The sequence below is a fragment of the Moschus berezovskii genome, chromosome 24, assembly GCF_049115385.1.
Source record: "Moschus berezovskii isolate FMDL1 chromosome 24, NW_MosBer_1.0, whole genome shotgun sequence".
Classification (NCBI taxonomy): Eukaryota; Metazoa; Chordata; class Mammalia; order Artiodactyla; family Moschidae; genus Moschus; species Moschus berezovskii.
This window is the reverse complement of record NC_142483.1, coordinates 9843368-10399858: the sequence shown is the minus strand read 5'-3', so window position 1 is coordinate 10399858 and position 556491 is coordinate 9843368. Positions and strand designations below refer to the sequence as shown.

General features: G+C 49.6%; 23 protein-coding genes, 1 non-coding gene and 4 pseudogenes across 51 annotated transcripts; 17 read left to right on the top strand and 11 right to left on the bottom strand.

Annotated features, from left to right (window-relative positions):
* Positions 1-17615: 17615 nt before the first annotated feature.
* On the bottom strand, positions 17616-41769 carry RBM5 (RNA binding motif protein 5). Its single transcript, XM_055413864.2, has 25 exons — positions 41634-41769; positions 40239-40308; positions 38016-38181; positions 37131-37286; positions 33300-33369; positions 32736-32809; positions 30191-30274; positions 29306-29366; positions 28746-28811; positions 27865-28025; positions 27317-27414; positions 26626-26713; positions 26380-26457; positions 26224-26296; positions 25264-25349; positions 24796-24880; positions 24499-24590; positions 22734-22895; positions 21988-22137; positions 21834-21905; positions 20860-21039; positions 20468-20542; positions 19339-19436; positions 19131-19260; positions 17616-18260 (listed from the first exon to the last, which is right to left on the bottom strand). The coding sequence occupies exons 2-25, from the start codon at positions 40253-40255 to the stop codon at positions 18135-18137; spliced, it is 2448 nt and encodes an 815-aa protein (XP_055269839.1). The 5' UTR covers positions 40256-40308; positions 41634-41769; the 3' UTR covers positions 17616-18134.
* Positions 41770-43763: 1994 nt separating this feature from the next.
* Positions 43764-43864, top strand: LOC129548230 (U6 spliceosomal RNA; annotated as a pseudogene).
* Positions 43865-46060: 2196 nt separating this feature from the next.
* Positions 46061-130560, bottom strand: RBM6 (RNA binding motif protein 6). 4 transcript variants are annotated; one of them, XM_055413859.2, is made up of 21 exons: positions 130402-130560; positions 117775-117885; positions 112876-114154; positions 110941-111030; positions 109479-109548; positions 95027-95100; positions 63072-63146; positions 58424-58484; positions 56024-56290; positions 55490-55650; positions 54593-54690; positions 53872-53914; positions 53650-53731; positions 53337-53422; positions 52487-52633; positions 52074-52169; positions 50745-51005; positions 49645-49719; positions 48664-48764; positions 46947-47076; positions 46061-46207 (listed from the first exon to the last, which is right to left on the bottom strand). In XM_055413859.2, the coding sequence occupies exons 2-21, from the start codon at positions 117816-117818 to the stop codon at positions 46082-46084; spliced, it is 3366 nt and encodes a 1121-aa protein (XP_055269834.1). In that variant the 5' UTR covers positions 117819-117885; positions 130402-130560; the 3' UTR covers positions 46061-46081. The 4 variants fall into 4 exon arrangements, with proteins under 4 accessions (XP_055269834.1, XP_055269837.1, XP_055269836.1 ...); XM_055413862.2 differs by having other exon boundaries at positions 48664-48761; positions 130402-130558; XM_055413861.2 differs by lacking the exon at positions 130402-130560 and adding an exon at positions 129852-130001.
* A 5959-nt stretch (positions 130561-136519) lies between these two features.
* Positions 136520-147575, top strand: MON1A (MON1 vesicular trafficking associated A). The gene is made up of 6 exons (XM_055413858.2): positions 136520-136778; positions 142654-142793; positions 144064-144549; positions 145513-146278; positions 147036-147183; positions 147276-147575. Exons 2-6 carry the CDS (start codon positions 142667-142669, stop codon positions 147414-147416), a joined length of 1668 nt encoding a protein of 555 aa, XP_055269833.1. The 5' UTR covers positions 136520-136778; positions 142654-142666; the 3' UTR covers positions 147417-147575.
* Positions 147576-151562: 3987 nt separating this feature from the next.
* Positions 151563-165194, top strand: MST1R (macrophage stimulating 1 receptor). Of its 3 annotated transcripts, none has more exons than XM_055413855.2 (20): positions 151563-153261; positions 156238-156426; positions 156501-156629; positions 156801-156971; positions 157704-157864; positions 158213-158378; positions 158492-158628; positions 159039-159200; positions 159297-159390; positions 159549-159758; positions 159868-160014; positions 160104-160266; positions 160350-160538; positions 160617-160820; positions 161092-161172; positions 161326-161507; positions 161635-161744; positions 161996-162161; positions 162548-162684; positions 164667-165194. In XM_055413855.2, the coding sequence occupies exons 1-20, from the start codon at positions 152023-152025 to the stop codon at positions 164920-164922; spliced, it is 4293 nt and encodes a 1430-aa protein (XP_055269830.2). In that variant the 5' UTR covers positions 151563-152022; the 3' UTR covers positions 164923-165194. The 3 variants fall into 3 exon arrangements, with proteins under 3 accessions (XP_055269830.2, XP_088688121.1, XP_055269832.2); XM_055413857.2 differs by having other exon boundaries at positions 151564-153261; positions 160437-160538; XM_088831995.1 differs by having other exon boundaries at positions 160437-160820.
* Positions 165195-169990: 4796 nt separating this feature from the next.
* Positions 169991-177690, top strand: LOC148773989 (uncharacterized). The gene is made up of 2 exons (XM_088831738.1): positions 169991-170128; positions 171031-177690. The coding sequence occupies exon 2, from the start codon at positions 174076-174078 to the stop codon at positions 177688-177690; it is 3615 nt and encodes a 1204-aa protein (XP_088687864.1). The 5' UTR covers positions 169991-170128; positions 171031-174075.
* Positions 177691-187944: 10254 nt separating this feature from the next.
* CAMKV (CaM kinase like vesicle associated) lies at positions 187945-191541 on the top strand. Of its 2 annotated transcripts, none has more exons than XM_088831739.1 (11): positions 187945-188074; positions 188423-188531; positions 188642-188773; positions 188956-189030; positions 189246-189384; positions 189528-189648; positions 189802-189877; positions 189976-190112; positions 190271-190349; positions 190590-190677; positions 190969-191541. In XM_088831739.1, exons 1-11 carry the CDS (start codon positions 187945-187947, stop codon positions 191539-191541), a joined length of 1659 nt encoding a protein of 552 aa, XP_088687865.1. The 2 variants fall into 2 exon arrangements, with proteins under 2 accessions (XP_088687865.1, XP_088687866.1); XM_088831740.1 differs by lacking the exon at positions 187945-188074 and having other exon boundaries at positions 188355-188531; positions 190969-191074; positions 191177-191541.
* Positions 191542-194242: 2701 nt separating this feature from the next.
* On the top strand, positions 194243-210837 carry TRAIP (TRAF interacting protein). The gene is made up of 15 exons (XM_055413349.2): positions 194243-194433; positions 199762-199819; positions 200312-200395; positions 202394-202433; positions 203223-203350; positions 204535-204629; positions 205044-205157; positions 205888-205975; positions 206711-206800; positions 207243-207331; positions 208941-209096; positions 209318-209366; positions 209633-209782; positions 209886-209936; positions 210127-210837. The coding sequence occupies exons 1-15, from the start codon at positions 194336-194338 to the stop codon at positions 210250-210252; spliced, it is 1416 nt and encodes a 471-aa protein (XP_055269324.1). The 5' UTR covers positions 194243-194335; the 3' UTR covers positions 210253-210837.
* LOC148773988 (small nuclear ribonucleoprotein G pseudogene) lies at positions 195292-195529 on the bottom strand (annotated as a pseudogene).
* Positions 210838-214707: 3870 nt separating the features above from the next.
* On the top strand, positions 214708-223878 carry UBA7 (ubiquitin like modifier activating enzyme 7). Its single transcript, XM_055413851.2, has 24 exons — positions 214708-214958; positions 215039-215207; positions 215304-215438; positions 215546-215652; positions 215970-216060; positions 216150-216285; positions 216678-216775; positions 216859-217005; positions 217655-217837; positions 218031-218138; positions 218296-218376; positions 218458-218613; positions 218709-218874; positions 218953-219158; positions 219256-219320; positions 219412-219595; positions 219672-219746; positions 220000-220174; positions 220676-220749; positions 221019-221111; positions 221204-221395; positions 222944-223036; positions 223112-223212; positions 223666-223878. The coding sequence occupies exons 1-24, from the start codon at positions 214906-214908 to the stop codon at positions 223775-223777; spliced, it is 3000 nt and encodes a 999-aa protein (XP_055269826.1). The 5' UTR covers positions 214708-214905; the 3' UTR covers positions 223778-223878.
* A 168-nt stretch (positions 223879-224046) lies between these two features.
* On the bottom strand, positions 224047-228247 carry INKA1 (inka box actin regulator 1). 2 transcript variants are annotated; one of them, XM_088831599.1, is made up of 3 exons: positions 228048-228247; positions 226160-226283; positions 224047-224888 (listed from the first exon to the last, which is right to left on the bottom strand). In XM_088831599.1, exons 1-3 carry the CDS (start codon positions 228245-228247, stop codon positions 224088-224090), a joined length of 1125 nt encoding a protein of 374 aa, XP_088687725.1. In that variant the 3' UTR covers positions 224047-224087. The 2 variants fall into 2 exon arrangements, with proteins under 2 accessions (XP_088687725.1, XP_055269323.2); XM_055413348.2 differs by lacking the exons at positions 226160-226283; positions 228048-228247 and adding an exon at positions 225620-225873.
* Positions 228051-235564, top strand: CDHR4 (cadherin related family member 4). 5 transcript variants are annotated; one of them, XM_055413346.2, is made up of 19 exons: positions 228051-228164; positions 228550-228734; positions 229081-229243; positions 229327-229409; positions 229908-230018; positions 230626-230729; positions 230916-231052; positions 231296-231479; positions 231569-231722; positions 231957-232050; positions 232286-232489; positions 232570-232709; positions 233144-233294; positions 233382-233602; positions 233825-233967; positions 234428-234484; positions 234586-234673; positions 234902-234929; positions 235427-235564. In XM_055413346.2, the coding sequence occupies exons 1-19, from the start codon at positions 228119-228121 to the stop codon at positions 235480-235482; spliced, it is 2349 nt and encodes a 782-aa protein (XP_055269321.2). In that variant the 5' UTR covers positions 228051-228118; the 3' UTR covers positions 235483-235564. The 5 variants fall into 5 exon arrangements, with proteins under 5 accessions (XP_055269321.2, XP_055269320.2, XP_088687724.1 ...); XM_055413345.2 differs by having other exon boundaries at positions 234899-234929; XM_088831598.1 differs by lacking the exon at positions 234902-234929 and having other exon boundaries at positions 235427-235546.
* Positions 235565-237532: 1968 nt separating this feature from the next.
* Positions 237533-275590, top strand: IP6K1 (inositol hexakisphosphate kinase 1). Of its 6 annotated transcripts, XM_088831666.1 has the most exons (7): positions 247737-247919; positions 248380-248704; positions 257161-257511; positions 267272-267482; positions 269246-269427; positions 271462-271637; positions 272177-275590. In XM_088831666.1, the coding sequence occupies exons 3-7, from the start codon at positions 257289-257291 to the stop codon at positions 272708-272710; spliced, it is 1326 nt and encodes a 441-aa protein (XP_088687792.1). In that variant the 5' UTR covers positions 247737-247919; positions 248380-248704; positions 257161-257288; the 3' UTR covers positions 272711-275590. The 6 variants fall into 6 exon arrangements, with proteins under 6 accessions (XP_055269821.2, XP_088687794.1, XP_055269822.2 ...); XM_055413846.2 differs by lacking the exons at positions 247737-247919; positions 248380-248704 and adding an exon at positions 237533-237726; XM_055413847.2 differs by lacking the exons at positions 247737-247919; positions 248380-248704 and adding an exon at positions 237757-238059.
* Positions 257522-267263, top strand: LOC129547848 (aminoacyl tRNA synthase complex-interacting multifunctional protein 2-like; annotated as a pseudogene).
* A 320-nt stretch (positions 275591-275910) lies between the features above and the next one.
* Positions 275911-278151, top strand: GMPPB (GDP-mannose pyrophosphorylase B). Of its 2 annotated transcripts, none has more exons than XM_088831669.1 (9): positions 275911-276035; positions 276143-276276; positions 276392-276472; positions 276560-276608; positions 276739-276881; positions 277092-277250; positions 277337-277415; positions 277490-277617; positions 277700-278151. In XM_088831669.1, exons 2-9 carry the CDS (start codon positions 276148-276150, stop codon positions 278087-278089), a joined length of 1158 nt encoding a protein of 385 aa, XP_088687795.1. In that variant the 5' UTR covers positions 275911-276035; positions 276143-276147; the 3' UTR covers positions 278090-278151. The 2 variants fall into 2 exon arrangements, with proteins under 2 accessions (XP_088687795.1, XP_055269824.1); XM_055413849.2 differs by having other exon boundaries at positions 276012-276276; positions 277700-277882; positions 277958-278151.
* A 147-nt stretch (positions 278152-278298) lies between these two features.
* Positions 278299-307128, bottom strand: RNF123 (ring finger protein 123). Of its 6 annotated transcripts, none has more exons than XM_088831662.1 (39): positions 306994-307128; positions 305576-305718; positions 301559-301676; positions 301193-301277; positions 298540-298622; positions 298319-298413; positions 297928-297982; positions 297760-297845; positions 297399-297485; positions 297130-297197; positions 296815-296940; positions 296326-296440; positions 296137-296241; positions 295605-295730; positions 295403-295495; positions 295258-295331; positions 294453-294570; positions 294201-294294; positions 293935-293996; positions 293676-293747; positions 293370-293490; positions 292761-292862; positions 291453-291559; positions 290896-291094; positions 290390-290535; positions 290010-290093; positions 289158-289265; positions 286295-286472; positions 285509-285583; positions 285271-285358; positions 285096-285183; positions 284931-285015; positions 283595-283734; positions 283301-283489; positions 283140-283215; positions 282870-282954; positions 279152-279294; positions 278716-279007; positions 278299-278632 (listed from the first exon to the last, which is right to left on the bottom strand). In XM_088831662.1, exons 3-39 carry the CDS (start codon positions 301638-301640, stop codon positions 278512-278514), a joined length of 4053 nt encoding a protein of 1350 aa, XP_088687788.1. In that variant the 5' UTR covers positions 301641-301676; positions 305576-305718; positions 306994-307128; the 3' UTR covers positions 278299-278511. The 6 variants fall into 6 exon arrangements, with proteins under 6 accessions (XP_088687788.1, XP_055269818.2, XP_055269813.2 ...); XM_055413843.2 differs by lacking the exons at positions 305576-305718; positions 306994-307128 and adding an exon at positions 303278-303406 and having other exon boundaries at positions 278716-278801; positions 278913-279007; positions 285271-285361; positions 290896-290996; positions 291445-291559; XM_055413838.2 differs by lacking the exons at positions 305576-305718; positions 306994-307128 and adding an exon at positions 303278-303406 and having other exon boundaries at positions 278716-278801; positions 278913-279007; positions 285271-285361.
* On the top strand, positions 279288-282539 carry AMIGO3 (adhesion molecule with Ig like domain 3). The gene has a single exon (XM_055413845.2). The coding sequence runs from the start codon at positions 280095-280097 to the stop codon at positions 281631-281633; it is 1539 nt and encodes a 512-aa protein (XP_055269820.2). The 5' UTR covers positions 279288-280094; the 3' UTR covers positions 281634-282539.
* On the top strand, positions 304315-309233 carry MST1 (macrophage stimulating 1). Of its 2 annotated transcripts, XM_055413850.2 has the most exons (18): positions 304315-304408; positions 305288-305435; positions 305514-305626; positions 305706-305820; positions 305902-306038; positions 306121-306241; positions 306385-306503; positions 306680-306848; positions 307020-307150; positions 307237-307339; positions 307482-307618; positions 307708-307743; positions 307835-307955; positions 308104-308181; positions 308324-308470; positions 308551-308657; positions 308753-308892; positions 308999-309233. In XM_055413850.2, exons 1-18 carry the CDS (start codon positions 304315-304317, stop codon positions 309158-309160), a joined length of 2178 nt encoding a protein of 725 aa, XP_055269825.1. In that variant the 3' UTR covers positions 309161-309233. The 2 variants fall into 2 exon arrangements, with proteins under 2 accessions (XP_055269825.1, XP_088687796.1); XM_088831670.1 differs by having other exon boundaries at positions 306121-306237; positions 307708-307955.
* A 420-nt stretch (positions 309234-309653) lies between these two features.
* Positions 309654-318208, bottom strand: APEH (acylaminoacyl-peptide hydrolase). Of its 2 annotated transcripts, XM_055413844.1 has the most exons (22): positions 318104-318208; positions 317896-318028; positions 317314-317440; positions 316849-316936; positions 316674-316749; positions 316421-316584; positions 316117-316254; positions 315929-316020; positions 315806-315846; positions 315599-315720; positions 315138-315198; positions 313937-314034; positions 313426-313477; positions 312463-312551; positions 311888-312026; positions 311313-311396; positions 311147-311227; positions 310712-310800; positions 310411-310601; positions 310200-310302; positions 310012-310118; positions 309654-309920 (listed from the first exon to the last, which is right to left on the bottom strand). In XM_055413844.1, the coding sequence occupies exons 1-22, from the start codon at positions 318113-318115 to the stop codon at positions 309815-309817; spliced, it is 2193 nt and encodes a 730-aa protein (XP_055269819.1). In that variant the 5' UTR covers positions 318116-318208; the 3' UTR covers positions 309654-309814. The 2 variants fall into 2 exon arrangements, with proteins under 2 accessions (XP_055269819.1, XP_088687790.1); XM_088831664.1 differs by lacking the exons at positions 317314-317440; positions 318104-318208 and having other exon boundaries at positions 317896-318032.
* Positions 318209-327658: 9450 nt separating this feature from the next.
* BSN (bassoon presynaptic cytomatrix protein) lies at positions 327659-399759 on the bottom strand. The gene is made up of 12 exons (XM_088831745.1): positions 399560-399759; positions 358277-358685; positions 349240-350106; positions 342045-342239; positions 341730-342002; positions 334648-341292; positions 330371-332465; positions 329275-330059; positions 329048-329147; positions 328412-328543; positions 328098-328152; positions 327659-327744 (listed from the first exon to the last, which is right to left on the bottom strand). Exons 1-11 carry the CDS (start codon positions 399757-399759, stop codon positions 328112-328114), a joined length of 11742 nt encoding a protein of 3913 aa, XP_088687871.1. The 3' UTR covers positions 327659-327744; positions 328098-328111.
* A 9425-nt stretch (positions 399760-409184) lies between these two features.
* Positions 409185-458318, bottom strand: DAG1 (dystroglycan 1). 3 transcript variants are annotated; one of them, XM_055413834.2, is made up of 3 exons: positions 458162-458318; positions 424555-424956; positions 409185-414022 (listed from the first exon to the last, which is right to left on the bottom strand). In XM_055413834.2, exons 2-3 carry the CDS (start codon positions 424837-424839, stop codon positions 411620-411622), a joined length of 2688 nt encoding a protein of 895 aa, XP_055269809.1. In that variant the 5' UTR covers positions 424840-424956; positions 458162-458318; the 3' UTR covers positions 409185-411619. The 3 variants fall into 3 exon arrangements, with proteins under 3 accessions (XP_055269809.1, XP_055269810.1, XP_055269811.1); XM_055413835.2 differs by lacking the exon at positions 458162-458318 and adding an exon at positions 457850-458155; XM_055413836.2 differs by lacking the exon at positions 458162-458318 and adding an exon at positions 457991-458155.
* A 16555-nt stretch (positions 458319-474873) lies between these two features.
* LOC129547529 (NEDD8-conjugating enzyme UBE2F pseudogene) lies at positions 474874-475422 on the bottom strand (annotated as a pseudogene).
* A 7508-nt stretch (positions 475423-482930) lies between these two features.
* NICN1 (nicolin 1, tubulin polyglutamylase complex subunit) lies at positions 482931-486476 on the top strand. Its single transcript, XM_055413829.2, has 6 exons — positions 482931-483221; positions 484448-484624; positions 484875-484988; positions 485425-485496; positions 485813-485917; positions 485992-486476. The coding sequence occupies exons 1-6, from the start codon at positions 483090-483092 to the stop codon at positions 486031-486033; spliced, it is 642 nt and encodes a 213-aa protein (XP_055269804.1). The 5' UTR covers positions 482931-483089; the 3' UTR covers positions 486034-486476.
* A 150-nt stretch (positions 486477-486626) lies between these two features.
* On the top strand, positions 486627-492093 carry AMT (aminomethyltransferase). 2 transcript variants are annotated; one of them, XM_055413828.2, is made up of 9 exons: positions 486627-487874; positions 487977-488144; positions 488671-488751; positions 489060-489191; positions 489585-489663; positions 489947-490092; positions 490179-490359; positions 490968-491123; positions 491225-492092. In XM_055413828.2, the coding sequence occupies exons 1-9, from the start codon at positions 487785-487787 to the stop codon at positions 491401-491403; spliced, it is 1212 nt and encodes a 403-aa protein (XP_055269803.1). In that variant the 5' UTR covers positions 486627-487784; the 3' UTR covers positions 491404-492092. The 2 variants fall into 2 exon arrangements, with proteins under 2 accessions (XP_055269803.1, XP_055269802.1); XM_055413827.2 differs by having other exon boundaries at positions 486627-488144; positions 491225-492093.
* Positions 492094-493417: 1324 nt separating this feature from the next.
* On the bottom strand, positions 493418-495494 carry TCTA (T cell leukemia translocation altered). Its single transcript, XM_055413832.2, has 3 exons — positions 495051-495494; positions 494652-494706; positions 493418-493666 (listed from the first exon to the last, which is right to left on the bottom strand). Exons 1-3 carry the CDS (start codon positions 495271-495273, stop codon positions 493627-493629), a joined length of 318 nt encoding a protein of 105 aa, XP_055269807.1. The 5' UTR covers positions 495274-495494; the 3' UTR covers positions 493418-493626.
* A 224-nt stretch (positions 495495-495718) lies between these two features.
* Positions 495719-548088, top strand: RHOA (ras homolog family member A). Its single transcript, XM_055413831.2, has 6 exons — positions 495719-495878; positions 499785-499863; positions 538116-538273; positions 542363-542483; positions 546208-546338; positions 546827-548088. Exons 3-6 carry the CDS (start codon positions 538118-538120, stop codon positions 546998-547000), a joined length of 582 nt encoding a protein of 193 aa, XP_055269806.1. The 5' UTR covers positions 495719-495878; positions 499785-499863; positions 538116-538117; the 3' UTR covers positions 547001-548088.
* Positions 548089-549159: 1071 nt separating this feature from the next.
* On the top strand, positions 549160-550300 carry GPX1 (glutathione peroxidase 1). The gene is made up of 2 exons (XM_055413830.2): positions 549160-549477; positions 549742-550300. The coding sequence occupies exons 1-2, from the start codon at positions 549217-549219 to the stop codon at positions 550096-550098; spliced, it is 618 nt and encodes a 205-aa protein (XP_055269805.1). The 5' UTR covers positions 549160-549216; the 3' UTR covers positions 550099-550300.
* Positions 550301-552351: 2051 nt separating this feature from the next.
* LOC129548233 (U6 spliceosomal RNA) lies at positions 552352-552454 on the bottom strand. The gene has a single exon (XR_008684310.1). It is a non-coding gene; the product is annotated as a U6 spliceosomal RNA (small nuclear RNA).
* Positions 552455-556491: the final 4037 nt, after the last annotated feature.

Below are 556491 nucleotides of genomic sequence, written 5' to 3'. Positions count from 1 at the left end.
ATCTCTCAGATTGAAGGATGAAGCAACAACTTGGGCAAGAGGCTGGAGGCATGACCTGTCAGGGTGTCCTGGAGGCCAGATCACGGGGCTGTCTTGAGCAGAATCAGTGTTGGAGTCTACTTGAGATGTGTGTTGGCGCAGGAGATAGGAGAAGTGGCAGAGGAGCTTCAGTTTGACCCTTGCAAGAGCCAGGAAGGCCCTTGCTGAGCTCAGCAGAGGCAGAGTGAGGGCAGATGTGGACCCGGGAACAATCCTTGGGGAGCTGTCAATCAGAGGAAGAGGCCCAGTGACAGGACAGCAGGCAGCCCAGACAGCTGGTGAGCTAGTCAGAGGGGAAGCAGAGATGCAGGGAACCAGGTCAGCCCTTCACAAGGAGCTGGGGTGGGGGGCTCCAGTTGACCTCCAGCCTGCAGACCTTTCTGCCCCTGAGCATAGTCTATTGGTAGATTTGTGTTAGCTTCCCTGGAGAGACAGGCTGCCTCCTCTGGAGAAGATGCTGTTTTCATTACTCACGGGCAGCTGGGAGGCTTGGAGGCATGTGGGAGGGCAAAGGTCACAGGTGGGTCCCTATTGTATCTTCTACACACCTGGCTGCCTTTCAAAGACACCCCCAGATGACCCTTGGGCTTGGGTAGGACCCACCTGTTTCCAAGGAGGTCTGGGCTACTCCTCAGAAACCTCGCCCCAGTGACCTTTCTTCACAAATGGTGAGACTGCAGCCCAGAGGAAGAGTGCCTCACACAAGGGGCTGAGGGCTAAGCCCTCCGTGGTGTTCATCGGTCTTCCTCCCAGGCCCCATAGATGAGAATTCCTAGCAGAGAGTGGGCTCAGATCGGCCTCCAGAGCTCTCAGATCCTCTCCGCCCTCATTGCTCTCTCCCCTCACCACGGGCCGAAAGTGTAGCAGAACCTCCCTATCCAGGGGCTGCTCCTGGGGGGCTCCAGGCTTTCTGCTTCTCCCTGAAAATACCTGCCACCCTCCCCCAGCCTGCTTCCTGTGGGCGCCCCTGCCTGACCACCGCTCTGCCAGCTCTGCCTGGGGACTCTGATGGGTCGTGGCTCCTCCAAGGAATTCTTCAGGAAGTAAATGCCTGAACCAGGACAAGGAGGGATGGGGAGGGGTGGGGAGAGAGGCCCAGGTGGGGCTGCAGGGCAGGGACCACAGGAAGACACCCAGCCTCAGTCTCCCCAGGGGTTGCCCAGGGTTTTGGGTGGCCGCCCTGCCCCCACCAGGTGTAGGGCTGCCGGCAGCTCAGAGGCCCCTTTGTCCCTTATCTTCTCTGCCTCCTAGGTGGCAGTATCCAGATAAATATCCCATTTGGGGCTGAAATTCCAGCCTGGCTGCCCACTTCCCCACCTGGGGGTCTGAGACCTGCCCGCTGCACACTTTCCCCAGGACCCCCTCCCCCATCTGCACACTGGGACCTGCACCCCCACCATTCGGCCAAGCAGAGACGTGACTCACACACACATACTCACTCTGTGGGCCACTTTGAGGCCCCTCCCCTTCCCCCATTTCTACCCCACATGGCTGGAGTGGGGAGGTGTGCGAAGGAGCCCCAGACCTGACGCTAAAGAGCTGACCCCTGTGTGATCCCCCAAAGACCCTCCCAGGCAACCCCAAGACACAGGCACATCCCTGAGCTTCCTGGACCACCCCTCTCAGGGACTCAGGCTCCATCTCCCAGCCCCGCTCAGCTTCTCTTCTTCCCGTCTCCCCCCCTCCCCCCTCATTAAGCCTCCTAAACCCGCCAGCTCCCTGAAGCAGGAAATTGCATTCTGCCAAGATTAAATGGACTTGAACGCCCTGCCTCTGCCCGAGAGGGAGGGGAGCTGAAAGGAGCCAAGTTTGCTGGGGGTGGGGGCCCTAGGCTGGGGAGGGGGATCCCAAAGTTGGGGGGGCTCTTTCAGGATGGGATAGGGGCTGCCTGAAGGGCAGAGGGGAGACGACAGGGACTGCAGGAAGGCAGGGGGTCAGGGTGCTGGCCTCTTCTTCTGGCTGCAGTGGGAACCAGACGCAGCGGAGAGAGGAAGCCACTCTGTGGGGGTGGGGGTGCGTTCCGATTAGGTAGGGGAAGGGGTGGCTAATAGCAAAGGGGGCAGGGGGAGGGGGTGGGAGGAATGGTGATTGGGAGGTGAGAGGGGATGCCTGTCAGGTTGAGATCCGACCTACAGGAAATGGAAAATGAACCTTGGGGGATGCACACACTGCTTTTTGAAGTACCAAGAGGGAGGGGCTGGCACATCTCCCCCCCCATCCCTGGCCTAAGATCTCATAGCAAGATTAGGCAGGTCAGTTAGGGACCCCTGTGTGCCCCCTCAGGTCCCTGGGGAGCCCGGTGTGTAGTCCTACAGGCACCCAGGACCCCAGAGCCCCTGCCCCTGTACTATCTGGAAGTCCCCCATCTGGAGACAGAGAGCACTGACAGACCTTCCTAGGAAAGATGCTTGAAGGTTCATATGCCCCCTGCCCTCAGTCCGAGGCAGCAGGCGAAATGGGGGCTGAAGCCTTGTGAGGGGTGTTAGGCAGGAGCATCCAGATACTGTGTCCCCAGCAGCCCCACAGCCTGTAGATGGGGGCTTGTGGAAGGGGCCATGCCAGGTCCCTCTTTCCCCAGGTAGGCAGGAGCAGGGACAGTTGCACTAAGTGCGGGCCTCCCATGGGCAGCTCCCACTAGGGGCCCAGCCCAGCGCTGAGTCTGGGTCAGGCCTTCAGAGCTGGATCAAGCCATTCGGGTTGGAGGAGCAGGAAGAACTGCTGGTCCAAGCTGGCTCAGGCATTATTCCTGGGACCTTCCATCCCACAGTCATGACCATGGGCAGCAATGTTTACTGAGCACCCACTGTGTGCCAGCCTGCACTTGGCACTGGGGCAGTGGTGGACACTAGGAAGGACAGCCAAGCTTGACTGGTGTAGTGGTGGGGAAAGGACAGCCATGGGCAGAATCTTCCTGGAGCCCAGCAGAGGCCATTCATGTGCCAGGAAGAGAAGACAGGTTATCTAAGGAGGGCCTGGGAGAGCTTCAGCCCAGCTGATTGTGGGCAGCCAGCAGCTAGCCACGGGGCTGAGGGGTGGGAGGTCCGTGTGGTCATCAAGCAGGGCTGATGGGACAAAGGCAGCTGCAGGACTCTCATGAGCTCCAGGGCGGGGCTTGGGGCCCTGTCTCCCCACCACCACTACTTCTAGCCCTGCCCTACTCAGGCCTGTTTATTCAGATGCTGGTGCCCATTTCAGGCAACCCGAGCTGGGCAGATGGTTTCCTAGGAAGGACTCTGGCTCCTGGCTCCAGTCTGGCGGCTGGTGAAAAATGGGCTTCACCTGTCCAGATGTGGGGCAACTGACCCCTGTGTCCCTGGGAGGTGGGGCAGGTGTCTGCCTAGCTAGTGCATCAGGGTTGGGGGTCACCCTGGCAGGCCCTGGGAAAGACAAACCAGTCCCTGGGAAGGGAGTGCCTGCTGGGAAGGAACCAAGTAAGGCTGAGGGGATAAGTAACCCCACAGTCTGCTCCCCAGTGTTCCTGGCCAGAATGTCCCTGGTCACTTCCTGGTTGGGTTCTCTGTCTCTGGTTAGATGCATGGAGCCAGTTTCCCAGGAGATCTGAGTTGGCCTGTCCTTCAGGTCAGTGAGAGGCAGTGTCCCGAGGCCCTGCCACTGCCTGAGGCTGACTTCATGTCCCCAGGCTATCTGTTGTTGTGAACAAGAGGTGCCCCCTGCAGTCCCCTCTGATCTCCGCTGTCAGCAACCTCCCCAGAGACCTATCTCAGGGAAAGCCAGTTAAGACAGCTCCAGCTCTGAGGGAGTTATTCCTGGGTCCTGACACACCTCCCCTCCAAGTCAGGGCTGCAGTTTCAGGACCATGGGACCTTTCCAGCTCAGCCCTGGGACCTCTCCTCAAAGAAGATGGACTAGTCCCACCTCCTGGGGATCCCCAATCTCCTGTGTCCCTCATCAAAGGTCCAGCCACTCTGGGTCAGCATTGTCCTCCCTGCCCGCAGGACTGTGAGCTCTGGGAGGATGGAGACCACATCTGTCTCAGGCACACCTGGTTCCCAGGTCCTGGGAGCCCTGGGTAATAGCTCAGTTGACCAGTTAACCACAAGGTACAGGTGCATTTCCAATGCTTTAAGGCAAACTCATTCATTGCCTTACACACAGACCAGCCCTGTGGTGTGCCTCTCTCTTTGATGGGCCCCAATGTGGTGGTGGTGGGGTGGGGTATAGACATTAGGCAGGTATGGTTTCTGCCTGCCTGGAGCTTGGAATCTTCCTGGAAGACAGGCCTGGGACTGAGGAAATAGGTGCCACGACCCTGGGCCCCCACAGAAACCCAGAGAAGCCTGAGGTGAATGGGTTGTCAAAGCATTAGGAGGTCGGGGCTCAGGGGCGCCTCCTGTAGGGGCTCCATGCAAAGCATCAGCAGGTGGGTGGGCTGGGAGGGCTTCCTCAGCTTCTAATCTCTAGCCTGCTCAGCCAGCAGTGGGGACCTGCCTCAATGACACTCGGTGCCCCTCACACTGCGAGCTCTGACCTGTTCCTTGCCCCCATGGCTGGATCGCCTAAACAGCTGACAGGACAATTAACATCCTCAGCAACCACCCCTTAGCAACCACCCCTATACCCCTATACTCAGACAGCCTTAGCTCCACAGGGAGGGAACTGAACTCCACTCCCCTACCAGAAGGCTTATTCAACCACCCTTTCCTGTTGACCAGGCCTGCCAAGCCCAGCCTGGACTGAAAGCCCTACCCTGGCCCTTCCCCTACAGCACTGTACCCTGGGTTAGCACTGCCCCTGCTCCCAGCTCCCAGGACTGTGCAGATGGTTTCAGACAGGTCTGCTCTCTCTGAACCTGTGGGGTCTCCTGCTCTAAAGCAGGGATGCTTACCCCCACAGCTTGCAGGTGACTGGCAGGAGAAGGAGATGGGGCTGGTATCCCCCAGGCTATAAATAGTTGCTGGCATTTCCTCAGCTTCTCTTTCAAATACCCTCTGGGGAGTCAGGCTTCTAGGCCCAGATTCCTGGTTCTAAAGCTCCAGGGACCCCTCTCCACTGAGGCAGGGCAATTTGGGGCCTTTTGATGTTCAGGCACACCATCTCTGGAGCGAGGCCTGGTCCCTGCCTGATGTGAGTACACAGGATATGGGGGACAGGGTGCTGCCTCTGACCCTAAAGATGGTGCCTAGAAACTAGGCCATCAGGTGTCCTGGGTGGGGTGGTTTCTATTCCCACACCGCTGACACCCATCCTGCCCTGCTGGTCCCCCTGTCATCCACACCCCTCCTCTGATTCGAGATGGGGGCTCCAGTGCTGCACCAGCCTGCCAGGGCCAGCAGACCTTCTTGGAGGGTCTGAACAGTCTTCTAGCTGATGCCAAGCCCCCAGTTCTCACTGAGTGAGGCTCGCCAGACGCCTGCTGCTCACAAGAGAAATCTCAGGCAGCCCTGCTCCTCAGTACTTTAGCTGCAGGCTCTCAAGTGTGGAGGCCTTGGCAGAGGTGTAGTGTGGTTCAGTATCAGTTCCCTGATACCAGAAAGCTCTTCAGGAGCCTCAGAGCCACAGATGGTTGGGGGAGAGAGGGGTCTGGCCCTGTCTGGGTGTTGTAACCCTGGGGGTGGGGGGTCAGGCTGTAGAGAGGAGGTGCTCCACCCGGGACATTCTCCTTCTCACCTAGGGCTTGGGCTGGGGTTCTCTCCTCCCCAGCCTAGCCTGGGGCTTCCCTGATCTGGGTGTCTGGGAAGGATAGGGACTGAAAGAAAAGTGGGCAGGTGGTGGTGGGCTGGCCGTAACACCCCTCGATCTTGTTCCTGGGGTTCTCTGTAGCCTCCCCAAGGTTGGCCTGCCCATCTATGGCCTCTGAAGGGCTGTACTATACAGTCTCAACACTTGGGCTCAAGGGACAGGTAAGATGGAAGTGACTTCCCTCTGGCCTTGGCCCCCATCGGCTGGCCCTGCAGTGCTTGGCTTTGGCACTCCACATCCATCCTGGGGAAGAAGGGCCCCTCTACCCAAATGCCTGATGGGGTGGGAGCACAGCCATAGGGAGAGCACAGGGGAGGCGGGGAGGGTGGCCTTGTTGCAGGACTCTCCCCAACTTCTGCCTTGAAAGCTTTCCTCTGGGGGAGGCACTGCCTGTGGGGCACAGATCTGCTACAGAGCTAAGTCAAAGTGTAAAGGAATTACATGAACGTGAGGCATGATGGGGTACTGCATGGGGCTTCGGGCCCCATCATTCTCTAGATCCAGTCTGCTCTGCTCAGAGGGGCATCCACTTGTCTGTCCTGGATGGCCGGCTCCTCTTCTCCCAGTCATGAGGCAGATGGGGCGAGGAAGGGACGCTGGGCCTCAAGAATTTACGATGAGCAGACTAATGAAGTGGGGTCCTGAGCAGAGAGGACACTAGTGGGAGCGGAGGGGCAGGGACTGGACAGTGTCTGCATCCCTCTTCCTCTCCTTCTCAGATGCCCTCTGCCCAAATCCAGCCAGCACAGGGTTCCCTAAGCTAAGCTCCTTAATACCAGGACACGGTATAAACAACATCTGTGCCCTATTGTCCTGGGGTCTGGGTCCCAGCACCTTGAGATCCTCACATGAGCCCTGGAGACATGGAGGGGAGGTCTGGGAGGGTCCCTGCTGGCTCTCTCTGCTCCTGCAAAGCCACACAGGCTGTACTCTCAACCAGACCTCCCAAGTGTGCCGGCCTCTGCCTGCCCAGCCATGCAAAGCCCTCATCTTTCCCCTGTGGACCTGGATCTGGACAGGAAACGGGGAGAGGCTGCCCTCGTCTCTGGGGTCTAGGGTGCATGAAGGAGTCGGGGAGGGATGGGGCCCAAGTCTTCCCACCGGCCCCTCTGGTCTTCTAGCCCCTCCCTTCTAAGATTCAGAGAAGAAAAGAGAAGAATGAGGTGTCTGAGGATGAGGATTGAGGGGTGGAAATTACCTCAACTGAATTTTAAAAACCCCTGGCTTGTTGCCATGGTAACAGAAAGGTGCATCCCATTGCCATGGCAACAGGCAAACACTGAGGTTTGCTGCTGGGATTGGGGATTTGGGAGGTGGCCGGAGGGGGTGGGTGGAGGAGGCTGAGCCTAGGCAGGAGCACTTTTTGTGTTGGGGGGAGGCTGTTATCCAGCCTGGGATCACCTACCCCCACACTTCCAGAAGGCCAGGCTGAGTGCCTTCTCCTGGCAGTGGGATCAGAGGAGAAAATACCGCCAGGAATAATCCCCTAACCTCTACCACCCACTCCCTCCTCAAATATCTCTGACCATAGGAGACCTGAGTGGGATCCTGAGCCTGCTTAACTGAGCGCTTAACTGGGCACAACCTGGGACTTAAGAGACCATCCAAGTTGGCCCCTGACCTTAGGGAGAGGCAGTCTGGGAGTTACTGTCAGTCGCTGGTCCCAAAGAAAGAAAAGTGTATGGCCAAGAATTAGTTACATGAGGTCTGGAGGACAACTATGTAGCATGCCCTGAGGACAGATGAACATACCTGGAGGGCTGCTACATATACCTGGAAGATGACAACACACACCTGGAGGTTGGCTTCCCAAGGCAACAGTCCTCTCCTCCAAGAGCCTCCAGCCTCCAGGACTCCAGACCTATCAACAGAAACTTGCATTAGTGTCAGGGTTCAGGGAGGGACAGAAAGGCTCCTCTGAGGACACTCTCAGGAACCCCAGGGCAGCCTGGCAACCAGAAGCACAAGTCCCATTTGATAGGTCTTGGTGTGGGCTCAAGACTGACCTGTGCAGCCATTGGGTCCCAAATGACTCTCACACTACAGGCTCCACACAAGAGACTGGACATTCAGGTTCACTGGCCCTATGGCCTGACATCCTACCATCAGAGTCGGTCTCTGGGGTTCCCAGTGACGCCAGAAGATGCTTGTTAGACACACCTGGGAGCATGTTGGCTCCCGGAGTCTCAGGCTTTTCCATTAATGCATTAGTGTAGCCAAGTTCAGAGATTATATGAGCTGCCTGTGGCCTTGGAGACCTGGCTGTGTGTGTGTGTCTGTGTGTGCAGGACAGTCAGCAAAGAAGGTGGGGGTGTCTACCCTCCTAGTCTCAGCCTCAAGCAGGCTTGTCACACTCGGGATTTTCAGACCCACTCCCAGAATTCCCTTCTCCCAAAAGCATGGCACAAGAGTTCTGAGGAGACACTGGAGCATCAGGGAGGTTGTGTAGCCCCAGGCGACTACCAGGGGTGGGTGGAAAGAAGAGTGAATCAGTCTAGGGGAAAAGCACCTCTCAGGCAGGTAAGAGATGCCTCCTGACTCTGGAGAAGCCAGAACCCAAGGCACTCTGATGACTCCTGCCCTTCCGCACTGCTGCCTTGGCTTGGGCTTCCAGGAGTCTGGGTACTTCTGGGTGAAAGAGAGGCATTCCTTTCCTCACTCCCCCAGTCCGACTGCCCACCTCACAGGAAAGCTGAACCCAGAAGGGTCCTACCTCTGCTGAAGCTGCTCCACCAGCCCTCGGAGGAGAGATCCAGCCCAGGGTCCTGCCTTCCCAGCAGCCTAGTTAGCCCACATTAAGGAATTCCGAGGTCTGGACAGCGGATGTTAAACACAAAACCCTCCAGAAGGTTTCAGGAGCCCATAGCATCCCACATCCGCCCTGCTCAGTCAGACTGCGGGTAGAAAGTGCCTGGCTGGGGTCAGATGGGGAGATTACCACTCAATCTTGAGAAACCTGTATGCAGGTCAGGAAGCAACAGTTAGAACTGGACATGGAACAACAGACTGGTTTCAAATAGGAAAAGGAGTACGTCAAGGCTGTACATTGTCACCCTGCTTATTTAACTTATATGCAGAGTACATCATGAGGAATGCTGGGCTGGAGGAAGCACAGCTGGAATCAAGATTGCTGGGAGAAATATCAATAACCTCAGATATGCAGATGACACCACCCTTATGGCAGAAAGTGAAGAACTAAAGAGCCTCTTGATGAAGGTGAAAAAGGAGAGTGAAAAAGTTGGCTTAAGGCTCAACATTCAGAAAACGAAGATCATGGCATCTGGTCCCATCTCTTCATGGCAAATAGATGGGGAAATAGTGGAAACAATGTCACACTTTATATTTCTGGGCTCCAAAATTACTGCAGATGCTGATTGCAGCCATGAAATTAAAAGACACTTACTCCTTGGAAGGAAAGTTATGACCAACCTAGATAGCATATTAAAAAGCAGAGACACTACTTTGCCAACAAAGGTCTGTCTAGTCAAAGCTATGGTTTTCCCAGTAGTCATGTATGAATGTGAGAGTTGGACTATGAAGAAAGCTGAGCACTGAAGAATTGATGCTTTTGAACTGTGGTGTTGGAGAAGACTCTTGAGAGTCCCTTGGACTGCAAGGAGATCCAACCAGTCCATCCTAAAGGAGATCAGTCCTGGGTGTTCATTGGAAGGACTGATGCTGAAGCTGAAACTCCAAAACTTTGGCCACCTCATGTGAAGAGCTGACTCATTGGAAAAGACCCTGATGCTGGGAGGGATTGGGGGCGGGAGGAGATGGGGACGACAGAGAATAAGATGGCTGGATGGCATCACCGACTCGATGGACATGAGTGTGAGTGAACTCTGGGAGTTGGTGATGGACAGGGAGGCCTGGCGTGCTGTGATTCATGGGGTCGCAAAGAGTCGGACACGACTGAGCGACTGAACTGAAGTGACTGAGAAAGCAGCTCAAACCACTGCAGCAGGAGTCGTGACTGGTGGGGAGAGGGCGCAGACCCTGAGCCATGAGAGGGGCAGCAGCTGGGGTGCACTCAGGCTGTGCCTCTCACTGACACACATCGGGCACACACAGGGGAACTACAGGAGCAATGGGAGCTGGCCGGTGGGGAGACTGGGACCTCTTGCGGCCACACGTTTTTCTCAAGGTGGCCATCCTCTCTTCAGAGCAGGGACCCTCCTGCTCCCCTGAGACTGGCGGACCCCAGCCTGCTTCAGTCTCCACCCCTCTTCTCGTCCCCAACCCTGGTGCAGTCCCTGTGGCCCCAGGCCAGTATTTGATGCCCAAGGAGCTCCTGGAGTCACACGCAAAAGGCCAATCCCTGCTGGTTCATCTGGGCTTCTGGCTTTTGTCTCAGAGAACTCAGCAGGGCACCCTGCTCCCAGGAAGAAGATCTGGGGCTCCATTAGGCAGGAGCCATAGATTTCAGGTGGTAGAGTAGGGACTCCTTCCCCAGGCTTCCTGAGGCTGCCCCCACCCCCTCATTACCGGCCAGGAGCCCAGCTTGGCTGCCTTACACCCTGTAGCCAGGTCTGGAATCCATGGTGACCCCTTGAATCACCTGGGCCGCACCTCTTTAGGAATGGCCAGAGACTTATTGGACTTCACCGTTAATGGCACTCATTCATTCCTTCTTCGATTTCAGGGCTTCTTTGAATTCCTGAGCTCAGAACTGCCCCTAAGTATGGCTGTAACCCCACCCTGGCTATAGCAGATATCCACGCTGCTGCAGGAAATAAATGGGACCCAAGTACTGGCATGTACCCTTCTCCCACCCCCATACAAGACCTGCCAGGGTTGGGGAGAATGACCTTGGCCAGTGTGGCACCTTGGAGGAAGCTCCCTTAGGCACCCAGGGCTCCAGGGGCAGCCCAACCCCACCACCTCATTAGTGTATGGAGCCTAGGAGGCCTGTCCCCACCCAGAACCAGAGACCTAGCTTGGCCCCCAGACACTCAAGTCCTGACGTTTTGACCCTGTCTCTCCCTCTAGCTCCCAGGACAAAGGTTTGGGCTAGGACCTGACAGATCCTACTTATCTTGTCATAAATATTTATCAGGCTCTAGGGGCTAGAGCCTGCAGCTGACTCTGAGCTGGGGGTGTGGGGGTGGGGGCAGATGCTTTAGAAGGATCTCAAAGCCCTTTCCTAATGAGGGTGCTGCGAGGGGAGAGTGCCACCTGGGCCTTGGGCTCCTTGGGGAGGGGGGTGGACAGATGGACAGCGGGACAGAGTCAGAGGGAGCCTGGGGGGACTTGGGTATGCTCCAGCAACCAGACCTCCCCATGCACCCCAGGAATGTGAGGGAGGAGGATTCAGAAGAAGCCAAGGGTACCAGAGACATGGCAGCCTCCTCCCTGGACTGTCCTCTGACAAACAGAATATCATTGAGAGCAGCACTCCCCACACACATCAGACCCCCAGATGTGCCCCCACCATGAATGGTACTCCATATTTTCCACCTCCAGAGCTGCTCTCTCCACACATTCAGGAACCCCCTCCCACCATCACCCATCATGGGCCTGCTTTCCCCACCAAGCAGGACTCCTGACCACAGCTGCTGGAAACCCCTCTGATGAGCAGAGCAGACTCCCCATCCCAGGGGTCCTGCCAACGCCTCAATTCCAGCTCTCCCGTGAGTCACAGAGGCCCCCTGGCTCCCTCATTGGCATGCTGGTGGGGCCCACAGGTGGAATCAAAGCCCTTTGCTCAGTGCTGAGCTGCACAGCAGGGAGCGGGAGCCTTTGTCTCCCCAGCCCTGGGGGAGTAGGGGAGATGGGGCAGAGAGGGTACATTTTGGGGCCCACAGACACCTCCTCACTGCCACAGGCAGGCACAGCTGCAGATAAGGGGGGCAGCCTGAGCCAGTGAGCACCCCCAGTAGATAATGAGGGAATGGGGGGAAGGGACAGCCTCAGGCACAGCCTGGGGGGGGAAGGCTGCCTCCCAAAGCCCAGAGCGCTCATTAGTGGGAAGCCTGAGAGGGGAGACAGCTAAGTGGGTCAGTCCCCCTCCCCCAGCCTGCCTGACAGGTGTGGTGGGAGGGAAGACTGTCGGTCTATTGTCCCCACTGAAGCCAGTCCCATTCCGAGAGGAGACCCCTTTCCCGTCAGCCCCTCCCCGAGTCCCCTGCCCCTGCAACCCACCCTCCAGGGCCCTTTCCCCCTCCGAGACCCCCCTGCGGCTTCTCCCGTTCCAGAGCCCCTCCCATTCTCTGCGCAGCCCTCACCCCCCACTCCCCGTGCTGGCCCCTCAGTCAGCCTCCCCAAGGCATCCTCCAGACTGAGCCACACCTGGGAGAAACTGAAATCTTAGACTCTTCCTCTACCCCCGCCAATGAAGCAGACATCCCTGTCCGGGCCACGAAAGGCAGTAAAACACAGCTCTACTGGGGCCCAGCGATGGTGGGCGGAGGGCTATGCCAGAACAAGCATCCAGATTTTTGGGGAGGGAGCCAGGCGGGGCTCGGTGTGGGCTCCAGGCCAGGGCTTCGCTGCCCCCCTACCCTTACAGTTGATCCTCTCTAGGCACCTACCCTGGGGTCTCCAGCTTCCCTCTTTGCCCCCCCACCCCCAAATTATGAAAATAATTGTCCTATCACAGAAGTAAGGTGGGTGGAAGAGGGATCCGGGGGGCACCACAGAGGCAGGGTCTTCTCCTGGCTGGGTGGGGAGATTCAAAGAGACAGGGTCTGTTGCCTGGATCCTCCCTCCCAACTCAGGACAGAGCCAGGGGAACACAGGAAGGGCTGCCCGGCTGGCAGCTGCCACCCCTCCTCACCCCCTCCCCCTCCAGTCTTTGACTGGGCCCCTCCCTGATCAAGGACTTTCTAGGACTCCTCATTTCCTGTCAAGGCCACCTTTCTCAGGCTCTGAGAAACTTTTGGACGGAACTTCTGGTCTCAGGGCAGAAGATAGAGCATGTATGGTGCTCTGCCACTTTTGATGCTGCAGGCACACAGTTCTGGAAGGGGTTGGTGTCCTGGTTCCACCAAGCCCCAGCCCAGCCTGAGGCCCGGCAGGGTCACTATACAGTCATGAATCTCTACCTGGCTACACAAGGGTTAATCTCAGGGTGCCGCCTCCCCCACCGCCCCCCCACAACCACGTGTGCACAAATTCCAGGAACGCTTTCCATTAAGGACGCTGAGCAGATTTCATTTACATTAATAAGAACCAGAAAAATCTGTGAGAGGGGAGGACAGCGGTGTGTGGTTGCTGCTCACGTTGTGTATCTGAGTCTGGTAGAGCCTGCGGGGCTCAGGATGGGGCTCCTAGACTTAGAGGAGAGGCCCAGCCAAACCAGTGCTGGGGTGTGCACTCCTGGAGGAGAAGCCATCCAGTCCTAGGAGATCCCAGTCTGAGAAAGGAGGCAGAGCCCAGCTGATTCTGGGCACTCCTAGCCCAGGGTCTCCGTGTCTGTGTTTGCGGGGACTGCAGAACCCAGTATTGGGTGGGATAGGCCACCAACCCGCGCAGATGGCCAGGGGCAGGGACAGGAGCCCTGTGCTTCCAAGAGCTGTAGATGAACCGTATCAGTCAGGGTTTGTCAGCGGCTCATCTCTGAGCCTCCGTCTGCAGTCTGTCTGAGAAGGTGGCTCCGTCCTCTCCCCGCTAATCGCGGCTGTGGATAGCAGAAAGGTTTTGAGCTTTGAGCCAGTATTTCAGGAGGACCGTGTCCCCTTCCACAGCTTCCTCTCCCGCTGCAATTCTGCATTTCAACCCTTGAGTAGACAGACCCAGGACTCTGGGTTCATTCAGCTCAGAAGCCTGTTTAGAGTGGAAACCCCAAGACCCACCTACCTCAGAAAGCGACGCCTGAAAGACTGCGCGAGAGCGGTGCGTGCGGTGCGTGCGTGCGTCCCTGCTTGCAGTGCGCGTGCGCCATGCTCACGCGCACAGTGTGCCTCTGTTCTGCCAGTCCGAGCCCTTCCCGCATATGGCGGATAGGGACCTTTCACTTCTTTCCCAGCTCCCAACAGGTTGTCAGACCAAGTTTCCTTCCTTCAAGGGTAGTGCAAACCTGATTGCTGCCCCGTTGGGCCAGAGCAGGCTGTAAGCATGTGCAGGGGTTAGAACTCATGACTGGACCTGGCCTGCCCATGTACAGGTGGTGGTTGGGAAGAGGTGTGTGTGAGCTGCATGCCTTAGGCATGGGCAAGGCCTGGGGTGGGGTAGAGTTTAGTATCTGCGTGTGCCACCCCAACACACGAGCGTGCTGGAGAAGCATGCCTGCTGCTGCAGGATGACTGTCCAAACCTGTGCGTGCATGTGCATGCGTACACTTGCATGCGTGTGCATGCGTACACTTGCATGCGTGTGCATGCAGAGGACCACCCTTAAAGCCAGGCTAGGATTTGGGGAGAAAGGAAAAGCGCTCCCCTTCCCCCCGTATTTGGGCCCAGTCTCCCTTGCTCCAGGCTGGAGATCTGCAGTGGATGACCTGGGGCACTCCGCTGCGCTTAACCTCAGCCTTGTATAGCAGGCCAGGGTTCCCATATCCGCATCGCCTTCCAACCCCCTTTGCCCTAGTCCCGCCTGAGCAAGGGGATAGTGTGGGGACACTAATTGCATCCATGAATCATTCTCAAATAGCTCCTGTCCAACAGCTGGATTCAGGGTGCTGGCGTCTGCCTGGAGTGGGGGCCAGGCCTGGGCAGGCCAGGCTCTGGGGGGATGAAGGGCGCTGCTCACTCTGGCAGGAAAACCGGCAGGGGGTCCTGACCAGACCACTGGCCCCTCCTCTTTCCACAGCCTGCTGCCCCTCACCTCCCCCTTCTTCGCACAGAATTCACCCACTGCTACTTGGCTGTCTTATCTCCTTGGCGGCCAGGGGGTGGAGCGGAAGCAACTCCCCCAGACCTGGCCACCCCCACTCCTTGTTATCTTGCCCGGCAGCCTCCTCCCGCCCCTTGCAGCCGCTGCAGACCTTTCCCTGCTCCTTTTCCCAGCATCCTCTAGGCCTTGCTTTGTCTGCAGTTGTCTTTTTTTCCTGCCTCTCCCTGTCTGTCTTCTCTCTCTAGGGCATTGAGGGGGGCCATCCCCCAGGCCCAACACATCAGCCGGAGCATGTCATCCTGTCCCAACTAGAGACTGACCCTGAACTTGCAGCTAAGGACCCATTTCTACTGAGTCCCTTCAGCTGGCCCAGATATTAGTTGGGCAGGGGTACCTAGGTCAGAATCTAGGCTCAGCACTTGCCTGATAATAACTTCCAGCAACTGCTCTGCTTTGAGCCTGTTTCCTCTTTAAATGGGATGAAAATGGTTCAGGGGCTAAAACTGGTTCAGAGACTAATCAGATTCTGTGAGGGCTCTGCCCCTGGCTGTGCCTCCTGCTGGAAAGCATCCCAGACCTCCCACCATTTGGGAGGCTGGGTGAGGGCACGTGGACGTCCCTTGCCTCCACCTGAGAGCCCTGGGCAAGCTCAACCCCAACTTCCTCTAGCCTGCCAAGGGAGTATTTCTGAGTCAGTAATCATGCAGATGGGTAAAGGGAGTGTGAGAGGCAGAAATGCATTTTATTGACCATAGAAATTATTTACCTGGGTTGAGAAGAATTGCGAAGAGATTGAAGCACTTATTGTGCACAGGGCAAGCCTGACCATTTGCCCCACAACTAGGCGACAATTTCCTTTTCTAGCCTGAGGTGATCCCTAGGGGTAAGGGACCTGTCAAGAACCTGCAGGTCCCCAAACTTGTTGCCTCTTCCACTCTACACAGATCTTCGAGGCCGAGTTCTAGCCAGGTCTCCTTGAATCTGAGAGACCTGCAAGAAGCCCAGCACCCCAAGACTTCATGAGACCTACTTCTACCAACAGCACCTAAACCAGGCCAACCCATAAATGGTGGGGTGCTGCCACCTGGTGGCCACCAACAGCACAGCTCTTCTCCAGGGTCCAGTCTCCAGGGCAATTTCTGCACCCTCCTCCATCCCCACCTGTCCCTGAGGGCTTCATCCTTTGGGAATCAGAGTGGCCGATGGCTGGACTCCAGGCGCCCTTGAGACCTCCAGCCAGACTGTGCATGCCTGGGGAGCTTAGCTCAGGCCTGGCTGCTCATCTGGGCTTTGAAACTCTTTTGATGCATGGCCATGACAGCTGCTCCTGGACGGCTCTCAAAGCCCTGCACAGTGTAGCAGCTGTCCCAGCAAAGGGCGGGCTGGACTTGGGAACCCTGGAGGATCCCTCTAGGTCAGAGGAGACCCTTCCAAATTCAGAATTTGGGTTTCGCTGATTGAAAACTTTGCAATGCTCTCATAGCACCACCGTCGGCCATGGCTGGGAGGAACAACCACCCTATGGGCAGGGTAGGGCAGGGCAGGACCTGGCACACTCATTCCTCGGCTTGGGGTTGGAGCAGCCCATGACGGGCAGTGGGGAATGCCTGGGTCCTTGGGTTTACAGCCTCAGGTTCTCAGGGGGTGAGAGTCACTTAACACTAGCAGGATATCCCAAATATGGTCTTACATGAGATCCAAGGCAAGCGTACAGCCTACCAAACTGGAAGAAACTGGGCCATGGTTTCAGATACAGGATGAGGGCAGCAGTCACCTGGCTAAGTTATGCTGGTGACAGGTATAGCTATGGAAAAGACTCAAGGCCGCCAGCTTCTCTGAGGGGCTGATCAGAGGATGGATGCTAAATTCGTTTATAGGAAAGCCCATGGCAGTGCAGACAGCAGCTGCGGTGGTCCAGAGCTGTCTTCAAGCGAGTCTTAAACAGCTGAGAGCGCACCAAGTAGGCTGGGATCAAGCGCCCTTCCTGATGTGGGCGAAGACAGTTTGAGGCTCAAGATGGCTGACAAAGGCCTGGTGCTCCTGCCAGTGCTTGGCTGTGGCTTCCCCAGGCTCGGCCTTTGGTGACCTGCTTCCCAGATCTCCTGATGTGTGTCCTCACCTGCAAGAGCTGTCCAGGCTGGCTGTCAGAGGTGTCTAATTAAGCTGCTTGTGACTGCTGCTCTGATGCTAAGAGCACCAGCTTCTGCAAAGGTTCTGGAGGTAGGGCTGGTCTCCCCGCCCTGGCCCCTGGCTGACCCTAGATGGGGATGTCAGTTGGGCCCTCATTTATGAGGTTCCCAAGCCCTAGCCCACAAAAGCCCAAGCTTGAGCTTTCTGCATTTGCCTCCACATCTCCCTAGCAAGGCTAGGCTCAACTTCTCCAAGTACCCCCAAGGAAAGTGGGGTTAGGGCCCCTGCCCTTAAAGCTCCTCCTGTGCAATTCTTCATCCTCATTTTATATGGGCCAGGCCTGCCTTAAAATAGAAAAGTGTGACCATCTACAAAAGCCATGGAGTTTGAGCTCTAAGAACAAGTTCCCCACCTCCCTGACTAAATGCCAAACACGAAGCCCAATCACTCAGTTCAGCCAGATGGGCAGCATGCGTACCCCATCACAGCTGGTCTTGGGAACAGCCTCAGACTCAGGCACACTTCCTGCCCTTGTCAAGCACGATCTTGCTGGCCAAAAGGATGATAAGGATGTGACGACACCGCTGAGAATGGAAAACCTTGCAATGTCCCTGACCATCTCCTGGGCAGCTAAGATGACTTGGAGAAGTGGAGTGCTTCAGGAGAGAAAGGGCCTCTCAGCTCCTCCACCTCAGCAGAGGGCTCCTGTGTTATGGCCAAAAGCAGGGAGGTTGATCCTCACAGAGCAGTAACATACCTACCCCTATGTCTGGACTTACAGTCTGTAAAAAGTGAAGATGCACAAGTGCTCGCACTCACTTAGGCCTAAAGGGAGTAGAAGGAAGTGGAAAAAGCTGACTCAGTTATGATGGAATTTTCACGAAGAATTTTCACATACTTATTACATCACCAGGCTTGACTGGCTCCCACACGCTCTGTTTACCTGGTCACCCAAGAATAGAGAGACACACACACTCATTTCTCAAGGTATTTCTTTTGTAAAGGAGCCAGATTTGGCAACTAGACTGAAAATCTTCCAAAATTCTGTACAAATGTGTAATATACAAATATACATAAGGCTTTTGCCGAGAAAAGACAGCACAACAAATGACAGAGGCGGCTTTGGTGTCACATACCACCCTAGGGCATCTCAACACCCCCTAGGAATGCAAGGGGCTGATGGACCACAACATAGGCTACACATGTAAAACACACACTACATTACAATATGTACACCAAAGTATAAAAGACCCACTGTCCCCCTAGTCTGCTCACAGGCCCTCTGGCAGGAAGGCAAGCCGTTCACCAGATAACCCATACAAGGGGAACTCCTTTAAGTGGCAGAACCCTGCAGAATGAACTGGTCCACCCTAAAAACCATTAATAGCACAGGGCATGCCCTTGAAGAGAAAGGCGGTCAGGGTGAATTCGGGAGACGGAGCACTCCGTGTGCTCTCTGGAGCTCTTCGTCAGCTCTCTCATCGCCCCATGTCTCACTCCATCTCAGTGAACCGGGCAAACATGGCCTTCCGGACAGCATCTTTGTAGGAATCTGCACCAGACAGTCCGTATGCGCTGCCTTTGGCACCTAGGCCAGCTCCTTTTAGCCGGACTTGAGCCTGGGGGGTAATGAAACTGGAGTCAGCAGCTGGCAGGTAGGGTGTGGACTGCACCCTCTTCCCCACATCTAGCCCACTCCCTACTGAACTGGATCATCCACCAGGAGACAGAAATTTTAAATGAAGACAGGGATTTCTACTTTGGAGACCTGGAGTAGCTTTAAGGACTGAGGAGATCAAATGGGTGAGGGAGAAAGGCAGACAGAAGCACAACCTCTCCCAATTCCATGCCTGTTCAGCAAGCACTGTGCCTACTAAAGGGCCCCAAAGCCTTGCACCAAAGCCCAGGGAAGGTCTGGTAATTTTTAGGTACAGATCATGGCAGGACAGCTCTAAGTCAGCAGAACTCGCCTGCACAAATCAACAGCAAGTGTTTGTTCTAAGCTATGCTGCCAGGTCAGGGAGGGAGCAATCACTGGCGGTGTTCTTGTCTAGGCCAGTGATCGAGGGCCTCTGGTCCTGAGCTCTGACTGAATAAAGAAAGGATTTCTTATCATGGATGAAAGTCCTACTAAAGTGTAATTTGTTTTATACCTAAGCAAAAATCACTTAGAAATTAAAGCACAGTACCTTTATGAAAATCCGATCTAAGCTACTGAGTCAGCGTTAAGGTTTGTTTATATCGAAGGATGTAGAAAGACACAGCTCCTTAGGAGAAGGTAGGCTTTACCCAAAGAGACCCAAAAACCAGAAAAATCAAGCTGGGTGCCACACCTGTTCCTCCCAACTGACATCTTAAAAAGAGGGTGCAATACGGGACGGCTGCCGGGAAGATAACTCCCACTGGGGCCCAGGCCCTCTGGGTACTTCAGCCTCATCTCATCTCTTGGACAAGCCTGCAGGCCTCTGAAGCCCAATCCCACTGCTTACCTCAATGGGGGCTGTGATGCCTTGACACTTTCTCCCCAAACCTGAGCCTTCCCGCCAACCCATGGCCTGCAGCATCTTGTTGCCAATGTTACTGTGATCAATGCCATCTTTGGTGGGCTGCTCGTAATTCCTGCCAGTGGCAAACACACAGTTACTCAAAACAGCCAGAGCCCCGGCTCAGAAAGCGGAAAATGTGCACAACACATACACGGTGCCAGCATCAAACTGCTTCTTGCGCTTGGGTTCTGGAGGCTCTGGGATGCCGTATTTCTCCCGTCTTTCTGCAGCACGATCCCGGTATTTCATCTACGTGGGAGAATAGCCAGGTTAGAGATATTCAGACTTCAATCAATCTGTCGCAGTCTCAAGCACCCACACTTCCGACTGTCACCTCAGGTACTTCCTTCATCTGGAGCTTGGCCTTTTAGAGTGCCTGCAAATACCACATGCCCTGTCTTCCTGGCTGCACTTCGTCATATCCCAAACGGCAGGTTTGTAGAGATGATCTGTGTGTGGAACCTGGGGCAAAACTACGTTTCCAACAACCAGTTTTATTTAACGAGTCATCTCTTGTCAAGCTCTTCAACCAGCTTGCTGGGTGTGGGCACAGAGTATGGGCACTGCTGAGTGTGGGCACAGCCTGCTGAGGTCCTTGAGGGAGAGGAGGGCAGGGCTGCTGTTCTCCCTCAGAATTTGGACAGGCCCACCTCCAGGAAGATAGAGCCAAGAGGTGGCTTCCCCTGCTCTACAGTCCCTGGGGAGCTGGCACCATAAAACAGTGGAAAAAAAACAGGAAGGTAAAAAGCTTTAGCTATAGATACCTCAGAACAATCTTGGGGTGAGCAACTTCAAGTAACTTGCTCAGAGGTTCATCTCTAACCCATAGGCCTCCATTTGCACTTAAACCCCTGGGTGGCTGGCTCTCAACCTGCTTCCTCAACTACCAAGTGACTGCTCGTTAGTGACCCCACTGCTTCCTTCCAGGTCACCTGCAATCATTCTGTGTCCTGCTGTTCCCCAGGCCTCATCTGAAGCTCCCCTCACTGTCCACAAAGGCTTTCCTGGACAGGCCAGACAAGCTCACTCTGTCTTACTGAAACCCAGTGCACTTCACCAGTGGGTCTCTGACTCAGGACTTGTGAGTGGTCTTGAGCACCCTAATGAAAGGACAGTGCAGGGCTCACAGTGCACACAGCTTGGGTACAGTCTACATGAGCCATGACGGCCAGGTGACAGATATGTGACATATCCTACCCTGTCCCTGGAACAAGTGCTACGAATAAAAGCCAAGGGCAGTTACCCCAAGACACTCGAGTGGCACATTGACCCCCATTCACCTCTCTCTCCCTCAGCTCCAAGGCTTCCAGCTCCTGCTCGCTCAGTCTGGATCGTCGGTAGATGTCCATGTTTTGCTGTATGAGAGATTTAACAAACGTAAGAATTCACACCTTGCTAATTTGAGATGTCAAAACATTATCAGTATCTATTGTGCTCCAAGAGTCAAAGTCCAATTCATTACATTAGAACTGGAAAGCCATAGCTGGGTGTACCTGGAGCTGCCACGCTCCTTTCTACTCCACAATTTGGAAAAGACTATACTAATGAGCAGCCTTCTAAGAGGCAATCACTTAACGCAGGTATTTACTGAACCTTCACTACCATCAGGGCACCCACAGCGTCTTGTTGCCTCCCCTCCCTGCCTCGAATCAGCTAAGAGAAGCATGGCCACCTTGTGGAGGTCTGAGAGCTGCTGGTGCCTGACCAGTGCGTCTTTGTTTGGGAACTGGCGCCGGCAGAGCAGGCAGGCCATCTTCTTCCAGTCAGCCAGCTTTTCTTCTTCACTCTCAAGTCTCTCCACCAGCTCCTCTTCGTTGTCACTGTCACCACTGTAAGCAGCAACCAGCCCCCTCTAGAGACAAGAGGAAGGTGGGTCATTGGAAATGTACAACAGAGAAACAGCAATGGCTAAAGTAACGCCTAATCCAAGCTGTGAGAGAATGCCCATTACCCATATGTCACACATCAGTTAAGTAGAGCAGCTAGGTCTTCTGGTGCTGGGCCCGGCAGCCTCCCACCACCAACCCTCCTGGGAACCAAGAAGACTTCCTGGATGGCTTTTCTCAAACTACTGACCGTGTCTGAAAACCCCAAATACAACAGATCAGAGTAATGACCCACTCAGGTAAGTATCTACCAAGTAAAATAGGCTTTTTTGGTCTTAATTTTTTTTTCCAGACTGTTAAAACTCACTATTTACAAATGCAATAAAACTCAATTAACTGAGCTCAGGAATCTAGGCTTTATTCTGTTCCACCTCAACTGCTCTCTCACAGGGAAAACAAAGCCCTGAACATAGATTCTGTGTGCATAAGCTGCTTCAAATACCCACCGACAGGGACACATCCTGTTTTAAGTAGGAATGAGATTAGTCAGATGCTCAGCTCAGATGGTAAAGCATCTGCCAGCAATGTAGGAGACCCAGGTTTGATCCCTGGGTCAGGAAGATCCCCTGGAGAAGGGACTGGCAACCTACTCCAGTATTCTTGCCTGGAGAATTCCACAGACAGACCATGGGGTTGCACATAGCTGGACACGACTGAGTGACTAACACTTTCACATTAGCCAAGATGCAGATCGAAGTGAGACACAAAGCACAGACACAGCCTTTAAACACTGGTTTAAATAAAGCTGGTACTTCCTTACTTTGAGGGGGTTCTCCTCATCTCCATTTCGCACCAATTCGGGGATGAGCTGTTGCCTTTCGGCTAAGGCTCCCTGGGAAACAGAGAACAAGTCATAAGCCTCAAGTTTTACCTAAGCTGCCCTAATGAAGTAAGGCCATCCTTGTTATTGTTACCTTCTTCTCAAAGAGAGCAAAGCCAGCATCTGCGGCAGCAGATTCTCTCCTTTCTTCTTCCCTCAAAGAATTAACAGGTTGAAAGCTGTTTTTAAAATTTTCTTTCTGCTTGTTTAAACTCTTAGCCCAGCGTTCCATGTCTTTGGCGATCTACAGTCAAACAACAATCACAGAGATTTACGTAGAGGAACTTAGCAAACAGTCTCCTATGCCAAGACAAGAAGTCATTACTGTAACAAACTGTAACAAAACCCCCTTTGCCCCTATCTTTTATGAGATACTGCATATTACCAAAGTCATTAATGAATACTGTTTCAAAGTCTGTGAGTCTTTCAGGCAACTGACAGATAACAAAGAATGACACTAAAAAACTGCACAATGCTCTAGGATCTTAGGGCTTCCCTGGTGGTTCAGATGGTAGAGAAATCTGCCTGCAATGCAGGAGACCCAGGTTTGATCCCTGGGTGGGGAATGTCCCCTGGAGAAGGGAATTACTACCCACTCCAGTATTCTTGCCTAGAGAATTCCACAGACAGAGAAGCCTGGCAGGCTATGGTCCATGCTGTTGCAAAAGAGTTGGACATGACTGAGTGACTAACTAGACTATGAGCTTAATGTAAATAAGATGTATGACCCAGTTTTTAAGAATCCAAATAAAGCTAAATGCCACAGCCTCACCCCACCCCTTGATTAAAAAAAAAAAAAAACAGAGAAAAATGGGTCTGCTGGTTGGGTCATGATCTTACCTGCTGGGCTGTTTTGCTCTTGGGTTTCTCCTTCTTTTCCTTTCCCTCTTTTGCAGGAGGTAGGCCAGTCTGCTGGTGGGAGTTAGACTCTGCAGCCAGCACGTAAGTCTCCTTCTCTCCATCCCAGTATAGGTACTGCTGGGTTAAGGAATTGTAGTAGTACTAGAATAAAAAACACAATTAATGCAGACTTTCTCCTGGGTCAAACCACTAATCTAAAGGAGTATTTTTACTCCTTTACATCTACATTTTTTTGTCAAAAATATTAAACATAAAAACATAAAGCATGTTGCAGACCAATAATATTTCCTGGGCAGAGAGGAGGTGCTATACACCTTGGTGTAGGTGAGGATGGTGAACCAATTGGCCAAGAGGTATGAAATTTCTTGGGTGAGTAGAATGTGGTTTCGAGAGTCTCGAGTTTCCATTAATTAATCCCTGGGCCTGGAGGGTACCCAAAGAGCAATGAATCTGACTCCTTTCCACAGACAGACCATTTACACAAAACCAGGTGGCCAGAGCAAGTGGTTCAGAAGGAGCTTTTTCTCACATGTCCTCCATGACAATCAGTTCACACCTCGTTGCTAGGTTCAACCTTACAGAACCCTGCCTGCTCTGTCTGGATGCCTGGGCAACCAAATAGGGTTGTAAAACACCACCTTGGGAACCTGGAAGGAGGGGACAGGTGAAGGAGCCTGATCTGAAGTGTGGGAAGAACCACAGCAGAGAATGGGTAGCAGCTCTCTCCTCTTCTCTACTGTCCAACCGCTTCCTCTACCTCCTCTACAGGGGGTCGGGAGGCTGCCTTTTCTCCCAGGGGAGACAGTGCACGTCAGACACAGCAGCCACAACTTTTACGGCCACCAAGAAGAACCGCCTGGGAAATGGCCAGACTCCACAAGAAGAGCAGTGGAAGAAACATGTACAGGCCCAGCTCGCTTGACAGGTCTCACACAGCGTCACACCTGACTCTCTCAGAAACCACAAGCTCTCAATGCCAAGTTCCTGTTAAAAGCACTTATTTTTACTATTCTATATATACACACAGCTTCTGGTCATAAACAGTTGCTTATTTATGGAGTGTTAATGTTGCCTTTCCTCTTTAAAAAGTTCTATACAGTGCCAAAAATAAAATATCACTCCACAGGTCTGTTAATTTCTACTCTCAAAAATACTAAGTAAAAAAAGAGCTGTACACAAAAGGTCACATATTATTTGATTCCATTTATACAAAATGTCTAGAACAGGCAAACCCAGAGAGACAGAAAGCAGTGGTTGCTGGGGTGGGAAGGAATTAGGAAGTAACTGCTTAATATATAGGGTATAGGGTTTCTTTTCAGGTTGATGAAAATGTTCAACATTAGATGATGGGTGCCCAACACTGTGACTACAAAAAAACTACTGATCACTCTAAATGGCTGAAATGTGAATTTTCTCTCAGTTGAAAAAATCACAATTTAAAATTTGTATATATGTGTCTACATGAAGATTAACAGTCACCTGAAAATTTTAACGTGACAAAATAATCTATGGTAATAGGAGAAAGAACAGTGCTGGGGGCAGGGGAGGCGGGACCGACCAAGAGGCACCAGAGAATGTTCAGTGTGCTAGGACCGTTCTTGCTCTTTTCGTGGTGCTGGTAAATGAAGGAATGCATAAATATGTAAACAAACATTCGAAGAACTGCAAGAACTGCACGAGTCAGTTTCGTGAATTTTTCAGTAAGTACATTACACCTCAAAATGTGTTTTACCCCTTAAATTACCTGTGAGTTGGGGTCATAGTACAGCCCTGTTGTTGGATCATAGTAATATCCTGAAGATTCATCATACTGATACGTGGATGTGTCAGGCACTGCTGCAAAAACAAAACCCAGCACACAGTCATTCCAGGGAAGAGACTGGCTTTACTTCCAATTCTAAGCCACTGAGATGCAGCAGGTCGTCTTCTCTCATATCCCCACGTGTCCCGCTGACACCCACAAAGGGAGAGGAGTGCTTATTAAACAAAATCAACAACTAGGACCTTCCAACTGTCAACAGCCCCATGAGGTTTGGCTTACCATATTTGGTACCAGGAACTACACCAGTAGGGGAAGCGGCTGGGGCCTGTGTACTTGTGCTAGTGCTAGGCTGTGCTTCCTCAGTCTGGAAAGAACAGCAGCTTCAATATAGTTTCAACTGTAAAGCCTCTCAAGAGAACTAAATCACTGCAATCATCCAGCAGGAAGGGCCCCCTGACAGACCCACTGTAGCAATGGTCTAGGGCAATCCTTGAGCAAAACACATGCTGACAACTGTCTTCCTAAAGGTCAAGTCGAAGCATGCATAGTATAAATAGACCCTGTGTGGAATCTTGCATTTAAAATACAGACACATAATTATTTCAGTACATAATACGATTAGACAGAAAGAAGTTGGAATGTGTGTGTATTACTCAATCCTGGCTCACACAGTGAGAAAAGGTAGTACTTGTACAGCAACAGTTTCCCCAACAATCACCAGTTCTATATCTAAGATGACAGGATTACCGGAGAGCCAGGTGGGTTGGAGGTTTGATTATACAGCTGGGGACTCTGGGATACGACAGCCGCTGAGGTGGTGGTCACCGCTGTGCCTGATGATAAACACTGGAGTTACAACAGCCAAGGCATTGAACTCTAAACCAAATATCCTTACCTGGAATGCCCAATCTAAAGTCTGTCTTTGTATATGTCAGTTCTTAACCACCTAATTCCCAGTAAGTACTCTTCAACCTATGATATTCTCATTTTTATAATCCTACTAGAATGTGATAAACAAAGTCAGACATTCTGTATGGTGGCTAAGAAGAAGGGGAAGAAGGTTTCCACATCTGCTCTGGGGTTGAAAATAGATTTAACTGCCACACCTTGTAATATTGGAACAAAAACTAGAGCAACAGCTTTTAAGAGTGACCCTTCTGATTGATGTATGGACACGAGACTGCTCACCTGAACTTACATGGGCACCCACAATTCCTTGAACAGCACAGAGAGGGAAAATACTGAATTCAATTCCAAGAATGAACGCTCACTATGGCACAGTCTCTAAGAGCTTCGTATCAGCTCCTGATATGCACAAGTGTTAGTCACTGAGTCCTGTCCGAATTTTGTGACCCCATGGACTCGAGACCACCAGGCTCCTCTGTCTGTGGAATTCTCCAGGCAAGAATGATGGAGTTGAGAAGCCATTCCCTTTTCCAGGGAATCTTCCGGACGCAGGTATCAAACCTGCGTCTTCTGCATTGCAGGTGGCTTCTTACCATCTGAGTCACCATGAAAGCCCACTGCACAAGCAATGCCAATATCCCCCCAGAAGCTTAGGCACATGGTGACAACCCTGAATGTGCCCAATGCCCCCAATCTTACAGGGAAACGGCTCTCCTAGATTTATGTAATGAGAACATCGAGCTGTATGTCCTTAGCTGTATTTGCTTAAACAGGAGTTAAAAAGAATACGAAGTCTATTACCTGATGTAGATGATGCATCGGACTCTAATCCTCCAGCTTGTTGCTGATAAAACTGTTGGTAATCCTGTGAGTACTGAAGAAGAGTCCACCGTTAAAGCTGCCGTTTTTGGACATACTCCAGAGACCAGAAGTCAGATAATGGTCCAGTCTACCCACCTGAGCATACTGGGCATAGCCATCTTGGCCTGGCTGCAGGTAACTGTAGTCCACACTGCCTCCTTCGCCACTCTGAGACTACAATGTCAGAAGAAGAGGAAACACAGACAAACTTAGTGGACACTGAGGTCTTCAAATGTCCTTGGAGAGCTTCTAAGGCAAGCACAATCACAGAGCTGCCTTCTGTGAATCTGGGTACCACCACCACCACCACGCTACGTGGAACAAACAGGTCCTTCCCTTTACCTGCGTGGATGACCACTGAGCAGCAGCAATGGCTGTACTGGCCACGGAGAAGGCGCTGACCCTGTTACCATCTGGCAGGACCAAGTCTCTGAAACCACAACAATCCAACCATGTGATTTCATATCAGTATGCTTCCCATCACTCAACCCCACGCTATCCAGAAAACAGTAATTCATTCCAGACTTTACTGGAAGGTCTCCAATGCCAGCAACACCACATTTCAGAGTGAGGAAGGGTTTCCACAGCCAAAGTCCTAAGTGGGCATGAGTCCCTGCAGCATAGCGGCTCTCTTTTGTACTCTTTTATTTAATGAGGTGTCTACTTGATGAGCAATGATACTAGAAATGGGAAATTTACATCACTAGAATGAAGCTCTACATACATGAAGCTGTATTAGCATGTTGTTACGGAAGAATTATTTCCAGATGGGTTTGCACCATTCTGAAGCAGTTTGCATAGCGCATATTGTCAACCCATCTACCAAGTCTGTTTTGTCCTGCTCTCAAGCTGGCAACTGGTTATTGAGGACAGGAGGGAATAAGTGCTAAGACGACAAGTGCATCCTTCCCAGCCAATCAGGAAGGATACCATCTCAGTACAGAGATCATGGGCTTCGAGTGCAGTTAGCAACGCATTCTTGGACAAGCATGCAGATGCAGTGGTTTGAAGTAAGGGCAATGAAGCCACTCACTTTCTGGCACTTTTTGCAAAATCAACCCCAATAGTTTTGCCATCAATTTTCAAAGGAGGATGTAGACTCTGTAGTATCTGCAGCAGCTGAGAAGCATCCTGCAGGAGAACATGAAGAAAAACAATTTTGCCATTTTTGTCATGTAACTGAAAATCTCTACCACCTATCCTAGTCAAAGAAATATTAAAGAAAAAAAAGAATAGCAATTCATTATTATCTGTGGATATGAAATCATGAGAAACAAAAAAGCCCTCTTTCAAGGTATCTAGTATTATTAAAGGAGTCAATGCTAGGTCAATCTAAAAGCATGAGAAAAGACTAAACTGTGGCTCAGACTTCAGTTCAGCCAGTTATCTATAGGCATACCAAGGGTATTTTTACCACTTACTAAAGCCACTGGCTTATAATTTAGCACTGCAATAACTGTCATTACTTAAGTCTTGAACTTTGGGCTCCAAGAGCATTAGACATAGTATCACAACTGGATGAACCACATTTGCCTCTTATCTCAGTTTCTTTTAGAAGGAAAGATTCAATGAACATCTCACCATTGCAGAAGACAGCTGCACAAATGCGAAGCCTCTGTTCTGCTGGGTCTGTTTGTCTTTTATGAGGCGAATGTTATTGACAGCTAAGGACGCGTAGGGAGACAGTGCTGTCATGATGGAATCCACCACAGTGTGTGGAGCTATGTTTCGAAGTATGATTGCTGCAGTTGAATGAGACAAATGACAGAGACATGCATTTCTACCACCAATGCCTTTCAAAGCAGATTCAAGTAGAAACAAACAAGCCCATTTTGGGAGGTTTCCAGTACATTTGACCCTTGAATGCAGGGGGATGAGGGGGTGCTGATCCCACTCCCACCACGCCAACAGAACATCTGTGTATAACTTTACAGCCAGCCCTCTGTACTGGTAGTTCCACATCCCCAGATTCAGCCAGTAAATAGTATAGTACTGTGCGAGCTTAGTCGCTTCAGTTGTATCTAACTCTCTGCAACCCCATGGACTGTAGCCCACCAGGCTCCTCAGTCCATGGGGATTCTCCAGGCAAGAATACTGGAGTGGGTTGCCAAGCCCTCCTCCAGGAGATATTCCCAACGCAAGGACTGAAAACCCAGGACGCCCACACTGCAGGTGGATTCTTTACTGTCTGAGCCACCAGGGAAGCCCAGTGTAGTATTGTAGCATTCATTAAAAAAAAAAAAAGAAAATCAGCATAGATGCACATGGTTCAAACCCATGTTGTTTAAGGGTCAACTGCATATATCTTTCACTTTGACATTGAAAAGAAATCCAAAAATCAGTCTTTAATGAGACAATCTGAAGCCACTGACTGCTCCTCATTAAAAAAGAGCAGGAGAACAAAAACAGCCAAGGGAGATCAGTTTCCAACATAATGGCCAAAAGATTACATTTGCACTTACTATCACAATAGTAATCAACAGACTGAACTGATTCTGTGGTTCCAGGGGGCACTTCCTGTTCAGAGTCTACAAGAAAGGAAAGAGGAAGAATCAGTAATTGAAGACAAACAACAAACCAACATAAGAAATACATTCAAATACCAAAGTTTTAAGTAAACGGAGCTGTTATTTTTTCTTTTTTAACCATTTGTGGCTATAGTAAAACCTTATTAATTTTGACATGAATTTTTAATGTGGAATGCAAAAACTAGGCCACTGGAGGACTTCAGAGGACTTTGCCTCTGTAGTAAAGAAAAGCAGATACAGAATGCAAAGCAGAAAAGCTGACTTAATTTTGAAAAATAAAAGAACTCTGTATTCTTGCACTCAACAGCAGGATCTAATAAACCTAAGGAAGGAGGTTTAAAGAAAATAACTACCTAACCTAAGGTAGAAGGTTTAAGGAAAATATATACGTTATTGCTTAAACGCTCCACAGTCTGTACTTTTCCTTAGGTTCACAAATAACCCAATTAGTCAAATTTCAATACATATTCCCAAACAGCCAAATCTGGGCTTACCAAACTTGTCTGCTCCACATCGGAAGCATTTTAGTCTTTTCCTGAAATTGTTAAGGCAGCACTGGAAAAAAAAAAAGTCTTATCTGTAATTCTATCTCATGGTAGGCCAGGTTTACTAGTAACAATGTGGGTTAGAGCAAGAGGTTCATAGGCAAGTCCCAGTGAAGAGCAATAAAAGCAGAAGGTGATGCCACGCATTGAAGACAAAGGAGCATTAACCTAAGAATTTCACTGTGTAAATGACCCCCAGAAAAATACATTCTGACATATTTTGAAGTAGAGTTCCATTTTTCTCAAGTTGGGGAAAAGTTTCAGTTCACCCCAAAACCCTGCAGCAAGCCACTGGCAAAGTTCTCCCTTATGTCAGAAAAGCACTATACAGACCACTCTATAAACACAAATACAATGTGAATGAAATTCTGTCTGGAGCCCTGCTGGACATGTGACACCAAGTACTCTCAAAATGCCAATAGCAACACCTGCTCTGTGACTGTGGTGACACTCGCCCACTCAGGGTTTTGCCCATGGATACCCTTCCTCTCTCGCAACAGACCTTATATAACTCGAGCAGGCCACAAAGGGTTTCGTTAACAAAGAGACTGCCAAAAGATGACAGCGCTAGAATTAAGAAACCATAAAGTAAAACAAACTTAAAATCTTAATTGAAACACTGGGCTTAGAATCTGGTTCTTAAAATCTCTCATGTTTGAGGGAGTCTGTCCTCTAATACCTACTAAGGAGGACCCAAGAAAGTCACAAAGTATGAAAATCACCTCATGATAAAAGCTGGTGATCATAAAAGCTCATTTTCTTGTTTGGATAGTCAAACAAATAGAAAACAAAAACCCCAAGAGTTTGGTTTGTCTGGGAAGAACACGTGCTTACCTTGTTACAAAGCCAATCTTCAAACTTAGGTCTGGGATTGCTATAATGCATTGCAATATGCTTTCCTTGAATCACCAGCTTTTTCTGTAAAAAAAAGAAGTAATTAGTTATTCCCATTGTGAGGAACGTGTGTCCATTTTCCCAGGGCAGAGCACACTTCGGAAAAATCAGTGCTCTGGAATTAAATGGACAACATACGGGGAAGACCAACCACCGCCACCTATACTCTGCCCATCCAATCCTTCAGATAGGCAGTAAGAGAATGGGATGCGGAGTAAAGGTAAATGGAGTCAGGGAGTGCTGAGAAAGCTGACACACGCTATAAACGCTGACATGCACCAGGCCGTGTCTCCAGCAGAGACAGAAGTCCTAACATTCAGCATTGACAGGCTGCCTGAGAGTTGACAATCTAGTTCAAAGAGCAGAAGACACAACTCTCCCAGTTCTGAGGTTGTCTCCTACTTTAGCCCTTAGCATGGTGTCCTTGGGCTTCGCTTCACTTTTCCCCCAGTCCCACATCCTTATGCAAAGTGAAAGCCTTTACATTTCCCCTTCACCCAAATTCCTGCTTCAGGATGTGTCCTTTGGGGACAACGAGAGGGAAACCCATTTTTAAAGGGAAGCTGGTGACAATTTTCTCAGGAGACACTAGTCTGAATGCCATCGATTCTAAAAACAGCTAAATGAGGTTTCTTCCTGCCAAGTGCAACCACGTGATGTCCTGAGTGACAGATGTGTTTTTCACTGAAATAAGATGGTACTCTCTTCAAGATGAGTAACCAGGAGGCCAATGAAGTTTCTTCAGGGGGTTAGGAAAAGTGTGTAAGTGTTCAGATACCACCTCATCCTTCTAGTCAACTGCGTGACTACAAGGGATTTTATTTTCAAAGGTGAAAATTCCAAGCTGAATCAGTTTATCAAGAGCACACCCAGCATCTGCCCCCAAAGAGCCTTCATTTTAACAGGAACACCTTTTCTGTTTTTTTTTCTGGGGGGAGGGAAAGGGAGCGGGGTGTTCTGACACCGTCAGAAGGGATTTAAGTAGGAGGTTAGAGATCCAAACTTTTTAAAGGAGTCTAACCCCTCCAAACATACATACTGTTGAGTAATTTGGTTCGTGCAAATCCTGGAAGAGTTAAGACATGCTGTGAATGTTGTCTCTGCAATATCTAAAGGCAAGACTGCATGTCTGGCCAAGAGGGAAAGAGCTGAAGGTCATCCACTCACTGTGTCGTATAGAAGCAAAAATAAAGAAGCTGGGAGATAAGTCAACAGATCATCCCACTAGGAGGGATGTGCTGGTTTGGGGAGACTCCAAACTATCACTGAGTCCCTAATCCTACTGGCCTTTCATTTCTGGAGTGAATTTCAACTGTAATGAAATAGTTACACATTAACACAGCTTTGTATACATTAAAATTGTGCCACTTTTAAGTGTCTTTCAGGTTTTAATTTCCCAGGAGTTTTAAACTCCCAAGTCATTCTGATACATCCACTATATTAATAAGATGCTGTCGTGTAAAGAAAGCAGGTTCACAAGAAGCTTGTGTATGTCCTAAATTTTACTAGGATGGTGTCCATGGTATGAAATGAATTAAGATCTACCATTATAAGATCAGGTTGTCACCTCTGGGTTAAGGATGTGAGAGGCTTAAAAATCTAACAAGTCAATCAAAATGATATCCTCATTAGTGAGTCTCATTATTAATGATATTAAGTTTCCAAAGAATGTAACTCTTATTTATGAGTGACAAATCATAAAATGCTACAGAGAAGCAACACATGAGTTAAGCAAACTTCCCAGAATGCACCTGGTTAAGCCATTCAATACTGTGCTTTGGAGTTCTGGCAAAAAATGTTATTTATGTGCCAAGCACTGAACATTATCTTGATGAACTGTAGAACGATTCAGTTAATGCCACATCAAAGAAATCATCAAAGATTTGCTTTGAACAGACTGTAAGAGGCATTCTCAGGGAGATTAGGATGTTAATGCCACTCTAACTAGATTAGACAGCAGCAGGACACCAGCTCTTAGGCTAATCTCATCAGACTTACTGTTCATAAATTCTACTAGATCCTTAAATAGTTCTTGAAGACCCATATGAGCAGTTATGCCTCTAGGAGGCTTGAAGTCTCCAAGTTGAAATAATTACTTACAAAATTCCTACAGCAAACTTCAATTATATTCTCTTCATTGTCAAATTGAGAGTATGATAATCTAAGATGACTCTCAAAGGACATAATAAACAGGAATATAATCAGGGGAGAAAAGGGGTAATATTCAAGATGTTCTGATAACTACCAGACAAATATTCAGTGGTTAACAAGGCCATGTCAGGTAGCCATGTTTAAAGGCACGGTAAATTCTGCAGTGTAATGTGTGGTACTGTATTTATTCCAGTAACATCAATTTTAATATATACAAAGCTGTTTTTTTTTAAAGTCACTCCTTTGGAACAAACCACTCCTTCAACCTTTTTTTTTTTAATTGTACAGACTTGTTCCATTTTCATGAATATCTAGACTTGGTGAGTGAAGCAACCTGATTGGCTTCCATCCAGCTGGTAGCATCTTGCAAGTGATAAAACTCCACGAAGGCGAAACCACGGCTTACACCTAGAGACAGCATTCAGATATAGACGGGATACTCGTGTTAGTCAGTTCCTTTATAACAGGTGAATCTCTCTCCCACTGCTTCAACACTGCGTGACAAAGCCAATTGGGAAGCAGCTTTACAAATGTGACTTGACTTGGGGATCTTCTTGATACTTTGCCATGGCAAGGAACCAAGCCGCCTGAACTAAATGCCACTCGATTTGATTCCACGCTTAAAAAGTAACCATGCAACCGATTACAAACAGTCAAACAAGGAGTTTATACATCACTACTTACCGAAGGGAAAAAAAAGCCCCTAAAAACAAAGTTTTTAAAAAGGTCCTCAGATGCTTTCTAACATCGTTTTCAAAGAGTCACATTCCTTAGCCATGGCAAACCTTTCATTCTGAATTCATGTGCTTGAAGACTGGGGAATATCAGGATGTTCTTTAGGGACTGAGGTGGGAATGGGGAAGAGAACCAGAACAGCAGGAACTAAGCAAGCTCTCACCTGTTTTCCTTTTCATCAGCCTCACGTCCGCAGGCTGAGGGCCTTCAAAGGATTCCATCATTTCTCGAATCTGCACAGGGTTTTACACATTTACTGTTAAAGCTTTAGCCACAAACCATTCCACACTAAAGAGAGTTCAAAGACTAGGGATTACATCAATTTAAGCTTATATTACTTATGCTTAATGGGCCAAGCTTTTAAACTTCTATCATCAAAATGCAATTAGTCTAAAAACGGAATAAAAGAAGGGATGCTTCTCATAGAAACTGATGTACTGTAATAGCTCTGAAAGTCTTCTTTACCTGTTGATGGGGGATTTCCTCAAGTACAGCCACTTTATGTTGTGAGACACAGCCTTGCTTGTGGTGTGCTGACCCTCAAGCCTCCACCTGCCCCCCGCCCCCCAGGCTAATCTTGTCCTTTGTTCTAAGGGACCAGAGAGAAAAGAAAAAGATTTAAAAGAGGCAGATGATATGTCATCATACTCTGAAGTAGAGTAAGTAGAGTCTCTGAAGGAGACTAAGAAATCAATAGCCCCAAAACAAGGACCTCCCTTAAGATAAACCTTTTTTGCAAAATGTCTTAAAGAAATAGTTTCCTTACATTTACATAAAAAAAAAAACCTCGTAATATTCTTAGGTTCCTAGTAAATCAAAGTGAACATGAATTGGGCCTGAAGAAAGACTTCTGGCTGCTAAGCTTATTACCAATTTCAAACCAAACCTTCACTGCAAAAGGCAAAATACATTAAAAAAGACATCAGTCTCTTCAGCAATCATACCAGGCAACAATACTCTCAGGAAAAACACCAGGGCAAATTTGTGAGAGATTCTTAGTGGCTTCCCCATTTCATTATTACATGTAAAGGTTGCAGGATTATATAAAATCAGTCCTCATTATTTGGGGTAGATTTGCTACTAACTAAAATTCATTATACTCCAAATGAATACTACTAGAGCTTTCGAGGTCATTTGCAAACATGTGCAGAGTAGTAAAAAATTTGAGTTGCCTGATGCACATGTTCCTGGCAGAGATATGATATGTTTTGTTTCAGCTTTCATATTGTAAACAAACGTCCTTCTTCTAGTCTATTTAGTGGCAGGTATTTCACATTTTTGTACTTTTTGTTGGCAATTTCACTGTTTAAAATGGCTCTCCAGGTGTAGTGCTAAAGTTCTGTCTAGTGTTCCTAATGCAAGAAGGCAGGCTGTGATGTACTTCACAAAGAAGATACGTTAGAAAAGCTTCCTTCAGACATGAGTTACAGTGCTGTCGTCGGCTGTGAGTTCAATGCTAATGAATCAAAGTATATATTAAATAAGAAAATATACACGAAATAAGGCTATATACTGATCTGTTAATGAAAATGTTGTGACCAGAGGTTTACAGGAATCTAAGTTTGTATTTCCCCTAAGACCATGAGTCAATACTCCTAGTGGCTTTGGAGACTACCACAAATAGAGAGTATGTAGAAGTGTTACATCAAGCCAGACTGAATCCCCTGACTCAAGTTCATGCTTGGTAACATAGTTACTGAAAACTTAGTTACCAGAGTAACTAAAGACAAGCTCTATGAATATAGTGCTACAGTAACACACACAGTAACAAAATGAACAGTTACTCTATGAGTTCACATGAGGGGATTACAAAGGACAAATAATGATGAAAGTGATAAATTGAAGTTCAAGAGAATACTATAATTTCAAAATGCTTTTAAAGATCCCAATATGAGGAGGCTTCCCTCATAGCTCAGTTGGTAAAGAATCTGCATGCAATGCAGGAGACCCAGGTTTGATTTTTGGGTTGGGAAGATCCTCTGGAGAAGGAAACGGCAACCCACTCCAGTATTCTTGCCTGGAGAATCCCATGGACAGAGGAGCCTGGCAGGCTACAGTCCATGGGGTCACAAGAGTCAGACACAACCTGGCAACTAAACCACCACCAAAGAGCCAATAAGCAAGTTTCCCAAAATATTGCACAAATTTGGAGAATCTCAGAAAGTCCACTTGGAAAAACCTGCCTTCTTATGGTAAGCACCTCTATAGTTCCCTGAAAAGCCTGAAATAAACAAGAATTATAATCTTGTTTCACTACCAGAAGATAGGGCCCCCAGGGTCAGCTAGTGCATTGCTCTCCCCATTGCCACCCACTTCTGCAGGCTTCAAGGGCCACAGGCTTAACAGACTCAAGGGAACAACATGATCAACAAGTAAACTTTCCTCAACTGACTCCTGCAGGATTTCTTCCATCCCCTACTCTGCATGTCCATGGCTACTGCTGCCTGAGCTCAGCTCTGCCTTCCTTCTAGCCCCCACCCTCCCTGACTCTATCATTCAAACCTGCACTGCTCTTGTTACCAGGCAAAAACTTCAGCAGCTTTTTTTTATACTTAGCTGGGCTTTCAAAGATTCCAGCAGTGGCCCCCAAACACGCTTTTCTCCTGCCAAACATCTTTGATTTCAGTCAAAGCAAGATAGTTAGGGCCAGTCCACACCTTATCCTCAGTTCTCCACCAGATCAAAACACTTTCTATCCCTCAAGAATGAGCTCAACTAACAGCTCCCTGGAGCTCTTCCTTACCCTCCACCAGTAACACAGCTCCCTTAAAGAAGCCTCGAGTTACTACTCCACAGAACTACTTTCAACAAGACCTCTTCCGACATTTATCCCCTTCTACTCTTCATTGTCTTCATTATCTGTTGACTTTAGCTATCATCCTTAAGCGTCTATGAGGCAGGATCCATGGTTCTGCAGTGTAATAGTACACAGTGGAACACAAATAAATACCCACCATTAACTCAAACATCCCATCTCACATTTTGTCACTTCCAGTGTTTCAGAAGACCAAGGCTGTGTGAACTCAACACAGCTCTAAAATTCATAGTCAGACTATTACCTTGAATACCCCAAGACAATAGATACCGGCATAATGCTGTGCATTTATATGGTTTATAAAATATACATCAGAACATCACATTCATTTTACAGACATCGGCTGGGCAGCCTCCTGAGTTTAAGGGTTGGGGATACACATAAGAAATTCTGCCTGGGGACGTCCCTGGTGGTCCAGTAGTTAAGAATCCACCTTCCAATTCAGGGGACGTGGGTTTGATCCCTGGTCTAGGAACTAAGATCCCATATGCTGCAAAGCAGCTAAGCCCACGTCTATAACTAGACAGGTTAAGACTCTGTGCTTCCAACCCAGGGGGCATAGGTTCCATCCCTGGTTGGGGAACTAAGATCCCAAATGCCCACAAAGCACAGCAAAAAAAAGTGGGGGGCATGGGGGCATATTGGCAGAACAGTGGACATGTACAAAGTCGCCTGCAGCAGAAGCCAATTGGTGGATGGGGCTGGAAGGAATGGGTGAAGGCCAGAGATACCACTGGAAATCAGGCAGTGCCCAGTATACCAAAGCCACAGTTGACCAGTCTGAGAAGGGGGAAGCCAGGCGTGTCAAAAGGCTTTCCAGAGGTTTCAAGTGAATAATACATTTTCCATCAAACCAAAGGATGCTGGATCATTAAAATGTTCTTATGGATATAATCTCAGTGAATAAGTGACCAATTCAACAAAAATGTACTGACTACCTTCTAAGAGCTATTACTGAAAGAATAAAAACTGTTCCCTATAGTTCTGAAAACCATGTATTGAGCTTCAAAGTCTAAATACAAAGATTATCTATGAGCTCAGTTGAGAGAACTTCACCCTAATTATAGAAAGGTACTTCACTAGTATTAGCTTGAGCTAAAAAGAACACAAGAAAATAATAGTATAAGCTCAGTCTGTCGGGCCTACTGATGGCTCATTAGAACCGTTGGTTCCCCTTACATCGCTCTCCGTGATGGTGATGGGAAGGCCGCGAAGCATGATGGTCTTGCTCTCCCTCTCGTCACTGATGTCATGCCTATAGTCATGTTCACCATAGTCACCATCAGAATGGTAGCCATCTTCGGATCGGTCACTGTTCCTTCTTTCACGTTCTCTCTGATTTACAATGAACAAAATTGTAATTCAAATCATACTGGGCTTTTTGTACCCTTTGATCCACTCCCTCTACTCCTAATAATTCATCTTTAGGAACAGAGATAATACAAGAACTCCATGATGATGTTCACCATAGTGTCTTCTAAAATAGCAAAAAACAAAAACCCCCACACCTGGCAACAATCATTTAATTTCAGAAAGAATGGTTTAACAACTCACCGAACAGTATATCAACACACAAACAGTATTACTTGTTAAGATGATTATATGCATAAAAAAAGAAAAAAAAGGTGCTAAATTATATGGGCAGCACAATATTATTTCTAAACAAAGTTGATGCATACGGAAAGAAATGTGAAAAAAAACTATGCTACAATATTAAACTACAACTTTCAGAAACTATCTGAGACCAAGGGATGGTAGGTATATAATTATGCCCTAATTGCCTCATCTTTAAAATGGGTACAGTAACTACATTATATGGTTGCAGTGAGATTTGAATGAGTTCATCTAAGACATGTGCTCAAAAGAGTGCCTGGTGAGCCCTATGTAAACCCTGGCCAATAATTCTGACTACAAGGCTCAGTCTGTCTTTGAGAGTTATGGCTGACTAAACAGATTTCAGAATACTGAAGTGTTTGAATAGAACACTCCTCCTGAGAGCTTCCCACACTTGGAATACTTATTTCATAATTCTAACAACTCCATAAATAGTTGCTGGTTACTCACCTCTGGACTGTCATAGTCTCGGTAGTCGTCATATCTATCACCCCTCCGATCATCACTAGATCTTTTGTAATCTGAGTCCCTCCGCCTGCTTCTGGATTCACGCTCATCACGGTCATCCCTGTCTATGATGGAACCATATCTTCCACTGCGCTCCGTTCTACTCACTCTGCCAGGGAAGAAAATTTTCCTTTATTCTTGAGTAAATCACATTTTGTCCCTTTAGAAAACATGGTTGAAAAAAATTTTAATCCACATTTTGGTTTATAAGGTATTCAAATAGTTCAATGCATCCCTTCAAATTTATTACCAAATAACAACTTCAAATTGAGACAATTACAATTGAGACAGGTGGTCTGTCCATGTTTATTCTGCATTTCCCCAAGCCTGTGATCTATATATCACTCCTTTCATCCCTGATTTCAGATCTTAGTGATCAATTTAAATAGGAAGAATGTAATTACAGTTGTTCCTGCCAGGGACTGTTTCCAGGACCCACTGCAGATACCAAAACCCATGGATGCTCAAGTCGCACAGTAAGCCCTCTGGTATACCCAGTTCTGCATCTATAGATTCAACCAACCATGGATCATGTAGTACTGTATTTATTGAAGAAAATCTACCTGTAAGTGGACCTGCCCAATTCAAGTCTGTGTTGTTTAAGGGCCAAATGTATTCTCATTTCATTCAGTTTCAAAGGAAAACATATCCTGACTCATCCACTCTGAAGGGTATTCTCACTACTGAGAAATGGACCACTGAACTGGATGGGTTAGTTTTTCTTTTTTCCCCCGTTAGGCATTTAACCAAGTTCAATTGTTATAATAAGTAGCATCATCAGAGAACATTATTTCCTGTAACATCTGATTTATTTTTGATTACTGGGCAGCACTGGGCTTTACAGGTAAATCAAATAACAAAAGGTTTAAACCCACTGGACCACAGATACAAACAGTTCTTTTTTTAAAAAATTAATTTACTTATTTTAATTGGAGGCTAATTACCTTACAATATTGTATGGTTTTTGCCATACATTGACATGAATCAGCCCTGGGTGTACATGTGTTCTCCATCCTGAACGCCCCTCCCACCTCCCTCCCCATCCCATTCCTCAGGGTCATCCCAGTGCACCAGCCCTGAGCACCCTGTCTCATGCATCAAACCTGGAATGGCGATCTGTTTCACATATGATAATATACATGTTTCAATGCTATTCTCTCAAATCATCCCACCCTCGCCTTCTCCCACAGAGTCCAAAAGACTGTTCTGTACATCTGTGTTTCTTTACAAACAGTTCTTTGATAAATTGATTACCAGACTCATAAAACTCTGTTTAAGGACAAAATAAAGGGAAGGCCTACGGGGCATCCTTTAGAGTATACATATTTAACAAAAAGAAGTGAATGATAACAAATAGTCCAGGGCAATTCACAATGTAAAGTATGTGAATGAGAAACCCTAAAACGGTAAATGTTTATTTGGAACCAAACAATGACACCATGTAACATGAACACTTCCTGAGTCCCAGTGGGCCACCAGTTTGATCTACCACTGGGACTGGACTCAATATTAGGAGGCAGCTGGCTGAATAAGCAGTTGTGTGTTTAAATCAAATGGTTTGAGTGGGAGACTCCACAGATGACACAGGAGCCAAATGCTCTCATCTTAATTCTCTGTTAATTCTTCAGCAGTTTTTTTCTTCTTTTTTAATGTAACTCATGGTCCAAAGCTTCTCAGCTCTATAATCTGGATCATCTTGTCACAGAGGGGATAATAATGAGAACTGGCCTTCACTGACTGCTTTTATAGCCAGGTACTGTGCAAAGCGACAGGACAATTTCCTACTTTCTGCCAGAGGCTATTATCCACACCAGGAACCTTCATGATCTCCTACTCCACCAACCCCTTCTTTACTTAATTCTTTCTTACCCTTCAGGCTTCAACTTGAGAATACTTTCTCCAGGAAGCTTTCCTGACTGCTTCCAAGGAAACACAGGTTCCTAAGTGCTCCAACAGCCCCCTCAGCTCCTTTTACCACAGGACAGCTCACACAGTATTTCCATTATCTCATTAAACCATGTGCTTATGCGAGCAAGTATCATGAAAGTGCTTACAGAATGCATGACATAAAACAGACTCAAATATCAGTATGGGAAACAATTTTCAACAAATAGCTCAGTCCCCACTGAAATGCTGAGGTCAAAGGCATGTACAGTAATAACTTACCGTTTGTCTGAACCCATTGTTCTACTGATGATCTAGGACACTGCTCCCAAAGGTTCAAATTTGCTTTTTTCTAGGAGACAAGAGAGATCCGTTGTTGCAAATCTGGGATATCACCTGAGTCAACTGTTTCATAGCTGGGTCACCACTGAGACTGGAATTTCTTCAAACCATTAACTGTGATGATCTAAGGTTGAGGGGTGGGGACTGACTGTCAACATTAAAATCAAACGATGGATTTGTTAACAATGAGCATAGCAGGAAGGCGAGCAGAGTTAAAAATATTAGATTCCATATTCAAACACAAACCCATAAAAGGATGCAAGCAGAAGATGCCTTCCCTGCTCCCACTGTAGGATTACAAAGCAAAAAGGGCACAGCTGCAATCAGCTCCCTGTGTTCTGAATCAAAGCAACTCCAATGGGGCAGTTGATCCTTAAAACACTAACCAAAGTGTCTTTATTAATACAAGGAGCTAAACGAAATTCAAAAATTACTCATGAAAAATTTAAAACCTTTCAGAAAGCCGATGCTGGGCTAACTGAAAATCGACTCCGTTTAAAACGCAACGGCAGATCCAAAGCTGTATCAAGCAAGAGTAAACCTCCGTACGACTTAATTCCAAGGTAACAATAATCACCACAGGTCCCTAGGCAGCCAGCCTGGCCCCACTGCGCACGGACGGTGGTAAAACATCACACAGCTAGACGGCCTTCAAAGCTTGCGAGGTCTGAGAAACTAGTTACAGCCGTCCCTGGCGCCTGTTCTAGGCAGGCGCTCAACGAACATGTGAATTACTACAGGGAACAGAACCACCAGGGAGGAACAAGGGCCTGGGCAGAATCCCTGCTGCAGCCCCTCAACGCCTGGGCACTGCCCAGACCCACCTCCGTGGGGAGTCGCGGGTGAGATGGCGGCGCCAAAGACTGCGCGACCGACTCAAGCGTCCGGCTTTCTCTTCCTGCTTGCACTTGCGCCTCCCGACCCCCAAAAGGTTCCCAGCCCCAGATCACCCTTCACCGAACGGCTTTCCGGAAAGAGTTGATTCAGGCGAACCTGCGGAGCTATGGCGGCTAGAGACTGTCAGGGCGCCCCTGAGAAGTCTCTGAGGGACAGACGACGACTCCTTGCTCAACTTGGCCCGGGAGTTGGAGACACGTCCCGGGAAGGGCACACTCACAGCTCCAAGAGAAGAGGGCCTCGGGCTGGCCGGGAGAACGCTCTCTGAAAGCTGACAGCGCTGGTGGCGAGGAGGGGCGCGGCCCTCCAATGCCTCGGGTAGCCCTTCGAGATCCAGCTGGGGCTGAACGGCCGCAGCTCGCGGCTGACAGGGAGGCTCTACAGGGCCTGCCACAGCAGAAAGAACCGCCAGTCATTACGGGCAGCCGCCGCACTTACCCCCAGGAAGGACGGAAGTAGCAGCAGTAGCAATTTATGCCAAGGAATTCCAACAGGGTACGGCCGCTTCACAAAATGGCGCCTCCGCCGACGGCCGTCTCCTACCCACAGTACCTCGCGCCTATCCCCTTCCCCCACCACACGTTTCCTAAGGAGGCGGCCAATCCGCGAAGGTGTCTGGCTGCGCGAGGGCTGCTGGGAACTGTGGTCGCTAGGGCAGTATGTCACTTAACTACGGCCTGTGTCAATTTCCTACGTATTTCCCTTTCTTTAAAACCTCGGCCTTGTCTGCCTTTTTCAGATCCGGATTAGACCTTTTATCTTTATTAAGCATAGTAATTATTTGCCTTTGCTACATGGGCCTTGGTACAGTTTGTTTTCACTGACGCGATGTAAACCATCACATTTAATCTGACTTTAGAAGGAACGTAGGTTGATCACCTTTTGCATTATTGAATGCTAGATTTTATTATTGGGCTGCATGCTTCACAAATATCTATTTCCATCTTCATAACCGTTTGAGATGGCTATTGAACCCATTCTGCAAGTAAGAAAACTGACGTTTCTGGTAATTAAGAGGATTCTTGAAGGCAGTCTTCAGAATATTATCTTATTGATAATCTTTGGGCTTCCCTGGTGGCTCAGAGGTTAAAGCGTCTGCCTCCAATGCGGGAGACCCGGGTTCGATCCCTGGGTCGGGAAGATCCCCTGGAGAAGGAAACGGTAACCCACTCCAGTATTCTTGCCTGGAGAATCCCTTGGACGGAGATGCCTGGTAGGCTACAGTCCACGGGGTCGCATAGAGTCGGACACCACTGAGCGACGGAACGGAACGTATATCTTTAGTCCAAGGCAAGGACACAGGAAAGTTACTTTCCAGGGTTAATAGAACAGTTGAACGGCACCGTCGACTCAATAGACATGAGTTTGAGCAAACTCCGGGACATAGTTAAGGCCCGGGAGGCCTGGCATGCTGCAGTCCATAGGGTCACAGAGTCGGAGACGACTAAGCAATTGAACAATAGTTACGAATTGGCTCTCTAATGTGTATGCTGTGTTCAGTCAGGTGTGACTCTTTGCAACCCCAAGGACTGTAGCCTGCTAGGCTCCTCTGTCCATGGGATTTTCCATACAATACTGGAGTGGGTTGCCATCCCTTCCTCCAGGGGATCATCCTGACCCAGGGATCGAACCCCTGCCTACCTGTGTCTCCTGCATTGCAGGTGGATTCTTTGACGCTGAGCTACTGGGAAGACATCTCAAAATTAACACAGCCTGGGAGCCACCCGTGACTTTTTTTTCCTTGCACTCAATCTGTCAGCAAATTCTGTTGACTCTACCTTTAAACAGCTGCCTCAAATGCTGTTCTCCTAGTCAAAATCATTATCACTGTCCTTGTTTTAGAAACAGTAGGTCACACTAAGAGGTCACACTATGGGTTCCACACTATAGTGGTGGAACTGGGATTGGAATTAATAAATTTGGTTTGAGTCCATACCTTCATCCAGTAGAATGTAAACTCCAGAAGGGCGGGGACTTTTCTCTGTTTAGTTCACTACCATAGCCCCCAGAGACTCTGCTGCTGCCAGGCACATGGTATACATTAATAAGTATTTGTTGAGTGAACAAATGAATCCACTACCAAAATTAAAAGTGCAATGTTTGCAGCAGAAGCAGAGATGCTTCAGCAATTTGAGAGATATTTGGACCCTGACTCATCAGTCAAATGGTGGTGTACCTATGTACACAATTAACATAACTTGCCCACTGGCATTCTTTATAGATACAGTTTAAGGGAACTGATTTTTAAGGTCACATATTCATGGGGTGGCAAAGAGTCGGACACGACTGAGCGACTGAACTGAACTGAACTGATACAGATTGAAAAACTAGACTATAACAATGCAGAGGAAGGTATTAGTTATGGAAAACCAAACTTACACCAAACTTTTGGGGTACGAAGAAATCCTTCAAGAATAGAAGGATGGCAAAAGAGATTTCAAACCAGAAGCTTCAGATATATCAGGAAATCTTTTCCCCAGAAAGACATGTTTTAACTAAGGCTTATCCTTGAACTTCAAGGACATTAAGTGACTGACACTGGAAACTTTGGATAATTAAAGACATGCCTTACTTTGGCAGCACATATACTAAAATTGGGACGATAAAGAAGATTAGCATGGCCCTTGCGCAAGGATGACACACAAATCTGTGAAGCGTTCCATATTTAAAAGAAGAAAAAAAAACCGAAACACCCCATGAGAATAGATAGAAAGGTAGAAATCACTGGATTTCAGAATGGATAACTTTTCTTTCTCTCTTCTGGCTCTATCTTCCCATCTGTCTATCTCCCTCCCTACCTGCTTCCCTATCTATTATCTACCTTTTGTTCCAGTTGCTATAACAAAATGCCAAAGAATGGTTAAGTTGTAAACAACAGAAAATTTTTTCTTACAGTTGTGGAGGCTGGGAAGTTCAGGATCAAGGTTCCAGCATGTTTGGGTGAGAGCCTTCTTCCAGGCTGCAAAATCTTATATCTTCACATGGTGAATTCTGTGGAATTTCTTTTATAAGAGCACTAATCCCATTACGACAGCTGATAGCTCCACCTTCATGACCTAATTACTTCCCAAAGTCTTCACTTAGCAATACTGTCACTTTCGGTGTTCAGGTGACAGTGGTGGTGGTGGGAACACAAGCATTCAGACCATGGTGCTGCCTACACACACAGACTTTTCTACATTTTCATATGTGTGTATGTATCTATATGTAGCATCCAACAGGATGACACCAAGTTAGAAGGAAAAGTTAGTCTGAGTAGTTCAGGAAAAGCTTGGACCAGCTTCCAAAAAGTGTTTTGACCTACTCAACGAAGGCTGGACAGAGAGTAATGAGACATACCACAGACGCACTTGTGACTATCAGGTAGACCAGAAGGGCTCTTGGAGTACATCTGTCTAGGGCTGAAAGATTCAAATGGCCCTTCTTCTAAAATGCTGCCCTAGTGGTAGCAAGGCCCAGAACTAGGGGCTCTTGATCCTGAAGCCAATGTACTTCTGTTTCTCTTCATTTTCGAAAGGGTCAAAAGATTAAGAGAAAGGGGTTATTCTTGGACACAGCATGACAAACTACTTAAACTCACATTTACTGTTGCTAGAAATGTATATTCCTCCATCTCCTTACCCCTCCCACCCCTCACTGCTCATTCTGTCCAAAAATGCCAATATCCCTACTCAGATTTTTCTGTTTTTTTTTTTTTTTTTTAAATAGAACCCTCTATGGTCCTCCCTTATGCATACAGACTGTCGTTTGACCAAAGGCTGGCAAAAACCACAAGCCCTGGGTCAATTCTGGCTTGTGACCTGTTTTTGTAAATAAAGTTTTATTGGACCACAGCCAAAATCACTTGTTTATGTATTGCCTGTGGCTGCTTTCTTACTATAGTATTGCCAAGTTGGTTGCAACAGAAATCCTATGACTTATAATATAAAGACTAAAATACTGACTCTCTGGCTCTTTATAGAGAAGTTTACAAACCCCTACCTTATACAATCAAGATGTTCCTTCAAACATGCTGTTCGCTTCCTAAGAAACATTCTTCCCCTGAAATACCTGAAAAGTGCAATTGTTAATACCAAATGCTCCCTTGAGAAATTATTTTTAAGTTTTAATAGGTTCGCAAGATATAGTAGTCCTTTTAACTACAAAGAATTTTTCAAAAATCTTTCCTTTGGAACCAAATTCTGTGAAATGGTATGAGTGATATGGTGGGCAATAAAGAGTTGAAAGAGGGCAGACACTTCTTTTAGAATCCTAGCCATGGAGGGACGGAGAAGCTGGGGCAGTGGCTGGAGAGAAGTGGCATAATTCCTATTATGTTGGCATAATAATTCCTATTATGCCAGCTTGCCGTGGTGATCACAATGTGTGAAGAACTGAACACCCAGCAGACACTCAGAAAAAGAGGTGTCACAACACTGCCTCCCCCGACCACCAACAAAGTCAGAAGAGCACTTCTAAAGGTCTAATGAGTAATAAACCCACATATGGAAATAGGTTCAGCCTTAGCAGTTACAATAATGAGATGCTGTTTTCACTTATTAGATTAGATCTGACAGTATTCATACAAGCCAGTGTTCAAAGGTCCCTGCAACCAGTCCTCTCACACTGACAGTAGGCAGTGTTCCAGGGCTCACTAAAGCCCTTGCTGCCATTTCAGCATCACCTCAAATGGGCCCACATCAAGGGATTCTCTCCCTCCTACCATTAGCCCCAACCCCCACCCATCTCTGGGAGAAAAATTTAACCATCCCCCCCAAAAAAAAAATCACATTGAAAAAAATTTTATTTAAAAAAGTTCTAGCAGCAAGAACAGTAACAAAACAAAAAGAGAGACGGACAAACAAAACAAGAAGGAGGTTGTGTCCTACGGGACTTGTCTCCACTCTTTAATCGAGTTCTTTATACCGAGCAAACATGACTCTTCGCACAGCATCTCGGTAAGTCTCATTGGACTGTCTCTTGCTGGTTCTTCCTGGAGCTCCCACATTGGGACCCCTCATCCGACTTTCAGTCTGTAGAACAAAGACAAACATTGAAGTGGGCTCTGTAAATTAATTAGCTTCACGGCTGGTCTTTAACATTTCTGGACTAGTACGGAGAACAAGATACAGGAGAATTTTTAAAGAATGCTTAATTAATAAACACTCAAGATGAATAAGAAGGATGGTGACACCGTGACTTCAGGATTCAACACCAGAAATATGAGAAGTCAACCTCTTATACTTGGCATTTTCAGATGGGCACTAAGACAATACAAAATGGGCACTGTTCCCTTGTATCATCTTTTCTATCTTCTTTTCCTGAAACATGAGGGGTGAGGCCCTTCATGAGAAACAGGACTAATATCATGCTCCTCAAATTTTAGCCATCAAAAACCTGTGATGACAATTCCTCTCTGAGATGCCTTTGTACCTTTTATTGCTGGTTCCCTGGTTCTTTTCACCAAGTTATTCTTCACTCTCAAACGGCCTGATTCCCATGCTGCCCCATGTCTTACTCTTTGTAACAGTAAAATGAGCCCCATTCCAACTTCTCTCTCTGCTTCCCATCGCCAATCAAACTGCAGAGAGCCTAGCATGCCTAGCTATAACCTAGTAATCAAGACTGACAGGCTTCTCAGCTCTCAAGTTCTTTGCCAGTGGTGGAGAAAGTCCATCTAACAGGCTGCTGTGTAGTTGTGGGACACAAATGAGAGGAAGCTAAGTATACGCCAGGTTCATGACACCCCTAACAAGATGGAAACCATTTCACCTCCTCCGCCGAACCCAATCCTGGATGGCCATATCCGAGGCCGGCCCCCTTCCTCCAGCCAGTGGCCTGTTGGACATAGCCTCCTTTGCTGCTGTTGTCGATGCCTTCTTTACCAACAGGCTTACGATCGCTGCAAAGGAAGCACACACACTAAGACACCAGTGACAAGCTTGCGAGCCCAATAGAAACCTCTGTCCTCTTGACCCGGATATGCCTCCTCCTAAGAATATTCAACAGTTTAAAAAAAAAAGAGTATTAAACAGTATCTTTCAGTGCCTACTCTCTACAAAACCAGCTTTGTCCTGGGGATACAGAGACTAAGACCTGAACCTGTTCACGGGGAAGGATGTGAGGAGGATAATATGTCAACAGATGCTTACAGCACATTGAAGAGCTCAGCCACGGATGTGGCAGCAGTAGCTATCTACTGTGGAAATAAAAAATCACAAACCTGAAGGGGTACCATCACAAATGAGGAATTCTAACGAAAGGGCATACCTGAACTGGTTCTCAATGAATATGAGCTTGTGAGCTAGAAAAAGCATGGGAGGAAAGGAGGACACAAGCACGGAGAAGTGAAAGAATACAACTTGTCCATAAGAGGAGTGGTAGGAGTTGGCCAAAGGCTGCTTGAGCCAGACTATGAAAAGCCATGAACACCATGCTGAATCATGACCTTTTCCCCCAGAGGCATATTCTATCCTGGCTACTAGTTCTTTCACTTACCAATGAAGAGAACTGCTCAAATTTCACTAGATCAACACCCTAACTTAAAATCATTTCATAACCTCCTAGTGCCCTAAGACAAAATCTTAATAAGGTGTTCAAAGAGCATGAACTTCATGAACTGGACTGAGCCAGCCTCATCTTCTTGTCACGCAACCACATTTTCCCAGTATTCAGCCCATCAGGCTATGTACAACTTCTCAAGTGCATCACGACCTCTCTCTCTTTCATCCATGAAACATGCAGTTCCCTGCAACTGAAATGCCCTCCCCTTCTCTACCGGATTTCTGTGTCTGCCCTATGAGACAAAATACCACCGAAGCCTCCCTTAGTCTGTGTTCAGACAGTCAAGGATAATATTTATCTTATCCCCCTGAATATTCCTTGCACTAGGTACAATATCTGTACACAGTGGGATATCAGAAAATTTTACAGCTCTGGACTCAAAACTTGGGAGTTCTCTGACCATAAACAAGCACAGGAAGCTACAGATTATATATCACCAAGCAACCACTTATTCAGTATTTATGTGGCAACCCATTCCAGTATTCTTGTCCAGATAATTCCATAGACAGAGGAACCTGGCTGGCTATAGTCCATGGGGTTGCAAAGAGTCGGACATTGTGACTGAGAGACTAACACAAACATGTGAGAATGAAGGTTCCCTGTAGAAAAAGTCCAAGAGTGTGACATTTTTATCAGGTTAATAAAGAGATACAGCATTACTGATGAGAAGAGTAGGGTTCCCAACCACAGCCACTCCAGCCCTGGTTTTGAGCAGCTATGCAGCCAATGATTCTTTCATGAAAACATATTTACTGCCTGTGTTAAGACAGGTGGTCAAAAGGCTGGGGTGAACCTCATGCTCAAAGAGTTCAGACAGAACCTGCTCCCGATAACCTCACTCTCTGAGATGAGAAAAAGGCAGCAAATCGGAGAAAGAGATCATTATGCCTCGAGGTGAAGGCTGAGTGAAGAGTTTCTAGTTTACCTGTCAGTTTCCCTGGAGTATTTAATGCGTTTCCTTTCTGGAGAATCCAAAGACTGGAGCTTTTCCCTGCGATCATTTCCTCTTTCTTTAAACCTTCCCTGCTGGTAAGGAGAAGAACAGATCTGAGATTTCCATCTGAGGGGGTGGGGAAGTGGGAAAGTTTCACTTTTTTCTGGGTATTTCCTATAACGAGGGAATTCAACTGGTAACTCCTGGAATCTCTCACTTTAAACATTCGTGAGAAAGTAGTGGCTTCTCTTAACTGGTAAATTTGGGAAGAACAGGTTATCTTCCCCTCTCTGAGGAAAAGAGCCTCCACAGATGGATTCCTAACAATCACATAAGACCCATCATTGGTCAGTAAAGCCTGCAGCTGCCTAAGTGAGTCCACCTAATTGTGTGGTCTAAATAGCAAGTCCATTTGGCTCTCAGACTAAGCTATTTACTCCAACTTGGCTTTTAACCGTAAAATATGCTATTTCAGCAGCCTGAGCCAACATTCTTTCATTGATTTTAAAAGTTGGGCAAGAAACAGGAGTGTTATTTGACCTACCCAGAGACCCTAACATTACTTTTGAAGGAACCAATTTTATTAAAGTACAATTTATGTCTGTCCTCCGTTTGTCGTGTTATCGTGTGTGCCGGCATTATCTCTGTCTCTCTCCTGTGTCTTTTCTCTCTCGTAATCTATTCTGTTGGAGAAGGCAACGGTAACCCACTCCAGTATTCTTACCTGGAGAATCCCATGGACGGAGAAGCCTGGTAGGCTACAGTCCACGGGGTCGCAAAGAGTTAGACACAACTGAGTGACGGAACGGAACGGATAAATAAAAAAATGCAACCACTTTAATGTAGTTTTGAGAAATGTATACACCATCTTTTGGGGCTTCTTCGTTCTTTATCTTCAGCACAGCCTGCATATGTTACACCACAGAACTAAAAAAGCTGGGGTCAAGGGACTAACATGCCACCAAATCTTACCTCCCGTTCTCTCCTCTCCAGATAGGCTAACTCCTGCTCAGACTGTTTTATCTTCCGGTGGATTTCCAGGTTTTGCTGAGAAGAGAAGGAGTTCTTTGAGTGTAGGTCTACCAAAAGAGTGGTCCGAGCAACGCCTCTAGGCCTTTTCTGATAGCTGTGTTAGGACTGTGGCTCCTTTCACTGGCCAACTCTCCTAAGTGATCACTGTACTACACAAGCAGCAACCCCTAAATCTTGCATTAACCTCACCAATGGGAGCCCATGTTCTGACACATAGATTAGTTCCATATTGTGGCACAAGGCAGAATTTTATCCTACTTCTCCCTGAAATGTAGAAGACACAAACCTGGTTTTTATCTCTTTCTCCAAGGTAAAAATGGAAGAGGGGACTCTGAAGACACCACTGAAGAAAACCAAATACCCACACGCCCTGCTTACCACCACCATCACCAGCTATCCTCAGACTCTAGTCACTCTTTCAAGCCCAGAGAGAAACATGAAAAGGAACTCCAAGGACACAAAACAACAGATTGCTCTGAGAGTCTCGTACTCCTTGAGGGTTCCCCACTCCTCATGTGTGGCTTCACTACACAATGCCGTCTGGAATATATAAGAAACTTAAGGTGTCTACATGAAGATAAGGCAGAATGTGACTCACCTTTCGAGAAAACTGCACCCTGTCAGAGCTAGATGGAACCAGGTAAAGCCACCAAGTATCAGAGAAGTAAAGGGCCTTATCTGAAGACCAACTGTGAGGTTAATAGTAGAGCTAAGATGAGAAACCCAGAAAGTGAGTGCCCTTTTCCATGAGCCCTGCTCCTCCTGACTTCAACACAGCCTCCATCCTTGGTGCCTCAACCCCAGACATACTGCTTGCCTTATGTCTATACACTGAAGTTTGCTGAAGCTGGGCACAGTCTTAATACAGAGCGACTCATGAACAAAAAGGTGGAAAAACAACTCATTTTTTAATTAGACTGATTTAATTAGAGGAGCTGGGGAAGAGACAGGGTAAGAAGGACAGCATAAGCTTATTTATTTACTGTAATGCTCAACAATGACAGTCAAAGTTCAGAAGGCCAGGGCCCTTTCCCTAATACCTTGTGCAGATCTGAAAGCTGCTGGTGTTTGATTAAAACTTCTTTATTGGGAAACTGCCTTCTGCAGAGCAGGCAAGCCAGTTTATTCCAGTCAGTGAGTTTGTCTTCTTCATTCTCCTTCTTGGTCAGCTCCTCCCGCTGCGGGGGCTGTGCTGTGCGGGGCTGTGGAGGAGGGGTCTGCTCCTCCTCCTCTTCCTCCTCATAGTCACTGTCTCCTCCATATTCACCCAGGAGGCCAATCAGAGGGTTTACCACCTTAGGCTGGAAGGAGAAGGCCAGAGATTAACACAACCTCAACCTGGATTTGGGGCCTGTTTTCTAGATATTCTGATATAGGCATCTCATTTCTTCTCTTTTGGTTTGGATAATGAACTGGGTTCAAAACAGGCCCATTGACCACACTGTTCATTTTCCAGATGGAAGCAACATGGCTTGAGCTTGATTTTTCTCCTTGTCCACTGAGATAAGCCAGAAAGGTTCCCTTAGAAGTGACGCTAGCAATAGAAGAGTGATGAGAAGGAAGAGAAATGGAAATTCACATAGCCCTCAAAAACAGAGTTTAAAAGCTACAAGTTACTTTTAAAGAGGCAGAGTCATTGTAACCCATGGAGAAAAGACAACTTTCATCCAGGCTACCGAGATTTAGCAGATGGACTAAAACTAACTAAAGGATAAACACCCAGGTAAACAGATCCAGCTCCTGAATAAAGTAAAGACAAAGGCATGGTTAAGATAGATATTACAGTGAACTGAATCAACAATGTAGAGCAGCAAAAAGTATTTATCATGAGTTTACAGAAAATATTAAATAATGACACATGATCATTGGCCTAGCATCAAAATAACTTTTGATTACCTTGAGACTATCACTTTTAAGGCATCTAAAAAATGGGTACCAGTGTTAGCCTTGTTCACTCTGGCAGGCAAACTATAAAAATGACATATGCATGCACTTGACACTTAAGATGTTTTCATGCAGTGTCAAAAAGTAGAAAACATTAGGCCCAGGAAAACTTGTTTCCTTGGTCATTTAGAATAGAAGAATTAACAAAATCAAGATTCTAACTTAAAAATGGCTGGCATTCTCTGGTCTGGTAGGAATGGCACAAGGTAGAAGAGAAAAAGGACAGATAACGGCCTCTGAGTCTCAAGGAACACTCCTATTAACAGACAGGAAAATTTACCTCATGCTTACACTCAAGAGGAGTCCTTGTCTGTGAGACACAGAGAACTACAGGACCAATATTGAAGTGAGTCATCAGCCTTTGAACTTTTTTTCCCATTCGCAATCAGCCCCAGCCCTAGCCCAGCATATCAGCTTAGCCTTACTGGTGGAGGACTCTCTTCCTTCTTCACAGTGGGAGGCAGAGGCTTCTTAAACACATCTTCTGGGGGAGCTGTCCCCTCACTGGCATTTTCCTGAAACTGATCAAAATCCCTGGTAATTTTTATATGATACTCATAAAAGCTGGGTTTAAGAGTTCACCTGTTGAAATGAGTCTGATTTTCCAAACCTCTTAATTTGTGAAATATCTGTGATATTACTATAGTGATTCCAAAATTAAAAAAGGTTTAAACACATCCCATTTAGTATATATTAAGTGATTACTCTATGTCAGGTACCAGATGGTGCATTTATATACATTATCTCCTTCAGCCTTTACTAAAATTCTATCTAGAAAGATAGATACATTTAGTGTGTACTGTGGCAAAAAGGAAGCAGGATTCACAAGTCCTCTTACCCTCGTGACTCCTCGGTCTTTTTTCTCCTTGCTGTCTCTTTTAGACGTTTCCTTCTTGCTACTTGACTTTCCTTGACTGCTGGGTTTCTTCTCCTTGATATCTTCTTCCTCAGGGGACCCAGGATCCTGGGGTACATAGACTTCTTGCTGCAAAACAGTTAAGTCTATAGAACATTTTACAGGTCTAAGGAGCATAGTTCTCTTCTGAGGGAAAGAAACAGCTTTCTCCCTCTTGCCTAAGAGGAGAACATATCAAACAACCTAAAAACCCACCCCAGGGGTCAAGAGGTAGCCAGACCACTCACTGTCCATTTTTCCCAAGAGCAGCACTGTTCTCACCTGTAATGTCACAAGGCATTGATTTTTCTATATACACAACAGTTAACATGAAGATTACTGTCTTTAAAATCTACCTACATAATTATAACTCAATATAAAACCTGGACATTCAAAAACACCAAAAAAAAAAAAAAAACCAAAACATACACACCAAAATAAGGACTTCCTTTATGGTCCAGTAGTTAAGAATCTGCCTGCCAATGTAGGGGACAAAGGTTCAATTCTTGGCTTAAGATCCCACATGCTGCGGAGCAACTAAATCCATGCGCCACAACTACTAAGCCCATGATCTACAGCCTGTGAGCTGCAACTGCTGAAGCCCCATGCCAACAGCCTACGCTCGGCAACAAGAGAAGCCACTGCAATGAGAAGCCCACTCGCTGCAACGAAGTGTAGTCCCCACTCACCACAACCAGAGAAAAGCCCGCGCAGCAATGAGGACCCAGCACATCCAAAAATAAAAAAATAAATAAATAGAATGATTTACAAAATAACAAAGCCCCAAACTCACCTGTGTATTGGGGTCATAATAAGTTCCTGCCAAGGGGTCATAATAGTAGCCAGTAGCAGAATCATATATGTAGCAGTCAGATGAAGCTAGAGGGAATAAAACCAGAGCCAAAGTGTTAGCCCCTGTCCAAAGAAGCCCTTGCTGGGGACTCATCAAGAACAATCTAAGGAGGCTGGCCAACCTGAAAATCTGTAGCTGGAGCTCTCTGAGTGAGAACCCTTTGTCTCTTGCCAACTTTGTAACCACCAAGATTTCAATTAATGGGCAATCAAACCAGAAAGAACAATATAAATAACAGACAAAGGTCACTCACACTGTTGTCCTTGTCGATTTACATCGGAAGACCAGTCTGAATTTCTGCCACCTCCCCGCCTATCTCGGAAATATTTTTTACCCTATCACAGAAAAACAAGTTAAAATTATGGAACTTTGGATAGCAATTTACCTTAATGATCACCCATTAGATAGAACTGAAGATCACTTTTTCAGTCACTTGAAGATCTTAACAAAGCACTCCCCAGCTGCTGAAGCCTACCTGATAGTAGTGCATATGGTCAGAATGGTCCCCAGAATCATTTCTGCAACAAACAACACAACATGTCTTGAGCCTGCTACCGAAAGCTACTTGAGGGGTGCCCAACCCTAACAGATCTGCTGAGAAACTATTCCCCCCGTGGCACGGAAAGAAATCAACCCAGACAGGTCTGGTGATGCAGAGAATTCTGAAGGGAGAAGCAGCGGGACTCCTGTATAACTATCTGCTGGAGGAAAACAGCAATTGAGTTGAGGGTACCAGAACAGAGCTGCCCTCTCACTGTAAGCCTGCCTCTCTGATGCTGCCACTTCCCGGATACCACTTCTGGGTCAAGATGAGTGAAGGAGTAAAGAAGAATAAGATTTCTCAGCACTATGGGGGTATGAACAAAGTCAAGATAGCATTTTCTTAGATTCCAGGGAGCAAGGATATAGTGCAAATTTTTTGCACATCCAAGGCTGCACCATCTCCTGGGGCCCAAAGATACCAGAGAGTTAAGAGGGGAAAAAGCTAAAGTACTCAGTACTACTATTTAAAAGGAAAGAAAAAAAATCTAGAGAAAGAACAAGGCAAGCTACACAAAAAGAAAATATACATATGAATCTGAAGCAACTCACACTGGGAAAGCATGCTTTACCATCTGTATCTCCAGTCAGAGGTAAGAGCTGCCTCCCAAATATCTGAGTCGGGTAACACAAAGGAGTCCCACCCTCTGCTTTACCTTCGTTTTCCAGTGGCCAGGTTTACAGCTACCATTTTCCCAGCAATGCTAAATGGTGGATCAAGGTTCTGCAAGATCTTCACTACTCGAAGAGCTTCCTAGGGAAACAAAGACTCATTTGAACCCAAAGAGAGAAAAGGACATGTCCTATGAAAGAAAACTGAACATGGATTTTCCTTCTTAAAAAAAAAAAAAACTTTATTAAACATTATGTTCTGGTCATAATTATAATACTAAGAGCACACTGGCAAAAATAAGCAACTCTTAATGAAGCGTTGATCAGAATAATTAGGCATCAGTTCTTAGTATCAATTTCAAAAGTTCAAATCCTCTTCTTTTAGTCTGCAACTGTCACTGCATCAGTTCCAGTTTACAAAGTCTCTTGTGATTTTTTTGAGCACAAAACATAATTTTCATTGCTACCCTCGCATTACTCAAATGGAAAAGGGCCCCACAACTAGCAATTCAAGGCACAAGAATCTATTAAAGCAACACTTTGAGGAAAAAAGGCGAATGTTCTGTTACCATCAAACATAAAACTGTGATTGGTCAAAATGATTTTAAGAAATTAGAAAAGTCAATAAAATCTTGAAAAGGTTCAGTATTCAGATTTTCCAAGTGACTAAGCTGTCACTTTAACTGGAAACTGAAATGCCACCAGACAAAAAATGGACCTGTAAAGCCACTCAGAGTTCCAACTTTCAAGGGCAGTCACTTCACCTGAATGAGCCAAAGAATAAGAGGGGTTAGGGTACCAAGTGGCACGTGACAATTTTAAGGATCGAGTCCTTCAAACCTTCTTGAGGTTTCCATAGCCAGTTGTTCCTAAGCCATCCTGGGGGGAAAGGAGAGGGTGAGGGGCCTGGGGGATGGGGGTGATGGACAACTGCAACTCACTGCGTGGGAGTCCAGGTCAATAAAGCCATAGGTGTGGCCCATGTGCCCCGTTCTGTTCTTGATGATACGGATGTTGGCAGTGGTAAGGCGGACATAGGGCTCCAGCACTTCCACTATCACCTCAGGTGGAGTGGAACGATAGATGCGTTTTAGCATGATTGCTGAACAAACCAAGCACAAATGGGAAAGGAGAAAACAAAGAGAGAAAGGTTTACAATTTTGAAGTCTTCAGAGTTTGAGTGTATTTTTTTTTTTATACTGCAGATGTTACCCTGCTCTACCAAGGGTGATTATATAACAGAATGCTAGTCAAATACTTCACACTTTTCATCACAATACTTAGAAATCTAAAATTAGGCCTTGCTGCATTTGAATAACAACTTGCTAGTTGGGAGAATATAGATTCTGTCAGCAAAGCCTGCAAAAAACAACAGGTTGAGCTGTTTTACTAGGGTCTAGGAAGTCACAGTACAGGTCATCTATGCTCCAACCGTGGTGGTCACAGACTAGTACATGCCCTGACAAACCACTTACTTTTGCTTTCCCCATCCTGGCGTGTCTCCCCAGACCATGGCTCCTTCTCTCGGTCTCTTCGGAAGGTGAGCCCTTCCCTTCGAGGAGGGAGATATCTTTCTGATTCTCTCTTTTGATGTCCCAAGCGTGGTTCTTGTCCTTCTTCCCTTTTCTTGGGTTCAGATTCCTTATCAGCTGACCTTGAGGGTTGGCTGGCTTGTTTCTCTGATAGTGCTGGTATGGATGTTTTCTGAGGCTGAGGGTAGGTTACTAATTCTTGCTTGGCTTCTGTCATTAGATGAACAGAAATAGAATCTCCAACAGGTTTTAATCCCCCAAACACTACTCTTGTGGTTCCTCCTTACTTGCCAACAAATACTCGCACTAGAATGTTTTTATTTTTGTTTTTTTGGCCACAGTGAGCAACATGTGGGATCTTATTTCCCTGACCAGGGATTGAACCTGTGCCGCTGGCAGTGGAAGCTCAGAGTCTTACCCACTATACTGCCAGGGAACTGGCTTATATCTTGCAAGCTGTATGGCTTGCAGGATCTTAGTTCCCTACCCAGGGACTGAACCTGGACCATGATAGTAAAAGTGCCTAGTCTTAGCCACTGGTCCACCAGAGAATTCCCTGGAATATTTTTAAAAGTAAAAAAAACAAAAACAAAACACAAACCTACAAAAAAGTCCTCTGACAAACTTTAAGCAGAAAGGCTAACAAGACAGCAAATTGAACAGTTTACAGAAGAAACTAAGTATTTAAAAAATTTAATCTTATGAGTGAGTTTTTTATCACTTCCCCAACATTTAAATCTTTCATGAGACCCTGGAGTTTACTATTATAACCACTGATAAGAACAGATCTGAGGACAAAAACATATGGTCTTTCCAGGAGTTTGCTAGAAACATTTACGTCAAATGTGTTATGCCTAGGAGTCTTTCTTTTTCCAGTGTTATGGTACTAAAATAGCTGCTCAAATTCTGTAAGACTAGACACCCTAGTCTCCTGCAAAAGTAAGAAGAGACCTACCTGTACAAAGCTCATTTACATGCCAATAACTATAACAGGTAAATGCCCTTCAAAATATAAATGATTCATTTCAAATCTCTTTCTATATCAGGATAATGTGTCCAGTTAATTGGGGGCATTTTTTTTTAAACAATTAATTCATTCTTAAGGGAAGTCATGTGGCTCAAAGAGACACTCTGTGGGAGCAGCGTAGAGATTACTTAATAATGGTGACAGGCGACTAGTGAATGCCTGCCACGAATGTTTCTAGCTTAAAGCTGTTTCAGCCCTCTTAGTGGTATGGTGCTCAAGGGTTTCTATAAACCATTTATTCATTTGTTAGAACAGACTGAAAAGATGACTTTCTGGAGGGAAAACACAATTTCACCTAACTGGAGTAATACAGCAAGTGAAAAATTTCCCACCTGTCAATAGGAAAGTTATTTACTCGCCTTCCCATGCACTGGTTTGGTCTCTAGAGCAGATACAGCTTCCCCGCAAAGATTTCAGAACACCTGCTTCATACCCTCACTCGAGAGCAGAACTGCCACTACAGGCCAAAAGCCCAGATAAAAAATTCCTTGGAGGCACACTAAAGTCTAACCTTGGAACAAACAAATATTTCAGAAGACTACCAGGATCCCAGCACTGAACTGTATTTTACTGTCAGGTACTAGTTTTCTTTACAGGATAATATCAGAAAGAGGCACATAACAGTCACTGTTATAGGACTACTGTTACAGATGCCTTTGACAGACTCTTAAGGTTGTTTACCTAGAGGTTCTCAGGAGAAATTAACTTTAAAACCAAGTCACTGAGAAGCTGGTAGGTTTATCACTCTATAAAAATAACACATACCCTCAATCCTGATTTTGTCTTGTTTATACTTTTACTGTTACTTTAAGGAACGTTTTTGTGTTAAGATCCTCAAATGTTTAGAATGTAAATGAGAAAACAGTAACAATAGCAAATTATCCCCAATAACTTCAAAGAAGTGGGGGTGGAGGGGTCACATGGACAAATGCCATGGAGACTCTTCCTCAACCTAATATCTTTAAACTGTAACAATATTCTAAGTAACAATACTACTGACCTCTGGTCAGCTGCCCAGGCTAAGTAGCCCATAATCCATCTCCTGCCCTTGGCGGAACTCTGAGACCCAAAACTATTTACTAACAGATGGACAGGGAGGCCTGGCATGCTGTGATTCATGGGGTCGCGGAGAATCGGACACAGCTGAGCGACTGAACTGAACTGAACATGAAGTTAGCTATCACATTGCACTTTTAAGAGTTTTACAGATGAACTTGTATTTAGGGATGATCACTCTAAAGCCAAGGAAAGTAGGAAATTTGTCATCTTCAATGTACAAAATAATAATTACCACCCTTGCCTCTACCACCACTTACCTTCCCTCGGGCACTTGCAGAATGAACATGAAGATCGGTGTCCACCAGTGCTGGCCTTACACTGCACGGGAAAAGAAAATAATTTGACCAAAAAAAAAAAAATTTTTTTAACCTTACATATATATCTAACACAGTGACAACTGCCAAAAATGAAAGAAATAAGCCAGAAATATCCCAGATTCCTGTAAAATCTAACCAGTCTGATATCCTCTACTCATCAGAAATGGCAAAGAATCCGGCGAGCTGCTGTCTGAGAGCTGCCTCTAACAGGGGATATGGCTGGACCTTTGAGCAGCCCAAATGCCTTTGCTCTGGACAAAGATTTCTCCCGGAAGTAAACTTACCTAAGGAAACTGGACTATTAAGTGGTTTATAGGAGATTCTGCCCTAAAGCTGTGACTACTCAGCCTGCATCCCAAAATCTGATCCTGAACTGGTTATAATGGCCCGATTCAGGCTTGGCTGGAACCAAGAAGAATTCAGTGATCAATTCCTTTCTCAAACACTGATTTTAAAAAGGGCATGGAAGGAGGAGGAAGATCCACAGGCAGCGCCTCTGGTAGCTGTTCTGAGGATGTTAAAAGTGTTACAGAGCATTTACATTGTATTATCTACTATACGTAATCTAGAGATGATTTAAAGTATATGAGGGAATGTGCCTAGGTTATATGCAAATATGAAATCATTTTATATAAGGGACTTGAGCATCTGTGGATTTGGATATCAAAATATAGGGGAATCTACCCCCTACAGATACCATGGGAAGACTGTACAGCAGAGCTTTAAGTTGAGTTACGATCCTAACCTAGTTAGCTATAGTTTAGACACCATAAAATTGATCAGTTTTAAGTGCTCAATTCAAGGATTTCTAGTACATCTATAGTAAGATCATCACCAAAATTTAACTTTAGAACATTTTCTTCATCCCCCAAAGAAAAACCTAGTGCAGTCACCTTCCATTCTTACCTTCAGTCCCACAGAATTGATCTTTCGTGTCTGGCATAGTATTTTTAAGTTCATTCATGCTGCAGCACTGATCAGTATTTCATTCCTTTTTATTGCCAGATAGTATTCCACTGTACGGTTATACTACATTTAGTTTATCCATTTGTCAGCTGATGGGCATTAGGCTGTTTCCACTTCTTGGCTATTATGACTACTACTGCTATGAATTTTTTTTAGAAGTCAGGGCATTTGATATTAGGCCAAAGATCCCATATGCAGGACTGGCAGTTCAACCCTTCCAGAGAAGCACAGAAATTACAAAATACCCCTGAAATAGCTAAAGGAGTGGCCTGATATTTTAGGGGACAATCTAACCAAGCTATTCTGCTCTTTCAACCAATATCCTTGGCAACAGTTGTACAACTCTGACATCAGATACCAACATCATTTTTTTTTTTTTTTTGCTGGTTAACAGAAAACAGAGTTCAAAAATTTCTCTTTTTCTAGCTCCCTCCAGCTCTGATTATAAAATAAACAATACATGTGCATTATAGCTAACAGTGGAAAGAGATGGGGGAAAATCACTCATTAATTCCAAGATGTAGAGACAATCACTACATAAATGCAAAATGTTCTCAAAATTCTAATGGCCTTTTTTGCAGAAATGGAAAAGATGATTTTCAAATTTATAAGGAAGTGTAAAGAGACACTGAATAGCCAAGAGAATGAAAAAGAACAAAACTGAAGGACTCACACTTTGCAATTGCCAAAATTACTGCGAACAAAACTGAAGGACTCACACTTTGCAATTGCCAAAATTACTACAGAGCTGTAATAATCAAAACAATGTGGTACTGGCATGAGGACAGACACAGAGATCAACAGAATAAAACTGAGAGTCTATATAACTAAATCTATACATCCATGGGCAAATTATTTCCAACTAGAGAACCAGAACTATTCAATGGGGAAAGAATAGTTAATTCAATAAATGGTTTATGGAAAACCGAATATCCACATTCCAAAGAAGATGGACCCTTACCTCATATCCTGAAAAAAATTAACTCAAAATAGATCAAAGGTCCAAATATATTTAAAAGCCAAAACTAACAAATTCTTAGAAGAAAACATAAGGATACGTCTTCAAGACCTTGGCTTTAGCAATACTTTCATGATACCAAAGGGCAAGCAACAAAAGAAAAAAAAAAAATAGATCAAATGGATTTTACCAAAATTAAAATTCTGTATATCAAAGGATACTAACAAGAAAGTAACACACAGTAACAACACACAGAATGGTAGAAAATATTTGCAAATCCCCTATCTGACCTGGGTTCGATTTCTGGGTCGGGAAGATCCCCTGGAGAAGGAAATGGCAACCCACTCCAGTATCCTTGCCTGGAGAATCCCAAGGACAGAGGAGCCTGGTGGGCTATAGTCAAAGGGGTCACAAGAGTCAGACACAACTTAGTGACCTAAACCACCATATCTGATTAAGGATTAACATCCAGAATATATAAAGAACTCTTACAACCTCTTTTGGTGGGGGGGGCGGGGGGAGCCCACACTGCACAGTTTGTGGCTCATAAGTTCCCTGACCAGGGACTGAATTTGGGTCACCACAGTGAAAGTGCTGAGTCCTAACCACTGGACCACCAGGGAATTGCCAAGAACTCTTACAACTTAAAAAAAAGACAAACAAAGTACTTAAAAATGGGCAGAAGACTTGAATACACATTTTTCCAAAAAAGATACACAAGTGGCAACAAACACAAGAAAAGATGCTCAACATCACTAATCATTCAGTTCAGTTGCTCAGTCGTGTCCGACTCTTTGCGACCCCATGAATCACAGCACACCAGGCCTCCCTGTTCATCACTAATCATTAGGGAACTGCAAATCAGCTTCACGATCATGAAGATGAAATACTATTTCACATCCACTGCTGCTGCTGCTGCTGCTAAGTCACTTCAGTCGTGTCCGACTCTGTGCGACCCCATAGATGGCAGCCAACCAGGCTCCCCCGTCCCTGGGGTTCTCCAGGCAGGAACACTGGAGTGGGTTGCCATTTCCTTCTCCAATGTGTGAAAATTAAAAGTGAAAGTGAAGTTGCTCAGTCGTGTCCGACCCTTAGCAACCCCACGGACTGCAGCCTACCAGGCTCCTCCATCCATGGGATTTTCCAGGCAAGAGTACTAGTGGTTGTTAAAAGTTTGATGGCTACTACCAAAAAAAAGGTGGGGTGGGGGGGCTTGGGGGGCAAGAAAATGACAAATGTTGGCAAGGATGTGGAAAAACTGGAACCCTTAAGACACTGACGATGGGAATGTAAACTGTGCAGCTGGTTTCTGTGGAAAAAAGCTTAGTAGCTCTTCAAAGAGTTAAAACATGACAGTACTATATGACCTAACAATTCTACTCTTGGGCATAAACCCAAAAGAACTGAAAACAGGTTTTCAAACAAAAACTTGTACCTGAATATTCATGGTATTCTTATTGTCAATAGCCAAAAAATGGAAACAATGCAAATGTCCACTGCCTGATGAATAAACAAAATGTGGCATATCCATTTATTATTCAGCCATAAAAATAAATGAAATACTGATACACACAATAACACAGATGAACCCTGAAAACATGGTAAGTGAAAGAAGGCAGACAGAAGGTCACATAATACATGGTTCTACTTACGTGAAATGTTCAGAATAGGCACATTCAGAGAGATACAAACAGAACAGTGGTTTCCAGAAACTGAATGAAAGGGGAATGGGGAATGACTGTTTAATAGATACGGGGTTTCCTTCAGGGTGAAGAAAAAGTTCTAGAATTAGTGTTGGTGATTGCACTTCACTGTGAAACTACTGAAGGCTACTGAATTACATGCTTTAAAGTGGCTAAAACAGCAAACTAATGCTATATTTGGTTCACCACCATTAAAAAATAATTAAATGTCTTTCTAAGTTGACAGCTTATGGTGTATATCCATGAACTATGAATGCTTTGGTTAATGACAACTATATCTATTCAAATTGTATTTCAAAATGTCAAGTTAAAGCCATTACTTAATTTTATCAAGTTCTACCATACTTTTAGTGAATCTTGGTTCAGAAACTTTATAGACTTTTCAAACTTACTTTTGAAACTAACAGCATGATGAAAAATGATAAAATGTATGTTCACACTCATTTGCAATCAAACTGGACAGCTAAAAAGAATATAGCCTAAAATCTTTAAATATACCATTCAAGAAGAATATGAAGTTAAACAGAGGACAAATACTACGTTACGTGAAGTTCTATATTCTTGGAAACCCCTGAATATCCAAAAAAAAAAGTAGACCTCTCATAGATCCAGCCTTTGTATATAGATTTTTCGAAATATTAATAAATCCTCTTTAACCACTCCCAGGAAAGGTAACTGGGGGTAGGCTTTAAATCAAGGGACTGTCTTTCAGTTCAAAATCAACGAACACATGGCATATGTCCGTGGGAAAAGGTCTCCACCTACAGGCCTTGAATCCTCTATGGCCACAGGCAGTAGCTGGGATGACCTTGCCCTGACCTCCAGTTCATTTGAAGTGAACCAAGAAAGAAGAACTTTGCCCTTGGCAATGTATAAGATACACCAGGCAGCATTCCTGGAAACATGGAGGAACTATGACACTGAATCCATACTTCTAAAGAGAGGAATTCTGGGCACTCACCCATTTGCAATACCAAAAATCCAGGCTTGGTACATACTCGAGCGTAACCTCTTTGTCATGGATCATTAGAGTTCCCTGTGAAGAAAAGACAGAGCCATCAACATTAACCCTTGGAGAAATGAAGAGACAGGAAGGCACAGAGAGCCTTTCCAGTCCCCCAAGCTGAAACATTTTACAAAGAGTGAGCTTATTCATGGACAAAAGGAAATGGCTGTTATAAGCCACAGTCTTGGGGCAGTGTCTGCTGGCAGAGCAAGCTTAAGCTTAGGGAAAGGGAGTGGGAGAAGGTGAGATCGGTCTTCGGCCTTGGCTCCTGTGGGCTGGGGGCGCTGTCTTTGGGCAGGTTAGGCCCGGTCTATTCCTCCAGAGGTCATATAATCCCAGCAAGTCCCCCACCTGGCCAGGGAGCTGGCACACTATCAAGAAGCAAACGCCTTCCTTCTCAGCACAGAGGCACGGAAGCCCTCTCAATTTCCTTCTTTGCCATGGCTAACTCAAATTCCTGTGGTAAGGTAGTAAGGGCTCTTCACTTTGGTGCCTGAAAATTTTTCTTTTTTGCAATACTGCTGCGTGGCAAAAGCACCAAAAGAAAGAGATACAACACTGAAGACAGGAAGGAAAGAGGACTGTGAAAGGTTCACGGCAGGTCACATCCTTAGAGCAGGAAACTGAGTGGCTGCTGGTGGTAGTAGCGGCGGCGGCAGCGGTGGCAGCATCACTGCGGCTTGGAGCCTTCGGAGTGAGCTGGCCGTGAGAAGTGAGGAGCAACCGCTGGCAAATGAACACTTTGGGAAAGTCTGGCACAGGAACAGGTGGGGAAAAGGGGTTCAACAAGCCTGCAGTTACAGAGCTCCTTTGCCTCTGCATTTTGGACAAGACACGAATTCTTTCACACCAAGAAAAATGAAATAAATTTTGTTTAATAATAAACACTAGACAGCAGATAGGTGTTAGAGCAGAGGGGAAAAAAAAAAATCTCTGCCTAATGACAAGGGACCCTCACCCACACTCGCAAGTGAACTAACCGAGGATGCGACTCTGGAACTAGCCCCTGCGCTGTGTTCATTCTCCGCCCTCTAGGGTCCTCTGTGTCTCCTCAGACAGGGCTCTGAGTTATACAAGGCATTTCTTTGCAATTGGACCTCAGTTTCTTGCTTGAATCCATACATCTGTCAAATAATGCTTTACCTCTCTGCTTTTCACACCAAAAGAGTCAAGAGAAATACACAGAATAAAATTATTGTCTTGTCAAAACCAAAAAAAAAAAAAAACTGCCCGCCTACCTAGGTCTAAGAATCTGGTCTCTGAGAAACGGTTTTGTGGTTTGCTCTCAAGACTAGAGGATGATGATAAAAGTTTGCTAACCAACTTGAAGTGCTTACTAAGAGCCAAAGATTAAGTGTGTTATCTTCTTTAACCCCTAAATGATCCCATGATCATTCTCTTCACTTCACAGATGAGGAAACATGCTCAGAGAGGCAAGGTTACCTAGCTCGTCAAAGGCAGAGTCAGATTAACTTCTAGGGCTGTAGGTAAGTGGCTACAGGCTGCATTTGGCAACTCCTGCTCACTCTGAGCGGAGAAGGCAATGGCAAGCCACTCCAGTACTCTTGCCTGGAAAATCCCATGGATGGAGGAGCCTGGTAGGCTGCAGTCCATGGGGTCGCTAGGGGTCGGACACGACTGAGTGACTTCACTTTCACTTTTCACTTTCACACATTGGAGAAGGAAATGGCAACCCACTCCAGTGTTCTTGCTTGGAGAATCCCAGGGACGGGGGAGCCTGGTGGGCTTCCGTCTATGGGGTCACACAGAGTCGGACACGACTGAAGTGACTTAGCAGCAGCAGCAGCTCACTCTGAGGGTTAGATAAGCTGCCCAAGGAGCCAATCTAGGAAAGAGAGACAGCTGTGCAGACAGAGAGGGTCAGGGGATTATTAATCTGCCAAGCCCTATCATATAGGAGGTTGGTCAAGATGGTATCCTTCCATCCAGAGGCAGTATGTCATTTAAGTCATTTAAGAGTATGGACTCTCAGTCAAGTTCCCTAAATTTGTATCCTGCCTCCACTCCATGACCTTCAGCAAGGTCCTTAACTTCTCTGAGCTTCAGTTTCCTCTATTTGTAAAGGAGGAATAACAGTATGTATACCTTATAAGATGGTTATGAAGATGAATTAATTCATTGCGAGTGCTGAGCATGGGATATAGTTAGGCTTAATACGTATTTCTCACTTGCTTGTCAGAGGTTAATATTTCATACCCCATTTCAATCTATTGAAAGACTAAGATTTCATAAGGGCAGGGTCGCTGCCTATCAGAACCTGTATTTTTATGACAGCCTTTAGTGTTAGTTTTCAATTGCTGGACCATATCTGATCAACCAGGCTAAATCTTGCTGGTCTTTTGTTATCAGTAAAGTACAGAAAAGGAACTTAATAAGCATGTATGGAATGACAAAAAAGGACTTGAATGCATCCAACTATGCCTGGAAGACTGGAGTGCTCAGCACACAGCAGCTCTGGAGGAAGGTTCGGGTGCCATAATGCGCACCTATACACCTGTCCACAAAGCATGTGGGATGCCATCTGAACAGTGAACTGTGCCATCAGAACACGGTACTACTGTGACTCGCAGTCAGTTGCAAACTCTGATTTCACCACTTGGAGGCATCAGTAGATTGAAGAATTCCTAAGGCAAGGAGCACATTCTACTTCTCAGATAACAAACACAGATGGATGTTCCAGGAGCCTCTGAGGACTTTCTGTCAAGGGTAGGGAACTCCCCCTGCTAGGAGTACTCATAGAGGATCAACTGGAGATCACCTTCAACTCAGGTTAAAAAGGCCATGTATAATTTTTTTTTGGCTGCACTGCAGAGCTTACAGGATCCTAGTTCCCTTGTGCCCACTGCAATGGAAGCATGGAGTTCTAACCACTGGACCACCAGGGAAACCCCCATTCATCATCTCTTATTTCTCAGGGTCCTCTATCTACAACTAAGATGGCCCTTTCCTTTCCACCTGCACAGGGCTAGATATAAGGCTACCAGAGGCCACTGCTAAGGAATACAAAATGGTTGTGAAAGCCATCACTGTTGAAAAACAGCCAACTGTTTGAATAAGAATAAACAGACACAGAAAAAACTCAATGGCTGATTCCCCAGTTGCTATCATACATCAGCTGCTCAGATATACCAAGCACAGGCATGACATATGCTGTACTCCCCCATGCCTGTCAGGTCTTTTCTTCAGGTTTCACAGAGTCAAGATCTGCCAGTGTCTCCTAGGGAAACAACCTGTGGGGAGTTGGGTAGGATGATTTCATCACTGTTTGCTTGTCCACATTTCATTGTCTAATACCTACCATCTTCATTCACACACTAGAAATTTTATTACTCATTTGAATTAGTGGGTTGTTTATTAAGGCCCTTGAAGCAACCCCATGAAGATTGCAAGTCTGATTAACCACATCTGGCTTCTAAAGATGTACCACCATATATTTGAAAGTAAAACCAAAGACACCCACCTCCCTTCTCAGTCGTTGGAGATTAGGCTTAAATTAGATTAAAACCTGCTTGACTCCTCCTAAACTGAAAGCCCTCACTTAATAAAGTCACACAGATGCATTCCTAAGTATATCTTAATGTGAAGCTGCAAGGACTGAGAGATAATCAAACTTCTGAACAGCAAACCAAGTCCTTGCGCTCCACCTTGGGGACACTGGAGAGTACCATAATCTGTGCCTGAGGGCTGCTAAATTCAACATGCACATTTCCATTTCCCTTTTCATCTGCTGCTTCTGGAGACTTGATAACTCCATTTTATGACCTGTGAAAAGAACTTGGGTCAGAGAATTGAGACTCCACCTTAAGTTTTAGCTGGTTTATAACCAAGTCCAAGGATTCTTAAGGTACTAGGAGGCACAGGAGAAAATGGAAATGAAAGAACATTTCTGGCAGCAGCTCTGCATCTTTGTTGAAGATCTCCCACAAGCACAGTCACAGTGCTACTTTGTATCGAGAATACAGCTGCTGTGTGACATAACAGGTCATCCCATTCAAGAACAGAGAGAGACAGGCAGGCAAAGGCAGGGGGAAAGTAGGTGAGCCTTGTGAATACAGTTCAGTTCAGTCGCTCAGTCGTGTCCGACTCTCCGCGACCCCATGAATCACAGCACGCCAGGCCTCCCTGTCCATCACCAACTCCCGGAGTACACTCAAACTCATGTCCACAGAGTCGGTGATGCCATCCAGCCATCTCATTCTCTGTCGTCCCCTTCTCCTCCCGCCCCCAACCTTTCCCAGCATCAGAGTCTTTTCCAGTGAGTCAACTCCAACTTACAATGAAAAATCAGCAAGCCCTCTTTGTACATTTGTGCTTCTTCCAAGTACATGATGGGAGAATCAGGTTACTGGTGGCTGAAAACTGATACTATCAGAGATAGTAATCTTTATTCACAAAGCAATTATAGTTTACAAAGGCATTCTTCACAAATGTCATCTTGATTGATCCTTGCAAATAGGGGATATATAAAATCTATTTCCACACGGAAAAGAATGGCTGAGATACAGAGCAGCCTGTTCAGGATCATAGAGCTAGTTAGCAATATACATGGGACCAAACAGCAGGTTTTCTTTTCATCATCTTGCTTTTCTTTGTTTTTAGACTTCCAGAGTGTCAGCTAACTCTTAACACTTACCACACCACTCAGGTGGCTTCTGATGAAAAAGTGAGTAAACTAGCATCTAAAGAAATTCACAGGCAATGACACCACAGGAATTTTTAGAGAAACTGTCACAAAGATCCTCATAGTGTTGCCAGTCCTCCAAACTGGCCTGTTCAAGGTATTCTTAATGTGCTTAAAGCACCTATGATTACTTTAGGCGCTGTGTCTAAGACAAAGATGGCTACTAACTGGTACACTACAAGGAATTTCAGTGATAACAATCAAATGGACCTGCAGAAAGGATAAATCAGGAGGAACAAAATAACAGGCTTAACACAGATGTACAGTCATCTCTTGATAACCATCAGAGACTGGTTCTGGGATCCCATGGATACCACAATCCAAGGATGCTGCAGTCTGGCACAAATGGTGTAGTAGAGTTGGCCCTCTGCGTCTGTGGATGCAGACCTGTGCACGTGGAGGGCTGATCATATGTCACTCCCCTCAGTATAAAAGGGAAACTTTTTGTAGAAATCTTTTGCAAAGCAGCTAGACTCATTCTTTCTGGTACAAGGATATGTAACAGCTCAAACATCTCGTAAAACTAAGTATTCTCAAAGGACAAAACCAAAACGAGGCAGAAAAAGGAAAGGACAGGAAGGAAGGAGAGGCCAAGAATCCTGATGAAACTACACAGAATGCTCTGTGACAACCTTTTAGCTTGGTCCACTGACTCCCGGTTACCCTCTGCTTAGAATGGCCTCTCACCTGACAGGAGCTGACTTGCCCTCTGAGCAAGCATGAGGTGAGGTCCTGAAGGGAACTCTGCTAGAAACAGAATCGAACTTGAGGATCCAAATAAGATTGAGGAGCAAGAAGACAATGCCCTCTGGGCAGCTACTTATCTTGATATCTTTTCTTGTCCAGATGAAAGCACAGCAAACATGTTTTCTAAAATGCTCCTTAATAACACTATTTTACTACCCAGCCAATTTACCTGTCATTTCCTAAAAGGAAACAATTTGTATCACGCTAAAACTAAAACCTTATTTGTGTTCTCTGAAGCCATATGGCTGAACTGTGTTTCACTGAGCCCCTTGACCAGGCTCAGCCTCAGTGGAAGTAAGGTCTCAAGACAAACTCTACTCCAGGAACACAACACAGGCTCCAACACAGGCATTTGGTGCTGTGAATATAAACCGCCCACTCCACCACCACTCCCTGCCGTTCTTCTGTGGATTTTAAAGTGAGATCCCAGTTCCTCCAGAGAATGCCTCTGTCACTGTCAAAGAAAATCAGTGATCTGCAGTTTTGGAGATGATGTCATAAACTTAGCTCTAGGAAGACTTAGGAAGAAATCAACTCGTCTACCAGGGAATATATGAGACTCCCCCATTCTGAGTCATCTGAGGCAAAAACAAAGAGGCCAAGTATAAACAAACAAATAAATGAAAAATCAAATAAATTAAATGATCAAAAACAGCCAAAAGTCTTTTCTTTCCTTGTTAGAAGATGAGGCTTGTTACTGCCAGGCAGATGTGGCACTCAGCAAATTCCTTCACCACAAAGAAATGATTTACAAGCTCCAGCTAACAGTACTGAGAATAATCAACAACTACGAACAACTAAGATGCAAATCATTTTTCAAACTTTCAGTTTGTTATAATTTTGCATGGTTTAGAACAATGTTTCGGCCAATATTTATAAAGACCTCAGTTAAGATTTCCCTGGTTAATCAATTATTAATTTTCAAATAAGATATGACCTTCCACAAAAATAGATCTTTGTGGAAGAGGATATCAGGTTCGAACATAGCTTATTAATGCTCAGAATTCCTTTCAGAATTCAGCCTTCCATAACCTCCATTTTATTCTTTCATATTCCAAGATAACTACTGTTCTAGTTCCCCTGGCTCTTCTCTTCTGGGAAAAGTGGACCTTAAATTCGACATATACTCAAGCTTCATTGTCTAGGTCTCTAAACAGAGTCACTGTAGGGGAAGAAAAAGGAAGTTTCTAAAATCACTGTGGAAATATCCAGCTTATATTGTTTTGTTTGCTGAATAACATTCAAACCATTTCTCTCATTTCTTTTTCTTTCAGAGCTGACAATTGGAGGTAGCAGGAACAGCCAAGAGAGTAGATAAGGTCCACAAGTCCTAAGACACTGCACAGGCCACACAGCTGAGCCCACCACAAAAGCTGTACAATGTTCCCCAGGTGTCCCCCAAAGAATCAGCAGCATCTATTCTCCCGGTCTCACCAATGAAAAGAGATTATTTCTTCTGGCTCTTTATCTCCTGCCTCCCACCCAAGAACCTCAGCTCTCTCGAAAGCAGTCTCTATTAGCCTCTCTGGCTTCAATGTCCTGGGCTCAGACATTTCAGAGAACCCAGCTGACATATTTTCTGCAGAAATAGGACCTTGAAAAGATGAATAAAATACAAAGCTGCCAGATTTCTGAACACACACTGTTCAACTGCAGGGAAGCAACCACCCACCATTCTTTATTTCTTAGTCAAAAAGCCACAGACCCAGTGCCACACTGACAGAAGCAACAAGACCAACAATGCAAGCTTCAAGTCAGAGAAGTTTCACTGGGACACAATCCTTCACTCTTTCAGATCTACTCCTCCTCACATGCAAATAACACAGAATTATCAAACTTCAGCCCCTAATTATAAGGGATGGCTTTTCACATAGAAGATGTGCCCATGTTAAATTGGTCCATACTGAGGAAGCAACATCTGCTGAGCTGTAATATCACGGCTGCTACCACAGCAGATATGTCTAGAGGATAAGGGAATGATCTCTGCACAGGGCAGAAATCCAGGAGCCTGGGAGGAGACAAAGCCAGGAGAGGTACTATCAGCTAGAGGTACTATCAAGTGCTACAAAGGCACAGCCTCCAGCCATCAAGAAACCCTCCTGCTCAAACCTATATGCTCTAGAAATCTAACACACACTTAACCTTTGGATGCCTTGAAATATTCTCAAGACCTAAGAATACACCATCTAGTATATTAAAAGGTATCCCTTTTGTTTGATAATCACCAGAATAACCAAGATAAGTGATCATATAAATAAAAATTTCTCTTTTTTAAGAAAAACTGGGGGAAAAACATATTAAAAAGGGGAGAAGTTTGAGCAGTGTCAGGAAGCATCCTGAAATTTCCAGCACACAGAATAGCAGGCATGTCTAGATTTTTTAGGATAGTTCCGACTTTGTGTTTTGTCCTGTCAAAAGGCAATGCACACCAGTTTGAAGTTTAGGAAGGTAGTCAACATTACAACACAGCTGGCTCCTCTCCAAAATATTTCAGTTCAATATACTGAGATTATTTCTTCTTGTGGGAAGACTTCTAGCGTTTTACAGATTAAAAATGCCTTTAACTTTTTCCCGACTGCCTCATCCCCCAAAATCCATAGCCAGAACAGGCTACATTTTCATTATTCAAGAGCAGCTATTTCCTCACAGCAGATGAAATATGGGGGGTTCAGTAGTGAACAAAATCTAGCAATGCTCTCATGAAGGTTATTTTTTTATGATTATTTTTCAAAGCACAAGAACAATAAACAAGTATCATTTTAAACAAATAAGGAGCATATATCTTGACCTGAAATTCTTATCAGGAGAAACACACACTGGAAAGTGTTTTTTATTATTGCCAGAAGTGAAGAGAGACCAATGGAGTGAGAAAGTTTATGCTAAGAGGTCAACTGTGTGACCCAGTTCACCACATATAAAATGCACTGTGAGCAGCACATACAATGGACTAAGCTGGATGTTACCCAGAGAGGAGAAAATGATAAACCACACTTAAATGAGACAGCCAGCAATAAGATCAAGACTATATATATATATTTTGATAACATGAGCCTGGCAGAAATGCTAGTACCTTCAGGTAGGGAGCATTCTATTTCTGCCCTCTATAAATCGTACAATTTACAAACAGTAAGTCACAGAACAACTCATACAGAAAGGTTATACCCAAAGCTGCCTAATTAAAATATGGTCTTTATCATGCTCTAACTTCTGAATTCAAACATTAGACACTAATATCAAGTCTATGCCACAGTGTCTATTTAGCTACTCTGCGTCTATTTAGTGTTTATTTAGCTACTATTTAGTGTCTATTTAGCTACTATTTAGACACTAATATCAACACTGTCTATTCCACAGTGTCTATTTAGCTACTAGTCCTCAGTCTATGTGACATTTTAAAAAATACAAAAACAGAAGTATACATTTTAATATTTCATTTATATATTTTATTGTTTAGTATTTTTATTACTAGGATAATTTTATTATTGGGATAATTATTTTATTAGTAGTATTTTATTATTCATAATTTTTAAATTATTAGGATAAAGTTTGAAAAAATAGGTTTTATACATGACCTAAAAGAATTTGGAATCTGGTTCTTAGCCTGGAAAATTATGAGATTCAGAGTAGTCTCCCAACGACTATTTGCTTCCTTTTTCTTGGAAGCAAATCCTTGATTTTTAACTGGGTACACGGCTGCCTGAAATAAGAATTTTTCCAACCTCCCTGCAGTTAAGTGAAGCTGTAACTAAATCTGAATTAACTGGACATAAGCAGAAATAGTACTTGCAGAGTTCAGGAAGCATTCATTCTTAAAGGAGGAACCATGTCCATTTTTATCCTTTTGTCTTTGCCACTGGTCGGCAAGTCAAAATGATGGCCAACACCCAAGGTACCACCTTGGACAATCAGGTCGCAGCCACACGTTGAGGATGATCGGGTTACACAATGAAAAGAGCCCGAGTCCCTGACGATCATACTGCATGGCTTAGACTTCGTTTATGTTAAAGAGAAATAAATTATCTCAATTTAAGCCATGGTTAATTCTAGTTCTGTGAGTGAGTTTTTTGGTGAGTTTTGTCACTCACCAAATCTAATCCTAACTGATCTAGATGCTTTTGGAGATTATTGGTGATAGGCAGAGGGAGGTATTATTCTGCCCCAAAGACTAAGACTTAAAAAAAAAAAAAAAAAAGGTGAAAACTAGTTAAATAGTGGAACAAAAGGTACAAAAAGTACAATGAAAAAAACTGCATGTTTATATTCTGCCAGGCACCAGTACTGAATCTCTATCAGTAACCTAAAGATCCTGCTGTCAACTTCACACTCCACAAGCATCTTCACCTCTCCCTTCCCAATGCTTTCCTTTTCCAGATGTTTACTTTCTGTTCAAGGTACTGCTGTTCTTCTAACCTCGGAGTGGCCTCTAGGTCTGCTCTCTCTCTTGTCCCTCTGTCCAATATCCAGTGTTACCCAATTTTAGAGAGTCTTCTGACATTTTCATTACATACCTGCTCCCAGCCCCTAGTAGAAGCCATCATCTCCTCACATCTCAATTTCTGCTCCAGATTCTAACAGACTTTTTACTTTGCAGTTTTTCCCCTCTAGTCAAGTCTATATTCTATTACAAGAAGAGTTTCCCTATAGTGTCATTCCTGTGGTTCCCTTGTGTTTTTAAAGACTAAATGTAAGGTCCTTGACAACCTACTTTGCACTTTCCAAGCTCTTCCTTTCACTACTTGCTGGAGTACGACAAACAAGATGTGGTGACCTCTGTTAGAACACCAATACTATATTACTATCTGCTACCAAACATAACAGGGTAGAAACCTAACAGAAGTACCAGAATCTGGCAGGTCAAGAGGCTACTCAAGTTGGGAGGATAACAGCCCTCTAACTGGACAGATCTTCACGACGAAGATAATCACAATGGCGTGATCACTCACCTGGAGCCAGACATCTTGAAATGTGAAGTCAAGTGGGCCTTAGAGAGCATCACTACGAACAAAGCTAGTGGAGGTGATGGAATTCCAATTGAGCTATTTCAAATTCTGAAAGATGATGCTCTGAAAGTGCTGCACTCAATATGCCAGCAAATTTGGAAAACTCAGCAGTGGCCACAGGACTGGAAAAGGTCAGTCTTCATTCCAATCCCAAAGAAAGGGCATGCCAAAGAATGCTCAAACTACCGCACAATTGCACTCATCTAACATGCTAGTAAAGTCATGCTCAAAATTCTCCAAGCCAGGCTTCAGCAATATGTGAACCGTGAACTTCCAGATGTTCAAGCAGGTTTTAGAAAAGGCAGAGGAACCAGAGATCAAATTGCCAACATCCGCTGGATCATGGAGAAAGCAAGAAAGTTCCAGAAAAACATCTATTTCTGCTTCATTGACTATGCCAAAGCCTTTGACTGTGTGAATCACAATAAACTGTGGAAGATTCTGAAAGAGATGGGAATACCAGACCGCCTGACCTGCCTCTTGAGAAACCTGTATGCAGGTCAGGAAGCAACAGTTAGAACTGGTCATGGAACAACAGACTGGTTCCAAATAGGAAAAAGAGTACGTCAAGGTTGTATATTGTCACCCTGCTTATTTAACTTATATGCAGAGTACATCATGAGGAACGCTGGGCTGGAAGAAGCACAAGCTGGAATCAAGACTGCCGGGAGAAATATCAATAACCTCAGATATGCAGATGACACCACCCTTATGGCAGAAAGTGAGGAGGAACTCAAAAGCCTCTTGATGAAAGTGAAAGAGGAGAGTGAAAAGGTTGGCTTGAAGCTCAACATTCAGAAAACGAAGATCATGGCATCTGGTCCCATCACTTCATGGGAAATAGATGGGTAAACAGTGCAAACAGTGTTAGACTTTATTTTTTGGGGCTCCAAAATCACTGCAGATGCTGACTGCAGCCAGGAAATTAAAAGACGCTTACTTCTTGTAAGGAAAGTTATGACCAACCTAGATAGCATATTAAAAAGCAAAGACATTACTTTTCCAACCAAGGTCAGTCTAGTCAAGGCTATGGTTTTTCCCGTGGTAACGTATGGATGTGAGAGTTGGACTGTGAAGAAAGCTATCACCGAAGAATTGATGCTTTTGAACTGTGGTGTTGGAGAAGACTCTTGAGAGTCCCTTGGACTGCAAGGAGATCCAACCAGTCCATTCTAAAGGAGATCAATCCTGGGTGTTCATTGGAAGGACTGATGCTAAAGCTGAAATTCCAATACTTTGGCCACCTCATGCGACGAGCTGACTCACTGGAAAAGACTCTGATGCTAGAGGGACTGGCGGTGGGAGGAGATGGGGACGACAGAGAATGAGATGGCTGGATGGCATCACTGACTCGATGGACATGAGTTTGAGTGAACTCCTGGAGTTGGTTATGGACAAGGAGGCCTGGCGTGCTGTGATTCATGGGGTCGCAAAGAGTCGGACACGACTGAGCGACTGAACTGAACTGAACTGAACTGGACAGAAGCTAAAAAGATCACTAAAGGCTTATGAAGAAGGAATAGTCAGAAACCCCACTTTCAGTGTGCATAACCATACAGAAACAAATATTCAGCACATTATGTGCTGCCAGTTCAGTTCAGTCACTAAGTTGTGTCCAACTGTGACCCCATGGACTGCAGCACGCCAGGCTTCCCTGCCCATCACCACCTTCCGGAGCCTGCTCAAATTCATGTCCATCAAGTTGGTGATGTCATCCAATTATCTCATCCTCTGTCGTCCCCTTCTCCTCCTGCCTTCAATCTTTCCCAGCATCAGGGTCTTTCCCGATGAGTCAGTTCTTTGCATCAGGTAGCCAAAGTACTGGAGCTTCAGCTTCAGCATCAGTCCTTCCAATGAACATTCAGGACTTATTTCCTTTAGAATTGATTGGTGTGATCTCCTTGTAGTCCAAGGGACTCTCAAGAATCTTCTCCAACACAGTTCAAAACCATCAATTTTTCAGTGCTCAGTCTTCTTTATGGTCCAACTCTCACATTCATATATTGGAAAAACCAAAGCTTTGACTAGACGGACCTTTGTTGGCAAAGGCATGTCTCTGCTTTTCAATATGTTCTCTAGGTTGGTCTTCCAAGAAGCAAGCGTCTTTTAATTTCAAGGCTGCAGTCACCCTCTGCAGTGATTTTGGAGCCCAAGAAAATAAAGGCTGTCACTGTTTCCATTGTTTCCCCATCTATCTGCCACAAAGTGATGGTACTGGAGGCCGCAATCTTAGTTTTTTGAATGCTGGGTTTTAAGCCAGCTTTTTCACTCTCCTCTTTCACCTTCATCAAGAGGCTCTTTAGTTCTTTGTTTTCTGCCATATGCGTGGTGTCATCTGCAAATCTGAGGTTACTGACATTTCTCCCAAAAATCTTGATTCCAAGCTCAGTACTATCTTGAAATTACCTAAGCACATGCCTGACAACACAGAGTCCCATTCATCCCCAGTACTCAAGAGACACAAGAGGCACTTTCCTAGGCAAGGCACCCAACTCATGTTCTCTGACCTTAAAGAGGTCCAGCTAAGCTTAGAAATATGATAGGAATAAACTCAAATGTTTCTATGAGCTGTCTTTCTTCCAGTTCATAGTGAATTCATGCATTGCTCTGGATTCACAGTGCACAAGAATCAAATTAAAGAAGACGAAAGAAAAACACCTTTACTCTGTATCTTTAAACTAAGATACCTCAGGAATTATTAAAGAAAAAAAAAAAATGTTGACTCTGAGCAGGAGAACCTGTAAGGAATGAAAAGAAGAAAACTGACTGTTCAACTGCAATTTCTGGATATGCTCAACAAGTAAGAAAGGCAGATCCATGTCCAAAGCAAGTGCTTAAAAAACAAAAAACAATCCACCATCCAAGGGAAAATTCAAAATGGCAGTGTGAATGCCCAAGTCATCTAAGGCAGAACCGAAACTTGGTCATTAGAACTTTGAGTATTCCATGTTTTCAATACCACACCACTCCAATATGGAGCCTAATCTATTAGGAGAAAGCTCTTGAAAAACAACAAGAAAAAAAAGCTCTAGCATTTCCACTCCTAGACATATACCCAAGAGAACTGAAATTTGTTTATACAAAAATCTGTACATAAATGTTCATTTATGACACAAAGGAACTTATCTATGAAACAAAAAGAGACTCACACATAGAGAACAGACTTGTGGCTGCAGGAGTCAGGGGAGGATGGATTGAGAGTATGAGATTCAGTTCAGTTCAGTCACTCAGTCGTGTCCGACTCTCCGCGACCCCATGAATCGCAGCACACCAGGCCTCCCTGTCCATCACCAACTCCTGGAGTTCACTCAAACTCATGTCTACAGAGTCGGTGATGCCATCCAGCCATCTCATTCTCTGTCGTCCCCTTTTCCTCCCGCCCCCAACCTTTCCCAGCATCAGAGTCTTTTCCAGTGAGTCAACTCGTCGCATGAGGTGGCCAAAGTATTGCAGTTTCAGCTTTAGCATCAGTCCTTCCAATGAACACCCAGGATTGATCTCCTCCAGAATGGACTGGTTGGATCTCCTTCAGTACAAGGGACTCTCAAGAGTCTTCTCCAACACCACAGTTCAAAAGCATCAATTCTTCGGCGATCAGCTTTCTTGATTAGCAGATGCAAATTATTATATATAGAACGGATAAACAACAAGGTACTACTGTACAGCACAGGGAACTCTATTCAATACACCATAATGGCAAATAATATGAAAAAATGTATATATAACAGAATCACTTTGCTGTACAGTAGAAACTGACACAACACTGCAAATCAACTATACGTCAGTTAAACACATTTTAAGAAGATATACCACATTCTGAATCTGTGAATAATGTTATTGTGGGGAAGTTTATCCTAAGCCAGGAGTACTTTTTGTGACGAAACCACAATAATCAATTCTTTCATTGGTCCTGTACATGAATTTGAATACTTGTTTTAATAAAAATGTTATCCGATATTTTATTTTTGAGATTATAATCCTGGAATAATCACTGAAACTGTGTTAAATTTCTTTGCCTTCTTTTTAAAAAAAAAGCAGGAGGAGTCTCTTTTCTGAGAGATAATTCTTGGGAAACGCCGGGTCATATTCAGGTAGTATGCTAGTTTTCAGCATTTCAAAAATTCTAATAGATATCCCATATATATCTACCTTAAGACTAGACAGGGTGTCCTGTTGCTTTTCTACTTCTAGCTGAGTATATATGTATCAAGAACCCACAATTTACAAAAGAAAAAAGTAGTAATCAAATATAAAAACATTCTATTTCACTAATAACCTAAGACAAAATTAAATCATTCCCTTCTTTGCTACACTGGTAACATATTTGAAAGATTATGAAAGATTCCAAACACAGAGAAAAGTAGATGATACAGTAACAAATATTCATGCACCACTACTCAATACAAATTTTTTGTTCTTAACACTTTGCACCCATTGGGACACGGGAAAGACAGGTACTCTGAAATACTGTTGGTAAAAAAACAAATAAATTGGGAAATTTCTGGGTGGCAATTTGACTACATTTATTAAGTCATAAAATATGCTTACCTCTTAATCTGGCAAGTCTACTTGGGGGAATTAACTTAAAGAAGTAATTAAGGATGTGTGACTATTTAGCTACAAGGACATTCATCACAGCATTCCTTAATAAAATAAAGAAACAATCTCAAAATATCAAATGAAGAACTAGTTAAATCATGGTAACCTATACTATGGAGCATTATAAAGTCATTAAAAGTGATGTGAGAAAAATGTATTTAATGACAAGGAAGTAGGTCCACAATACTTGAAGTGAAAATGTTATAAAATCAAGTGCTCAAGATTATCCTACAGAAGGAAGGGCAACCCACTCCAGTATTCTTGCCTGGGAAGTCCCATGGACAGAGGAGCCTGGCGGGCTACAGTCTATGGGGTCACAACTTAGCAACTAAACAACAAGATAATCCTACTTTGTAAATACAAAGGTTATAGACGACATGTGCACAGGAAAATTTGGAAGGGCACACATCAAAATAACAGTAATAATCTGTTCAATGATTATAGACTATTTTATCCGAAAACTGAAAAATAACACATTCTTCTGAAGCTCAGATGGAATATTCTCTAATATAGACAGCATTCTGAGGAAAAAAAAAAAAAACAAAAAAACACCTTAACACTTTTAAAACAGAAATCATACAATGTATGTTCTAAGATCATAACAAAATAAAACTAGAAATCAACAACAGAAGGACAGCTGTAAAATCTCCAAATATTTGGAGATTAACTAACACATTTCTAAATAACAAATGGGTCAAAGAAGAAAAATCTCTCAAGAACTTTTTAAAATTTGAAACTAAATGAAGCTGAAAACACTACTTTTAGAAATTTGTGGGATGCAGAGAAAAGAAAGCAGTGCTCAGAAGGAAACTTATAGCACCGAAGGCACATAACAGGAAAAAAATGAAGATCTAAAACTTAATCATCTCAACTTCCACCTTCGAAAACTATCAAAAGAACAAGTTAAATCCAAAGGAAGCAAAGGAAATAAAAATCAATGGAGAAATCAACAATAACTGAAAACAGAAAATTCATAGAGAAATATCAATGAAACCAACAGCTGGGATTTCTAAAATATCACTAAAACGGAAAAATACCTAACCAGAACAAAAAAAGAGAGACATAAACTATTAACATCAAAAATGAAATAGAGGCCATCAGTATTGATTTCATGGACATTAAAAGGATAACAAAGAAATATTATGAACAGTTCCATGACCACAATTTGATAACCTTGATGAAAAAGGACAAATTCTTAGAAAAACACAATTTGCCAAAACTCACACAAGGTGAAAGAGACAATCTGGATAGGCCTACATCTATTAAAGAAATTATAATCTTTAATAATCTTCTCAAACTGAATGCACCAGGCCCTGGTGAGTTCACTAATGAAGCCTACCAAACATTTAAGGTAATTATACTAATTTTCTACAGTCTCTTCCAGAACACAGAAGTAGAGCAAATACTTCCTAATTCATTCTATGCAGCAGTGTGCTGTGCTAAGTCATGTCCAGCTCTTTGCGACCCTATGGACTGATCCGGCCAAGCTCCTCTGATCATGGGATTCTCCAAGCAAGAATACTGAAGCAGGTTGCCATGCTCTCCTCCAGGGGATCTTCTGAACCCAGGGATCGAACCCGCATCTCCTGCATCTCCTACACTCCAGGCAGATTCCTAACCACTGAGCCACCATGGAAGCCCTCTGTGCAGCAGACATCACCCTACTATTAAAACCAGACAAAGATATTACAAGGAAGGAAGCAGTATGGCCCACGAATGTAGATGTAAAAACTGTTCAACAAAATACAAGCAAATCAAATTCAATAATGTATCAAAAAAATTAACTGGTTATAACAAGTATGCAATGCAAGGCTGGTTCAACTGAAAAATCAATTAATATAATCCACCATAACAGGCTTAAAAAAATACAGTCATATCAACAGATGCAGAAAAAGCATTTACAAAATTTAACAAAATGACTGTTTTGTTTTTCATGATAAAAACTCTCAGCAGAATTAGATGGGAACCTTCTCTACTTGCTAAAGAACAACAGGGGTGGAGTGAGGGTGGGGGAGAACCTTAGAGCTGGCAAATAAACTTATGAAAAGATGTTCACATCCTATGTCCCTGTAGAAATACAAATTAAAATGAGTTACCACTACACAGGGCTTTCCAGATGGCTCAGTGGTAAAGAAGCCACCTGCCAATGCAGGAGATGCCAGAGATGTAGGTCTGATCCCCTGGAAGAGAAAATGGCAACCCATTCCAGTATTCTTTCCTGGAAAATCCCATGGACAGAGGAGCCTGGCAGGCTATATAGTCTGTGGGGTTGCAAAGAGTAGGACATGACTGAGTGTGCACACACATACAAAGAGCCACACAGGTATTAGAATGGTCAAAATCCTGAATACTGACACCACCAAATGCCGGCGAGGATAGAATTCTCATTCATTGCTAATGGGAATGCAAAATGTTATAGCCATTCTAGAATACAGTTTGGCAGTTTCTACAAAACTAAAAATACTCTTACCATGAGATCCAGGAATTATGATCCTTAGTATTACCCAAATGAGTTGAAAACTTATGCCATATAAAAACCTACACATGGATGTATTTTATAGCAGCTTTATTCATAACTGCCAAAACTTAGATGCAATTAAGTTGTCCTTCAATGGGTGAATGAATAAACAAGCTGTGGTACATTCAGCCAATAAAGTATTACTCAGAGTTTTTAAAAAACAAGAGCTATCAACCCACAAAAAGACATGGAGGAATCTTCAATCCATATTACTATGTGAAAGAAGCCAATGTGCAAAAAGCTACGTAGTATATGATCCCAAAGACATGACATTCTGGGAAAAACTCTGGAGACCAAAAAAGGGATTTGTAACCTAGCAACCATTAAGGAAAGGATGAACAGGTAGAGCACAGCAGGTTTTCAGGGCAATGAAACAACTCTGCATGATACTGTAATTACTGACACATGTCAGTATAAAATTGATCCAAACCCATAAATGTACAACAGCAAGAGTGGGCCCTCATGTAAGCTACGGACTCTGAGTTGATAACGATGCATCAGTGTTGTGTCACTGATTGCAGTAAATGTACCGCAACGCATGGTGAGAAAGGTTGTGGGTGCAGAGGTGGAGGTGTTGTGCTCAATTTTTTGTGTGAACCTAAAACTGCTTTAAAAACAAAGTCTACTCAAAAGGAAAAATCCACTACTTTATCTTTTTTCAAGAAACAATAAAGAGATTGCTGGAGAAGTTAATGCTCTTCATTTAACCTGCATTTTCCACTTCTAGTACAGTGAAATGAATAACCACCACACAGAAGAGCGGGTGAGGTGGTGGAGAACTAACCTAACTTGAGAAAACAGTATTTTGATATATACTCTCAGGCTAAAGACAAAAAAAACAGACTCTACTCAGATATTGTACTCCACTTTTACAGGGGTATGAATTAACAATTCTGAAACTAATTTATGTATACTCTGCTGCTGCTGCTAAGTCGCTTCAGTCATGTCCGACTCTGTGCGACCCCACAGACGGCAGCCCACCAGGCTCCCCTGTCCCCGGGATTCTCCAGGCAAGAACATTGGATTGGGCTGCCATTTCCTCCTCCAATGCGTGAACGTGAAAAGTGCAAGTGAAGACGCTCAGTTGTGTCCGACTCTTAGCGACCCCATGGACTGCAGCCCACCAGGCTCCTCCGTCCATGGGATTTTCCAGGCAAGAGTACTGGAGTGGGGTTCCACTGCCTTCTCCGCATGTATACTCTAGGATTAAGCAAATAAGTCAATATATTGTGGATGAGACCCAGGATTTTTACTTTGGCAAAAGGAATTACAAATAAGGAATGAGGTAAAGCTAGAATGAACTCTGTAATACCGGACTGGAATTGGGAAAGATAATGTGATGAAATCATGTTTTTTTAAAATAAATACACAGATAAATATAAAAACACATACATGTGTATATACCGTATTTTTTAGTTCTGTTCACTAAATAAAGGATATAGAATGGTTCATCCTTAGAGTAGAATTCTAACAAATGTATACGAAATGATGGAAATGGAAAATTACCCTTAGACAAAATCCACAGTAGAAACTTTACATGTATGCACTATTCATGGATGCTAAAATTACGTGAAAAAGGCATGCTAAGAAACAGGATATTTATATAATCTCAAAATATATCCTCACAAAATAGTTGCTGCTGCTGCTGCTGCTAAGTCACTTCAGTCGTGTCCGACTCTGTGTGACCCCATAGACGGAAGCCCACCAGGCTCCCCCATCCCTGGGATTCTCCAGGCAAGAACACTGGAGTGGGTTGCCATTTCCTTCTCCAATGTGTGAAAGTGAAAAGTGAAAGTGAAGTCGCTCAGTCGTGTCCGACCCATAGCGACCCCATGGACTGCAGCCTACCAGGCTCTTCCATCCATGGGATTTTTTAGGCAAGAGTACTGGAGTGGCTTGCCATTGCCTTCTCCGATAAAATAGTTACTAATTATAATTAATTAGTAGTAAGTTAATTACACCTCAAATAGTTACTTTACAGTGGTGAAAGCTGCAAACTCCACCTTAACCAAGTGGTCTGTTAGTATCTCTAGTAATAGAACAAAATCACGTGCTATCTGATGATGTATAGTGAAAGACACACATCACTCCTGGGGTATTTTTGCTGAAAATGCATAACCTGAATTTAATCACAAGAAAACAGACAAATGCAAACTGAGAAAAGTCCTACAAAATAACTGCCAGTACTTTTTGAAGTGTCAAGGCCATGAGAGACAAAGGAAGACTAAGGAGCTGTCACAGAGAATAAAAAGAGACGTGTGAAGTTGCTCAGTTGTGTCAGAGTCTTCGCAACCCTTTAGACTGTAGCTTGACAGGCTCCGCAGTCCATGGGATTTTTCAGGCAAGAATACTGGAGTAAGTAGCCATTTCCTCCTCCAGGGGATCTTCCTGACTCAGGGTTCGAACCCGTGTCTCCTGCACTGCAGGTAGATTCTTTACCGCTGAGCCATCAGGGAAGCCCCATAAAAGGACATACCACAACTCAATATAACATGGGATCCTGGATTGCGTCCCAAGCCAGAAAAATGATATTAGGGGATGACTGGCAAAATCTGAAAAGCTCTTTATATTAGATAATATTATATCTAAGCTAACAATGATTTTGATGACTACACTATGAAATGTTGGAGTGAAGAGTATCGGTCTTCTTTCTACTATTTTTGTACCCCCTTTAAAGTCTGTGATTATTCCAAAATGAAAAGTCTTGAAAATAAAATATGCTTAAACAGCCTCCTACTACTAGACTATATGGAAACATGTCCATTTCATTCATTAATAGGTATATACCACCTAGTCCAGGGTCTTATACATAGAAGTGCTCAGTATTCGCCACCCTAACCAAAGCTAAAATGAGTTGCTTCTGATATATCCAATGTGACTCCAGACAGACCAACAGTTTTCATAGCATAGTATGTCCCATTTACAATAAAATGGTATTAAAATAAAATATATACAATATATGAATCTTTTACTATGAGTCTCTATAACTACTTCGACATGCTGGTTCCAGGTAGCAGGCTCTGTGAAACCTTTCAAAATAAAGTCAAATGAAAAGCTGATCCAAAGACTTCCAATATTTAATACACTATAACCAAGAGCTACAAAAATCACCACTCACATTTTAAATTTTCCCTGGAAAAATGACAGTGAAATACAATCTGTTTAAGGAATTCTCAACTTTCTGGTTTTTTGAGTAGTAACTGCTGTTTTTTGGTCTAATGCTAACTACCATACAGTCCCTCTTTGTGTATGAGGCATCCACATGCCAGCTCTCCTACCATATAACCCTGCAATCCCACTCCTGGGTATATACCTGGAGAAAAACATGATCTGAAAGGATCTATGCACCCCAATGTTCACTGAAGCTCTGTTTACAATAGCCAATACACAGAAGAAACCTACATGTCCATTGACAGAGGAATGAATAAAGAAGATGTGGTACATACACACAATGGAATATTACTCAGCCATTAAAAAGAATGAAATAATGCCGTTTGCAGCAACATGGATGGACCACGAGAGTCTCCTACCAAGTGAAGTAAGTTAGAGAAGGAAAAGTATATGACATCCCTTATATGTGGAATCTAAAAAGAAATGATACAAATGAACTTGCTTACAAAACAGAAAGAGACTCAGACTTAGAAAAATTAATTTATGGCTCCCTGAAGGGCAGGGATAGTTAGGGAGTTTGGGAAGGTCATGTACACACTGCTATATTCAAAATGGATAACCAATAAAGACCTATTGTATAGCACATGGAACTCGGTTCAATGTTATGTGCCAGTTTGGATGGGAGGGGAGTCTGGGGGAGAATGGATTCATGTATATGTATGGCTGACTCCCTTCGCTGTTCACCTGAAACGACCACAACATTGTTAATCGGCTGTACCCCAAAACAAAATAAAAAGCTTAAAGTTTGAAAAAAAAAAAAAAGCCAGCTCATGGGGGAAAACATTTGTTCTTTTTGTTTCATTTTTAAAGACCTTCAAAAACCTTACAGTGTGCAGGAGTGCAAGATTTGAATCTGGCCCTATTTCCCATCCTCCAAATCTAAACCCCAAGCTCAGTCCTACCCAGCAGGGAACCCTCTTGGAAACACAGACAACACATCTTAAGCCCTTATCACCTTACAAAGCAACCACTCAACCCACCAAAACTTTACATATTACTCTCCCCAACCAAAGAGTACCTCCAACCACCAAGTGAGGGAGTGTGATAGGAAGGTAAGTTCAGTGATGCCGCTTCAAGAGAAAAGTGTAAAGCACTCAGTTGTGGCTCTTTGCAACCCTACAGACTGTAGCCCACCAGGCTCTTCTGTTCATGGAATTCTCCAGGTAAGAACAGTGGAGTGGGTTGCCATGGCCTTCTCCAGGGGATCTTCCCAACCCCGGGATTGAACCTGGGTCTCTGGCATTGTGGACAGATTCTTTACCATCTGAGCGACCAGGGAAACATTCAAAAATCTCTGCATTCAAATGTGGTAAAATGTTAACATTTGGGAAATCTGGGTACAAAACACACAGGAATTCTTTGTATTATTTTTGCAACTTTAAGTCTGAAATAATTTTATTTTTAATTTAAATGTATCCCTGAATAGGAATCTTAATGATTATGGTTGTATGACTTGGTAAATTTACTAAAAATCACTGAATTATACATTTAAAATGGATGAATTTTATGATACTTGAATCATGAAAATAATAATTTTTTTCCTTGAAAGAAAAAAAAGGACCTCTGTATTCCTCTGGTACTAGAGGTCAAAGATGACAGCCACAGTGTCAATACTGCCAAAAGGAAGCCTCTGAGAAAGATATATACATACAGGGAGGGCATAGCCTCATCAGTGATTTGGCCTTCTCTATCCCCATACCTCAATTTTGAGCTTCGGTTAACAATTCCAGGAAACCAAGAAAGATCCACATTGTTACCTACAAAGCATCTAGATAAAGGAATATCACCTTAAACATTTTTTTTTCCAAATGGCCTTTTGGGGTTTTTTTTGCATGGCTTGTGGGATCTTAGTTCCTGGACCAGGGAACAAACCTGCATCCTCGGCAGTGAAAATGCCAATCCTAACCACTGGACCACCAAGGAATTCCCTTTCCCTTTATTTCTGTGTGGATATTAAAAAAGAAAGCCCACTTGACTGTATTGAGCAAGTACTATGCACAAGCCTAACATCCACTTCAAATGTCCACTTCAAATGTGGCTTGTTACCAATTCCATCCATCACCTTTCAGACTTTAAGATTAAGTAGATACCATTAACAAAGAAATTCTTCATACATTTTAAGATCAAAGTTTTAAATCTCTAGTTTTCAGACAAACTGACAGACTACCTTTTCTTTTTATTGGTAAGTGAATCTGTATTTTATTTTAGACCTGGATTCATTCCTATCAGGCTGGGACCCTGAACTAATTTCCAAGCAAAGTTTAAAGACTTTTTTTAAAACTTCATATGCCATAAAATTCACTCTTTCATAGTACCTTGTACAATTCAATGAGTTTTCGTATATTCACAAGGTTGGTCAACCATCACCACCATCTAATACTAGAACCCATTTACCACCTCAAAAAGAGACCCTATTACCCATGAGCAGTCACTAACTTTTCACTCTTGCTTTCCCCCTCTTTAAGTGCCTGTAACCAATTATCACTATGCCAAAGCCTTTGACTGTGTGGATCACAATAAACTGTGGAAAATTCTTAAAGAGATGGGAATACCAGACCACCTGACCTGCCTCTTGAGAAACCTCTATGCAGGTCAGGAAGCAACAGTTAGAACTGGACATGGAACAACAGACTGGTTCTAAATAGGAAAAGAAGCATGTCAAGGCTGTATATTGTCACCCTGCTTATTTAACTTATATGCAGAGTATATCATGAGAAATGTTGGGCTGGAGGAAGCACAAGCTGGAATCAAGATTGCCAGGAGAAATATCAATAACCTCAGATATGCAGATGACACCACCCTTATGGCAGAAAGTGAAGAGGAACTAAAAAGCCTCTTGATGAAAGTGAAAGAGGAGAGTGAAAAAGGTTGGCTTAAAGCTCAATATTCAGAAAACGAAGATCATGGCATCTGGTTCCATCAATTCATGGGAAATAGATGGGGAAACAGTGGAAACAGTGGCTGACTTTATTTTTTGGGGCTCCAAAAATCACTGCAGATGGTGACTGCAGCCATGAAATTAAGACGCTTACTCCTGGGAAGGAAAGTTATGACCAACCTAGCTAGCATATTAAAAAGCAGAGACATTACTTTGCCAACAGAGGTCCGTCTAGTCAAGGCTATGGTTTTTCCAGTAGTCATGTATGGATGTGAGAGTTGGACTATGAAGAAAGCTGAGCACTGAAAAATTGATGCTTTTGAACTGTGGTGTTGGAGAAGACTCTTGAGAGTCCCTTGGACTGCAAGGAGATCCAACCAGTCCATTCTAAAGGAGATCAGTTCTGGGTGTTCATTGGAAGGACTGATGTTGAAGCTGAAACTCCAATACTTTGGCCACCTCATGTGAAGAGTTGACTCATTGGAAAAGACCCTGATGCTGGAAAGGATTGAGGGCAGGAGGAAAAGGGGACGACAGAGGATGAGATGGCTGGATGGCATCACAGACTCGATGGACATGAGTTTGGGTAGGCTCCGGGAGTTGGTGATGGACAGGGAGGCCTGGCATGCTGTGATTCATGGGGTCGCAAAGAGTCGGACACAACTGAGCGACTGAACTCAATTATCTACTTTTCATGATAATACTTCTTTTTCTTCTTTATATTTTCCTTTGGAAACAGCATTTATACAGATAAAGTACAAATTTCATTTGGTCATAGATTCTAGTAAAATAAACATTAGTATATAATATTAGCACCACTAATGTCACCATGTGAGATTAAAGATAATTATTAACTTGGATGTTTATCCATGACTACCAAAGTCACATCAATACTCTTAACAAGAAAGGTGTATATATCATATATAATACATGTTAAATAGGTACATATTTATGTATCTAGCTCCATACAAATGAGTGAGAGAATGAGACACAAAGATGCAAAATAACCTCCAAGGTTAACTTGAGTGGAGAAGACACCTAATAAACATTGGATGCTAGCTGCAGCCTAAGTGAGTCCTATGAAAAACTACCAGCGTTGCTAGATTCAGAAATAAGGCTTTCCATCGGGGGATGCTGGGATGGCCATGGTCCTCTGCCCTCACATGCCTGTGCACTTGTCCCTCAGATGCTGTCATGACAGGTGTTTCCCAGCTTCTTTTACTTTCAGTCCAGACATCCGAGTTTCATGGAAGAGACACTGGACAACAGCACCATGAGAACTGTCTGTCAAAGAACTGGCTGCCACTCAAAGCAATGCTACCACTTTTTAGGCATCTGAGTCTAGGAGGTGGTTAGCAGCCAAGTACAGTTCAGTGTTATAGAATCACCCTGTACTACTGAATATGTACCAGGTGCTTCACATACATTTCATGTTGAAATCTCGCAACTGCTCTGAGGTAGGTACTGTGATTATTCCTCCATTGTATGGACTAGGAAACTGAGCTTCAGAAATTACAAAACAGCTAGGAAGTGATGAAGCTGGAATCTTAAACCTGTCTGTGCTCCTAACACTATGCTGTCTGGAGGTTTACAAAGTCATAAACCAAAGCTATAACCAAGACCACAGAGAGTCTCTGCCTCTGTGTAATCCCTGAACTACATAATTAGAATTGTACATATTCTGCTTTTTTTTCAGTAACTGTCTTCAATCAAGTTCCAAAATTAGCACTCTGCACAATCTCATTTTTATAAAAAGTCAAACATTAACTAAAATTACAAGCTGAACGAAATAGGACAACGTCAAAGTACAAGGTTAAAACATACACGCACATTTCCAATTTAGAACAAATCAGGAACTAAATTACTTCAATCCATAGAAATGAACCATGAAATATGTATAACAAAAATAATTATAAACTTCATCATCGCAGATACATTAGAAATTCCCCTTAAAACTACCAAATGATAAGTGTTTACTTCTCAAATTCAAGAACACTAAATTGAATCCAATTTAGAGTACCGTTTACAATAATTGGAAGAAGTCTGATATATGGCAAAGCCAGAGGCTAGTTATCAGAGTTTAGGTTTTAAAGTCACAGGGTAGATTTCCAATGTGCTCTACAACACTTCACGCTCCATGGAAGGTACGTTTCTTGTACTTTGTCTTGAGAGAACTGGTGATCTGAACATTGAGGCAGTAGAAACTTCTAGAGAGACCTGGAAGCAGTACGCTGAAAATCAGTCCCAGTCAACAGGCTAAATGAGAAGCATTGCTGATGTAAAAATAATCCCCTGGGCACTGCCCCCAAATCCTTTTTTAACCATTTACGCCATGAGGCCGAGACTGGAGTTGCTGCAACTTCAGGACTTTCTTGTTCCAGTCAGATGAGAAGCTGTCGTGTTAATAACAAATGAACACTCAGTGTTCACTGCATGCCGGGCTCAGTTCTAACCACCTTGCATGCATTCACCCATTTCATCCCTAGAAGGATGAAAGAACACTAAGACACCGAGATGCTGTGTTAGGCCACTTGCCCAGGTTACACAACAGAAGACGACAGAGCTGGGAAACAACCCCAAACAGTCTGCCTCCAGAGTCCATGTATTTACCCACTGAGCAGGTCAGATGGAGAAAAGAGTCCATGTATTTAACTGCTATGATATATTGCTTGGTGCCCAGCCAAGACTCAAATCACTGGACAGATAACCAAACTACATAACCAGATCAGTTCAGTTCAGTTCAGTTCAGTTCAGTCGCTCAGTCATGTCTGACGCTCCGCGACCCCATGAATCACAGCACGCCAGGCCTCCCTGTCCATCACCAACTCCCGGAGTTCACTCAAACTCATGTTCATCGAGGCAGTGATGCCATCCAGCCATCTCATTCTCTGTCGTCCCGTCTCCTCCTGCCCCCAACCTTTCCCAGCATCAGACTCTTTTCCAGTGAGTCAACTCGTCGCATGAGGTGGCCAAAGTATTGCAGTTTCAGCTTTAGCATCAGTCCTTCCAATGAACACCCAGGATTGATCTCCTTTAGAATGGACTAGTTGGATCTCCTTGCAGTCCAGGGGACTCTCAAGAGTCTTCTCCAACACCACAGTTCAAAAGCATCAATTCGTGGGCATCACCAGATCACCAATCCTTAAAATCATTTTTTATTTTCCTGAATACCCCAACTCTCCAAAGAGGGAGAATCTTCGATAATTGTTGATTTACGAAAGAAGGACATGACTCAAGCCAAAAGTTATACAGCTGAGCTCTGGCCAGAATGCCACATTCTCTTCAGTGAAGTAGTTTTAGCATGAGGGTTTAGGTAATATCACAGCCTTGCAGGAATTTATAAAGACTCTTATTTTTTTGTTACCTGGAAAGCACACAATTTAAGTATTAAAATGGTTCATACAATATTGCTACTAACCTAAAGAAGATTCAAAAAAAACTGGGTTTTTGCTCATTTTTTCCATCATTGTCTCCGAACACTCTTCCCATCCCCCAAAACATAAGCTTTTCCTATTCATTTCATTTCAGGGAACAGATTCCACTTAAGATTTGGCTTCCTTCACATACCTTCAGAAATACCCTGGCTATTCTGATATCTACAAAAGCTCAAACTCTCTTAAGTTTGTTGACACAAAAAAACACTCATAAAACTTCATGTATGCTACAACCTTCATCCCACGTACTAGCATAAGCCAGTGTCTTAAGGAATTTTCATGTTAGAGGATAACAGCATTCTTTTCCTTGCATTTTATAAAATTAGGCTGATACTGTCATGTAGCCAAGTCATCTCTGGCTAAAGAAGGCCACTGATGCTAGGAAAGCTGAGTAAAAACTCCAGAAATAACTTCTTCTCCCAGAGCCCTACAAGGGCATTTTAGTGACTGGTTGGTTGAACAGAAATAGTCAACAAACATCAACCTGCAAATTTGAGAGGATAAAATGCTGCAGACCAAATGACAACGGTTTGAGAGGGCGAGTATAACTGGGCAACCACTGACACAGATATTCTACCACAATGCTTCTTACTCACCTCCCCAGGTCCCAGTGCAACGGCACACACAGTGAAAGGAGGTAACAGTCACCCTCAATCCCCAGGGACTTGGACAATAAAGAAAGCCAAGGGCATATGATACTGCTAGAAATACCTTTCCCAGGAGGGGATGGTATAAAATGCTCTGCACTTCACAGTGTTTGCTGGCTTTCTAGTTCTCCTACAGAGATGGTAGGAGTTGACAGACCTCTGCGGGAAGTTATTTTCCCAGACAGATGGCTGTTAGCTAAGAGCTGCCCTGATAAGTCCCCTTGGCCACCATGCTCAGTATTGCTGCAGAGCATCCTATCAGTTTGATGTTTCCATTAAGGCACTGGGAAAGACCTGGAGTGGTCTCAGTCATCACACCAAACAACCTCATTATGTACACACACCCCACAATATCTGAGAAAGCAAGCTAGCAGAAGGCTTTATCCCCTTTCCCCAGACCTGTAAGTATCAGTCTATGCAAAATAAGACATTTCACACTGAGTCAGACAGCAAAGAGTTATAAAAAATTCAATCCAAACCATCTCATAGAAACCTCCTCAGAAGCATACACACAGACTACTCAGAGGTGCCCTGAAGATAGTGACTCAGAATCCATACTGATTTGGTCTGTAAGTAAAACTCAGAAGGAAGGAGAAGAGATGAATAGACATCTTTCACAAACACTTCCTCCTTACCCTAAGGACTTCTTCCCCCACATTCTTATGGCTCTCATAAGATTTTGAACTGCTATGTCACTGGGAGCTTAATCCACATCTATTACCTTAAAGAATATCCATATATGAAATTTTTTTCCCAAAATATGGTTGGAAATCATTTGACATGAAGAAGAGGAAGAGGAGGATGAGATGACAGTCTAGTCTCAAATGCTTACTAGATACCAGACACTATGGTAAGTATTCTGTATACATTATTCACCAAGAGTCACTACTCAAATGCCATGTTATTCTTCAAGAAGTTTCCCTAACCACTTCATCTAAAACTGCCCTCATATGCATTCTCTTAGTACCCTGCTTCAGTATCTTTATAGCATTTAGAACTATCATATATTATTTTAAATTTGTCTACTTGTGCATGCTCTGACTTCTATAACTAAAACAGAAGTTATATGTGTCTTGTTTACTGCAGCGACTCCAGCATCTAGAAAGCTACTTGGTACACAGCAGGCACTCGTGAATGCAAGATTTCATTGAATCTGCTCCAGAGTCCCCTGAGGTACAAGTAACAGAGGGAACTGAGGCCAAGGGAGATTAAGAAATTTGCAGAGACAACCCAGCTAGGAAGTAACATTAACATCTGACCACAGAACCTACACTCTTCTTTTCTATGCTGCTGCTGCTGCTGCTAAGTTGCTCAGTCGTGTCCGACTCTGTGCGACCCCATAGACGGCAGCCCACCAGGCTCCCCCGTCCCTGGGATTCTCCTAATTACAAAAGTTCTTCCCAATATCCCATTCTCAAAATTTTTCTTATCAAAATGATCTGAACACATCTTAATCATGGTGAAGTGAAAATGAAAATCACTCAGTCATGTCTGACTCTGTGACTCTGACTCCATGGACTATACTACAGTCCATGGGATTCTCTAGGCCAGTATACTGGAGTAGGTAGCCTTTCCCATCTCCAGGGGATCATCCCAACCCAGGGATCAAACCCAGGTTTCCCACGTTGCAAGCGGATTCTTTACCAACTGAGCTATCAGGGAAGCCCCGAGTTGTGATAAAGGTTATTTAAAAAAAGATACTGATCACATCATGAAGTCTAAGCAGTTCAGTGACAAGACTCTACTACATGGCAGTATTAGCAGGGTGACCTCTGCCCATGACTAGGGGAGAATAAAAATCTAGGAAATGGGGTCATCTGGATAAGAATATAGCAATGTCTTATTAAGAAATAACTCCAGTGAACACTGAAAATGTTACCAGACAGAAATCTGGAGTTTGTCTGAGAGGACACTCTATGGAATTCATGAATACTATATAATCTCTGTCATCTTTCTTAGTCTGAGATTATAAGCTCTTAGAAGACAGAGGCTGTCTCTTACTTGTTCTCCTGCACAGAGTAATGTATGGTACCCTAAGCATGAGGATGGCTACCCATCAAAACAATCTATTTCACATCTAAAAAATTCTGGCCTTACTCTTGTCTTATTCTGGTGTACCATTCACTGGGCAAGGGTCATTCATGCAGGATTTAGGAGTCCTAACAGTGTTCAAAGAATGTGTGGGAAGGGTGCAGGGAGAGATGTCTATAGGCCTCACCCCCTTAACACTGCTTATGTAAATGTACATTTTTCCAGATGTGGCTCTAACAGAAATCCAGCATAAGGATAATCCTTATTTTTAAAGACGCCTACCCTAGTTTTACATGACATCACTCTTTAGGAGGCTGGATACTTTAGATAGATACGATTTTGGGTAGGGATAGAGGGAAGAGGCAGTTAAGACACAATATTGTTATTTTTTCAGATTAATCAGCTATGATAAAAAGCAACACCGCTCTAGGAGAAACAACACAGTTGGGAGAATGGCACAAAAAATTGCAAGTGCCATGGCTTGCCAGTTCTGTTTCTACCACTCACAGTATTTAGCACAGTGGCAAAGGATTTAAAAGTTACTCACTGATTAAAAACAAAATGCTTGCAGGTTAAATGAGTGTTCTCAAATTAGCACAGATTGTTGGAATGGAATCAACCCTAAGTATACAGACTAGGACTTTTATTCTTCTCTCCAAATATTGGCAGGTAGCATTTTCTAGCACATAATTAGCATCTGTTAAATGACTGGTGGAGAAGGCAATGGCAACCCACTCCAGTCCTCTTGCCTGGAGAATCCCATGGACGGAGGAGCCTGGTAGGCTATAGTCCATGGGGTCGTTAAGAGTTGGACACAACTGAGCGACTTCACTTTCACTTTTCACTTTCATGCATTGGAGAAGGAAATGGCAACCTACTCCAGTATTCTTGCCTGGAGAATCCCAGGGACAGAGGAGCCTGTTGGGCTGCTGTCTATGGGGTCACACAGAGTCAGACATGACTGACGCGACTTAGCAGCAGGAGCAGCAGCAAATGACTGGCACAATGATGGACAATGAACAAATCAAACAGGAACTCTGTCAAGGGGATACAGCCCTAATCCACTTATTGTCTAAGGATCTAGCCGTATTTACACTACTAACAAAAGGAACAGATATGTCAGGTTTCTTCTAATTACTTCTTGATCCCAAAAGATTTAGTTATGTCATCCTCATTGACATAAGGGGAGAACATGGTCAAAGAAGGGAAAAAGTGAAGTGTTATGAGCCATGCTGAATGGAACAAAGCTGATGAGAGGGCATTAGGCTATGAAAGAGGAAGAGTTCTCATGCAATACTAGTATGCCCTGGCAGAGCCTTCTTTTAAGTTTCTGGGTACATCGCAATCACAGTGTTAAGCACAGGCAGTGGGTATGTAAAAATCAAATTATATCACTAAGCTTCTTTATCCCACTTCACAGACGGAGGAACTAAGACATCACAAAGAAAACAATTTTCGCAAGGAAATATGATGACAAGAAGAATTCTACCCATCTCATATTTCCTCCCAAAACTATCAGGCAGAGTTCAGTTAAAGACCCAGATGATAGCCCTATGTGGCAAGCTAAATACATCTAGGTGTTTCAAACATAAGGTAAGTACAGATTTCGATTCACCAGCTCAAACTATAATGCAGCTAAGAACTTGAGTATGGAACTCCAATTTGTAAAGAACAATGATGAATGCAAAAGACCCCTACAATCAACCGGTCTCTTCTCCCCAGTGGCCTCTTGCAAAAGTAGCACATGCAGGCAGGACCTGACTGCCACAGGACTTGCCATTGGTAGTCTTCATCCGCGGTCTGGGTATAAGTACTGACCTAAAATTCCTGTGCCAGGAAGTTCCTTGAGATCACAGATAGGCAAGGATCACTTTTTTGCATCTGGATCCCAAGCTCAGTGACACTCTGAAGGGAAGAACTCCAGACCTGTCATTTTTTTCCACCTACTGTCTTTGGAATATGATCCAACGACAACTGAATGCATTTCTAAAATACACTCTGTGCCCATTAAATTTTCTAGAGAAACTTCCTCAGCCTCTTTTAAAGTTTCTCTCGGTTGGAATGTGGAATGCTCTAAATATAGATTTCTGGTACCTTTCCAAAGTTTGATCATTTGAAGCCCTCCCTTCCCACTCATGAAAAATATATCCTTTCAGCATCATTTGACCGAAGTATAAAGCAACCTGGTTGGCCTCCATGCATCCGATGGCATCTTCCAAGAGTGAAAACTCCACGCAGACATAGCCATAGTCGTAACCTGGGGACAGCATTTAAATACAGACGGGAGTGGTGTTAGTGCCTTGAAAACACAAAAGACACACTTAAACCCCATGTTTCCGAACCCCTTAAACACAAGCCCTCCCAATGGACCCGCCCTCCCAAGCAGAAAAAAGTACTGCTACCCCAAACAGAAAAAAAGTACTGAAAGAAAAGTCTGGATGTTTCTGGATTTAGAGTCATTCCAAAATGGTCTTTCCTATTAACCAGGAAGATCCTCTGCCCTCTTTAGCACTGATGATGTGGTGAGGGTATCCCAGAATTGGGAAATCCCACAGAAAGTTCAAAGGGGGACCCGAAACATTGTAACCACAGGCTGAGTCTTCTGGAAAAACAAAGTCAACAAGAATAGGAAAGTATCTGGAAAAAAAAAACAATGTACCCGAAAACAGGAAGGAGAAGCAATTATCCAAAAGCTATGCTAATAGTCACCACTTTTCAAGCAGAAACCACCTTCAAAGACAGAAGTGCTGACAGACTGAGGCAACTATTCTGTTTGGATACCACAGGAAGCTTCTGGTTGGCAGGGGACAGACCATATCAGGTCTTCTTTTTTTTTTCCTTGTTTCAACTCAAGTCATAAACCAGCTAAAATCTTTATGAAAGGAAGAAGGTGTAAAAGCATAAATAAGTACGAAAAGCTGGGTCCAAAATTGTGCTTATGCACAAAGCTGGGGTAGGCTGGGGAGAGACAGGAGTTGTTAGCAATCAATACATGTTAAAGAATTAAACATACCATCAGACTACAAAAGATTCTTCACCTTTTTCCTGAGAACTGTCATCGTCGACACTCATGACCCATGAAATGGGAAGTCATGGGATTTACAAATTGATACACTCTAAAACTAACCCATCCTATAATTTCCTTGATACTGCCACCACATGACTACAACAATACACCTGTTAATGCAATGCTCCTCACATGGCTTCCATGCTTCCTCCACTGCCTCACAGGATAAAGAAGTTCATCATGAGGAGTGACACTGTGCGGATGGAACAGCAAGAAAAAGATGTCATCTGTTCAGATGAGAAATAAAACTCAGGGAAAGAGAAACCAAATGAAACCTAGGTCAATTCTGAGCACAAGGAATATATAATAATAGGAAGCTGATATCACTGGATCAAGGTAATAAAGGCCAAAATAAAAAAAAGCCAATAAAACTAGGGCAATAGAAAATAGAACTTAAAAACAGGCCAAATTTGGTGAAATGGGTTGGATTCCTAGTCACAAGAAATGAATAGCCTGAAATGTTTTATTATGACAGCAAAGCTGTGACTTTAGGTTTGCTAAATACTTCAAGTTCATTATAAAATGTTACAATGGTGCAATATGATTCTTGCTTTGCATTTTGGGAAATAACCAGGAAGAAAAGAAAGCTACTAGAAATCTCAGCACCACCATCAGTCGACAGACTTTCTACCTGTATTTTACGGCTTTGACCAACACAAACTAGAACTCCTAAAATCTCTATTTAAACTTACCACAACAAAATCAGTTTCCTCTGATTAGTAACTATTTGAAGAAATGAAACTACTTTAAAAAGAAACAGTATACGCATTTGTCTATGTATTATTATAACAGCAGAAATTGTTTAGTGGTTATGTAATTCAAGTGGATTTTCTTGATTAAATTCAGTGACCATCTCACACATAAAACATTCTGCTTTTTATAAAGGGCTCTGAAAGTTCTTGGGAAACACTGCAGAATAGTAGAAGCAACTAAGGTGTGTTTTCTCACCAAGTATCTACTGCAAACATTTAAATGCATGTCCACAATCAGAAAGGGGCAGCCATGGAACAAGCATTCTCTCCAGTGTGTTGATTACCTCAACAGAACATTATCAAAAGAGCACCCAGGTGTGTGGAAAGCAAACCCTCTTCATAGCTACCAAAATGAAAAACACAGAGAACTGACATCGGATTGGCAAAGTCCTGAGTTTCCTTTCTGTTCTTAAAGAACTTAACTATTGTGGCCCAGAAGAGCACACAGAATCTGTGTATATAAAAAGAAAGGACTCAGGACAACATTCACAGTTTGCTCAAGGACAGACTTTGATAGTAATGTCACTGGAAGGAAAAGATAGTCTAGAGGAGGCATAAGGGACATCTAATAGCGCCTCTATACAATCCTGAGATACTACATGCTGACAATGTACTTTAAATATAGTATTAAATTCACAAGTCCAACACTCAAATTCTTCTGCCTGAAACTTTGGCTGTTAGATGAAAACAGAAATTTAGTCTAGGGAATTCCCTGGTAGTCCAGCGGTTAAGATTCAGCACTCCTACTGCTAGGATCTGGGTTCAACCCCAGGTCAGAGAACCAAGATTCTGTAAGCCATGTAGTACAGCCAAAAGAGAAAGAAGAAAAAATATTTAATACTTAAAATTTTTAAAATACACAAATAAAAATTTTAAAGTACCCAATCTTGATCCAAGTCATTTTGTGTGTCCAAGAATCATAGTTGTACTATGAGGATTTTCATAAAATGCCAAAACCTGTGATGATACCAAGTAATATACACACAGCCCTTGTTGGTACAAAGCTGTATTCTAAACATTTTACATATACAGTTAATCCTCACAAGACTATCATATAAGGTAAAGATTATTAACTTCATTTTACCCATCATGGGGAAGCAGTCAAAGAAAGAACAAGTAATTTGCTCAAAATCATCTCAATGGCAAGCAGCAATACAAGGTTTCAAACCCTGGCAGTACAGATTCAAATGAGTGCTATTAACCACTGCACTGTATTAAATTAACTTGACTTCCAAACTTTACAGAGCCCAATCACAGAAAGGGCCCCACAAGTCTGAGCACAGATAAGACTATGTCTATGGTTAAGGAATACTAAAATTTGAGCACAACAGATATTCTGAAATGTCTATGGCAGAACCATTATTGTACGTGGGCCCAAGTGTGCAAGTTACAAGGCATTCACTCTCTTGAATTGAATATACTGGCTATCAAAATTCTTTTGAAAAGAAAAAAAACCCAAAAGTCCTGTTGCGAATGATTATTATAAAAATTACAATATAAGATACTTGATATAGTATGTTGAAATATACTATTTTAAAAACTTTAAAAATGAAACCAATTATATATTATAAACTGTTGAAAAAGGACTGGAATTAAATACAATGAAGTTGCATCTAACTCAGAAGTTAGAGACCAAAGTCTGCATAGGAGATGAAAACCATGCTCTGTCGATATACTCAAACGTCTGAAGGTAAAGAACAACATACCATCTCTCAATATAGGTTAAGTCCAGCACTGACAGTTTTTCCTCCAGCATCTCAAGAGATCACTTTTCTTTTGGCTGCCACCAGATGAAGAGGTTGGCTTGCATGTAAGGGCCATAATGTATGAAAAGCATATAACTTTAAATGACAGAATGACAGCCAGCACAGTGAATGCTCACACTCAAAGGAAACTGGAGAGACCACCTGAAGCCACAGCCAGGTCACACCCCCACCTCTCATGCTCACTCCATGAGAGGGAAGATGGGGTCCGTGTGGAGCAAGGGAGAGGGGTTGAGCAAGCACAGGTGAATATGCACAAATCTGAAAATAATGTAACGTGACACAACTGTACAAGAAAATGTTTGCAGTGGTTGTATTGTTATACTGAGATAATTGGAATTTTGTTTTCTTTAGTTCACAAATGTAATTTTACAATTCACAGAAAAGTTCTAGCAGACAAACATGATACTCTAGTGGAGACCTAACTGTTCTGAAGACCACCAACCAACTTTACATTCAGAATTGCAAGGAACCATCTGGAATCATTAAGATGGTAAACTCAGTGTTAACAACCCCACAGACAGATTCTCATTTAGAGTAATAAAGTCTCTTATCACCTTTTTCTTCCACAGTCACATGCTGGGAAGAAATCTGGTGGGCTGATGGGTCTTTGTGGCTTATTTAGATGACTATTAAAAAGCGTATCTTACTCCATTTTCTAACCTAAATGTATATATTTCTCACAGAAATGTGAATGCTTCTTATACTTTTTTTTAAACACTGAGACAGATGAGAACAAAGCAAGGGGAAGAAATCTATAAAGGTAACATTAAATTTTCAGTTCTTTCCATCTTCATTAACCATGTGATTGCCTGTTACCCAAAAAAGTATCTATGATAAAAGCTAATAGGTGCTTAGGGGAAAGCGAGATACAGAAAACAAAGCCCTGATAAGTAATATCCAAACCAGGAATTAATTCTTTAGTCTCCGCCCCTAGAAAAGCTGACTCAGTGATGCTAGCAAACACGGCTCTTGACTATTCAAGACAACTCTTAGTCTAAACCAAGCCTAACTTTCATAACACTTACACACCAAGATTTTGATTTAGGCAAATGAGATAAGCAGCCCTATATTCAAACTGATCTAGAAAAACCCAACTAAACATAAATAAGTCCAGTTGAATTGCCCATTAGGAGAGTACAGGTTGACTAGGAAACAGCCCAGAATGTTCATTCCAAGTATGAAATGTAAAAAAGAATCAAGATTTTAAAGAACATAGGCAGAAGGGAAAAGAAATTTTTTAAATGTTATCTGGTATCTTTGAGGAAAAAGAAAACATAGGGATTTCCCCCTGTAAACAAGGAGTATTATTTCTGTGGAAATGAAGCATTATGAATACAAAAAGCAACATGAAAAATCTTAATAGAAATTCAAGAGGGCTTAGTTTTATCGGTCTTACTTTCCTAATTCCACTCTACTGGGAATACAGGTGTTTAGAAGAAAAGTAAAACGTTATCAGGTTAGAGACGTTACTAAGTCAAACAAAACTGATCCAGATGTCTGAACTCCCATCAAAGGAAGTAACGTGACAGAGAAGGCCTATGTGAAAGTTTTCAACAGGTACTTTGCTGTATCAAAATCTCAAATTTATGTGAGTATGTACCTGCTGCTTTCATTAGGAAAATATCTAATTTATATGTCAAACTACAATCTGGGAAGAATGAAACTGGCCCACATGAAATCCATCACTTTGACATCTTAAAGCACTTTCAATTCTTTCCCCTTCAACCATGCATATAAGGATTGCTGGTTTATAATAAAACACATGAAACAAGGAAATATGCACTGATGATTACTTGCTAAATTTTTGAAAACTGCATATGGTTCAGTATTTTATTTAGCTTTCCAACTATACCAACTGGTTATTTTTAATATATAGATATATAGATTTTTTTTTTTTTGGTTTGTATTTTCAAGTAGTTTTCAAAATCCAAAATCAATCTTAGGGTCACTTCATCCTGATGATGGTTCTGTGGGCCCAGCTTGACAGGTGTTAGAAAATTATCACCTTTATTCAACTCATTTCAATTCCACTGACATTAACAATACTATGTGAGTACAAAGGAGGGGCGTGCCTGGCCCTCAGAGAGCCAAGTCTAATGGAGGAATTATGACACGTAGATAGATCATCTCAAAATGCTACCTAAGTCAAAAAATGGAACATCTATTCTTTTTTTTTTTAAACTACAATTGACAAACAGCATTATATTACTTTTGGGATACAACATGATGATCTGATGTATGCATACACTGCAAAAAGATTTCAGTAAGTTTAGTCAACATCCATAGCTACAATTTTTTTTCTTGTGATGGGAACTTTAAAAATCAACTCTTATACTGTAAAGTAATTAGCCTTCAATTAAAAGAAATAAATTAAAAAAATCAACTCTTAGAGCAACCTTCAAATACACAATAAGGTACAGTTAACTATAGTTACAACCCTGTATGTTAGATCCCCAGGACTTTCTTTTTATCTGGCAATAACTACTCTTTACAGAGCCAATGATCTAGTTCAAATTTTGTTCACTTGAAAACAAACAAAAAAACCTACAGAGTAACCATCAGGAATAGGAATAAGATCTGCTCATGCCACTACCACTGCCACCGCCCCCTTCCCCAAGCTTAGGACACTTTAACCTACCCCACTTCAAGCTAAGGACACTCTAACCTGGCAGGAATGGCAAAAGGATCACCAAGAGAAGCAGCATCAATGCTGAAGCAAACTGCCCATGCAGAGATGATCCCAGAGAGGTCCCAGACTAAGTGCGGAGGGTCTTTTCATTTCCGTTCCTCCAACACTAGCATAATACCTGGCAGGTGATGGCACTCTTCAATGCCACATCACTTGTAATGAGTATCATCACCGAAGCAACACACAAAAAGTAATTTCTACAGTTCTGTACATAAGCAGGAAACTATAGCTAATGCACCATTCGCTCTCAGGCAAGACATTTTCCTCTGAGCCTGGGTTATCTCATATGCCAGGTACCAATGATGGTAACTCTTTTCTAGGGTGGTTTCAGGGGTGCATGAGATAATGCATGTTAGTACTCCTGTGCTTCTATTACAAAGCACTATTAGGGACTTACCTGGTAGCTCAACTTGTAAAGAATCCGCCTACAATGCAGGAGACCCCGGTTCAATCCCTGGGTTGGGAAGATTCCCTGGAGAAGGGATAAGCTACCCACTCCAGTTTCCTTGGGCTTCCCTGGTGACTCAGACAGTAACAAATCCACCTGCAATGAGTGAGACTGGGGTTCGATCTCTGGTTGGGAAGATCCCCTGTGGAAGGAACGGCTACCCACTCCAGTATTCTGACCTGGAGAATTCCATGGACAGAGGAGCCTGGCAGTCCATGGGGTCGCAAATAGTAGGGCACGACTGAGAAACTTTCACTACTTACTATTAGGGATTAAAGATCAGACAGTTGTCCCTGTTGGTGCTCAGTCACTAAGCTGTGTCCAGCTCTTTGCAACTCCATGGACTGCAGCATGCCAAGCTTCCCTGTCCTTCACTATCTCCCAAAGTTTGCTCAAATTCATGTCCACTGAGTCGGTGATGTTATCTAATTATCTCATCCTCTGCCACCCTCTTCTCCTTTTGCCTTCAATCTTTCCCAGCATCAGGGTCTTTTCCAATGAGTTGGCTCTTCCCATCAGGTGGCCAAAATATTGAAGCTTCAGCAATAGTCCTTCCAATGAACATTCAGGGTTTATTTCAGCTGCCTCTGTGCTGCTGCTAAAATTTTAAAGGGATAAATTTCCTCACTGATTTCCAGTGTATACTAAAAACATATCTGATTTTCCCACAGGTACAAAGGTATTTTTATTGTGACTGGGAAGGAAAAATATGGCCCCCACTGCCTTGGTCCTAGTACAAAAAGGACAATTCACCAATGTCCCAAGGGGCTCTGGGAACATTCCACAAAGATAATGTCTTCTTAGCTGGAAGTTGTTCAGGATGACAGCAGATCACACTAGCCCAGTCACTCACCTATTCCAAAAGTGAACTAGTATCTAGAGAAGTTATTAGGCAACTGGCATGCTGTGAGAGTCCTGCTGACCAGAACACGAGTCGAGGTCATCTCTGACCTATAACAGAGAACTAACACCCAACTAAAGGCAGCAGGTACCAGCCAGAGTTGGCTGTAGAATCTCCATCTGTGGTATCATAGAAAGATATTGGTCTTTGTTCCAGTTTCCTGACACAGAGCTTCTAAAACTCTGGGAATTTCCTGAGTGTAAGAGTAATGAGTCTTTTGTTTTAATGAGATGACTCTTGGTGGGCTCCTAGATAGCTTCAGGATGGCATCTGGTCAACAGAAAACCAAGACTTCATTAGAAGCATGAACTTTCAGCCTCATTCCCTAACTTCCAGGGAATGGAAAAGGGAGTGGCACTTGGGTCAATCACCACTGGCCAATGAGTTCATAATGTCTACATAATGGAACTGCCTAAAAACCTCTAAATCATAAGATTTGGAAAGCTTCCAGGTTGGTGAATGTATCTACATTATAGGAGGGCAGTACACCCCAACTTCATGGGACAGAGGCTCTTACTCTTGGAACCCTTCCAGACCTAAGTACCTATCTACCTCTTCACCTGGTTCTTTATAAAAAAATGATTATTTCCCTGAGTCCTGTGAGCCATTCTAGCCAATTATCAAACCTGAAGAGGGTGTCGGATTATGGGAACCTCCAACAGAAGTATGAGTAACCTGTGATTGGTATCTGAAGTAAAGGCACAGCTGTGGGACTGAGCCCTTAAACCTGGAGTCTGATGCCAACTCTGGGTAGTTAGTGTCAGAACTAGATTGAATTATAGTCACCCACTTAGTGCCAGAACTGATTGATGTTATGGCTTCCCTGGTAGCTCAGTTGGTAAAGAATCCACCTGCAATGTAGAAGACCCTGGTTCGATTCCTGGGTCAGGAAGATCCACTGGAGAAGCAACAGTCTACCCATGCCAGTCTTCTTGGGCTTCCCTTGTGGCTCAGCTGGGAAAGAATCTGCCTGTAATGCAGTAGACCTGGGTTTGATCCCTGGGTTGGGAATATCTCTTGGAGAAGGGAAAGGTTACACACTCCAGTATTCTGGCCTGGAGAATTCCACGGGCTGTATAGTCTATGGGGTCGCAAAGAGTTGGACACAACTGAATGCCTTTCACATAGGAGGAGGAAATAAAATCTCTCATCATCTCTCTGCCTGTATGACACAGAGGCATACACTGCTTCCTGCTGACATCATTCTAGAACATGTTAAGACCTCCATTTCTCAATTTACATGAGGTTTGTCCCCTATGTCAAGTTCAACTGCAAACACCACTGTAATCAGCTAACTTACTGGCAGCACTTGTCCTCCATGCAGCCATTGTAAAATACAGGACTACTCTTAGTTAAGGTTTATCAAAGCTTTTCATCAGATTTGCTTGTACACTGTCAAACATATTCAGTGTCTGATAAACTAGGTGAGCACATTCTAGGACTTGATATTGATCTGAAAGCTAAAATGAAAAACTTTAATTTTCTAACAAATATGGAATTTTAAATACTCATACAAATGGAACAAAAACTTGGCTCCCTCAATGTAACACCACTGCATAGTTTTAGAAACTGAAGTTAAGTGTGTCAAAATTTCTGACAAAAATTTCTCGAGAGGATCTATTCATTCAGTATACTTCCAGCGTTAGCACTAATACTTTCAGGTTGAAGAAACACATCACAAACTGAACTAATACTTTCAGGTTGAAGAAACACATCACAAATATTATTTAACCTCCAATTCACACATAACCTCACACATTGCTGCCAAGATTTTTGTAGCTTGGAGTGTGAGATAAGATAACAGGACTAATAATTTTTTCTTTGATTTGGAGAAAAGCAATTGCAGGAAATAATTTGTGACATAAATTCAATTGCAAGGTTACTAGGAAAAACCTAATGAAGCTTAAGCTTCACTCATTAAGAAATGATTTTCCTCCCCTGTCACCATCACTCAGGTTCATTTGATTCATTTTTTTAAATGTTATCTAAAAAAGGTCCTAAAGGTCCTACTGAATAGCACAGGGGACTGTATTCAATATTCTACAATAAACTATAATGGAAAAGAATGTTAAAAAAAAGAATGGCTATATATGTACAACTGAGTCACTTTGCTGGAAAGCAGAGATTGGCACAACATTGCAAATCAACTATTACTTCAATTAAAATAAATTTTTTAAAAATGAGGGCAGGAGGAAAAGCGGGCAACAGAGGATGAGATGGTTGGATGGCACCAAAGACTCAACGGACATCAGTTTGAGCAAACTCCAGGAGGTAGTGAAAGATAGGGAAGCCTGCTGTGCTGCAGTCCATGGGGAGGTAGAGTCAGACACGACTTAGCAACTGAACAACAAAGTACTCCAGATCATTTCAAAACTCCCTGAAGGCAAAGCAGCCCTTTCTTAGTAAGAAGAAATAATAGAGACATTTCCCCCATACCGAAATTGAAACAAGACCTTTAACGCCTCCAAAGGTCTCCTGTACAGACAGCTCCCTCTGGGAATTTACAAATTCTTATAACCCAACTACATTTTTAGAGGTTGAAAATATTCTTTTTTAAAAAATATGCACTGGAATGGAGCCTAAATGTCAGGTCTATTTGTACACATTTTTCTCTACTTCTTGTCTGATCATTTCCTATAATACTCATGAAAAGTTGATTAATTTAACTTCTCTGACACTCAGAGGACGTCACTTTATTTGATCTCTCTGACCAATCATTACCTTCAAGCTTTCACCCTGATGAATAAGGATGTTCTCTTACATAACCACGGTAGTACCAACATCAATGAATTTAACACTGATTAGCCACTGCTACAATCAATATATAAAACAGTTCCATCATGTCCCTCAATTCAGTCAACTCCTCCCCCAATACTTTGGCACCACTATTTTCTATTCCTGTCATTTTTTCTTTTTCTAGAACGTCATATAAATAGGATCATACAGTATGGAGTCTTTTTAAAAATTATGATCAAATACACAAAACATAAAGTGTACAATTCAGTGACATTAAGTACATTCACCATGTTATGCAACCACCACCACTATCTAGTTCCAAAAGAACACTTTCATCACCCGCAAAAGGAAATCCCATATCCATTAAGCAGTCACCCCCCATTTCCCTCTTCTCCAGCCCCTGACAACCACCAAACTACCCAATCCACTCTCTGTCTCTATGGATAGGGCTATTCTGGATATTTCATATAAATGGAAGCAGACAATACTGTGGTCTTTTGTGTCTCACTTCTTTCACTGAGTACAAGGTTTTCAAGGGTCATCCAGGTTATAGCATGTATCAGTACTTTGTTTCTTTTTACTGCAGTATGTAGCCTTTTGAGCCCAGTTTCACTTAACACAATGTCTCAGAGATCCACCCATCTTGTTACATGCATGCAAGACCTGCATGCATAGTATCATCATTTTTGCTGCTGAGTAGTGGCAACCCACTCCAGTGTTCTTGCCTGGAGAATCCCAGGGACAGGGGAGCCTGGTGGGCTGCCGTCTATGGGGTCGCACAGAGTCGGACACGACTGAAGCGACTTAGCAGCAGCAGCAGCAGTATTCCATAGTATGTATATACCAGAGTTTGTTTGCCCAGTCACCAAAAGACATTTCATTCTTGATACTTTCCTCAGAAATGTAATCATATAAGTCAAGGTATTTTACAATTAATAGGGCTACTATTATATCTGCACTTGGCAACAGAAAAATTCAAATGTACACAACAGGTATAGGTTCATTATCCATTATCTGAAATTCCAAAATCTAAATATCCCCTAAGTGTCACGTTTTTCAGTAAATTTTCTGTGAAGTCATTTGGAGATACATCTTGACCTATACTGTAGTCTCCTTATAGTCTTTTTTAGGTCTTCTTAGTGAGAATATTCATTTTCTGCAGAAGTATTATATCTTATACACATTCCACTGGGGGATATAATTCACATATAAGCTATTGGACCACATTACCTTCCTATAATCTGAAAAATTCATAAATTCATCTGACCCCACAGATTTAGATAAAAGTTGTGGCCCTGTACTTACACAGTTCTACATGAGACAAAAATTGAGCTGATAATTACTCGAGTCAGTGAAGAGGCATTAAGCTTTTCTCTATTACAGACTAGCTCCCCAATACATCAACTACAAGGATGAACATTACCCCACAACCCCCCTCTTATGAACACCCAACCTACATGGTCTTTGCAGGTTATCCTAACCTAAAAACTTGATGGCTGTTTATAAAAGACACCATTTCTACTGAAATTCAGACATAATCTTTGAAAAGGTAAATGTTAAAGTTCTCAGAACATCTGACTGTCTCAAGATATGTTCTTCAGCACTCAGGAAGAGTGCACTGCTGTAAAACCTAAAGTAACCTGTAATGCCATGGGGTCTCCTCACTTGAAAGGAGACCACAGGGGCTCTCCAAATACATTATTCCACATTATTATATATAATACACCACGTTATTCATTCCATGCATACTGGGAACCCATCTGGGCTAGGCAGAGAGTCAAGAAATGGGGAAACAGGAGGGAACAAGACAAACAAGGCTCCTACTGTCATGAAGCTAACTCTCCAATGAGAGGAATAAAACACACAAAACCACCGAAAAAAATATCTCAGTGATAAACCCTACAATGACAAAAATACAATATAAAATGACTGAGAATGATTTTGGATTGGATGGTGACTCAAGGCCTCTGAAAGTTTAAACTGAAGCCAAGAACTAAACCCCCAAAGTGAGAATCAGAGAGAAGAGCAGTGCAAAGGCTGTGACAAAACAATAAGTCCATATGGTCAAGGACGAGAGAAGGCTCAGGATGGCTAGAGCATGGTTAAGAAAGGTAAAGAGTGTATGTAATGAGCTCAGACAAAAAGCCAAGGGCAGGCTCATGCAGGACTGTGTTAAGTCAGAACAAGAAGTTGGGAGTTTCTTCCAATTGAGATGGAAGGGTGTTAAAGGGTTTTAGGGAGAGGAATAACATGACATGACTGATAATTTCAAAAGCTCATTCTACTTGCCATACAGTGATATAATACGGATAATATGGGACTGATAATCCAATACTTTAAATTCTTTCATTTTAAAAAGTAAATGTACGTGTGTGTGTGTTTATGTGAGCTTATATAAATATGGGGGGTGTGTGTGTGTGTGTGTGTGTGTGTGCACATGTGTGCGTGCACTTATACAAATATGGTGGCTTCTGTGGTAGCTCAGACCAGGTAAAGAATCCACCCGTAATACAGGAAACACATGTTTGATCCCTGAGTCGGGAAGATCCTCTGGAGAAGGGAATGGCTACCCACTCCAGTACTCTTGCCTGGAGAATTCCACGAATAAAGGAGCCTGGCGGGCTACAGTCTATGGGGTCCCAACAACCCCACAGACTGACATGACTGAGCAACTAACACGTTCAACATTTTCATATATGCATATATATTTTTAATACACTATCACTTCATGTATTAAAATGGCAAGAAAAGGCAGAATTTCCTGAAAACTGATTTTTTTAAAACTACTGTCCTGAATGATTTCACATTTGTATCAACGTCTCTGATCTGCCAATTATGATTTTAACAGCTGCCAGAGCCAGGAAATTTAAGGACTTCCTCTGAGAACCCTACAGATGAATGTAGGTTTTACTCTGCTAATAAATCTGACAATACATGTAGAAAGTCAATGAGTACTAAAAAAATGAAGAATTAAAACTGCCGTTATTTAAATACCAAGACACATCTTTTTCCTAAACACCAATACTTAATGAAAGCACAGTTTATGAAATAAGATCAAAGCTGAAGTTATTGCCCTGTGAGTCAAAAAGCAACTGCAGACTATAAATTCTATTTTTAATTTCCAAAGTTAATAGTAAATCAGGAAAGTCTGTATGAGACACATACCCCTCATCCCAAAAAGAGCTGTGTTTGAGAATACACCTACTCTTAGTCATATTTCCACAAATTTAGAGTTGGCATGTTTCAAACAAAGAAATAATTCGCTTTCTGAGAAATGCTCCTGAATTCACTGTCAAATTACAGGAAAACAATTTCTGTACTTAACACAAACACTAGATTATTTCAAGCACCAAAATCTTTGTGGACAGTTTTATTCTATAAAACCAATCAGAAGAAGTAATCTAGTTAATGCAAAAATGTTATTCCATGGTGAACTGTTTAAAGCTAAACTATATACTCAAAAATATGGCTTTCTCTTACCTGAAGAGTTCTTTAACATGAATTACTGAAATTCTAAGACTTGGGAAAAAACTAATACTCTACTTTCTTTAATTTAAAATAGATCACTTTAAAATTTCCTTTATTTGTTTCATATTGGGTAGTCCTAAAAATACTTGTCCAATACCTTGAGTGCTTGGCATTTCACTTTTGACTACTTTTTCTATAATACAGTTTGAAGAAATTGACCAAATTTGGTACTCTAAGATACTATGAGGATATTCTGAAAATCTAATCTGTAGAACAGAGGTCAAAAAGAAAGGTCTTCTGGATCTATTCATGGATTTCAACAAAATAGCTGGTGCAGGACTCTGTCCTCAGAAAAAGACTAAAATCTCAAGACTACTCACTTGTACAATTTCTCTGGCAAGTTGAAAATTCCACGCTGAAGCAACGAAACATAAAGTTTTACGTATAGTAAGGTAATTAAAATCTTACCCGGCTCAAACAGAAACATTCCACCACCATGAAGAACATCAGCAGCAAGTTTAATGATTTAATTGCATAAAATATATTTGGGGAAAAATTCTACAACACTCACTTTATATCTCATAGGCACTCAGAAGTACTGGAACATACATCCTCATCACCCATGAGTGGATAAACATCCACAAAGAACTACAGCTAAGGGTATAGTTGGCTGTTGTTTGAAGGCATCAACAGGAGGCTTCTGGAAATCTTAATTGTGGTTTCTTAAAAAAAATTTTGAGGAGCACAAGATGTAGAGATCTGACAGACTCTTCCTAACCCAAGGCTGCATGCAAGTCATGAAACTCACCTGTGTTATACTCCTTTAACTGCAAGTCCTTCACAGGCATGCCATCAGGAGTCCAAAAGGCGTTAAGAATCTGTAAGAACATGGCATGCACACTAATGACACACATCATAATCAAATGCTAAACATTATATTTCCCCTAGTGGTTTTCATTCTACAAACTTTAAAGCAATGATTACTTTACAATGGCCAAATTAAGACAAGTACACTCCAGGCATTCCAAAACTATTCAATGAGTAGAACATAATTACTCAAAAATTCTCAAGTACAAAAAAAAGGCAGAAGAACATAACCTCAAGAGCTCAAGCTCTGAAATGAGATTCCCAGTATTCCAAGTCTCTCCTCCTCATGTGCTGTGCAACCTTTCAGCACCCAGAGTCTCATTTTCTAAACCTAAGATCATGCAATGAGCTCCTTGCTATCCAGGGCCATGGTCCCTGAACTCCCTCAGCTTGGTCAGTTCTTTTCCCCCATTTTCAAATGGACTGTTCTCTCACTTGCATTCAGGTCTGGGCTCAAATGTCACTTCCTCAGTGATGTCTTCCCTACCTACCCAATCTAACACCACCTGCACCCGAGTGATGCTCTAAATCCTTACTTTAGTTTTCTTCAGAGCATTCATCACTGCTTGAATTTTTTTTCCTGCTTATTCTTTATACTATCCATGGAAGCAGTGACTTTATAATGTTCACTACTGTATCACTCAGTGCCTAGAACACTGCCTGGCATACAAAGGTGCTTCATTTTTGAATGAATGAATGAATAAAGAGTACCTGTTTCATAGGATGTTGTGATACATAAATGAACTAATGCTTTTAAGTATCACACAACGCCTAACACAGAGTAAAGCTCTGTTTGCTCTGCTAGTGCTAAGTCGCTTCAGTCGTGTCCGACTCTGTGCGACCCCATAGATGGCAGCCCACCAGGCTCCCCCATCCCTGGGATTCTCCAGGCAAGAACACTGGAGTGGGTCTGTTTGCTCGAGTGGTTGTATATTCTGACCAAATTCTTCCTTAAGGTCATCTATAATTTAGTTACCAAGTTCTTTAACATTGAGGAGTTAGGCAATTCCCAGTTTTTACTACTATAAATAAACAGCATCTTTATGCAAGCACTCCAACCCTCAACCCTCCCACTTGGATTATCCCCTCAAGGATGATTATCAAGTCTGAGGAGAGCAATCACTTGTCATATATACATATTACAAACCTCACCTCAGTGAGTACTCAGTAAGGAGTGAAATACGAATGATCTCTATGGATTATACTGAAGCTACTTTCCTGGTTTAGCTACTGCTCTATAGGTGGGGGAAGGCTGGGTGAACTATAACCAAATTTCCCTGAGGGTTGCTTTGCACCTTCCTGTGAATCTACAATTTCTCAAAATAAAAAGTCTTTAATTTTTTAATCGACCAAAAAAAAAAAAAGAAAGAAAAAGGAAAGAGAAAAAAGAACAAGAGCCTTACCTCTTCCTTTGTGGCATTTTCAGGCACCCCATTTAATCGAATAAGCTTGCTTGGTTTCTCCTCACTTGGGCCAGTCCTATAATCTTGATCCTTGAATCCAAAGCAAAAAAACTTATTTCAGAAAAAAATACATGTTAAATGAAACAACGTGAAATACAGGTACTCAGGATAAAAAAAATCAAAACGACTTGCATCATATGAAGATTTTTTTTTTTTTTTTTTACAGTGGGATCTTACTTCCCCAACCAAGGACTGAACCTGGTCCCTGGCAGTGAAAAGGCAGAGTCTTAAGCACTAAACCACCAGGGAATTCCCCCCAAAGTTTATTTCAAATCATTAGAATATAAGTGTTCTAAGATCCATGCTCATTGCAGGAATTTTGAAACAGTAAAGCAAAAAATGAAGAGAAACAACATTGAAAGGGACTTTTACAAACAGGAAAAAAAAAATCAACTAGATTCTCAAAACCACAGTTTTCTAGAAAACATCACATAAATAAAACCAGATGTCATTTATCAAAGATGTCACCTATAAACAATCTCCAGAACAAAATCAAAAGGTGTCATCTGATGATATAACTTAACAGGACAAAATCAGAGAAATCTGCATTTTCCATATGCACAAAAGTCTCAGCTCTGATTCTCCTCCATTTTAAGTTATAAAAAGGGTTTAACCTTTGGGAAAAAAGTCTCCTACAACTACTCAACCACACCTACTGTCCAAGCATAATTACAGTGTCCTCTTTTACTCTTCAAAGTGTCCTGACTTGAATAATAAATTATATGGCCATCTAGTTCTAACATTCTCAAAATCCATTTTTTAACCAAATATCTAACCAGCTTGTCTTAGAATTACTGTCCAAAATAACAGAAACTGCAATAGAGATGCGTAACACCTATTTTTAAAGGTGATGTTTTCAATGTCCAACTGCAAACATAATTCTAAGATTATATGTACATTAGATTATATATTAGACATATAGAAAATCAACATTTAAGTCAATTAAGTTAGCTTCAATATTTGCAACATTAACATTCCGTTCTGTTCCGTCGCTCAGTCGTGTCCGACTCTTTGCAACCCCTTGGACTATAGCCTACCAGGCTTCTCCGTCCATGGGATTCTCCAGGCAAGAATACTGGAATGGGTTACTGTTTCCTTCTCCAGGGGATCTTCCCGACCCAGGGATCGAACCTGGGTCTCCCGCATTGGAGCCAGACGCGTTAACCTCTGAGCCACCAGGGAAGCCCAACATTAACATTGCCTCCTCCTAACTAGGTATTTTCTATCTCTTATCCTAGGTATTCTCTAAATGATTTTAAGTAAGAAAACGAACTCCAAACAGCCACAAGGTCTGACTACGTAAGAGACGAGAGAACAGATACTTTCAAACTGTCCCAAAGACAGATACTTTCAAACTAAATTATCCTAAGGCATTTAAATTAGTACCATCAAGCAAGATAATGAAGAGATACACATCCAAAATATGATCTGAACTGAGGGCCCTTTCTCTAGAGATGTACACTCCACTCGTGACTATAAATCTTGCTTTTTAATGGCTGTATAAAGTTAGACCCAGGACTAATGGACTCTATACGTCATCCTTCAGAAAAGTCTTATGAAGAAGCAAAACTCAACAAAGCAATACAGGGCTTCCCTAGTGGCTCAGTGGTAAAGAATCCACCTGCCAATGCAGGAGACATGGGTTCAATCCCTGATCTGGGAAGTTCCCACATGCCAGAGAGCAACTAAGCCCATTCGTACAACTGCTGAGTCTGTGCTCTAGAGCCCGGCAGCCCCAACTAAAGAGTAGGTCCCCGCTCTCCTCAACTAGAGAAAAGTCCGCACAGCACAGCAACAAAGACCCAACACAACCAATAAATAAGTAAATAAATAAAATCTTAAAAGACAAAACAGTAGTCCACTCTATTAACATACCTGAAGGTCCCGCTGGGCATCTTGGGAAGTTTTGCCCTCGGGAAAAGACTTGCTCTGGCCATAGCCAAACATCTGGCTTCCGGGCAGTCTGTGATCCACGTCACAGTACTCCATGCTTCTGTAATCAGTGTCCTGACGGCCAAGAAAGTCCAGACCACCTTCTTCTTTAAACATACCAGCATCCGAGCTCTGCTGTTCACCTCCAGAATGCTGTGACTTGTCCTGGTCTTGAAGAGAACTTTGGTTGTTCTGAAAGTCTGGTGGAGATGCATGGTCAAAAGCTACACCTTGTTTTTCTCCTTCTCCTGTTTCTGAATGCTCAAATTCTCCCTTCTGAATGCCAAAAGCAGGTCGTTCCGTTGCATGGTCATGTGCAGATTCTTCTCTCTTGTTCACATTCATACCAGAATGTTCTCTGTTTTGTGTGGAGGGCTGAATGTAATCCAAAATATCTGGATCCGCAGAGGGCATCTCCCTATCTTTAAATTCCATACAAGGTCCTCCCTCTCTGCCCCTAAAATCCTGATCAGTCCTGGATCGGTGTCTACCTCTGAAATCTGCATGTGGTGTATTCCTGTCCCTAAAGTCTAGATCACTAGTACCTGAACCTCGGCCTCTAAAGTCCACCTGGGTTCCGTCTTTGTCCCTGAAGTCCAAATCAGATACATCTCTATTTCTAAAATCAGAACGGGACTGATCTCTGGCCCTGAAATCCAAATCTGATAAATCCCTTCCCCTAAAATCTGCATGGGCTCCATCCCGCCCTCTAAAATCTAAGTCGTAAGTGCCTCGGCCCCTGAAGTCAGGAGGAGGAGGATCCCTACCTCTAAAGTCACCAGTATGAGCCTCTCTGTCTCTGTAGTTCATGTGAGATGTCTCCCTGCCTCTGTAGTCCAGAGAAGTACCGTCTCCACCCCGATAGTCCATAGGTGGCCCTTCTCTATCCCGAAGGTCCCCAGAATGGATGTCCCTACCTCTGAAGTCCAACTGTGATGAATCTCTGCTCTGGAAATCAGAAGATGAAAAATCTCCCCCCCTGAAATCATGTCCATGGCCCTCCCCTCCTCGATAGTCACCATGCGGTCCGTCTCTAGCTCCATAGCTGAAAGAATGTTCCTCTACATTTGCAAAGGGAGGCCCCGAATGCCCCTGGAAATCAAAGGGAAGTGAATCTCTGCCAGGAAAGTTGCCAGAGTGTCTCTCTTGAGCATGACTCTTAAGGGGAGGAGGAGGATAATCCCTGTTCCACCCGGGAGCAAACCTTTCTTCTTGGCTCCCACTGTAGAAACAAAGACAGTGTTATTCATATTGTCCAGAGAGTTTGAAATCTACACACCAGCATATTCTTCTCTAATCACAGCACATTCTTCTGTAAACATTTTTTTTTTTTTTGGCAGAGTTCTGTAACAAGGTCCTAGATCTGCAGAAAACAGCAATGTTTTGCTATTTTAAGACGAAGTGGCGGAGTAAACTTTTAAGTTCCCATTTCAGAACACGAGGAAAGTCAACACAAGGTTTTCAACATGACTGCTGCAGAAAAAGCTTTCACCCAGTCCTGCAACAGGGAAAATCCGCAACACCAGATAAGCTAGCAATGGTGACACTCTATAAAAATTTCCATTTCCTACAGCCAGGGAACTTAGAATTCCAAGATCAACACGATGATTCCTATACATCAGAAAAATCAACGCGCTGTAAATTTTATACAGTAGGTTTCAGGATGTGTCTTTCTCATTGGTGCAAACAAGAGTAACATTCCAAAATATCTGATTGACAGTCACGGAATGGACACCACCCAATCAGAACAGATGCAGGCCCAAAAGGAAGAAAACACTGGCTGCAAGCCACTAGTTGGAGTACACTGGTGTTCACCAGCTGAGCATCACCCCTGGCTGCATCTAAACCCCAGTTCCACAGTGGCTCCACCTAGAAGCGCTCTCGCCTGGGTCCTATTATTAACTACTCAAGGGTATCTCAGAAGGCAGCATGAATCATGCCACACAGCATGTGTAAGTTGACCAAACCAAGCAACAGCATCCAGGAGCTTAATGCTGAAAGGGACCTAGAGAGAGCATTAGGCTTTCATGCTTTATCCCCAGGTCCCAAATGAGGAAGCTGATTTATTAGATTCTAATGCCTCATCTAATTTTTCACGGTAATACAATGTATTTTAAAACATAGTATTAAATTCACATTCTCAGTTTACAGAACTCAAGACATAAATAAAAACTGGCCCTATCATTCACACTACCTAGCTCCAGACTATTTTATATGTTTTGACTGTGGTAAAAGGCAGGGAATTTAAATAGGCAATTAGGTACCCAGGATTCTGAGCTTGAAGGGGAGAGGAGGGCATAAAAAAGGAAAACATAAAATGATCTGAATGGTTACCTGCTATTCAGCAGCAAAACAAAAGTATTAAGAGATCAAGTTCCACTCAGTTCTCTCCTCTCAGAAAACATAGGTTCTATTATATGACCCTTCTGAACTCAGACTACACTGCTATAGAAAGACTCAACAGACAACTACTTCTGGGTCACTCAGTTCAATGCCAAACCATTTCCTGGAGTAATAGAAATTTAATGATAGTAACCCAAACAGTAGAATGATGCATATTTAATGGATTTTCAGAACATAACTTCCATTAGCTTCATTAATACAAAAATATTAACATTATTTATGTGTATGGGGTTCATCATAAGAGAAGCAAGTTTAAATGTGCTTCATAAATAATACAACTTAACACTAAAATTAAGATATTACCACTAGTTCTAGTGTCACCCATATTTAAAATCATTCAGATCCCAATAGTTAGCTTGTAGGAAGACTTAAGCTTAAGCAGACATTCATGGGCTGAGCTATCTAAATCTACATGTTCTCTGACCAAAACACATACAACACTGTCTTTGAATACTACCCTAAGGATTACCCTACCAGGCAAAACTGAAATCAAATACATCTGTAGTAATCACTGTACTAGGGTTCTCAGAACTGTACTTTATGTAGACTATTCAAGAAACAGTTCTACTAGTTATGAAACAGCGATGGGGATGAAAATCATTTTCAACCAAATTTTCAAGACAAGTTGTTAAAATAAATACAAAATCATTTTCCTGCAAAATACCTTTTTTCACCCAAATTAGTCCCCTCCCAAAAGTTATGCAATATAAACTATGCCTCTCTCTGGTCAAAGACCTTAAAAAATGGCATGTGATGACTTTTATTTAAACTAAAATTAAGGTGGGGAAATACAATTTTATATAATAGATTCAAAGAAAGAAATGTTCTGAAAAAATTTTTTCAGTGATGCAACAGAGCTAAAGTTATTTCTTTAGCTCTGAAGGCTTAGTGTAAACAGCCTTACACAGAAAATAATTATCCATAAAAATGAGTAAAAGAATAAATTTTTAAACATTAAAGAAAAAACACACTAATCCAGACTAGGGATCTGCAAATTTCTTCCATGAAGAGTCAGACAGTAATTACATAAGGCTTTACAGTTTCTATCACAACTATTCAACTCTGTCCCTGCAACATGAAAGCAACTATAGACAATTTGTAAAACAAATGATCAGGACTATGTTCCAGTCAAACAAAAACAAGCTGCAGTCTGTTGACCACTGATCCAGACCTTAATTTTTTAAAGGAAAAACATAACCAGCATCACTACCACTGCTTTCAAGACTGCTAAGCAGAAAGTAAAGATCCCTTTATTCAGGAAACTAGCTTTACTAAGTGTTAGATGGATTTATTTTTAAACTTACTTTGCTACCTAAAATTTCCACGGGAAACCCAAACTTCAGAATAATAAAATAACTGTTGAATTTGCACAGGAAGATCCTGCAGACTGCCAGTCCAAAAGAAAACTTACTTGTAACAAAAGTTTCAATTGGATCATAATTTTTTTTTTGGCCATGCTGCAGAGGCCTGTGGGATTTTAGTTCCCCAAAAAGGGATTGAACCCAGGCACCTTGGCAGTGAGAGCATGGAGTTCTAACCATTGGACTGCCAAGCAATTCCCTGGAGCATAAATATTTTTTAATGTATAACTTTAAAAGTAAGATTTCTTTGCCACACACAAACTTACAGCCGTTAAGTTACATTCCTAGAGAATTTCATTAATTGCAAACACAATGCAAATTTTTAAAATATCATCTTCAGTGTTTACTGGCTATAAAAAATTCGCTCCCTATAAATCTATGATATAATTCATTTACAACTATGAATGGTACCACCTTCTCCACTTATCAAATCAATAATATAATTCACTTTATTGATTTATAAATTCAATATTTTATATAATTTTATTGTATAGAAAGAATGTAATTCATTCTCCCTACAAATCTATAATATAACTCATTTGCAACTATGAATGGTACCACCGTTCTCCACTTATCTTTGTATCCAGTAACCCCTAAAGTTGTAATGCAGCTTAGGAAACTGCATCAAGTAAATAATTTTTCTTTCTCACAACTATTTCTGGTGGCTGAAATACAATGTGTCATAGGAAAGACAGAGCTCTGGATTCTAGACATAAATTACTGAACTTAATGAAACATTCACATTTATTTATAAACACATACATTTTTACTAGCTTTCCTTATTAGTTGAGTACGTATTACTTTGCTAAAAAAGATAAAAAATATTTTTAAAAACTGGGGGATTTTTTGTTAATATTTTAAAAATGCTAATACACAAAATACTTGGCATGCTAGGTATTTACTCCCACGATCACTCTAGAAATGACTAGAAAAATTTTAAGTAGTTTCTATTTTTAAAAATCAGAAAAAAAAAATCAAAGCTATTTCTACACAAAGAAAATATACCTCTTTATAGTAGGCCATAAATGTTATACAGTATCTATAATAGACATTTCGATACTCAAATTTTAAGACTTACCGAAAAGGTCCTGTTCTGTTAGCAGATCGAGAATCCCCCCACATCTCTTTCTATGTCAAGAGGGCCCAATAAGTAGATACTTTTGCTACAAAACTATGGTTATAGCAGTACCTGTAGGAAACAAACCACAATAAATGAGTGTGTGGGCACATGAAGTAAAGACTAAACCAATTTCCTCCTGTTTGGCTTATCAGGGACCACATCTGTAAGGATACTTTTAGAAGTCACTTTTAAACATTTACATATTAATTTACAGCAACAAAAACACATTTTAAATTTAAATTTAAAAAAAGGGCACCATCAATCTCTCAAAGTACTAAGAATGCTTCATAAAACATTTATTAAATTTTCCAGCACCCATTCTATATTCCTTTTTGGAAATAGCACCTTACCATGTTTATTACTACCCTCAGTCCACATGGCTGATCCTACACTATTCAGCCTGGCCAATCAGAATAGTCTGTTACCACAGTGATTGCTCTGAAGATGAGCACATAACCTAAGACTAACAAGTCCTCATAAGACCTGCACTCCAGCTACTGAAAAAGAGGCAAACTTTTTTTTGGTCACACGGCACTGCCTGTGGCATACCAGTTCCCGATCTGAACCCTAGCCCAGGCAGTGAAGAGCCAAATCCTGACCACTGACCACCAGGGAATTCCCAAAAGGAGGCAAACTTTTATGACCTTGGATTTGGCAATGGTTTCTTACCATGACAACAAAAGAAAAAAACAGAGAAAGTAGACTTGATCAAAACTGAACTTTTCTGCATCAGAGAACCTATCAAGAGAGTGAAAACACAACCCACGTCAGCAAAAATAGCACACTATGAAATTCCAAAGACTTCTTCCTCCACAGAAACGTTAAAAAATAAGCAGTCTGAACAAACTTTGTCCAGCCTTTAGAAAACAGTCAAAGCTTTACGAACACCAAATGAATGCTCAAAGAAGAAAAAGTCATCCTCAAAATAATCAGAAAGTTTTGGGTCATCCCTGACCCACCCCTCACCCCAGCATGGCAGTGGTTTTTGTCTTAAAGCAGTGGCAGCCCACTTTCCCAGCTCCCTCCCTTAAACCAAAGGGAAAACTGATTTGTAAATTACTATGTACTTCTGTTCTAGTAATGTTCTGTTCTGTATAGGGGAGAGGCTAAAGGACTGATGCAAGGTACTTGCCTCTGTTTTACCTAACAGAACTCTGGGAGGAAAAGTGGCAGGCACTGCTAATAAAACTAAAAAAGCAGACTGTAGACTCACAGATATGGGCGAAGTGGTGGTGAAAATACTGTGAGACGTCAGACATTTCCAAGGCAATATATATATGAAAAAATTTAGAATGTCACAAGCATACCCAGACAAGACACATGAGTTCACCTGGACTTGCATCCTAGTTTTACGCACCACAGGGCCCCTTCTACCTATTGCTGTGCTGCGTCCACTGGGGCGGGATCTAGGCAGCTGAGGCAGCAGGCCCTGTCTGCAGGTTCGGATCTTGGTGGTGGTAGTAAACAGGCAAATGAGAATTTTAATGGCTGAAGTGAAAAGTAACTCCACATGAACAGTGGTTGAACAGGGGTCATTCTCTGAGAGACAATAAGCATCACATTAAGCTATGGACTACAATCCAGTGACACCCTTCTCATGGATTCCTTTAATTTTCAGCTTTATAAGCACACTGCCCCAGAACATAGAGAAGGGCTTTGGTTTCTTGGAAACCAACCAGTGGGTTTGGGAAAGCCGCCCCATTGCAGGTCAGCAGCCTTTAAGGTTAGAACCATGATGTCAGATGACTCTTTTCGAGCTCCCTCTGCCTTTGATTCTTGATTAATAAAAAATTCTTGGCAAATACTTTGATTCAAGTCCATCCTGCACAGGTCCAAGAAATCGACCTCTAGCAGCTAATATCAAAACCTGGGGCCATCCCTCTTAAATCATGACCTAAGTTCCAAACGCCAACAAAGCAGAACCGGGGGTCCCATTCTATTAGTTTTAGCTGTGGTCTACAGCAGGCCTGTTCCTGCTTTAAGCACTCTAATTTTTCCAAACTAAATGCTTTGGGGCAAACAGGACACTCAGCTACAGCATCAAGGGGGCACGACAGGCAGGGATTGGTGTGAGCATCTACCCAACTAAGATCCAACTATGAGTTTTTAAACAGCAGCAACTTTAATATGCCCTTTCGGAGCTAGAACTAGTGGCTGCTGGAAGTACCCTTGCCCCCGATCCCCTACAAATTCTCATTAAAAAAAAAAATTAAATGTATTCATTTCAGTTACAGGGCCTTGAAAAGACTGTTCCTCAACTGTGATAGTGGTTTTTCAGTCTTCCTCTCCAGAACCATGCTTTGCCTACCATCATATCACATTTGAAAGTTAAAATTGAAAGTGGATCTACATAAATGTAGAAGCTAAAACTATAATGCTTCTGAAAGGAAACATAGGGAATTCCCTGGTGGAATTGGCACTTTCACCGAGGTAGCCCAAGGTCAATCCCTGGTTGAGGAACAAAGATGTCAAAAGCCAAATGGGCAAGCAAAAAAAAAAAAAAATAACCACTGAGATGGTATCAGCAAAGACTTCTATAAAGGAACCAGAAAGCATTAATCATAAAGAAAAATATAAAAGTTAAAATCTGTTCTTCAAAAGACACTGAAAAATGAATAGGTAAACTACAGAACAGGGAGTAAATATTTGTAACACATGTCTGACAAATGTTTACTATTATTAGTCATAAAGAAAACATATTAAAACCACCGATACACACCCACTAGAACAGCTAAAATTAAAAAGACTTACAAAATCAAATATACAAGGATTTCCAACAATCAGAACTGATACACTACTCAAAAGACCGCAAAATGGTACAACCAATTTAGAAACGGGTCTGAGAAATACTACTCATGACCCAGCAATTGAACTTCTAAGTATCTGCTTAAGATACATGAAAACAAAGGACCGGTAGAAAAACGTCCACAACAACTTTATTCATAATAGCTTTAAAAAAAAGAGAGAGAATAACCCAAATATTCTTCAGTGGGTGATGACATAAACACTGTTTGGGTCCGAAAGGGGATCCTCCCTGGGGTAGTGTATTTCATTTATATATCAAATGGAAAGGTGACTTTTTGGTAAAATTAGAGAAGCATTACTAAGAAAGCAAAGTGAAACTCACTCAGTTGTGTCCGACTCTTTTCGACTCCATGGACTATATAGTCCATGGAATTCTCCAGGCCGGAATATTGGAGTGGGTAGCCTTTCCCTCCTCCAGGGAACAAACCAGGGTCTCCAGCATTGCAGACGGATTCTTTACCAATTGGGTTACCAGGGAAGCCCCCATTAAGGGGAGGTGGAAATGAAGAATCAATAAGAACGTATTTTAAAAAAATAATTTTTAAAATTGTGAAATACATTTAAGTTTACCATTTTACAGTTAAGAGGGATTAAGTACATTTATAGTGTTTTTGCAACTTGTATCTCCATCCATCCAAGCTTTTTTCATCTTGTAAAAGCAAAACTCTGCACCCATTAAACAGTAACCCCACTCCTCTCTTAACCCAGTCCCTGGCAACCACCATTCCACTCTGTCTATATAGTTTTGACTACTCTAAGAACCTCTTAATTCTAGTGGAATTATTTTTTTTTTTTTTTTGAACAGAGGAAAATTTATGCGTCGAACCTGGACTGGTCACTTATGATAATATACATGCTACAATTCCATTCTCTCCAATCATTCCACCTTCACCCTCTCCCACAGAGTCCCAAAGACTGTTCTAAATGCCTATGTCTCTTTTGCAGTCTCTTATACAGGGTTCAGGTTACCATTTTTCTAAATTCCATATATATGCGTTAATATACGGTATTGATGTTCTTCTTTCTGGCTTACTTCACTCTGTATAATTGGCTCCAATTTCATCCACCTCATTAAAACTGATTCAAATGCATTCTTTTTGATGGCTGAGAAATACTCCATTGTGTATATGTACCAAAGCTTTCTTATCCATTCATCCATTGGATAATTCTAGTGGAATTAAAGAGTATTTCTTCTTTCACAACTGGCTTTTTTCACCTGGCATAATGTCTTCAAGGTTCATACATATTACAGCATCTATTAGAATTTCATTTAAGGCTGAATAACATTCCACTGTGTAAACATACTATATTTTACCTATTCATCCACTGATGGACATTTGGACTCTCCCATCTTTTGGATAATGTGAACAATGAGCATACACATACAAATATCTGAGATGAGTTCTTCCGGAGATATAGACACCCAGAAGTAGGATTGGTGGATCATATGGTAGTTCCAGTTTTAATTTTTCGAGGAACCACCACAGTGTTCTCCACAGCAGCTACATCACTGTACCTTCCCACCAACAGTGTGCAAACGGTTCTGTTATGGGCTGAATTGTGTCCCCCAGAGCTTCAAGCCCTAACTCCCAATGTGACTGTATTTGGAGACCTGGCCTTTAAGGAGGTAATTACGGTTGACAGAGGCCACAAGGGTGGGCCAATTCAAAAGGACTGGTGTCAGTGGAAGAGACACCAAAAGTGCATGCACAGGGAAAAGCTAATGTGAGGACATGACCAGGAGAGGCCTTTCTGCAAGTCAAGGAGAAAGGCCCCACCAAAACCTAACCCTGCTGATGCCTTGATCTTAGACGTCAGTCTCCAAACTGTGAGAAAATAATTTTCCGTTGTTTAAGCCACCTAGTCTGTGGTATTTTGTCATGGCAGCCCTAGCAGAATGATACTAGTTCCAGTTCATCCACATCCTCACCAACACTTACTACTCTGCTTTTTTGTATTTTAGTAACAGCCATTCTAATGGGTGTGAAGTGGTATCTCACTGTGGTTTTGATTTGCATTTCCCTTATCATTAATGATGCTGAGCATCTTTTCATGTACTTATTAGCCATTTTACATCCTCTTTGGGAGAAATGTCTATTCAAGTCCTTTGCCCATTTTTTGATACGTTATTTGTTGCTGTTGTTGAGTTTAGGAGTTTTCTACATATTCTAAATATTAATCCCTTACCAGGCATGTGATTTGCAAATTTTTTCTCCCATTTTGTGAGCTGCCTTTTATCTTGTTGAACACAGAAGTTTTTAATTTTAATGAAGTCCAATTTGCCTATTTTTCCTTTTTCTGACTGTGCCTTTGGTGTCATATCCTTTAAAAGATCATTGTCAAATCCAACACATAAACCTTTCCCCTTCAGTTTTCTTCTAAGAGTTTGACAGTTATAGCTCTTACATTCAGGAACAAGACCCATAAGAACAGCATTTGTTGAAGGCAAAGTTCTGCATATTGATTTGTTTAAAAATATACAAGTCCACCATCTTCCTGGAATGTTTTGTGTACTACAAGATTAAAGACTAGTCTGAAGGCTCTACCTTTACCTCACTCTATCACTATCATTTAACGAATATTTGGCTGCATCAGGTCTTAGCTGCGGCACAGGCTCAGTTGCTCTGTGGAATGTGGGATCTTAGCTCCCTAACCAGGAACTGAATCCAAGTCCCCGGCACTGCAAGGCAGATTCAGAACCACTGGACCAGTAGCAAAGTCCCTTAACTCCTTTTTTTGACCTATATTACCACTCTGCTTTTGTTCGTAAGCATACTCTAGTCTCTCTCATATAAAACACACACCCCCCAACACAAAACCTTTAAACATCAGTTAACTAAATAAATGAATGTCCACCAAATATGCTAACTAGGCTCTATTATGTTCCCTAGCACTGTTCATGATGCTGTCCCTGGGTGATATGGACTATACTGAATGTGTGTGTCTCTCCAGAATTCATGTTTAAGTCCTAATCTCTGACTTGATGGTAACCAAAGATAGAGCCTTTAGGAGGTAATTAGGTCATGAGGGTAGAGTCCCTAGGAAAGGGGTTAATGCTCTTCTAAGAAGGAATAAAAGAGAGTGCTCTCTCTCTGTACCATGTGAGGATACAGCAAGAAAGCAGCTGTGTGCAAACCAAAAAGATCTCACCAGGAACCAAACTGTCTGGCACCTTAATCTGAAACTGCCCTGCCTCTGGAACTGTGAGAAATAAATTTGTTATTAAGTCATCCAATCTAGGGTATTTTGTTATAGCAGTCCAAGCTAAGACACTGGCCAATCTTGTCCATTCCCAATTTAATCACTATCACTACGATTATATTTTCCACATCTCCATCTCTAGCTTAGACTTTCCTATAAAGTCCAAATGTCTGTCAGAAATGGCCACTTGACCATCCTATAGGGATCTCAAGCTCATGCATAAATTAGACTTCACTACTGTCACGAGACATTGAAACACTTCATTAGAGCCACTTTTTCTTATGAAGAGAAATTTTCCAGATTTTAAATATTCTTATATCTTCACCCCTTACATCAGCAAATTACAGTCAGGTTCCTAGTATAAAGTGAATTTTATAAGATAGCACAGTATGGCAGTGAAGGGACAGAAGTGCAGTCTCTGGACCTACTGTGCTGGTGGGGTTCACAGCTCAACTGCTGGGAAGGAAATCGTGGTTCGGCCACAAGGTACGTCCTTTGAGCAAGTGATTTAACTTCGTGCCTCAGTTTACTTATCTGTAAAAATCCGGAACAAAGATAATGTCTACTTCATAGTTATCAGGATAAAATGACAATGCAAATTCACTAGAGAAGTGCCTGATAAATAAATTGCTCAGTATATGTTACTACTATTTTAAGAGTTTATTCAAAAATCATTGGGACTTAGAATGTTCCCACTGATGCAGACTCATTCGGCTAAACGACTGACATTAAGGTTTGATTTGCCATAAATTTAAATGCAGACATTTTCCATAAATTAAATCATTAGTTCCAAGATTTTGTCAACTATATATTTAAAGCACACATGCAATATATCATGCCAGAAAATACATCCTTTGCAGCCATCTATGACAGAAGTGTTAAGAGGTCAACTTAGAAATGTACAAAGTGGTAAACAATTTTTTCAAAATTTTAGGGGTGAAAAATTGTTAAATCCTTTTAGATGGTTCAAGGGAATTTCAAGACCACTGGCCTAAGTGAATGTGTTTTAAAGTCAGACTGCCTGAATTCAAACTCCGGCTTTTGGGAATTCCCAGATGGCCCAGTGGTTAGGATTCCATGCTTCCAATGCTGAGATTACAGCTTCCACCCGTGGTCAGGTAACTAAGATTCCACACGCCTCTCAGCACAGTCGAGGGGGGAACAAAAGGAAGAAAAAATTCCAGCTTTCTATGCATCTTTGGTAAGTTATATTTAAATTATATATGCCTCAACGCTCTCCTCTTACACAACGGGAATAATAGTGGTACCTACTTCATATGATTACTATAAGGAGTAAATGAGATCATGCGTAAGAGGAAGTATATTGATAGCAACATTATTATTATGAATAATAGCCAAACACTGAAAAAAATCCAAATGTCCATCAACAGGTAGATGGATAAACAAATGTGATATAATCATAAAAAGGAATGCAACATGGAAGAACCTCAAAAAAATTATAAGTGAAAGAAGCCAGATAGCCCAATTGCATGAAGTTACATAAAAACATAAAACTACAGAGGCAGAAAGCAGATTAGTAGATGCTAGGACTTGCAGTTAGAGTGGGAAGTGGAGATTAACAACAAACAGAAACTAGGGAATGTTTTGAGGTGTTGGAAACATTCTAAATGTGAATTGTGGTGATGACTGCATCAAACTGAACAGCTACAGTCAGTGAATTTTATGATATATAAGTCACACCTCCAAATATTTTTTTGAAAAAATTTAAAGCAACAATGTACTAAATACTATTATTACTGCTACTATGCTCAGGTGTTTAAAATCACAATCACATTAAGCTGGAAAGGACCTTTCTGAGTCTGTCTACCTCTACTCTCTGAAACAATAATAAAGGCAAGAATAGTTGAGTACTGATTCTGCCACAGTTATGCATTTTACATGGGTTCTCTCATTTAATCATCACAGGTCCTCCATGGGGTAAGTTTTGTTACAATCCCCACTTCAAAGACTCTGAAAATGAGACTCAAATAGTTTGAGAGGTTTGTCCCAAAACAGTAAAACTAATATGAAGAAAATATGCAATATGCAAACTCAAGACCATCTGATTTCAAAGCCCATCCTAAAATTCATATGAAATTTCATACATCTCTGAATAACCTTGAAAAAGAACATAACTGGAGGACCCTCACTTCCCAATTTCAAACTTACTATAAATTTACAGTAATCAAAACAGTGTGGTATTGGTATATGGACAAACAAAACAATGGACTAGAGATCCCAGAAATAAACTCTCACATACATGGCCAAGTTATTTTCAACAAGGGTGCCAAGACCATTCAAAGAAGAAAAGACAGTCTTTTCAACAACTGGTCATAGGAACTGGAAATCCACATACAAAAGAATGAAGCGCGACCCTTGCCCACCACCATACGCAAAAGCTATCCCAAAAAGGGTTTAAAGAGCTAAACCTAAAATTTTAAACTCTAAAACTCAGAAGAAAACAAACCAGAAGCTTCAGGCATTGGATTTGGCAGTGATCTCTTGGATATGACATTAAAAGCAGAGTCAACAAAAAAAAATACACAAACTGGAATTCATCAAAATTAGAAATGTCTATGATTCAAAGAATACCAGTAAAAGAATAAAAAGGCAACTCATGAATGGGAGAAAATATTTGCAAACCACATATCTGATAAGGGATTAATATCCAAAATATCTAGAAAACTAAAACTCAACAACGAAAGACAACCTGATTCAAAAATGAACAAAGGACTTGAATAGACATTTCTTCAAAGACACACAAACGGCCAATAAACACATAAAAAGACTCTCAACATCATTAACAATTAGAGAAATGTAAATCAAAATTACAAGATAACCACTTTTACCCATTAAGATGGCTACTGAAACAAAACCAAATGAACTTAACAGAAGCTAGTGAGGATGTGAAGAAATGTGAACCCTGTGCATTGCTGTTAGGCATGTACAATGTATGCAACCACTGTGTCAAACATACAGCAGTGCCTCAAAAATTTAGAACAGAATTATCATACGATCCAACAATTCCAATTATCCAAAAGAAATGAGAGCAGAGACTCAGGTAGATATGTGCACACCTCCATGTTCATTGCTGCATTATTCACAACAGCTGAAAGGTGGAAGGTGGAAACAACCCAGTGCCTATCAACGGATGAAAAGATAATTTAATATATACATACAGCCTCAGAAAGGAATGAAATTCCAACAGACATAACATGGATGAACCTTGGAGATAGTCTGCTAAGTAAAATAAGCCAGTCATGAAAGGACAAATATTGTATAAGTTATTGTTCTATGTATATGGGGTACTCGGGACAGGCAAATTCAGAAAGACGGAAAGTAGGAAGGTGGTTGCCAGGGGAAGGGGTGGGGAGAATGGGAAGCTATTGTTTAATGGGCACAGAGGTTCAGTCTGAGAAGACGAAAGTGTTCTGAAGCTGGATGGTAATGATGGTTGCACAACAATGTGAAGGTACTGACATGTACATTTTAAAATGGTCAAAATGGTTAAGAAAAAGGGAGGCAGAAGGAAGAGATGGAGGGACTACTTCACACCCATTCAGGTGGTTACTGTCCAAAAAAACTCAGAAAGTAACAAGTGTTGGGATGTGCAGAAATCAGACTCCTTGCATATTACTGGTGGGAACATAAAATGATGCAACTGCTGTGGAATACAGTATGGTGGGTCCTCAAAAAGCTATACACAGCATTATCATATGACCCAACTCTGGGCATACACGCAAAGATATTGAAAGCAGGGTCATGAAGAGATATTTGTATACCCATGTTCACAGAAGCATTATTTACAATTGCCAAAGGTGGAAACCCAACTGTCCAGCAAGTGAACAGGTAAGGAAAATGTAGCTTATACGTATCAACTGAGTATTGTTCAGCCTTAAAAGGGAATGTAGATGTCAATTACATCTCAATTTTTTTTTAATTAAAAAAAAAGGAATGAAGTTTGGATACACACTACGACATGAATGAACCTTAAAAACGTTATTTTACCTGAAAAAAGTCAGACATGAAAGGATAATTATTGTATAATTTCACTTACATAGGGTACCCAGGACAGGCAAATTCAGAGAGACAGAATACAGATTAGAGGTTACCAGGGACTAGAGGGAAGGGGCAAGGGAGTTACCTGCTTAATGGTTAGAGTTTCTGTTTAAGGTGATGAAAGTTTTAGAAATAGATGTGGTGATAGTTTCATTACACTGTGAATGTAAATGATGCACTGAATTGTATGTGAATTTTACATATGCTAAGTCACTTCAGTCGTGTCCGACTCTGTGTGACCCCATAGAAGGAAGTCCACCAGGCTCCCCCGTCCCTGGGATTCTCCAGGCAAGAACACTGGAGTGGGTTGCCATTTCCTTCTCCAATGTGTGAAAGTGAAAAGTGAAAGTGAAGTCGCTCAGTCATGTCCGACCCCTAGCGACCCCATGGACTGCAGCCCACCAGGCTCCTCCACCCATGGGATTTTCCAGACAAGAGTACTGGAGTGGCTTGCATAGAAATGGCTTAAATGGAAAATTTCATTACAAGATATGCAACAAAATATATTTATCGCAACTTTGTAAAAAAAAAAAGTACTGTAATATATGAAAAAACATCAAATTAGACATCTTAAATGGGTGAAATGTATGGTGTGTGAATTTTATCTCAACAAAAATTTTTTTTCTTTTTAATTTTTTGGCTGCACCACATGGCATGTGGGCTCTTAGTTCCCAGACCAGGGATGGAACCTGCGCCTCCTGCACTGGAAGCATAGAGTCCTAACCACTGAACTGCCAGGGAAGTGACAAAAAAAATTTTTTAAAGGTAACAGTAGTGGCTAACAGTGAACACTTTCCTCACACCAGGCACTGTCCTAAAAGGATTACGTAAACCTCACAACAACCTTCGAAGTGGCTGCATTTCTTAACCTCATTTCACACATGAGGAAACTGAAGTTAGGTAATTTGTCCAATGTTGCTCAGTTAGTGGAGGAGTCAACAGTTCAAACCAGATCAATTTCTAGAGCTCCTACAGTTCCTATCAGTGTGATAGGAAGGTTATAAAAGGTACCCGATAGATGCCCCCTAAGTGAATGAGATGAACAACTACTGTGGAAGTCTAGCAGAAAAGTCTATTCTAAGCAAGATGACTCCATGATTTATGATCTTTAAAATTTCAGAATTTTCCAACAGTTCTTTAATCTTAATACAACTTTGAGTTAGATTATTAACACATTGTTTTATATATTTAAACACTTGCAGATGAGTATAACCTTGCCCATGTATCTTCAATAAGGCAGGAGCATTCACTTTGTAACCTCTCCATTGACAATTCTCCTATGAAAGGCTACAAAAAACTAGGCTCCCAAAGGCAACAAAAGTAAACCCAATTCTGGTAACAGAATTCAAAGAAGAGGAATGCTACAGATGTCCAAAAACATCCTAAACAGCCTATCCTATGGGCTAGGTACCTGGTTAGATACTAGTTAACCAGGCAAGGTTCCGGTGCAAGTTTTGTGTGTTTCACTAAAATGGTAACATATCATTAGACACCGGTTGTCCTACCCTCACTTATCAGTTCTTGAAACCTCTTCCTATAGTCCTCACAAGTCTGCTGATGTTGACATTATTAAACCATTCACAGTGGCGGCACTACTCAACAGGAAGTTGAAAGCTAACAAACCGAGGGCACAATCCAGAGTTCAGAAAAATGAACCAGGTGACCGGGCGCATCAGAGTCTACTAAACTCCACCTAGATCCCACAACTCTGACGTTCACAAGCAAACCTGGAATGTGCAAAAAATACAATTACCCTTACAGTTTATGTACCCTACAAAACAAGACCCTTTTCTTTATTTAAAAAAAAAAAATGCACGCCCAGAGTTAAGCCCAGTAAGTAGCACAAGATCAATTCTACAGTTAAGAGAAAAACAGACTTATTGATACACCACTAAAAGGAATCTAAAGAGTGCATAATACAAGGAAATAACCCTGTCCTCCCACATTCGCCCAACTGGCAAAGGACCCACCAGACCACTCCCCGGGATCCAGGTTCTACAGCCCGGCGTGCTGGGCTCCGAGCTCTCGCGCCCTGTTGTCCGGCCGAGCCCACTCCGGTCTGTCCAGGTCTGAGGGCGAAGCTACGTGCTAAGCACAAGAAAAACTCCCTCTCGAGCGATGCCTCACAACTGGATCAGATTCCTGCCAAATGCAGGGGGAAAAAGGAGGAAGAAAGGGCCGCCTGCCTGCAGCCCCTCGGACCAAGAGCACCCAACCGCAACCACGCGCCAGCCACGGACCCCCGAAGCCGACCGCCCCGAGACTGGACCGGTAATTCCACCGCCAGGCCGGGCCCCGCCCCGGGCCCGCGACCGTTCTGGGGCGTTCCTCCCGTGGGCGGCGCCTCCCTCACCACACCGCCACTTGGCTCTCTTCTTCCTGAGCGAGGCCGCGGCCGCCCCGCGACACCGAAGCCGCAGCTTCCAGGCCGCGCGGTCCCGCGACGTCCAGAGCGGCCTGACAGACCGGCTCCTTCCCCGCTGGCTCCCGCGCGCCCTCTCTACCACCCCAAGCCCTTACCGAGGCAGCGCGGCCTCCGCGGCCCGCTCCTCCTAATCCTCAGCCGCCGCCACCGACCCAGCGCCGCGGAGACCGGAACTTCCTCCGCGCCGGGCCACTGCCTCCACAAAGGCGCCGCCGCCTTTAGCGCTCGGCCCGCCGGGAGATGGAGTATACAGCGTCGGGTCGCGCCGACTCCACTCCCGGCGTACCCTGCGCGGAGGCCGGGGGCGGGGCGGGGGTGTGTGCTTGCCTGCGGGGGCGGGGCGTGGGGGGCACGCTATTGCCCACGTCCAATGGGAGGGTGCGCTTCCCTGCCCCGGTCCGCTGGGCCTGCTGGGGGTTGTGGTTTGGCCCTTAGCCCACCGCCGCTTGTCTTCTTTCCCTTTTTCGAGTATGAGCAAAGCGTGCAGTCTGTGGGTGGCTTGGCTTTCTCGAGATTTGCTCCCTGCCAGAGTGCGGACAGGACCCTGGCCTGCCTAGCTTAAAATGGACTTATTTTCCGTTAATGTGAAGGGGATGAAAGGGAGCCTTCTCCACCCTAAGCCTTCCGGGGCAGGAGTTTGTGACCCACACACGAAGAGCCTGGCTCCCGACCCTCCCATTGGATAGAATAGCAGTAATCACAGGCTCGTCCTCTTTTCCTTCTGATGGGTTTTCAAATTAGCCATTCCCAGCTCAAAAGAGGTAAACATATGAAGGAACTAATTATTTTTGCTTTATGCCCACTCTCTTTGGGCAATAATAATTGCAACCCTTCATCACAACTCTGCTCCTGGCCTTGTGCCGACCCTTCATTATCTCATTTAATCTTCAGTGCTATTCACAGATACACTGGTGGATATCACCCGTCTTAAAGATTTAGTAGCCCTACCTATGCAAGCCACTCCAGTACTCTTGCCTAGAAAATCCCATGGATGGAGGAGCCTGTGGTCGCTAAGGGTCGGACACGACTGAGCGACTTCACTTTCACTTTTTACTTTCTACTTTCACACATTGGAGAAGGAAATGGCAACCCACTCCAGTGTTCTTGCCTGGAGAATCCCAGGGACAGGGGAGCCTGGTGGGCTTCCGTCTATGGGGTCACACAGAGTCGGACACTACTGAAGTGACTTAGCAGCAGCAGCAGCCCTACCTATAAAGGAAATACCACTCGGTTTCCATGAGGCCTTGCTAGCTCACGGGCCATAAATCTGGCCAAGAGTGACTTGTGCGAGGTCACAGAGGAACTAGAAGGTATCTGCAGATCAAGGTATCTGTTGATCTGCAGATTAACAACTTTCAGTGTGCAGCTCACGTCCAGAATCTTCTCACAGCTAATGTTCTTCAAATGGCCAGCTTCAAGCTTCCAAGTGGATTGTACATTGTTGAAATGCTTGCTGATTCTAGCTACCCAGTATCCTCAGACTGTGGCCCCTCAGGGAAGGTAACCTGATTATAGAGCCTGAATTCAACATCATGGGATCAAAGAAGTCTGCTGCAAGAAAAGCCTATAAAATATTCTAAAATAAAGTAATCCTCATCTGTAGAGAAAAGAGATTGTTGGGTTAAGTAGTCTTTAAAATTACTTTTCCACTTCTCAGGCATCTTGACTGGAAGTCATTCATTCAAGAACTTCATGAAGCACCTGCTGTGTGCCAGGCACTAGATCAGGTACTGGCATTACAGGAGCTTGAACAAGGCTGATAAACTTTGCTGCTCTGGTGGTGATGGGAGTGGGGGTGGCTATTGAAGACAGGTGACAAACTAAACAAGATACACAGTCTCTGCACAAAGGAGTTTGGTTTCCGGAAGGAGGGAGATGGAAAGCTGTTGGGGGGCTCTAAACAGAATAATATCATGATTTCCAGGTAAATAGGATCCCTCTGGCTTCTGTGTGGAGAATAGGCTGAAGGTGAAAAGGGCAGGAGCAGGCCAGCTGGTTAGGAGCCTGCCTGGAAAGATGGAAGAATGTGGGAAGAGCAATTTTGGTAGGAAGAGAAGGAACTCAGTTTTCAGTAGGTTGTTTTTGATGCCTAGCAGACAAGATGTGGTGTTGGCAATTGCCTACATTTGCCTAGAGTTCAAATTAAAGGTCAGGGTTAGAGCTGCAAATCTGGGAGGTATCAACATATCACTGGTGCTGGTACCTAAAGCCTTGGGCCTGGATGAGATGGCTTTGCGAATGAAGGAGTGAGTTATAGACTGGAGAGCAGGGTTCCAGACCTGAGTCCTGGGACACACCAGCACTGAGGTTTCAGGGAAGAAGAAGAACACCTACACAGGACTCTGGGTACTTTGCTTCCCAAACTGGGCCATTATTGGTGGCTCTCTCCCTTATCAGATAGTACTTTGTCCTTCCAAGAGGTAAACATATGAAGGAACTAATTATTTTTGCCTTATGCCCACTCTCCTTGGGCAATAATAATTAATTGCAACCCTTTATCATGACTCTGCTCTTGGCCTTGTGCTGACCCTTCATTATCTCATTTAATCTTCACAGTAACCATATGATATCCCCTTTTGTAGTTATGGAAACCAAAGCCCAGAAAGATTAACTTGCTGCAGCTGGAAAGTAGAAGGTGGGGGGATTCCAACTCAGATCAGTCCTACTCCAGGGCTCATGCTCTTGACAACTTTCCCCTTCTCCTTAGGGTGATGATGGAGGGTTTATAGAGGAAGCATCTGGATTTTTTTTTTTAACTTACACCGGCCCATAGTACTTGTAAGGCTGTTATATTACCTAAGACCAAAAAGTGTGAACTGTTTTAGAAGAGCTGATCCAGAACAGAGCCCTCACCCAGAATGGGGAGTACAACATCCAGTTGCAGAGGTGGGTTGGCTCACTTTTGGCCTCTAAAATTCTCACACAGATGAACCCAGCAAAGAGGAAGGCCGCTTTGCTGCCTGTGGTTCATTGCTACCTTGATCACACTTGGGGCCATGACTCTTCGGCACTGAAAGTAGAGACTTGATCAAATGCTAAAATGAGAGACAGGAACAAGGAGAGATACAGATGATAGAAGGACCACAGATGAAATTTTCCAGCAGATTAGGAAAGACAGTTGCTTTACCAGGAACTGCAAAAGCAATAAAGGCAGGGAGGAAAACCTCTTTGAAATTTCCAGAAAAGGACTGACTATTCTTATTATTAGTTCAGAATACTTCATATTATATAATCTTGTATTTGTAGGAGGGGGAAACTGCTGAAGATGCTGAAAGAGTCATTAAAGAATTTGCCCTGAGTCACACCAGCAAGACAGCAACAGAGCTGGAACAGATCCCAGCCTCTGGATACAACTGGGCCTTTTCACTTCAGCTCAACCTCTTCACAGCACCTCATGTTCTGAAATGTCCACTCCAGTTATGAAAAAAAAGAAATCTGTGGAAAAACAGAGGTCTTTTACCTTTGCGCTTCCTTCTGGTGGCTCAGATGGTTAGGAATCTGCCTGCAATGTGGGAGAGCCAGGTTTGATCCCTGGGTCAGGAAGATCCCCTGGAGAGAGGAAAGGCAACCCACTCCAGTATTCTTGCCTGGTGAATTGCATGGACAAAGGAGACTGGTGGGTTGCGGTCCATAGGGTCACAAAGAGTCAGACATAACTGAGCAAGTAACACTTACTTACTTACAACTAGTCCTCATTACTGCTGCTGTAGAGATGACACGCTGCTGCTGCTCCTGCTGCTGCTGAGTCGCTTCAGTCGTGTCCAACTCTGTGCGACCCCATAGACGGCAGCCACCAGGCTCCCCCATCCCTGGGATTCTCCAGGCAAGAACACTGGAGTGAGTTGCCATTTCCATCTCCAATGTATGCAAGTGAAAAGTGAAAGTGAAGTCGCTCAGTCGTGTCCAACCCTTGGCCCTATGGACTGCAGCCTACCAGGCTCTTCCGTCCATGGGAGTTTACAGGCAAGAGTACTGGAGTGGGTTGCCATTGCCTTCTCTGAGAGATGACACACTGGGTCCATGCAAATCATGGGCCTAGACAAAACAGAAAGCTGAGATTTTGAGGAGCCCCTGACCTGGAGGTGCAGGGTAGCCTGGTGTTTGTGGCAAAGGCCAAGGCTTAAAGAAGTGTCATACAGTGCCACAGAGCCATCACAGAATTGACAAGTGCTATTATCCCAAAAGACCTAGATTTATTTCTCTGTAATTCTATCAGCAAAAGTGACATTTAGGACGGATTGTCCCAATATTCAAATGTAGATCAATAGGTAGATTAAAACAGAGTTTTTTTTTTAAGATAATTATGCTTTTAATATTTATTTATTTTATTTATTTGACTGTGCCAGGTCTTAGTCGCGACACATGGATCTTTTATCTTTGTTGCAGCATGCAGGATCTTTAGTTTCAGCATGTGGGATCTAGTTCCCTAACCAGGGATTGAACCTGGGCCCCCTACATTGGGAGCATAGACTCTTAGCCACTGGACGGCTAGGGAAGTCCATAGAGTGACGTACGCTCAAGTGTTAGTTAGAAGTTCATGGGGTATATGGTCACTTGCTTGGCTAAGGAGATGCAATACTTCCAAGTGACAGTGGTGCTATCTGATAGAGCTGATGTGCTTAAAAGCAAGAGTGAGACTCAAAGAAACCCTGAGGTCACATGGAGACTGTTGTGGTTGGTTGGGTATGTTAGAAATCTTTAAATTTGTCTTCTTTGGGGATCAATTCAATGGGCTGCAGCTTCTGGTTAATGGAATGTAGTCAGCATATTTCTGTTCAAATCAGAGAATATGAGATCTTGGCTTATACTCTTGTAATATGGCAGGACTACAGAGAATGAGATGGCTGGATGGCATCACCGACTCAATGGACATGAATTTGAGTGAACTCTGGGAATTGGTGATGGATGGATAGGGAGGCCTGGTGTGCTGTGATTCATGGGGTCGCAAAGAGTCGGACACGACTGAGCAACTGAACTGAGTGAGAGTAAAACTGTATCAGTGATATTTACTCTAAGGGAGGAAACCTGTCCTCCTGAGCCAATGAGGAGAAAAATTACTGAGTGACCTGTGAAGACTTGGAGAGACTCCTCTTCTTTCCTTTCTAGGGGAACAGATAGTTAAGGAATTGGGCATTTTCTCACATATTCTTAACTAAAAGGGAGGAGAAAGCGTCCCTTAAACTATGTGCATGGGTTTAATAGCCCTGAGCAAAGCCATCTCTCATAAAAGCCCACAGCTTTCTCAGTGTCAGGCACAGTCCAGTTTGTGGACGTGGGCTCCAAGTGGGAGCTGTCTGAGACTGTGAGAAAAGCCCAGGGGCAGGGCTCCCCCAGTTCCGGAATAGGACTGAGATGGAGACAGGATACTGCATTGGGGTGCTTGGAGCAACAGGGATAATCAGAGGAGTGACTTCGGACTTTTTCCTTCATCCCTAAACTGTTGGGTGAATTAACCATGAGGTTATTAAGTAATTTAATTGCTTCAGAGACACAGGAGCAGTATCGTTGTTAATCCCTAATTTGATTTCTTTAAAGCACTCTCCAAAAATAAAATTATTGGGAAAGCTTTATGTTTCCTGTTTGTTTTTTTAATCACTTTGCATCTAGGAAATTACAAATGTTCGTAGGAGAGTTTCCTTGCCCTGGCAAATCACCTGGGAAGTTTTAAAAAAGATCTGGATGCATGAGTCCATCCCAGTCCAATTAAATCAAAAGTTCCAGGCATTTGTGTGTTTTAAGTTCTCCAGGTCATTCTATGTGCAGAATTGAGAACTACCATTCTAGAAACTCATATATTAAAACGTGATTGAAAAGATGTCCTTTTAGCATCAGTGTGCCTGCATCCTTTAAAGCCAGTGTGGCCGGGCTCACTTACGACAATTATCCAGCCCCCAAACTTGCACTGTCCTTCCACAATTAGTGGAGGAAACTACGCTAGGGAAGAAAGAGTCTCTTTTCCTCGAAGTAAACCTCTTGTTGGCTCGGGCAGAGGGTCTCGGGAGTTTGGGCCTGCGGTCCACCCGGGGCTTTGGGTTCAGGGAGGTGCCTGAGCTTGACTGGGACCCTGCAGAAGGCGGAGCAGGATGCGGCCATCCCTGGCCTGGGTCAGGCCCAGCCCCGGGCTCTCCCCAGACCCGCGACCCTCCCCGCCCCGCGGCGGCCGTGCACTGCGGACTACATTTCCCATAATGCACACCAGGGGCGGGCAGGGCCAGGCCCAGCGACTGGAGCCGGGCCTCCGCCGCGAGAGGCCGGCGAGTGCTGTCTTCCTGAACCGGCGATCGGCAAGGGGCGGTGGGAGGGAGTGGTGGCCTGCGCCGTGGCCATGTCTGCGTCCGCAAGGGGCCGTGGTCCTGCGAACCTGAGCCATCAGTCCGGGTCCGGCCGGATACCCGTGCCCTCCCGGGGGTCCGGCAGAGGGCAGTGACCGGCAATCTCTGTGGTTCCCCCTACCCCCTTCCCCGAGAAACAGGTGAGTCCGACTGCCAACCCACGTGGCCTGGGGGCGCCGAAAGACTGGAGAGCTGTCATCTCCGGAGGGAGGGGCTTGAAGACGGGGCCCCTACCGTCTACGTTGCTATTTGCGGTAGGAGGACTGGGTCTCTCTAGGGTCCCTTAGCCGGTTCCCAGCTGGGGAATACAAAAGCGAGGCCTGGAGCTCTTCCTTTGACTGGAAGGGCAAAGTCCTATAGCGGGCAGTAGCCAAGGAGTACCCGCCCACACTTAACGCACACAGATTCGGCCGGGCAGAGTACTCTCAAAGATTGGCAGAGGTTGACTGTGGGGTGAGCAGACAGCTCCTGATGGTGTCTTGCGGCTTGGGCTCAGATAACCAAGCTGCCTCTTGTACTTGGTGAGCCACCCCTTTCTGGACTCGAGTTTGCTGCGGGAGGGTGAGCAGCCTTTGTCAGAGAGGGGAGTGGCCACCCCCAGTGGCAAGTACCAGGCTATACTCTCACCATGGAGTAGACATCCTGCTGAAGCAGCTACAGCAGAGCCTGGCCTGGACCCTGTCTGCCACACATCCAAGCACCCTGGCACCATCGTCCCAGACAGCCACTTCCCAAGCATCAGGGCAGATTAGGGCACTATCTAAGCAGGAAGAAGGAGCAAGATTTAGGGAGCCAATAGGGAGGGGTTCTTGTCAGGCCCTCCCACTCTCCAGACCAGGCATCTAGAGGAGGGAGGCATACCAGAAGGGCTCATTGAGCTAACTTGTTTGGTGACATTGCTCAAAGGCACAGCAGAGCATTTCTGGGGAAAATAGCAAGCCCTGGGGGTTTCTGGAGAGGCCGCCAGAGAAGGGGCCCCATGGGAGACTCTGGGACTGGTTCCAAGAGACCTCTCTTGTTTAACTGCTTCAGCCACCCAGGAGCTTCTGCCACATAGGTTATGGCTCCAATAGGGTTTGGGGTGGGGTTTGCTGTGAGTCATTTACCCTCTCTGCCTAGTTTTTTCCTGTGTTAAGTGTCCAGAGAACTGTTTGTTTCTTCGTGGCTTTTGACTGGATCCCCAGATTGGCCTTGGAGATCTTGAGGTACTGCATGATCTCAGGTGGTTGGGGAACTGTTAGGAATGAGGTGTACACTAGCCCCAGCCAGCTGACCTTGCCCTCACTCCATGCAGGTGCCATGTTGAGTAGTACTCAGCTATGCTGGTACTCAGCTCAGTTAACTGAAGTCCAGTGGGGTCAGTGGGAAGTGGAGCCTCAGTACATTGGATAAGTGCTGTGGCCCTTGTTTGAGTCTTTGAGTCAGAGGCACAAGGCTACAGAGCAGGAGCATGAGGCAGAAAGGAGTTCAACTTGGGAGAGATTTCTGGAAGCAGCAGAGAACCAATGGTCTGTCCCGCCACTTCAGGATGGAGAACCAGTGAGCCTGGAGGAACTCCCAGCCCTAGACCCAAAGGCATCTCTTTGTACCAGCATCACAGATGGGTCATTTCAGGTCAGAGCCCACCTAGCTTCATGAGGTCAGAAGCACATTTCCCCAGGCCTGTTCACTGAAGTCTGGCTCAGGATGAGCAATCTCTAGGACTAATTTACATTCCAGAGAGCACTGGGCCTGTGTATAAGTTCAGGTGCACACGGTCTGAATGTTAACTAAAAATAATCATGATATGCTAAAGATAGCTGAGTGTGTACATGTCTACTCTGTCTCAGAGTAACCAAATTACATGCCTTCTCTCATTTAATCCTCACACAACCCAGTGAATCAATGCTATCATCATCCTCATTTCATAGGTAAGAAAGCTGAGACTTATAAAATCAAGTCAGGTTAATCCTGGTCCCTCTGACTCCAGAGTCATTTTTTCCCGGAACACTGAGGACAAGTCTTCCCCACAGGCTGGAGTCTCCTGAGGCTACATGGGAGCTGGGTGTTTTTTGAGGCTATTTCACCTTCTCCCTTCCAAAGTTATTTATCTGACAAGTGTTAATTAAAATCCTCCTGCCTATAGAGCTGACATTTTGCGACAGCTCACAGGGTGACCTTCGATGTAGAAAAATAAAATAGGGCTAGGGAGATAAAACAGAGAAGGCAATGGCACCCCACTCCAGTACTCTTGCCTGGAAAATCCCATGGATGGAGGAGCCTGGAAGGCTGCAGTCCATGGGGTCGCTGAGGGTCGGACACGACTGAGCGACTTCACTTTCACTTTTCACTTTCATGCATTGGAGAAGGAAATGGCAACCCACTCCAGTGTTCTTGCCTGGAGAATCCCAGGGACGGGGGAGCCTGGTGGGCTGCCGTCTATGGGGTCACAACTGAAGTGACTTAGCAGCAGCAGGGAGATAAGAATCCAGGATGTTCCAGAAAAGCCTCTCTGATAAGCCTCTTGAGCATCAATCCGAAGGAAGTCACAGAGTGACTCATGTAGATATTTGCCCAAGTAGTGGAATAGGTGAGGTGGGGGGCAGGAGAAAAGTAGAGTGGTATGGTCCATGCAGAAAGTTCAGCAAGAGTGAAGTTCTGAAGTGAAAGAATACTCAGGAATTACGTTTACACTATACTTGTTGCTGTTTAGTCACAAAATTGTGTCAGAATCTTTGTGACCCCCATCGGCTATAGCCCACCAGGCTCCTCTGTCCATAGGATTTTCTAGGCGAGGACACTAGAGTGGGTCTCCATTTCCTTCTCCAGGTGATCTTCCCAACCAGGGATAGAACCCGTGTCTTCTGCATTGGCAGGCAGATTCTTTACCGCTGAGCCACCAGGGAAGCTACATTATACTTAAGGAAAGCCATGAAGTCAGTGAAGCTGGGTTGAAGCAGAGCAAGTAGGGGCAAGAATAGGAGATGAGGTCGAAGAAGTAATTGGGGGTGGCGGTGCAGGGAGGCACATGTGGACGGTGGTTCTGGTATAGCACAGTGAAGAAACTGGCTTTCTCACTGGGTCAGGCATGCCTGTTAAAGAGTTGTGAGCAAAGAAATTACATGGCCTGACTTCTGTTTCAAACCAATCACTTTATGTACTGTGAGAAGGACAGACTCTCCAAGGACAAGGACAGAAGTGGGGAGACTAGTTAGAAGACCATCTGCCAGAGAGATCGTGTTGGCCTGGACCAGGGTGGTAGTGGTGGAGGTGATGAGAAGTGGTCAGATTCTGATTGCAGGTGGTCCCCCCTGAACATCAGTCATCTGTTTCATGAAAGTTGGACATTCTGTCCAGAATCAATAACTTTGTGTCTGTTGCCCACCTTTTTTTTTTTGACATTTAACTTTTTTTTAATTGAAACACAATCTATTAGTGATGGATGGGGATGAAGGGAACACTGATTATCTGAGGGGGAGGCGACAGCTGCTGAAGCCATATGCTTGGGTAGGTGAGATGGGCTGGATTGGAGGCATTGGCCCTCAGTGGAGCCAGGATAGCGCATCCTCAGCAAGAAGAGGGAAGGCAGAGTCTGGCAGGTAAGGTGAGGTGGTGGTGGGCAGCTTGGAAGTGAGCATGGGAGGAGATGATGGAGGCTTGAGAAGAGAGATGATGTGAAGGTGTCGACCAGGGGAGTGGGCAGTGAGTCCACAGAAATGCGGGGCATGTGCGCTTAAAGCAATGCTTCTGGAGCCCCTGCTTAAAAAAAAGTGCATCCCAGTTTAGGTCTCCATCTACGGAACCAGGTCCAAAAGCCCCGGCTTCCCCTCTGCCTGCATCTGGACGGACTCATCTGTCTGCAGTCACTCTCTTTACACAGCAATGCAGACCCCACCCTGGCTTTTAAGTTACCTTGTGGAATAATGGTCTACAGGGTTCCCAGTATGGGCTGTGTCTTCTTGCTCAAGACCTGGACATGCTCTAGTTGCCTTCCCATCCACTGCCTCGGGCTCTGTGGTGTTGCGGTGGCTGTTTTGGCCTGTTTTGGCTTGCTTCTCTCAGTCTCAGTTTCAAAGGAGACCTTTCTGGACGCCTCCCCAGGTTTCTGTTGAGGCCATGCAGCTTGTTAATTACTCTGGCCTTTTGTCAAACAAGGTGGCCCACACCTTGGTCTTCTGGACTGTGACCCTTGCTGGGAACCATCACTCTTGATTGTCCTGGTGGACAGGCTTGGGTGGGCCTAGAAAATCCCCAAAGGTAGATGTTCTCCCACATAAACTTCCTTTGATGGTTACTCAAAGCACACTCTGCGTGGGGTGATGCTGTTGGCCAGTGGTCCCCCCTCTTGGGCCGTGATGCTCCAGGAGCAGTGTGGGAGTGGCCATCAGGCCAGTCTCTGGCCCCTGCCTCCCTGTCCGCCTGTTCTGCACATTGAGCTTCTGTAAAAGATTAATTTGAAGAAAGGATCCCCTGGCCTACCACAAAGATGACAAGAAGAAGAGCTTGGAGATCAGTTCTTTGGGTCAAGAGGGTGGTCAGAGAGAGAGGGCTGAGGCACAGATAAGCTGGGGCTACAGCAGAGCTAGTGCTGGTGGTGCTGCTTCCCTCAAGTCACTCTTTTTGTGAGCATTTTTGAGCACCTACTTCATGCCAGGCTCAGGGTGGGGTCATTTGCCCAAGGTGACAGAGCTAGTCAAGGGACAAGCCTCAGTTATTCCTTGTGGACTCTGTCCCAGGAGGGCAGAGCCAGGGTCTCCTGTGCTCACACTGACACCAGCCCCACCCAGGCCCCGGGCCTGCCTGCAGTGCCTGCCACATGAGCCCCTGGCTAACGTCTGCTGCCCTTCTAGCCCAGACAGTCAAACCTGTCTCCCCTAAAGGGTCAGTGCTTCAGATGGAACCTGTCTCCTGTAGATGGTATGTTGCCTGCCAAATGAAGACCCTTCAGCCTTTCATTCGGGGCCATAGAGGCTGAGCCTCAGTCCACCCAAGTTCGTTATCCCTGCCATCCACTCTCGGCCACATCCCCCGACCATGAGGACTGAGAGACCAGGCTGCATCTGTCCTCAGTGTCCATCAAATGGGCACTGAGAACCCACACGTCCATAGTTGGTTTTGACTGGACAGGGGGGCCCTGGTGCCAGATTCAATAGATACAAAATACAAGTGGAAAAACCAGGCTCAGGCCTGAAGACAAGCCGCTTGCTCTGACTCACTTCTTTCTTAGCACTTAAATATCAAAAGGAACTGATCGGGCAACTCGAGTTTTGAATGGAGACGAATTCACCCCGGGATGTACAAGGGAAAATATCAGGATACAGAATGGTTTCAGTTCCCAGCTCCAGTGCCTCTTTCCTGTCTCGACCTTGAGTGAGGTGCTTACACTCTCTCAGCCTCAGCTCCTTCATCCGTAAAGCTAGCCTGACAAGATTGCCTCCTCAGACAGGAGTGATAAGGATTAGATAAAAATCCACATAAGCTTAGCATGCTACTGTGGCATTCAGGTGCTATTATCAGTTTGTAGATAAATAAATAAATAACATTTTATATACATTGTTTTAAAAAAGAGTAGAGGGAATTCCCTAGCTGTCCAATGGTTAGGACTATGTGTTTCCAATACAGGGGGCATGGGTTCGATCCCTGGCCAGGGAACTAGATCTCACATGCCACAGGGCATGGACAAATAAATAAATATTTTTTAATTAAAAAAAATTAAAAACACTAGAAAGAAATATACTAAAATGTGAACAGTGAGAGATCCTGAATGGTGGGGCAGTGATGACACTGCCTCTTCTATTTTTTTTTTCTATTTTCCAAGTTGTCTACAGTGAATAGATACCATGTGTTCTGCCTTTCATAATCATAAAAAGAAGAGCACGCCTTTTTCGAAGGGCATGTTCAGAACCCATTCCCTAGAGGTCTGAGTTACTTGGGTCCTGGTGAGGGATACTTTTCTATGCTTAACCACAGTTCATTGTGCCAGTGACCCCTGCCACTAGCACCTTCTCCTCAATGATGCCTTTGTTTGCTCCACAGGAGAGCTCAAAGGATGGCCGCTGACATGCAGAGGAAGAGAAGCAGCGAAGGCCCCGATGGCACATTGGCGCCTTCCGATGGGCAGAGTGTGGAGAGAGCAGAGAGCCCTACACCAGGACTGGCCCAGGGGATGGAGCCAGGTATGGGCAGGGTCCTCAGGCACCCCCAGCCGGCTTACAGCCAGAGCAGCCTCCTGGGCAGTCTCGATTCCCAGCCACTCTTTTGCTCCTACTCATTCATGCATGTGTTCACTCCCTCACTGACTATTTGTCATCAGCTGGGGATACTGGAGGGATCCAGGCTCAGTCTGCCTCCAGCCTTCCTCTCCACTTCATGTTGTGCCATTCGCCCTGTGCTGTCTGACTGCCCCTGTGGGCTTTCCTCCTCTTTCCTGGGTCTACAGGTCCCTCCCTGACTCCCTCCCTCAGCTCTCACCTTAAATGTCATCTCCTCACAAGAGAGGCCTGCTCTGACCACACTCTTTACAGAACACTAGTTTTATTGGTATTGTATTTGTGTGTGTAGGTGTTGCCCATCTCTCTCATCCACAAGATCAGGAGCTCTTTGAGCACAGAGCTGTGGGTACTTGTTTTGCACCCTGATGCCTGGTACAGTGCTGAACTCATAATAGAGACTCAAAACTTAACTCTTGAACTCTTCTGTACCAAAAAAAAAAAAAAAAAACAACTCAGTAAAGGAAGATCAACCTGGTCTCTGCCTTGGAGGAGCTGAAGGCTAGTGAGAGCATTCTGCTGGAGGGGGTTCAGAGCCATGGCTCCCTGCATGGGCTTGGGGAGGCATCTCCCAAGGAGAGAGATTCATTGAGCACAGGGAGTATTCCATGCACAGGGTGAGGTACTGGGCACACAGCGATGAACAACCAGGTTCCTGCCCTTGAGGGGGAACGCCACTGCAGTTGTGGAGAAGGACAATAGCTGATAGGTGTCCCATGAGAAGTCAAGGAGCGGGTATATGATAGAGTGCTTGGGGTTAGGGGTCAGGTGACGGGGACAACTAACATCTTTGCTGAGAACTGAAGTGTGATGGGAGAGCTGGCCTGGGAGGAGGTGGGAGAGGCTTGCTGGCAGAGGGAACAGGAGATGCAAAGGCCCTGAGGTAGGTGAGGGTATTCAAAGGTCAGAGGGTGAGAGACTGTGAGATGAGAGTGAGAGAGACAGGCAGATACCAGCCACCATCTCAGCCTGGAGAGGTTTGGGTCTTATTCCCAGTGTGATGGGAGGAGACCGGTGAGCTGTAAGTCACATGACTTGTAGCAGACTATCGCCGGAGGGAGCAGTGGCTTGCCTCATCACAACAGACAGTCAAGCTAGAGTACTGTATGGGGCGCCCTGCTGGTGAGTCGGTCTGCCAGCAGGTACTACTCTAAGCTCCAGTGCTTTTGGCTGGCAGGAGCTGGACAAGAGGGCGCCATGTTCGTCCACGCCCGTTCCTACGAGGACCTGACTGAATCAGAGGATGGGGCGGCTTCTGGGGAGAGCCCCAAGGAGGGTGCTGGGGGTCCCCCACCTCTGGCTACAGACATGCGTCAGATCAGCCAGGACTTCAGTGAGTTGAGCACCCAGCTGACAGGTGTTGCCCGAGACCTGCAGGAGGAGATGCTTCCAGGAAGCTCTGAGGACTGGCCAGAGTCCCCAGGGGCAGCCAGGCGACCAGCTACAGAGCCCCCAAGGGACGGTGCTGGCGAAGGGGATGAGGAAGAGGCTGCCGAGGCCTGGCGACGGCACCAGAAGCATGTCTTTGTGCTGAGCGAGGCGGGGAAGCCTGTGTACTCCCGCTACGGGTCCGAGGAGGCACTTTCCAGCACCATGGGTGTCATGGTGGCCCTGGTGTCCTTCCTAGAGGCTGACAAGAACGCCATCCGTTCCATCCATGCAGGTGAGCCCCCTGGAGGGGGTGCTGGGAGGTCTCCCTGGCCACACAGTTGGTTCACAGCAGGTTTTGGATCCCCAGGGACTAGAGGGCTGGAATATTCTGTGTGACCAAGTCCCTCCACCTCAGTGAGCCCCAGGTCCTCATCTGGGAACACAGGGAAACAACACTGACTGCCTCATAGAGCTGCTGTGAGGTTCAAAGGTGGCTTGCACATGGACTTTGCCCTTAGAGTAAGAAGCCTGGGGAGGTGACCAAAAAGTCGCAGGTCTTGAGTCCACCCAGCTCTTGCCACTTAATTTAGCCCAGGAATGTGTGGGTTTTGTTTGTTTATTTGAGGGTTTTCTTTTTAATTTTTCTTTCCATTTTTTATGCTTTTTTTTTTCTATTTTTGTTTTAATTTATTAAAAAATAATTTATTTTTTTGGCACACTGTAGGGCATATGGGATCTTAGTTCCCCAACCAGGGATGGAACCCAAGTCCCCTGCGGTGGAAGGGCACAGTCTTAACCACTGGACCACCAGGGAAGTCCCAAGAATGTGTAAACACACTGTCCTGAAGTGCTTCCTGCGTTTTAGCTGGCCCCAGTCTATGAAGCTGACTCCCTGGTAGCTCAGTCAGTAAAGAATCTGCCTGCAGTGCAGGAGACCTGGGTTGGAACCCTGAGTCAGGAAGATCCCCTGGAGAAGGAAATGGCAACCCACTCCAGAATTCTTGCCTGAAAAATCCTATGGACAGAGGAGCCTGGCGGGCTACAGTCCGTGGGGTCGCAAGAGTCAGACACGACTGAAGCGACTCAGCACGCACGCGCAAACACACACACACACACGCACACGTGCGCGAAAGTGAAAGTGACCAGCTCCAGCCGAGAAAACGGGGCTCTGAGGGTACTGGGCCAGGTCAAACCGGGAGGGCTTTCCCGGAGAGGGGCTGAAGCTGATGCCACCTCCACCCATCCACCCCATCAGATGGCTACAAGGTAGTGTTCGTGCGCCGGAGCCCACTGGTGCTGGTGGCAGTGGCCCGCACGCGGCAGTCGGCGCAGGAACTGGCTCAGGAGTTGCTCTACATCTACTACCAGATCCTAAGCCTGCTTACGGGAGCGCAGCTGAGCCACATCTTCCAGCAGAAGCAGAACTATGACCTGCGGCGCCTGCTCTCAGGATCGGAGCGCATCACGGACAACCTGCTGCAGCTCATGGCGCGAGACCCCAGTTTCCTGATGGGGGCGGCGCGCTGCCTGCCCCTGGCGGCGGCGGTGCGCGACGTGGTGAGTGCCAGCCTGCAGCAGGCACGCGCCCGCAGCCTGGTCTTCTCCATCCTGCTGGCGCGCAACCAGCTCGTGGCCCTCGTGCGCCGCAAGGACCAATTCCTGCATCCCATCGACCTGCACCTGCTCTTTAACCTCATAAGTTCCTCCTCGTCCTTCCGCGAGGGCGAGGCCTGGACGCCAGTCTGCCTGCCCAAATTCAACGCAGCCGGCTTCTTCCACGCACACATCTCTTACCTGGAGCCTGACACGGATCTCTGCCTGCTGCTTGTCTCCACCGACCGCGAGGACTTCTTCGCTGTCTCTGACTGCCGCCGCCGCTTTCAGGAGCGCCTGCGGAAGCGCGGAGCGCACCTGGCGCTCCGGGAGGCACTGCGCACGCCCTACTACAGTGTTGCCCAGGTGGGCGTCCCCGACCTGCGCCACTTCCTGTATAAGTCAAAGAGCTCAGGACTCTTCACCAGGTGAGGGAGGGCCTTGGGGACGCCGCTGGAGGGAGACAGGGGCGTGGGGAGGGGGCGCCGGTTGGGCCTGAGCCCTGATGCAGTCCTGAAGCTGATGACCCCTCTGGGAATGAGCCGACTTGCTGTGTCTCTGACTCTGACCCTAGGGCGCCCCACCCCCATCACCCTTCTCCCCATCAGCCTAGACCTCTCTACTTCATTCATTTCCCAGAAGGCCTTGAAATACCCAATTCACCCAGGGAAGGAAGCTTGCACTGAGGTCTCCTGGGTTGCTGGCCCTGGAGCTACTCTGTCTTAGGGGTCAGTTTGGTCCAGCCGGCAGGCAGAACTCCTCCACTTCCTCCAACAGAAAGGCTGGGGCCCGATGAGGCCTCTTCTATCCTCCTGTTACCCCCTTTTTGGTCCAGAGGGTTCCCAACTCAGTTCTCCTCCTGTCCTGTCACTCTCTCTAGGACACCTAAACTCAGATTGGCTTCTCCACAGGGAGGTTCCCCAAAGCCGCCATGAACTTGGGGGCGAGGGGAGAAGAGGGCTGCAGTCTGGGTGGACTCCCAGGGCTCCATCCCACCCCACCCCACCCCCACCCCTGTCCTGGTCAGTCTTCAGCAGGGAGGAGACAGTGGCTTGGCTGTGGGTGGGATGGCATCCGGAGGGTAGGACACATGGTGGAATCCCCCTGGCTAGGAATAGGCATTTCTGGATTTCCAGAGAAGCCAGTGGGAGTCATTCCTTTGCGAACCCACTCCCCCATCTCCAGCCCTGAGATTGAGGCCCCTTACGACAGTGAAGAGGAGCAGGAGCGGCTGCTGGGCCTCTACCAGTACCTGCATAGCCGTGCCCACAATGCCTCCCGCCCCCTGAAGACTATCTACTACACCGGCCCCAACGAGAACCTCCTGGCCTGGGTAAGGGGGCCATGGGGTGGGCTGGGCTGCCTCTGGGTCCTGGGCGAGGTCCTTAGACAACCTGGATGAGCACCCTGTGCCCCCTCCTCCAGGTGACGGGCGCCTTTGAGCTCTACATGTGCTACAGCCCCCTGGGGACCAAGGCATCGGCCGTCAGTGCCATCCATAAACTGATGCGCTGGATCCGCAAAGAGGAAGACCGCCTCTTCATCCTCACGCCCCTCACGTACTGATGAGAATGTGTGTGGGCGCAGCCCTCCTAGGCATACCGGGCTGTGCAAGCCGTGGGAGCCTCCAGGTGACACCGGCCTCTCTGCTGCCCCTCCTCCCGCTGCAGCGGGCAGCCACTGTGGGGTGGTGTGTGCATTAAAGTGCTTTGGGGAAGACACTGAGGGGCCTTGTCACTGGTCCTTCATTCACCCTCTCTCACTCACATGCAAACCCTGGGTCCTCCTCCCTAAGCCCTGCCTGTGCTTCCGCGTGTACAGGGGCACATGCACACTTTTTAATAGAATTCTCTTATGATTTTATTTGATTTGATTATTTTTTAAAAATTTCATTGGAATATAATTGCTTTAGCACATGCACATTTGAGCCTCTCTTTCCCCTCCCTTGCACAGCATCACATGCGCTCAGAGTCTACCCCTGGGCTGGGCTGTTTTCATTCAGCTGGAGTCCTGCCACATGTAAAGAGTTCTCTGGGACCCCAGTGGCCTTCCCTCCCAACCCCCTGTGAAGCCCCACCCCCACCCCCCAGTCTGAGCCCCTGGTGCCTCCCCTGTCACTCCTTGGTGGGATCCCCAGTTGTGTGCCCCGAAAGACTACCCAACCACCTGGGAGGCCTGGCTGACACTCTGCCTAAGGGGCTGCTGTTGTTCAGCAGGGGCTGCGCTGAGTGAGACAGGGACAGCCAAGGGGGGAGGGTCTGAGCCCTGGCATGGCTGGGAGCCCTTGGTGAGGTGACCTAGCACAGGCAAAGTCAGAGTCCAGCCTCGCTGCAGCTGTAGGCCTCTGGGGAAACTGTCCCAGCTTAGGCTTCCTCATGAAGGCTGTCCACTTCAGCTCCCCTATCTCCAGCCAGCACATTCAGGATGGCCTGAAGAGTAAGCTGGAGAGCCTGAAAGAAGACCCAGCTGACCTCTGGGGTAGGAGTGGATCCTGCCCTAAGAAGAACAGCCGATGCCCTCTTCAGTCACCCTGATGCCTGGCATGGCCCAGCCTACATGGGTCACCATGAACATCCCAGGAGGCTCAGAAGTGAAGGCCCAGCCCCATTCACTGAACCATGAGAACTTTTCTGGACAGAGCCCAAGGCACAGTGCAGAAAGTCTCTACCTTCCTGCTGGAGGCTCTCCCACTTATGTCACAGCTTAGTCATCTCATTGGCCAGGGAAGCAGAAGACCTCAGAAATACTTATGGGAGAATAGTGTCCACAGAATATGGTCTTCAGACTATAGAGTGAATCACCCTCATGCAGTCTGAGTGTCGGACCAAGACCCTCTGCCACTAAAACCAACCCATGCTAGAGAATGTGTCTGTGTAGGTGGCATGGGCCAAGGATGCACTGGAATGATTCACTTACTGTCCCAGGAAATGGCAGCATAGCCCTTCCCTTTGGCCCCACCCCTTGGCCTCACCCCAGATCATACTAGAATGGATTAGGCAGCAGGCTACCTGCCCAGACCCCAAAGCACCTATGGAGCAGCCAGAGGCTTGGTGGGTGCCACTCACACTGCACATGCCCTGCATCTCTTTTTTGCCTGCTTCCTATTTTCATTACTTCCATGAATTTTGGCCAGGGCACCAAACCCGTCTTTGGGGCCAGGGTGATGCCAGGCTACCTGTCTCTGACAGCTACTGGTGTTCTTTTGGGTCAGTGGTCAGCCCCCCAGTGTCCCTGCTGGTTGCCCTGATCTCTGTAGGGCTCCCAATTTCTTGCAGTTCAGCACATATTCTGGGTGGGGGTGGGAAGCGAGAGTCACAATTAGATAAGTACCTATACCTAGGACAGTAGGCACCTAGGAGCATGGAGTTTACCTGTTTGGGTAGCTGGGACGGGACAACAGGCAAACGGGAAAGTTGTTCCTAGTGGAAGAACCAGTGGAAGAACGTGCAAAGGGATGAACCTAGTATGAAACCTGATATGGTAAAGAAACTGGTATGACAGGTTCATTGGGTTACAGTGAAGCTGGAGGAGTCTTTAAGGCCCAGGGTTCTCAAACTCCAGGGAAAATTAAGGCAATGGGGAGCCATTGAATATTTTAAAGCTGCAGAGTGATCTGGATATTTTGTGGTTAGAGAGATCCCCCTGCCGCCCCCAGGGTGATCTTTGGGTTGGAGAAAGAGGCTGGCACTAGTTCTCTGTAGTGTTCACAGGGAAGTGAGAGCCCAGAGGGCAAAGTGGCTAGCACTCTTATCAAGGGTAGTGGGGTAGGTACTTAAGCTGAACCTTGGCCGGGCCTTGTGAATTCACCTTGAGAAAGCACTTGTTCTCAGCACTGCAAGGCCCCATTAGCTGACTTCCCTGACATGGCTTGCCTGCTCCCCTCCCGCAGACCAAGCAGATGAGGAGGGAGGAAAGGGCACTCGATCCAAAACCAGGGCTGCTGTCCAAAGTCTAGGTTGGAGAAAGTCTAGGCTACCTGAGAGGAGATGCCAGCCTGGAGGCAGTCAACAGCTTGGCCACATGATGGCAGCAGCGAACCAACTGTTGACTACTGCATACCCACTGCCCCCTCCCAAACAGGTGACCAGTGAAGGCCCTTGAAATTCATTCCCAATCCCTAGAAGTCTCTCCCAATATTCTGAGCCAGGATGGAGGTCCCAAGAACTCATGCCTCGGTGCCAGGCAGGGAACGTTTTATTTCAGTTTTGTCCTGCTTGACTACCTTTGAGACATGTTGACTGTGGAATATAGGAATGGTGCCATAATTTCTGAAGGTGTCTATTCATTTCCGGGCAATTCAGGTTAGAGAAGGGAGTGCCTTTTATGTTGCCTCAGGCGCAGTATCCTTCCAGCACTGGGTGTGGCCACCCTGTGCTTTTCCCCATCTCCTACCAGTTGCTCCAGGAGCTCCAGCCTGGAGGGGTAGGGGAGTCCTGAATTAGGAATCGGTGAAGGGGGTGTAAGTTATTCAGAGAGAACTGTGCTGGGGTAGGTGTAACACAGGGTGTACGGGACCCACAAAATGGACTTGGCACCACCCAGATCAGGAAGGCTTCCTGGAGGAGATGTCACGTATGTTGCAAGAGAAGGAAGGGGAAAAGGTGTTTCTGGAAGGAGGAACTAGGAGTATAGGCTGGAGATTCTATAGTGGAGTATAGTGGAGGAGGTTCTCGTAGGGCCAGGCAGAATCTTGTCTCCTCTCCTCACCCACACTCCTTACCCTACAAATCTCTGGGACTCACAGTTCACTCAGAACTCAACCTAGGGTCACTCTGTGAAGCTTGGCCTCTCTCCAGGGTCCAGGCCCACCTGGATGAGGGGGATATCAGGCTAAAGATGTCCCCCCGGAGACTCCAGTGTTGGGGGATGTAGTTCCCAAGGAGCAGATGCTGAGAGATGGCAAGAGCAGACCTGGGTTGACTTCTCTATTCCCGCCCTGTACAAATCACAGCCTGGAGAGAGAAATCTGGGCAACCACCTCATTTCAGAGACTGAAAGCCTGAGGCCCAGCAAGGCTAACAGAACAGGTTAGAGGTGCCCTGAAAGCCAAAGTCCATGTTTCCCGCATATCAGGGAGGTGCTGGAACAGAACCAGGAAGGAAGGCCAGCACTTTATGTTCTGATGTCCCCATCCCTACAGCTGCCACCTACTGAGGCAGTGGTAGACAGACCAGAGCTAGGGTTGGGCCTCCATGTAAGTTGCTTCTCCTCTGACTCTAAGATCCAGCCAACAGGGTGGGCCCCATCTTATAACTCCCACTGCCCTGGGCAGGCCGGATGCAAGGCAGTAGTCTCTGACCGCCATCCTGTCGCTGTCAGCCCAGAGCAGGTCCACAGAGGGATAGTCCCAGAAGGGAACGGCAACCCACTCCCATATGCTTGCGTGGAGAATCCCACAGACAGAGAAGCCTGGTGCGCTGCAGTCATAGAGTCGGACGCTACAGAATAACGCTTTCATAGAGGGCAGTGTCACTCCTGGGGTCTCCTCACACCTCCCCTGTGGTTCCCCACACATTCCTGGCTTCTGGTCCTCACAAGGAGGGTCCCCTGGGCTCTGACCAGGAACGAGTGTCTGAAGATATTGCTGTATCCTGGAGCCGAGAGAAGAAGGATACCAAATGGTCCTCAAGCGCGCTGGGGCAACCCCTCCCACTTCCGCCCAGTTGATCGTCGGGAGGTGGGACAGGACAGCTCAGATCTACTAAACATCTCTCCGGGCCACTCCACACCCACTCACCCACAGGCCACTGAGAAAGAAGGGCCCAGGCGTAGGTGTAGGACCCAGGCTTCCGAGGGCAGGGAGAGTCGGCTAGGGAGAGGGGCTGGGCTAGGCCAGCCAGCCAGCAGGCCCCGCCCACAGCTCCGCCCCCACGCCCTGGTCCTGTCCGCCGCGCCCGGGTGGCTCCGACAGACTTTGCTCTAATCTCCGGCTGGGAGCGGCAACAGGAGCAACAGGTGAGGCGACCTCTCTGTCTGCGTGTGTCCTCCCTCGCCAGGCGCTCGGACCCTGTGGGCAGGAGAGGGCGGTGGGCATCTCAGGAGTCCTGGTGGGGTCAGCTGCCCCGGGGCTCCCAGGATCGACCCTCGACGCGGGTCCCAACCCAGACTTCGAGTCTGCTCCCAGCCAGGCCCGGGTCTGCGGGAACCTCCACGGGGCCCTACCTGGGCCTCGATGGAGCTCCACCCGCCGCTGTTGCAGCCATTCCTCTTACTGCTGCTGCTGCTGCCGGCGCTGCCGGCGGTGCCCGAGACTGGCGGGTCCTGGCAGTGCCCGCGCATCCCGTATGCTGCTTCCCGCAACTTTGCTGTGGAGTACTCGGTGCCCAGCTTCTCCGCCGGCGGTCCGGTACAAGCCGTTGCAACCTACGAGGGTGGCAGGGAAGGGAGTGCGGTGTTCGTGGCCACACGCAATCGCCTGCATGTGCTTGGACCTGATCTGCAGCCAGTTGAGAGCCTGGCCACCGGCCCTGCTGGGGCCCCTGGCTGCCAGACGTGTGCGGCCTGTGGCCCAGGCCCCCACGGCCCGCCCGGAGACACAGATGCGCAGGTTCTGGTGTTGGAACCGGCGCTTCCCGCACTGATCAGCTGTGGCTCCAGCCTTCGTGGTCGCTGCTTCCTGCATGAACTAGAGCCACGCGGGACAACCCTGCACCTGGCGCCACCGGTCTGCCTTTTCTCAGAGCACAATCGGCCAGAGGACTGTCCTGACTGTGTGGCCAGCCCTCTGGGCACCCTCGTGACTGTGGTTGAGCAGGGCCAGGCGTCCTACTTATACGTGGCATCCTCACTGGACTCGGCGGTGGCCGCCAGGTTCAGCCCGCACTCAGTGTCCATCCGGCGGCTCAAGGCCGACGGTTCAGGATTCGCAGCAGGCTTCGCAGCACTCTCGGTGCTGCCTGAGCACCTCGATTCCTACCGCATTGAGTATGTGTACAGTTTCCACGCCGGAGCCTTCGTCTATTTCCTGACGGTACAGCCCACCGACGTGGCAGCTGCTCCTGGCGCCTTGCACACGCGCCTGGCACGGCTCAGCGCTGTCGAGACCGACTTGGGCGACTACCGAGAGCTGGTCCTTGACTGCCATTTCGCCCCTAAACGCCGGCGACGCGCGGCCCATGAGGGCGGGCAGCCCTACCCGGTGCTGCGGGCGGCCCACGCTGCTCCAGTGGGTGGCCACCTGGCCGCTGAGCTGAGCATCCCTGAGGGGCAGGAAGTGCTCTTCGGGGTCTTCTCGGCTAGCAGAGACAGCGGCCCAGGTGCGGATCCCAACTCTGTGGTCTGTGCGTTCCCCGTCCACCTGCTGGACACTCTCATCGAGCAGGGCGTAGAGCGCTGTTGTGAGCCTCCGGTCCCTCCCGGCCTCAGACGAGGGCTGGACTTCTTCCAGTTGCCCAGCTTTTGCCCAGATGCGGTAAGCAGAAGGAAGCAGCTCTCACTTCTGAGCAGTGTGTTCACTTCCCATCCACCGCTGAGAGGGTCTGGGTGGGGGGGATGGCAGGCGGGGAGAAGCTTTCCCTTCCACCCAGTTTCTTAGGGAGAGTCAGTCAAACGCCATACTGAAATCTCATCTCAAGCCAGGCTAGATCCTGTTGCTAAACCCTTTTCCTGTTTCACCCTTTTGCTTACCATGGCCTCTTGCTTTTTTGGGTAATTTCCCTGGTTGTGGGAAAATTGGATTGCATCATAACTGTCTCTCTGCCAGGCATACTTCCAAACTCTGGGTACAATGGTGGTTGTCCCTTTCTACCTGCCACCAGTTTGTACACTTAGGGACACACACAAAAAGCAGCCCCTCACCCCCGATTTACAGGCAGATACTCACAAATTCACCCAGACTCACATCTACTCACCAACACAGTTTCGCTTTCCCTGTGGGAACGCTTGTTTTGCTCTGCTTTCCCAAGAGGGTGGGGCAGGAGTTGTCAGAGAATGCCCCCCTCCACCCCTGTTCCATAGATCCTTCTGGGCCTTGGAAGTTGGGTGCTTGTCAGGGAGCCTGCCTGCCCTAGGCTCTATGGAGCCACTCATCACTGATTGCTCTCCGTGGGGTGACTGGGGGAGGAATCAGGACACAGTGGGAAGGCGGCCTGGCTCTAGTGGATTCCAGGAGACTCACCCCGGTCTTGTGCAAGCAACTATAAACATCTGCTTATGAGTAAAGGCCTAGGAGGGGCTGGCTGGATTGGTTCACCATGCAGGAGTCCCAGGCTTTCTTTCACCATAGTTGGGGCCCTTCTCATCCCAGGAAGGCGGTATCCCAGCCTAGGCCGAACTAAAGTGCTCCTCCCAGCAGATCCTGCACAGGTTCCCGTCAGCCATGGTGTTAGGGAGCTGGAGCAGAGACTAAGAGGATGGGCCTTAAAATGCTTTTGCCCTGAGGACAAACCTAAAACTGACTTCTTGAGGCCGCTGAAACAGTCCCACCCTACTTGCTGCTGCTGCTGCTGCTAAGTCACTTCAGTCGTGTCCGACTCTGTGTGACCCCATAGACGGAAGCCCACCAGGCTCCCCTGTCCCTGGGATTCTCCAGGCAAGAACACTGGAGTGGGCCCACCCTACTTGCAAGGGATTAAACCAAGGAAAGTGGGTGAATGAACGAAGGAATGGCCTTGGACAAGTGGCCTTTCAGGGAACTACCCATAGTCACTGGTCTCAGGGTTGTTATCTGCCCTGTGGCCCTGGCCTTGCTGTGACATTCTTTGCTGTCTCCTTTTGCTCTGATTGATGTCCCAGTGGCAGGAGGAGAGTTTACACACAATGAAGAGTGGGGGATCTTCAGCCTCCTCCTTCACTGACTCCATCTCGGTTGAAGAGGCCCTAGGGGTGGGAATCCCTAGTCTGGGCTTAGGGAACCCTCACTGCTCTCCTCTCCTTCTCTCTGGGGAACCAGGACCTCTCTCTGACTTGGCTAGAGGTCAGGAGATCAGAAGACACCCGGCACCACTTGGCAGTACAAGGCTCGAAAGGGCTAATCTCCAGTCCTGCCCACAGTCTGGCCAGGCCCCCAGGCAGTGTGTGAACCAGCCTGTCCAGTGACTGGGCACACAGCCTCTAGGAGGAAAGCCACTCTGTGTTCCTTGTGGCTACCCTCACGAAGCTTGAGGGCCTCAGAGCTGGTCCCTGCCCTCCATGCATTCAGGTGGGCTTTGAGTCTGGTGGAGTCACCCTCCTCTACGGGGTATTGGACACTTCAGTGTTTTCAGGAGGCCGGGGCCCCCAGACTAGCCTAGGGATCCAGAACTAAGGCCCTGGAGCCCAGGGGCACACAGACAGGGTAGGGCCTCTGACTAGGGTAGGGCGTCTTTTCCAGCACACAGCCCCACCTGTCCCTGAGTCATACAGAAAACACCTGGCTGCCTTCCTGCTAGGATCAGGACTTTTACTCACCTCCAGTTAGGACAGACTCCTAGTCCCCACCCACCCATGCTATAGATCCAGTGTGTAGAGTTTCAGGGACCAGCTGTATGCTGAGGTCTCGCTCTAAGACTTACAATCAGTGCTGTGTCAGACAGGGGTCTCCTATCAGGAGGAGGACCCTTAGGGCTGGCAAGGGAGGGTCCCAAGCTATGAGGGCTACATAGCCTTGCCTGCACCTTGCATCCAGCTCCAATACCCTTGCATCCATACCCTCACTTCTGGTTTCCCAGAAGCTTCCACAACCCTGACCTGGGGCACTCGGTGTCCCCCAAACACCTTCCTGCTAAAAACAGGAAAGAAATTAATGTCTTCTGGCACCCAGGCCTTCAGGTCCTGGTTTATCCCTCCTGTACCTCGAAGGAAATACAGGTAGTGGCTGGAGGTGCCGGAAGATCTTTGGCATCTCAGGGAGAAGGACCATGTTACCAAGCCCGTGCTGCCCAATTAATCTCAGAGTTCAGCTCCTTAAGCAGGTGGACACATTGAAGCCTCAAGAGGTGACAGGGTTTGTTGAAATATGGGGCAGGACCAGCAGGGGGCAGGAGAGGACTCTGGTCAGGAACTCGACTGTCAACCCGGTGACAAGGCCTTTGACAGGTAGGCAGACCTCTCTGAGCCTGTTTCCTTATCTGTAAAATGGGAGTGATGAGAGGAGCCAACTCCACAGCATGGAAGTGAGAACAGAATGGGGTTGTCTCTGGAAGGCTCCATAACATGTTATCAGAATGGCTGTGGCAGGGAAGGGCCACGTGCTGGGCAGGGGAGCCAGCCTTCTGGTCTCGGCCTTCTTCCCTGGCCTGGCTACATCTGAGAGACCCATGGTGGAGGGTGAGGTGCCTGGCAGGTCTGGGGCCTTCTCCAGCCAGGCCAGGTGAGGGGTGGGAGTTTAGGCCACTGTGGTCCCTGACAGAGGCCCAAAGGGTTCAGCGCATGGAGATGAGCCCTGATTCCCTTCTTTGACCTTCCCCAGCCTGGTCTGGGGGCCTCCAGCCCCAACATCAGCTGCCGCCACTTCCCTCTGCTCGTCAGCAGCAGCCTCTTACGGGTGGACCTATTCAACGGGCTGTTGGGACCAGTGGAGGTCACGGCACTGTACGTGACGCGCCTCGACAACGTCACAGTGGCCCACATGGGCACAGCCGATGGGCGCATCCTGCAGGTGGGTTCCTCATCGCCGTGGCCCCTTGTCCCCGGATCCGTGTCCCTGTTTTGCTCATGGCCAACCTGTCCCAGGTGGAGCTGGCCAGGTCTCTCAACTACTTGCTGTACGTGTCCAACTTCTCACTGGGCAGCAATGGGCAGCCCGTGCATCGGGGTGTCAGACGCCTTGGGGACCACCTGCTCTTTGCCTCTGGGGACCAGGTAAGGTGGGCAGGGTAGGGCCTGGGGCTGGGCTGTTGGGAGCCCAGGCTCCCCCTTGAATCCAGGGAGGCACTGACACACAGGTCTCACCACCCTGATTTACAGTGGAACCAAAGGTTCTAGGGGGCTTAGCCTCCCTTCAGCCACCCCTGAGATACCTGTCTGTTCCAGGTCTTCCAGGTACCGATCCGGGGCCCTGGCTGCCGCCACTTCCTCACCTGTGGGCGCTGCCTGAGGGCACAGCGTTTCATGGGCTGTGGATGGTGTGGGGGCATGTGTGGCCGGAAGAAGGAGTGTCCTGGCTCCTGGCAACAGGATTATTGCCCACCCGAGCTTACTGAGGTATGGCTTGCCTGGCAGGGCACAGTTAAGGGATGGGACCTGCTGGGCCTGGGGTGGGAGTCAGCAGGTCTTAACCGTGATCTTCCCCAGGTCTAGGATGTCCTAAGTTGCTACAAGGAGGGCACATTCAAAGACTTTGAGACATAGTAGTACTGAGTGAGGACTAGCGTGTGACCTAGAACAGGGGTCCCCAAACCTCCGGGCTGCAGATCAGTACCGCCTGTTAGATCAGCCGCAACATTAGATTATAAACAAAGTACACAATAAATGCAATGTGTTTGAATTATTCCAAAACCACCTCTCCTCTTCCTGGTCCATGGATAAATTGTCTCCCGTGGAACTAGTCCCTGGTGCCAAAAAGGTTGGGGACTGCTTACCTAGAGTGAAGGGATTCCCAGGTGGCGCTAGCGGTAAGGAACCCACCTGCCAACGCAAGAGATGGGGGTTCAGTCCCTGGGTCGGGAAGAGCCCCTGTAGGAGAGCATGGCAACCCACTCTAATATTCTTTCCTGGAGAATCCCATGGACAGAGGAACCTGGTAGGCTGTAGTCCACAGGGTCACACAGAATCATACATGACCGAAGCGACTTAGCATCCAGCATGCAAGCATGACCTAGGGTGACTGGAGTATGTGGCAGGCAAGGAGTATGAGAGAAACCTTAGGGGGAAGCAGACAGTGCTGAGAGTCCTGACCCGCAGAGGGACTCAGCCTATGTTCTCCTCCCCTTTCAGTTCTATCCCCGCAGTGGACCCCTAAGGGGCAACACAAGGCTGACCCTATGTGGCTCCAACTTTTACCTGTACCCTCCTGGTCTGGTGCCTGAAGGCACCCATCAGGTCACTGTGGGTCGAAGTCCCTGCCGACTGTTACCTAAAGGCAACTCAGACCTCAGGTATGACCTGGTCCCTGCTGTTTCTGTCCCTGATGCGGGTAACCAAGCAGCCCCTTTGCTGTGAGATCCTGTCCTCAGCTTGCATGGGGCAAGCTGCAGTGGCACTGCTTGTTTGGTGTCTGGGGTGACATCTCTATTCCTTTCTGAGCCTGCATGTGCCTTCCCTGTCTGTTGAGTTATGGCCAAACTTGTCCCTGCACGGACAGTTCCTGTTGGCCCAGGATTGAGGCATGGGTAGATAGAGGCTATCTTTAAGCTCAGAGGAGACTTGTGATTTGCGGTGGGCAGGCCAGTAGGCCTGTGTGACTCCCCCCCCGCGGCTGACCTTGAGTTCCCTTGATGTCCCAGCCGACTGCCCCGGAAGGACTTCATAGAGGATTTTGAGTGTGAGCTGGAGCCCTTGAGCACACAGGTAGCCGGGCCTGCCAATGTCAGCCTCACTGTGACCAATATGCCACTGGGCAGGCACTTCCGGGTAGATGGCACCTCCATGCTAGGAGGCTTCTCTTTCATGGTGAGGTCACCTTGTCTTGTCTGTGTCCTTGGGCAGGTGGGCAGTTCGGGCAGGGAAGGGTTTGGAGGGGACGGCCTCCTATTCCAAGCTAAGCCACCTCCATGCCCTCTTAGGAGCCAGTGCTGACAGCAGTCCGACCCTTGTTTGGCCCTCGGGCAGGAGGTACCTGCCTCACCCTTGAAGGCCGAGGCCTGTCTATTGGCACCAGCCAGGCTGTGCTGGTCAATGGGACTGAGTGCCCGCTGAAACAGTAAGAGCCAGTGGGAAGGGGGATGGGAGGCGACAGGGTCCCACATAGGCGAACCCTTACCAGGTAGGGCTTAGATCCCCAACAGGGTAGGGGAGGAGGGCTCAGTCACTCAGTGGAGGGAACAGTCCAGGAAGAAGTGTCTGTTGCTCCCTCCATCCCAGAGGTGGTTTGGGGATGGTGAGAGCCCATTATAGTGTCCATTGGCCGCAGCCAGCGCTGTGGGGCCCCTGCTCCTCCTGACTTCTTGGAAGCCTTACTGGGACCACCCAGTCTTCAAACAGACCATGGAGTTTGGGCAGATCGGGGAGATGACTGAAAGAGGAACTGGGAGGGGTCTGTTGGTCCCTGGAGGAGCCAAGCCTGGCCATCACTTGGAAGGTGCCCCTGAGCCCAATCCCCCTGTTCTGCAGGGTCAGCGAGGGGCAGCTTTTATGCACCACGCCCCCTGGGGCCGCTACTGCCAGCGTTCCCATTCGCCTGCAGGTAGGGGGCGCCGAGGTGCCTGGCTCTTGGAACTTCCACTACCAGGAAGACCCCATCATCCTGGGCATCAGCCCCAAATGTGGCTATAGGTAAGTGTCACCTCCTCGCCCATTCTGGTCTCTGAAGGATGAGGGATCCAGCGTCAGAGAGTACCCCAAGGCCCACCACCCTGCTCTCCTCTACAGCGGCTCCCATGTCACCATCCGTGGCCAGCATCTGACTTCAGCATGGCACCTCACACTGTCATTCCATGATGGGGTCAGGGCAGTGGAGAACAGGGTGAGTGGGCACTGGCAGCTGCTGAGTGGGCACTCGCCAGGAGGGAGGAAGGCCACACCAGTCCCCTGAGTTCCAGCCCCAGCCCACACTGGGTTCAGGTGACCAGGGTGGCTGAAGGTAGGATACTGGGGCTTAACGCTCTTACCTGGGCCCCGCAGTGTGAGGGGCAGCTCCCAGAGCAACACAGGTGCCGCCTGCCCGAATATGTGGTCCGAGGCCGCCGAGGGTGGGTGACGGGGAACCTGAGTGTCCGTGGGGATGGAGCTCCTGGCTTCACACTGCCTGGCTTTCGCTTCCTGCCTCCACCCCACCCACCCAGCAAGGACCTGGCCCCCCTGAAGCCTGAGGAGCATGCCATTAAGTTTGAGGTAAGTGTGGGGGATGAGGGGTGAGAACAGTGGAGGGGGTAGGGCTGCAGCCTCGCTGAAGGAGCGTGGCGGCGGGGGCACTGGCCAGCCCCCATGACTGTCTCTGCAGTACATCGGGCTGGGCACTGTGGCCGACTGTGTGGCTGTGAATGTGACTGTGAGTGGCAGGAGCTGCCAGCATGAGCTGCGGGGGGATGTGGTGGTCTGCCCCCTGCCCCCCTCCCTGAAATTTGGCAAGGACGGTGCTCCACTGCAGGTAGGCAGCTCTGTTGGCCCTCCTCAGGAGACACGGGATGGGGGGGTGGTCTACAGGCTGGGCCTGAGCTGCCACCTAATGCCCTGCAGGTCTGCGTGGATGGCGGGTGCTACACCCTGGGCAAGGTAGTGCGGCCAGGTCTGGAAGGGGTTCCCCAGAGCACGCTCCTTAGTGTCCTCCTGGCTCTGCTCCTGCTTGTAGCTGTGCTGGCTCCCATATTGGTCTTCAGTTACCACCGGAGGAAGCAGCTAGGTGAGCCCTCCACTGCCATCCTGACCTAGCTCTCACCCCCAAACTATGACATCTCCAAGTCGCTATATCCTCTCTCTGCCCAGGCCTTGGGGGTCTGCCCACACCCACCAGGTCTGGGTCAGCCTCTAGGACTTTGGAGTGGCTGGCTACCAGCAGGCATTTGTCCACAGTTATTTCTTCAAACCTGGAAGACTTGGCCTCCCTGGACCGGGCCACTGGAGCCATGCCTCTGCCTCTGCTCCGCTCAGGCTCTGACTACAGAAATGGCCTTGGTGAGATGCTGGAGGTTCTAGAAGGTGGGACCATGCCGTCTGCTCCACCAGCCCCTCATTCCCTCTCTTCCTCCACAGCCCCTCCTATCACTGGCCAGGATTCCTCCACTCAGGTCCGCAGCATATCCTCCTCAGACAGCGGGGATGGGTCCCATGTCCCATTGCTGCGGAAAGCATCCATCCAGCTTGGGGACCTGGACTCTGTGCTCCTGGCTGAGGTCAAGGATGTACTGATTCCCCATGAAAGGGTGGTCACCCACGCTGACCGAGTCATTGGCAAAGGTATGAGTGCCAGACCAGGTGGAGCGGGGGAGAGATGGAGTCCTGAGATGACATGGGCTCGAGGGACAGTTGGGCAGGAATCTGAGCCTCCATTTGCTCATCTGTGAAATAGGAACTCTGTCTTCAGTGGGTTCTGGTGCAGATTAAGTGGGTATGGGAGGGCTGTAGGCTCTGCCAGCACGAGTTGGAGCCCTGAGGTCTGGTTGCCAGTGGGTGGGAGTGGTGTGAGCTCTGGGCCCTGGAGCCCCTCTCACCATCTCTCCCTCATCAGGCCATTTTGGAGTTGTCTACCATGGAGAATACACAGACGAGGCCCAGAATCGAATCCACTGTGCCATCAAGTCGCTGAGTCGTAAGTAGAACAGAGGCTGGGAGGATCCTCGTCTCTGCTGTGCTACCACTTGGCTCCATGACCCTGAGCAGGAGACTTTTGTTTCCTCCATTTCCCCATCTGACCCTTATCAAGGGGTTCCCCGCCCTGGGCCTGACTCCAGCCTCCCTGCAGGCATCACGGAGGTACAAGAGGTGGAGGCCTTCCTGCGCGAGGGGCTGCTCATGCGCCGTCTGCACCACCCGAATGTGCTGGCTCTCATCGGCATCGTGCTGCCCCCGGAAGGGCTGCCCCGCGTGCTGCTGCCCTACATGCGCCACGGAGACCTGCTGCAGTTTATCCGCTCACCCCAGCGGGTCAGTCGGTGCTTACCTGACCCTGGGTTCTGGGGGGTGAATAGGTGGGGGGGCTTGGGCAGCAGCTGGGCATGGAGCTGCTCTGCCCTCCCCTACTGACCCACCTGTGCCCCCCACCCAACCCCAGAATCCCACAGTAAAGGACCTCATCAGCTTCGGCCTGCAGGTGGCCCACGGCATGGAGTACCTGGCCGAGCAGAAGTTTGTGCACCGGGACCTGGCTGCTCGGAACTGCATGTGAGTGGCCAGAGTGAAGCCAGGGGGCGGAGCACTAGGGCATGCAGCTGAAGGCGCCCCCAGGGAAGGTCCACGCTCCATTCCTTGCCCTATAGCCCTGGACACGTCCTTCCCTTTCTGGTCCTCCATTTTTCTATCTGCCCAGTGCAGGCTTGGGTTGAACGCTGTGGCTCAGAAACCCTGTGAGGGCCTGAGATAGATGGGTTTGGGCCTGGTGGGGACCAGTCCTGAGTGCAATCCTCCCCTTCCAGGCTGGATGAGTCATTCACAGTCAAGGTGGCTGACTTCGGTCTGGCCCGTGACGTCCTGGACAAGGAGTACTACAGTGTCCAGCAGCACCGCCACGCTCGCCTGCCTGTCAAGTGGATGGCGCTGGAGAGCCTGCAGACCTACAGATTCACCACAAAGTCCGACGTGGTGAGGCCCCACCTGCCCCAGAGTCCACCCAGCCTCAGAGAACACTCGGCCTTGCCCATTCAACTCTAGATGTTGATGAACCCAGGGAACCCTGTGTTGGGCGGTGCCCACAGCCCATTTGCCCATCTCTGGGCAGGTATCAGGGCAAGAGATGGCTCTTCACAGGCAATCCAGGGCTTGCTGAGCCCCAGCTCTGGGAAGGCTCAGGGGTAGTGGGTGGGGACAGAGCAAAGATGCTTGTGAGATATAGAAGAACGGTTCCGATTTGGGGGTGGAGCCCCCTCATTTCCAGTTAGTGGGCTTTGGGAGGGAGCAGACCTGGAGGGGTCCACCTATCCCCAGATTTGAGCTGAGAGTTGAGTCCCTTCACCTGTGCCCTCCCACAGTGGTCGTATGGTGTGCTGTTATGGGAGCTGCTGACGCGGGGTGCCCCTCCATACCCCCACATCGACCCTTTTGACCTCACTCACTTCCTGGCCCAGGGTCGGCGCCTGCCCCAACCTGAGTATTGCCCAGATTCTCTGTGAGTATATGGACATGGTGATGGGGAGGGAGCTGGGACCTAGAGACAAGAAGGGGAGGAGGGGGCTGGAAACAGTTCGTGCCTGGCTTTCTGACTCATTCTCAGGTTGACCTAGAAAGGGACCCTCTCTGGGCCTCAGTTTCCTCATCTGTGGACTGCTTGCACCAGCATCGGGGCTTGGTGCTAGAAGATCATGGTTGCCATGGTAACAGCATTCCTAACTCAGAGTCTGGGTTGAGGCCAGTGATTTCATTTCCCAGCACTCCTTTCCCCACAATCCCCACCAAGGGGGGCTGTTTTCCATCGCTTCCACTTACTTAACCTCAAGGAAAGGTTCCATTAGCTCCCACACTAAGCCCCCTCCACATCTCCAGATCAGAAATCATTTTTCATTGGATACAGTTTCAGATTCCCTGTTCCCAGAGGCATGGCGGCAGCTGTGTTTCATCAGTGCCTGTCGGGTGGTTCAGCTTCATAAGCAGCACGCATGCCTTAGCCGTGCTCAGGTCTTTGAGGTTAGAACGGGAAGAACCAGGTCACAGGTAAAGGTGGCTAATGATTCCTGTCTCATTCCGCTTGTGTTCCAGAAGGGTATGAGTAACCCTTCCTCACAGCCCTGCCTGCCTTGCTTTTGCTTTTCATTATTTATTTCACTGATGTATCTGCTTCAAAGTCAGGGAAATTAACTTCTGCCTCCGGGTCAGGCTCCCTGAAACAGACTCTGAGATGGAGATTTACATGCAGGTGGTTGATTCCTAGGTTGGGGGCAAGGGAAGCAGGACTAGGTAGGCAGAGAAGTAGAGCTGTGATGCAGATGTAAAAAAGGCTGCTGTCCATCCCCCGGGATCTCTGGAATTGGGATGGCCCTTCAGAGTTTTCTGAAATTGAGACCCAGGGGCCCGGGTCTTTGCACCAGACATACATCAGTCACTGCTTACAGCTGTCCAGGAGGAAGGCGTGTGAGCCTGGAGGAGGCATTTCTTTTCTGCCTAGGGAATTCCTAGAGGGGACTTCAGTCAAGAGCCATCAGCCACCACAGGGAGAATGAAGGGGGGCATGCCAGCATCCTCTAAACCAGGGGAAGTCCCTTGTCTCTAGGCTTCAATTTCCTAATCTGCAGAGTTAGGGTGATCACAGTACCACCCTCAGAGGTCTGAGAATTATACGAGATTATCATGTGTAGGGCACTTTTAGTATCGTTTAGGGCAGGGATGACATTTCCAAGATAAAGGGACATGTATTAGGACCCACCAGACAAACACAAAGAAGCTGCTTGGGGTCCATAGTGCCAAAGAAAGTGAAAGAAAAGTGAAAGTGTTAGTTGCTCAGTTGTGTCCGACTCTTTGCAACCCCGTGGACTGTAGCCTGCCAGGCTCCTCTGTCCATAAAATTCTCCATGCAAGAATACTGGAGTAGGTTGCCATTCTCTTCTCCAGGGTATCTTCCCAACCCAGGGATCAAAGCCAGGTCTGCTGCATGGTGGATAGAATCTTTACCACCTGAGCCACCAAGAAAGCCCATATGATGCCAATGAGTTGCCCCACAATCTCAGGGCTTTGAATCCCCATTTCCTCAGACCTGGGCTTCCTTCCTGGAAGACCTGTGATGATAACTGCAATAGCTTGTGAGCTAGGCCCTAAGCTCCGAGCTTCACAGGAGTCTTCTCACTTTATGCCCCAGCAGCTCTGTGATCAGAGAAGGATCCAGAAGCACGGAGAGGTTAAGGAACTTGTTGAGATCACAGAGCCCAGGTCACAGGACACAGGAGTCCAGCCTCTTAACCCCTGAGGCAATTCGACCTCTACCAGGGTGGGAAGGCAGACAGTTATAATAAGCTTCCCTGTAATTGGGTGAGGCAAGGCATCAGCCAGGTCACCCACTCTCGTCCGCTGTGGCCTGCCAGGGGACTAACCGCAAGTGGATAGCCCAGAAGCTCTGGGTGTGGGTGCACCGTGCCCCTAATGTTTTCCTCTCCCCGGTAGGTACACTGTGATGCAGCATTGCTGGGTGGCAGACCCCACGGCACGACCCACCTTCGGAGAGCTAGCAGGGGAGGTGGCGCTCGTGGTGGCTGCGCTGCGAGGGGACCACTACGTGCAGCTGCCCGCGGCCTATGTGAACGTGGGCCCTGGTGCCTCTGACAAGGCAATCATGCCCTCGGAACACTCACCATCCCCAACAGTGCACCGGAGCCCAGGGCGGCCCCGGCCCCTCTCAGAGCCACCGAGGCCCACGTGACCTCAGCCCCAGGCGGGCCTCGGGGCTTGGACCTGCATAGCAGTGGCAGTTACCCCAAGCTGCCTCTGGGCTGGCCTCTGCCGTGTCCCGGTCCCTTCACCTTCAGGGGCGTAGGAGGACTGCAAGGCATATTGGTCTCTCGCTCCTCAGGGAGAGCCAGTGTGGGGATCCTTGATGCAGTATTTATGAGGTGTCTGCTGTGTGCCTGGCTGCTGGGCACAGGGGACTCAGTGGTGACCACTGGCCCTTAAATCAGTAAATGAACGAATGAATATTTAAGTACACTTTGTGGTAAATGCTATGAAAGGAAAAGACAGGCTGCTCTGAGGGAATGGAGGACAGTCCTAGATAGATGAAGAGGGAAGTAACGGAGGCCACCCCAGGAGGTGACATTTTTGCTGGGATGTTGTCAAATGGGAACTGCGCCAGAAATGGTTAGGGGAAGAGAGTTTTGGCAGAGTGAACAGCCCATGCAAAGGCCCTGAGGCTGGAAAGGGGTTGGGTCAGCAAGAAGGCTCCAGAGAACAGGAAGGGCAGGCCAGGCCCACATCCAAAAAATAGGGCCCTGGGGACTTTCAGATGGAACCAAGCGGGGTGGGTTGAAAACCCAGACATGCAGCAGCCATGATGGCTTCTGCTGCTGCCAAGTCTGCCTGTCCCATTGCCCAGGCCCTAGCCCCACTCCAGGGCTCCCTGCTTCACCTGCACCCTTCCCCTAACTGCCTGCCCCCACCCACTGTTAAGGCATGGAGAGTTGTCCCCCTCTCCCACAATCATGCCAGCATTGCTCTTGCAGCCTTGAGAGAGATGAGCCTGCAGCAAGGCCTCAGCTACACACTTTCAAGGCACCAGCTTCGAGGTGCAGACGGCTTAGGCTGTTTATACTCGTCAAGGCCACAGTATAATAGCCACTAGAGGGGCAGCTCCACCGGAGAAGGATAGCATCTTCCTACTTGGACTGCTGCTCCCCCATGCCCTTAAGGCTGAGGGGGCCACTGGGCCCTGTGTGGTGTGGACACCTGGGCGGCCAGGGTGACTGGGCCCCAGACCTGTGCCGTGGTGGGTCCTCTCTCTTACTCAGGCTTCCCATGGCCTCTCTCTCATCAGTTAGGAGACCCTGACTCACCCTAAGGGAAGTAGACTCCCACCCCTTTGAGACGCCAGCTCTCTGGACTGTCATTCATGGAACCCTGGGTTTGGGGCAGGGTAAGAGAGTAGGGGTCTCCTTGGGACTGGAGCTGCCTAGCTGTTTTCTACCCATCTGTTGCCCACTCTGTCACCTCAGGTCAGAGGGATGCCCAGATATGGGAACCTGAAGGACTCTGAGAACAGGTAGGTAAAGCTTAAATGGAGACTCAAGCTCTAGTGCAAGGGTCTGAAGATCAGGGCTCTAGAAGCAAGAGAGGGGTAGAGATGGACTCCATCTGCCTGTTTACCACCTCACTCCTGGTGCCCAAGAATGCAGGCACAGAGGAGGAGGTTGTAGCTTTGCACAGGGACCTCTGGGCTCCCTCCTTGCCTTGTGTCACCCCTGAGGCTGAGAGAGAAATGGGTGGAATGGTCCTAGAACCCTCCCACAGCTGTGGTCCCTGTCCCAGTTGGAAAGGACTGTTTCCATCCCTCCGCCTGGTAGTCCTTGGGCCCTAATCTCATCCTGGGGATCCACCCAGGCTCGGAGCTGGGTGGGGAGTGAGGACAAGGCTCAGAGGCTTCACTGAAGTTAGACTGAGGCTCCTTCCCCACTGGGCCTCTGCAGCTTAGGGACCATGGGCTTATCATGAGCCCAGATAAGAAAGGGATAAGAAAGGGACTCAGGGAACTTCCCCGGTGCTTCAGTGGCTAAGACTCCATGCTCTCAATGCAGGGGCCCAGGTTCAATCCCTGGTTGGGGATTCGATCCCACATGCCGCAACGAAGAGTTTGTATGTCTCAACTAAAGACCCTGCATGCTGCAACTAGAGAGTCCACATGTTGCAACTAAGATCTGGCGCAGCCAAATATATATATAAGAGAGAGACTCAGAGAGGAAGGGGATTCTCTGGATGGGAGGGAAGCTTATCGAGGAGAGAAGGGAGATGGAAGACGCTCAGCAGGTGTCAGTTTCCCACGTAGCCAGAATGTGGGGTTTCGGGCCTGTTTCTGGGCCAAGGGCCTCCAGGGACAGGATTCTCCAGGGAGGGGACACACTTAAGCAGGTACTTGACACACCTGCACCACCTCTCCCTCACACTGAAGCCCTCAAGCTCTGAACTCTGAACAGAGTTCAGATAGTCCTAAGTTCATCTGGAGTGACTGAAGATGGAACTGCTTCAGGGTTTTCAGTTCCTACCTGGGCCACCAGGGAAGAAAGGAGGGGTTAGTTCTAGCTGCCCGCCATGGGCTGAGCAGAACAGGAGCTTTGAGTGGCTTCCAGGGCTCATGAAGCCTGGGTTGCCTTTCCCTTATTTATTTGTTTGTTTTTTGCTTCTCTCTTGGGGGAGGCCCGAGTAGTGGCCGGAGCAAGAGGGAAATTGCTGGTGGCCCTGGTAGGCCTGGGCCTGTCACTGCGGTTGGATGGGATGAGTGCAGGTTTCTCCCACAGCTTTGGGAGTCCAGTCTTCCCATCATGAGCTGCGGGGAGTGGGTGTCAGCTCATCTGCCTCGTCTTCCTCCACTGCAGCCCAGTGGGGCTGGGGGCCAGCAGGTGCCAATAGAGGCTGGAGGGAGGCCCGGCTGGCAGCTGGGGCTGAGGAAGCCGCAGATGACTCACACCCTCCTGATTGCCCATTGGTGTCAGTGTCGTCTGTCACCAGGAAGGCAGACATGGGGTAGACCGACCTGCTTTGATGGGGGACCAGGAGTCCAGTCTGGGATTCCCCTTATGCCAAAGCCCTAGCCTTTCAGAGAATTTCCACAGGGATCCAAAGGCTCTCTAAGGGTCGACCCTGAGGGCTCCAGACACAACCCCATTTCCAAACACTGACACCTTTCTGGGACAATGACTTCACCAATCATTCCCTTGGTGCACCCCATGAGGCCCTTGGTCCACCTCTGCGCCACTGCATGAACTAACTCCCTGCAGCTGTAGGAGACCCGCCCCTCCCCCAGGGCTGGGAGGGGTTGGGGGGTCATGGGTGCTGCTGGGAGGATCTGAGGCTCAGGAAGGCCCAGCGTGCATCTTTCACACTTAGTGCCTCTGCCTGGAGAGAAGCAGTCCTGAGAATCGATAACCAAGCACTGATCTGGCATCTGCCAGTCCCTGGTGAAAAACACCTATTACTCCACACTGGGCTGGAGAACTCTCCTCTGTGAAGACCCAGGAACCGAGCATCTCTTCACCCACAGCCTCTGCTCTGCCCATGTGAGAGTCCAGTCAGCTCAAAGGTGGATCTACTCCAGCCTAGAGGAGGGGGGATGACTTGAGGAACCACCCCCAGCATTCCCCATCCGGCACTGGGGGCCAGCTGGGCCTCAGTCTCTCCCTCCATTCTTTTGGGGGTTCATTCCAGTCAGAGTTTTTAGCCCAATGAGCCTAGATGCCAAGAGAGCCTAGCACCAGCTCCTGTCCCTCTGTGGCTACCCGTTTGCCCACAACTTCTGCTCCACCCATCCAGGAGCTGGGACCTTGGAAGGGAAGCAGAGGTATTAATGGTCCTGACAGCCAGCCTGTGCCGTGCAGGTGACCGGAGGACCCTCGGGTTTGGCCCTCATCGGTCTCATTGTTGCTCTGTGGGAGCTCGAGCTCGTGGGGCCCGGCCTGTGATGGTTGCTATTCTGAGTTCAGATGGTGGGAGCGGAGGGACATTGCTGAATCCCCAGGGCTCTGCACAGGCAGAGGCAGACGGAGCATGAGATCCAGGGGCATCCTTGCCTTCTCTCTCACTCATTCCCCTTCATGTTGGTTTCAGTTCAGTTCAGTTGCTCAGTCGTGTCCGACTCTTTGTTGGTTTAGCCACTCGTACACTTGTGATCTTAGACTGGGCAGTTGGGATCTGGGAATGCATCAGGGAAGACAAGGACTCAAAAAGCAGCTGGTGGCCAAGATTGCAGGATTCAATTAGCTCTGAAGCCAGATATCCCTTCCTCATGCCACAAGTCCCCCCACCTCCCCCGCCCCATTCCGGTGCAGCTGGGACCATGGAGACTTAGAGGCCCCCAGAGGCACACAGCCCATAAGTCTGGGCTGTGCTCCTGCCTGGAGTGCCCTCCCTCCACAGTGTCCTCCTTCTAAGTGCTACCATGTGCAGCCTCTGGGACACAGGGCTGGTATCTGAGCCCTGGACAGTAGGCAGGGATGAGCTGCTGGTGAACCAGGCATTGCTTTTCACTCCATTAGCAAGTGGTTGTCTGCACTGGGAGACCTTTAAAACTTTTTTTTTTTTTTAACATATTTTATTTTATTTATTTGGCTGCACCAGGTCTTAGTTTTGATACAGGGGCTCTTTAGTTGCAGCGTGTGGGATCTAGTTCCTGGACTAGAGATCGAACTCAGGGCCTTTGCATCAGGGAGTGCGGAGTCTTAGTCCGTGGACCACGGGGAGAGTCCCCCCAAGGCTCCTCTGTAGTTCCCCTGGGCTACACGGTAGTGACAGCTTCAGCCAGCTGTCTGTCCTGCTGACATGTCTCCCCGAGCTGGGGAGCCCCCTCTTCAAAGGGGGAAAGGAATTCTTTGGGCTGCCCCATCACTCTGCCCCCATGGGCTCCTGCCCCGCTCTCTTTGACCCAGCCATCTGTTCTTAGAGTCTCCCTCACCCTCCACAGGGACCGTGCGGGAAGGCAACCCTCCTCACATCCCCTTTGCAGGAGTGGTGGGAGGTCTCTTCTCACTAGCCTTGAGGCCCTGCTTCTGGCAGCAAGGACTCCCTCCTCCTCCCTCCCGACTCCTGGCTGGATGGGGGGCTGCTCCCAGGGAAGTGTGGTGGGGGGAGCTGGCCACAGCCCCTCAGCCAGCTGTGGACAGCAGTCAGGGTGGCTGTGCTGTTGTCCTCCCTTGTGGCTGGTGCAGCTGGCCATCTTTCACGCAGAGTTACGTAAGCTTGAGTCAATTGGAGCTCAGAGCGGTTCGTTGTGGGCTATTTTTAAGCTGTAACACATCACAGCAGAGGGGTCACTGCACCATGGCTTGCAGGGAAGGTTGTTTAAACATCTGTTATTTAAATTTCCCTGCGCCTTAGAGCTCAGAAGTCATGTCTTCCCGCACTCTTGGATTCTGCCTTTCACATCCCAGGTGAGGTGTATTATCACCCCTCATCGTGCCATAGCTTCCTCTAGGGCTGGGCTTTTCTGCACCGTAACTGCCATTGTTTGGGATCAGGCAGGGAATGGGGCAGGGAGACGGTGCCAGCTCCGTGGAATGGGTGTACCTGGGCCAGAAGAGACTTCCAGGGAAGCAGGAAGTTAGAGTTCACAGGGAGAAGAGGAAAACACAGAGTGCTGGGTATAGAGCTGAGAGGCGGCAGATACAGCCTTCCTCCGGGGGCTTTGGTTTCCCATCAGGACCCACCCAGAGAGGGTTGATAACAAGGTCCTTTCGGGGGGCTTTTCAGAAGCCTGCCTTTTCCTGGGTTGTGCTCCTGCCTGGAGTGCCCTCCCTCCGCAGATCTAAGTACCATGTGCAGCCTCTGGGACACAGGGCTGGTGCCTGAGCCCCTGGACAGTAGGCAGGGATGAGCTGCTGGGGAACCAGGCATTGCTTTTCACTCCATTAGCAAGTGGTTGTCTGCACTGGGAGCCTCTTAAGACTTCTGTTTTACATATTTTATTTTATTTTATTTATTTATTTGGCTGCACCAGGTCTTAGTTTTGATACAGGGGCTCTTTAGTTGCAGCGTGTGGGATCTAGTTCCCTGACCAGAGATCGAACTCAGGGCCTTTGCATCAGGGAATGCGGAGTCTTAATCCCTGGACCACCAGGAAAGTCCCCCTAAGGCTCTTTTTGATCCTAGATTTTTTAAAGATGTCTAGAGTCTTCCCAGAGTATAGGGCGGGGAAGGCAGGTAAGAGTGCAGGGCCAGGGACTTGACGAGCTGACCCCTGGGAATGCCACTGAGCCCAAGACACGTCTGTGTTGAAGAAGCAGGTCTGGGGGACTTGGCTGCTCACTGGGCTTTTCCTGCCTACCGTCCCCAGAGCCTCCTGGGTAGGAGGATTCCAGCCTGATCCACGGAGAAGGAGGGATTCTCAGAGTGAGTGGACTGTCCCCACCTCCTGGGGTCTGACCCTCTCCCCAGGGTTTGGGGCTCCCCCAACTCTCCGAGCCAGCCCCGAGTGGGTCAGGTGAAGTGCGAAGAGAGACAGCATTGAAACCTGCCCTCACAGAGGAGTCTCGGTATGGCCTTCCCCTCAGACTGAGCTCTTCCCTGGTGCTTCTTGGCCCCTTCATCCCAGGCAGCCCTCAGCCTGGGGAATGGGCTCAGCCAGGGGGGAGGGGCTTACCAGGTTGCCATGGCAACACGTTGGCCCTCCTCACTTTCCAGAATCAGAAATAGAATTGGATGCCCTTCTTCCTGGTGAGAGACTATTTAAAAACATGTTGGGGGGAGGGGTACAGGGGCAATGTCCCTGCCTGATCCCCAGGGGGGGCTGGGTAGAAGGGGCCCAGCCTAGGAGCTTCTCTGACTGCCCCGCTGCCCCTCCTATTAGCTGGATGAAGCGGAGTGGGCTTTGATCATCCAACAATTGTGAGTGCAAAAGACTCAGCCTGGTCCCACAGGGTAAGTAACTAGCCCCTACTCAGCATCGCCAGGTTCCTGGGGGGCACTAAGCCAGTGCCTCCCAGGAAAATGCCCTCTCCCAGGCCTGAGCTGCCTGTTAAGTTACAGGGAGGAGCAGCAGGGCCAAGTGGGGTATAGCTTGAGTATCAAGGGATTGAGCCTGCAGAGCTCGGAAGGGAGGCATGTTGGTTCCCTTCCAGCAGAGTCCATGCCCGCGTGACCCTGGGCATGACACCCAGTGGTGGCACCGCAAGTTACTGAAGTGTGGGTCCCGAGCTTGGTGGTCTGGCCTCGGATTCTGCTCTACATCTCACTAGCTGCAACCTCTGCAGGTTTTCTCTCCTCCCTGTGCCTTGATTGCCTGTCTGTAAAATAAGGATGACAGCACCCGGCTCTCACTGAATTGCTGTGAGGCTGGGTCGCGGTGCTCAGCACTGCCAGGCACAGAGGAAGCGCCCAGTCCATAGCAGTCGCTGTTCTCATTGCCATCAAGGGTGTTTGCGTCCCAGGTGGGAAAAGCCGTCTCCCCACTCCAGATTGCCTTCTCTGGTCCTTCCCTCGTGGGCCACACCCTTCTCAGGTCAGTTTGTCACTGAGGACCTCAGCCCTGGCAGAAAGGGTTATGCCTCACTTCCCCAGGAGGTGGGGGGATGGCCAGGGAGTGATTTTCAGGGCCTCCCTCCCCGCCCCCGCTCCAGCCCTCCCGCTCCAGCCCTCCCACAAGCACGAAAGGCCGCTACTAGCATCTCTGTCACGGGGGAAAAACAAAACCAGATTAAAAAAAAAAGCAGAATGCTCGGGGACAGAGATTACTGAGGTGAATAGTGTTCAGCAAGCCTGTGTGTGTGTGTAAATGCACACACGCGCAGGCCACATAGCCTTAGGCCATGCCACCTTCCTGGACCATAGTGTGTCCAGAGACCTCCGTCCTCCTTCATCAAAAGCGGCATCTGGGGAACGGGGAGGGGCCCTGGGAGCCTGAGCCGTGGCTGAGTCAGGCTTTGCTCAGGAAGGTATAGATAAAGCACCAAGCTAGACTTGGTCCCTGGTCACATCGCTTCACACCCCACGGCCAACCGTAAGCACTATTTTTAACTTTTGTGAAAACACACCGTTTCAGAGGACAAGACTACAAGCCGCATTCTCCACAGACCTGTTTCCTGGGTAGAAAGACTGAGGCCTGAGAGGATAGCCCTGGAGAACAAGAAGGAGGAGGCCCTGCGCTCATAGCTGGGGGAGGGAGGAAGGTCTGACCCCACCCCAGTCAGAACTTCCAGACCCAGGCCTTCGGCAGTGCGGGGGGTTCCCCAAACCGAGCCTGCTCTCTATGGCTGCCAGGCTCAACTGGGCCTGGGCTGGTGGGCCAGGAGGGTCCCATGCCTCCTGGACCCTCTGTTTGCCCATCTATGAAACAGAGTGTGGAACCACCCACCTGGTCTAATACCCTCCGTTCCTGTGTGCTGCCCAAGCCCCGTCCTTTGTCCAACTTGTCCTCACTGTGTGTGGCCCCGGTCCCCAGTCCTTCACCCACCACACTCCCAGTGTGGAACCAGCCCTGTGCCCTCGGTGTGGGCAGTCCCCGAACGTCTGTGTCCCTGTTGTTCCCCACTGTGTAATCGCTCTTTGCTGGTCCAGTGTCCACTGGGGCCTAGCCCTATGCCCAGTATTCTGCCAACGTGAGGCTGACACAATGTGACAAGTGCTAGAACACTGTGACTGGAAGGTTCTGAGCAGAGGCCCCTCCCCCACCCATGTCACCCCCATCCCCACCTCTGTGGGACACTGGGCTGGGCCCCAAGGACATGTGGCTCTGGGGAGGGGGCTCTGGGAGGCACAGGCAGAGGAAAACCATCTGGAGCAGAAAGACTGCCAAGGAGCAGCTGTCCCTGGAGTGGGAGCCGGGGAACATGGGGGAGGGGAGTCAGAGCCTGAGTCTGGGCCCCTCACCCACTTCCGCCTCCCAGGACCGAGTGGTGAAGGGGCTTGGCCTCCCCTGTCTCCCCACGGGCCTCACACACTTGGAATGGCATCCGTGGGTCAGGGTTTAAGCATCAAGTTGCCATGTGGGAAATGGGGAAAAAGAGCCAAGTCTGGCATCTGAGGTAGACTGGGAACCCAGGGGCTTCCCTCAGCGTCTTCCCTGCCTACACTTTTTTCCCCTTGGCCTTACACAGACCTTCACCTCCAGGAGCTCTACCCTCGCTCTTGGGCTGGCCTGGGCAGAGCGACTACCTGACTGTCAAAGAGAGAGGAGGACAGTCTAGGGTTGCCAGACTTCACGGGGATCCCTTACTCTTTCCGTTTCCCAAGATTCCCTGGGCAGGCCCCCAGTCCTCAGAGGGGTGGGGCCCCTGGTTTCCCACACTCTCTCACCCTCCCCCAGGTCATGGGGGCGCTGTGATGTGTGGGGTTGCCATGGCAATGAAGCGGGGGCAGGGCACCCAGGGCATGGAGCAGGACTATGGAAGTCACCAAGAAAGTGGGGGGCCCTGATCCATCGGGCCCCCAGGGCCACCCCTCAGTTGGCAGCCAGCAGCTGGGGGGTGGCATTAGAGGGTCCCAGGGACCATGGATAAACTCAGGATCCACATCCTCGAGGCATGGGGTGCCATTGTCCACCAAGGCCAACTCTGATGGGGCCTGTGGCTCAACCTCCCAGGCCCATACCCATGAGCCCTGTCACCAGCACCTCCGGGAGCCTACGGAGGTTACCTCCCAATGCGGTAATGAGCGGGCCTCCCAGGACACCCTGAGACTCCCCTCGACCGGCTCATTCCCGGGCTTTTTCGTGGGAGCCCAAACACATCTCGTCATGGAGAATAGGACCCCAGCCCTATCGGTGCACACGCGCGGTGATGCCACCTGTGACACGGCCCAGCATGGACTCTACTGTTCCCGGCTTCAGGTGCAGGTGGTGGGGGAGGGCAAGGCTCCAGCTAAAGTCCTCGTAGGCTGGGGCAAAGGCCCCTGCAGCCCGGAGCAGACTGCCCCAGCGGGCATGAGGAAGAGCCGATGGCTCCCGTATATCCCCTCAGGGGAGGATGGCTCACCTGCAGCCCAAGGTCCTTTTCTGGCTCCAGGTCATGATCAGGGCCAGGGCAAGGGCTCAGGTCCAGTTCAGGCTCCTCCAACTCCAACTCCAACTCAGGCCAGTACTCCAGGTCTGGATCCGATCTCAATGGCAGGAGCAGAATCTTACCCCTGCAACCCTGACCACCTGACTGATACCAATGCCACCACCAAGGGCCTGTCCCAAGACATCCTGCCTGGGAAATATGGCAACCAGTGTCCAGTCCAGTTGGATTCTTCCAAAGGGGTCACATCCTGCCAGAACAAACTGAATTTCCATCCTCAGGAGGAGCCTCCCACCCCAGCACCCACCCTAAACAAATCCCCGGACCAGACCCAGGTACACGAGGTTACCCAAAGGCCAGTGTTACCCAGGCATCCCAAGAACCAAGTGGAGAAGCCCCTGGTCGGTATCTCTAGTCCAGGCAGCCCCAAACCAGGCTCAGGGCCCCCAGGAACCCCCAAGAGCCAGAGGGACAGCCAGGAGATCCGCAGCACTCAGCAAAGTCAGCAGCCCCTCAATGTTTGCAACAACCCCTGCTCCAGTGGGCCGCTGTCTGCCTACCGATTAAGCGGCCACAACCCAGCCCCAGTACCTCCCAGGGAAGCCATGCAGATACCTGCCTCCAGTGCCCCCACCTGCCAGTTCCGGGATGCTGCGGAAGACCGTGTGCTGGTGTTCGACATGGCCACGGGCAACACCAGGATGGGGCTGCTGTGTCATGATCCCATGGGCTCCCGGGCAGTGCTGGTGGGCCTCATGCCCAGCCACCCACCGATCTATGCCTCCGAAAGCACACAACCCACCCAACTGCTGCCCACACCCATCCTCACCCCTGACAGCGATCGTTCCAGCTTCTGGTCCACCACAGCCGTGGTGTCCAGCCCTGTGCCCTCCAGCCTTTCATCGGGAAGCTACCGAGAGGTGGCCCTGGTTCCCAAAGAGGCCAGGGTCCACCTGGAATCACGAGGCTCCCCTAGTGCTGAGACACCCATGAGGATGGGGATGCTTGGTGGGCCCGTTCTCCTGGGGACACCGCTCCAATTTGGAGAGAGGATCCTGAGCCATGTCCATGATCCTGACTGGTCCAAACCTGATGCTGAAAAAAACCAAGGGAGTCGCACTATCTGGATGCTGGATGCCCCTGGGATGCAGGACACCTCTCTGGGCCAGACCAAGAAACAACAGTGGATGAGCTCAGAGCAGACCACAGAGCCGGTGCCACCAGCCAAAAACCAGGAGGTACTCAGACCCCAACTCCAGGAGGATATAGGCAGCCACAGTCAGAAAGAGGGCTGTCACCCTGACAGCCCTCAGGTCCAACGTGCTGGGCAGACCCCCCTCGGTGGTCAGCCCCCACTAGGTGAGCAGGCCCCCTCCACCAAGCAGCCCCCACTTCCTGCTCAATCTCCTCTCACTGGAACCCCTGTTTCCAGGCAGCCTCCCTTTTCCCAAGAACCCCTCATCTCCAATAAACCCACTCTCTCAAGGGGTGCCCTGACCGCTAGGGAGCCTGGTCAGGCTTCCACCCTGGGCCAAGAAGGTGAGCCACCGGGCCTGCCCACCCGTGTGGAGGTGCACTGGATGCCCCCCAAGGAGACCTGCGTCTATGTAAACAGAGAAAAAGTTGGTGCCAGTGCTGCCCAAAGCTCCAGCTTACATCGGCTCTTGTCCTGGCAGCATGGCAGCTCCCCCAAGGTGCAGGAGAAGCAACTTTCCCTGATCGCGATCACCGCACCCGGCCCCAGTTGCAAGGTCTTGCCCATGGTCACAGCGGGCACTCAGCTCCAGGGTCCCCAGTTCAAGTTGACAACCGAGGACACGACCCACTCGCCTGTGGTCTCACACCTCGGCCTGCTCCACGGGGCCTGCTATGAGCTGGTGCCTGCCACGGATGCTCTGGCCGTACAGTCCCCAGTGCTCTGCCGCCACTCACTGGGCCCCTACCAGGACATGGCTGCCGTGGTGATTGACACAGGCACAGGCTTCACCAAATGCGGGCTGGCTGGAGAGGACCACGTCCTCAGCGTGCTGCCTTCACGCGTGCAACTGCTGCAACACCCAGTCCAGGGCCAGCCCAGGTACACGGTGCCCGAGAAGCAAGAGCCCTCCTACTCGGTGCTGAATCGAGGCGTGGTCTCTGACTGGGATGCCCTGGAGGTGCTGTGGCAGCACCTGTTCTACTGCAGGCTGGGTGTGCAGCCGGAGGAGCTGGCTGTGCTTGTGGCCGACTCACCCATCTCCCCGCGCACCAACCGAGAAAAGGTGGCTGAAATACTCTTCGAGCGTTTCCATGTGCCAGCCATGCAGACAGTGCACCAGGCCCTGCTCGCGCTCTACGCTTACGGGCGCACCACCGGGCTGGTGCTGGGCAGTGGCCACGGCACGTCCTACGTGGCGCCCATTGTCACTGGGGATCTGGCCCCCCTTGACACCTACCGGCTGGACGTGGCGGGTTGCGACCTCACGGAACACCTGGCTCAGCTGTTGCTGGCGAGTGGCCAATCACCGCTCAAGGCAGAGCTGGTCAACCAGATTAAAGAGACCTGCTGCTACGTGGCCACGGACATGACGGCTGAGCTAGCCCGCATGCAGTCCCAGACCCGGGTGGACTTTGTGCTTCCGGACAAGCAGGTCATCACGCTGGGCTCTGAGCGCTTCTGCTGCCCGGAGGCTCTCTTCCAACCCAATCTGCTGGGCATCAATCAGCCGAGCCTTCCACAACTAGCCCTCCTCAGTATCAGCCGGCTGGAGGCCAAGCAGCAGGAGCAGCTGCTGGCCAATGTGGTGCTGGACGGTGGCAGCACCCTGTTGAGTGGCTTTCCTGAGCGCCTGAGACAGGAGCTGGGCCCCAGTGCCACTGTGCTGGGCTCGCCGCACCGGGCCGTCGCTGCTTGGCTTGGAGGCTCCATCATGGCGTCTCGGAACTCCTTCCAGAGCCTGTGGCTCAGCCGCCGTGAGTATGACGAGGAGGGCTCATGGGCTATTTACAAGTACCATCTATGAGCACATAAAAGTTCTGTTTCTGCTTGCTTTGACTACCATGGCATATTTTAGACATAGGGTGGCGGAGAGAAGGGCAGGCGTTGCAGGCGTGGGGTCAGGGATGGGTGCCCTGGCACTCCCAAGGTATACCCTCCTCTACACACTGGAATTCCATGGGCTTTGGCAATTCAGTCTTTACCAGGGACACCCAGAGCCCCTTGGCTGACATTGACCCTGGGCTAGCCTGACCTTTTCTGCACCCCAAGGGCAACCAGAGAGAGTGGCTGCTGTGGGTTTTGCCCTGTTGCCCTGGCGACAAGCTCAATTACCCTTGATTGCCAGCTAGTTGCCATGGCAATTTCAAACATAATGAAATAACCCACACAGCCTGGAGTGAGTCACGAAGGGTGGGGGAGCCCCCTCCCCAAGCTCCAGAGGAAAAGACTGCTTGTCTTCCCTCATGTTGGGTCCTCCATGGGGGCTGAGGCCAGCAACATCGACAATAGCCAAGCAGTTCCGCTGATGGCTGGGGGGCCTGGAGCTTTGTTGCCTCCAAGGGAGGGTCTGTGTCAGAATCTGGGCTTCTTGGGGGAGCTGACCTGAAAGTGCAGATTCCCTCTGAAGTCCGAACCATGGCTGGAGCTCTGTGCTAGGTAGGCAGGGGCTTCTATCAGCCAGTCAGAATATGAAGGAGTAGGAGTGCTGGCCTTTGATGCCGTGAGGCAGGAAATCAGGTTAGGGGGCTCGTTAAATCCTGGGTCCTGGATGGGAGATACAAACTGAGCTGGAGGGTGAGGCTCCTTTGTAGCCTCTGTGGATATGGAGATTCCCATCTTATCCTGCCTCTCTGGTGGGAGCCAGAACTGTCAACTGCAGAGTCCCTTTGCCTCTTCTGTCTCCCAGCCCGGGCCACCCCTGCCCACAGGGTGAATAGGATACAGATCTCGTTAGGAGATTCTAATAGAGGCTATGGGGTCATGCCATTGCCAACTGCCATTTTAGTCCCAAACTCCACCATGTGTTAAAGGGCCTCCCATTGGTCAGGGGGTAGCTAGAATCCATGGCCCCTGACTTGTCTAGCTCTGAAGAGTGGGGGTAGGAACAAAGGTCTGTGTCTTCCACGGCCAGGAAGAGGTGAGAGGAGGCACTCAGCTGTGTCGCTGCTTCCTGTCTGGAGGGCAGCTGGTGGCCGAAGCCAAAATACTGAGGCCCTGCCTGCCTGCGCCCCTCTGGCTGAGTGCTGAGGGACAAGCCACGCCCCTGTCCCAACCCCGGGTTCTCATCTTTAGGGTGCCCTCTCCACAAAAGACAGAGACCTGGCTATCCCCACGTATACCTGAGCGTGAGGGACAGCCCTTTGTGGACAGACTACAAATGGCCAATGATATAGGGTCATCACAGCGCACCCCACCCCTGGGCACGGTTTGCCCTCTTCCTGAGACCAGTTTTCACACGCTGAGTCAGACTCCCCAATCCTGAGCCTGTGTCAGGCAGGAAGGGGACCAGGACAACTAGCTACAGCGTCCACGTGCACACGCACGCGAGCATGCCTGGGTGCACACAGAACGCAAACACGTGCCCCTGGGCACCACGGCACACACTGTGCTGTTGCCTTCTCCTTTGGCATAAGAGCACACACTCACAGACATCATCACACGTGTGCACATACACCCTGCCACGTGCTCACCCACAGGCACATGGAGTGTGCACGGGACCCAGAAGAGGTGGAGCACTGCCAGCAGCAGGCAGGGCTCTAGTGAGCCACCTCTTCCCCTGCCTCGAAATCCCCCACGTTGGAGCTTCCTGGCCCCGCGTCTCCACCATGATCTTCAGGAAAGGCAGAAAATGTGTGTGATGTGTGGGGTCGGCAAGCCATGGGTCAGATGTACCATGCAACTCAGAGAACTCCTGTTTCAATGACAGTGGACAGACAGCAGGAAGGACTGAGTGCTAGGCCATTCATTCATCCTGCAGACATGAACTGAGCACCCGGAGACAGGACATAGGCTCTGGCCTGTGCCCAGCTCGCCAGGAGAGTCCTCAACAGTGGTGCAGTTGGTGTGGTGACTGAGAGATCCCAGAGCCCAGGGAGCCGAGAGGCTGTGACCAAGCCAGGGAAGGATGTGAAGGGCTCCTCAGCACCCCCTGAGGAGAAAGATACCGTCGATGGGTCCTGTTTAAGTAGTCATGTCCCAGGCTAGACTTCCAGCCCCAGCCCCAGCTTCAACGTCCTTACTTGGACACCTGCAGCCACGGGGAACCATCCAGGAGAGACTTACTCGTGGCCAAAGGTTTGGAGATGACCCCACCCAGGATGGGGTCAGAAGGGTTCAGGTGAGGTGGGACCCAGCTCCAGGCAAGCCCAAGTCTGGCCTTCAGACACTGGCTTTAAGGCTTGGGCGGGGGTGGGGGGTGGCATGGCAAGCATTTGGTCCGCTTGCATCCATGACAAGGGACAGAGAAATGGCCAAGGACTTCCTGCAGAGCCTCCTCCTGGCAGTTCTCAGCCAGGGGGCAGGTTCTTAGGTCAGGTCAGGTTCTCAGGTCAGGCAGCAGGTCTGCTGGGACTCCTGGGGGCTGTAAGTGCTCTTGTATCCCCATATCCTAGCCCAGGCCACCAGGGGTGATGCTGCTCAGGAAGTGCTCAAGGGTGATTAAACTGGAAAGAATGCAGAGTCTACACCTTATCATAGGTAACTTTCAGAGCTTGAGAAATTCAGAGGCACACTGGAGGGGGCAGACTGGGCCATGCACCCTGGCTGGGACTTGGAGATGGGAAAGGCTCTGACTTGGCAGGAGGGGACAGAAGGGTGGGCAGAGAGACTGGCACCAAAGTCTGGGGCCCTCGCTTGCATGCACACACACCCCCATGTGTTTACTAGCCTGGGGAGGCCAGTCTATAGTGAAGCTTGCCCTAGAGACTGCCCAGTTGGTTCTTTTTAGTGGGTTTTGCTCTTTGGGTCAGGTTTTGGGAGCTGGTGGGTTCAGGCGGTAAAGAATCTGCCTGCAATTTGGGAGACCTGATTCGATCCCCAGGTTGGGAAGATCCCCTGGAGAAGGGAATGGCTACCCACCCCAGTATTCTGGCCTGGAGAATTCCATGGATTCTATAGTCCATGGAGTCTCAAAGAGGCGGACACGACTGAGCGACTTTCACTCAGTTTGGGAGCTAGACAGAGCGCCAGTACGCTAGAGACCACTACCTACCAAGACACGCCTGTGCAGTTCCAGGACTCAGGCTTTCTCCCCACACCTTCTACTCTGCCGCACCCTCTACAATGAGCATCATAAGGTACCTCCAGTCCCTGTCGCCCGGTCAGTCCGAGGGCCTAAGGGAACCTTCGAGAGCCTGGCCCAGGCCGCACAGGCCAGTGCTCACCGTCTCTGCTGCCACCCCTCATCAGCCCTTCTTGGAGTGGGATTCCGGGCTCAGGCTCCTCCAGGGTCGGGGCGGAGCCGACTGAGGAAGGCCCCGCCCCCAGCCCGCCCCCGGCCCGGGGTGCGAATCCGGTGCCGGCGAGCGGCGGGAGATGCTGGAGGTTCGCGAGCCCAAGTGGCTGCAGCTGGCGCCGCGTCTGCCCCGCTTGCCCGGAGCGGATTCTGCCCGCCGCCCCCGGAGCCCTCGGCGCCCCCACTGAACCCGCGATCGCATCCTCCCTGTGACCGACCAGCGCTGCAGGTGCGGGGTGAGCCGGGAGGGGGTGGGCCCCCGGAGCGCACGTTGCGAGGTCTTAGGGGACTGGGTCTCTGACTCGAGGTTCGGGTAGCCGAGTGCGCGGGGGCGCTGCAGGGGCTTGGGGTCCTGGCGGGGGCAGAGTCCGCGGGCTCTGCAGATCCAGGGCTGGGCGTGCGGGGTTGGGCTGAAGTTCCCCATCACCTCAGACGGCTCGGGGTCCCAAGGGAAGCCTCTGAGACTCAAGTCCAGGCCAATCTCCCCTCCTTGTCCCCCATCCCACCCCTCGTCTCGCTGCGCTCGTAATTGTGAAAACATTAACCTTCCAACATTGAGCTGCCCCAGGGGGTTAGGGGCGAGGAGCTGTCCCTCTGGACTCCCGGAGCCGCCTCCAGCCCCTCCCAACTGCCCCCGGACCCCCCCTCCCTCCAGCTAAGCAGTCACTAATTTCCATGACAACGAGAGTTCTTTATGGGCGACAACCTGAAGGGGGCTGGGCGGGGCTGCCGCGGGGTGGGGGAGGAGGCTCAAGCCCCTGGGGACCAGCAGCCCCCTAGCCGAGATCCAGCTTCCAAGCCTTAACTCGGGGGCCTCCACGGGGGTCCAGGGTATCGACCCAGCGCTGCGCGGTGGGGGTGGGGGACGCACATGTTTCTGCCGGGAGGTGCGGGGCTTGGTGCTCACACGTGTGCCTCCCGCATGTGTGTTGCTGTGCCAGCGGGGGCGAGTCAGCAGCACTGGGGAAGGGGGTCAGGGTGGCAGCACGGTTGGGGAGCAGGGCCCCCGGCTGGCAGGGTGAACAATGAGAGAGTGAGTCTGCCTTCCCCAGCCTGTAGTGTCTGGTAGAGACCCTAGGCTCTCCCAGCCCCCCATAGCTCTGCCAAACTGCTTTTGTCTGCACCCCCTAGGCAGAGCCTGCTTCACCAGGTTCCCTCCGAGGAAGCAGGGCTCTCTGTCCATCACCAAAAGCTCAGTCTGCAGCAGTCCAGCTACTGGCCAGCCCCCCTCCTCCAAGGGTGGCTTTGAGCCCCCCAAGGACCACCTGCAGGGACCTGGTGTCCTCCCTGTCCCCCATCCCCAGTCAATTCCTATCAGCTTTAGGCACCTGCTGGGCCCGATTTTCCTCAACTGAGAAACTGGTGTCTCCGCTCCCCTCTGTGTCAGGCTGGGCCCTGGGCTGGAGCAGAGGTCTCTCTCCTTTTCTTTTACAGCATTTGGTAGGGATCCTCCTCCCATATCAGCTGCCTCTTCCCATATCAGCTGCTGGCCCTCCTCTCCCATCCTTGTCCTGGCAGGTGGGCAGTCCTTGCCCTGGGAGAAGGCCACAGAGTCAATGATCTCCATCCGGGGAAACTGAGGCAGAGTTGGTGCCGGGGGGGTGCAGGGGGTGCGGGAGGATGGTGTGCAGTTGTTATCCTGTTTCTAGACTGCTCGGGGTGCTGTTTCTTGCCTTCAGACAAAATCCACTGTTGGGAGGGGGGCAGCGTGGCAGGGAATGAGGCTGAGCTGCCAGAGAGGCCCAGGGGTCCAAGGCCTCTAGGGAGGAGCAGATGGGGGTGGGGGTGGCTGGGGAGTCCGGGCAGAGCTGGGTCAGCTGACAGGAGGGGCTGCAAAGGGAAGCAGCCAGGTCTCCAAGCTTCATTTCCATCCCCCACGCCTGTGCCTTCGACATGTTGGACCTGCCTTACCTAAGCTGCCTTGGTGACAGGGAGAGGGGCTGAGGAACTGTTGTGATTGAGGGGACCACAACAGATGGCCTCTTCCCCCACTAAGTTCAGTGCATGTCTAGGCGGAGGGGTTGGTCTGAAAGGTCCAGGCATCAGGGGCAGCTCCTGGCCCAGGTATGCGGAGCACATGGTCATGGAGACCTTAGGGCTTGCTGGACATCCATAGGCCCCTTCAAAACCCCCAGCCCACCTTTCCTCCTGTGTCCTTGTGCCTGCATCCTTTGTACTATATGAATTTTTTACCCCCCTTCCACTGCAGGTTGTGCCTTTGTCTCTCTGTGGCCCTGCACCTCTCTTTCCTAAAGTCTCCCAGTTCTTCCCTGATGGAGACCAGGGTCACCAAACCCATAGGGAAGGAATCAGGGCAAAAGTCTCAGGGAATTCTTGGAGAAGGGGTTTGAATAACACCTCTCCTTACCCCTCCCCCCGTTTAAAAACTTCCATCACCATAGCAACCCTTTACTCCCAGGGCCTTCTCTGCATTTCCGCTCCTCCACTCAAAGGGCAGCAGGGCCCCCAGTGGGTTTTCCTTCAGGGGCTCAAAGCTTGGAACCTGGGTGCCTGGAAGGGGTCAGTTGGCTCTTGGCTCAGCCTGCATGTTTGAAGGCTGAACTTCCTGAAGACAGCAGTGGATTGTATGCCCAACCCAAGACTGGAGAGCATTCCCCCCAACCCCGCATGTGCTCTCATTAAATGGGAGATAGTCAGCAGCCGGAACTAGTAACCAAGGCCCAACCAGGGCAAGCCCCTGCCCAGTTACCTAAAGCATCTGGATGGTGGACAAGACACTTGACTCTGCCTCCTGACGCAGACCTGAGAGCGAAGTCTCTATTTCTGCCCGTCTGTGGATGAAATCTCTGCCATGGGCTGGGCAGAGCTCGGACCAAGGCATGTTGATTACAGCAGGAAACCCAGCTCTGGTCCCTGAGAGTAGAGAGCAGGAAAGGGGAGGGGGTGCCTGCAGACTGGTGTTCACAGCTGCCACTAAATCGGGAGGTGTTGCCCACAGTTGTTGGGAGGCTGCTGGAGGCCTCCTGGGCCCCTCCTGGCCTCCCTAGATTTACTGCAAGAACTGGAGCCCCACATGGCAGAGGACCAGGGTGGCAGGAAACTCCTGTTTATGGCTACGAAAGGTGGGGCCGGAACCAGGCTGACCCCAGTGGAGGAGGGGCCAGGACTCTGTGGGACCCCTGGACCTCTGGAGGGGCCTCTGTCCCATTCAGGCTTCCCCTGGGCCAGACTTGCCTTAGGCTGCCATAAGGCCACTTGGGACCCTTTATTACCAAGGCACCCATAGGCTGAGGCTCCATCAGCGTTGCCCAAGGGGTCAGGCCAGAGTAGCTAGGGAATGCCTGGCCCTCAGGCTCCCTCAGAGGCTCCTCAGGCTCTGCGCTTCCCCCAAGCTCCCCTGGGACCACCCCCTGTGCACACCAGTCAGTTTCTCTGCAGAGAATGGAAGGAAGCATGTCTCTAGGGAAATGGCTGCGATGGGACTTCTGTGCCCTCTCTTGTCCCAGTGTGGACTTGAGGTCCAGACAGGGTCCCATGTCACTGGGAGGGAGCTCTGTGCTGTTGGATGTTGACTCTGGGCTGTCCAGGCCTTAGCAGTGGTGGGGAATGAGAGATGCACCCTTTCTTTATGCCTGGCCTTCTACTGTTCTTGACGATGTCTCAGCTGCTCCTCTCAGCTTTGGGGCCAGGGCTGCCCTTGTTGCAAGCAGGTGCCCGGGGCTTGGTACACACACCAGCAGCCTCCTAGGCAGCAGCAGTGGGTAGCAGATGGGAGAGTGGGTGGGGGTGGAAGGGACCAAGATGCTAATCGGAAGCAGGGCCCCTCTTTCTCCTCTCTTTGCCCTGGGGCCAGGTTGGGGGTGGAGGCGAGTGAGTGCAGTTAGATGGGTGAAGGGAGGCAGTGACTGGCTGAGATCAGGGCAGCCATGGGAGCAGGAGGCAGGTGTGTCCCGCCACGAGGCTTCAGGACATGGCTCCTGGTTGGTGTGACTGAGCAGACGTCCCCATGGTGGAGACAGACCCCCAAGCCTGGCCCTGGGTCCCTGCAGGGCTGAGTGCATATGCGCGACCAGAAGCAGGGCCAAGATCAGGGATAGGCATATACAAAGCCTCCCACACTGCGTGGCTGAGCAGGGAGCGATTGGTGTGGGATTGGGGGGAGGGGGAGGTGGTGGAAGTTATCTCAGCGAAGGGCCGTGTTGAACCTGGAACCTCAGGATGGTCGCCGACGATCTGTGGCACAAATAACCTTAGAACGTCGGGAATCACAAGGAAAGAAGAGATTTAGCCCTGGTCTCGGCACCCGGATCACGTGGAGGCTGCTCCACAGGGAGGCCAGGACGGGAAGTGCCCCTGCCAGTGCCCACACTTCCTCCACTGAGTGGACGTGGTTGAGCTGGCGAGTCACCTGTTGTTGGTTGTTTAGGTAGTTGCTGATTTTTTGAATGTTATAAATAACTCTGCCGTGACAAATAGGATACTGATGGGAGGCTTGGGGGGAAGGGCATTCCTGCCAGAGGGAATGGTGTAAGCAGAGCAGCAGAGCTGAGCCATAGGTCCCTCCCAGCCCTCCGGGGGGACCTGCAGGTTGAGGTATCACCCTCCCACCCAGTAAAGGACCCTTGGATTGTAACCCGGAAAGGGAATCGCTGCACACCAGAGCCATCAGGGCAACTGATGCAAGCCCCCTCCCTCGGATTGTTAGGTCTTAGAGATGGGTGGCCGGCAGTGGTGGGTGGCCTCGCCTCTGCTCTCAGCTGTGAGAGTGGGATTCCAGCCACATGCTCCTTCCCGGCAGATGCAGGAGCCAGGCTGTGACCACAGTGGCAAAGATACGCAGTCGGGGACGATCTTCAAAGCTTCTCTTGTTTGCCTCTGCAGTACTTCACAAGATGGCTTAAGCCCTGGCTTGAATCACGCTGATGAAAAATGCGTTTGTGTTGCCTGAGCCCAAAGAACCTGGATGAGGGAATGGTGGAATTTGTTCCGTAATGCGGAGGGCAAATTTGAGGGAGAATTTGCCGGATTGGGTGCCCTGGGAAGCAGGTAACCTCCTCCTGGGAGGAAGCAAGCGCCAGCCAGGGCCAGCTAAGGGGCTTGTGTGGGTCCTGGCCTTTGACTCTGGCTGGCAGAGTCCCTCTGAGCAAGCTTCTTCCTCTGGTGGGAGCGTCCTCTCTCCTCCATACCCTGTGGCTGTGAATCACTTCAGTCAGGGCACCTAGGTATTCAAGGCCCCAGCCCAGGCGCTTTGCACAGCAAGTGCTAATCAGGCTGGTGAGAGACCGTGCACAGTCAGAGAAGCCGAGCAGTTTGAAATGCAGCCTTTTGTGTGAAGCGTGGTATCACCCCAGTGTCACACCAACCAGGCATTAAGGAGGCCAACTTTGAGTCAGATCTGGGAAGGTCCGGACTGTTTCACCAGTTCCCCTCCTGAGGTTTATCTCTGAGCAAGGGCTGCGATGGCCTTTTCCTGTGGGTGCGGGCACCAGTCCACCCTGCATCCCAGGTGAGGTTGGGCTGGCAGGGTGGCAGATCCGTGGGGTGCTACGCTCCAGGTGCCAGAGTGCCTGGAACCTACTGCAGTCAGCTGTGCCCATCCTTCTGCCTGGAGTGGCCGCCCGTGGCCAGAAGCCTCTCCCCTGGACCTGATGGCCAGGTCTCCTGTGGGCCCTGGCAGTGAGGCACAACGCAGGCTTGTCTTGCTTTTCCAGACCATTACCCCTGTACATCTCTTGGCAAATCCTTTCCCTCTAAGGCCCGGCCTTAATGCTGCTTTTTCCTCAAAGCCTTTCCTCACTTCTCTACCCAGATGGGGGTTCTGCCTCTGAGGAATCCCCCAAGCACTGTGCCTGAATGCAGTATTTATTAAATCAGTAAAAACAACCACAGTACAAATTCTAACAGAAAATTAATGAACAGTGGACATCATCGACTCAATGGGTGATGTTTGAGAGAGACAGTGAGGCACAGGGAAGCCTGGCATGCTGCAGTCCATGGGGTCGCAAAGAGTCGGACATGACTGAGCGACTGAACAACAACAGAATAAATCTGCCCCTCTGACACCCAATTCTTTCCCCCAAAGGGGACTCTTATTTTCTTCCAGAAAGGACTGTTTGAGTGTGCACAGATACACAAAGTTTAAAAACTTTACCCCAGTGTAGCACCCTTTACCCACTGTTCTGTCCCCTGCTTTCTCTCACACTGTCCTACTGCAGCACATTTTGATCTATTTTATTCTTTTTAATAGTGATCAAGTATTCGGCAGTATGTATGGCCATAATTTTTACTCACATTTTTTATTGTGAAATATACCAAAAATCTAGGAATGAACCCAATACGTGTGTGTATATTTATCCAAATTATTGTAAAGCTCAGACCTGTGAAACCATTACTCAGGTTCAGAAATAGGTCCTCCAGAATCCCCCCCAATCACGACCTCTTTTATTTCTCTTAGGAGGTCTCCTGGTGATTACTTCCTAGTGTTGCTTTACAGTTTGACCAGTATGTCTGTATCCTTAAACAGTATAGATTGGTGATGCCTGTTTTGAACTCTGTATCAGTAGATTCACATTCTATGTATTTGGTGGTGTTTTTTACTCAACACTTGTACTGGTGAGATTGACCATGTGGTTGGGTAGAGCTGTAGTTCCCTCATTCCCCTCATTTCCATTGTTGTGTAATAATATTCCATTGTGTGACTCTCCCACAATACATCCTGCTGCTGATGGGTATGTGGGCTGTTTCCAGTTTGGGGCAATTCGGAATATTGCAGCCATGAGCACTCTTGTATGAGTGTCCTGCTGCACAAGTGTATATGTTTCTGTAGGATGTATATTCAGCTGTGCAATTGCTGGTTATTAGGGAATGTTTGACTTCAGTAGTTTCACCAAACTGTTTTGCAAATGGGAGACTTGCCCTCCACCAGCAGTGCTCATGTTCTTCACATCTTTGCCAACGCCTGGCATCTTTAGATTTGTGGAGATGACTCTGATGGGTGGGTAGCTACAACCCCCTTCATCTGTGAAATCACTGAAATTTAAATCAATCATTTGATAAATCTCTTTTTGATTATACATAATGCAGAATGATTCCAGGATATGTCAGTTTAATATATTTTTCATAAGCAGGGGCTGCTGTAGCTTGGGCAGCCAAGCTGAGTGGCTGGAAGTATGGCCGAAAAGGCAGGGGTTGGATCCCAGTCTGACCACTCTCTAGCCCTTCCTGGTGTAGACTCGGCTTCTGGCTTGATCCGAGCCAGGTTGGGGTTTCCCAAAGACAGCCTGTACATTGTGTGGAAAAGTGGGGAGTGGGACAGCTGAGCCAGACCCCATCCTGTCCGCAGCTCAGAGCCCGGCAATGCCGTTTGGGTGTGTGACTCTGGGCGACAAGAAGAACTATAACCAGCCATCGGAGGTGACTGACAGATATGATTTGGGACAGGTCATCAAGACGTGAGTGCCAGATCTGTTGGGCCAGGGTGGGCGGGCCAGGGCTGGGGAAAGGGGAGTGGAGTACAGCCCATGCTGAGGCCAGGGCTGAGTGGAGTGCCTGCTGGCTGCAGTGAGGAGTTCTGTGAGATCTTTCGGGCCAAGGACAAGACGACAGGCAAGCTGCACACCTGCAAGAAGTTCCAGAAGCGGGATGGCCGCAAGGTGCGGAAGGCAGCAAAGAACGAGATAGGCATCCTCAAGATGTGAGTGTGAGGCCTGGGCTGGGGAGGGGGAGGGGAGGAAGCAGGGCAGGGCTTCGGGGGCTAGGGACCTCAAGCAGTACCAGCCTCCGGCCAGTGAGTGTGCTGTGGCCCACAGTGGCCACCAAAGCCTCTCTGAGGGGCTTCACCCAGCTCTAGCGCTTGGCTCTTCTCTCTGCCGCCAGGGTGAAGCATCCGAACATCCTGCAATTGGTGGATGTGTTTGTGACTCGCAAGGAGTACTTTATCTTCCTGGAGCTGTGAGTGTGGGTCTGGGGTTCCAGGAGTCCTTAGTCCTCCCAGGTCTATACCTGCTCTGCCCTCTGCAGCCAGGGCAAGCCCTGCTTCTGGACCCTTGGGGTCCCAGGCCCATGTGCCTTGCCCAGCCGGCTGCCTGGGGTCGGTAGCCTGCCCACGTACTCCTGCCCCACCCCCGATCCTGCCCACGCCAGGCTCAGGGGCTGATGTCCCTCAGGGCCACGGGGAGGGAGGTGTTTGACTGGATCCTGGACCAGGGCTACTATTCGGAGCGAGACACGAGCAACGTGGTGCGGCAGGTCCTGGAGGCGGTGGCCTACCTGCACTCACTCAAGATCGTGCACAGGAACCTCAAGGTGAGGCCGGCAACCAGGTCGAAGGGTCAGTTGGCAGCTGGCCTGGGGCTGGGGTGAGCAGCACTTCGGGGCCATGGTCCAGCCTCTGAGGGTTTCATGCTGTCTTCATCTGCCCACCCGCATGCCATTCCTGGTGGGAGCAGCTGGAGAACCTGGTTTACTACAACCGACTGAAGAACTCCAAGATCGTCATCAGTGACTTTCACCTGGCTAAGCTGGAGAATGGCCTCATCAAGGAGCCCTGTGGGACCCCCGAATACCTGGGCAAGCAGGGAGAGGGGCAGGGCGGGCTGGGACACAGCCTTCAAGGACTGGCTCTGGGTAGTGGAGGACGAAGTCCCCATCCCAGCAAATGGGTGTGGGTGGTACAAGCCAGGCTAGGGCTGATACTGACCAGCAGATCGATCCTGTTTGCAGCCCCAGAGGTGGTAGGCCGGCAGCGGTATGGACGCCCCGTCGACTGCTGGGCCATTGGAGTCATCATGTACATCCTGTGAGTGGATAAGTGGGCAAACAGGCTGGCAGTGAGGTGGGATGAGGGTCTGCATCCATGGCCTTCCTGAATGACCCTGAGCGTGGGTGCCCATGCAGGCTTTCAGGGAATCCACCTTTCTATGAGGAGGTAGAGGAAGATGACTATGAGAACCACGACAAGAATCTTTTCCGCAAGATCCTGGCTGGCGATTATGAGTTTGACTCTCCATACTGGGATGACATTTCGCAGGCAGGTGAGGAGGTACCCAGCATGAGGGCAGAGTAAAGGGCTGGTGTGGGGGACTGCTGTCAACCTTCTCTGCTGGACTCTGATCCCATCCCCGAGCCCATTCATCACCTCTAGACTGTGAGAGGGGTGCCCATGCCTAGAATCTCCCTGGCTTTCTCCCAGCCAAAGACCTGGTCACAAGGCTGATGGAGGTGGAGCAAGACCAGCGGATCACTGCAGAAGAGGCCATCTCCCATGAGTGGTGAGCAGGGAGCAGGGGGGCGGGCAGGAAGGATGGGAGGAGAGGCCAGGTGTTCCTTGTCCTCTGTCTTCCTCACACCTAGCAGCCTCCATCCTTGAGGCCTTGAGTTGGGGTTCAGGGGGTACCCAGAGCTCAGGCCAGCTCAGAGGGTCTGCCTAGGATCTTATAAGGAAAGGGCTGGGCACAGTCTCCATGAAGGCCGTATGCCCTCAGATCTTGATACAGTTGTAACCTTTCCAGGATTTCTGGCAATGCTGCTTCTGATAAGAACATTAAGGATGGTGTCTGTGCCCAGATTGAAAAGAACTTTGCCAGAGCTAAGTGGAAGGTAAGGCTTGGATGGCTCTCTTTCCTGGCTTGATCCCCAGTGCTCCTTCTGGCACCACAGTTTCTGCATCACACCCCTACAGACATACACAGGCTTTTCTTAAACCATCAGGTGTAGCTGTAGTCACTGTTATGACCTTAGGCAGGTGTGCTGAGCAGCTGGGTCCCTGGCCCTGGGGTGGTCAGAGGTAGCCAGAGCCTCATGGAATGGTCTGGGTTTAGCCTTTGTGAAGAAACAGATCCAGTTTCCATAAGCCTCACTCTGAGCCTTTCTTCACTGTCCTTCTTTTAGAAAGCTGTCCGAGTGACCACCCTCATGAAACGGCTCAGGGCCCCAGAGCAGTCTGGCACGGCTGCAGCCCAGTCTGCTTCAGGCACAGACACTGCCACCCCTGGGGCTGCAGGCGGGGCCATGGCTGCAAGTGCAGCTGCCTCAGCCCTTGGGGGCAGTGCCACCCCAGCCACAGCGGGTGATACTACAAAGAGCGGGAACGTGGCCCCTGCCGACCGTAGTGCCACCCCAGCCACAGATGGCAGTACCACCCCAGCCACAGATGGCAGTACCACCCCAGCCACCGACGGGAGCATCACCCCAGCCACCGACGGGAGTGTCACCCCTGCCACCGACAGAAGTGTTACTCCAGCCACTGATGGGAGAGCCACACCAGCCGTGGAAGAGAGCACCGTGCCCCCCACCCAGAGTAGTGCCACACTGGCTGCCAAGGCTGTTGCCACCCCTGAGCCGGCTTTGGCCCAGCCGGACAGCACAGCCCCAGGGGGCGCAACAGGCCAGGCTCCACCCTCCAGTAAAGGGGAAGAGGCTGCTGGCTGTGCCCAGGAGTCTCGGAGGGTGGAGACCAGCTGAGGGGGCAGGCTGTGGGGGGCGGGGGATGGGCAGGAGGGTGGGAGAGTGGTTGAGGGGCTTCTCACTGTACATAGAGTCACTGGCATGCCCTCGCTCCCTCCCGCCCCTGCCTCCCAGCATGGGGCATGTCTGGGGGCCACAGGAGACCAGTCTCATCTCCTGTGTGTATGTGCGTGAGTGGTGGGCAGGCCAGAGGTGGGACCAGCCCTAGCCCCTGCATGGATTCCTTGTGGCTTTTGCTGTCTTTCGCTAGCTTCATCAGTTTCTGTTTCTTGTGGGATGCTGCTCTAGGGATACTCAGGAGGTCCCTGCTCCCCTGCCCCTCTCCCCTCTCTGCCTCACAGTTCCCCCCTCACCCAGGCAGGCCCTGAAGGTCCCATCTTCTCCCAGGCCCTAAACTGGGTGGCCTTGCCCTGAGAGCTGGTCCTCCAGCGAGGCCCTGTCAGCGGTCTTAGGCTCCTGCACATGAAGGTATGTGCCTGTGGTGTGTGGCCTGCTCTAGGAGTGGAAACAGGCTGTAATCTTGGGCAGAATGCTTTAAGACAAGACTGGTCACATGGCTGGGGGCACTGCTTGGTAGCCATGGGGGTCCTCAGAAGTGAAAGAGAATGAGTTGGAGGGTAAAAGCTCCCCCCTCTGTCCCTGGGATGTCTCTCCTAAGACCCTTGCGCTGTTTCCTGCCCTCCTGGGTCCTGCAGTGGGTTGCCCTGTGCCCTGAGCTTCAGGAGCCTGCTAGGGGAAGGAGGAGCAATTACGATGTGGCAATGAGATCTGGGAGGGCAGAGTGCAGACCCAGGACTTAGTGTACCAGCCTAGCTGGGTCCTTACCCTGGGCCGAACAAGGACAGCCGCCGCTGGCTCTTCCCAAATGGGCTCCCTTAGGCTCAGTCCACAGTCCTCTCCATCCCAGGCAGGGAGCCTGCTGCCTGGCAGTGTCCCGTAGTCTGATTTGGGGGTTTGCCCTTCACGGGGCGAGATTTTCTGCTCTCTCAATTCAACAGTGAAATAGACAGGAACACTCTCTATGTCTACGACCCACTTCCCCTTCTATCAAGGCTTAGAGAGAGGCCCAGGTGTCTCTGGGCCATGCTGAGTTGCTTTTGCTGGAATGAGGGAGTGAATAAAGCTCCCCAGTTTCCTAATGGAGGCTCCTGGCAGGTGCCCTTTGTCAGACCCTACTAGAGCCTGGGCAGGCAGCCACACTGGTCCCAGCCCTCGCTTGGCACTCGGGGGTAGTCCTGCCCTTCTCCCTGCATGCCTGTGGGTCTGCTCTGGTGTATGAAGGTCAGTGGGCTGTGTACCTGCTGAACCTGGCAAATAAATGTCACTCTGCCAAAGCTTCTGGCCACCCTCTTGCCTTTGCTTCCTCTATATTACTGGGGAGGGCCCCTGAAAGGCAGTGGGGAGGGTAGAAGCTGGGGGTAGTTTTCCTGGAAGTGGTCTGAGCTCAGTGCCATGTGGATTGCTTGGGATGCCACAGGATTGTCTTTGATGGTAGGGGTGGGGTCCTCTGGGCTCTAGAAAACCATGTGGGGCTCCTGTTCTGACAAGTCTTGTTGAACAAGGAGTCCTTATTTTGACTTAGGCATAAGACCTGGAACCCACCAAGGGCCATCCACCATGGAGAGACCTTTTGTTCATGGCCAAAGTGGGCTTCCCTGGGTTGTGGAGTAGGTGCACGATAGGCATCACACAATGATTCTATCCTGCCCTTTGTGTTGATTTCTCCTTCCTGTAAACAACACCGTCGCTTTCCACATAGGTCCCAAGGACTTCACTCTGGGTCCACTTCAGATGGAACAGATAAACTTTATATTATGGGGCTGTGTATAAGTTTTTTTTTTCTAGGAACAGGGGAGTAATACTACTAAAACAGTTAATCACAAAAACTCCTAGGAGTACTCCTTCCAGTCGAGATTAGCCCAGGTGAACTCACCAGGGATGCCGCTCTTCCTCAGAGAGGATCCCAAAGACAACTCTGATGTGGGGATAATAAAAAAGGTTTGTTAGTCACTTGTCTAAGATGCTTCTGGGCCTCCAAAATTACAACTCGATTGCAGTCCCGAGGCAAAACTGATTCTCCCGAGAGCTAGGACCAAGTCAGGATACTGGCCCTGCCACCTCTAATCACCTCTAAACTCAGGAATCAAGTCTTGCTTGTATAGATCCGGCGTGAGCTTGAGATGTCCTGAGTGGTTAGGACTTGCGTCCATCTTTCTAGGACCACTCAGAAAGGAGGGCTAAGAGGGTGCAGTATTCTTTCGGTCTGGGAACTATGGGTTTCCACTATCCGGTCAAGCACCGCCCAGAGCAGGGGACCCGCTCTCTATCATGACCGTCGTCCCATTCCCTACTCTACTCTCCTAGAGTTGAGAAGGCTGCGCTGAGAGAACAGGGCTCAGAAGCCCGTGCCCAGCGCACCTCGAGTCACCTCTGGCTTGGGACCATAACGCCCTGTGTTGCCCCAAAAAGGGGCCTGGCTGGCAGCCTAGCTGGTCCCCGTACCAAACCAACGCTGCGCTCCCGCTGTATCTGCGGTCTTAACCGCGAGCAGTCTGAGAATTACCGCTTGACAGTTTCAGGCCCGCGCTCCGCCCCAGGATTCTTCACGGCCGCAGGGCCGTTAAGCCCCGCCCCCCCGAGGGTTCGTCCAATCGGGACCCAACTTCCGATCCTCTCCCGGAAGTTGCGCCGTGGAGCCAAATTCGAAGCTAGCGGAGACGCGGAGGCACGGCTACCAAGCTGGACCCGTCGCCGTTTCCTTGGCTACCTCGGCGACTCGAGACCAGTCATCATGCCTATCCGTGCCCTGTGCACCATCTGCTCTGACTTCTTTGATCACTCCCGCGACGTGGCCGCCATCCATTGCGGCCACACCTTCCACTCGCAGTGGTGAGTGAGCTCTGTGTTGGAGCTGGGCCCTCGCTCCCGCAGGGCTACAGGACTGTGGGGTGTCGGGGCTCCGGGTGACCCGTCCCCGGAACCCAGACTGGTGATGAGGAAGGCATTAGATGGGAATCCCACTAGAGTTCCTGACCTGGGCAGAGACGAGTTGTGTGGCAGGCTTCCCCGAGGAGGTGACAGCAGAGCTGAGGCCGGGGGTGGGTAGTTGGGAGGGTTTAATGAAGACAGAGTAGAGGTTTCTCTGACTGGCTTGCAGAGAGATGTGGTTTCAAAGTTATTTGTACGTGCAGATGCTTTCACCACATTAGTGAGCCCTTTGTTTTCTGCCAGACCTAGTAGCCAACAGTCTACTTACTGGATTTGTTGTGGTTTGGTTGATGGTTTGGAATGATTATATCCAGAGTCATCTTCTTGGTCAGATACTCCACTGTATTCACTGACCTAAGCCAACCCAAATTAACATCGAATGGCAAGGAGGTGCTCTCCAATCAAGGTGTTCAGCTAACTGGTAGGACCATTCTGTTGAGTGCACAGATGGTGGGGAGATCCCCCTGGTAGCTGTGGATACGCTGAGTCCCGAGTTTCTTTTTTAAATTGTGAAGAAATACGTGTAACATAAAATTAACCATTTTTTCCTTTTCCTTTTTTTTTTCACCATACACTGTTCTATTGGAGCAATATATATAATATATATATAAAAGACATAACATTTAACATTTTGCAAAAGCTTAACAAAAAAGTTCAGTTATGAAAATGTATATGACCTGATTTTTATATCATAGTAAAACAGGCCTTTTGGAAAGGACATATGGAGCAATTGATTTCTCTGGTGAACACAGCCTTTGTTTATACTTGCTCCAAAACTTCTGACATGATGATACTGTTTTCTCATATTACCACCATTTCAGTATTGTTTTGTTGCCCAGCTTCATACATTCATCTCTCACAAGTTTCATAAAAGGATCAAATTCCTGCAATATTTCTTGGACATGTCTGCCACCATGTAATTTCAATGAAAACTTCATAAAATTAAAAAAATTTTTCAAGAGAATGTTTACTCAGTGACCTCGAAGATGCTTTCCATTTTGACCATTTTAAGAGTACAATTCAGTGGCATTAAGTACATTCACAGCGTTGTGTAACCATCACCACTATTTCCAGAACGTTTCCATCAGTCCAGACTAAGCACTGAAACCTTTAAACAATAATTTTCCATTTCCCCCTTCCCACAGCCCATGGGAACCTCTGTTTTACTTTCTGTCTCTTTGAATTTTTCTTTTCTAGGGACCTCGTATAAGTGAAATCACATTTGGTTCTTTTAAGTTTGGCTTATTTCACTAAGCATAGTGTTTTCAAGGTTCATCCATGTTGTAGCGTGTTTCAGAATTTTACTCCTTTTTGTGACTAAGGGATTATTATTCATTGTATGAAAATAGCACATTTTGTTTGTCCCTTCATCTGTTAATAGACGTTGGGTTGTTTCCATGTTTTGGCTACTGTGTGTAATGTTACTATGAACATTGGTGTACAAGTATATTTTCAAGTTCCTAGTTTCATTTATTTTCAGTTATCCTGAGAGGTGGACTATCTGGATCATATGGTAATTCTATGTTTAATGTTTTGAAAAGCTGCCCTTCTGTTTTCCTGTGTCAACTGTACCATTTTACGTTCCTACTAACAATTCGCAAGGGTTCCAGTTTCTCCACATCCTTGCCAAACTTTTTTTTTTTTAATAATAGCCACAGTAATGGGTATCTTTGCTTTTACTGTGTGTGTTTAAAGCTATCAGTTTTCCTTTTGGCACTGCTTTTGCTGTCTTACATGGTTTTGATATGTTTTCATTTTCATTAATCTCATGGTATTTTCTTATTTCCCTTGTGATTTCTTCTTTGACCCATTGGTTGTCTAAGAGTGTGCTGTTTAATTTCCACACATTTGTGAATTTTCCATTTTTTTGGGGTTATTGATTTTAGTTTCATTCTATTTTGATCAGAAAATCTATTTTGTGTGATTTTCAATCTTTTAAAAAATTTTAAGATTTGTTTTGTGGCCCACCATATGGCCTATCCTAGAGAATGTTCCATGTGCACTTGAGAAGAATGTGTTTTCTGCTGTTGTTGGGGGGAGTATACATCTGTTGGGTTAGTTGGTATAAAATGTTGTTCAAGCCTTCTGTTTCCATATTGATCATCTGTCTGATTATTCTATCCATTATTTAAATTGTGTAATATTAACACCTCCAACTTTTATTGTAGAACTTGCTATTTCTCCCTTAATTCTGTACAATTTTCTTTCATATATATATTTCATGTCTATTTTTTAGGTGTATATTTGTTTATAATTGTTATTTCTTGTTGCAGTGAACCTTTTATCAATATATAAAGTCATTATCTCTTGTATGCTTCTTTGACTTAAAGTTTGTTTTGTCTGACAATAATATAGTTACCTCAGTTCACTTTTTGTTACTATATTTATTCTGCTTGAAATTCATGAGGTTTCTTTACCTTGTGGAACAGTTTCTTTACTCAGTTCTGGGAAACTATCAGCCATTATTTCTTCATATATTGCCTCTGTTCCATTATCTCTTTTCTTTCTATATCAGCATCTCATTTCTGCTGTAACAAATTACCACTCACTTAGTGGCTTAAGACAACAGAAGTTATTTTATAATTTTGGAGGTCAGAAGTACAAAATGGGTCTTGCTTGGTTAAAATGAAGATGGAAGTGGAGCTGTGCCTTCTTTGGCTCGTGCCTCTTTCGCCATCTTCAAAGTCAGCAGTGTTACATCTTCAAACCTCTCTGTATGACTCTTGACACTGCTGTCTCTTTTATAAGGACGCTTATGATTACAGAGACACCCCTGGATAATCTCCCCATCTCCTTAACTTAATCACAGCTCCAAATTACTCTTGTTGTATAAGGCAGCGTATTCACAAGTTTTGGTAATTAGGACATAGAGGTGAGGGCGTTATTCTACCTAACGGTTTCTTCCTGGAACTTCTAATTATATGTATCCTAGACCTCACGGTAACTTTTATATCTCTTATCATTTCTTATGTATTTTTCCACCTTTCTAATTCTCACTGTTTCCTCTGACATATCTTTCAGTGTCCTGATTCTTCAACTCTGCCTAAACGGCTGTTAAATTCATCCATTGAATTCTTAATTTGGACCATTTGTTCAGTTTGGGGATTTCTGTTTATTTCTTATTAAGTTCTGATATGTCACCTTTTATTTTCAAATTCTCTTTCGGTATTTTCGATCTTAATTTTTGTTTTTCCGGCATAGTATGTCTGTCATGGTGGGTGACAGTTCCAGTGTCTGAAGTCTCTGTGGGTATGTTCTGGTTTACAATATGCAGTGCTTTCCCTTGTGTAACTGTTTACTTTAAAACAAAGCATTGTATTGAAATATAGTATAATACATAAAAGGACAAATATAAGAAATGTATAGCTTGCAGAATTTTTGCAAACTGAACACACCCATGCAACCAGAATTCAGAGCAAGAAACTAGACATCAGCACTTCAGAAACCTCCTGCTGAGAAAGACTGGGACCCGGGACACTCTTCCAGAATGCTTGCATTTGCACCTAGACAAATGCCTCCTCAAACAACAGAATACAAAGAAACTATAAGGAACTCAACCTGTCCAACTCTGTGCGACCTCACAGACGGCAGCCCACCAGGCTCCGCCGTCCCTGGGATTCTCCAGGCAAGAACACTGGAATGGGTTGCCATTTCCTTCAGCTTGAGCAAACTATGAACAAGAAGATACAAAAAGGCCAAAACCCAGCTGCCATTTCTGAGGTCCTGGAGCAAAACCAGGGTACTGTACAGGATCCCTCCACACAGGACCACCAAAGGGGTGGGCACACTGCCGCCTAAGCTATCCTTGTGGCTCAACCTGCCAATCTGCCCCTCTGCACTCACCCCATATGAGGAGCCTGCTCCTCACTACCCCCCTCCCCGCAGCGAGCAAGCAAGGACACCTGTTGCTTGTTTTTGCTCCCTCCTGGTGCAGTCCCAGGAAAGCCTTGCCTGAATTTCTCCTCTGGCCTCTTAACAGTCTCTGTGGATTAAAGAGTCCAAGGGCCCAGTGCAGTCTTCCAGTTACTCCCACCAGTCCGCCTTTCCTCCAGACATGATAGCCACTGTCTTAACTTCCAGCAACATAGATGAGTTTTGCCTACATTTTACTCTATGTGAATGGAATTAAACACAATTTACTGGTTTGGGTTTTTTTTTTTTTTGGTATCAGGCTTCTCTTCTTCAATCTTATGTTTATGTCATTCACCCATAATTTGTTCTGAGTTATAGACTCATGCATTCTCATTGCTGTGTAGTATTCCGTCATCATGCATGGTTAGCTTTGTATTATATGTATTTGAAAAATTATTTATAGAAAAAAAATTGCAGTCTAGAAAGATGGTATCATCTTCCCAAAAGGACTGTTTTTCCCTGGTCCCTGGGGGGGATTGTCTACTACATTTTGATTTTGTTTTGACTGCACTACCTGGCTTGTGGCATATTAGTTCCCCAACCAGGCAGTAAAAGCACAGAGTCTTTTACCACTAGACCACCAGATAATTCCCTGCTGCTGCTGCTGCTAAGTCGCTTCAGTCGTGTCCGACTCTGTGCAACCTCATAGACGGCACCCCACCAGGCTCCGCCGTCCCTGGGATTCTCCAGGCAAGAACACTGGAGTGGGTTGCCATTTCCTTCCCCAATGCATGAAAGGAAAAATGAAAGTGAAGTCGCTCAGTCGTGTCCAACTCTTAGTGACCCCATGGACTGCAGCCTACCAGGCTTCTCCGTCCATGGGATTTTCCAGGCAAGAGTACTGGAGTGGGGTGCCATTGCCTTCTCCAGATAATTCCCTAGTAGAAGAATATTTGAAAGTTTAGGGCAGATTGATGGTGTATAGCTGGGCTGTGTTTTACTTTTACCTCTGCTTGCTACCTCTAGTTTGCCCTCACTTTGAAAGTTACCCCTTTGGAGTATTATCATTCCTATCTCTGAGGGACCCTACCTTTGACCATTGCCCCTAACCCCAATCAAAGCCTAGAAAGTTGATAAAATTACAGCTCAGGGGAGAGAAGTCCAAGCCAGCAAGGGCAAAAAAAAAAGGGCCAGTTGGTTGGGTTGCTGCACTAGTCAGGCCTTGTGGGATATACCGTCACCACCTGAGGTGCTGCCCTCCTGGGTGGGCAGGCGATGGGTCAGCAAGGAGCAGGACAGACGCTGTAAAGGTCAGGGTGGCCACCTGGCCTGTATGTCTTCCCCTAAAACCAGTCTGCTTTTCTGTTCTCATTCCAGCCTGATTCAGTGGTTTGAGACAGCACCAAGTCGGACCTGCCCGCAGTGCCGAATCCAGGTAAAGCCAGTGGGGTGAAAACTCCTCAGCCAAAGACACTCCTTGCCAGGGAGCAAGGATGAGGAGAGGTCTCCGAAGCAAAGCAGTGTCTTTGGCTTGTCTGGACCATCTGGTTTGAGGCTGGTTGAGCCTCACTTGTGCTCTTAAACGGTATGGGAGGCCTGCTTTTGCCCAAGGGGAGCTGGCAGATGGACTTGTTGCGTGGGTCAGTCTTCACCTAGCTAGATTTGGTCACCTTATCTGCCTTTCCCCTGCAATGCCCAGCACCTGGAGTTGGGGTATCTTTTGAGCAGTTACCACATGGATCTGTAATGACATGACTCAGTAACTAGTGGTACCCAGCTTGGGACACCTACAGGATTGCAGAGGTCACCTCCCTCCAAGAGGTGTGCTGTGAAAGGTTAGGTGGGAGATGGGCTTGGCTGCATGTCCCCTGTCCTCCTTGCCCAGACCCAGCTATGCAGTCACACTGTGTCTCGTTCTTTCATTCAGGTCGGCAAAAGAACCATTATCAATAAGCTCTACTTTGACCTTGCCCATGAGGAGGAGAATGTCTTAGATGCAGAATTCTTAAAGGTACCCAGACTTTATCTCATTCTGCTGAATCCCAGGCCCTCTGAGAGTTCACTTTCTGCTCCTATCCAGGGAGGGTACCTAGAGTCTGGAGATGGGTTCTGGAAGGGGAGACTTGATAGAGAATTCAAGTCTGGGACAGTGAGAGCAGAGAATAATTGATGATGTTCCAGTCATTGGAGAAATCCTCTGTCAGGGAGGAAGGACTTGACTGTGAGCCCTCCCCTTGGGATTTCAGAGCAGTTCTGACCGTAGTTTAGAATGTGTCTCTCGAAGTCCCCTCACCTTGCAAAGGATCTATAACCATCTTTTCCAGTCCTCAGCCAGGGAGGATGTGTGAACCCACTGTTCGCAAACCTGCCTGTGCCTCACAACTACCGGGGAAGCTTGGTGTGTATCCAGGTGCCTGAGTCTCCCAGAGCAGGAGTGGAGGGCAGGGCCCCTGGAATCAAGATATGCAGCCAGGATGGAAACCCACACTGCAGGGGAGGATGGGTGGGTCCCTCCCACGCTTCTCCCACACTTCTACCGCTTCCCCTCCAAGCCTAAGATTTAGCTTGCTTCGTGCACAAAGGGATTAGATTGGCAGAAACCTATCAAGAAAGTGGGATTGGGGTTCGCAAGTGAACCTGGACTCTGAGGGTTAATTTTTTGGGCATCTGTCAGATTAGGATTCATTTGGCCCTGGCCCCCGGGGGGGCTGTGACGTCCTTGGAACCTCACTGCTTCAAGAGCGTGGAGCTTTTGTGCTTAAAGCTAACGTGTTCATCGTCATGGTAACTGCTCCCAGTTTTAAGCCGTGTCCTCCTTGTGAGAAAAGCAACAAAGGCAGCTTCAGTTCTTTCTGATTTTCTAAGTCATATCTGGGAGACAGGAAGGCAAAATCTTGAGTTGTTTGGAGGAAGGGCTTGGAAGGCACCCTGCTTGGGTGTGGAAGGTGCTAGGGGACTAGCGGTAAGATTGGACTGGCAGCTGCTCTCAGGCAGCCCGTGTGTGCCCTTCCTTACCCATGGCTTCCACCTGAGATGTTCAGCCTGTTTAACCAGCCCAGCCACCAACAGCTCCTGGCCCAAAGTCCTGAGTAGAGAGTTTGACAACAGGAGCTTAGCCACGAACAGGGGCCCGGCCTTGTATTGGTCATAATATGAGTCTTGCATTGACCTGGGAAGAGTAACTTGGATGAAGATTGTTCTGCATCCAGCTACCATCACGGACCCTAGGCCAAGCCTTTCAGGTCTACTGAGCCTGGTTTTCCCCTTATGGAGTAGGTCCATCTCTTGCCCACAAGGGCGTTGAGTGCATGGGACTCCTGAATGGGAGTGGGGCTCTCTTCTGCTCCAGCCTCTCAGTGGTTCTGTGGCAGTGGCTTTGGAACATATGTACGGGCTTGGGGAGGCTCATTTGACCCTCACAACAGTCTGGTTAGAGCCTAGCGCAGGTGAGCTTTCATCTAGGAGTGCAGAATTGTCTTGGCTCCCCTCTCTATTGGATTCTGGGGCTGGAAGAGTCCTGGTGCACAGAGCCAGCTTAGGGATGGGAGGGGGTAGACCGTGAAGCAGGTAGGACCCAGGGTGGAGGGAGCAGTGTGGCCCAGGGTGCTTGGCCATCCCAAATCTGTGTCCCCAGTAGGTCCAGCTAATGCCAGGGAAGGTCAGGGTGGGCATCGGCCCAAGGAAGTGATGGAAGCTTCTGCCATAAAACCAACCGCGCAGGCCAGGCTCCACTTCTTTTGCCCCCTGTTATGCTTCTTTTCCTGTCCTAGGGTCTTGTACCTGAGATTATCTTCATTTTACCGACTTTTTAAAAAGACACTCAGAGACAAAGCAAGGCTTCTGTCTCCCTTGTTGATCTCACTTGGCCTTGAGGAGCAGCAGGTTCATGCTTCCCTGGGCCCACAGACCTCATTGTCCCCGCCTAGGGCTCCCCACAGACCTTATGTGAGGCTGGGTGGGGGCCAGCTGTGATGCCTTCTTGCTGCTTACTGTGAGTATTGCCTTGCAGAATGAACTGGATAATACCAGAGCCCTGCTTTCCCAGAAAGGTGAGTTCCCAGGGGCCTTGGGAAGCCCCTGACTTGGGTACTAGACTGAGGCCTGGGAGGAAGGCCTCAACCTTCTGGCATATCCAGGGGCTCTCCCTGCTTGGTATATCCAAGAGTCTTATCAGCTTTTGTGATGGCATAAAAGGAAAGGGAGGTGACTGATGCTGTTCACCCAGATGAGGTGAGCCTCTTCTTTGTCTGGGGCTGCTTGCCTAGGACCCAGGCTAGGAGGAGTCTATCTGACAGGTCAGAATATTGTAGTTGAGGGTTCGACTGCCAGATTTGGCAGGAACCTGCTTGAGGGTTTCCCTCGTAGCTCAGTTGGTAAAGAATCCACCTGCAATGCAGGAGACCCCAGTTTGATTCCTGGGTTGGGAAGATCCCCTGGAGAAGGGATAGGCTACCCACTCCAGTGTTCTGGCCTGGAGAATTCCATGGACCATATAGTCCATGGAGTCGTAAAGAGTTGGACACTACAGAGTGAATTTCACTTTGACTTTTTTCTGTGCTTGAGTTCTGGGATGATAAATTAACTAGACCAGTGGGATCAGGGAGCAGTGAAATCTTTACTCCAGTAACTCTGAGCAGCAGAAAAAGGGTCTCATTCCCAGAATGATTGGGCGTCCCTGGTTTGGTGCTTGCCAGAGAGATAAGCAGGCTGCCTGACTTGTGGCCCACGACTTGTTCCTCACCTGGCTCTGGGGTGGGGTGCTGGGGCCCAAGGGCCCAGGTTCTCATAGTGCATAGTGGACAGGTCTCCTCTCCCTCTGTCCCCCACCCCTGCTCCAGAGAAGGAAAAACGAGACGGCCAGCTCATCATCGACTCTCTGCGGGACACGCTGGACGAGCGCAACGCTACTGTGGAGTCCCTGCAGAGGGCCCTGGACAAGGCTGAGATGCTGTGCTCCGCCCTCAAGGTGGGTCCCCAGCCCCCGTGGGCACAGGTTGGTGGGAAGATACAGTCCTCCTGGGCTCACCACCCTGGGCTTGTCTTTTGTGTCTGCCTTGGTCAATACTGTGGTCTTTACAGTTGTAAAATGGAGGGAAATTCCATCTTCCCCAGGCCTCCCACCCAGCCCATGAGAAAAGGGTCGTATTGCCCGCACCTGTGGATGTTGTCCTAGTTAGTTTGGAGAGGTGAGGCCTGCCCAGTGCTTCGTGGAAGGACTGCTCAACCAAGACCTCAGTGAGCCTAGGCCATGTTTCCCAAAGTGGTTTGTACTCCACTGACAAAGCCAGCCTGAAGAACCTTCCATTAGCGTGCCTGTCCTTGGCTGGGCTGCTCTCTGGAGCCAGATCAAACAGCATCCCAGAGAGGAGTGGGGGGCCTTTGAAGTCGGCTGTGCTAAGCTGACCAGGCAGATCAAAGCCTGCAGAGCAAGCGGCTCTAGACCCAGATGAATTTTGTATCAGCCTGGGTCGGTGAGCCTCTTGCTCTCCAAGGGGCAGGAGGTGATTGATCTGAATCCACAGTTGAAATTCTGACCTCATATGAAGGAGCCAGTCCTTGCCAGATGCCATTTGAAAAGGAAAAGGACCCATTCGGGTGAACAGATAGGGCCCCAGGGTGTTCACCATTTCTGGCTCTGCTTGGTGGCTGGATTGGATCACGTGGCCTGGCCAATGGGCAGGAAGGCGTGAACCAGCACCTGGCCGCAGAGCAGGAGTGTGTTGGCGTTCCCAGGTCGGAGGTGAAGTGACCAGGTGCTGAGGGCAGCTGTCCTACCCTGGCAAATGTCCATAGCTGATGGATAGCACGGCCTGGATCTGTGTTCCAGGCTTCTTCAGCTTCCTACAGGTCCCTGGACTCTGGCAGCCCCCAGCAGGCCTTTAGATGGTGAGAGTGGGCTATGCTGATGGTAAGACTTATCTCAGGAGGAAGCAAGCCAGGGGGGCGAGGAATCAGCTGGTCCAGGGCCTCATAGCAGCAAAAGCACATGCCAGAGTGGGGCCCAGGAGCCTTACCTCCTGGGGCTAGAGCACATGCTGATCAGCATTTTCAAAAGCAGACAGTTCTAGGGTGGAGTTCTCCTGGCGACTTTAGCCTTGGCCCCTGGGAGCCTCCAAGCAACAGACATGTGGGGGTGCATTTGCTCTTCAGAAGCAGATGAAGTACTTGGAGCAGCAGCAGGATGAGGCCAAGCAAGCACGGGAGGAGGCCCGCCGACTCCGGAGCAAGATGAAGAACATGGAGCGGTGAGCTTAGAGCGGGGGCCTACCCTGTGCCCTTGTACCCTCGGGGCATGGCTCTCAGGGCTGCAGCAGGGGTTGGCTCAGCTCTCCATAGGCCACAGGGGGCTCAGGCCTTACTCAGCCTCTGCTGGCTCCTCCACTTTCCATGGGAAACCTGGCAGGGCTTTTGTTCCAAGAACCTCTCCCTGGGGATCCCTGACCTGAGACCCTCTGTCAGCACCCCTTCTCCCTCAGCAGCATCCCTGCAGCTGTGCTGAGCTCTGCGCTGGGGCCTTTCTTTGGGCAGAGCCGCCTGCTAAAGCATCCTAGCAGCTCGGGCTGTCTCCATAGCAACGGCAGCAAAGGGAGGCAGAGCTGCACTGGGTACCTACCCATCAGCCTCCAGATTTTAAATGCCGTGGGCCGGGTGTTTTTCAGAATCGAGCTCCTACTCCAGAGCCAGCGGCCCGAGGTGGAGGAGATGATCCGAGACATGGGTGTGGGACAGTCCGCAGTGGAGCAGTTGGCTGTGTACTGCGTGTCCCTCAAGAAGTGGGTACTCTGGCCCCTGTATCCAAGCTGAGTCATGGCCCCCAAGCCAGGCCCCTCCACGTGTTGCCCGTCTCTTGTGAAGCAGAGCAGGCAGAATGAGGAGCAGCCTCTGGAGCCCTGCTGCCTTCGTATGAACCACATCCCACCTCTTACTGTGTGGCCAGGAGCCAGTTTCTTAACGTCTCTGATCCTTAGCTTCCTGAACAGATAATAACCTGCCTCACAGGATTATTGAGAGAATTGCATGTGAATTATAAGTGTTATTTCTAAGGAGGTTGGCACAGCACGCCGTGCTCCAGTTTGATATCTGGAGCCTGTTCCCCATTACCACGTGGTTACTGACCCCACCTGGCTTGCATCAGAAACTTAGCTCAGGTGTTCACTCCCATGGGTGTGGGGTTGGAGAAAAGGGCCACTTGGCTGACAGGTATGAAGGATCCCCGATGTCTTGTGTGCAGCCAGGTGGTGTAGGGGGCCTCCTAGGGGGGCCAGGGTTTCCTGCACACCCTCTCAAATCTCCAGTGCCTGCACGCAGGCAGGAAACTAGTTCTTCTAGCATCTGGGGAGCTCGACCCGCTGCAGTGCCAGCCGGTCCCTGCTGGGCTCCGGTATTAGAGTTGGAATGAGAAGGGCCGAGGGCTTGGGCTGGGCTTTGTGTTTTCTTGGTGCTGTGACTCAGTCTGACCAGGGGGTGTCCCGGACTGACATCTCTTCTGTCGTCCCTTCGTAGAGAGTACGAGAATCTAAAAGAGGCACGGAAGGCCTCAGGGGAGCTAGCAGACAAACTGAAGAAGGACTTGTTTTCTTCCAGAAGCAAGGTAACTTAATGGGGAGCCGAGGGTGAGGGGAGAGGTGGCTGTCCTTTTGTCATGCGTGTGAGTGTCTCCTAGGCAAAGCCTTGGGGCTGTGGGATGACTCACAGAGATAGACTTCTGGTCCTCATTGGGCACTGACTCTGACTTGTGTGGCTTGTCTGCTTAGGGTGGCAGGTCACGCAACTGTCGCCCCAACACCTGCACACTTCTGTTCCCCTCTGCTCTCTGGGTACCTCTCAGCTGGCTGGAGCACACAGGTCCTAAATGTGATGGCTTCAGGGGCCTGTTTTTTGTTCCAGGCCTAGAGTAGGAGGCCTCTTGTTCTTTTCTTTGTGCATGTATGTGTGTTTAGCCATTTGGCTTATTCCCCTTGTTCCTCTGTTCCCTGACCAGGGATTGAACCTGGGCCGTGGCAGTGAAAACCCAGAATTCTTACCACTAGACCACCAGGGGACTGACTCCCTGTAGAAAGCCTCTTGAAACCTGAATCAATCAACACAGCTGCTTTTATTTCTTGGCATGGTGCATGTCAGGGCATGAATGTAAGGAGGAGCCCTGGACTGCTCCAGTTGAACGCTGCCAGACTAAGACTACGGTCCAGCCCCATGGAGCTCGGGTCTTCCCCGTGTCCCCCGCTCCTCCTGGGTCTGGGCTCCTACGAGCTAGTGCAGCAGCAGGTGGGGGCAGGGCACACAGCCACCCCTATGTTCGTCCTTCACTCCTCACACTTTCTTGCAGTTGCATACAGTCTGCTCTGAACTGGACCAGGCCAAGCTGGAGCTGAGGTCATCTCAGAAGGACTTGCAGAGTGCTGACAAGGAAATCGCGGTGAGCAACATCTACGAGCAGGTGGGAAGGAAGGGTGGTTTATGTGCCCCCCAAGACATGGGTTGGGTGAGTTCTGCCCACGAACCCCACCTCAGTCGGTGGTCGCAGCTCTGGGCTCCCTGTACCCTCCTGGTTCGGGGTGGGTCGGGACAGGAATCTTGGCCTTTGGTCTGGAGCCTGGGCTCCTCAGCAGAGGATAGAGCACAGGGGCCTTGCTCACGGTCTGTCCTGGACCCGCATCCTTGAGGTCACCAGAGGAGGGGCTCCGCCAGAGGCCTTCTGAGGTCAGGGGGTCCTGGCCTCCTGAGCCTGATATTTGACCTTCAGGCCTTGTTCTGGCCCCAGTGGGCTTGCCTTTCACGCGCACTGCTCACGTCCCGGCGGTCACTCTGCACTTGGTGCCTCAGCCTTTCTTTCACTCTCTTCTCTTTCCTTCCTGAAGAGCCTGAAAAAAAAGCTGACGATACTGCAGGAAACCCTGAAGCTGCCACCAGGAGACAGTGAAACTATCAACCGCCTTGTTTTAGAGAGGTTCGTTGACCCCCTGGGGTGGAACAGGGACTCCAAGCTGGAGGAGCCCCTGGTAAGGGTGTCGTCTTCACCCTTTCTGGCTTTGTGGGGGTAGGTGACCCAGGTCGGCCTGAAGGTTGTGGACCTCCTGGCCTGAGTGACAGCCAAGACTGAGCCGGGAAGCAGCTCTGAGGCAGGCCCTGGGCCTTGACAAAGAGAGGCCAGAAAGGACCTCGGGATGGTCAGAGAGGGGAGGAGCATCCCGTGTATTGCGCAGCTCACCTAGTATATCCGCCTGCCCCAGGTTGAGACAAATGCGAAACCACCCACCAAAGAACCCTCCTCAGGCTCCAGCGCCGCCATGCTAAAGCTGCCAGCAGAGGGAGCCAAGAGGCTGCAGGATGGGTGTCCCTGCCTGTGTGGCCGCCCGGAAGCCGACAGGCTGAGGGTCCTCAGGCCTGGCTGGCCCGCTGGTGGTCCGGACATAAAACACAACCCAGCGACCCAGCCGCTTTTATTCGAGCCGCTTTTCAATGTTGGAAAATCACTAGGCTCCCTCTTCCGCGCATCCACTCATTTGCTCAGAGCCTGCCCATCTAACTTATGAGCTGCCTCCCTGACCCTTTCCCTTGCTGTCACCTCTGTGTGAGGCTTGGGACCCATCTTCTACTCCTCCCATCTGTCCAGCATAGCAACCCCTGGGCATCCTACCACTCCCTTGCCAAACACCTCCCAGGACCCTCTGCACTCCGCCCTCATGGAGTTGGCCTTGTGGGCAGGGTGGACCTTCAGGCTTCAGGCCAATCGCACTGCCCCTCGCAGCAGGACACCCCTTGCCTTACTGCTCTGTGCCCTCGCTGCTCCATGTCCTGCTCCGTGTCCCCCTGCTCTGTGTTCCCCTGCTCTTCTCCACACTGAAGGGTTCACTGTCCTCTGCACTCCCTTCCATAGTCCCCCCGGCAGAAATGAGCTTGCTGTCTTCTGCACAGGTACTGCTTCATATTCAGATGCCACTGGGTGCCAGGGGCCACAGAGGTGTTCTGGAGGCTTGTGTACACCCTCGTCCCCCCAGGATGTACACACCCAGGTGTGGCACGTGAGAGTTTCCCCGACCAGGCATCAAACCCTCATTCCCTGCATTGCACGGCGGATTCCCAACCACCGGACCACCAGGGAAGTCTCTAGGAACACTACTTGAATGTATATCTCATATTCAAGCTCTGGAGGTGCCAGCCCCCTAGGGGAGTTGTTTGAACAGTCTCTAATACTGTCCACTGGCCATGATAAGTAGCACTGGAAGGAACATCCATCTGCTTCAGTCTGTGGTTGCCTCTCTGACAGGATCCTTGCATGCACTCTGAGAAATGAGGCTTCCTGAACAAAAGGTTTTTCATTTGTGTATTTGGGTTTTCTGTGGGTTTCTGCTTGCTTCCTTGCATGTCTTCCAGACTTCCACTGTGTGAAGGACCAAGCCAAGGACTAATCTGTTTTTTCTGGAGAGATTAGGGTTTCCTTGAAGGATGGCTCTAAACCAGGTGTGAGCTCCAGGCCCCTGGAGCGATCCATCTCTAATGCTTGAGGGGCTGTTGCCACTGTGATCTTGAGTAACCAAACTGTCTCTGCCTTACAGCCCAGCTCCTGTGGAGGTGCTAAGCCTGAAGCTTCGCCGGCCAGCCTTTGGAGATGATATTGACCTCAATGCCACCTTTAATGTGGACACTCCCCCAACCCAGCCCTCCAGCACCCAGCACGGCCTTGCCAAGAGGCTCTTCCCTGAGAAGGCACAGTAAGTGGTAGTCCCCGGCCCTTCCACAGCCTGGAGGAAGGATGGCTAAGAGATCTCTGCAGGTCCTGTGCTGACAGCTCCAAGTGGCTGACGGGGCGCTGAGGGTCACCTGGGTTTGAACATGAGTGGTTTCAGCCACCTCTTCCTCCCTCTCCTGAGTACTCACTCTGTACAAAACTCTTCCCTTGCTTGTCTCATTAATCCTCACGTCTCTCTTGCAGTTCTCCTGTTCAGGACGTTCCCAAGAAGATGCCCAAAGGCCCCAGGCAGGTAAGGCCCCCGAAGAAGTTCAGGTAGTCACCCTCCATCCTTGGCCAGGACTGAGTATGAAGCTGGTCTTCTGAGAGGTCAGGGTCTTGCCAGAGCCCTCTCACTCCTGGAGGACTGAAGCACTCTGGAGCCACCCTGCGAACCCTACCGCCTGTCCTTCCTGCATCCGGATGAGGCACCAGAGATCCTGATCCTGTTCCCACATGCCTCCCTCCTCTTTGCTGCCACCTGGCTCATCGAGCCTGGCTCTGGGGTCCCCTCTGCAGGAGTCCCAGCTCTCGCTTGGGGGCCAGTGCTGTCTGGGGGAGCCTGACGAGGAGCTGGCTAGCGCGTTCCCCGTCTTCATCCGGAATGCTGTCCTGGGCCAGAAACAGACCAAGAAGTTCAGGGTAGAGCCCTGCCGCAGCACAGATGCAGTGAGTGCAGTTCCCACAAGGGAAAAGTGTCTGCCTTCTTGCAGGTGGGGCTGGGTGGCCCTGCCCATTAGGCCAGCCCACTCACCTCTTCCTTCTGCTTTAGGTGAGGATAGGCTTCGATGGACTTGGAGGCCGAACAAAATTCATCCAGCCTGTATCCTTATCTTGTGGTGTTGGGCTGAGCTAAGCTCTGGCGCTCACATCATCCCTCACCTGTACCCTCCAGACCCCAGCTTACTGGTGGCTGCAGCCCCAGGTGGGCAGAGCCAGACCTTGCCCACCCCCAAGGCTGAGCCCCGTGTTCCAGTCCTCTCTGTAGGCCTCTTCCTTGACATTTCCTTCAGACCAACACAACTGTGATCCGCCCACTGCCGGTTAAACCAAAGCCCAAGGCCAGGGCTAGGCAGAAACTGGGCGCCAGGACAGCGCCCACCCCCTCCCAGGCCACGCTGGACAATTTCCTGTGGTAGTGAGAACAGTGAGTCTGATCAGTGGCCAGATACAGGCCGAGGACTGGTGACTGGCTTGGTAGAGGGTTTGGCAGGCCTGGCCCCTCTTCTAGGACCAGCCCTGTGGACAGAGATAAATAAGAAGTAGGGGGTGAAAGTGGGGCCCAGAAACCTGCTTTTCCTGCACACACCCTGCCCCACCCTGTATCATGCTGGGTCTCCCTGTGGGGGCTGATGTGATCAGCTCAGTGTTGTGCCAGCAGGGCTTGCCCCTTGTTCCAGACTTCCGTTTATAGCCATGATCAGATGTGGCTGGGCTACTTCTGGTCCTCAGACCAGGGTCTTTTGTTGACTGTAAGCACCAAAGTCTTGATGCTTCTCAGGCCGCCTCAGCCTGCCCAGGCTTCGCTGCCTGCCTCTGACTTGCTGTTGGCATGGCCTGGGCCAGGCAGGGCAGGGGGTGGGCAATGGTGGTAGGGAGAGGAGGGGGAGATTTCTATGTGAAATAAAAAAATGCAGTCTTTTCTTCCTGGCTCTGGGAGGGTAAATTTGCACTCACTTTGAAAAACTGACTTGCGTGATTTTCTAAAGGGGGGACGTTCACCTAGACCCAGACCCAGACCCAGAAATTCTACCCTTAGGCATGTGCCCTCTCAAAGGGCACAGGGAGACTCTAACAAGAGCGACATAACCTAGCTTTGTCCACAGTCTGTAGCCTGGGCACAGTGCAAGGCCATAAGCAGGAGAGCAAATGGGTGAACCAGGGTCTAGACACACTGGGAACTCACAGCAAGCACAGTAAGTGGCCTGTGACACACCTTTCAACTCTGCCAGCCAAAGTGCTATCCTCCGTGGCTTGGCTTCAAGAGCACTTTCTCCCAGAAGACGTCTTGGGCTTCCCTAGTGGCTCAGTTGGTAAAGAATCCACCTTGCAGTGCAGGAGACCCAGGTTCAATCCCTGGGTCAGGAAGATCCTCTGGAGAAGGAAATGGCAACCCACTCCAGTATTCTTGCCTGGAAAATGCCACAGACAGAGGAGTCTGGTGGGCTACAGTCCACGGGGTCGTAAAGAATCAGACACAACTGAGTATCTGAGTGTGTTAGGTGAGGGCTCCTAAACTTCCCTCTCTCATTACTGGGTGGGTGTTTGCCTGTTTCTGCACTCCAGCATGGACCTGGCACAAGAGAGAATGCTTCAGACTGAGTGCCCGTCTGCTCCCCTGCAGGTGGGTGGGAGCCTGGGGCTTCTTGTGGGGGAAGTGATGCTCTTGGTTATGGGAGCTGGACTCCTTTGGTGCTGCCTTGAGCCAAGGATGGTTAGGGAGGGAAAGTGCAGCATCAAATTAAGGGTGCAGTGGCTGGCTAATAGCTTTCTTATAGATCAGTAATCAATTAGAATTAAAAACCCAGAAACAAAAAGAAGAAAATAATACCATTAAAAACCCAGTACCATTTACATTAGCACCAAGAAAGAAGAAAGGAAACAAATATTTAGGTATGCTGCTGCTGCTGCTAAGTCACTTCAGTCGTGTCCGACTCTGTGTGACCCCATAGACGGAAGCCCACCAGGCTCCCCCATCCCTGGGATTCTCCAGGCAAGAACACTGGAGTGGGTTGCCATTTCCTTCTCCAATGTGTGAAAGTGAAAAGTGAAAGTGAAGTCGCTCAGTCGTGTCTGACCCTTAGCGACCCCATGGACTGCAGCCTACCAGGCTCCTCCATCCATGGGATTTTCTAGGCAATAGTACTGGAGTGGCTTGCCATTGCCTTCTCCGTATTTAGGTATAAATCTAACAAAATATGTACAAGATCTCTGTGAGGGGAAACTACAAAGCTCTAGGTCTATACATTACAATGGAACATTATTCAGCCTTTAAAAAATTCTGAAACATGTTTCAACGTAAGTGAATCTTGAAGACACTAAGTTACATGAAATAATCCAGGGGCAAAGGACAAATGCTGTAGGATTCCATGTATATGAGATACCAAGAGTAGTCAGATTCACAGGGACAAGGTAGAATGGTTATTTCCAAGGATGGGGAAGGAGAGAATGGGAAGTTGTTGTCTAATGGGTTCTGAGTTCCAGTTTGAGAAGGTGAAATTCTGGACATGAATGGTGGTATTGGTACAACAACGTGAAAGTCTGTAATGCTCCTGAATTGTATATTTTAAAACATTAAATTTCATCTTATGTATATTTTCTCACAATAAAAAAAAAGGACCAAAATTCTGGTACATGCTACAACCTGGATGAATGTTGTAAAGGTCTGCTAAGGGAAAGAAACCAGACACAAAAGGGCAAATGTTTTGTGATTCCGCCCATATTCATTACCTTCAGTAGGAAAGGCATGGAGACCGAGTACAATAGAAGCTCCTAGGAAATGGGATGGGAGGTTGAAGAGTTATTTTTTAATGGGTACAGTGTTTCTCCTTGGGCTAAAGTTGTGGAAATAGTGGTGTGGTTACACAACACTGTGAATGTACTTCATGCCACTGAATTGTACATATTTAAAAATGATTCAAACCAGGCGGTCCAGTGGTTAATACTCCATGCTCCCACTGTAGAGGGCATGGGTCCGATCCCTGGTCAGGGAACTAAGTTCTCGCATGCCACATGGTGTGGCCAAAATATAAATAAAATTAAACATTAAAGATGAAAATGGTTAAAACCACAATTTAAAAATCCATCTATTTTAACAAGAGTGAAAAAAAATCAGGACTGGATATTGAATGTCATCAAATGTCTTTTGGTATCTATTGAAGACACCACTTACTTCAGAATCTGGCCCAGGTTTCTGTACCTCGTACATATGACACATCCAATAAATGTTTATTGAATGAAAAAAAAAACAGAATTGCCTACCACTTTACACCCACTAGGATGGGTATAATTTGAAAAAAAAGTAAAAACCAGTTGGACCATGTTGTGGGGAAATAAAAACTTACATACATTGCTGGTAGAAAATAGTTTGTTGGTCTGTCAAAAACTTAAACATAGAATTGCCATATGACCCAACAATGCTACTCCTCGGTATATACACAAAGAAACAAAACAGGTGCTCAAATACTTGTTCAAGAATCATCATGTAGCACTATTCATAATATTCAGAAAGTGTTAACAATTCATACGTCAGCCAGTGACTGGATAATGTCTTCCCTGGTAGCTCAGCTGGTAAAGAATCCGCCTGCAATGCTGGAGACCCGGGGTCGATCCCTGGGTTGGAAAGATCCCCTGGAGAAGGAAACGGCTACCCACTCCAGTATTCTGGCCTGGAGAATTCCATTGACTGTATATAGGGTTGCTGAATAACAGATTGTGATACGTGCCTCTCATAGAATATTATTCAGCCACAAAAAGAATGATGTCCTGAGACATGCTACAATTTGGATTACCCTCAAAAAGATTGTAAGTGAAAACAGATACCAAAGATCACATTTTGTATGATTCCTTTTATATAAAATATCCAGAATAGGCAAATCCCTAGTGACAGAAAGTATGTACGTTTGCCAGGCGATGGAATGGGAGTGTGTAGCGATTATCCAAGGTTGTGTCTTTTGGTGGGTGATGAGGTTTTGAAAGTAGAGAGAGATGGTGATTACACTACATTGTCAGTACACTAAATCCCACTAAATTGTATAATTTTAAATGGTTATTTTAATGATGTATAGGTTTTACCTTAATTTTTTTTTTTAAAATTTTTGATAGCACTTGGTTTAACTATTGTGGAGTTTTGTGGGGAACTGGTCCATCCTCTAGAGAACTGGCCCTGGGTTTCTAAGAAGGCAAAAGGAGACATCTGTGGGGAGGGTAGCCCCTCTTTTCTATTTTTTGCAAATTCCTCTGAATCTATAATTATTTTAAAATATAAAGGACACATGATCATAGCTTCCCCTAGCCTTCCACTCAGGGCTGGCACTCAGAGACTGACAACCCTCTTTGAGTCCTGGGACACATCAGTGAGAGATCCTGACTGGCTGCCTGGGGCTGCCAACTGTCCTGGCCGTGCACTGTGGGCAGAGGGGAATCCCTGATCCCGGAAGAGATGACTCCGGAACACGCAGGCACTCCCAACAGTGCTAGGCTGCACCCCAAGTCTGGGGTGAGCCCTGGATGTGGGCAGCATAACCCATAAGCTCTCTCAGCCTCTGGGATGGAGCTGGCTCTGCCCTCTAGGGTCTCTAAGTCTCTGTGTGTGGACAGGAGGCCAGGTGAGCCCTCAGGACAAGGGTGTCCCCACCAGTCCTCTGGGCAGGAAGCCCATTCAGACAGGGACCCCTGAAGAAGATAGGAGCTTGTGGTTCGGGATATCTAGGGAGCTACAGGAGACCACAGGGATCCCTACCATGGCCCTGCCCTCTTTCTCCCTTAAGAGAAATATCTGCTTTCCTAGAGAGAAACAGATCCAGGAATTCTCTTCCCACTTGCCAGTGCCCTAGGGCTTCCAGAAGTCTTTGCCAAGCCGGGCTGTGCAGGACAGGCTGGAGGCAGGACCATGAACCCGCTCAGTTTCACTTTCACTTTTGCTTTACCCGAAATGACAGAGGAACCAGGAAGAAAGCTGCCAGCTGCATCTTTCACTTCTGAGCCTTAGCCCCTGTTTGTACCGGCCACTGCTGGGCACTGGCTCCTGGCACTGCCTCCTGTCTACAAGCCTTGAAGCCCCGGGCCTCAGGATGGATACCCTGGAGACCAAGTCACTGGATAAGGAGCTATACTCGCGGCAGCTGTGAGGCTCAAGGTGGGGAGGAGAGCAGGGTAGCCTTCTAACCCCTGATCTCCAATTGCCTGCCCTCTTCCCACCCACAGGTACGTGCTGGGCTTGCAGGCCATGAGGAGAATTCAGGGAGCCAAGGTGCTGCTGTCTGGCCTGCAGGGCCTGGGGGCTGAGGTGGCCAAAAACTTGGTCCTGATGGGCGTGGGCAGCCTCACTCTCCATGATCCCCACCCTACTTGCTGGTCTGACCTGGCTGCCCAGGTGAGGCTCCTGGGGGAGCTTTGGGTTTCCAGACCAGGGTTGGGGTGGAGCCCAAGAGAAAACTCCTTGCTAAAGCCAGTTTGGGCATCTCTTTAGTTTCTGCTCTCAGAGCAGGACTTGGGAAGGAGCAGGGCTGAGGCCTCTCAGAAACTTCTGGCTGAGCTCAATGGAGCCGTTGAGGTGTGCGTCTACACAGGCGATATCACCGAGGACCTGCTGCTGGATTTCCAGGTGCCCTCCCGGCCCTACTCCAGGCCAACCTCCCTGACCCCCAGCCCTTATCAGCAGGGTGGGCTCGAAGTGGTTCTGGCCCTACTGATCTCATGAGGTCCACTCAGGTGGTGGTGCTGACCGCCTCGAGGCTGGAGGAGCAGCTGAGAGTGGGCACCTTGTGCCGCAAGCACAGAGTCTGCTTCCTGGTGGCGGACACCCGAGGCCTCGTGGGGTGAGATGGCTCGCCCAGCCTGTCACATCACAGGCAGCGAACGATCCCAGTTCCAGGCTTGCTCCAGAGCCCCTCCACCAAACCCCAGGGTTGTCCCCACTTTCCCCTTCTGATCACAGTCCCCAGTCCCATTCGTCTGCTTCCTCGACCCCAGCCTCCAGACTTGCTCAGTACATCTTTCAAACTCCAGTTTCCAAGCCTCTCCCAGCACTTTTTCCCCAATTCCTCGGGGCTTGCCCTAGTGCCTGCTGCCCTTCACCACAACTGTGGCAGTTAAACACTGAGTCAGCTCAGTGACCCCTGCCACCCTGCCACAGGCAGTTGTTCTGTGACTTCGGTAAGAGCTTCACTGTGCACGACCCCACGGAGGCAGAACCCCTGACGGCCGCTATCCAGCACATCTCCCAGGTGGGTGCTGGGGTGGGGGGCACTACCCCTACTAAGGAGCCTGTGAAAGGCAGGGCTAGGCCCCCTGAGCAGGCCACCTCTCATCACAGGGCTCCCCTGGCATTCTCACTCTGAGAGAAGAGGCTGATGCCCACCACTTCCACACAGGGGATTGGGTGACTTTCTCAGGCATTGAGGGCATGGTGGAGCTCAACGGCTGTGATCCTCGGCCTCTCCATGTGCGGGGTAAGACAACCCCACTCCAGGCTCAGCACCCAGGCCCCTGTGGGGGTGGACACAGCCTGGTTTTTGGAGATAAGGTCTCTCTCTACCTTCCTCAGGGCAGAGCCACATTGAGAATTTTGCTTTAATTATTTATTTGGCTGCCTCGTGTCTTAGTGGCAGTGTGTGGGGTGTTCCATGGCTCCAGCTGTGGCCTACAGGCTTAGTTGCTCTGTGGCATTTGGGATCTTATTTCCTGACCAGGGATTGAACCTACGTCCCCTGAATCACAAGGCGGATTCTTAACTGGACCACCAGGGAAGTCCCACCTTGAGAATGCTGAGGCAAGACAGGATGGGCTGTGGGGAGCTGCTCAGGTTCAGGGGTCATGCTGACTAGGCTCAATCTCCCCCCAGAGGACGGGACCTTGGAGATTGGCGACACAACAGCTTTCTCTCGTTACTTACGTGGCGGGGCTGTCACAGAGGTCAAGAGAGCCCAGACTGTCAGCCACGTGAGTGCAAGGTCATCGGGGTTGGGTTCCTCGAGGGGCCCACAGGGTTCTGGACCTGACCCTAAACTGAGTGCCCCCTGCAGGAACCCCTGGACGCAGCCCTCCTTCAGCCCCGTGTGGTGGCCCAGAGTCCCCAGGAAGTTCACCGTGCCCGCTGCCTGCATCAGTCCTTCCGCGCACTGCACGAGTTCCAGCAGCTCCATGGCCGCCCTCCCAAGCCTTGGGACCCTGTGAGTGGCCCCAGTGTCCCTCTCCCTAGCCTCTGTCTTAATGGGGCCTCACCTACCAGGAGGTGACAGTGACTATCTTACGGATCCAAGTTTGAATCCAAAAGCAGTATCCCACTCATATAAAGAAGACAGGATGGGCTGTGGGGAGCTGATGAATAAACACTTATCTCTAGACCAGCTGTTCTAAGTTGCTCAGTCGTGTCTGACTCTGTGACCCCATGGACTGTAGCCTGCCAGGCTCCTCTGTCCATAGGGATTCTCCAGGCCAGAATCCTGGAGTGGGTTGCCATGCCCTCCTCCAGGGGATCTTCCCAACCCATGGGTCAAACCCAGGTCTCCTGCATTGCAGGCAGATTCTTTACCATCTGAGCCAGCAGGGAAGCCCTAGGACAGACTGAGTTCATGAAGGGGCCAAGCACAGAGTCTGGGGACTCATGCTACTCCTCACCCCTCAGATCTGGCCTGGAAGCTGCTCCCAGGTTGGGGGAGCCTCCAGGGCCATTGTCTGGCACCAGGCATCGTCTAGTGGGGCCTTCCCACTCAGGCTTCTGCTTCCTTTTCTGTGGAACAGAGGGCATGGCTGCCTGAAGGATTCAAATGTGGGGTGGAGCTCAGGCTAGGGCTGCTTTAACAGAATTCTACCCGCTAGGTTGATGCAGAGATGGTGGTGGACCTGGCCCAGGCCATGGGACCACTGAAGGGGACAGAAGGAGAGCCTCTGGAAGAGCAGCTGGATGAGGCTCTGGTGCGGACTGTTGCCCTGAGCAGTGCTGGTGGCTTGAGCCCCATGGCAGCTGTGCTGGGTGCAGTGGCTGCCCAGGAAGTGCTGAAGGTGGGCACAGGCAGAGACAGGGTGGGGCTGGGAAGGGTGCAGAGGTCACTGTGGATGCCACTGTGGATGCTACAGGGTGCCCAACACTAGACAGCAGCCTTAGGAGCTTCGCCAACCTGGGTGCAGCCCTCAGCCAGGATCTCAGGGGATTAGGAGGTACCAAGAGTCCCCAGACTAAAGCTCTGACTTACAGGCGATCTCTGGCAAGTTTATGCCCCTGGACCAGTGGCTGTACTTCGATGCCCTGGATTGCCTTCCAGAAGATGGGGACCCCATTCCCAACCCTGAGGACTGTGCACCGGTGAGATCCCGTGGTAGGGATGCAAGCCTTGGCTAAACTCAGGACGCAGGGAGAAACATGAAGAATAGTCCTGAGGTCCTGACCCGGAAAACTGGGAGTGAGAGGGAGACCCAGCACAGGCCGGTGGTCATCACCGAGCCCTGTCTGTGTTCCCTAGAGACGCTGCCGCTATGATGGGCAAACCGCAGTGTTCGGGGCCCATTTTCAGGAGAAGCTGAGCCACCAGCACTACCTCCTGGTGAGCCATGTGGTGAGGTTGGGAGTGTGTGGAGGGGTGAGGCCTGGCCCTCTGGCTAAGGTTGCTCCTGCCTGCCGGCAGGTGGGTGCTGGTGCTGTCGGCTGCGAGCTGCTCAAAGGCTTTGCCCTGATGGGCCTGGGGGCCGGGGGCAGTGGGGGCGTGACCATTGCCGACATGGACCACGTGGAGCTCTCCAACCTCAGCCGGCAATTCCTCTTCAGGTCCCAGGACGTTCATGTGAGTGCCGACCCTTCCCCACACCCACGTCCTGGACTGTCCTCCCACAGTACCCCCCTCCATGCACCCCCAACATCTTCCTGCTTTCTTCTCAGAGGCAGAAGGCAGAGGTGGCTGCAGAGGCCACTCACCGCCTGAACGCAGACTTGCAGCTTACCCCGTTCAATCTCCAGCTGGATCCCACTACAGAGGACATCTTTGGGGACGACTTCTTCTCCGGTGTGGATGGCGTGGCTGCTGCCCTGGACACTTTCGAGGCCCGTGAGTGCCCAGCCTCAGAACTCACTCTTGCCTGAGGCTGTGCCAGCCCCACTTCTGACCCTCTGCCTCCCTTGCCAGGGGACTACGTAGCTGCTCGCTGCACCCACTTTCTGAAACCACTGCTGGAGGCGGGCACCATGGGCACCCAGGGCAGCGCTGGTGTGTTCATACCGCATGTGACTGAGAACTACAAAGCCCCCTCCTCCGATGTAGCTTCTGAAGATGCCCCCGACCCTGTCTGCACCGTGCGGTACATTCCTGCCACAACCAAGCACACCGTGCAGGTGGGAAGCACCCCAGAGACTCCTACCTGCCTGGCTCAGGCCTCTGCCTCAGGCCCATTTGCTAACTGGCACCTCATGGTTCCTCCCTCCCCCACAGTGGGCCAAGGGTGAGTTTGATGACCTTTTCTGTGAATCTGCCAAGACCATCAACAGCCACCCACAGTAAGACCCCCAACAAGGGTGAATGGGAGTCCAGGGTCCCTAACACCAAGAGGCTCAGTGCTTAACCTCAAGCTTTCCCAACTGTCCACAGAGCACTCTCATCTCCAGAAGACTTGGTTAAGTCACAGAAGCAGGCCCTGCTGCAGACAATGCGAGGTGTCCTGACAGAGCGTCCACAGACCTGGCGAGACTGCGTGCTGTGGGCCCTAGGCCACTGGCAGCTCCGCTTCCATTATGGCATCACACAGCTGCTGAGAACCTACCCACCTGACAAAGTGGGTGTCGGGGGGTCAGGAGGCTGAGGGCTTCGGGGCGACCGGACTGAGCCCAGCAGCCTCTGTGTTTCCCTAGGTGCAGGAGGATGGAACTCCATTCTGGTCGGGTCCCAGACAGTGTCCCCAGCCCTTGGAGTTTGATGCCGGCCAAGTGAGTGGGGTCCCTTGGCAGCCCTGAGATGGAAATGTGGCCCCTCAGGGCAGAGGTGGGCACCTCTGTGTTTTGTAGCGATGCCAAGATGCTGAGAGGGAGACAGCCACGTCCATGCACATGTGGGCGACCGCGTGGGAGGCGGAGGCAGGCCCTCCAACAGACCTTCAAGTGGGCGACGACCGCCGCCCCACACACGCACACACGCTCACTCAGGCCCACGCAGCCGCCCCTGCTCTGGGTCTCATTGCAGGATATGCACCTCCTTTACGTGCTGGCAGCTGCCAACCTATATGCCCAGATGCATGGGCTGCCTGGCTCACAGGACCGGACTGCGCTCAGGGGCCTACTGAATGTGCTGCCACTGCCTCACCCCCAGAACTTGGACCGCATTTTTGCCAGTGAGCTGGAGCTGGATTTGCCTTCTGGTGAGTTTGGTAAGGTCCCCGGCCCTGACCCCTCTATGCTGCCACCCAAAGGCCTGAGCTTCCTCAGCCTGTGCTGCACAAAGAATAAGGGTCTGGGGGCCCTGAAGCCAAGTCACAACCTATCAGGCCCCCCTCTGACCTTGCTTCTCTCCAGCCTTAGGTTCATCCCCTGGTCCCAGAGTAGGTCCTCTCCCTCCTATTTACCATCCTCCCCACCCCATTCCCTTGGCCAACTCTCAGCAAAGGAAAAAACCCCACAAACCACTGGGCCCTGGGCCCCCTAGATGAGGACAGGGTCATCTAGGTATGCGTGTGTGTGTGCAGGCATACATACGTGAGGGCTGGGGCTGCCAGAGAAGAGATTGCACCATCCCTCAAGGGGTCTCCCCGAAAGTGGTAAGTGATAGACTTGGCCGGTACCAAGGACAGGCAGGCAGGCTCAAGAAAAGTACAGGACTCGGGGGCTAAGGACTGTTTCAACCCTCCTCCTCCTCCCAACAGGCTGTAAGCAACTGCATGAAGACCTGAAGACCTGGAGCAAGGGTCCTCCCCTTGAACCCTTGACATTTGAGAAGGTTGGAGCCCAAGTGGGAGTGCAGGGCTGGGCCAGAGAGGTCGATGGGGAAGGTCAAGAGCTAAGTAGGTAGCTTTGAAGTCCCTGGGCCTGAGTTTTCCTCCCTGAAGGAGCACAGAAGCAGCTCAGCTTCCCTGAGCCTCCGTCTCCTTACCTGTTAAGTGGGGCAATGAGAGCCTCCACCCCACAGAATCGTGTGAAGACCTGTGCAGCGGCACAGTTTCGGGGCACTGGGACAGTGTTCACACGACTGTGCCTTGGGTCTCACAGGACAATGACAGCAACTTCCATGTGGATTTTGTGGTGGCAGCGGCCAGCCTGAGAGCTCAGAACTATGGGATCCCAGTGGCCAGCCATGCCGAGGTAACCTGCCCCTTGGGGCTCAGGCCTGGAGGTGGCGGGTCAAACCCTAGCCTTAGGCCTTGGGCCCAGATCAGATCTCCTGTCCTTGGCAGACCAAGCGAATTGTGGGCCGGATTATCCCAGCCATTGTCACCACTACAGCAGCCGTGGCTGGCCTGGTGGGCCTGGAGCTGTACAAGGTGGTGGGCGGACCACGGCCCCGCCATGCCTTTCGCCACAGCTATCTGCACCTGGCTGAAAACTACTTTAGCCGCTGGGTACCTAAGGCCCCAGACATCCAGAAGGTGAGCCCTGGACACCCCACCTGTACAAGACCTGAGTTTTCCCTGCACCTACCCAAACAGGGCCTACTCCAGCTTCAGGCTTTCGTAGGACGCAGACTCTGGGGGAGTCCTCAAGACTTCCTTCAGCTGCTGCACAGCCAGGCTGGGACCTGTCAGACACAGGAAGCAGCCGTCAGCCACCCCCAACCCCCAACCCTCCGGGTCTGGGGGAGCTGCAGCTTTAACTCATTAGTGGAGCCAGACATCCATCCCCCACCATCCCCTCCTTCCCTGAGGGGGAGGGGGGACTAGGGCCCAAGCCCTAAACAGAGCCTAACATCAGGCTGTCAGGCATGGGGATCCTTGCCCGCCCCCCTCATCTGAGTTAAAGGGCACTGAGCTCACCAGCATGGGTGTGGGGGTGTGCAACCCTGCCACAGGGTGTGCATTCCTGTCACAAGTGTGAGGGCACCCGGGTCTAGACATCCCTGGCCCCGTGGTGTATGGCCATGGAGGGAGCATGCTTGCACATCTGTGTGCCAGAAGAGACTGCAGGGCCCTTTCATGATGTGGAAACTTTGTCTGCATGGCTTTGCCTGTGAGTACACATGTGGGCTTGTGTGCATGTGTGTTCCTTCAAGTGTTGGGCTGTGAATGCCCCGGCTGTGTACCCAGGCTCTGCAAAAGTTGGCATTTCCTTGGGGGCACAGGAGAGGGTCTGGAGAGAATTCTCTCACCAGGACAGAGGGGAGAGGTCATGGGCCGGCACTGGGCTTAGGCTGAGCAGCCCTGGGGTCCCTCAGGGCACAGCACACAGAGCCCCTTTGTGAGGGCCCTCCTCTAGCTAGAACACAAGCTACCTTTGTCCATGGAGGAGGGGGAAGGGAGGAGAAGGGTCCCCTACATCACTTCTGGTCTTGTCTCAGCTTGACCTCACTGTGTTTTCTGGGGAGCTGGCAGAACCCCTCTGGTCTTGGTCACTGGCTGCCTGCCACCCTTATGCCCTCACCTCTGGGTACCAGAACCCCAAGACTCAAGAAACAAAGGGACAGGAAGAGAGTCCTCTGTGGACTCTGTGCCCGCTGGAGTCACTGTGCCCCTCACCCATGTGTCTATGAGAAAGTCCAAGGACCTGGTGGTAAAGGATTAGGGGACCGGATGTACCTGCCCCCCAACCCTCTCTTCCAGCCTTGCATTTGAGGAACAGGCAGCTTTATCGGAGATTGCAGCAGCCCTGCTCCTGCTTCCTCGCTTCCTCAGGAAGCATTGCCCCCCCCCTCAACACACACATACACACACACACACAGAATCAGCCTGTGTGATGGATCGCCTGTTTCCTTGTGCGGGGGGCCCCAGAGCCCCATTTCCTGTCCCAGCACAGGCAGAGAGGGTGTTGAGATTCTGGGCCCAGATCCCACGTTCCATCCCCACCCCCTGGCTTCTGCTTCCTGCCTCAAGTCCAGCTCCTCCCCTAGGAAAGGGGCCATAAGCTGTTGGCAACTGGGGCAGGGAGAGAGGGTGTGTGTGTGTGTAAGAAGCTCCTCACTCCTCCCCGCTGCCACCTCCCAGTTCCATCACCTGACGTGGACCTGTTGGGACCGCCTGGAAGTGCCTGCTGGGCAGCCCGAGAGGACCCTGGAGTCATTGCTGGCCCATATCCAGGTGTGCCCCAGTTCTGCCCTGCTCCCAGGCCTGGCTCTGCCTGACCCCGCCGGCCCCTGACCTGTCTCTCTCTAGGAGCTGCAAAGACTGAGGGTGACGATGCTCCTGCATGGGTCGGCCCTGCTCTACTCAGCAGGATGGTCTGAAGAAAAACAGGCCCGGCACCTGTCCCGCAGGTGAGCCCGCACCTGGCTTTCACCAGGCCCTGGAGGTTGGAGGTGAAGGATGCGCAGCCTCTCCTCTTCCCAACCCCATTTGGGCCCCTCACACCTTCCTGAAGTTTTCTTTTGCCAAATCGAGCTGGCAAACGGGCTGGGGCTGGGGTGACGGCCAGGAGCCCTCTAGAAGGGGCCTCTAGGAGCTGCCTGCTTGGCCAGCCCCACCAGCTCCTCCACACCCTCCTCAGCTCCCCTTTCACGGCCCACTCCCAGGGGACTCACAGCTTCCTGCCTCCTGCTCGCCCCGCCAGCCGCTCCTAAAATAGTTTTCAGATGTTTCCTGTCTTGGGCTGCTCCTGCTCCTGGCTTGGGCTCCTTATGGCCCCCCAGCACCCTGGAGCCCATGCCAGGACACTCTCTGTCACTGCTCACCTACCCAATCTCCCCACCCCTCTCTCCCCACGCCACCAGGGTGACAGATCTGGTGAAGAAGGCGCCTGGGCAGCGGGTGCTGGTATTGGAACTTGGCTACGAGGGTGAGGAGTATGACACTAACTTTCCACGCTTGCACTACAAGCTGTGACAAGGCAGCAGCCCCACCACCCAGCTCCACAGAGCCCTGCGTCCCGGGCACTGCATCCCAAGCCCACAGCAGGCGCTCAATAAATGCTTGTTGAAGGAAGGGGTTCAGTGGACAGGATGGGTGATGGAGCAGATACATGGCGTGTGACACCGGCATAACAAGGACCCCTGCAGGGGAGGGAAAAGGCTCTTTCAATTCGCCTGCCTGAGTTGTGCCTTGCAGGGCTGGCGCTGCCTCCTGGAGCCTCTGGGGGTACAGAACCAGGACTGTCCAGAGAAAGGCCTTTATTGACCCAGGCTGGAGGGCAAGGTCAGAGGTAGCTGACAACATCATTGCAAATGATGGGCTGCCGACTGCGGCAACTCATGAGGGCTGCAAAGCGTGAGACATCCGCAGGTAGTTCGGGTTCTGGGCGAGGTGGGCATGACAGTCGCTTTCCTGCCAGCGCTGCCCGGCGCGCCCTGGCCAGCTGGCGCCGCAGCTGCTCAGAGAGGCCCAGCAGGAACTGGGGGGGCCGAGCACGGACACGGGGCCCACCCCCGTTGTCCCCCTCACCCGCTGCCTCGGGCAGCTCCATCCAGTTGTGCACCAAGTCCGCAAAGCAGTTGTCCCCCAGCACCAGAGGCTGGCGACTACGACCCCTGCTGAGCAGGGCCGTGGTCCAGTCCTCGGCTTCCAGCCCCCGCCAGTGCTCCAGGCAGGCATCTGGGGTGGACTTGGGCCGTGGTCTGTGGACAGGTGGTACCCGGGCCGCGGGCGCTCCGCCAGGCTGGGCGACACCACTGGTTGAGAGGCGCTGTCTCCGGGGGGGCCGTGCCGAGGGTGCTGGGTGCTGGGGTACGGGCAGCTCTTCCTCTCTCCATGTGCTGCCCGACACCTCTGAGAAGCCGGAGTCCCAGTCCAGGCCGTGCTCCCTGGGGCCCCCCAAGGCTGCACTCCTGTCTCCTGTCACCCTTACTTCGTCCTCCTCTTCCTCCACACCACAGACCGAGTCCTCTTCCAACGCATCCGACGCCCCGAGCTGGTGCTTGAGCCGCACGCCTGGGCGGTGTTTGGGGGGTGGCGGAAGGGGACCAGGCATTGGGGGTGAGCCGGTGTCCCGGCCACACAGCTGTGGAAGAAGAGAGGGCAGAAGTGGTAGGAGCAGTGCTGGTCACTCCGACCTGCCAGTTCCAAAACAGAAGGCCCAGGAGGGCTGGACAGGCCTGCAGGCCTCAGCAGCAAGGCCTCTAGCGGGCACCGGGTCGGCATGGGGCGCTGGCACACGAAGCTCGTGTGGCTCCCATCGGCCGACCTGGTGGCAGTCCGGCAGGCTGCAGCACGCAGAGCCGGGCAAGTTGGTACCCGCCACCAGGGCGGGAGGCAGGGTTGTGGGCCTGCATGGGGAAGTAGGTCTTGCTCAGGGCTGGGGGGGGCATCCTGTGCCTCTTGAGGGATTCAGCTCCCCAAAGCCCGCAGCCTCTTTGAGAGAAGAAAAGAGCACTTTCCAGGAAGACAAGAGGTACAGGCCAGCCTGGAATAAGGGGGCATCGGTAGTAGCGCCACCACCTTTTCAGTTCCTTAAAACCCCCTGTTCCGCCCCACAAGAAGTTTCTCCCCCCCAACTTCCTCCGCTGCGCCAGCAGCACGGCCAGCTGGGCGGCTGTTACTTGATGCCCAGCGCAGCTCCCAATCGTCCGAAACCCGACGCGGGCCATCTGGGCCATCTACGCCGCCCCGCCCCCATCCTGTCTTGGATGGGCACTCGGGACAGCTCCCCCCAATCCGAGTGTCGTTCGGGTAGGAAGGCAGCAGAGCACCCCACACACGTCCTCACGAGCCACGCCCGCCCCCAAGCCTCACCAGTTCCCAGCGCAGCTGGCCCAGGAAACTGTCAAGCCGAGCGCTCTGCATGTCCGTGCAGAAGCTCCCTCCAGCCCTGCCAGTTCCTCTTCGAACTCCAGCGAGAGCGGTGCGGAGAGGGCCCGGCGGGCCGGCCAGCGGCGCCCTCGCCCTCCGCCTGGCTCCGCGGCTCCTCCCTCTAGGCAGCTCTTGCCGCCGCCGCCGCCGCCGCCGCCGCCGCCGCCGCCCCAACATCTGGCGGCCCCGCCCCGCCCCTGGCTCCTCAGCCAATGGGGCTGGGGCGGGGCTGGAGTGGCTCCACCCCCGGGGCCCTGCAGGGTGGGCGAGCCTGACGCCCACTACCCACTACCTAGAAGAATCTCTTATGGGGAAGGGCGGGACTGTAGCTGGAAACCCGGCGGGATCCGGCCCGGGAGTCCCCGTAGTCCAGGGCCGTAGAGCTGACTCCCAGGACAAGTCGCACCCTGTGGTAGACTCGGTTTCCCTATTTTTCCCAGGGAAAAGTTGTGGTTCCCTCCCGCAGGGGTCCCTGGAGCGCACGGGTACCGCGGCTGCGCCCTTGAGCAGGTAGATCGGGCCCAATCGTCGGGTTCGGCAGTGCTGTGTCCCACTCGTCGTCTGACTCACTGAATCCGCTCCTAGAGCCGGCCTCCACAGTCCCTGGAAGTCATGGGAGGGGTCCGGCCCCTCTGAGGACTCATGGAGCGCAGAACCTCCCTGCAGCACTGGGGAGGAGCCCCGGCCAAGGCCCAGCCTCCCACTCCCTTGTCTCTCGCCTGGGCAGCGCTAAGCAGGGCTGCCCTCTCGTGGGGATTCCCAACACCCGCATCCTGTCTATTCCGGACTACAGGCGGGCTGAGTGAATGCAGGGGGTTACCGCAGGGGGTTACCGCAGGGGGTTCTTTGACCAAAGGATTAGAGCCCGTTCCCTGAGGTGGCTAGAGCTAGGTTCAAGGACACAGACTAACTGGAGACAAACTAGATAAGTCAGTAGACAGGGAAATATCAGGGAAGGCCTAGATGTTTCTGATGGTGGTAGTTGGGGGTGGGGGGGAACTTGAAGAGGTCAGCAAAACCAGGCTCCTAGCAGTTTTAGAAGGGAATAAAGGGTTTTGTTTTGGGTATGGTGGGGAGCGCTAGAGGGCTTTTGAGCGGGGAACGACCTGGGCTAGCTGCTGTTTAGATAATCGCTGCTTTGGGAGAACCACTCTGTAGTCTGAGTGAAGGCTCCTGCCTCATTCATCAAGGGAAGGGACAGCCTGGATCTGGGTAGGTCTAGTGCAAACATACCTCAGCATACTTTGAGGTATGTTTTGGAGTTAAAATCAAGCCTTGCTGGTACATGAGTATGGGAAGACAAGGAGAAGCGTGAAACATGACTCCTAGACTTCCGGGCTGAACTACTGATTGCATGGAACTGGCACGAATCAACCAAGCAAGACTGGAAAAGAGTGGTCTTGGAGAAGAAAATCAAATGGCCATTTCTGGACATATGGACAGAGGATGGCAGCGGACAGGAACGAACCCTGGAACACTCCACTGAGTGGAGGTAGGGAAGATGAAGAAGAACCAGCAAAGGAGCTGAGCAGGAGCTGCCAGGGAGGTGGGAGGAAACTAAGAGAGTGTGGGCACTCAGGGGCTAAGGAGAGCAAGCATCAAATGCTTGCCGAAGAGGTGAGAATAGAGCATAAATTGCTGGACAGTTGGCAGGTCTCTCAGGACCCTGACAAGGGCATTTTTATGGGGAGAAGAATAGGCTCAAACAGTGGGTAGAAAAGAGAGAGGCGAAGAGCTGGAGAAAGCATGTGAAGACAACCTTTTAAAAATTGTCATATGATTGTAAATAAGATGAACGGACAGCTCTTAACGGTATGGTTCTATACATGTTAAAATCTGTAGACACCTGTGTCACCCAGATCAAGATAGAGAATATCACCAGCCACTCGAGGAGGACACCTTTTGTCCCCTCCAATTGCTATGCCCCAAAGTAACCACCATTTTTATTTCTATCACCAAGGATACCTTTTGTCTGTTGAATGTAGACAGATTTTGAGAGATTTTGTTGATGCTTGGGCTCAGATTTCACAGGCAGATAATGTTCTGATGGGGGTGAGCAGCTGGAGTTCAGGCTTTGTGGGGTAGCAGGCCCTCGGCCCACTTTTCCTGGTTGCTGTGCGTACTCTGTCTCCAAGAACTGCATGACCAAGACTTCCTTGAGCCTTAGTTTTCCTATCTGAAGCTTGGTCTTTCTCCCCTTACATCTCCTTCGCGTGGTAGTGATAAACAGGGAAATCCATTGGGAGCAGTGAAAAAATGGAGTTTTCCAGGCTTCTTCATAACCTATAGCTTCCAGAGCTCAGTCACCAGGGGCTGGGTGGGGCCAGAATCTTGGGTGCCAAGAAGTCCTGTGTTTGAACAACAGCCCTGGCAACAGGGTGGCCCTGACAAAACACGTCTGCCCTTCTGGAGTCTCCTCTGCTGTTGTGTCTTCAGGCCACTATGGTGCACAGGCCCCTGGTGCTGCTTCTTGCTCTGGTTGTCTCTGGTGAGGAGCTGGTGGGTGGGGGAACTCCACTTCTCACCCTGAGTCCACAGTGGAGTCCTACTCCCCCTCAGATAAGCTACCATGGAGGACAGGAGTTGGGGGGAGCCAGGAAAGGGCAAAGATCTGAACCCCTGACTCTCATTCATTATCTTAGCTGCTTCCTCGCCCAAGTTCCCACTGTCCCTTCTCCTGGGGACAGTGGGAAAGACAGTACCTAGCCCCAGTCTGTGAAATGAGCCGATCCGTGGTTGGATGTGGAGGACAAGGGAAGACTTTGGCTGCTTGTCTCCAAGATGTGGCCAGGCCCCAAAGCAGAAGAAAGGACTCTGTGTACCTGGTTCCATGAGCATGGGGGTCTCTAGCCTGAATTGTCTCTTCTTCACAGAACTCTACTGCCTGTCCTGGTTCATAGATGTCTCTGAGAGCCAGGGACCTGGTGCCACCCTTCAGTCTTTCTCCTTCAACTGCTCTTCATTCATACCAACCCTGGAGTTGCTCCATGTACAGCCACCCACCACCTTCTTTAACCCACCTAGCCTGACCAGGTGGCAGGGGATCTATGTGGGCAAGGTAGGGTCATGGGCACAGCTGGGAACAGTGGGGGAAGGGCAGATTCTAAATTCACAAAGTCAGAAGTGGTGTGAAAGTGATGGTGTTAGTTGCTCAGTCATGTCCAACTCTGCAACCCCATGGACTGTAGCCCGCCAGGCTCCTCTGTCCATGGAATTCTCCAGGCAAGAATACTGGAATGGGTTGCCATTCCCTTCTCCAGGGATCTTCCCGACCCAGGGATTGAACCTGGGTCTCCTGCACTGCAGGCAGATTCTTTACCATCTGAGCCACCAGGGAAGCCCCTAGAGGTGGTGCCGGGGGATGGAGATCCTAGGCCCCACATGGCACTGCCCACCTGCCACAGATGACCTTGAGCAGCTCGGCCCGGCTGGATGCCCTGACAGTGAACCACTATGAGCTGCAGCTGAGGTTCACATGTGGCAACCAAGTGACAGAGGGTCGGCTTTCTGTGGATGTTCAGCGGGACCCTAATCGTGACCAGTGTGCTGGTCGATTTGCCAGCCCAGGTAAGGCCAGAGGCAGCAGGCGGGGGGTGGGGGGAGCAGTGGGCAGTCATGGCCTGAACCTCCCTTACCTCCCCTCTGGCCAGCTGGGGAAATTATTCAGGTTCGAGAAACTGTCACACCTGGGACCCCGCTGTACACTCTGCTGCTCCCAGGCCAGGGAGCCCAGGTGAGGCCTGCATGTGGGCAGTTGGTGGGGGGGGCTAGGATGGAGGGAGATGGGAAGACCAAGGCCAGCCCCTGCCTGGCCAAGAATAGTCTGCAGAAGGACTCTTTAGTCTATAACTGAGCCTCTGCGGGATACATGTTCTTGGAGAGAGCCACTGAGGGCTCCCAACCCCCAATGACTATGACTGTTCCCATGGGGACCTCTCAGGGGTTGGGTTCTTTAAACTTCTTCTGTGTTCTAAATTCTCCAAAAAAAAAAAAAAATTCTGTATCATTTTTGCAATCCCCAAAAGAAATGTATTTTAAAAACTGAATAGTTTAAAAGCAGAGACGATTTTGGATCAGGGCCAAGGGAGCCCAGGCTAGAGTAAATGGCAGTGGCAGAGTACAGGAGATTTGAGAGTGGGCAGATACCTGTTGGGTTCTTGGGGGATTTTGACAGGGTTGCTTGGGGGCACTGTGGTAGGGAAGGGGGCCTCCAGCATCTCTTTCCTGTCAGATGAACATCACCAGTGCCCAGGACCCTCCATACTTCCCTGGACCTTTCTCCATCGATGGGCAGGGTCAGCTGTGGGCACCATCCCAGGGACTCAAAGGCCAGGCTCAAAAGGTGAGCACGATTGGGGTCCTGGTGATATTCATGAACTGGGCGTAAAGTGGACAGAGTCATTACCTCATGGAGGATTGTTTGTTCCTGGCCTCATCAATCATGTTGCCTTTCCCAGACATAGCCCATACCTGCTGCCCCATGCTGGCTGTCCTCCCACCTTGGCTTGGTTCCGTGCTGGGCTCTGGAGCTCTAGAAAGAAGAGGGATCCCTGGCTCCAGGAGCCCACAGTGCCCCTTACAGAAAGGAGAAAGTTCTGAGCAGTCACACAAGAAGTGAAAACTCTGAGAACAGCGGCGAGTAGTCTGAAGGAGGCTAGAGAAGTTCCTTCTTTAAAGCTTCCACATCTTAGTGACTGGCTCTCGGCAACTCTACGATGCTAATTCACGTTGTGAATGATTCAGATATTACTCATTTGGGGATGTGTGCATCCAAAGAGAAGGACTTATGACCCAGAAGAGTAAGACACAAAGGAATATCTGTCAGCAGAGTGACAGGTCATGGGGCGGAGTGAGTGTGGGGCTCCTTATGGAGGTCCTGAGGGAGGCTGGGCACACACATACAGGGAGACACACATCGTTGTTCCCTTCTCGTTTTGTGTGCATGGCAGGTCTTCCAGCTTCAGATCCTGGTGACCTTTGGACAAGGCCGAAGCTGCCGTGGAATGCTGACGGTGAAAGTTTTGCCTGCTCCCTCCAGTCAGGTCTCTTTCCCGTAAGGCTCCCCTACCCTGGGGACAGTGGGAAAGACAGGACGCAGCCCCAGGGACTTGGGAGTAGGGTTAAGGTGTAGGGCTGCAGGAGCATCCCCAGCTGGCTGCTGTACCAGGGAAGACCCAAGGGAGGGGCCTGCAGACCCTGCCGGGAGCAGGTAGGAGCCAGTGCTCCCATTTTGGTCCAGGCAGCAAGCCCAGAACATCACCATTCCCGAAAACCTGATTCCCGGAAGTAAGGTGGCTCAGGTCCACGCCCGGGGCTTCGACGTGCGCTACGAAATCGTCTCCCCGGTGCCCTGCCGGCTCTTTTCCATCGGACGCGGTGAGGGGCGTGGAGGGCGGTTAAGGGGATGCCTCTGCGGCTGCTCTCGAAGTGATCCGCAATGCCTGGAGCCGAGGCAGAACCTGGGGCGAGGTCGCGTTTTGGGGGCCCGGAGTTAGAGACGAGCCTTGGAGGCGGCAGCCAGGTGGTCTGTCTCTGCGCCCTGGGAGGTGGGCGTGGAGAGGTGGGAAGGTGGGAACGGGACTGACCTGGGGGCGTCGCCCGCCCTCTCACCCCGCCCAGTGGACGGCGTGGTCCGGACCACCGCGGCCCTGGACCTGGCGCAAGCCCCGGACGCCGCGGTCACTAGGCTGCGGGTGAAGGCCTTCGAGCGACTCCAGCCGCGGGACAGCGCCGAGCTTGATTTCCGGGTGGACGTGCAGTCGGTCAACCGCTGGCCTCCGCGCTGCCTCCCAGCGCTGCTGGTGTGAGTATTTGGGAGTCTTACCTTGGCTGTTGGGTGAGAGACAGGGTTCGCGGCCCAGCCCCGCCCTGCCGCCCGCCCTCTGCTCCCAGGACTCAGATCCCCGAGACCACGCCCGTGGGCGCCGTGCTGAATACCTTCACTTGCACTGACCCGGACTCTCCTGGCTCCACCCTGGACTACCAACTGCTGTTCCACAGCCCTGCCAGCGCTTCCAGCCTCTACCTGCGAGACAGAGTCCTGGAGGTACCCAGACCCCACCCTTAGACCGACGTGTAGGGTGCTTGGACGGGAAGTGGGTGGCCCCATGGTCCCGTGGGAGTGGAGACCATGAGGGTGAAGGGTATGGTGTTGCAGCCAACCCGCTTTACCGGAGGGTCAGGGTAGGCTCTGTGAGAACAACCTGGCCTGAGGCAGCCCAGTGGGCTCAAGGCTCTGCTAGGCCTTGGCTGCGCCTCACTCTCCTGCCCCTCTGGCTAGGTGAATGACACACTGGACTGTGATGCTCCTGGCACCTGCTTGCAGCATATAGCTTCCATCCTGGTGCTTGACAGTGGTCAGCCTCTGATGACCAGTGAGTGACCACGCCCAGTCCTGGACATTCAGGACAGGGCTTTTCTGTGCCCCTCTTCCTGTCTTCAGGATGGCGTCATCTCTCCTCCCTCAGAAACCAATAGGGCAGGGTTGTGTCCACTAAAAACCCCTGAGTGAGCTACTGCCCCCCTCCCTCCAGAGCCTCTCCCTCCTCTGACCGCCAGGGCTGGGCCGGGCCAACCAGGCCAGCTCTCTGACTTCCAAATGGCTTCCAGCTGAGGTGCCTGTGCTGGTGATGGTGACACCTGTCAACGAGTTCTCCCCAACCTGTGTCTCACGCACATTCCGGGTTCGTGAGGATGCAGGGCCCCACACCCTGCTGGGCTCTGTGGTGGGCACAGACCTGGATTACCCACACGACAGCATTGAGTTCTCCATCTCGGGCGGGTCCGCCCCCTTTGCTGTGGACCGTCTCAACGGTACTCCCACCCCAGGGCTGGGTGGAGAGGGTGGAGCCAGGGTTGGCTCTGCGAGCTGAGGCTGTGGCCCCCTCTTCTAGGGGAGGTTCGCCTCCTGGGGCCTTTGGACTATGAGCTGCAGAAGTTGTACAGGCTCACTGTCCTGCTGACTGACCATAGGCAAGACCAGGACCCCACCTGCCACCGTTCGGGCTCCTGCACCATCACCATTGAGGTTGAGGTAAATGAGCCCCGAAGCTTCAGAAAGAATTGGAAAGAGGTCATCTCCTCCCTCGGGTACTCTGCTTATCCTCTCTGCTTCAGTTTCCTCTGACTTCACTGGTGGCTTAGACGGTAAAGCATCTGCCTATAATGTGGGAGACCCGGGTTCGATCCCTGGGTAGGGAAGATCCCCTGGAGAAGGAAATGGCAACTCACTCCAGTACTCTTGCCTGGAAAATCCCATGGACACAGTCCACAGGGTTGCAAAGAGTTGGACATGACTGAACGACTTCACTTTCAGTTTCCTCTACTGGTTGGCTGGAGAGGGTTGGGGCCTTGTTGTGGAAAGTTCTGGAACCTGTTGGCCGACACCGAGATTCTGGTTGTGGTGGGAGGAGGCTGAGGGGCTGGACTTGGGGTTTGTGGGTGGGTGATCTGACTGTCTTCCGGCAGGATGTGAACGACCATGCCCCCGAGTGTGAGCCCCCATTTCAGGAACTCACCATCTACGCTCACCTGGGCCGTAGTTTGGAGGTGACCACAGTGTCGTGTCGGGTGCCCCAGGAGCCCCAGCGCCTGGCCTTCTCCTACAGAATTGTGGGAGGTGAGGGCCATGGGGGACCCCCAGGCTGCTGGGTAGGGACAGGCCAAGGCCACCATGGTCCCCTTCTTCTCCCACTCTGTTTTTCAGGGAATAGTCAGAGCCGGTTCAGCCTGCGAGGAGCTGTCCTAGTGCACAGCGGCCTCATGTCGGGCGCCCCCTGGCCAGAGCAGCCCCATACGTATGAGCTGTCGATCCGTGTGGCCGACGCAGGCCCCTCCACCCCCCACCTCAGCACCACGGCCACTGTTACTGTGCATATAGTGCCTTGGAAGACCAGCACAGGGGCCACCAGCATCCACAGAACCACAGTGAGGGGGGTCCTCAGGCCCTTGCTGGGCAGGCAGAAAAGATATAATTTTTGAGCTGGAACAATTGGGGAAGGCGTTTCAGAGGAAAGTGCTGAGTGCAAAGAGCCTGGCAATACAGAGGAGAAACCTGGGGTGTGGGGTGGCCCAGCCCTTGGAGGGGTTTGAAGGTTGGATGATTGGGGCGTTTGGCAGGACAGTGGTGAAGCTGTGGCCCTATTTCAGGTGCCTTCAAGGATGACACCCCTGCTTGTGACAGACACGGAGGTTTTCTGGCAGCCGGAGCCCTGGTTTGTGGTGGTGCTGACAGTGACCAGTGCCCTTCTCCTCCTGGGTTTGGGCTGGCTCCTCAGCTGGCTCCTGCGGGGGTAGGGTTCCTATCCCTGTGCTGCTTGCCTCCCCCCCAGCCCTCGCATCTGTGACAGCTGGTCCTACCCAAGACTGCCCAAGCTGATGAGCAGACAGAATGATATTAAGGAGGACTGCCCTCCTTCCGGGGGTCATCAGCTTAGAGGCAGAGAGACACTGGGAGAAAGTTGTCTCCTTTGGGTGTGGATAAGGTCAAGGGATTTAGACTCTTGAGTCTGTCGTGCATTGGGTATTTACCCCTATCCCTGAGCCCTGCTTTCCACCTGAAACATGACCTTCCCCTAAGACACCGAGTTTCTCAGGAGCACAGGACTGAACCCAGGGGAAGATGGGAATAACAGCGTGGCCAGTGCATACGGACACAGGCTGTCTCCTGTAAGAGTGGCAGGTGAATGGTGCTGATTCCTGGAGCCAGCAGGTCTGCTGTTCTCACTGCTTGGTCTCTGCCTGGCATTTTAGGTTGATCCAGGTGCTACAGACACCAAGCAAACCCACCCAAGCTCGACTGCTAAACAGGTAAGCTTCCTTTGCCCACTTCTATGCCTGGAAGCCCATCTCTGAAACTCAGGCTGAGGCTCAGAGCCCTATCCTGTACTTCTGCTCTTACTTTGCCCCAGTGTCCAGGGAACTAAGGGATCCATTGAAGGGTTCATGGAGGCCCCAAGGATGAAGACACCCCAGGCCCCCAGCAGTGTCATAAGCCTGGTATGTCAACCTGTCATCCTGTGCAGTGGGCACTGAGGCTGCTGCTGAGTGCTCCCTGCCAAGCCTGCCCCTTCCCATGGCTGGCTGTCCCTGTGGGAGGGTCCATACCAGCACCATCAGGATGCAGGAAGCAGGTGGGTTCTTGACCCTTTTTGGGGGCAAGCCTCCACCTGTTCCCCATGTGCAGGGTTCACCTCGTTACACCCTCCTCATTCTTCCCCTCAGCAGCATTTTGATGGCAGAGCCCAGGACTCCCGTGAGTTCCCCTTTTTCCAAACCATTCTCCACTTGGGCCCACTTTCTCTCCAGACCTCATCTCAATATCTCTGCCTACCACCAGACATCCACTGTCTACTCTTTCTCTGAATGGGGTCTCTTCTCACCCCTACTCATCTTTCAGCCAATGTTTCCCAAACACCTGGGACCCTGATCTGGTTCCTGCCTCCAGGGGGAAATGGGGGGAAAGTTGTAAGGGAAGAGGGCCCCAAATGATCCACTGTCATCATGAATTATGGTAGAGTAATCTGGCACAGGGCTCAGGGGAGCTGATGTCAAGTTTCGGGGACTCATGGATGCTTCCTGCGAATCTGAGCCAGACCTCAAATGATTTGCTGAGAAAGCCAGATCAAGCAGGAGGGAGTGGGTGGGTCATACCAAGCGTCCTGGAATATCTTTCCCTGTCCTTATGGGAGGGAGGCAATGCTGCCAAAGCCAGCAGGGCCCTCTCTCTCTCCCTTGACCATCCGAGCTCAGGTACAGGCAGAGATTACCTGTTTAACACGCACACGGGAGCCCGGCGCTGGCTCTGAGACCCAAGAACTGCATCATATTTGCAGAATTTCTTCTTCACAGGATCATGTGTTTTCAAGCTGATTCAATAATAAACAAAATTACCAACAGAAGAGTCCTTGCCTAGTAACCTACATGTGGGAGAAGCTCTGAGATCTGTGCTTCCTTGTTCTCACTTGAAGGATGCCCTGTCTTGTGGGAACACGGTTATTTTTTCTTTCAAGAAGACATTGTACAGTGCTGACTGTGATAAATGTTCTGCAGAGGTAAGACACTGTTATCCTCGTCAATGACTGAGGGGGCCTGCAGTTGGCCTCTCCCCTCAGAGGACACCTACTCTAGCAGATGGGGAGGGCCCAGGAACCCCACCAACTTCCAGGGCAGTTTGCGGACTGTATGTGGAGGTTTTCTTGCATCTGGAGCTTTTGCATTGAAGTGAGGGTTGGTGTAGACTTGAGCACCCTGTGGCATGGGTGGCCATGGAGGAATAGAGAATAGCCCTCTTTTGAGCAGGTGTTCCCATATCCTGTTGATCTCTTTGGCTCATGGGCCCTCTGTCCTCCCTGTGCTGCACGTGGCCGAGTGGCCCACAGCAGCCTGCAGGAGGGTGGGTTCTGTTGGGGGGAAGTGCTAGCCCACTCCCCATACCCAGCCTGGCATCAAGTCTCAGGATGTTGCCAGCTCTCTCAGAAGACCTGCTGTCTCAGTGGAGGCTATCTTAACTGTGGTGTCTTCAAGTTCTCTCAGTCTTCTTCCCTCTGTCAAGTTTATGGATCTGAACCTTCTCAGAGTAGCTTCCCTTGTGGCTCAGTTGGTAAAGAATCTGCCTGCAATGCCGGAGACCTGGGTTCGATCCCCAGGTTGGGAAGATCCCCTGGTGAAGGAAAAGGCTACCCTCTCCAGTATTCTGGCCTGGAGAATTCCTTGGGGTCACAAAGAGTCGGACATGACTGAGTCACTTTCACTTTCAAAGTAGCTGAGGACCTCCCTTCCTGAACCAGTTACAGTGCTCCAGGCGGAGGAAGAAGTTGAGGCCTTCTGTGGGAAAAATATGCTTCATGGTGCTTCCAATGAAATGAGGGTGTTAGAGCTGGCCTCAGGGACAGCAACTTGACAGCAGGATGTTACAGGAAGCAGCTGCGGGCAGACTTTTCCTGAGCACTTAGAATGCTCTAAGGGCTCATTAAACGGTCATCTCTAAGGAGTTTGGTTTTTATCCTTATTCCACAGATAGAAGAAGCAAGCCTCAAAAGTCACAAAGCTAGCTAGTCAGGTCACTTGATGTGAGTCAGGCTGTGTGATTACATTTGATGCCAAGCCCAAGGGAACAGTCTTCCCAAGGATCGTAAGTTGCGCTCGGTGGCAGACCATAACAGTCCAGGGCAAAAAATGTTGTTAAAAGACCTGGAGACAAGGTGCCCCAGGGCAGGAATAAGAGTGCCTGTTATGTGCCAGGGCTTGTGCTGGGGACTGAACTGCAGGCAGAAGGACAAACGTGGGTAACAGGCCAGAGACTGCTGGGGCACAAAAGGCTGATGAAGGGCAAAGCTAGGGAATCCACTGGAAAGAGGGCATTATACATAGGAGCCAGTAAGAGGAGGCGCGAAACTCGGTGCTCACATTTCCAGAGGTGGCGTAACCTTGGCCCAGCCTTCCCACACTGATCCTCAGTTTCCTCAGGAGTGAGGGACAAGTCCTGCCTTCCAGGGTGAGTGACCAAAAAAAGCATACAGCAGACATTCCCTAAGTGTGCATGCGTGCGTGAGAAGACGCTGTCGGCGTGAGCACTCACAGATGCCAAGGGCGCTACGGCCTCCGGAGTAGCTAGCAAAACCTGCCTCCAGCAACTCCGGGAACGGCGCGCAGGCGCCAACCCGTGCCGTCACAGTCACGTGCTGAAGCATTCGGCTTGGGCCGCGAGAGGCAGGTTCTGACTGACTGGATGGCCAACCTGTCATCGGGAGGCACTACACTGGGCGTAGGGCAAAAAGGCTGTTGATTGGGAGTATTCTAAGCTGGGGGCGGGTTCTTTGCCGTCCTGGTTACTATGACGCCCGGCCCCCGCCCCCTCGGCTGGCCGCCATCTTGTTGTTGATCCGTACCTAGTGGGCAGCGCCGGGAGCTGGATTGAGCGGCCGGTGCGGGGCCGCTCCTGCGGATCTCAGCCACCTGCGCTGCCTGCCAGGGGGCGGGCCGAAACCTGGAGGCCCGGGGGGCCCAGCTCCCGTGGGGAGCCGTGGGCGCCCGCTGCCCGGGCCGGGCCGGTGAGTGACAGGAGCCGGGCCGAAAGACCGGCCTGACGCCGCGGGGCGGGCGGCGGCGGGCGCGGGGTTGGAGCTGGCGCGCGCAGGGCAGGGGCATAGGCTGAGCATCGCTCGAGCGTCTTCATCGGCCGCCCGGGAAGTCTCCTCGATGCTGTTGCCGAGGTCGCAGGACGGCCTCGCGGTAGAGGTCCGAAAGCCCCGCGCCGGAGGGCTGGCCGGCAGGGTAGCGGGAAACTAGTTTCTGTGACTGAAGCCCTGGGCTCCACTGACCCGCAGCGCTGAAACGTGTCCAGTGCCAGCTTGATGCTCTCCGGGGTCTTGTGTTGTTCCCAGGTGAGAAATACACGTACTGTTTTCTTAGATGTCGCTCCTGCGAGTGACTTTCAGACCGATTGAGGCTAAGACTAGGTCAGCCAGTCGGAAGCCCCCGCCAAGCAGGCCGGCCAGTGTGGCGGCCCTTGTGATTAAGACCAGGCGAAGGCCCCTGTGCCCGGTCCTGCCTCCTGGACTCCTCGGAGCTCACCGTTTGCTTCTTCCTGAAGGGCCTGATCAGACGTCCCTGATGCCCGAATTTTGGTTTGGGACATAGATATTTATATATTTTGTTGTTGTTCTGAATCGCCACTTTTTGGAGTTGTGGTAAGGGCTTCCTCTTTGGCTCTGGGAGAAAGTGAGTATTGGTGATAACTTGATTGGTTTTATCTCCTAAAAAGATAATCTGCCAAGTGTAGTCAAGGAGACAAAAGAATTGTAAGAGGGTGTTAGAATCAGCAAAAGAGGTGAAACTTCTTTTTGTCTCGTGAATGCCAAATTAACTTTTAACAGAGTAAATGTATCTTGCCCAATGAAACAGACTTCCAGGCCCCCTTCTTTTGTGAGGGTAGGAGGGTTAGAGACCCGGCATAAGGTGTGCAGGTCTAGGAAACGTGCTGAGGGCTCCAGAAAACATTTCTGCTTGCCTGTGGTCCCTTGGCTTCTCAGCACAGGCTTCTGTCTGTGGTCATACAGAAAGCCTGCGTGAGACGACTAAGAAGGTGAACAACCATACTTCGTGCGCTTGTGTCAGGATCTTATCACCTCAGAATGTTTGATTTTGCAAGAAACTATCCCTTTGGTCAGGAGATGCTTTTGGAGAAGATGCTGAAACTGGAGGCAGCTGGTGTCCTGTTGCTGTTTGCCTTGTGAGGAGAGAGAGAAGTTGAGTGAGTGAGTAGTCTTTAGGTATTTCATTACCCTCCCTTGGGCCATTTTTTGAATCTTGAATGAATTTTCATTTTGGTGAGACCAGTTCCTTGGGCAGTTCTTTACAAGAAAGGAATACACGAAAATATTAGGAGCTTCTCAAAATGGCCTCAAGCTAACTTCCCCCCAATTCCCTTCTGATTAACACTTCCTTTAGAAAGTTAAGGCTGCCACAGGGTTAAATGCTTGCTTTTTTCTGTGAAAAATAACCATAAGTTAGGCTTAGTCTGTTTCAGGTATCTTTGAGATGTAGAAAGAGAAGAGATCTCTTCGTTAGTCTACTTAACTACTCTAACTTTGCCTGCAATTTTAGGTTGAGGGGTCCATTACAGTCCATTTGCGGTCTAACTCTTTGTTAGAACTGTTGCCCCAAGAAAGTTACAGAATAGCCAAGAGCTTTTATTGCCTTTTTTTTTTAATGCTTTATTGCCTTGTCAATACTTAGGAGTATTAGATGGTGCTTGCTTGATTAAGCCTATTTTGTTATTCAAAGATAGCTTATAGCAGTACTTCTGTGCTGGGCATTTTTAAATGGGATGTTAGAATAGCGGACCTTCCATCTACTTTAACTTTGTATGTACATGATTAATCTGTGAATGTCAGCATTTTTAACTGTTATGAGCAACAGACTTAATGAGTCAAAACTGCTGCAGGCATGTAGGATGAGATTTGATGTCCTAATGTGGCATTTTTGGTGCTGTTGCCCAGCTGGTCCCAACCCATCTCTCCCAGGTTTGTCCTAATCCTCAGTACCCGAATGGTTTGGTAATCATTCCATGTGTGATATTTTCTTTCACAGATCCTGTTGCCAGCTAACCTATTTCCTCTTGCCCCTCTTGGGGATACCCTTTGCCTTCAGTTTCACTTCTCTTTTCTCAAGTCCAACTCGGGTCCTTCCTGCCTCCTTTATGAAACACTCCCCAAAACATTCCTGTCTTTGGGATTACTCTATTCCCTCTGAACTGCAGTGGTGTTATTGCCCTTATTAAAAATGATAATACAGTATATACTCTTTTAAGAATAGCTCTTTTTCTGATTAGACCTAACCCCTTTCCTGCAGAGACTGTAGTTTTGTGTCTTCTTGTACCTGCATGTAGTAGATGAGAACTAAATGTTCACAAAAATGTGCCAAATGTACCTGAGTTGGAACACCCTCTAATTAAGCAGGGAATTGAAGGGAATAGGCAGGTAGAAATGAGACTTTCACCGTGGATCTCCACGTCCTACACTGCCCGGAGGGCTTGCGCTCTAGTCCCGCACAGAGGCCCATCATTCTGTAAGAGGCAGGACTTGCACACAGTGTGGAACTGAAGCCCAACAACAGAAAGTAATTCTGCTCCTCAGAAACGGCTGTGCGGCTCATCCCTCTTCCTGGCTACTTTTGACTCTCGGAAAACGTGTATTGGGTGAGCATAGCATTGAGATCCTTAGACTCTCTTCTCACTGCCATCTTGGGCTGCTGTAAACGTGTTGGCAGTATTTTCTGCTTGTCCTCCCAGGGCTGCCCTGAAACTGTAAGGAGCAGTGATGGGTCGAGCTGGGGAAGGCCAGGTAGAGCTGTCTCTGGCTTGCAGCAGAGAGGAATTTTGTCTGTTTGCACCAGTAGATCTGTGCTTTTGCCCCTATCTTAAATCAGATTTCATTTCTCTTCCTGTACTACAGCAGGATTTAAGCAAAGAATTCTGTGTGGGAAAACCTAAGCAATCTTGGTTCTTTTACAAGAGGTGATAGATTGAGACTCTCATTCATGTTTGCTGCTATTACAGTTTGAAGTTGGGTTTATGTAAGAGGCATTGCAAATGAGTTTTGATGGGAACATATGTTCATTTCAGTGCTGGATCCCTGATAGAGACTTTGTGTTTTTGAATGCTTAGAAAATCTCATCTCTTCTGTAAAAGTTTTTATTTGTGGGTGGGGATTTAGCTCATTTATTCCTGTCCCCTCATTTTCCAGAAAGTGAGCAGGCCTAGGACTGGACTCTTTTCAAATCTAAATTTTGATGTCAAAAAATAAGAGTACCTTGAAGATCATAAAAATCTGAGCCTATTATGATTGAATGAACACTTATAAGCAACTTACTCTATAATCAAAAAGTTAAATAATGAGAACTGTTGGTCCTTATACTTAGCTTGTGAGAATGTAAAATGATGCAGTCACTTTGGAAAATAGTCTGGCAGTTCTTCAAATGGTTAGAGTTACCAGCAATTCCACTGCTAGTTATCTACCTAAGAAAAATGAAAACATGTACAAGCGAAAACCTATATATGAGTGTTTATAGCAGTATTATTCATAATAACCAAAACAGGAAATGACCCAAATGTTTATCAACTGATAATGGATAAATAAAATACGGTGTATACATATTTTATATATACAATGGAATATCATTTAGCAATAAAAAGAAGTGAGGTACCAAAATATACTTCAACATGACTGAACCTGGGAAACATTATGCTAAGTGAAAGAAGCCAGACACAAAAGGTCACATATTATGTGATTTCATTTATGAAACATATCCAGATGAGGCAAATCTACAGAAATAGGAAGTAGATGAGTGGTTGCTTAGGGCTTGGGGTGAGATAAGAGGTTTCTGAAACTATAGTGATGGTTACACTTAACTTTTATATACTAAAAGCCCTTGGATTGTGCACTTTATTCTTTATTTTTTTTGGCCATGCCGTGTGCTTTGTGGGGTCTTAGTTCCCTGATCAGGGATTGATGCTCCCTGTGGTGGAAGCACAGAGTCCTAACCACTATACCAACCAGGAAAGTCCCATGAATTGTACACTTTAAATGGGTGATTTGTATGCTGCGTGAATTATATCTCGAAGCTGTTATAAAAAATAACTTACCAGTAATGTATATTCACTAATTTTAAAAAAGATAATATATGAATAACAAAAACAGGACCATCCATAATTTCACTGTTAGTGTTTTATTGTTTAACCACATTTCTTCAAGTGATTTTTTGTAAGTTTTGCAAAAATGAGATCATACAGGACACTCTAATTGGTACCTTGTTGCAGTCAACACTGTATTATAAACTTCTGGGTTGGTGAATGATGTATTTACATCAGGGGTTAGCTGGCAGTAAATTAGGGAAGCTGAAGGGGAACCAGGTGCCACTCTGCTGCCTTGCTTCAGCTGTAGTACAGATTTGCCTTGATTTCAGGTGAAAGTAGAGTGCTTTGGGATGAATGTACAGTGCTCCTGTAAAACCTTTGTGAGCCAAAATGACATAAAGTGAAAAAACAATTACCTTAGGACTCATCTTGCTAACGGATGCACAATATAAATCACGATAACGCACAGATGCTCACAGACAGTTCGGAGCTGTAGCAGCTTGAGATGCTGAGTATAGCTCCCGGGAAAGGAGTTGGCAGTGCCAATCTCGCTGTTTTGGGTGCACTCTGCCTCTGTAATGACTCCCTGCGAAACAAATACTGAACGCTGTTTTCACTTGCTGCCTTTTCATAAAAGTGAAAATGCTCTTTGGATCTGCCTTGGTTAGTGAAAGCAGTACTAATGTCTGTCTTTCATAAAAACAAAGTGGCGTAAAGTGAATTTTTGAAAAGTGGGGGATACTCGCTTTGTAAACAGGTGTTCTTTTCATGGTCTGTTTAGCGGCATGATTTTTCATATTTTTGTGTTTTTTATGGATAATTTTGCTGGTTAAAATGGCTCCCAAGTAACCAATACTGGAGTGCTGTCTAATCTTAAGTATAAGAAGGATGTGAAGCGCCTTATGAACAAAATACATGTGTTAGATAAGGTTTGTTCAGGGCTGAGTTATAGTGCAGTTGGCTGAGAGTTCAGTGTTAATGAGTCAACTATGTATTTAATAAAGTGCCTTTAAACAGGAATATACATACACGGTTATATATTATATGTATGTAGCTCTGAAAGGTTAAAAATTGATTGGTGGAAGTGCTGTGACCAGCGGCTCAGAGAAACTTTTAACTGTTTCCTCTAGGAGCAGCGGCTCAGTATTCACTCACTCTTTTTTTTGTTTGCAGTGACTTTATAGAACATAGCTACTGTGAGTACTGGAAATTGGGTATATTTTCTTTCATATCTAGTTTCTTTTGCTTAGTATGATGTTCTGAGCTTCATCTGTTTTGGTGTCTTCCTTTTTTATTGCTCAGTAGCAGTCCTTTTTATGGCCGTATTTTTTGCTGATAGGCATTTGGGTTGTTTCTAGTTTTTGGCTCTTATGAGTAAAGATGTAATAAATGTTCTCATACAAGTCTGTGTGTGTACATGTTTTCATTTCTCTGTGATAAATATCTATGAGTAGAATTTCCTTGACCCCCAGGCTACATCACACGGACACTCTTTAGGAGAAGGTTGAACAGTTCTGTGGACTCTGGGCCCAGTTTTGTTATTACTCCTCCTTGTAGTTCTCAGCTTGAAGCCTCATTTTGTGTTTTGTTTTTTGCCAGATTTCCAGATATATCCATACTAAGTCAGAAACGAATGGGCATTCTGTTGAAGTGGGAAGTTGGAATAATTAGGAACTATTGTAAGTAGACACGAACTTCTAGATTGAGGGGGTCTGTTTGCTTTAAGAGCTTCAGTTACTTGTCATGATGCTGGGTTTCTATTAATTGATGCAGGTTAGGAGGCTTCTTGGTCATCCACAGGGTTCATCCTGCATCTCTTTATGGAGCCTGGCCATGGTAATTTGCGCCTTTGTAAGTAACCAAGCTCAGTTACCACAATTGGTACTGCCTCTTTAGATCGTTGGTCATGTGGCTGGTATTTTGCTACCTAAAAAAAAAGTTATACACGTGAATTAATTTTAATTCATATGCAACTTTTTTCTTTTTTTAAAAAAAGCTTGACTCTTCTTTGTCTGATGATCTTCCATGGGTGCTGTTTGAAAACTAGTACCAACCAGAGGATCCTTGCTAAGTGTTCTAGATTTTAATTTCTGGGAGCAGTGAGCAGTGCTTTTGGTGATGAGTATTCATCCCTAACACCTCGTCCCATTGAGGTCATTTCTACACTGTATATTCATACCTATGTTGGGCAGATTGAATTCTGTTTCATTGATTTCTTGTGCCAGTGTTCAATGACTAGTTCTTTACAGCCAAGAACTTGATTATCAGCATCCTCTTCTAAAACGTCTCAAATCTCCTAAAGAATAACACTGATTCTTATGGAGTTGCTAAAAAGCTATTTTCTGGATGGAAGGTAAGGTGGGTATTTAAGATGAGTGAAACTTTCATGTGGGAGTTGGCTGAAGTGAGAAAAGTACTCTTGAAATACTGCTTCTTTAAGAGAGCCTTTTAGTAAAACTTTGAAGTATTTTTAGTTTACTGTATTTTTTATAGTTTGTTTAAAGAGAGAACCAATATGTAATATTCCTCGTTTGATTGGAATCTGTTAGTCCCTGGTCTTCATGGCTTTTTTTCCTTTTTTTAAAATAACTAAGTGGATAAAAGAGAAGGAATTTCTTTGTTAATAAACCCGTGAGACAAATAACAGTACATTCACTTTACATTTGAGGAAACAGAGAGTAATATTTGGGCAACTCAGCCAGGGAGTGTCATTGCTCAGACAGTGCCTATGCCTTTTCATGACAGATAAACTCTGCCTTCCAGTGTTAGTATAAGCACAGATTTTTTTTCCCCTCAAATGATTGGTTTTTCCCTGTTAAAGTTTTGTTTCCTTTTAAAGTCACTCTTACTGAAGTATAAAATACTTATAAAGTGCACAGAATTTTGATGATTTTTACACCTGTATGTACCTAAATAACTGCCCAGATGAAAAATTAGAACATTTAAATAATTTGGCTTTGGGGGAACTTCCCTGGCAGTCCAGTGGTTAAAACTGCACTCTCATTGAGAGGGCATGAGTTCAATCCATGGTTAGGGAATTAAGATCTCTCATGCCACATGGCATGGCCCAAGAAAACAAAAGAAAATGAAAAAGCAAAAGCAAAAGCAATAATTTGTTTTGATGACTCAGTGGTAAAGTACCTGCCAATACAGGAGACACAGGAGACTCAGGTTCAGTCCCTGGCTTGGGAAGATCCCCTGAAAAAGGGAATGGCAACCCAGTCCAGTGTTCTTGCCTGGGAAATCCCATAGACAGAGAAGCCTGGCAAGCTACAGTCCACGGGATCACCAGGAATCAGACATGACTGCGTGACTAAGCACAAATATATGTATATGTATGTGTGTGTATCTATATGTGTGTGTGTATAAAGTGGAACTCAACCTGTTTACTCTCAGCCTGGTATCCTCAGAAGGGTGCCACTGGGTCCCTTGCTTCTGGATAGGACCCAGATGTCTAAGCAACCTCTTTTCTGAGGATAAACAAAATGGATACCTTTAAGCCTTTTTTCCCCTTCTCCTTTTTTCAGACCTCCCAGATTGCTCTCAGTTTTTGCACATATTTCTGGTTTCTAGGTGAGGGATGTCCCAGTCCCTGGTAGATTGGAAGGGCAATCAGGTTGGCAGCTATACTCACCTCAAGAATGTTCTGTATGTTTCTGTCTTCCTCAGAGGTGAGGTTTGTGAGCATCTGCTTGAAACAGTTCTTGGGGTGTGAAGGAAGGAGGACTGTTCTCTTTCACCCTCATAAGTATAACTAATCTCATCAGCACCTACAGTCTCATGCGTGCGTGGTCAGCCACTTTAGTTGTGTCTCACTCTTTGTGACCATGTGGACTGTAGCCCACCAGGCTCCTCTGTCCATGGGATTCTCCAGTCAAGAGTACTAGAATGGGTTGCCATGCCCTCCTCCAGGGGATCTTCCCGACCCGGGGTTCGAACTCGCGTCTGCCTGCATCTCCTCCATTGCAGGCGGATGGATTCTTTACCCACTGAGCCACGTGGGAAGCCCCCTACAGTCGCATATGTATTAATAAAAGCAAGAATTGACTTGAATTTAAGAAAACATTAGTTTCCCTTGATTTTATGCTTTATAGAACATATATGCTTTCATGTCAGTTTTCAGCTGTAGTTTTTTTTGTCCTTGAATTTGAAAGTATTTGAGAGTATCTTTTCCTCTTAGAGTCCACATCAGCTTTTATTTTCTGAAATAGTTAGAAATGAGTTTTCATGTAGTCCAGAGCTATGCAACTAGAGCTTTATATGTTGTTCTTTTCTGTGAGAGTGACTTATCTGTCCATTGTGTTCTTTTCAATTGAGTGATTTTGCTGTTTTTCTCTTGGAGAGTAAGAAACAAAGATAAATTATTGAATTATTGCCAAAATTTTACTTGGCATTCTTGTATTACCAAGTTTAAATTACTTTTTATAGACTTTTAAGAGACTAAATATATTTCCTATGCTTTGTTTTAAGGGCATGGTACTTTGGCATTATACTTAGAGTGCTTGAGTATATTTAGTTTTAGGAGTAGAAATACTGGATTTCTAAACCAGTTTTAATGAAAATATGAGGAAATTTATAAATATACCTGTGCAGTGTGAAGGTACCAAGGATACTTCTTTTTACAAAAAGATTGCATACCAAACTCAGGTGATTAGTCTGAGGCTATAAAAATACATTGGCCACAAAATTACCAACTCTAAACCAGCTCCTTAGAGTGCACGTCTGCTGATCTGCATTTTGGAGTGTCTGTGCCCGCCCAGCTAACAAACTTGGACACACTTGGTGACCAGGTATTGTCTTTCTCTTTCCGTGAAGACAATGCCTTCCTAGTTCTTAAAATAGTTTGGACCTTATTCTCCACCATATCTGATTGGAATTTCTCTGTCTTTGCCAGGGCTATTATTCATTGCCGCTTTCTAGGCTTGCTGTGTTGTTGAATTAAACCAAGCAAAACTAGTTATATCTTCTAAACTTAGTTTAAGTTCTTTGAGATGGTTTATTCTTTATAATTGAGATTTTCTGTATATTTGTCTGATTTTTCACCCCTTGTTTCTCTTTTGTATTAGTAATAAAAATGATCTTATCATATTCCTCATAGGCTATCTTCTCTTTTCTTACATATCTTGTTTAGTTTCTATTAATTCCCATTTTTATCCAGGTACATTTAAATCTCTTTTTTCATATATCAGCTCTTTTTAGAGTCAGAACAGAGAATTTTATGTTCTCTTTCTTTGGTTTGGAATTCTGTCCTTTGGTTAGCATACTTTCTTCTCTGTAAAGCCAAGTTAACTCTTTGTTCTGGTTTTGGTAGCCCTAGGTTAGAAATCTGTAAACTTTTTTGACTTTCAATCCTAATAGTAAACAAAAAAAGAGAAAGAGAGAAAAATCTTGTCCTGTGATGAACATTTTTCATGTCATGCACTTTTACTGCTGTACGCATCTGTTATATACATCATATGCATACCTCTGTTTTTATTGTGTCGCTACCACATGCCGGACATTTTGCATAATATATAGTGAAAAAATATGCTTTCCTTCATGTATCTGACATCATTATAACAAAAATAATAAACTATAGACATTATCAATAAATGAAACATAGAACATGCCTTGAAAAAAAGGAAAAGAGCAGAGTAAGGAAGATGGAACATCCAGATGGGTTTGCAGTTTAAATTTCGGGAGGTTAGGGTAAACCTCATGGAGAGAGATTTGAGCAAAGGAGGTGAGGGAGTTAGCCACTTCGATATCTGGGGGAAGAATGGTCCAGACAGAAGGAATGGCTGGTGCAGAGACCGCAGAGTAGGAATCTCCCTGTGTGTCTAGCCAGTGTGACTTAGAGGGAGGTAATAAGCAAAGGGGAAGAGGGTAGGTATCAGAGGGAAAATGGGGGGAGGAATGCAGAACTTGAAGGTTATGGCAAGGCCTTGGGTGAGACAGGAGCCGTTGCAGGGTTTTGAACAGAGAAGTCACATGCTCTGACTCTCAATTTAGCAGAGGCCCTGGCTGCTGTGTTGAGAGCAGGCTGCAGGAGGGCCGTGATGGAAGCTGGAACACCAGTGAGGAGGGGGGAGATGTTGGTGATCATACCAGGTGGTAGCACTGGAGATGGTAAGTAGCTGGATCTGGACATGTTCTGAGGGTAGATTCAGTAGGGTTACATGATACTGCGGTGGGGTTTGAGAGGAAGAGAGGAATCAAGAATGACTGTCAGGACTTTTGTGAGAGCAGCTGTAAAGATGGCTGTGGGATGGGTAAGACTGCAGGGGGAGAGGTTTTGGGGGCTTTGGGGAGATGAGTTCTATCTTGGCAATGTTAAATTTAAACTTCCTAGATCAAATAGGCAGTCAGTTATATGAATTTGGTGTTCCAGAAAGAGGACTGAACTGAAAGTGTAGCTAAACAAAGGAGGACCAAGGACTGACCCCGAGGCCTCCAGCGTTAAAAGTGTGGGAAGAAGAGAAAGAACCAGCAAAGTAGATTGAGCACCAGGAGAACAAGAAGAGTGTGGTGCTTGACGACCAAATGAGGAGGACAGATCAAGGAATTCTAATGTTTTCTATCCAATTAGGGCTTTCCTCTAAGGCTCAGTCAGTAAAGAATCTGCCTGCAACGCAAGAGACCCCGGTTTGATTCCTGGGTTGGAAAGATCCCCTTGAGAAGGGATAGGCTACCCACTCCAGTATTCTTGGACTTCCCTTGTGGCTCAGCTGGTAAAGAATCCACCCGCAATGTTGGAAACCTGCGCTCAATCCCTGGGTTGGGAAGATCCCCTGGAGAAGGGAAGGCCTACCCACTCCAATATTCTGGCCTGGAGAATTCCATGGACTCTGTAGTCCACGGGGTTTGCAAAGAGTTGGACACGACTAAGCAACTTTCACTTCACCCAATTCCAGGTATTCATACCCTACTTTGGAACCATTGCTAACATGTTCTTCTGTCATTTACTGTGTATTAACATCAGGCTTTTAACACTGTGAAGGCTTTTTGTTTTATTTAAAGATATACAAGTTCAGAGAATGATACTAGTGTACTGGGCACAGAGATTAGAAAATGTTAACGTTTTACCATGTTTGTTTCAGACTTTTTAAAAAAGAAATTGAAAATTATTAAAAGAGCTGAAGTTCCCTTTTCTTCCTAGATAATCAGTCTCCTCCTTTCCTTTCCACCTGTAAAGTTGACGCACATTCTTTCATTCCACGTCATTGTTCTTGTTAATACATATATGTGTCCGTAAATTCATGTATGGTGTTTTATGTATTAAAAATTTACAATGATGGCATACTAGAAGTATTTCTAAACATGCTTTTTCCAATTTGTTTTGAAATGTGTTCATGTTGACACATGTGGATTATTAATTTGGAACTGTACAGTTTATAAATACACTCATCATTTATCCGTTCTTCCATTGATGGGCCTTTAGGTCATTGCCCGTTTTTCTGTTACAGCAATGCTGCAGTGAGCGTTTTTGAACCTGATCTGTTGGGTACGTGCTGGGTTGTGGAGGGCACGCAACTTTGGTTTTGTGTTGCCATCATCATCATAAGAGAGAAGCCATTTCTCCCTGGCTGGCCAGTACTTGGGATGTTTATACTTTTTATTTTTTCCAGTCTTATAGAATTGAAATCATTTCCTGTTTAAGTTCGCATTTCTCTAGTATTTGTGAAGAGGGGCATTTAATCACATGTTTATTAGCCACTGAGCCTCATCTTTTTTCCATCTTCTTATTTTCCTCCATTTTTATTTATAGGAATTTTTCATATATTGTTTACTGATCTTCTTGATAATTATCAATATTGCAGATACCTGTTCTTTGTCTGACTTTTATCTTTACTTATGATTCTCTTATACAAAAAAGACTAATTTTATTGTGGCTGGTGGTAGGAATGGGGCAATTGTGAGTGGGTATGAGGGGTCTTTTGGAGTGATAGAGATACTATAAAATTAGGTTGTGGGGATTATTGTACAACTCTGTAAATTTACTAACAATCATTGTACACTTAAGTGAATTTTATGGTTTGTAAATTACACTTCAATAAAAGCTGTTACAATAACTTTTTTTTTAATGTGGTCTTACTCATCAGTGTTTCCTGTTGTAGTTTATGTGTTTTATGTCTTATGCAGTTTTACCTCATCTACTGTCAAAAGGCATTTAAATTTTTTTCTAATTACCTTCAAGTTTTATTTTGCACATTTGTATGTTGGGAATTTATTTTGGAATATAGTTGGAGGTAAGGATAGAATTTTATCTGTGTGTAGCCTGTTATGAGATTATATCATCTTTTTCAATTGAATAAATGGGTATTTAAATGCTACTTCAGTTACACACATCCACTCTCATGTCTGAACCTAAGATTTTTTTGCCTCTCTTTGCAAAATATCACACTGTCTTAATTGCTATAATTTCATAGGGAGCTTTGCTATTGGGGAGGGCAGATCATCTTTCATTACTCTTTGACATTGCTGTCTAGCGACATTACTTGGTCTTTACTCCTCCATGTGAATATAAAGTCAGATTGTCAAGTTTGTCAAAAAACCCTCTTGGAATTTTTATTGAAATTGCATTGCATTTCACTGTTGAGCCCCACACCCCATGAATATGGTGTATTTATTTCTTCTTTTAGGTCCTTCAGTAAAGTTTTATTATTGATCTGTAATAATTTTTAAAGATTTATAGGTACTACATATATAGTTTTGGTTGCTGTTGTAAATGGAATATATTTAAATAGTTTTCATTTTCTGATGTGTTCTGCTGGTGTAGAGGATTGCTCTTCTTTTTCTTTTTTCTCTTTTAAGTTCTGACTTAGAGTAAAGTTCAGAAATCTAGGCACACAGCTCAGTGCATGTGTACAGTGCTCATCTCTGTCACCTCTGCCTGCATGCTCCTTCTCAACTAGTATTTTCCCGGAGAAAGCACTGTGGTGATTTTCATTATCATTTTGAATTTCGTGTATACATAGAGTCACAGCACATGGCCTCTTTTGTATGTAGACTCTTTCTTGCTACGTCACACTTGTGAGATTCTTCTATGCTGTGTTTGGCAGTAGTTGGTTCTTTTCTATTTCTCTGTAGTATTCCACTGTATGAATATACCACAATTCACAGATTTTAACTTTTTTTTATAAAATTAAATATCCCAATTATTAATTTCCAAGCCATAATAACACCTTATGATCATTTTACGTCACAGCAGCTTTTGCTTTGAAAAAGGAAAATACTAATTTGAGCAATATGAGAAACTTTATTTTATTTGAATAGAGACATAATTCATATCAGAGTTCAATTATATGTTAAAGAAGTTAGTTACTATAACCAGAAGGTCAGTCTAACTAATGTTAACTAATGTCTTTACAGGGCAAATTTATTTCCATATGTTGCTGTTCACCAGTGAAAAAAATTCAACTTGAGAATCTTAGCAGGTTCTTTTAAAAAATAGCCTCCTTCCCATTTTATGCAGTAAAATGTGGAACCAGAGCTTTCTAAAGAAAGGGAAGGACAAACAGAGACTTCGATAGCTGGTGGTGCACAAACTCATAGGCAGAGCAATGGAACCCTGGGGAAGCAGTCCATTCATAAGCTGACAGAATTTTAACCATTTTAATATAAACTGCCAGTGATCTAAAAGAACTGAGCCACACAAACTTTCCTCTTTGAGCATCAGTCACCAGGATACCTGGAGGACATTGCTGCTACTGAAGCCCTTCTTACTCCAGCGTCCACATTTGTGAAGAACGTCTGCTGCTTCTCATCCTCAAGTGTTAGACCTTTGCTCTGCTTCTGCGGCTAGTGACAGTGTTGAAGAAAATGCAGCTGTTCTGAAAACCCTGCAAACCAAAGCAGTGGTCCTGTCATTAGGGCACAGGCAGTCTTTTTATGATAAGACAAAAAAGGACTAAAACTGCATCTGGTATTTAGGGGGTAGGATTCATGTAGTTTTAATCACCACATGATTTTGCCAAGCCCCAAACTTACCGTTTTCCAAAGAGTCTGTTTTGGCAAACCAAAGCCTAACTTGGTGCTATGCTTTTCCTGCCTCCCCTAGAGCCTGATTCAGACCACGGTACAAACAACCCAGTGAAAATGACCCGGTAGTCAGAACACGTGCTCTTGTCTACTCTAATGCATAATATTAGAAAATATTGTTGATTAATTTTCATTATTTAAGATTGTATTCATCAAAAAGGAGCTTTACTACTAAATACAGAAATGTATCATGTTTCCACAGAGAGAATTTTCTTATTTTTAGACATTTTAAAGTAAAATAATTTTCATGCTAATACCCAGAAATTTACAAACTATTTTCATAGAAAATAACAGTCTCCTTTTCACAAAAACAAGATTTCCTCGCCAAAATATTCTACCAAGTCACAGCAGAAATGGTGAAGTCTAATCAGAAAAAGAATAGATACTGTGGCAGCAGAGCCTAAAACACTGAATGTGATTTCTGCTCTACACTGGATGTTTGTTTTCCAGATTCATACGTTGACACCTAATTTCCAGTGTGTTGGTATTTGGAAGGGGAACCTTTGGGGTGATTAGGTCATGAGGATGGAGCCCTCATGAATGGGATTAGTGCCCTTATACAAGAGGCCCCAGAGAGCCCTTTCACCCCTTCCACCATATGAGGACACAGTGACTCACAAACTTCAGATTTGCCATTGCGTTGATGTCGAATTTACCATCCTCTGGAACTAAGAAACAAATTTCTGTTGTTTGTAAGCCATTCAGTCTGTGAAATTCTGCTACAGCAGCCGAAACAGATTAAGACAATTTCCTTAGGATCCTTCTCAAAACCCAGAGAATGTTCCTCCTTGTAGTTACTTTCTTTTCATAGTCCTTAATGCCTCCAAAATGAGAAATGCCGTGTTTATGCCAAGGACAAAAAGGTATAGAGAGGAAAGAAAATAGTACATTTCCTTTCAACTCTGAATCTGGGTGAATGCCACTTCAGATGTTACAGATGTCAAAAGAATTAGGCTATAGGAATTCAATACTAACTGCAATTGCCTTTCACTCTGCATGTTTGTCAGTCATAGCAAAGGGCCATGAGGATGACTGGGGAAAGTGTGGGAGCCTCTTTGAGTCCTGCAGTTGCTTTTAATAAATGCCAGCTTTCTGCCTCTCAGGTTCCTCCATACCTGTGGGTCCTGGGTCTGCATGAGTAGTGGAATTGAAGTGGCTATTTTGTGGGTCTTCCCTGGCAGTTCAGTTGTTAAGACACCGTGTTTCCACTGCAGGGAGCATGGATTCCATCCCTAGTTGGGAAACTAAGGTCCTGCATGCCGTGCCCAGTGGCCAGAAAAATAGGAGGGGAAAAGTGACTATTATGTAATGCTTAAGCACAATCCTTCATTGCTTTCCTTGACATCCAGCAAGCCAACCCTTGCCAGCATAGAGGTCTGTAGGGATTCCGCCTTTCCAGAGAAAAGCCTTATTGAATGTTACCTGGAAAGCAGACAAGACTGGTAACTTGGAAACACATTTACATGAGAGCAGATCTCTACAGAAAACTGAAACTTGGCCACGATTTCTAAAATGCCACATAGGGAAAAGAGTACTGTTTATTAATACAAAGTTTTCCCCAGGGGGGAAGCCTTTGGAGGTTTTGTTTACAAAACAAAAAACATCCTGATAGGGAATTTTTTGTTTGTTTCTAGTTCCACCCATGGGAATGAAACCATTGTCCCTCATGATTTCAGTTATGTGATATTTTTGACAGTTTGTAGCATTTTAAGGAATTCACAAGTTTTTCTTCATGCTGGGAGTTTCTTAAATCTAGATAAGACTGCAGAAGCTGTTGACGTCTTGAATGGCATAAACTACTTGAAGTGAGGTCAGTGTATTTGCAGAGGACAGTCTGCAAAATCTTCGAGAAGTAACTATACTCTGGGAAGTACAATTTATTGACTATGTTGAATTTAGATCTGTTTGTTAAAAAATGATCAGTAAGGTCCTGAAGTGGCAAGAGTATAAATCTGTTTTATGGTCTGCCTCCTGTTGAAGCAAGGTGAATCAGTTCTAAACTAATTATTTGAACATTTGGACAGGTTCATTTCTACATGTGAGAGAATGAGTTTTCTGTTGGTCAGATTCTTGTTTAGTATCTTGGTACCCCCCTGTGGACCAGACATAATTCAGATGCTCTGCCTTCAGGGACACTGGAAAGATTAGAGAATCACATTTTTCATTTTGAGGCTTATGGAGAATATGCCCTTTGTCATTAGTGAGAGAGTTTGTTCATCATTTGTTGAAAGTCTCCTTGTTGTCATCAGAAAACTGTTAGTGACCACGTTATGTGCAAAATGTATTAACTGGAGACTTTGGGATTTTGAAGCAACTATTTCTGTCCTTTCATTTATGATGGTTTTGATTACAAGTGACAGAGAACCTTAATACGACTGGCTTAAAGAATAAAGGGAAACTTACTTTTGTTACTTAACAGGATATCCAGAACCTCAGTGACAGTTTCAGGAGCCCTGATTGCTTCTTCCTGGTCTGTGTGCTCAGCGTGTTGGCCTTGTCCTAGGCAGGGATGTTTGAGAGTCGTGGGGTAGCTGCAGTAGTCTCAGATGTCACATCCAGATATCGGAATAATAACCTGAGGAAGAGGAGATGCCCTTCTCGTGTGTGAAGAGCAGGATAAGTTCCCAGAGAACCTCTGGCCAATTTCCCCTCATCTCATTAGGGAAAAGAGTCACATGCTTTTTCCTAAGTCAGTTCATAAGAAATGAAGTAATGTTCAGGATTCTCACTGAGCTTGGTTGGAGTTTCATGTTCCCTTGAGGTTTGGCTCAAGGAACAACATGAACAACACATGAACAGTGTTGTTCAATGTACGTAAACAACATTGGGACTCTGTTAGGAAAGGAGTAGTGGAGATAGATGCCACCATCCATAGCTCTCTCAGCCCACAGGTTTCTCGGTGGGCCTTGGTGGACCCCAGACGTCAAGAACAACCTCTGGTTGTTTATCAAAACAAGTCAGAGCTTTTGCTAGAACTTTCAGGACTGCGCAGTAGGCGAGGCAAGCCCAAGCCCTTCACCTCCATCAGCATATCCACAGAGTTGGCAGCAGTCATGTCTTCATGAGGAAAATTGAAGTTTCTTACTTGTAAGTCATTACAAGGCTCTACACCTTGTAGACCAGTGGGTATGTCCACTTTTTCAGGTTCCCAGTTTATTTAAAAAGAAATGCCAAAACAGAGCTATAGAAACGTGGTATATTTTACATGTTTACTTCCAAGAAAGTATTTCAGACCCAGAAACAGTACCTTGACTTTATGTAGACATCCTGTGGAAACAAAACATCAGAAGTCCAGATCTGACTGGAGATCGGACAGAATTTTGCCTTTTGGTCCTGTGGAGGCCACAGAGGATCCCAGAAAAGACTGCAGAGTGTTGAACTCAGAGTCCAGGGGAATGACCCTAATGCGTAACTCCTCTGGGGCACTTGGCACTATTGACCCCCTCTCCTAAACCAGATACTCACTGACATAGGCTAGACAGCGTAGCACCTTCTTGGTATCCCATCTGTGATCAGAGGCCATTCCAGGGTGAAGGGGAGGAGGCAGGGCAGGAAGCACTTGACATTTACCTAAAGTCTCCTGCCACAGGGGGCATGTCCGGGAACCCTGAGAAAAGCCTTCTACCGTCGATTCATGTCCTCAGCACTGCCACTGTCCTTTCATATTTTGTTTTCATATAGTTGTGCTTTTACGTACTGTGGTCCTCTTCCTCAGATTATTTAATTCGTTTTAACAAGCTTTACTTTTTTTTTTTTTCGGTGAGCTCTGCTCTATGCCAGGAACTGCCTCGAACCCGAGATGGAGTTAATAAGAGAGAGTGGTTTGGTGGTGGTGACAGATGACAAAATAGATGACAGGACAGGGAATGTATTGCTGCTGTAGAGTTAGCACGGGGTGCCACAGGAGGTGCAGAGGTGTGCATCAAACTCTTGTTTGAAGAGAATGGAGTCTGAACCATATCCTGAAGGAGAACTTGAATCTCTTTACAGGGATGCCGATCCGTTTGGGAGGTGGGAATGGTGCTGATAGCACATAGTTTGAAGGCATCTTTGGAGTAAAGAAAATTTTACATTTTGCAATAGTGTTATTACATAGCTGATTTTGCTTCCCTGGTAGCTCAGATGGTAAAGAATTCACCTCCGATGGGGGAGACCTGGCTTCGATCCCTGGGTTAGGAAGATCCCCTGGAGGGTGTGGCAACCCACCTTAGTATCTTGCTGATCTTGCAGAATCCCCATGAACAGAGGAGTCTGGCGGGCTACAGTCCATGGGGTCGCAAAGAGTCAGACACGACTAGCGACTAAGCATAGCACAGCATAGCTCATCTTGCCCATAATTAGGAGGTTCAGAAAAACTGGTAGTTTATCTCTTACTGGTAAAGCCGTATTTCTGCTCTATAAATATTTTTCTTTTAGTCTTGATCTTTCAGATGTTGTCTTGCCTACTGTGTTCGTTTTCAAGTTTTAAAAATGTTACTGAAGTATAATTGATTTACAGTACCATGTTAATTTCTTTTGTATAGCCAAGTGACTCAGTTCAACGTGCGGTTTTTCATTTTCTTTTCCATTATGCTTTATCACAGGGTATTGAATATAGTTCCCTGTGCTGTACAGTAAGAGGTGGTTTATCCATCCTGTATAGTTTGCCTCTGTTGATCCCAAACTCACTGTCCTTCGCTCCACCACCTGCCTGCCTACTACATCCCCAGTTTAAAAGATGTATTCATCATTAAGTGTTGCACTATAGTAACTTTCCTTAGAGAAAAGTTATGTTAAAAGGAGGTTATTTAAGTCAAAGAGCTTTTCTGTGTCCCGCTGTTTGTGTAGAATCAAACAGGAAGGGAAGCTCTATGGTGCCTGGCATGGTCAGAAGTTGATGGCCATAGATTTAAAGTAGAAGAAATATGAAGCCTGAATTCCTTTGGGGAAAACAAAACCTTTTTATTCTTCTACAACTCAGGAGGGAATGGCTTTCCCTGCCAGGTCCTTGACACCTTAAGCAGAAAAGTTGGGAATCTCATGTGACTTGATTTCGGAGGCAAAACCCTTCCTTCGAGTCAGGAAGAGATCCTTACCGGTCCTGGATGTTTTGAGAAATCCAGACAGAATGGTACAAAAGATGGGTGGAGGTGACCAACATTGCATCATTCAACAGAAATCAGCCCAGCTCACTCCCGGGGATCTGACAGTGTTGTCATTCTGGGGAACACATAGCAGGGAGCAAGACACAGCCCCTGTTCTTCCTCAGGAGTGGGTATTCTGTGAACTCCAGAGAAATTGTAGCTTGCCGGGGGTTTTGATTCCTCTGTTCCTCTCTCCCCTCTGTTAGGAGAGAAGAGCGAGCGGGGCGGACTCTGAGCTCTGGTCTTCAGCCCGCCAGGACCTGCTGCTGAGCTCTCCTCTCGTGGCTCATGTGCTGCATCCTCTGGCCTCAGTGTGCACCTGGCCCCCAACGCAATGTGTGTTTGTCAAACCATGGAAGTGGGGCAGTATGGCAAGAACGCAAGTCGGGCCGGAGACCGGGGAGTCCTCCTGGAGCCCTTCATCCACCAGGTGGGCGGGCACAGCAGCATGATGCGCTACGACGACCACACTGTGTGCAAGCCCCTCATCTCCCGGGAGCAGCGCTTCTACGAGTCCCTCCCTCCCGAAATGAAGGAGTTCACCCCTGAGTACAAAGGTCAGTCGCTGGCCGGTTTGGAGAGAGCAGCATTGTATGGGCCCTCAGCCCAGTTTTCCTTGTCTCTGTTGTCTCCGTGCAGCTGAGTCACTTTGTTAAGCAAACTTTGAAAGCATCAGCGAGGTCTTTATTTCAACTGAGTCCATTGATAGGTAAACCTGAGAGGAATTCACAGCATTAAGTCCCATTGGCGAAGAGCATGCTGTTGTCTAGGAGGTTTCCCTGTTGGCTGGGATGGTCTAGGAGAGAAGGGGCAGCCCTTCTCTGCACCCAGAGAAGGAATTGGATGCTCTCCGGGCTCAGGGGGTGAGGTAGCTAGTGAGGAGGTGCTATAGAGCTTGTGTGTGTATGTGCTGGGAGTGAATGGATGGTAAGAATTTTAGAGAAGGACTGGGGCTTGGAGGTCCTAACTTTTAAAGGAAAAATAATCTGCTTTATAATGTAACTTGATAGGCTAGAACCCCATGAATGTGTACCAGAATCTGTCACTTTGTTTTAAAATCTGATGTTTGTCACTGTGTATACATTTTTATGATTGACCCTCATATATAAGTTGAGGCTTCCCAGGCGGCACAAGTGGTAAAGAACCTGCCTGCCAATGCAGGAGACATAAGAGATGCAGGTTCGATTCCTGGGTTGGGAAGATCCCCTGGAGGAGGGCATGGCAACCCGCTTCAGCAGTCTTAACCTGGAGAATCCCATGGACAGAGGAGCTTGGTGGGCTGTGGTCCACAGGGTCGCGAAGAATCAGACACGACTGAAGCAACTTAGTGCGCATCCATGCGCGTATAAATTACGTTTTTTGTGTTCTTTTTATTTTGGCTGTGCGGCATGGCTTGTGGGATCTCAGTTCCCCGACCAGGGAGTGAGCTGCAGTGAAAGCACTGAGTCCTAACCACTGGACTGCTGGGACACTCCCTGTGTTCTGTCTTTTTACCTTTGTTGGAGCGGTGTGAATTCAGTCATGTTTGCACCACGCTTTACTTGGGAGATCCTCGATTTAGAAAAACCAGTCCATATTGGTATTGGCTTTTGTTTCCCTAACTCTTTTATTGTGGTGAAATATACATAACATAAAATGTAACCATTTTTTAAGGTGGATGCAGCTTTTTAAAAAATAAAAGTATAATTGATTTATAATGTGTTATTATACAGCAGAATTTACCATTTTTAAGTGTTTAATTTAGTGGCATTAAATACATTCACTGTGCTGTATACCATTACCATTATCTATTTCTGGAACTTTTACATCATCTCAAACAAAATCTCCACACCATTAAATAACTCACTTTCCCCCTTACCTGGTACCCTCTAATCTACTTTCTGTCTCTGTAAATTTGCTCATTTTAGATATTTCATTCAAGTGGAATCATGTAATGTTTGTCCTTTTGGATTTGGCTTATTTCATTTAGCATAATGTTTTCAAGGTTTATCATGTGTCAGAACTTCATTTGTTTTTACAGCTGAATACTATTCCATTGTAAATATATGCCATATTTTATTTATCTGTTTATCTGTTGATGGACACTTGAGTTGTTTCCACCTTTTCGCTGTTAAGAATAATATTTCTCTGAGTATTACCTTACAAATACCTGCTTGAGTCCCTGATTTCAATTCTTTTGGGTATACACCTAGGAGTGGAATTGCTGGATCATATGGTAATTCTGTGTTTAGCATTTTTGAAGAACTGTCAAACTGGTTTCCATATTAGCCGTGCCATTTGACATTCTTACCAGCAATGTTTCTTTCTCTCCACATCCTTACAAACCCTTATTTTCCATTAAAAACAATAGCAACAACTGTGTAGCCAGCCAAGCAGGTATGAAGTGGTATCCCATTGTTATGATCCATGTTTTCTTAATGACTAATGAGTGACGTTGATGTGCCATTGGCCATTTCTGTATCTTCTCTGGAGCAGTATCTATTCAAGTCCTTTGTGCAGTTTTGAATCGGATGGTTTATTACTGTTTTCAGAACAGAATCAGAAGCGTATTGAATTTGGAGGAATAAATACTCTTAACGCTGCAAAACGAGAGAGAAGTGATAATCAAACACACTGCTGACTCTAAGTGGCTAAGAAACAAGTTACAAATGCTTTATAAATGTGGCTTCAGCCGCCCACCCATCCACACTCAATACATCATGGCCAAATCTTTTGCTATAAAAATGCCAAAACCAGAAAAAAATCTACAAGCCCTGTTAGCTCGTGGAGTTCTCTTCTGATGCTAAGGGAAGAAAAAAAAAAAATCCTTTAAAATGAAGTGGATCCCCAGGCTCCAGAGAACTGTTTTCTAAATCACAACCACCAGAATTTGGACTAGTTAGAATCTCACGGTGCCACCCAGGGAAGGATTGTCAGTCATATATTGGTTCAGTTTTCCTTCCAACCTACTCTCAGATTGGGGAACAGAAGTCTTTAAAAGCCATAGCAAGTCTTAATCTACTTGATTTTCTTTCCTTAGGCTGCATTTTCACTGGGGAAGAGTAAATACACTTTCTCAAAAATACAATTAAATTGAAACTGATCTCTTCTCTTTTAAGTCAAATGAAGTCCCGAGAAAATGGAAGTTATGATGGGTTCAATTCATGTATTTCAAAGACTGATACCATAGGGTTTTTACTTTTTTCTTGGCTGCTCTGAGGGCATGGAGGAGCTTAGTTCTCTGACCAGGGATCAAACCCATGTCTCCTTCAGTGGAAGCACAGAGTCTTAACCACTAGACCACCAGAGAAGTCCTGTACTTTTTATTGTGAAATGTAAAATTACAGAAAAGTTGCACAAGTACTAGAGGTCCTCTGATCCTCCCGTGATGCCCGTGTACCGAGTGAAGCCCTGTCACTTGTAGCTCACCCCTCCGTGGAGATGCCTGTACTGGCTTTCCTGTGTGCATGGCAAGACCATCAGCCCCGGGCGAGATTCAGGAAGCGTCTTCAGCCTCTTGAGTTCTGCCAGGATGATGGTTTATTTTTGCCTTCTCCACCAAGATGGTGTTTGAAAATATCTGTGTGAATGGAAAACTGTAGTTGGTGATTCTCTCCAAGATGATTCAGATGCCAGAAGTGGGTTTGGATGTGGCCAGCGTAATCCAAGCTGATGAGCCCACTGCTTCAGCTTCCAGCACAGTGGGCTGCAGTTCAGTGTTGGGAAGAGATTATAGGGCACTGAAAGACAGCTTGATCAACACAGACTCAGCCTGGCCTCTCCTCCCTCCCATCCTCATCCCTCCCCTTCCCTCTCCCCTCCCCTCTCCTGCTTGTGTTGTACTGGCTGCTCCGTGACCACTACAGGGTCCTCTCTACCGTGCACACATACTCAATGAGAGCATGCCAGAAAATTGTCTTGAGTGCTTTGGTGAGCAGACGGAAAAACAGCCCTGTCGTGAATCAGCTGGGTTTTACTCTAATTTTGAAGAGTGTGCTAAAGATGCAAATGAAGTTCAGTGCCCTAGTGATGTATCCCACTGAAGAAGAAGGGAACAGAAGACAATTTTTGGTTTTCTCTGTTTGACCGGAAACATAATGCTATAAGTGTAACCCTTATTGGTAGCTGGGTAGGAAGAGCTATTTTTCAGCTAGAAGAGGAAAGCCTCTGAGTTCTGCTCCATGAATTCAGCTTTCGGAAAGAGCCCCTGGCTTGTTGGGAGTCCGCTGAATGTGGCATAAATAGTGCTGTGGTCTGTGCTCCAGCAGACAGGAGGCTGCAGTGTGATGGTGCAGCCAACGTGAGGAAGTGGGTGAGGGCCTGTGAAAACCTGGCACTTTTAAACCCTGCCCTTAAGTTCCTTAAGTGAATTTTAGTACCTGATTTTAAAGGGTTTAGATGTTAAGAATGCTGCTATTTCATACCTATTGGATACTAAAATCAAAGGCTTTATTTAGGTTGGTTGTCTAGTATTAATAAATAAAAGCATCGTTAAAAGATACATAACCATATCATGGTTTATAATTACCAAAGCCAGGAAAGGAGCTTTGGTGTAACACTATTAGCTAACCTGTACACTTTATTCAAATTTTGGCTGTTTTCTCACTTATGTCATTTTTCAGGTCCAGGATTTCACAGTTTTTAGTCCTCCTTGGCCTCCTCCAGTCTGGGACAGTTTCTCACTCTTTCTTTGTCTTTCATGATTTCAATGCTTTTGAAGAGTACTAGTAGTTATTTTGTAGATTGTCTCTAAATTTGGATTTGTTTTCTCTTTCCTAATGATGATAAAAGTGAAAGAGGAGAGTGAAAAAGTTGGCTTGAAGCTCAACATTCAGAAAACTAAGATCATGGCATCTGGTCCCATCACTTCATGGGAAATAGATGGAGAAACAGTGGAAACAGTGCCAGACTTTATTTTTTTGGGCTCCAAAATCACTGCAGATGCTGATTGCAGCCATGAAATTAAAAGACGCTTACTCCTTGGAAGGAAAGTTATGACCAACCTAGATAACATATTAAAAAGCAGAGACGTTACTTTGCCAACCAAGGTCCGTCTAGTCAAGGCTATGGTTTTTCCAGTGGTCATGTATGGATGTGAAAGTTGGACTGTGAAGAAAGCTGAGCGCCGAAGAATTGATGCTTTTGAACTGTGGTGCTGGAGAAGACTCTTTAGAGTCCCTTGGACTGCAAGGAGATCCAACCAGTCCATTCTAAAGGAGATCCATCCTGGGTGTTCATTGGAAGGACTGATGCTAAAGCTGAAACTCCAATACTTTGGCCACCTCATGTGACGAGTTGACTCACTGGAAAAGACTCTGATGCTGGGAGGGATTGTGGCAGGAGGAGAAGGGGACGACAGAGAATGAGATGTCTGATGGCATCACCGACTCGATGGACATGAGTTTGAGTGAACTCTGGGAGTTGGTGATGGACGGGGAGGCCTGGCGTGCTGTGGTTCATGTGGTCGCACGACTGAGTGACTGGACTGACTGGACTGAGTGACTAGATTGAGGTTGTACTTTGGGCAGAGATGATCCAGTGTCCTCTTCAGTTCATCATGTCAGGAGGTCCATCTCCTGTTCCTGGTGATTTAACTTTGATTGCTTTGTTAAGATGGTGTCTGCCTGGCTTTTGCACTGTAAAAGTATGACTTTTCTTGTTGTAATTAATGAGTTTCATGTGGAGAGATACCTTGGGACTCTCTGGATATCCTGCTTCATAGCATACTAGTTTTCTAATTGATCAATGGTTCTTTCCTGTGATAATTGCTAAATTGCAAAGTGAGGGACAGGGAGGCCTGGCATACTGCAGTCCATGGGGTAGCAAAGAGTCAGACATGACTTCACGACGGAACAACAAAATTGCATGCCTAATGATGACATCTCTTTTCATTATTTCTTCTATACTTAGTCGTTAAAATAAATTGCAATTCTATAAGGAAGAATTGTCCCTCCTCACCCTTTTATCTATCAGTGTGGACGTATGTATTTTATTCATCAAATTATTCTAGATTTTGTCACTGGGACTCCTTAGCTCTTGTGTATTTTTGACATATACCCCTCATCATTTTTGGCTGTTTCATTACTTTCAGTTACCATGAGATAGTCCAGGCTCATCTTGTATTTTTTCTGCCCTGATTCAGGAACCAGATTTTGCAACAAGCTTTTGTTCCTTGTATCGTATGAATGATAGTTAGAAAAAACAAGATCTTGGTGCTGGATGTTCTGATTGTCACTGGAGTGGCTTTGCTTTTAGGCCCTTTCAACACAGAGGTTTAGAAAATGCATATATTAAATCTAACCCACAATCACATACACATTTCTTTATTGCCAGAACCACAGGTGTTTTTAAAACTCAGCTAAGGAAATATGCCAATACTATTGTATATTTTGGCAGTAGGTTTGAAGAGGGATTTTCATTTATTTAATATGACCAGTTGTAGTCATCAGGTGTTACTGCTTGCAGTGCTAAATGCCTTGTATCATTTTTCAAAACCTTGCCTCATTCATTTATCAAGTATTTATTGAGCATCTACTGGATGCCAGGCCCTGTGCTCATTGGTGTAGAAGACGAAAAAGACCCATATCTTCATGGAGCTTACATGCTAATGTGAGAAAGAATAAATTATAGACAAAACAATTATAGATTTTGTTAAATACTTTGAGTAAAATAAGTAAGGTTCTGTAATTGACAGTAGTAAAGTTTCCAAACCAGAGCCCTTGCTATAGGATGATTGGGGAAGGAGTGTCTGGGGAGACTTAAAGGACTGAGGATGAGGAGCAGCTGTGGGCAAAGGACAATGGAAAGAGCATTCCAAGCTTCCAAGGATAAGAAAAAACCCTGAGGTAAAAAACAATTGACAAAACTTCAGTGCTCTAAGAAACTACTCTACCTCTTTTTTGCCAATTAAGAGTTAAGAAACAACCCTATTCATAAGTGGTCAAAGGACTTGAATAACATTTCTCCAGAGAAGACACACAGATCACCAACAAACATATGGAAAGACAAGCAACATTACTAGTCATTGCTGCTGCTGCTGCTGCTAAGTCACTTTAGTTGTTGTCCGACTCTGTGAGACCCCATAGAGGGAAGCCCACCAGGCTCCCCTGCCCCTGGGATTCTCCAGGCAAGAACACTGGAGTGGGTTGCCATTTCCGTCTCCAATGTGAAAGTGAAAAGTGAAAGTGAAGTCGCTCAGTCATGGCCGACTCTTAGCGACCCCATGGACTGCGGCCTACCAGGTTCCTCCATCCATGGGAGTTTCCAGGCAAGAGTACTGGAGTGGCGTGCCATTGCCGTCTCCGTCATTAGTCATTCAGTTCAGTTCAGTCGCTCAGTCGTGTCCGACTCTTTGCGACCCCATTAGGGAAATGCAGATCAAAACCACAGCAGAGACTTCTCTCACCCAGTGAATGGCTGTTAAAAGGAAGAAGAGAAGTGTGGCAAAGATAAGGAGAAATAGGAACACTGCTGTTAAGAATGTCAAATAGAATAGCCACTGTAGAAAACAGTTTGACAGTTCTTCAAAAACGTTAAAACACAGAAATTGCCAGCAATTCCATGCCTAGATATGTACCCTGAAGAATTGAAAACAGGGACTCAAACAGATATATGTAATGTAATACTCACTGAAGCGTTATTCATAATAGTCAAAATGTGGAAGCAACCCAAGCATCCATCAACAGATGAACTGGTAAACAAAATACATTTACATAACAGATAAATGGCATCTATGTACAGTGGGATAGTATTCAGCCATAAAAACAAATGAAGTGCTGACACATGCTACCATGTGGATGAACATTGAAAATGTTATGCTAAGTGAAAGAAAGAAGCCAAACCCAAAAGGATAAACGTTACATGATTTCCACAGTGATTCACTATACATATATGTCTGTTCTTTTTAATGTTCTTTTCCATTATGATTTATCACAGGCTATTGAATACAGTCCCCTGTGCTATACAGTAGGGCCTTGTTGTTTATTCTGCGTATATGACACTTGGCATCTGCACATCCCAGAGTCTCAGTCTGTTCCTCGCCCCCACCCCTCGCAAGCCTCTTCTTTTGCAGAGAGTCAGTTTGTTTCTGTTCCATAGGATGGATAAGTTCATTTGTGTCATATCTTAGATTCCACGTGGAAGTGATACCATATGGTGTTTGTGTTTCTTTCTTCACTCAGGATGACAGTCTCTAGGTACATCCATGTTGCTGCAGATAGCATTAGTTCACTCTTTTTTTATGGCTGAGTAGTATTCTATTGTATGTACATCCCACATCTTTATCCATTAATCTTTAGATGGCCATTTAGATTGTTTTCATGTCTTGGCTATTGTGAACAGTGCTGTTATAAACTTAGGAGTGCATGTATCTTTTCAAATTATTGTTTTGTCCAGATCCATGCCCAGGAGTGGGATTGCTGTTATCATATGGCGACTCTAGGTTTTAAGGAACCTCCATACTGTTCTTCATAGTGGCTATACCAGTTTACATTTCCAGCAACAGTGTGGAAGGGTTCCCTTTCCTCCACACCCTCTGCAGCATATATGATTTGTAGATTTTTTTCATGATTGGCCATGAGTCACGTGTGAGGTAGTATCTCCTTGTAATTTTGATTTGCATTTCTCTAATTAAAGTAGCCATGTTGAGTATCTTTTCGTATATCTGTTGACCATCTGTTTCAAGTATCTGTTCTTGACACAACAGCAATGACAATAACAAAACTCTCAGCAAACTAGGGATGGAAAGAAAGTTCCTCAAACCTGATAGAAGGCAGCTGTGAAAACCTACAGCTAGCTTCATACCCAGCGATGAGACCATCGCTTTAGCCCCTCAGATCAGTGTACGAGATAAGAATGTCCGTGCTCTCCATTTCTAGTTGACATTCAACTTGGAGGTTCTGGCCAGTAGAGGTAAGCCGCAAAATAATAAAAGGCATTCAGATTGGGAAGGAAGAAGTAAAGCTGTCTTCATTTGCAGACAGCATAGAATTCTGTCTTCAGCTAAACGATCCATCACTTGTTGGAGTAGAATTCCCACAAAGAACTCAGAAAATTGACATCCTGAACGCTCTTTTGTTAGGAAGTTACTTGAAGAGGTATTCCACTCAGATTAGGAGGAAGCCAAGAAAACGGGGGAAAGGAGAGGATCGCAGAAGGAACAGCTCTCACTCTGGTCAGCTCCAACATGGGGGCTCCGTGGCAGGCCTGGAGGACACTCCACATCAGAGCACGAGGGGGAGCCCAGGAAACAAAGAATATTGCAGACCAGGGGGCATTCAGGATTGAACAGAACTGAAGCTCTGGAACAGGCAAAGGGAAGAAGTTATGAAGGCGGAAACATGTAGGAGAGGCAAATTATCTACGTAAGGAAGCCAGGGTACGGTTGTGAAGCCCACTGAAGTGAGGTATGCATTTAAGCAATGTAAGAAAAGAAGAATCCATTACACGCTGATGTTTCAAGGGTTTTTTCCCTCCTAAAAGAGACCAGGGTTTAAGAGCAGTGTCCTGGAGAAGGAAATTGGCAAAAGAAAAGGATGTTCTTGACATATTCTTAAAGGCTTGTCACCGATTGTCAGATCATAATGCCAATTTTGCACACCAAGAGTGTAAAACGAGACATGTAACTGATAGTACGTTGGATTATGGAAGTCAGATGAAGGGCAGCCTGGACCTTGTTAACAGCCGAAGTAACTCATTGAGTTAGATTTCTCGGTGCTGTGTTTCAGCTCCTTTGGTAATGATCCAGAAGAAACCAAGTACAAGCTGTTTGATAAAAATGGGCACAACAAACTTGCATGAGTTCTGTGTGGAAAATAGCTGTTTTCACTTCGGAATGCTGGTGCTTTGCTGAGGCCGAAGTTCTGCCTGGTGAGCCTAGACTAGCCTGATCCTCAGTGTAGAGACATATTTTTGAGGAGTCTTGTCTCTCTTGATGACGCTGTCAGGCAGAAGGAAACCAGATCTAGAGGGCAGAGGAGATGACAGCAGAGTAGGGCAGTTCAGTAAGTGGAGGTTAAATTTTGTTGGGTGTGGATGTGTCACTTGGAAGATACAGCTCCTTTGAATGGTGCAGAAGGCAATAGTTGAAAGCAAGAGAGTTAGATAAGAGGATGGGAAATAAATACAAATTTATCCAAAATCAGAGGTGAATGGTGGACTAAGGATGAGGAGTGAGTGGTGAGGTATGTTCTGGAAAGATGCCTGCCACTCATTGTTCCTACAGTGGCTTCAGGCGGGTGATGACTGTGTGTGGAGGGCCAGCAAGGGCCAGCAGTCTGTGCTGAATGGACCCAGCCTGGGTGGACATTTGTTGACTGGCTGCCTCTTTTCTCCCAACAGGAGTGGTATCTGTCTGTTTCGAGGGGGACAGTGACGGTTACATCAACTTGGTGGCCTACCCATACGTGGAAAGTGAGACCGTGGAGCCGGATGACACACCGGAGCGGGAGCAGCCTCGGCGCAAGCACTCCCGCCGGAGCCTGCACCGGTCGGGCAGTGGCAGTGACCACAAGGAGGAGAAAGCCAGCCTGCCTCTCGAAACCTCGGAGAGGTAAGGGGGTGGTGAGCAGGGCTGGCAGTTCACGTCTGGTGCTGTGAGCACAGGTACTCAGGGTACCTCTAGCGTCCTGATGCATCACGGGGAAGCAGGGCTCACGGTGGAGGGACAATGGCTGATGTTCGCAGCTTCACCCCATCGAGCCGCCTGCCACCTGCGTGTTCCATCGCCCCAGTGAGGCCCGCTTCTGAGTTTGGCTGTACTGGTCGAGAGAGAGAATGGAGTTCTCTCAGCTTTTTGGAAGCAAGAACACGCTTTGTTTTCTTCCAGCTTTGTTATGTCTTGCATTCCCAAGGCAGAGGTGGAGATGCATTGGCCCACGGTGAGGTCCCAGCTGCTTTCTCCCCTGCAGGATCACAGAGCCCAGAGGCAGTGAGTGCAGCCAGGCCCATGCTCTTTGAGGGTTTTGGAGTCAGATCTCTGAGACTCTGATATCACCGTTAACCCTTGCCCTGCATCTAAAATTCAGTTTATTGAATTGGAATTTGAATTTTCTTATGGATCAGGAAAAAGAATTCTTTTTCTCGATACATCATGCAAAAAATGTGAACCCCCCACAAGCGTGGCCACAGTCAAAAGGACAGACAAAGTTTTGTTGAGGTTATGGAGAAACTGGAACCCTCCTATGTTGCTGATGGGAATATAAAATAGTGCTGCCATTGTGGAAGACAATTTAGTCAGTTTTTCAAAAAGTTAAATGCAGCAACTGCATTCCTAGGTATATGCCCAAGAGAACTGAAGGAAAATAGTCACGTGTAAAATGTGTATGCAAATATGTATAGCAGTGTTATTCCTAATAGCCCCAAACTGGAAACAACCTGAGTGTCTATCAGTTGATGAATGGATAGATTACATATGGTATAGGATCTCACTCAGCTGTGGAGAGGAATGGAATACTGACACATGCTACAGTATGAATGAACCTTGAAAACATACGTTATGTGGAAGAAGCCAGTCACAGAAAACCACATATTGTATGGTTCCATTTACCTAAAATGTTCAGAATCGGTAAATCCACATCTTTTCTGTCCAAGAGACAGAAAGTAGGTCAGTAAATGCCAGGGGTTGAGGGGGCAGGGTTGATGAGAAGTCACTACTGCTAATGGTGACAAGATTTGTTTTGGAGGTGATGAAAATTTATTAAAATTAGATAGTGGTGATGTTTTCTAACCTTGTGATGATACTTAAAAAAAATACTGAATTGTAAAAATAAATAAATAAAACTAATGTAAACAAAAAATAATGTGTTTTTTGAACCAAAGTGAAATCAAAATTGTATGATTAAATTACTTTGTACATACTTAATCTCACTCAAAAATAAGTTTCAGTGAGGGAACCTATGGCAGTCCAGTGATTATGACTTGGCACATTCATTGCCGAGGACCTGAGTTTGAGCCCGGGGAAATGAAGATCCTGCAAGCTGTGCAGCATAGCCAAAAAAAAAAAAAAATGAGTAACTAGACTGCTCTGTGACTTGACTTAGAATTAGGGCTTTGCTTAGACATGGCAACACACAGTTTCTCTCTGACATCAGACCAGATCAGTTTAGCCGCGCTGGCTGCACACACTCACTCCTTACTACTTACACCATTTACTCACTTTAAGGGGCTCATGCCTCTGCGGCCATGTGTCACCCATCAGAAAGATCTGTGGATGGCACGTTAGACTTGATCTAGGCCTCCCCAACCCTGTGTAGTGAGACCCCAGAGGATGATTCTTCTGAGCCCCTTAGCAATGTGTATGTTCTTCCTTCTTAGCCCGCAGGAGGCAAAGAGTCCAAAGGTAGAGCTGCACAGCCACTCGGACGTCCCTTTCCAGATGCTAGATGGCAACAGTGGTCTGAGTTCTGAGAAGATCAGCCACAACCCTTGGAGCCTGCGCTGTCACAAGCAGCAGCTGAGCCGCATGCGCTCCGAGTCCAAGGACCGAAAGCTCTACAGTATCCTTGTTACTGCTCCTCCAGCAGCGCCTGCCACTTGGGACCATGGCTCCTATGTCGGGCGCCTCCCAGTACCATGGTCAGCACCCGCTCTGTTCTAGGGCTCGTCTTTTGTTCTTATCTCCGTTTACCATAGGCTCTTTTTCATATTTTCATCACTTTTCCCCCTGCCTTTTGGGCCTGGTAAGACTGAAGCTTAAACTTGGCAGTCTAGAAGAGTGCTCAGCAGAGCTCTGTGACAGTGGAAGAATCCGCGCTCAAATTTGTGGTAGCCACTAGCCATACTGTTACTGAGATGTGGCTGCTGTGACTGAGTTACTCAATTTTTAATTTATTGAATTAAAATCTGCATCTAAGTCAGCAGGTATGGATAGTGGCTACCATATTGATCAGTGCATGTCTAGAATCAGGTGTGTGTGTGTGCATATGAACACATGTACACATGTGTATTTTTCCCCTCCCAACAGATATTTTTTTTAAAAATGTGTTTTAGTGTTTTTTCTAAGGATAAAATATACCAATGTAAAATAGTTTTAAGATAGCAGAGGTAAAAACAGTATTATGAAATGAGAACTCGTAAAATCAGTTACTGTTTTGAAACAGTGGACAGTAAATAAGTAAGACTTACTGGGAAACTGAGGGGAAGTGTGCTGAGCACTTGATATGTGCTTACTCAGTTTTCCTGTCTTTTGAGGGAGGAACTGTTATGACTCCCATTTATAGATGAGTGTATGGAAGCACGGCAGGATGAAGTATTGTGCCCAGAGCCAGTGAGTGGAAAGGCAGGGTTCTACGCCCTCAGGCATCGTGAGATACTTTTGCAGCCTTCTTCAAGTTTTGTTGTTGCTTGTTTATAAATCATAGCAGGCAGTGAGACTAGTTAAAAGCCACACCTAATGAATTTCACATTACTCTTTAAAGAATTAGAGGATATTAAAATGTTCATCATCAGAGTGATGCCGAGGGTCTTACCCTCTAAGACCAGGTGATTGCTCCATAGTTCAAAATATGGAACTGAGGGCTCAGCTGTGAGCCTCGATGATGACGGTTGGCAGACCTGTGACAAGCCAGCACCTTTATCTGAGATCAGTGCAGACAGGAGATGCAGGTGAAGACCTGGATGTAAACAGAAGATCCTGGAGGTACGAAGGGATAGGTGTAACTATATGGCTTGAAGTTTAGTCAGAAAATGGCAAGAGAGAAATTTAAATCCAGCTTTTCCTAAAGTTTCCTGTGGGAATGTTAAATCTGAGTCATCATTTTGCAGTAGGGCTACAAAGGAAGTTTCTTACTCCTTATGCCTGAGTGAGACACTGGATTGAGCAGGGTCTTGGTTTATTGATGTATGTGAAACTCCCAAATTTGCTTTGGTTTATTTCTGTGTGCCTGCAAGACAGCTAAAGAATAAAATAAAAATGATGACATCAAAAAATGTGGCAAATTCATACAATTAAAAATTATTCATAAAAAAGCATGAAATGTTGTCACATGCTACAGTATGGATGAATCTCGAAACCAATTTGCTAAGTGAAGTAGCCAGATATAAAGGGACAGATATTCTATGACTCCACTGATACGAAGTACCTAGGATGGGCACATTCATAGCCACAGAAAGCAGAATAGTGGCTTCCAGGGGATGAGGGGCGGGGGGGGAGCAGGAGTTATTGCTATAATATTATCTGTTGGGAAGGGAGAAATACACATGTGTACGTGTGTTCATAGGCACACACACAAACACTCTCACACACATACACACACTCCTGAACAGTTTCTAATTTCTGTTTGGGAAGATGAAAAAGTTTTGGAGATTGGATGGTGGTAACAGTTGCATACTTAAAAATGGTTAACCTGGTAAGTGGTGTCTGTATTTTCCCATAATAAATAATAAGCCAGCAGTGTGACACCCACATTGAGAGTCTGAGGTGAACACACATTGCATTAGAAGGGAGCGCCTTCTTTCGGAGTAAAGCTGGACTGTCCTTCCCGGCTGGGACTTTGGCGAGGTTGGCCGTTACCCCCTTGACCGCAGCGCAGAGTTCCTGCTGCTTGAGAATGTGGTGCACCACTTCAGGTGCCCCTGTGTGCTGGACCTGAAGATGGGCACCCGGCAGCACGGCGATGACGCATCCGCCGAGAAGGCCGCCCGGCAGATGCGCAAGTGCGAGCAGAGTACGTCGGCGACGCTGGGTGTCAGGGTCTGTGGCATGCAGGTGAGTCAGCCTGGGCGAGAGCCTGGGTGCGGGCATGGCTTGGGTCGTGTGTGTGCCTGCTTGCTGTCCGTGCGGGGTGTCCTCCTGGCCCACAGTGGTCCAGAATCTCCTCTGGGAGGCTGAGTCCCCTGGGGGCGCTGAGTGCCTGTTCACAGACATGTTCCCTGAGCCCTCTCATCCTTACTCGGGGACCCTGGCCTGGGCTCTAGCGCAGAACCACTGTGCGAGTCTGTTGCCTTGACACTGGGGCAGCTAAGACTCTTGTCTGTCAGCACGATCGATATTCCTAGCTTGAGTCCAGCCGGTCTCCCGGAGGGCTCCACAGGTCATGGCGGAACACCTGCAGGCCTGGTCTCCACACACTCCTGCCTTTACCACAGGAAAGCTCAGGGTGAACTTGGCCTGCTCACTCCAGCTGTGCAGGGTGGAGCAGAAAAGCGCAGGTTGGTCAGAAGCATTTTCCAGACCGCGCCTGCCCAGGGCCCCGTGAGGTCCTCAGACCTCCCTGGTACTCACCCGCCTGTCTCCTGGGGTTTTAGGTGTACCAGCTGGACACAGGGCATTACCTCTGCAGGAACAAGTACTATGGCCGTGGGCTCTCCATCGAAGGCTTCCGCAACGCCCTCTATCAGTACCTGCACAACGGCCTGGACCTGCGGCGTGACCTTTTTGAGCCCATCCTGAGCAAACTGCGGGGCCTGAAGGCCGTGCTGGAGCGGCAGGCCTCCTACCGCTTCTACTCCAGCTCCCTGCTTGTCATCTATGATGGCAAGGAGTGCCGGTCTGAGTCCTACCTGGACCGCCGGTCCGAAATGCGCGTGAAGCACCTGGACAGCAGCCTCCCGGAGGCGGCCCCCCCCTGTGGCCCCAGCACCAGCCTCAGCAGCAGCAGCCCGGAGGCGGGCCCCTTCTCTCCGCCCAAGGTGGACGTCCGCATGATCGACTTTGCACACAGCACGTTCAAGGGCTTCCGAGATGACCCCACAGTGCATGACGGGCCCGACCGAGGCTATGTGTTCGGCCTGGAGAACCTCATCAGCATCATGGAACAGATGCGGGACGAGAACCAGTAGGCCCAGCTCGGAGTCCCCCGGACCCCCTTCCTCTCCACCCGCAGGCAGGGACCATTGCTCTCAACTCGCTGTGAGGACACACAGACTTGCTTTTAAAGGGTTATATTTCTCTTTGGTGTAAACTAAAAGAAATGTTTTTAGCTGTAGCCTGGAATCCATATATATAAAGTGACAGAGGGCAGAACACGTCCTCTCAGCCAGGCTGCCTAGCTTGATGGCTCTGACTGCTGTGTCCAGGCGGACTTAGGAAGGAAGAGGTGTCCCTGGTGGGCCTGGCAGCAGGGACAGGTTGCCCTTGGACTTTGGCTTCTCTTGCCCAGGTCTTTGGGGTCTGTGGCTGCAGGGTCCTGCTATTGCAGGGTGAAGCCCTGGGTCGGCGCAGGGCCCTTCCATGTTCATTCACCCCTGGTTCCTCAGTCACAGAGGGTTGGGTGCCCATCTCTTGGGGGACTTCGTAAGCTGTGCTGTGGGTGTCACCCATCTCTTTGACAGGTGTTCCCAGGGCACCATGGGGCCTACTGCACATAGCTGGACCCTTCCTGGTTCTGACCATGGCATGAGGCTAGATTCATGAAGCTGTGCTCAAGCCAGCTATGGCAGAGGGCAGGCTCTGGGATCCCCAGGCACTGTTTGGCACTTGAACCTGCTCCTGCCTGCACACCCCAGCCAGCCTTTCTCACTAAGATCCCTTGCCTAAGGAGGCCATCCCCTCTTGCCCCACTGGAGGGGGCCCTGCTCTGTGTGCTGAGGAGAGTCAGCCTCCCAGCAGGCTCTGGGGCCTCTGATGGCTCTGACCCAGACAGTATTTGCAGCCGCTGGGCTGTGGGTAGGAATCTGCTTCCTCTGGCTTCTTGGGCAGCTCTGCTGCCTCGGAGAGACTGCTCCTTCCAGGGCTCAAAGGCTGTGGTCCGCTCAGGGTCTCACCTCTCCCCAGGCCAAGCTCAAGGCAGCAGCCCACTGTGAGGAGCTCCAGGCTTGTGAGGGAGAACTTTAAGCTTGTTTGCTTTTGAGGATATTGGGCACTGGGTGCAGATGCCCAGATTCTGCGAATGAGAGTTTTGTCTTACCAGTTCTGGGGTCCATCCGTCTGTCCATTCGTCCATGTGCCAGCCCCTGTGATCTTTTCCCCTGGGGTGTAGCCTTGTTCAGTAGTAAGTATTGATTTCCCTCATGCTTCTCTCAGCAGTCTATCGTCTTTCCCATTTCTGAGGTGAGCCTTTACCCCTGTGCCCTTCCTCAGCAGGTGCTACCTTTTAAAAGCGGTAGCAAAATGAATCGGAGGAGGAGTTTCCCTGCTGGCCCAGCACCGTCTCTGTGAGCCTGGGGGGTGGCCCCCTTGGCACTCAGCACTGACAGTGTCACAGTGAAGACCTGGGGGGTGACCCCTTCCTTGCTGGTGGTTTCAGTGGTTTTGCTGCCAGCCCTTAATGGCACAGAGACCTGCCACCTCTAGTAGATGTGCCCAGGAGCTCACTTAGCTGTTGCCGAGGTTAGTGCCCTCCCCTCTGAGTCCAGGGCCACTATCACTGTCACTGCTAGTATGTCCCTGTTACGGCATTAATGGCAAGCCTGCCAGCCTGTTGTCTGTGAGAGGCCTCGGTAACTGATGGACTACTTTCCCGCTCCTTAGAGACGCAGCCTCACACAGCTTAATTGGGCTCCGCGGTGAGATCCCATCTCTCTCAGCCCTCTGACCCTGGTGCCATTGGTGGGCAGGTTCCCATTCCTGGGGGCCAGGAGGAGCAGCTTGTCTGTTTCTGGTCAGTAAAGAGCATCTTCTCTCATATAGTATTCTGTGGCTTCAGCCATGGGGGCAGTAACTCTTCCTTAGCGTGGCTAGTCATTTCCTGGCAAGGCCGAGGCTAAACCAAAGGGTCTGGGCCCACTGGGGACCCACTTGATGGCACCTCCCCAGTGCGGGGATGTGCCGTGCTTCCTGAATTAGTGTACTGTGGGAGTTGCTGCCCCATTCCGCTCTTCATTGTGAGAGAGGTTACACCCACTTACAGTCAGTATTTTCCTGGCACTAAAAGAGCAGGGCTGGTATTTGCTGCTGCTTTCCCAAGGCAGGGTCCCTTCTTTTCAGCACTTTTGAACACTTGCAAGACACAACCCTGTTATCTGACGGGTGGCAGGCATGTGTGTCTGCACTCGCTCCATGCCAGAGAGCCCTGTCCCTGCCGGGCCCTGCCTTCCCAGCCCCAACTTGGGACCAAAGTGCAAGACGGGATCACGGGTTGGGGTGTCCCAAGTGACCCCTCTCTATAGTGCTTCCGTGGGCCAAGTCGACGCCAGCCCCCTAGCGGGGTGGGATGGGCGGTGCTTAAAGAGGAAGGGGACCAGTGTAGCAACTTGCCAGGGACCCCACCCCTCCCTCACATCCGGGCCTGTGCAGTGGGCGTGGGGATTCCCCTAAGGGGCCAAAGGCCTGGGCTTGTTCGGTATCCTCTGCTCCCTTGCTCTTACCTGGTCACATGCACACTCCTAGATGCAGATTGCTTTGAACTTTAAAACTGTTCAATTTGGTTTTGTTTGTACCGATTTAAAAAATGTTTTAATGGGGAAAATTTGGGGGAGAACCGTGGGTAGGGCCTGGTTCCTTTGCTTCTTGGGGAACTACAAGGCCTTGTCTGGAGGACCGCTCTCTGCTCCACTTTCCTGGAAGCTGCCTAAGCCTGTCCACGCCGTCCAAGCCCTGCGCCCGGATATGACACGTGGCTCCGGTCGCCTCTGGGCGCGGCTGCGTTTTCTCGGGACCTTGCGTGCAGGGGAGGGAGTGCTCAGGCCTTGCGCTGAGCCCGCCCTTTCTGTACACCTAGCGCTGCCCGCCCCGCTTGTGTCTGAGGTCGTGTATGTCAAAATAAAGCCGTTAGAAACTGACGTGTGTCCGTGTCTTGGAGAAAATCTGCGGACTCCGGGAGTCTGGCCGCCCTGCCGAGACCCCGGTCCTGCCCCTTTTCTCCGGTCTGGCTGGGTGGTGCCAGAATCTGCCGGGGCGCGGCGCAAAGGAGGCCTCGCCCTTGGCGCCAGCTCCGCTTTTGGATCCGCCAATGGCCAGCTGACCCGCAGGTCCGGGTCCTGGTTTCCATGGCAGCCCGGCGCGCTCGGCTCTCATTGGCTGCGTCTGTTGGCGCCTCGCGTCCCGGCGCTCTTACGTTGACGGCGTGCCACGTATACCATAGCTGATTGGTCTGCCCGAGCCAACGTCACTTCCCGCCCGCCGCCAGCCGGAGGTAGGGGCCCGAAGCTCTCCGTCCGGTGTGGCGTCCCGGTTTGCTGTGGCCGCGGAGATAACGTTAGCGCGGACAGGGCAGAGTCACAGTTGGTCAGTCTGGCTAGAGAAGCGCACGGCGGCGGGAGTGTGCGGCAGGGTTCCGCTAGGCGGGCCGTGGACACCTCGGAGCCTCGGATTCACTCTTTGGCCGTCCCCAGGTGCAATGAAGGCACTGATTTTGGTGGGCGGTTATGGGACGCGTCTGCGGCCGCTGACGCTAAGCATCCCGAAGCCGCTGGTAGACTTCTGCAATAAGCCCATCTTACTTCATCAAGTGGAGGCGCTGGCTGCGGTAAGGCCCGGATCGGGGTCTTGGTAGGTCGTGGGAATGGCCAGGGATTGGGGATCGGGGACTTCCGTGCCTTCGGCTGAGCCCGCCTGGCGGCCGGCGCTGTTCTGTCCCCCAGGCCGGCGTGGACCACGTGATTCTGGCCGTGAGTTATATGTCTCAGGTGCTGGAGAAGGAAATGAAAGCGCAGGAGCAAAAGGTGAGGCACTGACTTTTGGCCCTTTCCCTTGCTCCCTGCTCTTCACTCTGAGTGGAGGAAACTGACGGGGGCGCTTCTCCCTTCCAGCTAGGAATCCGAATCTCCATGTCCCACGAAGAGGAGCCTCTGGGGACAGGTCAGGAGAGACAGGAAGATCCCTTGGAGAGGGTTTAGGGCCAGGAAAGGGCAAGATTAAGTTTGGATGGGGATTGCTGAGCCAGGGGCTCAGACCCTCAAAATGATGGTGACCTCTTCGTTTCCGCCAGCTGGGCCCCTGGCCCTGGCCCAAGACTTGCTCTGTGAGACTGCAGACCCTTTTTTCGTCCTCAACAGTGACGTGATCTGCGATTTCCCCTTCGAAGCCATGGTGCAGTTCCACCGACACCACGGTCAGGAGGGCTCCATTCTGGTAAGATAGCACGTTTTCTTTCTCTGATACTCGTGTCCTTGTGCCCAGTTTCTCCCACTCTGCAGCCTTGAACTACCCGGTGGTGGTGTGGGTGTAGAGCTGTGCAGTTTGTGCCTTTAAGCATTGGGGACAAAGCATGGGAAGTTTAGGACAGCATGTACTTTGAGGCTCAGGAGTACTGGACTAGGCCTGAAGTCCCCCTGCACTCAGGTGACCAAAGTGGAGGAACCCTCTAAGTACGGTGTGGTGGTGTGTGAGGCAGACACAGGCCGCATTCACCGGTTCGTGGAGAAGCCGCAGGTGTTTGTGTCCAACAAGATCAATGCAGGCATGTACATCCTGAGCCCTTCAGTGCTGCGGCGCATCCAGGTGTGTAGAGGCCAGCTGCTGGGTGGGCTGGGGTAGGACAGGCCACCACTGCCATGACCCTGCTCACGAGCTGCCCACTCTCACAGCTGCAGCCCACATCCATTGAGAAGGAGATCTTCCCTGTCATGGCCAAGGAAGGGCAGCTCTATGCCATGGAGTTGCAGGGTGAGGCAGGGAGGCCACAGGGTGGGGGTGGTCTGTGGCTGGGCTGAGCCCCCTGATGCATTCTCTCCCTGCAGGCTTCTGGATGGACATTGGGCAGCCCAAGGATTTCCTCACCGGCATGTGCCTCTTCCTACAATCACTGCGACAGAAGCATCCTGAGCAGCTGTGCTCAGGCCCTGGCATTGTGGGCAACGTGCTGGTGGTGAGGCCCTTGCCCAGCCCATAATCGATCCCCTCCATCTTGGAGGACAGGCGCCCACTTGGGTTTTCTCCACCGTCCTCAGGACCCAAGTGCCCGTATCGGTGAGAACTGCAGCATCGGCCCCAATGTGAGTCTGGGTCCCGGCGTGGTGGTGGAGGATGGCGTGTGCATTCGGCGGTGCACTGTGCTGCGAGATGCCCACATCCGCTCCCACTCCTGGCTGGAGTCCTGTATCGTGGGCTGGCGCTGCCGCGTGGGCCAGTGGGTAAGCCTCTGGGTGGGCTCGGTGGGGAGGGTGGGGACCGCCTCTGCCTCACACCATGCCTGCCTCGTCCCCCAGGTGCGCATGGAGAACGTGACAGTGCTGGGCGAGGACGTCATAGTGAGCGATGAGCTCTACCTCAATGGGGCCAGCGTCCTGCCCCACAAGTCTATCGGTGAGTCGGTCCCGGAGCCTCGCATCATCATGTGAGGGGTGCTGTGGGGCCGGTCGAGCCCCAGTTTCCCCAGTGACAAGGGGAATGCTGGCTCGACACGTCTGAAGGTCCTGGACTCATTGCCATTTGACTGGGGAGAACTGGACGAGGCTGAAGTTGCCAGACACCTGTCTTCTCCCATGGACATAATCTGGCCAGATACCCCACAAAGCCCACTCCCTTAAGAACAACTGGGCCGGGACTGTATGGAATAATAATTTAATGCTCACTGCGGCCCTGACTGAAAATCAAGCTGAGGCACAAATAGGGGATGGCTGGGCCCCTGCTGACGAGGTTCACACAGGTGAGGAGGTGGGATGGGGTGGGGAGAGGGGGACAGGGCAAGGGGCTCATAAATAGGGCCCAGCCTGGATTTGAGTTGAGGGGTGGAGGTTCCTGCTGAGTGGGCCAGGCAGGCCTAGGCAGCCGAGGAAGTGGCACTTGCGTTGGCTGCCTTGTCCCAGTCCTCCACTGACACGATGGTGGCTTTGCAGAAGAAGCAGTCCTTATTGTTCATCAGGTGCTGGTCAATGCAGGCTCTGCAACAGGGGAGGGCATGCCGGTGGCCGATGTATCCCCGCCCCGCCCCCACCCTGACCCTGTGCCCGAGGGGCCCACATACTTGCAGGACTTGTGGCCACAGGGCTGGAACACAGCAGAGATGGGGTGAGCGTAGCAGATGGGGCAGAGGTCTTCCTCACTGGTGGGCTGCAGGGAGCAGAGTGCAGGGTGGGCTGGGTCAGACACCCAGACGAGTGGGTGTGCACCACACACACACGGTTGTGCTGACATGTACTGAGCTGCTGTGGCCCCACTCACCAGGGAGGCAGCTGCTGCCTGCGCAGATGCAGAGGTTAGGTGTGCCAGCATCTGTTCCACCTGGGCCAGCTCCTCCACGCTGATGTAATCTGTATCTGTGGTGGTGGTGAGGTGGGAGGTGTCAGGCCAAATGTGGCCTCAGAACCCAGTGCCTCTTGAGTATTTCCAGCCAGGGAAGTTGCTCTTAAGACGACTGACCTGACGCAGCCCCAAATCCCTGTCTTCCCTGGCCCACTTACAGCTCTGTAGGGAGAAGTGCTTCTGGTCAGGGGCAGGCAGGGCAGTGCCAGGTGTTGGGGGCTCCGGCTGCCCCAACAGGTAGGATATGGAGCGGAGCTGGAAGCAGGGATCAGCCAGGAGCACTGATGTGGCTCTCTCAGTCCTAGGTAGGAGAGGGTACAAGGGAAGTCAGGAGCCTGGGCCTGAAATCCCTATTAATTATTGGAGGGGTGGGGTCCTATGAAAGTCCAGCACAGTCCCATTACCGCCTTGTTCGTCCCACCCTATCTCCCTGCTGCTCTCTGATCCTCCCAGTGAAGTTCTAGATCCCAGTAAGGACCCGCCCCTGAGCAGGTCAAAGGGGGCACCGCCATGAGATGGTGCAAGTCCACCTGCTCTCTCGCACACATTAACCCTAAAAAAGAAACGCCTTCCCGTCATACACAGTAATCCTTCAAGGAAAACACCGTCTCCCTAATACACGTTTATATTTAAAAAAAAAAACACAAGCAGCTGGAAGGCGTACCTCCCAGGCTTCCTCTTCTCTTCCGGGAGACAGGTCCTCTGGAAGGCCGCCGGCCAAACTCGCGCCCCCTGGCGGCCACGCGAGGACTACGGTCGCGGGGGGGGGGCGGGGGCGGGACGCGGCGGCCCCGCCCCTCCAGTGGGAACCAATAGGAGCCGACGGCCCCGCCCCCTGAGAAATCGCCTCCCGGGGACTATTTAGAAGCTTGAGCGCGCTCAGGAAGGCACTCAGGAGGGAGCTGGGGAAGCCCGAGAAGGGTGTGGTGAGCGAGCGCGGCCAACTCACATCTCCAAACCTGGAACCGGTCGGCCTTGCGAGACGGAGCCCGCATCCTGGCTCGCTGACCGTCGCCCGGCACTTCTCACCGGAGAAGCCGGTGAGTCTCGGATCTGTGCCGCCCACTGAGCTGCCCTGTCCTGGCCCCGGCAGCCTCCGATATGGCCCGGCTGGTGCTGCAGAGCACACTACTGTGCCTGCTGCGCGTCGGGTTAGGCACGCAGGACTCGGACAGCTTCCTGCCCCACGCGCCTCATAACTGCCCCCACAAATGCGTCTGTGCTGCCGACCTGCTGGATTGCGCCGGCCTGGGGCTGCGGGAGGTGCCGGTCACATTACCAGCCGCGACTGCAGACCTCGACCTGAGCCACAATGGGCTCCAGCGCCTGCCCCGCAGCTGGCTGGCGCCCCTCTCCCGGCTCCGCGCCCTGCATTTAAATCACAATGAGCTGGAGGCGCTGGGTCGGGGAGTTTTCACCAACGCCAGTGGCCTGCGGCTGCTCGATCTATCATCTAACGCCCTGCGGGCACTTGGCCGCCACGACCTCGACGGGCTGGGAGCGCTGGAGACGCTGCGTCTGTTCAATAACCACCTGGCGCACTTGGACGAACGTGCCTTCCACCGCTTGGGCACGCTCAGTCATCTCTACCTGGGCTGCAACGAACTCTCATCCTTCTCTTTCAACCATCTGCACGGGCTGGGTGCGGCCCACCTGCGTATTCTGGATCTCTCCTCCAACCGCATAGGACGCACCCCTGTGCCTGACCTGGCTGCGCTGCCTGCCTTTCTCAAGAACGGTCTTTACCTGCACAACAACCCGTTACCCTGTGACTGCCGTCTCTACCACCTGCTGCGACGCTGGCACCAGCGGGGCCTCAGCGCTGTGAGCGACTTTGCCCGTGAGTACACCTGCCTGGCCTTCAAGGTACCCACCTCCCGCGTGCGCTTCTTTGCGCACAGCCGTGTCTTCGAGAACTGCTCGGTGGCCCTGGCTCAGGACCTGGAGCGGCCAGAAGAGCAGCTGCACGTGCAGGTGGGGCGGTCCCTGCGGCTACACTGCAACACCAGCGCCCCAGCCCTGCGCGTGGCCTGGGTGTCCCCACAGCACGAGCTGCTCGTGGCCCCAGGGTCTCGCAATGGCAGCATCACTGTGCTGGCCGACGGCAGCCTGGCCATCGGCAGCGTGCAGCCGTGGCACGAGGGTGTCTTTGTGTGCCTGGCCACCGGGCCCCGCCTGCACCACAACCAGACGCACGAGTACAACGTGAGCGTGTCCTTTCCCCACCCGGAGCCCGACGCTTTCAACACCGGCTTCACCACGCTGCTGGGCTGTGCCGTGGGCCTGATGCTTGTACTCCTCTACCTGTTCGCGCCGCCCTGCCCCGGCTGCCGCCGCTGCTACCACCGCACCTCCCGCTGCTGCCACCGCTGCCGCCGCTGGCCCCAAACACCCAGCCCGCTCCAGGAGCTGAGCGCACAGTCCTCAGTGCTCAGTACCACACCACCTGATGCACCCAGCCGCAAAGCCAGTGTCCACAAGCACGTGGTCTTTCTGGAGCCTGGCAGGAGGGGTCTCAATGGTCGTGTGCAGCTAGCAGTAGCTGAGGACTTCGACCTCTACAATCCCTCGGGCCTGCGGCTCAAGGCTGGCTCTGAGTCTACTAGCTCCACAGCCTCTGAAGGTCTGGTGATGACCTAGGATGCCCATGGCCCCCACTGAGGCCGCTGCCTGCCCACCGCTTGCCCTGCTCCCAGCTGCTGCCCGAACAACTGCCAGCTGCTGGTGGGAAGCCCTGAGCTTGGTCCTCCAGCCTCCCACAGCACAGCAACCCCCTCACTGGTAGAGGAGTTCAGGTCTCCTATCTCTCTCCTGCTTCTCCCCAGCACTGGGACCTAGCAGGGCCTACGTGTACCCAAAAGGATTGGAACCGAGGCCCAACTGAAAGAGCCCTTGGAATTAGAGCCCCAGAGTGAGTGGTAGGGCCGAGGCGGCCAGCCATTACGGAGAGTGGTGGTGAGGCAGGGAACTGTGACCACTTCCCACTCCCCAAGGGGACGGGAAGGGAGCGGCCCGCAGGGGAAGAGAAGGAGGACTTCAAGTGAAGACCAGTCCCCACCCGCAGGGTGCAAAGAAGAAATCCCCAGCCCTTGCTCCGGTGAAATGTGACTCCCTGTGCACCTACATTCAGCCGACTCTGAGCTTCACACGCCCGCGCAGTCTGGTGAGCAGGCAAGCAGCAAGTAAGCTCCTTAAGGGGCCCCCTGGGGCATCACAGGCCACTGAAGGCAGGGCCTCTCCCATGCGCTCGCAAGACAGCAGTAAGAGGCGCCACGGCCTGTGTCCCCAGCTTGTCTGTAAAAAGCCTGCCGAGCCTGGCTGAGACCGGAGGGCCCAGCTAGAACTTGCTGTCCCCTGAGGGCAGAATCCTCTTAAGGGCTGGCACTGGTCTCAGCCCTAATGGCTGAAGTAGTGCCCTGGCTTCACATGCATCTCACCGCTCCCACTGCGGGGAGGCCAGGGAGGGGGGCTGGGCCAGGGGGCCCACAAGTGTCCTGGATCCAGCTGTCATGGGATTTCTCAATAAAGGCCGTACGTGCTCATTGCTGGAGGCTTCACAGACCCAGGTGTGTGCGCTCAGCTCTGAAGCCCAGTAGGGCTGTCCTGGCATGGGCACCCCCACCCCTACCAGTGAATCTGGGTGCCCCTACCCCCACCGGAGGCACAGCCACAGCCAGCAGCCCTGCCTGAGGCCAGGGCGCCCTGCGAAGCTGAGGTCCTGGGTCCTCCTACTCTGAGCTGCTGCCACCGCCACCTAGTTACTCATTACTCAGCTCACACCTCTCCTAGCTTCCTTCGGTCTCGAGGCCCACGTGAGGATGAGCTCAGGAAGGCCCTGCCCAGCCCCCAGAGGGGAGCGCACTCCCCAGCACTCACCCTGAGGCCGGGCCGTGCACCAGGAGTCGCACCAGGATGCCGGTCACTGCCACCAGGATGGGGTAGTGGTCCACACTCTCCAGGCCTGCGGGGAAGCGAGTTGGGGTGAGCCTCGAAAGCGCTCCTGCTGCAGGGGCTCCAGCACATCCCTCCATCCTCCCCCCAGACGGCTGAGCTAGGCTGGAGGTGCCAGGCCCCAGCGGTCCAGCGCAGGCTGTCGGGTCGGGCAGAGGAACCGAGGCCTGCAGTGTGTTGCTTCTAGGTCCTCACCAGGCAGCCGCAGGGTGACCACACGATCAAAGAGGTTCCTCTCAGCTGTCACCCGGTTCAGCACCTGGTTCAACAGCTGTGGGCAGGAAGCCGTTGGTGGGTGGGCAGGCTCACCACTAGGGTGTCCCCAGGGTCCTGACCCCTTGCCCGGATGGACACACCTGTGCGAGCCGCCGCAGCAGCATCTCGGAGGTTGGCCGGGCCCAGTCGAGGAAGATCTCCGGCACCAGCGTGATGGTCATCTCCAGGACGCGCAGCAAGCTGACCGACAGGTCAAAGCAGGTGGCGCATACCTTGAGCTGCCGGCTGTCCACGAAGTTCCGCTCCAGGCGCTCCGCAGCCTGCTGAATCTGAGCCCCGCCAGGTGGGCGGGCACCCGTCAGGGGTCTGCCCACACTGCAGGTCGTGCCTTGTCCTCTGCCACCCCTGGCCCGCAAGGCGCCCCCATGACCCACCTCCTGGATCATGCCAATGAACTCGGAGAAGGCCCAGTTGAGCTGGTTGAGGACACTGTTGAGGAAGCTGGGGGCCACATCCGGACCCTCCCGCAGCAGGTCTGCCATGTGCTGCTGCAGCAGGGTGGAGGGGCAGGGCTCTGCGGGCACAGGGCCAGGGGGGCACCATCACACCCGTTAGCAGCCCCGCCTGCCCGCCTCTGTCCTCCCGCACGGGCCGCTGGTTAAAGGCAGAGACGGCTCTCTGGGAACCTCAGGTCTTGAAGGCAGGGGCACAGCGTGCAGTGCTACCAGGGGTTAGGGCTAAACCTTTCCCCTCCCTCTGCTGGGCCAACCACAGGCTGCAGCTCTCCCAACCCCCATCCCACCCCAAGTTCTAGAATGGCGCCCAAGTGCCAGCAAGTCAGCCACATGCCCCTCAGGGTGTGCTAGACAGACAGGGCGGCCCAGAGCGCTCTCCACCCGCGTCAAGGCCATTCTCCCCAAGAGCCTACTTCGAGCCTCGCCACCCTCCAGTCCTCTGCTGCCCTTGGTGTGGCCTTGGCATATGGCTGAGCTGGTGGGCGCCAAGTCTGGGCTGACAGCAGTAATCAGAGCCCTCAGCCGCACCCGGGCTGGCCAGCCCCTCCCTGAGCAAATCAATAGTTCCGGCAGCAGGACGCAGATCTGCCCCCTTGCTCTCCACGGGCAGCTCAGGTCCACCCTAGAGCCAGGACCAAGGCAACTGGCAAGGGCTTGCCGTGTAACTGCACGAGGCCCTTGGCCTCTGGGGACCCCATGAGGCCCAAAACCTGCCCACAAGGGCAGAAACACAGCCCGTAGGCTAAAGCGGGTCACTGTGTGGGGCACATACAGCGTGGGGGAGGTAGGCTATGCAAGCTAGACCACCCAAGACTCTGGGCTGGGCCCAGTGAAGGTCCTTGGGCTCACAGGGCAGAGAACGCAGACTCTGCTCCCAGTAAATGGCCCCTTCCTCCAGGCAGCCCCATGGACACCCCCTGGGGCTCCCTGCCTTGACTCAGGCATCCAAGGTCCAGCGCCGCCAGGTGGAAGTAAAGGGGCAGCGGATGTGGAGTTGGGACAAGACTGGAGGTCAGGGAGCTGGGTCAGAGGGCAAGGGGCAGGGTGCGCTCGGTGTGTGAGCTGCCAGCACACGTGGGGCTGCAGAGATGGTCCCGGAGCATCCTCGGATTGGAGGAAGGAGAGAATGGAAGCCCTGGGGGATGGACAGAAGTTTGGGGCCCACCACGAGTCCAGGACTGGGGCTGGGAGAAGTGGGAAAGTCTGTGAGAACCTCAGGGTGAGGGTCCCCTGCCTGCCAGACCTGGGTACTCACTCTGGAGGCTGGGCAGATTGGCATCCTCAGGTTTGGTTTTTAGCAGGTGTGGCAGTCGCGTATAGCGGTACCCGAACCCACAGCCCTGGGGGTAGAGGCAGCAGGAGGTCAGTGGGGCAGGGAAACCCCACCAGCCACAGCCACTTCCCCTCCAGCCAGCCTTACCCGCCAGAGCCGAACCAGGATCCAGTTGGTCTGGGCCCAGGGCCGTTGCTCATAGGGAGCCAGGAGGTTCCTCACCATGGCGATGCGCCTGTGAGAGCAGCAGGCGGTAGGCCCGGGGTGAGGCTCATGCTGTGCATGGCAGCATGCCTGCCCCCTGCCCCCAGACCACACTCACTGCTCCTCAGGGATCCGCTCCACAGCCCGCAGGGAGTTGGGGTAGCACACGTAGCTGGCCAGGGCCTGCATCAGTGAGTCCCGGATGTCTGCTGGGACAGGCCACACCTCAGCAGGTGCCTGGCATGACCCTGGTGCCCATGCCTTACCCCTACCTGGGCGGCAATCTGTGCAGAAAATGGCCATCCTGGCGTGCCACCCTGTCCCCATCCCCCCAAGCCCTCTGTCCAGAGCCTCACCAGTGCCCACGATGCGTGTGTCTGCGAAGTGTTTGGCAAGGATGGCGGCCAGACGGGTTAGGGTCTCCTCGTAGCCTGCAGGGTGGGGTGACAGGATGAGCTGGTGGGGAGTGCCAGAGGCAGGCACATCTGGTGGATGGGCTGGGGAGTGGGCTCCAGAGCCAGAGCCAAGGGCCAGTCTGGGCCTAAGCTGCCACCTGGGGACTTTAGGCAGTGCATTCACTAATGGTTGGCCAGAGAGTAAGGCACAGATGCAGGGTGGGGGCTGGGCAGGGGACAGGCCAGGAGCCTCAAAGTCCACAGCCTAATCCAGCCAAGCCCATCCTGGAATCTGGGGTCTGCAAGAAACCCCTGCTCCTTGTGGCCACCAGCAGGGCCCCCACTCCTTGCTGTGATCTGCAAAGACAAGCCCACCCTGCCCCTGCGTGGGATGCCACACCCCAGGGTCAGCGCCAGGGTGAAGGGTGAGAGGCCAGCTGGCTCCTGGGCCACAGCAGCCCAAGAAGGAAGTGCCAGTCCTGGCAGGGTGGGCGGGTTGCCTCATGCCCTGTACTCCATCTTATCTGCTTTCCTCCTCACGCCAGGGAGCAGCTGTTAGGTCTGTGGCTGCTGGTCCTGGGACGGGGCTCTCTGCCAAGCGGGACTTGTGCAAATGCTTGTCTGATGCTGTCTGAGCCCATGTGGGATGTGTGCTTCTGGGTCATGGGGGCTCAGAACAGGGCTCCCAGGGCTCACTCCGCAAAGGCCCCCTTTTCTGCCCCCTCCCAACCTGAATGGCCCCATTACCTGGGAGCTCCTCCATGCTGTGCACGGGGCCAAAGTAATTCTTGAGGGCGCTGTAGCTGTTGATGGCCACGCTCAGGTAGAATTCGGGCATGAAGGCAAACAGAGAACCTGTGCGGTCGCCATGCTCGATGGTCCGCAGGCAGACTCGAAGCAGCCAGTAAATGTCCTGCATCTTCTCCTGCGGGGGGAGGTGGGGCGGACAGGTGCTGCCAGGCTGCTGGGGGGGTGGTGTCATGGGGTTCAGCCCAGTCGGGGGATGAGGGAAGCCTCCCAGGAACATGACGTAAGGGCTGGATTCCAGGAAGAGGGAGAAGAGCTCAGGCAGGTGTGATCAAGCACTGCTGGGCAGGCAGGACAGGCCACTAGCCTACAGAGGCAGCACTAGAGCCCTGGCCAGAAGCCTGTCTGCACTGTTTTAAGGTACGCAGAGCCTTAAGCAACAGGGTACCTTGTGACCAGAAGCCTGTTGTTGGGACGCTGCTCAGAGCAGAAGGGGCTGCAGGGGCAAGTGGGGATGAGGCCGCGAGGAAGCTACGGCCACAGCCAAGTCCAGGACAGCAAAGCACTGGACCACCGGGAGTGTGGAGGCACGGAGGGGCCGTGGGGGCGAGGGACTTCCCTGGTGGTCCAGTGGCTAAGACTCTGTGCTCCCAACTAAAGAGTCCACGTGCCTCAACTAAGACCCAGTGCAGCCAAATAGATTAATACTTTTAAAACTTTTAAATGTGCATCAAAGAACACAATCAACAGAGCAGTAAGTCAACCCACAGAATCGGAGAAAATATCTGTTAATTGTAATGTGCTAAGGGGTGAATATCCAGAATACAGAAAGAACTCCTACAAATCAAAAATAGAAAAACAATCAAATTAAAAACTAAGCAAAAGGACTGACTAGACATTTCTTCAACGAAGGATACATAAAATACCCAGTTGCTGCTGCTGCTGCTAAGTCACTTCAGTTGTGTCCGACTCTGTGTGACCCCATAGACGGAAGCCCACCAGGCTCCCCCGTCCCTGGGATTCTCCAGGCAAGAACACTGGAGTGGGTTGCCATTTCCTTCTCCAATGTGTGAAAGTGAAAAGTGAAAGTGAAGTCGCTCAGTCGTGTCCGACTCTTAGCGACCCCACAGACTGCAGCCTACCAGGCTCCTCCATCCATGGGATTTTCTAGGCAATAGTACTGGAGTGGCTTGCCATTGCCTTCTCCGAAAATACCCAGTAAGACCAACTAATCTCTAGGGAAGTGCAAATCAAAACCATAATGAGATACTATTTTACACAGGATTACTATTAGTGAAAACATTTTTTCAGTGACAATCATTGGTGAGGATCGGCAGAAATTAGAACCCTGTGTCCTGCTAGTGGGGATGGTGCAATACGGCAGTTCCTCAAAAAAATTAAAAATAGAATCACCACAAGAGCCAGCAATTTTGCTTCCGGGTACACACCCAACAGAATTTTAAAAATGGGATCCCCATGTTCACAGCTGCATTATTCACAATAGCCAAAAGGTAGAACCACCTCAAACACCTACAGAGGGATAAGCGGATAAACAACACGTGATACACACACAACAGAACGTTTACTCAGTCTTGAAACGGAAAGAAATCCTGACACACGCTGCAGCGTAGATGGACTGTGAGACGGTAACGCGACATGAAATATGCCAGTGACCGAAGTCTGCTCGTGTGCGGCCCGAGAGCAGTCAGCTTCAGAGACAGAAGGTAGAACCGTGACTGGGGACAGACGTGCGGGGGAGTGGGCAGTGGCGGTCTCGGTGCGGGGATGATGCGAACAGCTCTGGAGGTGGCTGCCCCACGATGTGAATACATTCAGTGCTACTAAACTGTGCCTTTAAAATGGTCAAGACGGCAAGGCACGCACTGTATTTTACTGTGATTTTTTTAAATGATTAAGATGGTAAATTCTATGTTGTGTACAGTTTATCATGATTCAAAAAGAAGGTAGAGAGATGGGAGGGTGAGGTTCCTAAGAAGACAGTGAGGGAGGGGGTGGCAAGACTGCCTATGGAGGGAGGTGGATGGGCATGAGATCCGGTGGTGGGAAGACAGTGCCCATCTTTGTGGGGCCGGAGCAAAGGGGTAACAGGTGGAGGTGCGTGGGGTGGGGAGGGGCCACCAGAAGAGAGAGCAAGCGGAGACGGCCGGGAGAGCCAGGGAGACCAGGGGCTGCGGCCGCCCACTTATGCGGGAGGGGCACGTCCAAGAAGGCGGACAGACGCCCCGACAGGGGCACCTGGGAGCACCCAGAGGCGCTCGCTTGGTTGCGGGGGAGATGCCAGGGCAGCTGGGGAGACAAAACAAGTGCTGTGGGTCCACAGCCAGGGGAGGGGTGTCAAAACAGTCACAGCAGGAGTGCACTGTCTGTCTGTCCTGGGAGGGCAGACTCAGCTTTCCGGTTTGTTGCTGAGCTACCAGGTCATGAAGGCATGTGGCGTTCTGCAGGATCTGGGCACGTTCTTCAGTGAATGAGGGGATGAACGAGCCAGTGTCCTTAAGCGCAGGGGATGGAGGGAGTCAGAGAAGCAGATGGAGGCTGGCGGAGGCCAAGCGCCCTGGACGCACTGGGAGCAGAGGGGAGGCAGCAGACCTGGGAGCAGGGGGGACAGACTGGTGCCCCAAGGGAGACCGCGAGAACTGGAATGGGGAACTGCGGTCCACAAACGGCATCTGCTTCAGTTCATGGGCATGTAAAGCTCAGGGGTTACGGCACGGGGTGGGGGGAGGGAGCCTGAGGAGCCGGGAGGGGCAGGTGTGTGCCTGAGGCCTGGCACCACCCGGCCCAGTGACCAGTCCGTGAACTGGAGGAGGGGGCAGCCACTGGCTGCGGCCGCCCTGCTCACCTGGGAGTAGACGGTGGCATGGACCCAGGCCAGACGGCGGCTGAGGTGATCCAGCTTTTCTGAGAAAACCTTCTGGCTCTTGGTCAGCTCCGCCAGGATGTCCTTCCTCTGCCACCCGAGGAGGAGGAGCAGAGGGCAATCAGGACAGGGCCCCGTGCCCAGACCCATGCAGCTTGGCAGAGCGCACTGTGCCTGGGGCAGGCACAGGGCAGGGTGGACGCAGCTCCACTCTTCAAAACCCCCCTCAGTCTGACCTGCTGGTGGGCATGGGCAAGCCAGGGCCTCGGGGCCCCTCAGAGTGGACGTGGGGCTGAGCTGAGCCTGTGGTGGGGACCCGCCAGGAATGCGAGTCTAGAACTGTAGCTCCAGCAGCTGCTTTTGCCCTAAACAAGCCCAGGCTCTGTGGGCAGGCAGGTGTGGGCCGGGGGCTGCCCGGACAGGGAATGGCTCTGGTCCCCAGCTTGGAGAGCTACGGCACAGGGACTCCAGGGGAGGCAGGGCGGCAGGCCCTGCTTCCTGCTGACTCTGCATGTGGCCGAGGAAGCACTCAGGGGCGAATCCATAATTGATGAGGAGCCTGGGTGTGCGTCAGCACTTAGTGGCCAGGGTGCGGGCACCTTGGCACAGGCCACGGATCGCTAACGGGGCTCAGGCCGGGCCTGGCCCTGCTGCCGGCCCTACTCTTACTGCCTTGGGCCGGCCAGGGCGGGGGGTGGGGACAGGGGAGCTGCTGGGCAAACCCCAGGGGCAGGGAGCAGGTTTCCCTTGTGGACTGCCGTGGGGCCCCCAGCGAGCAAGCCGCCCTCTGCCACAGCCCGCCCTTCCCAAGTCCCACCTGCCCACCCACCTTACCCGCTTGGGGCACCGGCGGAGCTTGTCCTCTGTGTCCCGCAGGGCCATCGCGTACTCGTTGACATCGTCGGACACTCCCACCATCTAGGGCACCGAACAGCAGACACCACACATCCAGGGGGACCCTTGGGCACCTTGCACAGTGCTCTCCACACACAGCCCGGACCCTAGCCCCATCAAATCCTTCACCTTAGAAGGACAGCCCCCTCCCACAGAAGTCAACCAGATCAGGCCCAAATGGCACTGGCAAAAACACTAGTCTTGCTGTGACGTATGCTCACACGCACAGCCATGCCCAGGCACCCCTGCGGAAAGCGGGCTCGTGGGTGCACACAGACTAATGCAGACACACAGAACCATGTGACACGCATGTGCCAGACCTTGCCCAGCTGCTGGTGAACGCTGAGGTTATACATCATGACGGCACCGTCTAGGACTTCCAGCAGGGAGTTCTCGGTGAGGGGCTGCTCAGGTTCCTCGGGGGGTCGCCCCACCAGCAGGCCCTCATTCCACTGGCTACCCTCGACTAGGAACAGGGCAAGGACAGGGTCAGGGTCAGGGTCGGGGCCATTCCAGTTCTCGCCTAAGCCTATGGAGCCAGGAGGGGCCTCGCAGCAGGAGAGGCAGCCCTCGCCTGCAGCCCGGGCCCCAGGAGGGGCCTGTAGGGAGAATGTGGGAGCCGGGCGGGGGCGGGGAAGGTCCTGCCTTCAGGACCTATTTCTGTACCATCGATCTCCCGCCCTCAGAGTGCACTTCCCATACCCTTGAGATGCTGCCAGGCCACAGGACCAGGAGGGAACGGGTGTACTTGGCTTTGTGTGGGGGAGAGTCTCACAGGACAGAAGGTTCCGTCAGGGGGCCCTGCCCGGTGCTGCCTGGCACCTACTGTCTTCGCGGGTCCTCTGCTCTGCGCTCAGCGTGCGGACCTTCACTTTCTCCGAGGCGCTCAGGGGCCGCCGTGGGGTCATCAGGCTCACAGCTGCGGTGCTGAGGAAGCGGTTGGCTCGGCCCAGGGTTGGAGAACTGAGCCAGCCGGGCCGAGGCAGGGGCAGCGCGCCCCCCACGGCCAGGGCCTGAATAGGGCGCTGCGGTGGAGAGAGGAGGCCAGACTCCACTCAACGATCCCAGGGCCTGGGGCTCCCTTGACTCGTAGGCTGGGGGATGGGCCCCACGGGGCCCTGTTGACCGCATGGCTGCACCTCGTCCTCCAACTGCCCCCGCTCAGCCTTCACTGTGCCTCCCAAGGCCCAGGGTCTCGCACGGCATCAGCAGCTGGCGACCCTCCCACCACGCCGGCCCTCCATGCCTCCCCTACAGCATGGGACCCTGCCGGGTGACAAGCTCCTTGCCGGCATGGACAAGGAGATGGCCCGTGTGACACCCCAGCCCTGATGCTAGAGGGACAGCCCAACACAAAGCCCCCGCCTGCCCCTACCGCGGCACCTGGGCCGCAGCCGGGGCCGGCTCCTCGTCCTCATCCAGGTCATCCATGGTGGCCGCCTGGAGCTCCAGCGGGTCGATCAGGATGTTGGCCTTGGAGGCAAGGTCATCTAGGAGGAGGGGCAGGAAGGCTCTCAGGCCAGTGGAGGGGACAGGGGTCACAGGTGGAGCCGCTCAGGGCAGCGAGAGGGTGCTGGAGTCACATTGGCCATGGTACCTGCGCCTTGCCATCCACCTGCTTCAACCCAGCCTTCACTCTGACCCCAAGGCCCTGGGTCTCGTGGGGCAAGTCCTGGCTCCCTGTCACTGCCTGTCTTTATCTCCGTGACCTCACTCTGTCCAGGGCCCCCCTACTCCTCTGACTTTCTTCCTTGTCCTGCTCCGTAAACTGAAGCTGATCCAGAGCTGTCTGGGCCTCCTGCAGACCTGTCTCCACCTCTATTCTGACAGCCAGACATAACAGCTCCACCTCCTGCCCAGGCCTTCATCCTGGCTGCATCACTGGGTCCTCAAACACACTGCACTACCCTCTCCTGCATCTCCTGTTCCTGAGGAGGCCTCACCCCCACAGCCTCTGGCAAGAAGCCTGGGGTCATCCTTGACCCTTCCCCTCCCCCCCAGGTCCTCCCATCTCCTTTGCTGCCTGGACCACTTTGCTTCCTTGTCTCCTTTCCGGGCCCTTGCACTCCACCCTCCACACCCCAGCGTCCAGAGGGAGCTTCTTACGATGCAGGCTCCCAACCCCAACCTTGCTCCTCTGCTTCAGGACCTTCCGAAGCTACCCCTGTCCCTGAAGGAGCCTCCAGTGACTCTGTAGCCCACAGGCCCTCAGACTCCGTCCTGAAGACTCCCCGGCCTCATCTCCCACCGCTTCCTGCCTCTCATTTTCCTCTCTGGTACACGAGCTCCGGCACACCTCTCCAGGCCATGCTGGGCCGCCGCTGGCACCTTTGCCACCGCTCACACTGTACTCTCAGCCCTCTGCACCGGAGGCGCTCGTGCTCATCCTCAAAAGCAGTTCAAGCAGCAAACACGCACCACCTCACCCCACCCCACCCCTCACCGAGACCCTGAGGTTCCCGTGCTCCATCAGCCCCCGATTTCATGACAGGGCTCCCAGATCTCCTCTGGGGTGGATGCAGGGGAAGGAATAGCTGGACGACAGCCCCAGGCAGAGGAGGGAAAGCAGCATCTTCCCCGCTGAGCAGGTGGAAAGCTCGAGCGCCCTCTGGTGGACACAGCGCAGCTCAGCGGTCAAGGCAGGGCTGGCTCAGGAGCTGCGCTGCTCACCACCCACCGGCCCAGGCACACCTTTGAGCGTCTTCCGAAGGTGTGAGAGGAGGCCTCCGAGGCGCTGCAGGTCGAAGTAGTCCACCTTGCCGTTATAGAAGATCTGGGGTGGGACGTAGGCCTCTGCGAGGTCAGACCAGCAGTCAGAGCCCAGCAGGACACCTGGCCTAGGCCACCGACCTGACCAGCCTTTCCCACCGCTCCTGCCCGCTGACATTTCAGGCCAGTTCCAGGAACGGCACAACTTGTGATGAAGGGGGCATTCTTGGTTGTGCGTCACCCAGGGGAGAATCAGAGGGCCCTGGCCCAGCCCTGTGGGAGATCCCCCAATCCAGGCTGCTCCCACTGAGCCTTGAGGACTCTGTTCCAGACAAACGCAGGGCCCCCAGCACTTCAGAGCCCACCCAAGGCATCCCCAATGAAGGGCTGGGTGGGCAAGGACTGAGGAAAGGGGCCTGTGGACAGGAAGCTGAGGACCATCAGAGCAAACACTGTGCCCCAGGGAGCAGGGCTCCATCAGGCAGGAGGCCTGGGACAGCGCCCCCAGCCCTGGCCTCAGTCAATGCCCAGGGGCTGCCCGGTGCCCAGCTCTGCCCAGCGCCTGCCACGTGGGGCCTGGGACACACTCACCCTCACTGAAGGAGGTGTGTGGGTTCAAAGTCTTGTACTCATCCCAGTAGAAGCGCAGGGCCGAGATCAAGCGGTGCAAGAAGCAAACCATGTACTCGGGGGGGCAGAGCATGGGTGTGTTCTGTAGACATACGTGTGAGACACACATCTGTGTGGCCCAGGGGCCACCCCGCTCCTCATCTGAGGCCCTGCCCCGGGACCCGGGACTCAGTGGGGAGGGCGGGGCAGCAGGGGATGAGCAGACGGTGCCCGAAGCCAGGTGCAAACCCCGCGACACAGCCGGGGGGCTGTGGTGGGGACACCTACCCCCCGGCCGCTGGCATTCTCCTGCAGAAACTTCCGGAACTTGGTCAGGAAGATGTACCTGGAAGCTTCACCCTTTGGGGGAAGGAAAGCTGAGGCTGTGAGGAGCTGAGGACGCTGGCCCCAGGCTGGACCCAGTGGTGCATCCCAGCCCGTGCCCTGCACCCTGCTGCAGGGCCCATCCAGCCCTGCCCTCTGGATCTCCGGGGCCTGTCTGGCACCCTTCCCATCAGGAACGCAGGCAGGCCTGGGAGTCACTCACCCCGTTCTCATCCTTATTGTTCAGCAGCAGCTTCAGGATCTGGACCTGTAGTTCTTCCACCACTGGGGGTGGGGTGGGGAGCAGGACACCCTCAGGCCGGGCTCGGCCCTCAGGCTCCCGGAGACGGGTGGGGGGAACAGCTCTGGATCAGGGCTCCACCACCAGGGATCCCTGTGTCCCACCTAAGCATGCTCTCCACCACGCGCCCCAAGTACACCCGCACGCAAATCCCCACCCCCACCCAGTGTCCAAGGCTGGGGGCCAACCTTCAATGCGCTTCTTGAGCCTCTGGCAGCCCCGTTCATAGGCACGCCGCCGGAGCCTCTCCTCAGAGGTCTCTTCCCTCACCTCCTCTTTGCCCTGGGGAGTGTCAGGGGGATCCGAGACAGCAAGAGTCACCCAGGACCCAGGAAAGCCCTGCTCCCACCCTCAGCCCAGGGAGCGGCCTTGCATGCCAAGTCCAGACAGCCCGGGTGAGTCCTTGCTGCGACCGCGCCCACCCGCCTCAGCCCGCTCACCTCCCTGGGAGAGCGGTGGGGCCACCATGTGGTCGGGATAAGCTCCTGGAGGCCAGCCTCCTCCACACGCAGTGGGCTCTTGATGTAAAAGAAGACGACCGACCGCAGCACATCGAAGCTAGTGGTCGTCAAGGCAGAGCTCCGCTCACCGCCAGGGCCCCGGACACCCTTGCGAGTCCTCCCTGGGAAGCCCTCCCACAGCCTGCCCGCCCCCTTCCCAGGGGCCATGGCTGCTGTGTGCCTGTCTGCCCTGCCTATGAGTCCTGAGAAAGGGCTGTGGTTGTCAATTCCCCGCCCAATTCCCGGCAAGCGCCCGATCACAGCTTGTCACAGGAGCAGAAGGTGCTGGGACAGCTGGGCGGAGGGCTATGGTTTCTCCATGTGCTTCTGCCTCCGAGAGGCTGAGGACCCCAGAGAAAGAGGACAGCTACCGGCACAGGCTTCCCAGCCAGGGACCCAAAACTACGCTCTCTCCTATTCCTGCCATTCTCCATGTTTTTCTGGAAACACAAGAGCTGACCCCGTAAAGAAGATCTCGCAGGAACACCCGCCATGGACCACAGATAAAAGTGCAGTGCTTTGGCTGAAGAGCACAGGCACGGGTGGCACCTCACCCACCTCTGTAGTGCTACCCTCCCTGCTCTGGAGAGAAAGTGCTGGAAGGCTGAGTCCTGAAACAAGGTGGCTCTGGCCGTCCTGAGCCTCCATGGGGAGCCCTGGCTGAAGGCACACCACCCTCCCAGGGCCTCTGCTGACCCCAGTGGGCACCGCAGGTCTGGCCTGCCCGGCAGCCAGGGGAGGATACAGGACGTTGCTAAGCAGAAACTTGCGGGACTTCTCGTGACTGAGGATGGCGATGGTGAGCCGCAGGTAGCGGATCTGTGGGGAGAGGGTGCTCAGAGGGGGCGGGGGAGGCCCGGGCGGCTCAGGGCCGGGGCGGGAGCTCCCACCTGCAGGCTCAGGTCGGGGACAATGGGCGAGAAGCGGTACAGCCGCAACAGGGACATCATCAGCTGCTTGAGGCAGTCCTGCACCTCGTAGTCCTGGAAGAGGGGGTCAGGCTGCGTGGCAAGCCGGCGAGAGTAGCCCCAGGCCAGCCGTCCGCGCGGCCTTCTCCAACACCTCCCCGCATTTCCCCTGTCCTGGCCTCACCTCCATGAAGAGCCACAGGAGGTCCAGGACGTGGTGCACCACGGTCTGCGCCTGCTCGGGGGAGCCCGCCTCCACGACGCCCAGCAGGAAGCTCACGAGCACAGCCTCCACCACGTACACCTCACACTGTACCAAGGCCGGGTGCCGGTGAGGTGGTGGCCTTCTGTCCCACTCAGGCCGCCCCCTGCCCCCACCCCACCCTGCTCCTGGGCCCCCTCAAGGACCCCTTAAGACACGGCGGAGCCCTTCTGGGGTCTGACGGAGACACAGCAAAGGCTGCTGTCCCACGGCCCCTCTGGGGCTCTGCACAGGCCGTTTCCTTGGCCTGGGATGTCACCACCCCTGGATCTTTTCTAGAAAGCCCGATACCCTCAGCTGGAAGCATCTCCTCCCCGCTCCCCGCTGCCCCATGACGTCCTTGAGGTCTGAGAGCTGTGGTCATGGGGGCCCCGCCCGGTGATGCGGCTGGACCTCACACACCTCGGCACCCCAGCCCTCGGCCTGGGCCTTCCCCGCCCCCGCGGCCCCTCACCAGGAGCGGTGCGAAGTGCTGGAAAATGTGGACCAGCGCAAGCAGGACGGCGGGCTGGCCCCGCAGCTGCCACTCAGCACTCTCCCTCTCCACCAGCCTCCCTTCCTGCAGACGCAGGGGAGGGGAGCACGGTCAGGGTCGGAGGGCTGCAGAAAGCCCCCAGCCCACCCGGCCCAGACGCTGGCTCACCACGGGGTCCAGCTCCACGCTGAGCACCGCCCGGAAGCAGCCCAGCAACTTCTGTGCCCGAACCAGGCTGGCGCTCGGCGGGTCCTGAAGGGGCCGGTAGCCCGCCACTGGGTAGGTACCACCGAGTTAAGCCAGCAACACCTGCTCTGTGGCTCACCACGCCCACCCCTCCCACCGAGACCCCTGCGGTGGGGCCTGGGCTCCAGGGCAGGGCTGCGAGGTCAGACTGCCTAGTTTGCATCACACCCCTCCCTCCCCTTTCTCTGTGGACTGAAACTTCTCTTGCCACTTCATGCTCCTCACTGTTCAACTGAAACAACAACGGTTAGTGTAAGCATCATCCTTGACGCTCACCTAGGCCCTACCCTCTCCACTCCTCATGGCAGCAGGAACCGCCCCCAGCCCACAGAGCTCCAGGAGCAGGGAGGCCCCCTCCCAGTTTCCTCAAGCGCATCCAAGCGGCCCACAGCCTTCTTCACAAAAGGATATCGCAGGGGACGGCTGCCAAAGTTGAAGGCCACAGACTCCTTGAAGGAGAGGCTGATGGCTGGGAAGTAAGCCATGCCCAGGCCCCTGGATAAGTTCTCAAAGGCGGTGCCCAGTGACACACCGTTCCTGGAGCAGAGAGGAGGGCCCGTGAGCCAGGGATTAGAAGGAGGTAGCTGAAAGGGACCCGCGAGCAGGCCTCTGTGGGGGCTGCCCGCCCTCTGACTGAGAGCCAGAGCCCTTACAGTAGGGCCTGGACCGTGAGGGCAGCCTGGGGATGCCCCAGAGGCCAGGCGTGGGGACAGAGGCTAGACTCACAGGGAGAAGGACAGAGTGCCTTCGTCCAGGTCGATCAGGCAGCTCACGATGTCCCCTGCCGCCCAAGCCTGCCAGGGGAAGAAGCCATGCAGATGAGCAGAAGCCCAGGGCCCTGCCCACACTGCCCCTCCACCTGCGTCTCCACCGCACCCAGGGGAGGCTGGCCACAGCACAGAGGACCTGAGTCCTTGTCCACCTCTGGTGCCCTCCATCCCTCACTGCTGCCCGCACCGAGCCGCAGGGAGGGGCAGAGGGCAGGTGGGCCTCACCTTTCCGTAGTTCGTCGTGGTCACGTTCCACTTGCGCACCCGGTTGCCGTCGTAGGCATAGGAGTTGTGTGTATCTCCAACCCCCTCCTGGGGAGGAGCCGTCCGTGAGGTCCAGGGAGTGGGGGGGGCAGGACCACAGCCCACCAGGCACCAGCCTGGGACCCACATGGCTCTACCGAAGGGGGCTGACGTGCTGAGGGAAGGCACGAGGGCTGTTTCGGGGCTGGGGTGTCCTGGGATGGGGTAGGACACGGTCCTCCTCCAGAGGGCAGTCCAAGTGAGGGTCCTGAATGGACCCCATTGGGCTGGGGGGTTGCCTGAGCCCTGCTGAGGCCTGGGAGGGTCCCCTCTCCGCCGGTACCTCCTGATTGAAGCGGCAGTTGATTGTGCACCAGCCAATCTGCATGAGCCCCTGGGAGGAGATGAGCACCTCGTAGATCCATTTCCCTGGAAAGAGCTGTGTCAGACTCGAGGGCAACAAAGACTGTCTCCTTTCTGAGGCCTGGGCCGTGGTGGAGTGTGGTCTCACCTTTGTACACGCACGTGGTGGAGCGGATCGTCCCAAAGTTGCTGTGTCCAATCACCTGGGCGGGGAGCAGGGGGTGGTGAGCCTCCTCCCGGGCACACAGGGGGCCTCCCCAAGGGAGCACAGTCCCATGCCAACTCGGTTCGCCGTGGTGGCGACACCTGTCGTGGCCAATGCTGAACCGTGCCGGAAAATGGCGGAAGGGCCCAGGCCCAGGTCAGGAGGGATCCTGGGCTGGAAGCGTGATGGGAGGGGGCTGTGCTGGGAAGACCTCGGGGCTGGGGTCACACCAAGAGCGTTTCGAGGCTATGTCAGGAGGGTTTGGGGGCTGGGGACTCAAAGGGCCACATCAGGAGGGGCTTGGGTCTGGGGCCCCATGCCTGCCCTTCCTTACCCCCAAGAGGTCATCATCCACCAGAAGCAGCCCTTCAAAGCCACCTGTGTGGTCAAGGACCACAGTGGATGGGCCAAGCCGCCCTTCAACCTGTTCTGGAAAGCAGAGAAGAGGGTGAGGGCTTGGGCCGGGCACAGGCTCAGGCAGACACAAAGAGGGCACCGAGCCCCCCAGGCCCACTGAGCCCCTGAACCCCCTTCCAGATTTATGCTGTCACCTACCCTGGCTCTCCTCCTCCTCCTTGTCGTCCACATGCAACAGCTGGTCCAGATGCTCTGGCAGGTTCTGGAAGTTCAGGGGTTTCCTGGGAAGAGCGAGAGGCTGAGAGGGGGCCCCCAAGTCCTTGAAACCAGCCAGATGACGCCAAACCCCTCTCCCAGTCCCCTTCTCCTGAGCTGAGGAGGGTGGCTGCCCAGAATCCAGAAAAAGAGGTGTGTCAGTCCCACATTCTGGGATGCTGGGGTCAGAAGAGTGGGTTATCCACTAAACTTGGAGCACTGCAAGACTGATATAAAAAAAAAGAAGAAGAAGAAGGAAGAGCCTTCTGTCAGCCTTAATCCCCTCATCTGTACAAAAGGAACAGCAGCTGTATGTTAGAGATGCTGTGAGGAGTCCGAGCAATAACGCTCCCTGTGTAGCCCGGGACCTGCCCACTCCTGAAGGCGGCTTGTTGATTGTGCCTGGGCCAGGAGGGCTGGGAGAAGCGCGGAACCCCAGGATGCTCAGTACCAAGACCAGCTAGTCCAATCCTTGACCCCAGGTCTGTGGTCCCATCCAGGGAAGCCTGTGTGTTGAATGAGACATGTCCTGGGAGGACGCAGGGCTCAGCCCTCTTAGCTTCTGGTTGGCTGTGTCCTGGACCCACCTGCAGAGGAGAGGAGAGCGCACGGCAGGCCACCTGCCCCAGCCAGAGGGGCTGGGAGGATGTGTCTGAGTGGCCCCCTCATCCTCCCAGCACACATGCCCAGAGGAGAGAGCGCTCTGCCTAGTTCTGGCCAGCTAATCCTGAGCTCAGCTGCTAAGAATAGCCAGGAATGAGGTGGTGGGAACTAGCAGGGCTCCGGGAGCAGAGGCCCAAGGCCCAGCCGGATCCAGCCCGCAGACTGCTGGCACCTGCTCTTCCATGTTTAATCCCAGCTTACACCCTGCCCACCGCCCGAGAGGTCAGGCCCTGGCAGGGCACGTGGATGGGCCAGCACACCGACTCTCTGGCTAGGTAGCTTCAGCCCAGGCCCAGGGGCCGTATGTTCCCACACCATGAGCTACAGCTGACCTTGAGCTGCAAGAAGCAGAGACTCACGAAGCCTCCTCCCCACTGCTGTGGAGCCCCAGGTCAAGGCCAGGAGGCAGCTGTGCAATGGGGTGCCTTGCCAGCAATGTGGAAGACTGGAGCCCCTCTGTCTCTTAACACCCCCAGTGGGCCCACAGATCAAGCAGGCTTCCTCAAGGGCACTTCTTACAGGCCCACAATGGAAGGGCTGCTCCAGTCCTGTGCCTGCTTTAAAGAGCAGCTGCGGGCAGGCAGTCTGACTCGGCGTCAGTGAATGCCTGCAGCACCTCCCATTTGGCCACCCTCAGCCCTGGCCTGGCCTTTCTGGCCTGCCCAGGTCCTGGCCCAGAATTCTGCGTCCCCACCACCACTGACTAACGGCTCTGCCACCTGCTCTCACTCCTGGCAACCACGGCACCAGTGGTAGCAGGATCATTTCTGCTGTCACATGAGGGAGGGATCGGGTGGCCCTGGGGAGAGGCCAGGACTGGGGCTGGGGTAGAGGAGGGCCCCAGGCCTCCACAAGTGGAAACCTTTTGGCCACCATGGCTGCTAAAATGGAAGAGGGGGCCCTTTGGGCCTGCCCAGTGAGCAGAGACTGTGCAAGACAGAACAAGGCTGGCTGGCGAGGGGGCTGAGACATACGGACACCCATGTCTCACTGCAGAGAGGAAGAATATTCAGAACCCTTTGAAGAAGAAGAAATTCACCAGCAGTCCTACGAGTGACTGAAATTCAAACACTCCAGGCACGTGATCCCAATCCTGGGCGATCGTGCAGCACTGTTTACAAAAACCAAAGCCCCCCGAAACCAGGGCAGTGCTCAGGCAGATTCCTGGCCCTAAAAAATGCCCACCAGTATCAATCTGTAGTTTAGAAAACTATGATGACAAAACCAGGATTTAAAACTCCTATAAACTTCTGGGGGTATATCCATGCAGTGATGGTTTCTCAGATTAACTGTGTCACAACTTACTAGATGGTGTGCTTTAAACACATGCAATTTATGGTATGCCACTTATTCCTCAATAACTTTAAAGAAACTGACGGTGACAAAAATTTTCAGCACATTTCCCATATGGCAAAACCCAAACTGCACACACTGTGAGATAAAGAACACACAATGGAATCACGCATGATCGTTTGTATTCGAAGACGATGGCAGATGCTTTTGCTTTTACGAGCTGCTGCTAAACTGCACTTATAACTTGGATATGAGCTCAACTTAAATACGTTCAATGTACAAGGAATAAAGGGCTGGTGGAGTCTGCATATTATGATCCAGCAGAGGCTACAGAGGGCCAGGGTGCGTTGGAGGTAAGGGCAGGTGCGCACAGACCAGATGCTGTGTGTAGAGCAGGTGTGAAGTGCCACACTGAGGACTAACCCTGCACTGTGCCCCTGACCTCCGCTACTCCTCAGAAGGGAGGTACCAGCGCTGCCAGGGCAAAGACTCCTCTAGGCCACAGGGCTCGCAGTCAGGAGCGGCAGAGCGAGGACAGAACGCAAGCCAGCCTACCCAGAGCCCAGCCTCCCTCCCTACAACCCAGCCTCCTGCCTCTGGTCTGGCCCCGCAGAGGGAGGGGAGAGCCATCCGGCCATACCTGCTGGTGGCTGCCGCAGGTCCGTGATCAGGAGAGGAAAAGACACGGTGCAGGTAGTCGTTCAGCAGCTTCTCATGCACGATGCCTGGGCCACAGGTTAGAAGGGAGAAGGGACACACGGTCAGTGTGGCTCCCAGTCCCTACCAGCCACAGAGGTTCCTGGTCCTAGCCCAGCCACAGGGGTCAGAGCAACAGTCCCGGTGGGTGCCCTGCTCCATGGCTGTTGGTGGAGAAGAGGGGGCTCACAGGTACAGGGAGGCGCAGGCGGAGCCTGGGGCTCAATGGACCTGGGACGTGTTTGCCTCTGTGTCTTCTTCCTGCTTCCCTCAACACTGGGAGCCTCCTCCCTGCCCTGCCAACCCTTACCTGTGACCCTGGATTTCTCAGCATCTGAGGTCAGTTTGAAGCTCTTGCGGGAGAAAGCCATGCCACCCTCCTTGGACGCCATCTTTCATCTCTTGTGGGCAGCCTGTAGTCCTGAGGGCTTAAGCAGAGGCAGAGCCTGTCTATTCGAAGGAAGCCAAGGGCTCCCGTATTGACCTCAATCCTGGGGTGTCAGGAAGGCCTAGGAACAGGTGAAGCCACTGCATGGGCACTCACACATGCATCAACCCAGGAAGTCTCTCACCGCTCTGCCAGACCCTGGGGCCCTCCAAGCAGGAGTTTCCAGCTTCCTACACAGGGAGGGTGGCTGGGGGTCTTGGACCATGTGACAGTACCCCCACCCTGCCCCAGTGCTCACTCAGGCCCCGACAGTGAGCAGATGCCAGATATGTGTTTGTTAAACCAAACTGTTAACGAATGCCTCAACCCAGTGGGAAATCAGACCCAGGTATCCAAAGGGAGGTGGCCCAGGAACAGAGCTCCTGTATCCTTCTGGGCTATCAGCCACGCTGGTCCACATGTGGAAGAGAGAACCCTACACCTAGTCCACCATCCAAAGCTGCCATCTCCAGCTGCAAGTCTTACTGACATCCAAGGCCAGGACCCCCTGCCTCAGTTCCAGGATCCTCCTCCCTTCTCTATTCCAAAGGCCTGCAAGTTTTCTTGTCCCCACTCACACACACAGCATCCTACCCCCTTACAGCAGCACCCCCGCCCTCATTACAGAACACACTGTTCCTACTGCTGTTCGTCCCTCACACACCATGGTGTTGCTACAGTTGCTTCTGAAGGGGCACTAAGTCGCTGGTGCCAGCCTCAATGATCTAGAGCTGTGCTGCCCAACACAGCAGCTAGTAGCCACATGTGACTCTTTCAATTCCAGTTCAAGTTTCAGAGGGTTTCCCAGGTGGCGGTAGTGTTAAAGAATCCGCCTGCCAATGCAGGAAGACCTAAGAGATGCGGTTTAATCCCTGGGTCGGGAAAAGTTAAAAAATTTAAAAGTCAATTTCTCAATTAAGAGTGGTCACCTTTCAAGGATTTCCGTGGCCCCATGTGGTTAATGGTTACTGGACCACACACCGAAAATAAAGAACATTGCCATCATCACAGAAAGTCCTGTTAGTCGGTGTGGGTCTAGAGCCGAGTCTGCCAGCAATGCCTGAGACAGAACTCCTCTCTTATCTCACCCCAAACAGCTCCTCTGCTCCCGCCACACACTCTTGCCCACTCCCAGTCGGCACCACGCCTGCCCCTCAAGAAGGCGACTCCCTGCCCTGCCGCCCACCACCGGCCCTCTGACACAGAGCCGGTGCAGGACAGGTTAGACGCTGTCACGGATCATGAGCAAACCTTCCAGACATCCGCTCCCGGCGTCAGGTGCTGAGGACCCAGGTGGGAGGCGGGCCTTGACTTTTGCCCGGGGGCTCCCTGCCACGTCGTCCCGTTCAGCCCCGCCGAGGGTTCCGGGCTCGGAACCGAGGCCACCCCCAAGGACGCGAGGGCACCGCTAGTCTCCCCCAAGTCTCCTCCGTCCCGGCCCCAAGCTCTGGAGGACCCTCCAGGCCAGCTCCGGCCCGGAGCCCAGCACCACGGGCTGCGATCCCTCGCGCGCCGAGCACTCTCACAACTGGACGGGCAGGAGACGCAAGGGGAGCCACCGGGAAGCCCGCCCATCTCGGAGCCCGGCCGCCCCTCACTTACCCCCCAGCCTCCGCCGCCGAGTCCCGGCTCACAACATCCGTCCAGCTCTCGGCTACGGCGCCCGTCCGGGGCCAAACCGCGCGGCCGCCGCGCACGCGCACGCGCGCCGCCCCGCGCCCGGCCTCCGCTAGGTGGCGCCCCGCTCTGTAGCCTCCAAGCCGGGATGTTCCCGGAGCCCGCCTCGGCCCCACTGCCCAACCTCTTTCGCCTCCGTCCCCGGCTTGCGCGGGAGGAGCTCCTGGCACAGCAGTGCCATTAACGCTGTGTCCTGAGGGACCTTGGCCGCCTATCTCTCTACTCCTGCCCGTATTTGGAGATCCGGCCCACAGGTCCGCTGCTGCTGCTACTGCTGCCAAGTCACTTCAGTCGTGTCCGACCACGGAAGCCCACCAGGCTCCCCCATCCCTGGGATTCTCCAGGCAAGAACACTGGAGTGGGTTGCCATTTCCTTGACGTCCGAAAGGCTGCTCCTCCCAAGGGTCTCCTGCCACCTGTCACCCTCACCTCCATTCAGGCCAGACGTGTGGCCTCGCTCACCTTTCCCAGGAATGGCACCTCTGGCCGGGCGAGGAGAGCTTCCCTGGGCTCTGCTGACAGAGGTGTGGGCAGACCTGCCCCCGTGGGGGCCCATCAGTCATCAAAGCAACAGGGAATTTTCTCCACTTTACAGGGGAAAGCTGAAACTCCGAAAAATTTAATATCACCACTTTAAGGCTGGAACCCCGGCCTCTGGCAGCAAGCATATCCACACAGCCCTTCCCTTCAGAGGGGCCTACGCTGTGGGGGCCGCACACCCCCACCCCACAGCACCTCAAGTATCCCCAGTGAACCCTTCCAACACTGCCCACTATATTGGGAGGCTTCTTGGGGGTAACTATGCCAGAGCGAGGACCCCTGTACCTCACCTAAGGGGCTTGAGGCCTGGCACCACCCCCATTACTGCCACTGGGTCTCAGGTCAGATCCCAGCAAACCTAGAGTGGGGGTGTGGAGACAGAGCCACCCAATCCCGTAGGGACAGGTTTCACAACTTCCCGGATGGGGCCGTGGTGGGTCACAGTGCAGCCTCCAGCCAGGAGGATGGGGTGGCTGCCACTCCTGCTGCTTCTGATATGGTTCTCAGGTGCCCCTGGTAAGTGCCCTTCCCCTCAGCCCTGATCCCCATCTGCCAGCCCTGATCCCCATCTGCCTTCAGAAAGGGGTCGGCCCCAGGCCCATCCCGCTATCTGAGCCAGGAACTTACTTTCCTACTGAGCCTGTAGCAGTGAGTGACCTTGGCTTCTTTCACAGAGCTGGGCAGCCACAGGAACACATAAGCACGCTGCCTACACAGGCCTGCGGTGAAATGTCTGCTGTAGTTTTGAGGCAGTGTTAGGACCACACAGACACACACATGCAGGCATTTATCCCTTATGAGCCAGGCCTAATCCTCCTACCTAGCATATACCCTTATGCTGGTTAGGTGGCTCAGACAGTAAAGAATCTGTCTGCAATGCAGGAGACCCAGGTTGGGAAGATTCCCTGGAGAAGGAAATGGCAACCCACTCCAGTATTCTTGCCAGGAGAATGGCATGGATAGAGGAGCCTGGCAGGCTACAGTCCAAAGAGTTGGACAGGACTGAGTGACCAACACTTTCAGCATTTACCCATATGCTGGTTAGAACTTAGACTTGGAGTCAGAATGCTTGGGTTGGGCCTTTGCCTTAATAAGATAGCTCTGAGCCTTCACATCCTCACGTGAGAAACGAGATGGCATAAGCTCCATAGGGCCAGTACCAGCATGCACTGCGCTCAGAGTATATGTTTCACAGCTGAGCCCAGTGCCTTGCCCACTAAACAGGTGCACTAGTGATCACAGTCACGTCTGAACCTGCTCCTCCCATCCAGTACAGGGGTCTGACCCTTGAAGGGATCACAGGTCCACTCCAGAGGCCTTGTATTTTGATCTCCTGAATGAATAAAGTGTGCGCATGCTGATATACATGTGCTGATTCGCATGCCCACCCTGCAGGGCAGCGCTCGCCCTTGAATGACTTCCAGGTGCTTCGGGGCACGGAGCTGCAACACCTCCTACACTCAGCGGGGCCTGGGCCTTGGCAAGAAGATGTGGCAAATGCTGAGGAATGTGCAGCCCGCTGTGGGCCCCTCCTGGACTGCAGGTGAGCGGCCACTGGACCTAGATAAGACTGGAGGGAGAGGAACCTGGGCACTGGTGACCCTGTGCCTCTTCTTCCCAGGGCTTTCCACTACAACTTGAGCAGCCATGGTTGCCAGTTGCTCCCATGGACCCAGCACTCACCTCATACACGACTGCAGCGTTCCGGGCGCTGTGACCTCTTCCAAAAGAAAAGTGAGTGGCTGCAAAGGGTGCGCTGGGGAGAGGGCTGCTGAGGTCTCCAGCTTTGTTGATTCTGGTCTTTTGCTCCCAGACTATGTTCGCACCTGCATCGTGGACAACGGGGTCGAGTACCGGGGCACTGTGGCCATCACCGTGGGTGACTTACCCTGCCAGCGCTGGAGTCACAGGTTTCCCAATGACCACAAGTGAGACAGACAGCAGCTTCCCTCTGCCTCTGCCCGCCTGGCGCCTGCCCACCAGCACGCACTGTATTGCTGCTCTCACAGGTTCACACCCACACTCCGGAACGGCTTGGAGGAGAACTTCTGCCGCAACCCGGACAGGGACCCGGGAGGTCCCTGGTGCTATACAACCGACCCTGCCGTGCGCTTTCAGAGCTGCGGCATAAAGTCCTGCCGGGAGGGTAAGCGGCTCCGGGTCAAGCCTGGGGCGGGAGGCGCGTGCCCACGCCTGTCCACGAACCCATCGGCCCCGTGTGTCTCCAGCCGCTTGCCTTTGGTGCAATGGTGAGGATTACCGCGGCTCAGTGGACAGCACCGAGTCGGGACGCGAATGTCAACGCTGGGACCTGCAGCACCCGCACCCGCACCCCTTCGAGCCGGGCAAGTACGCGGGGGCGGGCTCGGCGCGAGAGGAGGGCGGGCAAGGGGAGGGCCGAGGTCTCCAGGGGCGGGGCGATAGAAGGCCCAGTGGATGGGGTCAGACAGGGGAGTACCAGGCTCTTGTTTACGCCCGGCCACCGCCCCCAGGTTTCTGGACAAAAATCTGGATGACAACTATTGCCGGAATCCGGACGGCTCGGAGCGGCCATGGTGCTACACCACCGACCCGCAGATGGAGAGAGAGTTCTGCGACCTCCCCCGCTGCGGTACAGCGTGAGGGCGGGGCCTGGGAGGGCACCTGGGATACGTGGGGGCGTGGCCTGGGGCGAGAGGCGGGGCTGGGCATGACCCGGCGCGGGTCCAGAGACCCTGGGGTTCCGCACCAGCCCCCGACCCGGTCTTACCTCCCGCTCCGGCTCCGACCGGCCTCGGTCCATCCAAGGGTCCGAGGCACAGCCAAGCCAGGAAGCCACGACGCTCAACTGCTTCCATGGGAAAGGCGAGGGCTACCGGGGCACAGTCAACACCACCGCCGCGGGCGTGCCCTGCCAGCGTTGGGATGCACAGCTCCCACATCAGCATCGCTTTGCGCCGGAAAAGTATGCGTGCAAGTGAGTTGGCTGGCAGCCGCTAGGAGCTGAGTACTCCTGGGGGTGGGACCTGAGGGGTGGGTCCCGGGCGGGGCTTGAAGGAAGGTGGGACCGGGGGAGAAGCTGAAGCCTGGACTGCGGCTCCGGCTGGCGGGCTGGGACCCACCTGGGCTGAGCAGCGTGCCTGCTCAGGGACCTTCGGGAGAACTTCTGTCGAAACCCCGACGGATCGGAGGCGCCCTGGTGCTTCACATCGCGGCCCGGCATGCGCATGGCCTTCTGTTACCAGATCCGGCGCTGCACCGGCGACGTGCGGCCCGAGGGTAAGGCTGAAGCTGGGGCTGGAGGCACGGAGCCGGAAGGCGGGGGCGAGAACCGGCTGACGGTCGCCCTTGTCCGCCCACCGCAGACTGCTACCATGGCGCGGGGGAACTGTACCGCGGCTCTGTTAGCAAGACCCGAAAGGGCATCCGGTGTCAGAACTGGTCGGCTGAGACGCCCCACAAGCCGCAGTAAGCTTGTCCGCGCATCTGGCACCTCCCAGACCCAGGCCACAGGCCCCGCCCGGGACAACGCCTAGGGTGGCAAGCCTAGGCATCTCTCACTGCGAGTGCTTGGGGTTATCCTTTGATCTTGCTCCCCTCTTCGGCCTAGGTTCAAGCACACTTCTGCCCCACACGCGCCCCTGGAGGAGAACTTCTGCCGGAACCCAGACGGGGATAGTCACGGGCCCTGGTGCTACACCACGGACCCGGGGACTCCATTCGACTACTGTGCGTTGCGGCGCTGTGGTAAGCACCCCGCGACTCAGCTCCAGGCCCTGCCCTTAGCCTCCACTGCCAAAAGCTGGTTCCCTTAATGCTGAATTTGGATCTTTCAGATGATGACCAACAGCCGTCCATCCTGGAGACTGCACGTATGGACTTGGGCCAGGCGTTCCTTGTGGCCCCTTTACAACCCCAGGTCCATCCAGTCGGGGGTCTCATCCAGCACACTCTGTCCCTCAGACCAGGTGCTGTTTGAGAAATGTGGCAAGAGAGTGGCTCGAGTGGACCCGTTGCGCTCCAAGCTGCGTGTGGTCGGGGGCCAGCCTGGGAACTCACCCTGGACAGTCAGCTTGCGCAACCGGTGAGGCATAACTGCCTGACTCCCCAAGATGGGGTGAAGCTATAATACTCTGTGCCTGTGCCAGGAGCGGGGTGGGAACCTGCCCCCACCTGGAGATGGCAGGTCCAGCCTGGGTCTCAGGACCATTTCCTAATCCGCATTCCTGCAGGCAGGGCCAGCACTTCTGCGGAGGCTCCCTAGTGAAGGAGCAGTGGGTTCTGACTGCCCGGCAGTGTTTCTCCTCCTGGTGAGCCTCCCTGAGGTTTGGGGACCCAGTCCCAACCCCCTGCCTTCATCTCCCCCTCAGCCACCTTCCCTGGCAAGTCACCAGGTGAGCGCTGGGCAGCAGACCCTGAGTCTCAACTCATCTAGCAGAGCTTCTCTCTCAGCCATATGTCTCTCGTGGGCTATGAGGTGTGGCTGGGCACCCTGTTCCAGGACCCACAGCCCGGGGAGCCAGACCTGCAGCGCATCCCAATGGCCAAGATGGTCTGCGGGCCCTCTGGTTCCCAGCTTGTTCTGCTCAAGTTGGAGAGGTGTGTGAGAAGTCAAGAGGGTGTGAGGTGGGGTTGGGCCTTGTGGCCTCAGACCCTGAAAGCCCTCATTCTTGCTCAAGACCCGTGATCCTGAACCAGCGTGTGGCCCTGATCTGCCTGCCCCCTGAGCGGTATGTGGTGCCTCCAGGCACCAGGTGTGAGATTGCAGGCTGGGGTGAGACCAAAGGTAAGAGAACAGCACAGGGGCATGGCCTTCTCCAGGCCAACAGGCCCCAACTTCGTTCCTACCCGCAGACCCTCTCCTCATTCCTTTCACTGTAGGTACAGGGGACAACATGATCCTGAATGTGGCCCTCCTGAATGTCATCTCCAACCAGGAATGTAATGTCAAGCACCGCGGACGCGTACGGGAGAGTGAGATGTGCACTGCGGGACTGCTGGCCCCTGTGGGAGCCTGTGAGGTCAGTGGCAGACTCCCTGGCCAGCTGAAAATGTACTGCTTCACCCCCGAGGGCGCTAGTCTCTGCCACGGCCCAGGCCCCCCTCACCAGTTCTTGCACCTACCAGGGTGACTACGGGGGCCCACTTGCCTGCTTTACTCATGACTGCTGGGTCCTGCAGGGAATTATAATCCCCAACCGAGTGTGCGCACGGCCCCGCTGGCCAGCCATCTTCATGCGTGTCTCTGTGTTTGTGGACTGGATTCACAAGGTCATGAGGCTGGGCTAGTCCTAGCCTCAATCCTGTGTGGTTTGGCAAGGCCGAAGCTTTCTGTCTGACATAAAGCCACCTTTCCTCTTGACGTCTGTGCAGGGTGCTTCTTAGCCTCTGCTTCTGGGGAATGAATTGGCAACTCCACAGCAGGGCCTGCGTGACTCAAGTCCAATACATCTTAGGCGGGGTGATCTGCCCTAGGACTGCCTTAACCTGTGGGTGCAATGGAAGGGCAGGGCCTCACTAGTCCCCTAAATCAATGGCAGGGAGGAGAAAGTGGTGTAGGGCAGTTTCTAACACAAGGGGCTGCAGCTGAGGGAGCTAGCCTGGGGGAGAACTACTTGGCCAGGACAAGTGACAACTGAGTCTCACACCGTCCCCTACCGCTCACCCTGGAGGCAGATGCCAGCCTGATGGCTGCCATACCCAGGGGCCTACAGTCTCTGAACCCCAAGGGCGGGGTTTGGGTTCGGGGTGGCTTGGTACAAAGTGCCAGCAGGAACCAGACTCCGGGTCTTCATTTATTATGAGTATGTAGCCCACATTCCTCAGCTCACCCGTCCATGAAGTCCAGAGCCTGGGAAGCCTCTTGACGCTCTGCCAGACCCTGGGGCCCTCCAAGAGCCCTGTGTGGCACATGCCACCCAGCTTGTGCCGAGGGGCAGGGCTTCAGTGGCCCAAGTGCGTACACATCCAGATCACAGCATTCATGAAGCTGTCGGATTCCACCTCCACCTCTGAGAGTGAGTGGGTGCTCTTGGGATAGAGCAGGAGCCTGGGGGATTGAGCAGCAGTGTGAGGATCAAGGTGCCTTTGCTGCTCACCGGCCTACCAGCTGCGAGGCCTGTCTTGTTGCATGCACTCACCGAACAGGCACGTTCCGGGCCTTGAGGGCACGGTAATACTCCATGCCCTGCTTGAAGGGCACACGCCGGTCCTCCTGGCCAAGCATCAGTAACACTGGTGTCTTCACCTAAGTATGAGGGGAGCAGTGGTGAGCAGGGCCCAGAGCCCTGGACAGACTGGTGGTGGGGAGGTGAGAAGGGCTCCATACCTGAGGGATGTACTTGATGGGTGACTTGCTCAGCATCTCAGACCACACGCTGGGGTCTGGCAGGCAATCGCTGCTGTAAAGGTAGCCAGCCTCCACCACACACCTACAAGACACCATGCTGATGCAGGCCTGGGAGCGCCGGGGCCCTCGGGAGCTCCATAAGGATATGGAGGGGAGGGGAGAAGGGTGGGGGGCCTGTGGGCACACCCACCAGTCAGGGATGTCCGTGGAGCCCATCATGGAGGCAATGTTGATCACAGGGTTCCGCACCACGCAGGCGCCGTAGGTCTCGGGGTACTGACCAATCAGGTGGCAGGACAGGAAGCCACCATGGGAACCACCCAACAGGGCCACGCGGCCTGCGTCAAAGTGTTCCTCCTGGAGCACCTGCTCCACTGCAAACTACAGGGTGGGGCAGATCATGCTGCAGCCAGCGGCCTGCCCAGCTGAATGGAACCACACCCCCGCTGTCCTACCCTCCCAACCTGTCCAGAAGCCCCAGTCCCTGCTACCTGGACGTCCTTCACATCCTGGCTGCCCACATTGCCGGGGAGGGAGAGGATGCTGTCCTGGCCAAAGCCCGTGGAGCCACGATAGTTCACTGGAAGCCAGGGAGGGACCAGATAGGGTGGTCAAGTGACATTCCTGGAGCCCTGGATACCCTTTCACCTCTATGTGAAGTAGGCCTTGGGGCCAGCTGCATCAGACGCCAGGGGAAGGGGCCAAGAGGTCGGAGATGGCCCAGTGGCCACATGCCCTTTCATGGGAGTTGCAAGTTAGTCCATGGAGCCCGAGGCTGGGCCAGGGCAGTTTCTGATAGTGATTACCAGTTCAGGGCTGCAGAGAGGCCTGGAGCCAAGGGCAGTACCCAAAACACTTGCACTGACCAGGCCCACCCCATGACCATCCCACGGCCCCACCAGAGCTGCAGGGCCCTGCCCCCTCACCTAGTAGGACTGCAAAGCCCATCTTGCAAAGCATGGCTGGGAGTAGCATCCAGGAAGTGACAAAGGATGAATGGGGTCCCCCTGCAGACAGGGAACAGACAGGGTGAAATAGCCAGCAAAGGAGGGGTGGAGAGGAAGGGCAGGGGCTGTTAGGCCAGTTGCCTACCGTGGGGCATGACCACCATGGGCACCTGGGTCTTATCTGGAGGATCGCTGGGCTGGATGAGGATCACTTCAAAGTCAAGACCAACTGCAGGGGAGAAGCAGCAGTCAGCAGACCCAGGGCTACTGCCTGGGGCTCTGCCAGCTGAAGCCTCCGCTGTAGCTGCAGGTCTGGGGCTGACCTCTGACACAGGAGGCTGGGCCAAGGTAGCCCACACTGTGATGCAGGGACCCAGGGGGGCTCATTCATGCTCCTTCTACCCTGGCTGGGGAGTCCCATTCTCTGCAGGGACAGCATTCTGGAGGAGGTGTGGTCACAGAAGCCTCGCGTATGCCTGGCTTCTTTGGGCTCCGCTATCCTACCACAGATGACATGGCCCAATGATGCCCAGAGCAGGTGTTTAGATGCCTGGACACTACTCCCCATGATTGTCCACAAGAGGAGCAGAACAGCTCTTAAGAGACAATCTCAAAACACTCCCCCCCAAAATGCAAGACAGGAAGACGGGAAAGGTGACCACCGATGCCATGTGCTTGGGAAACCTGGAGAAGGTGTCCCTCTGCCCCTGCCCAGCTCACCATACTGCGCATGCTCTTGCTCTGGGGGTGGCTGTAGTACCCGGATGCTCCAGGAGATGTCAGGAATGGGCTCGGCCTCCTCCAGGGACACCCACACCACCTCCTGCTCCATCCCCGCAGGAGGCAGGAACCCGACTTTCTGCCAAGGGAAAAGAGTGGGTCACAGGTGGCTTGGCTGCCTCCCAGCCTTCCTACCACTGTGAGCGTGGACAGCCCTTGCTCTACTGGGCTGTCTGCCCACCTCCAGAGGGCACAGCGTGGACTCCTGTTGTAAGCTGGTATATACACAGGCACTTACCCAACCACACGCAGGTACCCCTCCCTCCTCAGCCTCTAGGCTATTTTACGCCAGAGGACTGAGCACTTTCCCAGGTACCCTGTTCTGTATGGAGCAAACTTCAGCTCAGGCGTTCCTCCCCATGGTGCCAGATCTCGTGGACTATCCTGAGCTGAGTCTGCATCCTGGCTGCTCATGAACTGACCAGCCACAGTCAAGACTTGGGTCAGTTCCCTGACCTGGGAACACCACCTGCACAGAATCCCTGCCTCCTGGTCTGTAGCCCACCAACACTCACCAGGCACGGGGGAAGGTTGGGCGTGGAGAACTGGGCTACCATGAGGTCCTGGTCAATTGTGAGCAGCTTCCAGCTTCCACCTGACCCACCTGGAGAAGGCAGAGGCCACCACTATTTCCACACACCCCCGCAACTGCAGAGCCAGAACCGCCAGACTGGTGGCTTTAAAGCCAGGTGCCCCTTCCTCCCTGAACAGCAAAGGGATGCCCACAGAGAGATGTCACAGTCAATGACAGTCAACTGCACACAGATCCCAGAGGGCCTTCTTCTCAGCCCACCCATCCGGTGGCTGTGCCCTGGGACTGCCAGATCTGGCGACACACCAGACCCCATGGTACATCCACCCACCCCCTGATGACTGTAGTTTGCAGGGAGGCAGCTGGGCCCAGGAGGCTGGGGGCGGGGGTACGGTGCTGATTCTAGGCAGTGGGGTCCAAGGAGAGTAAGATTCCTAAGCCGGGGACGTACAATAAGATGCAGTTTGGGAACAACACTTTGGTAGCTTTGTGGAGGGGTGAGTACAGCCTGGCCAGGTGGAGGACTCAAAAAACATTTTAGGGGCAGGATCATCAGGCCTGGGAAAAAGGAAGATGAAGGAGCCAACCCAGGGCTTCTCCTGGGCCCTGGAGAAGCAGAGGTGCCTCTGCCTGAGGTTTGAAGAGTAGGGAGGATGATTCTGGCCGATCCTGGCCACAGAGACAGAGACTTGTGTGGGTTTGAGAAGCCACGTGGGGCCTGTGCTGAGCAGTGCCAGGACACGGGGGGGGGGGGTGGGGGCAGGCAGAGGCGGGGAGGCAGTCTGTTGGTTTGCTGAGGGTCCTGCAGAGGCAGGGTCTTCAAAGCTGTCAGTAGAGGCTGCAGGACAGTCAGTGGTGCAGAGTGGACACGAGCACTGCTGCAGCCCGTGTGCTTGAGCTCCGGTCCCTCCCCCGGCCTGGCTGGCCCCTCCCTGGTCCTGCTCACCAGTCGTCAGAGGCGTCACAGTGCCCATCTGGGTGTCCACAGCAAACAGGTCCTGAAGCAGAGGGGAGGCCACGTGTGGCACCACATCCAAGGGCCCTTCAGGTCCTGCCCCCACCTCCTCTCTACCTTCCTGGGGACCCTGGGGCCAGGCCAGATCCGCGAGTGACTACGGCGACAGCTACTCAGAACAGTAGGTGTGGCCTGGGGACTTGGGTTCAAATCCCAGTTCCATCACAATGTGCTGAGTGGCCCTGGGCAGGAGAGGAAATGCCTCTGAGCTCCTTCCAGCTACCCCGAGGACCCAATGATATCACACCCCAAAGGAGTCTGGCATACTGTGGTGTCCCCGCTCAATCCTGGGAAGAAACCACTGTCCCACCTCCATCAGCTCCCCGTATGGTGGTGTTCAGGGGCCCACTTCCATGGCAGCCCCCGTGTCCCCCAGATTTCCCAGGCACGCAGCTCCTGGGGTTGGTCAAGGGCTGCCTCTCAATATAGTCAGGGCCCGTACCTGCCGGCTACGCTGAGCTGTGTCAAAAACCACTCTCTGGCTGTCAGCCGACCAGCATCCCAGAGGCAGCAGGCTGCAGTAGATCCCAGAGAAGTTCTCTGAAAAGGCAGAGAGCTGGGGGCCACATCCAAGAGTGGAGGGGATGGGGGTGGGGGGCAGCAAAACTATAAGGAAGGTTGGGTTGCTGGGGAATTCACCTGGGGCCCCACACATGGGTACCCGAGGTGATGAGGAGCTGCCTGAAGTGTGGGCTGAAGGGAAGAGGCCTCTGAGGGCCCAGGAGAGGGGGAGCTTAAGAGCTCCTGAGAGAAACAGTAGGCACTGGCATTCCTGTGAGCTGCTCTTATTGGGCCCTGGGTAGGAACAGATGCTGTAACCAAGGTAACACCTGTCTGTCCGTTACCATACTTAGCTGACTGCCTGGCCCAGGGGCCTAAATAAACCCTACCCTCTAGTATCATCACTCATTTAACCCTCACTACAGTCTCGCAAAGAGCAGGAACAACTACTTCCCCCTCACATAAAGGAATGGAAACTCAGGGGGTTGGGATACTGCCCAGGAACACCTAGCTAATACGGGGCAGAGCCAGAATTCATACCAGCTGCATCCCTGTAACCCAAAGAGAGGAAAAGGAGAGCATCCCTTGCCCCTGTCTCCTGGAACGGACCAGGTGGCCTGAGAAGGCAGGAGACTCACCCCTCACATCCTTGGGATAGTCTGGGATCCCAAGCAGAGCTGTGAGCAGCTGAGACTCTGACTGGAGCTTATCAGCCAAGAGCCACCCTTCCGGAGACCCTGCTGCCTCAAGGGCTTGGACTGGACAAACGCTGGGGTGGGGCTTGGGAGGGGGAGAATGAGCACCCTTCGGGGTAGGACCTGCCAACCTAATGTACTTTCTGAGAGCCTGTGAAGGAGCAGGGACTTTAATCAGCCACTGGAAGGACAAGAAAGATCTATGGGCTGCAGACTGAATGAAACCGTCTCAGCTCTGGTCCAAGTGACTTCCTTCTGTCAGAACCGTGCCCGATGGTGATGGCCCCACCCCCTGCGGTGGCTGAACCTGGGGTAGTCCGGCAGAAGGAGTGACTTCAGAAGGAACTCAGGATGGAAGAGCTGAGGAGGCTGGCCCCGAGCAAGAACAGATGGCTAGAGAACAGAGCTGCAGGCTCCACAGCACCCGCCCCGCCGCACACCCCTTACCTCCCAGTTGCCGAGGCACGACATCCACCACCACCACGGTGACCCTGGTATACCAGTCATACTGCAAGACAACAGGGCGGTCAGGCCCACCAGGGGACTGGCAGTGCCCTCAAGGCAGGGAGGGGAGGACCCGAGAGGACCCTGATGTGTCTCCTTTTTGGTGACCTGGACCAGAGGTCTGGAGAGGCCTCTGACTTTCACAAGAGCCCACTACCTCCCAGCCCCTTGCAGATGAGAAGCATTCCTGTAGACAGACAATGCTCTCCAAGTGGTGAGTCTTAACTGTACAGAGCCTCCCAGGACACAGCCTCTAGGCCCTGCCTGGAGAGAAGGCCAGGTGGAGCTCACACCATCACTGCACCTAGAACAGGAGGTCCACGGAGAGGCTCCTGGGGAGTCAAAACTGACTCTTCAGCTCTCATCCACCATCCCCTTCTCCTGGTGACCTCCCCCCAGCTCACCAGGCACAACTGGCCACACTGCTGATGGGGGACCAGAGATGGGAACTGCAGGTAGACGATGCGACACTGGTCCGGGCTCAGCCGGGGAGAAGTGACAGCCAGAGAGTCATCCGAGAGGAGCTCTGGACCAGACAGAAATGTGAGCATCATGCAGGCTGCCAGGGCCCAGTGTGTGTCAGTAAAGCACGGGCAGGTGCTAACACGTACCGCAGTTCCCCCCAGTGAGGTCCACATAGTACAGGGCTGACCTGGAACCACCAGAGAGACACTCAGCTTCAAGGCCAGTCTGAGCTGCAAGGCACCCTGTCCCACCCCTTCAACTGTCCTCACCTCCGATTGGTGCAGAAGCGGATGCCCAACCGGAAGGGCTCATGCCACCAGCCCACGAACACCACACCTGTGTCTCCAGGGGCCCAGAAGGCCTGTAAACAAGACCACAGGGCAGGTGTGAACAAAGGGCAGTCACTCAGGCAGGGCCCCCAGATTCCAGGAGAGATGCAGGCCAAGTCAGCACTAACCTGGCCAGGGGACACACTCTCAGGGACCCCCTCAAGCACAGAGATGTTGCCACTCTCGACATCCAGAACACAGAGTACAGGAGTGCCTTTGGAAACCATGTTTTCTCCCCAGTCTTCATAAAACAAAAACTGGTCCCCCTGAGAACACAAGACACTTAATGCCCAGCCTGTCTTGCGGGAGCCTGCCCTGCCCCCTGGAAGCCAGTGCCTCCCCGGTTCTGGTAGGCACAGTGTGGCGAGAGAGCCTACTGAGCTCAAGGGCTGCCCAGAGCGGCCTTCACCAACTGGCCATGGCCATGAGCACCTTAATGGCCTGGTCTGGCTTCTTCGGCCTGGCCATCTCATCATCGCTGCCACTGACGTCCAAGGCTTTGGTCTGAAAGAAGGACTCAGCCTTGGGGCGCTTCTTCTCTGCCACATATAGTAAGTGTGTCTCCGAGTGCGACCAGGACAGGCAGCCAAAGCAGTCTGGGTGCAAGGAAGGCTGATCAGGGGGAGCCCGGGGCTACGGCTGCCCCTCCTGGCCACCCTGCCTGCTCACCAGCCGGCTGCCTCACCATCCTCGTAAACTGGCCCATGTTTCTCCAGCGCTGACAGGTTGAAGCTCTTGAGCTTCCGGTTCTTCTCCCAGACCTGAGGACATCTGGTAGTCAGGCTGCCTGTCCTCCAACAGAGCCTCATCTGTGGGACGGAGCCCCCAGCTGCCCACCACCTGGTCCTGTGCGGACTCACCTCCAAAAACTGCTTCTCCTCCCCAGTGCTTCCAGCCTTGCGCAGCACGGCTTTCATGCTGCCTGAAGGAGATTCTCTGCTTAGCAGCCTGAGGATGACACAGGATAGCGGGTCAGGATGACCTCTCACCCAGTGACAGCCCATTCAGTCCCCTTACTGGTCAACCTCTTAGGCAAGATTCTTGAGGCTCCAGCTCACATCCACCCTTGCAGCCCTTCTAGTCCTTTCACAGCGGCTGTCGGCCTCTGTTTCCTGGGGCAGGGCCTCTAGTCCCATCCCAAGCTTGAAGCAGGCCTCCAGCACTTATGACCATGTCAGTAGAGGCTGCCTGAGCTCCCAGGGAGCAGGAACCTGACTCCAGGCTTCCCTTCTGGGTCATACCCACACCAAGGCCCATGGTAGGCATTCAGAAAAGGCTTGCAGATCGCTGGGGCCTTGCGCACAAGCTTCCTCCCTCAAACTTACTCCCCCCGGGTCTCCACACTGTTGCCCGCAGGCCCTGCAAACACCACTGAGTCCCCATCATGGAACACCAGGTACTGGCGGCAGAATCGGATGTTCTCCATGCGTTCCAGGTCCCTCTGGGTCCATTCTGCGAGGAGAGGCATGAGACTGCTCAACTTGACCAGTCCTGGCAGGGGCACCCTTCCCACCCCCACCTCCTTCAATCTGTCTCCAGATATTCTGGGGGCAGGATGGGTAACACCCGAACCCAGCTCAAGTCTAGGGCTCCAGAGCCTAAGCTGACAACATCTTAGGAGAGAAACCATTACTGCTCCTAGCATCCACCCTGGAACCTTGAGGGTGAGTGTGGGATAGGACGATGGGGGTAGCCCTTGCAAGGCCCACGCTCTGCACTCATGGGCCCAGCTCATGGTACTCCAGGGAGCCCCACCCCCACCCCATCTCCACCTGTGTGCACGGGCCTCTTGGGGAGGCTCCCTTTCACACCCACTTTCCAAGAGCGGCCTTCTTCCACACACCCGTGTGCACCGTCAGGCAGGAGCCCTCCACGTCCCCCTCCCCGAATCCCCGCCAAACACCCACCCGTGTGCACCGTCCTGTAGCGACCCCCGTACTGCGTGGTGACCTCCGGGCCCAGGCAGGCGGCGCTCAGCGAGGGCTGGCGACTAAGGCCCCGGTACAGCGCCGCCGCCTCTTCGGGCTCGCTCAGCAGCACCTGCGCAGGGGACACAGCAGGGTCAGGCCCGGCCCGGGCTTCAAAGACCACGGGAACCGCGGGCCGATCCCTCACCTGCCGCTCCATGGTGGCTCTGGGCCGCCAGGGCGAGGCGGGGCCTGCTGGCCCCCGGAAGTGAGGCTCCGGGGGCGGAGCCGGGAGAGGCCCAGCCCGCCTCCGCCACGGGCTTGCAGTGAAATGAGAGGGGCGGGACTTTCGACGAATGGGCGAAGACGGTTAGCCAGGGGGCGGGACTTCGATGGTAAAGAGGCGGGGCCTGTAAAGAATAAGTAAGGACTGCGGACCCTGGAGTCCTGCAGGGGAAGAGCAGGGATCTCCCGGAAAGGAGCCACCTTCTCGGGGCGGGCTAGGCTGATGAGAGGCGAGCTCTGTGGGCCAAGTCCTCGCCTATTACTGGGAGGGGACGGAATAAAGGCTCTGGTCTTTAGGGAGGGGCGAAGTGTGCGAGTAACTACAGGGCCCACGAGAAGAGGGGGTGAGGCCAGGCTATAGACCGAGGACTCTTCGAAGATGCGGGAGTGGGGGGCGGAGTGGGAGGTTCTGAGTCCAGCAAGGGTAAAGTCGAGTCCAGCGAAAGGTGAGGGGCAGGGCTTAAGAGGCGGGATGCAAACCAAAGTCAGCCCCAGCTGGGGTCTCCCGCAGCCCGGAGGCTGGCTGTCGGGTCGTGCTGGTCTATTGCTAGGCATGCATTCACCAGACGCTACTCTGCAGGGGGTTCTCTGGCCAAAGAGAAAAGAAGGGGGGAGGTGTGCTCCTGGTAGAATGCAGAGCTCTGGGCTTATGGCAAAGAAGGGCGGGTACAAAGTTCACACAGGGTGTTGCCATGTCTTATCGGACACCAAGTCTGCCCCAGAAGCTATCTGCCCCTCCAGCCCTCCCCCACCCTGCCCCGTGGCACGTGGGTGGGCGCCTGAGCCTCTGTCTGCCTTCCCAGGCCTCAGCCCAAGTTCTTGGGTGCAGAGGGCCTAGTGGGTACAGGCTCCACCCAGAACCAGAGTCCTTCCTGTGGAATGAGAAACCTGGGCAGGAAGGCTCCCTCAGGACACTGGCACTGGACAGGGCAGGTTACCATGGCAGGAGAGGCTGGCCAGTTGTTAGGCCAGAAGCAATGGATGTCTCCTGAGCTTGGCTGGAGCCAAGGACTCTGGCTCCCTCAGGACCCTGGGTCCCTGTGCCCTGCCTTGCCTGTGACTCAGATCCCACTTGACTGGCCTGCAGCTTCCCCTTCCCCATCAATCACATCAGACTAATCAGGTAAAAACAGTTTCCATTTTCTGAGGCCACTTATTTGTGAGCATCCGTAGGTGTGGGCCTGTTAAGGCCAGAACTGGGAGCAGAAAGAGTGGCCTCAGCCACCCATGTGGGTGGCAAGTTGGAAATGAGGATGTTCATTACAGCATGGTTTACAACAGGGAAACTGGGAACATAGTGCCTGTCTTTGAGGACACTTTCAGTGACCTGGCTGTAAACTCATGCTGCAGCTCTCTGGAGGCTGGGCACTGGAGGATGAACATCTAAGTATCCGGAATGAACGTGCAGAAATAAACAGAAGGCTAGAAAACAGGAACTGCTGTATCTTCTGGCTCTGTTTAAAATGAAAAAGAAAAACACAGGAAGGAAAGACATGCATCAAGATACTAATTTTGAGGAAGGCCAGAGGTGAGGCTGATACTCCTTTCCGTGTGTTTAAACATTTCTAGAAACTCAGGGTTACTTTGATAAGAAGGCTTTCCTAGTCTGGGGAAGGACTAAGATCTAGTAGCCCCCAAGATTTTGGGGGTTGGTGTGGACACAGTCAAGGCAGACAGGTGTAGGGCTTGTTAGTGGCACCAGGGGGCAGCACCTGCTCACTTGCGTCCCCAGGAACCAGGCCCCAGAAAATTGTGCACCCCAGACACTCGCAGTCTGTGGAGGTACCCTCAACAGTCTGCCCTTGAGAGGAGGTAGGTGGGTGGGAGGGAATATATGTATACCTATAGCTGACTCACCTTGTTGTATAGCAGAAACTAACACAACACTATAAAGTAATTAAACCCCAATTTAAAAAACTTAAAAAAAAATATTAACAAGTCTGCCCAGTGAACTAACTGCTCTCTCCAGGTTCAAGCATTAAACTTGCCTTTGTGGACAGACCCACTGTCTTTGGCCAGATTGCTGTGAACTCTGCCCTGGCCTTGCCTGTACTTCCGCAACTTTTGCTTCCCATTCTTTCCCTTTAACCGTGAAAACACGGGGCTGTCACAGTTGGGAGATTTGTTCCTCTGCCTGCGCCTGCCCATTTCAGAAACCATCCCAGAGACAGTCTGTAGGTTGTTTATATCAAGTCCTTTTATTCTGATACCACAGAATTACCTTGTCACAATACAGGGGGAGGGACACTGAAGTACCACGAGTTCTCACAGAGCACAGAGGACTGCACACGGTTCACAAGGTCACGTGAAGGACTCGGGTCATTGCACTTACAACTGTAAACTTGTTTGTTTGACTTTGTACAGCACTCTTCCCCCCTCAAAGAAAGAAGGAGAGAAGGAAAGAAGGGAAGAGAGGAAAGAAGGGAGGCAGGGAAGGAATGTGTGTGGGGGGGGAGCCAAAACAAGACATAGAAGCTAGCAGAGGAAAGGCGTGGGGCAGCCGCCGCTCTCCAGGTCACTGCTGTAAGAGAGGACGGGCTTATTGGATCCCAGAGGCCGAATGAGGCAGACACGCACACGCATACGCTCACACGCCTGTTCACATGCACACACACACACACGTTAATCTCGCGACTTCCATGGCTCTCCCGCGCCACCCCAGTGCACATGGCAGCGGGGCTGCTGGTACCCAGGGAGACAGAAATGATATCTCTGAGGCATTTCAGCTGATCAGGCCTGTCCCTCTGACCCCGTCGGAGTCCATGATGACAAGTATTTACAGAATGGGGGGAGGGGCACAAGGGCAAGGGAGGGGCCAACAGGCCAGGGCCTTGTTGCCATGGCAAAGGATGGGCCTGGAAAACTCCCCACAGGCTCCAGAAGACAGGACATAGTTGTTGCCACTGCTGCCTCTCACCATGGGCCCTGAGACCACAGTCTCTTCCCAAGGACTAAGCAATGGTGGGGCAGGGGTTGTCGCTGTGAATGCATTGGGCCCTGAAGTAGACAGAAGAGGCAGTGCCCTTACTCATGACACTGGGTCGGGGGAGGGTATAGAGAAGGCCTGGACTGCTTCCCAGAGACATCCCCTTGCCTGTGTGGAGATGTGCTTGGTGCTCCCCAGCACCCAAGGCATTGAACACTGGTCCCTCAGCCTCTGGTCCCCGGAGTCACAGCTGTATCTACACAAAGGCCAGCACGTCTGTGGCCCAGAGGCCTGCTCCAGCCACCTTCACAAGGGAGTGATGGTACAGATGTGTCCTGTGGATACGTTGGGGGGGTGGGGAGTGGCAGATGTCAGAAATGTCCAACTCAGAGAGCTTGACCAGAAAGAAGGTTTGCTGAAAAGTCAATGTGTGAGAGCCTGAAACTAGCCGTGATGGAGGCTGGCCTGCTGTCATCTCCTTGCCTGTTCCCCGCTTCTAGTCCCGGCCCTTGGCCTTCTGTGGGAGGCTCACTGCATTAGGCCCTCATGTACGTATCCAGCCACTAGGCACAGCTCACAAAAACCTGGCCCTGGGTGGTCAGAGGGGCCAGATGATGGCCTCCCTCAGCCCTTGCAGATGGCCTCACATAGCCCAGGCCTGCTCTCTGCAATGAGGCAGGTATCCTGTTGGATGTGTGAAGCCCAAACCCAGAAGGGCAGGGCCTGGGCCCAACAAAGTGGGTAACAGCCTCCTATCTCATCCACAGCTGCCAGAGGTGGGTCAGGATCCCTCTCTGAAAGGGCTTGTAGACCTTATTGGAAAGGAGAAATGCAGCCCTGAGAAATGCATGGTGCAAACTCTGGAGGAAGGCCAGGCCTGGAGGGGTCGGGTGCCTGCTGCACGCTTGGCTCAGTCATGAGCAGTGGGATGCTGAGGCTCCAGAGATGGGGGCTGGTGGGACGTTTAGGTCCTGGGGACAGATGCAGAGAGTGTCACCACAGAACCTTCTGGAAGTCTTGTTATTGAGATGCTTCCCAAAAAACTCCGCTTGAAGCCACTGTCTATGGGAACACCCACTCTAATGCAAAGTGACTCTGTCAGCTGTCCACACCACAAATGCAAAGGTCCAGCTCCTCCTGAGCACCCTCTGGCCTTCAGTCCCGGCCTAGATGTCCTGGCTCACAGACCTTGGAGCTTACAAGCCAGAGGAGAGGCACAGAACAGGTGCAGTCAGGAGCTGGGGTCCTAGGACACAAGCAGGCCCCACTCTTGGCTTCTGTCTCTCTGGCTGCAGAGGCAGCTCAGCTCTGCCCTTGAACACTGCCCCACTGGGAAGGGGCGGCCAGATGTCTCTGGCTCAGGGCCAGGGTAAGGGCGGGGGGCAACTTACAGATGTGGAAATCCCATAGCCAACCTTCCAAATGTTCACGTGCACACATCCTGTGTGGGCTCCCACCATGTGTCTCCCCGGAGACATCTTGGTCAGAGAAACCCACAGGGTGTGTGGGGCCTTGTACTGCCGGCCCCATGGCCTGGCATGCTCGGGTAGCAATTCCAGCTGTCCTCACTTGCTCGTGCAGAAGTCAGCTAGAAGATCTCTTGAAGGAGGGGGTCTGAGACAAAAAGAACTCCAAGCAAGAGGGTCAAGCATTTAAAATGGATGAGATCGTGCAAAGAGGCTGCGAGCTGTGCATGCTCTGCTGTGGGACCGGCGGTGACTTGCCTGGCAGCAGTGAGTCCTGCCACAGGTCGAACATGCCACAGACTGAGAACTTCACGCACACGGTGGGAAAGGGGGGAGGGGGAAGGGAGAGGGGGTGGGATATGAGCTGATCTATCCAGTTTCTCAATTGCATCTTTGCAATTAACTCCTTATACATAACACGGAATTTAATAAATATTAACAGTTGTCTTTGAGGGTTTATATTTCATTGCATAGAACGTTAGAGATGAGACTGGCGGCTGTGCCCAAGATGAAGGGAGGCCCCAGCAGGAAGGGCCTCAGGGAGGAGCCCCGCCCAGTCCACTGGGGTGGATTGGACAGCGCCGCCCACCCCGGCACAGGGCTCTGGGCCCTTCCCGCGTTCAGCTGGCGGAAGCCCTGGCCCCTCTGCTCTGAGCACTGGTGATGGCTTAAGAAGGACTGGAGTTCCACGGTAAACAGGCGGGCTGAGGGGCCTCCCTAGACCCCGCCCTGGGCTTGTGCTCTTGGTGGCCTGCCGCCCACTATTGCTTCTGAGTCAACGTTCTCCCTGTGCTGAGCAGGGGCAGAGCTGAGAGGAAACCAAACCATCAGTCGCAAGGTGGTGGCGGAGGGGAGAGGCAAGGAGGTGAGCCGAGAAAGGGGAGAGAGATAGGCGGGGCCAGGGGAGAAACGAAAGAACAGTGTTTATGAGGTATACACTTAAATCAAACTGAAACGATTAAGGCTGTTCTTGAAATCAAAAGAAATCCCCAGGTGTACGAACGAGGAGCCGGCTGGTCGAGACAATGGAGGGGCCGCTGGGATGCTCACAATGACTGGGGGGAATGGCTTTGAAGATGGCGGCGGGCGAGCGAGCCCGCAGCCGCCCACAGGCTGGGAGAAGCCTCAGCCGGCGCCCACGCTGCTTTTCGGTGCTATGGCCTCTGATTTCAGCGATGAGACAGTGTTAGGTCCTAATGTTTGTAAAGTTCTCCCAATCCCACGCTAGCCACGTGGACGCCTGCTCCAGTGTCACCCAGAGGACAGGGTGACTGGGGGCAGGACCCTGTGGCCACAGAGGGATCCGGGCCAGCTGGAATGTGAAGGAAACGGAGCCCGAGGCCCCCAGCCCTCGGTCAAAGCCCCTCTCCAAGGCTGTGGAAAAACTTCTGGCATGGTGGAGGGAGGGCAGCATCCATCAAAAAACAGGCAGCGTGCGCCCCAACTCTGTGTATAACGCATTGGAGGACGGGCCGGCCGGGCCGCGGAGGGCAGCTATGGGAAGAACAGCAAGACTGCCGTGTGGCAGGGTCTCCAGAGGGCGTTCCTCCCTCCCACCGATGGCTGCGCCTTGACGGTGGCGCCTGGAGGAGAGCAGGGTCTCTGGGAAGACAGTCATGGGTACCCGGGTCCAGTGGTCCCACGTGACCAGCACATGCTTCACCCCGGCAGCTGCTGTTAGAAAACATCCTGTCCTCAACTGAGGCCCGACAGCCATGTCCCACCTCGTGTGAGTCTTTGGGCCGAAGGTTTGTCAGATTGTAGATGCTTGGAGGAAAAAAGGAGGAAGGAGAGAAGGAAAAAGGAAAGATAGAAAAATTTGGTCAAGCACCATGGACAGCTGCCTTCCACCCACCCTCCTTCCAGCTGTCGGCCACAGGCTGATGGCCCGGCTCCTCCACACCCACGGGATCCCAGCCCCACTGAGGTGGAGGAGATGGGTGCTGGAGCAGGTTTGAGGTCATAAACAGAAGATCAGGAAGAAAGAAGAATTAGGTTGGCCAGGAAGGGACATTTCTTTAACACAAGTTGCTTCATATATATCTAATATATATAATCTCCAGTAAGTGTGAGTTTATCTGTATTGAGAGAGTCTGTGTTGTGATATTTTGTTACTGTAAAGTTAAATTGGCCATTTCTGAGACAGCTTTGGTTTCAAAAAAAAAAAAATGAATGGTGCCCTGTGACTGATTCAGTTCAGTTCAGTTCAGTCGCTCAGTCGTGTCCGACTCTTTGCGACCCCATGAATCACATCACGCCAGGCCTCCCTGTCCATCACCAACTCCCGGAGTTCACTCAAACTCATGTCCATCGAGTTGGAGATGGCCGCGACTGATTAATACTAGCAAATAAGCAACGAAATGTGGCTCTGAAAACAACAACACTGAAGAAATAATACTCTGATTTGATGTACAGTCGATGGCACTTCATGAGAATCCTTAACAACATGGTACTTAAAGCCATGATGTGCTTTAAAAGATACACAGTTTTGGTTTTGCTTAGCACATTCATCTCTGTTAGATCCCTCCCTCACCACATCTTAAAATCTATTACATTAAAAATATTACTCAAACAAAAATGACTGTGCATGCACGCTCTCATCTATAATGGCAATTTTAAATACAAGGTACACCTTAGTTATTTGTAAACCTTGAAACAAATAAACTTATTTTTTTTTAATTTTTTAAAAAAAGAATGAGGGAGATGGGGTTTTGTTTAAAATGACAAGCCTCTCCCGGTCCACTTCTGAAATCTCCACAAAAGGCACCAGGAGATGGACACTCACAGCAGCGCTGACCGCTTCGCCCAATCAGTCGGATGCCAGACCTTGAGGGAGACTCCTTGAAGTCCACAGCCAGTGGCCTCAGTGGCCCATGCACGTCATGGGGCGGAATGTGGGACGAAGCCATGCCAGTGGCTCCTTTCGCTCCCCAGTGACACAGCCCTGGCCCTACACCCAAGGCGGATCTTGCCATGGGCCTGGTCCTGAGCTGCTCCTGCCTTCCCTCCCTTCAGCACAACTTCCCATTTCACCTCTGTTCCACGGCAACTCAGAGAAAACATGTGGTGGAGCTGGAAGGTGGCAGGGAGTCCGCTGCCCTGGGGGTGAAGGTGGGATGAACACAGGAGTGCTGCGCTGTAACTAGTCTTCTTAGAACGAATTCTGGGCTCTCCGCTTTGGCCTGCAAAGCCCAGCCCAGGTGGCTCCTCCGACTGCACCCTTGGACATCTCTCCCCTCCTCTATGGCTCTGGATGTGCTGGCCTTCTGTCTGTCCCTGAAATCTATCTGTCTCATTGGAGGCTCTGCAGGTGCCATTTCCTCACCGGGGCACATTCCACAGCAGCCTCTTCTCCCTGCTTGAGCCTCACCTGTCACTGACCACGTTCTCTAGAGTAGATCCCTCTGAACCATAACTGCCTCACTGGCTTTGCTGCTGCTGCTGCTAAGTCGCTTCAGTCGTGTTCAACTCTGTGCAACCCCATAGACAGCAGCCCACCAGGCTCCCCCGTCCCTGGGATTCTCCAGGCAAGAACACTGGAGTGGGTTGCCATTTCCTTCTCCAATGCATGAAAGTGAAAAATGAAAATGAAGTCGCTCAGTCGTGTCCAACTCTTAGTGACCCCATGGACTGCAGCCTACCAGGCTCCTCCATCCATGGGATTTTCCAGGCAAGAGTACTGAAGTGGGTTGCCATTGCCTTCTCAGGCCTCACTGACTTTAGAACACTTAAAACCTTCAGAAATACCTTTTATTTTTTTTAAGACTTTTTTATAGATTCATATGCTTCTCATTTTTAAAAATATTTTCTTTTTACCTAAGAACTTAATTTCATTTAATATTTTTGGCCATGCTCTGTGGCATGTGGAATCTTAGTTCCTTGACTGGGGATCAAACACGCACGCCCTGCATTGGAAGTGCAGAGTCTTAACCACTGGACCTCCAGGGATATCCCAGAAATTACCTTCTCATCTAATCTTTTTTAACTTATTTCTTCTCTGCCCCTCTTAATGGGCTGCCAACTTCAGAGGGCAAGGACCCAGTCCTGTTCTCTGCTGGATCCTCAGCACCCTTCAGAACAGGGCCCAGCACCTACTTGTACCTGACAAACACTTATTGAATAAATGAATAAATGGGTGGGAACTGGAGCTTTCCAGTCTCCCCACTGGTCCTCCAGAGACAGGTGACCCTTTCGATCTCACTCTTTCGTACAAGCAGGGAAGGCCTGGGCCAAGGCCCCGGCTGGTCCCAGGGCTCCCTTGTGATTTGATTGTTGAGAGCCTGGCCCTGCCACACACATGCCTGCCCACTGTGAGAAGCACCCATACCTCCATACTCTTAGTAGCAGAAGTGGCAAAGGAGGGGTAGGAAGAGGACCTCAAGCCTATGGAATGCGAGGAGGTGGTCCCTGGTTTTGCACAAAGCAATGCAGACAGCCAGCCTACCCTCCCCACCATCCTGCAGGATGTACCACTTCCTCCTGCCTGCCCGGAGGCAAGACCAGGGCCAGAGAAGACTCTGGGTCCAGGCTTTTGATCCCACTTTGATCACCACAGCCCAGCAAGAGCCGGGGCCCCCCTCCTGAGGCCCTTCCGCTCTCTTCCTGGGCTGACCTGGTCTGGAGCTGAGACTCCTGTCTGGGCGTCCTCCCCTGACTCTCTGTCCCTTTCCCATCCACCTCTCCACTCATTCTTCATGTCCCTCTTGCAACTGTGAGGTCAATTTTATTTTGACGTCACACTGAGGACTGCTAACCCTACAGGGTTTGGGGACTCCAGCTTCATCTGAATGTCTGGAGCAAAGTGACCGCACTAGGCCTTAGAGTCAGGGCTCTGGAATCAGCACCCAGTGTATGGAGCCCCAGTTGTGGGGCACGGTTGGCTCTGCCTGGCCCTTTCCTGAGGTTACTGCCAAAGTCACAGCCAGCTCAGTTGCCTCTGCCTCCCGGTAGCTGCTGGGCCTGTCCCAGCTGAAGGAAGCTCCCCCAGACCCCTCCTAGTTCTCACTTGCAGAAGCTGGGCGGGCGGCCGGGGCCCTTCGCCTCCTCCCCCGCCCAGCCCAGACTGGTCCTAACACTCACTGTTATACGCAGAGTCCAGAGCTGTGCCCAGGCCTCTGGCTCCAGAGATTTTTCCACAGCAATGATATCATCTCCCGTCATGTCTTCAAGAGCCTGTGGAATATACACAAGGGAGGGCTGGGAGGAGCTGCAACCCTGGGGAACCCCCTACAACCTAATGTCAACGCGGAGCTTTCAGAGCCCGGTCAGGGCTGGGGTGCTGGAAAAGGACAAAGGGAAGCTGGCCCTGGCTTCCCTTCACTGGGGATCGCTACTATCTAGGCCCCACATTGGGCCCTCTGTGCACAGGACCCCTCCTCCCCTTCCTCCTCCTATACCCGCTGCAGTTCTGACCACATCACCCGCTGCTGAAGGGGGTGCACCATGCTCCTCCCAGAAGACCTCCCCCACGTCCAGTGCCTCAGGCCTTTCCCAAGGGAAGGTGGGTACAGGAGGCTCAAACTCACCCTGCAGGGCATGGTCACCAGAAGGAGGAGAATTTTTTGCCAAAAGCAGACACAGCTGTGACAAAGAAGAAAGGAGAGAGGTGTCAGGAGAGTGGGCAAGGCTCCCTCCTAGTCAAGGCCATTTGGTGCACCAAAGCCAAGCTGAGCCCGAGGGGCAGGGACTGCCCTAAGAATAACTAGGCAGCAGCAGGAGCACCCTCGGGCTGGCCCATGCCTGGGTGACCCAGCCTGGAACCATTCCCCAGACCTGAACCCTGCCACGGTAGGGCCCGTGAGCACTGCCCACCATGGACCCGGCCATAGGCACTGCTTACCTTCCGTCAGCTTGCCGGCCTGCTCTGCGGCCCCACCGGGGAGGATCTTGGAGAGCACACTCTCCCCTTCGGCACCTGGCTGGCCGGCAGGAGCCCCTGGGGTCCCTCCAGGCTTGGCTCCAGGCTTCACGCCTAGGGGGAAAGGAGTCACCATCATGAGCCGTGCCTGGACCGGCTCTTCAGAGTCTGAGCAGGCAAGTAATGGCAACACAGGTGCCCTGTGCAATGAAAGGTGAAGAGGAGGATGGAGAAATCAAGAGAGGAAGGTAAGAACAGGAAGGAAAGGGGTGTGAAGAAGCAGGAGAAGGAAAGAAGTTGAGGACGATAAAGAAGGAGCAAGGAAGGGAAAGGCAGAGAAGAAGAGGGAGGAAGCAGGAAGGGAAATAAGGAGCTAGGTCGTGGCACTGTGCTCACCAGCCCCTTCCAGGCTCTCCATTCGGAGATGCCTGGTGACCCATTGGCTAATTCTAACCCCAGGCTCGTTTCTGCTGGGGAGGCCTGCAGCGCTGCACTGGGCACTTCTCAGGAACCAGTGATGGCACGCAGTGTGGGGAAGCTCAGGGTCCCGGTCAGTGTGGGAAGAGGGCAGCCCAGGTACTCTGGGTCATAGCCAAGGGTGCTCAAAGGCAGGCTTACCTGCAGGGCCAGGTCCCGGTGGTGGCTGGGCCTGAGGAGGCCTCCCCTGCTGGGGCGCTTTGGCGGTCCCTTTAGAGCTGTTCACCTGCTCTGCCCGTGGCTGCAAAACACAGAACACAGCTGAGCTACTGCCCATCCGCTTTGCCCAGCCTGGAACCAAGGGCCCATCCAAGCTGTGGTCCCAGCATCCACCCTGCAGGGGATCCATGTGCCGGAGCCCTACTTACTGGTCCTGACGGCTGAGGGCCTGTGGCTGTCGGGGGGCCTGCCTGAGGCTTCCCTGCTGGCTGGCTGGCAGCAGAGGCCGGACCCCGGGCAGCTGGCTGGCCCTGCTGCTGCAGCCGCGCCTGTGATGGGGCCTGCTGTGGGGGCTGCAGCCCAAGACCTTGCTGTGGCTGCGGCTGTGTCTGCGGCTGACGCGACGCTGTTGCTGAGGGCGTCTGTCTGGTCGGCGGTGGCTGGGACGGCTGTGGCCCTGGGGCTGCCTGCCGGCCTTGCGGCTGCGATTGGGATTCTAGCTTTGGCTGCAGTGCCACGGGGTGGGCCTGCCGGGAGCCCTTCTTGCTCTCGGAAGAGTGATGGTATGCTGACGGAGCACGGGATGGCTGTGAGTATTCGGCAGAGCTGGGGTACCCAGGCTGAACTTTCTTCTGCACAGCCGGGGCAGGGCTGGGCTGCGGGTGAGGCCGGGCCTCATGGCGACCCACATCCCGAACGTGTGGTTTGGCAGCACGCCGGCCCGGCTCCTCGCCGGTGTGGCGGCCTGAGTGCCGCCCGTGGTCACCGTGGTGTCGGTGTTCCTTGGCTGACGCGTGGCGGCCCGGGCCACCCTCATCGTGTGGCCACAGGCCCTCCTCGGGGGGCTCATCGAAGTCGTGGTAGCCGTGCCTGGCAGGGCCTCGCTTCTGGGAGGAGGAGGAGACTGCGTGGCCCCCATGGTGCCTGAACCGGTCAGAGCGGGCATCCCGGGGCTTATCAAACCAGTCTGTCTCCTCCTGGCCCAGGTGATACGCTTCAGAGACCAAAAACAGAACACGGTCAACCCCCGGGCTGGCCGCAGGGGGGTTGGCCCAGCTGAAGCCATGCAAGGAAAACAGAGAGTGGGCGCCACAGCCACAAGCGTTAACGCCAGGTCCCCAGCCCCCCCTCCCAACCGCTGGGGCCAGGGCATGGGCGGAGCAGGAGGGAGGGCAGCCAGCAGCAGGGCCCGCCGGGTGAGGCATCAGGCCCAGCCCTGCGAGGACACCTCAGGGCTCAGGGCCCCTGTAGGCAAGGCCCCCCAGGTGCTGATCATCCGCAGACATCACCCCCAGCTGCCATTACCTTCGCTGTCGGAAACTACGCAGTGGGAATCATCCAGGATGTAGCCCTCGTCACGCTTATATGAGTGGGACCGCGGTCCCTCCTTGACGTGCTCCTGGACGTCGGGCATGGAGTGGCTGGAGCAGAATGGCGGGCAGGTGTCCCCGGGGGGAAGGGGGCCCCCAGCAGGGCGGGGCCGCCCCAAGGGGCTGACGGGGCTCTCCTCTTCAGAGGCCTGGCTCCGCATGGGGGGCCGGGTCCGGCCATGGGCCATGCTCAGAGATGAGGGCTTGGGGCCCGCTTTTTGAAGTCGCTCCGCAGCCTCCCGTTCCCGCTCGTATCCCTTGGCCCGGCCCCCGAAGTCATGGCTGGACAGCTTCTCCCCACTGTATGCAGGTGCCCCCCGGGCCCTGCTGCTCCCACCATACACGCGGTCATCCTCCTCCGCTGGGTCCCGACTGGACACCCCGTAATACCGCTGCTGCTCATACACGTTCTTCTTGAGCCCGTAGGTGATTTCGTCCTGGAACTTCCTGCCCCGAGAGGCCAGGCTGCTGCTGACTGCAGAGGAGGGGTAGGAAGCCAGGTCTGACTCCACATCCTTGGCCTCTTCAATAGGTGAGAACTTGGAGATCTTTTGCTCCATGCCCTGCTTCCGGTGCTTGCTGCGCTTCGAGGGGACAGCAGCAGGGGCCAGGCTCTTAGAGGGGTGCTTGGGCCCTACAGGGCCTGGACTATACTTGTCCACTCGAGTGCCGTGTCTGTAGTCACTGTCGCTGTAATAGTGCGTGCTGGCTGGTCGGCCATTGCTCTCCACACCCCGGTGGTGGCTGCTCTTACCACGAGGCTCATAAGAGTCTTCCTCGGATTCTTCCTCCCCTCTGGTATAGCAGCAGGGCAGTGCGGACCCCTCAAGGACACCTGGTTCTCCTGGCTCTTTCGCTGGACGCCCACTGCTGCTCGGCCCCAGGGGCTCCAGTCGCTGGCTCTCAGGGGCAGTGGAGGTGCTGTCCTTGGTCAGTTCACTGATGTCGTCAATCATCACGTAGTTCCGGGGGACAGTCTGCTCCAGGCTGGTGTAGTGTGAGTCAGAGGAGTAGATGGGGGCTGGGCTCAGGCTCACACCGCCACGGTCACTGGCCCGTGGCAGCTCGGGAGCCTTGCCCTGTTCGTAGCTGCTGACGGTGGCAGGGCCGGGGCCACTGTAGCTGGTTTCCGATGGGGCTGAAGACATGGCCACGACAGGGCTGGCGATCACCTCGTAGTTAGTGGGCACTTTCTGCTCCAAGTCAGCCAGTGATGTCTGGCGTGGCTTCTGGTGGGGGGCACGGCTGTCAGCTGGGGCTGAGAAAAGGGTGGTCTGTGTGGTTGGCAGGGGCGTCTGGGCTGTATAATGGCCTGGAGGACGGAATGCTTGCTGGCTGGGCAGGCCAGGCTCAGTGGGGTAACTGGTGCCGGGAGGAAAAGCAGGTGCTGGGTATGTGCTGGGACCAGGGTAGGTAGGTGCCTGATGGGCTGCGAATCCATTCTGAGTTGGCCCAGCGCTGCCTGCAGGGTACAGTGGCGCTGGAGTTGGGAACTGGGGCGGCTGGAAAGCAGCGGAGCCGGAGGGAGTAGCAGGGGCGGCGGCGGTGGCGGCAGTGACAGGGAACTCTGCGTACTGGCCAGTCGGGGTGGCACAGCCCTGGAGCCGCAGCTGGTTGAGCTCACTGTCTGACAGGTAGTCGCGATGCTCACTGAGACCACGCAAGGGTGGGTAGTCTCGGCCACCCCGGTCTTTGGCCAGAGACTCTTTGCGCTGGGTGATGCCCAGCTCCAGGTACTTGAGCTTGGCGTCGATCTCCTTCTCCTCCTCATCCAGCTCTGCCTGCTTCTTGCGCAGCTTGGTGGACTCATGCTCCACCAGCCGTAGGTCCCGGTCCAGCTCCCGGAGCAGGCTGGCCTTGGTGGCGGGGACAGCGGTGGGCCCCACCAGCCCACGCTGCAGCAGGCTGGCTGCATACAGCTGCGGGGGAGGAGCCTGGCCAGCCAGGGGCAGGTGAGCCTCCTCTGGAGGGGGGCTGGGTAGTGTCCGCTTCACCTTGCGGACCAGGCCGTTGGGCGGCAGCGCCGACACCTGAGACAGAGGGAAGGGCGGGCAGCACTGAGACCCAAGGTGTGGGTGGCTTGCTGGGGCACGGGGTAGAAGAGCCCTGGCCTGGCCGGGGTCAGCGCCCTGGTTCTCCAGGCAGCCTCAAGGCCTGCCTTGCCCACCCAGTGGCCTTGGAAGGAGGGCCTGTGATTGTCTTATGGGCCTTTTCCTTCCCAGAGCTCAGGGCGGTGGGAGGGAAGGAAGGAGCAGAGGCCCCTCTGGCTAATGCCCAGTACTGGCCTGGCCCCCAGTGGCTCTGAGAACCCCTGCTCATCTCCAGTGGGCTTATCGCCTTCTGCCTCCCACTGAGTGTACTGAGGGCCGGAGAGTACGGGTTTGGCTCTGGGTGTGGGTCTGAGCAGCTGGCAGGGGCCAAGGGCAGCAGAGGGCCATGGACAGGAGTGGAGAGGGTGCTGGGCCCACCAGATTCCCTAGAGGATCGTGGCCAGGGGTGCGTGCTGACAAGGTCAGGGGCTGCAGGCTCTGAGTCTTTTCTGCCTCCTGCCCTCCTCCTCTCTGAAGTGAAAGGCAGTTCAGCCGCCTCCTCCTGCAGCCCTATATCACCCTCTGCCAGGCCATGCTCTCCACTTGGCCCCAGCTTCCTCCACAACCCTGTCAGCCCCCATGCTCTGAGGCTGCCAGACCCCTCAGAGGCTCGAGGGCCTCTGCAGCCATATCTCTGGCTCCTCGGCTTCCTGGTCCGGGCTCCCTAATGTGCCTCCGTGGGGCCCTGCTCACCTGCTCACTCTGTGTTGCCTCAAGGTCCACACTGCCAGAAGCTTTGCCCTCCCACTGTCTCTAGCTCCCTGGCCTCTGGGTTTTATGGACCACCCAAATGCCCTAAATACACTGGGGACTGACACTGGACTTCTTACGGTTTATCTTACCAAGCAACTACACAAAGACCTCCCACCTGCTCTCAACACGTGTCCTAAAGGAAATGCTAATGTGTCCCTAAACCTCAGGACGAAGGGTGGCCTTTGAGGGAATGAACAAATTTCCCTCTTTGAACTCCTCATGCTGTTGTCCATTGCTTGTCATTCTGATCACACACCACGAGTGCTCACGGTAGCGCACCCAGTGCATGGGACCTCTGTGCTGACCCTAGTGTGGAGGCAGGACCCCCCGCCTCTCTGACCTGCCCTCCCTGCCGGCACTGACTCCGTATTGCACCCCCTCCGTTCTGGGCTGCAAACCCCAGGGCTCTCCTCCACAATCCCACCCCTCGAGGCCCCACCTCTCCCCTCTCTGCATCCTACCCAGAAAACAGGTCAGTATACCTCACAACGCCTCTGGCTCCTGCAGGCTCTCCCCAGGGCCACTGTGCAGGCACTTCCTTCCGTCCACCTGCCCACATTCTGCCCAGGAAGCTTCCTAAGATACTCATCTCGTCCTGTCTCACCTGCCTGAAACATCCAGAAGCTTCAAGCGCCTTTGAGAAAAGCCCTCCCCTCCTGGCCTGGCATTCAAAGTCCTTGGTGTCAGGCCCTAGCCATTCCCATCTTCCCAACACGCCAGGCCCTCTCTCACAGTTCCAGGACATCACTGGCAACTAAAGTCACAGACAAGGAGCCGCTATATAGGGGAGCAGACAGGTCTGTGAAGAGGCTCGCTGAGGTAGGATGGGGGCACGGGACAAGATGAGGAGGAGTGCACACTGCAGCCTACGGGGATGGCCCCTGAAGGGTAGCCCAGGGGGCTGGGGCTTTGTGTGGGGCAAGGGGAGCCAGGCTGGAGCTGGGGACTGGGGAGCAGCTCAGCCAGGTCCATGTTACTCATTTCCCCAGGAAACATCCAGAGAAGAGATTTGCATTCGGAGGGGCAGAGGCCAGATGGGAGAGCTGAGGAGGCCAGAAGGAGGAGGTGGCAGAGCCTAGGCCAGCTGTGGGCCATGAAGAGGCAGCTCGAGGGAGGGGCTGAAGTTTCCAGCAGGGTCTGGATGGCCGCGGGGGCCCAAGTGTGAGTGTGTCTTGCCCAGGATCACCTTGCTGGGCTGTGGGCTCCACCGAATATGCACCCAATGTGCCTCCGATCCTCGACTTCTAGCTCTGGGCCTCTGGAGTTGGAGGTGACTCCACCCCCACCCCAGGAGAAGCCCCTCCCTGCGGGGCCCCCCAGGCTAGGCCGAGACCCCTGTCCCACCCTGGCCCAGCCCCGGTGCCCATACCTGGCTACCCAGTCCCCCCTGGTGCTGGTAGAGGGGGAACCTCTCTTTGGCAGACTCCTCGGCGGTGGGGCTGAGGGGCTTAGGGTCGGACAGGGAGCGCTGCAGGGTCTTCATGGGGCGTGGCAGCGTCTGCTGGCGGAAAGCGCTGTCGGCTGTGAAGTGCTTCTGGGGACTCACGTGAGCCTTGTTCAGCCTCTCGCTGGAAGCAAAGGAGGTGTCCAGGAGCCGGTGTGGGGACAGGGGGGAGACTGGTGAGTAGAGGACCTGGGGGGACTTGGGAGGCTGGCGGCTCACAAGCTGAGAGAGGGACTCCGGGGGCAGGTGGGCCTGGTACCCGATCTCCAGGGGATCCGGCTTCTTTTTTTCGAATCTGCCCAGCGGCCCTGGGGTGACGATCTGAATGCCAGGCAGGTAGGGACTGATGGCGGTCGGCCCCATGAGCTGCGGCCCGGCCACGCCCTGGGCTTGCCCCTCTGGCTCCGTCTGGCAGGCCAGGCTCTCACCGCGCCCAGTCTTCTCCGGCGCAGATATGTACCTGACAATCTCCACCTTCGGGTCGGTGACGGCGGTGATGTGGATGGCTGGAGAGACTCGGGGTAGCTGGTCAGGCTCCGTCTGCACGGAGCAGTCGCTGATGGTCTGGATGCCCACGCTGCTCGTGGCCCTAGCGGCGGGGGCGGCAGAGGAGGAGGAGGCCGTGGCATCGTGCTTGCTGTCAGAGCCGGAGTCTGAGTGGCGGGAGAGACGGCTCCGGCGGCGGCGCACAGGCTGCTCCCACTCGGCGCTGTCCTCGTCATCAGTCTGCACGCTGCAGTCGGCGCTCCGCCGCGCCCGGCGCCGTCGGGTCAGGAGGTAGCGGCCCTCTCCATCCTCGTCGTCCGTCTGCACGCTGCTGTCCGCGATCCTCCTTACCCCGCAGGGCTCGGGCGCCGACTCCGGCTCGCACGCGTCCCGTAGGCGTGGCATGGAGTGCCGCTTCTTGAGGCCGCTCGTGCGGCCCACCTCCCACGGCTCCTCCGTCTGCAGTGACATGTCCGAGGCGGAGCTAGGGAGACCGCGGTGCGGCATGGGCTCACGCGGCTGCCCGGACCCCTCGGGCACGGCGACGAAGGCCGCATGGGTCAGGGGTGGCCAGTACTGGCCGTTCTGGGCCAGCTCCGGGGCGGCAGGGGGCGGCCCTCTGCCAGGTGCCTCGCAAGCCACGGGGAAGGGCGGCTTCTGCCGCTGCTTCTGTTCCTCCAGCTGCTGCTGCAGCTGCTGCTGCAGCTGCTGGATCTGCTCTAGCTGCAGGCGCTGTTGGGCCAGCTGCTCCCGCTGCAGGGCGAACTGCGCCTGCCGCTCCTCCTGCTGCTGCTGCAGCACGTGATGCTTGAGGGTCTGCAGCTCCTGCAGCTCCCGCTGCACCAGCAGCTGCTCCTCCTCGCGGTGCCGCTGCAGCTCCACACGCTCCCGCTCCAGCTCCTCCTGCAGCCGCAGCTGCCGCAGCTTTTCCAGCTCCACCCGCTCTCGCTCCAGCTGCAGCAGCTGCTCCTGCTGCTTCCGCTGCCTCTCCTCTGGCAAGGCATCCTCCTTCTCGAGCCCCGGCCGGCCCAGGGTCCCGCTGCCACCCCTGGGAGTGGCCTCTCCTGGTGGCTTCTGGCCTGCCCCCAGGGCTGGGGCTGGTCCCGTCTCCTTGGCAGCGGCAGGGGGTGCTGTGGAAAGGGGTTCTTCCCGAGCAGCCCCGGCAGGCAGCTCCGGCCTGGGGGGCCCCCCAGTCCCTGGGGCCTTGGCAGCAGCCGGCTTCCCCAGGTAGACGGGACCCTCAGCAGGTGGAACGCTGGCAGGGGTGGGGAATCTACCTGGTACAGGGTATCGGTACAGCCCCGGGGGCCCAAGAGGTACACGCGGGGCAATCACGGGCATGCGCGTCAGGCTGGCAAGCGGCACGGCTGCAACTCCACTGGGTGGGTAAGGCCTGTACATGCCGCCACGCACCATGGGCCGCAGGACTGAGGCAGGCTGCGTGGTGATGGGCAGTGTTGCAGCAATTGGAGTGTTGATGGTCGAGTAGATCATGCCATCGGCCGCCCGCACGGTGGCTGTGGATGGCAGCAGCTGTCTGACTGCTGCGGCCTGGCCGGCTGTAGGCCGGTACTGGGCCAGGTTTCCAGGACTCCCCTGGCCCTCCGGGAAGGTGGGGTTCCCGAGGAGGCCAGGTCTCAGGGGAGCCAGGCCCTGAGGGGCACTGAGCCCGGGCTGGGGCTGATACTGCATGAGGTCAGGGCCCCCACCTCCGCTGCCATGCCGCCCTCCGTACTGGTCCATGGAGTTGAGGGCCGCGCACATACGACTTATCTCACGGGCTGTGGTGGCACTGTACTGGGCCAGGCTGGCCTCCTGGAAGCCAGCTGCATCTCCCCGTGGGCCATACCTGTGGTCTGAGTAGATGTTTGACACTGAGCTGTAGCGCCGCATGGGAAGCGGGTGAGTCAAAAGGTCTGTGGGGTGACGCAGGTCGGTGAATGAACCGTACTGCAAGCCCTGCCCGAGATAGCGGCCATCTGCAAAGCCCAGGCTGTAGGAGTGCTTCAGGGAGCTGAGGTCCATGGCCGAGTCTCGCCCTGGGCCCTGGAAGAGCTGCCCAAACCTGTGGGAGTGGTAGTTGAGGCCAGCCTCAGCCAGATTGGTGTCGGACATAGAGGAGTACAGCCTGCCGGGGAGGCCCTGTGGGTAGGGCCTCTGCTCCTCGTGAGGGCCGGGTCCCCCGACCACCTGCGCCCGGTAGGTGGGGGGCTCGGGAGGTTCCGGGTCCCGGGGACTGTAGAAGGGGCCGCTGCTTTGGCCAGGTGGGGCAACTTCTGCCACACTCCTCTCAGGAGCGCTTGGGGCGGCGCGGAAGCTGCCCGTGCAGCTGCTGCCAAAGGGGAACTTGTAGACCATGTCGCAGCATGCCAGCTGGCTCTCAGGCCTCATCCCCGTGAGGTCCAGGGCCCCTGCCGGCTCCTCTGGGAGCAGTGTGCTCACGGTGCCTGCTGCACCTTCGCCCACCTGCACCACCACCGTATGCGGCTTCCTGGAGCCTGGCAGGGCGTGAGGCCGCAGCTCTGTAGGGGCGGCCCGAAGGGGTTCGGTACTGGGCTCTGGCACTGGGCCCGACTTGAGGCCAACGCTCTGGGCCGGGCCCACCTGAGTGATCAAAACGTCCCTTTTGGCCAGAGGAGCTACCTGGTTGGACAGGTTATACCTGGCAAACTTGGTCTCCCGGGGTCTTCCCCGAGGCCCACCACGATATGGTGCGGTCTGGACAGCCTGCTCTACCTGCTTGACCTGGGCCAGGCACACTGGACTCCCCACACCCTGGCCAAAGTCAAGCCGGCTCTGGAAGGGGTCTCCATAGACCACAGGCTGCTTCTGCTGAGCCATGAGCACAGAGGAGGCCATGGTGATGCTCACGCTGGTGGCGGTGCTGAGGAAGGCGTGTGCCTGCTCCTGGGCATTGAGGTTGATCACCAGAGGCTGCACAGCGGTTGACTGGCGTCCCGGGATTGGATCCAGAGCCAGGCCATACTTCCTGGCTTCCATGGCCAAAGAGGTCAGGTCCATGCCCTGGTCGGTGAGGATGATGGGTGTGGGCTTGACGGCGGTGCGAAGGTCTACCACGGCACTGCCTGGGGGCCTGGGGCCAGGCTCAACCCTAGACGTTCCAGGGACAGAGGAGATCCGGCACAAGGAGATGTTCTCGGCAGGCAGGGCGCCCCAGCCATACACTGCCAGGGGCCCATCTGCACCAGCGCTGGGTGCCCGCGGGAAGCCAGGAGGCCCAGGTGGCTCGGGGGGCTGAGACCCACTTGGAGGTGTTGTCTGGCTGTAGCTGTGGGTGGTGAGCTGGGTGTCAACAGGTGAGCACACTGGGGACGTGGAGGCACTGGCATGGACCATCTTGGTCTGGCTGGAGGCATCTGATGCCAGGGTGATAACCATGAATGGGGCATCCTGAGAGGGCTGCTGCCATACCAGGTGAGGCGTGCTGGGTCGGTGTGGCGTTTGTGTGCCCTGAGCCACCGTGGGTGTCGGCGCAGGGGCACTAGGGCTCCGTGGCATGTCCGAGGCAGGGGTCGGGCTTGGCGTCTGTGTAGAGAACTCCGCGGTGGCCCTTGGGCCCAGCTTGCCAGGGGAGAATGTGGGACTCTCTGAGGGAGAAGATGGAGAGAGAGGAGGGCTGGAGCCCGCAAAGTAGGGATACCCCCGGGAGGTCTGCGGGGGGCCACTCTCACCCTCACTCACGCCCAGGGGCTTCTCTCTGGTAGCCCGCCCACTGACAGCTGGGCCACGGGGGGCCTGGGGTAGCTCCTCAGTTTGAGACCCATAGTTTGCAGTGGCCGGGCTCTGTCCATAGCCATGGCCAGCTAAAGAGGGTGAAGGGCTACGCTCAGAGGCTGCTGGGGAAGTCGGAGCCATGTACCCTCGTGGCAGGCCAGCCGGACCAGGGGTCGCGGCCATGGAGGCCGAGGGCCCAGGGCCCTGGGCAAAGCCTATGCCTACTTCCTTGGAGGCAGAGCTGGGGGAGGCAGGAGCGCTGTGCAGCTTGACAGGGTCCTGAGGCTCCTTTGCAAAATGCTGAGTCACACGGACATCAGGGATGACTCGGCCCCCGCTGCTGTCTGAGGTGGTGGAGGTGGCGAAAGACACTGGGGCAGCTAGCTGGGTGGGACTGGTACCAGGGGTGAGTGGGCCACCATTCTGTTTCATCGGGTCCATGTACGCGCTCTCGGCGTTCAGAAACTGCTTCTCCTTCTTCTTGTCCTCAGCAAAGGCCAGGTCCCGCGAGGAGGCCTGGTGCATGCGGGCAATGCTCTGGGACGTCTGGAGGATCTCCTGGTACACGGCTGCTCCCAGGCCGGCTGGCGTGCCCTCCGCAGCTGGCTGAACAACCCCGCCATAGTCACGGTCTGGGGTGTCCTGGTATTCAAAGGAACCGTGGGCCCGGGGAGCTGCGGGCTGAGAAGGACCACCATGCAGCCCGCGGGCCCCTGCTGCCTGGCCCTGTTGTCGCTGGAGCAGCTCGGCCTTCCGCATCATCTCCTCATAGGCCTCCTCAGCGCTCTTGAGGGGCCGGCCAGAGCTGGGGGTCGTGGCACTGCCCGAGGGGGTCTCGGTTGGAGAGTAGAGGGACATGAAAGTGGGCAGGTTGTACTCGCTGCCCGACTTATAGAGCCGGCCAGGGCCCCCCTCCGGGGCCTCGGCCTCCGAGTCAAGGGAAGGTGAGGGCGAGTACTCGGAGCAGGAGGAGCGATGAAGCTCCTCCATCTCGGCCGCCTGCCTCAGCTCCTCTGTGGGCGAGGCGTCCTCGATGGGCGACAGGTTGCTGGGGGGGGTCTTGGAGCGCTCGCGCCGCCGCTGGGCCCGCAGCTCCTCCTTGTCCCGCCGGGTCTTGCGGGCTGTGCTGCGGATGCGCTGCTGCTCCACCTCCCGCATCTTCTCCTGCTCCCGCAGCAGCTCCTCCTCCTCCCGCAGCTCCTCCTCCTCCGAGGAGTCCTCAATGGTGGGCAGCAGGGGCCCATGCGAGCGGTGCCGGGCCTTGCGCTGCTGCTTGGCCTCCTCTAGTCGCTGCCGGCGGCTGGGGCTGCTGTCACTGTCTTCCTCCAGCGAGGACAAGGAAGTGGGAGAGGTGCCCGACGTGTAGCTGGGTGTGGAGGCCGGCAGTGTGGATGAGTGCTCCCCGCGGGAGCGGTCCTCGGGCGAGCCCGTCAGGCTCTCCATCTCCAGCTCGGGCTCCCGGTCCAGGCTGGGGTCGGGGCCTGGACCCATGTCCAGCTCATGGCTGTAGCTGCCCGTGCTATTGAGCTCGATGGTCTTGAAGCGGCGGAGCCCGCCCTGCAGGGCCCCAGCAGCACCGTCCACGTCCTCCGCGGGGCCTCCCTCAGACAGCAGCTCCTCGTAGCCCGTGGTGGCATTGTGGGGCAGGCGCCTCTTGGGCAGCACTCCTGGCTCTTGGCTGCTTTCAGGCCGGGGCCGAGGGCCACCCTTCTGGGCGACGTGTTTGGCCGGGACAGGCCCAGCGGGGGCAGCCTCGTCCTCCTCCAGATTGTCTTCCTCGGCGCTCATCTCCAGGATCTGCCGCCGCATGAACTCCTCGTCAGTCAGGTCTGCCGCCCGGGCCGGGGGCTGGGGCGGGAGCGGGGACAGGCCGCCCTCGCTGCTGTCCTCTACGTAGTCATGCCTCAGCTGGCTCCCGAAGTCATCGGAGGACTCCCCTGCATCCTGCTGCTCCCCCTGGCGCCCCCACTCCCTGGAGTCTTCTTCCTCCTCCAGGATCTCCTCCAGCTCCTCATCGGAGTTGAAGGCCTCGGGCATGATGGACAAAGAGTGGGGCCGCCGCTTCTGCTCCTCGGCACTGCCGCTCGGCGGCCTGCTCCGCTCGCCACTGGGTGCTGGGCCCTGGGCCTCCAGCGAAGGCCGCATGCTGCTCCCCACCTTGTGGAGCTCTGAGGGGCTGGGTGGGCGGGGCCCCGTCACCCCGGCGCTGTCCAGCTGCTCCACCTCCTGCTGCACAACACCGGTGATCTCGCTCTGCGAGCTGGAGATGCCGTCGGAGGAATAGCCTGTGTCGCTGAGGCTCTGTGGGCTCCGAGACAGGTCCTGAGAGTAAGGCTTGCCCCCAGGCTCCTACAGCGGGCAAGAAGCAGATGCTGACTGCTGATGGCAGATGGCTCCTGGGGGAGCCCCAGCCTGTCAACCCCCGGGGCCCTAGGGAGGGGGTGCCTCCACCCCCGGGGGAATCAGGGCCCACCACCCACTCCATTGCTCTGGGCTTGCATAACTCACAGGTTCCATGTCAAACCACAAGCATCCCTAGGTTCTCAAAGAGAAGTGTTACTAGATCTAATGGTATCAAAGATGCAACAAAGCATCTAAAAGGTGTCAAACACAAGATCAGCCTAGAACCCACGGGCTCCAGGCCCACCATGCCTCAGCGAGGCCGCCCTGCTGTCCTCTGTGGCCCAAAGGGCCGTCCCAGGTCCTCATCCCAGTCCCGCGGGGAGCTAAACCCTTCTCCACACTCCCCTGCCTGAAAGCCAGGACCCCTGGGAATGATGACTGACCTCTGTCTCCCCACCCTTGGGGGCTTCTGGAACAGCCTTGGTGATGGGGGTGGTGGGTTCAGTCCTCCGCACCCCAGCCTTTGCCTTAGGAGTCCCAGGGGGCAGGGTGGTCTCCGGAGGGGGCTTCGGCACAGACTCGGCTTTAGCTGGGACTCCTGTCTTCTTTTCCTGGGCACTGCTTGGGGTTCTGCTGGGTTCAGAAGCCCTGGCGGGCTTGGCCTGGGGACTAGCCTTGGTGGGCAGGGGACTGGCCTTGGTGGGCAGGGGACTGGCCTTGGTGGGCAGGGGACTGGCCTTGGTGGGCAGGGGGGTGGCCTTGGCAGGCGGGGGGCCTGATGGCTGGCCCAGCCCCTGTGGCCCTTTCTGCTTGGGAGGGGCTGTTCCAGATGTACGGTGAGGGGCCCCCGCAGGGGGCTGCTGTGAGGTGGGCAGCGGCAGGGGCGTCGGCTCTCCCAGGCTGCCCTCCAGAAGCCGCTTAGTTTGGCAGTTCAGACAGAGCCACTCGGTTTTCTGTAAGGAAATGAGAGAGGAGGGTTTTGATGAAAATCACAAAGACACTGAAGTACTTAAAGATGACTTCCGGGACTATTTCTATAAACATAAGGAGGAGAAAGTCTCCTGAAGCATGACACTACTGGCAGATGGGTCTGTTGGTCCCAAATGACAGAGGGCCCCAGCGTTTAGATGCTCGTTTACAGAGTTAAAAAGACACACCCCAAGGAAGGGTCCCTTCCTTACCCCACAGGGAGCTTTTTACTAGGCTGACAAGGAGGACCTGTATGAGAGAGGAGGCTACAAAAGCAGCACAGGATCTAGGGAAGAGGGGGCTGGGGACTCCCCCCAGGGTGTGAACAGCCCTGGGGGTGGAGCAGAGCCCCCCAGGTGAGCGTGGCCTTTCAGGAAGGGCATCAGGCTGGGAGCACCTCCCAGATGCACTGCCCCTCCCCAGCCTCCTAATTCTCAGGCCTCAGATACCATCCTTCTCCATTCCCAAGTGCTGTGCTGAGAGGGGATCAGCTCTTGGGGCCAGGTGAGGCCGTCTAGCGGAAGTCCTGCTTGGTGGTTGGGTGTGGGGCCGAGCAATCCTCTTTGTTCACATCCTCCAACCCAAGTCACCTTGTCTTAGACCAATAAAGACCCCCACGCAAAAACCTCCTCCTGCTCCCCAGGCTCTGGGCTGTTCTGATGGGGACTGTGTGCTGGCTGTGAGGCCAGGGGCCCTGCTCCCTCCAGAGCTGGGCTGGGACCCTCCTCCACATCAGCCCCCACTTTCAGGACTGCTCTTCGTGTCAGTCTCAGTGCTGGGGGCTGGAGACACAGCTGTGACTAAGACGGACACATGGGCTGGTACAGTCTTCTCGGAAGCCAGAGCCCAAAGGGGTCGTTCCGAGTATGACATGGTCATCAATGAGGTTTCCAGAACCCCAGCAACCAAGTCGAACCCCCGCAGGTGCCACCGTCTGCACAGTGAAGGGTCTGAGCACCTCTGAGCAGGTGATTTCTATAGCAGCTCTGTGGAGGACAGGGGATGTCTTTCAAGGGCCTCCTCCAGAGTCAGAGCTCCTCCTTGGCGGGACTTGGGTGGGGATTGAGAGTAACAGGCACTCCAGTGCCTGTTCTTGCCCCAGGGGTGCAGAGCCTTGGCACCCCTACTGTCCTGCTCTTACACATGAGGGTGCCCAGACTCTCAGGCTCCTGCCAGCAGCTTGACCATCAGGATGCAGAGTCAGGGGAACCAGAGGACATGGAACCACAAGGTCAGAGAGCCAGGACAGGGCCAAGAGAGCCTTCGGCCCTTACCAGCCCAGAGGACCAGAATCCTTAGCAGCCTTACCTCACATACCGCCCCTGGGCCCACGACATCGCTGAGTCCACCCAACAGAACCCTGGAAGTATGGTACCTCCAAGACGTCTGCCCTTGGCCTGGCACCTGCAGGCCACCACGCTAGGTGCTGTAGCAATGTTCTGCCCTGGGCCCCAGCGGGAGGCCAGGCCAGGCGGGTGGCAGGGCCGGGGTGCTGACTGAGGGATAGGTCTGCTCCACAGGCTTGGGATTCAGGCCTTGAGACTGCTTCCGTGAGACTGGAGCTCCATCTCTGCCTGGAGGCTGAATTCCACACCCAGGTCCTGAGCAGAGGGGCTCAGCGATGGAGGGGAACCCTTCAGAGGTCCCGCATGTCCTTACCCTGCTCCTTGCAGGGCCTGGTTCCAGCACCACTGCTGACTCCCTGGGACCTTATCGGATGCCCTGTGTGTCCCCCATACAAACTGGCCCCTGGCTGGGCCACAGGCTCATTCGGTGCCTCAGGAGACTGCTGAGTGGCCTGAGCCAGCATCACCTTGGATCACAGTGGGAATCCCTCCATGCTGGAGACGGCTGTGGGGTGGCAAAAAGATCCTAGAGAAGTGGGAGGGGTGTCGGCAGAGGCCCAAAGAAAGTTCTAGAAATGAGCAAATTGTCCCTTCCCTAGCCCCAGGATCAGCATGATAGGGTGAGGATCTGGGCCTTATCCAGGGGGGTTGGCCCAAGGTAACACTGCCCTGGCTCTCCCTTGGGCCCATGTACATGGCCATCCAGGTTAGGCCTCTCAAAGCTTGGTCATCTGCCTCGCTCACCTTGGTAGTCTGGCAAACCTCTGACCTCCACCTCTGGCTGGCAGACCCAGTCCCAGAAGAAACAGTCTGAATGAAGCAAGGACACCTTGGAAGGGTGGCGACAGACCTCATGCCAAGAGAGCTCAGAGTCAGCCCCTGCAGCAGCCTGCTTACCTGAGCCCAGAGGCCCAGCCCTCAGCAGAGCATGTCAACTGTGGTCACAGGCTCCCTGGGGCCTTGTTCCTTCCCACACTTACTCCTCACGGAGGCAGCCAGGCTGCAGAAGGGGCGCCCCAGTTGGCCCTCTTGCTCCTGGCTCAGCGATAGCAGGCAGAGGGGGAGGCAGGTCGGGGAGGCAGAGGCATGTGAGGGAAGAGCTAAAAATAAACACCTGACCTGGCAGCTGGAGGCCCTTCCCCAGCCCCTTGGGGGTCGGGGGAGAAGGGTATAGGGCATTGGGACCATTAGAGGGGGAGCCAGAGGGAGACCTGGCCAAGGCCCAAGTCTTCTGCAGGATGAGGCTGGGATGGGAGGCAGGCGTGCCTGGGGGTGGGAAGGCAGCTGGAACTGCAGCCCTGCCTCCCCTGTCGTGCTGCTCGCACCTCTGGCCCTCACTGCCCCACTCCACCCCAGCCCGTCATTCCCTGTTCATTCATTCCCTCTCCCCAGTTAGTGTCCACCCCTCATTCATCCATTCGTTCACTTGCGTGTTCTCTCTCATGCAGCCCCAGCTTTGAGGAGCTGCTTGCTTGCTCTTTTCCTACCCTGTTTGGCAGGTGGGCTGGGGATGACCTGGGAACTCGGGATGGACAATGGGAGGCTCTGATGACCATGTTGGCTTCGCCTCCCTCTGTCCAGTGCCTTTCTGCGGGCAGGAAGGTAGCAGCCCCTGAGGGCAATCACCATCTCATGCGCTTCCCTTCGGATGGAGCTAGGTGGGTTCAGGGCGAGGCAGGGGACTTGAGTTGTCAGAGAGTTGGTAGGGACCCCCCAGCAGGCATGTGAGACCTCCTACCTTCCAGAATCACTAGCTGCTGTGCCTCGTGGGCCGAGCGAGCCCAGCGTGGCTGCCCTGGCAGCTGGGCCTCCTCCCCACACTGTGCCTGAATGACCCCGCCGAACACAGTCTCTCTGCAGGTATCGCTGGCCGAGGTGTCCACCTGGTTACAGTGACACTGGGCTGGCTGCCTAGCCCAACATACCCCCAGTCCTACTGCCAGACCAGAGATAGCCGATGAGAACTCCTGAGACAAGGATGCCCAGAGGTTAAAAGAATTAAAGCCCAAGAACGGCACACTGGACCACAGGCATGGCCATCACTGGGCTGCTGTTCCTCTCCTGACTGCGGCCTCTGCCTCCAATAAGAGGAATCCTCGCTGAGAGCCCCAAGGTGTGCCTTCACGGTTGGGCTGCCCTCTGCTCATGCTGTAACAACAAATGTGTTCGTCCCCTGGGGCCGAACCTGATGAAATGAGGGGCTTGCACTGGCCATGGGCTCAATTCACACCCAGATAGTCGGGGCTGGTAGGGACTTTCTTGTCCCTGCAGAGACTTCCTTTTCGGACCCACTGGTTCCAACCTCCTGGCTGAAGGGCTGCCTATGTGCTGGACGTTGAACAAGGATCTGAGGTGTGGCACTTCACTGGTTCTCACAGAAATCTAAGAGGAAGCGTTGTGGCTCCCATTCCACGTGGAGGAAACGAGGCTCCCTGAGATCTACCCCCAGAGGCAGACTGAGGCAGGTGTAGAGCAGAGGGAGCCCCCACCCCCACCCTTCCCACACATCACCGGCACCAGGCCCTCTGCGGGGGAAGGCCTGACTTCTCAAGGCCATGGCTGCTATTTTAGCAATTACAATAAAGTAAGACACTGGCAGCGTTACTGCAACTATTCCAATTGCACTAATTTCTGCACAAACTCTATTTTGAACCGAAAGCCAATTAAAAATTAAGCCAGAGGGTATTATTACCCTTCAAAAAGATAAATAGGTAAAAAAAAAAAATTGGAATCAACAACTCTTAATTATGAAATGACTCACTAAGTACCACTATGGTTAATTTTTTGGAGGAAATTTCAAAGGGAAAAGGGATCTAGCTTTTCAATGCCTCCTCCATTGTGTGCTCTGGACTCCCTCTGGAGAAAGAAGGTGGAAAGGTTTTTACGGCTCAGAGATGTTGGGGATGGTCCCCACCCTGGCAGCCCAGACAGGTGGCTGGAGCCACAGCAGGTCTAAGAGGCCTGGAGGGAGCCAGTCCGTCCCCACCAGGTACCCAGCATGCATGCTGACATGGGTCCCTCTGTTTCGCGTTGTACATAGAGGCAGCTTGATGGGGAGAGCTGACCTAAGCCTTGGTCCTGGAGAAGCCTCTCTTCTCTACCTCCTCCTGCCACCTCCCTCCCAGGGAGGGATGTGTCTGGGCCACCTGCTGAGAAACCAAGAGCCTCTTACCAAGAACACACAGGGAAACACAAAACTGCTCCAAGAGCCAAGCGGCCATTCGCTGAGATACCACCAAAGAGGGCCCAGGGCCTGGGTAAGAGTCTCACCGAGGACAGGCACCAGTGCTGGTGGGAAAGGTGGGGGAGGGGGACAGCTCTGATCATTGTCTGCAGGGAGAGAGAACAGACTTGGAGTAGGGCCATGGCTACCGGGATGGAGAGACGAGGCCAGAGTCTAGCCGGCGAGAGGCAGAGCCACAGGGCTTGGGCCAAGGAGGATGCTCAGGGGGACAGGGAGCTGAGGATGTCCCAGGCTGCCAGCTGGCACCTCTGATGGATGATGATGGCATGGTCTCATGGTGGGAACCACGGGAAGTGGCATGATGGCTGCCCGTCCACACTTCCCCAGGAGCAGCCCAGGGCCCTCTGGGGATAGCAGCTTTAAGCAGCAGAGCCCTGAGGAGAAATGAGTCAGAGAAGCTGGGCAACCTCCGGACTGCTGTCAGGAGCACAGGACCAGGACACCCAGCAGCTTTGCCATCAAGCCCATGGAACCCACAGATCCTGTGGAGGCAAGGGTGGCCCTGGCCCGGAGACGGTGGGGCAGGACATGGAGACAGCGGGACATGGACGATGGGGGCAGAGGCCATGACCACCAAGGGGCAGAAGCTCCAGAGTCCAGGAAGATGACAAGCCAACCTCTCACGAGAGGCTGAGCTGAGAATCCAGACCACTCACCCCGAGTCAGCATGTGACTGAGACTTCTGTTTGGGCAGAATCAGCACTTCCTCTGGCCCGGCCTGTAGGCCGCCGAAAGGCACCGTCAGGAACATTTATCCTCCTGGCCAGAGACAGTTCTGCCTTCCCCTCTGCACAGCCTGCTTAATGAGGAAATGTGGGCCAGGAGGTCTCCCGGGGACAAGGTCCTCCGGGCTGGGCAGCACAGTGGGCCAGAGGGGCTCAGCTCAGGCCCCCCGCCCAGCAGTGCATGTGTGCCTGGCTCTGACCGGAGTGCCTCTGCTCTGCGGTGGCTCCTTGGTGTCCCTCACCTCTCTGAGCTGCCAGGCCAGCTGCCCTCTGGTGAGCCAACAGACTTAGGGCTTGGGGCAGTGGCAGTGAGGGCCTGGAGGGTCACATGGGCATCCATGAAGAGGTCACCTGTTTTGCTCAAACTGCCCCTCCTGGCATGTTGGAAAACACGGCCTCTCGCAGCCAAAGTTATTTTCTTTATCGAGCTGCTCCCACGGAGGCCCGACCCAAGACAAGTCAGAACTAGGTGCTGCAGAGCCCAGTCCACCGCCACACACACTCACTCCTCTGCTGTCTCTGGGCCAGAGGTAGTCATGGCACCACACTCTTCTGCCAGGCATCAGTTACACATGGCTCAGCCCAGGGGCCCCAAGACTCCAGTGACTGCTGTGTGCTGGAGAAGGGGGCTTGACATCTCCTGATGTGACACAGCTAGGGACACATCAGCCTGCCCAGATGAGCCAATCATAGACCCCAAGGGCACTCTCGGAAGGGGACACACCCAGTGATGTGCAAGGCAGCAAAAGTGGGGTTCATATGGATGAACCAGGTGGGGTGGAGTGGGGTGAGGGGAGAAGCCGGAGCAGTCTCCCAGCCCAGGCTCACCCTACACTGCCAGGGTAGCTCCATGGGGCACCTTCAGAGCCTCCCAGGATGGGCTCCAAGCTTCACGAGAATACCAAGCCTCCTGCCCACTTTCACCCTACTCTGCACAGGGCCAGAGCCCTCCAGTGGAAGAGGGACTGCAGAGAGATGGGCCCCAACCCCAGCACTTCCTCAGACTTCCCTCTGGGTAAGAAGAGCATCTCTGAGCATCTCCACGAATAGCTCCATGGACAGCCAAGCCCTGCCAGGGAGAATTTGTGGACCAAAGGCGATGGCATTGACAAGTAGACACTAACACCCACAACCTCAGAAGAGGGGATGAAGGGAGGACATTGCCTGGCTGGGCTGCCCTGCTGTGAGGAAGCCTTCTGCCTGGCCCTGGGCATGGGGGCACAGCCCGCTGCCTAACTGCCCTTCAACCCCTGTGAGGGTCACAGACGGTGGGCAAGGTGGGACCTCAGGCCCTTCTTGCATGCACAGGGGTGACTGGAATCTTCCATTAGAGTCATGCCCATGATAGCTGGGAATGGGGAGGCCAGCATAGGGCCTCCTAAGCCTGGTTACCTTTGGGACCAGCCTCAGGCATCGGTCAGCTGGTCAGAGGCAGTGGGCACCAGGACTCCATTCACTGCACCAGTTAACTCTCAGAGTGGAAGGAGTGGAAGGAGAGGCTGGGACCAGGGCCAGATAAGGGAGCAGAGCCCTGCTGCAGCTATAGGGGCAGCCCCGTGACTGCTCCAGACTCAGCTTTCTGTCGCCCTTTCTGACTCTGATGCCCTCCATCACCCCAGGCTCAGCCCCTCACCAAGACTCAAGGGAACCTGCTTGGTCCAGCTCTTACCTCCACCAGGTGGGGTGTTGGGTTGAAGCCACACAGGTTGCACACCTGGAGTTTGCAGGTGGTGCAGGTGTTATAGTTGGCGGGGCCCTTGCTGCCCACGTTGAGCTCAGCTTGGCACAGTGGGCAGGTGGCCCTTTCCTTCGGCGTGGTCTTTGGCTTGGCAGCAGCCTTCGATGCTGCCTGGTGTTCTGTTCTGCCATGCTTTGGGCTGGTGGTTGCCCCAGTTCTCGCCTGGGCTCTGGGCCCTGATCCAGGCTCAGTTTTGGCTCCAGTTGCAGGCCCGGGCCCAGGCCCTGAGCCTGAGGGTCTCGGGCCAGCCTCCTTGCTGGCATCGCTGAAGACGATCTTGGGCGCCCCCTTGCTGGGGGCAGGCTGGCCCTGGGAGTCCGCTTCAGGCTGCACAGACATGAGGGTGCTCGCCTGGGTCAGCAGCGATGCACCAAGGCCAAAGAGCTTCCCAGTGAGGCCCTCCTGGGTTGGCTCAGCAGCACCAGGCCCGGAGGGTGCTGTGGTGGCACTCTTGGCCGGGGCCTCTCCTGCCGGGGGCCTGGGCTCGGCTGTGGAATGCTTGATGGGGAGAGAGGGCTGGGGAGACACTCTCCCCACCTCCGGAGGGGCGGCGGCTGGGGCAGGCCCCGGCACTGAGGTGGCCCTGGCTGTCTCGGCCTGGCGGGGGCCAGGCTGTGGTCCCCCTGGGCCCCGAGCTCTCTCTTGGTCCGGCTTCCCCAGGGGCTGTTTGGCTGGGGACTGGGCAGGAGACAGGCCCGGGGAGTGCAGCTGCTGCTGGCTCTTGGAGCGAGGCGCCGTGGTCATGTCCATCCCTAGAGCCCTCTGCATCTGGCAGTTCAGACACAGCCACTCCTTCACCTGAGGAGGAAGCAGCACGGTCACCAGGACAGTCAGGACCGGGGCGCCCACGGCCCAGGTCATCGCAGCCCCGGCAGCCAGGGCCAGCTCCTCGCACAGGCAGGAGCGCCAAGCCCGGCACAGGTGTTTCTGGGCTGCCAGGAGGCAGGCTGAGGGGCAGATGGCGCCACCCTGCCCTCTAGGAGCTGCCAGGCACATGGGGCTGAACGGAGGCAGTCACACACTCCCCAGCCCCAAACTGCCAACCCACTGCCTGCCAGGGTCCTCCCCACACCCACTGGTTGTACCTGGGTACATCATGCCTCTCCACATCCCACCTCACCAACCCACGCTCCCATCCTCCTGGTTGGATGACCCCACGTTGTGCATCCTAGGTTGCTTCAGGCGTATCTGACTCTTTGCAACCCCATGGACTGTAGCCTGCCAGGCTCCTCTATCCATGGGATTCTCCAGGCAAGAATATTGGAGTGGGTTGCCATTTCCTTCTCCAAGGGATCTTTCTGACCCAGGAACCAAACCCGCGTCTCCTGTGTCTCCTGCATTGGCAGGCAGATTCTTTACCACTAGAGCCACCTAAGAATAGCCTCCAACTGCTCGCTCTCTTTCCCCTACTGCCCCCTTCAGGTCACTTCCACAGGGCAGCAGAGTGATCTTTTAAAACATTTATCAGGACAGACCGCATGGCCCTAGAACAAGTGCCTGGTGTGCAACGGGCACTCAATAAAAACTTGCAGAATGAATAAAGAAGTGAGTAGTAGGTGGGAAAAGGAGGAAAAGAAAACAAAAAGAAACCATGATCCCTGTCCTCGAGGAGCTCAGAGTCTTGCTGAGGAGGAAAGATATAAACGAAACATCTTGAGAGTGAAATAAATGAGGGCAAGGTGGTGCGACGTGAGTGACGTAAGCCAAATGAAAAAAACCTTTTGCTTTCTTAAGGAAGACAATTTTTTTTTTTTTAAAGAAAATGGGATCATTTGTGCCTCCAGACTAAATAAGGCATGTGCTGCTGTTCACATGATGGATGTGTCGTTTCTCTCTGTCATTAACTCCTTCCTAAGGAGAGGGTGCTCACATTCGGGTTGGGCCAATCGCTGGTTTCAGCCAGGGTTGCAGGGATGGGCACATGACCTTGCAAACAGGGCCAATCAGAGCCCTTCCATGTTTCAGGGCGAATGAACAGTAGGAGATAGGGACGGAGCGGTGGAGTGGGCAGGAGCCTTCTTGCCCAGCGTGCAGAGAGGCGCTAAGAATGAAGTGAAGAGACAGTCGGAAATGGAGCCAAGACAGGAGAAACGAGCAGACCCCAGGGCTTCATTTAATTCCCTGGATTCAGCTCTGCCTTACATCTACCCTCAGACTCCCAGTTACACGAGCCAATATTGTCTTCCTCTCAAAATCCGAATATAAATCAGAGCACGTCACTCACAGGCTCACGGCCCTCTAGTGGGCTCCCCCTCACTTACCATGCGGACTCTTTCCTGTGACCTGGGAGGCCCTGATCTACTCCAGCCTACGCCTCTCTCTGTCCCCCTTCCCTGCTCTCTCACCTCGGGCACGTTGCCCTCCTCTTCCACCAAGTGATCCTTTGAGCTCTCTTCCATAACCAGGCCTTTCACTCACTCTTTCCTCAGCCCCAGAGCCAGCTATCTGCACATGTCCCAGCCAGGATCACTTCCCCATCAGGGCCCTTCCTGGCCATACGATCGAAAATCCCTCTGAAGCGTTCTGTAGCTAACCACCCAGTTTGACTTCATGGTACTTGTTCTTTCCCAAAGCTTATGCTACTTTCTTCCTTTGGGTGTCTCCTTGCCCCGCCCATGAGCTTTACTGAGGGGGTCCAGGGACAGTGCACAGTGCCTGGCACAGAGCAGGGCTTACTCCACAGAGTCTTGCTGGAGGATGAAGCCTGATAACCTATTAATAGGGCATGGCTCTTACAAGGCTACAGCCATGAGACTGGAGATCCAGCATCCCACGGTGTGGAAGGAGCTCCTCCTTCTCAACCTGAGCCAAGGCAGAGGACAAGTCTGCTCATCCATGGTTGCAGTGAGAGTCTCTGAAAGCACCACAGCAGCATAGTTGCCAGCGAAAGGTCCAGTCTGGTCCCTGGGGCAGAAAGTCCCTTCTGCCCATCCTCAGTAGGTACCTCTGGCCCTGGTCTCTGCCTTGAGGTCACAGGGCTGTATGGCTGCCACTGTGGCTGACTTGGAGTTTGGGAGCCTGGGCTTGGCTGTCTTGCCATGAAACCAAGAGCAGCATCTGAGACAGGGGAGAAGCATGCACTTTGGTGAGTACCCCATGGTGCCCTGCATCATGCAGGGTATATTTGTAGGCATTCTTTCATTTTGTCTTCACGGTAGAGAAAAACCAAGGTCTAATATGATTTAGCCTCTGGCTCTTGCGGTTACCCGGCTAGGAAGTGGTGCTGCTGGGGACACTGGCCCTGCCAGCCCTGCCCAGCTCCTGAGCTGCAGCCTGGAGCCCGGTGCCTTTCATATGTCTATGTCTGCTGCAGGCCACTGAGCCTCATGCAGGTCAAGTCAGAGGTCTAGAAGCTGCCCTCAAGAAACTCAAAGACCAAGCCCAGCTCTGGAAGCCATAAGATCAGCAATGCCATAGCACTGGGGTGTGAGCTGCCCCGCCTCAAGACGGGAACTGTGAACTCACCTAGGCGCTCTGAAGACCCAAGGCAGCTCTGTATACTTTTGGACAGAAAAAGTCACAGAGAAGACAATGTGTGTCCTTGGGACTCAGCCCCAAGACTCCTTTAAAGAGGTCATATTTGGCAGGGGTGACAGGGTTCACTTTTGCCCAAAGCAGGAGCTTGCAGAGGCGAGCTGTTTGGGCTAACCCTCAAGGAGACCCCAGGAGATGATTACCCTCCTGAGTGAGGTGCCAAGGCCCTGGCCCAGGGCAAAAGCCACAGACTCAGTTCCTGAGGTGAGTACACCACTGACACCCAAGGTCCCGTCTCTGCAGCACGCCCTGAGGTGGGACTTCCAGAGAAGAGGAATCTGGGAGGTGAGACCCTTTGATTCTGAGACTTCACAGAGACCCTGTTTTGGGACCCGGATCAACATGGGGTCAACAAGGGCATGTGCTAAAATTCCTGCACTTATCACCAGAAGCTTCCCTTATCCAGCCCCCGGCACCCAGGCTGTCACAGGCGTCTCACCTAAAATAGAACCTCACCAAGAAACGGCTAAAACGCCCCTCAGTGAGTCATCTCCCAGATGGGCACAGCTATTTCTATCTAGTATCTTCCAGACGGTGAGGAGCCTGCACTGTGCCCTCCCCCAGCCCCTCCCAGGCCCAGGCCTGGGCTGAGAGGACCAGCACACAGGCCTCCTGGGGAGGATGCTGGCTGGGGAAATCTCTGAATCCATTAAGACTCCCCTCTCTGGCTCCCCCCTGGACCCCCAGGAGCCTGTTGGGAGGGGATCATCCTCAGCCTCTTCCTCCCTACTCCAAGGTCCTTATCCCATGTTAGGGACATGGGGGTGACCCACTGGTTGGGCAGGGAGATGCCTATGCATCACCAGCCCACCTAGGCTATGGATCCATGACCAGGCCTGAGGCAGGTCCCCGGACTCCGGGACCAACCACAGTGAGAGTCTTCCTTGGCTAGACCGTGTCTGTGGCTCCTGGGCACCCTCCAGGAGCCGGAGGCTGGGGGCTCTGGGAACCGCATGTCTGTGTGGCCTCTCCCTCCATGAGACTGCGGGGCAGGAAGGGGAGTGGGGACACCTTTCGGGAGGGGTTTCTCTATCTTTCCCACAGGGACGCTGCTGGCACTGCACCTGCCGCCCTGTGTCTTAGCCCCAGAGGGTAGAATCCAGCCTTGCATGTGGTAATTTGGCCCCAAAGAAGGCTGCTCAGGGTGGGGCCTGCTGCGCTGTCCCCTCCAGGGCTGCCGGGAAACTCTGGGCCCCCAGCAGTAACAGCTGCTCCCGCAGCATCCCCTTCCATGTCGCCACCAGCGAGAAGGAACAAGGTAGCACACGTCACGAGGCCTGCCTTCCTGAGGAGAGCAGCGGCTTGCCTCGGAGCCCAGCCCTCCCAGGGAGAGCAGGCAGGCTGTGTGTCGGATCACTGCACGGACATCATGCCTGATGCTGCATGCACGCTTTTTCCCATTTTGGTACAAGCTGAAACATCACAGAAGCAGGTTATAAATGAGCCCTCCCTGCTGGTGCCAAGTCCAGAGGTTCCTGGGAGGGCCCCATTGGCCAGTATGATGCCATGCTCTTCCGGGCTGTGAGTCACGGGCCAGGCCGCGACTGGAGGCACGTAGCCCACTGTGGGCCAGGGTCAGGGGCGGGCCTGTGCCCTCACACTGCCCACGGCATCAGACACGTCACCTGCCTCATCCAGTACCCGACTGTCCCAAGTCTGCCACTAACCTGCTTCCCCTGTCAACTGGTTGATCTCAGGCCTAGAGGTGGGCACCACAGGGTCCCACAGGGCAGGGCATGTTGATCCAGAGCCTGTTCAGCCAGGCCTGGCCCACAGGGGAGGTCCGTGCCAATGTCATGGGGTTAGGACCCTGAGAAAGGCCCTCGGAACCTGCCTAGCATCTGAGGCCAGGATTTAGGTAGCGGAGGCTGAACCCAATTGCTGCTGGAAGGCCTCACTAGCCTGAAGCTTCACGAAAGGGAGAGAATTTACCCCTTGCTGGTCCTTCCCCACCTCCCAAGAGCCCTCAACTGCCCCGGTCCTACACCAGATGGCCCCCCTCCCTCCTAGGCCTATCTTCTCTGCTCTATATTTCATTCTCAGATAATTTTACAGCCCCCTCTCATAGCTAAAGTTAGGCGTGCCACGCCTGATGGTTCCAACAGTGAAAAACCCCCTCTCCTGCACAGCAACCTCATCGGTCTGCCCCCAGTGACTCCAGCCTCCACCTCGCAGTGATCCAAGCAAGACGGCCGAGAGGCCTCGCTCCTGAGAGCAGGGGCTGGTAGGGCTAGCTGCCCAGGGCTGGCTGAAGCTTCAGGGCATTTCCCCACTGACTCAGAGATTGTTTGGGTCAAAGTGGCTACTGCCAAGCAAACCCACCCTGAAGGGACAAAAGCCACCCTTTCACAAAGGACCTCTGTCCTTTCACATCCCCTCTGTTTGGAGGTGGAACAGGGAGGGCTGGGCCCAGGAAGAGAGGAAGACCTCAGCTGCTCCTCAGCCCACCGCTGATCCGTGTCCTTCTAACACCTGCTCCCTCTTTCCCCATGGCCTGGGCGGCTAGTAAGGCGACCAGGAGGGAGTGGAGGGAATGGGGCAAGGCTGGAGGCTGCAGCAGAGGGATCCGGGCTGCGCTCACAGCACCACCCCCGGGCCATCTGGTGGCCCGGCCCTCGCCGCCGGAAAGAGTGGGATGCAGGCAGGAGAGGAAGAGGCTTGTGGCCACTGCGTCTCTCCCTCCCTTCTCCACACCACCCACCCTGGGTACGTGCCTAAGCCCAAGGTCTGCCAGGGGGGTGGGGGTGGGGTGATGGCACAGTTGCTTGGTCTCTACAAAGTCTAGACCTTGGAACAGGTGAAGAAAGACCGTGATCGTGTTTCCGTAGTTTTCTTAGAGGAGGCTTGTGAGTGATTCTGACTAGAGCAAGGGAGGTGGAAGGCACACGGGTTCCTGGACCTGGAAGACTGGGAGGAGGTGGCAGCCCTGCTCACCCACAGCGGCAGAAGGTGGGTGCCCCCGGGTGCAGGCTGCAGCCTCGTTTTGGATGGTGCTCCAGGAGGATTCTGCTGATCCAAGTGAGAAGCGCAGGCGTGCAGTCAACCCTGCCCCCGCACAGCACCCCCATGGTGCTGTTCCCGGGATGAGGACGGACTCCTCTGGAGGAGTTCCAAGCCAGGATGCGCTGCTGGGGCAGCTCCGAGCAGGGCAAGGAGGCCCCCGATGGGGCTGATAGACAGGGCACGGCTCGTCCCCTCCAGTAGTGGCTCCCACCCCGACCTCACCGTTCCCCACCACTTGCTGGCCCACGGCCACACCTGTCTGCTTCGCCGAGCTGTCAGAACAGGTGTCTCTGTCCTGGAGGAGAAAGGGTGGCAGGCCTGCACGCTGAGTCACTGAAGAGCAGAGAGGTGGGCTAACGGGGCAGTGCAAGCTCGGGACATCAGCAAAGCCACTGAGGCTGGCACCCACACCCTGCTTCTCCCTGAGAGAAATGTGACATTCGGGGGGTTAAGGTGCTTGTGTAAGAACCCACAGCCAGGGAGAGAACAGCCTTCCTGTCTTGTCCCCATCACTGGACACTGGATAGGCTGGATTGTGAACACCTCTGGGCTCCTGGTCAGTGCATCCTCACTGGGAGGGTCTCCCGGGGCTGGTGAGAAACGTTCAGACCCTATCAGGTGAGCACCTGGAGAATGGTCCGCATTTCCCAAACTGGATGCCATAACCGCAGCCCCTAACATTCCATGAAAGCAGGTCTGGGGAAGGCGGCCAGTGACAGTCCCGTCTCGGAGCTCCTGCCTGTAGGTGCCTTGAAGGACCTGGCCCAGAGGCCTGCTCTTCCTCTGCAGTAAGATGGGGGCCCCTTTCCTCCTGGCCCCGAGCCTCGGTTCCTCCCAGCACAATGAGGCAGATGGACTGAGTGTCACCAGGTCCTCCCACTCTGCTGTTTTTCCAGGCGCAGCCCAAGGCTGGCTCCCCTCCCTGCTCACCGAAGGTCCTCGGTGTGGGGGAAAGACTGGGAGGCCCACCGGGAAACTGGTGCTGCCGTGTGTGGCTCTCCCTTGATCTCCGCCCACCCCACACAGCATCATTCAGGTCCTGCTGCTCTATGAGCGTCTCCGGAGGCTGGATCCCTGGGGGCAGGGCCAGCATGAGGACGGGGGGGCGGGGAATTCCCATGGTGGCCTCTCATCCCTGCCTGCCAAAGCCCCCTGCTCCTGTGAGGCTGGGTGCTTCTCGCTTCTCGGCAGCAGGATCACAGGTGAGCTTCCCTGGCCTTCATCACAGCGCTCTAGATACTATGAAGCAACACTTACCTAACTGATCAGCGCAGGGACGGGCCGTTTCTAATCACAGATGTAATAATCACGAGTGTGCACGCCTCCGCAGGAAGCCCCCACACTCCAGGAGCGACTCCAAATGCACTGAGTCATCTCCCCACACCGGCAGCTCCTTCCTCGGAATCTCACACTTACCTCTCGCAAACCACACGTCCCACACCCACAGCACCTCATGTCACAAATAGACCCCGACCTGTGAACGATTCTCACTCAGCCCTCCCCCACCCACGTGGTCCAAACGGCTCCTGCTGCTGCTAATCCCAGCTGCAGCCACAGCTACGCAGTCACCACGCTCCAACCAACCCAAGAGCAGAGCTCTGGGGGGACAACCGGAGACTTCTGGGGGTTACCACAGCGGGGAGGGAGGGAGCCACTCATTTCAGAGGCATGGGCCCCAGTTCAGCTAGTATCCTGGAGCACCTGGCCTCCAGGGCACCTAAGAGAGGCTCCTGGGCTTGGCTGAGCCCTCCACAGCAATTCAAAGCATCCCGACACAGCCAAGGTGGGGCTGGGGACCCTGGGTCCTCTAGGGCAGAAAGGGGGCCAATCTGATGGAAATGGCCTTCCAGTGGCCTCGTGGTGAGGGCAGGACACTGTCACCATGTGAATCCTGGCTCCTCACCCGGGAAGGGGAGCTGCTCTGCCCTCTCAGGCCCCAGCTAACTGGAATGGGGACACAGAGGCTTCCCGAAGCCCAGTCTCCTGCCTCCCTGAACACCTGCTCCCCTCACCTGCTCCCCCCTCCAGGACCCACTGTCAGGGAGGGAGGCTGGCCGGAGTCAGGGAGATTTGCCTCTCTTTGGGTCCTGAGGCTGCTCATGACCCTCTCCAAGTGTGCACCCATGGGAAAAGCTATTCATAAGGCTCTCTTTGGCCTCCCAAGGGCATTTTTCCAGGTCAGACTTGGAGCAGATAGGAAAGTACCTTCTACACAGGACTGAGCCCAAGCTTTCAGGAGGCGCAGTAATCAGCCCCTCTGGAGATCTGGAACCAGGACTTGCTCTCTGCTTCCACACCCGGGAGCCAGATTCCCAGCCCAGGGAAGACACAGGGGCTGGCGGCCAAGGGAAATGACCAGGAAGAGAAAGGGAACCAGGGGAGGCCTGGGAAGGCAGGTGGGGTGGGGGGAAGCTGGCGCAGAGGTGATTACCTGGGTGAGGTGAGGGTTGGGGTTGAACCCACACTGGTTGCAGACCTTGTTGTGACACTGGGTGCAGGTGTTGAAGTTTGGCTGGCTGGGGGTCGACGTGAGGTCCGAGGTCTTACATATGGGACACAGCGTGCTGCTGGGAAGGGGGGCGATCTGGGGGACGGAGTAGGGTGATGTGGGGGTGCTGCCTCTGTCTGGTGACACAGAGGGGGACCGCCCTGATCTCTGCGTCCTGCTGTCTACCTGCAGCGTCCTGCGGGGGCCGTCGGCCTCCTGGCCTGCAGGGCCCTGCGCCCTCGTCTCCCGGGGGCTCTCGCGGCCGGGAGTGGTAGCAGAAGGCTGCTTCGGGGTTGGGGAAGCTGCTCTCTGGCTACCCAGGGGCTCCTTGGGGTCCAGTCTCCGGGGAACGCTGAAATGACATCGAAAATGACAAGGTTAGAGAAGTCGCCTGCAGAGGTCTCCACCAACCCAGGTGGCTGCCAGATGCCCTCACCACCCCTCTCTGGCAGCCGGAGCCATTAGCACAGCCCTCCACAGCCCAGTGCTAACTGTGCTCCATGCTGAGCCCTGACAAGTGTCCCCACCTGAGCCGTCAGCACCAGGCCATGTGATTGGCTCAGGAACATCCCCTGAAGTGCAGAGTCTGATTCAGTAGGTTTGCAGTATAGTCTGCATTTTTACGATCTCTAAGGTGATGCTGGGGGTTGGGGGCGGGAGGAGAAGGGGACGACAGAGAATGGCTGGCTGGATGGCATCACCGACTCGATGGACGTGAGTTTGAGTGAACTCCGGGAGTTGGTGATGGACAGGGAGGCCTGGCGTGCTGTGATTCATGGGGTCGCAGAGAGTCGGACACGACTGAGCGACTGAACTGAACTGAACTGAAGGTGATGGCTTTACTATGGTCTGCAGACCACACTTTGAGAACCAAGGTTCTAAACTATATATGAGTAACACCTAGACCGATTTTAACATTTCTGACTCTTAGACTGCACACCAGACAAATTACATCAATATCTGTGAGGGCAGGACCCTGGCATTAGTATTTTTTTTCCTCCCTAGGTGATTTCAACATGCAGCTAGTTTAGATCAACTGCTCTGGCAGGTCTGTTACATTCTGGCTTGTCTGCTTCAGAGGCCAATATCGGGCAGTTGGAGCTAAGCAGGGGAGGCCCTCAAATGCCCAGCTAATGCCACCTCCAGCAGGGACAATGGAGCCTTCTTTCTGGTGGTCTTCCAGCAGGTCTAACGCCAGACCAAGTCCATCAAGATGGGTGATGTGTTTGTTACTTGTCTGCTACTGTATGAAAGCACAGGGCCAGAGCTCTAGGATCCAGGCCTTGAGGAACCATCAAGGAGAGTTCAATGTGCCTGACCCCCACGTCCAACTGACATGGCCCGGCTGCGGCAGAGCCATCAGAGCTGAGTAGAAGGCAAACCATGAGGCTAAACTCAATGCCCCACATTCCTTCTTGTTTGACCCCCCCTCCCAGTTTTCCAGTCTGAAGAAAGCCACGTACAAAAAGCCAAAGGCAAGGCTTCACACTGCTTCCGTGACATTTTATACTTGCTTCAGTGTGTATTCATTAGAGTGGATGCTGGCATCCAGGCAACAGGGCAGCCTGGCTGAAAGTCACTGCGGAGGCCCAGCCACAGCCGCCTGTGGAGCATCCTGGCCTGGCCCCTTTGGCCGCTGGGCTCCCGGTCCTTGTAGGGTCTGACTTACAGGAGGAGACTCTAAGTCTGCTGCCCTTATGTGAACGCCATCTGCTTGTCAAAAAGATTCAGGAGCCCACTAGTAGGCTGTCTCAGGTAAAGCTATTTTAAGGGGAGACGCAGAGCCTACCGGGAGACCCGCTCCAAGGTGCTCTATGGTCCTTCCTCCCTTCCAAGGAACTGCCAGGGAGGAGACACACCCTCGGTATAATAAAGACTCTTCCAGGAAAAAGGAAAAGGACACTGTGAACTGTCTGTCAGCCAACACAGCACACACCCATCCATCCAGGCTCACAGACTGGCCACTCCGCATGACCAGAGCCTGAGTCTAGCCCTCTGGAAGTCACCTCTGCCACCAGCTGTGAGGCCCAGTGCAGTGTGGTGGTTGGTGGTGGCTGCAGCCATCTCTAGGCCCAAAGGGCTCTAGGGCCTTTCAGTAGACTCATTTCTAGGCGTCATAAAGAAATAATCCCACTTGGTTAAATTCATCGTTTTATTTCTTACTTAAATTACTTGGGGTTGGGATTTAAAGAACAGCCCTTGAGAATTCGTCAGAAGCTATGGAGAACCCTCTATTAACATGCGAAGGGACCAGAACCCTGTTTCCAGGCTGGGCAAGGTCTGTGGTTTCTTCTGAGAAAGTAAGCAATTTCTACTGTGTTTGTTTTGCATGGTGTGTGACACGCAATCTTTTGTGTACACAGTGACTTTTTAATTCAATGCTGTGTCGAAATGCAGTCTTTCTGGGGACACTGTACGTGACAATCAGGGATCCAAATTCAGGTTAACTTTCAACTCAGCTGTGGTGACAGTGAACAAACAAGCAATGCCCTCTGCACCCAGCAGAGCCCGTGTGGCAAGGCCGGCGCCCCCTGCACACAGGCCCGATGTGCGTCTGCACACCACACGGTCGCTACGGCTGACACCCGGCAATCGCAATACACACCCGTGAACCCTTGCCTCTCCTTTCTCCTGGACGACTCCTCATGCCTTCTCCTTGATCTCCAGGCCTCCAGCCGCCTCCCTCTCCTCACTGTCACCGACAACCTGTCCAGCACCTTGCTGGGAAATTGGGAGCGGAAGGAGGGGAATTTGTGCAACTAAGGCCTCTCAACGACCGTCCCTGGGTTTGCCAGTCTCCTGCTCCCAAGGCCCACTTCTCACCTGCATAAACTCGCCTCTCTCCCTCATTGTCCCTGTTTACCTCTCTAGTCAGATGATTTCAATGCCCATACAAAGATGCTTCTCCCATCTTGAAAAAGGAAATTTGGCCCACTTTCCCCTTCAGCTGCTGCCTCATTTCTCTGCTGCTCTTACAGCAAAACTCCTTGAAAGAGTAGCCTCCACTCATGGCCTCCAGCTCCACTCCTCCCTTCCTCTCAACCAGGCCACCTGGCTTCGCCCATCCTTCCACAAAAGTCGCTCAGGTCACTGGTGACCTCCACGGCATCAAATCTGAAAGTCGCTTCTAGGTTCCTCCTCTCACTTGATCATCCCCTGACCTGCCAGCGCTGAGCCCTCCCTCTTTCCTGAAAGAAACTCTCAGCTTCCTCTGGGAACACCACCCTCTGCCAGGTGGCCTCCTTCCTCCTGGTCACACTGTTCTGAGCTCTTCTGCAGGTGCTTCCTGGTCTCCCAAACAAACAATCCCACTTCTGACATTGCAGGGACTCAGCTTTTGTGCACACGAGGCTTTCCAAGCCCACAGCTCCCTGAGGCTCAAAGCTTTATCTCCTACTTCCCACTGGGAACTGCAAATGTGTGTCTGGCCCAGACCCCTCCCCTGAACTCCCCTCTCCTCTCACTGCCGACCCCATGTCTTCACCGAGATGTCTCACTGACATCTCGAACGTGACGTGCCCAAGCTGAGCCCCTGATCTTCCCACATACGTGCTCCTCCCCGTCTTCCCCTTGGAGACTCTGACTCCTTCTCCTCTCCGGCCTTATCAGTCATCAGTAAATCTTGTGAGCTTCAGTGTCTGGACATCCCCACTGCCTCCTCGCTCCACATGCTTCAAGTCACAGCGCCCTCTGTTCTCCAGTTTTGCACAAGCTGGGCTGCTCTCCCTTGCCCATCTACGGTCTTCTCTGTGAGGCAGCCGGGATAATCCTTTATACACATGAATCAAACCGCTTCCCTTGTCTGCTTAAACCCTCCTTTCCCTCCCACGGGAAGAGCTAAAGGCTTTATAGCGGCCCGTGAGGTCCCGCGAGGTTCGGGCCCTTTCCCTCCAGCCTCCTACTCTCTCTCTCGCCCTGGGTCTGCTCCCCTTCTGCCAGGCCCGCTCCCGTCTCTGGATGTTGGCACCTGCTGGCGCTTGCACACAGACTCAAGAGAGGGCATGTAGATACAAACGCCCAGAGACAGGAGCGGGACCAGTGGAAGGGGAGCAGACCCAGGGAGAGTCTTGGCTCTGGTGGCATCGTTGTGGGGACACTTTTGTGGACCAACCTATTAAAAATGCAGCTTCAGTATTTCCCTGGCCATCCAGGGGTTAAGACTTCACCTTCCAGTGCCAGGGCTATGGGTTCAATCCCTGGTGGGGGAGGCAAAAAAACCAAAATATAAAACAGAAGCAATACTGTAACAAATTCAAGCCCATTCTTTACTGTCTGAGCCACCAGGAAAGCCCAAGAATACTGGAGTGGGTAGCCATTCCCTTCTCCAGGGGATCTTTCCGACCCAGGCATCGAACTGGGGTCTCCTGCATTGCAGGCGGATTCTTTACCAGCTGAGCTACCAGGGAGGCCCTAACAAATTCAATAAAGACTTTAAAACTGGTCCATATAAAAAAAAAAATCTAAAAAAAAAAATGCCGCTCCCGTCCCTCCGGCCCCTCCGTGCTCCGCTCCCGTCCCTCCGGCCCCTCCGTGCTCCGCTCCCGTGCCTCCGGCCCCTCCGAGCTCCGCTCCCTTGCCTCCGGCCCCTCCGTGCTCCGCTCCCGTGCCTCCGGCCCCTCCGTGCTCCACGGCACTGAGCCCTCCCGACTCCTCATTGCTAGACATGCCGCACCCGTGCACCCTCTGTGGTCCCGGCAGGACCTCTGGGCTTCCTCCACAGCTGTGCCCCAGAGCCCAGCACTCGCTGGGTGCTCATACGTGTCTCCTGGGTGGATGGATTGCACTCATATCACCACTCAGAACAGTAAAACGTGGCCCCTAAATGTGTTTGAGCTGAGGAAACACGGCACGTGATGGGCGTGCGCTTGGCCCGCCCTGGATCTGGCCTCATGTGGGGCAGAATGGCAGGAGCGACACGCCGAGCCCTCTCCGGACACTTGCTGTATACCCCCAGTCCCGCCACACAGAACACTCCACTGACCACAGAAGCACTCACGCCAACCGTGCCTTCACCCTGAACACCACCATGTGCCAGGTACCTGGCACGTGTTAACTCCTCTAAGCCTCACCGCAATTCCATGTGGTAGGATGCAACTTGTCAATTTTACAGAGGAGAAAACTGCCACACAGAGAAGTTCAGGAACGTGCAAAGCCGTCATGACCTGGAAGTGGTGGTACTGTGATTCCAATACCAAGGCCACCAGTTCAGACTTAAGACTGTGAGTCCACTGCAAGTGGCATGGGTTCGATCTCTGGTTGCGGAACTAAGATCCCACATGCTGTATAGTGTGGTCAAAAAAAAAAAAAAGGCCACCAGTCCTTGTCCTAAAACCCATTCCGCATTGCCCCTGGGTGAGCACAGTGAGGCTGTAGAGGGGTGGGAAGCACTGCAGTGTGATTCACAGAGAAAACCACACTCAAGTCACTTGCTCATTCGAGCATTCAGTCATTCACAAACATTCACTGACCCTTGGAATGAAAGCTCCAGGCTGTGTGATAGGTGCTGATGGTACGAACCGATTGCGACTCACAAATCGAAGGTGGGGCTGCAGGTGCTCCTTGTATTGCTGTTCTTTACATCTTATACATATTTTATAAGTATTCTTATATTCTGTATAAACACCTATTCAATATGTAACTAAAATAAATTTTTTAAAAAGTGGATCAGACAGGGATCCAGTCTTCTGGGAGCCTCCAGTCCAGAGAGGAGACCAGATGTACAAGCAAATCATTGCAAGACATGTCCACACAGTCCGGTGCAGAGTTTGAGAAGGCTTTGAGAACTCAGAGGCGTCTAAACCAAGTCATCATGGATGGGCTGCCTGCCACCCCCCCCCCGCTTCCAAGTAAAGGGCAATTGGGGCAGAAGGGAAAACAGGTGCAAAGACCCAGATGCATGTCAGGGTGTTGCTGTTGTTGAGTCGCTAAGTCAAGTCCAACTCCTTGCAACTGCGTGGACTGTAGCCCACCAGGCTCCTCTGCCCATTGGATTTCCCAGGCAAGAAAACTGGAGTGGATTGCCATTTCCTTCTCCAGAGGATCTTTCCGACCCAGGGATCCAACCCATATCTCCTGCATTGGCGGGTGGGTTCTTTACCACTAAGTCACCAGAGTAGGTCCATGACAGGGTGTGCTGCTGCTGCTAAGTCACTTCAGTCGTGTCCGACTCTGCATGACCCCATAGACGGAAGCCCACCAGGCTCCCCCGTTCCTGTGATTCTCCAGGCAAGAACACTGGAGTGGGTTGCCATTTCATTCTCCAATGTGTGAAAGTGAAAAGTGAAAGTGAAGTCGCTCAGTCGTGTCCGACCCTTAGCGACCCCACAGACTGCAGCCTACCAGGCTCCTCCATCCATGGGATTTTCCAGGCAATAATACTGGAGTGGCTTGCCATGACAGGGTGTAAGTCAGTGCTATTCTCAGCATTTAGAACAGCTCCTGGAGACAGCGTGCAGCAAACAACCTGAATTCAGAGGCAAGATGGGAAGGGCCAGGAGAGCAGGGCCTTTACGCTTTTCAAACAAGGAAGTATTCCACTCTGCGACAAAGAAATGGTGGAAGTAGGGAGACAGAGAGAAGTGAAAGTGAAAAACTGCTCAGTTGTGTCCGACTCTCTGCGACACCATGGACGACACCGTCTGTGGAACTCTCCAGCCAGCATACTGGAGTGGGTAGCCTTTCCCGGATTCTCCAGGGGATCTTCCCAACCCAGGATCAAACCCTGGTCTCCCACATTGCAGGCGGATTCTTTACCGGCTGAGCCACCGGGGAAGCCCAAGAATACTGGAGTGGGCAGCCTATCACTTCTCCAGCGGATCTTCCTGACCCAGAAATCAAACCAGGGTCTCCTGCATTGCAGGCGGATTCTTTTCTAGCGGCGCTACCAGGGAAACCCTACCAGGAATGTAGAATAAGGTGACAGCCCAAAAGACAGTCCAGGGGCTGAGAGAGAGGGAAGACTCAGCAGGGGTAGTCTGGCCTGGGGTCTGGGGAGGAGGGTCCGTTTGCCTGAGCTGGAGGATCCACGGGGAGAAGCCAATTGGTGGGTGGAGGCTGGGGAGTGAAATGGCAAAATCACAAGGTTGAGGTGGTTTTGTCGAATTGGTGATCTCCGTGGGGGCATCCAAGAGACATCAGGAGATGGGTTGGAGCTTGGGTTCAATTCAGACAAGTCTAGATATTTTTACCTGAGTTAAGGGTTCAGTTCATAGGCAAGTCTCAGGGGACAGAGATCTCATGGTGAGCAGTGGTCCAGAAAAGACTGCTGGGGAGTACCAACATTAATGAAAGCAGAGGGATATCAGAAATGGAGGCATTAGAGAGGAGAATGAGAATACACAACCCCAGGGTTAGAAAAGTTCCCCAAGGAGGAGTATTTAACAACGCGCTCCTGAGTCCATGTCCTTGCGGGCTGAGAAGCCTCATAAGTGCTGAAGGAAAGGCTACACCCACGAGGGCCACGAGCCCTCTCCCACTCTGTCCAGTTGAGGGAGCCAGTTCCCTAGCTTGCTGGACACAAGGGCCCACCCATGGCTGGAGATCCAACTCTATCTGTGACACACTCCTGGACACAAGTTCCAAGGGGCCGAGGGCTGGCGTGCCTAGGGCCTCTTGGGGGTGAATAGAGGTGCATTCTCCAGAAGAACCTTCTTAACAAAGGTCTCCACTGGGCACAGAAGGGAGGGAGGGAGGGGTCCATAGGCAGGACTCAGCCCAGCCTCGGGAAGCCCTGGTTTCATGGATGTGGCTCATCAGCAGTGAAAGCCCTGGAGGCCAGTACACCTCCCTCAGCCTCCGGGAGCCCCGCTCCCTGGGGAGGGCTGGGATGAGGACAGGTGAGCAGGAGGGGGAGAGGAAACTGCCATAAAGTGGGAAAGACACAGGAGGACAGGCAGGAGGAGGAGGGAGAGGGCAGAAGCACGAAGGAGTGGCTGGAAGACAAGGAGGGGAAGACTAAAAATGCCTTATCCAGGCTAGATATTTTTAAAAGATGGCCACGAAAGGTGGAGGATGTAAAAATAGCTGTATTTCCACCAGCTCTCCTCCCTTTCAGCATTTAAGGCTACTGACTGATCAGAGACAAGTCTTAAAGCTGGTTAGCAAGGGAGGAAGGCGCCTCCGCCACAAGGCCCATCCCATTGGCCTCCCCCGCAACTCTCCTCAGTAACCCGAGGCCTGCTGTCCCATTCCATGACCACTGCCAGATTGCGCTGGTCAGAAGCTGGGCTCTGCTCTGTCAGAAACCCCCAAGAAAGGCAGGAGGCCAACAAGCTCCAGTGGCCAAAGATGCTCTGACCTCAGGTACGTCCCTAAGGGCAGAGCTGGGGCTGCCCTGGCAGGTGCGCTCAGGGGGGCCTGCTCAGGCTGGGCAGACTGGCCGGAAAAGCATGAAAGCGGGGAGAGACTGTGCGGGGTCCCGAGGGAAAACTAGACTGGGTTCCACATGGCAGCCTTCTAGAGCATCACCCTCCCGCCACCCCCTGCCGCCTCCAGTTGAGTATTTGAAAGAAAAATACTTCACACAAATAAATAGTTGTCTTTGCTCACCAGGAGGGGAGTGAACTTAAGGACACTGTTTTTTCTAAGTCAGAGCAGCCGGAAGAGCCCCGCAGGCTTCAAACAAGGTTTTGATAAATCCCTGGCTGACCTTTCTGTAATGGGCAATTACGGCCAAGGAGATGCAGGGGGGAGGACTTCTTTAAGGCTCAGGCTAGGAAGGACCACTAGGACGGCCCAGCAGCCCCCGTGTGTCCAAGCAGAGAAGCAGGGGCTGCAGAACATTGGGCACCAGGATCTAGTTCTGGGCCCCAGAGCAACTCTCTCGAGAAGGGATGGGAGAATTGAGAAAGTTTGAGTTAAAAAAAAAAAAAAAGCCAGTTTTCACACAAGAAAACATTTCTTGACTTGCCCACTTTCAGGCCAGGGCCTTTTTGATCACCAGTCCCTACCAATAAAACATACCCTACAGATGACTATTTATTACCAATTAAGTGCATATATATAACTGCTAAAACACACCTCCCCAACTGGCAATGTCTGAAAGGATGAGATAGGACAGAAATGTAAATAGGAGTTTTCACGTTTTTCTCCCATGCGTCACTTGACTGTCCTGTCTCCCTCCCCTCCCAGCACGTGTGCCCCAGTTCAGAGGGAATTCTTACTCTTACTCTCCCAGTCTTTAAAGGGGTCTCTGCTGGTTGCCAAGACCAGGTTCTCTCCTGATCTCAGCCCTGCGCCATCGTAGGTGTACTGAGGTCAGGGTCAGGGAGACCTGAGGCTATCGGGGGGCCCTCGCCAGCCTTTCTGACCACTGATGAACCAAAAAGGAATTGTCTTGCTAAGAGCAGCAGCACAGAGGTGAGCTCTCCGCAACACTCAGCCGCGGGCCTCAGGAGCCTTTGAGTGGACACGAAGCCAGCACCAGGGGTTCAGAGTGCATCTCTAGAAGATTTTATTCGTTCATTCATTTTTTAAAAGTTCATAGAAACCTTGTTCCCTAGTCTGGGTCTCAAGCCACAGGCCCCTACCTACCACACCATCCTGTCTCTCAAGCATTGCCCACATATCCCCTAATGCAAGCCCTGCCTGAGGCCTGGGAGCTCCCTGAGGGGCCAGAGGCTTTCCTGCATCCATGCCCACAGGCTCCCCAGAAGGCTGGCTGGACAGCACGATTCCAATGTGACTTCTGGCGTGGAGCCTTCCGGGGTCCCCCTCCCAATGTGTCCCCCACCAGCCCGGTCCCAGTGCTGCCCCACTGCAAGGCCTTGTTCACTGTCTCTGGTCAGACTGGGCACCCAGGAGACCAGGGGCTCCCAGAATCTAATCTGGTTGCAATCCCTGCTTGCCAGTCAAAGGAAGCAGAAGTTCACACAGGTAGTTACAATCAACTGATAGAAAATAACTTGCAATTAGGCAAGATTTGTAGGAAATGAGTCTGGTAGGGCTTGAAAGCAACTTTGTATTTTAGGTGAATTAAACAGTCATCTTTACATCATTTACCTTTTACAAATGTCTGGTTCAGCCAATTACCACAAACTCCAAGGGGAAGGGATCCAAAGATTGGTTTTACTACAGCATATAAAGGGACTGGCTTCCTTAGGTGGAACTCAGTAGGAGGGGAGTGTTGCTGCTTTTAGTGTTCTAATGTCTTATTCCCATTTATTCATCAGTCTTAGGTAACAGCGCATCAGTAGGAGATTCCTGAGGGAGCCAGGAGCAGGGGGGCCCCACACTGGGAGCCAAGAGGTCTAGAGGAGGGAAGAAGCAGCAGGTCAGAGCAGAGTGACCAGAGTCACTGCCCAGAGCTGAGACCCAGGTCAGCAGCTCCTCAAAGGCTCTCCCCAACCCCTCCCAGGCGCTCCAGGTGGCCTGACCTGGGACACCAAGGAAACAAGGGCCCCACCTTATGGACCCTTCCCTTTGGGCACCACAAGGACTGGACCTAGCGTGCTGACATTCGTGTGGACGAATCCCTGCACATTCCTGCCCTAAGGCCTACGGCATCGGCAGCATTTGAACTTTAAAGAACTCCCTGGCCTTTCTAGCCTGTGGTGACTGGGGTACCCTTCAACAGTGCATCCAGGCCAGTCACATGCCCATGTGGACTCCCCTCCCAGGCTCAGCTTTCTGAGGGCACACATGGTGGACAGGCAAATTCTTCACCCTTCCTACAGCTTTCTCAAGAGCTCTGGCCCCAGTCCAGACCTTGGCTCTCATTTACCAACCCTGTCTCCCGGGAGTGCCGTGGCTTCCAGGCGTGGCCCAGGAGCTCTAACCCAGCCCAGGCCACTGAGGCGCCTGCCCCCAGCCAGCCCTGGGTTTGCAGACATCTGCACCGGGACCCCACATGAGAGCCACTTGGAGCTGTGAAGTGGCCCAGTTTTCTAGCTCAGAGGGAAGATTCCTGAGCTAGGAAGCTCTAATCAGGAGCCAGGCGTCATTACATAAAGCTGAGCCAGCCCTTCCCTGCTTCTCGCTCCAGCAAATTCTACAACTGTAGCCTTTTCCCAAGGGGACAGTGTTATGCTTGTCAGCTCGCCTCCAGATTCTGCTGAAACCAGGAGATAAGTTAAGAGGAGACTCTTAACTCTTTGTGACATGGAGGCGGCAGGCCTCACCCCTCGCTCCAATCAGAAGCCAGGACTCTGGCTCACAAAGTTTGACAAGCTTGGGCCCTGTCTTCAGACATAGCGCAGTGGACTGGGCCCTCAGCCTGCCCTAGGGGCCAGGGACACATCCTATGCCACAAACACGGCTATGGGCCTGCTTCACGTCCGGCCCTGATCCAAGCACTGGAAGGAAGACGGGCCAGAACAACACTGTGAGTAAGATAAGCCAGTGCCTGCATCATTAATACGTGAGCTAGCTGAACATCTGCTGAGCGCGGGGTACCAGGTGGGACCTGAACAATCCTCAAGTGTCTGAGGCTTCCCACCGCCTGCTCTTCCAAGACCAGCAGGGAAACCTCACCGAGCCTGAGGAGCCCTTAGCTCCCTTCTCCTGGGAAGCCAGTGGGATCCAACTACATCTACTGTGTAACTGGGGAGAGAAAGAAACACCACAAAGTAATATCTCCATGTTAAAAACCTCTCTGTCCAGAAATAAGGCCTGCTTTTTTCCCTGCCTAGTTTAACAATTTTTTAAACTAGTAAAAGCTTGCCTGCTCTTTATGTTTCTATACCATAAAGAAAACCTTACCTGTGACCCAAAAATGGTAAAAGAAAATTGTGACTGAGGATCATCTCTGGCCCTTAGTTTCAGCCCTAAATGAAACAACAGAAGGGGGGTCCCCACCTACTCATCTCCCAGAGCCACCCTGCCTGCACCTGCCCTTCTGTCACTTACACCCACAGCCCATGGCACAGAGCTAGTCCTTGGGCAGGGCTATTCCAACCGCTGAAGAGTCCTGCCTTCCGACAAAGGACCTGCAGCACTGGAAACTGCAGGTCCTGAAAAGAGAAGAGAAGAATCTGAACAATACCTTTGCCTGGCGATTTCAAATTTATTACAATCGAGAGTTTAACTAGTGAATGCTATTCTTTACAGGGCCTGTGAAAAAAATCAGAATGACCAAAAACTGACATCTCAACATGGGAAATGAGACTCAAGATTCCGGCAGGAAAAAGCATGCCTTAAATGACACTGCAAAAGCAAGGAGTACCCACCACTCTTCCAGCCTTCAGCATCACTGTGTCCATTGTTCTCCCTGCCCCAACAGCCTAGTTGCAGAAAAATGCACATGGCTGGGGGCTCAGTTTCCTTGTTTGCCAATTTCACAGTCTTTCCTCTGTGGCTCTCTTGTCTTTCACTTCTGAGGGCTCTAACTCAGAGGGAGAAATCTAACATCCACTTGTGGCACTTGGGTTCCTGAACCTCCCTCTCCCTTAGACTGTGAGGGCTAGGAAGGTGCTGGGAGTTCCTTTCTAGATTCTTCCTGTTGAAGGTTCACCTACCAGCCCCCCAGGGAGCTTGCCTGCCACTGGGAGAGATTTCCCAACAACATGAGAGGACAGGGAGGCTTCCTGTAGGAGGCGCTCCCCTCGCACCACACCCCCTCACCCCACCCCATTCTTCCTCCTGCTTCAAGGGGCTGATTCTCATGCCCCCACGGCTCAGCCTGCTGTAGGATAGCTCTCTTGCAAGGACCCTTGGGCCTGACCTAAGGCCAGAACATCCTATCCAAGGAGCCTAAGTCCTTTTCAGCTGGGGGCCCTTGACCAGGAAAAGCCTTCGACCAGGAGCTCCCTTCCCTACTCTCCTCCCTTTCCCAGGGCTCAGCCTCCGACCAGCACAGGCTTGGGGATGGCTGTGTTTCTACCTGACATGTGTTCACATGTAGAGAGCATTAAACTCAGCCACTTGGGCTTAAAAAAATCCATGAAGACAGACATACTCATAAGGAAAATGTGGGTCTGAGAGTGGTGATTAAGACTGAGATGATGAGATGATCTGTGAGTGCACATGCACACGTGTGTGAGCACATGTGTGACCACGTTTTTCATGGTACATGGAGTTAGCGCTCTGAGTAATAAGTAAAGTCCAGGATGTCTGCTCCCAAGGGGAAGGGCAAATGTCCTGAGGGACTAACCCAGCCCTGCGTCCCCACCCAGAGTGCCCAGGCCAGCCTGAGCCAACAGAGAGAACAGGGTCACCCCAGCCTGAAGAAGAGCAATGCCAGGTGCACAGTAGGCGCTGAGAAAAACACGCGCTCTTTCCTTCCTCCCTTCCTTCCTTCCCTGGCTTACAGCAAGGGGAGTGGGCAGCAAGCCTGGGGTTCTGATGCCAAAGTCTTTAGGGAAGTGGCAAGTAATGAGAGGTGCAGGCAGCGATGCCAAGGGAGAGAAAGGAGTAGAACCATATGGCCAGTGGCTGACGGGAGAGGAGGACCGGGCTCTGAGGGCTGGGCTCATGCCACCCCAAAGGCCCTCTGGCCAGGAGGGACAAGTGAATGAGTGGGGGTCTGGATCGCCCTGCCGAGGGGGTGAGGGGAATGCTGCGTCTTCACGCAGAGCCAGGCACTCAGCTGGCAGAAGTGGAGGGAATATCTGGGGAAGGTGCTGGGGACTCAGGTGGTCTGGGGTTCCAGATAACGGGGTGATGCCTGGACAGAGGATGTGGCAGGTGCGATCCAAATGCACGATGGGGAGATAGAAGGGGACTGGGCTCCGGCAGCAGCCACAGCGGCACAAGTGTGAGGCGTCACTGAACACCCATTTTCCCAAGAGCTCCAGGGCGCCTGGCACTGCGCTACACTGCAGACCACGGTTACCTAGCAGTGAGCAAGGCAAACAAGGCCTCTCTTCTCCTGGAACTTGCCGTGTGGTGCAGAGACAGGCAAACACCAAGAAGACAAATGGGTAAGCCTGGCTCGTTCAGAACAATACAGATGAGAAAGGAGGGGAGGGCCCTCGGAAGAAGGGACACTTTAGCAGAGCCACACAAAGGCCGTGGGCCATGAGGGCAGACCCTGCTTCTGGACTCGTCCCCAAGCCTCAGGACCTCGTCCCAGGGCCGGGCTATGAGTCTGGGCTCTCCCTGTCCACCAGGTTGCCGAGATGCAGGATCCCTGCATTATTCACAGCAGCCTAAAAGTGGAAACAACCCCAAAGCCCACGGATGGCTAAATGGATACACAGAATGTGGCATATACACACTATGACATGTTATTCAGACTTACAAAGGAATGGAGCGCTGACACATGTCACAACAGGGATGCTCATGTTGAAGACATCATGGTAAATTACGTCTGAGTACATATTACATGAGTCCACTTATATGAAGTGCCTAGAACAGTTAAGTTCACAGAGGCCGAAAGTAGAGCAGTGGTTACCAGGGGCTGGGGAGGGGGAATGGGGAATTCTGTTGAATGGCCACAGTTTCAATTTGGGATGATGAAAAAGTTCTGGAGATGGACAGAACTGTGGAGATGGCTCCACAGCAATGAACGTACCTTATGCTCATATACTAAACACTTAAAAATTATTAAAACGGTAAATTGTATGTGATGTATAGTTCACCACAATAAACAAAAGGAATGAAATACTGATTCATGCTATAGTGTAGATGAACCGTGAAAATATTATGCTCATTGAAAGAAGCCAGACACAAAAGGCTACATATGTTATGATTCCATTTATATGAAATATCTAGACTAAATAAATCAATAGAAAGGGAAAGCAGACTATCGGGTGCCGGAGGCTGGGGGGAGAAATGGGGAGCAACTACTTCATGGGTATGGGGTTTTCTGTGGGGTGAAGAGAATGTTTTAGAACTAGATAGGTGTGGGGGCTCTGCACTATCTGGGAGCTGGCGAGGTCAGCTGGCCACTTCTTTGGGCTGAGTTGGGCCTTAAGCTTCAGCACAGAGTGACAGCGAGGCTCACCAAAACCTGCTAGAAGAACAGCCAACAGGAAAGCTATCTCCCTGGACCTTCGGAGCTACCGGTATCCCTGGAGGGAAGAGTTTCTGGGCGTCTCCAGCAATGGAGTGGGGTTCACTCAGGACTCCTCACACAGGCTCACTCTTGAGAAAGGCTCTGGTCGTCTGCCAATTCTGTACTCACGATGCAACCTGATAGGCCTGTGTGCACTAGGGCGCCAATCGAGTGGTGCCAATCAATCCTATGACACGCCCTGGGCAGTTGGGAAATTGAAGGAGGAATCCGGTGAGGCTGACGGCATCTGCTTACAGTGGCCTCACAGTCACCTCAATGAGTCCCTAGGAGGAGAAGCCCACTGTGGCTATACGTTGGCCGGGCAGCACACCACCACCCGGCAGAGGTGAGGGGCATGGCACTTCCTGTGACAGTTCAGAGCAAGGCCTCCCAGCTCGGGCAGAAGAGGAGAGCAGCAGTGCAGCACATGTGCCCCTCAGGAGTCCCCAGGCTTCCAGTCCTGGAGGAGCTGACAGAAGCCAGGTACGGCTCTATGGGCCCAGCCCTCCGATGGGTGTAGAAGGCCAGGCCCCAGCTGCCCAGTAAGAGGCAGGTCTGTGAGCAGCAGAGTGAGGTGGGCCAATCTGCTGATGGCGACGAGGCTGAGATCTGAGAGCAACTTGCTCCGCCCACAGAGCAGCCACCCTCGCAGGGTGAAAGGGGACATGACCACGTCACATGCTGTGCCCCTGCCTCCCAGCACACCTCTTCTTTCACTTGGCACGTGAGAGAGACCTGTCACTGATGAAGGAGCCGGCAGAGGTCAGTGGACAAGGAGCCCTGGGCTCCTGCCCGCACCCGCCTCAACCAAGCTCCGTGAACAAACTGCATGGATCGCACGTGGAGAAGTTCTCAGGAAACAGGGTCCTCTTCCCCGCATCTTTGCTTGTGAGGCTTGGGCCTGACAGGCAGGGCCAGTCATGGTGAGCGCCCAGAACACCAAGTTCTCCAGCCTCCTTTATAGCTTAGTCACAGAGAACAGAACTGGAGACCACGCAAAGGCAACAGATGGAGTCCTATCTATTTCAGCCAACTGCTGTGACTCATTTAAACAAACCCCACATTTCCCAGAAATCTAATAATTACCTCCTATGGAGAAATAAAAGTATAAATTCTTCAGAAGCAAACAATGCTAGTGATAACACACAAAAACTTGGGAAGCTGCCTGGTGTCTTTCTGAGAGATAGAGAGCCTTCATTCTGAAGCATCATGGAGCGAATTCAGTGAGGAAAAACCATATCCAGGGGAATCTGCCCCGGGGACTAGCGCCTGAGCCTTGGCCTCTGTTTACCAGCTCTGGATTTAGCTTCACCCTCAAATTTCTTGGCCAAGACACAGAGCCATAAGGTAGCGCTGGAAGAGGTGTTACAATCAGAAGACCAACCTCAAAGAAACCATGTTTTTACTAAGGCCTTTCTAGGTTTCTGGTTACTCATACAGCTCTGCAGGCCTCAGAAAGGAAAGCAGAGTTAAGCTCATTGCACACTGGAGTAACAGTAAGGACCTCCTTAACTTCTGCAGACCCTTCCGGGGGAAGGTCTCATGTATGATGTTCAGCTGGCTCTGAAGGTTGCCACCTGTACCGCAGGCCACCTCCTCAGTCCCTCCAATTTTTCTTCCAGCCTACCGCACCCGCCATGGCTTCCCCTTTTTCTGGAGCCTAGGGGCCTCCCTACTTTCTCTCTTCTCTGCTCCCCGAGAGGAGTTCCTCTGATACGGAATGGTACCTGCCACTGGTCACTGACCGTGTCTCGGGGGCAAGGAAAGTAAATGGGGGCTTCTTGTCTTGCCTTGGTCTAGTCTTGAAGATGGGTCCTCATCTACTTCTTCCTCACTTCCTGCACGCCATTCTTCTGTCTCAGGCCCATGTTCAGCAGCCTCTGACACTGGCTCCAAGATGAGGCTCTGAGCTGTGACTATAGCCTCCACTCATTCCCAGGGCTCCAGGCTCCCCTCTTTGATGAATGTCACAGACAGTGTCCAGAAGAATTTCCTTAACAAACTCAAGTCCAATCCCAATGACCACTCCAAGCCCTCTGGCCTCTGGCCTCATTGCCCCCTTAAACCTGATACCCAGACATCCCTTGGCCCAGCACTCCCTCACCACTCTTAGTCAGCGTAGTACTGCAAATTTTACCTGCTGTAATAAGGCAAGTAAAATGAATAAAAGACATCCATACTGGAAAGGAAGAAGTAAAACTGAATATATTGCAGATGACATGATTATCTACAGTAAAAATCCCAGTCTACAAAAAAAAAAAAGTTATTAAATAAGTTCAACAAGGTTGAAAGATACAAAATAAATATACAAAACCAATTCTACTTCTAGATACTAACAATAAACATGAAGAAATCACAAGCAAAAACACAATGTCACTTATAATCATTCTAAAGAAAATAAAACTTAGGTAAACACTTAGAAGTTCTTTTTATAGAATCTGTAGCTAAAAATTACAAAATGCTGATGAAAAAAATCAAAGAAGACCTAAATAAATGGAAGAGCATTCTATGCTCATGAACGAGAAGATTCAGCATAGAAAAGATGTCAGTTCTCCCCATATTGATCTATTAGGTTTAATGCAATTCATATCAAAATTCCAGTAAAGTTTTTATAGACATAGACAAACTTATTCTAGAAGTTATATGGAAAAGCAGGACCTACAACATTAAAATAGTCTTGTTAAAGGAGAGTAAAGTGGGAGGAATAACTCTATCCAGTATCAACACTTACTATATAACTGTATTAAGAAAACTGTATTGTTAAGATGACATATAAATTAATGGACAGGATTAAAGGATTCAGAAATACATGCACACAAATATGCTCAATTGACTTTTTACAAAGGTGCAAAACCAACCAACTAAGGAAGGACAGAGTTTTCAACAAACTGTATTGAAGCAACTGGACATCCAAAGACAGAGGGGAAAAAAAACAAAACACAACTCCTTGGCCTAAGCCTCAGACTTAATACAGAAAGTAACTCAAAGTAAATAATAAACTTAAATGTCGGGAAAATATTCAAGATCTAGCTAGACAAAGAGTTCCTAAACTTGATACTGTAAGTATGATCCATTACAGAAAAACTGATCAATGTACTTCACCAAATTTCACAAGTTTTGCTTTGTAAAAGCCTATATAAGGAGACTGAAAAGAAAAGCTACAAAGTAAGAGAAAGTATCTGAAATCACACATTCAATAAAGGACTAGTATTCAGAACACATGAAGAACTCTCAAAACTTGACAGAAAAATATCAATTCGAAAATGGGCAAAAGACATGAACAGACCAAAGAACACATATAAATGGCAAATAAGCATATGAAAAGATGTTCAACATCATTAGCCATTAGGGAAATGCAAACTGAAACCAAAATGCATATCAGAATAACTAAACTTAAAAAGTAATGAATATAGCATAGGCTGGAAAGGATACAAAGAAACTGGATCACTCACACACTGCTGATGAAAATGTAAATGGTACAGCCACTTTGGAAAACATTTTGGCAACTCCTTTAAAAACTAACCATGCAACTGTCAAAAGACCCAGCCGTTGCATTCCTGACATTTATCCGAGAGAATGGAAACTTATGTTCACATAAAAACCTGTGCACGAGTGTTCCTAAGAGCTTTATTTGTAAGAGACCAAAACTGAAGTCATCCCAGATGTCCTTCAACAGTGACTGGTTGACCAAACTGGCATATACATACCATGAAGTACTATTTAGCAATAAAAAGGAACGAACAACTGATAGACACATCAACTTAGACAAATCTTGATAGAATTATAGGTGAGAAAAGGGAAAAGAGCCAATCCCAAAAGGTTGTGTACTGCAGTGAGTGCACTTGTGCAACAGTCTTGAAAGGACAAAATTAAAAACTGGAGGACAGACTGGTGTAGCCAGGGATTGGGGATGGAGAGGAGGGCAGAAGCAGGAGGGAGGCTGGACGCAATTATACAAGGACAACACAAGAGAAGTGTGCAGTTGGAACTGTTCAGAATCTTGACTGTGGCCGTGGGGACCCAAATCTCTGCAGGTGAGAAAACTGTATACCTTAGTAATTACTAAGCACACACACAGATGAGTCCAAGTGAGATGAGGGAAACCTGAATGGGACGGTATGTATATCAGTATTTTGGCTATGATATTATACTGCAGTTTTACAAACGGTTACCACTGGGAGAAACCGGCAAAATATAGAAGGAATGTCTCTGCATTGTTTCTGAAACCACATATGCATCTACAATAATTTAAATTTTCAAATGTGTCAAAAAACAAAACAACAAAAATAAATAAATAAGTAAAATGTGTCTCAAATTGTCCATTTTTTAATAAAGCCAATTGTCCACTGGCTCGCCATTAAAATTTTTTTTGGAACATATTTAATAGTTTTTAAAAACTGTGAATAAGAAATGTGTTGATATTTCATCATTTCATAATATTACTCTGTCCTTTTGGTTCTCAACATTATCAGAGCCAACAATCTTTTTCATAACAAACATAAAGTGAGTTTAAAAATCTCTGGAAAACCAGATATTTTTAAATGAAGGCAAAATAAAGCATTCTCAGATAAAAGCAGAAAAAAAACTATTGATATCAAATTGCCCCATAAGAAACAATAAAAGTCAATTATACCTCAATAAAGCTAAGAAAATAAAGAAAGAAATAATAAAGGAAATTCTTTAGACAGATAACAAGTGATACCATATAGTAATTCAAATCCACACACAAAAAGACAGACAGTGGTGGTGAAGATAATTATGAAACCAAGTATAAAAGAATGTATAATTGCATCTTTTTCTCTTAACTGATAAGAAGGCAACTGCATAAAACCGTGTGTGTTGTTGAGCTTATAACGTATAGAAACATAAAATGTTTGACAAAAAGAGCAGAAAAGAGGTGTGTGGGAACAAAGCTATACTGACGTAGGGAAATGACATCAGCTAGGAACTTGAAGTCTCAGGAAAAAAATGAGGAGACTCAGAAATAGTAAATAAGAAAGGCAGTATAACAAATTCTGCAAATGTATACTCTCTCCCCTTTTTCTCTCAATTTCTGTAAAAGGTCTTATAAGACTGTATAGAACATTACACAATATTATATAAAGTGCTGGGAAAGATTAAGGGCAAGAGGAGAAGGAGGCGACGGAAGATGAGATGGTTGGATGGCATCACTGACTCAATGGACATGAGTTTGAGCAAACCCTGGGAAATAACAAGGCACAGGGAAGGCTGGCAAGCTGCAGCTCATGGGTGGCAAAGAATCGAACATGACTTAGCAAATAAGCAACAACAATAATTATAATGGTGTACTTGTTAGCTCAGACGGAAAGCGTCTGTCTATTGCGGGAGCCGCGGGTTCATCCCGGGTCGGGAAGATCCCCTGGAGAAGGCAATGGCAACCCACTCCAGTACTCTTGCCTGGAAAACCCTATGGACAGAGGAGCCTGGTAGGCTACAGTCCATGGGGTCGCAAAGAGTCGGACACGACTGAGCGATTTCAATTCACTTCACTTCACTTGTTCAGTTCAGTCTCTCATTCGTGTCCAACTCTTTGCGACCCCATGGACTGCAGCATGCCAGGCCTCCCTGTCCATCACCAACTCCCAGAGTTTACCCAAACTCATGTCCATTGAGTCGGTGATGCCATCCAACCATCTCATCCTTTGTCGTCCCCTTCTCCTCCTGCCCTCAATCTTTCCCAGCATCAGGGTCTTTTCAAATGAGTCAGCTCTTCGCATCAGGTGGCCAAAGTATTGGAGTTTCAGCTTCAGCTTCAGTCCTTCCAATGAACACCCAGGACTGATCTCCTTTAGGATGGACTGGTTGGATCTCCTTTCAGTCCAAGGGTAAGAGATATAGTACATGTAACAATAATCACATAAAAAAGGGCAGGGGGAAGTAACAGAATTGTAAAGGAGTGACATTTCTATATTTCAAAGAAATTAAGTTAGCATAAATCTGAAGTAGATTCTGACAAGCCAAGATGTATACTGTGTAAGTCTTAAAGCAACTACCAGGCAGATAATCTAAACATATGTAATTTAAAAATCATCAGAGGAACTAAAATGTTACGCCAAAAAGTGTCCATTTAATACAGAACAAGGCAGTAAACAGGAAAAAAAGAATTAAAAGCAATGAGAACATGAAAAGCAAACTGGCAAATGTAAATCCAACCACATCAATAAAATCACTTAAATAAAAATCAAACAATCTAATTAAAAGGCAGAAATTACTAGACTGATTTTAAAAATTCACCTATATACACTCTACAAGAAATATATTTCAGAGTCAAAGATATGGTTTGAAATTTTTTAAATGGGAAAAGATTACCACACAAACAGCAACCATAAGAGAGCTAGAGTGGCTATACTAATATCAGACAAAATAGACTGTAGAAGAAAAGTGTACTGAAGATAAAGATTTACTTTAAGAAATCAATTCATTATAAAGATTTAAATTATATATATTATAACTATAATCAGTATACAATATCTAACTATATATAATTATAAACTTATATACATCTAGAAACAGAGTGCCAAAATATATGAAGCAAACACTGACAGAATTAAAGGAAAAAACAGAAAATTCAACAACAATAATTGCAGACTTCAATACTGTTTTTATGTTTGGGTGCACTGTGTGGCTTGCAGGATTTTAGTTCCTCAACTGGGGACTGAATACAGGCCCTTGGTAGTGAAAGTGCAAGTCCTAACCACTGGACCACCAGGAAATTTCCTTCAATAACTTATTAACCATGGATGGAATAACCAGGCAGAAAATCAATAAGAAAACAGACTTGAACAACAATATAAACCAGCTAGAACTAACAGGCATCTATGAAACACTCTGCCCAACAATGCAGAATGCGCATTCTTCTCAAGTGCACATGGAACATTCTACAGGTCAGACCATAGGCTAGGCCATAAAACAAGCCTCAATAAATTTAAAAGACACAAAATCATAAAAAGGGTGTTCTCTGAACACAACATACAAATAATTAAATTAGAAATCAATAGCAGAAAGAAATTTAGGGAATTCACAGGTAACTGTAACTTACACAACATACTCCTAAATAGCCAATAGGTCAAAGAAGAAATCACGAGGGAAATTAGAAAATCAATCAGAAAGAAAGATAATGACACACGTGGGCAAGGATGCAGAAAAAAGGAACCATCATTTACTGCTCGTTGGAATGTGAAATGGTGCAGTTACTTTAGAAAAGAGTCCAGTAGTTCTCCAAATGTTACACGTAAAGCTATCAAATGACCCAGCAATTTAACTCCTAGGAATTCATCTAAAATAATTTAAAACATATGCCTGCAGAAAAACTTGTACTCCGACATTCATAACAGAATTATTCATAATAGCCAAAGCCAAAAAGTGGAAACAACCCAAATGTCCATGAGCTGACGAGGGAATAAAATTTGGTAGGTCCATACAATGGCATATTATTGGGCAGTAAAAAGGAATAAACTAATGACATATGCAACATCATGGATGAACCCTGAACACATGCTATGTGAAAGAAGTCTGACACAAAAAAAACACAATTGCATGATTCTATTTAATCATGAAATGTCCAAAGCAGGCAAATCTATAGACACAAATAGTATAATAGATTATTGGCTGCCTGACCCTAGGGGTGGGAAAGAATAACAAGTGACTGTTAATGGATGAGAGATTTCTTCTGGGGGTGATGAAAATATTTTAAACTTAGATTATAGCTTTTGTGATACAACTTTGTTCTAAAAACCATTAAAATTGGGTGAATTTTATGGTATGTGAATTATAACTCAAAAAAGGATTTCAAAATACTACCCTCAAATATGTAATATTCATTTCAAAATTATAAGCATGTGCTATTGTATATTAAGCATTCACAAAATCAGAAAATAAAAAGTAATATTTAAAGAAAAATCTTGGCTGCTGAAACACATAATGGCTTCAATGCCTCTCGTTCACTGGGAGTCAGACCACAAACACCATCACCCCCAACACCATCACGCTCTCAGCTTATTCAGTGTGCCAGACTGGCCCTTTACGTAACTGACCTCCTAACAACCACGCAGGGTGGGTATTCTTATCATTTCCATTTCTTTTCCAATGAGAAGACTGAAGATTAAAAAAACAAAGCAGTAGGGATCTCCCTGGTGGTCCAGTTGTTAAGATTCCATGCTTCCAATGCAGAGGGCACGGGTTCAATCCCTAGTTGGGGAACTAGGATCCCATAGGCTGTGTGGCCAAAAAATAAAATAAACAATTAAAGAAACAAAGCAACTTAAGGGCACCAGAAAAACAGACAGCAAGGCTGGGTCCTGGCCTAAGAACTGCTGCCCCTCCAAGCCCTACTCTCAAACTCCCAATCCTTAAAACTAAGTGCCTGGGCTTCCCTGGTGGCCCAATGGGAACAATCACCTGCTAATGCAGGAGACACAGATTCCATCCCTGATCTGGGAAGATCCACATGCTGCGGGGCAACTAAGCCCATTCACCACAACTACTGAACTGGTGCTCTAGACCCGGGAGCCACAACGATTGAGCCCCATGTGCTGTAACTACTAAAGCCCAAGCACCCTAGAACCTGTGCTCTGCAACAAGAGAAGCTACTGCCATGAGAAGTCCACACACCGCAACTAGAGAGGAGACCCTGCTGACTACACTGGAGAAAGCCCACACAGCAAAGAACACCTGCTGCTGCTAAGTCACTTCAGTCGTGTCCGACTCTGTGTGACCCCATAGATGGAAGCCCACCAGGCTCCCCCGTCCCTGGGATTCTCCAGGCAAGAACACTGGAGTGGGTTGCCATTTCCTTCTCCAATGTGTGAAAGTGAAGTTGCTCAGTCGTGTCCGACTCGTAGCGAACCCATGGACTGCGGCCTACCAGGCTCCTCCATTCACAGGATTTTCCAGGCAAGAGTACTGGAGTGGCTTGCCATTGCCTTCTCCGAAAGAACACCTAGCACAGCCAAAAATAAAATAAATAAAATTAAAAAAAAAAAAACAGAGCTGCATTAAAAAAATAAATGCCTTATCAGAAATATACCAAGGCTAGTTTCTAGGAAACATGCCTCCTTTTTGTTTGGCATTTCATAGGCGATTAACATTTTAGTTCCTGGTAGGATAGAGTTTGAGTAAAAACTCAGGGAAAAAATTCTTGTGATTTATTTAGCTGGACATTTAAGTTTCATGTTCCTGAGGCAAATTTAGAGGCAAAAGCCTCCGCAAGCAGTGAGGAAACCAACAAAGCAAAGAAGAAATTTGGGAGGAGGACATGATTAACAGGCAAGAGTTAGGACTGCCTAGAACAGTACTTAGCATGTAGTATGTGCCCAATAAATATTTGCTGAATGAATAAATGACCTCAAGTACTATTCTGTCCTGGAGTGGAGGTCTGACCCAACATGCAGCTGGGCTGCACTAAAAGACCTTCAAATTTCAAACATCAAAGCTCTTAATGGGAAGAGGTTAGAGAGCTGGAGTCCACCCTCCACCAGATTTGGGGCTGGGTCTCTGCAGGGGCATAGGCTGCGTGTACTAATACAGGCCACCAGGGGGACCAAGAAGAAACGCAAAATGCTGGCGCCGGTGATTCCTCATGCTGTAGGTGGCCCTGCCCTGCAAGCAGATGACTGAACAGCGCAACCTGCAAAAGGTATGAAGAGAGAAAAGGAATTCACACCACATGTCAGGGAAGAAAAAGGAACTTTGCAGGGACCTCTGTATCCAGGAGACAGCCCTAGCTGGCAAAACAGACCAGAACCCTGAAACTCTCTGCAGCTCAGAGGCAGAGCCTCAGGGTCAAGGCCACTGTTGTACCCCTGCAGGGCACTGCTCTAGCTCCTGCTATCCTCAAAGGCTAAGCAGTTAGGTATCCAGCTAGACAAAGGTCTGGTAGCTTGCCTGGAGATACGCCTGGGACACAGAGGTGACCAACAGACTCCAAAAGGCACAAGGATCACTCCTTCAGGAAGGGACAAGGTGACAAAAGGTTATCTAGGGCCCAAACTGCTGATTCTTTAAAAAGTGGGAGGGGAGGAAGAAATGTTTCCTCACACTGTTCTGTGGCGAGGGATGGGGGGGGAGCTGGCTGCAATGTAACATATTTAATGTGATCCTATTTCTTAAAAAAAGTATGTGTGTTGATCTTTTAGTGGCCAGTGGAGAGGGTGGGCGGATTCAAGATGGCAGACGGTGAAGCCACAAGCACAGTGCAGAAAGCTGCAGGAGCCACAGCCAGTGCAGTGGATACAGTCGGTAGTGCCGACGGCCACGGCAGGCCAGGGAGTCCTGGAAGCCCCAGCAGCTCAGTTCCTGGCACCCTAGGGACTCTGGGTGATCCTAAGGCCCTGGCATCACAGGAGAGGAAGATGCCATAGCCTGTGGCACCCCTCAGATAGAACAGGTATCCAGGTATACACCAGGGCCTGGTGGCTCGAGGTCCATGTAATGCAGTGCTCCAATTCAAGCTTCACTGTTCCTTTGCTAAGCCCCATGGAGGTGGAAATCACCCACCAGTTTCTGACTCCAAATGGTTAACTCTGAGGGACAGTTCAGATGTAGCTCCATGTGAATGGCTGAAGACCCTGGTCAACCCCAAATTTCCCATCCCTTCCTGTCTTGACCAGTGTTCTCTGGTGGTGCAGAGCTTTGTGCCCTATTTTTTGTGAAGCCTTAGCGGGGGAAAAGGGAGCTGAATCTAACACCGTGCCCCTCCCAGACAGCACATCCTTCCCCAGGGCTAGCTGACACTTTATTGTTGCAGCCAAACATTCTGCCTGTCCAGAGGGGCCACAAGGTTTGTTTGGCGATTAAATGTTTGTTACTAGAGAAAATAACACTGAGCTATTTTTAAAAAGTGTGTGTGTGTACACAACAGATTCAAGAATTCAAATGCTTGGAGAAAGATCTTAGAAGTATAGATAGAAAAGCAATAATGCTAGAAAGTGAAACAGAAGTTTTACTCAATACATGATTGGATGGTTTGAAGGTTTACATCAAAAATATATTCAAGTCTTACTTATATAATTTTTAATTAATTCCAGAAGAGTCTCATCAACAAAGATAAAACTCAGAATTACCTGGATATATCAGGAGGAGAGAGAGTAACATAAAAAAGGGAAGCCAAGAAAAAGCCCAGGAACAGAGAGAGAAAACAAGCCTCACTGGCAACAGGAGTCCTCCTCAGGCAAGATCTCTGAGAAGCAAGGGAGCAGCAGGATCCAAAGAGGACCCTCCCTGCAAGATTCCTTCCCAAAGTCCCTGCTGAGGGTCCATCCCATTCCTGGGGCCCCCACTATGTCTGGGATGAAAACATAGTAAACTTGCTCTCCATGTCCCAGTCATGCTAAGCAACCACACAGTCAGCACCTTGGTCAGTAGTATCACGGTCACCGGGTGGAAGCCACCCCAGGCAGGCTTTCCTGCCCCCCCAACCCCCCCGCCGCCCTCCCTGCCTCTCCTTCCTTAGTGAATGTATCCAGACCAGTGGAACAATGGGGTCAGTCTTGGGGAGGGGGAGTGGGCGAGGGGGGGGCAGGGTCTCTGCTCCATCTATCTCGAGGCCTGGCCTTGGCTTCCCAAAGATGTGACTTGTGCTGTGGGGGTTTGAAGAGGCTCACCTTGAAGCCAAAGTTGCAAGAAGGCCCCCCTGTGAGCACTGTCGCAAGCTGATAAGGCTGATGGGAGCTAGTGGGCTTGCTCCAGAGAGCCCTTGCTGCGCACCTGCTTGAAAAAGGGAACCTGGCAGCATCCTTAGGGGAGATTCCAACAGGACAGACGAAGCGCTCAACTCCAGGATAAACACCCGGGCCCACCCCGAAGCTTCTCCACAGGGAGGCCATCATTTACCATGGCCGGCCCTGAGCGCCATCCCTCCCCAGCGTTTCTCACTCCTTTATCTGAACTGGGTGGCTCTGGCTGAGTCCCTCATGCTCACTCAGACTGTGGGGTCCAAGTAGGCCGACTACTGCATTTCCTCTGTGAACCCAGAGTCTGCACAGACCCAGGCACACTGAGGGATTAATAAAGACTTGCTGAATGAACAAACACTGAACAAAAATAAATAATGAACAAAAATGTGGGACAAAGAAACAGCATTCTCAGGATGAGAGCAAAGCCTTCCCTGGGGATAAAGCAGGGCCTCTGGAGAAATCAACTTGTCAGGGGAGAGTGCTGGTGCTGCATAGATCTAGGTGTCTACACATACCTCCCAAGGCACGTCATGGGATAATAATTGGCACGCTTTATCAGAATCGCCTATAAGGCTGTGGGTCTTACTCTGAAGGCTGTGCATGCCACAAGATCCTGGAGCTTGTGGGCTTGTTCACAAGGGACCCCCTGCATCCACGCCAGCCCATGAAACAACTGAACTGTCTCTGTGCTTGCTCCCGACTGCACCCTGAGGTCTGGCATGGGGTGAGTGCACTACAAGACAGCTGTTCAGAGGAGTCTGCGGCAGAGGCCTTGCCCCTGAACTCCATCTAGCGGGGGCTGGGCTCTTCTCTCTGGCCCTGGAGCTTTATACCTCCAGGCCACCCTGAGATTGTCACCAGCTCCCCACCCTGAGCCCACTCTACCCAGGGGCAGAGGGGGTACCAAGTAGGCCAGTCCTGCACACTGGATGTCTGATCCCTTTGCTGGACACACAAGGGTCTCCTTATCCAGAGTGGCCATGGAGACTTCCTGACCCTGTCCCACACCACAGTCTGGCCTTCCTGGAGTTTATGAACACAAGGGAGGGTCAAGAGGGAAAAGTGATACTGTCCGTACAGCGAGAGGGTGTTCTCTGTGGCTCTGGTGGTCTGGGCTTCAGACCCAACCAGCGATGAATTCTGAGAGCCTGTGGTACAGACCAGGACTTTCAAGTAAACTGTCAGGTCTGAGGCTCAAATTCTGTATCTGCTTTAGTACCTTTTTGTGAAGATGAGCAAGATGGACCACAGTCCTCTCTGCATCCTCTGAGCATCTCCCAGAGGGCAGAGACCATACCTTCAATCAAGTTTAATTCAAAGATGCTCTGTAGCAGGAAACAGGGATGCTAATCTACCTGTTCATCTTATATCCTCAGCCCTGGGCAGGAACCGGGCACCAGCTGGTATTTAATGCCAGGCCTCTTGCGAGTGCTTTCATTTCTAGCATTTCATTTGATAAAGTAAATGCTTGTAGAGCTAAATATACTTGACTTGCTCTCTTGGAACTCCAGTACTGCCTCAATTTATTCCTCTTCCTTATTTCTTACTCCGAGTACTTGTAGGAACCAGGTGGCATTAATATTAAAGCATTTGCAGGTGAAATGCTGCTTTATTTTTTCAGCCCAAACCAGACTTAATGACCCCACTGCCTACCTAACATCTCTCCTGGATGCCCCTAAAACACAAGCTGTCCCGGAACAAGATCCTGATCTTAGACTTACCCCTGTTGCCGCCAGTGTGTGCAGACACTCAGGCCAAAACTCAGGCGTCCTCCTGACTCGTCTCTTTTTCTCACTCTTCACAGTCAACACTCCAGCCACCCAGCCGACTCTACGTCCAGAATCTATTCAGAAGTTGAGCATTTTCCAGCACTCTCAGCCCCCTCTCCATGCCCCATCACCCCCTCCTCATCCTCATCCGGTGACTATTCTCTCACACCTGAATACTGTCCAAACCCCTCACTGGCTCCCAGTTTCCGCCTTTGCCCCTCAGACTTGGCAACACAGAGAAAAATATGCATTTACCATTTTGTTTCCACATCCAACAGGAAACTATCCTATAGGTACACTGGAAAAAATGCAATGTATCCCATAGATACGCTGGTTACGTATCCCACAGACACACTGGTAAAAATACAAATGACATATACACCAGGTTTCCCACTGTGGTGCAGTTTTTAAGAGCAAAGCCTGGACACAGGCTGATGTTCATGGATTACCCACAGCATGGCCGCATGCTGGAGCAGGGCACACATGGAAAAAGGAATCAGGAGGAGGAAATGATCCTCAGGATTCATTAAGTGAAAAAAAAAGCAAAGGATAGCACAGTGTTTAGGGTTTGTTGACTCATATATAGAAAAGAAAAATAAATAAATGTATTTTTCCTTACATTTTCAAAGAGAAACAATCTAATAAAAAATGGTTTCTTATCAGGGAAGGCAGAGAACAAGGTTGAAGGGAACAAGACGGAACTAGCCCTCTCTCAGCACACCTTGTTTTATTTGGAATCACGTGCAAGTTGTACATAATTTTAAGAAAATTAGGTGGAAAATAAAAAATAGGGTAGCTGGCATTGTTCTTCAATCTTTACCTTCCCTGGATCTCTGCTCTTTACCATGTGACTCTGCAATTTTTCCCACTAGAGGTGCAGTACATTTTTCCAGCTGCAGCAGACTCTGTTTTTGAAAATAATCTCAGCAAGATTTCCAGTCTCATATGCTTTTTTTTTTTTTTGGCCAAGCCACATGGCATGCAGGATCTTAGTTCCTTGACCAGGTATGGAATTCATGTCCCCTGCAGAGGAAGCACAGGGTCCTAACCACTAGACCACCAGGGAAATTCCCTCATATGCTCTTAAACCTGGACACTCTCAATCCAGAGATGGAGTCTGTCTCCCCCTCTCAAATCTGGGCAGGACTTTGTGATTGCACCAATGAATGGAATGTGGCAGAAGTAACAAAGCATCTTTTGAGATTAGGTAATAAAGTGGGCTTCCCTGGTGGCTTTCCACCAGGAAAAGGCAGGCTTTCCTGCCTGCCAAGGAGGAAACACACAGTTTGATCCCTGGGTTGGGAAGATCTCCTGGAGAATGAAATGGCAACCCACTCCAGTACTCTTGCCTAGAGAATTCCATGGACAGAGGAGCCTGGCAGGCTACAGTCTATGGAGTCACAAAAGAAACGGACATGACTTAGCAACTAAACAACAATAAAGGCAGCACAGCCTCTACCTGCTTCCTTTCTCAGGACACCCTTGGAACCCAGGAACCATGTTGTGAGGAAACTCAATCTAGTCTGCATGGGGAAGTACTGAGGGCCCCAGCTAATAGCCAGCATAAGCTGTAAGACACATTAATGATGAAGACACGTCAAATGATTTCAGTCCGCAGCCTTCAAGTCTTCCAGCTGAAGATCCAGACACTGTAGAGTGAAAATAGCCATCCCTCTGTGCTCTGCCTCAATTTCTGACCTACAGAATCTGTGAGCAAAGTAATGATGTTTTACACCACTAACTTTTGTGGTAATTTGTTATATCGCCATTGTAACTACAGTACCACACCTTGATGTGGGGCTAATTACAAATTACTTTGACTCAAGAAATATTAGTGGATGTGTCATTTCAAGCAGTGGCTTGGAATGTGTGTGTATGGTTAGGCATGCCCTCCTGTGCATCTGTCATCACCATGGGAAAAACACACCCTGGCCAGCCCGCTATCTGAGGAGGATGGGAGACACACAGAGCAGACCTGGACTCAACCTGTAGCCTGGAGTCCAGCCTAGATCAGTGAACTCTAGCCAGCAGGCAAATGCATGAGTGAGAATTAAAAAAAAGAAACAAACTGCTTTTGAAGTCACTGAGTTTGGTTGATTTATTGTGCAGTATGACAATGGCAACAGATAAGTGATCAAAAAGCAACCTCTACAAGCTGAACACAGACTGGAAAAACAAACTTAATTGAGTATCCTCTTAATAGCATAACTAGACAGAGAAGAATCATTTATAATAACTCTAGAACACAAACTTTGACTACAAATTCCTGAAAAGATATAAGCTAAGGACAAAAGAAACCACAAGGGAAGCTTAAACTACACTCATTAGTATTAAGTGAAGTCACTCAGTCATGTCCAACTCTTTGCGACCCCATGAAATGTAGCCTACCAGGCTCATTAGTATTACTGCTAGTAAAAATATCTATATTATTATTTTGAAACAAGCACATATATATACATATATATATATCAGTCTATATATATGCAAGATTTGTTTGCATTCTGATGTGAAAGAACAAAGTCTAAAATGTCATTTTTGGAAATCACATTTTTCTCTGAACTCCCCCAGACATACATAAATAAAAATCTATCTTTTCTCTTGCTAAAAAAAAAAAGTTTAATTTCAAAAATTTAAAATAAAGAGTCATTTTGAGATAATCAAGGCAAACTGAACATGGACTAGGTATTAGGTTATATTAAGAATTTACTAACTTTGTTGTCTGTGACAATGTCACTGGATGAAAATAAAAATATCTTTTAACTATTAGAGGTACATCCTAAAGTATTTATGACTCAAATGATATGTTAGGATTTTGATTGAAAATACTCCAGCCAAAAAAAAGTGGGAGGAATATATATGAAACAAATTGGAGAAACACTGATCATTGCTGATGCTGGGTTCATAGGAGGGAGTTCACCCTGTCATCTTTTCTCCTTTTATGTGTGTCTGAAACTCATCTTCAGAGCATCTGCTGTCCCAGGGACATCTAACCTACAGAGCCAAAGGCCAAGGCACCCTAAAGAGCGGCCAGCATGACCTGGCCACCAGGGAAGGGCAAGCCTGCACCGGGTCTGCCATGGCAAAGGTGCTGGCAGCGGCTGCCTCTCCATTCAAGCCCTGACTCTGCCACCGTCCTCAGCTGGCACCGCTCCAAACCCAAGCTGGCAAGGCTGTGGCCTCTAGAACCCACACTGGCCACTCAAGAGCAGACAAAGGGGTTTGGAAAGTGGGCTCGAGGAGCCATAGAAAGGGGAGAAGTTCTCATAACATAATTGCCAAAACAATGACTGCCTTAGTTATTGGAGAAGGCAATGGTAGCCCACTCCAGTACTCTTACCTGGAAAATCCCATGGGTGGAGGAGCCTGGTAGGCTATAGTCCATGGGGTAGCTAAGAGTCGGACACAACTGAGCAACTTCACTTTCACTTTTCACTTACATGCTTTGGAGAATGAAATGGCAACCCACTCCAGTGTTCTTGCCTGGAGAATCCCAGGGACGGGGGAGCCTGGTGGGCTGCCATCTATGGGGTCGCACAGAGTTGGACACGACTGAAGTGACTTAGCAGCAGCAGCCTTAGTTATTACCCCAGTTCAGAGGTAAGAATCAGGATCCCAAAGAGGTCTCACTAGGTTGGAAGGGATCTCTAAGTGCAACCAGAGAAGTCATGCCAGGGACCCCTGCAGAACCCCCAAAGATTCACACTCACGTCACACAAGCCCAGGAAGGAGGGAACTCAGCCTTCACGATGAGATGCCCAGAATGAGGCTGACAGCCGTGGGGTGTGGTGCCACGGAGCACTTGGGAAGGTGTAGGGTGGTGTTTTCAGGCTGCATGAGCCAAAGCACCTCATCCTCAGACTGCGTCACTCACAGTCCACGTGACCTGCTGAGCCCTGTTCTCCGAGCCTCCCTGGCCTCAGGATCTGACAGCCCTAGGTGGACAGCCCAGGTCAGCAAGGGTCCCAGAGCCACTTCCCAGTCATGGGAACTGGAGAAGTCATCTCGAGAGAGGACCAGGGTTCAGGAGGTGAGAGGACCAGGGTTCAGGAGGTGAGAGCACCGTGCGATCCTGCAACTCTGTAGCGGGTAAGTCAGTGGGGCCAGAGGGTGGAGCCAGGACCAAGAGACGGGAGGTGCAAGGAGACCCACAAAGGGAGAGAAGAACTTCCCAACACTGGGGTCATCTTCCTGGGTGGGAGCAAAGGCCTGGACTACTGGGGAAGTCACACCAAGGCAGAGCTCCTACCTCTGGGGAATATGGAAGCTGCCGTCCCGGCATCCCTTAGGGGTCTGATTAGATGCTCAAAATAAAAGGAGGACAGAGCAAACATATCAGGTGCTGAAGCTCAAACATGCTCCTGAAGGAAGTGGCCTCACAGGCCAGACCTTGACATTGGAGGAGACCTGGCCTGAGCCCACAGAACCCAAGCAGCTGCAGGAGAAACTGCAGAGAGGACCACATCCAGCTCCTCACACTACAAGTGGAGGAAGCCAAACAGCTGCCTGACTGGAGAGGGCAGAACTAGGGTCTCCTTCAGGCCAGTCCCTTCCACGCCCCACCTCCCCCTCCACGAAGGGTCTGCCAACCCCCGCTCCCCTGGAAGTCGTGAGCACACAGGCTGCCGCCAGAGCTCCTGTGGAATGTGGAGGGGACAACACTCAGGAGGTGAGCCGTGGAACACAGCTGGGGACAGGGCGCCAGCAGCAGGCTCTGCCGGCCCGGCTGGGTGCCTTGCTGGCCAGCGGCAGAGCCAGTAGGAGGCCGTCAGCTTTTCAAGAGCCCCTGCTTACCAGGAGCGACCAAGTGGCAAGGCGGAAGCCAGTCCCCCTCCTGGCTCCCGGCTTGATTGTGAAATCATTTTGTCCACTCCGGAAGATCTCCGGGCCACAATAGGAGAGCAATCCTCTTCCTTTAAAGCTCTTCTAATTAACCTAAAGGCGGCCGGTTGGACTTGTTTTCTCTACTCTGTTAAGCTGAACAGCGGGAAGCTTCCTCTTTCCTTTTCAATCATCTCACAGAAATAAGCTGTCAGAGGTGGAGGGGACTTCGGAGATTAGTTAAATTTCTCAGTTTACAGATGGAAAAAAACCGAGGACCGAGCCCACAGGTACAGTCCATTTCAGGCAATGTCAGGACTCATTAAAACCTGAGTTTCTGACCCTCCCCCTTTCCTGCCGCCCAGGAAGTCTCCACTGTTCTTTATCCCCCACCCCACCCTGTCCTTTGCTCAAATGTCCTACTTCCAGATTTTTTCCCTGTCCTCAAAGCCCTCGCCATCCTCTTGCTAAATTTTCCATCTTCTGAAAGCAGGAGGCAGGGAAGTGACGTGGTTCTCCAGCTGTGCTCAGTGTATGGCATTTGGGTTTGCTAAAGTCAGCGAAGCTGGCTGTTCTTCTGAATCTCTCATGTTAGACCTTTGGAGCTCCCAACAGAGTAAGTCAGTGCTGTGAATGTGTTCTGTAAGCTGTAAAACATCATACAAATATGTGCTCTACTGTTTTAGAAGATGAAATGATACAACCCCTTTTCATGGTGCGCTCTTTCCCCTTACCTCTGTGAGACAAAGGCAGGAGCGAACTCTAATTTAAGGAAGGTGAGGGTAAAGATCTGAACTGAAGTGTCTCTTTCTCTCCCACCGCACTGTGAGCCCCATGAGGGCAGAGCCCACCTCCTGAGCTTCTTTCTTCCTCTCATTTCACCCAGGGATAGGCATCTGATAGGTGTTGAGCAAAGGTTTCCAGAATACATGGATGAACGTCACTTTAAACTCCTCCTACTTCTAAGCAGAATTTAACTGTAGAAATCCCTCACATATATGACTCCTCATATCCACTCCCATACATGAAAAGTGCAGACGACCCTGATTATCTATCAGCACACACAAATAAATGTATCCAGTGTATAGATGTGCCTACTGGCAAATTTCCTTACCTCCCCTTTCTTTCAAAGCACCCAACATCTTACTGGTTCTTCCAGCATCCTTGGGGGGACAGCCCCCTCCCTGAGCCTGGAGCCGGGGAGAGCTTGGGCTCCTCTGGGTACAAGGGGCGGTGCCAGATGGGACCAGGCCCAGTGACCCCTTGTGTGAGCTCCTGGACAATCGGTAGAGGCTCCGTGATCTCCTCAGTGGTTGAGACCAAGCCCTTCTACAACTCCTTAGGGAAAATTTCATCCTCACCTTTGGCCCTGTAGTCTCACCACTTCAGATGTAGCCAGGTCCCTCCAAAGAAATCTGGATTTGACCCCAGGGGTGACCTACAAAGCCCTGGAGACTCTCAATATGCTTCCAGGTGAGCCTCTTGTTAGAAAGAAGTGAGGATACCAGCTAAGAGATGTCTGCTAGAGCAAAGTACCCTAAGAACGCTAGATGCCCCTAACAGCAAAGTACAGGAAGGAGAGATCAGAGCTGCCCTGAGAGCAGCCTGGGTGCCCAAGGCACAGCACAGGGGAATTGGAACATGCACCTTGGCTCCATCCCACAGGCCCAGCTGTCCCACAGGCTCAAGGATAAGACCATGGGCTCAGAGAATACCAGAGGGGGACAGGCCCCCGCCAGAGGCCCAATCCACAGCGGATGGGTCACCAGAATTCCATCTCCCTGAACACAGGCCAGGGTCCCAAGTCATCCCCCAGCTTCGACCAGCTCCCACCACCACACTGGTGAGTGGAGATGGCAGATGGTCCTGTTGGAAAGGAGCCTGAGAAAGTCCTCCAAAGGCAGGACCAATACCCGCATGACACACTCAGGTATCAACTGAGACGGGAGTCCCCACAGCTGGAGTGTCCACTGAGGCCCGGCTGACCAGGAGGGCCTCCAGTCCTAGTGTGACACTTGGCCCTTGCTGCAGGCATGCAGGTCTCTGCTCACCATTTCACCATTTTAAAAAGTGAATCCCTGGACAGGAAGAACAAGTAAGGCCAGGACAGACAGAGCCTGCAGGAGCTCCATGGCCAGATAGGTGGAGTGAGGGATGTGTGCATGCTCAGATGCTTAGTCGTGTCTGACTCTTTGTGATCCCATGGACTGTAGCCCGCCAGGCTCCTCTGTTCATGGGGATTCTGCCAGCAAGAATGCTAGGGTGGCTAGCCATTTCCTACTCAAGGGGATCTTCCTGACCCAGGGATTGAACCGGTGTCTGATGCATTGTCAGGCAGATTCTTTACCGAGGAGCCACCTGGGAAGCCTGGAGTGAGGAATAAGTGTGTGTAAAACACCTAGAGGAATGACTGTGATGGAGCAGCCACCCCGCAGTGGTAGTTATAACTGTTACGACTGCTTTGCCAGCCTACCTCCACAGTCAGCCCCAACTCCCAGCACACAGGCCACAGGCTCCAGGAACAGATTCTCCCCAAGTAACCCACACAGAGCAAGGTCTGTCCCTCCCCGCCTCCATCACAGACAAGGGGAAAGGGACCCACTGAAATGTGAAGGACCCAGGAGAAAAGGGAGGATTTACTGAAGCCCCAAATCTTATCTCCTGGCAGCTGCTTATACATATATAGTATATAAAACACACAAACAGGGAAGGCTCCACCTGTGACGCTAGGGTGAAAGGCATGACCTAGGGGGTCCGAAAGCTTTGACTCCTTAAACCCAGAACCAAACCTACTCGGTGGGAGGAGAACTTTAGAAAAAGAACGGAAAAATGACCCATGGACTCGATCTTTGTTCTCAAACTAGTCCAGAGTCTGGATCTTCTTTCAACGAACTCCTAGCTGCTTCTAATCAGAAGTGCTCAACAAACTCTTTCTTAAAAAGCTAGGATTTCTTGGCCAAAAAATACCCTGATGTGATTCTGCATGCCTTCTGGATGTAATTCCGTTTTGAGGGAAAGTATGGGACAGGGGAACATCTTAAATGACACCACAGGGATATAATCAGCATAATCCAGAATATGAGTGTGTGTGTGTGTGTGTGTGTGTGTGTGTGTGTGTGTGTGTGAAACCAAGGAAAAACCACACAGCCAATCATAAATCACAAGGGGAACTTACGGATTTAAAGAAACCGAAGAGACATAGCAAACAAATGCTATGTGCAAACCTTGTTCAGATTACAATTCAAACAAACCATTATAAAAATAAATTAACAAAATAATCCAAAAACGTTGAACCCTGATGGAATATCCGCTGAGGTTAAGAAGAGATTGTTACCCACTTTAGATGTCATCATGGTGCTGTGGTAATGTTTATGCTGCTGCTGCTGCTAAGTCGCTTCAGTCGTGTCCAACTCTGTGCGACCCCACAGACAGAAGCCCACCAGGCTCCCCCGTCCCTGGGATTCTCCAGGCAAGAACACTGGAGTGGGGTGCTGTTTCCTTCTTCAATGTATGAAAGTGAAAAGTAAAAGTGAAGTCTCTCAGTCGTGTCAAACTCGTAGTGACTCCATGAACTGCAGCCTATCAGGCGCCTCCATCCTGCCTTCTCCTGGTAATGTTTATACAAAGCCCTTATTTCTTTCTTTTTCACCTCAACATGCAGCATGCCGGAGCTTAGCTTCCCATGAGCACATGCTAAAGTTGCTTCAGTTGTGTCCAGCTCTTTGCAACCCCATGGACTGTAGCCCACCAGGTTCCTCTGTCCAGGGGATTCTCCAGGCAAGAATACAGGAGTGGGCTGCCATGCCCTCCTAAGGGATCTTCCCAACCCAGGGATCGAATCTGCATCTCTTACGTCTCCTGCATTGGCAGGTGGGTTCTTTACCACTAGTGCCACCTGGAAAGCCCTTTAGATCCCCGACCAGGGATCACACCTGTGTCCCCTGCTTTGGGAGCATGAAGTCTTAACCACTGGACCACCAGGCAAGTCCCCAAAGCCCTTATTTCTTAGACATATACACTGAAACATTGACGATAAAATGTTGGAATATCTAGAAGATGCTTCCAGTGAAGATGCTTTAAGTAGAGTAAGGGAGATAGATAAACTTGATCAGCTGTGAGTTGATGATGGCTGTGGCTGGGCAATGGGAACATGGCAGTTCACTAACTTATTTTCTCTACTTTTATGTATGTGTGTTTGAAATTTTCCATACTAAAAAAACTTTAAATAAAATAGACTTTCTCTCCCTAACACATGCACAGCTTTTTTTTTTTTTTTTTTTGGACCTATGGCATCTTATCAGTCTTACCAAGGCTACAAACAGCTGTATTATCAAAACTGCCCCTCTCTCCCAGGCAAGAAATGCAAAAATGGCTTTCCTCTTAGCGTGAGTTTTTGACATCATCACCATCCAGATATTAGGGTCACTTTACCACAAACTCCATGACATGTTCTGCATGAGAATCCAGTGGCCTAACATAATCTCTAAATGATAAAGGCCCATTATTTCTAAACCTAATAATTGTATCCTTTCTTTCTGGCCTTACAAATTAATCCCAGATTTTTCTAGAGCCTGACTGTTAGCTGATATAGTATAACAAGTCTGGCTAATGTCAGACCAGAGATACTTTGCCTGACAAACCTAGTTATTCATTCATTAATTTATGTTCAAGATATAATTATGGCAAACCTATCTTGAGAAAGGAACCCTGGGCATGGTCCTCAGGGCAGTCTCGCCTACCTTCCCACAAATGCCCAGGCTCTCTATGCCCAGCTGCATTGGGCTCAAGATGTCTCTCTGGCATATGGTCTGGAAGTGAGTGACAGCTCAGCACTGATCACTGATTTCAACGGGGCAACAAGGAGGAGCCTTATCTGGCTTGCCGCAGTTTTTCACACCCCTGCACTCAGCCCCAGTCTCTGCCTGTGTAGACCATGTGCCTCATGTCATTTCTTCCTCTCTCTACCTCTCAGGACCACCCCCCTCACTTTCCTAAGGAGACTTGGGATTCTCCTTCTTTTGAAGCCTGGCTCTGCCTCTCTACTCTTCTCACTTGACAACCCTTCTATAAGCATTACCTACTTGAATGCTCCTCAGACACTGAGCTGCCTACAGTGTCACTCCTAGGATCCTTCCGTATTCTCCAAGAGCTCTTCAAGAGCTTTCTGACCAATCAGACTGTGAGGTGCTAGAGGCCAGGGGAGCACTGTATATCCTTCCAGATCCTCCACAAAGCCCAGCCCAGTGCTTGCTCTTAATACTGGTAAGTATACCTTGCTTGATTGACCAAAGATCAGTTTGCAAATGTCAAAGCTCTGCAAGTCCACACAGCTGGTGTCGATTAAACATGTCGCCACTGGTCTACATGGCTTCTTTGTGCAAATTTTTAGGGTGCTTTCTGGATTACTGATAAAGTTTCTCTTGAACTGGTTTGTGTACAGGTAAAAATCCCATCAACTCGGGACCTTCACTGAGCATCAGCCATAAAATGAACTGAATGAATGAATAACTGAAAGGTGCCTGCAGGAAGATGCAGCCCACACCAAGCACAGACCTCGGAGCCTGAGACAGAGTTCAGCCTTCCCTGATCTGGCACTCCTCAGAGAAGGCACAACCTATGTAACTGCGCGTGTGACCCTGGGACCAGAAGCGGAGAGCCCTGACTTGAGATGTTATGCCCAAAGTGCCATATCATCCAAACAGGGTAAGAGGCAGCACTATGGGTGTGGCAGCACAGGATTCTAGCCGAGCTCTTCAGCCTCAAATGGTGAAGCTGGCCCCTCACAGGGCCCAAGTCAGCTCAGTATGAGGAGGAAAAGACTAACTCAGCCTGAGGTGACAAGGGGTAATACAGCAACGGGAAAGAGCCAGGAGCCCATTCCCCAGAGCCTCAGCCCCACTCCCCTCCGGGGTCAGGAAAATGGTCTTCCCCTTACCTGATCCTCCACCTACCTCTATTCACCATGTAATCCCCCAAATTCACAAGCTGGCTTGGAACTATGCCAGTGCTCTTTCCCAAATGCCCGGAAGCACATGCCACAGGGCTTTTTCTCCCTCAATGGGCCAATCTGTTCAGCAGCATCTCAGAACAGAACATGCTAAATTTGGCATTAGGTACCTGAGACGCTGGGTGAGAGGAAGTGAAGCTATTCGGAAGCTGAAGGAGAGACATATCATGGAGGTGCGGCTTGGCTGAGGTGCCCAGACAAGCGAATATCAGCTGGAAGAGTAAACCCCATCTCCTAAGGGCCCCCAATCCCCAGCTTTGGTGACAAATAGCCAGCTCACCCTCTGAGCTTGATAGCTGAAGGACCATAGCTAAACAAGCCCGTGTGTATGCACTGCCTACAGCCAAGAGCAGAATTATGTGACTGCTAAATCCAGCAGGAGCCCATGATTCCCTACCCCACAGTGGTTCATGGGTCTGCCCTATAGTAGAACACGTTAGACAGGGTAGAAATGAAGTACTGAAAAGGAATATGAATAGACACTAGCCTCTTCCTGTCTCTTTGAGATATCCAAGTCTTTCCAAATTTTCATATGCTTGGCTCTGCAACATCAGATAAACGATAAGCAGAGTAGCCTGCTTGGTTACCAGAAGGGAAATGTCGAGTTTCCCATATAGAGAACTCCCAATAACAAGGTGTTTTTCACACAAGCCACAGCTGTAGAGGCTTTCCCTTGGAGGGAGTGCTCAAAAGCCTGAGTGAGCCTCCCTAGAGCTAAAACTCAAAGAGCAGCTCAACACGCAGCAAAATGGACAGTATTTGCAGTGCTAAGAACTGTGTGCTCTACAACTGCATTACCGAAACAGCTAATGTAAAATGGGCAAATTCCCCCTCTAAAAGGGATAGTCACAAGCTGGCTTGTCTGCGGCAGGTTTCAGGCTACTGAGTGCTTTTCATTACTGTTAATTGTCTAAGAAACGGCTTCTGAGAAAATAAGCCCATGAGAGGCACAGTTGGGCGGCTGAAGAAGCAAAAATTATGCTTCCTTACAGTTTGTGGGACACACAGAAAAACCAAAGCAACATTTATCAGCAGACTCACATGGATCCGAAGCACACCCCAGGTTTGTTACTTCCCGGGTCTATCTGCTATGAAGATAACGCCTTCCATTTTATCGTGTCATCTCTTAGCTTTCCTGAGTTTTCAGTCGACTGATTTATTATATATTGGCATTTCCTTCCACTGCATTTACTGCCACTTAATTGTTTATAGGACCATCACATGCATTTTAAACAGCTGGTTTCATAGTATTTGATCAGATATGTTGTTTAAAACATGTCACTGATTTGAGGCAGGACTCTAGATCATGAGGCATCAGAACATATTTGGTTACAGATGATTCAACAGCATTTTTGCTTCACCCCAAAGTGTTTCACTAAACCATGGTGAAAGCACATGACCCTGTTAGTACTGTTGAGCCTAATAAGTATCTTTTGGTGTCCAGTTTCCCTCCTCCCAAGATTTTAGTTACTAAATGCCTGAGGAAAGTGCATCACCAAGTTCATGGTTCAACTATTTCCACATCTTTCTGCTCCTCACAGTGACACTTATCTTCCCTGACAGCCACTCCCATTGTGCTCTTTCCTTGGCCCAACACAATGGACACAGGCAGATAGCAGCAGACAGGGAAGACATTTTCCATCCCATTGCTCCCCAGTGCGGAGGGACCAGGCCGAGGTTACATAAGCCCCTCCTTAGCCCAGCATTGGGGTGAAGAGTATTTGGGGTTCGTGACGAAGTCACTGTCTGCAGGCCCGGACTGGTCCTGTGATCAGCATCGTGCTTTATAACTAAGGCAGGGCGACTATAAAGGGAGGGCCGCGTCCCGCGACCACCCTCCCTCATGCCACCCCCTCAAACCAGCTGGGTTCAAAGTGTGGCCGGACGTCCGACCTCGCTGTTCAGACTAGACCGCAGGGTCGTGGGCCCCGGCACTGGCCTCCGCCTCAGGCTGCACACTCCCGTGCCCTCCTGCCCCCGCCCCCGGGAGCTGTGCCGCGCGCTTACCTGCCCGGGCCAGCCCCAGGCCCGGGGCCTGGACCCGCTGGTCCGGCGGTCGCCCGAACCCCGCCTGTCGCCGGGAGCTGTCCTCCGCCTGCCAGTGCTGAAGGCGGCTTCCCTGCACCGGGGCCCGCGCCGGGGCCAGAGCCTCCGGGCGGCAGCGGCCCGTCGCCAGCGCCGCCCTCCAGGCTGGCCTCGTTGCCCATGGCGGGCAGGCGGGCGGGCGGGGTCGGGGTCGCACTGGGCCCGGGCCGGCGGCTCCCGGGCGGCTCTCACACGCTCCGCTCCGCCGCCGCCGCCGCCGCCATCTCCCAGCTCGGCTAGCGCCGCCGCCTGCCACTGCGCATGCGCGGCTCGAGTGCCCCCTCCGCTCACGCCCCCCCCCACGCGTGCGCGCGCTCCCGCCGGCCTGTGAGGACTTTGGTCCACGAGCCTCAGGCTGAATCGCCGGGATACAGCCGCCGGCGCCGACGCATGCGCCCTCCGAGGTCGACGCGGCCGGCGGGTGCTACGAGGCGTGTGCGGCGAGGGTTGGTAGGAGGGTCCCGCCTAGCCAGGATTGGAGGGACACGGACAACGAGATGGGTCCGTGGGGACGTCACTCCGTGCCCTGTCCTGGAGTCAGTGGCGCTTTCTGACTTGGGGAACTTGGGCGTGGGAGCTCTCATTTGGGTAACTTCAGTGTCCCAGCTTTTGGCAGACTTTGTGAGAACTGGCCTCAGAGAGGGGACGCCAAGTGTGGTGTTAAAGGATGTTTAAGAGTTGGAAACGCTAATGAACGAAGAGTGTTCAGAGGCGCAATGTCATGGAAGGACGGAGATTTTAAGGATGCTGAGATATGGGGCTGGTTATGAGGTTCTCAAAGGCTAGCTGGGGAGTGAAGACTTTATCCAGATGGCGCATTGCAGCCATCTGGGATTCAGGCTCAGGCTTAGTCCCGGGAGGTGGGAACCTCAGAAAGTGTCCCTGGGAAAGGTGGACGGTGTGTCAGGGTTGGCCTGAGCCAGATGGAAGGCTGCCTCAGTAGGCCCTGGGACAGGGACCTTGGGGATGGGGAGGGGGGAGAGTTGATACTTCTTGGAGGTTTTGAACCGTGGTTCCCAGGGACTGTCAGATGAGGGGCTGCAGGCTGCCTCTGCTTGGACCTGAGAGCTTACCAGTTACTTTTCCCGTACCTCACTTTTACAGACTTCAGTGTTTGCATACAACTCTGACTCCTCACTTCTCACACAAAACTGTGTTTTCCTGAGGGAGATTATTTCTTAGAAGATATTCCAAACTATTCCTGGCTTCATAAATCACAGCTGTATAGGGGAACTTAAGTAAACTTGAACCTATTTTACAAATTCATCTAATTCTCCTAATGATGGAAGTGAAAAGTGAAAGTGTTAGTCTCTCAGTCATGTCCAACTCTTTGTGACCCATGGACTGTAACCTGCCAGGCTCCTCTGTCCATGGAATTCTCCAGGCAAGAATACTGGAGTGGGTTGCTGTGCCCTTCTCCAGGGGATCTTCCCGACCCAAGGACTGAACCCAGGTCTCCTGCATTGCAGGCAGATTCTTTACTGTCTGAACCACCAGGGAAACCTAATGATGGAGAATATATCAAATGGGATGTCAGCAGTTCTAACCTGACCTGGAATAATCCAGGGATCCCTATGAACTGATAACCAGATGGACAGACCTTAGCTGGGCCTTCCCATGCACACTGATATGCTCCCTATGACCTCTAGGATGGAGTTTCCGTGAAGCCTGGATTGCTGACTTGACTGCCTGACTCTGCCTGGAATGAGAGCCTCTCTGCCCGTGTTATGATGGTCTTCACTGTGTTTCCTCCTGTGTTTCAATCATCTTTGTGTCCGGCGAGGGTGTGTATCTAGGCTCCTCAAGGATCCACATCTCAGCCCTGCCACTTCCCAGATGGGACCTTGGCAACTGACTTAAACTCACCAAGCCTCCATGTCCTAACCTGCAAAGTTATAATACTAGTTCTAATGTGAGGGATTGTGAGAGTGGGGTGGCTGATACAAATAAAACACAAGAAGAAGGGCCTGGTGTCCACATGACCAAATTTATTATTAGTTGTCTCTCTGGTGGATGGTCTGGGATTTGGAGAGTTTGTGCCATACCTTTTCTCCCAGGGAAGAACATGTACACAGGCACTATGAACAGGCCAGTGACCTGACCTTGGCCTGACCCAGGCCCTTCCGGCTTCACAGACACCAGTCAGTGTGGGCTGGACTGCTTGAAAGTGGGGGAGAAAAGGATGTTTGTTTTTGTAAAAGCCATAAGAGCTATGGCTTCCCATAGATTTAAATCAACGTGCCCCTGGTTCCGGTGGGGGTAATTAGCCCTACCTGGGCAGCGGACCTGGGGAGTTGCCCTCGTCAGAGTGGATTGTTGGCTGTTAGCAAACCTCCAGGGTCTCTGCTGCCTTGGTAACAAAGAACACAGTGCAGTGGAGACCTGCAAGTGTGAATTAGTGGTTCCCCTGCCCTCCTTTCCAACTGTCAATTTCACTTCCTCTGAGAAACATCTGCAGGAACACACCTGCCGTGTTCACATCCACCCCTGACATTTGGCCCAGGGACTCCTGCTGACCAAGGGATGGCACTGGCCTCTGGTGGTCCAGGGCTCTGACTCAGTCTCTGGTTTTTATTCACTGTTCCACGAGTTGTTTCCTTCCTTCTGACTTAGAGTGGGGGCTCTTCAAGAGCAGGACATTGTCTGGCTTGTCCTGTTCCCTGGGCTGGCCTTCAGCAGGGCTTCGGGGTTGCTGGTTGGGCTGAGTTCTCTAGGCAGCTCTGGGCATTTCTCTCACTGGCACTTCCAAGGGCTTCAACCAGCAGGCTAAAAGGACCCCAGAGGGGCCTTTGAATTTAGCTCCTGCATCACTGCGTATGGGTTATTCACTTCATGAATAACAGGAACGGTGCTGAGGTTGTGCCCAAAGTGTCTCCTGCTGGAGGGGTCATAGATGAGCTACCTATACTAACTAGGAGAATTCACTAGGCTTGACTTCATGACAAGTGAATGCACAAATCTCTAATTTTATACAAACCAACAGTTTGGATGTCTGGTACCATTTCCTCCTGGGTCCAGCTGCTGCCCAGCCAGGGACAGGATGGACCTGGAGCCCCTACAGAAGTTTCCAAGCCCCCTAAACTTCACTTGCCAAAGGTATTTTCTTCCCACTTCAATGTGACATATGACCCACAGCAGTCATTTTGGAGAAAGCCCAGATGGGAGGAGAATCAGTCTAAATGCCAAAATAGAACTGATGGATGGACACATGTCCACTGACTTCTCCAGCCTGTACTCTCAAACACTCTTAAAAGACCAGAAGGAAAATATAACTGGGGCAGGGGGGGTGGGGGGGGTGGGAAACATCTATCCAGGTAGAAAAACATCTATCCAGGTATCCTGTTCAGAGCCAGCTTGCTGTTGGAGTTTGTGGAAATGATTAGTCATTGGGAGGCAAATCTTGAAAGCATGAAGAGATGCAAGGCCTTGAGACCTGCACCCGGATGCCAGCTGGGCCATGGGTGAGGCACCACGCAGGCGAGCCCAGGCACAGGAGGGGCAGCGCGCAAACTTTGAGGCTTTCCTGCTTCCCCACAGAGCCCAGTTCACCCCAGGCCGCTACTTTCAAAATGGTGACCTCCACAGGGAGGCTCAGTCAAAGATGAAGATGCCGATGGCGGTGACGAGGAATGATAAACTTTGCCAGCAAGAAGGGGAGGCAGAGAGCATGGAGGCGGGAGGGAATGAGGATGGATGGCTGAGGACAGTTCTGGATGGCATGGTGCCACGGGCTGTGGACTGTTCCAGAGAAAAAGACTGGGAGAGCCAGCTCCCGGGGTCTCCTGACCTCTCTGCTCTTCCGTTTTGTTGTGCTGCTGAGGCCTGTCTCACCTCCCAGGGAGAAGCCACTCAGGAAACTGGATCCCTGTCTGCATTCCTCCACTGGGATGGAAAAACAGAACTGAAGAGGAAGGAAGGAAGGAAGCGCGAAGAAACAGAAGGTTTCCCTCCTGGCTGAGGTTTGTCAGCACCACCCACCAGCACGAGCAATAAGGCAGCTCCCCAAGCAAGCCGCCGGCTGGTATGAGACTGCAAATAAGAAACCCAATCGATCTGGGTCCTGCTCAGCAGCCCATCCGGGCTGGCCAGGACATTTTTGCTTGTGTACTAGGTTCGTCAGATGAGCCATGCCTTTGGTAGAGTAGGAAAAGGGAGCAAAACTGAAAGGTATAGAACTAGAACTTGCTGGAGGCCTTGTCTGCGTAATTCCTTTCCTGTTGCACTGTGAGAATCTTTACTTGCATTCTGTGAAAAGAGCCAGGGGAAAAAAATCACCAGAAATGTTTATCACTAACCTAGCCCCACCACCCATGCAGTGCTCCCCAGAAAGCTCATTAAGCCCCATTGCTCTTAGAGATATGTGCTTCCAAAGTCTTGTTGTGACAAGAAAAAAAAATAATGAAGACATGCTTTCTCCAAGTTGTAAGTGCACAAGTCAAAACACGCTGCTTTTCCTTGTCCCTCTGCCTTCCCTCAGACAAGCCTCCAGGCTGGCTTTGTGGATCTCATTCATGCATACCCGCATACTCATCCTCCTTCAGCCAGTGCCAAGCCAGCATTTACTCAGTACCAGGCCCAGTGAAGACTAAGGGACCTTCCCTCAAGGAGTTCAGTTTGCAGAATGGGAGAGACAACACATAAATACTATCTCAATCCCCACTGCAATCCTTCCCACTAGGATTCTAGTTTCCATGGAGTTGCCTCCACCTACCTCTGTCCCACAGGTGCGGAAGTAAGGGGTGGGGGACAGACCCAGGTGGCAAGTCATGTCTGTATACCCTCTCCTGACGAGCCCGTGTGTCCTACTCCAGACAACAGAGGTTCAGACATGACTTGGTCAGTTCATGGGAAAGGGACAGTTAGCTCAGCCCCTTCATCAGACTCAGTCCCACAGTCTTCAGGGAAGTCTTTTAAAGGGAACCCTACCTCATGAGACTCTGTGGCTCTCCTACTGCAAATCCAAGCCCATTACTGAGAATTACCCTTTACCACCAGGGATTTCATGGGACATAGCTATGCTCTGAGCTTTGTCTTTTCCTGGTCAGAGGGGATTAACATAGGGTTGGTTTGTCCAGGAAGCTTTCCATAGTCACTGGAATAGTTTGTGCCTTCCAGGAAAAATAGAATAGCACAGGTCAGTGAAACAAAACCCTTTTGACAAGTAGAGAGGTCCATGGTCCCTTAGGCCTCTTCCAGGATGGATGATTTCAATTTCACTAAATTCAATGTAGTTAAATTTCAGTTCAGTTTGGCACTTTCAGGCCCTAGGACAAAGACAGCATCATGCTAGGCCCCAGGGATGCAGAAGAAACTAAGACCGTTGGGCCCACACTACCCTCACTGAAGCTACAGTCTCCAAGTCTGACCTTTGCCTGCTGCTCAAACCAGGCCCTGATTCTGGAGGCCCTGACTGCTGGCCCTCCATGCAGGGTCTGCTGGCATCCCCTGTAGCCCTGTGTGTGGCCAAAGCAGACTCAACCTGGTGGGGGCTGAGGTCACACGCAGGTCTCCCCAGGTTCTGGGGTGAGGAGCAGCAGGGGTCAGTTGTGCAGAAGCATCTGGGTTACCACTGCTAGTTATGTACTGATAACTCCCTCAGGTGGCAGACCTGGCATGGGCATCAGCTCTCCCAGGTGGTAGCCTTTCTGACCAGAAGCTAATAGTGCAGACTGAGGAATTCCTAATAAGGCTGAACGAGGGACAGGCTCCACTTGCCACTGAGCCTTCCCTCCCCCAGTCTTTGCTCATTTCAACCAAGCCCTCCCGCTCATCCCCGGATCTGCTCCAGAGCTCTTCCTGGGGCTCACGGGGTAGCTGTGTCCCTCTCCTAGCCCCTCCTGGCCCAGGGCCTCTCTGAGGAGAGGCCTGGGATCCAGGCCTGGCCTCAGGAGGCGCAGTGGCTGCTGAGTCAGAGCCACTGGGGTCACAGCGGATGCTCCTCCATCTCCCATTTGCACTCTAATCGCTGTAGTGGACACAGGGACGCAGAACTGGCCTCCCCACTACTCCTCAAACAAGAGGAGGACTCCACCCCCTTCCGCATCCCCCAAGCCCAGGCATGTGTTCCCTGAGGGCGAGTGCATTCAGGACCAAGCTGGTCCTCTCCCCCAGGCACACCCAGGGACAAGCGGCTGCCACCTCCCACAGGACCTCCCCACCCCTGCTATTGTGGGCTGGAGCCAGCCCCTTTCTTCACCTTTCTTTCCCCTGACCTTGGGCAACAAAAGTGCCGAAGGAAATAGGGTGTGATCCCTGGAAAAGAAGCAGACTGACCCGGCCTCAATTCCCAGCCATTTTGGCAAATCCAAACCTGGGCTTTGCCCTCTATGACCTGGGGCTGCAACGCCATGAGGAGGACGCAAGACAAGAGTACCCTCGGGGTTAGGCCCTACCTATCCCCTTAGCCCTCCTGGAGACCTTGGTCCAATCCCTGGCCGCCTTGGCCCTGGCCGCCTTGGCCCTGCCCGTCTTGGCCCTGCCCTAGGTGGGGTTCCACCCTCCCACAGCCAGCCTCTCCCAGCTCCCAGAATCTCCCCCAACCAGCTGTGACTTAACCCCGCCCCCAGTCTGACTTGCCCATTGCTGTCAGGCTTACTCCGGCCTGTGGCGCCACCTCCTGGGAGCCAGTGGACACTGTCCCTCCTCTTTGGCCCAGAGGGCCTGGCAGTTGGCTCTCACACACCTAAATCACTACCAAGGTCGGGAGCTGCCCCTCCGACCGCCCAGAAGCCACCCAGGGGCACCTCCTGGACACACAGAGTCTTCACAGGGACACAAACAGACCAACTTCGCCCCATCTCAGCTATGATTCTAGGGTCACCACCACTGAAGCTGAGAGCAGAGGGGCTAGCAAGCACCCCAGTGGCCGTCTCCATGCTGCCTGCAGGTGCAGGAGCACCCCACTTCCAGCGGATGGGAACCCTCACTTTGAATCTCTTGCCCTACCTTCTCTGGGTCTGCTAGCATCCTCATAAGGAAAAGGGTGCCCCTGTCTTCTGGGGTGAGGGGAAGGGGCTTCAAATAATTTGTTGCTGCTCTACCATAGGAACAAAATTTTACAATCTGGGGAGGGGGGCGGGGAACCTACTTAGAATTGAATCTGTTCTGCTGGCCACAAAGGAGATCAATCCTGGGTGTTCATTGGAAGGACTGATGCTAAAGCTGAAACTGCAATACTTTGGCCACCTCATGCGACGAGTTGACTCACTGGAAAAGAGTCTGATGCTGGGAAGGATTGGGGGCGGGAGGAGAAGGGGACGACAGAGAATGAGATGGCTGGATGGCATCACTGACTCAATGGACATGAGTTTGGGTGAACTCCGGGAGTTGGTGATGGACAGGGAGGCCTGGCGTGCTGTGATTCATGGGGTCGCAAAGAGTCGGACACGATTGAGCGACTGAACTGAATTGAACTGAACAGTACCTGGACCCTTGCCCTTGAGATGGTGGATTCAGAACGGAAACATAGCAGAAAGTGTTAGCATAAAAACTTTAGCCGATCCGTATTTTTAAGAGAAGAGTGAAGCGCACCTTTGAAAGGTGAGTGGGGCCTGAGTGGGGCCTTCCATGCTTTAGAGGAGCCAGAGAAGTGTTTCTTGTAGGAGACTTTTCTGCCTGTGGGGAACAAGGTGAGTCTTGGGGAGCCTCCAGTCCTCACCGAAGTGGTGATGTTCTAGACAAGGCTGGCCAGGAGCTCTTAGACACCCTAGTATTCTGCAGCCAACGCCAGGACCCAGGCCTGGCCTGAGGCAGTGCCTTTACATCAGGAGAGATGAAGAGTCTTCTAGCCTTGCTTGAATTCCCTGCCTTTTCTAGAGACAGATGCACTGGGGGTGACTTGTTATTCCGACTCCACCCCACGGTTCCCAGGATTTCTCAGAATCCCTTGGAGACCATCACTGTCCTATCTTACAGATGGGGAAAGCAGGCCCGACGGATCCTAGGAAATTGCCCTGGGTCAGAGGCAGAGGGGAAGGCTGATTTCTGTAGGCCAGACAGCTCCCTCTCCCTTACGTATCTTTTTTTTCCTGCCTCTGCCCTACACCACCCGCTCCAGCTTGAAAAAAACCTGAGTAGATGGTCCCTTCACCACCAAGGTGAAGCCACAGAGATCTGGCAGGAGTGCGGTGGGGCGGGGGCCCGCCAGGCCAAGATCAGACATCCCTAAAGGAGAGGAAGGCAGGGCTGAGGCAGGAGAAACTTGTGGCTTCTCTGGCACCCACCCGGCTATCTTACTGTTCTGGGCTGAAACCAGAAATCCCTTTCCAAGACAGTGAGTCCACTCAACCCAGTGGCTTTAGGTTAAACATTAAGCAGAATTTCCTGAGGCCAAGAGAGCAAAGGGCAGGGTCATTTCCTAGGCCCCTGCTGCTGAGTCCTGGGGTGAGGTATATGTCTCTGAACTCTTTCCTGGAATTTATCAGTGTGATATTTAGTATGAGGCACTGCTGGCTCAGAAGGTGAAGAATCTGCCTGCAGTGCAGATGCAGGTTCAGTCCCTGGGTTGGGAAGATCCCCTGGAGAAGGAAATGGCAACCCACTCCAGTATTCTTGCCTGGACAGTTCCATGGATGGAGGAGCCTGGCGGGCTACATTCCATAGGGTTACAAAGAGTTGAACACGACTGAGCAACTAACACTTTTACATTCCTCCAAGTAGTTGTCTGACCCTCAACTCCCTGCTCTGGGACTGAGTTCTAGCTGCAACATAGGACCAGTCTCAGCAATGGATCTTGAAGGTTGTGAGCAGAGCAGCAGCCTGGGGAGTGTCGGTGGTGAGGGGCCTGTGGCGGTGGGAGTGAGCCCAGAAGAGGCACCAGTTGTTCTGTGACCAATGGCCCCTGATCCTGCCTCTGAAGACGCAGCTGTTGTATCCCCTGCCTCCCACGGCCTGGGCAGTGTCCTCGGACAACCTGGCCCTTCCTGGGCACTAAGTCATACTAAGCCTACCCAGCTGGCCTATCCACCCCCGGCGGGGCACTTATGGGGCAGGCCCACAGAAACTATAACCATAGGCCCAAAGAGGGTAGAACAGCCTGGCCAGAAACCACCCTCCCCTTCTCCCCACTCAAGGCCAAGGTCAAACTGCCTGGAGACTCCCTGGGAGGTTTGGCCAGTCACAAGGTGGTGGGCAAGGGGCCCAGCCTGAGAGACCCCTGCCTGGGACCCACTCTGGGGCAGACCTCTAGTAAGACCTCTTGCACCATCCTCCCCTCCCACCCAGTCTCATTGGGTTTTCCTGCCTATTCTTTCCCCCACCCCACAACTACAGATGAGGAAACTGATGCACAAGCTATGTCTCAGCTGGTTTAGGCAGAGGAGGTGCTAGGGAGGGCTCACTGGTTGCCAGAACTTCCGGTGCCAACCACCACCCCTCTCAGAGGCACAGAAATGCTAAGGATGTGAAGGCTATCCAGATAGCTGCTCAAAGGCCGCCTCTGAGTGGGCCTAGCCAGGCCCCCTCTTTCCCTCTGTCACATGGACTCCAGTCCCACCCTATACTCAAGTTGTGTAGGGGCCAGGGAAATAGATGCTTGGAGGCAATGGCATTGTAATAAAGACACTGCTTTTATTTAGTTCGATATGTTTCTATACAGAATGCAGAAAACACATCTTAAAATCATATAGAAGGAAATAAAAACACGTCAGTGGTTGGTGAACACTTGAATGTGAGATTGGCTCTCTGTCTCACAGAGTCCAAAGACCATTGCCAGCCAGGCGCTCAGGGGAGGAGGCTGCCTGCAAGGGCATTGTTGTTGTTGTTATTCTGTTCACTGCCCCATTGCCTCCTGTTGCTATGGCAACAGGCCATTCTGGGCCAGCCACATCTCTGCGTGGCAATGCCCAATGGTGGGGTTGCTAGGGGCAACGGAGCTTATTTGGAAGGCCTTTCAAAGCCCTCACCTGGAACACTGGAAATTGTTTATTTTTTTGGCGAGGTCATAAAAAAAAATCATCCCACCAGGTCAGACCCAGCTTGCACTCCTGACTCTGGGGCACTGGGGGAACTCCAGCTTGTATCAGGACATGGAGGCACAAGGGCCAGTCATCACAGGTCCACTGAGCCCTCACTACAGGCTCCACCCACCAGGGTCACTGCTCACCCCACCAGCGGGCCAGGCAGGAGAGAGAGGCTGGGCCCTGTGAGAGGAGGTGCAAAGTGGAACGCCCTCCAGAGAAGGGCAGGGTGAAGACCCGTCCACTCTGACCATCCCTCCCGTCCTGAGGCAGCACACGCGAATCCTCTGCAAAACGGTCAATATGGCTTAGAAGTGGCTGCTTGATGTGCACAGGGAGCCTGGGTCCACCCACCCGCCCTTGATCACGGAAGGGACACATTATTGCAAAAGGCATTCCTCCCTAAAAGGTACCCAAAATAACTCTCAGACATCAAGAAGTCCTGCTCAAAACAGTTTCTTCCAAAGGAGGAGAATCAAAGCTGAGTGGGTGCCCCTGAGTCACGGGACAGAGATGCGGATGGATGGACGGACGTTCTGCTAAAAAAGGCAAAAGGAGCCCCAGTGTGATTCTGGAATTTAAATCATTAGGAAAGGGGGGGGGATCAAAATGAGCAAAGCCGTCAGTCCCATGGAATCAACACTAAGAGCTTGTACAAACTGCTGTAAGCATCACCGTTTTTAATCTTTTTTAATAAAACAATTTGAGGCTGTATAAAAACTTTAGTAAAAAATTAGCTTCGAGAGCCCACAGATTTTTTACTATGAACTATTGCTGGCACTCCTCCCCAGCCACCAGACCTTGCCCAGCTGTTCAGGCCCGAGGCCTGGGACTGGAGCGCCAGAGAAGAGGGGTGATGTGGGTCAGGGTGGGGCTGTGGACTGTTGGGACAAAGTGGCCAAGGTCAAGTGAGGAAAGAGCATCACATGACATAAAAATATTGCATCTTCACCAAAATGTCCCCCACTGAGTGTTTCAGAAACCATGATATTCCTTGTGGGGGGGGAAGAAACCACACACAGAAGAAGGATAAAAGAAAACGGATTGATGTGGTCGAGTTCCTCGACCTCCCCCGCCGTCCCCACGAGCAGCTGGCCCACCCTGGAGCACCTAGGTTGGGGGCCACGGCCACCGCCGCCTCTTGGGAGTCCCCTTTCCATGGAAATGAAGACCCCTTGGTGGTGGGCCGCTAGCGTGCATGGGGTGGGATTGTGGATGTCCTTGGCCTAAGAGGCCCCCTCCAGCTTCCAGCCCCTGGCAACGGTGGGACAGCAAGCCCAGCACCAGGGCCCTGGCCCCTGAGCCAGGGCCAGGAGGCCCCCAGGCGGGCTCTCTGGGGTATCAGAGCAACCAAGTTTACGTAGTGTGAAAAAATAGGATTCCTTTGATAAAAAATACTGTCCCTTGGTCTTCTCTTAAGTTTGAAACACCCCGGGAGCTTATTTTTAGCAAAGCAATTTCCCATACCCACCCCCAAATGATACATACAAGTTTAGGTAAACAGCAGATTAAATGTAAAAACTTAACCTTAACGTCTGAAAGTCCTCTGAATTTAATCTTTAGCTACTGTTTTCCATGTTACATCCTGCAGCTAGACACACGTGAATAGAAAAAAACAGTTCAGTTAGTGTTAAAGGCAAAACGCAGAGCCGCCGGGAGGCCGCCCAGCACTGCCTGCAAGTTCATTCGCGGTTCCTCGCTCCCTCATCTACCTCTACTCCAAACGGTGCTTTCAGAGCCAGCCGGCCTTCAAAAAACGCAGCAAAGGATTTTCTATGAACAAACAAGAAGCTGTTAGGCAAAAATTAAAAGGAAAAAAAAGTCCCCAAAGTCTCTCCAGCGGCTTTGGGGTTTAGGAGGACCAGAGAGGGCGGGCTTGTCCAGGCCCCGTGTGTGTGTCAGTGTGTGCTAGGTCAGGTGTCAGCTCCCAGTGGGCGATGGTCTGCAGGCCACCGGTCTCCACAGACAACACCGTGTGGTCTCCAGGGCCCTGCCCTACCCCTACCTCCACCCAGGCGCTTGTGGGTTAAGGGGGCACGTAGGGAGGGGGCGACCGGTAGGGGGTCATGTTCTTGGGCCGGGAGCCCTTGCCCTCCATGGGGGCTGTGAAGGGCGGTGGGGGCTGGTAGGGTGGCGCGCTGGGATCCTCATCCCGCAGGGGTGCGTACTCTCCCACGGTGTCCTGGTTCAGGGGAGTGGTCTCGGGCACGCCCTGGTTAGGGTACTCGGGAGGGGGGAGGGGGGCTTTCTCCTCCTGCAGGATCAGTGGCATGCTGGAGGAGGGAGGGGGCTTGGAGTCATCTAGCTCGTCCGCAAAGATGATGGGCACCCCCTTCTTGATGAAGGTGGCTTGGTCCTCCAGGGTGAGCTTGCCCTTCCGCTTCTTGCGGTAGCAGATCATGGCAATGATGCCCGCGATGAGCAGGATGGCCGCCACCACCACGGCTGGGATGACCGTGTGCAAGTACACGTCGTCCTCACTGCTCTTCTCAGGGTCCCGGTCTGGCACCTCCGTGGCTGGTGCCTCTGACGGCACCCTCCTGGGCGGTGCCACTGGGACAAACTGAAGATGCCGGCAGCTGCCAGAGCCCGTCACTGTGATGCTCATGGCCTGGAAGTCGGGCTCCAGTGCGTTGGCAAAGGCGGCTCGAGGCTTCCCATCATCCTCGGCGATCCTCCGGCTCAGCGCCGTGATCTGCTCCTTGGGGCATGGCTCGAGGGGCAGGGTATTGTTGGTCCACTCCACCACAATGGAGCCCCGGGTGATGTTCTGCAGGGTGATGGTGCTGCAGTTGCGGTCCCCAAAGGCAAAGGCCAGCTTCTTCACCAGGGCAATCTTCTTGTGAATGTCGTTCGTCACGGCTGCGGGGTCACCTGTCAACTTAGCCTTGAAGCGTGCAGGAGCCTTGTCCCCCTGCGGGCGCCTGTGGACATGGATCTCAAAGGCATCCACCGCCGACAGGCCCCCCTTGTCCGTGGCGTGCATGAAGTACTCATGCTTGCCCACGTGGCTGCTGTCTGGCAGGCCATACATGAGCTGGCTGTTGCTGTTGAACTGCACCCACGACTTCTCGCCTACCAGCTGCTGCTCCCGAAGCTTCAGGGTCAACTTCAGCTTATCAGTGGTGGTGTCCTCATTGTCGTAGAAGGTGTCTGATGGGATCTTCACCTCAAAGTAGGTGCCGACCCAGGCATCTACCCTGTCGATGTGGTTCTTCAGCTCCGGGCGCTGGTTGGGTTCCCCTCCACGGGGTACCCCACTGGTGGTGGTGCGGATGCGCGTCGGCGGGGAGGCGGTTTCCAGTCTGGTGATGGGCGCCTTGGTGGTGCCCCGGGGCACCGGTCGGGGTGTCCGTGGCTTCTTGGTCGGCCTTCGAGTGGTGGTGGTAGAGGAGTCAGTAGAAGGTGTGGCTGGTCTGGGTGTGGACACTCGTGGCTTCTTGGTGGTCGTCGTGGGAGGGGTGATGACTGCCGTGGGCTCCACGTAGCCAGGAATGGTCACTGTTGGGCGGATCTGGCTGGGAACCGTGGTGCCAACTTCTGACACCCGAGTGGGCTGGATGGGGCCAAGGGTTGGGGTCTGAATAATGGCACCTCGAGTCCGAATGGTGACTGTGGGCTTCCCAGGAATAGGGTCCCTGACCGGAGGAGCCGTGGTCTCGGTTGGAGGAGCAATGGCTGGAGACGTGGGTGTGGGCACAATTCTGGACGGTGGCTCCTGGATGGCCGTGGTGGGGGGCCCAATGGCCGTGACAGGTGTGGGCGTGGCGTGGATCTGCCTCCGGATGCGTTTGGGGAGGGGGGGTTTCTTATTGGCGATGTGCCAGCCCACCACAGGGTAGCCGAGCTGTGCGGACATGGCGCCCTCCCGGGCGGGGACCTCCAAGCCACGAATGTCAGGCACACTGTTCTGGTTCAGGGCGCAGCCCAACTTCCAGGAGAGCAGGGCCCCGTTCTCCACCACCTTCTTTGCATTGCCTGGGCCCGCCATGAAAGCCGACATGTCAAACAGTCTGTTGTTTACCACGGGCACCAGCTTCATGCTGTGCAGCTCCACTTCAGAGAAGCCCTGCATCCGCTGCAGCAGGTCGATCCTTTGCTTTGGGCTCATCTTGGTGAGGTCAGCATCCAGAATGACTGTCAGGACGGTCACAGGCTCATCGGCAGCACAGACTGAGGACCCCAACTCGCCGGGATCTGGTGAGGCCGCCCGCACCGACTGCAGCTCACTGTGGTCTTCAGGGTAGACCTCGATAGAGAACACGCTGGAAGTCTGGGGCACGTGGCTCCCATTGGCCCCAAGTCGTGCAGCGCTGACTGAAATGTAATGCACCCCCTTATCAGTGTCCAGGGGGAGACCCTCCAGGGAGTGGCTCTGCGGGTCCCAGTGCAGCCAGGACGGTAAGGCCTCCTTCCCTGCGGCTGATACCTACGGGAGACATCAGTGTGTTAGTCGCTGCGCTCTCTGCATAATGTGATCACAACAGTTAACAAGGGGTCGAGGCTGTGGGGCGGGCCTGAGGTACAGTTCAGAATGCCTGCTGGAGGAACCACCTCCGCTTCACCTGTCACAAAAGACTGGGGCCGCCTGCTGGGCTAGTGTGGAAGGCCAATGACTCGCCCAAGATAGTCACACAGTGGGGGGTGGCAGTGCTGGCATAGGACTGATGCCACAGAGCTCAAGAATGTTGCAGGCTTTTATACCAGTGACATGCCAGCCACCTACTCACCCATTCTGCCTGCAGGATCAAGGCCGAGGGTCTCCTTCCTCAGCACTCCTTTCCACCCTCACCTCAGACTTCCTTCCCGGCCCTCCACAGACACCACAACTTTGCTCACGTCCTATCCTTGGCCTGGAGTGCCTATCCTGCCCAGAAGCAGAAATACAGTGGGGTGCAGGGACAGCTCAGTGCTCCCAAGTGACTCATTTTACAAATGCCATGTTACATTCCAGTGCAGTGGGGCACATCTGGTTAGCTGTAGCTGATGTCCCTATTAACCCTGCTTTTCAAATCTAAAGCAAAACTGCCATGCCCAGAGAGGGGGGAATAGAAACAATGGCTCTAAGAAGTGTTTACCAAAGGCATCCCAAGGACCTCTGGTCTCTCTCAAAGAGAGTTCTGTAGTCAGCTTCGTTTGGGAAATACACGGAGCTCACCTCTGCCCTTGGAAAGCCAGAGCACAGAAGCAGGCCTCGGGAATTCATCCCCTTTTCCACCCAGCAGCACCTCCCAGACTTATCTCAGGCCCGAAGTCCTCTTCCACTGCAACGTGACTGGTACTATGTAAAGCCCCCCAAGGGAATGCCACCATAAAAACTTCCATGTCAGCTGACAAGAGGGAAACGAGACTCACCTCTTGTCCAGGTCCCACCTCTGACTCCTCTCACCTTTGGGAAATACCCGCTCCTGCACCCCGTGCAAGAAAGGGGGACCCACTCTCTGGTCTGCCTCAAGGCACTCAGCTCCACTGTCCTGTCCATCCAGTGCAGAGACACACTGGCCAACAGACGGTATGTCTCACTGCCAGCCTCGGCCCAGGGACTGCCCTTCGTGGTTACTGTTTCTCAGGAGAGGGACACCTTAACAGGCTTCCCTCCCTGTGGCAGGAAGGCCAGAGCTGTGTCTGCTGGGTTCCCCAGGGGCCCTGGTTCCTCAGGCTTCCTCCTTTTTTGGCTTCCTCCTTCTAATTAGCCAGGTGGGTAAATGGTTGGGGAGGAGACCCTGAACTTGTACGTGCTCTTCCCAGCTGGGCCCCAGGTGGATGTCCAGGCGGCACGCCATTCCATCAGCCTTATCAGAGACCCGAAGTTTACCCCGCTTCTAAAGAGATTTCCCACCTCCAGCAAACAAGCCATGAGAGGACACATAACATTATCAGAAGTTGTCCTTTACTGACTAATCTCTAAACCACTGAGTTCACTGAGGGTCGTGAACACATTCCATCTAATTAATGTACCAACAAGAACCATCCATCTCTTCACTCACCGTGCACTGCAAACACAACCAGTATCAGATATATATTTTACTGTATACAGTTATATACAGTATATATATGTACTGTATAGTTATTTTACTGTAAACACAGGGGTCTTCAAATCCATGGAAAATACTAAACATATTCTTCCCTTACAATCTTTTTAGCTACAAAAATACTTATTACAACTGCTTTGACTGAAAACCCTGTGCTTTAAATTTTTTCAGTTCATGTACGCTAAATACAAAAACTACCACATCCATACATAAACATGTAAAGCAAAGGCTGAACGATCCAGATTGCGAAAAATGTGAAGCAAAGGTGTAAGGCCAAATGGAATGATGTTTCCCAGGGGTGGGGCAGGGACCGCGGGGCTGAGAGGAAGACAGTGGGTGAGCCAGGGTGTAGACCCAGCTCTCCGGCCACCCACGGCCATTTCTCCTAATCCCACTCCATCCCAGTGACCACCACTGGGATGAGAGCACACCTGCAAGACAGAAAAAGGAGAAAGGGAAGGCCAGAATGGAGCTCTGGGAGAAGGCAGCCAAGCAGGAGCCACCTGTAGAGAAGATGGAACAGGGGCAAGAGACCAGGAGAGGCTCCAGGTGGCTGCCAAGTGGCTGCCCTCCATGGTCGGGCGGTTAGGCCTGCGCCCAGCCCTGTGTGTTCCAGCAGCACAGACGAGTGAGCAGTGCCAGTGCTTTTTCAAGTCCGTCTCGGTTAGGTAAGGGCGGTCTATGACAGAGAAAGGCACCCACCTTCTCAAGCCACCCTGCCTGCTCGCTTCTTATTCTGCTGAACCCAAGAGCCACAGTTCTGCTGTCAGACATTTCCAAGGAATAAACCCAGGTTGGCCGAGACTCCCCACACGGCCAGTCTTCTTTAAACTATGCCAAGTAACATTTTAACCAGTTAATAATGTGTTAACATAAATAACAAACATTAAAGAAAACCCCAGGTTTTACCAAAAAGCAAGTTATAATGCTCAGTCTCAAACCGGGCGATGGAAGAGCAGACTGTGTAGCTTTATTTTGGTTATGGAAATGAATTCTTTCACTACGGTCTACCCACAGCTTTACAGACATGTGGGGTAAGCCAAGTCAGAAAAACAGCCAAGTCACTCCAACCTGCACCTGCCTTCCCTTCTGCAAATTCTCACTCCTCGGAGTCCCAGAGCCCTGGCCACAGGCCAGGTGTTCCTCCCGGATCAAGAGCCCAAAGCAAACAGTTCCCAGCGTCGTGGGTCTCCTTCAAACAGGAAGGAGAGGCACTAAGGTCTTGGTGAAGCGTCTTGGTGCTGCAAGCATCAGATCCAGGCAGCACTTTGGCTGGCACTGATTCATTTTAATAGAGGGGCCATGGGAAGCAAAACAAATCCAAGTTCCACAAGAAACCTAGCCAAGACACAGGTAAGCTGGCACCTCTGTGTCTTCAAGGCCATTTTAGGGAGAGTCCCTGAACTGGGAAGTCTGAACATGCCTGAAGGTCGGGCAGTGTCCACATCTCCAGGGATTCCACCGGCTGCCCCTCCCTCTCAAGGGCCCTCAGTTGAGGAAACGCCCTGAGATGCAACACCTCCTCTACCTTGACAAAGCAGGAGACCCCCCAGCCCAGTCCACAGGAACTCCGGACATCCTCCCCAGCTTTCAAAACTTCCCAGTTCCAGACCACTTTTCCTCCTAAGGCCTGAGGGTAAATCAGGATATGAAAGTTCCTTCTCAGAGACACAGCGCCCATGACAAGCCAGGACGCATCTCTATAATAACACCCTACCCAAGGGGAAGCCCCATCTTCAGGAGCTCTTGGCTGACTCCCAGCTCCAGGCTTCATCCAGCCTCAGTTTTCTCATATCTAAAAACAGGGGGAAGATGCCAACCTTGTATGATCACAGGGCCAGGCACACACTGGACTCTGTCAGTGCTGGTTCCCTGCCCACACCTCTGGGCTGAGAGGGGACACAGCACACATTGTGAGGCTCACAGCCACAGGAATGGGTCCAGGGCGTGTCCAGGCTTCACTCCCCTATCGTCCTGCCCAACTGGCCTCGGACCCAGCAGACACTGAGGCCTTGTCTCCCTGCTCATAGCCCAAAGCAGAAACTCAAAGCATCAGAGGAGAGCGGAGAGGCCATAGGAAGAGGAAGCGAGGACCCTCTAAGGGAAGCAGGCCAAGGCTGGGAACCCTCAGGGACTTACCTGTTAAGGCCTGTTTGCTAAGAATGGATGAAAACATCGAGGGGGTAGAGGGGTGGAGAGAACCCACTGTGGGTGACATCCCACAGCCAGCACTTACCTCCTCTAAGTCTGAAACGGGTGCGACTGATCCTGGCCCATTTGCACATGAGATTGCACGATCCTTGGAATCCTTCGTTTACTCGTATAGAAATTTCTGTCCTCACTGTACTGCAGCCAGCCACGACTAACCCCTAAGAGCTGCTAGGCTAGGAATGGCAGGCAAGAAGCAGGAATCAGAGCCCTGTGTGAAGTGCTCACAGCAGCAGCACATGTATTTAGGGTGACAGGCTGTCCTGGACATGGAACTCCCCCAGGGTTTCGAGTCACCCAGCCCTCCCCTCCCCACCATTAAATACCAGCACAGCCTGAGAGTTGTGGAATGCAAGGCCTGCTGACCTTTTAAAGCAGCCATCTTGGAAAGGAGATCTCAGGTAATGGCAACAGGAGGCAGAAACTGCAGGAGGAAGCCTGACTTGACATCACAGGCTCCAAATCACAGGTCACCCAGAAAGAGACAGAAACCTTGTCAGTTTCAGCAACCCTGAGAGACCATGCTTCTGAGATGGAAGGTAAGCCCAGCACAGAGGAAAACAAGATCTTGAACAGCTACACACCCAGTTTTACAGGTCCTGATCAATAAAGTACATCTAAAAACATTGGAATCAAATCACTCAATCAAAATCACAAAACCTGAGCAGACCCACAAGGAGTTCTAAAGATTACCTGCCCGTGATGCCCGCAATTAATCAGCACGACCAAGGACTGGGGAACTACCAAACGGGTAGGTTTTGGTCACGCCTCAGTCTATACTAGCAAATGATTAGTAACTAACTTCCTGTTCAGTTCTCAGACATTCTCTCCAATTGCTTATCTAGTGCCTTCCCGTGCACAGTAAGCCTGTCAAGCATGCAGTATGAAAAAAAGACCTGTGTTAAACACCATGCAACGCATGTAGAGTCTCTCACCCCAAATCGGTATCCTTCCACACCTAGAACAAATGGGCAGAGGAGTTTCTATTACTTTGCCCTTCATCAAAGAGCAGGTATCTGCCCACAGTCTGGGCCGCAGAGCTAGGCAGAACTGAAAGACAAAACTGAGGAGCTGGACTCTCACTAGGGCCTAATTAACTTTTATGATCACTGGCTCCTAAAACCAAGAAAACCTAAGTTTTATTATTCAGAACCCACCAGGTGGTATCTTATCCATGCAGGTGTTACGGGATTTACACATGGCAAGCAAAGACTCCAGAAAGATGGATGAGCACTTTCATATTCATGTCACTTGGAGGGGCTGATGATGGCCAGCAAAGAGGGATCTTAGGAATTAAGTATAATCCAGAAACTTCTCCTCATTTGGTAAGAAGTCCCTGACACTACAAACATTCTGGGGGGTCCTCTGGCACCTTCCAACCACCCTGAGCCAGGAGAGCCCCAGGGGATCAGCCGGGGCCCTTCCTGGAATACCCAACCGATGTGCCGGCAGAAGGTGTTCTCAGGGGCCCATTTCACAGAGGCACAAACTGCTGCCCTGCGACACCATACTGCTGGGACCTCTGAGCAGCCTGCCCTGGTTAAACCCCTGCCTTCCCTCAGACCTGGTCACTGGCTCCTACACCCTTCAGCCCCTCACCCCCCAGAAATGCTACAGACCACCTTGTCTGTGGCTGGGAACCACAGGCAACACCCTGAAGGTACTGGCACATGAAGCGGCTGTGTGGTGGGCTCCTGTGCTGCTCGGGCGGAAGGAAATAAGTTCTTCTGATGGACTCAGCTTCCGGTTTCTGGGCCCCTGCCCCCTTCATGGCACTGACTCACATTCTGGGTGAGCCCGTGTCTGGCCGTGGACTATGACAATGAGACAAATCTGCTCTGCGGCCAAGCTCAACTTCTGCAAATGATACACATGGGCAGTCATGTGGCTAGGCTGTGGGGAGATGGCACATGCCAACAGGAAGAGTCTCTGACTGGAGGTCAAAGGGCCAAGGCTTTGCCCCCACATAGGGTAAGGAACCAGGGTGGACACACTTTGCTGAAACACGATCATTGGTCCTGCTGCATGACATTCAAAGCTCACACCAAAGCACATCCAATGCCACAAAGGCCAAGGCCAGGGATCACATGTTGAACACAACTTGTCCAGCCTAATCGGTGTCCCTCTAGTCTGAATTACGAAGCATTTTACCTGATATTAACTGTTCTCATCTAAAAAAATCCAAAACTTCATCATTTTCCTCCCAAAGTACGGGACAGTTGAGCATAATTATAGCCACTAGTAAAATTCTCAGAATCAGTTCATCAATTCCAAGCCATTTTCACTCTGTTATGTTCTTTCAGTCATCGTCAGTAATTTTTTCTTTCCCTAAAACATAGAAGCCTATATATTCAGTAAGTATTTGAGCTGATGTGTCTGGGCAAATGCCATTCTGACGACCCACCCCCAAGGATGCCTTCCTTCGCCAACCCACATTTCCCGGTGTGCCCTGTTCACAAGGGAGCCATTCAGAGCCAGGGAACACCCACTTGAGACAGGAAGAAACTGCAGTTCATCTCACGCAGGCGGGGTGGCCGCAAAGCTCTCAAGCATCCAAAGAAATGCTCCTTTCATGAGCTCCCCTTCCTGGCCCCAAAGAGTGGCCATTGTTCTGCAGGGAACAATTGGGGGCCGATGCCAGGAGCTGAGAGCACAGTCCCAGGAAGGGCTGCTCCCAGTCTGCCGACATCTTGGGCTGGGAGAAATTCCACATTGTCTCCAGACAAGGAGGCTGAAGGGAAGCAAGGATGAAAAGCAATCCTCAAGGGCACTACCAAAATGAGACATCCAACGGGGGGCCCTAGAGGCGCAGCCCAATCGTTCCGTGAGACGCAAAGACCTCTGACCGCCCCAGAGAGGAGGGGTTGTAAGGTCTTGTCATATAATCGCCTTCCTCAGCCATTCCTGCTTGCATGTGTGCTCAGTCACTTCAGTCATGTCCAACTCTTTGCAACCCCATGGACTCTAGCCTGCCGGGGTCCTTCATCCGTGGAATTCTCCAGACCAGAATACTGGAGTGGGTTGCCATGCCCTCCTCCAACAGATCTTCCCGACCCAGGGTCTGAAGCCACGTCTCATGTCTCCTGCATTTGGCAGGCAGGTTCTTTACCACTAGTGCCACCTGGGAAGCCCTCAGCCATTCCTACAGTCACTCAACTCAGAGGACAGGCACCCTGAAGGAGCCGGCGCCAATCCTGAGGGAAGTCAGGAGGGTCACTTATACTATGGCCTACTTGGAACAGCTTCGGATCTGCCCAGCGAAGGCAAAACTGGCTTCTGTGGGACCTCTCCCCACAGGACCTGAGAAATCTGCCTGCGTTGGGGTGGAGGAAAAGGGCTCCAATGTTGAAATGGAGCCTGAAGAGGTGGCTATACCCATGCTGACAGAAGAGAAAAGGAGCCAGCAGCGTGGGCGGGTCCTGAGCTTGGCGTATCTGTGGGGCAGAAAGGGGCTGCTGTGCTGAGGCATGGCAGGCAAAGGGCAAGGGGAGAGAGGAGTCCAGAAGCCAGGTGAAACAGGGCTTAATCCTAAGTGCAGGGGCGTTGGGAGGCCTGTTCTGAGCATACTCGAGCTTTACGAAGCTGTCTCTTGCCTCAGTATGGAAAACAGACTGAGGGGTAAGGGCGGAGGCAGGGCGCCTGGGAAGAGGTGAGCAAGTGTTGCTTCGGCTGATAGCAACGTTGACGGATATGACTTGGAGGTCACCCCAACAAGACTCATTGCGACCAAGATCTGAAATGTTCCTAACATTCCAAGACTATTGGGCAGCCATTAAAAATTACACTCCCAGAGAATACTTAAATAACAAAGGAGGAAAACTCAAAAGTACAGTGAATGTAAAAAAGGTTAAAAAACATGATTTCAGGTCTGTTTGAAATGTCTGTGTGCCTATGTGACATGGATACTTGTTGTTGATGAATGCAGAAAATCACGTGCGAGTACCTCAGTGGTAGGAACCACCAGAGTTTTTTTCCCTCCCCTTCCTATACATTTATACATTGTTATTTTAACGGTCTGAAAAAAAAACCCTTTACTGTAAAGGCTTTCAATCCTGTTTTACACATAGGGAAACCAAAGCTCCAGGAATGAAGTCAAGCTTTCTCTTTTTTTTTTTTTTAATGTAGACCACTCTTAAAGTCTTCACTGAATTTGTTACAATATTGCTTCTGTTTTCTGTTTTGGTTTTCTAGCCACAAGGCATGTGGGAACTTAGCTCCCCAACCAGGGACCCAATCCACACCCCCTGCATTGGAAGGTGAAGTCTTAACCACCGGACCACCAAGGAAGTCCCTGAAGTCAGACTTTCTGATCTGATCTCCCACCCCACACAACCCTGATGTTAAGACTGTTTGGGATGAAGAGTCACACACTTTCATCTGTTTTTCTACAGGTTAATCAGCTACTAACTGGTCTGCTTTCCACAGATAAATACGCTCAGATAAAATCCTGTTTTCCTAATAAAATCTCTTTGCTCCCCTGGTGAGTAAGCCTGTTAAAGATCTCTCTGCCAGCTACAGCAAATAGCCAGCTCCCTGTATCAACTCAAGGCAACTCTGGTCCAGACTAATCCATGTACAACATTCCAGTGGCCAACAGAACAAGGGTAATCAATCACTACAGGGTTTAGATATTCCGAAGATGAAATGTGACGCTGGGTAAGAAATGTACTTCCAAAAATACCATTCTTCATCTAATAGTAAGACTAGAATCTGGTTTACTGGGCTATTATGAAGATCACATGCAAACATTTTGCAAAGACTCTACAAGCCAGAAGGAGCTCCACGGAAGTAAGCTAGGATCTTCAGAAGTATGACTACCTCTGAGAACACAAGGCCACCCTAAGAACAAGCTGTGACCTAGAGAGAGGGCCAAAAAGGAAAAGGAAGAGAACACAAGGAGGGTCAGGTGAGGAGTGAGTCTGCCCAGATTCAAAGGAGCAGAGACACACCTCTCAATGGGAAGAGTGGTATGGATTTGGTGACCATTTCTAATCTAGATGCCCTGGGTTTGTGGGTCAGAGAGGGGCAAGCTGGTGAAGACTCATTAGAGCTCGCTCTGCTTTGACCAACGGAGTACAAAGGAAGTTTCAAGTCCAGGCCTTAAAAGATGGGCAGCTTTCATTTCCTGTATCTTGGAATACTCAGTCTTCCAAGGAGTACCTGTACACAGGTACAACCCAGCTATTGCACCTGTGAGGAAATCCAAGCACCGTGGAAAGGTCTACATGGGGAGAAACCAAAGACTTTGATGGGCAACCCCAGCTAAGCTCCTCGTCAACAGGGCAGCACCGCCTTGCCAGCCATGAGTGAGCCATGCTGGAAATGGATCCTCCAGGCCCAGGTGAGCCACTCTAACTAGTGCAGCAGAGATGAGATCCCCAGATGAGCTCTAAAGCCCTGAATTCTTGGCCATGAAATTGTGAGCAAAACAAATTGGCTGTTTCAAACCACTATTTTTGATGCTTTAAACATACCAATAAATCTCCAGGACACTATGTGTACACAGAAGTCTAAGTACAAAACCGATATAAAAACTACCATAACAAAGTATAGATCTTGGAATATTTTTAATTCATACTCAAGTCACGTCTTTGAGGAAAGTATGCTACAGGGCAAGGGTCAGAAAACTACGGCCCTGAGTGAAACCTGGGCTGCCATCTATTTTTGTACAGCCCAGGAGCTAGACATATTTTTTGCCATTTTTAAATGATTGAGGGAGGAACAAAAATCAAAAGAAGATACAGCATTACTTGACATGTGAAAATTATATGAATGCAAAATTTCCATTTCAGTCAAGTTTTTAAAAGTACAGTTTTACTGGAACAGAGCTACGCACGTTCATGGGCACAGTGTCTGTGACTACTTTCATACTGCACTGGCCAAGATGAGGACTTGCAGCAGAAACCATACAGCCAGCCAAGCCAAAAAAATACCTACTCTCTGACTTTTTAAAAAGTAAGTGTGCCCACCTCTGCTCTAGGAGATGCTCATAGCCTGAGGGGTATACCCCACCCACCCACACAGCCACTGTGCAAACTCACTCAGGAGCTAGGGGAAATTCCATAACCCTAAAGGGATGGTCCTTCTTCACACAGAAGCTTCATGTTGCACCAAATTTCCATCCTTCATTGGCCAACACTCTTCTGTTACAGAGGTCTCAGGTTCCTTTGTTCTCTGGGATGCTTGAGAACAAAGGAGATGAGGCGAGGCTGAAATTTATGTACTAATTTTGGGTCTTAAGGGACTGAATGTATTAGTAAACATAGAGCACCCAAGCACAGCAAAACTCTTGATATTGACTTATACCTTATATTTTAAAAATATTTTCAAAGCATTTAAAAGTTCCATATTTCTTGGGTTAATGAGAGGAGACTGCTTCCTTATACACAAGCCCTTCCATCAAATCCCTAACTTAATGACCAAAAAAATCTTCCAGAGAACAGATGTAAAAAAAATTTTTAATAGTGACACTCTCAAAATGGGAGCAAGAATAAAGGTTTCGGATACTACTCTGAGGAACATGGGGACCCTCCAGTGAATGTCAGCAGCTGTCCCTCTCTTAAGGAAGGAAAACTTAACAGGTCCTGAAAGAACTGAGTTCAGAATTGCTGGAAAACTGAAAAACTAAACCTCAACTAAAATAACCTTAAACTAACACTAAAATCAAAACTAAACTGCAAGATGAGAATTCTTCCTCAGTTCAGCTTCTATCCAGTCTCACCTTGATGACTTCTCCTTTGGAGGCAATTAAATCTGTTGGAATGGTCACTCGAAATGAGCGTCCGACGATAGCCGTGCCATCGGGAATGCCAACCACCGTGGGAACAGCCTCGTGGAGGTCTGAGAGTACTGAGTGCATGGATGCCTCGAGCTGGTTCTCCCAGTCCCTGACGGCCTCCGAAGGTTCACTGGGCCAATGGGACTGAGTCACGGCCACAGACAAAAGAAGGAGAAAGGTCCTCCCCCAGAGGGGAAGCAACAGCGACGGGCCCACAGGCATCCTCATCCCCGGTTCAAGTCTGTTCAGGCAGATAAGTCTCTCCAAGAAAGGAAGCAAGCGACGTGGTCCCAGAACTGGGTCCTCACCCTCTGCACACCTGCTCCATCCCAGAGCACCCAGAGCCTGAAAAAGAAGAAGAGCAGACTCAGACTTCAGCAACTTCCATGGTTTCCAAGTTGAGCACAGGCAGTTAATACACTCTAACTGTTCCTGCCCAAAATATCTACCCTGAGTTGGATTAAGTCTCCCCCCGCACGGCCCAGGGTGAGAGCCACCAGCTACACGTGGCTCCTGAACACTGGAAACGTGGCTGGTCCAGTAAGTATAAAACACACAGCAGATTCTGAAAACTAAGTATAAAAAAGGAATGTACAATATCTCATTAATACCTTAAAAATATTGATTACATAGTAAAATAATATTTTGGATATAAAAATATCTAATATAGTTAAGTAACTATTAATAAATAGTACATAATGAAAACATTAAATACATGATTGAAATTAACTCTACCCACTTACTTTTCTTTCTTTCCATGGCTACCAGAAAATCTTGCATGAACAGTGGATCACACATATTGTTGTTGGGTAATGCTGCTCTATGCCTAACTTCCACTTTATAGGAAACACAGGGCCATGAAAACAGACAAATGTGGAATGCATGACAGGACCTTCTACAAGATAACTGATCCGGACTTTCCAAATGCTGACACCTCTAAATATAAGGGGACTATTCCAGATTTAAAGACTGCAACCAGACACAGTGTGTACATCTTGACTGGACCCTGGACTTACTTTTGTTTTTATTTTTTATTGACGTACAGTTAAATGACAGTGTTGTGTTAATTACTGCTGCACAGCAAAGTGACTCAGTTATACGTGTATGTACATTCTTTTTCATATTCTTTTCCATTATAGTTCACCACAAGATACTGAATACCATTCCCTGTGCTATACAGTACAGCCTCGTTTATCCATTCTATACATGCCAGTTTGCATCTGCCAATTCCAAACTCCCAATCCAACCCTCTGCCACCTCCTGCCAGTCAATCTTCTATGTCCCTGATTCTATTTCTGGTTCATAGACAGGTTCATTTGTGTTGGAGTTACTTTTAAAAAAAACAACACAAGACCAGCTCCCAAGGGGATAACTGACAAATTCTGTATGTGGGCTGGAGATTAAATTTATTGTTAATTTTCTTAGGCGAAATGATGGCAGTGTGGCTTAATAATAACATTCTCAATTCTGAAGTATTTAAAGATGAAGTGTCAAAAATCTCTGCAATTCATTTTGAAATGGTCCACTGGGGGAAAAAAACGTGTGCACATATACAAAGAGATAAGACAATGTGGCAAATACCACAAATACTTTTGGAAAAACAGAAATACCAAGTATTTGCACAGAGGAGTATGGCCAACTGCTCACTTCTTACACCCCCAATAGTGCCTATATTTGCACTCAGCGCTAGTGAACAAAATTTTCTTCAACTCTCTTACCCCCCACCCTCAACAGTGCCTAAAACCCTGCACAGTGTCCCCTGTCCGCCACGCCAGCTTCAAGCAGCTCAGGACCTGCACTGTGGGGCTTTCTGGGTGCCCACAGAAGGCCACAACCATCACAAGCAAGTTCCCATTCTGAAAAAGGAAGAAGCCCTGCCCTGAACCAAGCTGTCTCGGGGCCACGTGATACTTTCTGACGTGGGTAATGAAAAGTAAATAAAAACGCTGAAGAAAACAAGGTCACTGCAACAGCCAGCATACTCTAAAGTCAGTGTAAGTCCAAGCCAAAGCCAAAAGGATTTTTTCAATGTTGATTTTTCTATTCCCGTTCTTATTTTTTGAACTAAAATTCATGAGACAAAAGTCAAGAAAGTATAACAATCCTGAGGGTTGGAAGTCCTATCCTACCAAACCAAGACTTATCACAAAGCTACTGTTATCAGGTGGGGCAGAGGAGACAGCGGACTGCAGAACCAGTCAAAGTGGAAATTGCTCAGTTGTATCCAACTCTGAAAACTCATGGACTATACAGTCCATGGAATTCTCCAAGCCAGAATACTGGAGTGGGTAGCCTTTCCCTTCTCCAGGGGATCTTCCCAACCCAGGGATCAAATCCAGGTCTCCTGCATTGCAGGTGGATTCTTTACCAGCTGAGCCACCAGGGAAGCAGAGGGAGAGCCAAAACCAGCTCACAAAGGAGATGTTCAAAGGCGCCAGGACAAGTGGCCGTCTAGGCAGAAAAAAAGTTAGGTTCTTCTGTCATTTCTCCATCGAAAACGAAACAAATCCCAGGTGGATCAGACACACAGATGTAAAAAGAACTCTGAAATTTTTAGAATATAGTAGAATATCAGCATAAGGAATGATTTCATTTTTAAAAGATATCCAAAAACACAAAACTTAAAAGAAAAAGACAAACTGGACTTTCACTTCCAAGAAGATGAAGGAGGTATATTTCTCCTTAGTTTCCCACTAAAAACAAGGGAAAATTCTAGACACTACATAGAAAAAATAAACACGAGACTTTTTTTTAACATGAGACTCTTAAAAAAAGTCAAGAGAAGAAGGCAGAGCAGCTAGGGACCTCAGGATTCAAGAAATGATAAAAGTAGTGAGCTCCCTGGGTTTTCTTTTTGACTCATATATTCCAGAATTGGGAGCTGAAGAAGCTGGCAACCCAGAAATGCCAACAGATGAGGCAAAAAACATCCTAACAAAAGTCTGTTCTCTTTAGCCAAAGGAGCAGGAAGGGGGTAGGCTAGCAAGACAGAAAACATTTAGACAATAAAAGCTCTATTCAAGCCAAACACCACAGAAAAAAACTGTGGCCCTACTCCTATCCATGCTGGTGAAGGCCAAGTGGGGAGCCTAGACTTCCACCCTCAGGAGGCTGCAGTAAGACCCCTAGTATCTCCACTGGGGAGGGCACCAGGACTCTCATCCCCACTGGCCAGTGACAAGGCACCACCCTCTTCCTCCAGCCTCACGGTATCGGTGGAAACTACTTGGGAACCTGGACTTCTATATATTCCCACCCAAGAAATAAGAAGCAGCCTCTCCCCTTTGCTGCTGGACGGTGTCAGAGGAGGACTGGTGCAAAGTCAGAACTTTAGAATCACTGCTTAGCAGTGACGAGGCCCACAGAATGAGAACTCAAGATCTCTGCTGCAGTCTGCAGGCTTCTCTCTAGTTGTAGCAAGCAGGCTCCAGGGTGCGTGGGCTTAGCAATTGCCTTTCAAGGGCTTAGGTGCCCCATGGCATGAGGGATCTTATTTCCCAGACCAGGGATCAAACCCAAGTCCCCTGCATCGGAAGGTGGATTCTTAACCACCGGATCACCAGGGAAGTCCCCATTTATGTAATATTCTTGAAGTGACAAAATTTTTTAGAGAACAGATTAGCGGTTGCCAGGAGTTAAAGAGGGAGTTAGGACACAAAGGAAGCAGATGTGGCTCTGAAAGGGTACCGTGATGGAGCCTTCTGTTGATGAAAAGGTTCGGTATTTTGACTATATAAACATCAATATCCTGCTTGTAATACTGTAATATTGTTTAAGATGTTATCATAGGAGAAAATATATACAGGTAAAGGGCATACAGGATCTCTCAGTATTATTTTTAACAACTGCATATGAATCTACATTAAAAAAAAAAATGTTTTAGCCTGCCCCCTAAAAAAAGAAATCGGAATTAGAATTTTAAATTTCTGTACAATAAAAGGATACCATAAAGAAAGTAAAAAGGACCAACCATAGCCTGGGAGACAGCTCTTTCAGGGCATACAGTAGCTGAAGGATTCCTATCGAAATATATCAGGTACCCTAGAACAATAAAAATGGGTTGAAGAGATAAAACAAGTACTTTCCAGAAAATCTGGATAGCAACAAACATACGGAAAGTTGCTCAACCTCACTAGTCATCAAGGAAAAGGAAATTAAAGCAACATGAAAAACACGTCTGCCCACCAGACTTGCCAGCAGTATTAAATGCCATACTTCTCAAGGAGGATACCAAATAACCATGGACTTAGAAGCTGAGGTCCTGCAGACATCAGTGCCAAGAACGACTTAACTCCCAGTGAGGTCCTCTACCTGGAAAGGCAAGGTAGGAAACACCCAAACTCTCTAATAACTGGTGTTCACTGCACCCTGGGTGGAGGTCTTCTCCTGAGACCCTCATAAACTGCCCCAAATTAAAAGGTTTTCTTGAAGCTCTTTTCTGTGTTTTTGTTTGCTAGTTTGTTTTTAAATATTTCCCAGTTTCTTAACTGTTTGTGCTTCTGTACCCCTTTTACAGTTTATCACTTAATTTTTAAAATTTTCTGGGTCTTCTGTTTTATACTATCTTAAATTGTAACATTAGAGTTTCTTTCACTGTTCCACAGTGCTTTCTCCAATGGCCTTTTCCTTTCTTATACAGAGTAATTATTATTTAGTAAATGGTGCAGCTTAATCAACACCCCACAAGACTGTAAGTTGTGGAAGGCAAGGGCGGGAATGCATCCGTTGCCAGCACTGATTTATGCCAAGCACACACCTAATCCATGAATGGAGAGGATACCAGAGGTGCTTGTTTTTTTAAATGTTGTTCCCATGTCTTCACTCTTCTATGTGCTTACTTTTCTATTTATTAGATCCAGACGATCTTTTACTTTTCCGATCCGATTCTTCATTTAAACATTCTCAGTTCATGTGAAAACAAGCCAACAGTACGAGACACACCCTTTCCTAGCAGGGACATAAGCTCAGGCTGCTATCTGCGTACATGTGACGACAGGGGTATCTGGTTCATGAGCATGACTAAGTGTTCTGCATTTAGCAAGCGGGCAATGGCCAGGGCACAGCTCCAGCTGCTGTTGTGTGTTGGTTTTCCATGTTCTGGGGAGAAAAGGTCTTCTTGAAAATTGGCCTTGTATCGTTCTGATACTGGCTTCCTATAAACAAGGGTCAGTCTCCCTGTGCTAGGAACTTGTCAGTCTGGATCCAAACACCAGGATTAGGACATCCCTCTGGGAGGTTTTTACACAGAGTCATATAGTAGGTCATCCAGAGGTGGAGGCACTACAGAGATCCTCCTCCCCATTTTTCGGAAGTAAGGCCTAAAGAGAAGTAAACACTCAACCATGGTCACATACAGCCTGTGGTCAGAACGTGGTGGGAGGAGAAGGTGCCCAGGAACCAGAGAAAGACTGTGGTCAGAGTCACCCGGTCTCCCTGAAACTTCAGGCTTCTCATTTCAACTCTGCACATGCACACTCACAGGATACTCTCTGGAACCAGGAAAGGCTAACAGTAGCCCAAGAATACGTCTTAGCTGAACTCACCACTGTTTGGCTGATCGAGGCTGCCGAAGCTCTCCTGCTCAGAAATGGGTAGCGGCTTTGGGTAACATACTCCTCTGGGCCAGTCCCCAGCGCAATGTCCACCATCGAGTCTGAGCTGAGCACTGCCCCAGACCCCAGCAAAATCCAACTCTGTGAAGAGGACCTTCCCAGAGCCCAGGTGAAGCCCCTGGCCCTCGGAACACCTGCTCAGCCAGCCACGGCATACAGGGTGGGGAATGGGCACACTTCCTTTCTCCAGCTGTGATGCTGGGGACTCCCCAGTGATGGGCAGAAATAGAAAGTCAAGCTTTCAGCAGTCGTCTACAAAGTGGTGTCCTTTGTGAAACAAAATATGTCCAATCTGCCTTGGAGGCAAGTGCATTTCAAGTTGACCACATCAGGCAGCAGGGACACAACTAGAGAATCAACAGCAATTACTCAATGACAGCCGATGACTCCAGACAGCAGAGGCAGAGTGGAGCGAATACTTCTGGCCTCCCTCCTGTCACTAATCCCTATCTCCAGGCAAAGGAAGCACATGGAGGGGGCAGGTAGAGCATGCTGTGACCCTGGCCAGACACACATGGATCCCTAGGAACTAGAGGACTCCCTCTGGAATTCCAGCCAGAGCGAAGAAGCATTTCTGTTCCACTAAGGTTATCTCCCAGACCTGCAAGTACCGAAAACACAGAAGCGGCTCAGGCAACAAAAACTTTCAAAAAACTCGAGGAACAAATGCATACATGGCACTAACACAATTCATAGTGAACTCAATGTTTCCTCACACGCAGAAAAACCCACAGAGAATGAAACTTTAAAAGGCCTTAACTAACATCTCCGAGAGAATGGCTCCCTACTAGTTTTTACTTTCTAGGAATGAAGGGAAAGTTGTGGGATTCAACCCATTATTAACCACACAAAATGAGGCAGAGGCAGCCTCCTCCACCACTGGCAGGAACCCCTAAATCTCTAACAGCTCTGTTAGTTACCTAAAAATAGTAGCTGCACTGCCCAGTTGCTACCATTCACCATGGTGATTAAGGCATGTAAGGACAATGGGATTTGTCTTTTTAAAACCAAATGAAAGTAATAACATTCCATGACTTTATTTTAAATGGTGAAAAGGAATAATCTTAACTGAAACAACCACTTTAGGTTCCATCCAGCAAGAAGGCTTTTGTCCAGACACTCAGAAGTTAAAAGTAAACGTTAAATGTCTATTATTAATCTAAAAATCCTGGAGAGTTAACCAGTTTAAAACTGCTCAATCTGACTGCCAACAAGATGTACTCAACACAATGGAAAACAATAGTGTGAAGTCACTGTTTTACTTGGGTTTTAAATACCAAAGAGATGGGCAGATTCTCTGCTCCGAGTTTAAAACAGGCCTTTTTCACACCTTGGTGTCAGATAAGGAAGGTGCTGAGCCAAGTCACTGGTGAAGATGCAAGGTGTCACCTTCAAATTGTTCACAGCGCCCAGGAGGCAGGAGAGGTTCCCCTGACACGAGGCAGGTTCCTGTCTGGCCTGTGGGCCATAGGAACATCACCAGAGGTGTGGGGGCAGCCTGGCAAAGATACCAGCAGGGAGCTCAGGAATGCACTAAGCATCTGGGGCCACATACATAGCAAGAGACTTTAAAGTAAAAAAAATATGTGGGAGGAAAAAATGACCACGTGTGAGAAGCAAGCACTACTCAACAGTCTAACAAACAGAAACACTATGTGAACGCCTTTCTTGCTCAGAGAACTCTTGCAGATGCTCAGGGATCACAGATACCAAAAGCGGACGTCCAGGAAGGGTAGTGGTTTCTGCTGACGGTGGTGTGGGTTTCTCAACAAAGGCAGGAAGGAAGTAAAGGTCTTCTACCTGGGCACAAGCCCACTCAGGTACAAACACATCCCAGAGGAAGGGGAGAAAGACAAGGTTCAGAAGCCAGGGCCATTTCTCCACTAGACCGTGATTTCGAACCTGGGTAGATTTTTAACATCCTATGTGATAGAGTTCACGGAAAAACCAGCTCCTTCTACACTCCACTGAACTCCATATGCTGCTGTTAAACATTACTCAGTGCTCAAGTGCACAGTGAAAACAATTAGGATGGTTAAGTTTTATGTTGTTTATCACAATTTTTAAAACGTTAACGGTTAAGGTGGCAAACTCTGTTATATATATTTTACTATGATTATAAATATTTTTTGAAACTCCACATCACTCAAGAGTTACACCAATTAGACTTTAGGAAAAACACTTATGAGACTTAGATCAACTTTTAATCATTGATTAAAAGTGCCTCAGGCAAATTCCCTGGCAGTCCAGGGGTCTGGGCTCTGCGCTCTCACTGTCGAGAGCCTGGGTCCGATCCCTAGTTGGGGAACCAAGATCCCATAAGCTGTATGGTGCAGCCAAAAAATAAATAAAAGTGCCTCGGGAAAGGCACCAAGGCTGGAAAAGGATAAACTGAGAGTCCAAACACAAGGACCAGGCCTAACTGTCCATTTGGCTGCAGCAGCTGGACTTTGCAGGTGGGGTGGAAGTAGTGGGGTGTGTGAGAGGTGGGTGGCCAGACCCAGCAGAAACAAGCAGGAATGAATTACTCCACTCACATACCACTGTGGCATCCAAGAACCCAATTAAATTACAATTATCCCAAGACAGCCCAACAATAATTAACACTTCAGTGCGTGTTTACCGACTACCTACCTGGTGCTATGTGTGCGGCTGCATTTGCCATGCATGTAGTCTTTCCAAGTTTCATACACAAATAGTCAATTAAGATTTACATACATTACCAATAAGAGGTAATAAATGAAATACTTATATGTTATACACAAGAGGAAATAAACTAAACACAAGTGTTTTTCAAGTAGGTGTTTACTAGAAAATATAAGTTGCAATGATACCCCGAACTTCCTCTGGCTATCCAACCCATCTCAGGAAAATGGTAGGGCTGGGACAACACTGTAAGGGCAGGATGGCTGGGACCTGTCAGGTCAAGGCTGGACGCCAAGGGGTTGCCCAGAGAGGAAAGGGAGGAGCAGAGGTCCCCCTCCTGGAGGAGTCAGGGCCACGTACGCTCTGCTGCCCTCTCCCCGATTGGCACCGAGCACCAAGTAGGCCCTCAGCAGATACCAGGGTATAGCAACAGGGTTTCCACTGAATCCCCAAAATGATTCACCAAGCACAAAGCAAATAATCATCTGACTTCACACTCTGAGGGCTTCCCTTGTGGCTCAGCTGGTAAAGAATACCCCTGCAACGCGGGAGACCTGGGTTCGATCTCCGAGTTGGGAAGATCCCCTGGAGAAGGGAAAGGCTACCCACTCTAGTATTCTGGCCTGGAGAATTCCATGGACCCTATAGTCCATGGGGTCCCAAAGAGTGAGTTAGACATAACTGAGCGACTTTCACTTCACACTTTGAAGTTAAAAGCTGAGCTTTCTGCTATCTGTTTCCATTGTTCTACAAAAGACTAAAATTAAGTACCCTGGCTCAAGACTAACATGCTAATCAGGCTTCAGTGAATTAAGGTTAGAAAAAGATAGTTGACTGCTGGCCTTCCTGACCTAACTGGCTAATCAGATTTCAGAACAGAGGAGTGAGATGAAATATCCGGGAGGCCCCAGCCACTACCAGCTCCCTCCTCAGGTCCCCCATTCCCGCAGCCCCCTTTGACCCCGCCAGCAACCTCTCAATACAGGCGTCAGGAGCCAGACAGGGGAATCCCAGCCCAGCCCCTAGGACTGGGAGCTCTTGCACCTTCACAGGAAGATGCCATTGTTCTGGGTGTTTATCTAGGCAAACATGCAACGTTCAACATTAAAGCTATGACCTGGGTGGGAGGTAGGAGAGAGGTTCAAGAGGGAAGGGACATATGTATACCAACGACTGATTCATGTCAATGCATGGCAGAAACCAATACAATATTGTAAATCAATTACCCTCCAATTAAAAAGAAATAATTATAAAAAAATAAAGCTATGACTTGCTTTTGAGTACAATCTTTTGGGGGGCCACATTCTTAAGTCCCAACCACCAAGAACATTTGAATCACACCAGAAATGGCCAGATCAACAAATCTTGTTTACAAGATACAACTAGCACCCACTCCGTTTGCTCAGACTTTCTCGCTAGCAGAATTCCTTCCCTCCCACATATGGCTCTGTCCAACTGGGCTTTCTACCTACCTCAGCCTTGCCACAGCTACAAAATCTAAATAATCACAAACTTCTCTGGTCGGTTATAGGGGTATGCTTCCAAAGGCTGGAGCAAAAAAGCCAAAAGATGGCCTTGCAAACTCTGGGAACCCCTGCGCTGGAAAGCCACAGTGACTCTGTGACCAGGCAGTGAAGCAGTGAACAAGACCAATGCTGAGAAGAAGGTTATGCCATGCGTGACCTCAGAATCAGGCCTGGAGTGGAACAGACTTACATCCGGGTTGAACACAGCTGAAGAAACCCTTAAAGATGCCCTTGTCCTCACCTCCCACTGCTTCTACCTCCTCTTTCTGCAGGCTTTGATCCCTCCCTGAACACAAAGGAAGAAGTGGGTGTCCACTCAGTAGTAATTATTTGGAAATTCCTTCCTGACTTTTAGAACCCAGGGATTCAAAATTAAAAGCAAAAGCAGCTAAGGGGAGGACAAATGCAGAGGACCGTTTGTCCTATCAAAAGGGTACAGACAATTGACCTCCTCCCAAGTACTGGGGAGACAGTAGCAGCTAACAAGTATTGTACTTTTCAGCAGTGGCCAGCCTTTCCTCATGCACAAAGGTGTTGTTTTCTTCTTCAAAACAGAGCTGAGATCTAAATTTCCAAGCTGGGCCACCATCAAGCAAGAGTAGACTCTGAAAGCACAAATAAACAAAGATTCCCACCAGCCCATAGCTTCATTCTTCAGATACTCTTCACATATTCTTTTCCCAAGGATCTTTGACTGGCTTCTAACTCAAGCACCAAGGCACCCTGCACCCTTCCCAGGCTCTAGGTAAATCATCTGTGCTGGAAGCTAACTGCCTCTTTAGTAAATGACAAGTTTATTTCATGTCTTCTCATTGTATACCAAATCCAGTGAACCTTAAAAGTTCTATGGCCTTAAGAACAGAGCTAATCAAGAGTCAGGAACCTCTTTGCATTTATCTTACATTTATCCCGCTGTGAGGGATTCATGGGAACACAGTCCTTGTAACAGGCTGGCCCCTCAAAGAACCACAGGGATAGCTGCTGCCCACCCATCAGAACGTCCTTGGTCAGGAAAGGAGACAGGAAGGCAGAAAGGTCACAGGCAAAAGAGAAAGTGTGAGTAAGCTAGATGGAGCTCTGTTTCTATCTTCTCAGGCCCAAGCTTCCCCCCACCCATAGAGCCTGACTGATAAGAGAGGACTTGGTCTGATTTGGGAGAATGGCACTGAAACATGTATGTTGTCATATGTGAAACGAATCGCCAGTTCAGGGTCGATGCATGTTACAGGATGCTCGGGGCTGGTGTGCGGGGATGACCCAGAGGGAGGATAAAGGGAGGAGGGATGTGGGAGGGGGGCTCAGGAAGGGGAACTCATGTACACCCGGGGGTGGATTCATGTCAATGTATGGCAAAACCAACCAATATAATATTGTAAAATAATTAGCTTCCAATAAAAAAAAAAAAAGATGCCAAAAAAAAAAAAAGAGAGAGAGGACTTGGTCTCTGCCTCTCCATGTGTCCCGCCGCCTAGTTATCCCTGGATAAAGATTTCTGTACGGGGAATGGGAAAGAGTGCCCTCCACACCCTGTTCAAGCTGTTTATCCTAAGGCAGCAAGCTAGGCTGGAGACACTTTAGTGCACTGAGAAAATGGCCAAGACCACAGTCCTCGCTCTCTAGATGCCTCTTGTAGGGTCCTTTCTGGGATTTCACTGACTGTAACAACCCAAGCAGATGTCTCACCATCAACGTGACTCAGAACTGGACAGGGAGCAAATGGAGCCTCGAGCTCCTTGGAGATGCTTCTCATCTGAAGGGAGAGAGCAGCCCTCCAGTCCTGTGCCAGGATCACTGCCTGGATCACTGCCTGCTGTATTCAGCAAACGAGCAGAGGAAAATCCTGACTTCTTTGTGACAAAGAACTAACGAGAATAAATTCACCAGTTACCAGGAGCATTTATCTAGAAAGCAGGTTTTGTTTTCAACTCAAGCTCTCTTTATAAACTCGCAATCTTCAGACACCTCAAGTCATTCAAGCTCTCTAAGGCTAAGAAGCAGGAAGTCACCCAGCACGCTCCTGACACCAGAGTTGCGACCTCTCATACCCCAAAGATTAGTGCAGCTGTGAACTTGAGCAGCGGTCTCTGAGAGGGTCCACCCTGTAAACAACCGCAGCTAGTTCAAAGAAGAGCAATTTAAAGCATGCATATGTTTTTTCGTTTACCTGCAGTGCAACCAGGGACCTCAGCTATCTCTTGCTTTTACAGACGATTAAGTATTTGATTTTGACAGTGACTGTTGGAGCCAGGAAAGCAACAAGGCCTGAACCTCAACAGGCATCTGAGACTCAGTGAGCACCTCACAGGACTGGGGTGCACCTGCCTGGTACCGGTTACGCCTTATTAGCTCACATCCTGTGGGATGACCCACAGCAACGAGCAGGGGGCCTGGGCACTGAAGCCTGTAAGGGGTTAGTGCACAGCAATTATTATGGGATGGGGCACAACAGGCTTTAAAGGAATCACGCCTGAAACGTTCTCAAGGAGAATGAACATGTTCTGACTTCATCGACACCTCAACAGGGAAGCAGTGGTCCTGCCCAACAGAACCTTAGATGTGGCAGTCCTCTGGGGATGGGACAGGAAAGAGGTCAGTGGTTACCAAAGGTCACAGCGGTCCAGAGTGGAGAGCTGCCAGCCTCCTAAATGCTGCTTCCTCGGGAAATCCACCCACCTCAGCCCTCCATTAACCCTTCACTATGCCTTCCCTTCTTTATTAAATCCTCAGAATAGAGACAGCCCAGGTGCCATCCGGAGAAGGCAATGGCAAGCCACTCCAGTACTCTTGCCTAGAAAATCCCATGGATGGAGGAGCCTGGTAGGCTGCAGTCCATGGGGTCGCTACGAGTCAGACACAACTGAGCGACTTCACTTTCACTTTTACACATTGGAGAAGGAAATGGCAACCCACTCCAGTGTTCTTGCCTGGAGAATCCCAGGGACGGGGGAGCCTGGTGGACTGCCGTCTATGGGGTCACACAGAGTCGGACACGACTGAAGTGACTTAGCAGCAGCAGCAGCAGGTGCCATCGTCCTAACAATGACACAGGGGGAACACAGGCCACATCCAGGTCTCCCCATGACAGAACCCACCTGGGGGAACTACGTCAAAGGCCACCTGAAACACTAGGACATATGGGCTTCATTGCCTTGATGGATACCGCCATTACTCCAAAGCTCTAACAACAGAGGGAAGGACACAGCCTCGTGGAGCTGGGCTTCAGGCAGTCCACAGCCGGGAACAAGGGTCCCTGGCATCGATATTCAGGAATATCCTTCCTCTTCAGAAATTAGCTTAATGGTTCTGCTAATTTCTGCAACAGTTAAGCAGAAATCAATTATTTTTGAGCAGGTGAAACCTTCTTTTATTTTGTTACTCAAGTCTATCTCACTCTGTTAATGTCGTGTGTTCACTTGTTTCACTTACAGCAAAAATCAAGGACTGGAACTCCTTTATTCACTTCATGAAATGCCTTTATTGAACTGCAACGTGATTAAGTAACTGAATACAAAATTAGATTTATTTTAAAAGACTTCAGTAAATAAACATATGTACCATATGCATCCATATCCTGGTTTCTAACTGCTACTTTAACTAAAAGAAACCAAGGCTCCTTGTGGAAAGGGTTGACGCCAGGCCGGGGAAAGGAAGCTGAAATGTCTTGTTGCACTGGAAAGTCAGGAAGTGCTCAAACCACGATGGAGACACGTCAAAAGAACACAGGAGCTAGCCTTTGTTCCTGCTAGCCAAACCTGGGGCAATCTGGGCCTCAAAATGAGTAACGACAAGAATGGGACGGAAAAATCCCACACTAAGTTAATCAATGATACCACACTAAGTTAATCAATGCGAAATCACACACACAAAGCAATGAATAGACAAGTGAAGGAGGTGAGAAGGCTCTTCTTCGAATGAGTTGACAATACAGAAGGAATGATGGTCTTAGAAGCATTACTGCATGCTGAAAGCAGAGGGTCCAAGTCTGATAAGGAACAGGATATTTACACAGTGTCCTCCCATGAATTACTTATTAATTGCAAAGGAAAAAACAGCAACTTTACAGAGGAAAAAACTGTTAGGTACCTTCTCAGCCAGGGCTGGTCATCAGCACAAACCAGCATGGTCTACCTACTCACATGGGGCTGGTTATCAAAGACACTGCTCGAACAACTGAGGAATCTAAACATGGAATGTATTAACAGATTAGACACTGCACCAATATGATATTTCCTCATACTGACAGACATATTGTGGTCATGGAAGAGAACATCCTTATTCTTAGGAAATACACGATTAGGTATTTAGGAGCAAAGGGGCATGGTGTCTGTCAATCATGCATAGATGCTTCAGGGGGAAAAAATGTATAGAGAAAAAAGAAAGAGAATGACAAAGCAAAAAGAAGGCAAAACAGAAACAAATAGTGACTCAAGGTAGCCTATTTAGGAGCTTCCTGTCCCACTGGAGCAATTTTTCTGCAAGTCTGAAGTTGTATCCAAATTTTGAGTTACAAAAATATAAGCTATGTGACATGAAAACACATGCTAAGAGAAAGGAAGGTCTGCCTCTCGTCTCATGACATCAGTTCTTCCCCGACAAAGCAGCAACGTTCATCAGCAGTTGTGAGGCAAAGTCAGTAGATGAGCTCTGTGAACACTGAGGGCCTAAGTAACCCTCATCCTACCGCTCACCTCACACCCTTGCACTCTGTCAACCAGAATTCCAGGCCCCAAGCTCCGTGACTACGTGATTCAAAACACAGCCCACCAGGCCCCTAAGTCCTCCTCTATGAGGCGAAATGGGAGTATCTGAAAACCATTCCCCTCTAGAAACACTACAAAGTATACCAAAAAAGGACTTTGTTTATTTGTTTTAAAAGTGACTCGGATGATAATGGAAGAAAATGTCACACTGGGGCCTGAAATTACTACACTGGGCTATGTTTGCTCAAGATTAAAAATAGTTTCATCCTTCCTTCCCAGGAGCCTTCCCTCCTGGAGGGAAAAAAGCCCTGATCAGACCTTCACCAAGTTCAGAGGCCCCAGAGCGAAACACAAGCTCTGGGCAGGCTGAAACCAGAGTTTCCCAGTATCAGATTTCCCACTAACAACCCCCAGGCATGATACAGAAGACACACAGTAAGCCTTGCAATGATGCCATCAGCTGTCAGGTTCTTTAGACTGACTGCGATAAAAGTAATTCACATGGAGGTGAAACAAATTTCACTAATATCCTATGACGTACGTACATGAGGCTGGGTTTCTTCAGCAGCTTTCCACAAATGACACATTTAACGTATCTCTAAACACTTAAACTAGAACATCTCTTTTTATCTCATTCTTACAAAGTTCAAATGGAATCACACAGCTCATAACTATTACTTTTTACACTTTACTAGAACTGGAAGACCTCAGCCCGCATGAGCAGACACACCTCCTCACCCTCTACTGCTGCTTGTGGTGCAAACCTGTCCAAGTATCCTGCATGTTCTGGTCTGCAGGGTGCTCTCTCCCTCTCAGACACACATGATTCTGGCAAGAAACTGGAGGATAAAATCCTAGATGTAGAATTGCTGGGTCAACGGTTATGTACCTTAGAACTGCTGCTGCTGCTGCTAAGTCGCTTCAGTCGTGTCTGACTCTGAGCGACCCCATAGACGGCAGCCCACCAGGCTCCCCTGTCCCTGGGATTCTCCAGGCAAGAACATTGGCGTGGGTTGCCATTTCCTTCTCCAATGCATGAAAGTGAAAAGTGAAAGTGAAGTCGCTCAGTCGTGTCCAACTCTTAGCGACCCCATGGACTGCAGCCCACCAGGCTCCTCCATCCATGGGATTTTCCAGGCAACAGTACTGGAGTGATGTGCCACTGCCTTCTCCTAGAGACTGGCAAAACACCTGTCGATGTACATTCCGACTAAAACACACAGGTGACTTTTTCCTTACTTTCACTAAAACTGAGTTACTGTTAAACTCCTTCATTAATAACATGAGGTGGAAGAGGAAGGAGGGAGAGTCTGGTTGAAAGAACATGAGACGACCTGCCCACCTCATGCTGTTGGATTAATGGGCAGAGTGGGCAGCAGATGTCATAAATTCAAGCTGGGAGTAATGGTGCTTCATAGTTAGCCAGCGTGAAAACAGGGGAGTGTGAGTGTCCAGATGACTAATGAATCAAAACATGACGCTATGTTTTTCTAGTCAGACCTGACTACCTCAGAGGAAAATTGCTATGGAAAATTTACGAGCTAATTACTCCCAATAATAAGGTATCTGTGGTGCTCTCTGCTCCTATTGTGGGCCAGCCCTGGGCCAGGGTGCCTCTTGGGTCCACCCTGGAACAACTCTGGGCGCAGGGTAGCAGGGATGCAAATACAAGTGCTGAGCCCAAGGAGGACAGGAGAGGGTACTAGAGGGTACTTGGGGGCTCCCAAGTCTAATCTTCATACTGTAGCTTCACTTTTCTGAAAAACATTAACCTTTTCTAAATCGCATCGCTGAATCTAAGTTTGAGGCCTGCTGTCTTTCAGCTGAGGGGTAGGGCCTCGGAGGAATGCTGGAGCCCAGCGGTCCTGGGGGGTCACACCCTCCAGACTCTAGCAGCACTGGGGGAAGAACCATCTATTCCAGGCCAGTGCAGCCATCTGGGACAGGCAGCTGTGTGTCTGAACACAAAAGAAGTACTCACCAGTCCATTCCCATCTTCCTCTCGATCAGCCTAACTTGTACACATGACAATAAACCCAATGGAAAGTGGTGCCCACCACAGTGACGGACATACCAACGCCCTAAGATGACATTCCCAGCCCTACACCACGCTGGCTCCTGGTTCAAAAACTGCCGGAAACAGCAGGTGACACAGGCAACGCGATCAAATGAAGGGTAAACGGGAAGTGGGAACCACACTCTACCGTGAGGACCATGATACAAACCCCGAGCGAAGGACAGGAGGACAGAGAGGAGCAGGAAGCCCTTCAGCAGCTGCTGTGGTTCCACTACCTTTTACTGACGGATGAAATGACAGGATGTCTGAGATGTGCTCCAAAACAGTGGCGGGCGGCGGGGGACAGCAGTTGGGAGTGTGAACGCGCAAGACTGGCCCGCTGGCGGATGGAAGCTGATGGGTGCTGGGGCTGGTGACAGGCCCACGGGATTCAGATTACTCTGTCTTTGAGTGCACTTGAAACTCTCCACAGGACCAAAAACAAAACACAACAAAGGCATACCAAGAAGATTCCCAGCAGTTTAAATGTGAAGTGTATCTAAGTCACTCTTAGGTGTTAGAAGCCATGGGAAAGAATGGCTTTTTATCAGTATTATTCATGATAGTCAAAAGTTAGAAAGTACCCACTTGTCCACCAGCAGGAGAAGCAGTAAACTGTGGTATATTCATATGTGAAATACTATACAACAAAAGAGAACAAACTGCTGTACAGACCCACAAAGATGTCAGAGACCCAATGTTCAGCAAGAAAAGGCAGGCACGTCAAAGTACATATATACCCTATACCACTGCACTTACATAAAGATCAAGAATAGTGTGAGACCTCACTAGTGGTCCAGTGGTTAAGAACTCACCTTACAATGCACGAGACGTGAGTTTGACCCCCCGTGGGGGAACTAAAATCATGCCACAACTAAGACCCAACACAGCCAAACAAATAAAGGTCATGAGGAGCAACACTAGGCTCAAGGCCAGAACAGTGGTTACCTCTGTGGAGATGCTGATTGGGTAAAGGCATGATAGAACCTACTGGAAATATTCTATATCTTAATCTTAGTGGTCTATACATATGTAAAACTGTCAAGCTGTACATTTATGATTTATGCATATTGCTACATGTAAATTTTGCCTCGGCTGTTTTTAATAGTGAGAGTCAAAAAAAAAAATCAAACACTACTAGTCAGCAGGTGATTCAGTGAAACAACATCTATAACAGAATAGATTTTCAAGAATGAGATGACTCTGCTCTGGCCTGGGATCATTTTGGTTGGGGTCTGCTACCTACCTGCCACTTGTTAACACTTGAGGTAAAAGCAAGACTCCCTCTAAGGACCTTCACTCTTAGGAGTGAAGGACACCAGAGCAGCCAACACCAGAAAACATGGCTTTAACTCCTGCTTCACCACCTAAGCAACTAGCCATAGCTGCGGTCTGGACCTCACCAAATTCCAAGGAATTCAATTCTTAAATGTAGTGGTACAGATCACGAATACAGGAAATTCAGCACTCCCCTCCCTGCCATGCCCGCTGCTGACACTGGCTCCTTTGGGCGGCTCCTGAGCAGTGCCCAGTAGCCTCTGGCCCTTCCACCAGCACAGCCCATGCCTCCCTGACTCTGGAATTCCTTACATTCTCCTCCCTAAAGGACAGCCCTCAGAAAACTTGGATTCAAGGCAAGAAAACAAAGCCTGGTCGGCCTCCTTAGGCCTAAGCAACCTTGATGCACACAAGGATGCAAAAAATCTGAATGCACCTGACTTCAAAAGTATTTAAGCGTCAAAATAAATGGAATGTTTAATGTGTGACTTAACAGCACAATGAAAACACCACAGGCACGTAGTAAGTGTCACAGCACCAGGGGAAGAACAGATCAATTCTGGTACATCAATCACAAGACATCTCTTCTCAGGGGCAGTTCCCATCTGAAGGGCAATGGGCTTCCTATATATTGGGTTGGCCAAAAAGCTCATATGGGATTTTCCATTACAGCATATGGAAAAACCCGAACAAACTCTTTGGCCAACCCCACTCACAGGTAGAGGCCAGCCGTAAGCAGAGCCCCGATCCTCCAGGGCCTCACGGCAACAGCTGACCCGGCAGCAGCTCTCTGAGGTGACCATGTAGTTGGCCCCACACCAGACCCTGGCTCAGGCTGCCCATCAAATTTGGGGATAAGCTGGAGTGGGCTTCAGACAAGAAAGCCAGGACTAGTGCACAAGTCCCTGGGCCTGAACCCTGAGGCTCCCCTCACACTGAAGCAACACTAACCTTGGCCCTCCACGTGCCCCCCTCTCCAGCCGCCAGCCAACACCACTGGCAGCTGACACCTCCCCATCCTGTCAGGCGAGTCTCTGCCCAGGGCTGGAGACCAGCTGGTGAGGCCACGACCACAGCTCACAAAGGGAGCTGGCCTGATGGCACAGATATGGCAAAAGACTACGAAGTCAGGCTGCTCTCTAAGCTCTGACCACTGGGGCTGTGTGTGCCCTATGTGGAGAAGGCAGAGGCGCTGCCTTGGGGAGAAGGGTCGAGGAAGGAGGGGGGACCTGAGAGGGCCCTCTGTGAACACACCTCGGTGAATTATGCTGTTTTTTAAAGTCACGACTCTTGTTCTGTATTTATTTATTTATTCACTAATTTTTGGCTGTGCTGGGTCTTTGTCCCTGAGTGCAGGCTATTCTCCAGTTGCAGTGAATGGGCTTCTCATTTTGGTGACTTCCCTTGTTGCGGCTCGAGGGTTCCAGTGGGGCTCAGTAGTTCTGTGGTGCACGGGCTTAGCTGACCCGTGGCATGTGACATCTTCCCAGACCAGGGATCGAATCCATGTCCCCTGCACCGGCAGGCCGATTCTTAACCACTGGACCACAAGGGAAGTCCCATCAGCAAATCAGACCAGAGAACACATCCTTGCCACACCTGTCACACCCGTGCTGGGGAAACTGGTTGGACAAGGATGCCGGAGCCACTGAGAGGCTGAGCTGGCCTGGCCTCTCCTCAGGCCCCACTGTTCTGCCACAGAAGTGGCGCTCTGGGTCCCTACCTATGAGCAAGATATCGAACAAAAGGAAAGCAAAGGCCCAAACCACCTCCGCCTTGCCAGAAGGACCAGAGCTGAGGCCAATCGAGCCTTCAGATCCAGCTGCCGATTCACAGTAAACACAGAGAAGGGCGTGCTGATCTGCACCCTGGGACACAACTGCTCAACCTGGACTGGGAGAGATCCCACAGGTCTAACTAAGGGCCCTGGTTCTACAGCAGATAACTGCCAGGAAACAGGACAGAGGGGGGAAATGTAGATAAAGAAACCTAAAACACAGGCCAATTAACAAAAAATGTACAAATTAAACTGCAGTGCCTAAGGACAGACATTTCGGGGAATAAAACCATAAAAAAAAGGAAATGGCAACAAAAGGACAGGATGGGGTCACCTTGGGAAGGAAGGGAAAGAGCAGGCTGTGGCAGGATTGGGGCACACCGAGAAGCCGCTGGGGGGACAAATAAAGCTCCTTGACCATACAATTTATACTAAGCTCTACTTTTTTTAAGGGGGGTGGTCTTGTTTTCTCCATTTTTGTTTAATTTTTTACACTAGTGAAGTTTTTTCCAAGTCAAAAATATATTAAATAAATAAGATGAAGTAAACATAAAACTGGGCTTCCCTGGTGGCTCAGCTGATAAAGTATCCACCTGCAATGCAGGAGACCTGGGTTCGATCCCCGGATTGGGAAGATCCCCTGAAGAAGGGAATGGCTACCCACTACAGTTTTCTGGCCTGGAGAATTCCATGGACTGTATAGTCCATGGGGCCACAAAGAGTCAGACACAACTGAGTGACTTTCACTTTCAAACATAAAACCAGTCCTTGAAGAGCTTGAGGGCTCCGCGAAGCAGCATTTGCAGAAAGAGAACCGCACCAGGAAGCTTGGAAAAGAGAGGATGGCCTCACAGGCAATTGGGAGGGGACCTCCTCTAATTCAGGGGTTCGGCCTTGGGAACCACCACTGGCAGTTCACCCAAGTCCCACACTCTCCAATAGCTCTGAGGCTTGTTAAGCTGGTATTGCAGCCATAACTGGTTCCCAAGGGCAGAGTAAAGGTAGTGTAGTTTTTTTAAACTGGGTGCCCCCAAATCCCGACATGTCTAGTCATTACAGCAGATTTTCCTGACTCCCAGGGCCTGAAGGGTTTTTATCTTGCTCCCTTGGCAAAGCACACCAGCACTGCCTTTCAGGCACCTCAACTCGGGGCGAGTCCAACCTCACAGCCTCTGTTTCTGTTCCGTTGGCTCTATCTATGCCACCAGAACTCTGTCACCTCAGGATTGGCCAAAGTCACTATACTCGTCCCCTACCCCTACCACTAGCTCACCTGGCCCATGGTGGCCTCCAGTCCCCACCCCTCACCATCCCCAGACAGTAACCCCTTGCCCTCCTGCCTCCTACCTCCTCCGCTGACTTGGGATTAACAACGCAAACAGAGCAAGGTTCCTCCACACACTGGGAGCAATCTTTCCCCCCACAACCTCTTTCTAAGGCTCACGTTCCCTAATTCCCCTCCCATCTCCTCTTGCAGCTTCCCCAATTATCCCCAAAGCCCCACCACACACACACTCTCACCCAAATCAGCACCAAACCAAAAGGGTTCCTCACAGTCAACTCTGCCAACTCCCTGAAACTCCACCTCGAAGGCCCCACCAGAATCACGACTAAGGTATGGCATCAGGGTCAGGCAAAGAGCCCCACAGGTCACAGACATGTTGGTGTGCACCTGTATGTCAGCCTGGTTTTGAAAATAATCTCTCTCTGCCAGCTCTGTAAGGTCCTCTCCCTGATCCCTCACATCACACACCTTAAAATATATATACAAAATACAAATGACCTTAATCCAGTCACCCACAATCTCTGACAGTTTTAATACTTCTGTGTTTCAGACAACCTAAATGAGCAGACTAGTGAAGGAATATGGACATTCCTATGTGGACATTCACTATGCACACCTCTGAGCATCCTGCTTTCTCCACCCCAGATCCAAATCTGAAATCAACCTGCCAAGGTCAATGATCCCCCACAATGATAAGGAGTCTGCAGTGCCTGCAACAGAAATGGACTACTTCCACAGCAGGGTTTTCTTCTCTTGTCCTGAGCATCAGCTCCTCACAGTGGCCTCCTCTGTGAGGCCCTGCCCTGACCCAGAACTACTCCCAGGCTGGGAGAAGCCCTGTGGGCTCTGCTTCCTTTCAGAGGATTTAGTGACCATTTAGAGATTTTCCGCTCCCCTCTGGGGGGTATCATGTCATTTTCTTATCTGATAATCGCCAACAGCTTTATCCTCAATGCCTCTAAAACAAAGGTCAGAGACCAAATGCCTTCACTATCTGGAAATCACCTGGAGCCTTCTCCAGTAGGAACCCACAGGCAGCTCCCTCTGGACACAGAATCATAAAGCCTGGTGTTTTCATTATCCAGAGGCTGGAACCCAATTTTTGTCCTTAGGATAAATATCCTCCACTCAGAAATCAGGCACCAGTGCCTGTACCCTTATTTTCCTTATACTCGGCAGCTCTAAGCTTGGTTTGTCCCGCAGGGAGTCAAGGAAGCCCCAAACACTTCCGGGTTCCAGGGAGGATGCTGACTTTACAGAGCAAGGTTCTGACATTCCGGACTAAATTCATCCTACTAAGCAACAAATTTTAAGTCTTAAAATTCCTGTTCTAAAGAGTTCTAGCCCTACAGCTCAGCTGAACTGTATGTTCCAGGTACAGAAACTGCTGCTGCCCAACATTCAACCAGGCGCACCCACTGGCTCCAAGTCTCTTAAAATGCATCTGCTAGCTGAAAAAGTTTTATATGTCACCTAGTCAAGAAGTCATACGGTCACATGGGGAAAAAAATAAGTATATGTTAAAAAAAAAAAGCATACGTGTGGCCCTTTGAAAACCAAGGGCTTTTCAAACCAGGCATGCAGTGCAGCTGAATATTCAGAGAGAGATAAATATTATATATATAAAAAAAAGAAAACCAAGCACTTCTAGTCAATCAATTCATATGACAACCTTGCCAGGCTAAGCTCCTTCTACTGCACTAGTGAGGCTTGAGAAAACAAGCTGGGCACATCGAAGAATCACCAAAGGAACTCCTTACAAATACAAACAACACTGTTTAGCTACCAAAATCCTTGATCCTCAATCTATTTTTGTCTTTTATTCATTCAAGGGGCCAGTCTCTCCTGGATCAGCCACCCTAAGAGAGACACCACAGCGCTCAAAGCTCCACAGGTGAGCAAGCAATCAAGCCAGTGCTGCTTTTTGGGAAGCACAGATGGGAGAATCCCATGGACAGAGGATCATGGACACAGAAGTCCACGGGGTTGCAAAGAGTTAGATATGACTGAAGTGACTTAGCACGATGGGTTCACAGTCTAAGGCTTTTTAAAAAAGAAAAAAAAAGATACTACTTGGTACACATAAAATATAATCTATTACATATGTAAAATGAAACACAATTAAAAAAAACCCTGAATCAATCGGGTTTTTTAGCCTAAGAAACATGTCCAGCCTTTATTAAATACTGGGCTTCCCTGGTGGCTCAGATGGTAAACAATCCGTCTGCAATGCAGAAGACCCAGGTTCAATCCCTGGGTTGGGAAGATCCCCTGGAGAAGGGAAGGGCAACTCACTTTAATACTCTGTCTGGAAAATTTCATAGACAGAGCAGCCTGTTGGGCTACAGTCCAAGGGGTTGCAAAGAGTCAAGATGCGACTAACACTTTTTTTTTCTTAATTATTAAATACTGGACTCTCAAGTTTACACCAGAAAAAGTACAAGTGTAAGAATAACAGGTACCAATTATGGAGAGGTGTAGGACTCACTACCAGAAAGTTTTACTTTCTCTTCAGCAGCCTGTGGGGATGAGATTCTCTCCCGATTTTACTGAGGCGGGGGGATAAGGGAGCTCAGCAGATTCCCTTCTCAGGCTCAGGCTTCTACTGCTGAGGATACTCAGTGTTTTCACTGTCCAATCTCATCGAACTTGTACCACAGATCTTGCCTGTCTTGCTAAAAAGCAAGGGCCTTTAGTGGGTAGACCTCACCTCTTGGGAGGTCATGATCCAAGAGACCATAAGATGATGAAGCACTATCTGAAGGAACAACTCTCCTTTAGAAAACTCAATATCATTTTTAAAAAGAGCTGGCATCTGCAGTGTTATCTCAGCACAGCAAGTTTTATTCCTTTAATAAAAACGAGTGCCACTCCCAATCTTAAAACGGAGAAGGAAGCAGATCACTCTGCTCAGGTAGCAGGTTAAAATAAGCTAGAAGTTTTTTTTTTTTCCTGTAATAAAAGAAAAAAAAAAAAGTGGGAGGAAGGCAAACATCCAGGGCAATGCAAGTACCAGCTGCTCCTTTCACAAGACACTTCCCAGAAAACAAAGAAACTGTGCATGTTGAAGCATTACGGGAAGAATGGATTTTTTTTTACTATGATCAAGAACAATTTCAAATCGAGGCATTCGTGGTACAGTGGGTAGCTTAGCTGCCTTCCAAGAACAATTTCCAGGACCGTTCCAAAGTCAACCTACCTGGGTTTCAGAGGAGCAAATTTCTCAGTAGACTTCCAGGCAATCAATATAGACCTCATGTAGAAAAGACCTTCGCCAACTCCAGGAAGGCCTGACTGGGCCTTCTCCATCTCCTGTTCCACTACCAGCTCGCTCAACTACCCTTCACAGAACCTGCTAAACAACTGCTGATGACAAACCTGGCTCTTTATCTGAAGCCAACACCCTCGAAAGAGAAGCAGCCAGTGACCTCTATCTGTTCACTCTTTAAGTCATTAAGGTCTCCCTTAAATCATTAAGTATCTCTTACATTTTTTTCCCAAGGACACACTGGCCTGGGGTCAGGAGAACTACCTGATGAGTAAGGCAGTTTGGTATCAAGAGAGAGCTCCCATATCCAGAACATATCCCATATCCTGTTTTTTAAAAGGCTGTCTCAGGACTCCCCTGGTGGGCCAGTGGCTTAGACTGCATTCCCAATGCAGGGGGCCTGGGTTCGATCCCTGCTCAGGGAACTAGATCCCACATGCCACAACTGAGAGTTCTGCATGTCACAACTAAGACCCAGGGCAGCCAGATAAATTATAAAAAAAAAAAAAAAAAATTTTAAGTTGAGTCTCTCTGGCTTCCCCTATCCCATATTCCGGTATTTCACATCTTCAACAAGTTCTACAGTTGATTAAGGCCAAAGTAAGTTTCTCCCCAGCTCTACTGAGACACAACTGAAGGCCAGAATAAATTTGAAAAACAAGAATCTGAAGTCCAGTTTCATTCACAAATAGATTAATCCGAGGCTTCCCAGTGGATTCAGAACACAACAAAGGCCTGGGGCAACTCCCCAGCCTCCTGTGACCAGGCAGTCAGTCACCCTTGGGAGCAGCAGGCCTGCCTCTCCAAATATGGCCTGAGATCTGCCGCAAGAGTGAGCTCAGCCCTGGAAAGGGGTCCACAAGAATGCTGACCAAGACATGACAAAATCAGAGGGCAGCCCCGAGGGCAAACACAGCACAGGCACCATGGCTCAGAATACTCCTGAATGTCAGGGCAGCCTGTGAGGAGATGAGAGCTCGTCGGGCTCGTGGCCCCTCAGCATCCCATCGCCACAGCAGACTGAAGAGAGGCCACGGCAGGCCGGACACTTAAGTGGAGGGCTGTGCACAGCCCACAATGGGCCCCATTCTCCCTGGAAGCGCATGGCAGGAGGGGAGAGGGGAGGCCGGGACATTCTTTCACCCCCTCACATGCAGGGAAAGGGCACAGGCAGCCCTGGGCAGCAGAGGCCTGCCGAAGACGACAGACTGAGCAGCCATTTTCCCTTCTAGCTGCACTGGCCAGAAAGGACCCCTCCTGAAAAACCAGAAGGGAGTCCTGAGGTGCCAACTGATTAAGTCATGTGGATTAGGTGGCCTACACAGGTGACCACTCTCTGGTCAACAGTGTCCAACCAGAAGGAAAACAAACAAACAAACACTCAGGCACCCTATGGTCCCCGTCAGCCCAGGGCTCATACTGCAAGAACAATCAACTTTTCCTGCTAAAGATTTCTTCCCAGTGACCAGAAATCCAGTCACTTCTTAGACTACTTTTAAAACTGGATAAAGCACATATTCAGACTGGCAAACACAGTGTGTTAAGTCTATACTACTGACCCTTCTGACAAAATATTGTGATCTTTCCTGGTAAGCAGAAACAACAGCTGGGAACAACCCAGAGAAGGAAAGGAGACAGGAATTCTGTTATCTGTGACTTTAATGAATTCTATTTTTAGATCTTTAATAAAGAGTTTCTAGTCTCCTCCTTGGAGAAGGGAATGGCACCCCACTCCAGTATTCTTGCCTGGAAAATCCTGTGGACAGAGGAGCCTGGTAGGCTACAGTCCATGGGGTCGCTAAGGGTCGGACACGACTGAGCGATTTCACTTTCCCTTTTCCCTTTCATGCATTGGAGAAGGAAATGGCAACCCACTCCAGTGTTCTTGCCTGGAGAATCCCAGGGACAGGGGAGCCTGGTGGGCTGCTGTCTGTGGGGTCGCACAGAGTCGGACACAACTGAAGCGACTTAGCAGCAGCAGCAGCAGTCTCCTCCTACCAAATTTCTCTACTCAGGCAATTCAGTGTTCCCAACATTGCTCAAAAGTCTAAAAATAAAAGACAGTCCAAGATGCTTAATGTAACAGGTAGAGCAAAGTTCTCAACACTTCCTCATTTTCCACAAGACCCAGAATGCCCCCCTGTTCAAGGACTACTCTTCAGGCTAGTCTCCACTATTGTAAGTGAGGCTCCCTGAGGTCAGGGCAGATCCAATGCAAAGACAATCCACCAGCCCAAGCAGAAGGCGGCACAGGATATTTACAGCAACAAGAGATGAATGCTTTATGAAAGCATTTCTCATATAGTAAGGGCCCAGAAAATGAATGGTGTACCACGTGCTGATTAATAGCCAAATAAAAAGAAAATAATATTTGCAATTCTATCATTGACTTCATCATTTTCCTTGGCAAAAACTGGCTCAAGAATCAAGCCAGCCTGGAGAACAACTAGGCTAATTAAAAGAGGCATTTCTGAAAACCAAGGCAGAACTGGTTCAGTTATGCCACAGACAGCCTTGGGAGCCTCCTTAAGTAATCCTTTATCAACCCCTGGAATTCCTGGGGGAAATGTTTTCCCAATACTGTGAGAAGTAAGACAGAAACAACTCTAACATTTGCCAAAACAGGCATCTTCCAATTCCACAAATTTGTTTCAATGCATATACATTAACACCAGCTATTAGAAAGGACTCTGTAAGCGCGCTTCTTATTTGTGGATTCCCATACTCCATATACAAAACTAAACATCCACAGAAATGAAGAGCAAATGCCAAAACAGACGAAAATGGGCACTGGCCTCTTTTTCCCTGAGTATGACACATCCTTCCAAGGGCTTCACTCGTCCTTAAGCTTCCCTCAACTGGCACACTCCCCTATACTTAGGGTATCCGAGGGCTGTGACTGCCTCAGGAAGAATGAATCTGTGGCTACACATACCCCCAATGGCAGGGAATATCGAGTCTTGGCCTCGATGAAGCTCTAAAAATTGCACACACATGCAAGTCACAGAAAAGGGACCAGGGAAAAGGTACACAGTGCTTAAAAAATGACATTCAATACAAACCTGCCTTACTAGATGTTATAAATGGGCTCCTTCAAAACTGTAAGTCACACTGCACTTTTTCCAAAAGTTTTATATTTAATATTGTAGAGGTAAGAAAAAGATTCTTAAAAATAAAAACTATGTACAAAGATGTCAACTGCAATATTATCTACTATAACTAAAGTAAGATTAACAACCGTGTAAGAACTGAAGACAGTTAACCATCAGAAATGTTATATTTATAGAACAATGAATACTACAATGCTGGGAGGGCAAAAGCAAGATTAAAGATTAAATTTAACTTGGTAAAAGTGCCGCCCAAGGGCCATCTCTGGAGGATACCCAGGAATCAGGGGATGCTGGCTGCTTCTAGGAGGAATAGATCGAAGAAAGATTTCTTCCCCCTGTACAAAAATCCTTTAGAACTTTTTGAGATTAACCACGTGTTAGCATTTGCTATTTAAAGAAGGAATAAAGTTGGGGAAGACAAGAGATTTTCCCCTTACTTTCGACTTTTATCTTCCTCGTTTTTTTGTTTTTTTTTAATACATGTATTATTTAATACAGCTTTTGCCCCACTACAGTGTTTTAAAATCCCATGGTCATTTTGCCAAGTACCCAAGGATGATGATTATCCCTCATCTTGCTTTAGCGGCAATCTCCCTTTCCAAGTACCTTTCTTCTGGTTCCAGTGCCAGGATGCTTTAAAAGCCTTATCTTAAGGGGACTTCCCTGGTGGTCCAGTGGTTAAGACTCCTCATTTCCACTGCAGGGGGACTAAGATCCCACATCCCGTTCAGCAAGGCCAAAAAAAAAAATAAGTTTTATCTTCCTGGAGAGCAGAAGCCCTCCAGGAAAAGAAGGAACCAATACTGGTGAATGTCCACAACCAAGGCAGCATTACATTCACCACAGCCACCAGCTCCAAAGGAAGAGGGGCGTGCCACCCAATCTGCCCACACCACCAGTCACCCTCTATTGCCAAAGGATGACACAGAAAATGAAATGTCCTCCGTAGAGTCAACCAAGGATCAAAAAATTATACACAGTCTCAAAACATACAAAATTAATTTCAATGTCTAAACTTTAGACGGGTATTTTCAAAAATAATTAGCTCAAGAAGGTATAACTGAGAAGCAAAACCTCAACACTATTAAATGCATCACAGGATGTGCAGGTTAAAGACATTGTCATAAAAATGATATTTTATATTCAGCTGATTATTCCCATTAGGATCCTACTTGTAAAATATAAATTAAGTCAACATACTGCAAAAGTTCATTCAGATTTACTTCACTCCAGCAGAGAACACAGGACAGTTTCATCAACTTAGACACGCTCAGTTCATGATACTATACCATGGCATGCCATCCATCCTTCCAGCCTGGACCCAGAGCAAAGCTAAGAAAATGCTTAGCTCTCTCAAACCCAAGGGAACGGGAAAATAGGAAACCCTATTCACTAGGGCTAAATTAAGCCCTCTGGCTGGTGTAATTTTGTAAACTACTCTAAAATCCTATTTATAGAAATTGCTATCTGAGCAGTATCACTAATGATCAGAGTGAAGAGTGGCGGTCAAAAGGCGAAGCAGGTTATGAAACTCAAAGGAAGACTACTTTAAATTAGTGCCCAAAGGCATGGGCACACAAAGACCTACTGGGAAATGGCCAGATTAATTACTTGCATATTCAAAACCACCAACATCTTATTCCAGGACTGGAGCATCAACCCAGGAAAAGATGGGGGCTTAAGCAACAAAACAGTAACACTGGCAAAGGCACAGAAATACTCCTGAACATGGAGGAGGGAGGAACCCTTGACCAAGACACAGAGACCTAGAAGCCCAAACTACCTGCATTCTTACTCAGAGTTCCCTCACAGTTCAACACTCGAGTCCCCCTCCATGTTCACACCAGCATTTCTTAATTCTCTGATACTCTGGAAGCCTCCAAGCGGTTATCTATCCTCTGCAGTGGCTCAAATCTAAACAACGTACCCGGGAACCTGGAATATTGAATCAAACTTCTCATTGCTGACTTCCTACATTGGTTAGGGAAAAAACTCTTAAGACAGGAGGGACTTCCCTAGTGGTCCAGTGGCTAAGACTCCGCTCTCCCAATGCAGGGAGCCCGGGTTCAAGCCCTGGTCGGGGAACTAGATCTCACATGCCCCAACTAAGACCTGGCACAGCAAATAAAAATAATAAAAAAATCTTAAAAAAAAACCCACAAAACTTGAAAGACCTCACTCTTATTCTTGCCCACCCGCAAAATGAGTCTATCACCACTTGCCATTCAGCTAGACTAGTTATGTGCCTCCTATCAAGAAGGCTACGATCAAAAAAAAAAACAACAACTCAGAAAGAAACCATGGGGTAAAGGGGCTCCGACGTCACACCATCATGGGACACCTCTAGTTTGCCTTGCACAGATCACATGTGCAAGTCACTGGCAATTCTTTACCTGAAATCCAGTCTAAAGCTACATTACACCCACCATGATTCTGAGTATCCGAAAGTATAGATGTTTCCCTCTACCTACCAAGTGGGTCAACAAGTTGTGCTCTCTCTCGTAAGTTTACCTCTTTTTTGCCCTGTTGCTTGCCTGCCACAGAAACTCAAGCCTTCCCCACTTCAGGCAATCTAGGGGCCCTTCTTTTTAATTTTCTTTTTTTTTTGGCCATGCCACACACCTTGCGGGATCTTAGTTCCCCGACCAAGGATTGAACCCAGTCCTCCGCAGTGACACACAGGGTCCTAATCACTGGATCACTAGGGAATTCCCTCGGGGCCCTTCTTTATTCAGAGTTTCTCAAGTCCTCATCAGTGCATGGCTAATGCAGCCCTATATCCTCAACTTTCCACTGTCAACCTCCTGCCTCTTTCATTCCGTGGCAGATCCCTGCTGGGACCAGCAGCATTCAGGTCCCTAACATCTGCTGAACTGGCTCATCATGAACCTTCTTCATCTCCACTGCCCTGCTGACCACTGTTCTAGTTCAGAGCCACTATCTCCCCAGTGGATCACAGCAGTAACCAACATGTCTCTAATCCACCCCAACCTCAACATTCACAATGGGGGCTCACTTCTGAAAACCCAGAGGTGATCCCATCACAGTTGTGTTTTGAGATCTCCAAGGTGTCCTGTTCTTCCATAACATCAAACTTCTCCATGTGGCCTTCTGACTCCAACTCAACCTTCCAGAACACACAGAAAAAGAGCCCAGCCTTCTCCCCCCGGCTCCTTTCCTTTGTTCACTTCTTTTTCTTCCACACAATTGTGACCTTCTTGCCACCACTCCTTCACCAATCAAACCACTAACCCTTCTTGAAGGTCTAGCTCAAATGTAGTTCTCCCCTAAGGTCTGCCCTCTCCAGCCTAGGACCCAAGTTCATTGGCTTACTTCAGTACAGTGCCCAAAGCCACCAGCGCAGGGCTCAAGAAGGCTCTGACAAACCCTAGATGTCTGAAAATGGCCCCTCAGAGCATGTTCCTGGAGTTCCATGTGGGATCACTCATCACTTTCTCATATTGTCCCAGCATTCTGCCCACCACCAAACACCTGAGCTTGGTCTTTGCCAGAGAAAGACCCAACTGAGACCACCATTAATAGTCTGATACAACACAAACATAGATGGGTACAGCCAAACATCCAACCAGGGTTCAAATCCTAATCCTGCCACATGACAGCTGTGTGACCTTGGGAACAATTCCTTCATCTGTGACTCAGTTTGCTAAGCCACTGGAAAGGACTCTCAGAAGCATCCACCATGGTGCATGTAGAGCAGAAACTCAGAAGGCCCTAGACTTTGCTGGTGTAGATCCATCGCATCCCTGATCCAGAGCTCAGGAAAGGCTGGAATGATTCTGAGGATAAAGGATTGAACATGCTCTCATCTGCCTCAACAAGGATGAACACATATCTATTTACTTCGGGGGTTAATAAACCAGCCCTGCCCAAGCGAAACTGCGATGCCCCCAGTTCAAGTGAGAAATAAGGCTGGTTAAGGTTGGTAACAAAAAAATGCCATGCTTCTCCTTTCGTAAACAACCCCAGTCTAAGTGGCCTGAGGGTCCCTCCAAATTCCACCATATTCAATGTTCAAGAGACACTAGCAAATTTACAGAAGAGGTGATTTAAAGCCTTGGTCATGTTAAATATTCTGGCCCATACATTCCTGAACAGAGCCTCCTCCCCCATCACAGCTTGGAATTCCCTTTGCTCAAACTTTTCAGCCAGTCTCCTCAGCTGGCTCCTTCACCCTCATCTGTCCTCTAAGGGTTTAACTCAGAGCCCGAGGTCCTTTTCCCATCCTCTCCCTGCACTACCTATGTGGCCACCAACAAGACCTATCTAAACATAGGTCTGGACCACACCACTCCGAGGCAAACCCTTCCCAGACTCTGGCACCTTGAGTATGAAGTCTGAACTCCTTGACACAAGAGAAAGGCCAGGGGCCCCCACCTCTCAAGCTGGAGGACTCACAGGTGCTATTTTAGGCACTCATGTACATGTGGTTCACTGGGTTGGGACCTTGCTGTCCCCCAGCTATTTTCTGCTGGCCCTGCAAGCCTTGGCTCAGGAATTCCCCCTCTCCTCAGGCTCCCAAGAACCATCTGAGCACACTGAGTGGGCAGACACTATCATAGGTTCCCCATCCCCCACTGTCCACCATATTGACTTCCGTAGGGCCAGAACCAGGCTCATTTTTAGGGCTGCCCAAAAAAGATTGTTAGGGCTCTTCTGGAAAAGTGTATGGACAAACCTCAATGAACTTTTTGGCCAACCCAATACATGAATCTGGTAAGTAGTGAAGCCAAGTATTTGTTAAATAAATGAATGTACTTTGCCAAATCAATTTTTCAGAACAGTGAAGTCTGGCTCTCTGCCTCTTTCAACAGAGGTACACAGCAACACAAGCTTTCATGTTCCAATCAGATGTTTATTGCTCAAATTGTACTGCTTAATCTCCTTTCATAAAGTATCCTGCAGGCCTGCAACAGGCTCATCAAACTCCCTCCCCAAATCTCACTGCTCCAAGAAATGGCTCCTCAATCTCCTTTAAGCATGCAGGCCAGGAGTTCTGATTACTTGGCTCCACGGCCACCAAAGTTCAATTCAACGTCTCCATATTCAAACTATGCCTCCCATGTTGAATTTTTTTTTTAATTCTTTTTTTAAAAAAAGGACATCCCAAAATTACCTCTCTCAACAAATAAGCATAGAACAACCTGATAAAGTTACAACAACCCATCTACAACAAACTCCCAAACACCTGGTAGCACATTCAACTCTTCATCTGAACTGATGTCCTGTAAACACCACCTCCCTGCACAGAAGTCTGGCTTCCAAGCCAGGAATCACGTCTACTCGCTTATTTAGGGAAACAGCAGGCCGGGCTCTTAAGTTAGAACTCTAGGCTATAACCATGCTGTCCCAGGCTGTAGCTCTCACCAAGGCCAAACTTCACGGTCATTATTAAAACTCATTCTGAAGTTCACAAATCGAAGAGCTTCTCAAGTCACAGACTAAAATAAGCATTTTAAATCAGTAGCTAAGTTGGTGTGAAATTAACTTGAAATTTACGGCAGAAGCCTTCTAAACCCAGGGAGCCATTTCTCCGAGGACATTTTTCCAAATATTCCCGCAGGTGAAGATGGTTTTCCAAACACTAAGTGAAAAGGTAGCAGGCTTCCAAAGAAACCCAAGTGTGTCTGTGTGTGAAGGGGTGACCCCAAGCCCATGAGCTCACGCTCCGGCGGCTGCGGCGCCCTTCCCCGCCTCCTGAGAGGGCTCAACGGCCCATCCTCAGGATCTGGCCACCCTGGGAGGCGCGACCCTCGGTGGAAGCCCGGGAGGCAGTCCGCAGGCCGGCCGCACACGCCCGCGGCCGAAGCGCAGGCCCCGCGTTCCCGGGAGCGCGGGCCGGGCTGAGGCCTGGCTCATCGCCGCGGCGCGCAGCCCGGGGCCGGACTCTGGACGCCCCCAGCCTGCGCCTGAGGGGCCGAGAGCAAGGGGCGGCTCTACCCGGGCCCCGCCGCCGCCTCACCCGCAAGGACGTCCGCGACCGTGTCCCCGCCCCGGGCCAAACAGCGAGCAGCAGCAGGTGTTCCTCGGGAGGCTCCGCCGGCGACGGAGATGGGGCCCTGGGCTGGCAGGCTCGGCGGCAGTACACGGGCGGCGCACTCACCGAGCGCCGCCGGGCGGGCCGCGGCAGGTGCTCGCTCTTTCCGACCGCGACACTCTGCCGCCGCCGCTGCTCCCCCGGGACTCGGCGCGAAGCTCCCGCAGCCGCCGCCGCCGCCACCGCCGAGCCCCAGGAGCGCGAGCGCCGCACCGCAGCCTCCGCGCGAGCACGTACCGGGCGGCGAGAGGGCGCGGAGCGCGAGGGCGGGGCGCGCGACCGAAGCCTAGCAACCCCCTGACACGCGAGTGCCGCAGCCAATCCCGCGGCTAGCTCCGCGCGGCGCCGACCGGCAGTCCCCGCGACGCCCGCTTCTGCCTGCGTCGGCCGCCCCGCAGCGCGCCGCACCCGCGCGCAAGCCCCGCCCCCGTCCGCGCCGCGCCGCTCATTGGCCCGCCACGCCCCCGCTCGAAAGGACACGCCCCCATCCTGGAAATCCCGCCCGCGGCCAGCCCGGTCGGTCCCCGGGACACGCCTCGGCCCGTCCGGGTCGACCGGAGAACGCAGGACTGGGCGTGGGGGAGGGGCTCCCCACCCAACCTCAGGCATTTGGGCGTCTGAGAGACATCCAGCCTACCCGGGTGGTCAGGCTGGATAACTTGGCTCGGCCGCAACTGGCCACCCATAGACTGCCTTCCGCCTTCCTGATTTCCCTCAAACTCAGATCAGGTTATTTGCCAGCCAAGAAAACAATCAGGAAGCGTCCTCCAGATTGGAACGATGATGGCCCCGTTGCCCGACTCTTATATTGATGGGGAAACTGAGGCGAGGGCCAGAAGAACAGGAAGCCGGCCCCTCTCCCGGGGGCCTAGCCCCCAGCAGGCGGGCGCGTCCGGGAAGCGCCTCAGGTCTGACCCTCCTCCATCCTCCTCCTCCTGCCCTGAACACCCGGAATCCGATGCCTCCTCAGGCGCCAGAAATAGCTCTGACCCGCTGGCACTGGTCACTCACTGGAGGCCCCACATTCTTTCAGGGAGTTGGGTGAATAAAGGGCTGGGAGTTACTGCTGAGGTCTGTCTCCCTTCAAGGAGAGGGTCCTAAAGACTCTCTCACTCTCCCCAGGGCTTAACCTAGACCCACTATCTCAAAGGCCCCAGACTCCACAGATAAGGGATGACTCTGGGGATGCTACCTGAGGTGGGCTCTGTTCCCCAAACCCTGTTCAGGATGGTTCCATCCCCTTCTGGGCCCGGGGCCAGCCTGGAATTCCAGGCCCGCACTCTTGTCAGCAAGTACATTCTGAACACAGAACTGGCTGCTGCCTGCCACAGATTCCTCCCAGAGAATCCCAACCGCTCTTGGTCTCCCCTGCTTTCTTCCCCTCGATAGGGAGAACTGGAAGAAGCAAATTTCAGAGACCAAAAAGAACGTCTTGTCTCCAACACACATACCTGTTTGTGATTCTTTATACTTAAATGCAGAGGCTCCAAGCTTCATTCACTGGAAATGAACTGGAAAAAGAACTAAAAACCAGGAAAAAGTCCCAAATTCCCTGAGCATCCCTTGGATGTTAAGCCTAAAAAATGGATGGCCTCTCAAATCCAGTTTTAAAACTCTGCTGCTTCATAAAGGCTAAAAATGTAGGAATTTATTCAGGTTTATAAACAAAATACATTCTTTCATTCACTCCTTCAGCTTACAGAGTTTCCCTCCCACCCACAAAGGCACACCAGACACTGCTTTGCAGCTTGAGATTCTGCTGGGTATTTTAGTGTCTGACTGTATAATTACATATATGTGTGTGTGTGTGTGTGTTTTCCCAAAACAAAAGATAGCAGTGAGTACAGGCCTCATCTCTCATAGCATCTACACAGAAGCTGCTCTGTGTGTGTGTGTGTGTGTGTGTTAGGCGCTCAGTCACGTCCAGCTCTTTGTGACCCCATGGACTGTAGCCCGCCAGGCTCCTCAGTCCATGGGATTTCCCAGGCAAGAATACTGGAGTGGGTTGCCATGCCCTTCTCCAGGGAATCTTCCTGACCCAGGGATCAAACCCGGGTCTCCTGTGTTATAGGCAGATCCTTTACCATCTGAGCCACCAGAGGAGCCCAAAGACTACTAGTTGTTCTTTGGTCCTCATGGACGCTAGAGTAACACTCCTTCATTTTTGGCACTGGTCTTGCTCGATGAGGCACCAGGCTTCAATCTGGCCTCTGGAGTCCCAGAACCCCATCCATGCCCAAGCTCCCCCAGAGCTCCAACCAAGAGAAGGTCACTACCTTGACTAGCTGATGCCAAAATGTGGGATAGGCCCTTCCTAGTTCTAGGAGGAAAGGAGCAACAGCCAGAGTTTGCCTGAAAACCTTACAGCCAAATCCTTCTAGTCCTTGCTTCTCCAGGTTTGGGGCTCACTTTGTGATGCTGTGGTCCCAAGCTGGCTCTGATGCTCTTCCTCTCCCCCAGTCCTCCAGCCTTGGCAGATCCTCCCACAAGGCCAGAACAGCTGCAAGCCCTGGGCCTCATTGCTGGCTTTCTTCATTTTTGCCTGGAGGTAGGGTTCCCCCAACCCCCTATTCCTTCAGGCCCCGAAGGTAGGAGGCCTGGACAGCCAGCCCCTTGGGGCCTAGCCAGCCCCCACTGGAACCCAACCAGCCCACATGGAGCCCACCTCAGAGTAAAGAGGGAGGCCGACAGTCTTCATGGGCCCCTAGGTTGGGCAGGGGCTGTAAAGTCAAGGCCCTGTTACTTCCTGTAGTCCTGAGATTTGAAGCCTTTCCCCTCCCAGGGATCTCACAGCTCACCCTAGGGCTCAGCACAGGGTCCCCAGTGACTCACCCTTGGGAGATTATACTGGAACCCCAGCAGTGCCTAGGCCATCGTAGGTCAGGCCTGGTGTTCACAGCCAGTTGGAGAGCACAGCCAAGAGTGAGGCCCAGGGCACACCCAGGAACAGCTGCCCAAAGGCCCCACATGGTATGCTCCCAGAGAGAACTGATCAAGAGGCGGAGAACGAGGCCCTTCAAGCCTGACAGTCGGCCCTCAACTCGCCTAGCCGTATGGCCTCCTGTGCATCCTCCACCCTCCACTTAGACCCCCAGTCAGAGGCTTTGGGAAAATTATCAGATTAAGTAAAGTTTGTCTTCCACACTGGATTATGAGCCCTTGAGGCCAGTTACATGCACCTGCCTGATCCCAAGTTGCAATGATCGCCTAACATCACGCACGTAATAGAGGCTCAACTTCTATTTGGGAAGGTAGGAATCAGGGAGTGCTGTCTGCCTCTTGGTTGGCAATTATTCCCCAAAAGTCTAAGCCTTGAACAAGGCCCACGGCAAATGACCCAGTGCTTACTTGGGGCTGATATGATTGAAGCGAGGGCTTTGGTTCTAGCTCAAGTGAAATCCAGCAGACACCTACCTGGACCAAACTTTCTTCTGGTCCTAGGCTTCCAGAGCTTTATTATCTAGCATATTCCCTAGGAACCGAGGGCCAAGGGCCAATGCCCAGCCTCAGACTTTTCCAGAGAGAGGGAGGCTGGTATTCCTGATACTCCCCCAAGGCCCCCATGGAGAAGGGAAGGGGTCAGTGCTGGCTGAGGGTGGAGGCCTGATGATACAAATTCTGGGCCTGCAGTTCTGCCGGAGGCCGTAGGCTTGGCGAGCAGGAACAGCCAAATCAGAGTAAGGGAGGGGTCCCTTTTGTCTGGCTTTAACAGAAGGCAGATTGTCCAGCAGCTCTGGCAGAAAGAAAGGGCTGATAAGTTTATCTGGGAGAAACTGCCTGTAGGCGTGTTTGCTGGTCACCACCAGCCTTCCCAGAATGCAGTCCCTCCCTTGTAGGACCCTCTACCACATCACTTCACCCGACCCCTTCATACGTGTCTGGCCAGGGCCTTCCTCTAGCCAGCCAGGTAGCCGGCCTTCCGAGAGCACACAGTCCTGTGGGGACAGGAACACCGTGGAAAGGGTGAGGATTGGTTGAATGAATGAAAGTCACCTCTGGGGACTTCCCTGGAGGTCCAGTGGTTAAGACTTTGCCTTCCAAAGCAGGGGATACCACATGCCTCCTGGCCCAAAAAAAAACGAAGCATAAAACAGAAGCAATATTGTAACAAATGCAATAAAGACTTAAGAAAAAAAAAGTCACCTCTCCCCTGGATGGACACATGTCTGCTGCCCTTTTCCTTAGCCACATTCCACTCCTTTCTGACTCAGGGATAAGATAGTCCCCCAAGGCCAATTCTGAGTGATAATTCTCAAAACGCTGGGCTTGTGGCCTTGAGCACTGGACTAAACACCAGATTAGATCTCGTCTGGCCGAGGAGCCAGTGGAGGCAAGCAAAGCTGAAGGACCTATTTATTAATTCTTTTCAGTCACTGACCCGCTAGTCCCTAAAACCAGAGTCTTAGGAGAAGTCCCTCACATTCTTTTTCTTTTGCCACATTGAGTGGCTTCTGGGCTCTCAGCTCCCCCACCAGGGATCGAACCTGTGCCACCTGCAGTGGAAGCTCAGAGTCCAAACCACTGAACCGCCAGGGGATTTCCACCAGCCACACTCTTCTTGTTCAGCCAGATTAAGAGTCCCTTCCCCACGCTTAGTCATATGTCCATGTCTGGCTCCAAGCTCAGCCAGAGTTTCTCCAGGACAGAAAGACCTCTTATTCTCAGAGGGGGACTGTGATCTGGGCTTGTGCCTGTCATCAGCCTGGGCTCCTCTCAGTGGCCTCTTAGTCAGGAGACATTAATAGGCTACCCCACAACCATGGGTTCTGACTCTGCACTCATGGCTGACGCGTGTGTCCTTAGAACACTGGAAAGCATTGAACCTCTAGTGGACAGATAGCCTTTGCTCTAGGCTGTGTTGACACATACAGGCAGAGCCCCTGGGAACCCCACCTGTGGTCTGGGAAATCCCCAGCATTGCGGGGAAGAATAAGAGGGATCCATCCAAACATCTTGAGGGGCACTAATAAACAGTGGGACTTCCCTGATGGTACAGTGAATAGGATTCCGCCTGTCAATTCTGGGGACACAGGTTCGATCCCTGCTCCGGGAAGATTCCACATGCCATGGAGCAACAAAGCCTGTGCACTGCAACTACCGAGTCTGGGCTCTAGAGCCCAGGAGGCACAGCTACTGAAGCCCTTGTGCTCCACAACGAGAGGCTGCAAGAGAGGCTTCTCAACAATGAGAAGCCCGCATACCGCCCCAGAGTATAGCCCCTGCTCACCTCAACTAGAGAAAAGCCCACTCACCGCAACAAAGACCCAGCACAACCAAAAAATAAATAAGGGTAAAGAGCGATGGGACTTTCCTGGTGGTTCATTGGCTAAGATTCCATGTTCCCAAAGCAAAAGGGACCTGGGTTCGATCCCTGGTCAGGGAACTAGATCCCACATGAGGCAACTGAAGATCCTGCATGCCACAGCTGAAACCTGGCACAGTCAAATAAACTCAGTAAATATTTTTTTAAAAAGAGAGAGAATGTTAGTGTATCGGCCAAATCTCCAGGTGTGTCCAGATGAGGAATAAGCCCCCGCTGGGACCCAAAGCTAAGTTCACTGTGTGACCTGAAAGAAGCTACTTGCCATCTCTGAGCCTGTCCGTTGTCACCAGGTGCCCTCCTATATGGGCTTCGGACCTGCCTGCTTACTGAGAGTGATGAAAGAGCGCTTTCTGTGACTGAGTCAGAACCAGTGTGAAACATCCGTCAGGGTATTGTTGACCTACAGATATCTCCAGTCTTTTGTATGCTGGAAACTCAGCAAAGGATAGAAGGAACAAGCTGCTCTTGTGGGGCCCAGATTCTAGCACAACAAGCTCTACAGTAAACAAAAATGTAGTCATCAGGGGCTGAGAGACCTGGGAGGGGCCAGGATCTGCTGTGTGGTACAACTCATCAGGGATGCCCTTTCTTCGAAGGCAGAGGCCACAGGAGGTGGAGGAGGGAGTCCTGGGGGTTTCTAAGGAAAGGCCACTGAGGTGAAGGCAGAGGAGAAAGTGGCCAGACTGGTCTGAGGAAACCAGGCGGTCACCATGGCCTGACCAGTGAATGGAACACAAAACAAGAGAGAAAGAGTGACTGCGGGTTGGGGGAGGGGGGAGCGGGGAGGTAGCAGGCGCTGGAGCTGGATTGAACCAGGCTAGGCTTTGAAACAAGTATAGGATCCCAGAAGCCAGGGGCAGGGAAGCTAGAGGCGGGAGTGAGGAGGAGGGGAGTGGGGACCATGCCCTCAGGCCTCCTGGAAGGAATGCAGTGGGGCAGCAGCTTGGCCCCAGCCCTGGAGCACATCCTTCCCCTAGGTGGGGAAGGAGGTGGGTCAGGGATGGGGCAGAGATGGGGGTCTCTTGGGGGAGGGGCGCCAGGTGCCAGGGAAGTCAAGTCAGGACAAGTGTTTAGAAAGCAAAATTTCTCCCTTTCCTTGCCTCCACCTTCCACCGGAATGCAGCGAGGCCAGAGAGGCAGCAGCATCCTCTCCTTCCAGCTCCAGAGAAGGAAGGATGAGGGGTGTGCATGCCGGTGGGGAGAGGAATGGCTGAGGCACCTCCTGTTTTACCCTGCAGGCTTTTTTTACCCTGCAGAGCCCACCAAAGGATCTAGAACCTTCTCCCTGAGGAAGGGAAGCCCATGGACTGGGTCCAGGTGAAGGTGGGGAGAGAATATAGGAGTAGGGGAGGATGTCCCGCCCCAAGACAGGAGGCAATCCCCACCCACACCCCCCACACACACACACCTGTCCACCCAGCTCCCCTGGGACTGCTGCCAGACGCAGCTTGCAGGAGGCCCTCAGGACACGTGGGGTGTCACCTGGCAAATGCATGAGGCTTCAGCCAGCTGTCCCATCCATCTCTCTTCCACTGGCCGCTCAGGGCCGGTAACCTTCAAAGGTCCCACCCTGCAGCTGCCACTTGGCCAGAATGGACGGAGGTCCTGGCTGGGGTCACCCAAGGATGGGCAGGAGAGGATCTGTATTCATCAGATAGGTTCCATTGCCTGAACCTAACAGGGGACCCCAGGGATCAGGAAGGCCTGGAAGGGGGACTGGGGACTGGACTCAGGATTGGCCCTTGAGGTAAGAGTCCTCAGCTTGAAGCCAGGGCGCTGAACCTCTGGCTGTGGGCATGACTGGCTGTAAGCATGGTGGCGACTCTTTGCAGAGGCCCTGACAGGACCTAAGAGCCCTACAGAGACCCATTCGTGATCCCTGGAGAATTTTTACAGAAAAAGTAAAAAGAAACATTTCCTCCCCATCCCAACTCTGTGCCCCTAAGCGTCTGAGGGAAAGTGGCAGCTGGAAAAACACAACGGCAGGGACCTCAGGTGGAGAGACAGCTGCTCCCAAAGGAGGAGTCTGGACCTCACAGCAGCACCAAGCAGCTGTTCCTCTCAGGCTGCAGGGCCCCAGGACAGAACACTGGCCTCAACTGACCCCCTACCTGCCCGCTGCCTGAAACTGCCATGTACCCACCCCTCTACCAGGACCCTCAGCAATTGGTTCAATGGTGGCAGTGGTCCTGAGGCCCTGGGGTTGAGGTGAGCAGACAAATGGGAACGCACAGGCCTCTTCCCTGCACCTACAACCGCTGAGACCAGCCTCACTCCCCGTTAGTCCCCTCAATTTCCAATCCACAGGAGGCAGTTCCTGGCCTGGGGGTGGCTACCAGGCCTACTTGCTCAACCTCCTTAGAGTTGAGGCCCCAAGGGCTGGGTGCACACAGGCAGGGGGCCCTGGCACCTGCCTCTGACTGACTGGGACCTTGGGCAAACCCCTTTCTCTCCATGAGCCAGTGGGCTGAGCTTTCTGAAAGGCGGCAGTTGTGGTTGTTTGCTTTCCTTCCTAGAAGAAGGGCAAAGGCACAGGTGCAGATAAGGAGCTGAGGAGTCGAGGAGAAGGGGAAAAAAACCAGGGAGTAGGGAGGGGGAAGACTCTAGAGAGTCCTGAGGGAGCCAGTGCAGCCCGATAGAATGGCTTGGGCAATGGGTGGGGGGGAACCACGGGAACACGGAGGAGGTCCTTTGGCTGATTCCCTACCCCAAAACTCACCCCAGCCTTTCCTTTTCAGAGGAATTCCAGTTGCCTCTGAAAGCCTGGAGCCAGGCTGGCCCTGTGGGCAGCAGATGCTGTGCCCCCACTCAGGCCCTCCCACCCCTCACTGGCTTTCCACCTCCGTTCCCACAGCCCAGCAGCCAGGGGGCTTCTTCACCTGCTGCTGCCCGGGTCCCTCCCCCTTCCGGGCCAGCAGCTGTTCCCTGACAGCTGGATCAGAGCAGGACACTGCCTCCCGCTGAACCGCCACGACTTCCTCCTCCCCTGCCCGGTGGCCCTGCTGGCCCACCCACAGCCTTGTGGTTCAGATGTCCTTGACCTCAAATTCTGGGGACCTGTCACAGCTGTGGGTTGCCTGCTGCGGCTCCCAGGCTCCTCCAGGGCCAAGGTCCCCTTGCCTTCTTGTCAGCCCGATGGTGAGGTGCCAGCCCCCACCCTTCATATCCCCTTAGTCTTCTTGGGCCCTCGGTCTACCCAGCACCTTCTCCCATAAAACCACGGGAGGACTTCCCTGGTGGTCCAGTGGCTAAGATTTCACTCTCCCAGTGCAAGGGGCCCGGGTTCGATCCTTGGTCAGGGAACTGAATCCCACATGCCACAGTTAAGAGTTCACATGGCACAAACAAAATCAACGTGCTGAAACTAAGACCTGGAGAAGCCATATTAAAAAAATAAAAATAGACAAATAATTTTTAAAATCCATCGTGGCCTGCCAGGAGGGGGCGCTGTGGGGCCGGGTCCACCGCTAACTCCGCCTTTGAGCGGCAGCAGCCAAAGTTAACTTCCAAAGGGACTTCTACCTGTGATCCCGCCCACCCTGCTCAATCCTCTGCCCCTGACTTTCCTCTGCTGCTGGGAACAGGGCAAACCGACAAGGATCTCTCATTCACCCTGGCCTGCCCAGCTCGGCCCCCAGCCAGTCCACTTCTTTCAATAGCCACCTTCCCATCTTTACTCCAGCTTTTCTTTGCACAGGACCCCAGAAACATGGAACCTCTTTAAGTTCCTACAAACACCGCCAAGCATCTGCCAGCTCTCTCGAGCCTTTCAAGCCTTCCCATGTGTGACCCTTCTGACTGCAGCATTCTTTGGCCACTTGGCTGGCCTCGTTCCTGCTTATCCCGTCTCAGTTTCTGGCCTGGGCAGGGTCTCCCTGCTCTGGAACCTTGTCTACCCCACCATATTATTAGGTCTCCTTTAGAGTTCATCCCTGGGACAGACAGAGAGCCTGTGTCTGGCAATGCGCTTCATCCTGGGAACCTATAGGACTGGAGACAGGGCCTGGCACTTAGAAGGTACCCAGTAAAAGTGGAATGAGTGAATGAACACTTGATTGAAAGTGAGGCCTCTTAGAGCCTTAAAACTGTGCTGGAGACCCAGAGCCTTCTGAAGAGACCTCCCAGTGAGCCCAATTGGCATTTTGGAGCCCAAATCTTACAAACCAACCTATCTTCAGAGACTTCTAGCCTCCTACAGAGTAAATTTGCACTCCATTCTACACCACCCTGGGCTATAGGGACCTAGCCCAGAGTGGTCAAGATGCCCCAGTCTTCAGACTTCCCTGATGGTCCATTGGCTAAGATTCTGCCGTCCTAATGCAGGGGGCTCAGGTTCAATGCCTGGTCAGGGAACTGGATCTCACATGCTGCAACTAAAGATCCTGTACGCCACAATTAAGACCTGGCACAGGCAAAAAAAAGTCAGATTCACCAGTCTCACTGCTTCCCCTCAGCTCACTGCAGAATGCCACCTGTCTGAGCCCTTCTTCCTGTACCTACTCAAGCCCTGCCTACTCCATAGAAGAACAGCATCCACAAGCCTTCTCAGCACCTGACTCCCTATGTATCCCGGAGACCTCAGGCTTCTGGAGGACAAACATATCCCTTGATAATAACAGCTGCCGTCGCTGATCTCTGTCCTGCGCCCTGGACACGCAAAATCTCACTTGGCCTCCCAACGATGCTCTGCAGAGGCTATTATTATTGGCTCCATGTTACAGATGAGGAAACTGAGGCCCAAGGGTAAAGTCACCAGAGGTCACACAGCCAGTAAATAGCCAAGCTGCGGATCTGTGTTTATTGTCATAGCCTTCACTGTGCCTAGTCCCGATTAAGGAACCCCACTGACACTGAATGAGTTGTTATTGTTCAATTGCTCAGTCGTTTCCAGCTCTTTGTGACCCCACGGACTGCAGCACGCCGGGCTCCCCTTATGAGTGAACAGATGGATACAGTGAACAGATGGATACAGCTGCATCAAAACCTCAACTTCCAAGACCTATCCACCTCTGGAGCCCCAGACACAGAGGCCTGGAACCATGAGAGGGCTTTCTAGACTTGGAAGAACAGGGCCAGTTCTTTGTCTCCTTCTCCCTTTGTTGGCACGGCGTCGCCTTGGTGGGGTCTTGAACATGTTGAGTTGTGGGAGTGATCAGGGACTAGGGAGGGCAGGGAGAAATCAGTGAGGAAAAGGCAGAGGACTCTAGGTTCAGCCAGCCCCTTTCAAAGGGCGAAAAGAGGGACTTCCCTGGCAGTCCAGTGATTAAGACTTTGCCTTCCAATGCAGGGGTGCAGGTTCGATCCCTGGTCGGGGAATTAAGATCCCACATGCTTCTTGCATGGCCAAAAAAATGAAAAAAAAAAAAATCCCCAAGTCGTTTACTGTGTTCCCAGACATGCAAGAAGGTTAAAGGCAGAGAACTACAAGTCACAACCAGGACAAAAGAGAAGCCCGTGTTGCAACTCCCCTGGGAAAGCTGCAAACAAGGAGGGGGCATCCGGCAGCCTGGCCCAGGCCAGGGGTGCCCCTGGAGGAGAGGTCACCGAAGCAGGGTCTTTCCTGCTAGATTGCGGAATTCCCAGGAGGGCTTTGGCTGCATCAGAGCCGGCCCAGGCCTGGCCACATGGACGAGAATGGGGTAGAGGTGACCGCCTGAGCAGGCCCTGACTAGGCACCCTAGACTCTGCTGAAACTTGCCTGACTCCAAACAGAAGGGTCTGGGATGGGATGGAGAGTGGGGGCTGAGACGGAGGAGCTCAGGGAAGGAGGGAGGGAAACTGACTGGACAAACCATCTGGGCAGCCTCCTGCCAGTCCTGCATTGCGCAGCACTAGAGTCATCTCGTTCCAGATTCCTTTCATAATGGGATAAAATGTACCACTGGTGAGGCCAGAGTGGGGCCTGGTGGGGCCCAGTGACTTCAGTGTCAGGAAAGTGTGTCCCAGGAAAGCCAGGGAAACACGGGCAAGCATTCCCTGGCTCCCTGTCCCCAGCAGCTGCAGGAAGCTGCTCCAAGCGCCCAGCTGTACCCAGCAGCCCCCAAGGACCAGAGAAAGTCTTATTTCCTGCCACCCCCTCCTACCATTGGGCACAGGCTCCCTGGATGAGAGCAGCTGTGTCCTCCACAGGCCCCAAGGGACCAGGGGCTACTGGCCAAGCTTTAGGAAGAAAGCGTAGAACCTGTGTGCACACCAACTCTGGGAAGTGGAGACCATGGATTTCATTCCCTGTGGCAGAGTCCCCAGCCTTCCTCACCTCGGTAATCGGAAAAAACTATCGACGCTTTTCCCCGAATACTCCCTAAATGCACAATCTTGCCTTTCATTTTAAAAGATCCAGACTTCCCTGGTGGTCCAGAGAATAAGAACCTGCCTTCCAGTGCAGGGGACACGGGTTGGATCCCGTCCAGGAAGACCCCCAGGTGCCGCAGGACAACTGAGCCTGTGCGCCGCAACTACTGAGCCCCTGTCCTAGAGCCCAGGCTTCGCAACAGAAGTCACTGCAGTGAGAAGCCCGCTCATTGCAACGAAGAGTCGCCCTGCAACTAGAGAAAGCCCTGACAGCAGCTGCCAAGACCCAGTACGGCCAAAAATAAATAAATAAATAAAATAATTTAAGAAAATACAGAAGGCCCTAAACACCCTGCAGTGCTTGCAGGCCCTCCAGGCTAAGAAAGCCCTGGAGTGTGCTTAAGGTCAGAGAAATGCCAGTCTGGTTCCGCCCCAAGTGGCTGAGCCGTGGGCCAGCTCCTGGCCATCTTGACTTGCACTGCCCCCTAGAGCCTGAGAGATTGGACCAGGGAGACTCAAGGGGCCCCTCTGCCCTGCCACCTCTTTGGAGCGACTTCAAATTATCTTATTGGAGATACAGTAAAGCAGCCGTCCCCAAAGTTTTGGGCACCAGGGACTGATTTCATGGAAGACAATTTTTCCATGGGATGGGGGTGGGGGGATGGTTTGGGGATGATTCAAGCACATTACACTTACTGTGCGCTTTCTTTCTTTTCTAACATTGTCGCTGGTCTGACAGGAGGTACCAGTTCTCAGCCCAGAGGTTGGGGGCGCCTGGTGTGAAAGAAAGGGCGGCTTCAAACTCAGCTGAGAACTTCGTGCTGCACTCACCAGGGCTGGACTGGTTACACTTACACCCCAATAGGATCTGCTGCCCGCTTGCCTTCCAGATGGGTCTGGCCACCAACCTGTGGGCCTCTGAGAATTCTGGAAGCTCTAAATGCTCATTTACACACACACACCCCCATCAACACACCTCCTGGGGTTGTGTTTTATTCCTTTCATTTATCCGCTCTGTCAGTCATTCACTACCTTAACTGAGCACCTGTTATGTACCACGCCTTGAGCTAAGCGTAGCTGAATATAAATCATGCCCTATTTCTGGATCTTGCTTGAGTCTCAGACCCTCCCAACCTTCACTGCCCACTCAGCACAGCCTCCCAATTGGTTCGTCTTGAAACTGAACCCCTCCTCTACTCATTTAGGGCTTTGGGTGTGATCACCTTTAAGCAGAGCCTGGCCTTGTTAGTCACTTTCTTGCCACCAACTTTCTTTCCTGCTGCCAATCAAAATGCTGAACCCAGGGTAGGAAATGGGGAAAGAACTATTGTCTGCACTAGGATCCAGGTGGCCTTTTTTTTTTGGCCATGGTGCTTGCAGGCATCTCACTTCCCCCTTCAGGGATTGAACAGTGAAAGCACCAAATCCTAACTACTAGACCACCAGGCAATGCCCCTGAAGGTTTTTAACAAAGGGCCTAGCTGAATCCTAGCAAGACTGTGTTGGATGCATTACTTGCTGTTTGGTTCAGAGTGCTTATCACTTGTAGACATTATATGTAAACTGATTTATTTGTCTTATCTCCTCCACAAGAATGAATATTCTATGAGAGGAGAGACTTGTTCACTGCTATATGCCCACGTTTAAAAAAAAAATGTGCTCAGTTTATATGTATTAACAAAATCATAGAGTTGAAACCAGATTCTGTATGCAACATGGTGTCCTTCTGCCAAAACTGAAACCCAGTATGGCCACTCATCAGTTATATGGCCTTGGGTAAGTATTTCAACCTTGCCACTCATTTCTCTTACCTGTAATATATACTTGTGATTTCCCCTTGAAGGGGAGTGGAATGAAGAAAGAACACAAGCGTAAAGAGACCAGCACCCTTGTTTAGTAAATGCTAAAGGTCAGTGGTTGTTATTACTGTTATTATTTCTATTCTGCTTTGCTTACTTAACATTGCTAGGAGTTTTCCCCACCTGGATCAGAAACGTGATTATTATTGGAGACTATGCCTTTAGACAAGGGTGGCATTCATTCAGCACAATTTTATATACACGGACTCTTTCTGGAACCCCAAACATTACAAGCAAGAGCAGCTTGTGTGTGTGTGTGTGTGTGTGTGTGTGTGTGTGTGTGTGTGACTGGGCAAGGTGTTCCCTGGCAGTTCAGTGGTTGGAATTGGCTTTTACTGCTGAGAACACGGGTTCGATCCCTGGTCAGGGAACTAAGATTCTACAACCTGCCAGGGGTGACCAAAAAAAAAAAGAAAAGAATGATAATAAGGATTTGGCAGAGGGCTGGCTTGTAGGAGACTGTTTCAGGCAGTCATTTCCAGAGTTCAGGTGTAGACCAGGTAAAAGGGAGCCTGGCATAGTCTCCTTGTTTTTGATTATTGATAGAATTCCTAATATGATAGTTACTTTGGTAATACTACGAGATAAGCTATGAGAAAGATTTTTGGGAAATTGAGGGTCCAAGACACAGGTAAGAACGTTCCAGGCACCCAGAGCCCACCTCCACCTTATGTCCCCTCCACCAGCCTTGAGTCCCGGAGCCTGATTCTCATGGGTGCATTACCCTTCATTCCCCACCAGATAGTGGTGTTGTCCTTATTATGTTAGATGGTTGCCAGCAAGGCGCTCTGTTCACAGAGAGCCCGGACCTGACACCCATCGGTGTGTTACTCTCCATTCCCCACAAGATGGTGGTGTTGTCCGTATTATGTCAGAGGGTTGCCAACCAGTTCCTTCTAGGCAGAGCTACGGTTTTTCCAGTAGTCGTATGGATGTGAGAGTTGGACTATAAAGAAAGCTGAGCGCCAAAGAATTGATGCTTTTGAACTGTGGTGTTGGAGAAGACTCTTGAGAGTCCCTTGGACTGCAAGGAGATCAGTCCTAAATATTCATTGGAAGGACTGATGCTGAAGCTGAAACTCCAATACTTTGGCCACCTGATGCTAAGAACCGACTCTTTGGAAAAGACCCTACCTAATACTGGGAACCCACTCCAGTATTCTTGCCTGGAGAATCCCATGGACGGAGAAGCCTGGTAGGCTACAGTCCACCGGGTCGCAAAGAGTCGGATACGACTGAGCGACTGAACGGAATGCTGGGAAAGATTGAAGGCGGGAGAAGAAGGGGACGACAAAGGATGAGACGGTTGGATGGCATCACTGACTTGATGGACATAAATTTAAGCAAGCTCTGGGAGTTGGTGATGGACAGAGAAACCTGGCGTGCTGCAGCCTATGGGTTCATAAAGAGTTGGACATGACTGACCGACTGAACTGAACTGAATTGCCAGCCTCGGAGATGTGTTCGCAGAGAGCTGGGACGTGATTTTCATGAGTGCATTACCCCTCAGTCCCATCCAGATGGTGGTGTTGTCCTTATTATGTCGGATGGTTGCCAGCCAGGAGATGTTTTCTCAGTTTCCTGGGAACTGTTCTAGGGAAGGGTGCCAACTGCAGGCCATTCCAATCGATCTCCTGCATGTTCATTTATAAAATATTAAGAAAACCTGTGCTTTTTTTTTTTAACTGTTTTAACATAACTACTGAGAGTTTTTTTAAATTACATATACGGCTCACATTTGTGGCTTGCATTTTATTTCTGTTGGACAGTGCAGTTCCAAAGTGTGGTCAGACATATAAACGAACGAGCAATATGATGTCAGGTAAGCAGATATCCTAAAGGAGACCAGTCCTGGGTGTTCATTGGAAAGACTGATGCTGAGGCTAAAACTCCAATTCTTTGGCCACCTCATGCGAAGCGTTGACTCACTGGAAAAGACTCTGATGCCAGGAGGGATTGGGGGCGGGAGAAGGGGACGACAGAGAATGAGATGGCTGGATGGCATCACCAACTCAATGCACATGAGTGTGAGTGAGCTCCGGGAGTTGGTGATGGACAGGGAGGCCTGGCGTGCTGTGGTTCATGGGGTTGCAAAGAGTCGGACACGACTGAGCGACTGAACTGAACTGAAGGAGATATCAGGGCTGAGAAGGAGAAAGGAAAGCGAGTGAGCAAACAGGTGGAAGTAAACCTGTAAGCCTGGGACAATGGGGAGGCTAACGTGGCCAGAGCAGGGAACAGAACAGTGTAAGAGATAGATGAGGAAGCATTTGAAAAAGGTTATTGCTTATTGTTAGTTTGGGAAACAAAGACCATTTGGGGAAGAAGTTTGATGTTGTTGATTAAATGTAAGAATATTCATTCTCTCACAGCCATGATCTAACAATGTATAAACCCTAGAACAGTGGATCTCAAAATTTTTATTTTGAGAACATGTGCGCTTTTTATTTTTTGCCTTTCATCTTTTTTTGTATTCTTCTTCAAAAGTTGCTTAACCCCCCCCAAAAAAAAAGTTGCTTGACCTAACATCTTTCTGTCTGTGCTATACAATGAAAATACAAACTAAATGAAAATAGAAAAACAAATGAAGTGTTAAATTGTACAAATAACAAATCTGTCCCAAAATATACTTAAATAAAATATACATTTCATTAAGGGATCTACTATGCATTCTGGGAAGCTTCATAACATCTAGGCAGGACCAACATTTGTGGAAGGAGCTAAGAGAATTTGCGTGCAATCACAGTTTCGAGCATGTTTCTGATTGCCAACCTGCAAGCTACAATGAACACATCATTAGCATCACCTGAGCAGGGAACTGACTTTGGGAAAGTGAGCAAAGGCAGCTCTAGCCTCAATGTTGAGTTCATTACAACTTCTCGAGAACCTCATTAACAGCCTGTACAGTGCAGTTTCCAAAAAGTAAATATGTTAAGGTGAGCAGACAACTCTTTAGAACCCCAAACACATTTTCTTCCTCTATTTATGTGTAACTCTCTCTCTGTAATGGGCAGGCATGGAGTGGTTTTTTACTCGACTGGGGAGGAAACAACTGGTTTCAGTTGAAGGCAAACTTCTTTTCTCTTTGAATATCTAATTTTATTTCTTTATTTATTTTTGGCTGTGCTGGGTGTTCACTGTTTGCATGGGCTTTTCCCTAGTTGTAGTGTGCAGGTTTCTCATTGCAGTGGCTTCTCTTGTTGCGGAGCACGGGCTCTAGGGCGAGCAGGCTTCAATAGTTGCGGCATGTGGGCTCAGTACTTGTGTTCCTGGGCTCTGGAGCACAGGCTCAGTAGTTTTGGCGCTCAGGCTTAGTTACTTCTTGGCATGTGGGATCTTCCCGGACCAGGGATTGAAAACTGTATCTTCTGCACTGGCAGGCTGATCCTTTACCAGTGAGCCACCAGGGAAGCCTGGAGACAAACTTTTTAATGCGCAATCCATGGCCTTGCAGTCTGCTACTCCCATCATCTGGCCTAAGGCTTAATGTAGTCTTCAACTTTATTCCGGAAGTTCTCCTTGTCCCACAAATGATGTTCTGCAGCTTCAATACTTAGTGGATCATCGAAACTCAAAAGATTAGTAAACAGTTTAATCCCAAACAACATCCTTCTGTGTCATCGTGGCAGTCCAGCCAGTGCCCTAAACCGTTGAGAACACTGAGTTTTCTCTCAGTAAACTTAGGGGTATTTCACCTGTCTCTGTGATGTTGGGGGTGCCAGATCCTGGACAAGCATTTCACTTTGGGAGGCAGCATGTTGTATGCATTGGAAATTTCAGTTTCAAACTGAAATACGCCACCCTGGTAGTAACCCTTATCCGGAGTGACAGCTGAAAGCAATGGAACTTGTTCAGATTAGGAAAACGCACTTTACACGTACAAGGTAAATTAGCTTCAGGTTCTGCCACCTCTTTAACAAGCAGCCTGTCTCATGGACACCCACCAAGTGGAGTCAGAGGCTGTAAGTGGCACCCAGGACTCTGAGACCACCACCCTGCTTCAGTTTGCTTGGCAGTGCCAACATTGTTGTTGTTTTTCAAAAGTTGAGCCCAACTCTTTGTGACCCCATGGACTGTAGCATGACAGGCTCCTCTGTCCTCCACTCTTAAAATAACCAAGGACAATGTGAGTTATATCTCTCTTGAGTAGATGTTTATGTGTTCGAAATTAAAACAGGAAACTTTAAACTTTTTCTTTTTAGCTGCACTGCCAGGCACATGGAAATCTTAGCTCCTTGTGCTCTTCAGATCGTTCAGTTGTGTCCAACTCTTAGTGACCCCATGGACTGTAGTCCCCCAGGCTCCTCTGTCCATGGACTCTTGCAGGTAAAAATACTAGAGTGGGTTGCCATTTCCTTTTCCATGGGATCTTCCTGACCCAGGGATCAAACCTGTGTCTTCTGTGTTGGCAGGCAGATTCTTTACCACTAGCACCACCTTGGCTCCCTGAGAAGGGACCTAGCTTGTGCCCCCTGCTGGGGAAGGGTGGAGTCTTAAACACAAGAGGATGAGGAAAGTCCCTATTTACTTATTTAAAATAAGCAACAATATAGCAGTAGATCTGCCCTATAAGAAATGCTAAAGGGAGTGTTTCAGGTTTATTTGAAAGGACACAATGTAACTTGAAACCATCATTTAAAATAAAGTGAAGTGAAGTCGTTCAGTTGTGTCCCACCCTGCAACATCATGGACTGTAGCCTACCAAGCTCCTCTGTCCATGGGATTTTCCAGACAAGAGTACTGAAGTGGGTTGCCATTTCCTTCTCCAGAGGATCTTCCCGACCCAGGAATCGAACCCAGGCCTCCCATATTGTAAGCAAGACACTTTACTTTCTGAGCCACCAGGGAAGTCAGTTATTTAAACTAAAGAACACTAGTAAAGGTAACTTCATGGGTAAATATAAAAGCCAAGATCAAGATACTTTTGGTGTGATTTGTGATTTCTTTTTTTACATGATTTAAAAGGCAAATGTATAAAATAACTATTATAAATTCATGCTGGTCTGTTGTGTACAACTCTTCGCAACTCTATGGACTGTAGCCCTCCAAGCTCCTCTGTCCATGGGATTTTCCAGACAAGAGTACGGGAGTGGGTTGCCATTTCCTTCTCCAGAGGATCTTCCCAATCCAGGAATCGAACCCAGGTCTCCCACATTGCAGGTGGATTTTTTACTGTCTGAGTCACCAGGGAAGCCCCAAGTAAGCCACTAAGAAAATAGTTTAAAAATATACCAAAACAGATAGCCAAAAAAGGAAAGAACAGAATTAAAGTGATATAATACAGAAGATAACTGAATTTTTTTTCAATTTTTTGGTCTCACTGCATTGCACGTGGGATCCAGGCTCCCCAACCATGGACTGAACCCAGGCCTCCTTCAGTGAAAGCAAGGTTTCTCAACCACTAGCCTGCCAAGGAAGTCCCTACACTTAATGGAGTAAATAAGGCTTCCCTGAACCTTGTTTCAGGGAATAAGGTTTCCCCACAAGGTGTTTGAGAGTGTAACTCAATTCTGATACTATCTATCTGGAGATAGAATCAAATTGCATGTGTCAAGGGCTCAGTCCCACAAGGCTGCCCTCCACTGCAGACAGAGGTCACAAGCCCAGGTTGTTACCTGTGCTTCTAACCAATTGGCTACATATTGAGTTTACAATAACCCTCTCCAACTTATGCTGCCAATCTCAACTCTTCTCAACCTGTACTTCTGACCCGCTGGCTATACATCAGAACTTCCAAAGACCTGCTTCTCAATTTCAATTAACTTGCTAGAACAATTCACAGAACTCAGTGAAACATCTTAGTTACTAGATTACTGGTTTATCCTAAGAGAATTATTAAAGGATACCCATCAATAGCCAGAAGAAGAGATACAAAGAGCCAGGCATGGGAAGGGGTGTGGAGCTTCCATTCCCTCTCCAGGCACCACTCTCTGCACATCACATAGTCACCAACCCGGAAGGTCTCTGAACCCTGTCCTTTTGGGGTTTTTATGGAAGCTTCGTTACATGATTGATTAAATCATTGGCCACTAGTGACTGACTTAGCCTCCAGCCATTCTCCCTCCCTTGAGGTCTGGGGAGTGGGACTAAAAGTTCTCCTGCAATCAGCCCCCACCCTTGGATAGGATCCAAAAGTCACTTTCCCTGAAGGGTTTTCAGGATTTGAGGATAAGAAGCCAACTATAATCCCATTGCTCTTATCTCTCAGGAAATTCCTAGAGTTTTGAATGGTTGCAAACCAGAAACTGTGGATAAGGATCAAATATATACGAGAAATATATATTTTGGTCATTCAGATGACATATATAGTATTTTTATTATTTACATATTGGCCACCCTGCACAGTTTGTGGAATCTTAATTTCCTGACCAGGGATTGAACCCAAGCCCTTGGCAGTGAAAACAGTTGCATGCTCAGTTACTCTGTTGTGTCTGGCTCTTTGCAATCCTATGGACTGTAGCCCACCAGGCTCCTCTGTCCATGGGATTCTCCAGGCAAGAATACTGAAGTGGGGTGCCATTTCCTTCTCTAGGGGATCTTCCCAACCCAGGGATCAAACCCACGTCTCCCGTACCTCCTGCATTGGCAGGCAGATTCTTTACCACTGAGCCACCTGGGAAGCCCAAAGCATGTGAGTCCAGTCTTAACCACTGGACCACCAGGGAATTCCCCAAATTGAATGTTGTTTTTCTTTTTTTTTTTGGTCTATTTATATATATATTTATAAGAGACTCACTTTAGTTATAAGGGCATAAAGAAGTTGAAAGTAAAGGGTGGAAAAATATATTCCATTTGAATAGTAACCAAAAGAGAGCTGGGTGGCTGTATGACTGTAAGGCAAATCAGACCTAAGTCAAAACAGGTTACAAGAGACAAAGAAGGAAAACATTGATCAAAGGTACAATAGAGCAAGAACATGTAACAGTTATGAATGTACATACATCTTACAACAGAGCCCCAAAATAGTAACATGTGAAGCAAAAACCAACAGAATTGAAAGGAGAAATGTACAGTGCTCCAATAATAGTTCAGTATTCCATTATCATGGAGAAGGCAATGGCAAGCCACTCCAGTACTCTTGCCTAGAAAATCCCATGGATGGAGGAGCCTGGTAGGCTGCAGTCCATGGCGTCGCTAAGGGTCGGACATGACTGAGCGACTTCGCTTTCACTTTTCTTTTTTTTTTTTCGCTTTCACTTTTCACTTTCCACTTTCACACATTGGAGAAGGAAATGGCAACCCACTCCAGTGTTCTTGCCTGGAGAATCCCAGTGACAGGGGAGCCTGGTGGGCTTCCGTCTATGGGGTCACACAGAGTCGGACACGACTGAAGTGACTTAGCAGCAGCATTCCATTATCAATGATGGCTAGAACAACCAGACACCATCAATAAGGAAATGGAGGACTTGAGCAATACTGTAAACCAACAAGACCTAACAGAGACGTTCAGAACATTTTAACCAGCAATACTGGAATATACACTCTTCTCAAGTGGTCGTGGAACATTCTCCAGAGTAAGTCATGTGTTAGGCCACAAACAAGTCTCAATAAATTTAAAAAGATTGAAATCACACAGTATTTTTTCCTTTCTGGTCATAATGGAATGAAACTAGATAGCAATAAGATAAGGAAAACTGGAAAAAAAAATCTTATATATGTGGAAATTTAAAAACATACTGAAAAAAAACCCATACTATGTGATGATTAATTTTATACATCAATTTGAAATGACCATGGAGTATCTAGATATTTAGCCAAGCATTCTTGGGTGTGTGGGTGTGTGTCTGAGGGTGTTTCTGTGTCAGATTCCATTCCGTTCCGTAGCTCAGTTGTGTCCAACTCTATGCGACCCCATGGACTGTAGCCTACCAGGCTTCACCGTCCATGGGATTCTCCAGGTAAGAATACTGGAGTGGGTTACCGTTTCCTTCTCCAGGGGATCTTCCCAACCCAGGGATCGAACCCAGGTCTCCCGCATTGGAGGCAGACGCTTTAACCTCTGAGCTACCAGGGAAGATTAACATTGGTTTATTTCTTTTCTCTCTCTTTTTTTTTTAGTTTTTGAGATTAATATTTGAACAGATTGAGTAAAGCAGATTACCCTCCCTAATATGGGCAGGCCTCATCCAATGAATTGAATTTCTGAATAGAACAAAAAGGCCGAGTATAAAAGGAAACCCCTCATATCTGATTGCTTGAACTGGAACATTGCTTTTTTTCCCCAGCCTTTGGGCTATAACCAAAACATCAGGTCTTTTAGGGTCTCCAAGCCTGCCAGCTATTGGACTGGAATTTATACCATCAGCTCTCCTGGTTCTTATGCCTTCAGACTTGAACTAGAACTACACATTGGTGGGACTTCCCTGGTGCTCCAGTGACTAAGAGTCAGTGGCGCTCCCAAATCCTGGGATTCAATCCCTAGTCAGAGAACTAGATCCCACATGCTGTGTTAACTAAAAAATAAATAAATAAATAAAGACTCCACACGCCACAAGAAGATCAAAGGCCCTGCCTGCCACAACTGAGACCTGGCACAAGCAAATAAATAAAAATGAATTATTTTTTAAAGAAGAACTACATTCTGGCTCTCCTGGGTTTCAGATCTGCCAGCTGCAGATCTTGGGAGTTCTCAGCCTCTGTACTCACAGGAACCAACAGTTTGTAAGTTCATAAACTTAATCTTTCAGTTGAGTTCTCTCTCTCCATACATATATGGTGCAGAGGCAGCTGTCTACCAGAGAGATATGATGTGAGACTCATGTGTGGTGAGGGCCCTCATGGGCCTGTGTCTGCTGTCAGAGCTGAGCCCTGAAGACCACAACCTGTCTGTGGCCTCTGATTCTCAGGAGGCCTATAGTCCTCTGGAATGTAGGGAAGCCACTGCTCCAGTGTGCAGGAGGGAGTGCTGCTCCCTAAAGGGGAAACCCTCAGGAACCTGGAAGGACCCAGGCAAGGAGTCGTTAGTCTGAGTCAAAACGGAGATAGCAGGGAGTAGTCTAGAAAGCCCAAGATTCCAAATTATAATGAAGGAGGGAGGGTTTTCTGTCACTGGAGGCCTCTAGGTCTGGGCTGGGAAGGCTCAGCTCCTCCAAACTGCTCCTTGGACTGGCCTGGAATTGTGGTTTTGTGTCTGTTTGATGCCCCACTATAAGAATTCCATGGGCTACACTGGGCCTGTGTCTCTCAGAGACCTCACAAAGAGAAGGCAGGGGTCACCAAAGGTGGAGGGTTTGCCTGGAGGCTTCTGACTTATAAGCAAGGAATGCAAAAGAGGCTCTGGTTCCAGCTCTACTCCATACTGCTTTCTTGGCTTGGGAAATCATTGAACTGTGTCTGGCCTCAGCTTTGTTATGGCCTCCATAAAGCAGGCTTAACTGACAACTTCTGGGGCATTGTTTCCACAGGTATCTGGAAGGATGGTGGTGATGATCAATATGATGGTGAATTTTTCTCTTGTCGAATTAAGTTCCTTGGGGTATAACTTATTTTTGTTCATTTCTAAATTTGCTTATTTTTAATTGAAGGATAATTGCTTTACAATCTTGTATTGGTTTCTGTCAAACATCAACATGAGTCAGTCATAGGCATACATATGTCCCCACCCTCTTGAACCTCCCTCCCACCCCTTTTTTCTTCTTATTATCTTTATTTTTTATTTCTTTATTGAGGCATACTTTTCTTCCCCAAAATCAATATTTATTTATTGTGGCCCTGCTGTGCGACCTGTGGGTTCCTAGTTCCCTGACAAGGGATTGAACTCATGCCCTAAGCACTGGAAGCCAGGAAGTCCCAAATGCAGTATAATATAATAAAATGCACATATATTGAGACTTCCCTGGCAGTCCAGTGGTCAGTCCCTGGCAGACTTGCCTGGCACCGGGCAGTCCGGTGCCAGGTTTGATCCCTGGTCAGGGAACTAAGATCCCACATGCCCCGTGGGGAAGCCAAAAATTAAAAAAAAAAAAAATTTTAATGCACATATCTTAAGGATTGTTTAATGAATTTTGACAAAAGTCTAAAGAAATACAACCACAGTCAATCAAGTTAGAGAACCTTATCATCATCCCCAAATATTCACCTGTACTTCTTCACAGTCAATCTCCTCCCTTCACCCTTGGCCCCAGAGAAAACTGATCTGATTTATATTATTTAGATTAATTGTCACTTTTCTAGAATTTCACATAAGTGGGACCATACCATATGAACTCACTTGAGTCTGACTTCTTTCGCTGAATATAGTACATTTGCATCTAGTGGTGGTACTGTGTATATCAGTTGTTCATTTGTTTTTATTGTGGTAAAACATACATGACATAAAATTTACCATTTATTCATTTCACTGTATACATACTTCATTGGCCTTGTGTACATTCACAGTGCTGTGTATTTCTCACCACTATTTCCAGATTTTTTTTCCCATCCATCTTGAACTAAACCTCTGTACTTGTTAAGCAACAATTCTCTATTTCTCCCTCCCTGCAACCTCTATTCAACTTTCTGTCTCTATGAGTTTGCCTCTTCTAGGTACCTCATATCAGCGGAATTATACAATATTTGCTCTTCTATATCTGGCTTTTTTACTTAGTGTAATATTTTCAGTGTTTATCCATATTGAAGCCTGTGCCAGAATTTCATTTCAAGGCTGAATAATTCCATTTTGTGTAATTACACTGTTTACCCATTCATCTATTGATAAACAAGTGGATATGTTCATTTCTTTTTATTGTTGAGTAGTATTTCATTGTATGGCTATACCACAATTAGCTAATCTGTTCATTTGCTCATCTGTTGGACATCTGGATTATTTCCAAACTTTAGCTGTTATGAATAAAGCCCTTGAATGGATGCTTAATTCATTTCTCTTGGGTAAATACTTAAGAGTGCAACGGCTGAATCATATTTTAGGTATAAATTTAGTCCGTAAAGAATGGCCAAACTGCTTTCAAAGAGGCAGGAAACTATCAGTGGATAAGGGTTCCACATTCTCCTCAGTTTTTAATTGTAGCCTGTCTAGTGGGTGCAGGATCGGAGAAGAAAATGGCAACTCACTCCAGTATTCTTGCCTGGAGAATCCCGGGGACAGAGGAGCCTGGTGGGCTGCTGTCTATGGGGTCGCACAGAGTCGGACACGACTGAAGCGACTTAGCAGCAGCAGTGGGTGCAGGGAAGTTCTAATTTGTATTTCCCAGATGAATACTCATGTTAGGCATCTTTTCATGGGCATATGGGCTATTTATCTTCTTTCATGAATTCTCTCTTCAAATCCTTTGCCCTTTAAAAAAAGGAGGGGGGGGCTTAATATCTACTTCTGCAATCAATGTCTTCCAGACATGCTCAGTCATGCTTGTAACTTTACGCACTAAATTAAGTCCGCCTTGCACAGCGGCAGAAACGGAGCAAGACTTCGGGTGCCTAGAGAGTTCAGCACAGACTTTATCCAGACAGCTAGGCCGTTCCTGGGCGTGGTCTGCGACGGACCTCTACGGCTCGCTCGCTCAGTGATTGGCTGAAGGAGCACTTCCGCGAGCACTTCCGAATTCCGGCCCGCCCCGAGCATCGGTGTCTGGCCGGGCTGGCCTAGAGCGAGTCCTCTCGGGAGTTGTAGTTCCTGAGGCCCTGCTGAGGACGCCGGGAAGAACCATTGGGCAGAGGCCTGGAGCGGCGGTTTTGAGTAGTCGCGGCCGCTGCCACCATGTCCCGCGTATTGGTCCCCTGCCATGTGAAAGGTACCGTGGCCCTGCAGGTGGGCGACGTGCGGACCTCCCAAGGCCGGCCTGGTGTGCTGGTCATCGATGTCACCTTCCCCAGCGTCGCGCCCTTCGAGGTGAGCAAGCCCTGTGGGCGCGACCGGGGCTCCTGGGCGGGGCTTATCTGGGAACTCGGGCGTGTCCCAGGCAATGAATCGTTTGCTGAAAGCCTCTGCTGTACCTCGCCCGTGATAGTCAGTTAACCATTTCTTTATTCCTTTTGTTAACACATATTAATTAGAATCTCTCCTCCATGTCCAGAACGGTGTTAACACGGAAGTGCCAGAATAGTAGGCTAGGTGCTCGAAATAACAGTTTTGAACCAAACAGAGGTGCGAGGTGATTTTGTCCCTGGCCACTGTCTAGGTATCATTTGACAATGAATTATCCCCATACCTGCTGCCTGCCCATTCCAACAGACCCTGCTGTTCAACTCAAACCTCATCAGGATCTTCCCAGTGGCTGCAGTTTCCAGATTTCAGTTGCCAGGAGTAACTGGACACCTCAGGACCTTAACACAGGACAAAGTCCACTTTCTAATGACCTGACGTTCAGAGCCACTTTGTGTCTTTGCCCTCCTTGCCTCTCGGCCCCACCCACTTTGTCCTGTAGTGTATGGTTCTTACTCAATTTGTTCCTTGCTCTAGGCTGGGAGACTTCATTAAAGTGCCCAGCCCTGGAAATCCTGATTCAGTAGGTCTGGGGTGGAGCCTGTACACCTATACTTTAAAAAATTTTTCCTTCAGTATTTTTTTTTTTTTGGCTGCATCACGTGGCATGTGAAATCCTAGTTCCCTAACCAGGGATTGAATCCCAGCCCTGGCAGTCAAAGTGCCGAGTTCTAACCACTGGACCACCAGGGAATCCCCTCCTTGATTAATTCTGATGAATATCCAGTGATGAGAACTACTGTAACTAGGCTGAACCACTCTCTGTCACAGGCGTATGCCAGGTGCGCTTCTTGGTGCTCCTTTGTGTATGCTACTTTTACATTTTCTACCCTTTGGCCGTCCACTTGAGGAACTCATCTGTACATTTTCTGACTCCTCTAGAGTTAGGTAGGGCTCTGACCTCTCGCAGCATCAAGGACATGCGGCGAGACCTGAGATCATGGTTTGTTTGCACGATGTGCTTATTTAGACTGTGAGTTCTTCTAGGAAAGCAAAGCCCCTGTGGGTTCTTATTGAAATTATTAGATTGGTAGAAGAGTCCATTCCTCAGTGGAGGAAGAGGTAGTGCTTTTGAAACCCCTCCAGCCCTGGACCTTGGTCTGATTTGTTTTGGTGGGTTATGTGTGCCCTAGTTGCAGGAGATCGTGTTTAAGAATTACTACACAGCCTTTTTGACCATCCGTGTTCGCCAGCATACCTCAACACACACTCCAGCCAAGTGGGTGACCTGCCTGCGGGACTACTGCCTGATGCCTGATCCGCACAGTGAGGAGGGAGCCCAGGAGTATGTATCGCTGTTCAAGCACCAGGTCAGCTGGGACTCAGCATGGCCAGGGCAGCTGAGATGAGGGCTCCCAAGGGGCCTGGGGACTGGGCCAGGATACATGCGCGAAGAGAGGTGGGCAAGGCTGGTCTGAGTTGTGGTTCTTTGCTAAGTGCCTTGGAGGACCTACTTTTCCTTTTCCAAGGCCCCTCAGCTCGTTGCTGATTGGCTCCTGGGCAGTGAGCTGAGGCCTCTCTGGGTCCTTGTGTGTGTGTGTCTGTGTGTTTGTGTGTCAGATGCTGTGTGACATGGCCCAAGTACTGGAACTGCGCCTGATTCTGCGACAGCCATCACCACTGTGGTTGTCTTTCACGGTGGAGGAGCTTCAGATCTACCAGCAGGGACCAAAGGTGAGTGACCAGCTCGAAGCTGTTGGCTCGCCCTTTCTCCACGGGGCTCCTAGCTGTGGCTGGAAGGCCTGGGGGTGTGGGTGGCAATGGATGGGTAAGGATGGGGAGACTCACAGGGAAATTAGCCAGGTGGGAATTCTGGAAGCTCATGATGAGAGGTGAGGGCATGTCCTCATGTTTCCTGACTTTGGGGGCTACTTGCCTCTTTCATATCTGGAACATTCATGGACCAGAATCTGCTTCTGACCCTTGTCTTCATGGGGCTTCCTTCTGCATAGCAGAAGAACTTAGGTAGTTTATGTGCCCTTGGGTCCTGAAAAGGATTTTCTCAGTGTCTGGGGCTCAGGGGCCTTTCTCTCTGTTGTCAGGAACTTGGGCTCTGGTTCCAGGGCTCTCCTACTGTGCCCTACTCAGGGCAGTACCATTTGCTTTGCAGAGCCCTTCCATGACCTTCCCAAAGTGGCTGTCCCACCCAGTGCCTTGTGAACAGCCCACTCCCCTTCTTGAGGTAAGCCCTCGCCCTGGGTGAGAACCATGTGTGAACAGCTCTGGTGTCCAGCACAAGCCCAAGGGGACACCTTTCTGCAAGAATCTGGGGCTGGACCCAGGGCCCTTGGTTCGCCCTGTGGGACCTCCCTTCTGGGATTTGAGGCATCTCTGGGTGGGGCTGGGCCAACTTCTGCACATCAGGCCCCATCATCCTGTTTCACAAGTCATCTGGGAATGTCAGCTGGAGGGCCTCACAGCCCCTGTTGGCCTCTCTGGAGTTCTAAGGGCCCTGCTGGGGAGAGACCCATGGCCACTGACCCCTCCTTCTGGAGCAGGGTCTCCCAGACCCCAGCAGGGTATCCTCCGAGGTCCAGCAGATGTGGGCGCTGACAGAGATGATCCGGGCCAGCCACACCTCCACAAGGATCGGCCGCTTTGATGTGAGTGATCGCTTCCCTCTGCGTGGCTCCCTTTGACCTGAGCGGGTCAGGTCTAATGGTCTTTTGTGTTGCAGGTGGATGGCTGTTATGACCTGAACTTGCTCTCCTACACTTGAACCATGGCTCATCAAGACGTTGGCCATCCATGTCCACCTAGGCCCAGTTTGGACCCCCATCAGAGGCTGAAGTGCTGTCCCCATGCATTCCAAGTGTTCCCTGCATGCGCCTTCTGTCAGGACCACGTTCACAGAGTCAAGATTCCTGGGGGATCGCTGTGTTGCTTTAGCATGAGCTCCTAGAGGGGATGCACTCTGTCCTCAGCTGACTGCACCCTGAAACTCCTCCTTCTCCCTAATACAACTCCAGTTCTGTTACTGAGAATCCCTCTGTGCCCTCTGTTTCCCTGCCAAGCTGCACATTCCTGTCTTCTGCCTGCTTTCGCACCCCAGAGAGCAGCGGACTAGGGTCACCTCCCAGAACCTTGGAAGTCAGCTATATTAATAGCTCGGAAGCTTGAGAGAGAAATAAGAACCCCGTTTCTTCTTTCTGCACCTCCTAATGGTCTCTCGCCTTTGTGTTATGCCTACAAAAAGAAAAAATTCCTGTCTAAACCCTTCTGCTGCTCACCTTGGGAGCCACACAGGGCTGGGAAGTGGGGCAGCCCGAGTCCCTGAGCAGGCTCCTGGATGTGTGTTCAAATGGGTCTGTCCACCTGCTGGGTCTGGGCGGGTGCCTCCAGCAAGGCTGGGGCCTAAAAATGAGTCCTGGGACTTGCCTGCCATCTGACGGAGCCCAAAGCACATCCTTGCCCCTCCTCCATTCACCCCCTTCTACAAGCCGTGCTCAGTGTGATGAGGGATCAACCTTGGTGGGGTGGTGGGTCCCGGTGAGGGTTCTCAATGGTGTTTTTTGAGAAGCTGAGGTTTCCTACAACCCCAGGCCAGCAGCTGAATAAGACAGGCTGTTTTCTTATGAGAAAATCCTGCTTCTCTCTGGTTTTTCGTGGCTTTCTTCTGGCGACTGTCGGGAGGCAGTTCGGCAGTGTGTGTCGGACCTGGCCAACTAGATGTCTGTGTGGCTCAACAGCTTTCTGGGGGAAGGTCAGCCACCTTTTGTGGTCACCTTCTGCTCTCCAGCATCAGAGTTCTTGCAAGTGGAATCTGCCTGCAGGGTCATTGACTTAGTCCCATTCAGCTTTTGCTAAGAGGGTAATGATCACAGTCTTGTGCTCAGGGAGGAGCAGTCCTCAGTGTGTATGGGTGGGAGCGGGGAGGTCCTTGAGATGGCAGACCTCCTGCACAGCTGTGTCCCCAGCACAGGGCCTAGTGTGCCCCAAGATCAATAAATACCTGTGGAATGCATCCCTGTGCTGGCTATCTATGTTCTGCCAGGGAGAGAGCAGGAGACCCTCCCAGGAGGCCAGGTTACAGTGGTATTCTGCCTGCCAGGCTGGCTCCACCCTCCTGTGCCCTCTCCACCCCTTTCCCTCCCCCCAGGTGACCTTACAGGCCTGTTTTCCCAAACTGGTGATTCACGCCTTTCAGCCCTTTGCAGAACTTTGGCCCTTTGGAGGCAGGGCAGTCAGTCCAGGGAGGTCTAGCCCCCAGCTCTATTTCTGAGTGGCTTCACTGGCTCCCTATCTGCCCTGATCAGATGGAAGAAGCGCCCGGGGCTATTTCCCTGCAAGAGGAGTCAAGGCACTGTGTGTGCTAAAGCCCCGCCTGCCCTTGGGGCTGCCCACTCTCTCTTGTAATTCCCCCAGGGCGGGGGGAGAGAGACCTATTTAAGCAGGGCCCGGACTACATCTCCCAGCGTGCCTGGCAAAGTGGTGGCCTCTGTGCGTCGGCTGTACCAGTTGTGGGCAACCATGCAGCGGGCTGGGAGCGTGGTGTCCCGTCTGGGTTCGCGTCTGCAAGCTCTCCCCTCGGCCCCATGCCGTTCGCTCAGTTGTGCGCAGGTGGGCCGGAGGCTGCTGGGTTGTGTTGCAATCCTGGAGGGTGGGGGAGGGGAGAGGGCTGGGGTCTGGGGCCTTGGTGGCACTGAGCCTGGCCGCCCGCAGGACGTGCTCCACAGGACACCGCTCTATGACTTCCACCTGGCCCATGGCGGGAAGATGGTGGCATTTGCGGGCTGGAGCCTGCCCGTGCAGTACCGGGATACCCACGTGAATTCACACCTGCATACACGGCAGCACTGCTCGCTCTTTGACGTGTCCCACATGCTGCAGGTGAGCTGGGGGAGGGCACCGACTGCCAAGCCTAGGGTCCTTGCCATCCACAGCAGTGCAGCCTTGGCTTTCTTTGCTGGGAGCTGGATGCCCAGGGCAGCCCTCTCAGAAGAGTTGGAGGTCTCAAGGGTGTAATAATGGAGTATGGCCAGACCAACTTAGAGGGTCTCTTGTTCATCTCCCCGTCTCATCTCTCCAGCCTGCTCCCACTTAGGGGTACCTCAATGTCCCGGGGGTTTCTGGGGCTACCACTCATTGTCATCCACCGTTCTGGGTGTTGATTTGGAAGAGGGGGTATTAGGAGAGTGCCAGGCCCTTTCAAGTTCCCTAACCTCTCTCAGCGCATCTCTTGAATTGGCGGATGTGGGGGAGTTAAAGGGGGCTTCTGCCTCTTGCAGAACAAAAAGACTAGTCAGGCATTTTGGTTGAGTTGGACCAGGCTGTTGCGGGGAGAGAAGATGCTTGTCCATTGCCTTCCAGACTGTAGCTACTGCAGTGACCTGACGCTTTTTGATCTCTTTCCCAGACCAAGATATTTGGCTGTGACCGGGTGAAGCTGATGGAGAGTCTAGTAGTTGGAGATATTGCAGAGTTGAAGCCAAACCAGGTGGGGCCCCTCTTTTATTTCTGTTCAGTGAGTGTCCTTAAATATGAGCCAGCAAACCCATCTGAGTCCTGGCTTCGGGCCTGGGGGCACAGAGCTGGAGCAGACAGTTTCTCAGGACCTGTATTCTTGGGGAATGGAGTCCCTACAGGGCCTGGGCTGACCCAGCTTTCTCCTTGCACCGCCATCCCTCAGCCCTCCACATGAAGGTTTATGAGTCTGTGGTGGTGGGGTGGGGCCAGGGGTGGTCTGCCTCACACTTGACCTTGGCCTCTTGGAGCTGGAGGCAATATGCTCCACTTTGATGTTAGGGAACACTGTCGCTGTTTACCAACGAGGCTGGAGGCATCTTAGATGACTTGATTGTGACCAGCGCCTCCGAGGGACACCTGTATGTGGTGTCCAATGCTGGCTGCAGGGAGAAGGACCTGACCCTCATGCAGGTAAGCCCCTCTTGTTGTGTTCTAGGTACCCTGTCCTCCTTAGTCACAGAGTTGCATCCTTGTCCAGGACAGACCTGGAATGGATAAGGGGTTCAGACAGTGACTATGTGAAAGAAAGCAAGCCAGAGTGGGCCCTCCAGTGTTGAAGAAGTGGGGGGCAAGCAGGGAGGTGAAGCTGATCCTGGCCCCTAAGTGAACATCCTCTGGTGAAGGTGGAGGGCTGGAACCTGGTGTTAGAGTTTGCAAACCTGGGCTAGAGTCATCCCCACCATTTAGTAGTTACGTGGCCTTGGAAGATGAGAGCCCACCATGCCGAGCTCTGTGGCACCTGGCCCACAGCAGGTGCTCAGGGAAAGGGGTCCCGGAGCTAATGGGATATTTCTTTCCTTTCAGGACAAGGTTAGGGAGCTTCAGAACAAGGGCAGTGATGTGGCCCTGGAGGTGATGGATAATGCTCTGCTAGCCCTGCAAGGTAAGTGGGCCAGGCTGGGCTTGCAGCTGACTTTCGCCTTCTAGGTTTCCTCCACTGCTTGGCATGAAGGTCGTGCCGGGGGCAGGTTGAGGGTGTTGCAACCTAATTCTATGTTTGGTATCATGCCCTCCTTATACCTGCCATGAGGCTCTGTGGGCAGGAGCATCTCCTTCCATCTACAGGGTGGGGCTTGCTCAGGGCTTGTTCTCAGCCCTGAGGGCTGTGATCCAGCTCCCTGGGGCACTAGGACCCGAAAACTTGGTTACTGTCTCCCTGGACCCAGGTCCCACTGCGGCCCAGGTGCTGCAGGCTGGTGTGGCTGACGATCTGCGGAAACTGCCCTTCATGACCAGCGCTGTGATGGAGGTGTTCGGCGTGTCTGGCTGCCGTGTGACCCGCTGCGGCTACACAGGAGAGGATGGTGTGGAGGTTTGTCAAGAAGTGGGCAAGGGGCGGTGCCGGGCACAAGATTCTAGGGCCAGCTGCCCACCTGCTTTGTCTGGTGTCCCTTGCAGATCTCGGTGCCGGCAGCGGAGGCCGTCCGCCTGGCAGCAGCTCTGTTGAAAAACCCCGAGGTGAAGCTGGCAGGACTGGCAGCCCGGGATAGCCTGCGCCTGGAGGCAGGCCTCTGCTTATATGGGAACGACATTGACGAGCACACCACACCGGTGGAAGGCAGCCTGAGCTGGACACTCGGTGAGCTGGGCTAGCACTCAGGGAGGGGATCCTGAAGGCTGGAGGCACCCTCACTGAGACCAGCCAGCCCAGGAGTGCTTCCAAGGCTCTGTAGCCTAGAGCAAGGGACACAGCCTCCCTGAGCCTTCATTCTCTGAAGGTGCCACAGTGGCTTTGCCCAGTAGATGCAGAGGTGAGGTGGGCAGCACAGCCTTTAAGACTAGGGGGCAGGAGGTGGGTCACTTAACTGCACTGCAGGGGAAGAAATCAGGTCCAGGGAAGGCCTGAATGAAGGGGCCTTGATGCTGGATGGATGTTGTACACACGGGCATGCTCAGTTGTGTCTGACTATTTGTGACCCTAAGGACTGTAGCCCGCCAGGCTCCTCTGTCCATGGAATTTTCCAGGCAAGAATACTGGAGTGGGTTGCCATTTCCTACTCCAGTATTCTTCCCGACCCTGGGATCAAACCCTCGTCTCCTGTGTCTCCTGCACTGGCAAGTGGATTCTTTACCACTGGGCCACCTGGGAAGCCCTGGAGGGATGTTACTTGGGGTCCTTGTTGTTGGGACCTTTTGTGGTCAGAGGTCTGATGGACGGTGGCTTAAATCTGTTGTGTTACGCTCTAGGGAAGCGCCGCCGAGCTGCTATGGACTTCCCAGGAGCCTCAGTCATTGTTCCCCAGCTGAAGAGCAAGGCACAGCGGAGGCGTGTGGGGTTAACATGTGACGGGGCTCCCGTGCGGGCACAGAGTCCCATCCTGAGTCCAGAGGGTACTGTGATCGGTAGGTGGACCAGGGAGGCTGGAGTGCCTTGTCCCTCCCCTAGGAGGGCGGGGGCCCTGGGCTGGCAGGGGGGTGTTGACGCATGGCCTCTGCCTGGACAGGTGCTGTGACCAGTGGCTGCCCCTCACCCTGCCTGAAGAAGAATGTGGCGATGGGTTATGTGCCCTACGAGTACAGTCGGCCAGGCACCCCACTGCTGGTAGAGGTGCGGCGGAAGCAGCAGCCAGCCGTGGTCAGCAAGATGCCCTTTGTGCCCACAAACTACTACATCCTTAAGTGAGGAGGACTGGGGACGGGGCCCTTCCCTCCAGGAGCCTCACACTGGAGGGCATTCTACCAGGGGTTAGTTAGGAAGCTAAGGCAGAAATACACCCGAGGTGGATGGCTAGGTGGATGCTGGTTCTCGTCTGGATGAGCGGGGACACACCACCCGTTGCTGCCTCATCCCATTGCCACTATACCTTCAAGAGCGCATTTCTGAGTGATGGACCAGCCCACGTGCCACTGACCCCTCTCTTGCCTGCTGGAGAAGATGGATTCTGGTATCTCATCCTTCCAAAAGGCTCACTGATTCAAGGGGTGAGAAAGCCTGCCCAACCTACCTCACCACGGTGTCTCACACTGCAGTGCCGGCTACCTCCTCTAGTTCACTGGCCATGAAGGCAAGTCATTGCCTCTCTCCGGGCAGGGATGTGATTCCTGACTCAGAGGGTTGGCCCGGTAGGGCTGCGGGGCCCGTGTGTAAACTCGGGGATGGCTGAGGCGGGCATGGATCCATTCTTTCACGTTCTGCAGTTGGCCCAGTCTGCTGCCCAGTAGCCAGTCATGCCAGGCCAGGCTCACCAGCTGTTCTGAGTCCCAGGGCTGCTGTGGACAGGCTGGGCCTCCTCCCTGGCTTGCCTTATCCTGGGCTGACCTTCACCCCTGGGACGACTTATTGGACTCCACAGACTACTAAAAAAAAAAAATTAAATGAGCTTCCTTCCTTCTCGTTAGCTAGTCTCTAGCTTCATTGTTCTCTGTCCACAGGCTTCCTGGGGTTGCCAATCTAATGCCAGCCTGCCTGGCCAAGGCTCGGAGTGGGTTCCCCTTGAGGCAGGCAGCTCTATAAGAACTAAAGGGGTGCCCCTATTGGGCACCATCACTGCTGGTAGGAAGCTGACATCCCCTCTCCACCTCTGCAAGTCTGGGTGCTCAGGGGCAGCAGCCCCCAGGGTGTCCCCCCAGGGCCTCCCAAGTTTCTGCTGTGCATGCGCACTCCGTCCTGTCTGAATAACCACACAGTTGATGCACTTCCAGGTTTAATAAGCCACATCCTAAGCTGAGCCTGGGGTGAAACGTGAGACCGATTGTGTGGTGGTTGTCAGCAGGCGGGCCCGGGGCTCCTGAACCATCATCCCACCACCAGTCCTCATGCACGAGCTCAGCACAGCCCTACTCCAGTGCGTGCTGCAAAGATGGCCTAGGCTGCCAGATGGCAATGTGACATTTACCAGAGAGGAAGCAGGCAGCGGGACACTGAGGTAGCTGCTGGCCCAGCAGAAGCAGGCAGAAGTACGACCATCAGGGAAGGAGGCAGGTCCGGGCCCACGCTGCTCATCTGGAGCTCCTGTGGCCCACTGTGGAAGTGACTTCCCTGCCTAGTGTATGGGTAGGATGAAGCTCCTCTGGTTCCGGGTAAAGATGGGAAGTGGGGAGGCTGCAGGGCACTAGCTGTTTAGTATGTCCCTGTGACTGGCAGGGCACAGATGCACAGCCCCATGGGCACTTAGGCAGTGGGAGTGGGAGGTCACCCCTGAGACTCACCCTCTTTTAGGTACCCAGCTTCCTTCCGGGAGGGATTAAGAGGAGTATGAGTATGATGCTTGGGAAAAGAACTTACACAGCCCAACTCCCACCTGGAGAGGTCAAAGGAGGTGGGTGTTTGGTGCCTCCATGTCTGGTGGGTGCCAGCTGCCCCCTGTCTTATACTAGAATGGACAGCTAAGCAGCCACAGAATATAAGGCTGTGTCCAGGCCAGGATTCCCTGGCTCCCTGCCAACAAAGCAAAGAAATACAGCAAACTCAAGGTTCAGGGGAAAACAGACCTGCCTGAAAAATCTCAGAGGTGATGGACCTCAGGTTTCCTCTCAGGGACAAATCTCTACAGGATCACATCCCAGGGGGATGGGAGGAGAAACAGGAAGAAGCCAAGACAGAAAATGGACTGTTGCCCTCCCCAACCGCAGAGGCTTCTGAGCTGACCCCTGAAAGGAGGAGGAGGTCTTCTCTCCTGAAGGCACCCAGATCAGGGTAGAGGCAAATTCTTTACTGGCCCAATGCCTGGGGCTGCTGAAGGCAAGGCCAAGGGCAGTGGAGGCCCAGCCCTATGAACACTGGGGTACACCCTGCCCCAAACCCCATCCCTTCTGCCGTTGTCCCTGGGGTCTGGGCAGCAACAGGACTCAGCGTGGGAGCCAGCAGACCTGGTGATATCCCTGGAGACCCCTCTGCTGGCTTCCCTTATTCTCTGTGGGTTTTGAGAGGTTCATTTGCTGTTTCCCTGAAAGTGACAGAAGAGAAAAGGAGTTTTTTCATGGACAGTACAACAGTCTACTTATGGGGGCTGAGCTGGGCTCAAAAAGGCCACACTATAACCTAGACCTCTCTGCTGAGCTTCCACAGCCCTCACTGCTGTGGGAAAGGGTCCACCACCTTTCACCTGCAGGCTTATTCTTCCTCCTGCTTCTCCACTTTGTGTATGGTGCTCCCATCCTTCACCAGTTGCCAGGGACAGAAACCTGTGCAATGGCAGCCCTCCTAACTGGCCTTGTGCCCTCTCTGTTGTATTGGATAGGGTGTTCCAGGTCCCTCCATGCCTTCATGTCTGATCTCTGATGTCACAGCCTTGTCTATCCTTCCAGTATGTCACCCCTGTTCTTGCCTCCGGGCGTTGTTCTGTCCATTCTCTTTGCTTGGTACACCACCTCGCCTTTGTGCTCCGTTTAGATGTCTGACTTGGAAGATACCTGCTCTGACAGCCCTCACCTCTGCACTGCTGCCCTCCCTCCCTTTAAATCTCTAGCTCCCCCTCTGAGCAGGGCCTGGGTTGTTGTTCTTCTCTGGACCCAGTGAGGACCCTGCCATGTGGTAGGAGCTCAGAGATCACCTGAATGTCTGAGTAGTGACTTCATGTTTTACACATGAGGAGCTGATCCTGAGGAGGCCAGTCGGGGCACTAGGGACAGAGGGTCCTGCCTTTCCAACTGAAGGGCTTACAGTGGAGTGGAATCCTAGAGACTTGCCACTTCATCTCTGAAATTGTGACAATAATACCATCTGCCACACAGGTTGCTGAACAGGTTATGGATGGGCTGTTCAGACATCAGTGTCCCGAACCTGAGGTCTATTGCAGGCCCTGGAATGTGCTGCAAACGCCACTAAGCTGGTGGACTCCTACCTTGAGAACTCCCTTCCCCTGTCCTCAGCTCAGGAGTGGCTTCTGCCTACTAAGCACATGGGGTAGAAATCAGAATAGATTTACTCACCAGGAAGGGAAATGCGTGGAGCCATCAGGTGTGGATCCGTTCTGGCCGCCCAGACCTGGGGGCAGGAACACATCCAGAAATGCAACAGGCTGGGGGTGGGTATCTCAGCAGTTATCAGCCCAGGTCAGAGGTATTGTTTGATGGACAGAGTAGTGGAAGCCCTAAGGGACTAGTGGTATTGTCTGATGGGGGGTTCAAAGGAATTTATACGTGATGGGTGGACTGGTAGGGTTTCCGGTGTGAAATGATATGTTGACATGGGTCAGGGGTACAGCATTAAGTTGTGATGAGGTTCTCAAGGGATCAGTGGTAGTCTGAGGGGGATTCGAGGGAGCCAAAAGGTACAGTCTATGGCGAAGGGGTTGTGGCCGGCCCACGGAAGTTGGTGGGGAGTCTCACCTGGGCGGTGATACAGCCCGGTCACCGTACTCCCGTAGAACCCCCACGCCAGCTGGATGCTCAGGAGACTTAACACCAACCAAAGCAGCAGCAGCTTGAAGAGAGTGACGCGCATGTCTTGCGCCTCCCACTCCCGAAGGAACTCGCTGCCGAGGGCGCCCAGCGCGCCCAGCACCGTGGCCGGCAGAGCCTGCAATGACTGCCCAGACCAAGGCTCCGCCATGACTGGCCGGCGCCTCACCCGGGGGACTGTCACCGTTGTCTCCACTGCGCAAGCGTCTGGTCTTCCGGGCCCAGGTCCGCTAGTGCGCACGCGTAAACCCAGGCAAGGCGCGTCGACCTCTTTTGCGCGAAGAGTTGGCAGTTTGGGGCGGAGTATCAAAACCGCGCACGCGCACCTAGCCCCACCCTGCTAACTTAAAGGATGAGTGACTCGAGGAGTATAAAATAGCAACCAGGTCTTTTATAGCCCCGGAGTTCCCGTGATGCCCCACGCGGCTCCAATGATTGGTCAAGCGCCTTGCCTTTAGGGTGTGGACGCGCTCCTGAGCAATCGTGGCTGAGCAGGGAGTGCGCGCGCGTGCGCGGGGCCGCGACTGGGGCCGGCTCGAGCCCGCTGGGCACGCGGGGGCGCGCACGTCGCTCCCCGCCCTCCCGCCGCCGTCGCCGCCCGCTCTTGGTTTCTCGCGCTCCCCGCCCGTCGCTCTCCGTCGGTTGTCTCGTTAGTCAGCCGCCGCCTCCTCAGCCACCCGCCGTAGTCTTCGAGCTTCCGACTCGTGGATAGGCGTCCTCGGCGCGGAGAGGCCGGACTCGGAGTCGTCGCCTGAGGTGAGTGAGAGGGTTTCCTCCTAGCGCCGCGGCGCCCCGGGCCCGCCCGCCCGGCACTCTTCCGGCCGGTCGCCGGCCGCCGCCCCGGCGCGGCCGCGCCCCACCTGCTGCTCTCGGCCGGCAGCACCAGGACCCTGGCCCCTGACCCCGACTCCAGGCCGGGGACCCAGGCCCGGCTTCCCAAAGCGGCGGCCCCGCCCGCGCAGTCCCCGGAAGCGCGCCCCGCGGCCTCCCGCGCCCCTTCCCCCGCCCGGCCAGGCCTGCTAGAGCCCAAGCCGCCCGCCCGCGGTCCCCGTCGCTTCCTCTCTTAGGGCCGCGCCGGGCAGGGCGGGGGCTCTGAGCCGGGCCCCACGACCCGCCGGGCAGCCGGCCCCTGTGAAGCGCGCGTGGCTGTCGGAGTTGAAATGGGAAAGAAACTCTTTACAACTCCATTTTGGCTTTTGCATTTAATATGAAACATGAATCACCGTTTTATACTGCGTGAAGTCCAGTTATGTTTTGGGTATTTTTTTTTCTAATGCAGTATTCTTTGAGATTTTGTAAGTAAAGCATAGTGTTGAAATCTTAGAGGTTAGGATTCTTCGGTCCTGAAGGGAATTTTCCGGTTGAAAGGAACATTTTTTTTTTTCATGATTTAAACTCTGTAGGATCACAATAAAGTAATAATTTGCTTAGTCTAAGTTGCTGCCTTGATTAGGAATCAGCTAAACATCTGTACTTAGTTACCTGTTAGATCCAGTTACAAGTTCATTAAATGGCACTATTTGCAGTCAGTTTGGTCAAAACCTTGTTTAGTAGTTTATAATGGAAAATTGGCATTTTTATTACCTGGAGTTGGTTTCACTCGTGTTTCTTAATAGTCCTGATTTAACATTTTTACCTCTGTTGGTAACTTGTTTGACTCTTTTTAAGTAAATCTTTCTTGCAGGTGTGTAATGGGATTATATTCCTGCCAGATCTGAAGGGGAAAAATACTTTTAAAAAAATTCTTTTAAATATTGTTTGTGGTGAGAATTTTTCTGCCACTTAGTGTCGCACACCCAGATGTGTAATGCTTATGTGCCAGTGCCTGATTGTCACTTTAGACATGGCTCAATTGAGAGAGATGTTGTTTTGAGCATTTGGCACAAGTGACATTGTTTGGACTGAAATACAAGATTAGTTCTTAATTGTAAAGGATAATTAAGAAAGATCTCTTTTGATAGATTGCCTTAAGTAGTTTTTTTTAGAGCACTGGTGGGTGGCTCTTGGAGACATAAAATGTGTAAGATTAAAAACAAACAAAAATATATATAACGTGGTTTGGTTTTAGTCAGAGTCTCGCCCTAGATTTATAGCCTCTGTGCTCATAAAAATCCATACTAGAGGCAAGAAGAGATTAGGAATCCACTAATTTTTTTCATTGATCAAGAATCTTAGACCTGAAAGGAATTTTCAGGGCTTGTATTCCCAGCCTCATTTGCAGATGGGAAGCTGAGTCCCAGAGACTTCAGTTAATTTCCCACAGTTGTATGTCTAGTCAGGTGCCAGCCAGAACTATTTTCTCTGTACGATCTTCTATGTCCTCCCAAACAGCTTGCTTAGAGTCAGCTAAAATTCAGGACTTTCAATTTATTCCAGTGTTTCTCCTTTTATGTATTGCTGGGTTTTTTTTTTTTAATGTATTGAGAGAATTTAAAAATTTTCCCAAGCAAAGTTCAATTAATTCTTTAGCTTTTCCTCTCCTTTCTGTAATTTGGATGGTCCTATAGCAGTTGATTTAAATACATAAATGAATATACAGGGTCTCTGACTGGTGTAGTTTCTGGTTTTAGATGTGATGGCCTTTTCGAGGGACCCAATTTCTTCCAGAGTCAGGACCAGGTTCCCCTATTTCAAATCCGATGTAATTAAGCCCTGATAAGTTGTAATAGGCAACTGTGGGCTCTCTTGACTGTTGATTTGAGGTGGGATGGGGAGAAACAGCATGTATCAAGAATATAGTTTCATATGTTTGTGGTAGTGGTTTTGCTGGAGTGTTTTCAGCCCTGATTCCTTGTTTGTCAGTTAACTTTTTTTAAAAGTTTAACCTGGGAGACTTCCCTGGTGGTTCAGGGTTAAGACTCTGCAGATCCAGTGCAGAGGACACAGGTTCAATTCCTGGTCAGGGAATTAAGATCCCATATGTTTCATGGTGTGGCAGAAAAAAAAGTTTAACCTGGCCATGTAGGGGTGTAAGTTATTAGGAGAGTAAAAACGTAGATCTTCAGGTGTTTCTTGCTCATAGGGTGGAGTCCAGGTAGTGACTCGAGGAGGTGGATTGCTCCTTTGTCCTGGAGCTGAGAGATTTATGTTAACTTTGCCAGAAGAAAGACTGATACTTCAACTTTTAAGAGCACTGATTTGTATTTGCTGGGCTTCTATGGTTGGCATCTCGGGTTTAAATTGCATTGTGGCTGGTAGTGATAATTTTAAACAAGATTGAACATAATCACTGGATTTTAATCACATATTTGTAGTTTAAAAGGGAATTAAAAGGAGAAAAAAGGCATTAAGGGAATTTCTTCTTCCCTTACCACTTAGTTTATACCTTTATGCACCTGGGCTGTAGAACTGTTTGCTTGCACTTTCACATTAATGTAACCAAATTTAAACTTGTGTTAATGTATCTTCCTATAGTCTGCTCTTTGGGGACATGCTCACTGTTAAATACTTGTGAGATTAATAAATTAAAATTTTCAAGACAGTTTGAAGTTAGTAATTACTGTAAAATTCCGATTTTAAGTGACTCATTTTTAATCTGTGGTGCTATAGGATTAAATACGGGCCTTGTATACTCATAATTATGGTAGTCATGTGACCAAAAATCAGATAGACATCGAAGCTGCTCATTCTTCTGGGTGTTGGTCTGAGTTTATTGGTGCTTCCTCCACATGATTCGGAATACATTTTTATGAGATACTCTTAAATCTGAGCCAGTTTGTAGTTGATAGCAGAATGAGTTGGTTTATTTTTTTCAAGAGGATGAGTAAAATAAATGTGCTTAAGCACATTTATAATAGCATCTTAATATTCCAGTAAAGGGAAAGAGAACGTAAGCAGCCAGTGAAATGTTTGCAGTGTAATGAAGGGAAAAGTAGGAGGTAAAATGAAATTAGAGCGGTGGGCAGAGACCACACCATGTAGGATCTGTTAGGACATGGGAAGTTTTTGGACTTTTTATTTTAATCATCAGATTTTTTTTAAAAATGAGGATGATAATATGATCCTACAGTAAACAGAATCATTCATCAAGAGTAGGGGATATGTCTGAATCCACTCTGACTTCACACAGTAAACTAATACTGATCATTTCTGACAAAAGTTTCAGAAGGATTTCATATTATTAATGTCTTTAGCCTAATAACTTCAACCTGTGTTTTTGAAGCCATTGGCTTTTGGATAGTTCTCTTTTTAGCCTGCAGTTTCTCTGTAATGCCTGTATTAAAAATGAAATGTAATTCAATAAAGCAAGTCATTCAAATGTTCATGGTAGGCTGGGTGGTAGGCATACAGGTGTTCACTGTAAAATTCTTTTACCTGTGCATTTATAATGCTGTGTGTTGCATGTTTATAATTTTGGAAAATTTACATAAAATTCATCTGCTTTTGATTTTAGCTTTTAAGAGGGCAACACTATAACATTCAGAAAATAAGGTTGATACTGTACATTTTGTTGAGTGAAGGAGGCCAAAACATTTAAAAGTGGTAACTTTCATAGTATGTCAATTAAAATTAAATTCTGCATTTATTCTTCCTCTGGATTCTGAATTACTTACCAGATCTTTGGGCAAACCTGTTTTACATCTTGTGCTTTTTTTTTTTTCCTCCCATGAAATGAATAGACATAATTCCTGATTTCATTTTATTTTGTGTGTGTTTTTATAGTGCCTTTCATCTGAGAAGTTCAGGGCACTTTGTAGAACTTCTGCCATACAGGCCGTGGGTCTTGGAGCACATTTGTAAGGTATGTAAATAACTACCATTCCTCTTTCTCCATAGAAGAGAAATTGTTATGTATTATATATTAACGTAAGTTGTAGGGAAATATAGGTGCAGTACTGTTAATGATTTTCTTTTCCACCAACCTTGACATCTTTATCTTACTCCATAACTTTCCCTTCTGGTCTCATTTCCGTTTGTCTCTCCATACGATACTCCTGTAACTTCCTTTTTCTCTTCTATTCTACCAGTATTTCTTCCTTAGTTGACCATATCTTTTCTAATCTCTTAATCTTTAAGATGTGTTTACCGCATTTTCCACGTACTTCTCTCATTAAGATCACTCTCATCTTAATTCTTTTTTTAATGTCTTTACGTTTTCATGTTTTCTATAGTTTGGTCACCTTACACACACCTTAACACAGCCTGTGCTGTGGGTATGTCTGGTTGTCAATAAAAAATAATTCAATCAGGGAATGAAGATTGGAGGGTAATTCTTCCTCTTGCCAGAGGAGTTAGCAGTAGTACTGGTTTGAGTGGGAGCAGTGTTAATAGCAGGTGTAACAACCCTTCCTGGGGCTATGCTATGCTAAGTCACTTCAGTCGTGTCCGACTCTGTGTGACCCCATAGATGGAAGCCCACCAGGCTCCGCTGTCCCTGGGATTCTCCAGGCAAGAACACTGGAGTGGGTTGCCATTTCCTTCTCCAATGTGTGAAAGTGAAGTCGCTCAGTCGTGTCCGACTCCTAGCGACCCCATGGACTGCAGCCCACCAGGCTTCTCCATCCATGGGGTTTTCCAGGCAAGAGTACTGGAGTGGCTTGCCATTGCCTTCTCCGTCCTGGGGCTAATCAGATATTTTAAACTGATTACAAATAAAGGAAATAGAATCATCTAATTTAATTGATACCAAGTGTCCTGATTTGGTACCATTTTGACTACCTTTTCTTGTTCTCCTTGGGTTGGAGGGAACTCCATATATAAAGAAGAGAGAGCTGTTAAGAGGATGAATATTCTCTTGGTGAGATGGGCTATCTGGCAGGGAAGTCACATAATGCTAGTGGTTTTGGTTGGCTTTGAACTTCTTAGTATGGTAAGAGGAATGGCCAAACTAGCTTGTCGTTTTTCATTCATTGAAGAAATAGTTCCTCAATAGCTACTATGTGCCAGGTGCTGTCTTGGGACACATTTGAAGGAAACAAAGGCAGTCCCTGCCCTCAGATAGTTTTTTCTTTCTTTTACACTGTCTTTATTCCTAAAAACATTAATATTTTGAATCATTTCATCTGCTTTTCTCAGTATCACTGATGAGAAAGTAGAAAGCACATCCAGGGTTAATGGTCACAAAAACATTAATAGGACTGCCCATTTTTATTCTAGTAGGGAATACTGATGACCTATGGCAAGAGATTAGCCAGTGCAACTGCTGGACATAGGGTGACAGCTAGACTAGCACTGCTGGGCATGATATGATACTCTGTTGCAGTTCCGTGAGGCTTGAAATTTCTCCTTTCAGCAGATTCAAGTGATGCTTTAAAGTGGTTTGATTGATGACCTCTTAAAAAAGACAGACTATGTTTCAGGGTTTTCTCAGTTTAGTTAAAAACAAAAGTAAGGTTATGCTTTTGCTCTGTAGGTTTGCTTAAATCAGAATTTTTTTTTTTAACTTGAAAGGCTGATGGCCCTGTAATTACAAAAGAATTCTGCCAAAGATGACCTGCCTGCCTACCTAGCTATCTAGTTATCGATCCGTCTTTAAGCAGATTATCTAATTTCTTTGAAACTCAGGACCTACCTCTGTGAAATGAAGATTCCATTTCATAGGAATTTTAGATGAAATAATATGTGAAGAGCATAGTGCTCAATGCATGTTAATTTTCTCCCTTGGTGGAAATACTTGTTCTAACTCTGGTAGATTCTTCAGGTGTATTTTTTTTTTAGGATATCAGTGGATTGAATTTATAGTGATTGTTTGCTTTCAGAATGATGAGGATTTTGATAGGAAACTTAAGTTACATGAATTTCTTTACTGCTGCCTGACCATATAAGAGAAGCACGCGTGTGTTGTTGTCTTTTCTTTGTTTAACTGTAGGAGTTAGTATGTTGGACTAAGGTTTTACCATCATTCTTATACATGTTAACTGACATCATGAATAATAGTTTGGCAAACATGAGACCATGTTAATCGCAAGTTGTCTAGATTCATTCTTGGGTTGTAGTAGCGATTCTGCCTTTATCTGATGATGGAATCATTTAGTTTTACTCTTAAGCATCAGTAAATAGTAGCAGCAGAGATGGCACTCTCCAAGAAATAGACTGAAAAGTAAATCCATGGGGTGGAGATTTTTTTCTATTGTTACTTGCTGCCACTGCCTTTTATAACTGAAGGGATTTTGAACAAGATCTACTCCATGCCAGCTCATACACATTCATGTGTCTAATTGTAGCTGAAGAATCTTCAATAACAAAGCATTTATTTATCCTGTATGAACTATATACAAACTTCATTTATCTTTCAGACTTACTCTTTAGAAGTATTATTTTCCATTAATTAAGTTTTCCATCCTTACTCACCTTGCATCCTTAACCATAGTCCCTAAGGCAGAAGTCCCTAAAACTTACAGGAAAATGTTTTGAACCACTTTGTCAATTTAATAGTAGGCCCCCCCCAAAGCAGTTCCCACATTAAAAACAGATCTGTTTTTGCAAGAAGAGGTACAAATGAAGATACATTTTTATTTTCTGAAGCTCATAGCTGATCTGAAACACAGAGATCCAGTTCCACTACTTGAAAAATTGTTTGCTTTGACTTTAAGCATATGGTTGAAAGTTCTGCTTTTGTTGTATGTACTCTGTTACTTTTACCTTATTCCCATGGCAGTTGTGTCTAAGTTGGTATAGTGTAGATGAGTTGTCCTCTGGTGCCTCTTCGGCGGGCCCAGAGGGCAAATGTTGGGCCAATCTTCTGGTGTACTTTTACATAACCCTATTGTTATTCAGGCTTTGAGGCCTAAGGAAGAATGTTTAAGGTGGATATTTAATGTTGTAACAATACAGATTTTTGGCTATGAGATAATTTTATTACACGATTTGGCAGTTTTGCTCTAAATACTACAGTGTTTTTTGTGGAAAAGTTCTATTTTGGGTGAAGTCTTTTGTTTAACTTTTAAAGTAATTCAGAAGGAATTCATTTATCTTTTGACTGTCTTAAGTTCAGAAAAGGAAAGCAACAAAATATCCTAGGTAAGAGCATGGGCTCTCTGGAGAGAACTTGACAGTTAAGTACTTGCTCTTACACTCAACATTTTATGACTGGATAGAAATTATGACCCCTTTATAACTCAATCCCTTCTCTGTAGAATGGGGATAACAGAGGGCTGTGAAGGTGCAGTGAGAGAGAACCACTTAGTCTCAGTGCCAGACAAGCAGATGCAGCTCTTTAACTTTCACTATTCAAGTTATAATTTGTGGTACACTTTAATTTGAGATAAATTTTTTTGGAGGGGGGAATAGCACCCTAAGAATTAATGTTGGGAGAGAGAAACAGGTCTCTGTACTGAATCCCTGTTGCTTTGGAACAGTGGTTCCCAAACCTGTCCGTTCCCAAACATGAGATCCAGTTCTTAAAGCTGGAATTACTTTGGAAGGCTTTTTAAAAATCACTTTTATTGCGGTATAATTTGCATAAAATAAAATGGACTTAAATAACAGCTTAATAAGTTTTTGGTAATGATATGACAACCCACTCCAATATTCTTGCCTGGAAAATTACATAGACAGAGGAGCCTGGCGAGCTCAGTCCTTGGAGTCACAAAGAGTCAGCCGTGACTGAGTGACAGAGCACACATACACCTGTGTAATTGCCACCCAATCAAGACACAGAACATTTGTTTGGGAGGCTTTAAGATATTCTATTTTTAACTAGTTTTTTTAAAAAAACAGTATGTACACTTGATAGGACTATGACATACAAGTAAGAACTACAGTGAGGTAAGACCTCACACCCATTCAGATGGCTGTGTATTTTTTAAAAAAGTGTTCTCAGGAATGTAAAATGGTACCGCCACTATGGAAGGCAGTATCAGTTCAGTTCAGTCGCTCAGTCGTGTCCGACTCTCCGCGACCCCATGAATCACAGCACGCCAGGCCTCCCTGTCCATCACCAACTTCCGGAGTACACTCAAACTCATGTCCACAGAGTCGGTGATGCCATCCAGCCATGAAGGCAGTATAGAGGGCCTTAAAAAACTAAATAGAATTATCATATGACCCAGAAATGTCACTTCTGGGTTAATACCCCAAAGAATTAAAAGCAGAATTCACAGTAGCATTATTCATAGGAGCTGAAACAGGGAAGCAGCACAAGTGTCTACTAGCTAATGAATGGATAAGCAAACTGTGGTATATACATACAATGGAATATTATTTAGCCTTAAAATGAAAGGAATTCTGCAGTGTGCTACAGCATAGATGAACCTTGAGAACATGCTGACTGAAGTAAGCCAGTCACAAAAAGACAAATACTATATGATTCCACTTACGTGAGGTACTTAGAGTAGTCAAAACCATAGAGACAAAGTGGAATGGTGGTTGCCAAGGGTTGGAGGGGAGGAAGAATAATCGAGAGGGGGAGGGCAGTTAGTGTGCAGTGGGGAAAGTTTTCGACTACAAGATGGAGAGTTACTGGATACACTGTGGTGATGGTTGTGCAACATTATGACAGTATTTAATACCACTTAACTGTACACTGAAAAATGGTTAGGATAGTAAACTTTGTGCAGTTCTTCTCTCAGACTTTTGGCTTCTGTTGGAGCTTTAAAGGTATTTTAGGGCAAGCGGGTTGATGAAGTGTGGATGTTCAGTGCAGAGCCGAAGGGGTTGAGCTTGAAAACAGCAAGCCTTTATCACATCTCAGCCTCCCAAGGTTCTCACTTCAGAGAAAACCTTTGTACCTGTTTCCTGTGTTTAAACCAAGTAACTGTTTCATATGTATCCTTCTAGTGATACTCTGTCCCTTCTTTATATACAGACTGATGCACATCCCACTGTTATACATCTATTCTTTCCCCCTAACAAGATGTCTTGGTAATTACTAGACAAGATAGTTGAAAGTGTACATTGTGGAAAATAGTTTGGCAGTTCCTTAAATAGCTAAATATAGAATTACTGTGAGACCCAGCAATTCCATTCCTAGGTATATACCTAAAAGAATTGAAAACAGGTACACAAATGCTTGTACATAAATGTTCATAGCAGTACTATTCAAATAGCCAAAGAGTGGAAATAATTCAAACAGGTGAATGGGTAAACAGTGTATATACATACAATGGAATATTATTAGCTATTTTTAAAAAATGAAGCACTGATACATGCTGTAGTATGGATAAACCTTGAAAGCATTATGCTAAGTAAAAGAAACCAGACACAAAAGGCCATGTATATGAAATGTCTAGAATAGGTAAATCCATAGAGACAGAAAGCAGATTGGTGGCTGCAAGGTGTTGAGGGGAGGGAAAACTGAGGAGTGATTGCTTAATGAGTATGGGATTTTCTTTGGTGGTGATGAAAATGAACATGTTTTGGAATTTGATAGAATTGGTGGTTGTACAACATTGCAAATAACTAAACATTACTGAATTATGCACTTTTAGAAAGTTAACTTTATACTATGTGAATTTCACCTCAACTAAAATGTTTTTTTAAAATATATGCTGAGGCCTGACCCTGAAGAGTTTTCGGTTTGTTAGTTGTGGAAACTTGAGAAGAATAGTGATTTTTGTGCCAAAATGCAGCGTGCCTGGCTATGCAGTGTCATTGCTGAAATATCTAAACAGGCCATGAGCAGCTTGGGGCTCTTGCTTCATTTTCTTCTGTGTGTCATTTCTCAAGTCAAGCACTGTCTTGGGGACAATGTCAGTGGAGAATTAGGTTGCACAAAGTCCAATTCTGATCCTGTGCATCTATTTAAAGTTCACCCTGAAATATTTACATTTTGAAGTCAGTGATACAATGCTCCTATTAGGAAGCCAGAAGGTATGTTCTCTCCCAGTGTTTCTTGGCCCCCTACCCTGCAAAGAATTTAAGTCTGGGGTGATTCCTTGTTGGCAGTGTTTTGAAGGCTTTGTTGTTCTCCTCTGCTTATGTACCTTTGGCCTTCTGCTCTTGGTCTCCAAGGTCCCTTGAACTGATACTGACCCTTGGCAACTGCTTGATCCGGATGGCTGAATAATATTGATAGTAACTAGGCTCAAGCTCATTCTAAGCAAATGGACAGATGGTAGTTTGGGCCTCCTTGCCACCCGGTTTTCAGTGTCGTTCATAAATGACTTTGTTTTCAGTTTACTTCCCCAAGTAGTTGCTGGTGTTTCCAGTATGCTCAGCACAGTCCTAGATATGGGTGAACCAGGTTGTTGATACGACCAATTTCTGCCATTGCGTTGAAACATAGTTTTTTCCTCTGACTTAAGGAAGAAGTATGTATTATATTCATTTGTATGTGTATTTTAACAAAAGACCAAAACAGCAGTATGGAGGAGGGTACTGGAGAAGGGAGTGCTTATTATGAAAATCTACACTTGTTTTCAGCCAGGTTTATTCTTTGAAGAAAAATCTGATTCTAGTTTGGTTGTTACTTTTAGGACTATCTGAAGGAAAGCCTGTATTCTGACTTTTATTTTCAGTTTTATAGTTCTGATAGCTTTGCTACAGGAGTGTGCATTGTAGGGCATCCTGTAAACGTTCATTTGTGTGTGTTTAAGGACAGGAAGTATGGCTCATGTAGAAAAATTGAGATCTTAACCAAGATAGTATCATCGTGTTCTGGATAACTGAAGCTTGCATCTTTAAGCTTTACAACTTATTTTATTCCTGTAGTGAATGTCTTTTTCTCTCATTTTATCTGGGCCTTAAGCTTCTCTGTGTAATGAGGTCTTTCCTCCTAAAGGATTTTTAAGGTCTGTCCTTAGAGTATGTTGAATTGCTTTAGGACTCTGGCCTGGCCTGAGTGTCACTTCCCTGCCTCCCCATTTTACATTTCTGAGCCTGATTTACAGGGTTTTTTACTTCATTGTCATAGGCTACACCTCTTTCTCACTCACGCATGCATTTTCCTAAACTACTGTGCACTTAGCTGCTGCCCAGCTAGACTTACAGAGTTTGCTAAAATAAGAACAAATAAGTTCACAGGGAGGATTTGAGTTTTAACACTCTATAGATAATTGCAGTTCCTGATTCTATGAGGGGTTTCTGTATTCTTAAATTACAACAACTGTCTTCGAAGGTAGCTCACCACTGGTGTACACAGCTGATCTTTTTGTTACCATTTTCTTAAAAATTTGCACACAGCAAATTGGTTATATAAAGTTTCTTTGTGAAATGTATTTTTTCAGATTTGTTATTTGAACACTTAATTATTACATGCTTGGGCCTGTGCTTGTCCAACAATGATGAATAAGAGATGTGATTCTTAAACTAATTGGAGTTTGGCAGGAAGAAACTTTGGAGGGGTGTGATGAGTGAGGTAGAGAGAAATGTTACGGGTTCAGAGTACTTAAGGGGCCTGATCTAAATTGGGTCAGGGAAGGCCTGAGAGAAAGTGACTTAGCTTTAAGTATGAGGTTATCTAAGTGGGGGAAGGGTGGATGATGTACATCCAGGGGAGAGGAATGAAGGAAACATGGCTTAATATCCTGAATTATAGGATATTGTTTTGGCTGGGGGTGGTTGTATGCTTTATATAATTGTATGTTAGTGGTTTGGGAATTGATGTTTTTTCTTATCTGCAATATGACATTTTCTACCCATATTTCATCCAAAATATTTTATACACCTCTTGAATTAACACTCCTCCCTTCCACAGAAACTAACATTGACAAAACTTAGATAAAGTTGGGGGCAAATTATTATGTACACTAGGATCGTTGTTCTTCATAATGAAATTCACAGGATTTTTATGAGTCTTAAATTATCCTTGTAAAATTTCAAGTTTAGTTTCCAAAAGACTAGACAGATTTTGGTTTTATAATAGTTACATGTGCAATACTGATTTGTAACTTCATTAGAGAAATAATATAAAATTTCAACTGGATTACATAATTGAGGCATATGGATGCTAACAAGGTAAGTCTTATGAACTCAACTTCTAATCTGTTGTGTCCTCTGTGTTTAAAATAATGAATGCAGTACAAAAGTAAAAATTAAGTCATGTCCAAAGCTGTGCTGGTGTTAAATGCTTTTATTTCTTGGGTTGATTGAGAGGTGGTAGAAAGCTTGCTGTAGTCATCACTGTTTCTTTTGTGCAACTAATCCCTTTGAAGAATTACGAGGTAAAATAAGTTTCTCAAGTATGCTGAGTTAGTGATTTTTTTTTTCAAGCTGTGATTATTTTCCCTGCATGGAAATTTATTCATTATCTTTCCAAAATATTGTAAAGATCTTGATCCAGCAGAAGCACTACAGTTACTCAGTTGAATTATTTCTACTTCTCTTTCTTGGCTGGAGAACTGTCTTGTGCCTGCTTATAATGAATATTTGGCTAATAAGTGTCTGTATATAATGCATTCATTATAATCTGGTAGCATTATCTTAAAAGTCTTTGGTGGCTTGTTATCTGCTAAAAATTGTGCACAGAGGCAGATTTACTGTGAGTCTAAGAAAAAAAATTTTGTAAAAATGTGTGGTCCCTAACCAAGTTATCAAAATTATTTCGCAAATTTACATTGTAGAATTCAAATTGCTGTCTGCCCCTACAGTTCAGCTTGAAGTCATAACTCAGCCAATCCCCTCCTCACCTAATCTAAAGCCTGTTTTGTTTTAATATCAGGAGGGGCTCAATCTAGTTCTCTGAGATAGCAGCATGGTTATTGGTCATGGAAAAATCAGACGAGTGCATTACAAAAGGTGCTTAGAAAGTATTAAGAGGAATGTGATTGTGTGTTTGTAGCAGATTGACATTGGGTTAAGGATTTCATAATTGCCATTCAGAAAGTTAAAAAAATCAGAGACTCATTTGATGGCAAAACCTAAACTGAACTGGTGAGAAGTTGTGTAGTCTTCATCCTACTTGGTGTGATTGTTGATTGATTTTACTGAAGAACTGTTAACCCAGTGTGTGTGTTACAGAATATTTGGCATTTGTACTATATTGCCTTTCTAAATATGAAAAATTCTGAATTTAGAAATGTCTAACCCCAAGACTTTTGGTTGAAGAATTGTGGGTCTGTAGTTCTTGGCAGTGAGGAAAAGCTAAGTCTTTTTCTTTAATGGGAAAGGATAATGCAGGTTGAAGTATGGATGAGTTATGCACTTTGATTTGCTGAGCTGGTAAAACTTTCAGTTTAGATAGAATATTCCTTTCAGATTAGGCCATGTTATAAACTGTTCTTCAAATTCCGGCCAGATAGAATTTGAAGGGACAGAGTTGCCGTTTGTATAAAATAAGACCTAAATAATAATGACACATTTATTGAACATTGTCCTATTTTCCATATAGGGAAGCTCTTTTTGTACAGTATATTATTTAATCTTTATGATAGTCCTGTTTGGAAGGTTCCATTCTTCGCTTGACAGATAAGGAAATTGTAAAGGGGCACAAAGCTAGTAAGATAACTTCCAGGTAATGTAGCTCCTTTACTGCTACTGCAAACCTTTTCTTTGGCTAGTCAGTGTGGGACCTATCCATGTAGTGAATATTTCTCATTTTATGTAGTAGTCCATATAGTAGATGCTGTATGCTTGTGAGACACACCCAGGATGGGACTCTTGATTTTGAACCCCAAAAGTAATGTTTGGTCAAATAACATTGGTGAGAGTGTTTTGGGTTGGGAGGGGTGATGGATCAGAATCACTGGAATTCTGAGAGCTTGTGTCAGCTGTCCCCTTCCTGAATCTGTGGATAGCGGAAGGGTTAGAGTGCATGTGATTACACCTTCCTCCAACTACAGTGAATAATCAGGATTATTCATAAGATAGCAACAGTGGAAATGCACAGTTTCCAGGCCTTTTCCCCTTCTGCTTGGAAGGACTCAGTAGAATGCAAGGAGGGAATGCTTATGGGCCTTAAAACATTTACTGAATTAGGGAAATTTTCATTTTAGGGGAAAAAATACCGCTATATTCAGGTAACCTTGACTCTGCTTTAATTTATGGAAAAAATTAATTTCTTGTATCTTCAGTATTTTAGCTACTATTAACAAATTATTTCTGATCCCCTATAATGAATCTCTTTATCCTGGTTGAACACTGATGCCCCCTAAAATATTACCAGAGCATTGGTCTTTAGCTAAAGACCTTTTGCCATACCTCATGTGGTAAGATAGACATTTAGTCCTTTTTTCTCCTTTTACGGTGTTGTTTCATACACGAATGTAGGGGCTAGCTACAGAGTTTTTATATACAGTGGTTTGTTAATTGTAAGTCTTGTTTGAAAAGAAATAACTTCCTACTTGAAGAATGAGACTTAAGACTAATTCAGGAAAGCAGGCAAGTAACTAAGAGGAAGTAAATTTGAAGGGTAATGTCTATTTTTAGTAACTTGGGCTTTTGAAAGTTTCCTTTCAAAAAGTTAGAAAATTAACCTTTTCTTATACCAACACATTTCTATCTATGAACATAGGAAGGCTACGTTTCTTATTAATTCATTTGGTGAACACACTTCTGTTCAGTGATATTTTTGACCTTGCTAGGCATTGTAGGGAATATAGAAATGAAGATGGTTATCCTTGGTTCCAGACTCCTCACAGATACCCAGACCTGTAGATGCTTATATCCCTTATATAAAGTGGTGTAGCATTTGTATATAACCTGTGCACATCCTTCTATATACTCTAAATCATCTCTAGATTACTTACAATACCTAATATCATGTAAATACTTGTCCCTTAGTGTACATGGGGATTGGTTTCAGGACCTGACCTGAATACCAAAATCTGGATACTTAAGTCCCACAGTTAGTTGCATTCGGCCAACCATAGGTCGTGTGGTGGTATAGTATTTATTGAAGAGCCAAGTATAGGTGGACTTGGGGAATTGAAACATGTGTTGTTCAAGGGTCAGCTGTAGACATAAATTCAGTGTATCACTGACTGAGCTACGAGGGAAGCACAAAATCAATGTAAATGATATATAAATAGTTGGAGGCATATGGCAAATTCAAGTTTGCTTTTTGGAACTTTCTGGATTTTTTTCCCCCGAATATTTTTGATCCATAGATGAAGAACATATAGATAGAGAGGGGCTGACTGTGTAGTCTTTTTTTCTTTTAAACTGGAGCTTACAAATAATAGTATCCAATAGTAAAGACATCACTAGATGGTCAACACCGAAATCAGATTGATTATATTCTTTGCAGCCAAAGATGGAGAAGCTCTATACAGGTGGCAAAAACAAGACCAGGAGCTGACTGTGGCTCAGATCATGAACTCCTTATTGCCAAATTCAGACTGAAATTGAAGAAAGTAGGGAAAACCACTAGACCATTCAGATATGACCTAAATCAAATACCTTATGATTATACAGTGGAAGTAAGAAATAGATTTAAGGGTCTAGATCTGATAGATAAGAGTGCCTGATGAACTCTGGACGGAGGTTCGTGACATTGTACAGGAGACAGGGACCAAGACCATCCCCATGGAAAAGAAATGCAAAAAAGCAAATTGGCTGTCTGAGGAGGCCTTACAAATAGCTGTGAAAAGAAGAGAAGCAAAAAGCAAAGGAGAAAAGGAAAGATATAAGCATCTGAATGCAGAGTTCCAAAGAATAGCAAGGAGAGATAAGAAAGCCTTCCTCAGCGATCAATGCAAAGAAATAGAGGAAAACAACAGAATAGGAAAAACAAGAGATCTCTTCAAGAAAATTAGAGATTCCAAGGGAACATTTCATGCAAAGATGGGCTTGATAAAGGACAGAAATGGTATGGACCTAACAGAAGCAGAAGATATTAAGAAGAGGTGGCAAGAATACACAGAAGAACTGTACAAAAAAGATCTTCACAACGAAGATAATCACGATGGCATGATCACTCACCTGGAACCAGACATCTTGGAATGTGAAGTCAAATGGGCCTTAGAGAGCATCACTACGAACAAAGCTAGTGGAGGTGATGGAATTCCAATTGAGCTATTTCAAATCCTGAAAGATGATGCTGTGAAAGTGCTGCACTCAATATGCCAGCAAGTTTAGAAAACTCAGCAGTGGCCACAGGACTGGAAAAGGTCAGTCTTCATTCCAATCCCAAAGAAAGGCAATGCCAAAGAATGCTCAAACTACCGCACAATTGCACTCATCTCACATGCTAGTAAAGTCATGCTCAAAATTCTCCAAGCCAGGCTTCAGCAATATGTGAACCGTGAACTCCCAGATGTTCAAGCAGATTTTAGAAAAGGCAGAGGAACCAGAGATCAAATTGCCAACATCCGCTGGATCATGGAGAAAGCAAAAGAGTTCCAGAAAAACATCTATTTCTGCTTCATTGACTATGCCAAAGCCTTTGACTGTGTGGATCACAATAAACTGTGAAACATTCTGAAAGAGATGGGAATCCCAGACCACCTGACCTGCCTCTTGAGAAACCTGTATGCAGGTCAGGAAGCAACAGTTAGAACTGGATATGGAACAACAGACTGGTTCCAAATAGGAAAAGGAGTACGTCAAGGTTATATATTGTCACCCTGTTTATTTAACTTATATGCAGAGTACATCATGAGGAATGCTGGGCTGGAAGAAACACAAGCTGGAATCAAGATTGCCAGGAGAAGTATCAATAACCTCAGATATGCAGATGACACCACCCTTATGGCAGAAAGTGAAGAGGAACTCAAAGGCCTCTTGATGAAAGTGAAAGAGGAGAGTGAAAAGGTTGGCTTGAAGCTCAACATTCAGAAAACAAAGATCATGGCATCTGGTCCCATCACTTCCTGGGAAATAGATGGGGAAACAGTGGAAACAGTGTCAGACTTTATTTTGGGGGGCTCCAAAATCACTGCAGATGCTGATTGCAGCCAGGAAATTAAAAGATGCTTACTCCTTGGAAGGAAAGTTATGACCAACCTAGATAGCATATTAAAAAGCAGAGACATTACTTTGCCAACCAAGGTCCGTCTAGTCAAGGCTATGGTTTTTCCAGTGGTCATGTATGGATGTGAAAGTTGGACTGTGAAGAAAGCTGATCGCTGAAGAATTGATGCTTTTGAACTGTGGTGTTGGAGAAGACTCTTGAGAGCCCTTGGACTGCAAGGAGATCCAATCAGTCCATTCTAAAGGAGATCGATCCTGGGTGTTTATTGGAAGGACTGATGCTAAAGCTGAAGCTCCAATACTTTGGCCACTTCATGCGACGAGTTGACTCACTGGAAAAGACTCTGATGCTGGGAGGGATTAGGGGTGGGAGGAGACGGGGACGACAGAGAATGAGATGGCTGGATGGCGTCACCGACTCGATGGACGTGAGTTTGGGTGAACTCCGGGAGTTGGTGATGGACAGGGAGGCCTGGCGTGCTGTGATTCATGGGGTCGCAAAGAGTCGGACACGACTGAGCGACTGAACTGAACTGAATAGTAAAGCATTGGTGGTTGTGTGCCAGGTGTTGTTTATTCTAAGTAGTTTCTGTGTTAGCACTGTCTTATGAGGGTAAGAGCCATTATTTTTCCCATTGCCAGATGAGGAAGTAGAAGCTCAGAGGAGTTGAGTAACTTACTCAAAGATTGACAGTTGCTTTATACCCTGCTGCTGCTAAGTCGCTTCAGTCGTGTCCGACTCTGTGCGACCCCATAGATGGAAGCCCACCAGGCTCCCCCGTCCCTGGGATTCTCCAGGCAAGAACACTGGAGTGGGTTGCCATTTCCTTCTCCAATGCGTGAAAGTAAAGTCGCTGAGTCGTGTCTGACTCTTAGCAACCCCATGGATTGCAGCCTACCAGGCTCCTCCATCCATGGGATTTTCCAGGCAAGAGTACTGGAGTGGGGTGCCATTACCTTCTCCAGCTTTGTACCCTAGGCACCTGATTTCAGAAGCCTTCTCTACCAGTGCAGCGCATCAAGTGATGCAAGCTTACACAGTCGTTTGGGAAACAGCTGTAAGAGTTCAGAGTTAAAGAAGAATTTGTGCTGGAGTAGCCAGGGTGTCATCTCTGGGGAGGGCGTAACTCTTGGCCTAAAAGGAGATAAAGAGGAGTGTTATGAGTAGTGTGAATCAGCCCTTGGCAGTGTTCAACTGGTTGAACACAGATAATCTTGTTTTACCTCCTTGTAGGGAAGAGAGGGTGGACAGTGTTGGTTAGGCTAGGGAAGTTAAGTGAGAGGGGAGCAATATACTTCTGTTAGATTCAACATACAGGAAGTCAGATTCCAAGATGGAGTCTTGCATGTGTGCTGCTTTGCCCCCCCCCCCGCCCTTTTTGCCTAATATACTACCTAGACCTTTCCAAGTTAGTCAATACTAAAATTCATTAATCATTTTAAAAAACATAATATATACATATCATGTTGTTCGGTTGCTAAGTTGTGTCGATTCTGCAACCCCCTGGACTGCAGCATGCCAGGCTTCCTGTCCTTCACTGTCTCCTGGAGTTTGCTCAAACTCATGTCCATTGAGTTGGTGATGCCATCCAACTATCTCATGCTCTGTCACCCTCTTCTGCCCTCAATATTTCCCAGCGTCAGGGTCTTTTCTGGTGAGTCGGCTCTTCATATCAGATGGCCAAAGTATTGGAGCTTCATCATCAGTCCTTCCAAAGAATATTCAGGGTTGATTTCCTTTAGGATTGACTGATTTGCTCTCCTTGCTCTCTCGAGTCTTCTCCAGCACCACAGTTCAAAAGCATCAATTCTCAACCTTCTTTATGGTCCAACTCACATCTGTACATGACTACTGGAAAAACCATACATTTTATAGATTGAGACAATACAAAAGGATGTATAGTTCCTAGAAGCAACCATTAAGAATTCCTTGTGTAGTTTTTAAGGGAAAGTCTGTGTATATACCAGTGTTCATTGTCCTCTGATGAATGTTAATTGTGTCTCTCTGCCAGGTTCTGTTCTGTATATCTGTACATCCCACTAATACACAATGGCGTGACTGGAAATACTTAACATCTTATTTTTTAAAATTTAGTATTATCTTTGAGATCAGTCATTAACAGATCTTTATTTTTAATGGTTGTATAATATGCCATTGTATGGATACTTAAATTAGTCCTCAAAAGGGACTGCTGCTGCTGCTAAGTCGCTTTAGTCGTGTCCGACTCTGTGCGACCCCATAGACGGAAGCCCACCAGTCTCCCCCGTCCCTGGGATTCTCCAAGCAGGAACACTGGAGTGGGTTGCCATTTCCCTCTCCAGCACAGAAAAGTGGAAGTGAAGTCGCTCAGTCATGTCTGACTCTTAGCGACCCCATGGACTGCAGCCCACCAGTCTCCTCCGCCCATGGGATTATCCAGGCAAGAGTACTGGAGTGGGTTGCCATTGCCTTCTCCAATCTTTTGTTACCATATTAATAATAAAGCTATTGCTGAAGTAGACATTCTTGAACATAAATATTTACATCCATGTAAATATATTTATGAGATAAATTCTTATAAGTAGAATTGGCTGGTTCAAGCAATGTATATGCAGTTTATTATTTACTTATTTTGGCCACACCTTGAGGTGTGCAGGATCTTAGTTCTCTGACCAGAGATCGAACCCATGCCACCTGCAGTGGAAGTGTGGAGTCCTGACCACTGAACTTCCAGGGAATTCCCAATTATGCGGTTTAAATTCTAATATTGCCAGTAATCTTAGAGAGAAGTTGCTCTCTCCATTAAGAGTGTGCTCTTTTTATGGCTTAATCCCTTTACTACTCAGACACTGAAATCCTTCAGTTCCACTGGGGTTTACAGTCCATTGATCTTACTACCTTTTTACTGCCCTTCAATCTTCTTCACTTCGCAATTTCTTCCTCAGAGTTTATAGTTCATCACTGTAATCACCTCCTTTTATATATTTTTAACTCATACTCTTTCTCATGTCATCTTATCTGGCAAAACCTCAGCCCTGGTTAAATCCAACTCTTCATTTATTCTACCCTTTTACTGATTGTCAGGAGCAATAGAAAGATATGCTGACTGGTCTTATTTTGAACTCATGACCCATAACCTCAAAAGTGGCTCTTTTTCCTAAGTTAAACACTGACTAGCCATCCCACTAAGATTCCTTAGTCCATTTATTTTATTTTCAGGACAATATGGCACTACCTCCTTAGCTCAGACCTGTTTCCCTTCTCCAGCCTCGCTGTCAACCAGTGATCTTGCTTCTTCCTTACTTGAGAAAATGGAAGCAATTAGAAGAGTCCACCACATCTACTTACCTACATTTGGCTGCTAGGGGCTGCTTCCTCCTCTGTTACCGTGGCGTGGTCCTTTGGGAGTCCATAGTTCATTTCCAGGATTAGCCTCTCCGCTTGTGTGCTACACGCTAGTCCTCTCTGATCTCCTCAGAACTCTAGCAGTTTCCCCCTCCACTGCGCCAGTTCTACATTCATTCTATTGATGAGACCTTCATACCCACCTAGCAGCTAGTTTTTATTGTTGGTAACCGTTTGACCAGGAAAGAAAATGACTGATTTGAGGGAAGCACTGAACAGTGTCTGCCACGCTTTCCAGACTTTTTTTCCCACTTGCTGGCAACAGTTTTATTGAGATATAATTCACATGCCATACAGTTTACCCATTAAAGGTGTATATAAGTCGGTGTGTTTCAGTATATTCGTTCATTTGTGGAGTCAGCTTTAGAACAGTTTCATCACCCTGAAAAGAAACACCTGCACTCTCCAGCTATCATCCTCCAGTCCCCCTATCACTAGTCCCCAGCCTTCTGTTCCGACTCTTTGAGACCCCGTGGACTGTAGCCTACCAGGCTTCTCCCTCCACGGGATTCTCCAGGCAAGAATACTGGAGTGGGTTACCGTTTCCTTCTCCAGGGGATCTTCCCGACCCAGGGATCGAACCCGGGTTTCCCGCATTGGAAGCAGATGCTTTAACCTCTGAGCCACCAGGGAAGCCCCAGCCTTAGGCAACCACATCTCTGTAGATTTGCCTGTCCTGGATGTTTCAAGTGGAACCACATAATATTTGGTCTTTAGTGACTGGCTTCCTTTATTTAGCATAAAGTGTTCAAGGTTCGTCCATACTGTAACATGTATTTTCTAACTGGAAAGAGCATTTTATCCTACCTTCCTCAGTGCCCTCATCTCCATCTGCCACAGTGCGGCCAGTGTAATCCTCACCTGTGGCCAGTTGAGAAGCTTTTACCCTGTGCTGCTGGAGACCTGATGGCTATGTCTGTGCCCTTTGCTAGTCATGTAATATGGAGCGTTTCCTTGAAATGCTCTTTCTCTTGGTGCTGCTTCTATCGTAGCTCTCTGACTTCTTGGCTCAAAAGTCTGACTTCTCATGTCCACCTCTTCATGTTGCTAGCAATCTCTGGGGATAGATAGATTCACTGTCTCTCCCTATTCCACACACTTGAAGGCTGTGCTGTTTTTACCTGTAATTAGAACTTAGTCTGAGTGCCAGTCATTTTCATCAGGCTGGGAGAAAATGTGCGTAGGGTTAGAAAAAAGCACTTCGAGACCCTCACCATGGCCTTCTCATTTCTATCCTTGTTTCCCCTTCTAGCCATTTATCATGCTGCTGCAAAGCTCTCTTTGTTAGTCACAGATCTGATGGTGCTGTTCCCTTGGTTTTCTCTTGTTTACAGAGTAGAAGTCAGGTTGCCATAAATGACATTCTGGATCTTTCAGTCTAACCATCACTCATCTTTCCAGCTTTATTGTCTCCTCTCTGATTGCTTTTGTTTAAGGTAGTTTGCTCAGGCTGTTCCCTCATGTTAGAAAGTATTCCTGAGCCACCACCTCTCTTCTCAGCTCCTCCCAGGGGACTAATCCTCATTCTTCCAGGTCAGATGTTACATTTTGTGCAGCCCTCTGGCAGAATTGCTTTCTTTTCTCTCCGTTTAAACCAGAGCGCATACGCTTCTCTTAAATGTTTAATGTTAATGTGTTAATGTGTTGTTTTCTGTAAGGGTGTTTTTCAATAAGTCTTCTCTCTAGCACCTACAATAGAGAATGGCCCATAAAAAACTATTGGTTTGGGTTAGACTGATCAAGGGTAAGGGAAACAAGAATTGAGACAAGGCCACTGGATCTGGCAGGGAGGTGATCACCATTGTGCTGCAGTAGTAAGAGTGTAGGTACTAAAGGATGTAAGAGTAACTAACTGGGGATTGGATGGGAGTGCCTTCTAGAATTTATCTTTAAATGACCTGATACTTTTTCTGTAATGTTTTCCAGAAAAATCTGTAACATGAAATTATCCTTGTAGCATGCATAAAAGCAGAACACTGAATAAGAATCCTGTGTCTACCACATAGCCATTGGAAAATTGTTTAGAATCATTGTGTCTAGTAGACTTTCTGTGATGATGGATGTATTGTGTATCTGCCCGTTCATACAGTAGTCATATGTGGCTGATGAGCGTTTGAAATGTGGCCAGTGTGACCAAAGAAGTGAGTTTTTCAATTTAATTAAATATTAAAAAATTAGTCACATGTGACTATGGCTATCATGTTGGGTGTTGAAAGTGTAACAGTACCACTTTTGGGAGTAAATGCAAACCAACCATTCTGTCTCATATTCATGTTTCAGGCAATAACTCTGCTTCCCTGAACATGTTTTTTCATTGTTCTTGTATTCCAGTTGATAACTATTGTTGAAGTCTTTGAATTCCTTCTTGCTTATGAATAATTTAGATATGAGAGAAGTCTTACTTAAGCATGTTTAGGAGAGCTTCACTAGTACTTCCTTTCAAAGTCGGGTTGAAGTCAAGTTTTTATTTCTCTTGTGTAGCAGCCAGTGTGATAAATTATATGGTGGCTTTCGTTCATTCATTCAGCAAACACACGTGGAGAGCCTACTAGTGTCTGGCTTGGCCTTGGTCATCTAAAATTGAATAAAACTGCCCCTGTTCTAAGTTGGCTTTCACTCAGTAGGAGTCTTATTTGTGTCTGACTCTTTGCGACCCCATGGACTGTAGGCCGCCAGGTTCTTCTGTCCCTCTGTCCAAGGAATTTTCCAGGCAAGAATACTGGAATGGGTTGCTATTTCCTACTCTGGGCGATCTTCCCAACCCAAGGGTTGAACCCACGTTTCCTTTTGTCTCCTGCACATTGGCAGGCAGATTCTTCACCACTGTACCACCTGGGAAGCCCCTTATTTAAGTAAGAATGATAAATAGGTATGAGGATATTTATGAAGGAGATTGTGTGGAGAAGGAAATGGAGGAGGAGATCAGGGAAGAAGTAACTTTGTCATCTTGAAAGGTAAATATTTGATAGTGAAGAGGCAGGGAGGCTTCTTGGGCAGAAGGAAAGTGTATACAGGACCAGAGTAGGCTTTTACTGTTTACAGAAGTTTATCTTGGTGCAAATGTTAATGGAATAGACTCAGAGTGACTTGGACCCTTTACACCTTTAATGTCAGAAGGTTGTTGGAGAACATTACTTCTGCAGTGCAGTCCTTAAAACCCAAGTGTGTGTCTGTGGGTGACCTTGTGATCCAGGATTAAATTTCTGAACTTTGATCCATAAACTGATTTTTCTGTCCTATGACCCTTACCTAATTCTAGATGAAGTCCTTGTTCCATTAACTTAGTTGCTTAGTAAAGCAACTTTTTAGGAAGTTATGCGTTATTATCTGTTGGTATATAAACATATATAGGTGCTTACTATATTGTCATTGAAATGTCTCATGAATCCTGAAGGTACCTTAGTTCAAGCATCTTTCTACTTGCTTTGTTCTAGATAAAGTGTAAATAAGAACCTGGCAGACTACAGTTCATGGGGTCACAAAAGTGTCTGACACGACTTAGTGACTTAACAGCATTGTTCCAGATAAACTGTAATTAAGCTATGTTTCTTAAAATCCAAGATCAGTGATACTTGCAACAGTTTGTTAGCTGCACTCACTTGTCACTCTGGGCTCTTTGAAGAACTGCTTGGTAACTTTTTCACTGTTCCTCATTAAATAAATTTTTCACTTTGATTTCCCATTTTCCCCTTTGATTATCTCTTTCATATTAATAACCTTGACTTGTTTTTATTTATTCCTGAAAGAGTTTTATTTAGTTTCTCTAAGGCCGCCTTTGTAACTCTTCCTTGAAATCCTGAGCCTAGGATAGGCCATATGTTTTTCCAGTCTAACTTTTGTTTGATCTATACTTTTTGTTACATGTTGCCTGTTCCAAAGTGAAACAGATTAGATTTCCTAAATCTTGACAGGAGCTGCCTGATAGCCAGCCTGTGGTCACTATAGGTAGAATACAGACACTAGCCCACAAAGAAAAGGAAGCCTCCTTTTCTTTTGCAGAACTGATTTGCTCCTGTCTTCTAAATCAGTGTGAAGACGGGGGCCTACTGATCACTTTTTTTTTTTTTTTTTTTACACAGAACATAAAATTTACCTTCTTAGCCTTTTTTTTTTTAATATTTATTTATTTACCGGTATTAGTTAACTCAATACCAGGAAAACAAACAACCCAATCAAAAAAGTGGAGAAAAGACATAAACAGACCTTTCTCCAAAGAAGGCATACAGATGGCTAACAAACACATGAAAAGATGCTCAACATTGCTCATTGTTAGAGAAATGCAAATCAAAACCAAAAATGAGATATCACCTCACATGGGTCAGAATGACCATCATCAAAAAGTCAACAAACAATAAATGCTGGAGAGGGTGTGGAGAAAAGGGAACGTTCTTGCACTATTGGTGGGAATGTAGATTGACACAGCCACTATGGAAGACATTATGGAGATTCCTTTAAAAACTAGGAATAAAGCCACCATATGACCCAGCAATCCACTCCTAGGCATATACCATATACGCTACATTGAAAAAGACACATGTATCCCATTGTTGACTGCAGCACTATTTACAATAGCTAGAACATGGAAGCAACCTACATACCCATCAACAGATGAATGGATAAAGAAATTGTGGTACATATACACAATGGAATATTACTCAGCCATAAAAAGGAAATCATTTGAGTCAGTTCTGATGAGGTGGATGAACCTAGAACCTGTTATACAGAGTGAAATGAGTCAAAGAGAAAGATAAATGTATTCTAACACTCATATATGGAATCTAGAAAAACAGTTCTGAAGAATTTATTTACAGGGCAGCAGTGAAGAAACAGACATAGAGAATAGACTTATGGACTTGGCGAGAGGGGAGGAGAGGGTGAGATGTGTGGAAAGAGTATCATGGAAACTTAAATATAAAAATATTTATTTGGCAACTCTGGGTCTTAGTTGCAGCTTGTGGGATCTGGTTACCTGACAAGGGATCAAACCCAGTCCCCCTGCATTGGGAGCTCCGTGTCTTAGCCCCTGGACCACCAGGGAAGTCCCTGTCTTAGCTATTTTTAAGTGTACAGTTCAGGGGTATTAAATATTAATACATTCATGTCAAGAGTTCCAAGGTGGCTTCATGCTTAAGATTCCAGGCTTTCATTGCCCTGCCCCAGGTTCAATCCCTGGGTGGGAAATAAAGATCCTGCAAGCCAAATAAAATTCACATTGTTATGCACCCATCACTACCATTTATTCCCATAACTCTTTTCATCTTGTAAATCTGAGACTATACCCATTTAATATTAATCCTCCATTCTCTTGTCCCCTTGCTGCTGCTGCTAAGTCACTTCAGTCGTGTCCGACTCCGTGTGACCCCATAGACGAAAGCCCACCAGGCTCCCCCATCCCTGGGATTCTCCAGGCAGGAACACGAGTGGGTTGCCATTGCCTTCTCCGCTCTTGTCCCCTTGGACCTAAGCAAACAACTTTGTATCTTTATGATTTTGACTAAAACATAAGTGGAATCGTATTTTTTTTGTGACTTATTTCAGTTGGCATGATGTCCTCCATGTTGTAGCACATTGCAGAATTTCCTTCCTTCTTGAACCTGAATAATTCCTTGTATGTATATGCCACATTTTATGTGTCTGCACTCAGGTTGCTTTCATGTTTTAGCTATTGTGAATAATATTGCTATGAACATGATTGTGCAACTATCTCTTCAAGGTCCTGCTTTTCAGTTTTTTGATGTATATACCCAGAAGTGGAATGCTGGGTAATTCTGTTTTTAATTTTTTGAGAGGCCTCTATGCTGTTTTTCGTAGTGGCTATAGCATTTGTCATCCCTGTTTAACACTTATTTTCTTCGTCTTTTTTTAAATATTGGCCATCCAGATAGATGTGAGGTGGTATTTAATTGTAGTTTTGATTTGTATTTCCTTAATGATTTGTGATGTTGACCATATTTTTCATGAGCTTATTGGCCATGTATATTGTCTGTTGCTCAGGTTTGAATTGGGTTGTTTGTTTTTTGCTATTCAGTTTTAGGAGTTTTGTATATATTCTGGATATTAATCCCATATCAGATACATGGTTTGCAAATACCTTCTCCTCAAAAGTGGGTCATCTTTTTACTTTATGATGGTGCTCTTTGAGATACAAAAGTTTTTATTTTTGATGAAGGTTTTTTTTTTTTTACTAATTTTGCTTGTGGTGTTGTATCCAAGAAATTATTGTTAAATCCAATGACAAGATTTTTTCCCCAGTATTTTAAGTATTTTATGGTTGAGTTAACTTTGTTTATTGTGTAAACTCGGAGTCTGGACTTTTGCATGTGGAATATCCAGTTCCCCCAGCACTATTTATTGGAATGACTATCCTTTCCTCATAGAATGGTCTTGGTCCCTTGTTAGAAATCATCTGACCATATATGTGAAGGTTTACTTCTGATCTCTCTTCTATTTATCTGTATGTCTGTCTGTATACTAGTACCGCATTGCCTTTTGGTTTTCTACGGTAGCTTTGTGGTGAGTTTTGAAAGTAGGAAATCCTCCAACTTAATTTTTCTTTTTTAATATTGTTTTGGCTATTCTGAGTCCCTTATTTTCATATGAATTTTAGGAGCAGCTGCTTAATTTCTGGCAAAGAACCCTGCTGAGATTTTTGACAAGGAGTGCATTGAATGTATCGATCAATTTGAGGAGGATCAGTTTAAGGAAGATCAATTTGAGGAGTATTGCCACCTACCTTCCATGACCACAGATGTCTTTCCATTTGTCTTTCCATTTATCTAAATCACCTTTCTTTTTTGCACCCGTTCTCCCGACTTTCTTTTTCTCCATACTTGTACCCAGAAGAACCATAGGCATTGAGTTAAAGGTAAAGAAGCCTTGTGTTCCACCACTTTGTAGAAAATAAAAGGAAAATTGCCGGAAATAGGAAGCACTTAGGTAATGCTTTCATAGACTGTTTCCTTTATATGAACACATCTAACTCTCATAACTGTCCTATGGGATAGAGCCTATATTCTTATTTTACAGAAAAAGAAATTGAAGCACAGAAAGGCTAACTTGTCCAGAGTCACACAGCTAACCAGTAAGGGGCAGAAGAAGGCACTGAACTAATAAATTTGTTCCACAGACTGTATTCCTAAACGCTATTCTCACACTCCTCTCTCCCCGCACACGCATCAAGAAGCAATCCTGCAGGTTTTAGTATCCTTTTCTCTTTTGCCTCTTCAAGCAAATCTTGGTGATATTGTGAAAGAATCAGTTAATCTGTAACTCAGAGTGATTGATTACTCTGAATCATTTCTCCTTAACTGAGTTTTTTATATTTTTGATCAAAAGTCTTGTGGTTGTAAACAGTATAGTTCACATTTTCCCATCTTTCTATCCTTTTTTATCATTTTTTTGTATACATTCTTTTTAGACTATCATATACACACCAGAGGAAGTACCAAATGTCAAGTATGTTTGAGTCGCTGTAAAGTCATCGATTTAGTTCTAGTGTGACTTAGTCTGTTTACTCTCATTGGGAGACAGATGATGTCAAGCAAGGGTAGCAGCTTTCTGATTTTCAGGAAGCTCTGCTACAGTTAGACTGATAAGTGGTGGCCAGTTCTTTTCACACTTCTTTTTACAAGTCTTATGATTCCCTCTGCTTACTACAGCCTGTTTGCACTCCTGCCTGTCACGCTTACCTTGTTGCAGTGTGGGAGTGGTTCTTCAGACAATTTCTCAGCTGCTTCCTGCACTTGGGTAGGTAAACTACAACGATGCATTAACATTCAGTTCTCTCCATTTCACACAGCAGTGTTCCGTGATTTCCTCATGTTTGTGTAACCATGATGTTGACTCACTTTTGTCTGAATAGCTTCCTGAAGGCTTTCTGGAGCTGTTTTAGTGCCTAGAGTTTAGTATGCAACATTCTGGAGTCTTCTAAATTGAATTGGAAGTTAAAAATAACTGCTAACTGAAGGTTAGCAGGCAGATATTGTAAGGCACTCATGATTGGTTTAGTTCTCCCTTGCTTTTTTTTAGTCTTTAGTCTTCAATTAATGAAATCATCCTATTAAGGTGACTATCTCGGCCTTCAGTGGTTCTCAAAGTGGTCCCTAGATTAGTGGTGTTAGCATGACATGGAATTTGATAGAAATGCAAAGTCTCAGCCCCTGCCACAGAACTACAGAATCTGAACCTCTGGGAGCTGGGTCCATTAGTCTGGGTTTAAACAAGCCCTCTCTCCAGGTGATGCTGATGTAAGGTACATTTTGAGAACCTCTTAATCAGTGTATATACTATAGGAGTAAAATGAAGCACCATTTACCAGTTACCCCAGGGTAATTTTACTGAATCTAAGTCTGAAATAGTGTTATCTGCTTCTCAGTGATTGATAGTCTGACCTACTCTGTTACTCTTGGCTTCTGTTAAAAAAATTAAAAAACTCAGACTACATCTTATGTTTCATAGGTATCTTATTTCCCTAGTAAAAGTAAATTTCTTAGTTCAAAGGAATCGTTTTTCACAAAAGCAGCTTTCTAAAATGGCCAGTAAATTCAGGAAAAGGTGTTCAACACCATTAATCATCAGAAACTTGCAAATTAAAGCACAATGAGATATCACTACATACCCACCAAGTTGGCTAAAATTTGAAGAAAATTGTTGAATGGAAAGTACTTACTGCTTGTGGGTGTGTCCAGCTACCTTGCAAAGCTGTTTAGTAGTATGTACTAAAGCACAACCTTCTCTTAGGTATAAACCCACAAAATTGTTTAGTAAATAAGTATACTAAGCCGTGTGTAAGATTTGCTGTAACAGTATTTATTCCTAAAAGGCAGAAATCATCAGTCAAGAGCAGAATACTGCACAGCAATGAAAGTAAACCAAATGCCATTTGAAGCAACCTGGATGAAGTCTCTGAAAGATTGTTAAAGTAACCCCAAAGAAAGTTCAAAACCCAGCAAAGAAATTTAAACCCAGGGAACACCAATCCGCAAGGAAAGAAACCAGGCTGGTCCAGGAGTGACTGGAGGCCAGGGACACAGGGGCCTTCTGGGATGCCAGCTGCGCTGCTTCATCATCGTGGTGGTGGTTACATGGATGTGCTCACTTTGTGAAATTCCTTACAGATTTTTTGTTTTTACCCCCCACCCCCAAATTAACTTCTTTCCCTGTACTTTGTTTCACAGTTTTCTTTATTGCCTCCCACTGACATCTCAAGACCTTTTGAGATTTGGTCTTTGTTCTTTTTTTTTTGCATGTACGATTTAAGTTGAGAGTTATTGAGGAATAGTCAAGGAAGGTTCATCTCTCATGAAGTAACCATCTGCTAGGTATTTGTGTTTTCACTTTACATATTATTACTACACTCTTGGTTTGCTCACACCTAGCTGACAGCATGACCCAAGGAATAAAAAATTTGTATTAAAAGGAATTGATTTGGGGGAAGGGGGCAGAATGTTTTTTTGAAAAGCAGAATACCTGCAGGCTTGTTTGTTTGCTTTCATTCCCTCTGAGAAAATGACTTTCCCTTTCTGTAAATGGGTTCTCACTTCATTGCTACAAATTTTTAAAGGATTAGGAGTAAGGCTGTAGTATATATATTCAAGGGTTACACTTGACTCCATTTGTGTCTTAAGGAAAGGTCCTTATGTAGACAATCTGGTAAAGCCAAAGAACCCTAGAATAGCCTAAATTGTCTGAGTAAACCTAGGTAATAAGATTTAAAACTCTTACATATAAGGCCTTGAGCAGAACGCACCTCCTAGAGATATTACCACAGGGCATCACTTCATGTCTTCTGCTGCCAAATCTGGGCTCTCACAGGGAGTTTGAAAAATTCTAGCTTGTGGCTTGAGTAAGCCGATTATCTTGCTGGTACTTTGATGACTGCCTATGGAATTTTCAGAAAAAAAGTTGGAATGCTAGACCCTGGCCTGGATGGCCTATGCAGTAAGACCTCAGGCTACTTTATTTGGGGAGAACTCCTATAGATTGTGCCCTGAAATGAATTTCAAGAAAGCTTTTTTTTTCTGCTAACGGCTACTAGTAATATTAAATGGCTGTTGCCAAATTGTCTTCTGTTACCCTTCAGTAGCTCTTGTCCTGTGTACATGGAGATGGTTTAAGTTGCAGGTTTTCTAAGTAGATTCTTCCAGAGACCTTAACCGGGGCCAAGTATAGATCTCATCTCTTTGGAGAAATGTAAATCACTCTGTAAGACATGGAGGTGAATCTGGTTAGTTAGATTTGGGTTCCTAATGTTTTGAGGTTAAAGATAACAGTAACAGAATTTTGTTGGGTGAGTAATTTAATTTGAAAGAAACTTAGTTACCAAAGCAAGCAGAGTTTGAGTTAAAGTTGCAGATTTTGTATCTGAATCAAGTCATCTTTTAATTTTGAGAATCTGTCATTTAGACCCAAAGAGCTCTGCTTTTGTTGCTTTATAAACCCCAGGTTCCCACAGCCCCCTTTTGGAGTTCAGTTAATTTGCTAGATTGACTCACAGAGCTCAGGAAAATATTTAACTTACTAGGTTACCAGTTTCTGTATTACAGAAAGAGCAGCCAGATGCATAGGGCAGGGTATGAGAGAAGGGGCACAGCTTCCATATCCTCTTTGGTTGTGTCACTCACACCACCAGTCTGGATGTTCTCTGAACCCTTTTGGGTTTGGGAGGGGCTTCATTATGCTGGTGTGATTGATTAAATCAACAGCCAGCATTGATAGATTCAACCTCCAGCCACTCTTTCCTCCTTGAGGTGGGGGTTGGACTGAAAGTTACAACACTAATCCCCTGGGGTTTATAAAGCAATCTAATTCTCCTGGCAACCAGCCCCCATCCTTAGGGATTTTCCAAAAGTCACCTCATTAACTTAAACTCAGGTATGATTGAAAAGAGCTTGCTATGAATAACAAGACATTCTTCACCCTGATCATTCTGGAGCTATTTTAGGAACTAAAGCTATTTGAGGACAAAAGACCAAATATTGTAACAAATAACTCTCCATTGCTCATGTCACTTAGAAAGTTATTCAGGTTTTACTAGCTATGTGCCAGGAGCTAGGACAAAGACCATATGTATTTCTTATTGTAAGTCATAATATCACAGTTATGCATTTAAAATAAAATAGTTAAAATGGCAAATTTTGCTATGATCACAACTTCTAAAAATAATGTAAAATGCCAAAAACTATTGAATTTTGTACTTTTTTCCAAGCTTAATTGAGATATAATTGACATTGTATAAACTTAAGGTGTATGATATTAATTTGATACACTTAAATTGCGAAATGACTACCACCAAAGCATTAGCTAACACCTGCATCATGTCACATAATAACCATTTTTTGTGTGTGTGACAGCATTTAAGATTTATTTCCTTAGCAACTTTCAGTATATGATGGAGTATCATAATCTATAATCATTATGCTGTACCTTAGATACCCAGCATTATTGAGTTCTTCAAGTGGATAAATTGTATGTGAATTTTATTCCAATTGAGATATTTTTAAGGAAGTTTTATATGTGTTGCACACACATATCCACTATATAGTGCATATATATAACATATACTGTAGAATAGCTTCTTTTCACATGTGTCATGTTCTCCCTCTCCCCTTGTCCCCTGACAGTTGGACACCACATGCCTTTCATTGAGTATCAGTACAGGGTTTCTGTGACATGTTTGCTTAGTAGACCTGGCCTGATTTATATGTTTACTGGCAGAAATTTAGGCTAATGGAGTTTGGTTGATTTGTAAGGCTCTTCAGCAATGAGTAAATCCTTTGTTGTTGATCCCAGTTGCACACGTTACATACAGTTCAGTAACCTCTCCAAAAACTGGGTACCTCGTGTTCGAACAGTGTTCTAGTTTGAAAATATATTTTAATAACATAGTGGCCTTGTACTCAGTAAAATATAGTAACTCTAAGCTTCTTTTCTCCTTAGTAAAATGAATGGTAGTTACATCTGCCTCTGGAGAAGTTCAGAATCGAGTCAGTTCCTATCAAATGTGTAGCAAGTGATTTGTGATACACCAGTGAAAAAGGTCATGGTGGCTGATCCAACAGTGTAAGATCTGTTGTAGTATAGTGTATTTTGAAACTTAACAACACTGTCTGTGTCATTAAAGGGAAAACCAGAAGCATGATTAGAATAGTGTGTTTTTTGAAGAAGTTGTGTGGCAGGTAATGGGGTGAGGCAGAAATGGAGAGAGCCACAAGTAGCTTGAGCGCTGGGCAGCACTGTCACATGTGGCAGTCAAGTGCTCAGTGGTTGTCCTCCAAAAGCCCAAGCCTCTGGTGGGGCCAGTGCAGTCTGTGCCGTGGAAAGTGCTTCTCATCAGTGCCAGCAGGAGAGTCACCCTTGAACGGGGCATTGGTCCAAGTACCTGAGACTGCGCCAGCCGGGATTTGCACATTACAAAAAAAGATGTTCTTGCCCTCTGTCCTCCCCTCTGTCCTCATGCTGTTCAGGGAGGATGTTTATGTGCAGACAGCCCCTGTTTCCTCCTGTGGAAGGAAGGTGGCGGTTTCCAGAAGGGTGACCTCTTCCCATTCACTCCCAGCACTGCTGCTCAGCAGCATAGCCAGTCCTGTGCTGAGTTCCAGTCTTTGAACAAATAAAACAGAAGTTTCTTAATAGAAACCTTACAATAGCAATTAATATTTTTTAGTTGTATTTTATGTTTTAACCACTAAATCATTGAATGCCAGGCCCAGACAGCCCCCTGTGTGGCCTTGTTGAGTTCACCTTCTTGTTATAACTTAAAGTATCAAGCCTCTGGACACAGTCAGAAGGCCTAATTGCTTTTTTGATGTGGTTATCAGTAACTTTGTGAATGAGACTATACCTGGAAGACTGTGGGTCTTTCATGTTGCATATAGAATAGTAACTGTTATCACAGCAAAGCAACAGGGAGATTCCCAGGAGGTCCAGTGGGTAGTACTTGGTGCTCTCACTGCCAGGGCCCTGAGTTTGATTCCTGGTTGAGGAACAAAGATCACACAAGTTGCCTGGCATGGCCAAAAAAGCAAACGGAAAACTCCCCAAACAAAAGCAATGCAACAGAGGCAAGGCAGACTCCACATCTGAGTCAGCTCAGTTCAGTCGCTCAGTCATGTCCGACTCTTTGCGACCCTGTGGACCAGCATGCCAGGCGTCCCTGTCCATCACCAACGCCTGGAGCCTACTCAAATTCGTGTCCATCGTGTTGGTGATGATGAGTGCAGTTGTGCAGTAGTTTCAGCATTCTTTGGCATTGCCTTTCTTTGGGATTAGATTGAAAACTGACCTTTTCCAGTCCTCTGGCCACTGCTGAGTTTTCCAGAGTTGCTGGCATATTGAGTGCAGCACTTTCACAGCATCATCTTTCAGAATATGGAAGAACTCAACTGGAATTCCATCACCTCCACTAGATTTGTTCATAGTGATGCTTCCTAAGGCCCATTTGACTTTGCATTCCAGGATGTCTGGCTCTAGTTGAGTGATCACACCATTGTGGTTATCTGGGTCATGAAGATCTTTTTTGTACAGTTCTTGGGTGTATTCTCACCACCTTTTCTTAATATCTTCATCTAAGTCAAGGTTACCTTAATTTGTCATTGTTGTGGTTGATGTTGAGAGGTTGCAGCAGCCACTGATACTGCCGCATTTCCCATCCTGGGAATTTTTGCGTCCTTAAAAATCACAGGGCAGGGCTGGGCCCAATATACTTGGTACACTGTCTCCTGTGAATAGTAATCACTGACAGCAGGTATATTTGCTGTGGTCTACTTGCCTTTCTGATGGCATTTTACAGGGCTGTTTTCAGATGGGAAGGATCCAACTGCAATACAGTGGTGGTAGGAAGTATGTACTTAAAATTGGGGGCTTTTGTTTTTATTTTGTTTTGGAGTATAGTCTATTGACAAAGTTGTGGTACTTTCCGGTGAACAATGAAGGGATTCGGCTATACATATACATGTATTCATTCTCCCCCAAGCGCCCTCCCATCCAGGCTGACGCATAAACGTTGAGCATAGTTCTATGTGCCATGCAATAGGTCCCTGTCTGTTTTCCATTCTAAATATAGCAGTGTGTATATGACCTTCCTCAAATCCCTAACTATTCCTCCCTGCCACCACCCCCCCAGCCAGCAACCATAAAGTTGCTTTTCTAAGTCTGTGAATCTCTTTCTGTTTTTTAAGTAAGTTCATTTGTATCACTTCTTTTTTAGATTCCACATATAAGGGATGTCATATGATATTTCTCCTTCTGTCTCATTTACTTTACTCAGTATGGTACACCCTAGGTCCATCCATGATGTGGCAAATGGCATTATTCTTTTTAATGGCTGAGTAATATTCCATTGTATATATGTACCACATCTTTATCCATTCCTCTGTTAATGGACATTAAAGTTGCTTCCATGTCTTGGCTATTAAGCAGTGCTGCAAGGCACATTGAGGTGCATGTATCCTTTCGGATCATATTTTTTTCCAGATGGATGCCCAGGAGTGGGATTGCAGGGTCATATGTAGCTCTGTTTTTAGTTTTTTAAGAAGCCTCCATACTGTTCTCCATAATGGCTGTACCAATTTACATTCCCATCAGTAGTGTAGGAGGGTAAAATAGGGGGCTTTTGAAAGGCAGATAGCAAACATTATACATGGAGTATCAGACCTAGAGAGGGGAAGCTGGAATGTTGAGACTCCGAAAACATGCCTAGTAAGACAGGCAGACGGAGAAGGCAATGGCAAGCCACTCCAGTACTATTGCCTAGAAAATCCCATGGATGGAGGAGCCTGGTAGGCTGCAGTCCGCGGGGTCGCTAAGGGTCAGACACGACTGAGCGACTTCACTTTCCCTTTTCACTTTCCACTTTCACACATTGGAGAAGGAAATGGCAACCCACTCCAGTGTTCTTGCCTGGAGAATCCCAGGGACGGGGGAGCCTGGTGGGCTTCCGTCTATGGGGTCACACAGAGTCGGACACGACTGAAGTGACTTAGCAGCAGCAGCAGCAGCAGCAAGACAGGCAGAAATAGCTTCAGGTGCTTTGGTGTAGTCTGTTTCTCAAAGGAATGATATTGAAATACTTTGAGTATATAGCACATGCCCAGGTCCAGTTAGTATTCCACACTGAAGTCTTTTTCAGTATTTTAGTGCTTGACCTGTGGTAGTTGGATTGGAATTTCAGTTTTTTGAGCCTTTCCAGGTTTTTCATCAGTATTTAGGAGAAACACACCCCCTTTTTAGACTTTTATTACTCTCTACATGGACTCCATTCAGCATGTCCTTGCCACTTTAATGTAGCTGAGAATACAGCTTCAAGGGATAAGCCAGCTAGACCCATAGTCCCTGTCCTGAAGGAACTTTTCTCAGCAATGGATATGAGTCATTCACAGAGGAAAAAAAACCTGCCACATCCCTCACATAGGGTAGGATGCCTGGTAAATGTGGTTGAACTGATATATATAAAAACCAAGAGTGGTCCAAAGCCCCAGGCGTTAGGATTAGAGCACAGAGGTCAGGGGTGTCAGGAGTTTCAGAACAAGGACTGGATCAGGAATAGAGATTTGAGAATCATGAGCATAAGGGTAATATATGAAGAACTGAAACCCCCAGAGATAGGTAGAGTATTAGGAAGCTAAGGGAAAATACAGTCTTGAAGGGAATCGTTAGATATGGAGGCTGTAGCTGGGGAGATGGAAGACTTAAGAGATGAGTGCATTAACATATTTTGTCAGGGAGGTCCAAGGATAGGAAGGTAAGGTGGTAAAAAATATCAAGGAGAATGAGGACTGGATTTTGTGAAGGTTGGTCATTGGTGACTTTTGAGAAAGTTTCAGTAGAAATTTGGGCAGAATGCACATTAGTAGAATTTAAGCAAGTGAATGGGTATGGAGCAATTGAAAATGTATACCTTTTCTTTTAAACAGACCAGAGAGAGGAAGGTTAGTAGGGGAAAGCATGGATGTGGGGAGATTCCTTGTTTTAAAATAGGCACCCTGCACTTTATGGTAAACTGAAAGAAGGAGCCAGTAGACAGAAGAGATGAAGGGGGTGTGGGATACCCCAGGTGGCAATACTATATAAATTGAAAGGTGCTGGAGGCTGTAAGGTTAGGCCTGGGCAGGAGAGACCTTAGCTGGAGTAACTTGCTCACTGCATTCCTCTGTCTTATGCCCGACCCTGTAAGAGATGCAGAGATCCCCATAACTCCTCTAAAGAAATATACTCATTTGCATGCTATTACAAGTGACTTAAATATATATCTTACAGCTGACTGTTACTGGAAAAACAAACCTCTACTCAAAACTTGTAAGAATTATATCTGAAACAATTCAGAGTCTAGAAAATAATACATCTGGCAGAGAGACTGCAGAGAGAGCTCAGTGTGATTTTCCTTCTCAAGCTGGCAAGCCATGTACTTGAAAAGATGCTGGATTATAACAACATGGAAAGGAAAGATACTAGAGTAAAAAAAAAATTCCTGGGTCATTTCAGGAAAAAAAGTAGTGAGTTTCATTTTCTGATGTTTGTGCTCTTCCCATCTTGTCAACAATCCTGGTTGTGTTGCCAGACTCCCAGCATCCCAGAAATCACCTTGTAATTATAGGCTTTCATTTTCATTTTGTCCCATAATCACTTGTGAGTTCTTTTCTTTATCATCAATAGAAGCTGAATGGATATTTTTAAGAGCCTTTTTGGTTGCTCCCTGACATTTTCATTTTGTGTGTCTTTACTGTATTTTATTTAGAGGAATTACTTCTTAAAAATTGAGTACTTTCTAGGAAGGATGCTATTCAAAGATGGCAGTCTTTGTTTTAATAATTCAGGGAATTACAGGTACATTTTCTTTGCATCCTGTAAGGTCCCGATTTCTGGGCTTAGGCCTAGGAGGTAAAATTGTGACATGAATTTGAGAGCATAAGAAAAAATAGAAAATGTTTTGTGAATCCTATCAAGATGTTAGCAGTCAGACTGAACATAGAGGAAAGACTTTTAAAGGTAAATTAGTGTCTGTGCCCTGGATTATTTCATAGGAGACTGAAAATGAAGTAGTCTATCTCTCCTTTTTCATTAAAAAAAAGTTTTGTTTTTGGATTTACTTAATATATATCCCACACCCCCTTCATCTCTCCTGTCTATTGGCTCCTTCCTTCTTTCAGTCTACCATAAAGTGCAGGGTGCCTATTTTAAAACAAGGAATCTCCCCACGTCCGTGCTTTCCTCTACTAACCTTCCTCTCTCTGGTCTGTTTCAAAGAAAAGGTATACATTTCCACTTGCTTCTTACCCATTCACTTGCTTAAATTCTACTAAATGTCCACTAAAGTACGGAGCCACATAGGGCTGCGAAGAAATATAAGATATTTCCTTTGCTCTGAGGTGATTTGCAGTGTAGTTGGAAGACACAACACAAGTGAATCAAGTACAGGGTCTTGAAGTGGGTCCCATATTTATTAGGAATCAAAAACAAAAATGGAGGGAGGGATATAGGCGCTAAATGGGTGTCAGAAGTGCTGAGTTATAGTTTAAAGTGCTAGTCTCTATACAGTACTGTTTTCATTGTGTGGTCCTATGTTTTAAATAATTGTATTGAGCACATTTCCCTTTTTTGTATATGCTGGTTATTGTGCTTTCAGTTCAGTCGCTTAGTCGTGTCCGACTCTTTGCGACCCCATGAATCACAGCACGCCAGGCCTCCCTGTCAATCACCAACTCCCGGAGTTTACTGAAACTCACCTCCATCGGGTTGGTGTTGCCATCCCGCCATCTCATTCTCTGCATTCTCTGTCGTCCCCTTCTCCTCCCGCCCCCAATCCCTCCCAGCATCAGAGTCTTTTCCAGTGAGTCAACTCTTCGCATGAGGTGGCCAAAGTATTGGAGCTTCAGCTTTAGCATCAGTCCTTCCAATGAACATCCAGGACTGATCTCCTTTAGAATGGACTGGTTGGATCTCCTTGCAATCCAAGGGACTCTCTCAAGAGTCTTCTCCAACACCACAGTTCAAAAGCATCAATTCTTCGGCGATCGGCTTTCTTCACAATCCCATCTCTCTCATCCATACATGACCACTGGAAAAACCATAACCTTAACTAGATAGACCTTGGTTGGCAAAGTAATGTCTCTGCTTTTTAATATGGCTATCTAGGTTGGTCATAACTTTCCTTCTAAGGAGTAAGCATCTTTTAATTTCCTGGCTGCAGTCAGCATCCGCAGTGATTTTGGAGCCCCCCCAAAATAAAGTCTGACACTGCTTCCACTGTTTCTCCATCTATTTCCCATGAAGTGATGGGACCAGATGCCATTAGGAGTATTATCCTTAATCCTCATTTTGCTTTTTCACAGGAAATAAATCTTTAACTATTAGTAGATAATATTGTGAGTTGGTTAAAACTTCATAATATATGTGTATATTCTTAGCCAGCCACACTGCACTACACCACTAATGTTCTCAGAACTCACAAATGAGAGACAGCAGCGTCAGCCCTTCCCATTACAGAACTTTATGAGTTTATATGCATTAAATTTTAAAGCTAAATTTCTTATGTTTTCCAGACTAAAAAAAAAAAGTTTCTAATGTTTACTTCATGTACCCCAATGGATTGTGTCACCCACTCCAGTTTGGGAAACGTTCCCTTGAGTCAGTATGATTTTGTCAGTGAATGTATTGTTGAGGATTAGTTTGACTGTAGATAATGGGGACCTGAAAAATACTACCTTAAACAAGACAGTTATTTTTCATTCACATAAAAGAAGTATGGAAGTAGGCAGTCTTGGGCTGAGATGGTGACTCTCAAGATATCTGGGACCTAGATGCCTTCCATCCTTTATTCCTTCAACTCCAGGGTGTGGCACTCATATTCTAGGATGACTGTTGAGAAAGCAACCCTGACTCCAGGTTTAAGCAGCAGGAAGGAGATGAAGAAGGGCAGGGACTTCCAACTTTAAGGAAGATATTCTGGAAGTCCCACAGAATACTGCTGATCATCTCAGGGGCTACAAGTTTGTACATGGCTATATCTAGTGTAAGGGAAACGAAGAAATGTCTTTTAGCTGGGCGGCAACGTGCGCAATTAAAAATTGGAGTGCTGTTCTAAGAGGTAATGGTAAGAGTTCAGGTTGACCTCTAGGCTGTGGCAAGTGGAGGTAGGGAGTCTTCATTGCTTTTCCTTTTTTTTGGTAACAGCTTTCATAAATATCCACACACATTACAATTCACCCATTAAAATTTTACAATTCAGTTGTATATAGAATATCCATCGAGTTATGCAACCATCTGAGAATCATTTTGGAAAAATGTCATCACCCTATAAAAAACCTCACTATTCTTTAGGCAGTCATTCCCTATTCCTCCCTCCTCCAGTTCCCTTCCCCTGGCAGTCACCAGTCTACTATCTCTGAATTTGTCCGTTCTGGACATTTAATATAAATGGAATGACACAACATGTATTTCTTTGTAACTAGCTTCTTTCACAGGTTGTAATGTTTTCAGGGTTCATCCATGTTGTAGCATGTATTAGTATCCCCCCACTTTATTGTTGAATAATATTCCATTGTGTAGATAAATCACATTTTGTCCACTCATCAGTTGTTAGATGTTTGGTTTGTTTCTACTTTTTGATGGTAATAAATAATGCTGCTGTGAGCATTCATGTAAATTTTTTATGTGAACACGTTTTTATTTCTCTTGGAGTTATGAGTAGAATTGCTGGGTCATAGATATAGTCAGATCCTTCACCTGGTTTTAAATCAGATTGTCTTATCTAGTTATTATTGAGTCATAGGAGTTCTTTACATATTGTGGGTCCACATCAACCTTGACTGCAACGAGAGATCCCAAGTCAGACCACCAACCTAAGCTGCTTTTTTGTTACTCAGTTGTAGGAGTTCTTTATGTATTCTGGATATAGGTCCCATATCATTTTCTCCTAGTCGGTGGATTATCTTCTTATTTTCTTGATGCTATCTCTTGAACCACAAAAACTTTAAAATTTTTTGTGAAGTCCAGTTTATCTTTCTTCTTTGTTTCTTGGTAATATATATATTTGTGAATATACTGTTCACAATACATTGTGAGAAGTATATTTTTTAGCCAAAAGGTGGAAGCAACCCAAGTGTCTGTCTGCATATAGATGGATAAATAAGGTGTGGTATATATCAGTACATACAGTGGAATATTATTCAGTCTAAAAAGAAAGGAAATTCTGATACATGCTACAAAGAGAGGAAACCTCTAAGACATGCTGAGTGCAATAAGCCAGTCACAAAACAACAAATACTGAATGATTCCACTCACATGAGGTAGTTAGAGCAGTAAAATTCATAAAGGTAGAAAGTGGAATGGTGGTTGCCAACAGTGGAAGTAGGGGAGATGGGGCGTTAATTGTTTAATGAATATAGAATTTCCCTTTTAGAAGGTGAAAGAAGTTCTGGAAATGGATGATGGTGATAATTGTACAACAGTGTTGAATATATGTAATGCCACTGAAGTATTTACTTACAAATTGTTTAAATGGCAAGTTTTCTGTAATTTTACTGCGTTTTAAAAAATATCTTGTAGTTTTAGCTCTTACATTTGGGTCTGTAATCCATCGTGAGTTAATTTTGTATGTAATGTGAGGTAGCCCTCTCACTTCCTTCTTTTGCTGTTATCTGTTCAGTTGTCTCAGTGCCATTTGTTGAAAAGGCTGTTTTTTCTCCATTGGATTGTCTTGTCATCCCTCTTTGAAAATTTACTTGACCCTAAATGGGAGGGATTATTTCTGGATTCTCAGATCTACTCAATTGATCTATGAAAGTGTTAGTCGCTCAGTCGTGTCTCTTTGGGATCCCATGGACTCTAGCCTGCCAGGCTCCTCCATCCATGGAATTCTTTAGGCAAGAATACTGGAGTGGGTAGTCATTCCCTCCTCCAGAGGATCCTCCATCCCAGGGATTGACCCTGGGTCTCCTGCATTGCAGGTGCTCTTTACTGTCTGAGCCACCAGGGAACTGTTTATAGCTTTATAACAGTGCAACACTGCCTTGATGACTGTACCTTTATAGTAAGTTTTGACATCAGGAAGTGTGAGTCCTTTAATTTTGCTCTTCATTTTCAAAATTGCTTTGGCTGTTCTGAGTCCATTGAATTTCCATGTACATTTTCTGATCAGTTGTCAGTTTCTGCAAAGAAGCTGGCTGAGATTTTGATAGGGATTGAGTTGAGTCTGTAGATTAATTTGGAGGATATTGCCATTTAACAGTATTGGTCTTTAGTCCTTAAACATGAATGTCTTCCCATTTATTTAGATCTTTTATTTCTCTATATTTTTTAAAAGTTTTCAGAGTATATTTCATGCTTGTTACATTTATTCATGTTTTATTCTTTTTGATGCTGTTGTAAGTGAAATTGCTTTCTTAATTTGTTTCAGTTTGTTCATTACTAGAGTATAGAAATAAAATTGATTTTATATGTTAATCTTGTATCCTGTAACCTTGATGAATTTATTAGTTCTAATAGCTTTTTACTGGATTTCATTTGGGTTTTTAAGTGAATTTCCCATATAAAAGGTTACATCATCTGCAAATTAAAATAATTTTTCTTCTTTTCCAGTCTGGATGTCTTTTATGTTGTCTTCTGCCTAATTGCCAGAACCTCCTTAGAAGTGGCAAGAGTGGACTTTCTTGTTTTGTTGCTGTTCTTAAGGGAAAACTTTCAATATTTTCACCATCAAGTATAATGTTAGTTATGGGGTTTTGGTATGACTTTTTGATGCCACATGGAAAGGTGTTACTAGCATTTTATCTTATATTTTTAGTGTGCTAATAGAGGCTTGTGGCCCATGGGCAGAAAGTATGTGCTATAGATTAAAGCTATCATGGATTCTTGTGCATTTAGACAACACTTTTGTCTTGTTTCAGCAATGGCTGCCATCCGGAAGAAACTGGTGATTGTTGGAGATGGAGCCTGTGGCAAGACTTGCTTGCTCATTGTCTTTAGCAAGGACCAGTTCCCAGAGGTGTATGTCCCTACAGTGTTTGAGAACTATGTGGCAGATATTGAAGTGGATGGAAAGCAGGTGAGTATACTTTTCAGAACAACTGCTACTATTTTTATGTTAGGCTATTCATAGAGCCTTGAGAAAATTATGACTTTTTGTCTCTTCAGTACATAATATAACAGTAACAAAAAATTAAAATGAGAAATCTGTTCTCTCCTTTTCAGTTCAGTTGAGTTCAATTGCTCAGTCGTGTCCAGCTATTTGCGACCCTATGGACTGCAGCATGCCACGCTTCCCTGTCCATCACCAACTCCCAGAGTTTACTCAAAACTCATTTTCATTGAATTGGTGATGCCATTCAACCATCTCATCCTCTGTCGTCCCCTTCTGCTGCCTTCAATCTTTCCCAGCATCAGGGTCTTTTCAAATGAGTCGGTTCTTCGCATCAGGGGGCCAGAGTATTGGAGTTTCAGCTTCAGCATCAGTCCTCCCAATGAATATTCAGGACTGATTTCCTTTAGGATGGACAAGTTGGATCTCCTTGCAGTGCAAGGGACTCTCAAGTGTCTACTCCAGTACCACAGTTCAAAAGCATCAATTCTTTGGCGCGCAGCTTTCTTCATAGTCCAACTCTCATATCCATACATGACTACTGGAAGAACCATAGCTTTGACTAGACAGACCTTTGTTGGTTTTTAATATGCTGTCTAGGTTGGTTATAGCTTTTCTTCCAAGGAGCGAGCGTCTTTTAAAATTTTTATGGCTGCAGTCACCGTCTGCAGTGATTTTGGAGCCCCCAAAAGGAAAGTCTCTCGCTCTTTCCATTGCTTCCCCATCTATTGCCATGAAGTGATGGGACCGCATGTCATGATCTTAGTTTTCTGAATGTTGAGCTTTAAGGCAATTTTTTTTACTCTCCTCTCACTTTCATGAAGAGGCTCTTCAGTTCTTCACTTTCTGCCATAAGGTGGTGTCATCTGCATGTCTGAGTTTATTGATATTTTCCCCAGCAACCTTGATTCCAGCTTGTGCTTCTTCCAGCCTACCGTTTCTCATGATGTACTCTGCATATAAGTTAAATAAGCAGGGTGACAATATACAGTCTTGGCGTACTCTTTTCCCTATTTGGAACCAGTCTGTTGTTCCAGGTCCAGTCTAATTGTTGCTTCCTGACCTGCATACAGATTTCTCAGCAGGCAGGTCGGGTGGCCAGGTGGTCCCATCTCTTTAAGAATTTTGCAGTTTCTTGTGATCCACACAGTCAAAGACTTTGGCATAGTCAATAAAGCAGAAGTAGATGTTTTCCTGGAACTCTCTTGCTTAGTTCAATTTTATTCATTTTAAATTATTATCATCTAGATAATGTCCACATTCACGCATTATTTCACATGGAGAAGCCTTAGAATATTTATTCTTTCCAGCTTTATTTACATTTGAAATTTAGTTTGTTGCCACATGGTTAATACTGAAATGAAGCTTTGTATGGATGGGCTTTTTTTTTTCTGTCATAGTATTTCATTAAGTGCTAAAGTTTGAGATTACTAGGTCAATGTGTTCTTATTGATTATGCTTCTGAAAGGATTGTACGGCTCTGTACCACCAACAGTGTGACATTTAAACAACGTGCTTACATTTAGGTTTTTGGGTGGTTGTTTTTTTTTAATGTCTTTTGACTTTAACATAAACAGGCTGCTGCATTTGCTTCAGTTACTTGTCACTGGCAGTGAGGACAGTGTTTCCTCCTGTCTGCCCTGAAAGCCCACCAGCAAGACTGGAGCAAAACTGCTGAAATTAGAATTGTCTCTCCCTCTTCTGCTCCCTTTTGTTGTCAAAATAATATCCAGATTCCTGTCTGTCTTTTGAGGAGAAATGAAATTCTTATTGCAAATGGGTTAGCTGAAAAGAAAAGTAGAACACGGGCTGTTTTCCAACACACTCAGCCCTCTTAGGCATTCAGTCACACGTCTCATGCTGCTAGCACCTAATTTATTGGCTTCCACAGTTCTGTCTCCTTTCTTCCCTCTCCTGTTCCTGTTTTCATGCTGTCCCTTTCTGTCCCAGTACTGCCTGACCTCATTTTGTGGGCCTGTGTGTGGAAAGCACATTAGCCCAGCTGCTGCGAATTCTAGGGTTCGTCATTACAGGGTGCCTTGATACTTCTGTGACCGTGAGGAAGCTGTCTAATCTTTGAGCCGCTTTGATTTGTAAAGTGGTTTAAGCCATTTTACGGTTGACAGCAAGGGTCTATGAAGTGATTGAAGGCATTTGGAAGCACCAAAGCACTTAATAAATTGGACTGAACAAGAACATACTCAACACTCCTTATAGCTTACCCAGTAGCCATGTTGGCCACAGTGGATGCTCTCAGGCCATCAGGAACCCCATGGCACCCTTCTGGTCACGAATGGATGAAAAAAACCACAATGAATTCCTGCCAGAACTTTGTCTGGGTCCTATACCCTGCAGGTAGCCCATCAGTATAGTGTTGTCAGTTCAACTTTCAGTCAGTTCTCTGAGTGGATGCTTGGGTACAGGTTTCTGTGGGCTTCATAGGAATATTGGTTTTATGTAGAGACAGGACCCAGTTCTGACAAGCTGGTGAAAATTTGGGCCTGCTGTCACGTACCAGATCTCTCACCCATTTTAGATAGCCACACACACACACACACACACACACACAGAAAGACCCGGTGGCTTGAAGGAAACAGGTTTAAGTTGGTGTTTTCATAGCACATTCCTCAAAGGCGTACTGACTATATATTGCTGGGTTTATCTTGTCAGTTAGAGGATGACAGCTGTTGGTTGCTATGTGTCTGCAATCATCAGTTGGGAAAGTCTTTTCCATCTGTGGCAGTATATGTTTAGGGGGTACTGTTGGCTCTTCTGTCCTCTTGGAAGCATCATCTTTGCCTTGGGGTCTTGGAATGACCAGGATCTTCTTACCCTTAAGAAATATAGGGATTTTAACTTATAAACCTTGCTCTGCCTGACCCTGGCAAAATGAAAGCCCTTCAACCAGGGAGAGGAACCCTGAAAAAAGGGTACTTGATCTGGAAGAGGGTATCACATCCTAGCTACCTACCTCAGAGCAAGTCAGTACCCCAGGGTGAAAGAGGACGCCTCCTGCGAATGTTCTCATAAGAGTATGCACCCACAGAGCCCAGGGAACCATCCAGGATTCTAGGTGGCTATGGGCCAGGGAATAGGTGTGCCAAAAATGGAAAGGCCCTGACGTGGGACAGGCCTGGCACCCTGGAATCATTTATCAGGAGACAGAGTTAGCTCTTCTGTCTGACTGAATGCTCATGAGGTGTGGGGGTGCCAGGGGAGTGGGATTTGTGAGAGAATGAGCTGTAGCATCCTGAGGTCAGACCAGTTGTGAGGGTTCGGCATCAATATGTTATGGATTCCTGTACCAAGCTGATGGTAATGTGCATGACAGAGGCACAGTGGGACTTGTGGAAGTTGTGAGTGACACATCCTGGGGTAGAGGTTGAAGGTGGAAGAAATAATTAGCCATCAACTTTAAGGTAGGAATAATATTTAGATACTGAAATATGGGCTCTGAAGGTGTTAGCAGGAGAAGGCTACTCAAGGCATTGGAGGGAGAACTCCTTGGGCCACAAGAGCTAAAAACCACTGTGATTGTCAGAAGTGACTGGGCTGACTACAGAGCCTGTCGGGCATGGTGGTGGTGGAGTCCTGTCTAAGTCCGGGTGTCTGTTTGCCCTCCACCCACTGAAAAGTGAACAGGTTCCCAAGGTGAAAGGAGTAACCCCCTACCTATATGAAGCTGTCAGTCAGCCATTCAGACATTTTTTTGAGCAGTAAAAGCAGAGCCATAGGCCTTTCCTGTCAGCTCAGACCTTACCCAACACCCAGGATGGTGTCTTTTAAGTTACTTGTTCTGGTTTTTCCCTGTCTTGCCTTGTATACCTGGTGGGATGTTGTCTATGGTTCATTCACTTTCTTTCCTCTGTAGAATGTTATTTGTGATTAAGTACTTATAAGCTACAAAATTACTTTTGCCTTGACACTAATAAAACTGACCATTTTTGTATTTTACTATGTGGACAGTCTGTCATCTGAAGGTACAGTGGTTTCACTTCTTCTGAAAGTAAGTAGTGGGATTAACCTGCACTCTTATGTTCATTTTTCCTGTCATAGGTAGAGTTGGCTTTGTGGGACACAGCTGGGCAGGAAGATTATGATCGCTTGAGGCCTCTCTCCTACCCGGATACCGACGTTATACTCATGTGTTTCTCCATTGACAGCCCTGATAGTTTAGGTGAGTAGCCCTGCAGCCTGATGTTTGTCACTGCCTGTGTGGTGGTCAGTTTTTGGTTTCTCAGGTCCTTTCTGGACATCAAGTGGCTGAAAAGCAGACGTGAGTTTCAGAGAAAGAGATCATAAGTGGCCAGAGTCCTAGAGTCTCAGGACTGTAGACCCTGAGCCCAGAATCCCTTTTCAGCTTTGGTCTCCCTTGACTGCTTTGTTCCCTTGTAAAGTAGGTGGGTTCCAAATAGAAAGCTATTTTTTGCCCCCGTTTCTTTTTTTGAAAGGGACAGGGGTGGGGGGTGGGCATGCAGCATGCTCTGATCAGGGCATTGAACCTGTGCCCTCAGCAGTGAAAGCACAGAGTCCTAACAACTGGATCTCCAGGACATTCCCCAAAGCTATTTTCTGGACTGAGATTTGGGGAAGGCTTTTTTTTGGGTGTCCACATCTTTTTTCCGTACTTAATATTGAGCCTGCTGCCTCCCAACATCTAGACTGATGATTTGCTGATTCCTAGTGGTGTTTTTAAAGCCCTGTTTTAGCCCTTTTATAAAGCCCCTTAGCTGGTGGAGAGAGACTTAAACCTGACCATTACACTAGCTCAGTTGGTCACATGTTAACAGAAGCTGCTTTCCTTCGAAGAAAAAAAAAATGTGTGAATGATACTGATCTCTTATTCTGCAAAACAGAGCACTGGGGCCTGAAACAGAACTTGCTTTCAGTTTGTACTAAAGATGAAGAAATGTCTTGCTTGGTGCTGTGGTGCTCTGCTTTAACAGGGCAGTGGATGGGGCAGACATACTGTCATTACTAACACAGATGACAGCTGAGGGCTGTCTGGCGGCCTGGGCTGTTCCTGGGGAGTTAGGGTTGGAGTGACCTTTTGTGTGTCCTGCTTGTACTCACGTAAATGACAATACTGAGGGCTGCTCTGAGACTGAGAACCGTTTGCTCAGCCTCATGCCGCCCAAGGAACCAGGTTGAGATGAAGCCACCTGTGTGATACTTCCCAGGACTGAGGCTATGTGTGCTGCCTGCCGTTGTCTCACTTTGGTTCAACAGTTGTGCTTTAGTTTCAGTTTTCAGATTAATCTGGCTTCCTTTGGTGGGACTTTCGGAAGGCCCGTGAGGCTGAGCTTTAGAGAGAAAATGGACACCTTCCCTTCAAACACACACATGATGAACTTTGCCTAAATCCTGTAGGAATGAGGACTGTGCACGTGCACCCTTTGCTGCCTCATCCAGGGTATAATCCTTTAGGGATAAGAATTCCTTCAGAGCAAAATATTACTCTTATTCTGTCTTACTTTTTTCTTTGAACACTGTATCTCCTAGTCTCAAGGAAATCTTCAGCTTTTGACCTCTTCTCTGTTTACTATGACTTTTTTTTTTGCTGTCCCCTCACCCAGAGGGTAGGTTCTGGGGAGGAACGCAGAGGTAGAAAGCAGAGAGATTGAGCTCCCTCTGTGGAGTACAGATACACCTGGGGAGAGGGTGGAGCTGATGCTGTGCCTTCACTAATGGTCTTGGCAGGAGTATCATAGGTAGGTAGGGCCCCTTTGCTGGGCCTTTTAAAAGTTCTCTTATTTTGGCTAGGGAGTAGCAGAGAATTCCACTGGTAGTTTACCCCAGTAAAATGTGTCTTGGGAACTCAAAAGTTTATATCAAGAAAATGAAAAGCTAATGTCAACCAAATGTTGGAATTTGCTTTTTATGTTGTTAGACCGTGGCCCAGAGTCTGGGTGTAGAATAACAAGTTTGATCAGCAATCAGAACATTGGTGTGCAGCTTTCAGCCCTTTTGCTGTCCAACCCTGGGTAAAAGGCCAAACAGAAAATAGTTTAGGCTTGTCAGCCTTGTGTTCTCTGTTGCATTTCCTGAATTTGCCATAACTACTCAGCTATACTGTTGTAGCACAAAAGCAGTCATAAAAAATATATCCATGAATGAGCTTGGCTCTTTTCCAGTAAAACTTGACTTATAAAAGTAGACTCTGGATCTAGATAAGAATTCCTTTTCTCAAGCTTAGTGGAATTCACAAGGACATCCAAAGCACTCCACTGTAAATCTGTGTAAAGTGATGTGTCCTGATATGATTAGATTACTTTGAGGGTAGGAGCAATTTTATGCGATTGCCATCACTGAATTAAAAGGTAAAAAAATTAAATTTTAAAATTATTCATGGAAAGTGAACATAAGAGAGGCAATTCATTTTATTTTACATGTCCTGGATTCTGGAGGTGGGGAGACAGAGTAATAATTTTGTATGTTTAGCAAATAATTGAGCACCTACTTACAGAACCTATATTCTACATGGAGACAGAAGAGCAGAAACCTAAATCTGATAGCAGGAAAGGTTACAAATAACATTCATGGTGGTGGAAGTGGAATAGGCTATGGCAGTATGGAGTGTTAGAAGATGAGCACATGCTGCTGGTCAGGAGCCTCACTGAAAAGGAGACCTCTGAGCAGAGGTGAGGGAGGCCAACAAAAGACTCCCCAGGCGGAAGGAAGGAGTCCAGTGTGCTGTACAGAGAGCGAGGGTTGCAGAGCCATGTGGTTAATGGTGTGGACCTCTCCTTTGATCATGAGAGAGATGGGAACTCTCGGATGGTTTGAACACAGGAGAGATGTGTGTGATCTCACCTACTCTTTAAAGTGATCACTATTGCAGCTTCACTGAAAACTGACCACAGGGTGCAGAGCCAAGAGCAAGATTGAGTGCTGAGGCTGTTGGGCTTCAGTGTCAGATATGCTGGCCCTTGTCTTTATGGCTCTCCAGTTCTTACGGACCCCTTTGTTCTAGAATAAGGCTTTGAGTGTTAAGTTGCGACATTAGTGATTGTAGCTGCTATAGCAAAAGAGGAAAGTATCTGTCTTGTGGGCTGAGGAGTGGAGCGTTGAATTGAGTTTTCTGACCTTACTCAAGTAATTTTTCTACCTTCTAGCCAGAAGGCAGGGCATGTTTCCATATTGTAACTCCTGCCTTTTGGTCTTGAAGTCAGAGTGAACAGTTTACTCCTAAAACATAGTCTCAAATTATGATCAGTACCATTTAAATAATCATCATACTAAGTATGCTGTACGCATTGAATCAGAATAACCTCACATGAGGTCTTAAATTATCTCCAGTTTATAACGTCATTCCTGACAGAGATGCTCAAGCTGGTGGGTGTGGGAGGTTGAACCCAGGCCACCTTATCTAAATTACTACAGTATTGACAAGAAGCTGCAACTGGTTATGATTCATTTTCAGAAGCCACTGAAGCCCTTTAAAATTCCAGTAACCCAAGGGTAGGTCATCCTGAGGACCCATGAGTAAGGTGTAGAGAAAGTGTGTGAACCCTGGGCTAGCTATAGCCGCAGAATGGGGGGACTCCATCTATAAGCTGTGGTCAGAATCATCCAACAGTGACGTGGGTGCCGGCCGGTGGAGCAGGGGGCACCGTTGTGGAGCCATCCCATGTTCTGAATCCTTTGCTCCTCTGTAGCCTTCACCTGGCGCCACCTCCAGAGGAGATGAGCTGCTTAGTATGACTGAGAAAAGCTGGTGATTCTGTGCCTAAGAGAAGGGGGGTTAGATTTTGCCTTTTTCATGGTTTTGAAACTAGTGAAATTCCATTATATGTCTAGCATGATTCTGAAGTTTCTTCACAGTTTAACTAGGGCTTCTGGAGATTCTTCAAGATAGAATTATATGTATCCCCAAATTATGTGCATTTTGCTGCTTTCAGAAAACATCCCAGAAAAATGGACTCCGGAAGTCAAGCATTTCTGTCCCAACGTGCCCATCATCCTGGTTGGGAACAAGAAGGACCTTCGGAACGACGAGCACACGAGGCGGGAGCTGGCCAAGATGAAGCAGGTGGGTCTGGGCGGGCTCTGTCTTCTGTGCACTGGGGCCCAGGACCCATGACGGGTGATCGGGGAACAAGGCAGAAACCTACACAGGCCTGGCTGCTTCAGAGAGGGCCCCAGAAGCCTCTCTCTGTGCCGCTTGCACAGAGGGCCCCTCAGGCTCCCTAGTCCTGTAAGATGCGACCTCTCTTGTGCAGATTGCCTTCCTGAGAAGGGACCACCACAGCAGTAATCAGTGTGTCAGATGCAGGAGCTTTATCAGGCTCTCGATCTCCTTGTCCAGTTTTTACCTTCGTATACGTGAGGCTAGAGATAAATTGGTGGCAACTGAAGGATCAGGCAACCTGGGAGTCCAAACAGAGAGCCCTAATGCCTTCTAAAAGTGATGGGGGTGACACCTTTGCTTCTCAAGTCTTTTAGCGGAGTTTAAATACTCTACACCTACTTACTATATGTAACACTGTTAACCTAAAAGCGCTCTCTTCTCTTTGCTAGGAGCCAGTAAAACCGGAAGAAGGCAGAGATATGGCAAACAGGATTGGTGCTTTTGGGTACATGGAGTGTTCAGCAAAGACCAAAGATGGAGTGAGGGAGGTTTTTGAAATGGCCACGAGAGCTGCTCTGCAAGCCAGACGTGGGAAGAAAAAATCTGGGTGCCTTGTCTTGTGAAACCCCTGCTGCAAGCACAGCCCTCATGCGGTTAATTTTGAAGTGCTGTTTATTAATCTTAGTGTATGATTACTGGCCTTTTTCATTTATCTATAATTTACCTAAGATTACAAATCAGAAGTCATCTTGCTACCAGTATTTAGAAGCCAACCATGATTATTAATGATGTCCAACCCACCTGACCCACCAGGGTCCTTCTGACACTGCTCTAACAGCCCTCCTCTGCACTCCCACCTGACACACCAGGCGCTAATTCAAGGAATTTCTTAACTTCTTGCTTCTTTCTAGAAAGAGAAACCGTTGGTAACTTTTGTGAATTAGGCTGTAACTACTTTATAACTAACATGTCCTGTCTGTCATCTATCAGCTGCAAGGTATTCTGGTGAGTCACCACTTCAGAGCTTTACTCCTTTTAACAGATTTCATTGGCATAGCTCTGGGTGGCTATCCAGTTTTTTGAAAATGTGCTCAGCCAGAAAGGCCCAAGTCCACGCAGCTGTGGTAAAGTTACAGTTCTGTGATTTCATGTTAGTTACCTTATAGTTACTGTGTAATTAGTGCCGCTTAATGTATGTTACCAAAAATAAATATATCTACCCCAGACTAGATGTAGTATTTTTTGTATAATTGGATTTCCTAATACTGATATTTGTCATCTTCACAGAAAGTGTATTGGTTTTTTTTTTTTTTTTAAAGAAAGTGTATTTGAAAATAAAGTCAGATGGAAAATTCATTTTTTAAATTCCCGTTTTGTCAGTTTCTCGGATAAAAGATGGCCATGTCCCCCCATTTCGGCCCCACATGTTCTAGTACCCCCTTCCCCAGAGCTGGGCTAAGTAAGTAGGAATTCAGTTTTCTGCCTGAGGCACTTAGACACTCAGAAGGTGGCATAACCTCTCTCACCTGGACTGCAGGGTCTGGCTCTAGTTCACAGTGCTCTCTCCTCACTGTATCCAGGTTCCCTCCCAGAGGAGCTGCCAGTTCTCTTGGGTGGCCCTCAGTTTCTCTCTCCTCTCCAGCTGACTAAACTTTTTTTCTGTACCAGTTAATTTTTCCAACTACTAATAGAATAAAGGCAGTTTTCTAAACTTCCTGTATCCTGGTGTTTGTGTTGCTCTCTCCAGGGCTGGAAATGGGAGGATGACCTCTGCCTAGCTCACCTTTCCTTCAGGGGGCAAAGTACCAGCGCCCACCCGCTCCCCAAAACCTGGCACTAACCTGACTTCTGCCAAGGAGGTGGAAATGAGTATTCAAGTTCAGAGCGGGGTGGAGTAGGATATACAGCCTACTGAGGAGTAGGTATTCCAAGCAGTCATTCTTCCAGAGGAATCTCAGGAGTGTGATATTTTCCTCTTCTTACTACCTGTCCATTCTCAGTGTCTTTTAAAAGGCAAGCCTGAGCTCCAGATGAAGTTGACTAGGTATGAGGATGGTCTGAAATACACTTGAGTCCCCTTGGCTCTGCATGCTTTTGGGCTCCCCTCCAGGAGTCTGGAGCAGGGCCTGAACAGTGACCCCAGAAACCCTGTGTAAAGGCAGTGCCGCGCTGGGGGTGTCAAAGTAGGCGGGAAAGCGGAGGCTAGGATGAGAGCAAAGTCTAGGGCAGTGCCAGAACGCACGGATATGAGAAAGCTGGCTTTTGCAGTCCATCCCTGACTGCCCCGTTCTCCGCAGCACTGCCCACCCTCCTCCAACTTAACCTTCAAAGCTCCCGGACTGCGTTGGCAGCTGTCGCCAACTGCACCATCCCCGCCGCCTGCCTATAGGGCTTGTTCTCCGGGAGTAGAGATACGGCACTGCCGGAGAGGGCTGCGCAGCCACAGCCAGCGCACGCTCCTGTTGCTGGTCACCCTCCCGGGGCCAGGTCCCATCTCTGAAGAACCGTTAAGAATCCGGAGCCCGTCTGGGCCCTGGACGGGAATCATTCGGGCAACTACCGCAGTGCCGGCGCTGCACTCCCTGGGCCCGGACCAAACGCGCCCGCGCCTCCGCACGGTCTGGGCGGTGTCCGCATCCGGCCCGGCCGCACCCTCCCGCTCTGCGGGCTCGCAGCTGGAGGCCGGAGGCCGGATGAGGCGGGACCCCGGCGGGGAGGAGCCGCGGCCGGAAAAGTGCCTGTACCACGTGACCCCCGGTCGCCCGCCTTTTAAACGCAGGCGCTTCCCGACCCCCTTGTTCAAGTCCGCGGCTCCCTACTCGGTTCGGATACCCACGCCATGTGCGCCGCTCAGCGCTCGGCGACCGCCCTGGCGGCGGCGGCCCCGCGCACGGTGTACGCCTTCTCCGCGCGCCCTCTGGCCGGCGGGGAGCCCTTCCACCTGGCCTCCCTGCAGGGCAAGGTGCTGCTCATTGAGAACGTAGCATCGCTCTGAGGCACAACGGTGCGGGACTACACCCAGATGAATGACCTGCAGCGGCGCCTCGGACCCCGGGGCCTGGTCGTGCTCGGCTTCCCGTGCAACCAGTTTGGGCATCAGGTGAGCCTAACCGGGCGGAGCGGGGGTGGGCGTGCGACCCGGGTTAGGAGCGCCCGCTGGTGCTCCGCCAGGCCCCAGGGCGCGGAGAGGCGGGCCTTCGGCTCGCAGCCCTCAGACGCTTTTCCCGGCTGAGGTTCAAATCCACCCTGGAGTTACGCAAGAAAGGTCACATTCGAGTGACTCATGGAAAACTCCAGGTTTGCGGTTAGAAGGCTTCCCTTCCCCCTCGCAGCCGTGATTCCCAGCTGCTCTCCCCTCTCGCAGGAAAACGCCAAGAACGAGGAGATCCTGAATTGCCTGAAGTACGTCCGACCAGGCGGCGGGTTCGAGCCCAACTTCATGCTCTTCGAAAAGTGCGAGGTGAATGGCGAGAAGGCGCATCCGCTCTTCGCCTTCCTTCGGGAGTCTCTGCCCACGCCTAGTGACGACGCCACTGCTCTCATGACCGACCCTAAGTTCATCACATGGTCCCCGGTGTGCCGCAACGACATCTCCTGGAACTTCGAGAAGTTCCTGGTGGGCCCAGACGGTGTGCCCGTGCGCAGGTACAGCCGCCGCTTTCTGACCATCGACATTGAGCCTGACATTGAAACCCTGCTGTCCCAGGGGGCCTCTGCCTAGGGTGCCCTTCCCACCCTTGCTGCTTGGCAGTCAGCGCTGCTCTCCGGGGATTTTGCCCATGAAGGTGTTCCCTCTAAACCTACGTGGAGGAATGCCTGATGTCCAGGAAAATCCCCTGAGGTGGCCGCTGGTCCTGTCCATCCCAGCCTCCCCTTTCCCAGACCACAGCTCCTCATGAATAAAGTGCCAAATGTGAGCAGAAGTGTGTGTGTTTGTGTTCTGTGTCATTGTCAGCGGGGGACACCTTTCCTACTAGTCTTAGGCCCCCATTTCTTGGCTGGCCTTACCTAGCCAAACATGAATATTCCAACACTTTGTCTGCAATGGAATCCACTCTTTCCTTTGTGGGAATCCAGGTCCTTCTCCCAGCGTTTCTCCCTCTGCCAGGACATGCAGCAGGGCCATCCTGAGGCCCTGTTACAAAAAAAAGTCTTTATTTAAAAAAGAGGAAGATGAGTCAAGGGCTGAAACTGCCTAACCCCCTCCCCACAGTTACGCCTCTCCTTTCTGAGTATCTGTTCCGCTCAAAATGACCTTCACCAATAACACCCTGGGCTCCCATTCACATTTGTTTAGTTTGTGGCCTTGTAACTGCAGAGCCAACCCAAACTGGCCCTCCTCTGTTGATACCAAGATAGTGAGTTGTTCTTCAGAGACAACAGAACAAAACCACAAATGCAGCCCAGAGCATGTGCAGAGGAGAAAAATTGTAACCTCTAATAATGCCTGGAATCAAGTTTCTCCACCTCCACCCCTCCTCCCTGACACAATCAAAAGAACCTGGACGTAACTATAACCTGAACGCTGGAACACTTTGAAAAGTGAAAGGTCCAGTGTCCAGGAAGACCATACCTTAAGTGGCCAAGTTCTAATGCCCTCCAATCAAAACCTGCCACACTAGCACTTCCCCATACTAACCCATCCTCCCCTAACTCATTAAAGTTTGATCAAACTCCATTCAGTTCAGTTCAGTTGTGCTGACTCTTTGCGACCCCATGGACTTCAGCATGCCAGCCGTCCCTGTCCATCACCAACTGCCTGAGTTTATTCAAACTCATGTCCATCGAGTCAGTAATGCCATCCAAACATTTCATCCTCTGTCATCCCCTGCTCATCCCACCTTCAATCTTTCCCAGCATCAGGGTCTTTTCCAATGAGTCAGCTCTTCCCATCAGGTGGCCAAAGTATTGGAGTTTCAGCTTCAGCATCAGTCCTTCCAGTGAATATTCAGGACTGATTTCCTTTAGGATGGACTGGTTGGATCTCCTTGCAGTCCAAGGGACTCTCAAGAGTCTTCTCCAATACTACAGTTTAAAAGCATCAATTCTGCACTCAGCTTTCTTTATAGTCCAACTCTCACATCCATACATGACTACTGGAAAAACCATAGCTTTGATTAGACGGACCTTTGTTAACAAGGTAATGTCTCTGCTTTTTAAAATGCTGTCTAGGTTGGTCATAACTTTTCTTCAAGGAGTAAGCATCTTTTAATTTCATGGCTGCAGTCATCATTTGCAGTGATTTTGGATTAGGGACACAGATTTGACAGTCTTGCCTCCTGAGCCCTTGCCCATCGACCTCCCAGTTAAGGTCACCTCCCAGTAAAACTCTTCTCCTGGGTGCCAGGGACTTCCCTAGTGTGTTTCAGTGGCTAAGACTCCAAGCTCCCAACTTGGGGACTGGTGATCGATCTCTGGTCAGGGAACTAGAACCCACGTGCTGCAACTAAGGATCCCACGTGCCACAACTAAGATCCAGTGCAGACAAATAAAAGAAGTAGGTGCCGTAGTATCGGCTTCGACGCCCATCAGGCAGCGAGTCCTACTTTTGGTAACAGCTTCTCCAGGTGTTAGGACCATATAAGTCTACTTTACACAGTTGGCAGCTCATGTGACATAACTTTATTTCCCCAGAACACTGCTAGATCTTTGCATAGGTCTAGCCAGCGCTTCTGTCTGCTCTGAAACTGCTTACTGGCTGCTGCCGCTCAGGCAGTCTGCAGAGTATACACAGTTGGTTGCTCTGGCCCTGCCCAGCAGTTGCAATTTCAGGGCCAGGCTCAGGGCGGGGCATATCTTAGCAGCCAGCTGCCATTTCCCAGGTGTGGCTCAGTTCCAGCCCCTCCATCTGTGGTCCCTGCTGTCACTAATCTCTTGAGACGGACAGATCTGGAGCCACTTCCTATCACTCTACAAGGGACTCTTCAGGGCTGTATGCAGTGAAGCTGCTTCTATATTTTTTTCAACTTTTTAAAAAAATATGGACTGCTTCTCGCATTTGTATGTCATCCTTGCGCAGAGGTCATGCTTATCTCTTATTGTTGCAATTGGAGTATATGTGCTCCTGAAGTGAGCACGGCAATGAAGCTTCTGTTTGGACAGACAAGCAGCCAGATACTTCATTATCAGTCCAGAATGTGGTCCAGATTCTGGGGTCCCAGTGTTCATGGTCACATCGGTGACTCAAGTCCCTACTGTGTTGGAATCAACTCTGAAGAACTTCTCTTCCAACCCTAAGCAGAAAGCTTTGCTGCTGTTTTCCCCCTCCCTCTGCCCTTAGGTCATTAAGGGCAGTAGCTGTTCTGGCTCCCTCTCCCTCCATCAACAGGCCTACCACCTCCCTCTGGCTGCAAGGCCTCTCCACCTCAGCTTTTTTTTTACTTTTTGGCTGCTTCACACAGTGTGTGGGATCTTAGTTGCCCGAGCTGGGATGGAACCTGTGTTCCCAGCATTGGAAGCACAAGGTCTTCACCACTGGACTGCTAGGGAAATCCCCTCCACCTCAGATTTTGAGTCCCCTCTGAGGTGACCAAAGGCCGAGTTCTGTTGCCCATTTAGACCCCACCCTATCTGTGCCCCTCTTAGAACCAAGGCTCGATGACGTCTATGAGTGACTTGTCTCACCCCAGAGGGTGAGAGTCTGGGTGCCCAGTGACTCACCCCTCATCACCCACTGTTCTCTCTTCTTCAGTTTATGCCTTGAGCTCTAAGAGAAAGGAACTTCTGAGATCCCCATGTAGCTGACACTAGCTGGTGACTACTCCTCCTCAGACTTGAAGTTGCCTGCCTCCTTTAACTGTCTTTTCCAACTCTCTCCTTTTCAGGAAGACTCAGTCTAAAGCCCCGTTAAGGGTTCATCTTCCTCTGCATAAACTAGACCTCTTCCCCCAAAACACACACATACACATTCTTTCTCGATCAACCACCCTACTGCTACTGGCTGGGGTCTGCACCCACTCTACCCCATTGTGAATCAGCAGCTCGAATTAACAAGTAAAAGTGAAGGAATCCCAGCGAGTCTGCCTGAGGTCCTGGCCTTTGATAGTAGTGCCTCCGGGACAATGCCTGATCTGGGAGCCGGCAGCAGAACTGAGGCCACAGTTCTTCCGAGAAGGGCTGGGCCCTGCTGTTACGCAACAGGTTCAGAAACCACCATTTCAGAAGTTCTTCCAGAAAGGCTGGTTTAAACTTTTTCTAAACATTAAATCCGGTAAATCACATATGTGTATACTGCATCATTATGTACGCACTAAATAGTTTACAGACTTACTTGTCAACTATATCTCAACAAAGCTGAAAAAACAAAATCTGATACAACCCATTTGGTCAGGCCCTTCTTGCACAATTAGCCCTTTATCAGATGACTTCCTTCTTCGGCCTCCATGGAGTTCCACGAACAACACTTAAAACAAGTTTATTTTCAGAGAAGCATTCCTGGCCCGATCAATCTTTTCTCATATATTTTTTTTGGGGGGAGGTGCACCCTGCAGGATCTTAGTTCCCAGATTAGGGATCCAACCTGTGTCCCCTGCATTGGAAGCACAGAGTCTTAACCACTGGACCACCAGGGAAGTCCCTCTCGTAAGTTTTAAATTTGGGGTAATACTGAGTGAAAAATACTGGCTAACGGTTTCCCCAGGAGAAATAAATCCATCCATGGCATGGATTTATAAAGAATGGACAGGGATCCAGGTCAGAGTACTCCGAATTTGGCAGGTTTTTGTTACTATGGTCACCAAATAGGCTGGGAGAGCGTGCTTTCACAGAGGTGTGACAGGTGTGACGCATCTGTGCTGGAAGTAAAATAAAACCCAGCTGGAGCTGGTCAACAAGTTACTGGGCATTGGGAACTGTTGGGCTGGGAAATGGGAGCTCGGAGGAGAGAAGTTCTCGCCCGAGGAGTGAGGGCACATGGGCTCTGGCCCCGAGGGTAACAGGGAAGCCGACTTGAGATCGGACATCCTTCAGCTTTGACCTAACCAAGAGCTCAACTCCAGACCTGTCACGTGAAAAAGCAAAAACAAAATCACCAACTAGGTGGGTCACTTGCTGGTGGGGATTCTGTAAGTTGCATCCAGAAGCATTGAAACTGACAGGACATGACAGTGATGAACTGGGCAGAGGTCCAGCACCCTTGTCATCATTCATCCTGCAGACAGAAATCCTATGCCCAGCACCCCTCCCAGGTCTAGGGTAGCCATGGCCAGCAAGGCCAAGACAGGAGACCCAAGAACAGGCTCACTTAATCCAGCTGCCTAGGGTCAGGCAGTATCCAGGCACACACGCAGCTCACCTTGGATGGTGTCCTACAATCCTGCGTATCTGTTGCCCCGGCCTCTGTCCCCAGCTTGTGGCTGTGCCTGCGTACCTGTGTATGAATCTAAAGAAGCACTAGTCTGGGACTTCCCTAGTGGTCTCTAGTGGTTAAGACTCTGTTGTTCCAATGCAGGTGGTGCAAGTTCGATCCATCACTGATCAGGGAATTAAGATCCCACGTGCCCCAAGGCGTGGTTCAAAAAATAAATAAAACAGCCTATTCCTAAGCTTTCTAAAAATTTTTTAAAAATGAAAAATAAAGAGGCCCTGGCCCCTGAGGATTCATTGGCAGACTCACTATGCATCCTCAGAGGCCAGGAGGGATGTTAAGCATACCTTTGTTGCCTACACCATTTGCTCATATTGCATTATTTTCTTCCTAGGTAAGTGTCTACAGCATCACCCTTCATGTTCCCCTAGCACTTCCCCGCCCCCAGCATTTTTATCACACTATCCACTATGATTACACGTGAAAACATCTTCCCCAGCCACACTGGCTGTGAACCCCTGGAGGGGAGGGGCTGTGAGTACATAATAGATTATTACTCAAAGGAAAAAATGACTACTATCTGGATAATTCTTTTATTCATTCACCCAAGAAATGCTTACTGAGAATTTGCTCTGTGCAAAGGGCAAACAACACACACAATTAATACCTAAATACTTTTTTAAGGTTCAGATATTGACAGTAACAGAATTCGAGCAGGAAGAGAAGGCACTGCCACACCTAGGCCCAGGGTGCAACACCTTCCTTGCCCAATCAGGGCTGCCTATTGACAGGGGCATAACCAGAATGGAATCTGTGCAACAGCATGAGTCTCCAACATGGGGAAAAAATGACCCTACATCCTCTCTGTGAGATTCCTTCAGTTTTTTGCCTCCGTCACCTTCCTCGGTGTATATGTTCAGTTGCTCAGTTGTGTCCAGCGATTTGTAACCTCCATGGACTGTAGCCCACCAAGCTCCTCTGCCTATGGAATTTTCCAGGCAAGAATACTGGAGTGGGTTACCATTTCCTCTTCCAGGGGATCCTCCCAACCCAGGGATGGAACCCATGTCTCGCACATCTCCTGTACTGGCAGGCATATCCTTTACCACTTGTAAGAATGGGATAGCATAAGAACGGCCATCTTAGAGGCCGGAAAAACCATTTTACTGAGTATGTGACTTGAGGGAAGAAGAACTAGATAAAACCTGGAAAACAAGTTAATCTTAAGCACCAGAATGTGGGCGGTTGCGACACTGAAATTAGGTGCTGCTGCTAAGTCATTTCAGTCGTGTCCAACTCTGTGTGACCCCATAGACGGAAGCCCACCAGGCTCCCCCATCCCTGGGATGAACAGGCAAGAACACTGGAGTGGGTTGCCATTTCCTTCTCCAATGTGTGAAAGTGAAGTTGCTCAGTCGTGTCCGACCCTTAGCGACCCCACGGACTGCAGCCTACCAGGCTCCTCCATCCATGGGATTTTCTAGGCAAGAGTACAGGTTAAATAAGCTTATCTCGTTAAAACACCAGGATTGAGATATGTGCAGCTGTGGTGTGCGGAAAATTACTGTGAGTTAGGTGTTTTGGGAATGTCATGTTTTGAAAATGCTATAAAAACCCTTGGCTCTGAGTGCTCGGGGTCCCTGTTGAAACCCGCTGCGTCGGGCAGATACTTGGACCCCAGCTAGCTGGAAATAAACCTTGCTGTGTGACTTGCATTATCGTGGGTGTCCTCTGTCAATTTGAGGAGTGGTCGACTCCCGACCTTAACATTTGGGGGCTCGTCTGGATCTGAAGACCCCTCCTCAGGGA

Bases quoted from the DNA above. Each gene is read 5' to 3' on its own strand.
- RBM5 (XM_055413864.2), bottom strand. The intron at 37,287-38,015 runs GTGAGTAACCAG...ATTGTAAATCAG, and splicing joins GAGACTATGACAGTCCAGAG to AGAGAACGTGAAAGAAGGAA. The intron at 27,415-27,864 runs GTGAGATGTTCA...GTTCTCCTGCAG, and splicing joins TGCAGCTGTCTTCTGCAATG to GATGCTTCTCAGCTGCTGCA.
- RBM6 (XM_055413859.2), bottom strand. From the start codon at position 117,818: ATGTGGGGGGATTCTCGATCTGCTAACAGAACAGGACCTTTTCG. The intron at 53,732-53,871 runs GTAGGCTTCAGC...TTTCTGTGATAG, and splicing joins ACCATATGCACTACTATCAG to GGTAAAAAATATTTCCGAGA. The intron at 52,170-52,486 runs GTAAGAGGACTT...GATTTTGATCAG, and splicing joins AAGACCGAGGAGTCACGAGG to TTTCAGGAAAATGCCAGTGA.
- MON1A (XM_055413858.2), top strand. From the start codon at position 142,667: ATGGCCGCTGACATGCAGAGGAAGAGAAGCAGCGAAGGCCCCGATGGC. The intron at 142,794-144,063 runs GTATGGGCAGGG...TTTGGCTGGCAG, and splicing joins GGCCCAGGGGATGGAGCCAG to GAGCTGGACAAGAGGGCGCC. The intron at 146,279-147,035 runs GTGAGGGAGGGC...CCCCATCTCCAG, and splicing joins AGCTCAGGACTCTTCACCAG to CCCTGAGATTGAGGCCCCTT.
- MST1R (XM_055413855.2), top strand. From the start codon at position 152,023: ATGGAGCTCCACCCGCCGCTGTTGCAGCCATTCCTCTTACTGCTGCTG. The intron at 156,630-156,800 runs GTAAGGTGGGCA...TGTCTGTTCCAG, and splicing joins TCTTTGCCTCTGGGGACCAG to GTCTTCCAGGTACCGATCCG. The intron at 160,015-160,103 runs GTAGGCAGCTCT...AATGCCCTGCAG, and splicing joins AGGACGGTGCTCCACTGCAG to GTCTGCGTGGATGGCGGGTG.
- LOC148773989 (XM_088831738.1), top strand. From the start codon at position 174,076: ATGGAAGTCACCAAGAAAGTGGGGGGCCCTGATCCATCGGGCCCCCAG.
- CAMKV (XM_088831739.1), top strand. From the start codon at position 187,945: ATGTTTGACTTCAGTAGTTTCACCAAACTGTTTTGCAAATGGGAGACT. The intron at 188,075-188,422 runs GTGGGTAGCTAC...TCCTGTCCGCAG, and splicing joins TGTGGAGATGACTCTGATGG to CTCAGAGCCCGGCAATGCCG. The intron at 188,532-188,641 runs GTGAGTGCCAGA...TGCTGGCTGCAG, and splicing joins TTGGGACAGGTCATCAAGAC to TGAGGAGTTCTGTGAGATCT.
- TRAIP (XM_055413349.2), top strand. From the start codon at position 194,336: ATGCCTATCCGTGCCCTGTGCACCATCTGCTCTGACTTCTTTGATCAC. The intron at 199,820-200,311 runs GTAAAGCCAGTG...TCTTTCATTCAG, and splicing joins GCCCGCAGTGCCGAATCCAG to GTCGGCAAAAGAACCATTAT. The intron at 209,937-210,126 runs GTATCCTTATCT...CATTTCCTTCAG, and splicing joins GAACAAAATTCATCCAGCCT to ACCAACACAACTGTGATCCG.
- UBA7 (XM_055413851.2), top strand. From the start codon at position 214,906: ATGGATACCCTGGAGACCAAGTCACTGGATAAGGAGCTATACTCGCGG. The intron at 215,439-215,545 runs GTGCCCTCCCGG...AGGTCCACTCAG, and splicing joins ACCTGCTGCTGGATTTCCAG to GTGGTGGTGCTGACCGCCTC. The intron at 223,213-223,665 runs GTGAGCCCGCAC...CCACGCCACCAG, and splicing joins GCCCGGCACCTGTCCCGCAG to GGTGACAGATCTGGTGAAGA.
- CDHR4 (XM_055413343.2), top strand. From the start codon at position 228,119: ATGGTGCACAGGCCCCTGGTGCTGCTTCTTGCTCTGGTTGTCTCTG. The intron at 228,165-228,549 runs GTGAGGAGCTGG...TCTTCTTCACAG, and splicing joins TCTTGCTCTGGTTGTCTCTG to AACTCTACTGCCTGTCCTGG. The intron at 232,710-233,143 runs GTAAATGAGCCC...GTCTTCCGGCAG, and splicing joins CCATCACCATTGAGGTTGAG to GATGTGAACGACCATGCCCC.
- INKA1 (XM_088831599.1), bottom strand. From the start codon at position 228,247: ATGGTAGCTTATCTGAGGGGGAGTAGGACTCCACTGTGGACTCAGGGT. The intron at 226,284-228,047 runs CCAGGGCTGTTG...CTCCCATGACTT, and splicing joins TTGTCAGGGCCACCCTGTTG to CCAGGGACTGTGGAGGCCGG. The intron at 224,889-226,159 runs GTGCGCTCCAGG...CTTCTTCCACAG, and splicing joins AGGGCGCAGCCGCGGTACCC to CTGTGTGGCCGGGACACCGG.
- IP6K1 (XM_055413846.2), top strand. From the start codon at position 257,289: ATGTGTGTTTGTCAAACCATGGAAGTGGGGCAGTATGGCAAGAACGCA. The intron at 269,428-271,461 runs GTATCCTTGTTA...ACCGCAGCGCAG, and splicing joins CAAGGACCGAAAGCTCTACA to AGTTCCTGCTGCTTGAGAAT. The intron at 271,638-272,176 runs GTGAGTCAGCCT...CTGGGGTTTTAG, and splicing joins TCAGGGTCTGTGGCATGCAG to GTGTACCAGCTGGACACAGG.
- GMPPB (XM_088831669.1), top strand. From the start codon at position 276,148: ATGAAGGCACTGATTTTGGTGGGCGGTTATGGGACGCGTCTGCGGCCG. The intron at 276,882-277,091 runs GTAAGATAGCAC...CCCTGCACTCAG, and splicing joins GTCAGGAGGGCTCCATTCTG to GTGACCAAAGTGGAGGAACC. The intron at 277,618-277,699 runs GTGAGGCCCTTG...CACCGTCCTCAG, and splicing joins TTGTGGGCAACGTGCTGGTG to GACCCAAGTGCCCGTATCGG.
- AMIGO3 (XM_055413845.2), top strand. From the start codon at position 280,095: ATGGCCCGGCTGGTGCTGCAGAGCACACTACTGTGCCTGCTGCGCGTC.
- RNF123 (XM_088831662.1), bottom strand. From the start codon at position 301,640: ATGGCGTCCAAGGAGGGTGGCATGGCTTTCTCCCGCAAGAGCTTCAAA. The intron at 297,486-297,759 runs GTACCGGCGGAG...GCTCCTCCCCAG, and splicing joins ACTGCCGCTTCAATCAGGAG to GAGGGGGTTGGAGATACACA. The intron at 283,490-283,594 runs GTGGGTCATGGG...GGCGGGGCTCAG, and splicing joins TCATTGGCATGATCCAGGAG to ATTCAGCAGGCTGCGGAGCG.
- MST1 (XM_088831670.1), top strand. From the start codon at position 304,315: ATGGGGCCGTGGTGGGTCACAGTGCAGCCTCCAGCCAGGAGGATGGGG. The intron at 306,039-306,120 runs GTAAGCGGCTCC...GTGTGTCTCCAG, and splicing joins CATAAAGTCCTGCCGGGAGG to CCGCTTGCCTTTGGTGCAAT. The intron at 306,849-307,019 runs GTGAGTTGGCTG...GTGCCTGCTCAG, and splicing joins CCGGAAAAGTATGCGTGCAA to GGACCTTCGGGAGAACTTCT.
- APEH (XM_055413844.1), bottom strand. The intron at 317,441-317,895 runs GTGGGTGTTTGG...CTCTCCTCGCAG, and splicing joins CTACAGGACGGTGCACACGG to AATGGACCCAGAGGGACCTG. The intron at 310,303-310,410 runs GTGGGTGTGCCC...GGTGTCTTGTAG, and splicing joins TCCACGGACATCCCTGACTG to GTGTGTGGTGGAGGCTGGCT.
- BSN (XM_088831745.1), bottom strand. From the start codon at position 399,759: ATGGGCAACGAGGCCAGCCTGGAGGGCGGCGCTGGCGACGGGCCGCTG. The intron at 358,686-399,559 runs GTAAGCGCGCGG...ATGTCATTTCAG, and splicing joins CCTGGGGCTGGCCCGGGCAG to CGTTCCCCGGAGACTGGACC. The intron at 332,466-334,647 runs GTATGGGCACCG...CCTCTGTCTCAG, and splicing joins AGGGGGGACTGGGTAGCCAG to GTGTCGGCGCTGCCGCCCAA.
- DAG1 (XM_055413834.2), bottom strand. From the start codon at position 424,839: ATGAGGATGCCTGTGGGCCCGTCGCTGTTGCTTCCCCTCTGGGGGAGG. The intron at 414,023-424,554 runs GTGAGACTGGAT...TGTCTCCCGTAG, and splicing joins CCAAAGGAGAAGTCATCAAG to GTATCAGCCGCAGGGAAGGA.
- NICN1 (XM_055413829.2), top strand. From the start codon at position 483,090: ATGTCCCGCGTATTGGTCCCCTGCCATGTGAAAGGTACCGTGGCCCTG. The intron at 483,222-484,447 runs GTGAGCAAGCCC...TGTGTGCCCTAG, and splicing joins CCAGCGTCGCGCCCTTCGAG to TTGCAGGAGATCGTGTTTAA. The intron at 484,625-484,874 runs GTCAGCTGGGAC...TTTGTGTGTCAG, and splicing joins TATCGCTGTTCAAGCACCAG to ATGCTGTGTGACATGGCCCA.
- AMT (XM_055413827.2), top strand. From the start codon at position 487,785: ATGCAGCGGGCTGGGAGCGTGGTGTCCCGTCTGGGTTCGCGTCTGCAA. The intron at 488,145-488,670 runs GTGAGCTGGGGG...TCTCTTTCCCAG, and splicing joins ACGTGTCCCACATGCTGCAG to ACCAAGATATTTGGCTGTGA. The intron at 490,093-490,178 runs GTTTGTCAAGAA...TGTCCCTTGCAG, and splicing joins CAGGAGAGGATGGTGTGGAG to ATCTCGGTGCCGGCAGCGGA.
- TCTA (XM_055413832.2), bottom strand. From the start codon at position 495,273: ATGGCGGAGCCTTGGTCTGGGCAGTCATTGCAGGCTCTGCCGGCCACG. The intron at 494,707-495,050 runs GTGAGACTCCCC...TCCTGCCCCCAG, and splicing joins CGGGCTGTATCACCGCCCAG to GTCTGGGCGGCCAGAACGGA. The intron at 493,667-494,651 runs GTGAGTAAATCT...TGTCACTTTCAG, and splicing joins TCCACGCATTTCCCTTCCTG to GGAAACAGCAAATGAACCTC.
- RHOA (XM_055413831.2), top strand. From the start codon at position 538,118: ATGGCTGCCATCCGGAAGAAACTGGTGATTGTTGGAGATGGAGCCTGT. The intron at 538,274-542,362 runs GTGAGTATACTT...TTCCTGTCATAG, and splicing joins TTGAAGTGGATGGAAAGCAG to GTAGAGTTGGCTTTGTGGGA. The intron at 542,484-546,207 runs GTGAGTAGCCCT...TGCTGCTTTCAG, and splicing joins TGACAGCCCTGATAGTTTAG to AAAACATCCCAGAAAAATGG.